Source organism: Pseudorca crassidens, chromosome 7 (genome assembly GCF_039906515.1).
Source record: "Pseudorca crassidens isolate mPseCra1 chromosome 7, mPseCra1.hap1, whole genome shotgun sequence".
NCBI classification, from domain to species: domain Eukaryota; kingdom Metazoa; phylum Chordata; class Mammalia; order Artiodactyla; family Delphinidae; genus Pseudorca; species Pseudorca crassidens.
In genome coordinates, this window is record NC_090302.1 from 114634144 (window position 1) to 115210859 (window position 576716).

General features: G+C 39.5%; 2 long non-coding RNA genes across 3 annotated transcripts; one reads left to right on the top strand and one right to left on the bottom strand.

The window, feature by feature from the left end:
* The first annotated feature begins 115564 nt into the window (after nt 1-115564).
* LOC137228250 (uncharacterized) lies at nt 115565-383592 on the top strand. Its single transcript, XR_010945227.1, has 5 exons — nt 115565-115958; nt 117223-117320; nt 256653-256708; nt 327811-327937; nt 379125-383592. It is a non-coding gene; the product is annotated as an uncharacterized lncRNA (long non-coding RNA).
* On the bottom strand, nt 319209-334959 carry LOC137228249 (uncharacterized). Of its 2 annotated transcripts, XR_010945226.1 has the most exons (5): nt 334369-334959; nt 333457-333526; nt 331394-331466; nt 328919-329108; nt 319209-319754 (listed from the first exon to the last, which is right to left on the bottom strand). It is a non-coding gene; the product is annotated as an uncharacterized lncRNA (long non-coding RNA). The 2 variants fall into 2 exon arrangements; XR_010945225.1 differs by lacking the exon at nt 333457-333526 and having other exon boundaries at nt 319210-319754; nt 334369-334950.
* Nucleotides 383593-576716: the final 193124 nt, after the last annotated feature.

Below are 576716 nucleotides of genomic sequence, written 5' to 3' on the forward strand. Positions count from 1 at the left end.
GGTGCAAACTCAACCTCCCTTCCAGAAGCAGTGTACCGGGCTGTTGAAAGCCAGGGCTTTTGCATTAGTTGGGTTCAGGCTTTGGCACAACTACTTAATTAAAGCTGTTAATAAAGTTCACCTTTCCAGGTGCTATTTATGCTCCTGGTCTTCTTGGTGTTTTACCTGCCACTTAATTCTCAAGAGACTCTTCTAATACAGGTGCTATGATAACACCCGTTTTACAGGTAGGAAAGTTGAGATGCAGAAAGATTAAGTACATTATCCTCAGTCTTGGATCCTCAGGGTAAAGCTGGCCTGAGTGCTTGTTCAATTATTATTCTACAGTCATGTTTGCCCAGCCCTTCCCACAAAAGCAATCTATAGCTGTTAAAAGGGAGTTTTAAAATTTTAACCGACATGCTTACATATCACAACTAGGAAAAAGTGACTGCATTTAATTTTCCAATCTAATAGTATTAGTTCAACAGAAGCTTCAGTTAAAGTGGAGGCCCTAACCAGTATGATTCATAACTTTTGTTGAATGCTAGTGTGTAAAGTTCAGACAGTGCAGTCTTGTGATAGTAAAAAGCAATCTACAGTATGAATAACCTTTTATTAATATTTGTTCAGTGAGTCGTATTGCAGATAAGCCATCAAAATCAGATTTCTTGGTTGGAATGTTTCTCCCAGGAATCCCTTTCTATAGGAGAAACCTGCTTTAACAATGATCTTGCTTTTAAATCAGCTACACGCCAATAAAAATTAAAAAAGTAAAGATCTTGCCCCTCAGCAGCTTCTGCCCCCACGGGAGGCCTGCTCGGCCTGCGGCCCCTCCTGGACTGAAAGCCCGGAATTTGCTTCTGATTTACTGAGTGTCTGCCTTCACCACCTGCCATTCACACCTGAGCCGCAGCGCAGTTACTTCATGTTAGTTGGGCTAACATGCAGGATGTCTCGCTGCCCATGCTAGACGTTGCCTCAGTTGCTGATGTTCGACTGTTGTTGAGTCATTCTGCGAGCACATTTATGAGTAAGAGCATCTTTGTGAAGATACTGGTGCTCATTTTCTCTCTTAATTGGGCTCACAAAGGATCTGCTCTTTCCTTCATAGCGTAAAGTCTATTATGTAGGATAATCACGCTTAGGTGTGTTTGACCTCTTTCTGCTGGGAAAATTATTTAACTTCTCTAAGCCTCAGTATATTCATATGGAAAATGGGGATGACAAGACTTTCCTTGAAGATTGTGAAGCCTAAAAATAATACACGTAAAACCACTGAGCAGAGTATCTGGAGCCTCCAAGAAGGATGGCAAAACCCTTGCATGTGCAATGGTATTTTTATAAAAAGATTTTCTGTGACTATTAAATTAGACAAGGCACACAAAGCTCCTGAAGTTTAGTAGAGACTCAGGAAATTTTAATAGTTTCTCTCTACGTAATAGAGAATGTTAATTCACGTTCTGAATATGCATTCCATATGTTATATTGCTTGTGATACGCCTCTGCGTAACTTTTTTCTGTTAGTCAATAAATACGGTAGAAATAGGAAAGCTGTCAAAAGGAAAGGAAAAGGAATAGGACTAAAGTCTCCTTAGAGGCATAAAGGAAGGGTGTAACCCAATAAAGAAATCTATAGTAAATATAATGCTTCTGTACAAAAAAACCTCAGTTGATGACAAAACAGGACAACGGCAGCCAGCAATTTCACTAGAAGAATCAGGGCAATATATTTGGAAGAGGCAGTATATTTTAGTGGACAAGAAGAGCTTGAGTTACAATGACAGAGAGATACCTGGTTTAGATCCTGGCTTGGGCAAGTTTTTTTTTAACACTGCAGTGAAATTTCCTCCGCTCCAAGAAGTAAATTATAATAACATCTTCCTGAAGGGGGATTTATATCTGGCTAATAAATAAATCAAAACAATTCCAGGGCTTCCCTGGTGGCGCAGTGGTTGAGAATCTGCCTGCTAATGGAGGGGACACGGGTTCGAGCCCTGGTCTGGGAGGATCCCACATGCCGCGGAGCAACTAGGCCCGTGAGCCACAACTACTGAGCCTGCGCGTCTGGAGCCTGTGCTCCTCAACAAGGGGGCCGCGATAGTGAGAGGCCCGCGCACCGCGATGAAGAGTGGCCCCCGCTTGCCACAACTAGAGAAAGCCCTCGCATGGAAACGAAGACCCAACACAGCAAAAATAAATGAATGAATTAATAAACTCCTACCCCCAACATCTTCTTAAAAATAAAAAACACAAAAAAAACAATTCCAGGCTTGCCAAAATCCTTTAATTAAGTCTTGCTTTCAATAGACAGTTTTACAGCTAAGCACATAGTAAAATACTTGCGTGCGTCAAGGGTAAATTTACCATCCCAGTGTAACTAGCTCACTTAAATTACCTTAATCATCGAGGATCATCTGACTCCATAATTCTAGAAAGTAATTTTAAAGGAGTGCATATGCTTATTTCTTATAGAAATATAACTACCTTTCTATAATTCTTGCCTCTTGCTTGATTTATATTTAAATTTTCTATATTTTGTAACTGACATAACACATTACTTTGGTGTTCTCAAAAATAGTCATGCATTTATCCGAAGGGGGTAAATTCGGACGTCATGTATATTGAATTAGAACTGCTGAGCAGAGGGGCTGGGAGTCTGTTTTTAAGAAGCCACCCAGTCAATAATTATCTGCACTGTGATATGAGGACTTCTGCTTTCCTGCCCATGGAAGAGCTTATCTTTTGCTTAAGGATGCCAGACCCAGAATGGAGATTAAACAGACGAACTTAACCTCAAATATTGGTCTCTTTAATACCAAATTTTTACAAATTGGACCATATATCTTAAGAATATAAATGATTGCTCTAAAATATAATAATATTGATGATGTAAAACCATTTTATCATCAAAACTTGCTGAGATAATACATAAAACCTAACATCTGGCCCTGAAATAGCTGATCAAAATACTTAAGGTGAGGGCTTCCCTGGTGGCGCAGTGGTTGAAAGTCTGCCTGCCGATGCAGGGGACACGGGATCCCACATGCCGTGGAGTGGCTAGGCCCGTGAGCCATGGCCGCTGAGCCTGCGCGTCTGGAGCCTGTGCTCCGCAAGGGGAGAGGCCATAACTGCGAGAGGCCCACGTACCGCAAAAAAAAAAAAAAAAAAAACTTAAAGGGAATTTTCAGGTTTGTTCCAATCCAGCTTTTTAATCTCTGATTTTTTTCTTTTTTAATCTCCGGTATTCTTTATCTGTTCCAGAAGCATGGCAAATTATTGCATTTCTTTGTTTTTTTGTTTTGTTTTGTTTTGTTTTGCGTTATGCGGGCCTCTCACTGTTGTAGCCTCTCCCATTGCGGAGCACAGGCTCCGGACGCGCAGGCTCAGTGGCCATGGCTCACGGGCCCAGCCGCTCCGCGGCATGTGGGATCTTCCCGGACCGGGGCACAAACCCGTGTTCCCTGCATCGGCAGGTGGACTCTCAACCACTGCGCCACCAGGGAAGCCCCAAATTATTGCATTTCTTTAAAAGCTTGTTATCATTGGTAACTTTTAATAATCCCTGAAATATAATTTAACTATTCTATAAATGTTTATTTTGATACATTGGCATATAAATGTTAATATAAAAACCATACATGGCACACAGAATATAGTATTAATTACTTCCAAATAATTGTACTAGAATGAATAGAAAGGGAGAAAATTTCTATTCATTCAAGTACAATTATTTGGAAGTAATAATTGGGAGAAAGCAACCTGATTTTTACAAACTAAATCATTTACTGTACTGGCCTAAATTACCTAATGACTTTTATTTCTGTGGTGAAATGTAACTGCCTCACAATTAATAAGACAAAAAAGTTAAGTTTCAACTGCAAATGAGATCCTGAAATCTCAAGATAAAATTAAGATTCTTGAGCCAACAGTGATGGAAAGTGGCCACACTTTAGGTCCTCCTTCAATATTTGAAAAACAATATAAGTAAATAAAATTTTCTAGGAATTAATAGTTCGTAAATGAGTAAATAACATTATTTTTGTGCCAAAGTTTAACCAAATAGTTATGCTGTATTTTTTGCATAAAATTTTTGCATTAAAAATGAAAGGCTTCCTGAAAGCATATTTCATAATACAGATATCTAAAACATCATCATCAACACACAACACATTTATGTGTAATTTCCAAGAGCACGTGAAACAGATACCTTTTCAGACAGTGTATATTTAGATAACTCAGTGTCTATGTAGGCTCTTCCACAGTTCGTGGACCATTAGAGCAATTGGGTCAAAATGATTCGGACAAGGAAGAAAAATAAAATGACTAAACTGAGTTTTGCATTTGCTTAAATTCAGCAGATAATTAGTCAAAAATGAACTGTACTTTCTGAAGATATCATGGATTTAAAATAAAAATTAACAAGTTTATTTTTAGTTCCTTATAGAAAATAAATATGGAGACAAAAACATCTTGTTATAACTTCAGTTAGAATTCTGAGTCAGGTTACTTAAGAAAGTAGGCGTCACTAAATTGCCTCTAGAGAACAATACCTTACTTCAAAATTAGCACGAATTTGACATTTAATAGTATTAACTTTGTTTAATGGTTACACTGAGCATCTACTAATTAAAACTTTAATGAAGATAAATTAGAACACCAATATTTCCTGTTGAAAATGTCAAGTCCTGCAAATGAAATTTTATAGACAAGGTTCAAATCTCAGAGGACTGGAAAATTTTACAGAAATAGCCATTATACTTACATAATCTCCACAGAACATTTTGCTGTTAGTGATTAAGTTCAGAGCAGTTCAGAAGGTCTTTGGTGTGTGGTCAGATGAATAGACTTGTTTCACTGTGTCGCTAGAACAAAGTGAAGTTCACTGTTCAATCCAATTTAAATATGTCCACCGTCCACCTCAGTTTCTCAGGCAAGAAAGTGAAGGGTCAGTTCTGGACACAGCAGGTCTCAAGACACAGCATTTATACTTAGCTACCAGTCACAGGTGAGTAGGCAGAATTTGTGTACAAAACAAATAGAACCAGTAGCCTAGCCCCTGGCCCCATGTTGATATAAGAAACATAAATTAGCGAACCAATGAAAGAAGTGTAATCTTTTGAGAAGGCTGGTGACTTATGGAAAGTAGGTTGATTAACCACGAAGTTAATGATTTATTTTCTGCTTTGTCGTTTTTTAACACCCAGACTCTCTGAGGTACTCAAGCCCCTAGCTTCATGCTTGAAGTTGGTAGATTTTATGTGCATTTATACCGTTCTCTAAATGTTTTGAACTATTATGTATCCCATCATATGTTAAAAAATAATTGATTTAGGACAGAATTGATTACCCAGCAGGAAAAGTCTTTGGAGAAGTCATATATGCACCATGATTTTCACACTTTCATATATATATTATTTTAATATTTAACTTTATTACTTTTTTTTTTTTACTGTATGCGGGCCTCTCACTGTTGCGGCCCTTCCCGTTGCGGAGCACAGGCTCTGGACGCGCAGGCCCAGTGGCCATGGCTCACAGGCCCAGCCGCTCCGCGGCATGTGGGATCTTCCCGGACCGGGGCACGAACCCGTGTCCCCTGCATCGGCAGGCGGACTCTCAACCACTGTGCCACCAGGGAAGCCCTAACGTGTCCCCTGCATCGGCAGGCGGACTCTCAACCACTGTGCCACCAGGGAAGCCCTAACTTTATTACTTTTTAAGGAAACAAAATTTAAAAATACCTTCAACACACAATATATTGTTAGGAAATATCTATAATCATAAGCTTCATACATTATTCCAAAAATCACACAATAAATGTGTATTATATCATTTTACTGCTACTTGCCATTTAGGGAACAATACAGTGTTCATTTAGTCTATAAAATTTTTTAAAGATTTTGAAGACAAATTAGGGATAAATAATTCTTGGTTGAAAGAACAAGAGAATTTTAAGTATTAACTGATCATGCATAACTCTAGGACCACTTTCCCCCAAATAAATCTGATGTTAAAATATGAAAAAATCATTAAGCAGGATGTTTTAATTTAATATATATATTATGAACAGAAAAATCTCTGATTTCTGCAGAGTTCAATTTATAATAGAATGTGTAAAGAAACATGTAAAGAAACATGCCTGCTTTCAAGGAAGTTAGAATCTAGTAAGTCATACTACGTACATGTATGTGTGTGTATGCACATCTGTATTTGTGTCTGGATTTGGTTCTTGTGTTTTTTCTGTGTAGATTTAGAGAGCTTATGGTAATTACTAAATAATAGTTGTATGTATAGGATTCAGAATTTTAAAACAAATTTACGATTATTTTCTTTTTATGATTATTTTCAAAGGTTGTGTGATTTATGGCTTTAATTATATAGACTCAGTGTGACAATGTGAAATAAAAATTGTCAAAAAATTTGAAGCAAACATATGTTCTTCAAATATCAGATAATTGAGAGAAAAGAGATTTGATAATATTCCCTAATTTCCTGCCAAACAATTATTACTTACTGTTTATTTTTATTCATCCTTATTTTATGATTTAGCTTTTTTTTTAAAAAAAAATATACGCAGTTTATAATGTCTGGGATTTGTTTTATAATAGTTCCTGCAAATAAAGGTTTGGGAGATATTAATCCAGTATGGAAAAATCTTGAAAACTGTTCAGAAGATAGAAGTCCATTAGATAATTATATTTTTTATGCATTTGAACATTTTCATAGTAAAATTTTAAACATTTTGCATTTAACTTATTTACTCATATTTAAATATGCTTTGAGTATCTGCTGTATGAAAAGTAATACATGCTAACAATATTTGAGCTTTCATTCTCTATGAGACACTGTTTCACTTGAATTTACCTGTATAAATAAATTTAATTCTCACAACAACTCTACGGGCTAGGTACTATTATCACCCATATTTTAGTGGGGAGAACACTGAGGTCCTGTGTAGTCAGAAAATGTGCCGAAGATCACACTCTAAAAAAAGAGTAGAAATTTCAGCCTTGACAGTCCAGTGTCAGGACTTATAACCTCAGTCTCTATGCTGTTCGGGTACTCTGTGAACCTCAGTCTCTGTGCTGTGTAGGTACTCTGTGAATAAAGCAAGACAACTGTTGAAAAGAAAAAAATTTAAAAAGCACATTTCTTGATTCAAAGGATTTATATTTTGTTGGGTGGATAAAATTAATAGAATACAAGATGAGAAGCAGTAGGTGCCGTGAGCAAGTTACATAAAACGTTATGGACAATTCCATGACAGGCAGGTTCTTTTAGGCTGCAAGTAAATCCAGAAGCCTTCCCAGATGAAGTAGCATTTGAAATGTAGCTTAGAGATGGAACAAGAGCCTTCCAGGTAGGGAAACCCAGAAACTAGCGTTCACATGGATAAGGTAGGGAGGTGGAGGTCATGAAATGTGTACTGTAATTGTATCAGTTCTAAATCTGACCCTGAGTAGTTAGTTATATATGGCCAACAATAAAATGCATTTTTTTCTGCTTCATTTTTTGGAGTTAAAATTCAATGTGATAGACTCAAAGGAGAAGTATTAGCAGCATCCAATATCTTCGAGTGAATATGTCCCCTGGTCATAAATCAATACATCCTGGATCAGAGAGGATCACATCTTCTTAGCCAAATCAGTCTAAAAATACAAAATGACTTGTAGGCCAAGAAGACATGATCCTAACCTATCAAAGTTAATAATCTGTTTAAAAAAATAATGTGGATGGGGCTTCCCTGTTGGCGCAGTGGTTGAGAGTCCGCCTGCCGATACAGGGGACACGGGTTCGTGCCCCGGTCTGGGAAGATCCCACATGCCGCGGAGCGGCTGGGCCCGTGAGCCATGGCCGCTGAGCCTGCGCGTCCGGAGCCTGTGCTCCGCAACGGGAGAGGCCACAGCGGTGAGAGGCCCGCATACTGAAAAAAAAAAAAAAAATGTGGATGAATTCAAAGGCAGGTGGGTCAGTTAGTAAAGCATAGACAAGTGGGGCAAGGATTGGTAGCACCCACGTAAGAATTACATACTTAGATGGCACATCGGCCCAAGTACCAGGCATGTGGGGTCTTTTGCTAAGTGCAAATGCACTTATGCTTGTGGTAGATTGTATTATTGTTCACAACGATTCACTCTCTTCACTTCTGTTATACGGTGTGTATTACTTTTACACCCCTTCGATTTGGGGTTTGGTCATGTGCCCTGCTTCAGCCAGTGGAATATGAGTGGGCAATTTTATAGACATCTGAGCACAAACTTTTAGACACACTGTAACTTTCTGTCCCTCTTTGCAAAAACAGTGTGCGCCAGAGTAGAAGAAGCTTAAATGAGAGGGCAGGGGAGCAGCCTCTTAGGTCTGCCTTAGCTAACTAACGCAGTCTCAGTTTGGGCGATAGTCGTCCTAGTCTCAACATTAACTTCACGATTTCTATCTTCTGATAACTATTCAGCAACGATCTTCTAGCTAAAATGTGAATGCCTGTGTAGTGTGCCATACCCAACAAGCATTTCATCCTCCTGAGTGTGTAATTTCATATTATTCATTCAGTTTATTAGCACATATTCATTAGGCAGCTAACATGTGCCTGGAGATGCTTGGGTGCTTGGGGTACTTCATTGAACAAGACAAAGATCCCTGCCTTGTGGTGCTTTTATTTATTAATGAATAATTTGGAATTTTTATTTTATATGTGATTCAAAAAAGTGTAATTAATGTATGTTGTTCGGTGCAGGCTTATGCATACTCATGTGTAATGAGACTCCCCCTTGAGCAGTCCTCACTGCCTGCAACATCATAAGAAGGCAGCTCTGAATAGCACAGATTTCCTTCCCGTGAGGCAGTGGTCTTCAAACCATTTGGCGTCGGTGAATTTGGAAACACTATGTACCTCTTTATCCTTTAAAAAATGTGGCATATAAACACTTTAATTCCAGATGAGATAGTTGCAGTTTGGTTTTTAGTCTTCCAGAAGCATTCAGTGAGATCCAAAACCCAGAGCCACTCAACGCCCACAATCATTCACATGAAAATGTGCGACAAGGCCGTGTTTAACAGTTGAATATTTAGCATCTCCCCTCTCTCTCTCTGAACCCCTATTTCCATTTTGTTTCCCTTATGTTTATCTTGAGGTGATTTATGTTTGAATATCTTTTGAGGTCACCTTATCATTTATTTACAAATTATGTATATACATTTTTTTCTCTGCTCTTGCCTGTAATGATTTCTATTTTTATTTACATCTGGAAGCCACTGGCTCTTTTCCACGAATCTTTGCTAATTTTCATAAGTAACTTTAATATAAATTATCTGCAAGTAACTGTATCCGTTTAAAGTGTATAATTTGGTGGGTTTTGAAGGTGTACGCATCTGTGAAGCTAAATCCACAATCAAGGTTCAGGTCATTTCCACCAGCCATGATGTTTTCCCACCTCCCTCCTGTAGTTTCTCCCCCCATCCAGGAAACCTCTTGCCCCAGGAAACCGCTGGTCTGTCTTCTGCCGCTATAGATCAGTTTGCTTTACCTAGAATTTCATATAAATCGAATCATATGATATGTACTCATTTTTCCAGCATAATATTTTTGAGATTCATTTATACTGTGTATATATCAAGAGCTGCTTTCTATTTATTTATTGCTGAGTAATATTCCATTGTATGGATATACTACATATTATCTACCCACTCACCTGACAGTTATCTGCTGCTATAAATAAAAATGCCTTCATGCCAACAGTTGCAATTATCATCTTTTAAAATTTTCGTCATCTAATTGTGTAGTCGTATCACGTTGTGATTCTAATGTGCAAATTCTTTTTGACTAAGAATATCTTTTCATATGCTAAATGGCCATTTTTACATCTTCTTATATAAATTGCTCAGATCTTGTATCCATTTTCCAACTGAGTTGATGGTTTTAGTGTTGAGTTTCAAGAGATCTTTGTACATTCTAAATACACGTTCCTTATCAGCTGTGATTTACAAATTCTTGCTCTCAGTGTATGCCTTGTCTTTTCATTTGTGAAATGGTGTCTTACGATAGGAAAGACTTCTTTGTTTATTTTTAATAATTGTAAAAAGTCCAATTAATAATTTTTAACTCATATTTCTTTTACTCTAAAAGATTTTTGCCTACTCCAATGTCCCAATGTTTCTTTTAGAAGTTTATAGTTATATCTCGTACGATATACATGATCAGTACTCAAATTTGTATGGTATAAAGTAAAAGTCATGTCTCATCTTTCTCCCCATAGGGAAACTCAGTTGTTACAGCACCATTTGTTTAAAAGATTTTCTTTTCTCCATTGATTTATCCTGGCACTTTGGTCAAACATTATTTTACCACATATGTGTGGGTCTAGTACAGACTCTATATTATGCTCCATTGCTCTAAATCAGTGATCTTTCACCAGTACCACACCGTCTTAATGAATAACTGTACTCTATAATAAGTGTGGAAATCAAGTAATGCGAGTTCTCCAACTTTACTGGTGTCCCCCTCCGCCACCCCTTCCTCGTCCTCTTCATCCTCCTTTAATTGCTTTGGCTTCTGTAAGTTATTTCCATTGTTTTATGAGTTCTAAAACAGCTTGTCAGTTTCTTCAAAAAAGCCTGCTGGAAGCTTGATTGAGATTTCATTGAACTTACATTGGGTGGGCCAAAAGGTTTTTTCCAGTAGAATGGCTCTAGTAGCAGTTAGTTGTCTTTAACTTCATTTGAAACAATTTCATTAGATTGTATGTGACAGCTGTCACATCAGCGTGCATTAAAAAAAAGACTTATCAAAATTGGTGAATTTTTGTGTAGCCATTTTAATATTGAAGATGGAAGAAAAGTAACATTTTCGGCATATTGTGCTTGATTATTTCAAGAAAGGTGAAAACGCAACTGAAACACACACAAAAAAGATTTATGCAGTGTGTGGAGAAGGTGCTGTGACGGATCGAACATGTCAGAAGTGGTTTGTGAAGTTTCGTGCTGGAGATTTCTCTCTGGACAATGCTCCACGGTTGGGTAGACCAGCTGAAGTTGATAGAGATCAAATCAAGACATTAACTGAGAACAGTCAATGTTATACCATGAGGGAGAGAGACGACATACTCAAAATATCCAAATCAACCGTTGAAAATCATGTGCACCAGCTTGGTTATGTGAATCGCTTTGATGTCTGGGTTCCACATAAGTTCAGTGAAAAAAATCTTGACAGTATTTCCGCATGATATTCTCTACTTAAATGTAATGAAAACATTCTGATGTAAAAAAAAATTGTGACGGGCAATGAAAAGTGGATACTGTACAGCGATGTGGAATGGAAGAGATCCTGGGGCAAGCGAAATGAATCACCACCAACCACACCAAAGGCTGGTCTTCATCCAAAGAAGGTGATGTTGTGTATATGGTGGGATTGGAAGGGAGTCCTCTATTATGAGCTCCTTCTGGAAAACCAAACGATTAATTCCAAAAAGTACTGCTCCCAGTTAGACCAACTGAAAGCAGCACTAGATGAAAAGCGTCCAGAATTAGTCAAGAGAAAATGCATAATCTTCCATCAGGTTAACGCAAGACCCCATGGTTCTTTGATGACCAGGCAAAAGCTGTTACAGCTTGGCTGGGAAGTTCTGATTCATCTGCAGTATTCACCAGACATTGCACCTTCAGATTTTCGTTTATTTTGGTCTTTACAAAATTCTCTTTTTGTTTTTAGTTTATTTTTATTTATTTATTTAATTTTTGAATTTTATTTTATTTACTTTTTTATACAGCAGGTTCTTATTAGTCATCAGTTTTATACACATCAGTGTATACATGTCAATCCCAATCGCCCAATTCAGCACACCACTATCCCCACCCCCCTGCGGCTTTCCCCCTTGGCGTCCATACGTTTGTTCTCTACATCTGTGTATTAACTTCTGCCCTGCAAACCGGTTTATCAGTACCATTTTTCTAGGTTTCACATACATGCGTTAATATACAATATTTGTTTTTCGCTTTCTGACTTCCTTCACTCTGTATGACAGTCTCTAGATCCATCCACGTCTCAAAAATGACTCAATCTCATTCCTTTTCATGGCTGAGTAATATTGCATTGTATATATGTACCACAATTTCTTTATCCATTTGTATGTCGATGGGCATTTAGGTTGCTTCCATGACCTGGCTATTGTAAATAGTGCTGCAATGAACATTGGGGTGCATGTGTCTTTTTGAATTACGGTTTTCTCTGGGTATATGCCCAGTAGTGGGATTGCTGGGTCATATGGTAATTCTACTTTTAGTTTTTTAAGGAATCTCCATACTGTTCTCCATAGTGGCTGTATCAATTTACATTCCCACCAACAGCGCAAGAGGGTTCCCTTTTCTCCACACCCTCTCCAGCATTTGTTGTTTGTAGATTTTCTGATGATGCCCATGCTAACTGGTGTGAGGTGATACCTCATTGTAGCTTTGATTTGTATTTCTCTAATAATTAGTGATGTTGAGCAGCTTTTCATGTGCTTCTTGGCCATCTGTATGTCTTCTTTGGAGAAATGTCTATTTAGGTCTTCTGCCCAGTTTTGGATTGCGTTGTTTGTTTCTTTAATATTGAGCTGCATGAGCTGTTTATATATTTTGGAGATGAATCCTTTGTCCGTTGATTCGTTTGCAAATAGTTTCTCCCATTCTGAGGGTTGTCTTTTTGTCTTGTTTATGGTTTCCGTTGCTGTGCAAAAGCTTTGAAGTTTCATTAGGTCCCATTTGTTTATTTTTATTTCCATTACTCTAGGAGGTGGATCAAAAAAGATCTTGCTGTGATTTATGTCAAAGAGTGTTCTTCCTATGTTTTCCTCTAAGAGTTTTATAGTGTCTGGGCTTACATTTAGGTCTTTAATCCATTTTGAGTTTATTTTTGTGTATGGTGTTAGGGAGTGTTCTAATTTCAGTCTTTTTCAGTCTTTTAGCTGTCCAGTTTTCCCAGCACCACTTATTGAAGAGGCTGTCTTTTCTCCATTGTATATCCTTGCCTCATTTGTCATAGATTAGGTGACCATAGGTGCATGGGTTTATCTCCGGGCTTTCTATCTCATTCCATTGATCTATGTGTCTGTTTTTGTGCCAGTACCATATTGTCTTGATCACTGTAGCTTTGTAGTATAGTCTGAAGTCTGGGAGTCTGATTCCTCCAGCTCCATTTTTTTCCCTCAAGACTGCTTTGGCTATTCAGGGTCTTTTGTATCTCCATAGAAATTTTAAGATTTTTCGTTCTAGTTCCATAAAATGCCATTGGTAATTTGATAGGAATTGCTTTGAATCTGTAGAATGCTTTGGGTAGTATAGTCATTTTAACAATATAGATTCTTCTAATCCAAGAACATGGTATATCTCTCCATCTGTTGGTATCTTCTTTAATTTCTTTCATCAGTGTCTTATATTTTTCTGCATACAGGTCTTTTGTCTCCCTAGGTAGGTTTACTCCTAGGTATTTTATTCTTTTTGTTGCAATGGTAAATGGGAGTGTTTCCTTAATTTCTCTTTCAGAATTTTCATCATTAGTGTATAGGAATGCAAGAGATTTCTGTGCATTGATTTTGTATCCTGCAACTTTACCAAATTCATTGATTAGCTCTAGTAGTTTTCTGGTGGCATGTTTAGGATTCTCTGTGTATGGTATCATGTCATCTGCAAACAGTGACAGTTTTATTTCTTCTTTTCCAATTTGTATTCCTTTTATTTCTTTTTCTTCTCTGATTGCCATGGCTAGCACTTCCAAAACTATGTTGAATAATAGTGGTGAGAGTGGACATCCTTGTGTTGTTCCTGATCGTAGAGGAAATGCTTTCAGTTTTTCACCATTGAGAATGATGTTTGCTGTGGGTTGTCGTATATGGCCTTTATTATGTTGAGGCAGGTTCCCTCAGTGCCCACTTTCTGGAGAGTTTTTATCATAAATGGGTGTTGAATTTTGTCAAAAGCTTTTTCTGCATCTATTGAGATGATAGTATGGTTTTTATTGTTCAATTTGTTAATATAGTGTATCACGTTGATTGATTTCCGTATGTTGAAGAATCCTTGCATTCCTGGAATAAACCCCACTTGATCATGGTGTATGATCCTTTTAATGTGTTGTTGGATTCTGTTTGCTAGTATTTTGTTGAGGATTTTTGCATCTATATTCGTCAGTGATACTGGTCTATAGTTTTCTTTTTTTGCAGTATCTTTGTCTGGTTTTGGTATCAGGGTGATGGTAGCCTTGTAGAATGAGTTTGGGAGTGTTCCTTCCTCTGCAATATTTTGTAATAGTTTGAGCAGCATGGGTGTTAGCTCTTCTCTAAATGTTTGATAGAATTCACCTGTGAAGCCATCTGGTCCTGGACTTTTGTTTGTTGGAAGATTTTTAATCAATTTCATTACTTGTGATTGGTCTGTTCATATTTTCTATTCCTTCCTGGTTCAGACTTGGAAGGTTATACCTTTCTAAGCATTTGTCCATTTCTTCCTGGTTATCCATTTTATTGGCATAGAGTTGCTTGTAGTAGTCTCTTAGGATGCTTTGTATTTCTGCTGTGTCTATTTTATCTGATGTGAGAATCGCTACTCCAGCTTTCTTTTGATTTCTATTTGCATGGAATATCTTTTTCCATCCCCTCACTTTCAGTCTGTATGTGTCCCTAGGTCTGAAGTGGGTCTCTTGTAGACAGCATATAGATGGGTCTTGTTTTTGTATCCATTCAGCAAGTCTGTGTCTTTTGGTTGGAGCACTTAATCCATTCACGTTTAAGGTAATTATCGATATGTATGTTCCTATGACCATTTTCTAATTGTTTTGGGTTTTTTTTTTTTTTTTGCGGTATGCGGGCCTCTCACTGTTGTGGCCTCTCCCGTTGCAGAGCACAGGCTCCGGACGCGCAGGCTCAGCGGCCATGGCTCATGGGCCCAGCCGCTCCGCAGCACGTGGGATCTTCCCGGACCGGGACACGAACCCGTGTCCCCTGCATCAGCAGGCGGACTCTCAACCACTGCGCCACCAGGGAAGCCCTTGGGTTTGTTTTTGTAGGTCCTTTTCTTCTCTTGTGTTTCCCACTTAGAGAAGTTCCTTTAGCGTTTATTGTAGAGCTGCTTTGGTGGTGCTGAATTCTCTTAGCTTTTGCTTATCTGTAAAGCTTTTGATTTCTCCATCGAATCTGAATGAGATCCTTGCCAGGTAGAGTAATCTTGGTTGTAGGTTCTTCCTTTTCATCACTTTAAGTATATCATGCCACTCCCTTCTGGCTTGTAGAGTTTCTGCTGAGAAATCAGCTGTTAACCTTATGGGAGTTCCCTTGTATGTTATTTGTCGCTTTTCCCTTGCTGCTTTCAATAATTTTTCTTTGTCTTTATTTTTTGCCAGTTTGATTACTGTATGTCTCGGCGTGTTTCTCCTTGGGTTTATCCTGTATGGCACTTGCTGCGCTTCCTGGACTTGGGTGACTATTTCCTTTCCCATGTTAAGGAAGTTTTCAACTATAATCTCTTCAAATATTTTCTTGGGTCCTTTCTCTCTCTCTTCTCCTTCTGGGACCCCTATAATGTGAATGTTGTTGTGTTTAATGTTGTCCCAGAGGTCTCTTAGGCTGCCTTCATTTCTTTTCATTCTTTTTTCTTTCTTCTGATCTGCAGCAGTGAATTCCACCATCCTGTCTTCCAGGTCGCTTATCCGTTCTTCTGCCTCAGTTATTCTGCTATTGGTTCCTTCTAGTGTAGTTTTCATTTCAGTTATTGTGTTGTTCATCTCTATTTGTTTGTTCTTTATTTCTTCTAGGTCTTTGCTAAACATTTCTTGCATCTTCTCGATCTTTGCTTCCATTCTTCTTCCGAGGTCCTGGATCATCTTCACTATCATTATGCTGAATTCTTTTTCTGGAAAGTTGTCTATCTCCACTTCATTTTGTTGTTTTTCTGGGGTTTTATCTTGTTCCTTCATCTGGTACATAGCCCTCTGCCTTTTCATCTTGTCTATCTTTCTGTGAATGGTTTTTGTTCCACAGGCTGCAGAACTGTAGCTCTTCTTGCTTCTGCTGTCTGCCCTCTGTACAAAATTTTCTTAATGGAAAAAATTTCAATTCCCTGGAAGACTGTAAAAGGCATCTGGAACAGTTCTTTGCTCAAAAGAATAAAACGTTTGGGGAATATGGAATTATGAAGTTTCCTGAAAAATGGCAGAAAGTAGTGGAACAGAAGGGTGAATATGATGTTCAGTAAAGTTCTCGGTGAAAATGAAAAATGTGTCTTTTATTTTTACTTAAAGACTGAAGGCACTTTTTGGCCAACACAGTAGATTCATTTGGAGGAAAAATAATTTCTCTAAAAATATGTAATCTTCTGATTCATGAATATAGTGTATTTCTCAATTTATTAAACCCTACTTTCTTTCATGAATGTTTTTTTTTCTGTGCATTTATTTTAAATTTATCTGAAATAACACATTTTCTAATTCCATGAAAATCATATTGTATTTATTTAAATTTACAGTTATTTATTAATAATAATTGGGTGTACTACTTATTTGTGATATTTACGTTTAACTCTGTGACTTTGCTAAGCTGACTTGTTAGTTTTTGCAGCTCTTTTGTACATTTTTTATGGTATTCTACAAATACAATCAGGCCAATTTGAAAGAAAAAATAGTTTCACCCCTTCCTCTCCAATCTGTGTGTGTCTTTTTAAAAATTTGTTTTTGTTATTTTATTGGCTAGGAATTTAGTATAATGTGGAATAAATGAGAGAGCTGACATCCTAACTGTTCATGAATCTTAGAGGGAAGCACTCCGTTTTTCTTCATTAAATACATTATTAGCTTATTTGTCTTCAATAGATTTCTTTTTAATTTGAGGAAGTCTCTTTCTAGTCATAGTTTAGTAGCAGATTCTTTTTTTCAACATGAATGATTAGTGGATTTTTAAAATTTCTTTTTCTGAAACTATTAAGATAATGAAATGGATTGTTTCTTTTTTTTTAAATCGCAGTATAGTTGATTTACAATGTTGTGCCTATCTGCTGTACAGCAAAGTGACTAAGTTATACACATATATACATTCTTTTTAAAATATTCTTTTCCATTATGGTTTATCGCAGGAGATTGGATACAGTTCCCTGTGCTATTCAATAGGACTTTGTTGTTTATCCATTCTGTATGTAATAGTTTGCATCTGCTAATCCCAAACTCCCAGTCCATTTCTCCCCTCCCCCTTGGCAACCACAAGTCTGATCTCTATGTCTGTGAGTCTGTTTCTGTTTCGTAGATAGGTTCATTTTTGTCATATTTTAGATTCCACATATAAGTGATATCATACAGTGTTTGTCTTTCTCTGTCTGACCTACTTCACTTAGCATGATAATCTCTAGTTGCACTCATGTTGCTGAAAATGGCATTATTTCATTCTTTTATTTACGGTTGAGTAGTATTCCATTGTATATACGTACCACATCTTCTTTACCCATTCATCTGTTGATGGACATTTATGTTGTTTCCATGTTTTGGCTATTGTGAATAGTGCTGTTATGAACATTGGGGTGCATGTATATTTTTGAATTACAGTTTTGTCCAGATATATGCCCAGGAGTGGGATAGATGGACCATATGGTAGCTCTGTTTTTAGTTTCTGAGGAGCCTCCATACTATTCTCCATAGTGGCTGCACCAACTTACATACCCACCAACAGTGTAGGCAGGTTCCCTTTCTTTTTTTTTTAACATCTTTATTGGAGTATAATTGCTTTACAATGGTGTGTTAGTTTCTGCTTTATAACAAAGTGAATCAGCTATACATATACATATATCCCCATATCTCCTCCCTCTTGCGTCTCCCTGCCACCCTCCCTATCCCACCCCTCTAGGTGATCACAAAGCACTGAGCTGATCTCCCTGTGCTATGCAGCTGCTTCCCAGTAGCTATCTATTTTACATTTGGTAGTATATATAAGTCTGTGCCACTCTCTCACTTCATCCCATCTTACCCTTCCCTCTCCCCGTGTCCTCAAGTCCATTCTCTAAATCTGTGTCTTTATTCCTGTCCTGCCCGTATGTTCTTCAGAACCTATTTTTTTAGATTCCATATATATGTGTTAACATACGGTATTTGTTTTTTCTCTGACTTACTTCACTCTGTATGACAGACTCTGGGTCCATCCACCTCACTACAAATAACTCAATTTCATTTCTTTTTATGGCTAATATTCCATTGTATATATGTGCCACGTCTTCTTTATCCTTTCATCTGTTGATGGACACGTAGGTTGCTTCCATGTCCTGGCTATTGTAAATAGTGCTGCAGTGAACACTGTGGTACATGACTCTTTTTGAATTATGGTTTTCTCAGGATATATGCCCAGTAGTGGGATTGCTGGGTCGTATGGTAGTTCTATTTGTAGTTTTTTAAGGAACCTCCGTACTGTTCTCCATAGTGGCTGTATCAATTTACATTCCCACCAACAGTGCAAGAGTGTTCCCTTTTCTCCACACCCTCTCCAGCATTTATTGTTTGTAGATGTTTTGATGATGGCCATTCTGACTGGTGTGTTAGGTGATACCTCATTGTAGTTTTGATTTGCATTTCTCTAATGATGAGTGATGTTGAGCATCCTTTCATGTGTTTATTGGCAATCTGTATATCTTCTTTGGAGAAATGTCTGTTTAGGTTTTCTGCCCATTTTTGGATTGGGTTGTTTGTTTTTTTGATATTGAGCTGCATGAGCTGCTTGTAAATTTTGAAGATTAATCCTTTGTCCGTTGCTTCATTTGCAAATATTTTTTCCCATTCTGAGGGTTGTCTTTTCATCTTCTTTATGTTTTCCTTTGTGGTGCAAAAGCTTTTAAGTTTCACTAGGTCCCATTTGTTTATTTTTGTTTTATTTCCATTTCTCTAGGAGATGGGTCAGAAAGGATCTTGCTGTGACTTTTGTCATAGAGTTTTCTGCCTATGTTTTCCTCTAAGAGTTTGATAGTGTCTGGGCTTACATTTAGGTCTTGAATCCATTTTGAGTTTATTTTTGTGTATGGTGTTAAGGGGTGTTCTAATTTCATTCTTTTCCATGTAGCTGTCCAGTTTTCCCAGCACCACTTATTGAAGAGGCTGTCTTTTCTCCATTGTATATTCTTTCCTCCTTTATCAAAAATAAGGTGACCATATGTGCATTGGTTTGTCTCTGGGCTTTCTATCCTGTTCCATTGATCTGTATTTCTGTTTTTGTGCCAGTACCATACTGTCTTGATTACTGTAGCTTTGTAATAGAGTCTGAAGTCAGGGAGCCTGATTCCTCCAGCTCCATTTTTCTTTCTCAAGATTGCTTTGGGTGTTCAGGGTCTTTTGTGTTTCCATACAAATTGTGAAATTTTTTGTTCAAGTTCTGTGAAAACTTCCTTTGGTAGTTTGATAGGGATTGCATTGAATATGTAGATTGCTTTGGGTAGTATAGTCATTTTCACAATGTTGATTCTTCCAATCCAAGAACATGGTGTATCTCTCCATCTGTTAGTATCATCTTTAATTTCTTTCCTCAGTGTCTTATAGTTTTCTGCATACAGGTCTTTTGTCTCCTTAGGTAGGTTTATTCCTAGATATTTTAAATGGAAGTGTTTCCTTAATTTCTCTTTCAGATTTTTCATCATTAGTGTATAGGAATGCAAGAGATTTCTGTGCATTAATTTTGTATCCTGCTACTTTACCAAATTCATTGATTAGCTCTAGTAGTTTTCTGGTAACGTCCTTAGGATTCTCTATGTATAGTATCATGTCATCTGCAAACAGTGACAGCTTTACTTCTTCTTTTCCGATTTGGATTCCTTTTATTTCTTTTTCTTCTCTGATTGCTATGGCTAAAACTTCCAATACTATGTTGAATAATAGTGATGAGAGTGGACAGCCTTGTTTTGTTCCCGATCTTAGAGGAAATGGTTTCAGTGTTTCACCATTGAGAACATAACATTTGTTATTTGTAGACTTTTTAATGATGCCCATTCTGACTGGTGGGTGGTACCTCATTGTAGTTTTGATTTGCATTTCTCTAATAGTTAGTGATGTTGAGCATCTTTTCATGTGCCTACTGGCCACGTGTATGTCTTCTTAGGAGAAATGTCTATTTAGGTCTTCTGCCCAGTTTTCAATTGGGTTGTTTTTTTGTTGTTGAGTTATATGAGCTGTTTGTATATTTTGGAGATAAGCCCTTTTCGGTCACATCATTTCCAAGTGCTTTCTCGCATTCCGTAGGTTGTCTTTTAGGTTTTCTGTTTATTTGTTTGTTTTATGGTTTTCTTTGCTGTACAAAAGCTTGTAAGTTTGATTAGGTCCCGTTTGTTTATTTCTGTTGCCTTGGCAGACTGACCTATGAAAACATTGGTACGATTTATGTCAGAGAATGTGTTGCCTACCCTCTCTTTTAGGAGTTTTATGGATTGTTTCTTTTATCTTATTAGTTTGGTGAGTTATATTAATTTATTTTGAATGCTAAGTTAACATGTATTCCTGGAAAAACCTCTGCTTGGCCATTATACATTATATTTTTAATATACTGTTGAATTTAATTTGCTAATATTTTCTTTAAAAAATTACATCTAATATTCATAAAGGGTATGATATTTGTATCTTTTTTTTATAATGGTTTGTCTAGCTTTGTTATCAGGGTAATAGTGGCCTCATAAAATGTGATGGGAAGGATTTCTTGTTCATCTATTTTCAACAGAATTTTAATACCGTTTGTGTAATATTAACAATATTTCTTTAATATTTGATTGATTTCATCTGTGAAGCCCAACTTGTCTGGAATTCTTGGTAAAGTTTATATTTTTATAGATATAATGTTAATAGCTATTCAAATTTCTATTTCTTCTTATGTTCAAATATTTATAATAGGGGATTTAGAGTCTTTTTCCCTAAATTCATGTGTGGGCCCACTTAGAATCAGTTTCTATCGACTCTCTTCCTGGATTTGTGTCATACTTTGCTGTTTCTTGGAATGGCTAAAAATTTTTTTAAAATTTCCAGCTGCTATTACAATCCTAAACTCTCATTTCTGGTACTTTGCCCATGTAAAACTATATTTTGTTTGTTTGTTTTTGGTTTTTTTGAGCTATAGTTGACTTACAATGTTGTGTTAGTTTCACATATGCAGTACAGTGATTTGGTTGTGTGTGTGTGTGTGTGTGTATTCTTTTTCATATTCTTTTCCATTATGGTTTATTACAGGATACTGAAATAGTTCCCTGTGCTATACAGTAGGTCCTTGTTGTTAATCTATTTTATATGTAGTTGGGTGTATCTGTTAATCTCAAACTCTTAATTTACCCCTTTCCCACCCCCTTTCCCCTTTGGTAACCATAAATTTGTTTTCTATGTCTGTGAGTCTATTTCTAGTTTGTAAATAAGGTCATTTGTATCATATTTTAGATTCCACATATAAGTGATATCATAATTTTCTTCTGCTGATTTGCATCATTGAAGGGGGTTTGAGAAGATCGGTAATCCAAAAGCCACAAATTCAGGACTGAAAGCATCAAACTCACACATTTCTTACTATTTGAAGAGCTGTTTTTCCAGAGTAAAATTTCCTGCAGCCTCTGTCTGATTTTGGATAATTTCTACTGCCTTTACATAGTTGAATTTTTATTTCAGCCGGTTCTATAATTGTTATCTATTACAATTTTTATCTAACGTGCTTGAGTTTACACAGCCCTTTTACTGGGCCACCATTCCTGGAAGTTCTCTCTTTATGCATTGAAATTTAATTATTAAAAATCCTATGACTATAATCCTCTAAGTATTAAAATTGTTTCTTCTTTAAGGAGATTTCCTTAGAGTAATAGTGCACAATTTGTCAAAAACATAAATATTTTCAGGTACATTGTAATGTAATGAGATAAATTATCTTCTCAAGTCCCCATAGGTGAATGTTACTGGTGGCTGGAATGAGAGAGTAATAGCATACATTCTGTTTTTTAAAAAATAGGTGTAAGCTTTGCAAAGCATATTCAGATAAGTATTTTGGTAGGAATGGGAGAAGATTGTTTTACAAGAATATAATTCAATTCTGTGAAGCTCTGATTAATATGAACATTGTGATATATCACCAAAATATTTATCAGTTTATTAGTTGACAAATTTGGTTCAGAAGGATTTGCTCTTCAATCATTATAATCATTCATCTCAATTTCTAGTAAATACACCAAAAAGCAAGACCTCTCTAATGACTATTAATTTTGCTGTTAGTACTTTCTTAGATATATCTTGTTGTCAGAGTTAAAATTAAACATAACTGGGGAAAGGCAACTCTATAAACAGGAAAATTTTTAGTCAAATTGTTTCTGTCACCTGGTATCAAAGACCTATATTTTTATACCAATGTTCAATTTTATTGGTTATCTTTAAGTCCCTTGAAAAGACTGGACAAATTGACAGAAGTCAGACACTGTAGAAGTATTAGATGTATTAGTCGCTAAATATCATGTTTGAAAATAATTCAGTTTATAGTTTAGACTTTCACAGAATTAGAACAGCAGTGAACATCTGCAAGAAAGTAATTCATCTTAATCTGATGAAGCTGGTTTTCCAAATTCCTAGGCCTTAGTCCCAGGCTGCAGTGAGGAATATTTTGCCCTATATCTGTACATAAGTTGATATTCTTAAAATGAAGGTCTCTATGCTTTGCAGACATTGATAATAAGGATGTGAGTAACTATTGGGTCATTAAAAGGCTCAGGGCTTACAAGTCATGGTAATAATTATTGCTAAGTGCATTTGTTTCCTATAAAATTCACATGTTTCTGTTATGTTGATCTAAACCTAATAAGTATGTGGTTGAAACTTGTATGTGAGGAGTCACAATGAATAAGGAGACATACACAGAATAGAAGCACTGTATTGATGGGGTACATCACAAACATGTGACAGGGAACCTCAGGAGTGTGGGGACCAGCTCTGAAAAGCCACTCTTTTTAAGGCGTATTTCATATCTTCATTCCATCCAGCCCCTGCCCTACACTCTCCACCCTTCTTCCAGCTTTAGCTGAAACTGCTCTTGTTGTTTCATTGAGGAAACACCCATTAATGCAAATAGATAAGAACTTTTTCACCCATTCGCCATGTGCCACCCTGCCCTGTGTCTTCCTCATCCCCTTAGCGATGCTCACCGCTCCTAATCTAGGACCTTTCCACATCTGTATCCAAGCACTGGACTTGTACCTTCTTTCTCACTTACACGAGGTCTTTCATCTGGAAATTATCCCGTTTCTGCTCATCATCATCATTTTTATTCTCTTAATATTTCCATCAACTCCAAAACACGTGATAGCAACTCTCATTTTAGAAAGCAAGCGACCAACCAAATAGAAAACAGCTTCCCTTGACTCCCCGTTCCCCTCCAGCCACATCTCCGTTTTCCTTCCCCCAAAGTTGGGAAGCTCCTTCACAGGGTCCTCCATCCCCCTCTTTCCTCTTGCCTCTCATTTCAGTCAGCCCCTCCCCCCAACACTGAAGCTGCTCTTGTCGTGAACAGTGGTCCTCTTTGCAAACCTAGTGGCCTGGTCTCTGTTCGCATCTATTGGGAATGGTTGCCTTACCCCCTTTTGGATGCCTGTTCTTCTCTTGCACTTGGAGGGCCACCGTCTCCTGGTTTTACTCTGACTCTGCACTGGTTGCACTTTCTCAGTCTCCTGTTCTGGAAATTCCTCCTCTTCCCAACTTCTGTATTTAGAAATGTTCCCAGGATTAGTCTTTGTTCCTCTTCTGTTTCTATGTAAACACTTGTTCTAAATGATCACATTTAATCCCTGAGCTTGAAAGCCATCCCTCCACTTAGGAATCCCAATTTTACATCTTGTCCCTGAGCTCCAAAATGTTTATGCAGCACCCTCATTTGACCGTCTAAAATGTACCAGATAGGACCGTACCTTTTCTTCACACCACTGCAGACCCGCCCTTCCACGTGAGTCAGGGCCACCACGATCCACCCACAACCCACAGAGCTGCTCAAGCCGAGAATCTCCGTCTCACCCTTCAGAGCCTTTGTCTACCTCGAGTCACCCGCAGGTCCTGGTGGCTCTGCCTTTACGATGCATCCTGAATAGGGTCACTGTATCCTCATCCACCATGGCCACCTAATCCCAGCTAGACTTCTGCACACACCGCCTCCCAGAGCTGCTTTGATGATGTGCTTTACTGTACAGGGTCCCTTCTCCACACAGGACCCAGAGTGAGTCAGATCCATCGCTCATCCCTTCCAAATCCTTCACTGAATTCTGACATTTCAAATAAAACCCGGACTTCTTCCCCAGTCGTGCAAGGCTCTACGTGGCCTGGCCCTGACTGCCTTTCTGCCCTTTTGTCCACCTCTTCTCCCACAGTTCATTCTTCCTAGACTAAAGGCCATCTCCCTGAGGTCTTGCAGACACCAAGCTCACCACTTACTCAAAACCTTCACACAGGACATTTAAACTTCCTCTTCATTTATGTAGACCCTTCCCTGTCTGCATGTTTTGACCAGGGTGGCTCTTTCTTCTTATCTAGAACTCTGCTTAAATATTGCTTCCTTAGAAATATCTTACCTGGCCAACCTGTCTTTTAAAAAAAATTTTCTTTTTATTGAAGTATAGTTGATTTACAGTGTTGTGTTAAATACTGCTGTACAGCAAAGTTATTCAGGTGTACATATATATATATATATATACACATTCTTTTTTAAAATATTCTTTTCCATTATGGTTTATCACAGGATATTGGATATAGTTCCCTATGCTCTACAGTAGGACCTTCTTGTTTATGCATTCTATATATAATAGTTTGCATCTGCTAACCCCAAACTCCCACTCCATCCCTCCCCCACCCTCTCCCCTTTAGGCCAACCTGTTTTTAATAGACCCTTCCTCTTGCTTCACTATGTCTACCTTTATTCTGTTTTCTTCTTCACATCTTCTGTAGCGGGAATGATAGTTTTTCCTTTATTTTGTAAAATGTGTCTCTACCACTAAAATAAACTCTGTGAGACTAGAACATTTCTTGGTCTTGTTCACACCATACTCACAGAACGTAACATAGTGTATAAAATATATACAGCATCCCAAATCATTTTTGAATGAATGCATTTGCTTTTCTAAGAATTTGGAGCTGAGAGCAAGGCTGTCAGTCATGTTGGTGGGGCCGTGGCAGTGCTCTCACCCTGAAACATACATACAGATTATCTGCTAATTTAAAGACCAAAGTTACACGTCATCCGAATTCATCTACTTTTCACAAATACTCTTTTCCACGACCTTAGAAAAGTTATTATTGGTCATCCTAGCTAGCAATCTCCGTAACCTCTCTCTTTGTAGATCTCAAGATTCTTTCCAAAGCTAAATAGGAAAGGTAACCTTTCCTGAATTGTGTGGCTTATCAATTACAACAATAAATTTTTATTGCATATACCACACTCGTCCTGCTCAAAATGCCATTGTCAATTTCATACACTGACGAAGAGAATTGCTGTTGAAATCTAAAGCAATTTTTCCTGTAAATTCACATAGAATACGCAATAGGTATCCATGTCATGTATAAATGAACAAAAACGTGATTGTAAAAATTCTCTTTATCTCTGCACTTTGGACATGGGCTGATATTTGAAAGCCCATTTAAGGCTCACTCTAATTGGAAATTTGCACTGACCCTTTCCATTTCGTAGCAATAGAATTCACGAATAACAATAACCCATTTAAAATTATTTTTCAGATCAGATCTTCAAATCCTTATAGGAAGAAATTTAATTAAAAGTCAAAGAAAAAAGTAACATACTATAAAATTATTTTCATCACTTTGAAAATTAGTTTCTAGCACATTAGTTATGTATATTAATTTGAAACAAAGTTCACATTTCTGGTATAATAATTTTCATATATTTCACAGAGCTTAGGAGTCAGAGAATCATTATCATTAAAGAAGGAGAAATATTTATGATGCTAAATTGGCCTCATCTGAGATTAATACTGAAAGCAAGGCATATTAAAAGGTGGTATCACATGTTTCTGGATCATATTTACCTTTTAGTTTATCAGTACCTCTTCTTTTGTTTTGAAATGAAAACACATGATGCTCCTTATTCCTGTATGACATGTTTAATCTGGTTCTACGGAGGAGCGTGAGCTCTCGTAGAGCAAATGTGGCCAAAGTAGAGCCATAAACTTGATTTAACTTTTCTTGAAATCAGTAAATAAAGCTCATACTGTCAGATGAAAATACTCTGTTTTTAACATACATATGCTAATCTTATCCATTGAAGTAAGAAATATATTTTTGGTAAAATAAGAGATTTCATTTTGATGTGTGACTATGAAGTATTTAAAAAATAGACATGCTAGAATGTATATATCCAAGTGTGTATGGTCCTTGACCTTGGGAGTTTTTTTTTTTTTTTACATGGTAGGTTTCTTTTTTTATTTTTATTTTTTTATTTTTTATAATTGCTTTGCAGTGGCGTGTCAGTTTCTGCTTTATAACAAAGTGAATCAGTTATACATATACATATGTTCCCATATCTCTTCCCTCTTGCGTCTCCCTCCCTCCCACCCTCCCTATCCCACCCCTCCAGGTGGTCACAAAGCACCGAGCTGATCTCCCTGTGCTATGCGGCTGCTTCCCACTAGCTATCTACCTTACGTTTGGTAGTGTATATATGTCCATGCCTCTCTCTCACTTTGTCACGGCTTACCCTTCCCCCTCCCCATATCCTCAAGTCCGTTCTCTAGTAGGTCTGTGTCTTTATTCCTGTCTTACCGCTAGGTTCTTCATGATGTTTTTTTTTCTTAAACTCCATATATGTGTTAGCATACAGTATTTGTCTTTCTCTTTCTGACTTACTTCACTCTGCATGACAGACTCTAGGTCTATCCACCTCATTACAAATAGCTCAATTTCGTTTCTTTTTATGGCTGAGTAATATTCCATTGCATATATCTGCCACATCTTCTTTATCCGTTCATCCAATGATGGACACCTAGGTTGTTTCCATCTCCGGGCTATTGTAAATAGAGCTGCAATGAACATTTTGGTACATGACTCTTTTTGAATTATGGTTTTCTCAGGGTATATGCCCAGTAGTGGGATTGCTGGGTCATATGGTAGTTCTATTTTTAGTTTTTTAAGGAACCTCCATACTGCTCTCCATAGTGGCTGTACCAGTTCACATTCCCACCAGCAGTGCAAGAGGGTTCCCTTTTCTCCACACCCTCTCCAGCATTTATTGTTTGTAGACTTTTTGATGATGGCCATTCTGACTGGTGTGAGGTGATACCTCATTGTAGGTTTGATTTGCATTTCTCTAATGATTAGTGATGTTGAGCATCCTTTCATGTGTTTGTTGGCAATCTGTACATCTTCTTTGGAGAAATGTCTATTTAGGTCTTCTGCCCATTTTTGGATTGGGTTTTTTGTTTTTATGTTATTGAGCTGCATGAGCTGCTTGTAAATTTTGGAGATTAATCCTTTGTCAGTTGCTTCATTTACAAATATTTTCTCCCATTCTGAGGGCTGTCTTTTGGTCTTGTTTATGGTCTCCTTTGCTGTGCAAAAGCTTTGAAGTTTCATTAGGTCCCATTTGTTTATTTTTGTTTGTATTTCCATTTGTCTAGGAGGTGGGTCAAGAAGGATCTTGCTGTGATTGATGTCATACAGTGTTCTGCCTCTGTTTTCCTCTAAGGGTTTGATAGTGTCTGGCCTTACATTTAGGTCTTTAATCCATTTTGAGCTTATTTCTTGGGAGTTTATATGTATACGATGGCAGTGACGCCATTGTTTCAGTGATAAAAGAATATTTTTGAGCACCTGATGTGCCAGCTCTCTTCTAAACTCTTCAGATAGTTCAATTTACTCCTAAAAACAATGCTATGAAGTAGGCATTATTATTAGTCCATAATATAGTCGGGGTTGAATAGACTGAAAACTAGATTCAGATAATTGACTCACAGGAGTGCAGAGAGCATCCTCGTGTAAGGCTTTCAGTGAAGAGAAGGGCCTAGAGTGGCAGGGGAGAGGGTTCAGGGAAGCAACAGGCCTGCTCATCAAGGGCCTCCTCCTTTGCGAGGATGTGGCATCTCCAGGTGGAACCATCGTTCGTGCAATGTATCTTGCTTTGAGAGATTTTGCTAAAAGTTCCTTGTGAGATCTGTATGTCTCTCCGGTTATGTAGCCAAGCCAGGCTGACTAACCAGTACCAGCAGTTCTGGGGTTATTGTGGGAGTTATTTGAGGGTTATTTTGGACACGCTGCATTTTGATACCCACCCACAGTTCTGAGAGGAATACAGCGCTTTGCATTGGGGTTCTTTACCTTCCAGGCACGTCAAGCCTGTTTTCTGGACTGTATCGCAACCTTGTTGACTAGTACCCAAGAACTGGCAAAAGTCACTTTTGCTGTTGTCTGCGTCCCCTGATGTTGTGAGGAACACCACTTAATTCTGCCCACTGGGAAGGTTTTTCTTTTACCTCTTGAGTTAATGTAACATCATCAGTGCGTCAACAGAGCCCCTGTTCTCTAGATGGAATGTAGGTTGGTCATCTAGATCGTTGATGAGCATCTACAATCCATGCTGCTTGGACCCTTTGATAATGTGTTACGGGGGGGCATCACTCTGTCACATCCTTCCATAAGTCCACAGGGACATGTAGGACCCAAAGGGATGCCAGCCTCCTGTTCATACACGTGCTGAGGACCCCAGTGGTCCCCCCATTGGATGTTCTTGAATGCACTATTTCTTTTAAAGATAACGAATTTCATTATATTCTTCCCTTCATTTCCCTCCGTGTAGTTTGATGATATGACATAACCCACAATGATAGGTATCTCAAGTCTCAAATTTATGTCCTTTATAATGGGAACAGTTTCAATTAAGTCCCCAGTAACAGTAACAAGCCCAGTCGTTTTCACATGGTGTCCGGGAACTTGCATCAGGTTACTTTCCAGTCTGAATACCAGCGGGTGCCACTGGGTGGCAGCAACAGGCTTTTGCCAAATGCTGCAGCCAGCTTCTAAGGGACAGTGGGAGAGGGGGGTACAAAGGCTTGACTGTGCTATGGTTCTTTCTTATTTATTTATTTATTTTTGGCTGCGTTGGGTCTTCGTTGCTGCGCGCGGGCTTTCTCTAGTTGCGGCGAGCGGGGGCTACTCTTTGTTGCGGTGCGTGGGCTTCACATTGCGGTGGCTTCTCTTATTGTGGAGCATGGGCTCTAGGTGCCCGGGCTTCAGTAGTTGTGGCTCTCAGGCTTTAGAGCGCAGGTTCAGTAGTTGTGGCTCACGGGCTTAGCTGCTCTGCGGCATGTAGGATCTCCCGGACCAGGACTCGAACCCTTGTCCCCTGCATTGGCAGGCAGATTATCAACCACTGCGCCACCAGGGAAGTCCCTGTGCTATGGTTCTTTGAGGGCCTGAAAAAGGACAAAACTGCTGTTTCTCAAAGCTCTACTCAAATTTAGAATTTTTTTTCTTGGTAATTTTATGAATAGGGGCTAATAAATTTCTCAGATGTTACATGTGGTTTCTCTACAAACCAACCAACCTACCTAATCAATTTTAGTTCTCCTTGCTTTGATTTTGGAAATGGCAGGACCAATAACTCAGTTTTGGTTGTCTGAGGGATGCCCTAGTCACCCCTGTCCAAGAGATGTCAGGGCATTTCACGGTTTTTGCTGAACCCTGAAATTTAGTTGCTTTAAAAAGTGTCTTCTGGTGTCATATGGCTAACAGGTGTATCAATCTTTCTAATTCAGTTTTAGCTTAGGGACCAGACTGAGAAATACACTTATCAATAATGTAATAAATAACTGTGCTTTCCAACTGAATCTTTATCTCTAATGGCAAAAATATGTAAAGAACTCATACAACTCAGTAGAACAAAAAAGCAAACAAGATGATTAAACAATGGAAAGAGGAACTGAATAGACATTTCACCAAAGACTTAATCATACAGATGGCCAAGAGGTACATGAAAAAGTGTTCAGCGTCACTAATCATCAGGGAAATGCACATCAAAATCACAGTGAGATATCACCTCACACTTGTCAGAATGGCCATCATCAAAAAGTCTATAAACAATAAATGCTGCAGAGGGTGTGGAGAAAAGGGAGCCCTCCTACACTGTTGGTGGGAATGTAAATTGGTGCAGCCACTATGGAGAACAGTATGGAGGTTCCTTAAAAAACTAAAAATAGAACTACCATATGACCCAGGAATTCCCCTCCTGGGTGTATATAGAAAGGAAATAAAAATGGGATATTGAAGAGGTATCTTCTCCCCCATGTTCACTGCAGCATTATTCACAATAGTCAGAGTGTGGAAACAACCTGAGTGTCTGTCAGTGGATGAATGGCTAGAGAAGATGTGATACGGAATATTATTATTCAGCCACAAGAAAGAAGGAAACCCTGTCATTTTTGGCAACGTGGATGGACCTTGAGGGCATTATGCTAAGTGAAGTATGACAGAGAAAGTCAAATGCTGCATGATCTCATGTGTGGAATCTAAAAAAGCTGAGCTTATTGAAACAGAGAGTAGGATGGGGATTACCAGGGCTGCGGGTGGGGAGATGGGGAGATGTTGGTCAAAGATACAGACTTCAGACTTCCAGCTGTAAGGTGAATAATTTCTGGCAAGAGCAGGAAAATTTAAATATCTTCATGAAAACACAGTAAAAGTGTATTTTTCCATCCATCTCACATGAATGCAAATTGGCTTTGAATTTCTTCTTAAGTAGAAATGGAGGGAAAGCATTAGACACATTGATCCCAGACCTGCGGTCTCCCTTAGCTTGTCCCCCTGTCTGAATATTTAATGTCACACCATGCACTGCTTGTGGCCTGGAGGCCCTTGTTTTTTAAGATTTTCCTCATCTCCAGCGAGTCTCCAGGATTCTTCAGCTTTTCTCACAGACCATTAAACAGGAATTTGTGGGTATTGACGCACTGCTTGTGGCCTGGGGGGCCATTGTTTTTTAAGATTTTTATCATCTACAGCGAGTCTCCAGGATCCTTCAGCTTTTCTCACAGGCCATTAAACAAGGAATTTGTGGATATTGATGTCCCTGCCTCTAAAAGAACTTTAATCAAAATTTCTTTTTGCACCTCAGGTGTCCAACCCTGGTCTCTCCTAATTGTTTTAAATTAGCCACTTGAGTGGGCTTAGATAATTGTCAAAGTTCTCATTACCATGCTCCATTAAAAGAGAACAAAGAACAGATTTGCAGGACAGCCTCTTCCCCAATGTTTGGGGTGAGATAAGACCTTCCATTCCAACATCAAGTCCATCCCAATAATACAGTCTGGTGGGGTGAGACAGCACACAGACACACACACACCTTTTGTTCATAAATCCCTATATTTTAAGCCACACTTTTACCTGTATCTGAAACCAAGCAGGACCCTGTGGGGCTCCTGTGCATGGAAGCCTCTCTGTCCCCTGTTTCTTGTTTGTAGGGAACAGACCCCAGCTTCCATGACCTTCCCCGAGTTCCAAAGGGCAGGTTCAAACAGTTGCTGATCAGGGAAGGGAGGGGATGCAGAGACAAGGGAGAAGCAGTCAAGAAGCAATAGTGCAGCCTTGGGGCAGGTCCTGGTTCCCCCTCCAGGGATACACAGAACCATATCTTTGGGCTCTTCTGCAGAACTAAAGCCCCCATCAAATGGAAGATGCTAGAATTCTTCATTCCAGAGAGGGTCACAGTTTGATAACCTTGAGAAGCTCATCAGGAGACCACCTGAGGCCAGATTACAAGAACGCAGGCCCTGCCCACACCCTGATCCTTTACTGGGAACCCTGCCCTTGACATGGCTAGAAAACTCCTCCTCAAATCCCCCCAGATTGGGGCACACAGTGTTTCAGGGCAGGAGACCGCTGTGGCCCCCTTTGCCTCGCAAAGCAAGAAAGCTCTTCTTTTCTACTTCACCCAGAACTCTGTCTCTGAGATTTGATTTGGCACTGGTGCACAGAGGCCGAGTTTTCAGCATCAAATTCTTTGCACTGGCTCACCATCTTTCCTGATGTAATTATAGTGCCTGCGAACTTTTCATCAGTTTCCAGTGTGGCATCGTGTCAGGCACCCGTGTCTGGCCATCTAACCAAAGCCTCTTTGTGTCCTCAGGCTGCTCTACCCACATCACTGTCCACAGCCTCGGGCCCCTCACTGGTGGCTGAGCATAGCGACCTTGGCCCTTCTGTCATTCAGATTCTTTCTTTACCTTTTTTCCACACAATTGTAATTGGCCTTTACTCCAGGAATTATAAATTCCTTTTTGTATTATAATCAGATTTTAGAAAATTCATTAAGGCTAGGGTAATGTGAGCAAATCTGTCCCAGTTTTCTCAGAGCTTGAAGAGTTGGTGATGCAATAAGATCATCTCATCATTAAAATGAGATGTATAGTGACTCATTAAAAATTTAGTACTTACACCATGTATTGTGTCCTTTTAATGCTATTTTAAAATTTTGAAATTAATTAAAATTAGTTTTTAATTAAAATATAGTTGGGGTTTCCCTGGTGGCGCAGTGGTTGAGAGTCCGCCTGCTGATGCAGGGGCCGCGGGTTCGTGCCCCGGTCCGGGAAGATCCCACATGCCGTGGAGCGGCTGGGCCCGTGAGCCATGGCTGCTGAGCCTGCACGTCCGGAGCCTGTGCTCCGCAATAGGAGAGGCCACAGCAGTGAGAGGCCCGTGTAGCGCAAAAAAAAAAAAAAAAAAAAAAATATATATATATAGTTGATTTACAATGTTGTGTTAGTTTCCAGTATATATATATATATACACACACACACACACACATACATATATATTTATTTATGTATATATATCTTTTCTTTTTTAGATTCTTTACGCATATAGGTTATTACAAGATACTGAGTAGAGTTCCCTGTGCTCTACAGTAGGTCCTTGTTGGTTATCTGTTTTACATATAGTAGTTTGTATCTGCTAATCCCAAACTTCTAATTTATCCCTCCCCCACTTGCCCCTAACCATAAATTTGTTTTCTGTGCCTGTGATCAACCTACTGAATACTTAAGATTCAGTTTAAATGTTCTGAGGTACTTTTTACCCCTTTTCTCCTTATTTCCTTTCTTTAGAATAACCCTAATCTTCTCTCATCATTAGCCCCCCACCCCCCTTGCAGTAACTGGGCCAAGAGCCTCCCAGTTTCCCACACCCGAGCTCGTCCCTGCAGCAGTAAAGCCTTGCACGGAGCCGGAGCAGCAGGGGCCTCTTACAGCACAACACTGCCCATATCTTGATCAAAAGTACGGAGTTAGGAGAAAGTTTAGGACTATTAAAACTAATCAAAGTGACTTGTATTCAGCACACTTCAGTGGCCTCAGAAAGAAGTATTCCACTGAATATCTGAGGGTGGGTTTGGACAATTCTCCTTTCTGGTTTGTGTTATTTACCTCTCCCCTTGCAGAGGTTAACAGATTGGGGGTTGGCCCCTGTATCTACGTTATGGCCAAAGCTGCCGGAAGTGAGGGTCCTGAGTACAAACGAACATGCTTGCCCGTTTGACAGTACCCCATGCAGGGGAAGCGGCTCTTTGATTTCCACGCAAAACATTTGATCTCAGTAGAGGTTCAGAAGTGAGTTTGTGACTATCTCCAGTGTGGCTTAACCTGTGCAGCTGAATATCCTAGTGTTTCTGTAGTCTCTTGATCCCCTCCCCCGTTGTAAACAGTTCGTGACTTTTGTTCATACAGGGGACATATTTTGACAAAACAGTTATCTCCCCAGTCCCCTTGGGCGTTACAGGCTGAGCCACGTGCCACGGTCTGTGGCCTTGGAACCCACCCGCTGCTTCTCTTCGCTGTCATTTTCTCCCCAAGAGACAGAGGCAGCCAAGGTGCAGAGCTGGGTCGACTCCCAAGTTCGTTTAGCTGTTTGCCCCTGGGGTTGGGATCTTCCTCTCGCACATCGCTGACAGGCATGCACCCTCCCACGATGGGCGCAGCATTTGTGCGAGTTCCTGCCAGGGATGGGGGGAGGCGTTGGGTTCCTGAACCCCCCAATCCTTCTTCATTGCTTATTCTCCCAAACAGAGGCGTCGCCATTATTTAAATTATACAGTCTGCCACCTGCACAGATTGCAACAAGTTATGTAATTGAAAGGACTCACAAGAGTGCCTGGAACACACACCCAAAAGGTTATTTTATTTTATTTATTTTATTTTTTAATTGAAGTACAGCCGATTCACAATGCTGTGTTCATTACTGCTGTACAGCAAAGTGATTCAGTTATACATATATATATAATCTTTTTCATTATATTCTTTTTCATTATAGTTTATCAGAGGATTTTGAATATAGTTCCCTGTGCTATACAGTAGGACCTTGTTGTTTATCCATTCCATATGTAAAAGCTTCCATCTGCTGACCCTAAGCTCCCAGTTCATCCCTCCCCCACCCCCCTCCCCCTTGGCAACCACCAGTCTGTTCTGTCTGTGAGTCTGTTTCTGTTTGTGAAACCATCTATGAAACAGAAAGAAAAGGTTTTATTCAAGGCACGAGCAGCGCAGTGGAGAGCGTACGGGGAAGTGTGAGGTCCTGGTTCAGGTGCAGCCTCGCAAAGCCTTCTCGTTTGCCCAGGACACACTTCATCGGCAGGTTGAACCCTCACGATTGTGTGATGAACTTTAGTTTGGGAAGACGTCCCTAAAGTCTCCAGGGGGATGTTTTACACCCTGATCACATAATCAACAAGGCTGTGTAACAGGAAATACCAGGCGTAAGCCAGAAACAGCTTGAACAGTTTGTCGCCACCAGGGAAGTTTTCACCTTTAAATAGCACATTACAAAGTATTAGTTATAACACCGCCTCCCCTTACCTTGATCAACAGTCAGTTCCAGACTTGCAGGTGACCCCGAGATAAGCATAGAGGGGGGTAAGCCTAAAATAACTCTATTTACACAGGCAGCCTGAGCATGGGCGGTCTGGCCACAGTACAGGCAGACCTCAGAGGATTAAACGGTCATGGAAGGTCCTCATGAACAAATATTTTGTTTACTTGTAGATTTTAAAGGAATAAAATAACGTTTATTCATTATCTTTCTTCCTAATCAAATCATAATATATTTGACCCCTGTTTTGTTCTTGTTAGATATATATTATGCTGTATGTATAGTGGTAATTAGTGAAAAGTTTATATTTTTACTTAACATATGACACACACTTTTCATGCTCCAAAGGAAGTTTTATATTTATTATTTTAATGGCTGAATAATATTCTATCAAATGACTGTACCTTAATTTAACGCCTAGACTATTGTCTTTTTCCCAGTTTGCTTTCTATTATAAATATTATTTTAATAAACTAAACTTATTTCCTTTTATATTACTTTTAATAAACTTTATTTCCTTTTATATTAGTTCCTTGGGTTAAATTCTTAGAAGTATGATATTAAGTCAAAGAGTACACTTTTTATTTGTATAAGAAAAAACATTTTTATTTTATTTTTGAAGTTTTTGCCATCTTATGAATAATAAACTTTTGAATCTATATTCTTTCAAGACACTCTTGCTAGCATGGATTAGTTTCTTTCTAATTAAATATGCATTGAACTGTATCTCATTACACTTTTAATTTGCATTTTGAAATTATATTGTGCATGTCAATTTTCCACTTTCACATTAATTGATTTTTACCCTTGTATGAGTAGTTCATATGCTTAGCCCATTTTTCTTCACATATTTCTTGCAAATCTGAAGGAGTTCTTTATGTAATGCACACCAATAGTGTAATTTATGCCACTGCACCAAATAAATCTGTTGTAAGAGAGTTGCTAGTGAATAAGATGCTCATTTTTGCCATGAGGTCACCCAGCACGCGTTTGAGCTCTTCTCCTTCCATTCTGCAGAGGTGGGTTTGGGATTGCGGGCAGGAGAGTCCTGTTTAGAATATTTGTAATCATCTTATTTAACTCTATTAGATGGCAAGGAAAGCCTCTCTTTTCCATTTATGACAACAAAGGCAACACCTTGGTGGTATTTTCCATTGATCCACACATGGATTTGAGATCATGAAAAGGTGTATTAAATCATGATTAAAATATGATGACACTGACTGGAGGAGGTTAAAGACCAATTATCCTAACCAGGCTGTGGGGAGAGGAGGGAAGGTGAGGGAAGAGAAGGGGAGGGGGGAGGGGAGGGGCAGAAAGGGGGGAGGGGGAGGAGAAGGAATGGGGGAGGGGAGGGGAGGGGAGAGGGGGAGGGAGGGGAGGGGAGGAGTTCTTGGCTCCCACTGAGTCAGTCACAGTGTTTTCGAGATTTAACGATTCTGCTAATCTTCATGCAACCCAATAAGATGGGTATGATTATTTCTTCCATTTCACAGAGGAGGAAACTAAGGGACCAACGAATTGATCAAAGTCAAGAGGTTTATTAATGATGGTACTGGAATATGTCTGGGCAACTGATTTCAGTCTGTTCACTAAACCACTACACTGACCTTCTCTAATGGAATTATTATTATCTATTATAATGCATGGAACAAAGTTATTAAAAATAATATTGATAACATTGAATTGTTCTATACGACTATCGAATTATTACAGGTGTACTAGTGAGCTTTAGTATCTTACGTTTGTGGTTGTAACTCTTATTCTTTAGTGACAATAAAATATTTGTGATGACAAGTTAATGATATGCAGTTTCTATACTTTGCAAACTGAAAGCGAGATTCTTGCTGTTCTGTTGATCACTGACTATTCTAAAATAAATAGAAAATGGACAACTAATGAAGGGAGAAATTTTCTTCATACCTAATTTGTACTTAATTTTTTCTTATAGATATATAGACTGCTAGATTTTTTTCACTTTTTTTCTAAACTGCTGTAGGTCTGAAATATTTAAATATATGTAGTAAATGTTACACATGGCAATATGTTTTTATATAATACACATATCACTGACACAACAATTTGATTATGATGCCTTAATGTTTTCTTCGGATTTATTTTGCTTGGAGTTTGTTGAGCTTTTCGAATCTGTGGGTGTATAGTTTTTGTTTATTTGGAAAAACTTGGCCACTTTGCTTCAAATATGTTTTCTAGTTCTTGGCTTCTCTCTTCTCTTTTCTGGAACTCCAACTATATATCTGTTAAACAGGGTGATATAATCCCATAAATGACTCAGACTCTATTTGTTAGCTGCCGTTTTTTCTTCCTGTGTTTCAGTTTGTATAGTTGATATTATTTTGTCCTCAAGTGCACTGGTCTTTCTTCCTATACTGTTTAATTTGCTTTTAATCTCAACCAGCACATTTTTTCATTTCATATTATACTTTTCAAGTTCATTTGTCTGCCTAGTAATGTCTATATGTCTGTATATTTTTCCTCTTTATTTCCTATCTTTTTCCTCTTTATTTTCATTATTGCTTTCAATTTCCTGAGTATTTTTGCAATACCTGTTTTAAGGAACTTGCTGCTCCTTTCAAAATTTCTACCATTTTTTGTCTGTTTTTATTAACTAATTTTTATCCAGTTTACAGATCAGATTTTGTTTGTATTTTTTTTTGGATGGGGGTTTACAGGCCTATTTTTCACCAGATGCTGGTATTGCATTTATTATATTGTTGAATATCTGTATTTTCTTGTCTTTCTCTATAGAATTTTGGGCTTTGATTTGGCAGGTAGTTAAATTACCTGTTTCTGGCTTGTTCTTAAGCTTTTGTAGGACGGGTTTGAAGAGATGGCATATTAAAATTTAGAAAGTCCAATTACATTTGTAATCCGGATAAACAACAAAGCATTTATTTCAGGAAAAGTATGTCCTGTGCAACACTAAAAATAGAAAATGGGACATTAAAGTGAAGCTTCAGTCGCAATATTTGAGACATACTTCTAAAAAATGTTATTTATCTAAAATTTATCTAAAATTCAAGTAGACTATCCTGTATTTTTATTTGCCTGATTTGTCAGTCCTAGTAGTTGTCATTTTGGAGTCTCTACCAAATGGCCCAGGTATTCACCCAGAGCTCTCTGCTTTGGCGGGTTGGATGGACATCCGTCCCCTGCCATCCCTCTCTGACCTCTAGGAATTTCTCAGCTTACAACCTGCTGGCAGTTCTCCTTTGCCCACCCTTGGGCATTTTCATCCTGTGCTTGTGCAGATCAGTCTTCAGACAAGGACTTTGGGAGGATCCTAGGTACATTTCTTGGACTCTGTTTAGTTTCCTACGGCTGTAACAAATCACTACACACTTAATGGCTGTAGACAATAGAAATGTATTCTCTCACAGTTCTGGAGGCCAGGCGTCTAAAATCAGCACAGGCAACTATACTCAATATTTTGTAATAACTTGTATGGGAAAGGAATCTGGATAAGAATACATATATATGTGTGTGTGTGTGTGTGTGTGTGTGTGTGTATATATATGTATGTATAACTGAATCACTTTGCTGTATACCTGAAACTAACACAACTTTGTAAATGAACTATATGGAAAGAAAGGAAGGAAGGAAGGGAGATAGGGAGGAAGGAACTAAGGAAGGAAGAGAAAGAAGAAAGAAAGAAAAAAGAAAGAAAAGAAAAGAAAGGAAGGAGGAAAAGAAAGAAAAAGAAAGAAAAAAAAGAAAAAATCAGTACCACTGGACTGAGGTCACACCCCCGGGTAGTTATATTACATCCATCTAAATTGGGCAGGTTCCTACCACATGTGTCACAGTGCTGTCCGATCTCGAAGCACACACAGGCTCTCCCCTTTTTGCCACTGCCTGTGTGCATCCCATCCCGTATGCTAGAAAGGACCTTCCTTCCATTGTTCCCCATACAGCTTCCCCATTAGCCCCGCTCTCTTCTGGGAAACTCTAACTCTCTTAGGTAACTAGCACATCCTCACCCTGTGCCTACCAACTGTATTCTTCCTCTTTTGTAAATGCCACTTAAATTACTTTATTCCTTTTACATCCTAGTGAAGTCAGAGAGAACATCGGCCAGGAGACCACTCTGCCTGGATAATCTGCCGGGACCAGAGTTCCTGGAAAGCTGTTCTACTCCCAGTTAAGGTTGATTAGACCTAAAGGCACAAACTGAAACCAGCCGAGGGAAAAGCCGCACAGGGCGGAGTGCAGCGAGGGCCACACCGGGAGCGTCCACCTGTCGCGTCTCCGTGGCGTCAGGACGGCCTCACTCTTCTCCTGCTGGCTGTGACAGCATACACGGAGTGTCGCCAGCAGAGACACTCACTGCGCCTTGCTGTCAGGAGGCTTCGCTAGAGTCTGTTGACTGCATCACCGATCTGTGGTCTCAGCCCGTTGAGCAGGTACCATGGGATGTGAAGCTCCAGCCACCGATCATCCTGGCAGATCGTCCCATGGCTGCTGCAGGTGAACAAGGACACCCGCACTGGGCAGGACCCTCCGAGGGCAGAGTCCCTACCAGCAGCTGCGCAAAGTCCAGACCCATCTTTCGGTGAGTTTATGTCTTTTTGCTGACTACATTTTCACCTGTTTTATCCTTCCTGTTGGCGTTCCATGGATATCTTCATAGGAATGAATACATATTTTCAAATGAGTGAATATTTTAACGTGATGTATGTTAATTTAATTTTCAGCGTGTGAGCTCTTTTCTCAGCACGTGTTACTATTTTAGGGTAAAAGAGCAAGAGTGATAAATCAAAGTCTAAGTAGTGAATTCATGTCTGAATTATGTGTGCATGTCCGAGAATCGACATAATGCTCATCTGGAGCAAAGCTCGTTCCTCGTGATGGATGAGAGAGAAAGTCCAGGATGGAACTGAGGGAGCGGGGCTGAGAGATGAGTTTAGGCCAAGGGCGCGGAGTCTGAAGGCCCTTTAAAAATCCGTATTTGCATGACTAAATTCTGGCTTATGCCCATTCTGAGGAAGGTAGTGGAATGTCTAAGGGGTCCTAACCAGCATCTATAATGACCTGCAAACAAGAGAGGATTCAGGCTGCTTCTCATATAATTCGTGCACTTTCTTCACGAAGGCTAAGGGTCTCTCTCTGGCTGCTGTGAATGCATGTCTGTTGTTTTCAGGAGACACGTGTGAAAGTTACAGGCAAATCTTCCTCAGGATTGTGATGGGCTGAATTGTGTCTTCCTCACGTTCCCATGTGGAAGTCCTGACCCCCAGTACCTCAGAATGTGACTGTATTTGGAGACACGGTCTTTACACAGATGGTTGAATTAAATTGAGGCCGGTAGGTGGGCCCCAACCTGACAGCATGGTGCCCTTAGAGGGAGAGGAGGTTAGGACCCCCAGAGGCACCGTGGGCATGTGCGCAGGGGAAGACCCGGTGAGGACACAGTGAGGAGGTGGCCGCCTGAGGCTTCATTAGGAGTGACGCCTGCCCGCGCCTCGGTCTTGAGCTCCTAGCTTCCAGGCTGAGAGAATTCATTCCTGCTGTTTAAGTTACCCCGTCCGAGGGCTTTGGTTATGGCGGCCCGAGCAAACTAATACCAGGATCCTTCTGCAGACTCCACAGGGATCTCTTCTTTATGCTTCCAAGACCAGTCCATGAAGAATCAGTTGAAAAATGAGTACATCTTAAAGCTCTAAATCCTGACATCTGCTGGAAGTGTTCATCCTGTATACCTGACACTCCTCATAGATTAAAGCGGTGGTGGTCCGTGCGGGCGAGCCTTCAAGGGTTCTCACTCACAGATACCTGCCCAGCTGATGCCCTTTGAGACTTTGTGGAGGATTACACATGGGGGTATACTTCCGTCTCAGAGGTCAACTTCTTTACGTTAGAGTAAAACAGGAAGCCCCATAGCAACGTAGTGGTGATTAAGAGCAGTTAGGGATGAGTGATGCCCTGGTGCGTATGGGAAGGATCATTGAAAAGATACATTTTTCTGTGTGTCTAGACTTAGTGCAATGTTCCAGGTACTCCTGAGGAAGGAAGGAAGGAAGGAGGTGAGAGAAAGAGAAAAAGAGGGAGCAAGAGAGACAGAGGCAGGAGAAATGGTGAGTGTTTATTGTATGTAGCGTATATTGTATGTAGCGTATTCAAAGCAAGCAGTAGACACATTGTCATTGACCAACCCTTACTGGAAACAAACTAACATGATGTTCATGTATAAGAGGTTAATGCCTTGAAAGGGTTTTAAATGAATTTTGCATAGGATGAGGAATTCTGATAGTGTTACTAAAAATATTCCTATTGCTGCCACAGTAGGAAGTCAGAGGACTCTAAGCCTTTGAGTCCAGCTGCACAAAGACGTCCCCTTCCTCGCTCTTTCTAAGGCAAATCGTTGCAGAATTTTCTTTTACAGAAACATCTTGATAATTTATTCAATAGTGAATTCGAGTGTTCTCTACTTCCTATGTGCCACGCACTGTTTTGGGTGCTCAACTTAACAGCTGTGAACGAACAAAGCAGACAGAAATCACCACTGTCACAAGGTTAAATTCTGGAAGAGGAAGACTGACAAAAGTTAAAATCTAAAATGTAAAGAATGTTAGATGGTGTACGTGCCATAGAGAGAAACACAGCAGGAAAGAGGAATAGGGAGTGCATGGTTGAGGAAGTTTCCATAGAGCAGAAACTAACACATCATTGTAAAGCAAGTATACTCCAATAAAGATGTTAAGATAGGGCTTCCCTGGTGGCGCAGTGGTTGAGGGTCCGCCTCCCGATTGCAGGGGACACGGGTTCGTGCCCCGGTCCGGGAAGATCCCACATGGCGCGGAGCGGCTGGGCCCGTGAGCCATGGCCACTGAGCCTGCGCGTCCGGAGCCTGTGCTCCGCAACGGGAGGGGCCCCAACAGTGAGAGGCCCGCGTACTGCAAAAAAGAAAAAGAAAAAAAAAAGATGTTAAGATAGATAGATAGATAAATAAATAAATAGGGTGGAATTTTGAGAAAGTGGCAGAAACTGACTTCTGGGCAAAGCCTTACACGAGGTGAGGAAGCGTGACTTGAAGGTATTCGGGAGAAATGTGTTCCAGGCGCAGGGCGGGCTGAGGCCGCAGCCTCCGAATGTAAAGCGTTGCAGGTGTGTTTGACAACATGAGGGCTGGCATGTGTGATGCAGGGAGATGTAGGGTGGAGGTGGGGGGGCAGGGGGCAGACGCTGCCCCCCCCCCCCGCCTCCCCTTGTACGCTCGCTGCTAAGGGTGAAAAAAAAGGCACTTCCTGTGAACTGTATGGTCCTTATACCACAGTGGGAGGAGAGGGGGCCGCGTGTGAAGGAGGGCTCACTGCGGTGTGAAGGGAAGGTGGGAGCCGGGGTATGCGGGGTGTCCACGCAGTGGTACTGCATCCCCCCACCAGTCCACCAGGCTCATTTTCCGGCACGGCCCTGCCTGGTCCGTGAGGACTTGCTAACCCGTCACCCTTCCTTCTGTTGCTCACTGTATACATTATTCATCACTTTTACTTCTTTGGGTTTCTAGAACCCGTCAAATGATATGCCTGTAAATTTGGTCCTGCCATTTGTGGTCCTAGAGAGCCCAGTGATACAGTGGCGCTGGGTTCAGGGTGCAGAGGTCGGGGGTTCTGTCTAGCTTTGCATGGAATTGCTGTGTGATGTAGAGCAGCCCCTTCATCACACTGGTTCAGTTCTGCATCTGTGAATAAAAACACTTGACAGTGACTGTACTTTATTCACCACAAACCCACTAGCTGCCCCTCCCTCCAACAGAAAAGAAATGTTAAGAATGAATACAGAGTTCCTGATTTTTAATTTTGCTACAAAGGGACCTTAAAAAGAGACTTGCTGTCACCATTGTTTTAATAAAGAGAATGCATTTTTTTTTTTTTTTTTTTTGCGGTATGCGGGCCTCTCACGACCGTGGCCTCTCCCATTGTGGAGCACAGGCTCCGGACACGCAGGCTCAGCGGCCATGGCTCATGGGCCCAGCCGCTCCGTGGCATGTGGGATCTTCCCGGACTGGGGCACAAACCCGAGTCCCCTGCATCGGCAGGCAGACTCTCAACCACTGCTCCACCAGGGAAGCCCGAGAATGCACTCTTATAACCAGAAAATTCCAATCAGATATCATCTTAAAGTTTTATATTTTCTAAGGAATTGCTCCTGGCTGTAATTCTTTTCTGTGATGCTAGCTGGTATGACTTGTCCACGAATCAATGTTACTCGGTGGACAGGTGTCTGGAAGCACTAGTCTAGTTCACTAGTTCTTACACTTAAACATGCTCAGCATGACCAGAGGACTAGTTCAAAGGCTTTGCTGGGTCCCACCAACAGAAGGTCTGACGCCAAAGTTCTGGATGGGGGCCTGATGTTTGCATTTCTGACATGTTACCTGGTGATGCGACTTGCCCAGGGACCACTCTTAGACAACCACCCTAACATAATTTCTAATATCCATACTCTACAAACTTGTATATTGTCCTGATTCTTTGATAGCTAATCCTGAGCACATCATAGAGATATAGCCAACATTGTTATGAATAAATATGATATATTTTCTACCTACTAAAGATTTTCAAACATCAAGATTTTAAAAGCCAATTTATATAATGTATTCAACTTGTATAGTTAATATAAGAAAATCTGAGCCTAAATGTTACTCGTTGGTAAACAGGTGCTACAAAGTGTGCCGTATTTACACAATTAAAATTTAAGATTCTAACGGTACAGATAACTGGTTTGCAGGGCAGAAATAGAGACACAGATGTAGAGAACAAACGTATGGACACCAAGCGGGGAAAGCGGCGGTGGTGGTGGTGGTGGTGTGATGAATTAGGTGATTGGGATTGACATGTATACAGTGATGTGTAGAAAATGGATGACTAATAAGAACCTGCTGTATAAAAAAAAAAAAGAAAAAAATTGTTCAAGTCAAAAAAAAAAAAAAAAGAACCAGAAGTACTTTTTTCATAGCATGAAAATGTCAGTGTATTCCAGACTTTAAGTTTACACAAAATGTCTCCATCTTCATCAGTGTAACTCTTTACCTGTATGTTCAGGAAGCGCTATGTACAGGTGGACATCTAATAATTACCAGTTAGTGATAATGAGAGCTAAGGCTGGACAGACAGGAATCGAGAATGTCAGTTAGTTGAGAAAGAAGCTATCGGCTCTAGTATGCAGAATTGGAGTTGATGAGGCTCACATTTAAATTTTAGTTCCCCATCTTCCCAACTGCACGACTGGGGTCGTATTACTTTATCTGAGTCTCAGTTTTTCCAAGTGAAAAATGGAGATAATAACTCAAGCCTTGTAGTTTTGTTATGAGTATCAGGATAATACCTGTGAAGTACCAAGCCTAGTGTCTGGTGCACAGTAGGTGCAAAGTAAATATTTTCTCCTTCCCTTTAAGAAAAAGAAAATAAATAAAAATAAAATTTAACATTTTACAGATGAAATAACACCAAAGAAAAGTAGGTTACACAAAAATTCTTTTGTAAATGTATTTTTTTTTAACTGTGTGTGTTTGCGTGTGTGCAAGCACGTGTGTGTGTGCCTGAGTGTGTGTGATGATGCTTATTTATTTATTTATTTATTTACTTTGCGGTACGCGGGCCTCTCACTGCTGTGGTCTCTGCCGTTGTGGAGCACAGGCTCCGGACGCGCAGACCCAGCGGCCATGGCTCATGGGCCCAGCCACTCCGCGGCATGTGGGATCCTCCTGGACCGGGGCACGAACCCGCGTCCCCTGCATTGGCAGGCGGACTCCCAACCACTGTGCCACCAGGGAAGCCCTGTAAATGTATTTTTAAAGTTTAGAAAATCATAAGTCAGAAAACGCACCATAAAGTGGTTCTTTTTAGGTCTTATATATAACATTAGTGTTGACTTTTAAAATTTTATATGTGATGTATAGGGAAGTGAAATGGATGTAGAAAACTTTGCAAATTTTTAAACAAAGTGACTTCTTTTGAAAGGAGGAGAAGTCTTGCGATATTGGAAAGCATACTTTTCTAACTACCAGTATAGGAATGTTTCAAGATATAAATGCTATGTAATTATTTGCTTTAAAAACTAGACAAGGAGGCAATCGAGCATAATTAATAGTGTTGCAGTATAACTGTAGTGGTGGTGTGTAAATGCCAAAGGAAGCATAACTGACCTCAGCCTTGTAACCTCAAAGACGTTTGACTTTGTACCTTGTGCCCCAATCCAGGAAGCAGATTGTAGAAGCCAAAGGAACAAAATACCCTCCATTTAGTATTCAGCTGTTACCATGACAACTGGTAATTGGTATTAACTGTTGTTTTCATTTGTAAAGTGAGCTGATTTTTTTTTAACAGGCACTTTTATTAACAGCAGTTAGTTTAAATATATCGCCCAGTGCTGTTGGCATTGTACATGCAGATGGCTGAAAATGTCACCGTAATTGCCTTTTATGATTTTAACTACAATATCCATTTATCAAGCAAATGTATTACACTTGGCTTTCTGAGGGTTATGGGTGAGAAAATAATTTCCTTATTCGCCATGTTTCTCTTTTCCCTCCATATATATATAATATACATATATCTATAATATATATATAATTATATATATATTTGTATTTGGCACTTCAATTTTTCTTTTAAAATTATTTGTTTCTACAGATTATATTAGACTTTAGGAAAATGGTATGAGCACACATTCAAATGAACAAATTAAAGAAACTTATCTTGCAATAAGGTTATTTACAGTTATGAATCTGACATTAATATATACCTGATAACTTTCCTGTGGATCTAAGAGTTCGGATGAAAATCCTTAAATTTTGTGCCACAGTTGCAGGAAGTAACTAAAGAGAGGATAAGTTCTTAATGGAAAAAAGGTCAGTATTAACCTTAGGCACAGCTTTTACATTATCAAGGGATAAGGTGAAAAAGGGTAAATACCAATAGGGTACCTGCTATTACTCTTTTTTTTTTTTTTTTTTAACATCTTTATTGGAGTATAATTGCTTTATAATGGTGTGTTAGTTTCTGCTTTATAACAAAGTGAATCAGTTATACATATACATATGTTCCCATACCTCTTGCCTCTTGTGGCTCCCTCCCTCCCACCCTCCTATCCCACCCCTTTAGGTGGTCACAAAGCACCGAGCTGATCTCCCTGTGCTATGCAGCTGCTTCCCACTAGCTATTTACCTTACGTTTGGTAGTGTATATATGTCCATGCCACTCTCTCACTTTGTCCCAGCACACCCTTCCCCTTCCCCAAATCCTCATGTGCATTCTCTAGTAGTTCTGTATCTTTATTCCTGTCTTACCCCTAAATTCTTCATGACATTTTTTTTTCTTAAATTCCATATATATGTGTTAGCATACGGTATTTGTCTTTCTCTTTCTGACTTACTTCACTCTGTATGACAGACTCTAGGTCTATCCACCTCATTACAAATAGCTCAATTTCGTTTCTTTTTATGGCTGAGTAATATTCCATTGTATATATGTGCCACATCTTCTTTATCCATTCATCCGATGATGGACACTTAGGTTGCTTCCATGTCCTGGTTATTGTAAATAGAGCTGCAATGAACATTTTGGTACATGACTCTTTTTGAATTATGCTTTTCTCGGGGTATATGCCCAGTAGTGGGATTGCTGGCTCATATGGTAGTTCTATTTGTAGTTTTTTAAGGAACCTCCATACTGTTCTCCATAGTGGCTGTACCAATTCACATTCCCACCAGCAGTGCAAGAGTGTTCCCTTTTCTCCACACCCTCTCCAGCATTTATTGTTCCTAGATTTTTTGATGATGGCCATTCTGACTGGTGTGAGATGATACCTCATTGTAGTTTTGACTTGCATTTCCTTAATGATTAATGATGTTGAGCATCCTTCCATGTGTTTGTTGGCAGTCTGTATATCTTCTTTGGAGAAATGTCTATTTAGGTCTTCTCCCCATTTATGGATTGGGGTGTTTGTTTTTTTGTTATTGAGCTGCATGAGCTCCTTGTAAATTTTGGAGATTAATCCTTTCTCAGTTGCTTCATTTGCAAATATTTTCTCCCATTCTGAGAACTGTCTTTTGGTCTTGTTTATGGTTTCCTTTGCTGTGCAAAAGCTTTGAAGTTTCATTAGGTCCCATTTGTTTGTTTTTATTTCCATTTCTCTAGGAGGTGGGTCAAAAAAGATCTTGCTGTGATTTACGTCATAGAGTGTTCTGCCTATGTCTTCCTCTAAGGGTTTGATAGTTTCTGGCCTTACATTTAGATCTTTAATCCATTTTGAGCTTATTTTTGTGTATGGTGTTAGGGAGTGATCTAATCTCATACTTTTACATGTACCTGTCCAGTTTTCCCAGCACCACTTAACGAAGAGGCTGTCCTTTCTCCACTGTACATTCCTGCCTCCTTTATCAAAGATAAGGTGACCATATGTGCGTGGGTTTATCTCTGGGCTTTCTATCCTGTTCCATTGATCTATGTTTCTGTTTTTGTACCAGTACCATACTGTCTTGATTACTGTAGCTTTGTAGTAGTTTGAAGTCAGGGAGCCTGATTCCTCCAGCTCCGTTCTTCGTTCTCAAGATTGCTTTGGCTATTCGGGGTCTTTGGTGTTTCCATACAAATTGTGAAATTTTTTATTCTAGTTCTGTGAAAAATACCAGTGGTAGTTTGATAGGGATTGCATTGAATCTGTAGATTGCTTTGGGTAGTAGAGTCATTTTCACAATGTTGATTCTTCCAATCCAAGAACATGGTATATCTCTCCAACTATTTGTATCATCTTTAATTTCTTTCATCAGTGTCTTATAATTTTCTGCATACAGGTCTTTTGTCTCCTTAGGTAGGTTTATTCCTAGATATTTTATTCTTTTTGTTGCAATGGTAAATGGGAGTGTTTTCTTGATTTCACTTTCAGATTTTTCATCATTAGTGTATAGGAATGCCAGAGATTTCTGTGCATTAGTTTTGTATCCTGCTACTTTACCAAATTCATTGATTAGCTCTAGTAGTTTTCTGGTGGCATGTTTAGGATTCTCTGTGTATAGTATCATGTCATATGCAAACAGTGACAGCTTTACTTCTTCTTTTCCGATTTGGATTCCTTTTATTTCCTTTTCTTCTCTGATTGCTGTGGTTAAAACTTCCAAAACTATGTTGAATAAGAGTGGTGAGGGTGGGCAACTTTGTCTTGTTCCTGATGTTAGTGGAAATGCTTTCAGTTTTTCACCATTGAGGATGATGTTGGCTGTGGGTTTGTCATATATGGCCTTTATTATGTTGAGGCAAGTTCCCTCTATGCCTACTTTCTGCAGGGTTTTTACCATAAATGGGTGTTGAATTTTGTCGAAAGCGTTCTCTGCATCTATTGAGATGATCATATGGTTTTTCTCCTTCAATTTGTTAATATGGTGTGTCACATTGATTGATTTGTGTATATTGAAGAATCCTTGCATTCCTGGAATAAACCCCACTTGATCATGGTGTATGATCCTTTTAATGTGCTGTTGGATTCTGTTTGCTAGTATTTTGTTGAGGATTTTTGCATCTATGTTCATCAGTGATATTGGCCTGTAGTTTTCTTTCTTTGTGACATCCTTGTCTGGTTTTGGTATCAGGGTGATGGTGGCCTCGTAGAATGAGTTTGGGAGTGTTCCTCCCTCTGCTATATTTTGGAAGAGTTTGAGAAGGATAGGTGTTAGCTCTTCTCTAAATGTTTGATAGAATTCGCCTGTGAAGCCATCTGGTCCCGGGCTTTTGTTTGTTGGAAGATTTTAAATCACAGTTTCAATTTCAGTGCTTGTGATTGGTCTGTTCATATTTTCTATTTCTTCCTGGTTCAGTCTCGGAAGGTGGTGCTTTTCTAAGAGTTTGTCCATTTCTTCCAGGTTGTCCATTTTATTGGCATAGAGTTGCTTGTAGTAACCTCTCATGATCCTTTGTATTTCTGCAGTGTCAGTTGTTACTTCTCCTTTTTCATTTGTAATTCTGTTGATTTGAGTCTTCTTTTTTTCTTGATGAGTCTGGCTAATGGTTGATCAATTTTGTTTATCTTCCCAAAGAACCAGCTTTTAGTTTTATTGATCTTTGCTATCGTTTCCTTCATTTCTTTTTCATTTATTTCTGACCTGATCTTTATGATTTCTTTCCTACTGCTACCTTTGGGGTTTTTTTGTTCTTCTTTCTCTAATTGCTTTAGGTGCCAGGTTAGGTTGTTTATTCGAGATGTTTCCTGTTTCTTAAGGTAGGATTGTATTGCTATAAACTTCCCTCTTAGAACTGCTTTTGCTGCATCCCACAGGTTTTGGGTCATCGTGTCTCCATTGTCATTTGTTTCTAGGTATTTTTTGATTTCCTCTTTCATTTCTTCAGTGATCACTTCGTTATTAAGTGGTGTATTGTTTAGCCTCCATGTGTTTGTATTTTTTACAGATCTTTTCCTGTAATTGATATCTAGTCTCATAGCGTTGTGGTCGGAAAAGATACTTGATACGATTTCAATATTCTTAAATTTACCGAGGCTCGATTTGTGACCCGAGATATGATCTATCCTGGAGAACGTTCCATGAGCACTTGAGAAAAATGTGTATTCTGTTGTTTTTGGATGGAATGTCCTATAAATATCATTTAACTCCATCTTGTTTAATGTATCATTTAAAGCTTGTGTTTCCTTATTTATTTTCATTTTGCATGATCTGTCCATTGGTGAAAGTGGGGTGTTAAAGTCCCCTGTATGAATGTGTTACTGTCGATTTCCCCTTTTATGGCTGTTAGTATTTGCCTTATGTATTGAGGTGCTCCTATGTTGGGTGCATAAATATTTACAATTGTTATATCTTCTTCTTGGATCGATCCCTTGATCATTATGTAGTGTCCTTCTTTCTCTCTTCTAATAGTCTTTATTTTGTCTGATATGAGAATTGCTACTCCAGCTTTCTTTTGGTTTCCATTTGCATGGAATATCTTTTTCCATCCCCTCACTTTCAGTCTGTATGTGTCTCTAGGTCTGAAGTGGGTCTCTTGTAGACAGCATATATATGGGTCTTGTTTTTGTATCCATTCAGCCAGTCTGTGTCTTTTGGTGGGAGCATTTAGTCCATTTACATTTAAGGTAATTATTATGTTCCTATTCCCATTTTCTTAAATGTTTTGGGTTTGTTATAGTAGGTCTTTTCCTTCTCTTGTGTTCCTTGCCTAGAGAAATTCCTTTAGCATTTGTTGTAAAGCTGGTTTGGTGGTGCTGAACTCTCTCGGCTTTTGCTTGTCTGTAAAGGTTTTAATTTCTCCATCAAATCTGAATGAGATCCTCGCTGGGTAGAGTAATCTTGGTTGTAGGTTTTTCTCCTTCATCACTTTAAATATGTCCTGCCACTCCCTTCTGGCTTGCAGAGTTTCTGCTGAAAGATCAGCTGTTATCCTTATGGGGATTCCCTTATGTGTTATTTGTTGTTTTTCCCTTGCTGTTTTTAATATGTTTTCTTTGTATTTAATTTTTGTCAGTTTGATTAATATGTATCTTGGTGTGTTTTTCCTTGGATTTATCCTGTTTGGGACTCTCTGTGCTTCCTGGACTTGATTAACTATTTCCTTTCCCATATTAGGGCAGTTTTCAACTATAATCTCTTCAAATATTTTCTCAGTCCCTTTCTTTTTCTCTTCTTCTTCTGGAACCCCTATAATTCGAATGCTGGTGCGTTTAATGTTGTCCCAGAAGTCTCTGAGACTGTCCTCAGTTCTTTTCATTCTTTTTTCTTTATTCTGCTCTGCAGTAGTCATTTCCACTATTTTATCTTCCACGTCACTTATCCATTCTTCTGCCTCAGTTATTCTGCTATTGATCCCATCTAGAGTATTTTTAATTTCATTTATTGTGTTGTTCATCGTTGCTTGTTTCATCTTTAGTTCTTCTAGGTCCTTGTTAAATGTTTCTTGCATTTTCTCCATTCTATTTCCAAGATTTTGGATCATCTTTACTATCATTATTCTGAATTCTTTTTCAGATAGACTGCCTATTTCCTCTTCATTTGTTAGGTTTGGTGGGTTTTTATCTTGCTCCTTCATCTGCTGTGTGTTTCTCTGTCTTCTCATTTTGCTTATCTTACTGTGTTTTTGTTTCTCCTTTTTGCAGGCTGCAGGTTCGTAGTTCCCATTGTTTTTGGTGTCTGTCCCCAGTGGCTAAAGTTGGTTCAGTGGGTTGTGTAGGCTTCCTGTTGGAGACGACCAGTGCCTGTGTTCTGGTGGATGAGGCTGGATCTTGTCTTTCTTGTGGGCAGGTCCACGTCTGGTGGTGTATTTTGGGGTGTCTGTGGACTTATTATGATTTTAGGCAGCCTCTCTGCTAATGGATGGGGCTGTGTTCCTGTGTTTCTAGTTGTTTGGCATAGGGTGTCAAGCACTGTAGCTTGCCGGTCGTTGAGTGAGGCTGGGTGTTGGTGTTGAGATGGAGATTTCTGGGAGATTTTCGCTGTTTGATTTTACGTGGAGCTGGGAGGTCTCTTATGGACCAGTGTCCTGAAGTTGACTCTCCCACCTCAGAGGCCCAGCACTGACTCCTGGCTGCAGCACCAAGAGCCTTTCATCCACACAGCTCAGAATAAAAGGGAGAAAAAGTAGAAAGAAAGAAATAAAGAGGATAAAAGAAAATAAAGTAAGGTAAAATAAAATAAAGTTATTAAAATAAAATAATAATTATGAAGAAAAAAAATTTTATTAAGTAAAACAAACAAGAAAAAAAAACCAGATGGATAGAACCCTAGGACAAATAGTGAAAGCAAAACTTTACAGACAAAATCTCACACAGAAGCATACACATACAGGCTCACAAAAACAGGAAAAGGGGAAAAAGTAATAAATCTTGCTCTCAAAGTCCATCTCCTCAATTTGGGATGATTCGTTGTCTATTCAGGTATTCCACACATGCAGGGTACATCAAGTTGATTGTGGAGGTTTAATCCGCTGCTCCTGAGGCTGCTGGGAGGGATTTCCCTTTCCTTTCTTTGTTCGCACAGCTCCCGGGGTTCAGCTTTGGATTTGGCCCCGCCTCTGCGTGTAGGTCACCGGAGGGCATCTGTTCTTCGCTCAGACAGGACGGGGTTAAAGGAGCCGCTGATTCGGGGGCTCTGGCTCACTTAGGCCAGGGGGAGGGAGGGGCACAGAGTGTGGGGCGAGCCTGCGGCAGCAGAGGCCAGCATGATGTTGCACCAGCCTGAGGCGCGCCATGCATTCTCCCGGGGAAGTTGTCCCTGGATCCCGGGACCCTGGCACTGGCGGGCTGCACAGGCTCCCCGGAAAGGGGTTGTGGATAGTGACCTGTGCTCGCACACAGGCTTCTTGGTGGTGGCAGCAGCAGCCTTAGTGTCTCACGCCCGTCTCTGGGGTCCGCGCTTTTAGCTGCGGCTCGCGCCCGTCTCTGGAGCTCCTTGAAGCAGCACTCTTAATCCCCTCTCCTCGCGCACCAGGAAACAAAGAGGGAAGAAAAAGTCTCTTGCCTCTTCGGCAGCTCCAGACTTTTCCCCAGACTTCCTCCCGGCCAGCCGTGGCGCACTAGCCCCTTCAGGCTGTGTTCACATCGCCAGCTCCAGTCCTCTCCCTGCGCTTTGACCGAAGCCTGAGCCTCAGCTCCCAGCCCCGCCCGCCCCGGTAGGTGACCAGACAAGCCTCTCGGGCTGGTGAGTGCCGGTCGGCACCAATCCACCGTGCGGGAATCTCCCCGCTTTGCCCTCCACACCCCTGTTGCTGTGCTCTCCTTCGCAGCTTCGAAGCTCCCCCCTCCGCCACCCACAGTCTCTGCCTGCGAAGGGGTTTCTAGTGTGTGGAAACCTTTCCTCCTTAACGGCTCCCTCCCACTGGAGCAGGTCCCGTCCCTATTCTTTTGTCTCTGTTTATTCTTTTTTCTTTTGCCCTACCCAGGTACGTGGGGAGTTTCTTGCCTTTTGGGAGGTATGAGGGCTTCTGCCAGCGTCCAGTACGTGTTCTGTAGGAGTTGTTTCACGTGTAGATGTATTTCTGATATATCTGATGTATCTGTGGGGAGGAAGGTGATCTCCGCGTCTTACTCTTCCACCATCTTCCCCTAGATCTCTTGCTATTACTCTTTATGAGTATGACATTGGGGGCTGTAAAAGTCAGGTTGCTTTGGAGGACAATGCCTTTCTGTTGATTCAAGATTTCATCTAGAAATTAAGGGAAATTCTAGTTACATCCTCTAATATTCCAAATGATGCCTCCTGGCTAAAACACGTATTGAAAGTGGTCCAAAAACAGGAACAAAGAAAGCAGTTGAGGGAATAGTTTAATCCAAATGAGAAATAATGACTGTGCCAGAGGAGAGAAATAGAAGAAAAGTTCAAGAGATATTTTGGAAGTAGTGTGTCTCAGTGGTGTGCTCACTGACTATGTGGTGGTGCGTAAGTCTGTGGCTCTGTGTACAAATAGGTGGCTTTTATTCCATTAACAAAGGGCAGTTGGGTATTTGAATTGCCAGTGAACATTTAGATGCAAATAACCTGTAGGCAGTTGGAAAGAGAAGTAGAGAACCTGAGAGCAAAATTTGAATTGGAGAAACAGATTTGGAAGTCCTCAGCCTACAAATTGCAAGCTGATAATATGGGTGTGGGTAAGATTATTGAAGGAGGGCATATAAAACAGTTGGAGAACAGAACTGGAGCAAATCCCTGGGGAACAGCAATATTTGAGAAGAATTAAAAAAGAAGCACAAAACAGAGGGAGAAACCACTCTCAACTTATTTTATGAGGCCAGTAATTCCAAAGCCAGACAAAGGTATCATAAGAGAACTATGGACCAACATCATTCATGAATGTAGATGAAAAACTTCTTAACCAAGTATTAGCAAACCAAATTCAGCAACATGTAAAAAAGATTGTATACCATGACCAAGCAGGATTTATTTTGGAAATTCAAGATTGGTTTATCATCAGAACATCACTTAATGTAATATATCATATTAGTAGAATAAAGTACAAAACTACAGGATCACGTCAGTAGAAATGGAAAAATAATTTGACAGTATTCAACATCTGTTCGTGATAAAGAACTGTTAACAAACTGGTGATACAGAGGACCCTTCTCAACCTGATAATAGGCATCTATGGAAAAACTACAATTAAAATAATATTCAATGGTGAAAGAATGACTGTTTCCCCTTAAGATTGGGAACAAGGGAGAGATACTCACTCTTATCACTCCTATTCAGCATTGAAATTGGGGTTCTCCTTGAACAACAATGGGAGAAAAAGAGACCAAAGGCATCTAGACTGGAAAGGAAATAATAAAATTGTCTTTACTTGCAGATGACATGACTGTATATGTAGAAAGTCCTAAGGAATCCACAAAAGCACTTGTAGAGCTAATGAACATATTCTGCAAGGTCCCGGTATGTACAAATATCAGTTACGTTTCCAGGCTATCAGTGAACAATACTGAAATAACACCAAGAATTCCATTCACATTAGCATCAAAGAGAGTAAATTGCATAGGAATAAATTTCAGAAAAAGGTGCAAGACTTGTACACTGAAAACTATAAAACATTGTTAAGAGAAATTGGAGATCTAAGTAAATTGAGACATATTCCATGTTCATGAATTGGAAGATTCAGTATTGTTAAGAATGTCCATGTCCATAAAAATCCCAACAGGCATTTTGCAGAAATTGATGTGCTAATCCTAAAAGTTATGTGTAAATGAAAAATATTCAGAAAGCCACAACCAAAATTGTGGTTTCAAAATTTATTATAAAGCTACAGTAACGGAAACAGTGTGGTACTACCGTCAACATAAACATTTAGATCTATGGAATAGAATTGTATAGAAAAATTTTTATCCTTATGGCCAATTGATTGCCAACCAAGGAACCAACTGGATTCAATACAAAAGATAGTGCTTTCCACAAATAGTGCTGGGACAATTAGATATCCACACGCACAAAGTTGAATTTAGACCTAATTCCATAAAATACACACTCACCTAAAAGTAATTCACAGTGGATTCCTGGCCTAAAGGTAAGAGGTAAAATTATTAAATTTTAGGAAAAATGTAAGAGAAAATCTTTAAAACCCGAGTTCGAAGATCGGACACTAAAACCATAAACAAAAAGTGGGAAAATGATGACGGAAGCTTCATCAAAATTACGAACTCTTGACCTTAATATGATCATCTCAATTGATGCAGAAAAAGCATTTGACAAAATTCAACATTTCTTTATGATAAAAACTCTCAACAAAGCTGGAATAGAGGGAACGTACCTCAACATAATAAAGCAAATAATGACAAGCCCACAGCTAACATCTTACTCAATGGTGAAGAGCTAAGATCAGGAAGGAGGCAAGGATGCCCACTCTCCCCACCTTTATTGAACATAGTATTTGAAGTTCTAGCCAGAGAAATTAGTCAAGAAAAATAAATAAAAGGCATCCAGATCGGAAAAGAAGTAAAGCTGTCACTACTTGCAGATAACATGGTAGTATATAAAGAAAACTTTAAATACTTCATCAAAAAACCATTAGAACTAATAAATGAATTCAATGAAGTTGCAGGATACAAAGTCAAACAAAAATCTGTTGCATTTCTACATACTACTGAAGAGCTATCAGGAAGAGAATTTAAGAAAAGAATCCCATTTACAATTGCACAGCCATGTTAGAATGGCTATTATCAAAAAGAGAAGAAATAACAAGTGTTGGCCAGGATGTGGAGAAAAGGGAACCCTTCTACACTGCTGGTGGGAATGTAAATTGGTGGGGCCACTATGGAGAACAGTATGGAGGTTCCTCAAGAAATTAAAAATAGGACTACCATATGATCCAGCAATCTTACTTTGGGTGTTTATCCAAGGCAAATGAAAACACTAACTAGAAGAGCTACATACACCCCCATTGTTCATAGCAGCATTACTTATAGTAGCCAAGATGTGGAAGCCACCTAAGTGTCCATCCATACATGAATGGATAAAGAAGATGTGGTGTGTGTGTGTGTGTGTGTGTGTGTGTGTGTGTGTGTGTGTGTGTGTATATATATATATATATAAAATGAAATATTAGTCATAAAAAATGAAATATTGCCATTTGCGACACCATGGATGGACCTAGAGGGTATTAAGCTAAATAAAATAAGTCAGACCGAGAAAAACAAGTACCATACGGTATCTCTTGTATGTGTATCATAAAAACCGAGAAACAAATAAACAAAAACCCAAGCTCACAGACACAGAGAACAGTTTGGTGATTGCCAAAAGCAGGGAATGAGGGTGGGAGAAACAGGCGAACGTTTTTTAAATTTTTTTAGTTTAAATAAATTTAATAAGTTATAATAAAAATACATTCACATAGTTTCTTTCAATAATAATTATACAATGTAAGTTGATGCTGAGTTTCTGACGTAAAAAATAAAATTGAAATAAAAAATTCACAAAGCTACAGGGGTGAAATCATGTTGTGGTTTAACCTTCAAATTTGTGGACACAAAAAAATCATCTCCTATTATAATGATTAAAAACACCATGAAGTACAAAAACGCATACATAGAAGCATAGTTAAGCCACATGTAACACATTTTAAGCATGGCTTTATGCTTATTGCCAATGACGATGAAGTGCTGAAAACACGTTTAGGGAGCGCTCACATCTTCCAAAGAAAGAATAGCAAATTCCATCTAAAATGTATGAAGGAAAGTTTCATTCTCAGCAGGACCATTACAAAGAATGACTGCGCGTTAATGAATGTTAATGACATCAGCTCTACTGTCCTAAGACTACTTAGAGAGATACAGTATAATAAAAGACACATACTCATTCATTGATGTGCACATGTATCCAAAGAAGAAAAACTGTTAATTATGAACCTTTATAGAATGGAGATTTTAAAGTGTTTCAGGTAATTCAGATTTACCAGTGATTATCTCCAAAAGAACATTTTACATCCAAAATAACATGACTAATGCAAGTGTAATGAATACTAGATTAATTAATAATATCTGACAATTTATCTCAAATTGATATTACAGGTTTTAATGATGCACTAATTATCATTAATCAAAAAAATCTTTGAAGAACACCTGACAGTCTTGTACCAATTTATTTCATTAGGATAATACTTGTTGGGTAAAGCAGAAAATTAATAATAAATATCGAGGTTTTTAACTGTTTAACACAACGGGTTTTTTTTATTAGAGTATATCTAATTTTTATTGTATTTTCAGATTTCAGAGGAGGAAGTATTTTTCAGTTCATTGAAATATTAACTAGCATATAATTAAATGTTACGTGAGTTGATCAGCAGAAGGGTGAGCATCGTTTTCAGAATTCAATCCCACAATTCTCACTTTTTCCCAAATGTAAATTGAGTTACATCTTAGGGAAGCATGGATACTCACTTGGTCAAAGCATTTTAAAAAGATAAGCTGATGCATGTGCGCTAAGCAATAAAGTGTCATTTTTGGGGGGAGTTTGTGTCACTTTGGGGGGAGTATGTGGTGGGACTGGGAGAATGAAAAGGGTTACATCTGCCAAAGGAAAATGTCCTTTTACATGGATTTCTGCTTTTAACCAGTTATTTTTACCTTTTACAAAGCAACCTGGATGGTAGCCACTGGCTTTGCCCCAGCGTCCAGATTCTGCCCCTTTTAAGAAGGTCATGCTGTCAGGAAAGCGTGACATATGCTAAATATAACATTGATACCTGCTAATACTTATGAGAACTTGCTATTTATATCTTAAACATCCAGTATCGCACAGCCTGATATGACAGAACTGGGGCGTGAGCGCAGGTAGACCGGTCCTAGAGTCTTTGTTTTTAATCTAGGAGCAAAACGTGACTTTAGGTTAAATGCTAAGAGAGATAACAATTCTGGCCTCTTCTCTCTCCAAGACTAGTTTGTTGCCTCATTAATAATGAGAAGAGAATGCCTTTGGCTTAAGTACTGATAACATAACATCCATTTTCTTCATCAGGAAACAGAAATCCTGGAGAAAATAAACTGTTCTCAGATCTGCAAATCCTCCGAGCGTTCGCTCTGTGGGTTGCAGTCACGTGGCCAAAGAAACTCACCAGTGGGAAGGGGGCCACTCAGACCGGAGGTCTCATTCCCAAGGTGGAAACCTGGGCTCTGGAGCAGAAACATATATTTTCTATTTTGTGGAGCTCCTCTGCTCACTGCTTTCCTGAATTGGGGGAAAATAATTAATCTTTGGATTCACTCTCAGTTTCCTCACCTGAAAAATGAGGATGGCTAGACTACCTCACAGGATTATGGGTTGGTTAAAGGAAAACATCTAAAAAGCACTTCCTTATTCATGCCAAATATGTTTCTTCATGCAAACGTCTCCCTCCTTTTGTTTTGTAAGTAAAGTTAGCTTCCTTAGGTTGCAGTGAAAGCAGTGTAGTGGCCTCCCTGCTACGTGCGGACCCTTCTAATGCCGCTCCTCTGTAGCGTAGGCTTTTTGTTTGACAGGCAGTGTTCTAAGTGCTTTACTTGTGATGATTTAATCTTTGCAACAGCCTTCCATGTTCGATGCTATTATTACCACCCCCGTAGTAATACTGTAGTCTTCAATCGTTATCAGCTATTATAAATATCTTATGCTACCAGAGATATTTGCAAAAAAGGAAGAAGGCCTGTTTGACCTTCTAGCACTTAAATACCTGCGATTTTCCTACTTAGATTCTTCGTTTTTTCTAATGCTTGTGTGGTTGGCCAGCTCTTTCCAGCTTTATCGAGAGGCTGGTTACTAGTTTAGCTTCTGCCCCTTGCCTACACTTTGGTGGGCCCTTGTGACACCAGTCTTATTTCTCAACTTAATCGGTACACACATATGTACTGAATTTAAAGAGTATATTTTTTATTAATTAATTCATTGGATATTAACTGCAACCATACTGGGAGCCAGGCAACTCTGCTTTAAGCGAGGTAAACACATAAAATGCTATATGTACCCTTTTTGGACGGATTCTAATGTAATGGTGAAAAGAAACATTAATCAGATAATCATAAATGAGTCACTGGCAAGTCTGAGAAAAAGTACAGGATGCATGTTTTAAAGAGAGAGTTTATTTGTTCAAGTGTATGTTTTTAAAAGACTACTCTGTGAAGTGTGAAGGTTGGGGTTAGAATTCCTAAAGACTTGTTAGGAAGCTACCACGTAAAAGCCAGAGAAAAATGGGGGTGTTCCCTGGGATTAGGGTGACAGGGGAGGGGCTTCACAGGAGCAGTGGGTGGGAGGGTGAGTAAGAAGCACAGAGCACTGGACAGGGCCACGGGGGGAGGTATGGGGCATGACCCAGTGTGCTGGATTTCACTTACGCAACTCGAGAAACGGCGGGAGCATTTGCTGAAGGAGGAGTTCCTGGAGAAGAACCACGTTTAGAGGGAGGTGAAGTTCATTTGAATTTCTTTGCACGTATTGGGTTTGAGGTGCCTGGAGGGGGTATTTGGATGCCGTGGGCAGAGCTATTGTAAGAAAAGCTATGAACGTGTGCAAGATTACTTACGTGAAAGGATACAGTGAGATGATGAAGATAAGGGAGCTTTTCACAAAGCTCTGAGTATTTTCAACCATCAAAGGCTAAATACAGGAGTGTTGGTGAAGCATGCGGAGAAAGAGCTGCCCCAGAGTTGGGAGGAAAATCAGGGGAAACAAAGGGATAGAGCCTTGGAGGAGAAACCGGTCAATGAAGCTAGAAGGTGACGTTCTCGTTCAGCACATGAGGGTCGATGCTGATTTCAGTCCTTCTTTCAAAGGAGGGGTGGTGAGGAAGACCGCTGCAGGTTGTGTCGTGAGCGTAGTCTGGGAAGCGGAGAGCCCGGGTGATAATTTTCCTTCGCTTGAGTGGGTTTAGATGCACACAGGGGAGACACTCTTTGGAAGGCAGTTTAAGGGGACCTTAAAACGTCCAGTCCAGCCGCTCCTAAAGTGTACCGTGCAGCTTGGCGATAGATATTATTGGTAGAAAGTGGAGTTCAATAATAAAAAGCTAGGGAACGTGGGACTCAAACATGTTTCTTCCCTTCAGGTCTTCCCAGTGTTTAATATACTGATGCACCTTTGCTCTCTCAGAGGGGACCATGGCACCGGGGCCCTCCCAGGTCCTTTCCCCGAGATTTAAAATACCATTTATATTGTAGGGACTTCCCTGGTGGCGCAGTGGTTAAGAATCTGCCTGCCAATGCAGGGGACATGGGTTCGAGCCCTGGTCCGGGAAGATCCCACATGCCACAGAGCAACTAAGCCCGTGTGCCACAGCTACTGAGCCTGTGCTCTAGAGCTCATGAGCCACAACTACTGAGCCCGCGTGCCTAGAGCCCGTGCTCCACAACAAGAGAAGCCACCGCAACGAGAAGCCCGTGCACCGCAATGAAGAGTAGCCCCTGTTTTGGAGGGGTGGGGGTTGACAGCTCATTCCTTTTTATCTCTGAGTACTATTCCATTGTCTGAACACAATTTGTTTCTCTTTTCACCTATTGAAGGACACCTCGGTTGCTTCCAGTTTCTGCCTGAATCATGAATAAATTATCAATATAGCTGCTATAAACATTGGTGTGTAGGTTTTGTATGAAAATAAGTTTTCAGCTCATTTGGGTAAATACTTAGGACAACAATGGCTAGATTGCATGTAAGACTATGTTTAACTTTGTGAGATACTGCCAAACTGTCTTCCGAAGTGAGTGGACCATTGTGCGTTCCCACCAGCACTGAATGAGAGTTCCTGTTGCTCCACATCCTCTCCAGCATTTCGTGTTGTCAGTGTTTTGGATTTTAGCCATTCTAATAGGTGTGCAGTGGTATCTCATTTTAATTTGCAATTATCTAATAACATACAATGTGAAGCATCTTTTCAAATGCTTATTTCTATCTGTATATCTTCTTTAGTGAGGTGTCTGTTCATATCACTGCCCAGTTTTTAAAAATTGAAGTATAGTTGATGTACAATGTTGTGTTAGTTTCAGGTGTACAGCACAGTGATTCAGATAGATATATATATATATATATATATCAGATTCTTTTCTATTGTAGGTTATTACCAGAGAGTGAATATAGTTTACTGTGCTATACAGTAGGAAATTATTATTTATTTTATATATAGTAGTGTGTATATGTTAATCTCAACCTCCTAATTTATCTCTCCCCCTCTCTTTCCCCTTAGGTAACCATAAGTTTGTCTTCTACATCTGTAAGTCTGTTCCTGTTTTGTAAATGAGTTCATTTGTGTCATATTTTAGATTCCACATATAAGTGACATCATATGGTGTTTGTCTTTCTCTTTCTGACTTCACTTAGTATGCTAATCTCTAGTTGCATCCTTGTTGCTGCAAATGGCATTATTTCATTCCTTTTTATGGCTGAGTAGTATTCCATGGTATATATGTACCACATCTTCTTTATCCATTCCTCTTTTGATGGACACTTCGGTTGCTTCCATGTCTGGGCTATTGTAAATAGTGCTGCAGTGAACCTTGGGCATGTATGTATCTTTTTGAATTAAGGTTTTTTTCAGATATATGCCCAGGAGTGGGATCGCTGGATCATATGGGAGCTCTATTTTTAGTTTTTTAAAGAACTTCCATATTGTTCTCCATAGTCATTGCCCACTTTTTAATTGTGTTTGTTTTATTATTGTTAAGTTTTAAGTGTTTTTTTTTTAATATATTGGATACAAGTCCTTTATCAGCTATGTGCTTTGCCAGTATTTTCTGCAAGTATGTGACTTGTTTTGTCATTGTCTTAATCTGTGAGTTTTTTTCCTTTATTAATAAAAACCAAGTTATTTATTTTCAACCTTCTGGGCATGACACTTATCATTGGAATAGCAATAGGGAAGGAACAATGAAAATAGAATGATTTTTAAATGGGTTTATAATTTTACAGCCATTTATTTTTTTAATTAAAAAAAATAAAAATTTTTTTTATTGGAGTATAGTTGATTTACAATGTCATGTTAGTTTCAGGTGTACAGCAAAGTGAATCAGTTATACATATACATATATCCACTCTATTTTAGATTCTTTTCCCGTATAGGTCATTACAGAGCATTGAGTAGAGTTCCCTGTGTTATACAGTAGGTCCTTATTAGCTATCTATTTTATATGTAGTAGTGTGTATATGTCAGTCCCAATCTCCCAGTTTCTCCCTCCCACCCTTATCCCGTGGTAACCGTAAGTTTGTTTTCTACATCCATGACTCTACTTCTGTTTTGTAATAAGTTCATTTGTATCCTTTCTTTTTAGATTCTACATATAAGCGATTTCATATATTTGTCTTTCTGTGTCTGACTTACTTCACTCAGGATGATAATCTCTAGGTCCATCCATGTTGCTGCAAGTGGCATTATTTCATTTCTTATGGCTGAGTAATATTCCATTGTATATACGTACCACATCTTCTTTATCCATTCCTCTGTTGGTGGACATTTAGGTTGCTTCCATGTCCTGGCTATTGTGAATAGTGCTGCAATGAACACTGGGGTGCATATATATTTTCAAATTATTGCTTTCTCTGGATATTTGCCCAGCAGTGGGATTGCTGGATCACATGGTAGCTCTATTGTTAGTTTTTTAAGGCACCTTCATAGTGTTCTCCATAGTGGCTGCACCAGTTTACATTCCCACCAACACTGTAGGAGGGTTCCCTTTTCTCCATACCCTCTTCCAGGATTTATTGTTTGTAGATTTTTTGATGATGGCCATTCTGACTGGTGTGAGGTGTGTGAGGTTTTAAATAATTAAATATAATTAAAAGCTTTTAATACCCTGCATTTACTTAATTTTTTTAACTGGGCATAATCTATATACTCATATACATTTGGCTTCAGTGAACGATTCTGACCTTGCTTTCAAATGAAGTATATTTAGTGTTTTGTACTCACTCTTTCCCCTCCCCTCCATATGGGAACCCAGAGAGATGAATGCCTTTGCTGTTTCAGGCAGCTTGGTGACATTAAAGGCTACCATTTACTATTGTGTATCACAGGTGCTATATCAGGATATATTACAAATTTAGTTATTTAACCTAAATAAATGACTGAGAATTTAAGAGATAATGTCTATGTTTCAAAAAGGTGTGAAATTGGTTCTGAAAATTTAACTTATTTCCCCAGAATTTAAAAATTGGTAATTGGTATATCTGGGATTTTCGACCACTCTGCCTGGCTTTACTGACCATGTTTTTCTAACTATACTGGATGATGCAGACTAGTTTCTCCCAATATTCATTTGAGAACCATTTTTGAGGGGAAGATCAATCCAGGTGGCCCATATATGGAAGTATTTGCCATTAGTTATCAGCTCCAGGGATCACAGTAAGTCCCTGCTTATGTATCTAATGCTTTGTTTATTTATTTAAATCACTGTTTCCCACCATCATTTTAGGATTAAATAGACGATGTGTGTGAAGACGTGGCACATCCTGGTCTCATAGAAAACTCTAAATTGGGGACATTCCTGCAACTACTAACAGCATTGCCATTGTTATTGCTTTTATTTTTATTTTTAATAACATATTAGTCTTTGTTACTTGCAGAATGTGAGACCTTCAGCAAATCAATTACCATGTCAGAACCTCTGATTCTTCAGATGTAAAATGGGAAATTTTTCTTTATTGGGGTATAGTTGATTTACAATGTGTTAATTTCTGCTGTACAACAAAGTGACTCAGTTATACATATATGTACATTCTTTTTTTTAATATTCTTTTCCATTACGGTTTATCCCAGGATAATCAATATAGTTCCCTATGCTCTACAGTAGGACCTTGTTGTTTATATCTGTTCTAAATATAATAGTTTGCATCTACCAACCCCAAACTCCCACTCCATCCCTCTCTCCACCCCCACCCCCGGAACGATAAGTCTGATCTCTATGTCTGTTTCTGTCTTGTAGATAGGTTCATTTGTGTCATATTTTAGACTCCACATATAAGTGATATCATATGGTATTTGTCTTTCTCTTTCTGACTTCACTTAGTATGATATTCTCTAGCTGCATCCTCGTTGCTGCAAATGGCATTATTTCATTCTATTTTATGGCTGAGTAGTATTCCATTATATATATGTCCACATCTTCTTTATCCATTCTTCTGTTGATAGACACTTAGGTTGTTTCCATGTTTTGGCTATTGTAAATAGTGCTGCAGTGAACATTGGGGTGCGTGTGTCTTTTTGAATTATAGTTTTGTCCGGGTATATGCCCAGGAGTGGGATTGCTGGATCATCTGGTAATTCTATTTTTACTTTTTAAGGAACCTCCATACTGTTTTCCATAGTGGCTTCACCAACTTACATTCCCACCAACAGTGTAGGAGGGTTCCCTTTTCTCCACACCCTCTCTAGCACTTATTGTTTGTGGATTTTTTGATAATGGCCATTTTGACTGGTGTGAGGTGACACCTCATTGTGGTTTTGACTTACATTTCTCTAATAATTACCGATGTTGAGCATCTTTTCATGTGCCTGCTGGCCATCTGTGTCTCTTCTTTGGAGAAATGTCTATTAAGGTCTTCTGCCCATTTTTCAACTGGGTTGTTTGTTTATTTTTGTTGTTGTTGAGTTGTATGAGCTGTTTGTATATTTTCGAGATTAATCCCTTGTGTCATTTGCAAATATTTTCTCCTTTAAATGGGAAATTTGATACCAATTTCCTCACAGGGCTGTTGTCGTGTTTAAAATGGATAATCCATGAAATTACTCGGTGGAATGACAGACACAAAGTCTCTGCTCAGTGAAGGTAGTTCATCAATGCTGCCCCTCCCCGTGGAAGGGTGTTTACCTGGCTGCCAGATGTGTGATGGTCTGATTACTGGTGCTGAAGAGTTCTCTTCTCTTTTCCCTCTTTCTGGAACATTATAGATTTTTTTGACATGTCATGCTGGTAAATGATCCTTATCCTGATGAGATAAAACGTATTTGTTAATTATCCCCAGGAGCCAGGGTAAATCTTGGGTAAAAAATAAACATTAATAGTAAAATGTTTGCATGCCATCGGTGTAAATTGAGAAGACAACACTCTAGCAGTTTCCATATCTATTTTGGTGAACATCACATAGAAGTAACTAAAAAATAATCAACAAAATAACGGCATCAATGGAACGAGAAAGACTTGATAACACGAAATAGGACACCATCCGGTACTTCTAAAATGTAGTTTACAGACCGAAGTGGAAATCTGCTCTGCAAATAACTCTCATGAGTAACAGTTTATTTGCTCAAATCTTCCCAGTCTCGCTCTGACCCCACAGCCTGCAGACTTTTATTACTTCCAGGATTGATCGATGGGTCCACGCAAAAGTGTCCTCCCTAGATTCTGGGATGATTTCATCTTTTTAAGGTTAAGCTCATTTCTTTTTCTTCTATTCCTCATACCACTCTGTAGCATATGCTTAAATACAAGGTCATTGGTCTCGCTTTCATTATCTTTCCTCATCTCTCAAGGATGAAAAGTGTAAAAGAAAGGTCAGTGAGAAGCAAATAAGAGGAAATTGAACTCTTTGGTGTTGTATAAGATGTTGGAAAAAAGGACCTACTGGTTAAAGGGGGCAGACTCAAGATGTCTCAGGTAAAACAGTGAATCAAACTTTATGTCAAAATTATATATATTTACTGATGTCTACGTACTAGCCAGTAACTGTTACATACGCTCCTTTCTGTTCCAACAGTTCAGGTAATTCATTCATTCAAGGAACATTCATTGGAACCTGCTTTGTGCCCGTGTTTGAACCCAGGAAGCATGGGTCAGAGCTCGTTCTCTTAATCATATTTTTCACTGCCTTTCTTGATGTACCCATGTCTCTCTAGCACAGAAGTGAGTCCTTGTTCGGCAGGTTACAGCAGTTGACTTATTTCTATACACTTCACACGGTGCGTAATGATATTTTGGTCATAGAAAGCAACCTGAAACGTCTAATTGAACTGGAGAGGGATTTTCTCTTTTGTCCTCCATTCAGTTTATTACATTAAATAATTCCAGTACTAAAGTGGATATCTAATCTCAAATTTCTAGCTGATTATTTTACATATTTCATGTAAGCAGAAAATTATAATTAGTTTCTTCTGTTCAGTTACATGAACTCAGCCTCTAGAAATATATCTGATAATTTGGTTGCCTTGGATAAAGAAATATTTGTACTTATGAGATACTTCAGAATATTTTGGATCGTGCAATAGTAAACAGAATTTGCTTGCCACTAACTTATAATGCACTGGAACCCCCTCCTCAATGTACATTGTAAGATATTACCTTATTATTACCTTAAAAAGTAACAACTAATTACTCAGGCGGTAATAAAAATTAAAAAAATACTTTCGTACTAGGTTATCATCACTCAGTGATGGTTAGTTGAAGCTCAAGACATGGATTTCTTTTAGGGAAAACAGTTCAGTTGAGAAACTTATTTTAAACGTGCTTTGCAGCACCTTAGGTGATACAGAACCTCCTTTATCTTGCTCTTTTTACTATCTAGGAAAGATAAGTTTCTATTTTCTGGTACCAAGCGTGCTCCAGGATAAAGTTTGTCCTTTTCACATGTACTTTACTGGTGCGCAAATGCAGAATTAATTTATCAGCGCTTTAACTGCATTGGAAAAAAATGACCTAGTAGATGCTTCCACCAGTACGAAATCAGAACCGAAGTATGAAGTCCCTCTGGGTCTCTGCTGCGTTTTCTCCTCTCGCTGTTCTTATTTCCCATGGGGTCAGCCCCTCAAGCCAGTGGTCCCCTCGTTTCCTGTCCCTCAGCTTTCCTCTGCGAGGTAAAACCAGGGCCAGTGAGCTGCTGTGTCCGCTGCAGGCATTGTGTGTGGTTGGCATCTCCGCTTCTGGGTCAGGGGTAGATGTTGCCCATCTGCTAAGTATTTTCCCTAACCGTCACTGCCTTTTCTTCTCAGGCTTTAAAAAATATCGAAGATCATTAACCTAGAAACGAATTTTCAATGTCCAGACAATAATGATCGATCCTCAAGGCAATTGCATGCTTTTGATGATTTGCTGAGTAAGTTTACAGCCCGTGGTAATCGCCAGTTAACCTCAGACAATCATCACTTCTTACCAATTTAGTAAAAACTCAATCTAGGGATTTCAGTGTCGTGTTTGAAAGCTCCTTTCAGTGTGGAGGTGGCTGTGACAGGAGGGACACAGTTGTTTCTCAACCATTGTCTTTAAAGATAACAACGTGCGACATCAGCGAAATTGTATTTTCTTCAGCCCTGGTTTTCCTAGAAGGTTCCTATATGAAAGTTGAGTAGAAATGCTGATATAATTTATTCTTTGTTTGAAGAGAAATGTTTAATGGAGGGTATTAATTATCTGGGGTCACAGCTTGTTTGTATATTTAAATTCTCAATGATAGGACTAAATGCAAAGTCTTTAGTCCTTGCTTTCTACCAGTTACTCTCTCAGTTATTCCAGTGTTTCAAGATGGAGAGTCAGGCAATACACAGCAAACCATTCTAGCCTGTCCTCCAGGGGAAGGTTAATTTGGGGGTTCCCCTGGATCTTATGCCATCAATTACTGATACTTTTAATCTTTTATTTCTGTCTGTAAAAATATGTAAAACTTCTTCCAAAAATGAAGTTTTCCTATAATTCTACTGAGTTGTATAGATACTTTTCTAATTATTTCCTTCTCTTTATTATGAAATTTCTCAAAAAGATTCTCTATACTCTATATCACTTGTCTTTTATTCACTCCTGACACCTTGCCTTTTCGTTTTTAATCTTAGCCCTTCTCCCCAAACTGCATTTTTAAGAGCTGTAAATATTTTCCTAGTTTTTAGATCCTTTTGTCAGTCTTATTTTGACCTTCTTCATTCAGCTTCACCCCCTGTATTGACAGGTCTTCCTCTGCCTTGTCAAAATGGCCCCATATTTGCGCCCTACTTCTAAGGATCTTCCTGGACCCTTTTCTGTTTTGGGTCCCTTCTCTCACCCTGTTTTCAGGGCATAATGTAAGCACCGCCATACCCTCCCCTCCCCCCCCCCCCCCCCCAGTATCTTTGGGAAAATCTCACCATCTCTGGTCATTAACCCTCCCCTCTCTGGATATCACACCTCTAGCAGTGAATCCTAACTTCTAGTCCCACATTTCTCAAGGCCTGCTGACTATTTCAACCTGAGGAATTTACTTGTCATTTTTCATTTAAAAAATCATTTTTTTAAATCTTTACCATAAGCGAGTTTTTCCTTTGTATCTCCTTTTAAAAAACTCAATACTTCCGTTTTCCTCTACTCCCTCAATTATCAGCAACCTCAGCTGTATCATTTCCTTCGCTTCCTCTTCTGGATCCATTCCCGGGCCCAGTCGATACTCACTCCTCTTCTTTGCGCCTGTCGTGCTCCCTCCATCGAGTCTTCTCACACCCTGACTGAGTCTGTTTCCTAGAATAGTTTAATCCTCCACCCATAGCTTTCGTTTTCCGATACGTCCCAGTTTACGTGGTCAAGTTAGTTTTCTTAAAGGTGGAACGGGGTCTTCCCTGGTGGCGCAGTGGTTGGGGGTCCGCCTGCCGACGCAGGGGACGCGGGTTCGTGCCCCGGTGCGGGAAAATCCCACATGCTGCGAAGCGGCTGGGCCCGTGAGCCATGGCCGCTGAGCTTGCGCATCCGGAGCCTGTTCTCCGCAATGGGAGAGGCCGCAACAGTGAGAGGTCCGCGTACTGCAAAAAAAAAAAAAAAAAACAACGTAGAACGGGAATCTCATATTTTAGCTTTAAAAAGTAGAAATATAAATTGTAAATATATTGATTTTTCCAGATTTGTCTAAATTATGATTTAGACAAATTATGATTTATATTTATTCCAAATTATGTATTTCCCAAATATTTACATAAATCAGAAAGTCCCATTTCATATTTTTTAGAAGCATAATGCCCACTCAAGAATACTTCAGTCCTTTGGAGAAATATTTCCTCTAAAATATCAAACTCTAAATCCTTTGATTTACTATTATTTTTTATTTATTCCAAGAAACCTTTTAAAAGTCCCCGTGAAGTATTAGGCATTATAATACTTTTACAGGAAGAGGAAGGGGGATATAGACCTTTAGTTAATATTAAATATGGAGGAATAAATTATAAGCCTCTACATTTATCCGTATGCTTAATATCACATTCATCTAGGAGACTATTTTTAAAATACTGTGATTACATAATTACTGAAAAAGACAACTAAATATAGTCCCTTGTAGTGTATTCCTGTGACTGTTTAAGAAACTGTCCAGTTTGCAATATTACCAACATTTACTGTAGATGTCTATGTCTATCTGTACCCAGCTTCCCAAAGTTAATGTTTTGGGGTTCACAATTAAGGGAGAAATGATTCAGTGTGTCCTCTGTACAAATGATGGCTGGTCAAAATGGAAAATTTCACACACATGGTTATCTTCGCAGTGGTGCTTTTTCCTCCAACAAATTATAACTTTATCCCACTTTTATGTGCCATTTAATAGGGGTTTTTCACGATTATAACTTTTGGTACAGTTGGAAATAGGAGTGAATTTGGGGCCTCATGTCAGAACTAGAAAATAATTCTCTAATATAACATGATTACTTCTGTTGCTTCTTACTGCTTCCATCTCCATTTCCATGTGTAGACAGAATTAGTGGAAAATATTCTTATTAAATTAGTCTAGAGAAGAAAGCTATTAAGAAGTGTGGCTTCTATAGTTACAGTTTCACCGTGATTATGAGAGACGTTTATTTCTATGTAGTAGCTTATATATTTTGTATTTGATATATGTTCTTATAGCTGGAGACTATCCTCTCTCTTGTTCTTTCTGTATCTCTCTGTATTCTAGACAGTGCATTGCTGATGGTCACTTGATAAATGTTTATTGAATGAACAAAGTTGGAATTTAAATGCAATAATCTTCTATTATTTTTTCTTTATTGATATTGTTTATGGCAGTAAAGGACCTTTGCTTCAGTTCAGGAATAAAGTTATAAAGCTAAAACACCAAACTTCTTCCGTACAAGAAGTAATAGCTCCTACTTACCAGGTCACACACACACACAAACACATACACCTACATATATATACACACTCCACATGCCTACCAAAGATATATGCAAAGAAACAGAGAATTACTAACGGAAAGTGTGTTTGTTAATCTTAATAACCCTTTTTGATTTTGTTTGAAAGAATAGCCATTTCTTTCTCACTCACACCCATATGGCAGGTGGGGCCTGACTCCAAGCAGACACTCAGGGCTCCAGGATGGTGGAGATTTCACCATCTCAAAGTGAAACCACTTCGGGGCCAACATAGCCGGGGAGATGCCTTTATATCTCTGCCCCACGGCTTCACCTGTCTGCTTTACTGCCAGCCCTTTGGACAGACTCATCCCAAGACCCTACCCACACAGAAGGGTTAGGGAATAGGATGGAAAATGAAGCTGTTTGGGGTGCAGCGTGTTTTCATTCAATTTATCGCCTGTGTTTAGTGTGAGATGGTTTAGCGTAAGAGGAGACTCATTTACGCAACTTGGATAGCTAGTGGAAATATGTAGACGCCACCTGGGACATTTTCAAGGTCACCTGGTGAAAATAATAAATGTTCAGGGGTAGGTGATACCTTAGTGAAGCTGTTTGGTCACATAAGGCAGATGGCACCCGAGCTATGCTTTGTCAATGACAGGTTTCAAATGAAAGACATGACGTGAAGCCTTAAGCATGACAAACGGAATTGTGATAGACAGGACACTGGAGAAGGAAGGAACGGCAGGAAGGTGTTTAAAATGTAAAAAGGAGACTCATGAACACCATAGAAAGTGAATTCATTGAGGTGGTTTTATTATCAATATTGTCTTAAAGCCTGTTCAGCTTCTAAGTATATGAACAGAGCCAGGCAATAAAAAGTCTAGGGGAAAACAGTCTAGGGGCAGACTGTTTAGGACAATGTACAAGTTGCATTGTTATTTTCAATTAACAAAATACGTGTGTGAAAAAATGAATTCAAAGAGCAAATACGTCAAGCATTTGGTGATAATATGCTTTATTACGGTGTTTTCTAATTATTTAAACATGTCCTGTCGTAAGGCATCATTTCCTTTGATCATTCCATTTGTGCTTAAACACATGCAGGAAAATTCTGCTTGGGTACCTTATTGTATAAAGCGAGCATATAAACACGGAAGCTGTAATTGATGAAAGAAATGCCAGTGTGTCAGGAAAACGATGGCAATGCACACTGTTTCTAGGATGCGCTGTATCTGTTCTGAAGCACTTCCTTGAAACAGACACGAGAGCAGCTGCAAGCTGAGTTTTCACTACAGGGAGATGTTTACAGTAGATCCATGATCAAGGTCGATGCGGTTGAACAAGGGACTAACGAGATGTTCACCTTTACTTGTATAGTTTGCTCCTCTCTGCGGCTCATTGGGGACTTTCAGTCACTGTAGAAGCAGATCTGTGTAGTAAAGCTGGGCTGGAGTGCAGTCTCCCATCAACCTGGAACTACGGTTTCTCCTCTGGAGCAATGTGATATCAGGCATTATGACACGAGAGAGGCACTGTCGTTGACCTCCACGTGATACCATCTGTAGAAATGGTTTATGGAATTTTTCAGAAAGTCAGCTGTTAGAAATGAATATGATGCCTCCTGTACACAGTTTGGATTCCCCCCGCCCCCTGCCTCCAAAAAAAGACCTTTAGTGGTGAAGAGAAGAGATACTAAAGGACCAAATAAGCTTGGAAATACACACATGTACATAAAATCACAGTAATTCCCACAATAAAAGAAATGTGAGTGTTTTTCTCCTCAGTTTAATTTGTACTGCTTAAATAATAATAAAAATCTACACAGGAAATGAACTCCCTTTCAAGTGAAAGCATTTGTCTTCTCATTGGAAGCTGCCTCTCAGGAGTCAAAGTTTGCACGGATAGACACACACACACACAAATGGTGGGCAGATGCAGTGAAGGATTTTACTCCCAGCAGTTTAACTCCTTTGAATGTTTGCTCCGTAGGTTGGCAGTTGGAGACCCACGGTGGCCCGGCATCAAAATCATTTACCGCCTTGATGCGAGAGCCAGCGCCCCAGGGCTCTGCCACGGACAATAGAATCCAGACCCCTGGCAATTGAATAGGACTTGGGTGGCTTTATTCTCTCCTCCATCCCTCAGAGGCTGTGTCCATGTACCAGGCCCGCCCTCACTTTCCTACAACGTTCTTTTACTGCTTCGATCTTGAATCTGACCCTCATTGTCTGGGCATCTGAGTGCACCTGCTGGAAGTCACTTTCCTTGTCACCTTGAGCAGCCCCGGGAAAGACAGAGGAACTTCATCTGTCCGGGACGGGGGAGCTTTCATCCGACAGCACACCAGGCGTTGAGGGAAGCTCACTTTCCACTGACAAGTGTATTGACCAAAACCCTGTTGCAACCATTTGTGAGCACAGCCTGGGGCATATTTTCCTCCTTGAAATGATCCTGGGTTGTTTTTGCCACTAGTCATCCACATGGAGACACTAGTAAAATAAAATCGAGCCGTGGGGGTAGAACGGAAGCCTTTTGTGTTGCCGGAACACGTCTACCAGCTTAAATGTATTTTTCACTTGAGTTCTTCTCCTTACGATTCTGTAATTGGAACGTTGTGATATTTAAAATACTTGCCCTCCAAACTTCATGATTCACAATAGTAGCTACTATTTATTGAGTGCTTACTTTATAACAGGCTTCTCGCCTCTTTCTATGTAGCGACACTTCTTTAATCCTCGCAGCTACCCCACAAAGAAGCCTGACTGTTATTCCCAGGGGACATACTCAAAACCAGCAACAACTGCAACAGTTACCCCTCTGCCTACACTGGTGCTCTAATATCCGCTCACAGCCTTCTTTTCTGGGATTTGAGCGGGGTGAAGAAACAGACTTCAACGGAGGAAACGAGAAAGCGGAGTGACCTCACGGTGAAATGAGGTGCTTCAACAGAGCGACTCTTCTCCCCAGAAAGTCTGCTTTAACAAACCGTTTATCTGTGAAACCCCTGGAATTAGCATCTGAGCCACAACTCACATCTACCGAGCACACGTATCGTTTCTGAAACGCTCATTTACGGGCAGGGGTCAGTCCTGACCTTGGCATTGCCACAGCTTGCCCGGGAGGCAAACACGCTCCCTCGGAGACTCATATAGAAAATAGAGGCACATTCAGCATCGTCCAGTGGTCTTTGTGTCAACAATAGAATCACACTCGGATCAGGACTGTTATGGAGACCTGGACCACGTAAGAAGGACGAGGAAGATGTAAAGGTCCCCTGGACCCGTGATGCACGTGGCAGATTCACGTCTGGGTGAGCCCTGGGGTCACCTTTTTGGAAAAGAGATCTTAGCAGACGCACAATGGAACACCTCCAGGGATGTTGAAAGAGTCAGAAGAGGGCCGAAGCATCTGGAGTATTATTGTCTATTCATTAGATTTTATTTATTGGAAATGCTCTTTCAATATTTTATAAAAGTGGGATACTTAAAATTCGGTGTATACCTTCAAGCATATGAGTTTGTGAAGGCTGTGTTTTAAATAAGATACATAAAGCATTTGCTATAATTAACCTTTTGTGGGGTGAAGAAAATAACAAAAATCATAGTCACATTCTTCCAAAGGAGAAAGGGAGAAATCAGCAATTTAAGGAAGCGCAATAATGTCACGTATTGTGATTTCAGTAGAATAGCACTTTTCTGATTTGCACTTAGACGACTTAGAATGGGTCATCCTTTTTTTTTTTTAAATTTTTTTTAAACACATAGCATACGTCCTAGGTGTTAGGCAGTATTTTACTAAATATCTGTGGAGGGGCAGACAGATCCTAGGGCAAGTCTCCCCACAGGATCCATCCTCCTGGTGTATAATCCCCCCCCCCCACCGCCCCCCCACCCCGGTGTGTAATCCATACCTTGAGTGCAGTGAAACCTGAGACTTCCTCTTACCAGTGGAGTTCAGCAAGGGGATGAGAAGTCACTTGGTGATTAGTTATGTTACAGGACAGAGATCTGGGGAGGTCACTCCTGTGATAATGTGAAATTCCATCTCACCCAAGAGACTGCTGCTGGCCTTGAAGCTGCAAGGCCGCGCTGGGGAGTGCCCACAGGGAGGCCACGAGGCAGGTGCCTGAGGGTGACCCCTAAGACCTGAAGGCGGAGGCCCTCGCCTGTCAGCTGTGAGGATGTGAATTACAGCGACCGTGTAAGCGAGCACGGAACTGGGTCCCCCAGCTGGGCCTCCAGATGGAAACACAGCCTTGCGAGGCCCTGGCCTGGACTCGGACAGAAACTGTGAGGCAGTAAATGCACGTCGTCTTAAACCACTCAAATTGTGGTGATTTGTCGCACAAAAATAGGAAACGAATACGTGTGTGTCTTAGGAAACTTTTCTGTGTGACTGTGAGCCTACGTGTATGTGTGTCTGTGCTTCACCCAAACCCGTTTTCCTTTCTCCTCCTTTCGAGAGAGCATTTTAATCAAGTGCCCGACAGACCCCCGTGTAGGAGGGAACCCTGCTTCGTGCTGGGGTGACTTTGATCTCGGGGGACCACTTGTGAGTGTCCCCCACCTCCATGCTGATGACTCTGCCAGAACCGGGGGCGGGCGGAGAAAGGACACCCAGGACGCAGCGGGTCGGGTCAGCCGCTCTGATACAAGCCACACGGCGCTCCCAAGAAAGCCACAGACGGGAAGAAAACAACACCTGGCATCATTCCAGGAAGCAAACACAAGCCAAACAACAAATGGAGCTTAATCACCTGAGCATGAAAGATCCCATGTGCCCTGACGTTGCTCTGAGGTGCGGTGCAAGCAGGAAGCTTTCAGGGGACAGGAAAAGACCAGGAATCCCAGGGGAAATGCATTAGGTTCCCTGACAGAGCCCACGCCCCACTGGGAGGTATGGACGGGAACCCCAGGACCTGGAATAACCAGGGGGTGTGGCACTGTCCATTTTCTTCTGAGCAGCAAGGTCATGGGATGGAAAACTCCCTGTCAGTTGTCCACACGGGCCACGGAAGGACTGGGATCTGTTTCCGCAGGAGGGGAACCCCTCAGAGCACAGTGCTCTGAAGCAGCTCATGTCATCATCTGTTTCTGTGGCGCGTTTTTGCTTTTCAAATTCTGTTAAAAGCACATGTGGCAATATCTATTTAACTTCATGATTTCTGTTGGGTAATAATATTAATTCTTATATTTTTGGTCATTTTTTAAAAAGTTTTATTTATTTTTAAAATTTATTCATTTTTGGCTGCATTGGGTCTTTGCTGCTGCGTGCAGGCTTTCTCTAGGTGTGGCGAGTGGGGGCTACTCTTCATTGTGGTGCGCGGGCTTCTCGTTGCGGTGGCTTCTCTTGTTGCGGAGCACGGGCTCTAGGTGTGCGGGATTCAGTAGCTGTGGCACGTGGGCTCAGTAGTTGTGGCGCACGGGCTTAGTTGCTCCGTGGCATGTGGGATCTTCCCGGACCAGGGCTCGAACCCGTGTCCCCTGCATTGGCAGGTGGATTCTTCACCACGGTGCCACCAGGGAAGCCCTATTTTTGGTCATTTTAACTTTATTATTTAATACAGAAATATTTAACATGAATGTTTAAGTTGTGAAAGAAACATCATAATAAAACATTCTTGAGGTTACGGCCAACTGTAAAACTCCCCACACCACTGACCCTGCTTCCTCCACAGAGGAAACCACTCTTCTGTACATTGTGGTTATCTTTCCTCTGGTTTTACAGCTTTATGCTTTTTACACAGTATGTCATTTCGTGTTCTTGGGTCTGAGTTTCATAAAAATGATACCCCACAGTCTGTAATTTTCTGAAATTTGCAGAAATTTCTGAGAATATTTGAGATTGATACTCATATTCATTTCTACTGTCATATATTCAACTTTTGATTTATTCAAAGGTATGTTTTCAACTTTGCAGATTAATGATATTTTAAATAATTATTTGATATCTTAATTGCATAAAATATATTTTACTTTGACTTTTTGATATTCATTTCACCTTGCTTTATGACCCTGTACTTGTGCAATGTGTATAAATGTGTTCTCGAGAACAGTGTATAGTTTCAAAATTATTTGATTCAGGGATCTGCTTCTCACTTCAAGCCTTATATTTATTACTTTTTATGTGTTTTAATTATCACTTACTAAGAAAGTTGTCTTGAAGTCTTTTACTGTTAGATCTGTCAGTTTCTCCCTTGATTTAACACTTTTCTTCCTTTGTAAAATATGAAGTTATGTTGTTAGTATATATACATTTATAATAGCTGCCTGGTCCTGGTGAATGAAGGCTTTTATCATTATCCCAAAAGAGGATTTTACTTTGGCCTGAAATTTCTTTTTCTGTCTTTTACTTTCAAATTTTCTGTATCCTTAGGTCTTAGGCTTATCTCTTGAAAATAATATATATCTGCATTGTTCTTTTTATTCACCCGACAGTTTCTTTTAATTGGTGAGTCGGCAATTGTGACCTATTTCTAAAATCTTATTTTGTGCTTTACAAATGCCCTCATTATTTTGCTCTCTTTTTACTTTTTAAAAGGTAGACTTGATTTTTGTTTGGTTTTCTTTTCCCTCTTTTTTACTGCTTTTATTGTTTAACTTTGAAATCTCATTCCGTTTATTTAACACTGCAGGTAATCAAGTTTAAAGTTAACTGATAACTGACCACTGCCACAACTGCATAGCACCTAGAGTTTTAAGTCTTGTAAACTCTCCAGCCTACGCGCGTCACTGTCCAGTCGTTCAGTTCTTTATTTCTAAAACCCTGTAATAGGCAGCCCATCGGCCCCCATACCTTCGAACCCTGGTGTTGTCCCCATGAGATGATGATGTCCCAGGGTAAAGGGGGCTTTGCAGATTTAATTAGCATTCTAATCATCTGATCTTGAAATAGGGAGATCAGGCCTAATCCGGTCATATAAACCCATCGCTGGGTGGTAGGGGGTACACGTTATACCCAGCTTTATTACAAGCTATTAAGGAGGTTTTTCACATGATTGCATTAACCTATATTGCATGAGAAGTTTAGTTGCTCCCATCCTTTCCAGATATTTCTTTTTGGGTGAGAGGGCAGTGGAATGCACTTGTGGTTTTCATCTGCATCTCCTGATGACCAGTGATGACTTTCTTTTCTATATTTTCTTACTGCAGAGTTTTGATAAACTCTTCTGTGAAGCACCTGGTCCAATCTTTTGCTCACCTTCTTCAACTGGGTTGCTTGTCTTTTAAAAATTGATTCCTAGGGTTTCCTTAGATATTTTGGAAATAGTATTTTATGAGATTCTGTTTGAAAGAGAAACTTGGTGAAAGAAAGAAGCTGTGAGTCAGATGGAAAATGTTTCGCTTCGTGGTCTGTATCCACGAAGGCTCAGGCCACGTGTGAAGCAGCATTGCCTGCAGTGACTGGTCACCCATTTCTGTCAGACTAGACAGCCAATCCTGACAGTGTAGGTGATGGGACCAAGTGGTATCCCAGAACTGAAGGGTGAGTGGGCACAGTGTCGGTGTTAAAATTGCTGCAGTTACACGTTGCCTACTTATATTGCCCAGTTATTTTCCATTTGTGAATGGTACTTCCTGAAGGTTTTTTATGTGCCTGTTAAATTTAGGAGAGTCCTGAAAATTCATGCCCCTAATGAACAGGATTCAATCAGTGCATGTTTTCAACCTGATAATTAAAAGACTTCTAAAAGTAGAGGCTAATTGAATTTCAGTTACTTCTCTTTCTGTATCAACAGCAAGATTTTAGAAACTTAAAAAAAGATAGCTATACTGTGCTCAAATATTTCACCCTAGCATGATATTAATGATCTTGTAAGTAGGTTAATTGTAGATTCCATTGCAGGCCTCCTGTGGAGATACACTTCTGTTTGATGTTCGGAGCTGGTAGAACAGGTGTAGTTCAAAGATCCACTGTGGTATTTGAGCGATTTTTGACTCTCTTAAATTCACAGGAGTTTGAAATAAAACTTTGTCTATAAGGATAGATTCCTTGGAAGCACAAGAGAGGTTTTTTATCTTCATATTATAGTACCTGGGAAATTATTTTGGGGGTTCTTGTCTATTGTGTATCAGGCAAAGCATGGTCCACTTCCCTGTCTGCATTCTCCATCTAAATATGTAATTTATCCCAAATATAATGCCACATACAAGGTGAGGGGGTCACAGGCAGAGACCCCCCACTGTAAAGTCTCCACGGGCCCCTGGATCCCTGAACTCAAAGGCCCTGGTCCGGAGGACGGGCCTGGTGCAGGTAGCCTGCTGAGAGCATCGGCAGTGAGCATCCTCTTCTCCCAAGTGCTTCACCCGAAGGTGGCCCAGCCGGGAGGGGGTGTGTGTGGAGTGTTGACAGGACACCCTGGTGACTCTTCTAAAGCCCCATGTCCATCATCACAGTGGAAACCACGCGCACTTAATGACTGGTTATGTCATAATCCCAGGTATGAGCCCATTTAGGCGTGTGAGCCCTAAGGGGTGTGACTAACGCTCAAACCGATTTATTACAGTTACACGTTTTATGATGTTGTTTATGATGGACCATTTGGCTTTGTTTATGATGGACCATTTGGCTGGCAAGAATCCTGAATGCTGGCAAATCACCTTCAGTACCAGAGACAAACAACATGTTGCCAAAGGCCTTGGTCGTGATTCCATCTCATCCTCGTTCTAGCTTTGGAAAGAGTGGCAGCCTCCTGAGTCTCGGTTTCCTCATCAGTAAAATCGAGATAATTAACTCAGCACCAGAGTGGACGCTACATCATGTGCTATATTAGACCTTAGTATAAAACTAACGTGTCCAACATTTTTCTTGGTAATGGTGGTTAATTCATCTTTTTAACTGTGACAAAATAGTAGGAAATTAAATACCTTGTGTGCCATTTAGCCAACACCACAAGAAAAATGTTTCATAGAAAACCAGCCCTAGGGCTTCCCTGGTGGCACAGTGGTTGAGAATCCGCCTGCCAGTGCAGGGGACCCGGGTTCGAGCCCTCGTCCAGGAAGATCCCACATGCCGCAGAGCAACTAAACCCATGCGCCACAACTACTGAGCCTGTGCTCTGGAGCCCGTGAGCCACAACTACTGAGCCTGCACTCTAGAGCCCACGAGCCACAACTACTGAGCCCGTGCGCCACAACTACTGAGCCTGTGCTCTAGAGCCCGTGAGCCACAACTACTGAGCCTGCACTCTAGAGCCCACGAGCCACAACTACTGAGCCCGTGTGCCACAACTACTGAGCCTGCGCTCTAGAGCCCACGAGCCACAACTGCTGAGCCCACGAGCCACAACTACTGAAGCCTGCACTCTAGAGCCCACGAGCCAGTTACTGAATCCCATGCACCTAGAGCCTGTGCTCCGCAACAAGAGAAGCCACTGCAATGAGAGGCCCACGCACTGCAACGAAGAGTAGCCCCTGCTTGCCGCAACTACAGAAAGCCCACACGCAGTAACGAAGACCCAATGCAGCCAAGAAAATAAATAAATTTATTACAAAAAAGAAAAGAAAACCAACCCCAAACTCAGTGGCTTAAGACAAAAATCATCTTTTAGTCATCAATCTGAGGGTTGTCTGGAGTCTGGCTGGTCTAGTTTGGGCTGCAGGGGTCCCCTACCTGTCTCTGATCTCCCGTGGTGAGTGAACACGTTCTCGTGGGGATGGCAGTGGTGCCAGAGATGTCAGCCAGATCGAGCCAGAGTTTTTCAAATTTCTGCTCACGTTACATCTGCTCACATCCTCTTGGCTGAAACAGGTCCCAGGGCTAAAGCACAGCGTGGGGAAACGTGCGCCTGTCGGGGAGTAGGGCTGGGCAGTGAAAGGGCTTCCTAAATTGAGTCATTAATGCAATTTACCAGGACCACCCGTTTCACATTGTTTATCATCGAATTGAACGAGGGCAAGAGAGACGTTTTTAATAACAAAAGATATTAGATAAAGCAGAGAAGTCACCAGGTGAGGTTTGGTGCGAGGCCCACAAACCAGCGCGAGATTGTGGGGAGAACCAGGGGCCCCGTCGGGTCGTAGCCCCACCCTGCCGGCTCCGTCTGCAGCCTCAGCCGCGGGGCCCTGCCTTGTACCACTGGGGACGCTGGGAAGGACGGTGCGTCCTAGCTTAGACTGTGGAGTCGGGCGTCAAGCAGCCGCACTGGCTGTGAGCATCACCCGCGTCTGCTAGCGGGACCGCCCTGTTCTTCTACTAAAAGTGTGCGGAACTCCACAACCAGGACCCTGCTTCTACCTCTATAAATACAACTCTAGGACCCACAGGCAAATAATCAGCCAGGTATCTCAGACATCTCAGAAAATGTGTTTCCTAAAGCAGAAGGGAGCTTAATTACGTAACATTTTCCCAAGGGCTAACCCCTTGAAGTTACCAAGAAAATGAGGATCCTCCCATCCTTACAACGTCCCACCTGCTGTCACCGCCCTTATTTTTATTTATTTATTTATTTTTTTGCGGTACGCGGGTCTCTCACTGTTGTGGCCTCTCCCGTTGCGGAGCACAGGCTCCGGACGCGCAGGCTTAGCGGCCATGGCTCACGGGCCCAGCCGCTTCACGGCATGTGGAATCCTCCCGGACCGGGGAACGAACCCGTGTCCCCTGCATCGGCAGGCGGACTCTCAACCACTGAGCCACCAGGGAAGCCCTCACCGCCCTTATTAAATGGGAGGGAGAGCTCTGGATTCAGAACGTCTGGGTGGCCTGGTGGCCTCAGGCATAGAAATAAGTAATCACTGAGGCTCTGAAATGTAAGAACTCCTGGATCAGAAATAAATAAATAAATAAATTACCTGATAGGTTTGCTACAATAATTAAAGCCAGTTAAAGTCTAAAAAAAAAAAAAAGAATCCACTGCTTTTGTAATGGATATGATGACAAGTACCAGGTGTCTTAGAAGAACCAGACAAGGAAAGGGCAGGACTGCCTCTCAGAGGAAGTGGCATCATCACTTGCAGTGGGGACAGCGGTGGAGAGAGGACACTGGTGTGGCTGGAATCAGGTGGCCCGAGTTTCTGTCATGATGCCACCAGCTTATCATGTGACTGTTATAAACTTGTGGTTTTTTTAACCTTTGTGATCCCATTTCCACAGTTGTGAAATAGTGATTGTAATTACTATTATAACTGTGAAATTGTGATCTATTGTGAAATTGTAATCTCTTACGAGGCTGTTAAGAAAATCAATTGAAGTGATTTTCTGAAAGGGTTATACTAAGTGTGAATGATTAACCGTGATGTTGGTTGCTGTTCTAGGCCGACAGGCGGATATCGTGGCTCCGAAATCCTGTTCATTACTTCACAGAAAGAGCAATACAAGGTGAAAGCACGCTGGGCTTGAACACAGACTGCTCCAGAGGGCACTACAGACCTGACCTTCATCTAAAAGCAAGAAGAGCTTCACTCCTAGTTCTGTCTTTATTTCTTGACCACAGAATGCATTGCTGAGGCCAAAGGGTGGCCCAACACACGTGGCTCTTGTTCCAGGAAGATAAGGAGGTGGGTTAGAGTGGATGCTCTCCTGTCTCTTCATCTCTCAAGGGCATTCATTTGTTTGAAGATCTTCTTTTGCATTTTCTGAAATAGTAAGAGCCTCTACTCTAGGAGAGACCTAAAGAGTTAGACAGTGATGCTTAATCTGAGGTGTCAACTTGTCTGGGCGAAGGGACGCCCAGCTAGCTGGGAAAACATTACCTCCGAGGATGTTTGTGTGGCGTTTCTGGAAGGGGTGAGCTTCTGTGTAGGTAGGTGAGTCAAGAAGATCCCTCTTACCACGCAGGTGAGCATCAGCCCATCCAGGGCCTGAACAGCACAAAGGCAGAGGACGGGTAAATCTGCTTGGGCTGGGATGTGCATCTCCTCTTGCCCTCGGACACTGGGGTTCCTGGTTCTCAGAATTTCAGACTCAGACTGAATTACAACCCCCCCCCCCATCACTTTCCAGGGCATGCAGCTTGCAGACGGCAGACCGGGGGACATCTCAGCCTTCATAATCACCTGGGCCAAATCCTATACTAAATCTGCTCTCGAGAAGGAATTTAGTTCTGCTTCTCTGGGGAAGGCTGGCTGATACGTGGACGTAACTGTGGGGCAGCTCAGGCACTGGTGAGTTGTTGCTGTAGATGTGCCTTCAGTTCTTCTATTCCTGTCTTCTTGTCTCTCACATTCGCTTGTGACCAGTGGCAAACCACACAGGCAAAAGTCACTTTTGAATTGAAGCAGTGATCTCCATATACTTTCTTGGAAAATAGGAGAAAGGATGATTTTTATCTGTAAGCATTCTGTGACTATAATAGGTACACAAATAGGATGTCAAGTGGGGAGAAGGGGTGAGTTTGAAGGTTATGAAGTCTTAATTTTTTAGAAAGTCCAGAATCAGGTACTTGATGAAAATCAACTGTAAATTGCGTAATTGGGTTTCACATCTGTCATAAACTAAAGCTTATCCTTGGCATGAAAATAACTACGCAAGAACATCTCATATTCCCTAGAATCAAAGTGTGAAGCAAGGCTGCTATTCATTTCTCAGATAAATGTTTGTTTCACCCATGGTGAGGATAAAACCCGCTGATACATCACCAAAAAAATGGCAGATTTGTTTTCAAGCAAGCAAAGCAAAAAGCAGCAGGAAGGAAACTCAGAGCTGCAGAATCAGATCAAGTAAGAATCTTACTGAAAAGTAACTGATTTTGTGAACACAGGGCAAGCAGCTCAGTGGAAAGCACATGGTATGCTGAAGTGCTGACACGTGAGCTTGTCTTATGAAAATGATAGAAAAACAATCTTGAACTATGAACTCGTGGAAATCGTTGCCCTTTGTGATGTTGCATAGGGATCTGCATTTTATATTCATTTGTTGACAAGGGTCTGAGACAAGTTCTAACATACTCCGCACCCTCTTAAAAAGGGATATTTGAGTATGTTAAGTGGAAGACAGAACGCCAAGGGGGAAATGAATTCTTTTCTTAGAATTGTTAATAAGCTAGAATGCTTTAAAATGTGATGGCCAATTTCAAACTAAAATAACATAAAGATCTTGGTTAATAAGATACATATGGGGCTTCCCTGGTGGCGCAGTGGTTGAGAGTCCGCCTGCTGATGCAGGGGACACAGGTTCGTGCCCCGGTCCGGGAAGATCCCACATGCCGCGGAGCGGCTGGGCCCGTGAGCCATGGCCGCTGAGCCTGTGCATCCGGAGCCTGTGCTCCGCAACGGGAGAGGCCGCAACAGTGAGAGGCCCACGTACTGCAAAAAAAAAAAAAAAAAAAAAAAAAAGATGCATTTGGTATTGTCACCATAACTGCAGCCTAAGTAAGACATGCTTAAATAAATAGCTTTTGTGTGGAAGGGGATGGAGCCCTCCAGCAGCACAGCTGGGGCTCGTCTGTGCTGCTCCAGTGATGCTCAGTGGCTGAGATTTATGTGCTTATGTATAGTGCCGGTCTCCGCTTCACACCTGCCCCTCCATGGGCCAGTCCTTCCATGGCGCGTCATTCCACAGAATGTGTGCGATTCCCAAAATGTGCATTGAGAGGTGTCGATTCTGGGTAGGTTTTTCGTTCAATGTAGGTTTTCTTTTTTTTCTTTTTAAAAAATTTTACTGGAGTATAGCTGCTTTACACTGTTGTGTTAGTTTCTGGTGTACAGCAGAGTGACTCAGATACACATACATATATACAAACATGCTTATGTATGTATGTATTCTTTTTCAGATTCTTTTCCCTTATAGGTTATTACGAAATACTGACTAGAGTTCCCTGTGCTATATAGTAGGTCCCTGTTGGTTATCTATTTTATACATAATAGTGTGTATATGTCAGTCCCAAGCTCCTAATTTATCCTTCCACCCTGCATTTCCCCTTTGGTAACCATAAGTTTGCTTTCGAGATCTGTGGGTCTGTGAATGTAGTGGTCTCCAGCCACTATGGAGAACAGTATGGAGGTTCCTTAAAAAACTAAAAGTAGAGTTACCATATAATCCAGCAATTTCACTCCTGGGCATATATCCGCAGAAAAGTATAATTCAGAAAGAGTCATGTACCACAATGTTCACAGCAGCACTATTCACAATTGCCAAGACATGGAAGCAACCTAAGTGTCCATCGACAGATGAATGGATAAAGAAGATGTGGCACATACATACAATGGAATATTACTCAGCCATAAAAAAGAATGAAATAATGCCATTTGCAGCAACATGGATGGACCTAGAGATCATCATACTGAGTGAAGTCAGTCAGACAGATATGATATTTCAACGTAGTTTTGATTACGTAGCAACTGCTCTAAAAATGATGCTCTTCCTTGTGTTCACAACTGAAGGTAGGGTTATCGTGGTAGAAAGAGGATCTGGACTCTAGCACACCTGGGGGCTGCGAGTGTCAGGGGCATCAGAAGGAGAAACTCCTGCCACATTCTGGCCATGCGACTAACTCAGCGCGTCATGTGTAGACCATATTGTGGGTTTGTCATCTCTTTAATTAGGGCAACTCCAGTGTGTTGGAGACCAAAGCACTTAAACACTGATCTCCTTCCTTACTAATCATTCTGCACAGATGAAATGTTTTTAAAGGTGCTACATGGATGAGATCAGTGTAAAGTGAACATCAAACAGCCTTAAAAAGGAGAAAGAGGTCCATGTACAAATGCCCAAACACTGAGAAGATGTGGAAGGAAGCATCTGATTTTGGGATACTCTTGCTTTGCTGGTGGAATTTATAGTCAGGTAGATATGTGAGTGGCTCAACATCACCTCTGTTATTTTATTACATATTTATTAATTTATAAGAAGGTGACAGTGATGGAAACAGGTGGTTTGGTCTCGCGGGAGTGTGCATTTTGAGGCAGGATTGGTGACATGAGGTGAGCAGGGGACAGTGACGCAGGCCGCGTGCTGTGTGTAGCAGCTGGAAATGTCCCATGGACGTGGGACATAGACGTGAGTGGGTGGCCAGGGAAGGCTCTTGGGCATAGGGTGGTGTGTCCAGGTGTCCGTCTGAGGAAGATGCTCTGTCTACAGAGTGGAGGTCAGGTGTGTGGGTGCGAGAGGTGGGGCATCAGAGCAGATGAGCAGGAACAATTGGCTGGTGGTGCAGGAGTCCTGGAAGGAGACCAGGAGGGACCCGCAAGCCCCTGTTTCAGTTTGTTGTTGTCATAGTCCCTCCCTCGCTTGTGATAACTGGGGAGACTCCTCAGACTTTTCTAGACTTTGGAAAATGGTCCCCTGATGCCATTTACTCAAATTAGAAAAAACATTCTATTTAAGCCACTTTTGGTTCCTTACAGCTGTGTAATCCATTTAGGCAGATTGTTGACTGAATTCCCGTTATGTGCTGGGTACAAACCTGTGTCCTAAGATATATCCTGAATAAGATTCCCTTGGCCCCCGTGGCCACCAGGTGTACTCGTGGAGGTGGAAGTATCAGAGGCATCATTGCAGTGGCAGGACACAGGTGAGCATATGGGTGGCTGGAGGTGAGGGAGATGCACATCTTATCTTGACTAAAGGGGTCATGAAAAGATTCTGGAGGAATTAAGATCTAAAAATGGAGGAGCAGCGGGGATTAGCTGGGAACAGTGGGGAGAAGGGGAAGTTCAGGCAGAGGAAGGAGCAGGGACAGAGAGCCTGGCTCAGGTGGGAACCTGGAGATGGTCCAGCCCGGTGGCACCGAGAGCAGCTCAAGAGGGGAGGTTACGGGGTGAGGTTCAGTGTGTGTGTGTGTGTGTGTGTGTGTGTGTGTGTGTGTGTGTGTGTGTGTTGTCAGAACACAGATTCCTTTGGGGCGGGAGGCTGGGTAATTGTTATAATTTGTCCTGTCCCGGCCTCTTTGATATTCTATGTGTACATCAGTTCGGGAAGGCAGCCCAGGTGCTCCAGGTGCCAAGACTCAGCTATTTCTCGTGCATGTCCTGCTCTGGTCAGGGAGGCTGATGGCGGCAGAGTGTTTTACTGCCGGAAACTGGAGAGCTCAGTGCATCTGTGCATCTCTAATCCTGCAGACTATGAGCTCAGCAGGTACTTGACTGGTCCCTCTGTGAGCCTTGCTTGGGACTTCCCAGACTGCAGCCACAGAACATTGAAGACATCATCTCTAGATAGACAGATGGCATATAGACAGACAGAGCTTATGGGGCATATATAGGATGGGCCAAAAAGTTCGCATGGGTTTCTCTGTAACATTTTACACAAAAACCCGAGCAAACATTTTGGCCAACCCAGTGTATGCACGGATGGCATCTGTATGGACAGACATGGAATATAGGACATGTACATGTATGGATGGCATCTGTGTGGACAGGTACAGTAGATAGGGCATATATATGTGTGCATGACATTCATATGGACAGGTACAGCATATACGAATCAGCTAGGATGCCAAGTCTCTTCTCAAAAGGTGTGTGAAAGGGGGTAGATGTCCTGGTAGGATAACCATTCTTAAACCCAGGGGAAGATGACTCTTTGCAGGTCCCTCATCTTAGATTTCTGTAAAGAATAACACACTCCGTGTCCATACAAAACCTGCTACCTGGGCCTGTTTTCTCCCACGATGATTAAACTGTAAGCTGTGGTGGTGGCTGCTAGCCTTTGTTAGGGATCTGAGGAAGAACTCAGGGGGCTCCTTGATTTCTACACGACAGTACCTTTGACTCTTCAGATCTTCCTCTAGTGGTAAATTTTGCTCCTACCGACAGCAAGAGTAATTGCTGCACACAGCCGTATCCTGCTCTGGGCTGAGAAAAGCAAGCTGTGTTCTGATGTCCACCTGTACGGCAGCATATGGTGTCAGAACTGAAAGGGTGCGCCCTTTGAGTTGATCTTGGTGTTTCAGATAATAGCAATCTATAGATTAATGTTTTTAAATTATACATGCTAACTGTTTTACTAAATAAATACAACTGCATACGGTCAAATTTTCATATTTTAACTGCTCTCAGCTGTCAAGTGCGCATGCCTCGTGGTCTCGCGTGTTCTGTAGACTTTGTGTATGTTTTACTGCGTTCTTCCTATGTTCCGCATTTCCATTTAGGAATAACAGCTTGTAGACAGGAACCAACATTAACATTGATGGATCTCATTATCTGATTTCACTGATGTGGTTGTTTCACCTGTTTGGGGTCTAAACCAAAGGTCATCACTGTTTCAATCTTCATATATAATCAGTATGATTCTGGTCCGCAGCCCATCTGTTCCCCTCCCGCGTTCCCCCCCCCCCGCACCCCCCATCCCCGTGTTCCCAGGGACTGGAGAAATGCAGACATACCGAGGGTTCTCTGCACCTCTCTCCTCACTTGCTGTCCCTGTGGGGAGACGTGCTCCCCCAGGCTTCCAGTCCTGACTCTGACAGAGGACACTGGTCTCCAGTCCTTCCTGGACGATGCTGTCCTACCTTACTTTCAGCTCTGCCTTGTTGCACAGTCGGGGAGGAGACGTCCTTGTTGTATTTATTTCAGAGGTACTGATGTGGAAGCTTCTGAGGACAGCAGAGAGGCCGGTGGTCTGATGCAAAGCCGTTTGCCCGAGCCAGGGACCCACACCGTTCTCCTTCTACTTTCCGACGCCACACTCTACTTCGGTGACCATCGTGGTGGCAGGATGGTCCAGATTCCTCCCTACTCACCTTCGGCCAGGGTGCCAACCAAGTCCTAGAGTAACTGGCAGAGCCAACACCCACTACCTTTCCTCCTGGGTCCAACAATAAAATCCCAGATCGTCAGAGGGTACGTCTACTAGATCTGTGCTGTTTGTTCCTAACTACGACCAATTTGTTTCAACAGTGATCATGATAATTTGTGTTGAAGACAAATACGGATTACCATTAATTTTACCACTCTGTACTTTTGGAACAAATAATGGAATTAAGACTTTTACTGACATCTTCTTCAACATCACCAAAAAAAAAATGATAAAAAGAAACATTTTTCAGATTATCACTCTTAATAATGATGCTGAATCCAGCCTCTGTAACCGGCACCGAATTAAATCTCAGAGACAGAGTTTTGGGTGAAGTACAAAGAAATAGCTTTATTGCTTTGCCAGGCAAAGAGGGGCCCTTAAGACTGTGTGTCCTGACTTGGAAGGGGTAGTGGGGAGTTTTATAGTAATGGTTCAAAGAGGGCATGGTCAGCTCATGGACATCCTTCTGATTGGTTGGTGGGGAGGTAAGTGGGAGTGAAATCATCAGCCTTCTGGTTCCAACCAGTCTGGGGTCTCCCTGCTTGTGGGCAGCAGACAGTTAACTTCTCCCACCTGGTGGAATTTTCAGTATATGCAAAACAGCTCAAAGATATTGTTATGTGTATCTCTTGAGGGGGAACCAGGACCTGCCCCAAGGCTGCATTATTGTTTCTTGACTCCTCCTCCCTTGTCTCTGCATCCCCTCCCTTCCCTGATTAGCAGCTGTTTGAACTTGCCCCTTGGAACTTAGGGAAGGTCATGGAGGCTGAATGAAACCTGTTTTCCTGTAATCAAGAAATGGGGGACACAGAAAGGTTTCTGTGCCCAGGAGCCCCACAGGGTCCTGCTCAGTTTTAATAATTGTATTTTGAGTTCACACTTTGATATTGCTCTTGAGTTCCTACTATTAATTTTAACTTCATGACAAAATGTAGAATCTCTCACACATTAGATTTTATTCTCAAAGCCTAAAGTGACAGGCTGGGCATGAACTACAAAATATTGTAAATAAAAGTTCAGTGAAATAGAAAACTCAGTGTAGAAATAGCTGAAGCTGGAAAATGATTTTCTTAAGCCTCTGTAAGTTGGCTTGTAAATAAAAGACTCTGACTGACTTTGAACGGTGTATTGCCTATGTTTTGTGGTCTCAGGTCTTACATTGAGGTCCTTAATCCATTTTGAGTTTATTTTTGTGTATGGTGTTAGAGAATGTTCTAATTTCACTTTCTTTACATGTAGCTGTTCAGTTTTCCCAGCACCACTTATTGAAGAGACTATCTTTTTTTCCATTGTGTATTCTTGCCTCCTTTGTCATAGGTTAATTGACTGTAGGTGGTGGGTTTATTTCTGGGCTTTCTTTCCTGGTCCATTGATGTATATTTCTGTTTTTGTGCCAGTACCATACTGTCTTGATTACTGTAGCTTTGTAGTAGAGTCTGAAGTCAGGGAGCCTGATTCCTCCAGCTCCGTTTTTCGTTCTCAAGATTGCTTTGGCTATTCGGGGTCTTTCGTGTTTCCATACAAATTGTGAACTTTTTGTTCTAATTCTGTGAAAAATACCAGTGGTAGTTTGATAGGGATTGCATTGAATCTGTAGATTGCTTTAGGTAGTAGTGTCATTTTCACAATGTTGATTTTTCCAATCCAAGAACATGGTATATCTCTCCATCTATTTGTATCATCTTTAATTTCTTTCATCATTGTCTTATAATTTTCTGCATACAGGTCTTTTGCCTCCTTAGGTAGGTTTATTCCTAGATGTTTTATTCTTTTTGTTGCAATGGTAAATGGGAGTGTTTTCTTGATATCACTTTCAGATTTTTCATCATTAGTCTATAGGAATGCCAGAGATGTCTGTGCATTAATTTTGTATCCTGCTACTTTACCAAATTCATTGATTAGCTCTAGTTGTTTTCTGATAGCATCTTTAGGATTCTCTATGTATAGTATCATGTCATCTGCAAACAGTGACAGCTTTACTTCTTCTTTTCTGATTTGGATTCCTTTTGTTTCCTTTTCTTCTCTGATTGCTGTGGCTAAAACTTCCAAAACTATGTTGAATAAGAGTGGTGAGAATGGGCAACCTTGATCTTAGTGGAAATGGTTTCAGTTTTTCATTATTGAGGACGCTGTTGGCTATGGGTTTGGCATATATGGCCTTTATTATGTTGAGAAAAGTTCCCTCTATGCCTACTTTCTGCAGGGTTTTTATCATAAATGGGTGTTGAATTTTGTTGAAAGCCTTCTCTGAATCTATTGAGATGATCATATGGTTTTTCTTCTTCAATTTGTTAATATGGTGTATCACGTTGATTGATTTGCGTATATTGAAGAATACTTGCATTCCTGGAATAAACCCCACTTGATCATGGTGTATGATCCTTTTAATGTGCTGTTGGATTCTGTTTGCTAGTATTTTGTTGAGGATTTTTGCATTTATGTTCATCAATGATATTGGCCTGTAGTTTTCTTTCTTTGTGGCATCCTTGTCTGGTTTTGGTATCAAGGTGATGGTGGCCTCCTAGAATCAGTTTGGGAATGTTCCTCCCTCTGCTATATTTTGGAAGAGTTTTAGGAGGATAGGTGTTATCTCTTCTCTAAATGTTTGATAGAATTCGCTTGTGAAGCCATATGGTCCTGGGCTTCTGTTTGTTGGAAGATTTTTAATCACAGTTTCAATTTCAGTGCTTGTGATTGGTCTGTTCATAGTTTCTATTTCTTCCTGATTCAGTCTTGGCAGGTTGTGCATTTCTAAGAATTTGTCCATTTCTTCCAGGTTGTCCATTTTATTGGCATAGAGTTGCTTGTAGTAATCTCTCATGATCCTTTGTATTTCTGCAGTGTCAGTTGTTACTTCTCCTTTTTCATTTCTAATTCTATTGATTTGAGTCTTCTCCCTTTTTTTCTTGATGAGTCTGGCTAATGGTTTATTTTGTTTATCTTCTCAAAGAACCAGCTTTTAGTTTTATTGATCTTTGCTATCATTTCCTTCATTTCTTTTTCATTTATTTCTGATCTGATCTTTATGTTTTCTTTCCTTCTGCTACCTTTGGGGTTTTTTTTGTTCTTCTTTCTCTAATTGCTTTAGGTGCAAGGTTAGGTTGTTTATTCAAGATGTTTCCTGTTTCTTAAGGTAGGATTGTATTGCTATAAACTTCCCTCTTAGAACTGCTTTTGCTGCATCCCATAGGTTTTGGGTCGTCGTGTCTCCATTGTCATTTGTTTCTAAGTATTTTTTATTTCCTCTTTGGTTTCTTCAGTGATCACTTCGTTATTAAGTAGTGTATTGTTGAACCTCCATGTGTTTGTATTTTTTACAGATCTTTTCCTGTAATTGATATCTAGTCTCATAGCGTTGTGGTCGGAAAAGATACTTGATACAATTTCAATTTTCTTAAATTTACCAAGGCTCGATTTGTGACCCAAGATATGATCTATCCTGGAGAATGTTCCATGAGCACTTGAGAAAAATGTGTATTCTGTTATTTTTGGATGGAATGTCCTATAAATGTCAATTAAGTCCATCTTGTTTAATGTATCATTTAAAGCTTGTTTCCTTATTTATTTTCATTTGGATGATCTATCTATTGGTGAAAGTGGGGTGTTAACGTCCCCTACTATGAATGTGTTACTGTCGATTTCCCCTTTTATGGCTGTTAGTTTTTGCCTTATGTATTGAGGTGCTCCTATGTTAGGTGCATAAATATTTACAATTGTTATATCTTCTTCTTGGATCGATCCCTTGATCATTATGTAGTGTCCTTCTTTGTCTCTTGTAATAGTCTTTGTTTTAAAGTCTATTTTGTCTGATATGAGAATTGCTACTCCAGCTTTCTTTTGGTTTCCATTTGCATGGAATACCTTTTTCCATCCCCTCACTTTCAGTCTGTATGTGTCTCTAGGTCTGAAGTGGGTCTCTTGTAGACAGCATATATGTGGGTCTTGTTTTTGTATCTATTCAGCCAATCTGTGTCTTTTGGTGGGAGCATTTAGTCCATTTACATTTAAGGTAATTATCGATATGTATGTTCCTCTTCCCATTTTGTTAATTGTTTTGGGTTTGTTATTGTAGGTCTTTTCCTTCTCTTGTGTTTCTTGCCTAGAGAAGTTCCTTTAGCATTTGTTGTAAAGCTGATTTGGTGGTGCTGAACTCTCTCAGCTTTTCCTTGTCTGTAAATGTTTTAATTTCTCCATCAAATCTGAATGAGATCCTTGCTGGGTAGAGTAATCTTGGTTGCAGGTTTTTCTCCTTCATCACGTTAAATATGTCCTGCCAGTCCCTTCTGGCTTGCAGAGTTTTCTGAAAGATCAGCTGTTATCCTTATGGGGATTCCCTTTTGTGTTATTTTTCCCTTGCTGCTTTTAATATGTTTTCTTTGTATTTAATTTTTGACAGTTTGATTAATATGTGTCTTGGTGTATTTCTCCTTGGATTTATCCTATATGGGACTCTCTGTGCTTCCTGGACTTGATTAACTATTTCCTTTCCCTTATTAGGGCAGTTTTCAACTATAATCTCTTCAAATATTTTCTCAGTCCCTTTCTTTTTCTCTTCTTCTTCTGGAACCCCTATAATTCGAATGTTGGTGCGTTTAATGTTGTCCCAGAGGTCTCTGAGACTGTCCTCAGTTCTTTTTATTCTTTTTTCTTTATTCTGCTCTGCAGTAGTCATTTCCACTATTTTATCTTCCACGTCACTTATCCATTCTTCTGCCTCAGTTATTCTGCTATTGATCCCTTCTAGAGTATTTTTAATTTCATTTATTGTGTTGTTCATCATTGCTTTTTCCTCTTTAGTTCTTTTAGTTCCTTGTTAAATGTTTCTTGCATTTTCTCCATTCTATTTCCAAGATTTTGGATCATCTTTACTATTAATATTCTGAATTCTTTTTCAGGTAGACTGCCTATTTCCTCTTCATTTGTTAGGTCTGGTGGGTGTTTACCTTGCTCCTTCATCTGCTGTGTGTTTCTCTGTCTTCTCATTTTGCTTATCTTACTGTGTTTGGGGTCTCCTTTTTGCAGGCTGCAGGTTCGTAGTTCCTGTTGTTTTTGGTATCTCTCCCCAGTGGCTAAAGTTGGTTCGGTTGGGTGTGTAGGCTTCCTGGTGGAGAGGACTAGTGCCTGTGTTCTGGTGGATGAGGCTGGATCTTGTCTTTCTGGTGGGCAGGTCCACATCTGGTGGTGTGTTTTGGGGTGTCTGTGGCCTTATTATGATTTTAGGCAGCCTCTCTGCTAATGGATGGGGCTGTGTTCCTGTTTTGCTAGTTGTTTGGCATAGGGTGTCCAGCAGTGTAGCTTGTTGGTCGTTGAGTGAAGCTGGGTGCTGGTGTTGAGATGGAGATATCTGGGAGATTTTCATCGTTTGATATTACATGGAGCTGGGAGTTCTCTTGTGGACCAGTATTCTGAAGTTGGCTCTCCCACCTCAGAGGCACAGCCCTGACGCCTGGCTGCAGCACCAAGAGCCTTTCATCCAGACGGCTCAGAATAAAAGGGAGAAAAAATTGAAAGAAAGAAAGAAGTTAAAATAAAATAAAGTAAGATAAAATAATATAATTAAAATAAAAAATAATTATTAAGGAAAAAAATTTTTAAGTGAAAAAAAAAAAGCAAACGAACAAACAAACAAAACCAGACGGATAGAACCCTAGGACAAACGGTGAAAGCAAAGCTACACAGACAAAATCGCACATGGAAGCATACCCATACACACTTATAAAAAGGGGAAAAGGCGAAAAAGTAATCTATCTTGCTCCCAAAGTCCACCTCCTCAATTTGGGATGATTTGTTGTCTCTTCAGGTATTCCACAGATGCAGGGTGCGTCAGGTTGACTGTGGAGATTTAATCCGCTGCTCCTGAGGCTGCTGGGAGAGATTTCCCTTTCTCTTCTTTGTTCGCACAGCTCCCGGGGTTCAGCTTTGGATTTGGCTCCGCCTCTGCGTGTAGGTTGGCGGAGGGTGTCTGTTCTTCGCTCAGAGAGGGCGGGGTTAAAGGAGCTGCTGATTCGGGGGCTCTGGCTCACTCAGGCCAGGGGGAGGGAGGGGCGCGGAGTGCGGGGCGAGCCTGCAGCGGCAGAGGCCGGCGTGACGTTGCACCAACCTGAGGCGCACTGTGAGTTCTTCCGGGGGAGTTGTCTGGCAGTGGCGGGCTGCACAGGCTCCCCGGAAGGGGGGTGTGGAGCGTGACCTGTGCTCGCACACAGGCTTCTTGGTGGCGGCAGCAGCAGCCTTAGCGTCTCATGCCCGTCTCTGGGGTCCGCGCTTTTAGCCGCGGCTCGCGCCCGTCTCTGGAGCTCCTGTAAGCGGTGCTCTTAATCCCCTCTCCTCGTGCACCAGGAAACAGAGAGGCAAGAAAAAGTCTCTTGCCTCTTCGGCAGGTCCAGACTTCTCCCCGGACTCCCTCCCAGCTAGCCGTGGTGCATTAACCCCCTGCAGGCTGTGTTCACGCCGCCAACCCCAGTCCTCTCCCTGCTCTCCGATGGAAGCTCGACCCTCAGCTCCCAGCCCCTCCCGCCTCGGCGGGTGAGCAGACAAGCCTCTCGGGCTGGTGAGTGATGATCGGCCCTGGTCCTCTGTGCGGGAATCTCTTGGCTTTGCCCTCTTCACCCCTGTTGCTGTGCTCTCCTCCGCGGCTCCGAAGCTTCCTCCCTCCACCACCCACAGTCTCTGCCTGGGAAGGGTGTGTGGAAACCTTTCCTCCTTCACGGCTCCCTCCCACTGGTGCAGGTCCCGTCCCTATTCTTTTGTCTCTGTTTTTTTTTTTCTCTTTTGCCCTACCTAGGTATGTGGGGGAGTTTCTTGCCTTTTGGGAGGTCCAAGGTCTTCTGCCAGCGATCAGTGGTGTTCTGTAGGAGCAGTTCCACATGTAGATGTATTTATGATGTATTTGTGGGGAGGAAGGTGATCTCCACGTCTTACTCTTCCGCCATCTTCTCCCTAAACCTCTATGTTTTATTTTTGATAAAGAAGTTTTACCTTCAATTTCTATTTTAAGGATTGGCCAAGTGGCATAGTAAGGCCCTGAGCTCACCTCTTCTCATGGGCACACCAAAATCACTATCTGCAGAACAACCATCAGTGGAAAAGAGCAGAACCTACCAGAAAAGACCTTCTGCAACTGAAGACACAAAGAAGGGACCACAACGAGATGGGTAGGAGGAGTGGATTCAAGATGTAATCAAGTCCCATATCCCTGAGTGGGCGACCCACAAACGAGAGGATAGTTATATTGCCGAGGTTCTCCCCCAGGAGCGAAAGTTCTGAGCCCCGTTTGGGCTCCCCAGCCCGGGGGTCCTGCATCGGGAAGATGAGCCTCAGAGCATGTGGCTTTGAAGGCAGTGTGGCTTAATTTCAGGAGAGCCAGAGTGCTGTGAGTAGTAGAGACTTCAGTTTTAAAGGGTGCACACAAAATCTCATGCACATCAGGACCTAGGGCAAAAGCACTAATTTGATAGGAGTGTGGGCCAGACCCATCTGCTGGTCATGAAGAGTCTCCTAGAAAGTGGGGGGTGGCTACAGCTCATCCTGGGTACACAGACACTGGCAACAGCCATATCTGTGAGCTTTTTACCACATGGACACTGGTGTGGGCAGGCCCCATCATGGTTTCCTTCCTCTAGCTCATTAGTACGAGGACCTGGCACCACCAAGAGCCTGTAGGCACTGGTGCTGGGATGCCTTAGGTCCAGCAACTAACTGGGTGGGGACACAGCCCCACCCTCAGCAGACAGGCTGCCTAAAGACTTCCTCAGCCCATGGCCATCTCTAGACATGCTTCTACACACAGCCCTGCGCACCAGAGGGCTAAGACCCAGCTCCACCCACCAGTGGGCAGGCACAGGCCCTGCCCTCCAGGAAGCCTGCACTATCCTCTGTAACAGCCTCACCCACCAGTGGGCAGAAACCAGACAAGAAAACCACAATCCCACAGCCTGCGGACCCAGCCCGCCTACAGCAGGCCAGACCTTACCCTGGGACCAGCTGGCCTCTTGCCCTGCCCACTAGCAGTGCAACACAAGCTTCGGGACATGATACTATACATAGAAAAATCCTAAAGATGCTACTGGAAAACTACTAGAGCTCATCAATGAATTCAGTAAAGTTTTAGGATACAGAATTAATATACAGAAATGTGTTTCATTTCTATACACTAACAACAAAAGCTCAGCAAGAGAAGTTAAGGAAACAATCCCATTTATTATCACATCAAAAAGAAAAAAATACTCAGGAATAAACCTACCTAAGGAGGCAAAAGACCTGATTTGGAAACCTATAAGACGTTTATGAAAGAAACTGAAGGTAACACAAACAGATGGGAAGATATACCATGCTCATGGATTGGAGAATGAATGTGGTTAAAATGTCCAAGCTATCCAAGGCAATCTACAGATTCCGTTTTATATATATTATATATATATAAGTATACATAGTCTTTTTCAGATTCTTTTCCATTACGGGTTACTAGAAGATATTGAGTATAGTTCCCTGTGCTATACAGTAGGTCTTTGTTGTTTATCTATTTTATGTATGGTAGTGTGTATCTGTTAATTCCAAACTCTTAATTTATCTCTCCCCTTCCACCCCCGCTATCTCCCTTTGGTAACCATAAGTTCATTTTCCATGTTTGTAAGTCTATTTCTTTTTTTGTAAATAAGTTCATTTCTTTTGTTTTTTAGATTCCACATATAAGTGATATCATATGATATGTGTCTTTCTCTGACTTGCTTCACTTAATATGATAATCTCTAAATTTATTTATACACTCTTTAGGTACAAGTTCATTGCAAAAATAAATGGGCAAAAATAAAATGCCTTGAAGGAAGCATTAAAGAAATTATGATATGTAAATATTGGGAAATTTTTTTTAGAAATTATAAATTGGTTTTTGAAATCATTTCATTATAATTATAGTGATTAATGGCAAATTATATAGTAATTGAGTAATCAGACTCTGATGAATTTTTAAAACACAAAAATCTTAAAAATCTAGATTTTCATTTTCTTTTTTATAATTTTCAGCAACCACAACAGTGTCCTGTCTGGGGAACAAAAGGCAGCGATTTTTAAATGAAAATGGAGAAGTACATATAGTTTACATAAGTTGTTTGCCAAGAGCTGTGATTGGAGGGTGGTGTTTTTGGTTACAATGTATTGGCTGGTCAAGGATGTCCTGCATGTTCTCAGTAAAGGCACATTTCTGCAAGGTTATCAGGGATTCCTTCCTGAGAAAACGGCTTGCTTTCTTTTTTCTTTTTTTCTTTTTTTGTCATCAGGGTCAGCACAGTTCCCAGTACAGAAGACGGAGTCCTAAAGTAAAAAAATAGAGTTACTGCTGACAACTCCTTCCCTGTATGAATTAATTTATAATCAGGGAAAATATTCATACAGTGGTCCCTACTTTTTACTTAAAATATAAAAAGGGAAATATAAAACAGCATTACCTTCATTGAGCTTAATTTCCTCAAAAATATTAATTTTCTGGAGCCCCTGTGTGAGATTCTAGAAAATATATCAATATATTGATCTCTGCCCCTGGTTCCAGGCACAGGCCTCCTGAAACTCTCATAGATTCCTTAGGGATAAGAGCTTTAGGAGCATCTTCTGTCCTAATGCGGTGACTCTGGGGGCTCGTGAATGGTGGTGGTCCAGGAAGGCCAAGCCACGATTGGAACCTTAGGCGTTTTCAGCCACAGACGTGGGAGAGGCTGGCAGTGGAGTTAAGAACCGGTCATGCCGACGAGAGGAAGCCTCCAAAAATCCCCAAAGCACGGGCTTTGCAGAGTTTCCAGATGAATGAACACATCCACACAGGGAGGGTCGTGCCCCCCAACTACCCGGGGACAGAGGCTCTCGCACTCAGGATCCACCTCATGTGGGTCTTCATCTGTACCCTTTATTATATCCTTTCATAACCTGGTGAACGTGTTTCCCTGAGTTCCGTGAGCTACTGCAGCAAATAACTGAATCCAAGGAGAAGGTATGGGACCCTCCCATTTGTAGCCCAGTGGGACAGAGTTGGGGGTCACCTGGGGACCTGCTATTCCCACTGGCATCTGAAGTGGGGTGGGAGCAGTCTTGTGGGACTGAGCCCGTAACCTGTGGGGTCTGACCCTGTCTCCAGGTAGATGGTGTTACAGTTGAGGTAAATTGTAGGGCACCTGGCTGGTGTTCTGGAGAATTCTTTCATGTGGGAGAAATCCCCATACATTTGGTGACCAGAAGTGTTCTGTGTAAGCATTTTGTGACGGGAGACACACAGCAGAGGAAAACTACAGGTGGCGGAAAACTGGGTTTTTCCTGTTCAGGAAGACTGGAGTTTTATTCCAACACACATGTGAATTGCAAAATACAGTAAAATAGAAAAATGTGTGTGTGTGTGTGTGTGTGTGTGTGTATACACATACTTATATATGTATGTATAACTGAATCACTGTGCTGCACACCTGAAACTAACACAGCATTGTAAATCAACTATACTTCAATTTAAAGAAAGAAAAAAGAGGAATAGAAACAACAAATTTCATTTGAATTCAAACCAAGAGTTCCTGATAAAGGAAAAATGGTGTTATTTACTGAAATAACAAAATTAAGGACTTAGAGGTGTTGAAAGATCAGCTGGTAAATAATTTCTGGATGAAAACTCAAAGCTCAATTCCTTTTTCTTTAGTAAACTTTATTACAGGCACAGAGATTCTGGTAATTTGTGTGCAGTTTTCTGTGTCTTGTGTTTATGTTTTAGAACTTGAAGGTTACTTTCACCTATGTTGTCTCTTAAGAACCTGTGAGAAAGGTGCTTTTAATGCCCACCACGTCTTATTGTCGGAAGAGGGTCAGGAAGACAGCCCTGATGAGTGGTCATTCGTCCCCAGTTGCCTGGGAGTGTGGTCCAAATATTTGGACATTGGCGACACACACCCCATGACTTTCAGTCTGCTTACTTCTCTAGATATTTCCAATGCCTGGGACACATTGCTCAATGTTTCTTAAGAAACATTGACTACATAAATGAAGACGATAAGGTGCTTTAAGGTGCTTTTTTTGTACTTAAGAAAATTAGTATACAGAGGTTATGAGCACAGGCCAAAGAGCAAAAAGGGCCCAAATTGGTATTTGCTTGCTTCCAAATTCAGTGCTTTTCATCTTAGTTCTCTGTTACTGCCTCTCAGAATATGTGTGCGTGCGCGTGTGTGTGCGCGTGTGTGTGGTGGGGACAGCAAAAGATAAAACGGCTAAAGCAACCCCAGGAAGACAAAAGCTAGGTGACGTATTCAGCCCTTTTGAAATAATCGAAAGGGTAAAGTCCGCATGTGCTCTTTCACACCCCGGTTTCCTGCGCTGTGCTGTCCATCAAATAAATAACTCAGCTGTAGCATGCTGAGACGCCAAACGGGCTCACCTACACTAAGACGGCGTGCATTTTAACATTCTCTACCCCTTGCGGTCTCTCTTCAGAATCAGAGTAAACCAGGGTTTCATTGAACAGGGAGCCTGCAGGAGAGTGGTATGCTGGCATTTCTTTCTTTTTTAAAGTGGGTCTTGTGTTGCTGAAATTGGCCTGCATTGTATAAGCGGAATAACGTAAAGTCACATCCATTCAGTATAGATCACAGTGAGGCTTATTAGTCTTTTGAGAAAGAGGCCATGGTTCCACACCGGCGATCACATCTGCAAACAGTCAGCAGGCCAATCTGCTCCTCTGCACAGCCCCACTGCAGGTGTGCAGATTACTGGGCTTTGCTGACTCTCAGGACTGTTTTGTTGGAACTAGTGTTTATCCACAAGACCCTACCACTGACAGGTAGATCAGCCCCGCACAAACCAAAGAGCACAATGAGAGATCCATGCTGATGATTTCTGCACCATCCGCGTGTTACTTAGAGTTACTGCTGCTCTTAGGCCGTGGACACCAGCGACGTGTTTGCACTACTTTTGGACATGTATCCAAAGGAAGTGAAATCAGTATGTCAAAAAGCTATCTGCACTCCTGTGTTCATTGCAGCATTATTCATAATAGTCAAGATATGGAAACAATCTAAGCGTCCATTAGCTGATGAATGAATAAAGAAAACGTGGGAGATTTTATATACATATGTATACACACATTTATATATATATATATATATATATATATATATATATATATATATATATATATACACCCAATGGAATATTATTTAGCCATACAAAAGGAGGAAGTTTTGGTACTTACAACAACATGAATGAACCTGGAGGATATTATACTATGCGAAATAAGCCAAACACAGAAATATAAATACTGTGTGATCTCACTTAGATGTGGAATCCAAAAAAAGTTGAACTCACAAAAGCAGAGAGTAGAATGATGGTTGCCAGGGGCTCGGAGAAAATGGGGAGATGTTGGTCACAGGGTAGAAACTTTCAGTTATAAGATAAATAAGTTCTGGAGACCTAATATACAGTATGGTGACTATAGTTAATAATGCTGTATTGAATACTTGAAATTTGCTAAGATATTAGATCTTGTGTTCTTACCACATACACACAAATAAAGGTGGCTATATGAGGTGACGGATGTGTTAATACTCTTGATTGTGGTAATCATTAACAATGTAAATGTGTATCGAGTCATCACACAGTAACACTTTAAATATATAGTTTTTGTCAGTTATAAAAAAAAAAAGGATACGTTGTGAGACTTCAAGGAAAACATCAACCTGATTCCAGCTGAGCCCATCCTCCACACGCATATATGTGCTCACTTCAACGAGGAACTTAGGGGGATTCTGAAACACCACTGGGCTTTGAAATAGGACTAAAAAAAAAGCAAGTTAGAGTAATCAGAGTAGATAACAGCGAAATATATCTAATTTTGCCTACAACAGTTTTCTAGAATTTACTAACATAAGACTAGCAAATGGAGCAAAATCGCCACCACAACATCGGTGGAACATTCATGTCTGAGAATGATATCTTCTTATATTAATGTAGTCAAGTGGCCATCTGTCTGCGTGTCCCCCAAATTTCTTTCGAGTCATTTCCCCCACTGCCTGTGTGAACGCCCTCAAGGGTTTATACTTCTACTAACCATCTCTTGCTCTGATTTCCTCCTTCCTTGAGTTTTCTATGGCCCTGGTTTTCTGCTCCCCTTGTGCTGACGCAAATCTGGGCACCGAAGGTCTGTGTTTGATTTTACACAGTGATAACGAGTGTGGGTCAGATGCATGCCCCGCGGAGTCTCCCTAGAGGGCTAGAGGCAGCGGCACCCGCTGTGCCAACAGGAGGGCGAGGAGAAGGGCGGGTAGAAGCCGGCAGGCGCGTTGGACTTTCATGTGGGGCTTAGTTCTTCCTCATGCCCTCAAATGACTCCAACATCCAGAATTTCTCTCTCGCCTGCATTGTGTATTTTAAAAACACAATGTGAAAGGAACTATATTGTATTTTGTAAGCCATACTCACTTTTGATGAAAAAATACACTGTTGGTTTGGCACTCACTGATAAATTTATTTTGTTCTTCGTTGTTTCCAACCATGAAATTCGTGCCGTAAGTATATGCACATTTTCATATTTCTATGAAAACTCACTTTAAGATATGGACTCACGTCTCAAGAATCCCCCCCCAACTTATCATCAAAGTGACATTTTATAAGCATTATGCTGCCTAAGAGTTTTGTGATCTTTTTTGTAGCATATGATAACATTTAGTTTAATAAAAAAATTGGGTACCTATTAGGTTTTTTATTAGTTTGTAATTAAATATATCATGTATCTTCTCTTACAAAATGATTAAGTACTTTGTATTACTCTCTTTATTACTAAAGGTATTTTCCCACCGGAATATGAGAGTAGATGGAGTATAGAGATAATGGGGCATTTTACCGTATCTGTGGAGATGTGATACAAGTTTGAGAGACAGTAACCTGGACCGTATATTTTATGCATTCAACTACCATTTGGCCAAGACCCTCTAAATTCTTTGTCCTATTTTTCTGCTTCATTTGCCGGGGAAAATGACAACCTGGGATCAAGGCTGAGCAACTATCTGGACACTTGTGATGCCCCGCCCAAGATCCAGTGTAATAAATTCAGCTGTCTGCAGGAAAGTATGGACTAGTTTTTCTCTGCAAATTCTATGCGTTCAAAGCAGAACTCATCTTCTCCCCACATTTAAAAAAAAATTTGTATTTCCTATTCTACTCACCAAGTACAGAAATCTGAGGGTCACATCATATTATTCCCTGCTCTTTATTCCTATTTTCCAATTATTTTCCAAAAGAAAAGTTATATATTCCTAAATCTGGAATATCACCTTTCTTTCACAATATGCAACTGTTTCACATTAGTTCATGGCCTTATCGTTTTATATATTCATATGAAATGACATTGAAGTTGGTGTTCTTTCCTCCAGGTGTTCTGCTCTCAGTTCATTTCTAGGAGGTCCATCTGGTCACGCTAATGCCCTACTCAAAACTCTTTGATCTGGAATTCAGATCCGTGCCAGTGGAACTAATGCCCTTTAATGTGTACAGACCTTTTCTTGCCGTGATTCTCTCCCCACTGTGCTTCAGCAACAATGAAATGTTTCCCACACACCAGTCACTTTGCATACCCTGCTCACTCTTCTTAGAAAACCTTCCTCACCTCTCCCCATCCTGTTTTTTGGAATAAGTGCCATTCAAAACTTTGGTCAGATACACTTTCTCTTGGAATCTTTCCCGAATATCACTATTATCACCCAGCTTCTTCTCTGCTCTTAAACACCACTGGTATTCCTCTAACCCTGCAATAATAACTGTGCTTATTTGTTTATATTTCCAATCAGAGCGCAAATTCTTTCAAACATCTTACCTTTAGTTATCTTTTATGTCTTCACATCTGCTGCCTAATCCAGTATTTAGTGCATCACAAAATGGGCATTTAATGTTTATTTCTCTGTTATTTAGAGTAAAATATGTTAAAAAATAAGTGTTATATTATGCTAGATCCTTCAAGTGTTAGAGAGATGAGTACCGTGAAACTCCCTGTCTTCAAGAAGTATCTGATCTATTGAAGGTTGGGGAAAGTGGGGACATGTAATTTTTTTTTTTTTTTTTTTTTGCGGTATGCGGGCCTCTCACTGTTGTGGCCTCTCCCATTGCGGAGCACAGGCTCCGGACGCGCAGGCTCAGCAGCCATGGCTCACGGGCCCAGCCGCTCTGCGGCATGTGGGATCTTCCCAGACGGGGGCACGAACCCGTGTCCCCTGTATCGGCAGGCGGGCTCTCAACCACTGTGCCACCAGGGAAGCCCCGGGGACATGTAATTTTAACACCATGGAGAATAAATGTGCTATCACAAAATTTCAAACAAAGTGTTAGCTAAGTTCAGTGTAAGGGGAGGTCGTCTCCACGTGGGGAGATGAGAATAGTTTCGTGGAGATTTGGCAGATGAGACAGGACTCCAAGGGTAAGAGGGAACTTACTAAACTATGTTAAGGGGTGAGAAGCACATCCCTTCAAGGTGATCACGCAGGAAAGAACAGGGTGTGTTTGGTAAATAGACTGTCCAGTGTAGAATAAGATTTAAGATTTAGGAAGAGGTGATGTTGGAAAGACAGGTTGAAAATGTATCGTGGAGCAATTTGATTGGTAGCCTTGTATGTGCACATGGGCTATTGTTCATCAGAGAGTACTGCTGGATCCGGAAGGCTTCACTCAGTGGCCATAAGAGTATTTCTACTTGGATAGAAGACCTTCATCCCTGAGCAGAAATGGAGAGCTATGATGGGCCAGGTTGGTAAAGAAGCAAGGATAGACAGAAGTAGGAGGTACATGAAATAAATTCAAGGGAGGAAGGCAAGTGGGCTTCTGGGCTGGCAGAAGTACACAAGGGGTCAAGCAAACGCCAGATCTGGGAAGACGTCAAAGAGATCTGGCAGTGAGCTTTCAGATCTCAGTCACAGGGAACCGAGGTTCAAGAAAACCCCAGCATCTGGGAGGAACAGCCAGCGTATCGAGGCAAAGCCTCTGGCACGTAGGTTCCCAGGTACTTGAACTTGAGTTATAAGGAAAAAGATTAAGGTGACAGACCTAGTAATGGGATTAAATGAAAAATAGGAAGAGGTGTGGGCTAACATTCAGATACTTGTCTGGGTGTCTTGAAACTCTTCCTGTTGAACGAGGAATTCAAAAAGAAACTGTAGTCAACTTTATAGACTGTAGACCGTTCCAACTGTAAAGGAGCCCAGGCTGTTACTACAGGTGTTGGAACGCTTTATTCTGTGAACAAAGATGGGTTCTCTTTAATTCTGTATTAACTAAGAAAAGTCACATTCACAAAAAAAAACAAAGTACCGTAAGGTTGTCGTAAGTAGTAACAATAAAGCGTATACCCAATGAGCGTGTTCCTTAAAAGATGTGATTTTTAGGATTACAGAGGATGAGTCATGGAATTCATTTTATAATAACCAATTTTTTAGCAATATTCTTCCATCGTCCACTGCTCAGGATAAACCCAACAGCTTGGAAACAGAGCCCTTTGCTTTTTTTTTTACTCATAGTATGAAAACATTTATTGCAGTTAAATTCACTGATGCACCAGACACAGTGAGCAAGCATGGCTTCAGGTGTGTGCCAGTTATGTTTCCACTGCAGAGACGTTATCTGCTGTTTTGAATTCCATGTATTTTAAAATATCTTTTGCAAGGCGCATTCACGTTCACCCAACTCTCCTGGTCACCTTAAAGGAGTCACTCCATACTATGAACCTATATTGGAAACATCACATATCCCTACTGGTTTACATTATGATATTTTAAAAATTGTATATTGCTTTTCTAAACAGATTATATATTTTTATCTAGGACAGAGTAACAAACTTGTATGTCTTTTATCTTTGTTAACAGCTGTGTTCATTTACATAAAATGAAATTCACTAATTATAAGTGTACAATTCAATGGGTTTTAATAAGTCTGCACAGTTATGTACTCCCCACTCCATGCCCCATAATCATAATGTAAAACATTCTCAGTCAACCCCCTCCTGCTATCCTGGCCTGTGGCAACACTGAGAAGACTTCCGCTTTTATAGTTTTGCCTCTTTTTAGAATTTCTTATACATGGAATCATAGATTTTACAGTATATAGTCCTTCAGTTCGCATAATGTGTTTGAGATTCATTCAGATTCTTTCATACCTCAGTATTTGTTATTGTCCATATACGAAAAAATGAACCTTGACATAAACCTCATACAAAAATTAACTTCAAATGAGTCACCTATTGTAAAGTTATACACCTTCTAGTAGTAAACATAGAAAAACAATTGTGACCTAAGGATAAGTGAAGTGTTCTTAGTCATGATACTGGAAAAAATATTCATAAAAGAAACAAAAGATAAATTGAAAATTTCAAAATTGTTCTGAAGACACGGTATCAGGATGAAAGGGGTGGGGGATATTTGCAAAACACATGTTGTACTGGCTTGTATCCAGAATATATTAAGAACTTTCAATAGAGAATAAAAGGAAATATTGAGCAAAGAATGTCAATGGATATTTCACCAAAAGAATGGCAAAGAAGCACATGAAAATCTGCTCAACATCATTATCCATTGGGGAAATTAATATGAAAGCCATGATGAGCTACCAATGCACACTTATTAAAATGGTTGACATAAGAAATATCGATGATACCAAGTGCTGATGAGGATGTGGAGCACCTGGAATGCTCACAAGTGGGTGGAGAGAATGCACAGTGGTAGAGAATGCAAAGTGGTAGTGCATCATCAAGTTAAAAACACACTTGTCTTAGGACTCAGCAGTCCCACTCCTGGGTATTTACTTTAGAGGAATACAGATGTATCTTCACTAAAATTCTATAGGCAAATATTATACACTGGTATAGCCACACAATAAAATACTATTCAGAAATGAAAAGAAATTAAAGGAATATTGATACACTTATAACATGGATGAATTTCAAAGACATTTTGTGAGTGAAAGAAGCTGGCCTCAAAAAGTTACATACAAGATGATCCCATTTATACGACATTCTCAAAAAAGACAAAATGGAGACAAAGTGATGGAGAAAAATACCATGGTTGCAGGGAGGTGGGACAGAGGTGGCAAAGAGGGAGTTTTTTGGTAACTAAACTGCCCTGTATTCTGATTGATATGGGGGTAAAATAAATCAATACATGTATTAAACTTTATAGAACTATCCAACAATGGAAGAAAAAACAATTTTACTGGATGATAATATAAGAAATAACAATTTTAAAAGTACATGTGAATTTGTATGGAAACAGAAGAACATGAATACCCAAAGCAATCTTGAGAAAGAAAAACGGAGCTGGAGGAGTCAGGCTCCCAGACCTCAGACGATACTACAAAGCTATAGTAATCAAGACAGTGTGGTACTGGCACAAAAACAGAAATATAGATCAAGGGAACAGGGTACAAAGCCCAGAGATAAACCCACGCATATATGGTCACCTTATTTTTTTTTTAAACATCGTTATTGGAGTATAATTGCTTTACAATGGTGTGTTACTCTGTGCCTTATAACAAAGTGAATCAGCTATACATATACATATATCCCCATATCTCCTCCCTCTTGCATCTCCCTCCCACCCTCCCTATCCCGCCACTCTAGGTGGTCACAAAGCACTGAGCTGATCTCCCTGTGCTATGCGGCTGCTTCCCACTAGCTATCTATTTTACATTTGGTAGCATATATATAAGTCCATGCCACTCTCTCACTTCATCCCAGCTTCCCCTCCCCACCCCCTGGTATCCTCAAGCCCATTCTCTACGTCTGTGTCTTTATTCCTGTCCTGCCCCTAGGTTCTTCATAACCTTTTTTCTTAGATTCCATATATATGTGTTCGTATATGGTATTTGTTTTTCTCTTTCTGACTTACTTCACTCTGTATGACAGTCTCTAGGTCCATCCACCTCACTACAAATAACTCAATTTCATTTCTTTTTATGGCTGAGTAATATTCCATTGTATATATGTGCCACATCTTCTTTATCCATTCATGTGTTGATGGACATGTAGGTTGCTTCCATGTCCTGGCTATTGTAAATAGAGCTTCAGTGAACATTTTGGTACATGACTCTTTTTGAATTATGATTTTCTCAGGGTATATGCCCAGTAGTGGGATTGCTGGGTCATATGGTAGTTCTATTTTTAGTTTTTTAAAGAAGCTCCATACTGTTCTCCATAGTGGCTGTATCAATTTACATTCCCACCAGCCGTGCAAGAGGGTTGCCTTTTCTCCACACCCTCTCCAGCATTTATTGTTTGTAGATTTTTTCACGATGGCCATTCTGACTGGTGTGAGGTGATACCTCATTGTAGTTTTGATTTGCATTTCTCTAATGATGAGTGATGTTGAGCATCCTTTCACATATTTGTTGGCACTCTGTATATCTTCTTTGGAGAAATGTCTTATTAGGTCTTCTGCCCATTTTTGGATTGAGTAGTTTGTTTTTTTGATATTGAGCTGCATGAGTTGCTTGTATATTTTGGATATTAATTCTTTGTCAGTTGTTTCATTTGCAAATATTTTCTCCCATTTTGAGAGTTGTCTTTTCGTCTTGTTTATGGTTTCCTTAGCTGTGCAAAAGCTTTTAAGTTTCACTAGGTCCCATTTGTTTATTTTTGTTTTTATTTCCATTTCTCTCAGAGGTGGGTCAAAAAAGATCGTGCTGTGATTTATGTCAAAGAGTGTTCTGACTATGTTTTCCTCTAAGAGTTTTATAGTGTCTGGCCTTACATTTAGGTCTTTAATCCATTTTGAGTTTATTTCTGTGTATGGTTTTAGCGAGTGTTCTAATTTCATTGTTTTCCATGTAGCTGTCTAGTTTTCCTAGTACCACTTATTGAAGAGGCTGTCTTTTCTCCATTGTATATTCTTGCCTCCTTTATCAAAAATAAGGTGACCATATTTGCATGGGTTTATTGCTGAGCTTTCTATCCTGTTCCATTGATCTATATTTCTGTTTCTGTGCCAGTACCATACTGTCTTGATCACTGTAGCTTTGTAGTATAGTCTGCAGTCCAGGAGCCTGATTCCTCCAGCTCCGTTTTCTTTCTCAAGATTGCTTTGGCTATTCGGGGTCTTTTTTGTTTCCATGCAAATTGTGAAATTTTTTGTTCTAGTTCTGTGAAAAATGTCATTGGTAGTTTGATAGGGATCACATTGAATCTGTAGATTATTTTGGGTAGTATAGTCATTTTCACAATGTTCATTCTTCCAATCCAAGAACATGGTATATCTCTCCATCTGTTTGTATCATCTTTAATTTCTTTCATCAGTGTCTTATAGTTTTCTGCACACAGGTCTTTTGTCTCCTTAGCTAGGTTTAATCCTAGGTATTTTATTCTTTTTGTTGCAGTGGTAAATGGGAGTGTTTCCTTAATTTCTCTTTCAGATTTTTTATCATTAGTGTATAGGAATGCAAGTGATTTCTGTGCATTAATTTTGTATCCTGCAACTTTACCAAATTCATTGATTATCTCTAGTAGTTTTCTGGTAGCATCTGTAGGATTCTCTATGTATAGTATCATGTCATCTGCAAACAGCGACAGCTTTACTTCTTCTTTCCGATTTGGATTCCTTTTCTTTCTTTTTCTTCTCTGAATGTTGTGGCTAGAAGTTCCAAAACTATGTTGAATAAGAGTGGTGAGGGTGGGCAACCTTGTCTTATTCCTGATCTTAGTGGAAATGGTTTCAGTTTTTCACCATTGAGAACGATGGTGGCTGTCAGTTTGTCATATATGGCCTTTATTATGTTGAGGTAAGTTCCCTCTATGCCTACTTTCTGGAGGGTTTTTATCATAAATGGGTGTTGAATTTTGTCAAAAGCTTTTTCTGCATCTATTGAGATGATCATATGGTTTTTTTCCTTCAGTTTGTTAATATGGTCTATCACATTGATTGATTTGCGTATATTGAAGAATCCTTGCATTCCTGGGATAAATCCCAGTTGATCATGGTGTATGATCCTTTTAATGTGCTGTTGGATTCTGTTTGCTAGTATTTTGTTGAGGATTTTTGCATCAATGTTCATCAGTGATATTGACCAATAGTTTTCTTTCTTTGTGACATCTTTATCTGGTTTTGGTATCAGGGTGATGGTAGTCTCATAGAATGAGTTTGGGAGTGTTCCTCCCTCTGCTGTATTTGGAAGGGTTTGAGAAAGACAGGTATTAGCTCTTCTCTAAACGTTTTATAGAATTCGCCTGTGAAACCATCTGGTCATGGCTTTTGTTTGTTGGAAGACTTTTAATCACAGTCTCAATTTCAGTGCTTGTGATTGGTCTGTTTATATTTTCTGTTTCTTCCTCGTTCAGTCTTGGAAGGTTGTGCTTTTCTACGATTTGTCCATTTCTTCCAGGTTGTCCATTATATTGGTATAGAGTTGCTTGTTGTAATCTCTCATGATCCTTTGTATTTCTGCAGTGTCAGTTGTTACTTTTCCTTTCTCTTTTCTAATTCTATTGATTTGAGTCTTCTCCCTTATTTCCTTGATGAGTCTGGCTAATGGTTTATCAATTTTGTTTATCTTCTCAAAGAACTAGCTTTTGGTTTTATTGATCTTTGCTATTGTTTCTTTCATATCTTTTTCATTTATTTCTGATTTGATCTTTATGATTTCTTTCCTTCTGCTAACTTTGTGTTGGGTTTTGTTGTTGTTGTTATTCTTTCTCTAATTGCTTTAGGTGTAAGGTTAGGTTGTTTATTTGAGATGTTTCCTGTTTCTTGAGGTAGGCTTGTATTGGTATAAACTTCCCTCTTAGAACTGCTTTTGCTGCATCCCATAAGTTTTGGGTCATCGTGTTTTCATTGTCCTTTGTTTCTAGGTATTTTTTGATTTCCTCTTTGATTTCTTCAGTGATCTCTTGTTTATTAGTGGTGTATTGTTTAACTTCCATGTGCTTGTAATTTTTACAGATTTTTTCCTGTAATTGATATCTACTCTCATAGTGTTGCGGTTAGAAAAGATACTTGATATGATTTCAATTTTCTTAAATTTACCGAGGCTTTATTTTTGGTCACCTTATTTTTGATAAAGAGGCAAAAATATACAATGGAGAAAAGACAGCTTCTTCAATAACTGGTGCTGGGAAAACTGGACAACTACACATAAAAGAATGAAATTAGAACACTCCCTAAGACCATACACAAAAATAAACTCAAAATGGATTAAAGACCTAAATGCAAGGCCAGACACTATAAAACTCTTAGAGGAAAACATAGGCAGAACACTCTTTGACATAAATCACAGCAAGATCCTTTTTGACCCACCTCCTAGAGAAATGGAAATAAAAATAAACAAATGAGACCTAATGAAACTTAAAAGCTTTTCCACCGCAAAGGAGACCATAAACAAGATGAATAGACAACCCTCAAAAAGGGAGAAAATATTTGCAAATGAAGCAACTGACAAAGGATTAGTCTCCAAAATTTGCAAGCAGCTCATGCAGCTCAATATCAAAAAAACAAACAACCCAATCCAAAAATGGGCAGAAGACCTAAATAGACATTTCTCCAAAGAAGATATACAGATGGCCAACAAACACGTGAAAGGATGCTCAACATCACTCATCATTAGAGAAATGCAAATCAAAACTACAATGAGGTATCATCTCACACCAGTCAGAATGGCCGTCATCAAAAACTCTATAAACAATAAATGTTGGAGAGGGTGTGGAGAAAAGGGAACCCTCTTGCACTGTTGGTGGGAATGTGATTTGTTACAGCCACTATGGAGAACAGTATGGAGGTTCCTTAAAAACTAAAAATAGAACTACCATATGACCCAGCAATCCCACTACTGGGCATATACCCTGAGAAAATCATAATCGAAGAAGAGTCACGTACCACAATGTTCATTGAAACTCTCTTTACAATAGCCAGGACATGGAAGCAACCTAAGTGTCCATCGACCGATGAATGGATAAAGAAGATGTGGCGCATATATATAATGGAATATTACTCAGCCATAAAAGGAAGTGAAATTGAGTTATTTGTAGTGAGGTGGATGGACCTAGAGACTGTCATACAGAGTGAAGTAAGTCAGAAAGAGAAAAACAAATACCGTATGCTAACACATATATATAGAATCTAATAAAATAAAAAATGGTTCTGAGGAACCTAGGGGCAGGACAGATATAAAGATGCAGACGTAGAGAATGGACTTGAGGACATGGGGAGGGGGAAGGGTAAGCTGGGACGAAGTGAGAGAGTGGTACGGACTTATATATACTACCAAATGTAAAATAGATAGCTAGTGGGAAGCAGCCGCATAGCACAGGGAGATCTGCTCCGTGCTTTGTGACCACTAGAGGGGTGGGATAGGGAGGGTGGGAGGGAGACGCAAGAGGGAGGAGATATGGGGATATATGTATATGTATAGCTGATTCACTTTGTTACAAAGCAGAAACTAACACACCATTGTAAAGCAATTATACTCCAATAACGATGTTAACATAAAATTTATTGACGTCAACTAGGAAAAAGAAAAGTACATGTGAAATTCAAGGTGATTCTTTTAAACATTCGTGTTATAAAATATTGAAGTTAATAGTGATGCTAAGATTTCTGTGTTTAACAATGGTTAGAGAATTCACTATATAAGCCACCTCTGCATGCCAGATACATGTAAATTTGTATCACGAGTCAATTTAAGGTAGGAATTTAGTATAAAAGTAAGAAATTAGCAGAATTTTTTACGTTTTTATCTTCAGATCTTTAATAAATATACTTAATACTCTGTAGCATATCCTTTGTATAATTAGGTAAAACATCTCACTTTTTACGAGTTTTTTTTGGTTAGTATTTAATCTAGGAGTCTCTTGGTAAAATGATCCGTGATCTTTTTATGTAAGTTTATCTTCCGGGCTTCTCACACTGTGTTGACTTGGAAGAATTTCCCTGGAAGTATAAATATTAGAACACTAACTCTCTGGCTTCTAGTTTGTGATTCTAGCTACAGATGCCTGAGATGGAATGAATTTGGATAAAAGTTAGAATTTGCTTCACAACCTGGTATATAGGGAATGATTTTACAGTGGTAAAATAATTGTTTCCTAATGAGTACTGTTAGGTTAAATATAAATAAATGTCTCACTCACATACTATAATTTCTAGACTCGAGAATCACCTCACTCATATATAGTTAATACATGAGTCACCATAAAACACATCCCATTAATATTCACTACTATTTCATCTTATAGTAAAAGAAAAATTTCAGAAGTTTCTATTCTGAAAATTCATGAAGTGGAAAGAAAAGAAAGACTATATATGGGCAGTCAACAGAATAATACAAAACAATTTTCAGATTTTTTGTATGACTAGATTTTGATAGTAAGAATTTAAAAATATGAATGGGAACAGAAATAAATTTGCAACAGAATTCGTAAGGCAAAAAAGAAACAAGACAAAGATGTGAAGCTGTACAAACAATACTGTATTAGTTCAGCATCAATTCGTCTCACAGTTCCAGAGATCAAGCCAAAGTGAGGAATTCTTGCAATAATGATGCCAATGGAGTCATACAATTAATTACGGATAACGGCAGAATTCAGTACAATGTGTTAGACCAAAGGAGGAGTTTTTAAAAACTTCTGATGCATTTGGATTATATTTACCATTTGCTTTACAAATATTTGTTTAGTGGTGTGGTGTAGTGCTTAATAAAATGGGTTCTATAATCACAGTTTGTGGTTCAAATATGATCTCCAGCAACTATTAACATAATAACCTTGTTTGTATGACTTGACATCCCGGTGGCTCTATTTCCTCATCTGCAAAATGAGAACAGTAAGAGTACTTTGCTCTTGAGGTTATTGTGATGAGAAAAAGAGACAATACACAGATAACATCAATGTTTGCAGCATAAGTAGTCAATAAATATAGTGGCATTCTATGAGAGCTTATAAAATACACATAGATACGTAAGTGATTAAGGAAGGCACGAACTTAGTGAAGGTAGGAACTATGGTGAAAGAAGACCTTTTGCAACATTCACTTATTTCAAGTAATATACCTTAACAGTGAGGACAAGCTGGATAAACAAAAAATTGTGGTTTCCTCTTAAAAATCCATCAGAGAGCTGGCGTCAGGAGGAAATCAAAATGAACTAAATTCCAGAAAGTAACAAGCCTTTCCTGAAGAGATCCAAAGAGAGGAGATCCAAAGATTGAAATATCCAAAGAGAGGTCCATAGTTGCTCTTATGTTGAATAGAACAATAGGACAAGGATCGCTTTATTATAGACAGAAGTAAGGACAAACCAGCTGCCACGTGCAGGCTGGCAGGACTGATTAGAATGGAAAGAAGTCCCAGCAATAAAACACACCTGCACCTCCTAGCAGCCTTCTGCTGAGTGTCCGCGGTAGTGTTCCAAAGTCTGGGGCCAGGGCAAGAGAATTCAGAGAACTTCTTCTGAGATTATGAGTGGAGTGCATAGCAGGCTATTAGAAAATTAAGGAGGGCAGAAGGGCTGAGAGAAATCTTTTCTAGGTACCGCAAACTTTGATCAGGGGCAAAGGCTAGAAGTTGGGTAACAATGCAGAGGTGCTCAGAAATCTGGGCCCAAGGTGATGAAGAGGGCTCTGTGAAACCTGAAAAACTGACAGATGTGCTTTAAAGAGTGAGAAGGGGGAGGAGGAAGGGGATGGAGGGGAAAGGGAGAGAGACAGACACAGAGATAGAGACAGTGAGCTAGAGACAGAGATCCCAAGATTTAAAAAGCTGTTGATTTGTGAGACACAAGAGGGAAGAGATATGGGAACATATGTATATGTATAACTGATTCACTTTGTTATAAAGCAGAAACTAACACACCATTGTAAAGCAATTATACTCCAATAAAGATGTTAAAAAAAAAAAAAAAAAGCTGTTGACTTGGCTTTAAATGCAGTGAGCACACTTCCTTCTCACCAGAGCTCAGAGCCTAAGACTCAATGAAAAGTTGATTCTGACTCTACGCTCCAAATACTAGAAACAAGTGATGAATTGTGTCTAATACTTCCACAAATCCCTGCTCAGCTAAATTGCAGATTAGATTGACTCAATCCCCTACACTAGTAATGCAGCAATAGAATTACTATGCTTTTTCCTGGGTTTAAATATTATTTTATTCAGTCTCTATTTTTCTTTATACTGGTCCAACATAAATATTATTTTATTCAGTCTCTATTTTTCTTTATACTGGTCCAACATAAAACCAAAAATTAAAAGACACATGAGGAAACAATGAGACCCATATTCAATAAGGGAATCAAGTCCAGATATTTCCCAGATATTGGAATAATCAAACAAGGACTTTAAAATAACTACAATATCCTATTAAATAAAACATGAAAGTATGCATGAACACATGGGGGAATTTCAACACAGATATGAACGTGATAAAAGTGACCAAATGGAAATGTTAGAAATGAAAAATGAAATATACATAAAAATACATTGGGTGTGATTATTTGACATCAAGTCATAATACATATAATGATATTACACAATACCTCTTATTGTGGTCACAAAAGGAAAGAAAGAAAAAAGAGCTGATGCCTGAGACTTTTCCAAAACCGAAGAAAGATATCAAACTACTGACTCTAGAAGCTTCAAAAATCCCATTGAGAATAAACTAAAAACGACACATCAAATAGTGGAAAACTAACAACATACTGCTACGAGCTTTCTTTGGTTATTGATTGGTGATTGACTTCTTTTATACTTTACTATACACCTTTCGCTATTGGGTTTTAATTGCCTTATAAACATCAAACACCTGTACTTTGTTTTCTAAATCACGAGCAATACTTCGGCAAATCACCATTACAGCCTGTGGACCACCCATGGCCCATCACCTATTTCTTGTGGCCTGTGAGCCTTGGATGGCTTTACATATTTTAATGGTTGAAAGTATCAAAAGAATAACATTTTATGACACATGAAAATTATATGAAACCACGAATACGGGTTGTTGGAAGGCAGCCACACTCGGTCATCTCGGGCCATCCCGCTGCTTTCCAGCAGAAGTACAGGAACCTCCTGTAGGTGTGGAGAGCATGTGCCTGTGACTCTCTGTTTTCCATCCTGCTTCTCGGCACTTACACATTGTGGGGACACAGCTATAGGTGGGCAGCATTCCAAATACCACGTGTCACCTTAACACATTTTATTTACTTTTTTATACCAGGGCACACTCATAATGTTAAAACAAAAAAAGCAGAGTGGACATCAAATGCTGTGATTGGTCTGTTCATATTTTCTATTCCTGGTTCAGTCTTGGAAGGTTGCACCTTCCTAAGAATTTGTCCATTTCTTCCAGGTTGTCCATCTTACTGGCATAGAGTTGCATGTAGTAGTCTCTTATGGTCCTTTGCATTTCTGTTGTAACTTCTCCTTTTTCATTTCTAATTTTATTGATTTGAGCCCCTTCCCTTTTTTCCTTGAGGAGTCTGGCTAGAGGTCTATCAATTTTGTTTATCTTTTGAAAGAACCAGCTTTTAGTCTCATTGATCTTTGCTACTCTTTTCTTTGTTTCTGTTTCACTTATTTCTGCTCTGATCTTTATGATTTCTTTCCTTCTACTAACTTTGGGTTTTGTTTGCTCTCCTTTCTCTAGTTGCTTTAAGTGTGAGGCTAGGTGGTTTATTTGAGATTTTTCTTGTTTCCTGAGGTAGGATTGTATTGCTATAAACTTCCCTGTTAGAAGCGCTTTTGCTGAATCCCATAGGTTTTGGGTCGTCGTGTTTTCGTTGTCATTTGTCTCTAGGTAAGTTTTGATTTCTTCAGTGAACCATTGGTTGTTTAGTAGCATATTGTTTAGCCTCCACGTGTTTGTGTTTTTTTACAGCATTTTTCTTGTAGTTGATTTCTAGCCTCATAGAGTTGCGGTTGGAAAAGATGCTTGGTATGATTTCAATTTTCTTAAACTTACTGAGGCTCAAATGTTGCATTCTTCAGGCATAGTGGAGTGTGCATTATTGCGTCCCAGATTAGACAGCAAATCATCGTTTATCATGCAACGACCTGTGCTGAAGAATACGTGTTGACATGAGTAAGCACTCATCGCGTGGCCCTGCTCACAGCCAGCCATGTTCGGAAACACTAGAAACTTTAAAACAGCGTACCTCATCACAGCAGAATTTCTTCACAAAAATACAAATTGAAATGAGGCTCCCACCGAAATAAATTTCCAGTTGTCTCATTTATTAGCCCAGCAGGAAAAGCCATTCACCAGTGCTGGGTTCGTTCAATCATACTCGATTGCAGCAGCTGAAGAGGGGCACTTTCAGGAAAGGAGCTTGTTTAGCTGATCTCCTTCAGCAGGAGCGGCTGCGTGAAGAGCGAGGCCCTTGGAAGCAGCCTCAGGAAACAAAGTGGCTTCTTATTTGCATGGCAAACGCCTCCCAGCTGTTTCTCTTTGCGCTTGGTGAGTCGATGGGTGTTGCTGACACGCCTCAGTTGATTTGAGGTGTCGACACGGAGTTCTAAGCGATGAAGAGTGAACGTCTATGAAAAGGTGCCTGGGACGGAGAGGTAAGGGTGTCTTTAAAGACGTGGAGAAAGCCCTAATTCAGCACAGTTTGGTGCGGGATCTGTGTGTGCAATGATAGTGATAAATGTGTGTATCGAGCAGGAAAATGCTTATGTGGGCAAATTTGCAGGGCTTATGAAAGTGTGAGTTGTTTAAAGACTATGATTTTCCATAAATTCACCAGCAGGTACTTTGAGGAAAATACTTGACTCTCTCACGTTTTACTGAATCAGTAGGGTCAACTGTGAACCCCACTCCCTTTCGTGGACCCAGCATGCTCAGTTCCATGAATTTTTGTCTGAAATAGAGGCTGAATATCCTGATTTGCCCTGCCTCGCAGCACCTCCATAACTGAGCATCGGTAACCTGTCGTTAGGATATTTTGAACTCAGAGTTGATACTGAAATTTTCCAGAACAGAATTGCCTTCAACCACTGTTGTCAGACGCGAAATAGCATTGAATTAGCTTCTGCTGCATTTGATAATGTTTCCTGATGAGTTCAGCCTAAAATTAGAAGGCGAAGTAGTACAAATGTTAAATTTACTCTTTGGTGAAGCCATTTTGGTGATAACGACCGTCATTGGAATCACAAGTACAGTCAAGCTACTTTATATGTTTCGTGTTGTATCAAAAGTTAACACACGAAGCAGGATCCTTATTCACTCACAAAGTTGCACCTCATAGATTTTCCAAACTCAGGCGACACCTCCAGCAGTGTATTTCAAAGCCCAAGGAAGCGCAAAGGAAATTTTCATACTTCAAGCTCCATATAATTATGTAATTGAGGAGGTCCACCTGGCTTTCAGCTGGAAGTGGTGGTCTGCAGTGTGATGATGGGCTGAAGGAGAATGTCAGGAACAGAGCCTAACAGAATCGTATAAGCACCTTCTGAGACCTGGGTTCGCTCCATGAAGAGCGTTTGCCTGTGGTCTGGCAGTATTTGGGAGGATCTACGGGAGAAGGCATTTTCAAAGACGTTGTATGTAAATATCGTTACAAATTAGCATTCACCAACCATCATTTGCAACGTATTTTGATGAAAGGGAAGGAACCCCAACTAAGTGAAATATCACCCTCCCTCCAAAATTCCCTTCTCCTAAGTAGACCTGTATTACAAAATATATGCTCCATTATTATATTTTTCATTTCCTCAATTCGAATTTGAAGAGTTATTTTTCTTCAGCGATACGATTACCTACATAATATCTTCAGTTTTGTCTCTGGGCCTCCAAAGCCCAAAATATTTACTGTCTGCTCCTTTACAGAGCAAGCTTGCTGAGGCCCGTACTTGAAGGCAGGATGCTAACAGTTCCCAAAACGATGTGAAAAGGTGTGACTGATCTCAACCGGTGGAAAATTTCAGGTAGGTTTTGTTGTTGTTGTTGTTTAATTCCTAGCAACCTTAAAGAAATTACAAAGTTCTCCTAAATATGTAATCGAAATAGACGTTTCTACTGACTGACTCTTAATGGTCCTACCTCCAAAGCAGGGGACTCATTTTTCTATAGTGTCACGTGCTTCTAACGTTATTGGTAAAGGAGAATATAAACAGAGTTACCCACAGATCCTAGCACTCTGCAAGGTTGTTTTTCTTCAGCTGGAAGAACTTGAAGTGGATAAGAATGACTTACAGTTGACCCCTTCCTCTCATTTCCCCTGACAATGAGGCAAATTCCCTAAGAGTAGCCTCCTTACTTTCTCGTCCAACTACGTGTTCTCAGTGCCTGGAACCATCCTTGCACAGAGCAGGCCTGCACTGCAAGTTTATTGATAAACTAACAAGCAAAAGGGCGATATTACTGAAAAGTATTTTCGTAGAAAGTCTGTATACCACTATACTAAGAAAACGTTCTCTAACTTTCCAACTCGGGCCGTGCCCTGACTGTGCTGACTTGGGACTCTTAGTTGTTGGGTTTTGCGAACAATTTCTCCACAGGGATTCTTTCGCATGCCTCCAGGGGATTCTCTTCTTCCTCCTGCTGGAGCAGACACTGAATTTACCTTCTCTGAGGCAAAAGACCATAAACTAAAGCCCCGTGAATGAGATGAATGGCTATGACCAAAATCGATGCTAAATCATGGTGGTTATTTGAAATGGAAAGGACTAATGTATGAAATAGAACCAAAGAAGGATGAAAAACGTTCTCTTCCTTGAAGCCATGTGAAGGTAGTGTGTCTTAGCAGGAGAGTGGTGGGCTAAATGTGGAGAAAAAGAAAAAGAAAACATTAGAATTGGTCAGCGTTTAGCACTGTCTGAAGGATAGTGAGAAAGAGAACCCCAGTCCCTAAAAGAGTATATTCTCTTATGAGACGGAGAACCTGTAAGGAATAGATATTGTTTTCTTTGTGCATCTCACATGCTAAGTAAATGTCGTGTGATTCTTTTGTGTTTTTTTGGGTGCCTTGACACTAAGAAGAGGGGTCGTAAAAGAGAGACTTGAGTTTGTTCACCAACAAATGATAGAGCTTCAGTTTACCATTAATTAGTTAGCATTCTCTCTCTCTCTCTCTCTTTTTTTTTTCCTATATCTTATGGTGGGCCTAAACTGACAAAAATAAGTTTCTTAACCTATAGAGTCAAGTTATATCCTGGCTTTAGAGAACCTCACCAGGAAAATGCGTCTCTTGGAGTCTATCACTAACTTTCTTCCTTGAGCTGTTTCCTCCTTTAGAAAAGCAGTAGATTGACACCGTAGTAATAGGGGTTATGATAAATGCCCATATGAATAAGTTGATTCCCAGTATGTCTTATTGTGAGACCTATGAGAATTCTGAGATACTAATGTTATCATGGTTACTTATATATTAGTAGTGAAATAAATCTGTGATGAACAAAACTTCTGTGTGCTGAGGAGTAACAGAACTGCTTGGATTAAGTACTTTAATGGACAGATGACTTAAAACAGACTTTCACCATCTGTTTTGCATCTAAATACAAGCTCAGAAGAAAGGTTATTCACACCAGATGCAGTGCCTGCTACACTCTATGTGAGCTAACTTTTTTATTCTAAGTATCTGGCATTTGTTATCCTCCCGTGACATTTCAAACACTCATCGGTTTAGGCCACTCTTCTTTCCTGATGTAGTGAGTCATGCTTTATGGCAAACAGATTCAGTGTGTAAATCAGTGTGTGGATAAAATAATGCAGCATGAAAACTAGCTGCCTCTGTGATCACACCCCACAGTTAAAGACATTTCGCTGTTAAATTAAGTACATCTGTTTTCCTCTAGGCGGCCACAGTAAGGACATTTGCTTTTAACTCTGATTATATTCAAATTAATGGATAAAGAAAGGATTGAGCCTAAATATTTATATATATTATGTATTTAAATATTTCTCCAAGACATATTTAGGAACAGAAAGAAGGATGCCAAATAATTAGCATCTTTTATTCTAATTTCCATTATTTGAGAAAGATGCGTCTTTTTCACATTTTTCTTCTTCTCTATTTAGGAAGCATCTGGCATCTCAGATTTATTTCTCCCATATTGTTCTAGAAACAAAGTAAGACTAAATTTGATTCTAGCCCCTGCATTCATTTCCATCTTACTAAGCTTCTCATTTATTTTCGGAACCATCTGGATGTTATGGTCTTCGAAGGGAAGATATTCTCCCAGATCTCACTAAATAAGTGACCTTTCTATTATGTTCCAATTCTTATGTAAACCTTCCTTAATACTGTCATTTATATATGCTAATCGTTTAAAAGGAGAGACACTGTAGACTGAAGTCTTAAAAGTGCCTGGTTAATCCACTTTTCCAGTCTCATCTTAAATTTCTACTCCACTTGTCCAATATGCTTCCCCAAATCCTGCCCTTTGTCCTTTGATAATAGCTTTCTTTTTTTTATCTGCAGTGGTTCTCAAGTCCATTTCTCTTTGCTTCCACTACAGAATTCTCTAAATATATTGGTCTTTTAAAAGCACTTTTAAAAGGTAATATATAATCTACTGCTCACACTTCTGACATTAACACTATTTCATAGCATAGTAGAGGAACCGAATGTAAAACGTAAAGGTTTCTGAGTGGTAAGGAAATAGTGGCCATCAACCTGTTGACTTGGCGTAGAAACACATAGAGCTGTTCTTGGTTCTTAGATCAGAAACTCACGGCTGACTTCAAAGGACTCACGTCTCCTTGTGTGTATGTGACCTAAATGGCGAGCAGCCTCCTAAAACTTCCAGTGTCAGTAGTACAGAGCAGCCATCAGCTGATTTATCTGTAAAGGACCAAGTAGCAAATACTTGAGGTTTTGTGAGCCATAGTATCTCTGTTGCAACTACTCAACGGCGCTAGTAGAGCATGAAATTATAGCATAGTATAGGCAATACTTAAATTGTGTTTTAATAAAGACCTATTGTGTTTTAATAAAACTTTATTTACAAAAGCACATGCAAACTGGATTTGTCCTGCTTGCAGTAGTTTGCCAATCCTGGGATAGAGTTTTCATTGGGAAATGACTGTCCAGACAGAAACTAGACTTCCCAGGGCTGAGGAGAATTTTTCATTTAGTTAATTCTCATGGCCGTGTGTGGTGTGTGCGTGTGTGTGTGTGTGTATCTCTGTCTCTCTTCCCCTCCTCCTCTCCCTCCCCCCCCATATAGATAAGAGAGAATTAAATGTACTAATTAAAAGTGTCTTTTTCAACTATGAGTTGACGTCACCATCTCATAACATTGGCTGGTGTTTCAATGGCCACCTATGACAAAGGCTATGACATTTTGGGGTCCAAGCTAAGGAGAAATGAGTATGGACTTAATGGGATATGTTTATATGGTTTTCAGTAATTCCTCTGTCTCAGTCTGAGTGCAGTCAGGAGACAGATTCCACCCTGCAGTTTAAAGGGGGAAATTTATTGTAAAGACATTTTAAGTTATAAAATAGGAGAGTAAACATGAAAATGTTAATGGAAACCCAGCAGTGTCCCAGGGCTGAGGGAGAGTTCTCGAGTTGAGTTTGGATATATCTGGAGGAAGTGTGGTTGCAGCTCACAGAATGTGGAGAATTTCTCTGCGTGTCTCATGCAGAGTCAGTTTGCAGCACCAGGCAGGCAGGGAGGGATCCCTTCAGGTGTCAGCTGGTGGGTGTGTGTTCAGGGCGCAGGAATGTGTCAAAGGCCTGGAGCTTGTTGTGCTCTTGCTGGAAGGGCTGTGGACCGTTAGCCACCAGGCCCAAGCATGCAGGAAAGAAAGGGGGAAAAGGCAAAAGCATAGCAGCTGAAATCAGAAAATGAAACACCTTCCCCTTTTTAATGTCTTGCTTGGACCCTCTACTTAGATAGCTTAACATTGTGCCAGCTGGCAAAAATCATATTTAAAAGGTTTAGATGCAAAATATTATGTCTAAAATAAGCTACAAGGATACATTCTACAACACAGGGAATATAGCCAATATTTTTAAACTATAACTGGAGCATAAACTTTGAAAATTGTGAACCACTATATTGTACACCTGTAACTTATGTAATATTGTACAGCAACTAATTAAAAAAAGGTTCAGATCAATTTTGACAGAACAGCAATGAACGGTGATTTTGGAGCTGAGAGGAAAATGACACAGCCCTGTGTGCACACAGTTCCTGTCCGATGTCCCCCTCCTGAGTCCCCCTTGCTGACCCCCTTGGGTCATGAGTTGAAGGTCTTAAGCCAAAGGTCACCTTGTGGTTTACATGTGTCCTATGGTCTCGGGTGGTGGAGGGAAACATTAGAGGAAACCTATAGACCCGGAAGCCACTCAAACCTATTCTGTTCATCAGTTGGATAATTGTAAGGTTACCATTAATTTCTCGTAAATGCACATTTATTTTGAAAGGGGTGAAATGAAAAATTTTCAGAATTTTCATGTTGAATGCAACTGGAAAAGAAAGGATTGTTGAGGTGTGAGTTACTTATTAAATATATTTAATTAGTTCAGAATTTTGTTACATTTCTGATGTTTTCAGCTTTTTAAAATAACTCTAAGTGTGATTTCTCATTCTAAAAACATTGAACAAATATTATATATACATAGTATTTCTAATGTTTGCATTCTTTTTCTTAAAATGTTCTCCAAAAATTATGGAAATATCCCAAATCCTGAATCCATCCCTGCAAAAAATCTGACAATAAAATAATCAAGCTGATGACATTTTGACAAGGACATTGAACCCTTGCAGAGATTATTTTTAAAAGAAAATGTCCTTAAAAACTTGGAATAATTAAATATAGATTCTGTATATAAGCTCCCAAGACTGTTTCAAGTAAAGAAAAAAATGACTGATCATCATGAAGTGTCTTCTGGAATCCACATGTTGTATGAACTTGTTCGTTATCATTTTTTGGTACTTATTGGTGGTTTTTAATTAAAAAACAAAGATTCTAAACATTTGAACCAACAAGTGGTTTCCCCAAAATATACTTTGAGGGTGAATATTTTTGCTTTAGTTTATATAGGTCCTTCTGAGCTTTTCTGTTCTTCAGGGAGACTTCCAGATGATGATTTTTACCGGAAAAGGGAGATTCAGCTGGGGAGTCATCATCACATCTTAAAATCTACAAAACAAAGGGAACACATCTTACTGCCCTAGCGTGGAAGTAATGCAGTAGAACAGATAAAGAAGATGAGAGTGGGCAGCTGGAGTAGAGCTGAAATATAAGAGAAAAACAGTTATAAGAGCGTGTCTGGGAGAAACTCAGAGAGGAAAAGCAGAAAGGTTAACACTTAGGAGGAGAGGAGAAAAGGGCTAAATTCAAACTGCCCATGGAATGTCTTTGCTGTAAGACTAAGGACGCTGCTTCCTGGGAGGGAAACAAAATCATCCAACGTCATTATGTTTTTACTGAGTCCAGGAGAGGGGCCGCAGAATCAAAAAAGTAAAATGTCCTTAACGAATACTGCCTTTTTCACTCAAGTTAAAAGGACTTGCTAAGAAAACTAACACAAACTGTGCGGCGCAAGTTAGAAGACAGCTCTCCCTGTTGTAGAAAACACGGATTTCACAGAGGTGATGGGCAGCATCCTGCCGCCCCTGAGGTGGAGCCACGCCCTCATCGTCAACACCTGTGCCCGTGCTCCGTTACCCGGCAACGAGGGAGCCAGGCTGTTGATGGGATGAAGTCTGTTAATCAGCTGGCTTTGGGGTGGGGTGATGACCCTGCGTTGTCAGGTGGGCCCAATAACCACCAGGGCCTTTATAAGCCGAGGAGAGAGGGAGGGAAGAACCAGACAGAAGAGGCGGGGAGGGGTCACGTCTCCAAGAACCCGCAAGCAGCCTCTCAGAACTGGGGAAGACCAGGATTCTACAGATCCCACCCTAGAGCCGCCAGAAGGAGCACAGCACTGATATCACCGCGCCTTTAGTCCAGGGACACCCGCATCTGACTTCTGACCTCCAGGTAACACGTGTGTCACGTTGTTGTAAGGCACGAAGCTTGTGGTAATTGTGCTGCGTTGTAGTTGCACGTATAAGTATTCCGTGACTTTCATGTAGTAAACTTTGTGAAGACGGATTTTATTCCCTTTTCATATTTTCCCCACCACTTCCACAGTACAGGATGATAATAAATGCTTGCTTAAATAATGGGTGAATTAAAGCCCCGTTTTCCTGTCTTATCACTAAGCTAAACGCACGAGTCCTACTTACTAGACTTTCTCTTCACCAGAACAAAGGTATGTGATCAGCTCTCCCTAGAGGTCCTGTTCAGTTCAGACTGAGAACATTTCATGACTCAAAATGAGAAAAAGCAGATCAGAATATTGAAATAGTTCTTACATTTATTTCATTGTTCCCAAAGCTCTTCTTTGAGATGACACTTTCATAACTTAGTTTCTCCCTTTACATTTTTTATAACACAAAAGAATGTGCTGGGGAAAAAACACAAAATAAATTCAAAACCTGATCACTGATTATAAATGTTAAGTATTTGAAGTATAACCCTAAAACAGAGAGATTTAAAAATACACTTATTCAATGAACTGGATTGCACTAAGGCCCTGTATGTTATGTTTATTATTACACTTTTTGTTAAGGAATTACTGTCTTGTTGAGACTGTGTCTGAAGGAATCTTCCCAAAGGCCTTTCATAACTGACCCCTCCCTCCCTCCAACCTCTGTGTTATTTCTACACAGGAATAAGTCCAAACTAATTCATGCCCAGGATTGCAAACAAATGTTATGCATTACGTCTAGGGAAACCGTGCTCCTTTCTAAGCATGCCAGTGTACGTTTCTCAGCTCTGCCTCCAGAGCTCTCACAAGGCCTCCTCCACGGTTTACCCTGATATAGCTGAAGACCAGCCTAATCTGCTTTTAATATGAGCATCTCTCACACTTGAGGGAAGTGTTCATACCCCCTCTCTGCACATTTTTTGTATTCCGTGACGCAGACCAAGTCAATAAAAGAGCATATTCCACTGACATTCATGGGTGGTGATAATTTTAGATGATTTTACGTGCCAGACGCAGAGCAGAACGCGAAGCAGAAGAAGATGACGTAAAGATCGTTGCCTTCGCAAAGGTCACCAAGCAGGAGAGCTGGGGAGACTGAGACCTGCCAGTTTCAGCCGGTCCACCTTGATGCTTGGGGGCTGTACAATTTAACTTCTGAATAATTCAGTGGTGCTCCTTCTACTTGCTTGTGTTAAATCACTTAAAACCTCAAAATATAAGTGTTTCAGTGTTGAAGAGCTTAAAGGAAAGCTAATACTAGACTGCTGAGGTATTTTTATTAAAGGTCAGGGCACTGACATTAATGATAATAGTAACAGCAGTGACAACAAAAATAGCGAATACTGGCACTGTTCTAAATGCTAGCTCAGTTAATTAACTATTTATCCTCCACTGGCAATGAAGAGGGGGAATGCGTGTGGAAAGAGATCTGAGATCTCGTCTCTACCATCCTAACATAATCTTGGATGTTTAGCATTAAAGGTGAAATAAATCAAAAGTCCACATATTTAATTTATTTAAAATGAGTGGCCTGAATGAAACACCTTCACTGTATGTGTTCACAAAAAGGGACAAGGAAAAGTATAGCGCTCGACACAATGCCTTTGATGTCTGCATAACTGACCTGGCCAGCTCTTCCAGAATTATTTGAGATTCTGCTTTGCTTGTGTAGTAGAAAGCAAATGAGTAGAAAATGTATTTTACCTTTCTAGCTGTGCCATTAATGTCTTCTGCTTAATCCTAGGTAGAAATAGCCATTTAATAATGTATGCAGATTTTCACATTACATTTTGTTTTTATATAAAGAATATACCTTTATTTTTTATCATAATTTTAACTGTTACTTATTTGGCAATATATTGATTTTTTTCTTTTTTTATTGAAGAATAGTTGACATACAATGTTAGTGGCAGATATACAACATAGTGATTCGATACTTGTATACATTATGAATTGTCAGGATAAGTCTAGTAACTATAACACCAAATTATTGTAATGTTATTGACTCTATTCTCTATGTTGTACATTGCATCCTTGTGACTTGCAAACTTTCAGTTATAAAATAAGTATCTCTTAATCCCCTTCACCTTTTTCACCCAATCGCCCAACCCCCTCCCTTCTGGCAACCGCCTGTGTTTCCTGTCTGTGAGTCTCTTTGCATTTTGTTTTTTATATTCCACATATAAGTGAAGTCAAACAGTATTTGTCTTCTGTCTGACTTAATTTGCTTAGTGTAATACCCTCTAGATCCATACATGTTGTCAGAAATGGCAAGATTTCATTCTCTTTATGGCTGAGTAATATTCCATTGTAATTTTATATATATATATATATACACACACATATACATACACACACACACCACTCTTGATTATCCATTCATCTGTCAATGGACACTTAGGTTGCTTCCATGTCTTGGCTATTGTAAATAGTGCTGCAGTAAACATAGGGTGCATATATCTTTTTGAATTAGTGTTTTTGTTTTCTTCAGGTGAATACGCAAAAGTGGAATTGCTGGATCATCTGGTAGTTATATTTAATTTTTAGAGTTACCACCACACCAGTTTCCATAGTGGCTGTACCGATTTACATTCCTACCAATAGTGCATGAAGGTTCCTTTTTCTCTTCATCCTTGCCAACATTAGCTTTTTTTTAACGTTGTTGTTGGAGTATAATTGCTTTACAATGGTGTGTTAGTTTCTGCTTTATAACAAGGTGAATCAGCTATACATATACATATATCCCCATATCCCCTCCCTCTTTCATCTCCCTCGCACCCTCCCTATCCCACCCCTCTAGTGGTCACAAAACACCGAGCTGATCTCCCTGTGCTATGCGGCTGCTTCCCACTAGCTATCTATTTTACATTTGGTAGTGTATATATGTCCATGCCACTCTCTCACTTCTTCCCAGCTTACCCTTCCCCCTCCCCGTGTCCTCAAGTCCATTCTCTACGTCTGCGTCTTTATTCCTGTCCTGCCCCTAGGTTTTTCAGAACCTTTTTTTTTCTTAGATTCCATATGTATGTGTTAGCATACGGTATTTGTTTTTCTCTTTCTGACTTACTTCACTCTGTATGACAGACTCTAGGTCCATCCACCTCACTGCAAATAACTCAATTTCGTTTCTTTTTATGGCTGAGTAATATTCCATTGTATATATGTGCCACATCTTCTTTATCCATTCATCTGCCGATGCACACTTAGGCTGCTTCCACAACATTAGCTTTTTGTTGTCTTTTTGTTAGTAGACATTCTGACTGGTGTGAGGTGACATCTCATTGTGGCTTTGATTTGCATTTCCATGGATGATTAGGGATATTGAGCATCTTTTCATGTGTCGGTTGGCCATCTGTATGTCTTCCTTGGAAAAATGTCTCTTCAGGTCCTCTGTTGATATCTTTTATCAGATTGATTTTTTTTCTTTTGGATACTGAATTGTATAAGTTCTTCGTGTATTGTGGATGTTAACCATTTATCTGACACATTGTTTGCAAATATCTTCTCCCATTCAGTATGTGGCATTTTTGTTTTATTGATAGTTTCCTTAGCTGTGCAAAAGCTTGTTAGTTTGATGTAGTCCCATTTGTTTATTTTTGTTTTTGTTTCCCTTGCCTGAGGAGATTGCTTCAAAAAATATTGCTAAGGCTGATGTCAAAGAGTGTATTGCCTATGCTTTCTTTTGGGACTTTTATGGTTTCAGCTTTTACATTTAAGTCTTTACTCCATTTTAAATTTGTTTTTGTATATGGTGTAAAAAAATGTTACAGTTTCATTCTTTTACATGTAGCTGTCCAGTTTTCCCAACACAATTTATTGAAGAGACTGTCTTTTCCCCGCTGTGTATTCTTGGTTCACTTGTTCTAAATTAATTGACCATATAAGTATGGGTTTATTTCTGTGCTCTCTATTCTGTTGCATTGACCTGTGTTTCTGTTTTTGTTCCAGTACCATGCTGTTTTGATTGCTGTAACTTTGTAGTATAGTTTGAAGATATGGAGCATGATACCTCCCTCTTTGTTCTTCTTTCTGAAGATTGCTTTGACTGTGTGGGGTCTTTCGTGGTTCCAAACAAATTTTAGGATAATTTGTTTCAGTTGTGTGAAAAATACCATTGGTGTTTTAATAGGGCTTGGATTGAACCTGTAGATTGCTTTGGTAGTATACACATTTTAACAATATTAATTCTTCCAATCCATTAACTCAAGATATCTTTCCATTTCTTTGTGTCATTTTCAGTTTATTTTCTTAACGTCTTATAGTTTTTAGAGTATAGGCTTTTCACCTCCTTATTAAAGTTATTCCTAGGTATTTCATTCTTTTTGGTTAAAGTGTATAATGTTAGCTGTGGGTTTATCATAATAATATGACATATTGTGTTGAGGCATGTTCCCTCTATATCCACTTTGTTGAGAGTTTTTATTGTAAATGGATATCAGATTTGTCAAATGCATTTTCTGCTTCTATTGATGGGATTTTTATCCTTCATTTTGTTAATATGGTGTACCACATTGATTGTGTGGATATTGACCTTCCTTGCGTCCCTGAGATAAATCCCAATTGATCACTGTGTATGATTCTTTTAATGTAATGTTGAATTGAATTTGCTAATATTTTTTGAGTATCTTTGCATCTATGTTCATTAAGGGTATTGGCCTGTAATTTTCTTTTCTTTGTAGTGCCTTTATCTGGATTTGGTATCAGGGTAATGTTGGCCTTGTAGAATGGGTTTGGAAGCATTCCTTCCTCCTCAGTTTTTTGGAATCACTTGAACAATAGGTGTTAATTTTTCTTTATGTGTTTTGTGTAATTCACCAATGAAGCCATCTGGTCCTGAACGTTTTCCTTGAGAGTATTTTGATTACTGATTCAATTTCATTACTAGTGATCAGTCTGTTCAGACTTTCTATTTCTTTCTGGCTCAGTGTTGGGAGCACGTATGTTCCTAGGAACTTACCCATTTCTTCTAGGTGGCTCAATTAGTTGGTGTATAATTGTTCATGGTAATCTCTTATAAATCTTTGTACTTCTGTGGTGTTGCTTGTAACTTCTCTTTCATTTCTGACTTTATTTATTTGGGCCCTATTTCTTTTTTTTGTTGATGAATCTGGCTGAAAATTTATCAGTTTTGTTTATCTTTTCGAAGAATGAACTCTTAGTTTCAGTGATCTTTTCTACTGTCTTTTAGTTCTCTATTTCATTTATTCTACTGTGATCTTTATTATTTCCTTTCTTTGGGCTTTGTTTGTTCTTCTTTATCTAGTTCCTTTACGTGTAAGTTTATGTTGTTTGAGATTCTCGTTTCCAGAAGTAGGCCTGTATTGCTGTGAACTTCCCTCGTGGAACTGCTTTTACTGTGTCCCATAGATTTTGGATCATTGTGTTTCTGTTTTCATGTGTAGCCAGGTATTATTTTTTGTCTCCTCTTTGATTTCTTCAGTGATTCACTGGTTCTTTAGTAGCATGTTGTTTAGCCTCCATGTGTTTGTATATTTTTTTACAGTTTTCTTCTTGTCGTTGTAATTAAGTCTCATAACTTGTGGTTGGAAAACATGCTTTATATGATTTCAACCTCCTTAAATTTATTGAGACTTGTTTTGTGGCCTAACATGTGACCTACTATGGAGAATTTTCCATGTGCACTTGAAAATAATGTGTATTCTGCTGTTATTAGAAGAAATGTCCTGCAGATAACTATTAAGTTTGTCTGGTCTAATGCATCATTTAAGGCCAGTGTTTCCTTATTGATTTTCTGTCTGGATGATCTGTCATCCATTGATATAGTGGGTTGTTAAAATCCCCTACTATTATTACATTACTGTCAAGTTCTCCCTTTGTGTCTGTTAATATTTGCTTTATATATTGACATGCTCCTATGTTGGGTGCATGTATATTTATAATTATTATATCTTCTTGTTGGATTGATCCCTTTATCATTATGTAGTGTCCTTTGTCACTTGTTATAGTCTTTGTTTTAAAGTCTATTTTGTCTACTATGAGTATTACTACCCCAGCTTTCTTTATGTTCCCATTTGTACAGAATATCTTTTTCAATCCCGTCAGCTTCAGTCTGTGCATCTTTGGCTCTGAGGTGAGCCGGTTGTAGGAAGTATTTAAATGAGTCTTGTTTCTTTCTTTTTTTTTTTTTTTTGTGGTACGTGTGCCTCTCACTGTTGTGGCCTCTCCCGTTGTGGAGCACAGGCTCCGGATGCACAGGCCCAGCAGCCATGGCTCACGGGCCCAGCCACTCCGCTGCATGTGGGATCTTCCCGGACCGGGGCACGAACCCGTGTCCCCTGCATCGGCAGGCGGACTCCCAACCACTGTGCCACCAGGGAAGCCCGAGTCTTGTTTCTTTTATCTATTCAGCCACCCTGGGTCTTTTGATTGGAGGATTTAGTCCATTAGCATTTAAAGTAATTATTATAGGCATGTACGTATTACCATTTTGTTAATTGTTTTATGGTTGTTTTTGTTTTCGGTTCTGTCTCTTTCCTTGTGATTTGCTGATTTTCTTTAGTGTTAGGTTTGTATTCTTTATATATTTTGTGTGTGCCTTTTCTAGGTTTTTGGTTTGTGGTTACTATGAAGTTCACATATAACCACCTGTGTGTACCATACAGATGTCTGTTTTACATTGGTGGTCACTTACGTTTCTGTTCATTCTGAAAGCGCTACAGTTTCCCCGGCCATTTTACATTTTTGATGTCATATTTTATGTTTTTAGTTTTGTGTGCCACTTAACTAATTATTTTATATATAGGCGATTTTACACCTTTGGTCTTTTTAACCTTCTTACTGGCTTTATCATTGGTGGTTGAACTACCTTTCATATGTTTGCCTTTACCAGTGAGATTTTGTCTTTCATAATTTTCTTGTTTCTAGTTGTCATTATTTTCTTTTCCATTTAAGAAGTTCCATTAACATGTCTAGTAAGGTTTGTATAGTGGTTATGAAGTCCTTTAGCTTTTGCTTGTCTGGGAAATTCTTTTTATCTCATATAATTCTGAATGACGACCTTGCTAGATAGAGTATTCTTGGTTGTAAGTTATTTATTTCATTTTAGTATGTTGAGTATATTGTGCCAGTCCCTTCTGACCTGTAAACTTTATGCTAAAAAAAAATCAGCTAGTAGTCTTATGGGGAAGGGCCCTTGTATAACTAGATGCGCTTCTCTTGCTACTTTTAAGATTCTCTCTTTATCCTTAACTTTTGATATTTTAATTATAACTGATCTCAGTGTAGCCCTATTTGGGTTCAATTGATTGGAAGTCCTTTGGGCCTCATGGGTCTGGATGTCCATTTCCTTCCCCAGGTTAGGGAAGTTTTCAGTCACTGTTTCTTCCAGTAGGTTTTCTGTCCCTTTCTCTGTTGTTCTGGGACCCCTATAATGCACGTTAGTATGCTTGACGTTGTCACAGAGGTCCTTCATGCTATTCTCATTTTTTAAATTATTTTTTCCTTTGGCGTTTCTGGTTGGGTGATTTCCACTACCCTGCCTTCCAAGTCACTGAACTGTTCTCCTTCCTCTAATCTGCTATTGATTTCTACTAATGTAGTTTTTCATTTAAGTTATTGTATTCTTCAGTTCTGACTGGTTCTTTTTTATATTTTCTATCTTTGTTGAAGTTCTCACTGAGTTCATTCATTCTTCTCCTGAGTTCAGTGAGCAACTTTGTGACTATTACCTTGACATTTTTATCTGGAAAATGCTTATCTCTGTTTTGTTGAGTTCTTTTCCTGAGGTTTCTTCTTGTTCTTTCATTTGGAAGGTATTTTTTTTTTTTGTCTTCTCATTTTGCCTAACTTACCATGTTTAATTCTCTAGTAGGTATATAAACTACATCTCCCAGTCTCGAAAGAGTGGCCTCCTTATGTAGAAGGTATCCTTTGAGGTCCAGTGGTGTAATCCCCCCGGTCACCAGAGCCAGGTGCTCCAGGGGTGTCTCATGTGTGGGCTGCATGCACCCTCCTGTTGTGGTTGGGCCATGAGCGCTGCAGGTGTGCTGGTGTGCAGGGCTGGACTCCTGGAGTGGGAACTGCATTGGAGGGGCCAGCAAGGGGTGGGTGGGTTGCGTGGAGCTTGTGCTCAGGGAAAGCCAGGGTGAGGCACATGGTGTTAGGTAAGTTGATGGAGAGTGAAAGGAGTGGTATCCACCAGCGCTGAGTCAGGTAGGTGGAAGGAGAGTTAACCAAAAAGTGGTGCCCACCATCACTTCCATCCCTGGAGAAAGTCCCGCTAGATATTTGACCCTCCAACACACACCCTAAAATTTTCAGTGAATCTCATTCCCGTATGACCCAGGTGCTTTTCAAGCTGCTGCCTCTGTGATGGGACTTGGGGGTGAGTGAGTTTGTGTACATGCCCATTAAGAGTAGAGTCTTGGTTTCCCACAGCCCCCCAGCTCTCCCGGATGTAAACCCCTCCGATTTCCAAAGCCACATATTATGGGGGCTCACCTTCCCAGTGAAGTCCCCTGAGCTGGGGAGTCTGGGGTGATATCACTCACAGTTGTGTTATCTCTCCTGCTTGTGGGTTGCCTACCTTGGGGTGTGGGTTCTGACTAGACCACATCTCTGCCCACCCTCCTCCTCATGATGTGACCTTTTCTTTATATTCTTAGTTGTAGAAAATCTGTTCTGCTGGTCTTCAGAGATAGTTGTTCTATGTGTAGTTGTAGTTCTAGTGTGTCCACGGGAGGAGGTGAGCTCAGGATCTTCCTACTCGGCTATCTTGTTTCAATCTCCTATAAATTTTTATTTTGAAATACTTCCTGACATAGAAAAAAGTTCCCAAAGTGCTGCAACTAGTTCTTACATACCCTTCACCCAGTTTCTCTGAATGTTAATATTTTAAATAACCAAAGCACAGTTATCAAAAACAAGAAAATAACTTGAAAAATACCGTTAACTGATCCACATATCTTATTCAAATTTTACCAATTGTCCCATCAATGTCCTTTTACTGGTCCACTAACCCACATTGCATTTATTTGTCATATCTCCTTAGTGTCCTCCAATCCAGGACAGTTCCTCAATCTTTTTAAGTGTCATGACTTGATATTTTCAAAGAGTTGCTTTATAGAATGTTTCTTGTTTGGGGTTCATCTGATATTTCTTCTGTATTAAATTCATGTTATTAATTTTTAGCAAGAATTCCACAAATGTGATGCATCCTTCTCAGTGCGTCACATCAGGAAGTATGTGATGTTGATGTGTCTCAGTACGAGCGATGTTACCTTTGATCACTTGGTGAAGGTGATGCTTGACAGATATTTCATCCGTGAAGTTACTAATTTTTGCCTTTAAAATAAAACTTCAAGTCTGCACATTATCCTGTTTCTTATCTGACTCAGCATCAGATTTTAGTATCGATGATTCTTGTGCGTGATAATGATTACTCTGATATCTGGCAAATGGTGACTTTCTACATTCCTCAGGCATTCCACACTTACTATTTAGAATCTTACAGTAAGGAAGAGTGATATACCTTTGTCCCTATTTATTTGTTTGTATGTTTTCCTGCTATTGCTCATTGGTATATATTTTTTCTATGGGTTACAGTTCAATAATATTATTTATATAGATGTTCAAGTTGTCCCAATATGGAGCTCCTTCAAGCTGGCTCCAGTATCTTTGATAAGACCCTCCACCCCACCTTTTTAGCGCTTTACTTTCTGGTACCACGAGATGTGCCAAGAACATCTTGGTCTTTCTGTTCTCCTGTCCTGAACTCTGCCATTTTTATAAGTCTTGGACCTTTTATTGGAGAATGGTATTTAGGAACCAAGATACAGTACCAGGTGTGTTAATTGCTAATTTGTTATTATTGCTTCTAGATCCTCCAGTGGAAGAGGTGGGAGAATTTGGTGTATGAGTACATGCGTCTGTGTCTGTCGGTACCCATCTACTTGTATATTTGCATAATGAAAACCATGCATTGTCCTGATACCTTAAAGTCCCAACACGATGGGTTAACTCTATCCTCCCCCTTCCTTTTTTGTAGCATCTTTCTACAAACATGAAAACCCTGCTCTTAGTGTCCAATGTATTTATTTGCTCAATCCTACAGTACACATACAGTCTTACAACTTAGTCTCAGAATTCCTGACCCACCCCTTTATGAAAAATACTTTTCCTAATGAGAACATACAGTTTGTGCATAGTTTTGTGTGTGTGTGTGTGTGTGTGTATGTGTGTGTCTTCAGCCTTGGAGTATTCAGCCAAAATGCTGTTTTTCTAAACAGTGGCTGCTCTCTCCTTCCCCAGGTGGCTCCACTCGGGAAGCTTTTTCAACCCGACTTCCTTGTGGGCTTGTCAGGGGATTGCTTGGTGGGTTCCTGGGGGAAAGGCCTGCAAGACTGTGGAATAGTCTCCTCTTTCTGTGGACCCAGGATTCACACTCTTAAGCTATCCTACACTTTGCTTGGACAATTTGTTGTAAATATTGTAGAACTCTCCTTACCAGCTTACATGGCATTTGGTGACATCTGCCCCAGGTGAGCAAGTGCTTAGGTCTTTTCTCTCTGCACGTGCCTGTCTCCAAATTTTGCGTTACTTGCTTGGTGAATGAACTTATTTATCAGATGGACTAAAGAGAGCATTTATTCTTACCATAGGGGTAGGAGTGATTCTCCTTTTAGTTCTCTATATCTTCAAGCAGAAACTGATAGTCCAGAGCAAAACAGTTTTAAGAGAAAATTTGTGTGTATAACATTCAACGATGTGGTGCTATAACCCATAATAAATGGAGTCAAAGGTTTGATGTGGGATCTAAAATAGATTTGCTTGTATATCATAATGAATCCAAGATAGTCGTCTGATTCTCTTCCCTCCCCCACCCTCTCCCCATGAATCTCCCTTTATTAATGGACACTCTCTGTGCACACGCCATCCCTGTGAAATGCTACCCCGTTTCTGGGAACAAGACCCAGTGAGGGGTCAGCTTCACCAGTGTCATACCCTCCTATCTCGACTCTAACACTGGCAACCCCTTTCTCACAACCTAACTCTAACTGGAGTGTCAGATTCTCCATTCTCCATGGTTTTTCCTCTCTTCCCTTTCATCTTGAAGACACATAACCTTAGTGCTTCCCAACTCCACCTTTTCTAGGAGGCAGTCATGCCAGCTGAAGATAATTTGTAGCCAGTCTGACCATGATTTTATATTAGCGGCAGCCCACTTTTTAATGACAAGGTTAAACAGCTGAGCTGATCTAATTCATAGCTGCTTCTGACTTTGTGACCTGCTTTATTCTCTAGGTTTATTTCTTGGTTCAAGTTAAAATGTTGTTACCTGATGACTTTGTTTTACTGAGCAGTTCTCTCCAGCCTTTCCACCTCTATAAACCCTGTTCCTTACCTAGTGACCTCAAAAACACTGCTGCAGTTCTAAACGTCGGTAATATCTATACATTCTGTAAAAGCTACTGTATTATAGGTGAAGTTGTATTTCAGTGCATTTCAGTGATTAGACTGTTACAGTAGATGATAACTGTTTTAAAATGTCAGAAACGTTAAATAGGCAGTTATCTCTCCAGTGCTACTTAGAAATGACCTTGTGCAAATATGCAACATCTTATTTCGTAGTAGTTTCTGACCACCTGTGTGAGAGCACGCTGACAGAGCTTCCTGCAGTCTAAGCCTTTCGAAGGATAAATGGTAATAATCAGACAGATGTTGAAACAGGGTCCCTGTCAAGAGACGAAGTGGCACCATAGGAACACATGGAGTCAGAAAGAGACGCGAGGAGAGCAAAATCCTGTCTGAGGAGGGCAGATCCTGAAAGATTAGAAGAAAAAAGATAAAATTATCTTTGCACAACTTTGCCTGAAGTTAGTTCGGCTTAATAGGCTGTGACACATACATTTCTGTGTTGTTGAAGCGTGAACCTAGGTGCCCTAAACCGGAGTATGAATGTGCATGATTCCTGGGAACCTGCACCTCTGTTTCCTTTCCTACTTCCAAGTAACTCTTTTTTTTTCTTTTTTTTTTCAATTATGGCTTTTTTCCTTCCAGGACAATTCTCTGGTTTCAGTCTTAACCAGTTTTCTCTGCTTCAGCCCCTAATCACGGGCATATGTGGCTTCAGGCCAGGCCAGGCTAAGTCTAGTGACAGCGCACATCTCTCTCTTGCTGTAGTGAATCTTAGCCCATCAGGGAGTCTGGACCGTGTGTCTCTTTGGATATTAGGAAGCGTCACCTTCTACTCTATGTGGGAATGGTGGTTATAGCCCATTTAGGAACGATTCACGTTGCTCTGCAACACATATGCTGGATGGCTTTGTGGATGAATTCCCAGAGAAACACTGTGGCCTGTGCTTAGTGGTTAAATAAAGGGGGGAGGGGGCTTCACTTTTTAGAAAAGCGTCTTGAAAATGCAAAGAAATAGTTATGATGAAATTTCAACTGCAGACTTCCCTTGAAGTACAGGAACAACAGACACCACAGGGTTTTCCAGGGGATATGTTCACTTTAAACAGCCATATGATACACGCTACTATATATAAAATAGATGACTAATAAGGACCTACTGTCTAGCACAGGGAACTCTACTCAATACTCTGTAATGGCCTATATGGGAAAAGAATCTAAAAAAGAGTGGATACGTGTATATGTATAACTGATTCACTTTGCTGTACACCTGAAACTAACACAACATTGTAAATCAACTACACCCCAATAATAAAAAGGAACCTCTAAAAAAACCCAAAAACATAAACAGCTGTGTGAAGCCTGAGGGAGTTGAGAATGTGGCAGTTTTCATGCTCACGTGTTGAGGTCATAAGAGATGCCACTCGTGGAAATCGTATCCTGGAAAGTGGAATAAATTGTCTCACTGCTTTATATTTTCAGTGACTTGGGGAATTCTGCAGTAGAGAGTCAAATTTCAAAGTCATGTTTTTGAGTAGGCAAAAGAAACTATAAGTATTTTATTATAATAAAGAGAAAGCATGTAATTTAGAGCTTATAAAGCTAAGCTGAAATTTCTAAGAAATTATTATCTGCTGATGCACTTTATTTCAGGTCTTGCTTCTATTCACCACAAAGAAGCAAAATAAGACATGGGGAAATTTTTAAAAAGCTGTGTGAAAATGTCATATTCAGAAGTTACCACTATCAATAACACTAAGAAAAATGAGCCTGAAATTATCTGAAAACAACTGCAAATGCAGAGAACTGAAGGAACATAGCATAATTTGTTGGGCTCAGTATCTATTTTCTACAGGGTTATTCTTGATTTCCAGAAGACAGACATGGCTAGCATCATTCATGCCTTCCTTCATGTAATGAAGACTACTATTTGCCAGACAGTGTGTTATACTGGACACAAAATGCTATAAGAGACATCCTGCCTGCCTCTGAAGCATTTGTAGTCATGTGCAGATATGTCTTCCAGCAATTGTATTATTTTGTGATAAATAGTAAATGCATCTTTTTTCAAGATGGTGGTGGAAGCACAGGAGAAACACTTAACTTGGCCTTCAGTGGAGGGGAGAATAATAAAATAAGGCTTCTTAGAATAAGAGACTTCTATAATATTACTAAAATGATTATTTGGAGGAACACAAAATTCAAGGTATGGTAGGTAAGAACAAACAAGCAAAAAATCAAGATGAATAAAATGAATAAAGTCCCAGAAATAGAAGAAAAGAAAGTAATATTAATAATTTCCAATCTATTTCGGGGGAAAACAAAATTTTATTTTATTTTTATTATTTTTTAATTTTTATTTATTATTTATTTTTGGCTGTGTTGGGTCTTCGTTTCTGTGCGTGGGCTTTCTCTAGTTGCGGCGAGCTGGGACCACTCTTCATTGTGGTGTGTGGGCCTCTCACTGTCTGGGCCTCTCTTGTTGCGGAGCACAGGCTCCAGATGCGCAGGCTCAGTAGTTGTGGCTCACGGGCCTAGTTGCTCCGCGGCATGTGGGATCTTCCCAGACCAGGGCTTGAACCCGTGTCCCCTGCATTGGCAGGCAGATTCTCAACCACTGTGCCCCCAGGGAAGCCCCCAAATTTTATTTTTTAGTTGAAGTATTGTTGATTTAAAATGTTAATTTCTGTGTACAGCAAAGTGATTCACTTATACATATTCTTTTTTATATTTTCAATTATGCTTTGTCACAGGATTTTGAATATAGTTTCCTGTGCTATACAATAGGAACTTATTGTTTATCCATCCTATATATAATAGTTTGCATCTGCTAATGTCACTCTGCCAGTCCATCCCTCCCCCACTCTCTTTCCCCCTTAGCAACCACAAGTCTGTTCTCTATGTCTGTGAGTCTGTTTCTGTTTCACAGATAAGTTCATTTGTGTCATATTTTCGATTCCACTTATAAGCGATATCATATGGTATTTGTCTTTCTCTTTCTGACTAACTTCACTTAGTATGATAATCTCTAGAACCATCCATGTTGCTGCAAATGGCATTATTTCATTCTTTTCTATGGCCAAGTAATATTCCATTATATATATGTACTGCATCTTCTTCATCCATTCGTCTGTCAGTGGACATTTAGGTTGCTTCCATTCTTGTCTATTGTGAGTAGTGCTGCTGTAAACATAAGGATGCATGTATCTTTTGAATTATAGTCTTGTCTGGATATATGCCCAGGAGTGGGATTGTTGGATCATATGGTATTTCTATTTTTAGTTTTCTGAGGAACCACCATACTGTTCTCCGTAGTGGCTGCACCAGTTTACATTCTCACAAACAGTATAGGAGGGTTCCCTTTTCTCTACACCCTCTCCAGCATTTATTGTTTGTGGAGTTTTTGATGATGGCCATTCTGACTGGTGTGAGTTGGTACCTCATTGTAATTTTGATTTGCATTTCTCTAATAGCAATGTTGAGCATCTTTTCATGTGCCTCTTGGCCATCTGTATGTCTTCTTTGAAAAAAATGGCTGTTTAGGTCTTCTGAACATTTTTCTATTGGGTTGTTTGGTTTTTTGTTGTTGAGTCGTATGAACTGGAAAACAAAACTTTAACAGAAATCTCAACCAATCCAAGTTATGATGGTTATGATTTTGTCAACTTGACTAGGACATGCTGTCCCCAGATATTTGGTCAGATATTATCCCGGCTGTCTGTGTCAGGGCATTTTTGGATGCGTGTATAACATTTAAACTGATAGCCTAAGTAAAGCAGATCGCACTCTCTTATGGGTGGGCCTCATCCAATCAGCTGAGCTTCTGCATAGAAAAAGATGACTGGACCTCCCCTTGTAAGAGGGTATTCCTCCTCCCTGGCTGCCTTTGAGCTGGACATGGGCTTTTTCCTGCCTTCAGACTCAAGAGGTGTGAGCTGGTGCCTCCTTGTAGTCTTAGATTCCATATGTAAGGAATGTCGTATGGTATTTGCTTCTTGAGCCTGCCAGCTTTGGGACTAGGTCTATATTATTGGCTCTCCCTGGTCTCCAGCTTACACACTGCAGATCTTGGGGACTGTCAGTCACCATAATTTTGTGAGCCAGTTCCTTAAAGAGGGTGGATGGATGGATCAATCATATTGACACTAAGAACCCTGACTAATAGACAATTAGAGCTAATAAAAATATATCTAGAAGTTACTATAACTTGAACATATAATACGTTCAGTAATATGTAATAATATGTAACATAAGTCCAAACGTGTCTGTAGTCATGAAAATGTGTACAGGTAAATTTCATATATGTAAAAACACAACCTTATATTACGCCAAACATAGAGAGCCATGGAATAAAGGGAGGTGAAAGGGAAGATGCTCTAGATGAGATCATAGTTTATAATGCCTTCATATAATATGCATTTAGTTATCTAGCTGACCATGTACCAACATATACAAGAATTTTTAAATTGCTGACAGTTTTATGGGAGATTTTAATTTGCTTCTTTTTACTTACCAATATTTAAAAAATTCATTATAATTGTATAAATTCTCAAAATGTATTGAAACTAGAGGTAGAATTAATATCGCATGTCTTTGAATTATCCATCTGCTAAGCTAAGTGACTTTTTTACATAAAATTTGGAAGGGGCTACATGACACAAAGAAATCTAATTACTCAGCTCACAGTGATTTCCCCAAACTGTAATTTTTTCCTCAAAGCAAATTTTGGAAAACATTCAGCTGTAACTCTAGGAAATAGAATATTCAACACATAGGGTCACATAGCCTGTATGAGCTCAGTATGTGTATATATCCTGTATGTGTCCTCCCAAAAGGCTGTCTAAGCTGTGAAGTTGGCTGTACTGTCAGGGAGGACTCACTTGTGGTCATTGTCACACCTCGGGGCTGGGACCCAGTGACAGCTCACACTTCCCGGGAGGAAGCCTGGAACAGAGTTTTAGTGTTGAAGGGATGCTTGGGGTTTAGTTTATGGCTGATTTGTTGTTCAGTGTTGTGGTTTATAGATCAATATATTTTACCATATAGCAGTAAGTAGATTTATTTGCATATTTCATAAAATGATGTATACCAGATGTTTGCTTTTAATGTGAGCGTAATTTGGAGATATGTGAATCATAAAAGAGTACCATAAAACCAGACTGCTGAGTTAGGTAACCGTGTTCATAGCTGAGTACCTGTCCAATCAGCATATTGAAAAAAGCTTGTTGAAACCTTTGATAGTTTGCTTCTTTCTACTCAATTTTTAAAAAACGTTTCACAAAGCACCATTTTTAGATGGTTTGGATGACGTCCATAGTAGGAGATAAATGAATCTCAACGGAAGTATACTGGCCGTTCTGCCTTTGGACAACAGTGGTTTATTGCCTTCATTAAGTGGTTTATTGCAAATAAAGAATTCCATAGGTTAGAATCACAAAGCTAATGCACAGTTATCATATCCTTAGTAGGTGATGTCTTCCCTCTCTGAAACAGAATTGTCTGCCATAAGGTCCACAAAATAAATGAAGCTACATAATCAATCCTGCTTCACCCTTACATTAAAGTATGCAGGTCTTAGAGAATCTGAATATAAGTGGTTTATTTTAGTTCACCATTTAATGTATTAATATTTGGTGTCTTCCTTATACTTCAGTTGCTATTTATGAGGCTTTGCTCCTTGATTAACGTAGAATAGAAATAATGTATTGCGACCTTTAGAAATTATAGAAAGAATCTCTGTGGGACCTTAGAGTTGAGACTGTCTGATTATTTTACCATCAGGACCATCCAGTTCTTCGTCAACATATTTATCATTAGTTAATAGTTTATCTTGCTCTATAACAGTGATTTATTAAAAAGGTGTCTATTAAAGAAGCAATATTTATTTATACTTCTAAGTACTCTTCTACTCTCATGAATTTGACACTGTTTAAATATTGATTATCTCATTAAATGAGCATATATATTAATAGAAACCCACACTTTCTGGTATTGTTAATTTTGCATTTATTTTCTCATGTTTGTGACGTCATTTATCTATTTCATATATGGTATGAGTTGCTTATCAATTTTGTGAACTAAAAATATGCTTTTTTAATCTAAAGCTACCATTTTGCAACAGTAAGAAATATGTCCTTATAGCTTTGGGAGTCATACATACAGACCAAGCAATATTTCTAAAATATTATATGAATAATAAATATTTCTAATTTACGCTCTTAGCTCTAGAGAACAGAGAATATAGTAGTTTGGTATGAAACTGAGATTCACTCTTTACCAATGGCTTTCACCAGTGATCCAACCAGCCATGAATTGTTCGACATCTTTATATTAATAATAAAGCCTATTGCGTTGTTTTCTAATAGAATATTATCCTTCATAAAAACAAGAAATTCCCTCATAATATCATTGCGAACCATGGTGAATCTTAGTACTGGCTGAGTGGGACTTGGTTGGAGTCTATGTTAGTCTTCTGCTTCCATGACAAAGATAGGCTCCCTGCATTTTGCCTGACACTTAAACTTCTCAACTTTCTATCTTCTTACGTCTTACACTTGGGACCCTCATCAGGAGACCACTCCATCACTTTAAGTAACCTAGGGTTACTCTGCAATTGGAACCACTCCCTGGTGGCTACTGCTAATGACAGAAAAAGCGTAGTTCAGAGGCGAAGATGCAAGAGGCAAGCATAATAAAGCCTAAACAGATGATGACTGTAGATATTATATTGGATGTAAATGCAAATGAATCCAGCAACTAAGAATGTGCCATTAAAATGTCAGTCTAAGCTGCATCGCACTATTGAAATATACATTTTATAAAAGAGTGAATTACATCCGGCAGAGAAGGCATCAGCTAGTTTATGGTAAATTTCCTTGAATAAATATATGAGCTAAAGAATAAACTAGAAGATACATTTTTATTTTAAAAATAGGTTGAAACTGTTTTTAAGGTGGGCATGCAATATCCAAGTTGATTTCTTGAGAAATCTAAAATGTAGGGAGGAAAAACCACTTAAAAAAATCCTAACTGCTTTTGCCGAAATCAAGACAACTTCCACTGTGAATGAACATTTTACATTATATTTTTAAAAAGTGGGGTTATAGTGGGTTTGCTAATGAAGTGTGCGAACATCATGTGTTAACTTTGTCTGGACACCTTCTGTGTGTAAGTTTTGGTGCTGACTAAGATAGCAAAAAAGTTTAGACTTACGTAAACTACACTAGTAAAAATACAAACTAACCTAAAATAAATGACAACATACTAGAGAAGCCAAATATTCTGAGACATTACTGGAAGAAGTTCTTGTTGACTAGAAAGTTAGAGGTCAGAAAAACACCCATCAGGCAGAGAACATGATAAGCAAAGGATGAAATAATGGATTTTCATGAGGAAGCTTGCACGTGGTAACACAGGTACATGGCAAGCCAGGTTTCCAAAATTCATGTGTTACCTGGATGAAAAAACATGCATTAAAATGCTCACAGATTTTTTTTAAGTGTGCAAAATGGTGGGTGATGTATGTGGAAAAGAGTCCCTGTGTCAATTTTTCACTAAATTGTATTAGCAGATAATACAGTTTTAATTGGATGTCTCTAAATCCTGCATTACTATGGAGAACACATATGACAGGAAAGGTGACCTTTATGCCTTAATAACCCTCATGCCTTCATGGAGGGGAGAGTCGAGTAAAAGTAATAGAAAATTTGAGATTGCAAAACAAAGATGAAGATACTTTAGGAAGGAGGTGGGGATATTTATCAGTAATAATTTAAAATTATTCCTTATTGGGGCTTCCCTGGTGGTGCAGTGGTTGAGAGCCCGCCTGCCGATGCGGGGGACACGGGTTCGTGCCCCGGTCCGGGAAGATCCCACATGCCGCGGAGCGGCTGGGCCCGTGAGCCATGGCCGCTGAGCCTGCGCGTCCGGAGTCTGTGCTCCGCAACGGGAGAGGCCACAACGGTGAGAGGCCCGTGTACCGCAGGGAAAAAAAAAAATTATTCCTTATTATCTTGTTACAAAATTTAGGGATGCAAAGGGAAAATTTTGTGCATGTAGAAGAAATGTGAACATTTTTGTTTTGGAAAGCAGCTAGAAAGAAAACAAATGGTCTACAGGAAAAATGACAAGTGTGGAACATAGCATGCCAGCAAACTCATTAGGTTAACAGATAAAAGATGCCTCACCAGCATGCGTATTTAAACAGTACAAAGAATATTTGCCGAGTAATGGCAGTTAGTCACGAGGATGGTTAACAAGAATGTAAAAAAAAAAGTGCCTTAATAAGCTGCAGCTGAATTTCACAAAACTCCATGATTCCAGTGGGCAATGTTTTCTGGCTTGAAGGCACTGGCAAAAATAGCCATTAAATATCTCTTGCAAGGAAGCTAGTTAAGGCGGGGAGGGGGGGAGGTGTAGAAGCGTGAGAGCAGGTGCTTCTTTTTTTCTGAGTGATTTACATTACAGTTTGTCGAATTCGGCAGAACACCTGATTTTAACGCTTTATCTAAGACTCAACTTTAGACACATTGTTTTTAAACCATATTTTATCTGGGATGTATAAAGGAGGAGTACATAGTTCACATTGTTTTTTTACATTTTTATAATCAGAGGTGCAAAATTTTATCTTGTTTTATTGAAAATAATGTAGTCATGAATAAAATCTACTTTTTATAAAGCAGCGTGCTGTAATGAAAAATACGTTAAAATACTAGATTCTGCCTACGTGTCAGAACTTGGAGAAATCCATTCACCTTCCTGAGTCTTGCTGAATTCAATTATAGAAATGACATAATAGTACTCTCTCTTTTGGATTCTCAGGATAAAGCACATTGTGTTTATAGGTCACCTTATACTTTCCAAGTTTTAAATTGTTAAGGGAAAACTGCCGAACATAGCATTTTTTCATTAAGGACATGGTAAGCCTTCATCATCAGGGCTAAACAAATTTTCACCACTAATTATTTGCAAACGGGGGAATGCCACTTATAGTTGGTGCCGTTTGACCAAGTGAACTTCTGCCTGGAGAAAAAATACCACAACAAGTACACCTCATCGGCAAGATTTCTTCGGGTTGGGAGTGCCTTTTGGTGACTCCAGGGATTCACTATTTTAAAACTATGCCGATTCTAAGAGCGTCTAGAAGCAATGACATCCAGTAGCAACAAGCAAATCTAGCAGCTACATCTTGGCTTCTCAAACTGTTCTTCATTAGCAAGAGACCAGGCTGCTTGGAGCACGAGCTGATTCTGGGATTGGGCAGAGAATATATAACCTTCCTCGGAGCATCTGTAGTGCCAAAGAGAAAGTACTCCAAAAATCAAAAAAGCAAAGCAATAAAAAAAAAAAACCACATTTAAGTGGCTGAGTTAAAGGGACACAGAAGCCAATAGAAAGAGCTCCCAATGGACAAAGTTGGAACAGTGATTTGAGTAACAAAATTTTAAAAAATGAGTATTGGATTATAGCTAAAGTGTAAAATAAATATCCATGAATCTACACTGATATAAATATATTGTAAAAAATAATAATAAGCAGAAACCAGTAAATAGGGTCAGGAGACCAGCAGGGGGAGCCCTCACGCCCTGTGACATAGCCCAGCCCAACAGGAAGAAGAAAGACTCCTCTCTGGCTGCACACAGCAACTTCTCTCCACAGAGTCTAATGTGGAAAGGAGGGGAAAGAGTAAATTTACCGTGGAGAAATCTGATAAACTGAACTTCAGTGAGAGGATCAGTCAAACCAACAGTGACGTGATGTTGGGATTACGTAGCCTTGATATCAGTATAATGTAGTGAGAATGACACTTCACCTCTGTGGTCTTTCCCCCAACTTGATAATCCCAGTATAATCATGAAAAAAATCAGAAAAATCTTAATTGAAAGGCATGCTAAAAATACTCAGTTGGTACTTCTTAAATATTTTGAGCTCATCAGAAGCTAGGAATGTCTGAGAAACTGTTACAACCAAGAGGAACCTACAGAGACATGACAATTGAATATAATGTGATGCCCTGGATTGGATCCTGGGACAGAAAAAGGACAGTAGGCAAAGCTCATGAAACCTGAACAAAAGATTAACTTTAGTTAATATTTTTTAAAAGTTTGCTAGGATAGGCTGCAGCTGAATTTCAATTCCCCAGCACCAGTGAAAATAAAAAGTCACTAATAAAAATCTGGTCGTAATAGTATGAGAACCAGATGGAGAAAACCAATGGAAGGTGAAAGAGTCTTGATGAGTCAAAGGGACAATTAACGTTACTACTGAAGATACTCAGTATAACTGAGTCATTCTGCTGTACACCGGAAACTTACACAACATTGTAAATCAACTATGCTTCAATATAAAATAAAAAAATAAACGTAAAAACTATTCAGTAGGATTTTTTGATGACTCAACAATAGGGACAGTGTTATACTAAAACGCCAAAAGATGATTTGTATTAAGTGGGGATCGACTTGATTGAGACTTTAAATTGTAAGAAAAAAACTTTTAAGCTGATAATTTTTTAAAAAGGATGAAAGGTATTCAAGCGCATATCTGGTAAGTCCCTGGTTAGGTCGATGGCTTTCAGTAGCTTTAGATGCTTTCTTTTTACTTAATCTTATTTGAAAGATTGAGAAATATGCTGCTGCTCTCCAACTCTTCCTGTTTTGTCAGTGCGTCAGGGGAAGGAAATCACACAGCCTGTATGTGAAGATGTTAAAGAGGCAGCGGCTGCTTAAACACATTATCCTGAGCGTGGGGAGAACCACAGCGACTCCAACTTATGAGATAGCATCAGAAAACCCACAAACACACCGCACTCATGCATACAGGCATACGAATGTGCACATATACACACCCAGTTTACAAAGGACATGAGCCAGTTCTGCATTTATGCTAGAGGAAAACATTTTTATACGCAGAACAGAAAATAAAGGTATTTAAAACACGCTACCTTTGTTATATCTGTGCAGCAAATTTTCTCTCAAATGTTTTCCTTTTTTAAATCTTTTTCCAGCCCACGTTCGTAATGGGATTTTTACTTATAAGAATGAAAACTATCTGGCTAAAATATTATAGCATGATCTGGCTAAGTAAGTGGTTACTAATATTGTTGTTGACTAGCCTAAAGCCTCAGGAAAAATGGGCTGAACTATTGATGAACACATAAAAGAGACTTTCTAAAGTACTTAAATCTATGAATCTCAAATACTCTTGAAAGTATAGGAAACATAGGGACTAGGATTTCAGTGGTAGCAGCAAATATATTTTTCTCTATAACTCTCATATTCTCTAAATAGAAATACTTATATCTGATGACATTCAGTGCGTCCTATAAACATCAGCTTTATCATGTTTTCAGATCCCCAGCAGCTGATAAATGAAAAGAAATGAACAAACAAAAGATGTTCTAAATATAAGGAATCGGGTACTGCATATAGACTCACAAAAAAGGTATGAGCAGGGCTTCCCTGGTGGCGCAGTGGTTGAGAGTCCGCCTGCCAATGCAGGGGACACGGGTTCGTGCCCCGGTCTGGGAGGATCCCACGTGCCGTGGAGCGGCTGGGCCCGTGAGCCATGGCTGCTGAGCCTGCGCGTCCGGAGCCTGTGCTCCGCAACGGGAGAGGCCACAACAGTGAGAGGCCCGCGTACTGCAAAAAAAAAAAAAAAAAAAAAAAAAGAGGTATGAGCAAAAATTAGCATTCTGTGTAAATAGGCGTGTTTCCCAAATGTTTCTGTAGGTGTATTGGAGGCCTTGATTTATATCACAGGGAAGACCTGAAAGGAGAAGGAATTGCCTTTCCCCAAATTACCTTGTGCTGAGCATCCTACTTAGGTCCAAAGTCACCATTTCTGTGAGAATCAAGCTAAACAGTTTGCTTATACAATTTAGATACAAAATGTATAGTGCTAGGTCAGGAATCATTAATTTTTCATAAATTTCCCAAGGACTGTTCTTCAATTTGATCCCTTAGATTTTCTTCCTTAATTGTGCTTCATAACTAGTGATAATCTTAGACCATTATAGCCTTCTAATAGTCTTTTCAAATACTTACATGTATTTTTATGTATGTATGATAGACATATGATATTTCTCTCTCTCTCTGACATTTTCACACTCGCTCTGGCTCTGTTGTTATACCACCGCCTGCCTTGAACACCAGCATTGCACAGTAGTTAAAGAAACACAGTCTTGACTGTTTGAATTCAAGCCTTGACTACACCACCTACCATCTGTGTGACCCTGGCCAAGCCATTTAAGCCTTGTCTGACTGTTGTCTCATTTGTAAAATGAAGGTAAGGATTGTGTAGGTGTCATAAGTGTGACAATGGTTGACAGAGAGCAAGAGTTACTGGGCTTCCCTGGTGGCGCAGTGGTTGAGAGTCCACCTGCCGATGCAGGGGACACGGGTTCGTGCCCCGGTCCGGGAAGATCCCACATGCCGCGGAGCAGCTGGGCCCGTGAGCCATGGCCGCTGAGCCTGCGCGTCCGGAGCCTGTGCTCCACAATGGCAGGAGAGGCCACAGCAGTGAGAGGCCCGCGTACTGCAAAAAAAAAAAAAAAAAAAAAAAAGAGTTACTGGCAGATGATACATTTTCTTTTATGGTAATTAAATAATTCAAGAAAATGCCTGTTCACAGACAGCTGAATAAAGCAGAGGACATCAAAGAGCATGTCTCATTGAGAGGACCAGGTTCCCTGGCTCTCACGGCACAAAGGCAGTAGCGGCTTCTGTGATAAAGCCTGACGTGGTCTGGATCGTGTTAGATGTTTCAGGCATCTCACTCTTGTTCTCCAGGAAGATTTACATAGTCCTGGCCACTCTTAATTGCTTTATTTACTGGACTTGTGCCTGTCTTCTCGCCATTTGCATGTAACTGGTATAAAACATCAGTGCTGTCCTTATACTTTTTAAAAATTTTTATTTTATATTGGAATATAGTTGATTAACAATGTTGTGTTAGTTTCAGGTGTACAGCAAAGTGATTCAGTGATACATGTTTCTGTTCTTTTGAAAAGAATTCAAATCTTTTTCCCATTTAGCTTACTACAGAATATTGAGTACAGTTCCCTGTGCTGTACAGTAGGTCCTTGTTGGTTATCTGTTTTATATATAGCAGTGTGTGTATGTCAGTCCCAAAGTCCCAATCTATCCCTCCCTCCACACCCTTGTCCCCTGGTAACCCTGTGAGTCTGTTTCTGTTTTGTAAATAAGTTTATTTGTATCTTTTTTTTTAGATTCCATGTATAAGTGGTAACATATGTTTTTGTCTGGCTTACTTCACTTACTGTGATACTCTCCAGGTCCATCCATGTTGGTGCAAATGGCACTATTTCATTCTTTTATGGTTGAGTAACATTCCATTGTATGTATGTACCACATCTTCTTTATCCATTCATCTGTTGATGGACATTTAGGTTGCTTCCATTGTAAATAGTGCTGCAGTGAACATTAGGGTGCATGTATCTTTTCAGATTATTGTTTTCTCCAGATACATGCCCAGCAGTGGGATTGCTGGATCATATGGTAACTCTATTTTTAGTTTTTTAAGGAACCTCCATACTGTTCTCCATAGTGGCTTCACCAATTTACATTCCCACCAACAGTGCAAGAGGGTTCCCTTTTCTCCACACCCTTCCCTGCATTTGTTATTTGTACACTTTTTACTGATGGCCATTCTGACCAGTGTGAGGTGGTACATCATTGCAGTTTTCATTTGCATTTCTCTAATAATTAGCGATATCGAGCATCTTCCATGTGCCTGTTGGCCATCTGCATGTTTTCTTGGGAGGAATGTCTATTTAGGTCTTCTGCCATTTTTGGATTGGGTTGTTTGTTTTTTTGATATTGAGCCACATGAGCTGTTTGTAAATTTTGGAGAGTAATCTCTTGTCGGTCACATTGTTTGCAAGTATTTTCTCCTATTCTGTGGGTTGTCTTTTTGTCTATGGTTTCCTGTGCTGTGTAAAAGCGTTTGAGTTTAATTAGGTCCCATTTGTTTATTTTTGTTTTTATTTCCATTTCTCTAGAAGACAGTTTGAAAGAGATCTTGCTGTGATTTATGTCAAAGAGTGTTCTATGTTTTCCTCTAAGAGTTTTATAGTATCTGGTCTTAACGCTTAGCTCTTTAATCCATTTTGAGTTTTTTTTTTGTGTATGGTGTTAAAGAATGTTCCAATTTCATTCTTTTCCATGTAGCTGTCCAGTTTTTTGAGCACCACTTATTGAAGACACTGTCTTTCCTCTAGTGTATAGTCTTGCCACCTTTGTCATAGATTAATTGACCATAGGTCCTAGGGTTCATTTCTGGGCTTTCTATCCTGTTCTGTTGATCTATATTTCTGTTTTTGTGTCAGCACCATACTGTTTTGATGACTGTAGTACAGTCTGAAGTCAGGGAGCCTGATTAATCCAGCTCTGTTTTTCCTTCTCAGTATTGCTTTGTCTATTTGGGATCTTTTATGACCCACTAAATTTTGAAAATTCTTTGTTCCAGTTCTGTGAAAAATGCCATTGGTAATTTGGTAGGGACTGCATTGAATCTGTAGATTGCCTTGATTAGTATAGTCATTTTGATGGTATTGCTTCTTCCAATCCAAGAACATGGCATATCTTTCCATCTGTTTGTGTCATCTTTGATTTCTTTCATCAGGGTCTTATAGTTTTCAGAGTACAGGTCTTTTTCTCCTTAGGTGGGTTTATTCCTAGGTATTTATTTATTCTTTTTGATGCGATGGTATTTATTCTTTTTGATGCGATGGTAAATGGCATTGTGTCTTTAATTTCTCTTTCTGCTCTTTCATTGTTAGTGTATAGAAGTGCAACAGATTTCTGTGTATTAATTTCGTATCCTGCAACTTTACCAAATTCATTGATGAGCTCTAGTAGTTTTTTGGTAGTGTCTTTAGGATTTTCTATAAATAGTATCATGTCACCTGAAAACAGTGACAGTTGTACTTCTTCTTTTCCAATTCCTTTTATTTCTTTTTCTTCTCTGATTTCCATGGCTAGGACTTCCAAAGCTGCCTTGAATAAAATTGGCAAGAGTGGACATCCTTGTCTTGTTCCTGATCTTAGAGGAAATGCTTTCACCTTTTCAACATTGAGAATGATGTTGGCTGTAGGTTTATTGTATATGGCCTTTATTATGTTGAGGTATGTTCCCTCTATGCCCATTCTGAGAGTTCTTTTTTGTTGTTTGTTTTTATCATAAATGGGTGTTGAATTTTGTCAGAAGCTTTTTCTGCATCTATTGTGATGATTTTTATTCTTCAATCTGTTGATGTGGTGTATCACACTGATTGACTTATGGATACTGAAAAATCCTTGCATCACTGGGATAAATTCCACTTGATCATGGTGTGATCCTTTAATTGTATTGTTGGATTCAGATTGCTACTGTTGAGGATTTTTGCATCTATGTTCATCAGTGATCTTGGCCTGTTATTTTCTTTTATTGTGGTATCTTTGTCTGGTTTTGGTATCAGGATGATGGTGGCCTCATGGCATGAGTTTGGAAGTGTTCCATCCTCTGCAATTTTTTGGAACAGTTTCAGAAGGAAGGTGTTAAATCCCCTCTAAATATTTAATAGAATTTGCCTGTGAAGCTATCTGGTCCTGGACTTTTGTTTGTTAGGAGTTTTTAAATCATGGTTTCAATTTCAGTACTAGAGATTGGTCTGTTCCTATTTTCTATTTCTTCTGGTTTAGTCTTGGAAGGTTGTACTTTTCTAAAAATTTGTCCATTTCTTCCAGGTTGTCCATTTTATTGGCATAGAGTTGCTTGTAGTAGTCTCTTAGGATCCTTTGTATTTTTAGAGCCGGAATGTAACAAAACTCTTTGATTCTGGGATTCTGGGCCGTGGTTGGACTTGGTCTGAGCTCTGACTAGTAACCAGGCACTTAGAGAGTCAACATGAATGAGGCCCTGGCATTTATAGACAGTCAGTAAGTTTTACTGTTGATACTATAATTAAAACAATGATTATTATTATCTTTCTTTCAAATCAAACGCCATCAGAGATTTTGGTCTTTCGTTCCGAGATTCTAATCCGTTTTTAAAATGGTTTCCACAGTCAGAGATTTTTAAAGCAAATTACTAAACTTCAATTAAACATTCATGTCTCAATCGAAGTAGAAACACTTGTCATTTATTGAGGGATTTCTATATAGGAAGCAGTTTAGTTGGCAGCCTAAATATTCAACTTTGTCATCAAAACTGTATTTGGAGTTGGGTACTGTGTTAGTTCTCTGGGGCTGCCATAACAAAGCACCACAGACTGGTGGCTTAAACAACAGAAATTTATTTTCTCAGGGGTCTAGAGGCTGGAAGTCCAAAGTTCAAGGTGTTGGCAGGTTTGGTTTCTCCTGTAGACTCTCTCCCTGGCTTTAGAGGACCGTCTTCTCCGTGTCTTTGCATGGTTTTCCTCTGTGTGTGTCTGTGTCCTAATCTCTTCTTATAAGAACACTAGTTGCTTAGATGAAGGCCCACCCACATGACCACATTTTACTTTAATCACCTCTTTAAAGGCCTTCCCTGCAAATACAGTGCCATTCTGAGGTGGGACTTCAACGTATGGATTTGGGGAGGACACAGCTTAGCCTCTAATAGGTGCTGTAATTTCCATTTTATGAATGAGAACATAACTCACAGAGACGGTATCATTTCTCAGAATCCCTTGGCAAGTGAACTGAAGAACCGGCATTCAAATCTGGTGCCTCTGTTTTCGAAGCTTAAGTGCTTTCTTACCATCTCTACGCCAAAGCATCTAGATGGTGCTTCATCCTGTGGGGATATTTAAGTTCTGGGCCTCGGGTACCGTGACACCTCATCTCACTTAAATGTAGCAGCCGGTACTGCTAGCTGTTCAGCAAGCTGCTTGCATCTCCTGAGCACAGGCTAGTCTACATGAGGTGTGGTCCTCTGATTGAGTTCTGGTTAGTGGAATGTGGATGAAAGGGTTATTACACATTATACTCTATGGAAGTAAGAGACGAACCACTGTATTACACCAGTGAAATATCAGGATTTATCTATGGCAGTACACAGATTTAGCTTCACTAAGATAAGTGGGTGTCATAGATGATCTCAGTAGATTCGGAACCCCACAAATCACAAGAAATGTCAGCTAGGATCTAGTAGAAAACTAAGAACTAGTGAGAAACTTGGTTTCCTGTTGCATTCAGCAGAGGTGCTAGGGACTTGGGAATTCCTGTGCTTTGTAATATCTTACTTTGCTCTTTGGGTTTGGAAATAGAAACATAAGCATGGCCACTGAGGGATAAATAAAACTCTTGCTTTTGTCTGAGTAATTCAGTACCAACCTGGCTGGGAGTGAGTTAGGAGCCTCCAGATGCCATGCTGACCATGTGCTTAAAAGCAGGATTCTTCACTAGGTAGATTTCCCGGGTTTATAGAACTATATCCCCAAATTTGTAAACAAAATCAAAATCTCAATGTGCCTGAAATCTTTAAATATGTAGTTGTTCTTTATCATTTACGAGGCTTCTGTTGCCTTATTTTTAATCTCAAGTCTATTTTTCATTTTGTTTTGTTCTGTTGTATATATTATCCCTTGAAAGATATAATGTATGCATTGGAAGTCACAACAATCAGGAAATAAATATATAAAATTATTTTTACTCTTACATTGAGATACAAAATATTGTAACATCCAGGGAAAACGTAGATGACTAGAGAGCTGAAAGTTTGTGTAGAGATGGCAGTGAAGGAATCTGCATCTCTTTTTTGACTCCAAGAAGGAGAAAAGTGCGGAACTCGGGTGAAAAGGTATAAGAAAGGTCTTATCTACAATTTTCAGGTATAGTAGGATTTTTCTCTTAATGGAACAAAGCCTAATATACACAACACACACATTTATTTTCTTAGCAATAAATATCAGCTTAGCATTTTATTTTCTCACACAGATTTTGTATTAAAATCCAACTAATTATTCCTTTTGTAGAATGAATAATATAATACAAATCTATTAAATGCAATTATATTTATTAATTAATTTGTAATTATTACTCCTTAGTGTCTCTTTTTCCATGTAGGAGTTAGATTAACCAAATATTTTCTGGTTTAAAGTATAACTTGATGAAGAAAAATTTTCAGAAGTTTCTAATATCAACTTGGTGTCGTGTTCTATTTTAGCTATTAAAAATGGACAGTTTTTAGTTTCGGTTTTGTCTAACATATCTTTAAAATGACACAAAAGGATCAAACTATTCTCAAGTAACTAAACTGGGTCCCAAAACATAGCAGCAGTTTTACAGGAGAATAAAAATATTTAGTACTTCAACAAGGTAAGTACATGATATGTGGCATAAAGTCAAAGTTTACCAGGCATGCACAAACACAATAAATATCACCCAAAATTATGAGAAGAGTCAATCAGGCAAAACCAACACAGAACTGAAATATATGTCAGAATTATCTGACAGTTATATTAAAACTGTTGTTATCACTGTACTTCCTAGGTTCAAAAAGTTAAGTAGAGACGTTGAATATGTCAAAATTCCAAGTTGAACTTCTGGAGATGAAACCTATAATGTATTTGTTACATGAAAAGTACACTGGGTGGAGTTAGATATCGGTAGATTAGATATTGCAAAAGAACACATTAGTGAAGTTGAAGCAAGGAAGTCTATCCAATATGAAACACAGATGAAGATAAAGACTTCTGAAAATTTGAAAGGGCATTGGTGAACTGTGGGGTAATTGAAGTCTCTCTTGGGGAGAAGCAAAGCACAAGAAACATTTGAAGAAATATTGGTCCTTTTTTATTTTTCAAATTAGATAAAAACTATGAACCTAGAGACCCAAGAATCTCAAAAAATGTCAAACACACACAAAAATAAAGACAACTGCAGCAAGGAATATCATCATAAAGTTGCTCAGAAATAGTAATAAAGAGAAAAACTTAAAAGCAGCAAGAGAAAAAAGACACAACTGGTACATGGAAAGGAAGATGAGGATGTCAGCAGAGATTGCTCCAAAAATAATTGAAATGAGAGGACAATGGAGTAGAATCTTTAAAACACAACATACAAACAAACCAGAAACACAATGTAGAATTTATATATGTGGAATAAATACCTTTTATAAACAAAGGTAATTTTCAATACTTTGGACATATAGAAATTGAAATAGTTCATAATGAGCAGGCCTACAGTATGTGGAATATTGAAATGTTGAAAGAAAAATGATACCAAATAGAGATGTGAATCTAAAAAAAAGAGTAAAGACTGAATGTGGATTTTTTCTTATTATATAAATTTCTGCAAGCGATATCTGACCATTGACAATACATTAATAATAAACTGTGGAATTTGTGACATGCATAAGTCAAAGGTATGACAACCAGAGCATAAAACTGGAGGTAAAAATATCGGGTGTATTATTGTAAAGCACTTATCTCCGTGAAGTGCTATCAGGTCACTTTAAGGAAGACTGCTAAGGTAAAGACATAGACTACAAACCCAACAACAACAGGTAAAACATAAACAAACAAGCAAACAAATAAAGGCTGATAGACCAATACTGAGGATAAAATGGAACAGTAAGAAATTCTTAATCCAAAAAGAGTCAGAAACAAAGACAAAAGGAACCAAGTACTGTTGGAAGACATAGAAAACGTGATCTCAACACCCCTATTTAAAGGTAGAGGTAGATTGGACAAAAAGCAAGAACTAAGTCTTACAATCTAAATCTTAAGATAACAAGAACTTGAAAAGATGATCAAACTCATTAGTCATTATGGAAATACAATTTAAAACCTCAATAAGATTCTGCTACGCACTTATTGGGATGTCTAAAATTTAAAAAGTTGGCTGTATCATGTGTTGGTAACAATGTGAAGGAACAGGAAAACGCACTGGTGGATGTTTGAAATGGTACAAATACTTAGAGAAACTGCTTGACTTTCTCTTTAAAAGTTAAATATACCCCCCAGCAGGTACCTGAACCCCTCCACTCCTCAACATTTACCCAAGAGAAATGAAAACTATGCCAGTAGAAAGACATGTATGTGAATAAACATAATTGCCTTATTTATAATAGTTAAAATCCAGAAACAACCCAGACATCCACTAACAGAGGAAGGGATAATTCAGTTGCAGTACATTCATACTAAGAAATATTACTCAGCAATAAAAAGATATCAACTAATATTTTGTTGAGAATTTTTGCATCTCAGTTAATGAAAGGTATTGATCTGTAGTTTTCTTTTTTTCTCTACTCTTTGTCTGATTTTGGTACCAAGGTAATATTAGCTTCATAAAAAAGATTTAGGTAGTATTCCAGCCTCTTCCATTTCCAAGACAGTATGTGAAATTGGTGTTGATTATTCTTTAAGTATTTGGCAGAATTCTTCAGTCAAACCATCAGGGCTTGGAGATTTCTTTTGTGGGAACTTTTCAATTATAAATCTAATTTCTTTGATGGTTTTAGAAATGTTCAGATAACGTATTTTATCTTGGTTGAGTTTGGTGACTGGTAGTTTGTGGGTTTTGAAGAATTGATCCATTTCTTATAATTTTTCAAATATATCAGGTTCATAACCATTGCCCAAGGAGAAGTTCAACATCTTTAGCCCTTAAGGAAATGCAAATTAAAACCAGAATGGAATACCACTATCAGAACGGCCAAAATGGAAAATACCTATAGTACTAAATGATGGTGAAGATACAGGAAACCTGGATCACCTGGTATAGCCACGAAATAAAAGTAGTTTTACAAAAAGGGGAAAGTTTTACAAAAAGGGGTATTCTAGGTAGAGGCAACTACATGTATAAGGACCTAAAATGAGAAAGAGACCAGTGTATTTGAGACAAAGAGAACAATTAGGAAAGACTGATATAGAAAAAAACAAGTCTGATTTAAATTTAAGAAAAAAAAATGTCATGAAGAACCTAGGGGTAAGACAGGAATAAAGACACAGACCTACTAGAGAATGGACTTGAGGATATGGGGAGGGGGAAGGGTAAGCTGTGACAAAGTGGGAGAGAGGCATGGACATATATACACTAGCAAATGTAAAATAGATAGCTAGTGGGAAGCAGCCGCATAGCACAGGGAGGTCAGCTCGGTGCTTTGTGACCACCTAGAGGGGTGGGATAGGGAGGGTGGGAGGGAGGGAGATGCAAGAGGGAAGAGATAAGGGAACATATGTATATGTATAGCTGATTCACTTTGTTATAAAGCAGAAACTAACACACCATTGTAAAGCAATTATACTCCAATAAAGATGTAAAAAAAAAAGTCTGAGATGATGCTATAGTAATAATAAGCTCAAATCATGCATAGCGAAGCACTATGGGGGGCTTTAAGAATAGGGAGTGGGCTTCCCTGGTGGCGCAGTGGTTGAGAGTCCGCCTGCTGATGCAGGGGACGCGGGTTCGTGCCCCGGTCCGGGAAGATCCCAGATGCCGCGGAGCGGCTGGGCCCGTGAGCCATGGCCGCTGAGCCTGCGCGTCCGGAGCCTGTGCTCCGCAACAGGAGAGGCCACAACAGTGAGAGGCCCGCGTACTGCAATAATAATAATAATAATAATAATAGGGAGTGATAGAAGGCTTTCAATCAGGAAAATTTTAACCATAGATTTGGATATTATTATATATTATTTATGTGGCATATATTATTGTAAATGATGTGTATTGCATATATCATGTACGTTATTGTATAAATAGATTATCGAGTATATAGATTATATATTACTCAGTAATATTTTGACAATTACGTTAAAAAAATAAAGGATTCATGGCACTTCCCTGGCGGTCCTGTGGTTAAGACAACGTGCTCCCAATGCAGGTGGTACGGGTTTGATCCCTGGTCGGGGAACTAAGGTCCCACATGCTGTGTGTTGCAGTCAAAAAAAAACACTCATAAGTGACCAAGAGAGGATACAAAGGTAACAGTTATGAGCATTTGAAGTCATCCAAGTGAAAAATGATGGTATCTAAGCCTAGGATGATGGTAGTTTGGAAAGAAAATCAGTTTAGAGATGATGAGTGTATTGGATGAGTACAATTTCATAATTGCATTAGTAGAGATGGGGGGAAAGACAGGAGTTAAGGAGGATCCCTGTGGATTGAAGAGACTGGGGCAGAGGGGAAAGAACAGGTGTCTGAATAGGGTGTGGGGTTTAGGGTGACAGTGAGGTCAGTCTGGGACACATGAGCTTGCGCTGCCACTTTTAATTAAGTGAAGACGCCAAATTGGTAATTGGACATGCAGGTCTGGACTTGAGAAACTGTTTCGGGAAAAGGAAAGTCAAGATGAGTGACTGGCTAGAAGTAAGAGGATGTGCTATTATTTAACCGTCTTTAATTGAAGAACACTCCAGTTGTTTTCATTTGGGGCTATTTTAAAAAGTGGTACATCAATTAGCTTTTACAGACATTATTTTGCAGGTGCGCAGCTATATCTGCGGACTAGATTGCCAGAGGCGGGGTTGCTGAGCAAATGTATAAATGCTTTTGTAATTTTGTTAGATCTTGCAAGAGTGCCCTCCATGTGGACTTGTGCCATTTTGAACCCTCACCAGCAGTGTGTGAGAAAGACTGCTTCCCCATAGGCTCATGAAGTAAGGACTTTATCACATTTTTGGGTGTCTCCCAATATCCTGGATGAAACATGGCATTTTAGTGTAGTTGCTTTTTCGTTTACCTTATCCTGAGTTAGGTTAAGCATCTTTCCATATGTTATAAATCTTGTGTGAAATGTTTGTTCATGACCTTCGCCCATTTTTCTGCTGGATTGTCGCCAGACCTAAAATGTGAGAGCTGTGATGGGCAGAGGCTGGGAGAGTTTTAAAGTACGTGTTAGAAAGAGCTTAGATCGTGTTCCAGAGATGGTTGGTAGGAGTCTAAAATTTAAAGGTGATTCTGATAAGGCTTCGGGTGAAATTGAGGGGCCTGGAAACCAGAGGGAAGGTGACCCTTGTTATAAAGTGGCAAAGAACTTGCCCAAATTGTGTTCTAGTTTCTCTGCGAGTAATGAACCTAGATATTTAGCAGAAGTGATTACACAGTGTGTAATACTGTGGACCAAGGAACCATTTACTTTCTGATAACTTAAAGCACGAAAAAATTCAGCAAGCTGTTCTACTCGTCCTAAACATTTTCAAGATATTTGGCACATGACAAAGGTGGAATCTTAGGTACTGCTTCTTCCTGGCCAGTGTTTCAGAACTAACAGTCCAACCTTCCTTTTCTGTACATGCTGGGAATAGTTTGGGACACGAGGTGACCGATAACACAGAAGACGACCCTTCCTCAGTCCATGTGCATCCGCGCTCTGGGTTATGGGTTTCTAACTCAGTGCTGTTGGTGTTACTCTTTGAGTGCACAGTGCATTGCTGTGGTTTTTATGCCGGAGATGAAGAAGCCCATGAAGTCCGGGGGCACAGGGCTGCCACCAGATATGGACCCACGGCCAGCTGTCCACTGGGGAGACTAAACTCAATGCCAGCCCTCGTCATTCTACGTCTGGGAAAGAGAATAATAAATAACATCAAGTCCACTTCTTGGTGTAGTTTTAGTTCTACATCGAAATAACTCCAGTGATCACTGAAGCAGTTTTTAATACCACACCCTGGACATTTGTACAGAATTTCACATATCACCCTTACCCGCCATTCATCCTGTGTTGTCTTGTCAACTCACCGTCAAAGCCTTGGGAAGACAACTGTTAGAGCATTTCACATTTGCCTACCTCTCTGTCTTTCAGTTAAAGTTGTAAACAGTGCTGTTTCTAAGCCCTGAGAGCAGCATGCAGGACATAGAATATGTTTAACTCGTCCATTTCAGTGACTGCCTGCAGAAGATTCATAGACATAATTTGAATCTGTGTGTAGGTGTGTGAACATGTGACGTGGTGGACAAGAGACCAGGAGAAGAAAGAGTATCCAGGCTTCTAGCTTCCCCTCTGCCTGGCTGTCTCCACCCCTCCAGGACTATTTTTAAAGTACCACAAAGGAGAGCATACACGAGATGGTTACAGTCTCATTCTTCCTTAGATAAATGCACAGGTATCATTTTATGGGTTAACATGAGACTTCTCAAGTCTGGTGACCCGGGTGGAGAATTGGGGAACAGTTTTCTTCAGCTTCAGCCCCTCCTTCTCTGATTGTTGCCGCTTAGAATGCTTTGCTGGGTCATGCTTCTCAGACTGAACATTCTGTGTTAGATTTCCTAAGGTGTTTGCTTTCGGCATTTTCCCTTCCCTATATGTATTATCTAAATGGTCATTTATTTATGGCTTGAAATACCATCTCTATGCAAACGGCTCCCCAGTCCATATACTCAACCTCGATCTCTCTTCCAAGCTCTATTTTGGACACACAGATCTGCCTGCCCACTTGACACTCAACTTGGGTGTCTCCTAGGAGAGCACATTAAACACGTCTGGTTCTCAAACCTTGATGACTCCCTGCAGACTTTCACCAATCTTCACACTGTCCATCTAAGTAGTTTTCGCGGTCACTCAATCCATAGCCCACGATGGAGACTTAGATGAGCTCTGACATCACTTGATCATTTCCCACGCACGCTCGCTACGTCATGGTACACTGCTGGATTTCTGAAAAGATCACTAATCGGCCGCCTTTCTCATTTCCACTGTTCACCAAGATCACCTCTCCAGGTTGTTACTCCTGTACCTTCCTCACTGGTCTTTCTGGCTCTATTTCTGCTCCCTTCCAGTCTGTCGGCACCACAACAACCAGATTCATCTTCTAAGATGAAACTTTGTTACACTGTGTCCCTGAAGTGGTACCTGCAGCGCACAGAGCAGTCTGCTCCCCGGCTGATGGTCCAGCCTCACCCCGTGTCTCCTTTCCCTCCATCGTAGCCTTCAGTCTGTTAATCAACTGGTGCCCCTTCTCCTGCTGGAGATCCTCACCTGAAGATCACACGTCCTCATCCCTATCAAGGTAGATATGGTCACATGACCTGCTCATGACATGTGATCATGAGTGATAGTTGTGACTTTCAGGCAACAGTCTTTGAAGACAGCATGGACTTTATCATTATCGCATCACTAATGATCTCGCTGATGGAGGATGCATGCAGGTAGGGAGTGTGGGAAATAAGTATTCACCGTTACACAGAGATCCAGGGCTTGCTCGCTCGTCTCTCTAGTGTGACCAATCCTCCATTCAAAGGACACACCAAACCCCTTTCTCTATCTGGACAATCACATGTTTTCCCTCTGACAGTAATGCACTCCCCATTTCCTTCCTGACCATGCAACCTCACCTCGTTAACTCTATCTTTCTTCCCAGTATCAGCGTAAGTGAGATCTTCCTTAATGCAGTGGGTTGTGTGCTCTCATAATTACCGATTTTTAAGCACTTATAATAATTCCAAGTGTACGGTTGCTTGTGAAACTATTTTTAATTATATATTTATTTTAAACATATCTAGACTGTGAGCTCCATGAGAAAATGCCCAAGCCTGTCTTATTCACAGGATGAATAAATGAATACAATTCCTTTGATATTATCTCCGGTGAAAAACAATTAGGATTTAATCAGACCTGAATTTAATTTGGGCTCTGCTATTCAACAGAATATAGCATTTGAAACTGTACTACATTTCTTTGTCTTTTAGTTTCCTCAGCTGTAAATGAGATAGCATTTATCTCTGAAATCTGTTGAGGTAACTAAATATGTTAAAAGCCCACCATGATGTTTGGGATGAAATAGATGCACGAGAGTGATTTTCCCTTTTCTTTCCAGTGAATATGCCGGCTTCCATTGTATCAGAACTGTTCAGATGGTCAGTGGTCCCCAGGGGAAGGGAGTGCTGTTTTTTTGTTCCAGGTAATATTTCAGAAATCTTACTAATTCTCTCAGTTTCACTGATTATCTATTTTATTTCTATCAAACGATTTTCATCCAGTGATAACATTTTAGATCATACGTGATTTGCTGACAACATTTCAGATCTCAGCATGTGCTTCCATATGTGACTTGTTGGAATAAATAGTTTCAAATTGATAAGCTGTGTGTGTGTGGCACTGTTAAGTGTCTTACTAGATAGGCCGGCTGTAGGTCACCCTGGGGGAGGTTTTGCTTCAAGCAATTTGATGCCTTTTAAGGAAGCTTGTCCAACCCTAGGCTGATAGCCATGTTCTGTGCATTCTCTCTGGCTTAGTGTTGGCTTTGGACAATTTAATTTTGTGATCATCCTTTGACTATCAACCATGGATACAGCATTGTGCAAGTGATGATTATTTTCTGCTATTGGGATTGCAGGAAGGGATTTGGAATAACTGGTAGTTGAATAAGTTACTTAAGTAAGAGAATGATGTGGAGAGTGACCTTGCCTGAATTTTAGACAGGTTTCTGGGAGCCCTCTTTTCTATCAGGCCTCATTCTTGGGCCTTGTCTTCAAGTCTGTGTGACCCAGTTCTAGCAAGAATCTTTCTGTCTTGGTCCATTCAGGATGCTATAAGAAAGTGCCCTTGACTGGGTAGCTACTAAACAACAGAAAATTATATCTCACAGTTCTAGAGGCAGGGAGGTACAAGATCAAGGTGCTGGTAGATTTGGTGTCTTGTGAGAACCCCTCCTGGTTCACAGATGGTCATTCTCACTGCATCCTCATACAGTGGAATAATGGAGGGACCTTCCAGGGTCTCTTGTAAGAGGGCACTAATCCATCCCTGAGGGCACCATCCTCATGGCCTAATCACCTTCTGAAGACCCTACCTCCTAAGACCATCACATTGGGGATTAGGTTTCAACATAAGAATTTGGGGAACACAAATATTAGTGCCCGGCACCTGCGAAGTCAGTACAGCAGGAATCTCCCGATGCTTGATGTTTCCCCTAGGGTGGTTGTCCGTCAACAGATCCCCTCACTCTCCTTGGCTATAAATTTCCACTGTCCTTGCTGTATTTGGAATTGATCTCAGTCCTACACCGAAGTCTCTCTTCTCTCATTGCAATAGTTTCTGAATATAATCTATCTTTATTGTTTTAACTAGTGTCTGGCTCTTGTTCTCTTTGACAATAGCATTAAAAGGTAAACTAAGAACCATACGTTTTCTAAAGAGAAAGAAAGAGAATCCAACCCGTTGAAGAGATATTAGGAAGTAATTAATGAAACATTCCTTGAAAGATGGTTAAAATAACAAAGACTTTGAAAAGATCGTGGTCTTTGGATTCAGAAAAGAACTTAGCAGATGCAAAACCTTAGACTAATCACTCACTTTTTTGGAACCTTATTTTCTCATTTGCAGATAGAGGCCGCTCTGACTGTTGTGTACATTTGTGTGAAATTTAAATTATATAATGTCTCTTCTGGTGCCTAGTGATACTATTATTTACTGGTGCTTTAGGGGTGCAGTGTTTTTCTTTTTTCTTAGTCAAAACTAACTAAGGCAAATTGGGCAGAGGTGGAGATATCAGTTTTTTTACCGACAAACTCTTGACTGAGTGTGATGGTAGCTTAATGACACAGAGTCAGTGAGTTTCCCCATAGGGAACCCCAGGATTGGACAGATGTGCACGGTCATCACTGTGATGGTCCTGGAAGTGGAGATGATGCTTGTGTTGCATGTCACACAGTCCTGGAAGCAGTGTCATCACAGAGTGCCAGGAAGGAATGGGCTGAACCCTGTGCTCTGAGTCTTCCCCAAATGCTCTGTCCAGGGAGTTACTGCCTCTGGGTGGGGAGGGGTGGGGGGAGATGGTGGAGGACCCGACAGAGACCCACACAGAAGAGGGAATAAATATCACAGCGATGACAAAGCCTTTCACTTAGGAGTTGCCATCCTGTTACACTTTTTTGGGGGGATGCTTTTCTTCTTGAATAGTGTGAGGGTGTTGCCAGAGATATCAAGAAAAATTAATTTGCCTCTATTATACTTTTTAGATTATTAAATAAGACATTAATTCTAGAATATTTTTAAATGACAGAAAATTCCAAATAAAATTCTAGCTTAGTATTACTGCACAGAGATAACCATGGTAAAATTGTAATTGTATGTATATATTTTTTTATTTATCAATATTATCTATTTTGTTTACATTTATATATGACATGAAGTTGAAAGCACTTAGTTTTTCCCAATTATTCTGAAATGTTTCTCTTTAGTTCTCTTTAACTAAAATATGGTATATTGATATATTCTTTACTGTAGATTTCTAACTTGTCTTTGATTTAAACCTAAAAAACAGGTTTAAATCAAGATCCTTCTAATTAAATCAATCCATTGTTAGACTATAGGTTTATGTTTGGCAGTTTTTCTTCCACTCAAACTAGTTGTGTTTATAATTTTTAAAAATATTAATGTATGTACAAACATTTTTCTGATTACATTGCAAAGGGCAATAACTATAATATTTGTTTCATAGAAATGTAACAATAAGGATTATTGTAACTATTTTTTTTCTTTTTCCTTTTTTTTTAACATCTGTATTGGAGTATAGTTGCTTTACAAAGGTGTGTTAGTTTCTGCTTTATAACAAAGTGAATCAGTTATACATATACATATGTTCCCATGTCTCTTCCCTCTTGCATGTCCCTCCCTCCCACCCTCCCTATCCCACCCATCTACGTGGTCACAAAGCACCTAGCTGATCTCCCTGTGCTATGCTGCTGCTTCCCACTAGCTATCTATTTTACATTTGGTAGTATATATATGTCCATGCCACTCTCTCACTTTGTCCCAGCTTACCCTTCCCCCTGCCCATATCCTCAAGTCCATTCTCTAGTAGGTCTGTGTCTTTATTCCTGTCTTGCCCCTAGGTTCTTCTGATCTTTTTTTTTTTAGATTCCATATATATGTGTTAGCATATGGTATTTGTTTTTCTCTTTCTGACTTACTTCACTCTATGACAGTCTATGACAGTCTCTAGATCCGTCCACCTCACTACAAATAACTCAGTTTCGTTCCTTTTTATGGCTGAGTAATATTCCATTGTATATATGCGCCACATCTTCTTTAACCGTTCATCTGTTGATGGACACTTAGGTTGCTTCCATGTCCTGGCTATTGTAAATAGAGCTGCAATGAACATATTGGTACATGACTCTTTTTGAATTATGGTTTTCTCAGGGTATATGCCCAGTAGTGGGATTGCTGGGTCGTATGGTAGTTCTATTTTTAGTTTTTTATGGAACCTCCACACTGTTCTCCATAGTGGCTGTATCAATTTACATTCCCACCAGCCGTGCAAGAGTGTTCCCTTTTCTCCACACCCTCTCCAGCATTTATTGTTTGTAGATTTTTTGATGACGGCCATTCTGACCGGTGTGAGATGATATCTCATTGTAGTTTTGATTTGCATTTCTCTAATGGTTAATGATGTTGAGCATTCTTGTGTTTGTTGGCAATCTGAATTATTATAACTGTTTGTAGAAGTATGGGAGTCTCTCAGAGGATTTGTGTGAGCATGACTTTTCTTAATTTTAAGCACGCACATTGAAGTTATTGCTGTGCTTTTTACTTCTTGATAGATTGGAAAATGTTGATTTTCTTCCCACAGAGAGCCAAATGAATAGTAAGGGTTAATTTTTCTCCCTTGAGGGAATTGTAGTTTTACTTTTTATCCACTCCTTTTAATCTAAAATTTGAAACAAAAGTTGTGTTCTGAATACCCACTGTTGTAAATAGCTAACTAGTTAGAACATACTGTACCTAAAGCTACTATATCTATAAATGCCATCATATAATTGCATTATTATTATATATTAAGGTTATGGCATTGGAAGTTTGAATGCTAGGTTTCTCCTTTTGAAAGCAGACATGGGAGTTGTAAAGGGGAGGATGGATTCCTTTATAAAAGAGGAACTTCCTTTTTAAAAATTTCTAGTATCTTTTAATTTTGTTAGATGAACGCTTCTGCCAGTGAACATAGGTGGTTCTCCTTATATATCTAAATTATAATTTTTTTCCTTAAATTTATTTTAGTTTTTGATTTTTACTTTATATTGCAGTATAGTTAACAATGTTCTGTTAGTTTCAGGTGTACAGCAGAGTGATACAGTTATACACACACGTATCTATTATTTTTCAAATTCTTTTCCCATTTAGCTTGTCACAAAATATTGAGCAGAGTTCCCTGTGCTGTACAGTAGGTCCTTGTTGTTTCTCTATTTTAAATCCAGCAGTGTGTATATGTCAATCCCGAGCTCCCAATCTATCCCTCCCCAAGGGATAGAGTCCTTATCTCACATTATCAGCAGTCTCAGTGTACAACATGGCGTGTTTGAGGTTCTGAAGTAAGGTTAAGTGGGATCAAGCTACCTTTATAATAAGTCACCATCATAAGATGCTCCACATTTGATTTACCTGTCTTCTCCCACTACCAGCTTCCTGGGGGGAGAGGACATCCAAATTCTAGATCATGTTGCAATTCCGAATTCACAGGCATTAAGTTCAAATTTTAGTTCTTTTGCTCTTTTAATATAATATACAAAGAAATTAAAATCCAAATGCACTCCACTCGGTTTTGTGTATCACTGCATCTCAGTTTGAAGAGTTCCAGATGCTGGGAAGTGTTGACATTCTTGTGCAGTAAAAATGTATTTCATGAGTTGAGTTCAGCCTCTGACGTGCCCCATTTCAAACCACCCAGGGATTCACACACACACTGGCCGCAGCACCAGAGTTAGATCAGTTTTGCGGGGCAAGGCCTTCATCAGCATGTTTCCTTGCCTGGCCAAGAAGACCCCAGAGCCTGTGGCCTCTGTAGACGGGCAGGTCCCAGAGGGGAGATGGTGGAGGGATGCAGGAGCAGGTGAAAGGGGACAATGGGTCCCACCTGCTCAGCTCCTCTGAACATCCTCAGTCTGGGACACTGGCCTCATCTTCAGGGAGGAGGCAGTGAGGAGAAAGGAGGATGAGGGCGGTACCACAGGATGCCCAGTCACATGAAACGAGCCATAGGGCACCTCTCCTTTCCCATAACACCAGTAACAGAAGAATCCAAGTGGCTGAGGATATAGAAATGTGAGACTGGAAGAAGAGATATTTTATACTTTTATGTGCCAAATTCTCAGATTACCTCTTTACAAAAGCTATATTTTATTTTGTTTTTGTCAAATCTTCAAATTTCTGACTATAAAATAACCATGTGCTTTAAAGCATAAGCTATTAGCTCAGTAACTTTCTTTTGTATAAATTATTATTCTTAACTCTGAAACATTTTTTCCTTATAAAACTGCTATTTTGTAGAAATAGAATCTCAAATCCTTTTATAACTTTTTTGTTCCACAAATTTTTACTTTTGGGAATAAATCTTGATTCTTGTAAGACTTATGGTTTATGTCCTCTCTCTGAGTGACTTGGGTTATAGAACCTAATATGCAGGACTTGCATATTTTATGTCTATTACAGGATTGTTAAAATGTAATGTTAATGTGCCTAGACTAATAAGTAGCTATTTTAATTAAAGAATTGTAAGCCAGTTCTTAGTAGCACTGATGTAATTGGGTGAGCTTTGGAGCTAGGGGGCAAAGATTGACTCCCGTGTGTTACTTCTTTTTTTTTTTTTTAACATCTTTATTGGAATGTAATTGCTTTACAATAGTGTGTTATTTTCTGCCTTATAACAAAGTGAATCAGTTATACATATACATATGTTCCCATATCTCCTCCCTCTTGTGTCTCCCTCCCTCCTACCCTCCCTATCCCACCCATCTAGGTGGTCACACAGCACCGAGCTGATCTCCCTGTGCTATGCTGCTGCTTCCCACTAGCTATCTATTTTACGTTTGTAGTGTATATATGTCCATGCCGCTGTCTCACTTTGTCCCAGCTTACCCTTCCCCCTCCCCATATCCTCAAGTCCGTGCTCTAGTAGGTCTGTGTCTTTATTCCTGTCTTACCCCTAGGTTCTTCATGACATTTTTTTTCTTAGATTCTATATATATGTGTTAGCATACGGTATTTGTTTTTCTCCTTCTGACTTACTTCACTCTGTATGACAGACCCTGTGTTACTTCTTAGTTAACTACATAAATAAAAATCTCAGTTAACTAAAAATTGACATCTGTGAACTGAATTTCTAAGACTAAGACCTTTCATTATATGAGAAGTTTCAGTGCGTAGCTCTGAGCTGAAATATTTGCATTGGCAGGACAGTATTCTGGGGATTCGAATGCATTTTTTTTGATAATTTGACATTTTGAAGCTTTCCATAAATCTGAGTATTATCCCAGCAAACACAATTCTATTAGAGTGAGATACAAAGCAGCATAAGGATATTGAATTCAACAACAGCTGTTCACATTTAAGCAATTTGGCATTTCTATCAATTTAGCATTTCATTTATTCATTTATCATGTAAAGTTCCATTTAATTCATTTTATCAGTTCGGATAAATTAGTGTTTACACCGCGGAAAAAAGACATCTCAGAGTGTTATATCAGCGTTTGGGTTTTAAAAATGTTCTATTTAAGTACATCTTTTGTTTCATGATGGCTTTTTGCATAAAATTAACTTCACAACAAAAATACCCAATCTAATGTTTGCTTTTGACTACCTAAAAATCAAAAGGTAATGCCTTTTCTTATAAGGCCTATTAGTTCTTTGTAAAGTTTTTTCCCCAATACAACTCAGTTGCAATGACTTCTGATCAACAGCTATGAACTAAATTGAACCACAGTAATACTGTTTCCACTGAGTTAATGTCATAGAATCACCTATAGGAGTTGCAGCAAACACTATCTATTATAAAACACAGTGAATGAAGTAAGTAATCTACGTTTAAAATATTGATATCAGAAAAGAGTATGTGGAAACGAGGGAATTTGAGGTAAAATATTAGTGAAACTTTTGCTTGTGTAGCAGCAAAGCTGTGCAAAAGTATCCTAATTATTTCCAGAAAATTAAAAAGAAATCTTTAAAGATGTAATTAATTTGGGAAACAAAAGACACTAATTTCAGCACACCAAGATTCAGTGCACTTTCACGTTGGTAAGAGAAATATAAAAATCCATTCGGCTTATGTTGTACTCAAATGCCTAGTATGTTTTATAGTCTTTCAATAAGTATTTATTGACAATTCTCCATATAAAACATTTCATAAGAGAGTAAACAGTAAAAGAGATTTGTCAGGGAGTTAAGAAGTAATTGAATATTCATATTTAACTTTTTTCTCATTTAATTTTAATTTTATAATTGTGGATATTTTTGCCTTTTTATTGAACTATAGTTGATTAATGATATTAAATTAGTTTCAGGTTATGGCATAGTGATTCAGTATTTTTACAGATTATACTCTTTTAAAAGTTATTACACGATAATGGCTATAATTCCCTGTGCTACACCATATATCCTTGTTCCTTTTATATTTAATACATAGTAGTTTTTACGTCTTAATCCTATACCCATAATTTGCCCCTCCCCTCTTCTCTCTCCACTTTGGTAACGACTAGTTTGTTTCTTATTTTTATGAGTATGTTTTACATATACATTCATTTATATTATTTTTAAGATTCCAAATATAAGTGTAATCATACAGTATTTCTTGTTCCCTGTCTGACGTATTTCACTAAGTGTGATATTCTCTAGGTCCATCCACATTGCTGTGAATGGCATTATTTCATTCTTTTAATAGCTGAGTAGTATTCCGTTGTATATATATACCACATCTTCTTCATCCATTTGTCTGTTGATGGACACTTAGGTTGCTTCCATATCTTGGCTATTGAAAATAATGCTGTTACGAATATTGGGGTGCACGTATCTTTTCAAATTAGTGTTTTTGTTTTTTTCCACATACATACTCAGGAGTGAAATTGCTAGATCGTATGGTAGTTCTATTTTTATTTTTTGAGGGAACCTCCATACTGTTTTCCACAGTGGCTGCACCAATTTATACTCCCACCAGTAATGTACAAGGGTTCCCTTTTCTCCACATTCTCACCAACATTTGCTATTTGTGTGCTTTTTGATGATGGCCATTCTGACAGGTGAGGTGATATCTCCTTGTGGTTTGAGTTTGCATTTCTCTGATGATTAACAATGCTAAGCATCTTTTCATGTGCCTGTTGGACATCTGTATATCTTCTTTGGAAAAATGTTTTTGTGGCCCCTTGGTCCATTTTTTATTGGGTTGTTTGTGTTTTGATACTGAGCTATATGAGCTATTTATGTATCTTGGATATTAACCTCTTATCAGTCATATCATTTGCAAATATTTTCTCCCATTCCACAGATTGTCTTTTTGTCAACGGTTTACTTTGCTGTGAAAAAAATTTTAAGTTTAATTAGGCCACATTTGTTTACTTTTTCTTTTATTTCTTTTGCCTTAGGAGACAGTTCCTAAAAAAAAAATACTGCTATGATTTATGTTAAAGAGTGTTCTGCCTGAGTTTTCCTCTAGGAGTTTTATGGTTTCTGATCTTACATTTAGGTCTTTAATCCATTTTGAATTTATTTTTGTATATGGTGCAAGGTAGTGTTTTAATTTCATTCTTTTACATGTAGTTGTCCAGTTTTCCCAGCAGCACTTATTGACAAAACTGTGTTTTCTTCATTGTATATTCTTGTCTCCTTTGTCTTAAATTGCCCATAGGTGCATGAGTTTATTTCTGGGCTCTCTATTATGTCCTATTGATATATGTCTTTCTTTTTGTGCCAGTATCACATTATTTTGATCACTCTAGCTTTGTAGTATAGTCTGAAGTCTGGGAGCATGATACTTCCAGCTCTGTTCTTTTTTCTGAAGATTGCTTTGGCAATTCAGGGTCTTTTGTGGTTCCATATGAATTTTAGGATTATTCTAGTTTTGTGAAAAATGTCGTGGATATTTTGATAGGGATCACATTAAATCTGTAGATTGCTTTGGCTAGTATGGCCATTGGGATACCTTTCCATTTCTTTGTATCATCTCCAATTTCCTTCATCAGTGTTTTATAGTTTTAAGAATATAGACCTTTCACTTCCCTAGTTTTATTCCTAGTTATTTTATTCTTTTTGATGCAATTTTAAATGGGGTATTTTTTACTTTCTCTTTCTGATAGTTCATTATTAGTGTATAGAGATGCAACAGATTTCTGTATATTAATCTGTACCCTAAAATTTAATTGAATTCATTTATTCTAATAGTTTTTGGGTGGAGACTTCAGGGTTTTCTGTAAAGTATCATGTCACCTGCAAATTGTGACAGTTTTACCTCTTCCCTTCCGATTTGGAATCCTTTTACTTATTTATTTTTCTTGTCTGATTGCTGTGGCTAGGGTTTCCAATACTGTGTTAAATAGAAGTGGTGAGAGTGGGCATCCTTGTCTTATTCCTGAATTTAGAGGAAAGGCTTTCAGCTTTTCACCATTGACCGTAATGTTGGCTGTGTGTCATAAATGGCCTTTATTATTTTGAGTTATGGTCCCCTTATACCAGCTTTGATGAGAGTTTTTGTTTTTAAATGGATGTTGAATTTTGTCAAATGCTTTTTCTACATCTATTGAGATGATCATGTGAGTTTTATCCTTCCTTTTGTTAATGTGGTGGATCACATTTGATTGATTTGTGAATGTTGAACCATGTTTGTGACCCTGGAATAAGTCCAACTTGATCATGGTGTATAATCCTTTTTATATGTTGTTAGATTCTGTTTGCTAAAATTTTCTTGAGGATTTTCATGCTTATGTTCATCAAAGATATTGGCCTATAATTTTCTCTTTTGGTAGGGTCTTTGTGTCTTCTAGGCATCAGGGTAAGAGTGGCCCCATAGAATGAAGTTATGAGTGTTCCATCCTCCTCAGTTTTCAGGAATATTTTGAAAAGAGGAATAGGTATTAATTTTTCTTTAATATGATAATCTCTAGGTCCATTCATGTCACTGCAAATGGCATTATTTCATTCCTTTTTATGTCTGAGTAATATTCCATTGTGTATATATACATATACCACATCTTCTTTATCCATTCATCTGTCGATGGACATATAAGTTGCTTCCATGTCTTGGCTATTGTAAATAGTGCTGCTATGAATATTAGGGTGCATGTATCTTTTCAAATTATAGTTTTCTCCAGTTGTAAGCTCAAGAGGCAGATTGCAGGATCATATGGTAACTCTATTTTTAGATTTTTAAAGAACCTCCATGCTGTTCTCCATAGTGACTGCACCAATTTACATTCCCACCAACAGTGTAGGAGGGTTCCTTTTTCTCCACACCCACTCCAGCATTTATCATTTGTAGACTTTTTAATGAGGGCCATTCTGACTGATGTGAGGTAATACTTCATTTGTAGTTTTGATTTGCATTTCTCTCTAATAATTAGCGATATTGAGCATCTTTTCATGTGTCTCTTGGCCACCTGTATTTCTTCTTTGCCACTGGTAATTTGATAGGTATGAAAACTGTAAGATGCTGATGAAAGAAATTGAAGATGACACAAACAGATGGAAAGGTATACCATGTTCTTGGATTGGAAGAATCAGTATTGTTAAAATGACCATGCTCCCCAAGTCACTCTACAGATTGAATGCAATCTATTTCTTATTTTTTAGAATTTGAGTCTTCTTTCTCTTCTTCATGGAGAGCCTGGCTAGAGGTTTATCAATTTTGTTTATCTTTAAGAAAAAAAAAGACATCTTTGGTTTCATAGATCTTGCTTATTTTTTGGTCTCTTTTTTAATTTATTTCCTTTCTGATCTTTATTATTTCTTTTCTTCTGCCTATTTTGGGCTTTGTTTGTTCTTTTTCTAGTTCTTTTAGGCTGTAGGTTAGGCTGTTTATTTTTCCTGTTTCTTGAGGAAGGCCTATATCACAATACAGTTTCGTCTTAGAACTGCCTTTGCTGCATCTCATAGATTTTGGAGTGTTGTGTTTCCATTTTCATTTGTCTTGAGGTATTTTCTGATTTTCCTTTTGATTTCTTCATTGACCCATTCATTTATTAATAGCATGTTTTTTAGTCTCCACATGTTTATGTTTTTCCCATTTTGTCCAGTAATTGACTTCTATTTTCATACCCTTGTGGTCAGAAAAAATGCTTGATACAGTTTCTATCCTCTTAAATTTATTGAGAGTTGTTTTGTGGCCTAGTGTGTGATCTATCCCAGAGAACATTTTATGTGCACTTAAAAATAGTGCATATTCTGCTGTTTTTGGATGCAACGTCCTGTAGATATCTATTAAGTCCAGCTGGTTTACTCTGTCATTTAAGACCATTGTCACCTTACTGATTTTCTGTCTGGATGATCTGTCCATTGATATAAGTGGGGTGCTAAAGTCCCCCATTATTATTGTAATATGGTCAGTTTCTCCCTTTGTGTCTCTTAGTATTTGCTTTGTGTATCTTGCTGCTCCTATATTGAATACAAATCAACAAGTATAATATCCTCTTCTTGTATTGATCCCTTTATTATTATATAAGCCCGTCTTTGTCTTTTGTTATAGCCTTTGTTTTAAAATCTATTTGTCAGATACGAGTGTTGCTAATTCCACTTTCTTGTCATTTCCATTTGCATGAAATATCTTTTTCCATCACCTCACTTTAAGTCTGTGTGTCTTTAGGTTGAAGGGGTGTGTCTTGTAAGCAGCATATAGATGAGTCTTGTGGGGTTTTTTTAATCCAACCATCTACCCTGACTTTTAATTAGAGCATTTAAAGTAATTATTGATAGGTGTGTACTTGGTGATATATTATTACTTGTTTTTGGTTTGTTTGGGTTTTTTTGGTAATTCTTCTCTGATCATTTATTTATTTTTTGTTTCTTCCCTTGTGGTTTAACCGTTTTCTTTAGTAGTATGATTGTGTTCCTTTCTTTTTGTGTGTGTGTATTTCTGTTGTAGATTTTTTTCTTGTGTTTACCATGAGGTTCATATATGTTGATCCAGAATTATAGCTATTTATTTTAAATTGATAGTCATTTAAGTTCAGAGACAATCTAAAAGACCTATATTTTTTTACTCCCCTCACCTGCATTTCATGTTTTCAATGTCATATTTTACATCTTCAGGCTTATCCCTTAACTATTGTACTTACAGTTGCTTTTACACTTTTTTTTTTTTTAGTTTTTTTAATCTACATACTGGCTTATTTAAGTGATCTTAAATCCTTACTGTATATTTGCCTTTTCTAGTGGGATTTTCTCTGTCCTATAGATTCTTTCTTCTTTTCCATTTAGAGGAGATCCTTCAACATTTCTTTTAGAGTCAGTTTAGTTTATGAATTCTTTTAATTTTTGCTTGTCAGGAAAGTTCTTTCTCTCTCCTTCTATTCTAAATGATGGTCTTGCTGGGTAGAGTATCCTAGGCTGTAGGTTTCTCCCTTTTAGCACTTTGAATATATCATGCCACTCTCTTCTGGCCTGCAAGTTTCTGCAGAGAAATCAGCTGATAGTTGGAGATTCCTTTGTATATGACTGTTTTTATCTTGCTGCCTTTAGAATTAACTCTTTTTTGTGTGTGTGGTACACGGGCCTCTCACTGTTGTGGCCTCTCCCGTTGTGGAGCACAGGCTCCGGACACGCAGGCTCAGCGGCCATGGCTCACGGGCCCAGCCGCCCCGCAGCATGTGGGATATTCCTGGACCGGGGCACGAACCCATGTCCCCTGCATCGGCAGGCAGACTCTTAACCACTGCGCCACCAGGGCAGCCCCTAGAATTAACTCTTTATCTTTAACTTTTGCCATTTTAATTATGATATGCCTTGGTGTGACTCTTTTGGGGTTCACTTTGTTTGGGACCCTCTCTGTTTTCTGTACCTGGATATCTGTTTCTTTTATCATGTTTGGGAAGTTTTAAGCTGTAATTTCTTCAAATAATTTTTTTTTTTTTTTTTTTTTGTGGTACACGGGCCTCTCACTGCTGTGGCCTCTCCCGTTGTGGAGCACAGGCTCCGGACGTGCAGGCTCAGCGGCCATGGCTCACGGGCCCAGCCGCTCCGTGACATGTGGTATCTTCCTGGATCGGCGCACAAACCCATGTTCCCTGCATCGGCAGGCAGACTCTCAACCACGGCGCCACCAGGGAAGCCCCAAATACATTTTTGACTCCCTTCTCTCTCCCTCTCTTCTCCTCCTGGAGCCCCTATAATGCAATTGTTGGAATGCTTAATGTTATCCTAGAGATCTCTTAGATCACTTTCATTTTTAAAAATGTTTTACTTTCTGCTGTCCTGATTGCATGATTTCCATTATTCTATCTTCCAAATCACTGTATCACTTAGTCTGCTATTACTCCTTCTAGTGTGTGTCTTATTTCAGCTATTGAATTATTTATTTTTGCTTGGATATTTTCTAATTCTTTGTTCAAATCTTCAGTGTTTAGTTAAATTCTTTTTCTGAATTCAGTTAACATTTTCGTTACCAATGTTTTGAATTCTTAATCTGGTGAACTGTATATTTTTGCTTTATTATTTATTTTTTCAGGGATTTTCTCTTGCTCTTTCAAATGAGAGTAGTTCCTCCCCCTTTTCATTTTACTTAACTCTCTCTGCTTTTATGAATTTAATTAAATAGTTACCTACTGTGGTCTTGAAGTGGCGATCTTATGTGGGAGCATCCCTCTGCAGACTACATGTGCCTAATGCCTGAGGTGGGAGGGCTGGGTTTGATGTGGACACCAGTTGCATCTTTCCTCAGGGTGTGCTGGCAGCTATGACTTTGGTAGAAGGTGGGGCTGGAGATGGAGTGGCTGGAGCCAGTGCAGGGTATGAGGCAGCCATTCCCCTCTGCTTAGTGTCTGTCACTGCCCTATTGGGGGTGGGTCTGATGCCAACTTGCTGGAGCAGATGCTCTGAGCTGGCTCTGTTCCTGTTATGTGTACTTTTCGCTCTCCCCACACCAGGACCTTTGCCCCAGAGAAGCAGAGTGCTGAAGCATGTGGGGGGCATGGATAACTTGTCAAATAACTTACTTAGTGCAAAGACAACTAGAAAGCTGAGTGTGAAATACGTGAAACAACTGTTGACAGACTTTTGACAACCATTGGGTATAACTGTGCTCCCTGAGAGAAGAGAAACAAATGGGTTGAGTTCTGTCATTGACCCCGTTCTGCCCAAGGGGAACATCGGTTAGGCTCCAACAGGGAGAAAACCCAAGCAGAGTATGAGAGTTTTCTGAGTTGAAAGGCAGAGATCAGGGTTTAAGGAAGCTGAGCAGAGGAGTTAAGCAGTGTACCTGAGAATAAGGGAGGTACTTAGTGAATGAGAGCAAGAGGATAAGCTGGGACGAAGTGAGAGAGTAGCACTGACATATACACACTACCAAATGTAAAATAGCTAGCTAGTGGGAAGCAGCTGCATAGCACAGGGAGATCAGCTCGGTGCTTTGTGACCACCTAGAGGGGTGGGATAGGGAGGGTGGGAGGGAGGCTTATGAGGGAGGGGGTATGGGGATGTATGTATATGTATAGCTGATTCACTTTGTTATACAGCAGAAACTAACACACCACTGTAACGCAATTATACTCCAATAAAGATGTTAAAAAAAAAATCTCTACAGAAGAGGACACTGCAAACACAGGGCGAAAATCCAATAGGCTGAGAAAAGAACAAAGACGAGGGGACTGCAGCCTGTATAATCCTAATGCCAGTTCACTGTGGGGACATTTTGCGAGCAGACCAACAAGAATGCATGTGGTAGGGACTCCACATGTTTTCACCTTCTTAGTACAGCTAGGACACCTTAGAATAGAGTCCACTCTTGACAGATTCTAAGAAGTCTTAGGGAAAAAAAGCCTCAGAATGTAAAGCTAATTTCCCAGTAACCTAACCATTTGCAAGATCAAATTTCAACACGCCTTAATGTAAGCAAAAATCAAGTTACTTAAGATCATGATACCCCAAATGTGTTCAGTATCTAATCAAATATTGCTAGACAATCAAAGCAAGGAAACATAAACCAAGAGAAAATAAAAATCAGCCAATAGAGAGAAATGTATCAATGAGAAAGATGATGGAATTAGCAGAGAAGGACTTTAAAACAGCTATGTAAATGTACTCATAGATATAAAGAAAAACATGAACATTATGGAGAAAAATTAAAGATATTTTAAAAAACAAGTGGAATTTTAAGAGCTGAAAAATATAGTGTCTGACATGAAATCTGCTGAGTTGACTTAATAGTGGCTTAATCATTGATAAATGAACTTGAAGATATAGCAATATAAATTACCCAAATTGAGTCACATGAAGAAATGATTTTTTTTTTTTTTTCTGGTACGCGGGCCTCTCACTGTTGTGGCCTCTCCCGTTGCGGAGCACAGGCTCCAGACGCGCAGGCTCAGCGGCCATGGCTCACAGGCCCAGCCGCTCCGTGGCACGTGGGATCTTCCCGGACTGGGGCATGAACCCGTGTCCCCTGCATTGGCAGGCGGACTGTCAACCACTGCGCCACCAGGGAAGCCCCGAAATGATTTTTTTTAATGACAAAAATAAATAAAGCTATAGTGACCTGTGGAACAATATTAATCTTACATATGTGTCATCACAGTTTCAAAAATAGAAAAAAAAAAAGAGCTGCTGAAAAAGTTGAAAAGAGAATTTTTTTTTTAACTTGATGAAAACTGTAAAGCCACAGCTTGAAGAAGTTTAATAGAATCCAACTGAGAACTACCTCAAGGCACATTGTAATCATATTCATGAAAGTGAGTTTTAAAGAGAAGAATTTTAAAGGTAACCATGGAAAAAGACACATCAGTATAAGGGGACAACAGCAACAAGGAATAACCAAACATTTCCAGTTGGAAACAATGCAAGCCAGAAGGAAAGGAGTGATGCTTTATAATTCTGGCAGGAAAAAAATGTGAAGTTAGAGTTCCTTATCTCTTAAAAATATCTTTGAAAACTGGACATGAAGAGTTTTTCAGCCAAACAAAAGCCACAGAATTTTGACACTGCAGTATAACAAGTGTAAGAGAATATTTTTCTGGCAGACAATTTGAATAGACGTATATCAACTTAAATAATAGATTCATAATTAAAAATCACCCAACAATGGAATCTCTAGGCTCAGATGGCCTCACTGGTGAGTTCCCTCAAATATTCAAGGAGAAATGAATGCTAATCCTACACAAACTCACGTAGAAAAATGTAGAAGGGAGAACAACTCACAATGCAATTATGAGAACAGGATTTTACTGATCCAAAAGTTATACAAATATATTACAAGAGAAGAAAACTGAAGAATAATGTCCCTTATGAACATAGATGAAAAAAATACTTACTAAAATGTTGGCAAATTGAATCCAACGATATATTAAAAAGATAACACATTATGCAAAAATAGGTTTTATTCCAGAAATGCTGGGCTGACAATATTCAAAAATCAAAAACTACAGTTCAGCACATTAACAAAGGACCATCTCAGTAGTTGCAGAAATCACATTCGATTAAATTCAATACTCATTCATTTTTAAGGAAAGGGATACCCCTTCCTCAACCTGATAAAAGTCGTCTAATAAGAACCTAATGTTCTCATGTTTAAGGGTGAAAGGCTAAAAGAAGTCTTCCCTAAAATTGGAGAAAAACAATGATATCCATTCTCTTTACTGCTATTTTGATTTTCATGGAGGTCTTAGGTAGAACAGTGAGGCAAAGAAAATAAATAAAATGAATACAATTTAACAAGGAAAATACACAACTTTTTATTCACACATAATAGAGTGTATATGATAGTTCAGTGAGCACAAAAAGATGCTCAACACCTCTGGTCTTCAAGGAAATATAAAGCAAAACAAAAGGAGACACCACCGTGTAGTATCAGAAAGATTCTAATTAAGAAGACAGATAATACCGAATATTTACAAAGATGCAGAGCAACTGACAAGAATTGAAAATAGCAATGTTTTTGGAAATCTGAAAGTTTCTTACAGAGACATTGCACTCCTAGATATTTATCTATGATAAATCAGAGTAAATAGCCATAAAGGTTTATACAATGTAACTTTATTCACAATGTCCAGAAAATAGTAATTAATGCAAGTGTCTGTCAAAAGATGAATGAATAAACTGATTGTAATGTGTTCACACAATGAATGCTACTCAGTAATGAAAAGTAATAAACAAATGATAAACATAATAACACGGAAGTATTTCAAAACTCTTCTGAAAGAAGCCAGAGACAAGGGAACAATGTAGGATTCCATTTATGTGAAATTCTAGAATGGTCCCTATGAACCTGTAGTAGTAGAAAGGAAATTAGAAGTTGCCCTGAATCAGGATTTGGGGGAAGATGGCTGGGTGGTCCACAAAGGATTTGGGGAAACTGGTGGGAGTTCTGGGCATGTTCTTTATTTTGATGGTTAAGTGGCTGTATACGTTTCTCAAAACTCATCAAAGTATAAAATTAAAATGAGAACCATTTACTACTGGGGTTATGGGCATACATCCCACAGTAGTGGGAAGATTTGAGGCAATACTGACGAGGAGACATGGCAGAGAACTGCCAGTGGAACTTCTGGTAAATAAAACCAAAAGTCCGTTTTTTACAACATCAAGAACATGAAAGGGGGGCTGGTACCAGGAACCTTTGTGGATTTGGTTTAACACAAAGTCAAAAAGGAAGCTGGAAGGCAGGGTTTAATGTGAAATTGACAGAAAATCCTTTATTTGAAATGAAGAGTTGGTGCCAGAAGGTGGAAAGCGGGCTCCATGTGAGCAGCATCCTTGCAGGGCTGGTCTGGGATTTCTGTGAAGAGAGAAAAACCGAAAATATTTATTGTGCACACGTGTGTGTGTGCACATAAACATGATGATATGAAGAGAATTCTAACTAGTCTGGACTAGGGTCCCCATCCTGAACTGACAGGAACCTCCTGAAGATAGCTGGTCAAGCAAGAAAATACTTTATTTAATAATAGACAATATTCAAATATTTCCAAGAAAGATACTGACAAATGTATAACTGCATACGAGAAACGAGCGACAGTAGAAGAAAAATTGGCAACAAAAATTTCTATGGAACAGATGAGTGATCAAATATATTTATTTAAATGTATTCTTACAAAATGTAGTATAGGAATTTTCTTTATCAAACAAGAACACAAACTGGGAGATGGTTTATCAGAAAATTAGGAAGAGAAGAATCTTGAGTTGAAGATCTTGCAAAATAAGAAATGCTAAAACGAAAAAAGCATCACAAAAATGAATGTCAAGTTTATGAACTCATTAAGACACAGTGAGAGTAAGAATGAGGTAATTGAACAGAATACAGTAGAAATGAACAAAAGGTGAAAAGGGATTTTGAGATTATAATTGACAAAGATGATCAAAATAAAGTCAATATATGCATAGTTGGTATCTGCAATCAGGAAATTTAAATATTGGATATCATTAAGAAAGATAGTCCAATAATAAAAGAAAACTTGAATCTACAAATTAAAAGGTTAAATTCTATCCAAGGGGAACACTGACAAAGTACTACTAACTCTCCTATATGTCTTAGTAAAAATTTACTAGATTTAAAATTTAAAGAAGAAATCAATTTATAAATTAGGAAAAGAGATCAAGTAATCTAAAAGGGGAAATAGACTTTTTCCACAGCAGCATTTAACACTAGAAGGCAAGAAGTATTTTTTATGACATCCACAAGAAACTGAAGCAGTAAGTATATATGTAACCAGAGTGTCATTTGAGTGTAAGGTCGCAGGAAAAATGGTATGGTATAGACTCAGGAAAAATAGTGCAAATTATATTTTCTTAAAGAAATGTTTAGATGATGACATGGAGCCAGATAAGCTATGGGTGGAACATCTGTAGTGAAATGACTGGTGATAAAAATTAATGAACTTTGGTACAAAAACAAAAAGACATCTTGAGATTATGCTTCGAGAAGAATTGTGTGGTGAAAGAATTTAACTCTGCCCCCAAAGGAGTCTGCCTTTTGCTTTCTCCCTGGGGGGAAGTTTATTCCTAAACTCTTGGAATGTCATGTGTGACAAAAATGGGGGCTTTGGGCCACACCAGTGATTGGGCTGGGCCAGAGGGGATGGAAGCTGAGGCAGCGCCTGGGTGGCCAAATAGGTTTTGTGACTGAGCACTAGTACCGACTCTGGACACTGAAGGCTGGGCAGGCTCCATGTTAGGTAATTCTCCAAGGACGTTGTCGCACATACATGTGAGAGTGACTCTCTGAGGAGGGGACAGCCAGGGGCTTCTTGGGAACTTTCTGCACTGTGGCTAACACCCCTCTCTTGGCTGGTTTTAATCCGCATCCTTTACTTGTAATAAATTACAACAATGAGTGTGACAGCTTTCAGGGAGTCCCATGAATCTTTCTAGTGAATGATTGATACTAAGGGTGGTTGTCTGGGACCCCTGAACTTGGAATTGTTGTCAGAATTGTGGGCAGTTTATACCTTAGATATCAGAGGCTCTGATAATACAGAAATTTTATCTAAGAAAAGTTATGAGGGGACTTCCCTGGCGGTCCAGTGGTTAAGACTGTGCTTCCACTGCAGGGGATGTGGGTTCGTTCCCTGATCCGGGAACTAAGGTCCCAACGTGCTGTGCAATGGGGAAGAAAAAAAAAAAATTGTGAGGGAAGGTTGAAAAAAATCATAGAACGTATAAGCACAACATAGAACACAATTTTGTGGGTTCGTTTTCATTTTTATTTATTTATTTAACATCTTTATTGGAGTGTAATTGCTTTACAATGGTGTATTAGTTTCTGCTGTATAACAAAGTGAATCAGCTATACCTATACATATATCCCCATATCCCCTCCCTCTTGTTTTCATTTTTAAAGGTCACATGTAAAAATGTATCGTTTGAGCAAATTTATCATTTAAGCTCAATTAAGTAAACATATATATATGAAAACCACAAAATAATGAACATTTATAATTTAAAGAAATCAAATATTGGAAAGCAGTGGGAGAGGTGAGGAAGTAAATATATTATACTTAGCATTGTGTAAAGTAGGAAATCAGTATTGTCTAAAGAAACAGTGGATTGATATATAAATTTATAATCACAAATGTGTGTCCTAAAACAAAAATTCAAAACATCCACTCATCATACACACACACACATACATACACACAAAAATACACACACAGACATGCACATACAAATACATGTAAAGTAAATCCTCTCTGAAAAAAGCTTCTCTTTGTATTAATTTTAACTTGTTTCTACACAATTTCTGACTTTCAGTAATAAAATAACCAACACACAAGGAGACAAGAAAGCAAAAATGATCAAAAAAGCAAGAGAAGAAACAGATTATAGAAACGCACTCCTAGAGGATACAAATAAACTGTAACATGCATACCAAAGTATAACTGTGTCTAATATATTTAAAGATATTATAAAGGAAATTGAGAATTTTAGCATAAAACTGGCACATAAGAAAAAAATCAAAGAAAGATAATAAAAACTAAATGTACAGAATTAAAATTGAGAGATAATGGATGGATTTAATAGCTGATTAGACAGAGAAGAGAGAATTAGGGAACCAGAAGACAGGTATAAAGAACCATTAAAAAAAGAATGAGAGAGGCTAGTTTGGTCTTTTACGCATGACAGTCTGAGAATTCCACAAATGTGAGAGCAGAAACTGAAAGGCTTCTCAAGGCCCCAGTGCAAAGAAATTCACAGGGAGAACTGAAATTATGGGTTGGAGAAGTGGTCTCCACCGCCCGATGGGAGGTGGCAGAATCGTAATCAAGGGGTATGCGTACAGTTATAGGGTGGAAGAAATACATGGTCCTCTTATAATAATAAAATGTTAAATAAATTTTGGTAAATCCATACAGTTAAATTCCATACAGAGATGAAAATAAATTAAGCTACTTTTTCAAGTATTGATAGAGGGTGGATTTCTACAATATATGTTTTAAATAAAGTGAAGAAATATGTGTATTATAAGCTATCATTTCTTTAACAAGGAAGGATAAATCATATAAGCTTGTTTTTTTTCCGAGTTTTTTTTTTTTTTTTTGCGGTACGCGGGCCCCTCACCGCCGCGGCTTCTCCCGTTGCGGAGCACAGGCTCTGGACGCGCAGGCCCAGCGGCCACGGCTCACGAGCCCAGCCGCTCCGCGGCACTTGGGACCCTCCCGGACCGGGGCACGAACCCACGTCCCCTGCATCGGCAGGCGGACTCTCAATCACTGAGCCACCAGGGAAGCCCCCGAGTATTTTTAATTGAAGTGACATTGGTTTATATTACATGTTTCTTGCGTGCAACATATTTCTAGTTCTATATACTCTACAGTGTGCTCATTACCAAAAGTTTTTCCACTGTCACCATAGAGTTGATCCCCTTTACCCATTTTGCCCTCCCCTGCTTCGCCTAGTAATCACTACTCTGTTGTCTCTATCTAGGTGTTTTTGTTTAATTCATTTACTTATTTTGTTTAAATTCCACATGAGTGAATGGTATTTGTCTAATTTCTAATGCTCTGCGGCATGTGGGATCTTCCCGGACCAGGGCACGAACCCGTGTCGTCTGCATCGGCAGGCAGAATCTCAACCACTGCGCCACCAGGGAAGCCCTCATAATAGATTTTTAAAAGTGAATAAAAGGAATCCTGGTTCTGGGATGATGGAGTACGTGTACTTTCCCCATTCTTCACATGAAGTACCACTGAAAATCTTGGACATTATATACAGAAGAAACATGAAGACTCCGAAAGGCAGAGAGAGGAAAAATTGGCCAGAGTCCTTGGAATCCAAGAATGACATGGCAGTGAGTTTTGTGTTTTCATTTTGCCTTATATATGCCAGACTCATTGCTAAAGAAGCTGGCAGCCCAGAAATGCCAATGGTTTCTCTCTCTCTCTCACACACACACACACTCACACACACACACACACCTCTACCTCCAAAAATCCCACTTTCTTTAGCCAAATATCCAGGAAATGGGCACCCTAGCAAAACAGAAATCTTGTAGACAGTTATCACCCCCCTCCAGCTAAACAGCACAGAAAACTATGGCCTCACTTCTGTCCACTCCAGTAAAGGCAAAGTAGGGAACCCAGACCTTCATCCTCATCAGGCTGTGTATAGGGGTGCTTCAGCCCCTCCTCCAGGACAGTGTCAGAGCCATGTCGAAAGTTGAGGCCTTCATTCTCACCAGGTAGAAAGGGAACTCCCACCAACAACCCAGTGGTATCCTTGGAGACCACCCAGAAGCCCAGACCTCCACCTGGCAGGAGTGAGGTACCTCTGTCCCAACCCCCTGAGGTGGTGTCAGCAGAGGTGCAGTGGAGCAGATCTCTACAACTTACTCATCCAGTATAACTGAAACTTTATGACTATTGAATAATAACTCCCCATCTCCCCCACCTTTTGGCCCCTGGTAACCACAATTATATTCTCTGCTGCTGTGAGTCTGAGCATGTTAGATGCCTCATGTAAGTGGAATCATGCAGCATTGGTCCTTCAGTGGCTGCCTTATTTCACTTAGCATGATGTCTTACAGGTTTATTCATGTTGTTGCAAATGGCAATATTTCCTTCTTTTTTAAGGCTGAACAATATTCCATGGCATGTTTGTACCACATTTTGTTTATCCATTTGTCTGACATTTGTTGATGGGCGCTGGAGTTGTTTCTATATCTTGGCTATTGTGAATAGTGCTGAAATGAACATGGAGGTGAAGATATCTTTTTAAGATCCTGATTTCAATTTTTTAGGTATATAACCAGAAGTGGAATTGCTGGATCATATGGTAGTTCTATTTTTAATTTTTTGACGACTCTTCATACTGTTTTCCATAGTGGCTGCACCATTCTACATTCCCACGATGTGTAAGCATTCCAGTTTCTCCACGTCCTTGCCAACACTTGTTGTATTTTTAATAACAGCCATCTTAGGTAATATCTTAGGTCTATTGTTAACAATACTGTATTATACACTTCAAAATATTTTAAGAGGGAATATCTCACGTTAAGTGTTCTTACCACAAAAAATCAAACAAGCAAAAACAGGGACACAGGAACCCCTGGGAGGTGTTGGATATAGCTGTTATCTTGATTGTGGTGATGGTGTCATGGGTGTTTGCATATGTCCAAACTCATCAAATTGAATACATTAAATATGTGCAGGTTTTGTATATCAATTATACTATTTTAAAATTTTATATTGGAGTATCATTGATTAACATCATTGTGTTACTTTCTCATGTACAGCAAAGTGATTCAGATGTACATATATAAGTATCTATTCTTTTTCAAATTCTTTTCCCTTTTAGTTTATTACAGAATAATGAGCAGAGTTCCCTTTGCTGTACAGTAGGTCCTTGTTGGTTATCTATTGTATATATAGCAGTGTGTGTCTGTCAATCCCAAACTCCCTAATTATCCCTACCCCCCACCTTTCCCCCGTGGTAACCATAAGTTCTTTCTCTAAGTCTGTGTGTTTCTGTTTTGTAAAGAAGTGCATTTTTATCATTTTTTTGTTAGATTCAGCATATATGCGATATCATATGATATTTGTCTTCCTCTGTCTGACTTACTTCCCTTAGTAAGATGATCTCCAGGTCCACCTGTGCTGCTGCAAATAACATTATTTCATTCATTTTTATGGCCGAATAACATTCCACTCTATATATGTACCCCATCTTCTTTATCCATTCATCTGTCGATGGACACTTAGGTGGCTTCCATGTCCTGGCTATTGTAAACAGCGCCGCAGTGAACATTGTGGTGCACATATCCTTTCGAATCATGTTTTTCTCGGGATATATGCCCAGTGGTGGGATTACTGGATTATATGGTACCTGTATTTTTAGTTTCTTGAGGAACCTGCACACTCTTCACCATAGTGGCTGCACCAATTTACATTCCCACCAACAAGGTAGGAGGGTTCCCTTTTTTCCACACACTCTCCAGCATTTATTGTTTGTAGATGTTTTGATAATAGCCATTTGGACCAGTGTGAGGTGGTACCTCATTGTACTTTTAATCTGCATTTCTCTAATAATTAGTGATGTTGAGCATCTTTTCATGTGCCACTTGGCCATCTGTATGTCTTCTTTGGAGAAATCTTTGGTTAGATCTTCTGCCCATTTTTTGATTGGGTTGTTTGCTTTTTTGTTTTTGAGCTGGATGAGCTATTTGTAAATTTTGGAGTTTAATCCCTTGTTGCTCACATCATTTGCAAATATTTTCCCCATTCTGTGGGTTGTCTTTTTGTTTATGGTTTCCTTTGCTGTGCAAAAGCTTTTGAGTTTAATTAGGTCCCATTTGCTTTGTTTTTATTTCCATTACTCTAGGAGACATGTCTAAAAAGATTGCTGCGATTTTTGTCAAAGAGTGTTCTGCCTGTGTGTTCCTCTGAGAGTTTTGTAGTATCCAGTCTTACATTTAGGTCTTTAATCCATTTTGAGCTTATTTTTGCATATGGTGTTAAAGAATTTTCTAAGTTAATTTTTTTATGTGTAGCTGTCCAGTTTTCCCAGCACCATTTATTGAAGAGACTGTCTTTCTCCATTGTATAGTCTTCTTTGTCATAGTTTAATTGGCCATAAGTGCATGGGTTTATTTCTGGGCTTTCTATCCTGTTCCATTGATCTATGTTCCTGTTTTTGTGCCAGTACCATACTGTTTTGATGACTATAGCTTTGTAGTATAGTCTGAAGTCAGGGAGTGTGATTCCTCCAGCTCTGTTTTTCTTTCTCAAGATTGCTTTGGCTGTTTGGGGTCTTTTGTTTTTCCATATACATTTAAAAACTTTTTGTTCTAGTTCTGTGAAAAATGCCATTGATAGTTTGATAGGGATTTCATTGAATCCATAGATTGCCTTGGTTAGTATAGTCATTTTCACACTATTGATGCTTCCAATCCAAGAACATGGTATATCTTTCCATCTTTTTGTGTCATATTTGATTTCTTTCATCAGCATCTTATAGTCTTCTGAGTACAGGTCTTTGACCTCCTTAGGTAGGTTTATTTCTAGATATTCTTTTTGATGTGATGGTAAATGGGATTGTTCCTTTAATTTGTCTTTCTGATCTTTCATTTTCAGTGTATAGAAATGCAACAGATTTCTGTGTATTTATTTTGTATCCTGAAACTTTACCAAATTCATTGATGAGCTCTAGTAGTTTTCTGGTAGGGTGTTAAGGATTTTCTATGTATAATATCATGTCATTGGCAAATCAATTATACTGTTAAAATCAACCATTAAAAAGAGGCCTAGTGGAGCAGGTAAGATTTTTTTCCTTCGGCTTCTTGAGGACTTTTTACTTTATTTTTGACTTTCTATAGCTTGAGATGTTATGCCTAGTGTAGGTGTATTTGGCATTTATTTTGCTTGGTGTTTTCTGAGCTTCCTGGAACTCGTTTGGATGTCACAGATTAGTTTGGGAAAATTCTCAGTCACTATGGTTTCAAGTATTTCTTCTCTTCCTTTCTCTCTTTCTTCTCCTTCTGGTATCCAATTATACATATATTACACCTTTTGTAGTTGTCTCACAGACTTTGGGAATTCTGGTAAGTATTTTCAATCTTGGTTCTCTTTGATTTTCAGTTTTCAAGTATTCTTTTGATCCATCTTCTGGCTCAGAGATTTTTTTTTTCTCAGCTGTGTCCAGTCTACTCATAAGCCCATTAAAATTATTTCTGTTACAGTGGGTTTTTTTAATATGTATATATCTAGCACTTCTCCTTTTTTTGTTCTTTCTTAGGATTTCCATCTCTCTACTTAGGTTGCCCATCTGTTCTTGCATGCTGTCTACTTTATCCATGAGAGCTCTTAGCATATTAATCACTCTTTAAAATTCCCAGTCTGATCATTCCAACATCCCTGCCACGTCTTGTTCTGGTCATGTGATGCATGCTCTGTCTCTTCAAATTATATTTTTTGCCTTTTGGCGCAACTTGTAATTTTTTTCTTGATAGCTGGACGTAATGCACTGGATAAAAGTGGAAATAGGCCTTTAGTGATGTGGTGGGAGCTGTGGGGGAGGGAAGCGTTCTGCAGTCCTGTGATTCGGTCTCAGCCTTTAGTGAGCTTATGCCTCTGGACTGTGAACTTCACAAGTATTTCCGAGTTTTTTTTTCCCCTCCCTCCTCAGGTGAGATAGGATGGCTAGATTAGACTGGAGTTGGGAACAAACATACCTCAAAGACACTGTGTGTTTAGTTCCAGACCACTGCCATAGAGTGACTATTTTAATAAAAATGTCACATGAATTTTTTTGGCTTCTCAGTGCATATATTGACAATGTACTGTATTATATTAATTGCGCAATAGCATTATGTCTTAAGTAAAACAATGAACGTACCTTAATTTAAAATACTTTATTGCTAAAAGATGCTAACCATCATCTGAGCCTTCAGCAAGTTGTAATCTTCTTGCTGGCAGAAGGTCTTGCCTTGATGTTGGTGGCTGCTGACTGACCAGGGTGATGGCTGCGAAGGTTGGGGCGGCTGGGGCAGTTTCTTAAAATAAGACAGCCATGAGATTTGCAGCATCGAATTGGCTCTTCCTTTTACCAACGGTTTATCTGTAGCATGAGATTCTGTTTGATAGCATTTTACCCGAGAAGAACTTCTTTCGCAATTGGAGGGAATCCTCTCAAACCCTGCTGCTCTACGACTAAGTTTTTGTCATATTCTAAACCGTCTAAATGCTGTCATTTCAGCAGTCTTCACAGAAGCTTCAGCAGGAGTAGATTCCATCTCAAGAAACCACTTTCTTTGCTCTCCCATAAGAAGCAACTCCTCATCCATTAAAGTTTGATCCTGAGACTGTAACAGTTCAGGCACATCCTCAGCCTCCACTCCTAACTCTAGTTCTCCTGCTGTTTCCACCACATCTGCAGTTCCTTCCTCCACTGTAATCTTGAACCCCTCTGGGTCATCCACAAGGGTTGGCATCAACTTCTCCAAACTCCTGTTAATGTGGATATTTTGAGCTCTTACCATGAATTATGAATATTCTTAAAGGCATCTAGAATGATGAATCCTTTCCGAAAGGTTTTCAATTGACTTTGCCCTGATCCGTCAGAAGAATCACTATCTATGGAAGCTATATCTTATGAAATATATTTCTTAAATAGTAAGACTTGAAATCCCTCCTTGATCCATGGACTGCAGAATGGATGTTGTGTGTGAAACAGGCATGAAAACAATATTGATCTCGTTGTACATCTCCATCAGAGCTCTTGGGTGACCAGGTGCCTGTCAGTGAACAGTAACGTTTTGAAAGAAATCTTTTTTTTTTTAAATTTCTGAGCAATAGGTCTCAACAGTGGGCTTAAAATATTCAGTACACCATGTTGTAAACTGTAAACCAGGCTTTGTTGTCCCATTTGTAGGCAGAGTATATTTAGCATAATTCTTAATTACGGGATTTTCGGAATGGTGAGTGAGCATTGGCTTCAACATAAACTCACCAGCTGCATTAGCCCCTAACAAGAGGCCAGTGCTTTGAAGCTTTGAAGCCAGGCATTGACTTCTCCTCTCTAGCTATGAAAGTCCTAGATGACATCTTCTTCCAATTGAAGGCTATTTCATCTACATTGAAAATCTGTTGTTTAGTGTAGCCACCTTCATTAATTATCTCAGCTAGATCTTCTGGGTAACTTGCTGCAGCTCCTACATCAGACCTCACTGCTTCACCTTGTACTCTTATGCTATGGAGACAGACAGCTTCTTTTTCTTAAACCTCATGAATCAACCTCTGCTTGCTTCAGACTTCTCTTCTGCAGCTTCCTCACCTCTCTCAGCCTTCATAGAATTGGAGAGAGTAGAGCCTTGCTCTGGATTAGGCTTTGGCTTAAGGGAATGTTGTTAGCATGCGCTAATTCTGTCTCTGTTCAGCTGAAGTCTGGTATTTTTCACGTGAATCAGTACTTCAGCGTGTGTTCCTCTGGAGGTAGAGCAGGGCACAGCCATGTGGGTGCAGGTAGCTCATCTAGAGTGCGATCCAGGGAGCAGGGAAGACAGAACAGAGACAGGAAAGAGGACATGCTGATAGGTGATGATAGGCTGTCCTGTTCTAGACACAGGACAGGGACTCTCTCCTGCAGCCTCTGAGAGGCTACCCCTGGCCCCTGACTGGGCTCCACTGAACCTTTGAGCCCACCTGTAGGTGAAGCCACAGGTGAGCAGTGGGGTGGGAGGGGGCTTGCTGCCATCAGCTCCCTCTTTTCCTTCCTCCTTTTATGTGGTTGACTTTTTAAAACCTTACACTTAAGTTCTTCACGTGTATCTGTTGTATTTCATATTTCATTTCATTTCATTTCGTTTCATTTTCTGGTTCTCAGGCACTGGTATCTGTAAAGGATCTTTACTCAGCAATTCCACAATTACGGCACTTACAGGTAGTGTACATCTGTTTTTCTGTCACCTTTGTTTCCTGATTAACATCCCCTCACTCATCACTGTATCTGACCCTTCTTCACCCTTTACACGTAGCCAGCCTTTGAGATGCTTTCCAGCGGAAAATTTAATATCCACCGTATAAACTGCATTGTAAAAACTCGATGACGTTTAATGATTGAGGAATGCAGTATTCTGAAACAAGAAAGTTAGGGTTTTTTTTTTTAACATCAAAGTTCTAAAAATTACACCTACTTTGCAATGTCTTTGGAAATCAACAGTGGGCATGCTGATTCTACTTCCTCCTAAACTCTGGAATCTCTGCCTACAGAAGGGAAGTCTCTAGCTTTGGTTTTCCCGCTTGGCTTTAATTTTCTTCTTCATTTGTGACTTTCTCTTCCAAATCAGTGGAGTGAGTTTAGGGAAGCTAGTAAAATACTAACATGCTTTTTTCACTCAATTTTTGTTTCTTTATGTAGCATTAGAACACTTTGTCAGAATTCTGCTGTATCATGGTACAGAACTTCATGGCTTCCATTAATTATTACTTTAACTTGCCACAAGTTCAAAGAGTTTCCTGTGAGGTAACTGCATAAGACACTTTGTTTGGTGCTACTAAAGTCCTCCTTGCATTGCTCAATACTTTACTTCCAGCTTCAGAAATAGAAAGGTGAGGCATCTGACTGCTTACTGCTCCGGCTTTTTCACCCACTGTGGGTGGGAGGGAGCAACTTGGTGAGCAGAGGGACTTTGGAATTCTTACTCTCTCATAAGAATTTACGCATCTTATATGCAGAATTCAGGATTCAACAATGAAATTATAAAAGGATAAAGGAGGTAGAATGTGTGTGTGTGTGTGTGTGTGTGTGTGTGTGCGCGCGCGCATGTGCATAGAAACCTAAACTACATGTCAGCAAATGAAGATATGTGGAACTTGTTGGGATCCTTATCCAAGAAATAGATGACAAAGTTTTTTTTAAAGAACATTTTAATACGTGTCAGATATTTAAGTGATTATTTTTAAGGAATTCCAAAGTTATCAATAATGATATTGTGGTTTTTTTAAAAGAAACCCTTATATTTCAGAGATGCATATTGAAGTATTTATGGATGTAATTATATTACATCTGGGATTTGTTTCAAAATTACTAATTTAGAAATTGAATAAGGTTATGAATAAAACAAGAATGGCCTTGAGTTGATTGCTATAGCCACGTGAGGAGTACTGGAGTTGATTAGATTATCCCTTCTTGTTTCTTATATAGTTGAATTGTTCCATGATAAGAGAAGTTTTAAAATTGTAGGCACAAACACGATCACTAAAATATTAAAAAACAACAAAACTGTGCAATGTCTCTCACCTTATACAAATAAGATAGAATCGCTTAAATAACGGATAGAGACTTAAATACTCGAGTTCCTCCACTTTGTCTAGGTCCATCACTTCTCACTTTCTGCCCACCCTTACTTTAGGCTCCTGTGTTAGGTTTTGCACCTAAAGTCCTCCCCTATCTCAAGTGTGCTCCTTCACACATGCACAGTTCTCAACTTCCAGATCTCTACACAAATCTTTTCTTCCCAGTGAGGTGTCTCTTCCTGAATCTATTTCAGACAGCAACTCTTCTAACAGACTGCTGACCTCCCACCCCCACTGTAATGTCTTTTCATTTTACTTAACGCTATTTGTAATATACAATATGTAATATATATAATTGCATCTGTGTTATATCATATATATGTGTGTATGTGTACACACACATATATACACACACACTGTTTTATCTGTCTATTGACTGTCCCCCTTCCCAATATAATGTAAACTCCATGGGATTTGTAATCGATTTTATTCACTGCCGGCTCCCTGGTGCCTTCAGAGAATTCAACACATATGTGAGGATGAAATAAGTCAAGTTTTCACTAAACACCAAGTTAATCTGTGTGTTTACTTTTTGTTCTGTGCTATTATTCTGTGAATCTTCTGTCTGAAGTTGCAAAATATTGTCAAAAATATTCTATTTTGTTCTCTTTCTGTTTGAAGTTATATAGGATATCAACATGTTATATGTAAAAGATTACTTTCTTCTGATTATATTAATTTACGTTTGGACTTTTGTTACTTTTCCTATTTACGAACAAAAATATGTGAGTTCCTCCCTCAGTTTATCTTCACCAGGCTAGACTTTGCTAAAGTGTGTAATGTGCTGTAATTTTAAATTTCACAGCACATATACTCTACTAGATATTTATTAAAATTTTAAAATGTTTTCCTAGTGAGTCCTTCATTTAGGTTTTTAAGATTTCTTTGTTCTTATACCAAACGTTATCATCCTGAATATGACAGTAAGACAAACTCTTCTTCACAAAAGCTTGTAGCAAGCTGCTCTCTGTAATGTGCTGTTTCTCTGTGTGTAGGACGTGGCACAAATTAAGTTTTGCCCCCTAAAATATTAAAGGGGCAGAGAAAGATTGCGTGTGAGGAAAGAAGCCTTAATGTATATTAAAAAGTAAAATTCTTATTGGAAAGCAGTTCAGCATATTAAATGACTTCTCAGTTTCCTTAGACATAGATGCTATTTTATTCTCTTTTCTCTCCTCAAATTTCCAATCAAATGTTACATGTGGGATCCAGCCTGAGTTGGTTCTTTCAAGAGAGTGGGGTCTGAATTCTTAGCTGTTGGTTATTAGTGAATATATTTGCTAAGGTTTCATTCAAGCTGGAACTTGTTAGAGAATAACATGTATGTTGAATGTGTCTTGTTCCCATCATTTCACAAGGATACAAAGAGTATGTGCAGTGAGTGTGAGGAATGAGAGTCGCTTTTCTTTTTAAGTGGGAGGTAACCCGCCCCCGCCCCGCAAAGGTGAGTCATCTCTATTCTGTTTAGAGAACAAAAAGTATCCAGAGTGAAGTTACTGTGCATCCTTCCACATCACTGAAATATACGTTATCTTCATTTTTACCTATGATGTTGGATTCAAGCAGCGGCATTCAAAAATGAAGAGACGTGACACAAGATGACTGAAATTTCAGTGATTTCTATATGAAATATCTCTGCCTCCACAGAAATACTTACTTATATTCTTGTAGAAATGTTTAAATAAATGTACCACGCAATGAAAAACTGGCAAACCTGGCCAAAGGCCATTATCGATACCAGTTACATTCTACGAGATACAAGACGTGCTTCTGTGGACAAAAATTGTTTGAATCACTATCATTTTTGTGCAGCTTTTACCTCTATGGAGTTGAAAATAGCCTAGTCAAAGGTGAAGAAAAAGTGGGAATCGCCTGAAGGAATGAGCTAGCCAGGAACCCCCCCGAATTGCAATTTATCTTCACCGCCCTCCCCATCCAGCTCACTCTTCAGGTGCTTTGTATGGAAAGGAGAGCGGCATGGGGGGAAGTGTGGACTCATTAGCCGACTGACACTGTTCTTAGTTGAGGGTGTGTTCCATAATCCAGAGACGTGTTCAACACCCCTGTGGGAGCGCCTTTGCGAACGCTCCCTAGCCCCTAATTGCTGAGACGTGTCAGAGCGACTCCTTCAGTGGGATGACCTACTTCTCCCTGGATCGTGACCTTCTCCTCGCTCTAGCACGTGGGAGGTACCCACTTCTCTTTGCTGGGACTCGTCCCCACCATGTCTCTTGAACAGGTATGGAAGCAACTCCGGGCCTCTCTCTCCCTGAGGCTCACGTCTAACTCATGGGAGACAAGACTCTTGCTTTAGGAAACCCTGGGACTGCCGTCCTCCCAGTGAAACCCCTTTATTTTCAGTGCCTCTATAAGTAGCTGGCCATCCAGTTCTTCGCCCTTTATATTACTCAAATGAGACCCAGGCGTGCACCTGTCCACGCTGCAGGGTCCCATGAGAAGGTCATCACACACTCCTATTTACGTCCTGCTTCCCAGACTGAGTGTGTGTGTGTCTGTGTCTGTCTGTGTCTCGGGATGGGGAGCAGGTGAGTGAGACTCACAGAACATCAACCATTCCCCTCCCCCCCAAAATGGTCTGCCAGTCTTCACTCCCCCGTCCCTGACTTATGCAAGCCTTTTTACCACCTGGAGCTGAGGGTCTCCGGGTTGCAAATCTTTTTGCTCTCTGCTTTGGAAGTCCTGGACATTAGTGTAACTTACATAAATATGGATTCTGTAGTCTTAATGCTCTTATGAGAACCGAGGCTGGAAGGGCACTGCTTTCACTTCTTTGTTGTGGGAAAAACTCATTATAATGTTAACGTCCATATTTTCATATGTGCCCCATGGTCAAATAAAAGAAATCTGGACTTAGGTAAGGAGAGACTTTATTCAAAAGGATTGCTGGAATAAGGGGAGGATGCCCTGACCATAAAGTCTGCAAGCTTCACAAAGTTCAGGCAGAAAGAAACATCCTCTTTTCTCTGCCGGAGAAAGATCCGGGTATGGGGAGTACGTTAGGAGGGGGGCTTGACGGGAGATTTGAGCAGAAGATGCTCTCTGGTCGGGGGGAGGGAGGGTCTGGGAAGCCAGGCCAGTTCCTTTTCAGATGTTGATTCTGGGCAATGCTGAGAGTCAGTGCCGCCCAGGCGCCTTCAGGAGAGAAAGAAGCTGAGCTAGAGTTAACAGGGCAAGTCGGCAGGCATTTCGTCCAGCCTGGTCAGTGGGTACAGAGTAGGGGAATCTGGAGGATCTGGTGTCCCAGGTAGACAAGAGGGGCGTCCCTGAATCTCGCCTGAGTTACGAGGGGAAGGATGGTTCTCGGCAGTCGCAGGGATTTCCTCACCATCACGTTTTCCCAGAGCACAGGGCTCAGGACGGGTTTGGCATTATCGCTAGGCATCACGTGTGTCGTCTGAGCAACTTATTTCTATTAACAAAGTGTTCTCAGAGCAGCTCCTGCAGTTTCATTCTCCAAAAGAGAAACTAATGAGATTTTATAATTTTTTGAGAGTAACCAAAAAGAAGGCGGAATGCAATTTTACAAAGGATACGGGAAGAAAAATAGTCCTTGGCAGCTCTGTTTCTGAAGAGGTATGTAGCTTTAGGCCCTTAAAATGAGACCATACAGCTGAAATCTTTATCACGTTTTTGCTGAGTCCCCAGGTGAATAATTCCAGGCGTTCCTAAGCCTAGTGAATAATACATACGCTTTCCAGAAAGCCCGAACGCTCCTATGTAAGAGGAAGTAAAGTCTCTCCTGTTAGTCTGAGCTCTAGACTGGAAGATAGAATCTGCTTCCATTTATAGCTTCAGTGGAGATTTGCTACCGACCCTCAGGGCCTCCCCGGCCTCAGTCTCTGGGTTTCTATATTATTTGCAAAAGCAATCCACAAGGTCCTTATATAGTCACAGGCGCAGCAAAAATCAGTGCTGGACTTTGCTTGTGTACACACACAAGTACACATGGATCTGCAGAGGAGTCCGTAAAAAGACTAAATATACAATTTCCTGAATTTGATAATTGTTCTGTGGTTATAGAAGAGACTGTCCTTGTGTTTAGGAAACACACACTGAAATATTTAGGGAAACGTGGTATGATGTGTCCAACCTACTCTCAAATAGTTCAGAAGTAATAAACGTTAACGGTAAAGCACATGTGACAAAGTGATAAAAAAAAAAAAAACCATGCATGATACATAAGAATGAAAGCATCTGTAATCGAATGCTTGCTATATACCAGGCTTTGCTCTCAGCTCCTGACATATATTCCTTCATTTACCACTGGCAACAACGCTGGGAGGTTGATGCCAGGATGACCTTTATTTTACATGAGGTAAATAAAGGAAGGAGAGGTTAAGTAACTGGTCCGCGGGTACATCCTGGAGAAGAGATTGTGTATCCTGGTGACTTGACTTCAAAAACTTAGTGTTCATGGGTAGCAGGATATGAATTCTGTAAATCAGAATGCATTTACAGTCTCACTCAATTTTTGTACCAACAAGTGGTCCATCGGATAGAAGATCTCTGTAAGTAAAGGTTTTAGTTGTATCAACATCTAGACCAATACATACATATATATACACACACACATATATACATACACACATGTATATGTATATATATCTTAGAGTGTGCCTGCACGTTGAGTATTTATAATTCAGTGCCATCTGTATTTAGAAAATTTGTAAAATAAACATTCACATCTTATAATTGATGTTGTTAGTAATATTATGGTGAGCAACATTATTTTATAAGCTATTCTTTGGAGGGTTAATGTGGATAGCTTTAGCCTATAATTCAGTCTCAGGGTAATTCCAGTGTAAATGGGAACATAATGTATAAGTAGATTCATTTATCAAGAAGTGTAAAGCCTGACAGACCACACAAGTCCCCATCTTCCTTATTTATCTCTACGTGCCACCACCCCGCCTCGCGCGCAGACGGAACCCGTGACACTTGTGAGTTTATGAAATCATACTGAGAAATTTATTAATTATGTACTCTCTTTTCTGGTAGTTTCTACCCATGACAGGTACATAATTAGGTAATTAGCTCTCTTAGAAAAAAAAACAATTGACTTCGGGAAAGATCAAACAGAGTTTAGCAGCTTGAATTTGTCCAGATAATCACTTGTTTCCAATCTTGCAAATATAGGCCAAATGAATTGCAGACTGAAACACAGAAAATGTGTCCTGGAATTTATGTCACCATTTAGCCTATATGGTAGATCACGCGTGAGTTGTTTTTTTTTTAACATCTTTATTGGAGTATAATTGCTTTACAATGGTGTGTTACTTTCTGCTTTATAACAAAGTGAATCAGCTATACATATACATATGTTCCCATATCTCTTCCCTCTTGCGTCTCCCTCGCTCCCACCCTTCTTATCCCACCTCTCTAGGTGGTCACAAAGCACTGAGCTGATCTCACTGTGCTATGCGGCTGCTTCCCAATAGCTATCTAGTTTACATTTGGTAATGTATATATGCCCATGCCACTCTCTCACTTTGTCACAGCTTACCCTTCCCCCACCCCATATCCTCAAGTCCATTCTCTAGTTGGTCTGTGTCTTTATTCCCGTCTTGCCCCTACGTTCTTCATAACCATTTGTTTTTTCTTAGATTCCATATATATGTGTTAGTGTACGGTATTTGTTTTTCTCTTTCTGACTTATTTCATTCTGTATGACAGACTCTAGGTCTATCCACCTCACTACAAATAACTCAATTTCGTTCTTTTTATGGCTGAGTAATATTCCATTGTATATATGTGCCACATCTTCTTTATCTATTCATTCATCCAATGATGGACGCTTAGGTTGCTTCCATCTCCTGGCTATTGTAAATAGAGCTGCAGTGAACATTTTGGTACATGACTGTTTTTGAATTATGGATTTCTCAGGGTATATGCCCAGTAGTGGGATTGCTGGGTGTTATGGTAGTTCTATTTTTAGATTTTTAAGGAACCTCCATACTGTTCTCCATAGTGGCTGTATCAATTTACACTCCCACCAGCAGTGCAAGAGGGTTCCCTTTTCTCCACACCCTCCCCAGCATTTATTGTTGTAGATTTTTTGATGATGGCCAGTCTGACTGGTGTGAGATGATACCTCATTGTATTTTTGATTTACATTTCTCTAATGATTAGTGATGTTGAGCATGTGTTTGTTGGCAACCTGTATATCTTCTTTGGAGAAATGTCTTTAGATCTTCTGCCCATTTTGGGGCTGGGTTGTTTGTTTTTTTGATACTGAGCTGCATGAGCTGCTTGTAAATTTTGTAGATTAATCCTTTGTCAGTTGGTTCATTTGCAAATATTTTCTCCCCTTCTGAGGGTTGTCTTTTCGTCTTGTTTATGGTTTCCTTTGCTGTGCAAAAGCTTTTAAGTTTCATTAGGTCCCATTTGTTTATTTTTGGTTTTATTTCCATTTCTCTAGGAGGTGGGTCAAAAAGGATCTTGCTGTGGTGTGTATCATAGAGTGTTGTGCCTATGTTTTCTTCTCAGAGTTTGATAGTGTCTGGCCTTACATTTAGATCTTTAATCCATTTTGAGTTTATTTTTGTGTATGGTGTTATGGAGTGTTCTAATTTCATACTTTTACATATAGCTGTCCAGTTTTCCCAGCACCACTTATTAAAGAGGCTTTCTTTTCTCCACTGTATATTCTTGCCTCCTTTATCAAAGATAAGGTGACCATATGTGCGTGGGTTTATCTCTGGGCTTTCTATCCTGTTCCATTGATCTATATTTCTGTTTTTGTGCCAGTACCATATTGTCTTGATAACTGTAGCTTTGTAGTATAGTCTGAAGTTCAGGAGCCTGATTCTTCCAGCTCCATTTTTCTTTCTCAAGATTGCTTTGGCTATTCAGGGTCTTTTGTGTTTCCATAGAAATTGTGAAATTTTTTGTTCTAGTTCTGTGAAAAATGCCAGTGGTAGTTTTATAGGGATTGCATTGAATCTGTAGACTGCTTTGGGTAGTATAGTCATTTTCACAATGTTGATTCTTCCAATCAAGAACATGGTATATCTCTTCATCTATTTGTATCATCTTTAATTTCTTTCCTCAGTGTCTTATAATTTTCTGCATACAGGTCTTTTGTCTCCTTAGGTAGGTGTATTCCTAGATATTTTATTTCTTTTGTTGAAATGGTAAATGGGAGTGTTTTCTTAATTTCACTTTCAGAGTTTTCATCGTTAGTGTATAGGAACGCTAGAGATTTCTGTGCATAAATTTTGTATCCTGCTACTTTACCAAATTCATTGATTGGTCTAGTAGTTTTCTGGTAGCATCTTTAGGATTCTCTATGTATAGTATCATGTCATCTGCAAACAGTGACAGCTTTACTTCTTCTTTTCTGATTTGGATTCCTTTTATTTCTTTTTCTTCTCTGATTGCTGTGGCTAGGACTTCCAAAACTATGTTGAAACATAGTGGTGAGAGTGGGCAACCTTTTCTTGTTCCTCGACTTAGTGGAAATGGTTTCAGTTTTTCACTATTGAGAACAATGTTGACTGTGGGTTTGTCACATATGGCCTTTATTATGTTGAGGAGAGTTCCCTCTATGCCTACTTTCTGGAGGGTTTTAATCATAAATTGGTGTTGAATTTTGTCAAAAGCTTTCTCTGCATCTATTGAGATGATCATATGGTTTTTCTCCTTCAATTTGTTAATATGGTGTATCACATTGATTGATTTGCATAAATGAAGAATCCTTGCATTCCTGGGATAAACCCCATTAAACAATATGGACTTAATTGATATTTATAGGACATTCCATCCAGAAACAACAGAATACACATTCTTCTCAAGTGCTCATGGAACATTCTCCAGGATAGATCATATCTTGGGTCACAAATCAAGCCTTGGTAAATTTAAGAAAATTGAAATCGTATCAAATATCTTTTCCAACCACAATTTTATGTGACTAGATATCAATTATAGGAAAAGACCTGTAAAAAATACAAACACATGGAGGCTAAACAATACAGTACTTAATAACGAAGTTATCACTGAAGAAATCAAAGAGGAAATCAAAAAATACCTAGAAACAAATGACAATGAAAACACGACAACCCAAAACCTATGTGATACAGCAAAAGCAGTTTTAAGAGGGAAGTTTATAGCAATACAATCCTACCTTAAGAAACAAGAAACATCTCAAATAAACAACCTAACCTTACACCGAAAGCAGTTAGAGAAAGAAGAATTAAAAAACCCCAAAGTTAGCAGAAGGAAAGAAATCATAATGATCAGATCAGAAGTAAATGAAAAAGAAATGAAGGAAATGATAGCAAAGATCAATAAAACTAAAAGCTTGTTCTTTGAGAAGATAAACAAAATTGATAAACCATTAGCCAGACTCATCAAGAAAAAAAGAAGACTCAAATCAACAGAATTACAAATGAAAAAGGAGAAGTAACAACTGACACTGCAGAAATACAAAGGATCACGAGAGGTTACTACAAGCAACTCTATGCCAATAAAATGGACAACCTGGAAGAAATGTACAAATTCTTAGAAATGCACAACCTTCTGAGACTGAACCAGGAAGAAATAAAAAATATGAACCAACCAATCACAAGCACTGAAATTGAAACTGTGATTAAAAATCCTCCAATAAGCAAAAGTCCAGGACCAGATGGCTTCACAGGCGAATTCAACTAAACATTTAGCGAAGAGCTAACACCTATCCTTCTCAAACTCTTCCAAAATATAGCAGAGGGAGGAATACTCCCAAACTCATTCTACGAGGCCGCCATCACCCTGATACCAAAACCAGACAAAGATGTCATAAAGAAAGAAAGCTACAGGCCAATATCACTGATGAACAAAGGTGCAAAAATCCTCAAGAAAATACTAGCAAACAGAATCCAACAGCACATTAAAAGGATCATGCACCAAGTTCTTTGAGCTTTTTCATTATTAAGAAATAACACTTTCTAACAAAGTCACATTCTCCTCGCGGCAGGTGGCTGTCTTTACATTCCATAAGAGCGGAGGATCCCAGAACAAAATTTGGCCCTGAAAGTGACGTAAGGGAGCACAGGAGTAGGAAAATGAACTCCCTAGGCTGGCCCATAGGCTCAGCTTTCCAGAATGTGCTTTCTGGTAGCTCCGAGCCACCAGGGCTGGGGGGAAGTTCAGAAATCCCCATCTCCCAGAAAGGGGGCACATGGGAGGCTGCACTGGAGAAACAGTTAATACGCTTGACATCCATGCATCCTTTGTGGTGGCCACTTGTGCCAAGATGCCTTCAGAATATAGAGCTTTTAGTAAGTTTATTGAGGAACAGGAAGAAAATCTTCAGTTCTCTAGTTAAATCTGAATTATTTAATGGTGGGTAGGCAACATGCAGTTAGAATGTAGCGATGGGAAAATTTGCGCATAACGCGTAACCCCCAGCGTCAGGAAACACTGTGTTCCCGCAGCTAGAGTCACTTAGAGATTAGCCGGGTGGCTGAGAGCTTCAGTAAACTATTCTAAAGAACTGGGGAAAAAAGGAGTTTTTGATAAATTAACACATTTTGCATTTAATGTCAGATAGTGTTGAGGTTCATGGCTTATTCTATTTGGGGGGTTTGGGGGAAGTTTTTATTAATTTAATTATTTTCCAGTTTTATTGAGATATAATTGACACACAGCACTGTATCAGTTTAAGTCGTGGAGCTATTGATTTGACTTACATACATTGTGAAATGATTATCACAGTAAGCTTAATGAGTAACCCATCATCTCGTACAGATATAATATTAAAGAAAGAGAAAATTATTTTTTCCTTGTGATGAGAACTCTTAGGGTTTACTTTCTTAACTTTCATATATAACATAGAGCAGTGTTAATTGTATTACTCATGGGGTACATTACATCCCTAGCACTTATCCCATAACTGGAGGTTTGTAGTTCCTGACCATCTTCATCCAATTCCCCCCCACCCCTACCTCTGATCACAAATCTGATCTTTTTTCCTATGAGTTTGGTGTTTTTGTTCTTGAAGTATAATTTACCTATAACACTATGCTAGTTCCTGTTGCACAACACAGTGATTCGGTACTTCTATGCATTTCACAATGATCCCATCTTTCCAGCTGGTTGTTTATGGGTCTACCTTTTATACCCTAGTCATGGTGCTGATACCCCCAGATTCTTGATGCTAAGCTTCCATTGGTCTCTAGGCAGACTCCTTGGAAAGGACATAAGACAGTTTTACAAAAGCATTCTTTTGCAGGTAGCTCGCATCTGGTCTTTGCCCAAGGAGAGCATGCCTACCTGGCGTGGAACCTTTCTGTGTTCCCTTAGAAAAGCTTGCACACCTCAGTCTCCTGATCTGTCAGCTTGTCAAGCCTAAGTGAGACACCAGTCAGACTACACTCCACGCTCTTTGAGACTGACAGCAACTTTTCAGGTGATCCCATTACAGCCCTTTCTCTAGGGCTGAAGCAGGTGGGATCACATGGGTTGTGTCTCTCAGGGCACTGAGCATCTGATCCAAAGATTTTAATATTCAAGTTCCACCAGTTCCACTCCAACCATCTCGCTTTCTTCAGTGAAGTGAGAAAAGTATAGAAAGAGTTTTCTACTATTTTTAAAATTTTTCATGGGTAGTTGTTATTAGGAGTATAGGGGTGGTTGGTAGGTGTTGGCCTCAGGTCTCAGACCAGGTCAGTTTTCTTATAATTTATTCTCTAAACTGACACACATGCATTCACATATAAATTCTGGAACTCTACATAAGAAACAATTGTTTTCTTGGGTAGTAGGCTGAGGGTTGGTGGGAGTGACTGAATAGATGTGCTTTACCTTTTGTGTTATCCCTATCATATACGTTAGTTGAACGTTTTCTCTCTGTGTGTATGTATGTATATATCCTATGCATGGTTTTATATGTATATATGTATGTACACGTACAATGTACCAAGGAATTCAGAAAGAAGAACTTATTTTGAGAAATGTTTTCCCACTGAGAAAATTTCTGTAGTTGGTACCTGCTAATAGGGAAAATGTATTACAGCATGGAGAAAATGTAATCAGTATCAACAGTAACTTCTTGAAGTTTTGACGTGGCATGCTTATCTTTTCATTTCTATTCTTTTTTTTTTTTTTTTTTTGCGGTATGCGGGCCTCTCACTGTTGTGGCCTCTCCCATTGCGGAGCACAGGCTCCGGACGCGCAGGCTCAGCAGCCATGGCTCATGGGCTCAGCCGCTCCGCAGCATGTGGGATCTTCCCGGACCGGGGCACGAACCCGTGTCCCCTGCATCGGCAGGCGGACTCTCAACCACTGCGCCACCAGGGAAGCCCTTCACTTCTATTCTTGATGACAGAGTTTATGAGATATGTTCTAATATCCAACACAGAATTATACCTATTTTTCTACCTCATATTCTCTCTAGTAATATTTTTTCATTTTGGGTTAAAATCTTGAAGAATAGAATTTTACCGTCAGAGCTGATTCGTTCCATTGTGCAGTGCCGTGTTGAATTCAAGTGAAAAGCTTTTATCACCTACCCATCCCTCTAAACTTGACATATTCCCATATTCATCAACAACATAGACAATTAATGATGAGAGATTGAAAACATTTGGCTCAAACTAAAATTATTTTGGGACAAAGTGGAGTACAGTGCTAACAAAATATGTCACCAACGGGAGAGATAAATGGAGTAGTCAGGCTACATAGTCAAAGGATGCCAAAGACATTATTTACTCCAAATATCACTAAAGATTTAACTTGTGTATGACAGTAACACAGGATCAATTGATTTTGCTAAATCAGTAGATTTCCTCAAAACAGGATAAAACATGAGAAAAATCAAGTATCAGTATATTTTTTGGAAATAGTTTTTCAGATTTGACAATTGACAGTGTATGCATACCGTTGCAAAAAAAGGCTTATAAAAATTAGAAGAGAAATATTATCCAGGTTGAAATTTTCTTTCAAATAAAAACATTATTTGCTATTAACAGCAGTAATGGCAATGAAAATTAGGAAGATTTAAGTATGGTTTAGTCCAGGTATAGATTTTTTAGGGGTTGATCAGTTCAACATTAAAAATTCCTGTTCACAAATGATTTTGGATATACTGAATCAGAATATAATCAATCAATGTTACTTAAAGGGAAAAAAAACTGGGACCTGGTTGTCATGGTAATTTCAGTAAGTGTTTCTAAATTCAGCATCCCATTTTTACTTGATGGAATATGGGCTTTACATGGCAGATGCCATCTCACAAGTGGCAAATAAAGCTGTAACACCAGATGCATACCACATTCTTCCCCTAAGTCAGTGACAATGACTGGTCGTTACCAGGGAAAGCAGCTGACACCAGGGTCTTGTGGTGGCAGCGTGAGGAGGCTCTCTTGTTGCACGTTTTGTACGGTCTGGAACCAGCAGCAGCAGCAGGAACGCCAGTAAAGGCATGTACTCAGGAGGGCCCTGGATCCCTGAATGGACCAGACACAAAGCACCCGAGTTCCTAGTCCCAGCTCTCCCATCACCCGTAGCGTTGCCTTAGGTGAATCCCTTTACTCCTCTGTTTCTTAAATGTGCAAAGTATAACACAGAACTGAGTTATTTCTAGAGTGCACCCTAGGTCTAAAATTTGGAAGGACTAGGAGAGAGAATGAGGCATACCAAAGATAAAGTGTATTAGTGGTGAGAACTTGACAAGGTCTGGAGTACGGTCAATTGCTTGGAAAAGGTATCTTTGATTGCTGTCATATTGAACCATGAGAGGGCAGTGAATACCTGGGATGAGAAGGAAATGTGGGAAAACAGTGACTGCATTCCAGACCTCATTACCTAACAGGAAATCTAGCTGTAAATGTGTTTTATTCTTAATTATCAAACATTGTTATGTAACAGAGGTATTGCAACACATTTTATTTAACTTGTCCACAATGCAAAACACGACTGTATCGATACACACCAGGTGAATAAACATAAACAATTTATGAACATTAAAAAAAAGAAACTTAGGCTTTTCTCTGTTAAAAAAACAAATTTGAATAATGGAAATCCTAATTATGGAAATGTTACTTCAATTCTATCATTAAAATTCTGTGAGTCATTAAAGATGTAGGGAAGATTTTAGGAAAGCAGAGAAATTCAAGTCATCAGGATGGAAAGTATGTTACCCTACATCTATCTCGAAGATAATATCCGTATTTACACTTTCTTCCTGCAGCATCCCTCCTGCTTATAGAAATGCTGTGGCTGCGATTTGCTAAGTATATGCGTAGAGGGAGGATAGATGCATCTGCCGGAGAAGAAAGTTTGTACGTCACCAGTATCAATAGCTTTCCCTGCCCTGAAATATACACACTTATCTCCTCAAACCAGGATCACTTCGTATCATGTTTGCTTTCTCAGCTACAAACTTGTTAACTCAGATAACTCACTTGTTTGTCTCTTGTTCCCAAAAGAATGAATGACTTCTACAGAACAGACAGGAAAGTTCATGATGGTAGAAGGAAGAACTGGGTTGCCAGAATGGAAACAAAGTTCAGGAGTAGAGGGACCCACTGGTGTTTAGTGGCTACAGCTCAGGTGTCCAGTAAGCTGTAGTCCGTTCTTTTTTTTAATTGAGGTACAGTTGATTTACAATATTATGTTAGTTTCAGGTATATAACATAGTGATTCAAAATTTTTATAGATTATATTCTATTTAAAGTTATTGCAAAATATTGTCTATATTCCCTGGGCTGTACAGTGTATCCTTATAGCTTATTTATTTTATACGTAGTAGTTTCTACTTCTTACTCCCCTTCCTTTATCAACCCCCTCTCCCTTCCCTCTACCCACTCATAATGACTCGGTTGTTCCTTGTATCTGTGAGTCGGGTTTTGTTTCATTATATTCGTTTTTTTGTTTGTTTTTGTTTTTTAGATTCTACATGTAAGGGATGGCGTACAGTATTTGTCTTTCTCTGTCTGCCTTATTTCATTAAGTATAATACTCACTAAGCATATATAGGCTACATATTTTTTATTCATCTGTTGATGGACACTTGGGGTGCTTCTATATCTTGGCAATAGGAAATAATGCTGCTATGAACATTGGGGTGCATGTACCTTTTCAAATTAGTGTCTTCACTTTCTTTGGATATAGACCCAGGGTTGGAATTGCTGGATCATATGTTAGTTCTATTTTTATTTTCCGGAGGAAACTCCATACTGTTTTCCACAGTGGATGGACCTGTTTACAATTCCACCATTAGTGTAGGAGGGTTCCCTTTTACCCACGTCCTCACCAACATTTGTTATTTGTGTTCTTTTTGATGATAGCCATTCTGACACGTGTGAGGTGATATCTCATTGTGGTTTTGATTTGTGTTTCACTGATATTTATCGATGTTGAGCATCTTTTCATGTGCCTATTGGCCACTTTTAGGTACTCTTTGGAAAAATGTCTATTCAGGTCTCCTGCCCATTTTAAAAATCAGGTTGCTTGTTTTGTTGCTGTTGAGTTGTATGAGCTATTCATATATTTTGGATATTAACCACTTATTGATCATATAGTTTGCAAATATTTTCTCCTATTCTGTAGGTTGTCTTTTTGTTTATATGCTGTGCAAAAGCTTTTAAGTTTAATTAGGTATCATTTGTTTATATTTGCTTTTGTTTCCTTTGCCTTAGGAGATAGATCCAAAAAATATTTCTAAGAAGTATGCCAAAGAGTGTTTTGTCCATTTTCTTCCAAGAGTTTTGTGATTTCTGGTCTTACATTTGAGTCTCTAATCCATTTTGAGTTTATTTTTGTGTATGGTGTGAGAAAATGCTCTAATTTCATTTTTTTACATGTAGCTGTCCAGTTTTCCCAGCACCACTTATTGAAGAGACTGTCTTTCCTCCATTGTATATTCTTGCCTGCCTTGTTATAGATTAATTGACTATATGTGCATGGATTTATTTCTGGGCTCTCTACTGTGTTCCATTGATCTATGTGTCTGCTTTTGTGCCAGTATCACAGTGTTTTGATTACTGTAGCTTTGTTGTATAGTCTGAAGTCAGGGATCCTGATACTTCAAGCTCTGTTCTTCTTTTTCAAGATTGCTCTTTGTATTTGGGGTCTTTTGTGGGTCCATACAAATTTTAGAATTATTCTAGTTCTGTAAAAAATTCCATTGGCATTTTGATAAGGATTGCATTGAACCTCTACATTGCCTTAGGTAATATGGTCTTTTAATAATACTAGTTCTTCCAATCCATGAGCATGCTATATCTTTCCATCTATTTGTGTCATCTTCAGTTTCTTTCATCAGTGTCTTATATTTCTCTGAGTACAGGTCTTTTGCCTCCTTACTTAGATTTATTCCTAGGTATTTTATTCTTTTTGATGTGAAGGTAAATGGAGTTGTTTTCTTAAACTCTCTTTTTGATAGTACATCAATAGTATATAGAAATGCATCAGATTTATATATATTAATTTTGTATCCTGAAACTTTACCGAATTCATTGATGAGCTTTATTAGATTTTTGGTGGCATCTTTAGGATTTTCTATATGTAGTATCATGTCATACTACAAACAGTTACAGTTTTATTTCTTCCTTTCCAGTGTGGATTCCTTTTATTTCTTTTTCTTTTCTAATTGTTGTAGCTAGGACTTCCAATGCTATGTTGAATAAAAGTGGTGAGAGTGGGTATCCTTGCCTTGTTCCTGATCTTAGAGGAGGTGCCTTTAGGTTTTCACCATTGAGTATGATGTTAGCTGTGGGCTTGTCATATATGGCCTTTATTAAATATTTTGAGGTTTGTTCCCTCTATTGCCATTTTGTGGAGAGTTTTTGTTGTAAATGGATGTTGGATTTTGTCAAAAGCCTTTTCTGCATATTTTGAGATGACTATATGATTTTTATTCTTCAGTTTGTTAATGTGCTGTATCACATTGATTGATTTGTGGATGTTAAAACATTGTTTCATCCCTGGGAAAAATCCCAATTGCTCATGGTGTATGATCTTTTTCATGTATTGTTGGATTTGGTTTGCCAGTATTTTGTTGAGGATTTTTGCATATATGTTCATCAGTCATATGGGCCTATAATTTTCTTTTTTTGTGATATCTTTGTCTGGTTTTGGTATTAGGGTGATGGTGGCCTTGTAGAATGAGTTTGGAAGTGTTCCTTCCTCTGCAGTTTTTGGAATAGTTCGAGAAGGATAGGTGTTAATTCTTCCCCAGTTATTTGGTAGAATTCACCTGTGAAACCGTCTGGTCCTGGACTTTTGTTTGTTCATAGTTTTTGGTTTTTTTTTTTTCTTCATTACAGATTCAATTAAATTAAAGTTAAATGGTATGTTATATTGCCTATTGATAATTCTTCCTAGTTCTGTCTTGAAGATTGTGCATTTTGAGGAATTTGTCCATTTCTTCAAGGTTGTCCTTTTTATTGGTGTGTAGTTGTTCTTATGATCCTTTGTATTTCTGTGGTGTTGGTTGTAACATTTACTGTTTCTTTTTTGATTTTATTTATTTGGACCATCTCCCTTATTTTTTTAATGAGTCTGGCTAAAAGTTTATCAGGTTTTTAAAAAATATTTTTAAAGAACCATCTCTTAGTTTTATTGATCTTTTTGTTTCAGTTTCTATTTCATTTTTTCTGCTCCGATCTTTATGACTTCTTTCCTTCTACTCACTTTGGGTTTTGTTTTTCTCCTTTATCTAGTACCTTTAAAAGGTGTAAGGTTGCATTGTTTGAGTTTTTTCTTGTTTCTGGAGATAAGTTTGTATCTCTATAAACTTCCCTCTTAAAACTGCTTTTGCTGCGTCCCATAGACTTTGGATGGTTGTATTTTAATTTTTATTTATCTACAGGTATTTCTTAAATTTCTTCTTTGATTTCTTCAGTGGTCCATTGGTTGTTTAGTAGCATATTGTTTAGCCTTCATGTGTCTGCATTTTTTGCAGTTTTGTTTTTCTTCTGGTTGATTTGTAGTTTCATAATGTTGTGGTCAGAAAAGATGCTTGATGTGATTTCAGTCTTCTTAAAATTGCTGAGACTTGTTTTCTGGCCTAGCATGTGATCTCTCCTGGAGAATGTTCCATGTGCACTTGAAAATAATGTGTATTCTACTGCTTTTGGGTGTAATTATATATATATATATATATATATATTTTTTTTTTTTTAGTCCATTGGTCTAATTTGCCTTTATGGTCAGTGTTTCCTTATTGATTTTCTGTCTAGATGATTTGTTCATTGATGTAAGTGTGGTGTTAAAATCCCCTACTATTACTGGGTTACTGTTAATTTCCCCATTTATGTTTGTTAATATTTGTTTCATGTATTGAGGTGCTCCTATGTTGGGTGCATATATATTCACAATTGTCATATTTTCTTGAATCAATCCCTTGATCATTATGTAATGCCCTTCTTTTTCTCTTGTTACAGTCTTTGTTCTAAAGTCTGTTTTGCCTGATATAACAATTCCTACCCTGACATTCTTTTAATTTCCATTTGCATGGAATATCTTTTTCCATCCCCTCACTTTGAGTCTGTGTGTGTCTTTAGATCTGAAATTAGTCTCTTATAGGTAGCATATATATGAGTTTTGTTTTTGTATCGTTTCAACCATACTATGATTTTTGATTGCAGTAAGCTATATTCTTTAGGAATTACTCCTATGCCTGAGAATCTTGACAAAAGAGGACAAAGATACACTTAAAATTTATGTAAAGAAGTCACAATTAAAAGGATTAATATGAAAATAATAACCTTGGAAAGTTAGAATTCAAAGTTAAATATAAGGCATGCAAATAGAAGCAGTATGGGAGTCACACTGGTTTGCAATGAGGAACCGAATAATTTTTGATTCATATACTCCTTAGAGTGAATCTGTGAAAATGAACTAGCTCCTAATGGACTTTCTCTTCATTTGTCAAACAGATGAAATGGACACCAACACAACAAAGCTCTTTAAAGTTCTGTGTTTGTGTAATCGTCTGTCAAATGTATGCCAGGTCTCAAATGACTCTGACAAACCTGAAGAAATATGTGGAGATATTCACAACTGAAAGTAAACACGGGATCATAAATTAAAGATAAAAGTGCAGTGCTTTCACAGTATGCTCTTAGGTTTGGTGAACTGAAAACATCCTTTAAGCAGCAAAGAAGCTCGAAAACCTAAATCATGGTGGATATTTTTGGTTTTTAAATTCCTTTTTCCAAATGGAAAAAAAATGCTCATCCAGTTTTCTTCTCTTCTTTATGTTGACCACAGTGATGAAAGCCCAGGGAATTCTTAGTCTCTCCTGAAAAGTTTGTTCTTATTTCAGGAAGTATATGTTATTCATGATGGGTATGCTGTTTCTGTCTTTGCCGTGAATCCTCTCTAGGGAGCTCCTGCTGCTTCATTATTCAATCGAACGGGTCACGTTCACTTGTGGTTGCTCATAGCACCTGTAGTTGCTGTTGATTTATATTTGCCATCATCACTTAGTGTATTTATTCAATTCATTCCAAAACCCATAAAGAAAAGATATTTTTCTCTTTTCATTTCTTACATCATTCTTCTCTTGCACTCTAACTCCCTGGTGCCAACCTGGCAGAGACAGTTCATTTAAGATTCTTGAATATTCTCTGTCTTACTTATCAGGTCCCAATTTGAAAATCACCTCTCCCCATTTTTCACAGATATTCATTTCCTTTGGACTGCCACAGCTGTAGTTTTGCTTTACGTAAAGATGTTTGCTTGTTGTAATTGATGCTTTCCTGAAGAACTTTGCTCAAAACTTACATATGTCTCTTTAACATTTACTTTATTTTATTATTCTTTTTAACATCTTTATTGGAGTATAATTGCTTTACAATGTTGTGTTAGTTTCTGCTTTATAACGAAGTGAATCAGCTGTACATATACATATATCCCCATATCTCCTCTCTCTTGCGTCTCCCTTCCTCCCTCCCTATCCCACCCCTCCAGGTGGTCACAAAGCACTGAGCTGATCTCCCTGTGCTATGTGGCTGCTTCCCACTAGCTCTCTGTTTTACATTTGGTAGTATATATAAGTCCATGCCACTCTCTCACTTCGTCCCAGCTTACCCTTCTCACTCCCCATGACCTCAAGTTCATTCTCTACGTCTGCGTCTTTATTCCTGTCCTGCCTCTAGGCTTTTCATAACATTTTTTTTTTTTAGATTCTATATATATGTGCTAGCATACAGTATTTGTTTTTATCTTTCTGACTTACTTCCCTCTGTCTGACAGACTCTAGGTCCATCCACCACACTACAAATAACTCAATTTCCTTTCTTTATATGGCTGAGTAATATTCCATTGTATATATGTGCCACATCTTCTTTATCCATTCATCTGTCGAAGGACACTTAGGTTGCTTCCATGTCCTGGCTATTGTAAATAGAGCTGCAGTGAACTTTGTGGTACATGACACTTTTATTTTATTTTATTATTATTTTTTTGTGGTATGCGGGCCTCTCACTGTTGTGGCCTCTCCTGTTGCGGAGCACAGGCTCCAGACGCGCAGGCTCAGTGGCCAGGGCTCACGGGCCTAGCTGCTCCGTGGCATGTGAGATCTTCCCAGACCAGGGCACGAACCCATATCCTCTGCATTGGCAGGCTGACTCTCAACCACTGTGCCACCAGGGAAGCCCTACATGACTCTTTTTGAATTATGGTTTTCTCAGGGTATATGCCCAGTAGTGGGATTGCTGGGTCGTATGGTAGTTCTATTTTTAGTTTTTTAAGGCAGCTCCATACTGTTCTCCATAGTGGCTGTATCAATTCACATGCCCACCGACAGTGCAAGAGGGTTCCCTTTTCTCCACACCCTCTCCAGCATTTATTGTTTGTAGATGTTTTGATGATGGCCATTCTGACTGGTGTGAGGTGGTACCTCCTTGTAGTTTTGATTTGCATTTCTCTAATGGTGGGTGATATTGAGCATCCTTTCATGTGTCTGTTGGCAATCTGTATATCTTCTTTGGAGAAATGTCTATTTAGGTCTTCTGCCCATTTTTGGATTGGGTTGTTTGTTTTTTGATATTGAGGTGCACGAGCTGCTTGTAAATCTTGGAGACTAATCCTTTGTCAGTTGCTTCATTTGCAAATATTTTCTCCCATTCTGAGGGTTGTCTTTTCATCTTGTTTATGGTTTCCTTTGCTGTGCAAAAGCTTTTAAGTTTCATTAGGTCCCATTTGTTTATTTTTGTTTTAATTTCCATTTTTCTAGGAGGTGGGTCAAAAAAGGATCTTATATCACAGAGTGTTCTGCCTATGTTTTCCACTAAGAGTTTGATAGTGTCTGGCTTTGCATTTAGGTCTTTTATCCATTTTGAGTTTATTTTTGTGTATGGTGTCAGGGAGTGTTTTAATTTCATTCTTTTACATGTAGCTGTCCACTTTTCCCAACACCAATTATTGAAGAGGTTGTCTTTCCTCCATTTGTATATTCTTCCCTCCTTTATCAAAGATAAGTTGACCATATGTGCGTGGGTTTATCTCTGGGCTTTCTATCCTATTCCAAAGACCTGTTTCTGTTTTTCTGCCAGTACCATACTGTCTTGATTACTGTAGCTTTGTCATAGAGTCTGAAGTCTGGGAGCCTGATTCCTCCAGCTCAGTTTTTCCTTCTCAAGATTGCTTTGGCTATTCGAGGTCTTTTGTGTTTCCACACAAATTGTGAAATATTTTGTTCTAGTTCTTGAAAAAAGCCATTGGTGTTTTGAAAGGGATTGCACTGAATCTATAGATTGCTTTGGGTAGTATAGTCATTTTCACAATGTTGATTCTTCCAATCCAAGAACATGGTATATCTCTCCATCTGTTTGTGTCATCTTTAATTTCTTTCATCAGTGTCTTATGCTTTTCTGCATAAGGTCTTTTGTCTCCTTAGGTACATTTATTCCTAGGTATTTTATTCTTCTTGTTGCAATGGTAAATGGAAGTGTTTCCTTAATTTCTCTTTCAGATTTTTCATTATTAGTGTATAGGAATGCAAGAGATTTCTGTGCATTAGTTTTGTATCCTGCTACTTTATCAAATTCACTGATTAGCTCTAGTAGTTTTCTGGTAGCATCTTTAGGATTATCTATGTATATTATCATGTCATCTACAAACAGTGACAGTTTTACTTCTTTTCCGAATTGGATTTCTTTTATTTCTTTTTCTTCTCTGATTGCGGTGGTTAAAACTTCCAAAACTGTGTTGAATAACACTGGTGAGTGTGGGCAAACTTGTCTTATTCCTGATCTTAGAGGAAGTGGTTTCAGTTTTTCACCATTGAGAACGATGTTGGCTATGGGTTTGTCATATATTGCCTTTATTATGTTGAGGTAAGTTCCCTCATGCCTAGTTTCTGGAGGGTTTTTATCATAAATGGGTGTTGAATTTTGTCAAAAGTTTTTTCTGCATCTATTGAGATGATCATATGGTTTTTATCCTTCAGTATATTAATATGGTGTATCACATTGATTGATTTGCGTATATTGAAGAATCCTTGCAATCCTAGGATAAACCCCACTTGATCATGGTGTATAGTACTTTTAACATGCTGTTGGATTCTGTTTGCTTTATTTTGTTGAGGATTTTTGCATCTTTGTTCATCAGTGATATTGGCCTGTAGTTTTCTTTCTTTGTGGCATCTTTGTCTGGTTTTGGTGTCAGGGTGATAGTGGCCTCGTAAAATGAGTTTGGGAGTGTTCCTCCCTCTGCTTTATTTTGGAGGAGTTTGAGAAGGATACGTGTTAGCTCTTCTCTAAATGTTTGATAGAATTCGCCTGTGAAGTCATCTGGTCCTGGGCTTTTGTTTGTTGGAAGATTTTTAATCACAGTTTCAATTTCAGTGCTTGTGATTGGTCTGTTTATATTTTCTATTTCATCTTGGTTCAATCTCAGAAGGTTGTGGTTGTCTACGAATTTGTCCATTTCTTCCAGGTTGTCCATTTTATTGGCATATAGTTCCCTGTAGTAATCTCTCATGATCCTTTGTATTTCTGCATTGTCAGTTGTTACCTCTCCTTTTTCATTTCTAATTCTATTGATTTGAGTCTTCGCCTTTTTTTTTCTTGTTGAGTCTGGCTAATGGTTTATCAATTTTTTTTATCTCCTCAAAGAACCAGCTTTTAGTTTTATTGAATTTTGCTATCATTTCTTCATTTCTTTTTCATTTATTTCTGATCTGATCATTATGATTTCCTTCCTTCTGCTAACTTGTGGGGGTTTTTTTGTTCTTCTTTCTCTAATTGCTTTAGGTGTAAGGTTAGGTTGTTTATTTGAGATGTTTCTTGAGGTAGGATTGTATTGCTATAAACTTGCCTCTTAGAACTGCTTTTGCTGTTTCCCATAGGTTTTCGGTCATCGTCTTTTCCTTGTCATTTGTTTCTAGGTATTTTTTGATTTCCTCTTTGATTTCTTCAGTGATCTCTTGGTTATTAAGTAGTGTATTAGCTCCCATGTGTTTGAATTTTTTACAGATTCTTTCCTGTAATTGATATCTAGTCTTATAGCGTTGTGGTCAGAAAAGGTACTTGATATCATTTCAGTTTTCTTAAATTTACCAAGGCTTGATTTGTGACCCAAGATATGATATGTCCTGAAGAATGTTCCCAGAGCACTTGAGAACAAAGTGTATTCTGTTGTTTTTGCATGGAATGTCCTATAAATATCAGTTGAGTCCGTCTTGTTTAGTGTATCATTTAAAGCTTGTGTTTCCTTATTTATTTTCATTTTGGATGATCTGTCCATTGGTGAATGTGGGGTGTTAGCGTCCCCTACTATGATCGTTTTACTGCCAATTTCCCCTTTTATGGCTGTTAGCATTTGCCTTATATATTGAGATGCTCCTATGTTGGGTGCATAAATATTTTCAATTGTTATGTCTTCTTCTTGGATTGATCCCTTGATCATTATGTAGTGTCCTTCTGTGTACCTTGTAATAGTCTTTATTTTAAAGACTATTCTGTCTGGTATGAGAAGTGCTACTCCAGCTTTCTTTTGATTTCCATTTGCGTGGAATATCTTTTTCTGTCCCTTCACTTTCAGTCTGTGTGTGTCCCTAGGTCTGAAGTGGGTCTCTTGTAGACAGCATATATACGGGTCTTGTGTTTGTATCCGTTCAGCCAGTCTATGTCTTTTGGTTGTAACATTTAATCCATTTACATTTAAGGTAATTATTGATATGTATGCTCCTATTCCCATTTTCTTAATTGTTTTGGGTTTGTTATTGTAGGTCTTTTCCTTCTCTTGTGTTTCCTGCCTAGAGAAGTTCCTTTAGCATTTGTTGTAAACCTGGTTTGGTGGTGCTGAATTCTCTTAGCTTTTGCTTGTCTGTAAAGGTTTTAATTTCTCCATCGAATCCGAATGAGATCCTTGCTGCATAGAGTAATCTTGGTTGTAGATTTTTCTCCTTCATCACTTTAAATATATACTGCCACTCCCTCTGGCTTGCAGATTTTCTGCTGAAAGGTCAGCTGTTAACCTTATGGGGATTCCCTTGTATTTTTTTTGTTGTTTTTCCCTTGCTGCTTTTAATGTATTTTCTTTGTATTTAATTTTTGATAGTTTGATTAATATGTGTCTTGGCATGTTTCTCCTTGGATTTATCCTCTATAGGATTCTCTGTGCTACCTGGACTTGATTAACTATTTCCTTTCCCATATTAGGGAAGTTTTCAAGTATAATCTCTTCAAATATTTTTTTCAGTCCCGTGCTTTTTGTCTTCTTCTGGGACCCGTACAATTCGAATGTTGTTGCATTTAATGTCCCAGAGGTCTCTCAGACTGTGATCAGTTATTTTCATTCGTTTTTCTTTACTCTCCTCTGTGGTGGTTATTTCCACTATTTTATCTTCCAGGTCACTTATCTGTTCTTCTGCCTCAGTTACTCTGCTATTGATTCCTTCTAGAGAATTTTTAATTTCATTTATTGTGTTCTTCATTGTTTCGTCGCTCTTTAGTTCTTCTAGGTCCTTGTTCGACGTTTCTTATATTTTCTCCATTTTATTTCCAAGATTTTGGATCATCTTTACTATCATTACTCTGAATTCTTTTTCAGGTAGACTGCCTATTTCCTCTTCATTTGTTTCGTCTGGTGGGTATTTACCTTGCTTCTTTATCTGCTGTGTGTTTCTCTGTCTTATCATTTTGCTTCACTTACTGTGTTTGGGGTCTCCTTTTCACAGGCTGCATGTTCGTAGTTCCCGTTGTTTTTGGTGTCTGCTCTCAGTGGCAAAGATTGGTTCAGTGGATTGTATAGGGTTCCTGGTGGTGGGGACTGTTGCCTGTGTTCTGATGTATGAGGCTGGATCTTGTCTTTCTGGTGCCCAGGACTGCGTCAGGTGGTGTGTTTTAGGGTGTCTGTGGACTTATTATGATTTTAGGCAGCCTCTCTGCTAATGGGTGGTGTTGTGTTCCTGTCTTGCTAGTTGTTTGGTCTAGGGTGTCCAGCACTGTAGCTTGCTGGTCGTTGATAGTAGTTGGGTCTTAGCATTGAGATGGAGATATCTGGGAGAGCTTTCACCATTTGATATTACATGCAGCTAGGAGGTCTCTGGTGGATGAATGTCCTGGACTCAGCTCTCCCACCTCAGAGGCACAGGCCTGACACCCGGCCAGAGCACCAAGACCATGTCAGCCACACGGCTCAGAAGAAAAGGGAGAAAAAGGAAAGCAAGAAAGAACAAAACAAAATAAAATAAAGTTATTAAAATAAAAATAATATTAAAAATTAAAAAGTAATAGAAAAGGAAAACAAAAGAAAGAAGAGAGCAACCAAACCAAAAAACAAATCCACCAATGATAACAAGTGCTAAAAACTATAATAAGAAAAGAAAAAAATGGACAGAACCCTAGGACAGATGGTAAAAGCTAAGCTGTAGAGGCAAAATCACAGAAAGTCCACTGCCTCAATTTTGGGATGATTCGTTGTCTACTCAGGTATTCCACAGATGCAGGTACATCAAGTTGATTGTGGAGATTTAATCCACTGCTCCTGAGGCTGCTGGGAGAGATTTCCCTTTCTCTTCTTTGTTCGCACAGGTTCCAGGGCTCAGCTTTTGATTTGGACCCGCGTCTGTGTGTAGGTCACCTGAGGGCATCTGTTCTTCGCTCAGACAGGACGGGGTTAAAGTGGCAACTGATTCGGAGGCCCTGGCTCACTCAGGCCGGGGGGAGGAGAGGGGTATGGAATGCGGGGCGAGCCTGCGGGGGCAGAGGCCACCGTGACGTTGCACCAGCCTGAGGCGTGCCATGCATTCTCCCGGGGAAGTTGTCCCTGGATCCCGGGACCCTGGCAGTGGTGGGCTGCACAGGCTCCCGGGAGGGGAGGTGTGGAGAGTGTCCTTTGCTCGCACACAGGTTTCTTGGTGGCGGCAGCAGCAGCCTTAGCGTCCCATGCCCGTCTCTGGGGTCTGTGCTGTTAGCCGTGGCTCACGCCCATCTCTGGAGCTCCTTTAAGCAGCTCTTAATCCCCTCTCCTCACGCACCAGGAAACAAAGAGGGAAGAAAAAGTCTCTTGCCTCTTCGGCAGCTCCAGACTTTTCCCCGGACTCCCTCCCGGCTAGCCGTGGTGCACTAGCCCCCTGCAGGCTGTGTTCATGCCGCCAGCCCCAGTCCTCTCCCTGCGCTCCGACCGAAGCCCGAGCCTCAGCTCCCAGCCCTGCTCGCCCCGGCAGGTGAGCAGACAAGCCTCTCGGGCTGGTGAGTGCCGGTTGGCACCGATCCTCTGTGCGGGAATCTCCCCGCTTTGCCCTCCGCACCCCTGTTGCTGTGCACTCCTCCGCAGCTCCGAAGCTGCCCCTGCCTCCGCCACCCACAGTCTCCACCTGCGAAGGGGCTCCTAGTGTGTGGAAACCTTTCCTCCTTCACGGCTCCCTCCCACTGGTGCAGGTCCCGTCCGTATTCTTTTGTCTCTGTTCTTTCTTTTTTCTTTTACGCTACCCAGGTACCTGGGGAGTTTCTTGACTTTTGGAAGGTCTGAGGTCTGCCAGCATTCAGTAGGTGTTCTGTAGGAGTTGTTTCACATGAAGATGTATTTCTGATGTACTTGTGTGGAGGAAGGTGATCTCCACATCTTACTCTTCCACCATCTTGAAGCTCTGCCCCCCTGTATTCTGCTTTTAATGGATGTAGTTGATAGGTGTTCATTATATCCAGTCGACTGATGGTGCTGTTGAATTCACCTATGTCCTTTTTGATTTTTTGCCTGCACAGCTGTTCATGGCTGATAGAGGCTTGCTGAATTCTGTAACTATGATAGTGGATTTATCTATTTCTCCTTGAAGTTTTATCTGATTTTGCCTCATGTACTTTGATGTTCTGCTTTTAGACATACACATTTTACCTTTTATTAGATAATTGACTCCTTTATCATTTTTAATGCACCTAGTTTTCTCCAATAACTTACCTTATACTGAAACCTGCTCTGTCTGAAATTATTTAATATAGCTACTCCTGCTTTCTTTTGACTTTTGTTAACATGACCTATCTTTCTGAATTCTTTTTTAATATATATGTGTTTTCTATTTAAAGTAGGTTTCCTGTAGATAGCATTTAGTTGCCTCTTGTTTTTGCATCCACTGTGACAATTTCTTTGTTTTAATTGGTGTGTTTAGACCTTTGATGTTTAATGTGATTAATAATATAATTGGATTAATGTTTATGATATTTGTTTTTGTTTTCTATCCATTGCCTTATTTTTTTTCCTAATTTTGTCTTCCAATCATTTTCTGCCTTTTTTGGTTTTAACTGAGAATTTTATATGATTCCATTTTCTCTCCTTTCTTACATATTAGTTATATTTCATTTTTAATTTTATAGTCACTTCCCCAGAGTTGGCTAGCTATATTTACAACTAATCCAAATCCACTTTCAAATAACAGTATACCCTATGCTGCTTCACAGGTTGTGTGAGTACCTGATAATAATAAGATTATCCTAATTCCTCCCTTTTATCCCTTATATAATTGCTGTCTTTCATTTAACTTATATGTAAGCATGCATGTGTATATTTTTATATATGCCTACATAGTCAAATACAGTGTTGGTAATATAATGTGGAAAAAATTGTTATATGTGATACCAAGAATATGAAAAATAAAAATTTTATTTTACCTTCATTCATTCCTTCTCTAATGCTTTTCCTGTCTTTCTGCAGATACAAGTTTCTGATCTGTAGTACTTTCCTCTCTCTAAAGCAGTGGCCCCGAAGCTTTTTGGCACCAGGGACCAGTTTCCTGGAAGACAGTTTTTCCATGGACAGACGGGGTGGGGAGGGAGATAGTTCAGGCAGTAATGCCAGTAATGTGTCTATGGGGGTTGGTTCATGTGGTCATGCGAGCGATGGGGAGCGATGGGGAGCAGCAGATGAAGTTTCCCTCCGCTCGCCCGCCGCTCACCTCCTGCTGTGCGGCCTGGTTCCTGACAGGCCCCAGACCGCTACTGGTCCATGGCCCGGGGGTTAGGGACCCCTGCTCTAAAGAACTTCTACTATTTATTGCAAAGCAGGTCTACTGGCAAGAAATTGCTTTAATTTTTGTCTAAGGAAGTCTTTATTTCCTCTTCACGTTGAAGGAAAGTTTTGCAGAGTACCAACTTCTAGGGTGATGGGTTTTTATCTTTTTGTTGTTGTTTTTTTCTCACTACACCTTATATATTTCACTTCACTTTCTTCTTGCTTGCATGGTTTCTGAGGAGGCATAGAATAGAATTCTTATTTTTGTTCTTGTATAGTTGAGTCATTTTTCCCTCCAGCTTCCTTCAGCATCTTTTTTTTTTTTTTAATCTTTGATATCTGGATTTTGAATACATGCCCTGGTGTAGCATTTTTGGAATTTATCCTGCTTGGTACTTTTTGAGCTTCCAGGGTCTGTGATTTGGTGTCTGACATTAATTTGGGGAATTTCTCAGTCATCATTGCTTTGAATGTTTTTTCTGTTCCTTTATCTCTTTCTTCTCCCTCTAGTTACACCTTTTGTAGTTGTTCTACTGTTCCTGGATATTCTGTTCATTTTTTTCTGTCTATCTTTTTCTTTGCCTTCCAGTTTTGGAAGTTTCCATTCTCAAGCACCAGGGTTCTTTCCTTAGCCATTTCCAGTCTACTAATGAGCCCATTATTTCCATTAGACTGTTTTTATTTCTGGCGTTTCTTTTTGGTTCTTTCTTAGCATTTCCAACTCTCTGCTTACATTGCCCATCATTCTTTTTTTTTTTTTTTTAAGATGTTGGGGGTAGGAATTTATTAATTTATTTATTTTTGCTGTGTTGGGTCTTTGTTTCTGTGCAAGGGCTTTCTCTAGTTGTGGCAAGCAGGGGCCACTCTTCATCGCGGTGCGCGGGCCTCTCACTATCGCGGCCTCTCTTGTTGCGGAGCACAGGCTCCAGACGCGCAGGCTCAGTAGTTGTGGCACACGGGCTTAGCCGCTCCGCGGCATGTGGGATCCTCCCAGACCAGGGCGCGAACCCTTGTCCCCTGCATTAGCAGGCAGATTGTCAACCACTGCACCACCAAGGAAGCCCCTGCCCATCATTCTTGCTTGCTGTATACTTTATCCATTGGCGCCCTTAGCATATTAATTATAGGTGTTAAAATCCTGATCTGATCATTCCAACGTATCCACCATATCTGATGCTGGTTCTGATGTTTTCTCTCTCTTCAAACCTTTTTGTTTTGTTTTGTGATTCTTGCCTTTTGGCATGTCTTGTAATTTTTTTCCTGATAGCTGGATATAATATCCTGGGTAAAAGGAGCTGCTGTAAAGAGGCCTTTAGTAATGTGGTGGCAGCGTTGCGCGGAGAGGAAGCTTCTAGCATTCTGTGATTAGTTCTCAGTCCTTTAGGGAGTTGTGCCTCTGGATTGTCCACTGCCCAAGTCTTTCCGTTTTTCCCCACCATGGTGGGTAGGATGCTAGTAGGGGTTCAATTTTGGTGTGTCCCTTTCCCAGATTGGGTAGGTTCTGGAAAAAATCCTGATAGTTTAGGGGATTTTTCCTCTGATATTTACTCTGAGAACTTATTCAGGGTGGAGGTAAAGTCACAGTAGTGTGGAGCCCTGCGACTGGGTCCCCTTGGAGCTTCTCTCAGCCTTGTCCACACTGAGTATCTAGTGTCGATATTCCTGTTCTGGTACTGGTTTCTGCTCCTGAGTCTCTGCTCTGGTAGGTTCGGATTCTGTGCATGCACCTGTCAGTGTCTCCCATTTGGGGGGTAGCCGTTTCCTCTGTGCCCTCACTTCTCTGATGGATCTAAGAAGAGTTGCTTTTATAGTTCATTCAGCTTTTTCTTATTTTTTGAGACTGATTGGCAACTTCCAAGCTCTTTACACACAGTGCAGAAACCAAAGTAAACAGTGTTGTTTTTAGGATTAAGAAAAAGAAGTGTTGATTTTAAAATCCTTCAGGGCTTCCCTGGTGGCGCAGTGGTTGGGAGTCTGCCTGCCGATGCAGGGGACGCGGGTTCGTGCCCCGGTCCGGGAGGATCCCACGTGCCGCGGAGCGGCTGGGCGCGTGAGCCATGGCCGCTGGGCCTGTGCGCCCGGAGCCTGTGCTCCGCAACGGGAGAGGCCACAACAGTGAGAGGCCCAGTTACTGCAAAAAAAAAAAAAAAAAAAATCCTTCACATGTTGGTTGGTTGGTTAATTTTTAAATAGCATATTTACTGCCAGTACTTTTTAAGTTACCTGTGCACAAGCTGTAGATATTTGAAAACTTTTGTTTTACAGATCATAAGGTGTTTGCTCGTTTCAGAATTATTCCGAACAATATGATGGTGAAAATAAAGAGGAACTTTGCAATTATTAGTGTACTTCTCCATCATAGGCAACTGTTACTGTAAAATAGCATTGTTTCCAGTGAAAAAGCCTATTGTGTTATGCTAATATTGTGTTTAGAGATACCTTAGTCAGACTTATGTCATCTAGTACAGGTAGCAAAGGTGGTTATGTTTTTAATTGTAATTAAGGTTCTCATTATTTCACACGTTTGTCTATTTCATTACTTGAATACAGCCTTACATTGTATGAATCGTATGTTCAATTAAGTTGAAGATATGAACTGGTATCCTCTAAAACCAGAAATACCTGGTGTAAAGTAAATGGGAAAAAACATACTAGAACATCCATTTGTGTAAGACAAAAGAGAAAGCAAATCAGGATCAACATTGATATTAATATTGCACTCAAAGCCTATTGAGACACCGATCAAGTCTCTGCATCATTCTTTAAAATATTTTCACTCACAGTCTCCACTGCCCAAGTCTGAAGTCTCTGCCACGCTCCATCAAATTCCTTTGGATATATACACATCAGTTACTTCAAAGAAGTTTTAATTCGGGAAGAGCATAGTAGAAGTCCTGAAAATAATGAAATATTCGGTTACTTCAGTTTTCTCGGTGTTACATTAAAATTCTACAAAAGTACAAGGGAATGTGCCTCTCCTGCATTACTGTTAACCAATGCAGGTGTAAAAGAGTTCTCTGAATTTTTTTTTCATTAGATATTTTTGGTAGTTGTAAATACAAATTCTTCCAACTGTATTCAGTAACGATCAGTTTTATTTACCTTAACCCGATTAATCACTAGTAGGATAAATAAGGCATCATGATTAAGTTATTACAACAAGAAAAATTCTGATATACCATTTTAGTAAATTCGTCATTTATTTGGATATCTCTCCAAGACAACATTCATCCTCTGGACAATACTCTCTCCAATGATCATTTTAATTATTAATATATTACGCAGTGTCTTTTAGTATATTCTACCTAAAGTGCTTGATAAAATACTAGGCATTTTCTTCACGCCAGTCTGAATGAATTAAACTAAAGATAAGTTAAATCTAATAGGAAAAATTAATGCAGTACGATTCAGGAAGTCTGACCATTTCCTCCTCTCAGACTTTGATTAATTAGACTACCTTAAGTAAATCTCTTTCTCACCTTGTCCCTGAGTAGCTGTGAAGCCAGAACAGCTTACCTCCTTCTACCAACTCTCAGGTATAGGAGATTCTAGATTGTATCCAGGGAGCCCTGGGGATGGAGAAGAGAAAAGTTCTGAGATTAGATTGTAACTTGATTTTGTGTTGATTTTTTTCCCATTAGAGGGATGGCAAACGTAATGCATTCAATTGTGAGAAGAATAATTTTGGAAAGCTATTTTCTTCTGACATTTGCTATGAGCAAAATATGATTTGTAACTCTGAGATACAGAGGGAAGGAGGGGGTGGACAGGAAAGTCAGGGGCGCCCTCTGAAAGAACATTTTGTTTTTAGAGAAGAACGATCAGGCAATTATTCACTTCTGGAACAAAAAAAGAAGTAGAAGTCACAAAATGCCAGAGAATGGTGTTTTCTCTATTGCTATTTTAAGAATTAGTGAAAAGAAAAGATGGAATTGATCAACATGCCAAGAAAAAAAGCATTATGTAACCTTAACGCATCATTGACAAGGTTTTAACAGTGTTTATTTTTTTAAGATTTTTTTGATGTGGACCATTTTTAAAGTCTTTATTGAATTTGTTACAATATTGCTTCTGTTTTATGTTTTGGGTTTTTGGCCACCAAACATGTGGGATCTTAGCTCCCCGACCAGAGGTCAAACCCACACCCCCTGCATTGGAAGGTGAAGTCTTAACCACTGGCCCACCAGGGAACTCCCCTTAATAGTTTTTAATAAAAGAAAATTATTACTCAAATAACAGAGAATTAATTAAAGTGAAAATTTTTCATTTTATTTAATCTTCTCCTTTACCTATAACAAAACATAGAGTCCAAGAGCCTTGCAAAATCACACAGTAACATGGCAGAGCTTCAAGAAATTAAATGTTAAGCTAAAGGATTTCTAGTAAGAAGTATCATTATACTTAAACAATATGTATCAAACAGCGTGATTTTTACTTTTATAATTGGGCAGGTGCTGTATATAAAAACTAGTGTCAACCATAGCCTGCCCATTCGTAGGACAATAATACACAGCCACCATTCAAAGAATAGACTGCAAGCACTTTAGGAATGCGTTTACAATTTCAATTATTTAAATGTTATAAAAAGGGACAGTGTTTTGCTTTGATGCTCCATCACTGACAACTCTAGACTCTCCTACAAAGTTTTTAGTTTTATCATTGCTTAAGAAAGCTAATCCTAGACAACAGGAATTTCCAATAAAATCTTTTGCTCCTCTTACAAATGAGTCCATTTGAAACATAATTTGCCCTATCCCTTCCCTCCAATTACCAGTGTTTAGACCTGTCAGTTTCTGAACATCAGAGAAAAATGAGGAAGCGCATTCTTCTTCTACAGTATTCTATTTATGTTGCTCCATAGCCACCATAATCACCCACGTATTCTCAGGAAGCTTTACAAATTTTTGCCTTCATGAAAGAGATTTGTCAACCATACCTAAATTTTATATACTGTCATTTCATGGAATATGTGGTTATTCTGAAACGATGTTAACTTTTCTTCTTCCACTCTAAGTTTAATTGCTTCCCACATATTTATTTACATGTTTGGTCTGTATTGATGTATAATTGACCTACAACACTGTGTTAGATTCATGTGTACACCGTAGTGGTTCGATATTTCTATACAACACAAAAGGATCGCCACAATAAGTCTTGTTACCATACAAAGATATTCCAGTATTATTTACTCTGTTCTCCATGCTGTACATTTTATTCCTGTGACTCATTTATTTTGCGACTGGAAGTTTGTACCTCTTAATCACCCTCACCTATTTGATTCATCCTTCCACCCTCCTCCCATCTGGCAGACACCAGTTTATTCTCTGTATCTATGAGTCTGTTTCTGTTTTGTGATGTTTGACTTTGTTTTTTTTAGATTTCACATAGAAGTGAAGTCATACAGTATTTGTCTTTCTCTGTCTGATTTATTTCACTAAGCATAATCTTCTCTACGTCCATCCATGTTGTCGCAAATGGTAAGCTTTTGTTGTTTTTTATGGCTAAGTAATAGTCTACTGTACGTGTGTGTGTGTGTATCACATCTCGGCAACACTTGTTATTTGTTATCTTTTTGGTGACAGCCGTTCTAACAGGTGTAACATGGTGGCTCATTATGGTTTTGATTTGCATTTCTCTGGTGATTAGTGATGTTCAGCATCTTTTCATGAGCCTGTTGGCCATCTGTACATCTTCTTTGGAAAATGTCGATTCAAAAAAAGTGTCCATTCAGGTCTTCTGCCCATTTTTTAAATTGAGTTTTTCTTTTATATTGAGTTGTGCAAGTTCTTCGTGTATTTTGGATATTAACCCCTTATCAGACCATCATTTGCAGATATCTTCTCCCATTCGGTAGGTGGCTTTTTCATTTTGTTGATAGTTTCCTTCACTGTGCAAAAGCTTTCGGTTTGTTGAAGTTCCATTTGTTCATTTTTGCTTTTGTTTCCCTTGCCTGAGGAGACAGATCCAAAAGAATATTGCTAAGACCAATGTCCAAGTGTATACTGCATATATTTTCTTCTAAGAGTTTTATTGTTTCAGATCTAACATTTAAGTCTTTAAACCATTTTGAGTTTATTTGTGTATATGGTGTGAGAAAATAATTCATTTTGGATTCTTTTGCATGTAGCTGTTCGGATTCCCAATGTCTCCTGTTAAAGAGACTCTTCCCACCTTTGCCATAGATTAATTGAGTTCATTTCTGAGCTCTCTATTCTGTTCCATTGATCTATGTATCTGTTTTTGTGCCAGTACCATACTGTTTTGATTTTGTAGGATAGTTTGAAGTCTGGGAGTTAATACCTCCAGTTTTTTTTATTTCTCAAGATTGCTTTGGCTAGGGGGCCTTTTGTGTTTCCATACAAATTCTAGAATTATTTATTTCAGTTCTGTGGAAAATGCCATTGGTAGAGATTTCATTGAATCTGTAGAGTTCCTTGGGTAGTATGGTGATTTTAACAATATTAATTCTTTCAATCCACGAACATGGCAAGTCTTTCCATTTCCTTGTGTTGTCTTTATTTCAACAATGTCTTATAGTTTTCAGAATACAGGTCTTTATCTCTTGGCTAGATTCATTCCTAGGTATTTTTTTTATGCAATTGTACATGTGATTGTTTTCTAAATTTCTCTTTCTGATAGTTCATTGTGTATAGAAGTGCAGCAGAATTCTGTATGTTAATTTTGTATCCTGCAACTTTACTAAATTTATTCTAATATTTTTGGTGGCATTGTTAGGATTGTATATATAAAACATCACCTACAAGCAGTGACAGTTTTACTTCTTCCTTTCCAATTCAGATTTCTTATATTTTAATTTCTTGTCTGATTTCTGTGGCGGAATTCCAATGCACTGTTGAATAAAGTGGCAAGAGTGTGAATCCTTGTCTTCTTCCTGATCTTAGAAGAAATGCTTTCACCTTTTTATCATTGAGTATGATGTTAGCTGTGGGGTTGTCATATATGGACTTTATTATATTGAGATATGCTTCCTCTATTTCCACTTTGGTGAGAGTTTTTAATAATTAATGGATGTTGAATTTTGTCAAAAGCTTTATCTACATCTGTTGAGATGTTCATGTGATTTTTATTCTTCAGTTTATTAGTATGGTATATCATACTGATTGATTTGCAGATATTGAAGTATCCTTGCATCCCTGGGATAAATCCCACTTGATCATGGTGTATGATCCTTTTAAATATTGTTGAACTTGGTTTGCTATTATCTTGTTGAGGACTTTTGCATCATCTATGTTCATCAGTGATATTGGCCTGTAATGTTCTTTTATTGTGGTTTCTTTGGTTTTGGTATCAGGATGGCATTGGCTTCATAGAATATGTTTGGATGTATTCCTTCTTCAAGTTTAAGAATATTTGATAAGGGCATTATTAACTGTGCTTTAAATGTTTGCTGGAATTCATTTGTAAAGACCTCTGGTCTTAGATCTATGTTTGCTGGAAGTTTTTAAATTAGTGATTCAGTTTCATTACTAGTAGTTGGTGTGTTCATACTTTCTATTTCTTTCCAATTCAGTTTTGGAAGACTGTATGTTTCTAGGAATTTATCACTTCTTCTAGGTTGTCCATTTTATTTGCACTTAACTGTTCACAGTAATCTCTTGTGATCCTTTGTATTTCTGTGGTGTCAGTTGTAACTTTTCCATTTTCATTTATGATTTTATTTATTTGGGCCCTCTCCCTTTTTTTCGTGTTGATTCTGGCTAAAGGTTTATCAGTTTTGTTTATTTTTCTACTGTTTTTTGTCTGTATTTATTTTTGCTCTGATCTTTATTTTTTCTTTCCTTCTACTTAACTTTGGGTTTTGTTTCTTCTTTTTTTCCTGGTTCCCTTAGGTAGAAGGTTATTTTTCTTGTTTCCTGTGGTAGGTTTATATTACTATAAACTTCCCCCTTAGAACTGCTTGTGTTACGTCACATAGATTTTGGATTGTATTTCCATTTCCATTTGTCTCCAGGTATTTATTTTTATTTTTTCATTGCTTGTTTCTTAACAATTTTTTAATCTCCATGTATTTGTGTTTTTTTGCAGTTTTTATTCTCATAGTTGATTTCTGGTCTCAATATATTGTGGCTGGAAAAGATATTTAATATGATTTCAATCTTCTTAAATTTATTCAGACTTGTTTATTGTCCTAGCATCATCTATCCTGGAGAATGTCCCATGTGCATGTGAAAATAATATATATTCTGCTGTTTTGGATGGAATGTTTTATCTATATCTATTAAGTTCATCTGGTTAATGTGTCATTTAAGGGCAATATTTCATTATCAAAGTTCTGTCTAAAGGAACTGTTAATTATGTAAGTGGAGTGTTAAAGTCCCCTACTATTATTGTGTTACTGTCAATTTCTCCCTTTATGTTTGCTAATATTTGTTGTATGTATTTAAGTGCTCCTATGTTGGGTACATATGTATTTATAATTGTTATATCTTCTTGGATTAATCCCTTTGTTATTGTGTAATGCCCTTCTTTGTGTTTTGTTACAATCTTTGTTTTAAAGTCTGTTTTGTCCGATATAAGTATTGCTACCCAGGCTTTCTTTTCATTTGCATTTGCACGGAATATCTTTTTCCATTCCCTCACTTTCAGTCTATGTCTTTAAATCTGAAGTGAGTCTCTTGTTGGCAGCATATGTCTGAGCTTTGTGTTGGTATCATTCAGCCACTCCGTGTATTTTGATTAGAGCATTTAGTCCATTTACATTGTAAAAATCATTGATAGGTGTGTACTTATTACCATTTTGTTAATTGTTTTCCAGTTGTTTTGTAGTTCTTTTTTAAAACTTCCTTTTGCTGTCTTCCTTTTTGACTATATTTAGTGTTATGTCTGGATTCCTTTCTCTTCTTTATGTGTGTATCTATTATAGATTTTTGTTTTGTGGTTATCACGAGGTTTATATATAACAACATAGATGGGTAGATAGATAGATAGATAATCTATGATTACTTTTAGTTGCTGTCCTCTAAAGTTCAAATGCATTTTAGCAACCCCTCATTTTTAATGTTTTTGACATCAAATTTACATCTGTTTGTTTTGTGTATACCTTAACTCCTTTTTGTGGATACAGGTAATTTTACTACTTCTGTCTTTTAACCTTTTTACTAGCTTTATAAGTGGTTGATCTACTAACTTTACTGTATGTTTGCCCTCACCAATGAGACTTTTCTTTTTGTAATTTTCATATTTCAAGTTGTGGTCTTTTCTGCTTTGAGAAATTCCTTTAACATTTCTTGTATAGCTGGTTTTGTGGTGCTGAACATTTTTTGCTTTTGCTTGTCCGTAAAGCTCTGTATCTCTCCTTCAAATCTGAACCTTCAAATCTGAACCTGAGAACCTTGCCAGGTAGAGTATTCTTGGTTGCAGGATTTTCCTTGCATCACTTTATACATATTGTGCCCCTCCGCTCTGGCCTGCAACATTTATGCTGAAAAGACAGCAGATAGTCTTAAGGAGTTCCCTTGTACATAAGTTGTTGCTTTTCCCTTGCTGCCTTTAATATTCTCCTTAATCTTTAATTTTTGTCATTTTATTTATAATGTGTCTCAGTGTGGACCTCTTTGACATTTCCTAGGTATTTTATTCTTTTTGATATGATAGTAAATGAAATTGTTTCCTTAATTTCTCTTTCTGATAGTTTGTTGTTAGTGTATAGAAATGCCTTTGAAATTAGAATGGGTATATAGGGACACACTAAACAGTATTGCACTCTGTTAGAACTCTCAGCAAGTGGAAATGCAGTTAACATCCTGGGAACAAATATCCATGTTAAATTGGCATAATTAAATTATTTATATAACTCATAACAGTAGCTGATGTAATTTTGACATTGCCTAATAAAAAAGATAGGTTTAACTGATTATTTATCTGTTGCAGCTTATAATTTCTACTTCATTTTCATTAATCACGTGCTTATTACTAAAAAATAATAAGACAGTTATCATTATAAAGATTTCAGTATGGCCAGAATATTTTTTTAAAGTAACTAAGTTAGAAAGTGGCATAAAAATTGACTCTGCAAAAGTCCATAAAGGTCTTAAAACATAACGTACCTTAAGGATTAAACAAAACAAAAGTCAAACAAAAATTTAACAATACATATTAGGTCCTAAGAGATTTTAATACAACCAAAATACAGATCTACTTTGCCCTGTCATCTCCTTCCTGCAATGCCAAGCTCACTTCGATATCTGACACAAAGTACCCTTAGAACTGAACGTACAACTCTTCAGTTGTGACCAAACGGAGGAAAAGCTTTTAAGGCAAAAGATCAAAACAACAAAGAAATTGATACTAGAGGTGTAACACCCAAAAGTAATATAATTCAAAACATGGGTAATCTTTTCAAACTTGCTGGTGGCCCCAGACTTAATTTCAAACATCAGTTTATTACAGTGTATTAATTTGATACCATATCAAAGCTTTAATCACTTAAGTTTATGATAGTCATTCAGTATTTGAGTAGGTTGTACAAAATCTTACTAAGAACTTCTACTTCAGATTATGACAGTAACTGGTACCCAGTATGCTCTCTCAGCATAAATAATATAAACTGGATAAATATGTGAGTCAGATTTTTTTCAAGCACTGGAAAACAAGCACCACAAATTGAAATCCCTGTGAGAAGTGCAGTCATTGGGAGAGTCCTACAGTTGCCCAGTCTCCCTGCCTGGGTGGCATTTCCTGATGTAGTGCAGTGAGATGGGGTCCGAGCAAATCACTGTGGTCCTACAAGTTGAAAAGACAGAGATCAGAGTTTGGTTTAGCCTTGTGGGTGCAACACGCTGACTGCAGCATTTAAGGGGCATGAACTGTGCACAGTAGGTCTCTAGAAGTCATACGTGTCTCCTGGGAATCCCTGAAAAAGCAGCGAAGCTTCATTGTCACACAGGAGAGCAGCTCAGGGCCCTGGGCTCACATGGACACCATGCTCAGTTTAATGATCTGTGGTCACTGTCTTTTAATCCATAGTAATTTTATATTAGAGCTTGTGCTTTGTAAGGAGGGCACAGTACGACAGCTCAGCACACACAGGAGCTTGGAACCTCAGCTCCCACTTGGTCTCACTTCCTGCCATCTCCCCACCTCCCTGGAATGGGTTCCCAGCCATCTATTGCCCCAGCTTGACCTGATCTCTCTCTTCCTGCTGCTGACCAGTGACCTACATGACTTTCTTTGCATGTATGTTTTCGTTTTCTGTGACTGATTACTCAGAGTGGAATTGCTGGATCACATAGTGAGTCTCATAAGAAACAGCCAAACTCCTTTTACAACCTTTTCATGGTTGTATGACTTTACAGGCCCACCAGCCATGGTGAGAGGGTCATCTAATGCACCTCATCACTACCATTTGGAATTATCAGGTACGTTCATTGTAGTCACTGTTGTGGATATAAAGTGGGAACTCATATTGGTTTTATTTTGCATTTCCACGGCTAATATGATGCTAAACATCTTCCTGTTCGTTCACTGACCACTCATCCAGCTTCTTTTTCTGAGTTTTTCCTTCAATAATTGTCTTTTATTTCTTTTTAATTGACCTTCTATCCTTCAACATTGTAAATTTTGCTTATCAGTTTTAGTTGTTTTTTAAATTTTAGTATATATATACACATTATGTCATCTGTGAATAAGGACAGTATTACTTACTTTCTAATTATTAGGCTTTTCTTTTTTTCTCTATTACACTGACCAAAACATTCAGTAAAATATGGAATAAAAGTGATGAAAGTGATGAGAGCAAGCTTTGCTTTGTTCCTAGTCTTAGGAAGAAAACGTTGTCTTTCACCATTACTTTGATATTAGCTTTAAGTTTTTTATAAATGGCATTGTTAAGGAAAGGATGTTTCCTTCTGTTGCTAGTATACTGAGGACATGTATCATGAGTGAGTATGGAATTTTGTCCAATCTTTTTCTTCATCTATTAATGATTATGGTATTTTTTTCTTTTATTACATTGCCAGGTTTTTCTATAGTACTTTAAAGATGGCACTCCTTTGTCTTCTAGCATGTATGGTTTCTAAAGAAAGATCGCTGTCATTCTTATCTTTCCCCGCCCCACCCTGTGTGTGTGTGGTGTCACTTTTCTCTGGCTGCCTTCAAGATTGTCTGCTTATCTTTGGTGTTCAGGAGTTTGATGAGTATGTGTCTAGGTCTTCTTATTTATATATCCAGTTGGGGTTCTTTGAGATTTTGGATCTGTAATTTAATGTCTTTCATAATACTTCTCAACCATGATCACTTCAAATTTTTTTTCCTCTTGTTATTTTTCAAATTTCTCTTTTTTTCTTCCTCAACTCCTTCTGGGATTCCAATTATATGTATTTTGAACTGTTTGACGTTGTCAACATTGTCCCACAGCTTTTGGCTTCTCAATTCTGTTTTTTGTTTGTTGTTTGCAGGTTGTTTTTTTCTTGTTTAACTTTTTAAATATTCTCTGTTTTAGTTTGGATAATAGATGACTTGACCCATGTTCAAGTCATCTAATTCTTTCTTCATTCATGAGTCTGGCCAAATTTATCTCTGATATTGTATTTTATAGATCTAGTATTTCCACTTGGCTCTTGATACTGAAATTCTCCATTTGTTCATGCATATTGTTCATTTTTTCCATTAGATCTTTATCATATTAATCACATTATTATAAAACCCTTGTGTGATCATTTCCAAATCTGGATCATCACTCAGACTGAACCTGTTCATTGCTTTATTTCTTGGCAATGGGCTGTTTTCTCTGGATGTTCTTGTTGCTGTTTTTGTTGTTGTTTGAAGATGTGTCTTGAAGATTTTGATCAGATGCCAGACATTGTGTCTGTCATAGAGACTGAGGTAAAAGGTATTACACCTGAAAATAAGGAGCCTTCTGTTTTCAGGCCTTGGTGTGTGGAGCTGAGTAAACCTAGTCAGGAGTCGACTGGCTTTGAATTTTTTCGGTGCTCTCTATGATGTGGATACATCAATGTACCTCAAGCTCCAAATTCATCCAGGATTTGGTTGCTGTTGCTTTGTGCTTAAGATGGGTGCTTTCTAGTCTGGAGTGCTGGAGAGTATTATATCAGTGTTCTCACTTCCCCATCAGTTTTCAACTAACCTATGCTCATCCATGGTAGGTATTCCTCCATGTCTTTGTATCAGACCAACTGGGCCATATAATTTGTAAGGTACTTTGAGAAATGAAAAAAAGCAGAGCCCCATTTTCTAAAGCAGGGGGGAAAGTGTTCCAGCAGTAAATAATTTTTTTGTTGCTCCTATCATGATGAGGGAAGGGAAATTTTCTAGTGTCCTGGTTCAGCCTCAGTCTTAGGCAGGCCTGTGCCCCTAAGCATCAAAAATGAGGCTTTCTCAACATTCCTTCCCCTCCTTCCTGTGGCAGCCAAGCATCACTTTGTATCTGTGGTTGATTTAAACAGAAATTTTCCGTCACTTTCCCACTGGTAGTAGAAGTCTTCTGAGTTTGGGGATTGGTATTGCTGTTTGCTCTTAACTTTAGCCTTTCTTGCTGCTTTTAATTTTAAGTTTTGTGCTTAAGTTCATCTTCTTTCTCTAGCTTCTAAAGAAATTGACTTATTTTCATGCAAGGGAGTATTATTCAGCAATAAAAAGGAGTGCACTATTGATACAGTCAAAGCAATGAATCTCAAAGACATTGTACTGAGCAAAACAAGCAAGACACAAAATGTGCGTATGATGATTCCTCTCGTTTGAGTTTCAAGAATTAGCAAAATACATCATAGTGATAGAAACCAGACCTGTGGTTTCTTGGGGAAAAGGCTGAATTGACTACCAGTGGTCAAAAGGAATTGTTCTGCACTGGTAATAACGCTCCATATCTTGTTTGGGTGCCAGATCACGAGGCTGTATAAATTCGTCATGACTCACAGAATTAATTGTATGCTCGAATTAGGTACAATTTAAATATAAATTATACCTCCATGAGTTTGATTTAAAGTGCCCACACAAAAGTCATCTTGACCTTTTTAATTTATTAAATTTAATTAAGGTGCTTTCCTCTTTTCAGATAAGTGCATATGTTAATATCCACTTATACAATCAAAATTTTGTTTACAGAAAGATCAGTCTGGACTAGAACACGTTTTCTGGAGCTTCAATCTCACTTTCTCTTGCTTAAACCTGATTTATCAGGGGAGTTGTTTAGTTTTTCAAACTCTTTCCAATTCAGCAATGACTTATATATCCCCTTTTCCCATGATCTGAGTGCATAGGTTAATGTTATTGATTTAAATGGTCACCATGTATCACCATAACATGGGTGATTATGAGGAAAAATTCTGAGCATTTTCCTACATACTATTTCACATGCTGGGTGCTCCAGAACCAACTCTCAGTTTTATCGAGAGGTCGACAGTATCAGTGGCAGGGGACTAGGAACCACCATATGTGAGGACACATGGTAAAGTTCGCACAGATGAATTGCTGCCTGTGCAGATGGCTTTCCTTACGCAGAAGTGTGGCATGCTTGGTTTGTCCTTGGCAGTCAGTCTTCCCAAGATGGAGTGTGGTATCAACAGGGTTGCCAGTAGTCACTTAATGGTGGAAGAAAAAAACCTGTAAAATCCATATGGACAACCTTCTTGAATGCTTCCTTCTATGCAGAGTCCTCATGTTTGTCTAGCCAGCTCCTCCAACAGATTTTTTAACAAAGGTAAAATAAAAAATAATCTCAGAAATTCTGAATGGTGTCCGGAGATGTAGAGTTTCTTTTTTTTTAAACTGATAAAATAAATACCATATTAGCAAAAGCATAAAGATGTATGAAAGTTTTCAGAAGAAGTCTGGACTTCTGTAAGGGAAACGTAGCTGTGGCTGTTTGTGACCTGCCCAGGTGACCTCAGCACACACTGGCACACCGGGACTTTCTGGAGTCACCTGCAAATCTCTGCTTGAGGGCTTTTCTCGATGGCAGGAGCAGCTCAGCGCGAGGGCCACAAGCTGGAATTGGCCCAGAGTTCACACCCTGGAAGCAGTGCTCCAACAGTGATGCATGTGGACTGGGCATTGAACGCCCAACCCTGCGGGGATAATTCCGAGGAATGTCCTCTGCACTGTCTCAGAGTCCCTGGTGGGGTCGGGTACACCTTTGCCCACCACAGACAACTTTTAAACGTTCTGCTATTGGGTTCCCTTCTTTTATCTCTCACTTTCCCACTCCATTAGCAGTGATTGCTGAAATCTGTTCCCACCACAATTCACACTCAAATCCTGTCTCAGTAATTGCTTCAGGGGGAAGAGAAATTAAAATGGGAAACCAAAGGGCAGTTACTTAAAGGAAAAGAAGAAAGCTAAAAATATGTGTATATATATATACATTTATATATATATATATACATACATATATACACACACATATATGTATGTGTATGTATACATGCATGTAATTGCAAATTTTTTTAATTGCAAAGAATGTTTACATAAAGCCTACTGGATAAGTTTATGCCCTGACTCCTAAACCAAATAAATCTAATCAGTATTCCCTAAGAAATACAATGGGAGGGTAGGCATTTTAAGGTAAAATCTACCGCATTTGACAGTTGAGGCGAAGGTGGGAATGATCTCTGATTCATCTGTCCTTATTCCCCCTCTTAGTAAACCCAGGGAAAATACTCTAATCTGGCTATTTTTAGAGGCAAAAGTTGAGAGTTCCTTTCCGTGGAAACTTCTGTGAACATGAATGGCTCATTTTTCATTCTCTCCTTTGTTTCTTCGTGTGGCCTGAGCACTGAGCCAGCTGTCTGGGTCTGTCTTCTCGCCTGTCTTCAGTTTGGCAGCCACCCTCTCATCACCCCCACTACCCCCATCTACCTCCTCCCGTTCTCCCAGTTACTTTTGTCCGTAGTGCAGCCAAGACTGAAGTTCCCACCCGGGCTCCTCCACTGGAGGTACCAGGATCAAGTGGGCTGTCACTCCATTTCCTTTGTTGCTGATTGGATGAGCACTGCAATGGCCTTTACCTACCAAGTGACAACGTCTAAGATTTTAAGTTCAGGGCACAAGATGCCCCAGAAGTCTATTAGATAGGTCAAAAACTCCAATTTACTTTACCAGCTTTTTACAATGTGATTTGTAACTAAAAGCACAATTAGCAATTAGGTTTATTTTGCATATTATTTTTCTTTCTATATTTCTTACAAAAAGACATAGAGGGGCTTCCCTGGTGGCGCAGTGGTTGAGAGTCCGCCTGCCGATGCAGGGGACACGGGTTCATGCCCCGGTGCGGTAAGATCCCATATACCGCGGAGCGGCTGGACCCGTGAGCCATGGCCGCTGAGACTGCACGTCCGGAGCCTATGCTCCGCAACGGGAGAGGCCACAACAGTGAGAGGCCCGTGTACCGCAAAAAAAAAAAAAAAAAAAAAAAAAATCTGAGTCTATTTCTGTTTTGTAAATTGGTTCATTTATATAATTTAAAAATTTTTATTTTATTTTTTATGTCATTTTTTAAAATTAGATTCCACATATGAGTGATATATGATATTTTTCTTCCTCTGTCTGACCTCACTTAGTATGATAATCTCTAGGTCCACCCGTGTTGCTGCAAATGGCATTATTTCATTCATTTTATGGCTGAGTAGTATTCCATTGTATATATGTACCACATCTTATTTACACATTCCTCCACTGATGGACATTTAGGTTGCTTCCATGTCTTAGCTATTGTAAATAGTGCTGTAGTGAACATTGGGGTGCATGTATCTTTTCAGATTACTGTTTTCTCCAGATATATGCCCAGCAGTGGGATTGCTGGATCATATGATAACTCTATGTTTAGTTTTTTAAGGAACCTCCATAACGTTCTCCATAGTGGCTGCACCAGTTTACATTCCCACCAACAGTGTAGGAGGGTTCACGTTTCTCCACACCCTCTGCAGCATTTACTGTTTGTAGATTTTTAGATGATGGCCATTTTGACCTGTATGAGGTGATACCTCGTTGTAGTTTTGATTTGCATTTCTCTGATAATTAGCAATGTTGAGTACCTTTACAGGTGCCTTTTGGCCATCTGTATGTCTTCTTTGGAGAAATGTCTATTTAAATCTTCTGCCCATTTTTTGATTGGGTTGTTTGGGGTTTTTTTTTGACATACAGCTGCATGGCTGTTTGTATATTTTAGCTCTTTCATTAAATTTCTTGTGTATCCCTGTAGTTCCTGCCACTATTATAGCTTGATTACTCTCAAAGTTAAATCTAAACCATTCTTTTTTATTTGAGGTTAAACTGGGTTTGAGCCAGTTGGAGTAAGCACCTTTTTGTTTTGTCCATAGGGCAAAATTCTTTGCCCTTCACTACCGTTTTTCCTTCCAGATGATTTCCTAGATCACACTGTTCAGGTAAATAGTGCATAAAATAATAAATTCCCTCCAAAATGAGGTATCGGTTTATACTTTTACCAGTAATATATAAAGAGCTTTGCTTGTCTGTATCCTTCCCAACCCAGAATGTTAACACTTCGGCTATTGAACAATTTGATCAACTAAATGTATGTTATTATTTTTATCTGTATTTGTTAGCAGCTTGCATTTTATTTTCATAAGTTACTTGTTCTGGCCTAGTTTTCTATTGAATATTTATATTTCCTGACTTAAAAACTTAATGCCTAGAAAATAAACTATTATCTATTGAAACTCTATTCTCTTTTGATTAATTTCTTGTGTTGACCTAGGAAATGAAAATAGCTATATCTAGATATATCTTCTAAGTTCAGTTTAAGATATTACCAGTAGGTTGCAAGATATAGTTTAGGTCAACAAGAGAGAAATTTCAAGTATAAACTGAGTGAGAGAGAAACCAATAAAGAGAAATACTGCTTGCTAATTGGATTTCATTTATGTGAACACTAGGGAAAAATTACCTTTTTTTTTCTTTGAAGTTCTCTTTTAAAAGTTCCAGAAATACATAAAAACAAATTTGGTAATATTAAATTGAAGTTATATATAATATCCACATTTAGATGGTGATTATAAATTTCCTACAGTTGCTATAAAATCATTTCTTATAGATTTTTCACTGTAGTGTGTAATTCTATAAAATACTGTAATTTTTTAATGATGGGTTATTTTGGCTCCTTATAATTTTAAAAATTCTCTTTAATGGAATCAGTTGTTGGATTATAGAAATCTTTAGAACTTTACTTATTTTCTCATTATCCAAACTCTTCAGGAAATGTCATTTATATTCATTCTTAACTATTTATAAAAATAATCATGGGATTATAATTGTCTTAATAAAATTGCTCTAGTCTTAATTAAAATCTCTTCCAGGAAAGAGATTGTTTAGGACTATAAGCAATTTCTTCACAAGGGAAAGGACAGAAACTTGTTATATACTTATAAACTGGAAAATAGTGCTTGGGAGTAAATAACTTTGTTATTTTACTAATTTATGTTCCTAGATAATGTGATGACTGCTGCAGTTCATAATTAGCTTTTTAAGGAACACATGTGATAAATTCTCTAAAATACTGAAAATACCAAAAAACAATAATTTTCATTTTAGTTCTCAGAATGTCATTCTCATAACCACTTTACTCTTATTCTGTTTAAATGCACTTAATAACCATTTAGATATTGCCACTTCTATTCTGAATTACATTGCTATTTACTTTGATTTGCAGAAATATGAGTTTGTTATATCTGGAAGTGAATAGTTGTACAAATTCTAATCTTTCCCAGTGGTAATACAGACATCAGGTGATAGGACAGTGGTATTCAGCTATTAAGGTGAAGTTTGACTCTCGAAGGGCAGTTCATCAATACGTTTCTTGCAGTATTGCATTTTCTCCTTTGTGGTGAGAGAATTGTGTGCAAACCACACTTCTCTGTAGTATTTCTCTTCTCTGTCTCCTGTACTTTGCACGTGCTTTGACACCATCCTTCCCCCAAAGCCCAGCCCAGTGCCTGAATCATATGAAATGTCCAGTCATTTTGAATGGAGGGCTGTATAAAGAAAGGTGGAGTCTAGTAGCTCAAAGGTCTCTTGGCAAACCCTTTCTGTGGAGGGTGCACGTGACTTAGTACCGTTAAATTGCTGGTATAAGAAGTAGAGTGAGATTATGCAGTTGAATATTCAACGGATTCAAATCTAATAATTAATATCCAAGGTCAGGATTAAGAGAAATTCCTCCTTTATTAGAATCAGCTCTCAGACCTGGAGACCACGTCCTGCTCACCGTTGTGTTCAGCACCTTGCACAGTGAGTGCCTGGGACGTTCTGGTCCTAGATGAGTGTTTGTGGGAGGGAAGAAGGAGGTGAAGGGAACAGGTGGAGAAGGAAGGAAGGAGCCCCTGACATCAGCAGTCCCTTCTCAATTTCCTCTCCACCCCCAAACTCCTAACAACAACTAACCTGCTTCCTGTGTCCATGGATTTGTCTCTTCTGGACACTCCACATAAATGGAATTATACAATATGTAACCTTCTATGTCGGGCTTCTTTCACTGAGCAAAATACTTTCCAGGTTCAGCCAGATTGTAGCCTATATCATTTTTTTTATGACTGAATAACAGTCCATCAAATGGCTATGCAATGTTATTTTTATCTATAGTAAACATCAACTGATTGATATTTGGACTGTTTCCACTTTGCTGATATTAGGAGTCATGCTCTCAATATGAATTTACAAGACTTTGTATGGAAATACGTTTTCATTTCCTTTTGGTATACACTAAGAGTGCAATTGCCAGTTATATGGCAACTGTATGTTTGACTTTTTGAGGAATTTTCCAAAGTAGCTACGACATTTACATTCCCACTCGAAATGTACGGCAGTTCCAATTTCTCCACATCCTTGACGCATTTACTATGGTCTATCATTTTAAAAACTTTAACCACCCAAGAGGGTGTGAAGTGATATCTCATTGTGGTTTTGACTTGCATTTTCTTAATGATTAGTGATGTTGAGCATCTTTTCATCTGCCTATTGGTAATTTGTATATCCTCACTGGAGAAATGTTTATTCATTACCTTTTTTTACATTTTTTTGCAAGTGACTATCTAGTGCTCAGTACTATCTGTTGATGTCAGTCTATCCCCATTGAATGGCTTGACACATGCGTCAAGAATCTTACTATCATAAAATTGACCATGAATGTTTGAGTTTATTTTTGGATGCTAAATTCCACTGATCTCTCTTTCTTTCTTTCTGCCAGTACCACACCATATAGCTTCGATTGCTGTAACTTTGTAGTAGGTCTTGAAGTTGGGATTGTGAGTTCTCCAATATTGTTCTGGGAGTAAATAACTTTGTTATTTCCATATAAATTGGATTTCTATATAAATTGTAGGATTCACTTTTCAATTTATACCCAAAGGAAACTTAGAAATTTGATAGGGATTGCATAGAATCTGTAGATCAGTTTGGGGAAGTATTATTATCTTAACAATATTAAGTCTCCTAATCCAGGAAAATGAAAGTAATTCCACTTAACTTAGGTCACGTTTTAATTAATTTCAGTAATATTTTGTAGATTCCAGTGCACAAGTCCTGCACTTCTTTTAACTTTATTCCTAAGTATTTTACTCTTTTTGATCCTATTATAATTTTTTAAATTTCATTTTCAGATTGATTAGTATAAAAGAAACAAAATTAATTTTTTTCCATTGATTTTGTATCCCATACCTTGCCTAACTTGTCATTAATTTTTATAGAATTTTCTTTGGTGGGTTCCTGAGGATTTTCTCTATAAAAGTTCATTTCATTGCAAATAGAGATAGTTTTACTTCTCACTTTCCAGTCTGGATGCCTTTTATGCCCTTCTCTGTCGTGTAGTGGTCATTGTCAAGAGTGTATGCCTTTGTCTTATTTATGATCTCAAAGCAAAAGCTTTTAGTCTTCAACTCTTCCCATAATTAAATAGATTTTAACTGTGAGGTTTTTTATAGACAGCCTTTTTAAAGTTTAGGAAGTTCCTTTCTGTTTCTAGCTTGAGTTGTTTCATCGTAAAAGGAAGGTGGATTTTGTCAAAAAAATTTTTTTTCTGGATGTGTTAAGATTACCATGTGCCTTATGTCTTTTATTCTATTAATATGGTATATTGGATTGATCAACTTTACCAATTGAACCAATTTTGCATTCCTGGATAAGTCCTGATTAGATATGCTAGTTAATCATCTTTAAATGTTTGTCAGTTGGGTTTGGGAGTATTTTCTTGAGAACTGTTGTATGAGTATTCATAAAGGATATTGATTTGTAGCTTTCATTTCTTGTGCTGTCATTCTCTGGTTTTGACATCAGGAAAATACTGGGCTCCAAGAGCAAGTTTGAGAAGTGTGAATTCCTTTTGATTTTTTAAAAAGAAATTGAAATGGATTGGCTTCTTTAAATCCTTGGTGGAACTCTCACCAGTGAAGCCATATCGTCCTGGATAATTACTTGATTACAAATTACAGCTCTTTCCATGTTAAAGGCCCATTGGAATTTTCTATTTTTTCTTGAATCCATATTGGTAGTTTCTGTTTTTCTAGGGATTTGTTTATTTCATCAAAGTTATCTAATATACTCACATACAACTCACATACAACTGTTGATAGCATTTTCTTACAACTTTTTTTATAAGGTTGGTAGTAATGTTCCCTCTTTCATTTCTGATTATAATAATTTCAGTCTTCTCTCTTTTTTCTTTATTTGTCTAATAGTTTGCCAATTGTGTTCATTTTTCAAAGAACCAACTTAGCTTTTGTCAATATCTATGTTCTTCTATATTTCATATATTTCTGTTTTTTATTATTTCCTTCCTTCTGCTTGTGTTGTGTTTAGTGTGCCATTCTTTTTCCAGTTCTTTAGCTGAAAATTTGATTTTTTTGACATCTTTTTCTTTCTACTATAAGTGATTGTAACTATAAAATTCCATGTAAACATTGCTTTAGCTCCATCTCATAAATTTTGGTCTGTTTTCATTTTAATTTATCTTAAAGTATTTTCAAATTCCTCTTAATTTTTTCTTTAACCTATTTTATTTCAGAGTGTGTTATTTAATTTTCACATACTTATGAATGTCCAGAATTTTCTTCTGTTATTGATTTCTGTTTTCAGCCCATTATGGTAGGAGAACATAATTTGTATTACTTCAGTCCTTTGGAACTTATTAAGACTTGTTGTATGTCTTAACATGTACCTATCCCGGACAAAGTTTCAAGTGCACTAGAAAAGAACATGTATTCCGCTTTGTTGAGGAAAGTGTTCTAAAGCTGTAAGGTCTCTCATGTTAGGCACATATACTTTTATAAATTTTATGTTTTCTTGATTATTATAAAATGTCCTTTCACTCAGTAATTTTTGCCTTGAGGTCTATTTCAATAATAGCATAGATGCTTCAGTTCTCTTTTGGTTACTGTCTGCAAGATGTAACTTTTTCTGTGATTATAATTTCAATCTATTTTTATTTTTGAAATAAAGTGTCTCTTGTAAGTAGAATATAGTTAGGTCTTTTTTTTTTTTTTTCCCTTATGCTAGTCTCTACCTTTTGATTTTACCATATAAGTTTCTTTACTGGTTCTCCTTATTTATTCATTTGAATTCAAATCACCATCTACTGTCACTTCTTTTTATTTTATAGAAGGTAAAATGTTTCCAAATTATACCTTCTTTTTAACTTATTCCATAATAAAGAGAGCAAGTATATTGTTGCAGGAGACTGAGTTAGGTGAGTCTATAAATCTCTTTAATTTCTTCACGATAAAAATAAAATTTGAATAAAGATGCAGACCTACTAGAGAATGGACTTGAGCATATGGGGAGGGGGAAGGGTAAGCTGGGACAAAGTGAGAGAGTGGCATGGACATATATACACTACCAAACGTAAAATAGATAGCTAGTGGGAAGCAGCTGCAGAGCACAGGGCGATCAGCTCGGTGCTTTGTGGCCACCTAGAGGGGTGGGATAGGGAGTGTGGGAGGGAGGGAGATGCAAGAGGGAAGAGATATGGGGACATATGTATATGTATAAATGATTCACTTTGTTATAAAGCAGAAACTAACACACCATTGTAAAGCAATTATACTCCAATAAAGATGTTAAAAAATAAAAATAAAATAAAATTTGAATCTACTTTATTAACAAAAAAAGGATATGGGAAGAATCCCTAACTATGTCATATATCATCATATCATGATGTCAGAGCTGCCTCACTAAAGCTGCATGTATTATTCCATGTGGATGGTAGATGGAGGCCAGTCTGGCATCTGTAAAGACAGTTCACAGCCTCAGTAGCATCTACTGTGATATTTAGTAGCTCTGAAACTTCAGAGAATTCTCTGTTATTTCTTATTTTATTGAAGTATAGTTGATTTACAGTGTTGTGTTAATTTCTGCTGTATAGCAAAGTGATTCAGTTATACATTTTTTTGTATTCTTTTCCATTATGGTTTACCCCAGGATATTGAATATAGTTCTCCATGCTATAGCAGTAGGACCCGTCAGAATCCTCATGTGCACACTCTATTTTTTTCTAATGTAGTCTTTACAGAAAATAAATATCAGCTGTCCCCCTCCCCATGAAACCTCATTCTTTAACCCAGTCTGTCAAACAACATCTTGATCTTGGTCTACATGAAGTAGGTCTAAATATAAACATAATCAGTTGTGGGGCTTCGATCAATCCCATTTATTTTGTCAATGCCTTCTGAAATTATGGGATTCAAATTTAGACATTTTTCTGCACCATGTATTTTGGGATTTTGTTCAAATGGGATTAAGTTTGAATTGGGAGTTCAGTTTGTACACTTACATATACAAGACACCATTAATATAATCATATTAAATTAATCCTCATAAATTTGAAAAATATCTTTGTACTTTATTTAACATAGAAAACATGTATACATATTATTGAAATAAGCGCTTCATTGTGTATGTACATTTTAAGACTGCAAGAAATGCTTTCAGAAATATGGCTAAATGCTTGAAAATTTACTGTCAGTGAATTATGCATTAGAATACTTAATAAACTTTTTACAGAAATTTAAATGCATACACACAAACACACATATGTGCACAGCTATGTATTAAAGTGGTTTTTCCATTGTAAAAGATCTGATGCTTATTGTCTAAAAGATTCTCTGTACATTAATTTCTGGACTCCATGTTGCCTTCCAAAGCTTATAATTTTCTATTAGGAAGAAAGAAATATTTTAATATTCTTATGGCCATGCCAAATTGATTACTTTTTAAAAATAAGCTTTACTCTGTCCATTTAAAAACAATAAAGAAAAGCTTGCAATGCAGTGAGATAAAAATTAAATGGAAACTGTTCCATTAACAATTGCAGATGGATTAGAATGAAAAGTCTGTCATTTCAGTATTGACATAAAATGTGAAAAGAAACCAGTAGTATTTCTTCCATAATGACTATTGTATAAGCTGGTGAAAACAAATTGATTCTTATTACTGTTGTAGTGAAGAATGATTACTCCATTTGAATATCATCTAGATACTAGTTTAGGACCCCTTGTCTTCTGGAAATTTGTTTATACTTAGTTCAAATTCTAATTTTATTGACTATGAAACTGTGCTATTCTAAAATCAGACTTGTTTTCCAAGAGATTCTATTTATTAGAGATTTTATTATCCGTTTATTTTTTCAAATTTTCATTGACTCCTTGCATGTCTCCTCATATATATGTTTCTGTATCTGTATTGTTCAAGTAATCTGGAAGTAACCATTGTTTTTCCCAGTTTTCATAGTCAGAATTTATAATTTGTACATATACTTCATGGTTTGGGACATTGTGGTTAGAAGTCATATTGCATCACAAGTAATTTTCCAATATCTCTTCATTTCTACCTTTTTCTTTTTTTATTCATTTTCTTCTCTTTATTTTAGCATATCATAGTCAACAATTCATATTTGTGATTTTTTTTTTTGTAATTAACCACTGGTGAGTATGAACAAATAAACAGGTAATACTGGGTGTCTGGGAGGTGGGGAGAAGGCTTTAACATGAAATAAACTAAAGGAAAAAAAACCAATATGTATGAAGTAAACAGAGATTCAAGAAAGAAGAAAAAATTTTAAGCATTAGTATCACCAGAGAAAAAGAACATATTACAACAATGACACTATGACACATATTGAGAACAAAAAAGGTGCCTTGAAATTCTAAAATATAACAAAAGTAACACTTTCTAGAAAAGATTTGGAACATAAGGATAAGGGAATTTCTTAGAGAGTAGAACATAGGAGCAAAGAAGCTGGAAAGTAGAAAAAACTGTCATTGATGTTCTTCATGACAACAATGTTGGATTCTCTGTTAGATCACGATATCCTGTGACTTAGGTTTCGTTTCTGGAGAATTGTCCTTTTCTTTCCGTGATCCAGTGTCACTGTGGTTCTTCATGGTGTTTGATGGGCTCTCCCTCTGCCAGTGCATTCGGAGTAGCCAACACCTCTGTCCTTCAGGTAAAGCGTTTTTACCTGATTCTGACTAGAGGCTTTTTGTTTTACAATAGGTGGTGCTATAGCACACACGTTTCGCTTCCTCTCACCTGAGCTGACTGGTTATAGCCGAGAAGCAGCCATTTCCCGTTCCCCCATTTGCTAGAGGTGCCACTTGTACGCCCTTGCTGTCACTGCCTGTGGCTCTGAGGTCACTGCTGTCACCGGCATCACTGCCTGGGCCACAGGGAAGGTGGGCCCCTGCACTGCATCCCTGGTGATGGGCTTGTGGGCACTGCTGTTGTGGGATGGCAGGGGAAGGAAGCCAAGGTCATGGCTTCTGTGCCGTCTCCAGGGTTGTTGCGTTAGTGGGTACGCCATGTGGCAGGCGGGGGGCTGAGTCTAGCTACTTCACAACTGGAGGGGCAGGGCCATGGGCCCTGCTGTCACTGGTACCCGGTTCTCTGTGGCCATGAGTGCGGCAGGCTCAAGAGGCTGGGGTCGTGTGCACCACCTCCCCTACTGCACAGGGTTTGCTGGGGCTGCAGGGTCAGCCACCACTGCCAGGGGACAGGACATGGGGCCCTGCTGCCACCGTTCCCCCAGTCTGCATCCTCCATGGGTTCCAGCCCACCCACCTTGAGATGCACGGTGTGTGGGATTCTCCTGCATCTTGGTGTGTTGGGCAGGGGAACCTTTGCTGAGTGGTGGGTGTGTCGCTGGTTGTAGATTGAAGGGGAGAGGCTGAAACAATGTCTCACGTTGCCATGATACTGACAGCACTCAGGCGTAAGTTAAATGTGCCTTTGCAGAAATATTTGGGGAAAAAAGTTACCTGAGGAATAAAAACTATCATAAGAAGAAGAAAACATTATTTCTATTTTAACTATAAAATATATTGTTTAAAATGCATGCACAATAAAGTAGGACATGTGTGGGATATAACATGCGTAGTTTGTTGTTGTTGTTGTTGCTGTTGTTGTTTTGCGGTACGCGGGCCTCTCACTGCCGTGGCCTCTCCTGCTGCCGAGCACAGGCTCCGGACGCGCAGGCTCAGCGGCCATGGCTCACGGGCCTAGCCTCACGGGCCCAGCTGCTCCGCGGCACGTGGGATCTTCCCGGACCGGGGCACGAACCCGTGTCCCCTGCATCGGCAGGCGGACTCTCAACCACTGCGCCACCAGGGAAACCCAGCATGTGTAGTTTTGGTAACTCATTTAGTTGCACTAAAGTCCCTAGAAAGTTACAAACAATACATTTCCTGTCGTTTCTTTTGCCATTTAAAGTAATATATGAAAGGAAATTTAACAGATTTTTCCTCTTTTGATTCAAACCATTTAAAAAAATAATAAGAATCTTTCTTAAAAGTTAGCTTTGAAAATAAAAGTAGAAGTCCCTAACTACACTTAGTCATACTTGGCCCTTGTGTTTTGTATATATTTATATCTTTATTTTTATATGAAATACATATAATATGGATTTGAATACTGGATAATTTATAAGTAATTACAGAATTAAGAAAAATAAAATATCATACTACATGCCTACTATTTAGCATCAGAAATGTTCTAGCATAGAAAATATGTTACTTGTAATAGAATCCACTATTGATACCACAGCAATTAATAAGGATTTGACTCGTAGTCACTGTGATTACTAGGACTGAATAAGGTGCTTGCTTCAACGTGGAAAAATGCACCTGTAAAAGGGGAAACTATGCACGTCTTTATTTTTTTATGGAGGAGGCGGTGTTATAACACCTTGGTGCAACCTTACTTGAACTTACTTGTCATTCACACCAGATATTTTACAGTTGAGAGAGGACACACTGATGCAGTCACCATACAGTGAGGCATAGAGGTGGCCCAACTTCATTTTCCATCTTGTTACTTCTGTGTCTTGTGAATAGTTTTCTTATAACACAGGTAATATCGGTAAGGAAACAACAACAAAAAATTCCCACTATGTAAAGATAACCAAAGTTAAGACATGGTGGAAAATTTTTTATATAGTTACATGGCTTTTTAAAAAAGTTATAGGATTAAAAAAAAGAAGTTATAGGATTAGGTGGATGTATCCTTTTGCATTTCTTTTCATATTCTTTACGGGGGAAAGGGGTCTTTATTTGTACATTTCCCTGCCTGCTGTGTCACAACCACATAGAGTGCAAAGCTGTCTAATAGAGATATTTTAAATCTGGCTTTTTGGATTACTCAGGGGGAAGCGTAGATTATATTTACTAAAGCAGAGTGGAAGAATATTGCCTATGCTGTTAACTCTTCAACAGTGCTAAATTATCTCCTGAATTATCAGACAAAAGAAATACTGATAAACCATTGGAATGGTGACTCTCAACCTGAAATAAGATTTAGACCCACTTGCTGAGCTTTTAAAATTACAGGAGCTGATGAGTCACATTAAACTGATTAAAGCAGGGTTTGGGCACATGCTTCTTAAAAATTTTTTTTATTTTATTGGAGTCTAGTTGATTTACAGTGTTTTGTTAGTTTCAGGTGTACAGCAAAGTGATTCTGTTATACATATATTCATTCTTTTTTAGATTCTTTTCTCATATAGATTATCACAGAATATTGAGTAGAGTTCCCTGTACTATATAGTAGGTCATCGTTGGTTATGTCTTATGTATAGTACTGTGTGTGTGTTCATTCCAAGCTCTTGATTTATCCCTCCCCGCGCTCCACGTTTCCCCTTTGGTAAGTTTGTTTTCGATTTCTGTAAGTCTGTTTCTGTTTTGTAAATAAGTTCATTTGTATGATTTTTAAATTAGATTCCACATGTGAGTGATATCATATGATATTTGTCTTTGTCTGACTTCCTTCACTCAGTATGATCATCTCTAGGTCCATCCATGTGGCTGCATATGGCATTATTTCATTCTTTTTTATGGATGAATGATATTCCATGGTATATATGTACCACATCTTCTTTATCCATTCATCTGTGGATGGACACTTAGGTTGCTTCCATTACCTGGCTATTGTAAATAGAGCTGCAGTGAACGCTGGGGTGCATGTATCTTTGAGGATTATGGTTTTCTCCAGATATATGCCCAGGAGTGGGATTGGTGGATCATATCATAGTTCTATATTTACTTTTTAAAGGAACTTCCATACTGTTCTCCATAGTGTTTGTATCAATTTACATTTCCACCAACAGTGTAGGAGGGTTCCCTTTTCTCCACACCCTCTCCAGCATTTATTGTTTTGGACTTTTTGATGATGGCCATTCTGACCAGTGCGAGGTGATACCTCATCGTAGTTTTGATTTGCATTTCTCTGATAGTGATGTTGAGCATCTTTTCATGTGCTTTTTGGCCATCTGTATGTCTTCTTTGGAAAATTGTCTATTTAGATCTTCTCCACGTTTTTTGATTGGGTTGTTTGTTTTTTTCTTTTGATGTAGAGCTGCATCAGCTGTTTGTATATTTTGGAGATTAACCCGTTGTCGGTTGCTTCATTTGCAAATATTTTCTCCCATTCTGTGGGTTGTCTTTTCACTTTGTTTATGGTTTCCTTTGCTGTGTAAAAGTTTTAAGTTTAATTTTAGGCCTCATTGTTTATTTTTGTTTTTATTTTCATTACTCTAGGAGGTGGATCAAAAAAGATCTTGCTATGATTTATTTTTTATTTTTTTAACATCTTTATTGGGGTATAATTGCTTTACAATGGTGTGTTAGTGTCTGCTTTATAACAAAGTGAATCAGTTAGACATATACATATATCCCCATATCTCTTCCCTCTTGTGTCTCCCTCCCTCCCACCTTCCCTATCCCACCCTTCTAGCTGGTCACAAAGCGCCGAACTGATCTCCCTGTGCTATGCGGCTGCTTCCCACTAGCTAGCTATTTTACATTTGGTAGTGTATATATGTCCATATATACAATACCACTCTCTCACTTTGTCCCAGCTTACCCTTCCCCCTCCCCATGTCCTCAAGTCCATTCTCTAGTAGGTCTGCGTCTTTATTCCCGTCTTACCCCTAGGTTCTTCATGTCAAAGGGTGTTCTGCCTGTGTTTTCCTCTAGGAGTTTTATAGTGTCTGGCCTTATATTTAGGTATCTAATGCATTTTGAGTTTATTTTTGTGTATGGTGTTAGGGAGTGTTCTAATTTCATTCTTTTACCTGTAGCTGTCCAGTTTTCCCAGCACCACTTACTGAAGAGGCTGTCTTTTCTCCATTGTATATTCTTGCCTCCTTTGTCATAGATCAGGTGACCATAGGCAAGCACATGCATGTTAATATCAGTGGTCAGAAAGATGGGCACACATAGCACAGTTTATGTACAAGTTAACTGGTTAGGATTTGAGAAGAAAATACAGCATCTAATTTTAATTATTGCATCTCAGACTTTTAAAATCTCTTTTTTGATTCATATTTTAAATGCACACACACACAGTATTTGAAAATGTTACTCAAATCCTTAGTTGTTTATTCAAATTATATAAATGAATTGGTGTGCATATATTGGTGTTTCACAGAGAAGTTTTCAGGGATGTGATATCCATACTGCAACAAAATTAGAGATCACTAGTGTAAGAGCTCCGTAGATGCTTCTGTCATGTAGAGTGTTAGGTAAGAACTACAGTCTGTGAGTGTAGTTATAACATTAAGAAAGTACATCGTGGTCCTATGTGTGTAGGCATGTCTACATCATGACTCTGTTAATCAGTTTCTTTGCAAGCAACAAATTACATTATCATAGTATTTAATTTATCACAACAGTGAACCTAATAAATCTCATTTTCTTACAATTTTTTGCTTTTTTGTCTGATTAATTGAGGTGTATCATATAGATTATATAATCTGTGGGCTAATCTCTGTTTTTAAAATGTTATTTACATATTTTTAAAGAAAGAGTGTTTGCTATTTTCTGCATGCAGTTTCTGAGAATGACAATGATTTAGTTGATACTTATTAACTTGAGAAATTATGCTTTGAATTCCATATGATATATACGTAAGAGAAGGCCTGTTGCTAAAAAAAAATGTAGATTTGGATAATTTTATAGCAATTCAATAATGCAAGTGAGAAAAGCTAGAAAAGTCAAATAAGTTATAAAATCATGCATTAAGGGGTAAAGAGATATGTGCAGAAGGAAGAAGTTCTAAGGGGATTAAGATGCTAGTAATTGTAGACACTTTGAGAGGGAACCTGAGGATACGCTTTGTACCTGGAACATTGACTGAACGTCATTATGAGCTGGTGTCTGAGGGATCAGGTGTGGCCCCAGCAGAAGGTTATCACTGGGGACAGAGCAATCAGAGAATTGGTGGTTGGTCAGGGCCCGAGTTACAAACTTGGACAGTTGAATAGTTGAGAGACCTAAGCACACAGATAGTCTTCCTTGAAGACAACTGCCAAACATGAAGCTACACGCGTAAAAACGAAACAGCAAAATTGAAAAGCAGAGTACAGTTCCCCCATGTTTTTATTGGTAGGAAAAACAAACAAAGAAAAAGAATCTCCAGACTCTCAGTTGGAAGTCCTGTTGGGCTGTAGGATCTGGGGCAAATAGGGAGTAGATTAAATTTTCAAAAACAGCAATTGAGTCTCAATTCAGATCAGCCTGTTGGCGGATTGGATAAAGGTGGCCAGCCATTTCTGGCTGCAGAGGAAGGGTGCTTATTACCTGATGGAGGGTAACATTATCTGAAGTTTCTACAACTTTGTGTTAAGGATGTTCAGTATTAAATCAAATAGTATTTGCTATTTTCACAGATGAAGACAAATGATAAGTAATGAAGAGGGAAAAAACCCAGAGAATAAAAGAACACCTGATGTGATTCAGATGTTAGAGCAGACGAGGACTTTAAATAACCAGGATTAATATGTTTAAGAGAATGGAGCATAATAGGAACAATTAAAACTGAAAATCAGACTTCTAAAATAATGAAATATATATTCTAGAACTGAAAGATGAAATAGAAATTAATCCCTCAATTGGTAGGCTCCACAGAAATTTGTACACTAAAACGAATGGTCAAGTAGAATGCAGTTCAGTAGAAATTACTCAAAATGAAGCAGAGACGTAGGAAAGAAAAAAAAATAATGGAAAGGGCATAAGAGACATGTGTGACATAGTCAGATTACATGTACAACTGGAATTTCATAAAGAGAGTAGAGATTATGCCAAAAGGAAAATTTGAAGAGCTATGGCTGATAATTTTACAAAAATTATCAAAGATGTTGCTATTAGTTTAAATATCTAAGTGAAATCCAAACAGGATAAATATGAAGAAAACCAAGTTACGTCTATCATCTTTGAGCTGTAGAAACTAGAGACAAAGAGAGCAGATTTGAAGAAAAATGATTCCCAGCAGCTCGAGAACAAAAAAGCATTACCTTGAACGGAGATACAGTGAGACTGACCAATGTAAGCTGGAAGGAAATGAAATGGATATGCCAAAGCGCCCAAAACAGAACAAATGAACAAACAAAAACTGTCCACCTAGAGCTTTAAACCCAGTGAAAACTTCCTCCAAATATGAAGATGTCATGACGTTATCAGATGTATGGTTACTACAGAGTACATCACAAATGCAGCTACACAGGAAGTATCCAAGAGGGTTCTTCAGGCAGAACTATAAGATGAAATGAAGGGCACAGAATGATTAGAAGTAGAAGTTTTTTTAAAATTGACATTCCTTGAAAACACTAGCCAGAGGAAATCTGGTATAGCTGTACAGGCATCAGACAATATTGTCTTTCAGGGAATAAGCCTTACTAGAGATAAAGAGGGATGTGTCATAAGAATAAAAGTGTCAAAATACTGGGACACTCTCTTATTTCTAAATCTGTATGTACCAAATAACTTCATTTCAAAATACTATAAGCAAAAGTAGTCACAATTAAAAAGAGAAATAGGGCTTCGCTGGTGGCGCAGCGGTTGAGAGTCCGCCTGCCGATGCAGGGGACACGGGTTCGTGTCCCGGTCCGGGAAGATCCCACATGCCGCGGAGCAGCTGGGCCCGTGAGCCATGGCTGCTGGGCCCGCGCGTCTGGAGCCTGTGCTCCGCAACGGGAGAGGCCACAACGTGACAGGCCAGCATACCGCAAAAAAAAAAAAAAAAAAAACCCAAAAAAAGAGAAATAGAAAATCTACAAATATGGTGAGAGGCACTGTGTCTGTCTAAATTGCTGATAAATAAGAAGCAGAAAGAATGTTCTGTAAGCATTTAGAAAATCTGAACAGCATAATTAACAAACTTGACCTAATAGATATATAATAGGTCATAGCATATATAGATGATAAAGAATACTACCTGATGATGACAGAATTCACATTCTTTCAAATGCACAGAAAACATTTATCAAAAGTGATTATCAAAGAAAGCCTGGACAGTTTTTAAAAGGATTTGAATTATTCAGGATATGTATACTGACTTCACTGAAATTAAGCTAGAAATTAATTAAATAACAATAACTAGATAGTCCATAACTGCCTGGAAATTAATTAAAACACTTGTAACTAATATAGAGGTTAAAGGAAAGAAATACAAAAGAAAATATACATTATATTTTCATTTAAATAATAAATGAAAGCAATCAAAACATCTGGAATTCAGCAAAATATACTCAAAGGGAAATTTGTCATACATGTTGGGGAAAAAGTAGATGCCAATGATGTATTCTCATATTTCAAGCACATAGAAAAAGTGGCATATCAATCTCCCCCCAAAAAAGAAAATATTAACAAAAAAGGCATAATTGATTAAAAAGTAAACATACAATAAAGTAAATCACAAAGACAAAAGCTTAAGTGATGAAAAAATAAAATTTTAAAACAAAATAAATCTAGTTAATCTTATCACAGAAGACAGAGAGAGAAAAACACATTATTATCTGTTATAAAGAAAAAAATGACTACAGGTCTAAGATATTTAAAGTATAAGATTGAAATTTTTCAGAATAAGTTTATTGGAAGAAATAAAATTACTGAATAATTGCAACTTGAAATAAACCTGACAAAAAGTAAAATCTGAATAGTTTAGTTGCCATTAAAATGTTTAATCTTTTATGAAATATATTTCCACAAAGAAAATCTCAGGTATCAGTGTCTTCACCCATGACCTTTCCAAATCTTACACAGAAATTATTGACGTGCTAAACAAATGAAAGCATTTGGTTATACATGTAACTGATTAGTTTTGTTGAAAATCTACTTATGATAAAATTGTCTTGGGGGTGGTGTATAAGACAAGTGAGAAGTGCAGTAAGCAGTGTTTGTTGACATCAGCTCCATGGAGCCCCGAGGGTACATGTGCAGTGACCTGGGGAGGATGGCCTCGCTTGGCAGTCCTGGTGCCCTGGCCGGATGGCCTGATTTGATGCTCAGTTCACAGATGCTGAGGTGTAATGATACGGTGGGGTCCAAGTGGGTTGATTAAATCTGGAACAAGCGTGATGGGATGGCAACCAATAGCGAGAGTTTTGCAAAACCCCTTCCTTACACGGACGTCCTGGCTCAATTAATCATACGTGATTTTGAGTAAGTGTGTATAGGAAGTAAAATCAAAAGGGCCGGATTTATTTTCAGTGAAAAAGCGGATTGGATTTCTCACCATCTGGGTTTTCTAGCTCTTGCTTCTATAGGACTAAGTGGGGTTCACAGACCCTAGACCTTCCTGCAGCGAGCGAGAGATTTAATGGAGCAATTCCTGTCAAGGTGATCTATTTCTGATATCATTTTCCCTTTCAGACCCTTTTTTGACTTCCGGCCTCGGAGAGGTTTGAATGTCCTGACAGATAAACGAAGCAATTTCGGCATTTTTTAGACTTTTAGGCTTTTCTAGGCTTTTGATGGGTTCGCTAAAGGAGATAAAATGGCTTTCTGGCAGAATACCACCATGAAAGGCGGGTTAGACAAAATCTTGCAGGAAGGGACATAGAATGCAGAGAGGGAAAACCAAAGACAAACTTTCCTTGCATTTCACCCAAGACCAGGCCTGCATGCTAGTAGCGATAATAGGAACCCTAAAGCTGGTCACCTAAATATTGGGTTGTATTGTGTACGCTGTGCCTGAATGCATCGCCTGTAGGACCCACCTACGTGGATGGAGCTAAGGAAAAGCCAAAGGAAGAGCAGGGGATTAAACACTGCGGAAAAATCAAGTATTTTAGTGATGAAACACAATAGACACTCATTCCCTTGTCTCCTCTTCCATCACGTCCAGGGATGCAAAACCTCTGAAATGTTATTTTGCCTGTATCTGTTTAGCTTTACAGTAAGAATGCCAATTATTTTTTCTTATGTCCCTAAAAGATAAACGTGTTGATTTTCACTCATTCTCCTGAGTTTCTGATAGAAATTAAAATATTGCAGAAAATTAACTAAATCTTAGGGAGTTTACACAGAATGAAGGAACCCATTCGTTCACTTATTCAAAATTATTAAATGTACTATAGCGGACAATATTCCAGACTATGAAGAGAAACCACCAAACAGAACACGACTCTTTACACACTGGAGAGATGATAGTAGAGAGAGATTTGTTGGTTGGTCTGGGATGGGTTATACAAGAACAGTGGTGGCCCAAGGAAAGAGTCCCTTTTTCCTTGATGACAAAGTTAGCAGAGAAAGTGAGGGCGTAAAAAAAATGGGAGCTTTATTATCAAACAGATCTGTATTTGATCCCTTTCCCTGTAATTCTGGGTAAATTGTTTCCAGTCTGTACAAAAATATAATGATATGTCCATTAGGTAAAATTGTAATGACAGTTTAGAAAACGTATATGAAATATCTCACATGGAGTTAGCTCCCATAAAAAGGAGTCACTAGAATAGGGATAGAAATGGGGGATTTCTGTCCCCTAATTTCAGTATTTTGGCAGCTGGATATCAAGTGCATCAAACCTGTGTACCCTCCACCTTTTATACACTGTGATCCTTGAAGAAAATGTAAGATTGCTTATATTTATATCTTTTTAAATGTTATATGTATTTTATTTTATTTTTAATTTTATATTGGAGTACAGTTGATTAACAATGTTGTGTTAGTTTCAGGTGTACAGCTTTTCTGTAGAACATTTTGCCACTATCCCCAAATTGCTTGAGCTATCACTACTGAAGAATCCAAAATGCAAACTTTAAAGTTAGCAAGATATCTTGTCTAACATTTTCATTGTGTCGATGACGATAGAAAAAAAATCCAAGTGTCGTGACTCTCATTGTCTTTGTGTGTGTTACGACCAACAGACCCCTTTGCATCAGGTATGGGATAGAATTAGCTGTGTGAATAGAGCATTGCTGCGTTGGCCTTAGGGGATTATATTTATGATACAGGCCTAATCATTTTTATATTCTAACCGATTGTTTTAATTGACTAGTTAGTCCCATTTGTCTCATAATTTGATTTAAATTCCTAACACAGGTGAAGTGGATTGTGGTTTCTGTTTCATTTGTAAATGGTGAATGCCAAAATATTATTAATCCACAGACCAAATAAATTATATCACTTTGTGCTTACAGCTCTTGGGACAAAACAATACAAGCTTGGCTTGGTGGCCAATCTCGGTCTTGCCGAGTGTTAGGAAGTTACACCTCGCTGATGAGAAAGTCTCTGATTAAAGGGAAGCAGCTTGCCTTTACCCACCGAACGCAGATGCGTTAGCTCATTACTGCTGCTGTAAAAACCACCACAGCGTGGGTTAACCCAGCACGCATTTATTATCTTCCAGAGTCTCCAGTTCGGGGGGTTTGCGGGGCAGTGTTTGTTCCCTCTGGACACTCTAGGGGTCTGCGTCCTGCCTTTTCCTGCATGTCTTGGCTCGAGATCCCTCCTCTCCCCAGAGCAGCACTGCAGCATCTTCACACCCTCACCTCTGCTTCCACTGTCCCAGATATCTGATTGTGCCTAAGTCTCCAAGATCAGATACTTTCTAGTTTCTGAGGTCGTCTAAAAATCCAAATAATGTCAACACGGCTTCTCCTGAACGAAGTATTACTCATTTATATGACAACATCCTTACCTTATTTGTATAGACCTATTTCCTAAAAGAAAGACTTCATTAAGTTAAAATAATGATGCCGTGTGACAGTTCTTTACATCACTATAATTAAGTAGCATGGAAGGCTCTTTCAAAAGACCGTGGAGCACCCTGCACCACACACACACACACACAGACACACACACACACACACACACACACACACACACACAAATATACTGAGGGCTGGTGGCAGTAATGTCTGGAGATAGAGCAGAGGCTGAGCCATGCAGGGTAGGGAGGATGAATTGGCTGCGGGGGGATGGAAGACGCACGGCTGACGGTCCAGGTGATGAGCAGGAAGGCGCAGGATCAACGGTTTGAGCAACAGACTTTAGAATAAATAGTTGAACAAAAATCAAGATGAACTATATGCTAAGAAAACAAAAGAGGAAACTTTCAGAATCAAATATGCCACAGATGCGATGTCCTTTTACTCTCTGTGAAGATGTCTGTGGTCAATGCCATGACCATATATAGGTCTTGACTGTCTTCTCCTTACAGTACCACGGTGGCTTCTTTCCACCCATAAGTATGGTCAGTGTTCTTAGTCATACAAGAGCCCTGGGTGGCAGTACGATCCACACAGAGGCCCACTGTGTGATCTCTTATGGTTAGCTCTGGACAGGATTTCTCCTCAGGATCCTGGATAAAAATAAGTGTTTGGATGAGCTCTTTTTAAAACATTTAATCATCCCAATGTTTTCACCATGGTTTCTCACTTATAATAGATATATACGAGTTTTGTCTTACCTTACGATTTTATCCTGTCTGCTTACCATTTTAACCAGACTACTATCAGAGAACTAGCTAACCCATTAAAATAAAACTTTCTTAATTTTGACACAACATGTAAAGGGCCTGGAGAACCTCATGTAATTCGATGCATCCCAGACTTCTTCTGGTAAAGAGCTACTGGAAAAAGCAGCCTTTGTCTGTGGAAATATAAATGAAAACAACACAATTTACACATTTCTGTAAGAAATGGATATCTGTGTTGGCATTAAAATGCTAACATGGACCAAAATGTACTATGTTGATGATTAAAATTTAACAAACTCGTGGATTAAATTTGGTGTAAGTTATTGCTATGTATTTGTAGTGACTATATTCTTCCATAGCATTCAAAATGCATTAGCTAACTAATGCTTTCATTCCTTTTGGTGCTTTTTGGAATTGTGATTATAGCGTTTCACGGGTATGGGCTCTCGAGTTGTTTTAATTTTCTACAGCTTTTCAGTACATGTGTTATGACTGTGTTTGTATCTTTGTTGAGCAAATTAACTATTCATTATACACAAAAAAATATGGATTTTTGTACGTTTAAAATTAGAAAAAATGATCAAAACATGAACCTCAAGTAGCCTATTAAAACATAATTTAATTCACAAACATTTTAAATTTTAGGGTATTTGTAAAGCCAATTGCAGTTGCCCTCAGAGAGCAGATTATTGTGTCTGATAATTTTGTCCTCACCTCAGTTCAAGTAAGTTAAACAATTTGGTGAAATATTTCTTTAATAGTTTGCAATGAGGCCAGGAATAAATGCCTACATACGTCATCAGCTGTCTGCTCTGTACACGTCACTGTGCCAGTGCTGCAGTGATACCAGTACAGTGACCCTTCTCAAGATCCCCCAAGCTGATGGGAACCTATGCAATGAAATCTAGCCATGTGACGTCACCTCCCACCATCACACAGAGGTGAACATTGATAAGGAGCATAGTTAAGTTTGGTGAGGATTTAGTGAAGTGAGAACAAATTTTAAGAATGGAATCAGAAAAGGCTTTGTGAAGGAGGAATTTTGTTGTGTCTTAAGGATGGTTAGATCTGCATAAATAGGGATGGAAATTAGTGGAGGACGCATACCAATTTTGAGAAAGTACATAATCAAAGTAATTAATGTGGAACTTTTTGGAGCACGTATGGGTAGCAATAAACAATCGAGAATAAGAAAATGGGACATGAGGTGGACAAAAGTAAGCATATGTAGAATCAGTACACACTAGTTACATAAAAATAGCAGCCTAAAATATTTAAGAATTAACCAAAGGAATAAATATTCGGATTTTTTAAAATGCATATATAAAAATCATTTTAACTCCTCAAATGTTGTGATATATATATATTATTGACTTTTGAGAGTTTGATGGATTTTATTAACATATTCCAATGTATATTGTTAAATGACATTAAATGCATAATGTTTGTTCTCTTACAAAATACACCCAACTTAATATTTACCAATTATAAACTTAGTAATGTTTTAATTTGTAATTACCTTGTGATTTTTTTACAATAAAAATCACATATTTACTGATGAGCTCCCATGTCTCAGATCCTGGAATGAGCTCTTGGGTGGGGATGAGAACAAGATCCCCCCGGTAGGTCCTAGGCACCAGCTGGAATTGTGCCTATGACTCCAGAAACCCCCCTTTCCCGTTTGTATACATATAAGAATAAAGTTGTGTTTTTCTTTTATTTTAGGCTAACATCCCTGAAACTGGATAATAATTTTGAGGATGAAACCTTCTGTGACAAAGGTAATTGTCTGTTTCACTTATTATTGATAAGAAACTGATGCAGATGAAAAAAAAATTCCAGTAGGTTATTGGGGTCCACGTGTGCAACGGTTAAATATCCCACAAGTGGCATTTCCCATACACCACATAAAATTGATGTGTTTTCTGATTCAGTCCTCAAATTGTGGGTCTAACACACTGTTGACTAAGGAATATCACTCAAAGATGCTATCGAATTAGAATTTCCATGGTCCAGGAAGACGGCAGTGTATTTGAGTCCATTTTGGGGACTCACGTGTATGTCTTGTATGTTTGGTGATCTTTGAAGCTTTGGAAAGAGAATATACCTCCAGACTTTTCATAAAACATGTCCAGCTGTCTTCACTGTTCTTGTCTGTTAACCTAGATGTGTGTGTGTGTGTGTGTGTGTGTGTGTGTGTGTGTGTGTGTGTCTCGACAGGCAAAGGTCAGTCTCTCCTGGAAAAGTCCCAGTAATTGCAGGAGTGAAAAGGTGAAGGGGTGGACATCTGTGCAAGGATGCAAGAGTGTTAGCAAATTAGATCCGTGGGGTACCTATCCTCCAGCTGATATTTAGCACACCGTTATACGGCTCAATCCTGCCCATCTCAAGGTGTAAGGACGTGCATCTTGGTCAGGCCCTTTGCCCCAGTGTAGACCTGGGATTCCCCAGAGGCCCACTTTAGGCTCTTGTTAGTATGCTGATCTCTCTGCTGGGGTGTCAGACTCAGAGAAACAATCACACTCCACAGTTGATGGTCTCTGCTTCAGTCTGATGCATGGATGGTTTCACGTCTGTCCTGTTTCCACATACTATTGAAAGACTTCATCCTTTATGAAACATTTGCTGACCACACGACCCTCATTTATACAGACCTAACCACTCTTCTCTTTTCTGCCTCTCAGGATTCTAAATGTTATCATCCTGCTACATTTTGTAGACTTTATGCAGTTAATGGTTCTCCCTTCTATTGGGTTGTGCACTGGAAAATTCAGAAATTTTGCTTTAGTAACCTCTGTAGCTCTGTACCTGGGACAGACTAAATTAATGGATAAATATGTGGTTTATGGAGGTATAAAATATTCTGGTCACAAAATACTTTTGCTTTCAACACTCTTTCAGAAGTCTTGTGTCCCCATATATCCATGTGGGCCTGATGACACTCCCATTGTTGCTAGTATGTTAGTCCATAAGGGCAGAGTTTCCTTTTCTTGAGGCCATAAGCTATATCTTATACAATGCCATACATACTTCATAATGATTCACATAAAGCTTTTCACATCGTAGCTGCAAAGTAAATATTTGTTGATTATTTGGCCCCCAAATCTATAAGAAATGTTAGTATTAAATGGAGGAAATGTACTCCCCATCTCTCTACTTTCACTAATTGGAAGAGGAGATTCCCAAACTAATACCAGTCCAGTCTTGGTAAAGCTTGGCGATAAAGCTGCCAGAGAATTTGAAGCACTGTAGGTCCCAATTCTTGAGAATTTACCTTGCAGGACAACCCATTCAGAATCATATATAAGAACCGTTCTCCTTTTTTAATAGTAAATTTCTATAATTTCTTTGCTAAATTCTCCTTGAAATAGTGTGTGTGTTTAAATTAACGTTTGGGTATGGCAGTGATTTTCTGGCCTAGGTCATTAATGCAGGTGATGACACATCTTCTCATTGGATGTGAAACCATGACTACAGACACCTGTAAGTGTAGAATTTCTCCTTTACTGGGATAAGCACTTGACAGTTGCTTTGAATCCAGAAATCAAACTTTGCTTTAGACGTTGTATTTTCAGTTCTCTTGAGTTATTTCTCATCCTTTACTGCTTCCATCTTGGTATGTTATCATTTAAACTTGCTTGCATTTTTAATTCCTGTCAGTAAACTTCAGGGAAAGAAGACTGAATATTACTTGTGTGTTCATAGTTTGGGAAGAAAGACTACTCAACAATATTCAAGTATTCATTCATTCAGTAAACATCCGTGCTTATTGGCGACATGCTGCAAATTGCCAAGAAAACATGGCTCCTGGCCCCAGGTGCTCGAAACCTGCCGGGATTCAGACAATTAAAAATTTCTTTCAAGACTTTGCATCAGGAGTTAGATTGAGCAGATGCTAGAACAACTCCTGTCTGAATCCACCTTCCTTCCCCTTAGAAGACACACACACACACACACACACAAATATATAAATACACTCAAAAGCAAGATTGTTGTCCACAACAATAAAGAAAGCAAGAGCAACACGCTGTGTAACTCACTAAGGAACTGGAAATACAGAGAGACCTTAGGGTGCGTGGAGCTTTGATGCTTATTTACTGGAGTGATTTTGCATCCAGGGGCCATGTGGAGAGGAGCTTGAAGTGGGCTTCAGGTGGGAAGCAGGAAACCACGATGGACCTGATGACCTCTGTCTACCCTGTCAGAGCCATCGCCTGATTGAGCCAAGGCTGTGAGGAGAAATATCAATACAGTCATCCACAGAGAAACTAGAATTTTGAGACAGTGTTGCAAGTATGTCCAAAGGCAAACTAGCCGTGCCACACCAAGTCAGCCTTGGTTTCATACACGTGGTTTCTGTGCTTGACCATCCAGGTTGCATAGAGAGCGAAGCTCCTCGTTCCCAAAGAGAGAGGGATGGACCTCTCACGAGTTCCCTAGTGATTATTTCAATGCCAGTCATTATTGCTGGAGAGCTTTTCTTTTTTCACAATAAGTCTTCTTTCTGCTTGGAACAGAGAGATGTCTTCCTAAGAGGGTCAGTCTCTTGGACGATGATTGACGGCCTTAGTTATCCTTTTTCCTCAAACAGGAGGAGGACACAGTCTGGATGGGGCGGGGCAGGTGTTGCCTGAGATGACAGTTTCCTTCATGCCGTTCCTTGTTCCTGCGCCAGGGCTGAGGCGGGAGCGGCATAAACGGGTGCACCTCTCACAGACAGTCTCTGAGGCACTATTTTTAAGTTAGGAAGATTGGAGCTCCTAAGAACAACTTACCTTAATTTCCTCAAACTCCTTACCCCGAGTTCTTTGCGAATTTGTATTGAAGTTATGTTATTTTTTTATCATTTTAAAGCAAAGCTATATTTATGATATCTATCCATTGTGAAGCGTGTACATCCCTATCAGAGACAGAAGACGTTATTATTAAGACATGAGCCGAGGCTCACTCTTGCATATCATGAACAGAGCAGGCATTAAGTAAATCACCTTTGTGACTGAAGGTAACGTACAGTGAGGAAAAGTCAGAATTGAGTAGAGCGTGGGCTTTGTCTATTTTTGCACTGGTAAGTCTCTCATACTTAGAACGATGCCTGGCACAGAGTAAGCACTCGATAAACACTGTGGAAAGAAGGAAGGAAGGAGGAGAAAAAGAAGGAAGTGGGGGATTGGCTGGAACTGAGCCTCTGAACCTCCCGTGTATTCATGATGAGCTTCCTGTGAGGTTTGTTTCATGGTCTGTTTCTTCATGGACACTTGATGCTGTTGCTTGTCAACATGTGTATGGAGCACGTGTGAGAGGGTCACGTACAGATTTCACGAGGGGCGGCTTGGAGATAATGACTTGTGGCTGCAGTAATGAGAGGTAATGTCAGCGCTCCCCACGTGGAGTCTGGTGACAGGAATTAAATTACCGCGTGTCAGTCTCTCCGGGAGCAGGAAGGTTAACTTGGCCTGAACTGCATCCCACCCCTGCATCCACTTCATAATGGCCCTGCCGCAGGACGCTTAGGAGATAAATTAACTGAATTGTGATAGAAAAAGAGCTTGTGATGATGCCAGAAAGTGAGACGATCCGTAGGATATTAATACTCCAAGAAATTCATCTTGACTCTAAGCAGAAAATAATTTTGAATTAAACTTTGTAGGAATGATCTTCATGAAAAGTATTTGGGGGATAAAACTGATTTTCTCTCCTGTTTCCTCAATGCTTAATGGTGGTTGCACAGGCTTAGATTCTTTATATAGAGATCATATCGGCTGTTCCCAAATAATTAGTGCTTATATTTTTGGGAAGAATAAAGTTCAGGAAAATGGTAACTTAACGCTAGACAATTTTTTCCCTTATATTGGCTTGGATTTCTCCTATAAAATACTTAATGTCTCTCTGTTAAATTTACCGGTGATGTTTTAAGAAACAATGTTGCTTTTTCAGTCACGGCTAGGTCAGGAGGAGACCATTTTCCAGAACATAGATAAAACTCATAAAAAGGTGCCACGGTTGTCAGGTTATTTTCCTGACAAACTGTGCAGCAGTTTGATTGAATTTCTTACCCTTTTACGTGATTAGATGCTAAAATTCGGTGGGAGACTTCAAGCCTCCTTCCTGGACAACAGTCGCTAACGTAACCTGCCAGCTAGGATGTGGGGAAGGGGATCACAGGCCCACAGGGGCGGCTGGTGACACAGAAAAGGGGGGTGTCCGAATGGAAAAGTGATAATGCCACAGTCCAAGATCGAAAATCGATTAAGGGCTTTATTCATTCTTCACATATTAACAAAATGTCTTCTGGGCACCAGACACCATGCTAGTTATCAAAAATGAAAATGAAAATAGGAGACACTTGACCTTTGAGGTGCCCACACTCCTGTAAGAAATGAAGTATGTAGACAAAACAAAGAACTGATAGTAATCTATAGCAGTGCTGGAAATACCAACACAGGGGTCAGATGGGTGACTTGGTGAAGACACAGGAGAAGACGTTCACCTTTGCTGGGGAGAGGAATCTGAGAAACATTTCAGTAGTGATGAAAAAATTCCCAGGACAACGTGGAAGGACATTCCAGATGGAGAGAAAAGACCATGCAAAGCGGTGAGCGATGAGAGTGTAGTGCTGGGGAAACACAGGTGTCCCGGATCAGACTGAGCACGGAGGAATCCAGGACGCTGACGCCAGGCTATGGAGCTTAGAACTGTCATCGAAAGAAACCAGAGCTGAGGAAGGAGGTCTAAAATGGGTCATGACGTGATCTGCTTTGCGTTCCAGATCACTTTGCCCACAAGGTGGACAGTGCGTTGGAGATGGGCACGGTGAATACACAGAGGACAGTTAGAACCCGAGGTAGAGCCAGAAGGTCTTAGGGCAGAGTATTTAAGCAATGACCTCAGCGCTATTTCAGGTTCAGACTCACAGGCTGGCAGTTCCATAGTGAACCCTCCAGCGACCACCTGCTAGTCAAGAAATAATAATTTCTCCTGATTAAGATGTTTTTCAAATATCCTGATCAAATAGTAAAACAACAGTAATCTAACAAATTAAAGATGAGGTTTAGCAGATCATCCAAATTTTGTTCAACCTGACACCAGAAATGTTGTCTGTCGTGTTTCCCTTTGAAGAGATGTATTCTGTGCACAGCCTCAGTCTGGACTGTGCCGTTGAGGGTACCCTGGCTGCTGGTAGCTTCAGTGTCCCCTTGTGAAAGGAAGTGTAGAAGCATAACAGTTCATGATGTTTATTATAATATCCAGTCTATGTTATAGTCATTAAATTATAAAACACATTTCCAAAGTTACATGGTTTGAATGCTATCAAGAAGAAAGTTGAAAAGGGTTTGCATAGGAACTTCAGGGAAGCGCACTTTCTCTCCAGATCAAGACTCAGAGCTTGAACTTGCTTCCATACACCTCTAAAAGAATGTCGTGGTCTCTGGATCAAAACTTCATACAATGGAGATTACTCATAATGACTCTACGCGCTGACTTTACAATAAGACTCGACACCAGCAGACCTCCGGCAGATGTTGATTCTGTGTGGCGAGGTCGTGAGCATTCATAGACTGATGGATCTTAGGATGATCAGGGTCCTTGGTCACACTGTCCCCATCACCTCCAGAAGACTGTCTGTTAACATAGATGTTCTAGCTCTTGGACTATTCTAGTTAGAGAAACGTAAAGAGTCAATAATGTATTTTGTTGTGTAACAGAGTCCTGACAATGAGTGAGTTTCTGTTCTTGTTGTGTGTGTGTGTGTGTGTGTGTGTGTGTGTGTGTGTGTTTTAGTCAAATGCGGGTATGTCGATGGCCTTTCCCATGTGAAGCTTTCCCAAGTCTCCCCAGCAAAACCTTCCTCATGTGGGAGAACCCGGCACAGACCTTGAGCATGTAGTTTACCTGGTTTTGTTGTAGCTCTCTTTTCTTGGTCTGTTTCCTCTAACCTACTGTGAGCCTTCACGTGGGAGCACAGGGTGCCTTCTTCTCTGCCTGCAGCCCCCAGCGTTGAGATCTTCCCACGGGATGTATCAGTAGACACTTGCTGATTGATGTTATGAATAGAATGTATCCATACCTTCAAAAATCCCTGGGCATTAAATTACCTGATTATTAGGAAACAATCTGAAAGATTTATTAATTCTCCAAATGACAAAATATATTATTAGACTACTGAGCTGTAAATTACGATGCTAAGGTCTTCTGGGCAGTGAAATATTAAATGAAAAGAAATCTGTCTCATTAACTATAATTTCTAAGATAATGGACTATAACATATGAATCATTATTCCAGAAAGAGACCTAGAAATTGTTTCCTAAAAATATCAGTAATAGCCTTTATAAGCTAAAGACCAAACCAAACAAGAAACTCTCATCTTACTGCTACAGGATCCCACGGTGCAGCCTCAGCACCACTAATTACAGCCCTTGTATCGTAACACAGGCAGGCTTAGTGGAGCGTGAGCAAACCAGAGATGGACATTTAATCTAAATCAAAAGATAAAATACTTCATAAATCAAAAGATAAAACACTTTCTGATTATTAAAAGTTAAAATTATTGGAAATAAATAATGGCTGGAAATCGGTTTGATCAAATTATATAACATTATAAAGGAAGTAAATTGAGCTTCTTTTTTTTTTTTAATCAAAAACTCAGGGATACTGGAGAATCCCTGAAACTTGAAAGAAGTAGTTTTTAATATAAATTGAAAAAGATTTACAAATTAGATTAAGAAAAAGAGGCAGGGAGTCATCAAAAGTCCAATGGAGGACAGAGCAACAAACAGGTGGTTTCAAGATGCTTTTAGATTCTTCCCTAGACTCTGAGTAGTTGTCCAATGAAGATACATTCATTTAATGATACACTTCTAACGTCACCCAAGAGAGTTTCACCCACCTTGGTCCCATAAAGTCCTTTGGCGCCACTGTGTGAGGTAGCCCTGGTTTTATCAATATAGCTTGTCTTATAGATTATGTAGTAGAGACCTGGGAATAAACCTGCTGGTAAGTCGTGGTTCGTGTGGACTTTGGGTGGATAGTAAGTCATGGTTCTTATGAAGTCTGGGTGGTTGGTACGTCGTGGTTCGTGTGGACTTTGGGTGGACCAGAGGTGAACCGTGATGCTGTCTGTCGAGGTCCGTGCAGAGGAAGATGTCAGTTTCAATTTCGGGAGTGTGTGTATCTACAAACGCAGCATCATCACGCTCATCTTGCCATTCAGTGTATCTTCTCGTCTTCTGTAAAGTAATGAAAGCCGACAAGCCGAGGGCATCACAGGACTGACAGCGCACAGCCAGTGCTCGTCTCAGAGAGGGTTCTCTTCTCTGGTTTAATGACGGGGCACAAGGTGACTACTCTCTAATTTGCCGGAAAGAAATGTTCATTCGCTCCCACAGCACCTTGTGCCTCATAATATCCGAGCTAGGAAAGCATTTCTGTTGTTAAAAAAGCTGCTGAAACACAGGAAAATAAAAGGAAACATATTCAACTCTTGTAGAAAAATAAATCCCAATACTAGTAAGCCCATGGAATACCATTGCTGAAGGTCACCTAGAGAAGGAGGAATGAACAGGGATAAAGTAGTCCAATGGACAGAAACAGAGAGATAGCAGAAATGTACCATTCAAGAGTAATCTAAAATGATCAAGCTGGTATAAATAAGAGAGAAGGAAGTTGGAAGCTGGATTTGACAGCATGTTTTTTAGAGGTGGTTGAATAACCTAAGTAAGAGTGATATAGGGGTGCCAACGACAGAGTTAAGTTTCTTAATTAAAGCAGAAGTTTTTTCTGGACTGAAAAACTACTATCCTCAAAAATCCGTCCCTTCTGTGCATTTCTGCCCACCCGGGATGTGATGCCTGAGATATGCCTGGACAGCAGCTATTTTCATTTGTAGATTTAAGTTGAGGTCCCGCTAAAGCAAGACCCTAAATTGCTACCCTACTCTTTTAAAGAAGGCAGTGATGGGCTTCCCTGGTGGCGCAGTGGTTGAGAATCCGCCTGCCGATGCAGAGGACACGAGTTCGTGCCCCGGTCCGGGAAGATCCCACATGCCGCGGAGCGGCTGGGCCCGTGAGCCGTGACCGCTGAGCCTGCGCGTCCAGAGCCTGTGCTCCGCAACGGGAGAGGCCACAACAGTGAGAGGCCCGTGTACCGCAAAGAAATAAATAAATAAAAATTAAAAAATAAAATAAAGAAGGCAGTGCTCCCCTCCAGAAACTTAATATACGTGGGTATAGTCAAGAATGAGTTAGATACGAATTCTCTATTTGAGTTGTGTTGTTTGGCACATTGATGTGAAGGAAATAGTGACCTGTGAGCCTGGGGGGGCGTGAGCCCCCAGAGAAGCTCACGGGGTGTTTGTATCTCCTCTGCCCCCACGGTGCTCGGGTCCTTTGTATATAGCATCTATCACATGGTTATAGTCATTGTCTTAGTCCTTTTTAACAAAACACATATAAAAACATTAAAAATTGAAAAAGCACATTATATTAAAAAAAAGTTACATTTATTTATTTATATTCTTGTCTCTCTCAGTAGACTGTGAGAACTATGTTTCATTGATCTTTTTTTCAGCACCTGGCATAGCTATTGGCTTACACTTGGCACTTTATAAATTATTATTGAATAAAGTGTGTGAATATCTTGGATTTAGGTTGATTTTCAAACCTGTGTAGGGCCTTATAAATCGTTACTCTTAGGAATTATCAGCAAATGGCTAAGGTAGGGTCTAAAATGTTTTAGAGATGACAACAGTTTGAGTATTTTGCCCTTTCCAAATAGTGTTTGTAGTATTGTAGACTGATGCTTGCATTTCAGATGTTTCCAAGTTTGAGGGTAATAAGGAAAATCAGGGAAGTGAGGAGGAGAATTTAGAGGAAGAAGAAATAGAAAATTAAGATCAGATGAAAACTGTGAATTCCTCATGATCTGCCATAATTATGGTTAAGACTAAAGGTCGCACATACATTAATATATTCATTCACTGATCCATTCATTATTTCAATAAGGGTCATGTCAAGCATTGGGTGTATGTTCCGGGCATGGGAACAATGGGAAACAAGAAAGACAGAGCCTGTCTTAAGGCTTAGGGTGGGATGGTGTCAGGGAAAGCCCAGAGAAGGGGCTCCAAACCTTGCATTTGATGATTGTAAGAAGGTGTCCAAGGCACAGAACAAGAAAAACATTAAAATATGCTAATATGCAGAGGTAAGAGATACCATGTACTTTCAAAAAATCGAAGGGTGTTTACATGCTTTTTTGCATAGACTATAAATTAGGAAACAAAAATCCTCTGCAGAAATTTCTGGATATATATCAAACGGCACGTCAGTTGAATTCTCCCACTTTCAGTAAGGTTTTCTTTCTTTCCTCCCTTTTCCCCTCTTTTTTCTTTCCCACCTCCCTCCCTCCCTTCCTTCCTTCTCAAACAGTACCTGAGTTTTGTGACATCTCAAGCAATGAAGGTTAGCAGAATGCTGTATGGTTTGTGTGACCTGTTTTATTATGCACATATTCTTAAACTTAAATGAAAAGACATATTTCTCATCTTGATTCCTCTCTTATATATATCAAATAGCGTAATCTTTCTCTAAAGCATGTGGCCAGAGGGCATAAGCTGAGCTCAGCGTAGTAGGACAAAAGCTAACATGACAGTCCCTGCCCGAGCTGGAGAGATGGGTGGTGATGAACAAAATTAGACTGTGTTGTCAGGACTCCCAGGAGTATTACAGCTAGTGCGCCTGGTTCTGTAAGAGACCACAGTTCAAAGTAAGCATGGGTGACCCACAAATTTTTCTGACGGTTTTTTCTAAACATGGGATAGAATGAATGACTCGGGGCTGTTGTATTAATCAAGGCTTTTTTTCATCCAACCAATAGCCTTGCTTCCTTATACTTTTCTTTTGAACCTCTGCCTTTTTGCCCTGTGGTAAACAACTAAAAAAATCAGAGGTGTGTGGCAAATGTGGATCACAATGACCATTTACTATGTCAGCTTAATTTATTTTTGCAGAAAAGATCATTTCACGCTGGTTAAAAAAAAAATCAGTTACTCCACTCAGTACTTAATTTCATAGGCTCGCATAAATAAGGTATTCCTTCTAAGTTACTGTCACACCCCATTCCTAAAATAATTTCCAGAAGCATAAAGGGGCTGTCATGGAAGAATTTAATTTCGAAAGGAGCCCAGCTCCCTCAACACGGTTCCCCGTGGAAGCAGTTGTGCATGACTTCTGAAATGGTCCTACCTCTGAAGATTTGTAGTTGGTTCCATAATATGCAGTCTAGTGATCATCCTTCCAGGAGCATCCCCTAGAAGAATGGGTATAAAACAGGCCGCCCAATAACTCCCTGAAATTTTACGCCAACTGACATGATCGTGACATGCACAATTTTCAACAAAGAACGTCTCTGTTTTCATCAGATTCCTTCCAGGGTCCAGGACCCCTCAAATGGTTAACACTCTTTGGGGGAATTAATAGTCGTTTCAAAATCAAATGGAAACTTGACGGTGTTCATTTTCAGATACCAATCTCATCCATCGCAGATAATCGGCAAGTGTGACATTAGAAGGTCACCACCTGCTGTAGTTAGCAAGGCCTCTTTGGAGGAAACTGTCTATCATCCTTAACTTCTACCCATGGTGGAGAAAGATGTTAAAGTGCCAAGCTTGCTTCATTTCTCTTCAAGCGTCAGGATTTTATCCGAAAGCCTTAGACCGGAACTGATGATACCAGTGACGTACCATGATTTCTTCAGTTAATACTCCTTAGGAGTAGACTGCTTCCTGGTGTGATTTGCACACTTGTGCTAGGATTTGGGGGCTACATCTGCAATAGGAGGTCACAACACATCTGCTTCCACAAGCCTTGAGCCTGCAAGAGGACACTTGGGAAGTCCCCTTTGCAATTAAATGTTTTGCTGTTGGCCAAAATTAGGTGACATAGAACTCCTCAAATGGCTAAATTATTACTGAGGCACTAAGACTTAAAGAGAAGCCTTCCTACTGAGTTCTATCTGTTGGAAATAGAAAGAAGGGCTCCTAGAAACTTGTTAAATTGATTCTGCCATATTGACAGCAACGTTAAAAACATATATCCAGTGGTTACTGAAAATACGTGCTCTTCATGTCTTTTTAGTTCAGATGTTGCCTTATTAGGGACAAATAAGGTAATATACAAAAATTCTTAACCTATAGAACTGTGTCTCCAACATGAATTATTGTCCTTGAAGAAAGTGGTTTGATTGGTGATTCCTGTTAAGAGTTAAGCTGTGTCCCCCAAAAGATTGGTTGAAGTCTTAACTCTCAGAATTATGGGGGGAGGCATTGAACGCACACCTCAGATGGTGACCTTATTTGGTAATAGGGTCATTGTAGAGGTAATTAGTTAAGATGGGGTCATATTGGAGTAGGGTGGGCCCTTGATCCAATGTGGCTGTTGTCCCTATAAGAAGGGGAGTGACACAGGCACAGACACCAGGGAGAAAACCGTAGCAGCCGAGGCAGAGGTTGAATTTCTGCAGGAGCAGCCCGGGAACATGAGGAGTTGTCCCAACCACCCGAAGCGGGAAGAAGCAGAGAGGATGGTCCTCGCGGGTTTCAGAGGGAGTATGACTCTGCCCACACGCTGCCTTCTAACTTCTGGCCTCCACAGCTGTGGCGCACACTCCGTTTCTGTCGTTGTTAAGGGCACCCAGGCTGTGGCACTTTGCTGCAGCAGCCGTAGGAAACAAATGGCACTCTTCAGAACCTCCAGCTCAAATATCCCCTGGCTCTTTAAGAGCAAACACTTGTTACTCTTGTGAGCTGTATTTCAGAGCAGTGGAAACCCAACATGCGTCCACCCTGTTTTCTTGATCGGGTTAGAATGGTCATTATTTACCCTACAACAGCACTATTCTATATGGACGAAACAGTCTTGTAACTCAGGCTTCTGTAGTGAGAAAAACATGCATGAAGACAGTTCCCTGGACCTCAGTAAGTAAAGAGAACAAGGGAGCAAAAATTCAGATGTGAAACATCAGCTGCAACTTGAACATGGAAACGTGAACAAGAAGTCAGTTGTATTCTTTATTCATAGTAACTCTGACTTTTAAAATGGTCTTTAGTTTCTAGTTGCAAATATTTGCAGGAAACTTAAAATGTGGCATAAAAATATTGGAGTCATAAAATCTGCAAAGGTGCATCATAAATACTGCAGAAAGTGTATAGAAACTAAAAATCCGATCTATATCTAATACAATTCTCTGAGGTCTTTAAAGGATTTCAGTTATGTTCTAAGAATATCATGAATTGAAACTTGGAATTTTCAGGGTATAAAACATTCTGTACTTCTCTTTAACCTACCTCTGAAAAGAAGACCAAAAGAACATCACAAGCAAAGTAGTTTTAGAATAAATGCTTCTTATTGTCACTGGCTGTAGTGGAGAAGAAATAATTGGGCCGTAATAAATCACCCATCTGTGTCAGGCTCACCACCGAAGGGGTCACGGGCTTATAAGTCTTCTTTTCTTTCTCCTTTCTGATTTGAGCAGTTAAAGATCAAGGGGATTATCACGAGTAAAACCCACTCTCCTACTACAAATATATTATTGATTTAGTTTCCTGCAAAGTTTCATGGGTCAAGAGTGACTGAGGCTAAGGCGCCTTTGCCGGTTTGGGTGCCCACCTGTGACAATTAGACGTGTGAAAGCGCCTCAGCAGAGGGCTCTGGGGCTGTGGGTCAAATACAGCGTCAGGGCGAAGAAGCCATGTTTCATTTACTAAATGCTTCTGGAAGGCTTGTTGCTGCCCACCGTGTTTATAGACACAACTCAGATTCTTCCATTTTCTTCTGGTTCTGCTTCTATGAAACTTCCTTAATCAGCTGGAATTGGATGTGCCTCTGATGCCATAAATCTCATAAAGGGGTCAGTTAAACAAGCCCCATTTCAGGGGCATCGACAGTGTGCTTTCTAGAGATTTTAGTGAGAGACACCACTAGAGGTTTCCTTTGCTTTCCAAACTGGGGGTATGGAAACATTCATGAGGGGAGCAAACTGGGACTCGATGGTTAGATTTTATAAAGAACCTGAAATATTAAAAATAAGATATTTTAATTCTCCTTAACTTCCTCACTGTACACTCTAAATGGGACCTTGTTTTATTCTTTTTAACTTTTTATTTTCTTTTTATTATTTTGGGGCCTCGCCAAGCGGCTTGTGGGATCTTAGTTCCTCAACCAGGGATGGAACCTGGCCCCGGTGGTGAAAACGCAGAGTTCTAACTAGTGGACCGCCAGGGAAGCCCTGGAGTCTTGTTTTAATCCCTTTCTCTCTGGGCAGTTATTCACATTGTTTCTTACACTTCTGAGTTCCTCTGGGTATTTTGAAGAACTGACAGCAGCATCCTCTGTTAAAGAGATTCTGAAGTGAGATTATCACTGGTCTCCCTAACAGCTGCAGGCACATTGGAGCCTAATTCCTCTGCTTTTTTGTTTTCAGTAGTGAAACAATACTTAGGAAGCTGCAGAAGTTTTGGTTTTTTTTTCTTTTACCAGAAGCAATGGTTTTATAAAATGTCTCAATTCAGACTCATTATGCCATCTCTCTAACTGTTGCAATAAGCATGGATCCTTCCAGGAGTGAAATGGCTCTGCAGAAAATTCTTCCTGCGTCTTCTTGTATGAAGACAGCTCTCTGCAGGCTGGAACTTGAGTGACCGTGAGTGTATGGGGGCTGTGGCCTCAGATGGAGAGGAACCTTTTCCGGAGAAGGGATCCTCTTTATTCCACTGCACAAAGTGGGGATAATGCTTTCTCATCAGGGTACTCTCATCAGGGTAGTAGAAAGGACATGTTTACAGCATGGAATGTAACATTCACTTCAGTTAAAAACTTTATATCTAATAATAAACACCACTGGTAGGGTATATTTGAAAGTGGTTAACAGAGTAGATTCCAGGAGTTCTCAACACAAGGAAAAATACATTTTTTTCTTTTTTTTTTTTTTTTTTTGGTATATATTTGAGATGATGGATGTTAACTAACATATGTGGTAAACATTTCACAATATATGGACGTTATTGTGCTGTATAACTTTAACTTATACAGTGCTATGTGTCAATTATATCTCAATAAAACTGGGAAAAAATACCTTTATATTTAATACTAACATATACAATACTACTATTATTAGTATTAATTTACAGTGACAACAAATGTCTATCAAATGAATTTAAATGTGTTATGGATTTATTACCATTATTAACATTGTGAATATAAATTTTATAAGGGCTTAATTTATTTTCTTGTCCCATCATATGCTAAAAAACCTAAATCTTGATCCATATTTAAAAGAATTTTTCTGCAATATAAAGAAGGTATTTACTTTACTAATTTACCATTGAAATAAATCAGAAAATTCTCATGCTTTTCACAGTTTATATTACAGTCATGTATGCTATTTTATGCACAAACCTGAGAAGTTTAAAAGAATTTTTGTGCAAATACAACTTAGATTTGCTTAGAATTGCAAATGGAAATGATTGCCAATCTCTATCAGAAACAAACTGTTTCTTCTTAATCACAAACTTTAATTACAATTCTGGATTTAAATCCGTTTGCAAAATTTATACATAGTGGTTTTATGAAGATACTAAGTGTTCAGACCCTGGTGATTTTATTGTTATATCCCATAATAGCAGAAATTTTGCAAGATTTCATTTTTTTTAAGAGTTAGAATGTTAATTCACTCAAAAAAGATTATTGATTCATTTATCCCGTTCTTATATCACGATTACTACTATCTTTTTTAAGTTGACGACTAGCATTGTGTAAGTTTAAGATGTAAAACTTGTTGACTTGATACATTAATATATTGCAGTATGATTAACACCATAGCATTAGTTAACACCTCTATCATGTCATTTTTTGGGGTGAGAATATTTAAGATCTAGTCTCTTAGAGACTTTGAAGTATATATTGCAGTCTGTTGGCTATAATCACTATGTTGTGCATTATCTCCAGAACTTATTCATCTTCTAGTTGCAAATTTGTGCCCTGTCACATCTTCCCAATTCCCTTACCTCCCAGCCCCTGGTAATCAACATTCTATTCTCTGTTTTTATGATTTTCAGCTTTGTTAGATTTTACATATAAGTGATATCATACAGCATTTTTCTTTGTCTAATTCATCTCACTTAGCACAATGCCAAGGTCCATCCATGTTATCACAAATGGCAGGATTTCCTTCTTTTTCATGGCTGAATGATATATGTCTGTATAGATAGATAGATAGACACATACATACATAATCTCACATCTTCTTTATCGATTCATCCTTTGACAATACTCAGATTATTTCTGTATCTTGGCTATCGTGAATAATGCCACCATAAACATGGAAGCACGGTTACCTCTTTGAGATCCTCTTTTCATTTCCCTTGGATATATTCCCAGGAGTGGAATTGCTGGATCATATGGTACTTCTTTTTTTAAAAAAGCTAGTGAATTTTATTTATTCATTCATTCATTCATTCATTCATTCATTTATTTTGTGGACTCGTCATTGCGGCATGCATGTGGGATCTAGTTCCCCAAGCAGGGATCGAACCCGGGCCCCCGGCATTGGGAGTGTGAGTCTTACCCACTGGGCTACCAGGGAAGTCCCTGGTACTTCTATTTTTAATGCTTAGAGGACCCTCCATTACTGCTTCCCATAGTAGCTGCACCAATTTACATTACCACCAGTAGTGTGCAAGGGTTCCCTTTTCTCCACACCCTCTCCAGCATTTATCTCTTGTCTTTCTGATAACAGACATCTTAACGGGTGTGAGGTGATACGTCCATGTGGTTTTGATTTGCATTTCCCTGATGATTAGTAATATTGAGCATCTTTCCCTTTACCTGTTGGCCGTTTGCATGTCTTCTTTGGAAAAATGTCTATTCAGTTCCTCTGCCCATTTTTAAGGGACTGTTTGAGTTTTTTTAACTCTTTATATATTTTGGATATTAACTTTTCATCAGATTATGGTTTGCAGATATTTTCTCCCATTCTGTACTTTGCCTTTGCATTCTGTCAGTTGTTTCTTTTGCTGTGCAGATGCATTGAGTGCTATAATCCTAATTGTTGCTTTTTGCTTTTGTTGCTTATGCTTTGAATGTCACATTATTGAAATCATCAACAAAAACGATGTTAAGGAGTTTTTTTCCTTTGTTTTTTTCTAGGGGTTTAAAGGCGTAAAGTCTTATTTTTAAGTCTTTATTTTGTGTTAAATTTTGTGAGTGGTGAGTGGGAAGATTTACAGAATCCCATAGGTTTTGGTGTTCTCTGTTTCCATTTTCATTCATTTTGACCCATTGGCTGTTCAGTAGTGGGCTGTTCAGTTCCCACATGTTTACACATTTTCTGGCTCTTATCTTTAATGCTTTCTGTGGCCCATTGGTTTTCAGTAGTGGGTTGTTTAGTTTCTACATGTTTATATATTTTCTGGCTTCTATCTTGTTTGTTTCCAATTTCATACCATTGTGGTTAGAAAAAATACTTGGTGTCATTTCAGTCTTCCTCAATTTGCTTAGGCTTGTTTTGTGTCCTATCTTACGATCGGTCCTGGAGAACATTCTGTATACACTTGAGAAAAACTTGTATTCTCCTCCTGTTGGATGGAATGTTGTATGTATGTGTGTTAAGTCTATTTAGTCTAAAGTATAGTTTTCTTTTGATTTTCTGTCTTGTTGATCTATCCATTGCTGAAAGTGGGTATTGAAGTCCTTAATATTATTGCATTATTGTCTATTTCTCCTTTCAGATCTGTTCAGAATTGCTTAATATTAACTAAGGTGCTCTGATGTTGGGTGCATATATATTTAAGATTGTTATGTCTTCCTGATGAATTGACCCCTTTTTCATTATATAATTACCTTCATTTTCTCCTATTACCACTTTTGGTTTAAAGTCTACTTTATCTGACCTAAGTATAGGTACCCCTGCTTTCTTTCATTTTCCACTTGCATGGAATATCTTTTTTCACCCCTTCACCTTGAGTTTAAGTGTGTCCTTAAAGCTGAAATGAGTGTCTCGTAGGCAGCATACAGTTGGGTGTTGTTTTTGTTTTTTGTTTTTTGGGTTTTGGTTTGTTTTTTAATCCATCCAGCCACCTGCGTCTTTTGATTGGTGAATTCAGTCCTTTTATAGGTAACTGACATATGAGGACTTACTAATGACATCTTGTTAATTGCTTTCTGTCTGTTCTGTAGTCCATTGTTCCTTTTATCCTCTCTTTCTGTCTACTTGTGTGGATTCTAATTTTTTGTGTGCTCTGATTCCCATCTCTTTATCTTTTGTGAATCTACTCTAGGTTTTGCTTTTTGGTTTCCATAAGACTTACATAAAACAGCTATAGATAAAACAGTCAGTTTTAAGCTAATAGCAACTGAACTTCAACTGCATGCAAATGCTGTACACTTTGACCCTTTCCATCTTGTTTTTGATGTTACAACTTACCTCTTTTTATAGTGTGTATTTATTAACAAATTATAGTAACTACAGTTATTTGTAATATTCTTTTCCTTTAACCTTATACTGTAGTTACGTGGTTAACATTCCAGTATATTACAAAATTAGTTTTATTAATCTGTGTCACCTTTATCAGTGTGTTCTGTGTTTTCACATGTTTTCAGTTACTAATTAGCATCTTTTCATTTCAGCTGAAGAACTCCTTTCACCTTTTCTTCTAAGGCAGGTCCAATGGTAATAAACTCTCTCCACTTTTGTTTATTAGGTAAAATTTTATTTCTCCCTAATTTCTGAAGAATATCTTTGCTGATAGAGTATTCTGGGCCGGCAGTTTTTTTCTTTCAACACTTTGAATATATTATGCTTTCCTTCCTGGTCTGTATGGTTTCTGTCGAGCAACTCATTGTTAGCCTAATGGGGTCTCCTTTGTAGGTTAGTCGTTTTTCCTGCTGCTGCTTTTAGTGTTCTTTATCTTTGATTTTTGACAGTTTCATTATTGTGTGTCTTGGAAAAGGCCATTCTGAATTGTGATAATGAGGTGATCTATGAACTTCATGAACTCAGATGTCCGAGTCTCTCCCAAGGTTGGGAACTTCTCACAGTTAATTCTTTAAATAAACGTTCTGCCCTCTTCTCCATCTATTCTTTTTCTAGAACTCCAGTGATTCTGGTATTTGATCACTTTATTCTGTCCCATAGATTACACAGACTTTCTTCACTCTTTTTCATTTTTTTTCTTTTTTCTTCACTGAGTTACCTCGAAGTTCTCTTCTCTAGCTCACTGATTCCATCTCTTATTTGTTCAATTCTGCCCTTGAAGCCCTCTATTGCATGTTTCATTTCAGTCATTGAATTCTTCAGCTCCAGAATTTTTGTTTAGTTCTCTATGATTGCTGTCTCTTTATTTGAATTCTCATTTTGTTCATGTATTGTTTTTCTGACTTTGCAGAATAGCTTTCTGTGTTTTCTTATAGCTCTCTGACTTTCTTCAAAACGGGTACTTGAATTATTTATTGGGTAAATCACAGAATTCCATGTCTTTGAGTTCAGTTGCTGGAGTACCACTGAGATTTTTTTTGCTGCTGTCATGCATCCCTGATTCTTCATGTTCCTTGAGGTTTTGTGTCGCTGTTTCCACATCTGAAGAAGCATCACCTCCTGAATCTTTACCTGTTGCCTCATGCAGGAGGTTGGCCCTGTTCGTATGTAGGGCTTTCTCCGACCTTGTATGTGTAACCCTGTTCCACACCTCTAGCTTCTTCTCCTGGCAGAAGCCTCAAGCAGGTATGTCTTCTCTATACCTTACCACTCACCTGGCAGCTGCTAGAAGCCTCTCTCTTGTCTTCCAGGAGGCGGCCACAGCTCAAGTTTGTGCTTTCTTCTCTGGTCTGTTAACCGCATGAACGCCCAGTCTTCCAAATCTCACTCAGAATTGTGCACAAAATGCATCCCCAGAGAGGGAGCCGCGTGTCAACTCTCAGGTCACTGGGGTACCTGTGGGCCAGGTGGGGTCCTTGGCTCAGGTTTTCCCAGTGGCCCGTGGGCAGGCTTCCCCTTGGGGTCCTGAGTGCGGCCAGCAGGAGCCAGGCCACTTTGTTGCCCTTTGATACCATCATCTGTCTCTTCTCCCATCTCCCTGCCCCCACAGTCCTGCAGGTCCCACCTCCGTTCCCTGGTGTCCATCCAGCAGCATCCTGCACAGCCGGGAAGGCAGACACCCCTTCTCCACTCTCACTGTCCCCTGAAGGGGGGTCACCACCGCTGGTTCAGCCCTCACTGTACCACATCGCGGGGGGGGGGGTGAGGGCGAGGCTGGCAAGGTTCCTCTTACCTCTCAATGCATCCAAACTCGTACTTATTTTTGCTCCACTGGAGTGCTCTGTGTCACCTCAGGAAGCCTGGACTGCTACAAAGTCTCTGTCATCTGTGGGGGTCCACCTCAGTGAGCACCCCTGGCCAAGAGGGCTGGTCTGGTCCACCTGCTCCCATTGCTTCCACAGCTAGACCCAGACCTCTCTGCTTTTTACTGGATGGTAAGTGAGTGAGCCAGCTCTCGGGGCTGGGGCTCGCGTGGTTGGATCCCACAGCTGCCATATAGATGCTTCTGTTCACAGATGGATGCTGTATTTTAGTTGTTAAGAGAGGACATGGAGAGGAGGGACACCTTATGTTGCCATGATGCTGCTGTTACTCCCAAGATTACAACTATCTTTAGTAATAGTTTTTTTAATCCATTTAATATGCCCTATTATGATCTGATAGGATAATTATACACATTTAATTTTTGAAATTAAAAAGAAATTATTTTAGAGCTTCCCTGGTGGCGCAGTGGTTGAGAGTCCGCCTGCCGATGCAGGGCACATGGGTTCGTGCCCCGGTCTGGGAAAATCCCACATGCCGCAGAGTGGCTGGGCCCATGAGCCGTGGCCGCTGAGCCTGCGTGTCCGGAGCCTGTGCTCCGCAACGGGAGAGGCCACAACAGTGAGAGGCCCGCGTACCGCAAAAAAAACAAAACAAAACAAAACAAACAAACAAACAAACAAAAAATTATTTTAGCAATGGTATCCTTTATTATTGAGGAAGACTGGAGAAACTTCTGGGTCGTTTGTTTTTTCTAAGTTTTCTTTTGACTCTAAGGCTCTGTGATGCTTACTAGACAGATAACGTGAAACTCCTAGGAAAAAAAATAGTCAACCATATGATTTTTTAAATTGCTTTGTGATATGGGTAACTATTTTTTATAAGGCCCTAGTCCTAGCAAATAACATAGGCACAGAATCCAAGGTTACTTCTTCCCCCATTTAGAAATCCTACTCCCTCTCGGATATGGAGAAAAAGGATTTGATTAATGTTAGGCCACAGGGAGATTTCTATAACAAAATCTTTCACCATGCATTTTGTAAAGGAATGTTCCCCAGAGTCAAGTAAGGTCCATTGACTGGGACCATTTGGGAAATTCCCTGGAAACTTAAGTCTCTCATGGTTTCACTGAAGGCAGGAATTTCCCTCTTGTGTTCCCAGCATCGAGCTGACCTCACTCCTTTCTAGATGTGACTTGTTCACAAGGCATTTGGGTTACACACTGAGTTTGTCTCCTTTGTGGCACAGAGCATCTGGTAATTGATTTTCTTCTGGATGGTTGACAAACTTTTATTATAGGCATGAAGAATTGTTTCTACTCATGGCAGTAAATCGTTTGGGGAAGCTGAAACACAGGTGGAAGTGTGGTTCTGCATAGCCCCTCTCCTGACAAGCTCTCTTCCCTCCTGGTTTGAGATGGAGAGATAGCCCAGATTCCTCTCAGGAGCGCTCAGGGCATCGAACCAGAAGAGAAAGGAAGACCTCTATGATAAAGGACTGGTGTGACACATTTGTCAGCCAGGCATGTCCCTGATTTAAAGTGCCCACTACTTTTTCAAAGGGATCTGTGGTCTTCAAACAGCAGACAAGGAGTCAAAGAAGCAAATGTGTCCAGGAGCTATGCACAGATAGAATTCACCTTGTGGACACCTGTTCTTGACCCCCGAAAGATCTTGTTTAAATATGTTTATGAATCTATCCAAAATCAATGAATGGCTTCCTCCTTAAATTCTCACAGTAGTCATGTCGCCTTTCATTGAGCAGTTTGGCAGGAAACAAGAGGGATTTTATGGTAATTTAATAGAGGGACAGTTTGCAGAGGTGTGAGTGGGGTGACTGGAACTAAAGAGGGAGATTAAAGCAGCAGCCTTAGCCACCCCCAGGCCTGGATGGACAAGGGAAAGTGCATTCGCAGACCCAGTGAGAGCTGCAGCTTGGATTAGGGATGGGCCAAGAAGATCTTTAATCGCAGGAAGAAGCAATCCATGCTAGAAACACAGGTGACTGGAGAGTTGGGGGCAGAGGCGAGACACCCCACCTCTATCCTCTCAGCCCCGCTCCCCATGGAAGGAAAAGGACAAAGACACTGTTGGGCATGTCTGCAAGACGCTTGGTGGGGTCAGGCAAGCAGCCTCCCCGGACCCAGGGGGGCAGGGCGAGACGTGGAGAGGAATGGGGCGGGGGGACAGAATACGCCACCCACAGGTGGGGCCCCCGAGTGCAGAGCCTGTATCTCACCTGCCTGTGACCATCGCCACCCAGAGCTCAGCACCTCGGCTAGCAACCTAAACACACAGAGGTTCTCATAAGATCTGCTAAACAAGCTTTCCTTCCTAAAAGTTATCTTTGCTTCCGGTCCAGAGAGAAATCCAAGAAGGTCACAAAAGACATATTGCTTCTACTTTTACAATCCAAAACCATGTTTGTTGTCCTCATTCTTTCTAACGAAAGAGGAAAACTAGAGTCGCTGAGAAAATTAATCGCGTTTAAACAACATTTTGCATTTCAGCTTCTCGGCAAAGCTCTGGGTGAGACTGGTGTCCGGGGTGGGGGGTGGAGGATACAGAAAATAACTTAGAAATTGGCCACTACAGTAAGCCTGTTTCATCTCATCTCATCTTACCCGTATTTCTTTAAAACTCTGCATCAAGGCTGAGCCCTACAGCATGAGAGACACAGTCTCTCCTAAAGTTGGACGTGAAGTTTTCAAGTTTTAGTTTGTGATTCTACTTTGAGATGTTCCCCAAACTTTCATTAGAAGAGGAGTTAGAAATAAGCCCCTACGTGTGGTTAAATAGGGCCAAACATAGCTTTCCTTCTTCTAGTCGTATTTCCTGCTGTTTGTCCAAATGTATAAAAACGTCCCCCTAAAGACTGTTCTCTATCGCGTTGACTCCAGACCCTACGTGGCTTCCTCCTATTTCACATCAGAACAAAACTGTGCCGCTGTTAACACACTGTCTCCAAGGAAAGCACGTGGCGGGGCCGCGAGCCCGTGATTCTCTGTCTCTCCTGCCAGGACTGCGGCTCCTTGGCAGTAAACCGGGATCCACGTTGTTTGTCACCATCGGCTTGTCCCATTGCCTGCTCTTCCTGGAGCCCTGTGCCCGCATACATAGAGGTGTTGCTGGGTTTTGTCAGGTCCTCTACTAATAATTTAAAATCACTTGCCACACTTCTTGGAAAGGTACTTTCATCTCAGCTTCCAACATAATGTTTGTAATGTTTTTAAGAAAGGGTTCTTGAAGTTTGGGTATGAATCTGATCTGTATGTTTCCGAACTTTTCTCTCTTACTCCGTTTGTTTTGTTTATTTATGTGAATAAATATATCTTTATGCTTCTAATTTTTTAAGTCAGGCAAGGATAGAAAAGGTAATAGACAAAGAAAATGACATCCCCATGCACAGTCATTCCGAGTTCTTTAAAAGCTCTTCCTTCCCCATAAGATAGAGCCCAGCTCCATGAGTCAGAGTAACAGGTGCTGGTGTCTCTCTGCAGCCTCGTCTGCAACTCCGCACCCCGGGACGTAGGGCTGCACCTGTGTGGACAGCGGGGCAGATCCCTTATGTGCCCTGGTTTCTCCCACCCTCCTGCCTTTGGGACTCTTCTTGCTTATTCCTTCCTGCTCCTTTGCCTCACTCCTCAATATTGCTGGAGATAAATTCAGTAGCTGTGCCCTCCTGGTAGCTTCAACAAACACCTTCCTCCCCATGTGAACACACACGCACCATACACACCACATATACCACACACACACACACACACACGCCACACACACACACGCCACACACACACCACACACACATACGCCACACACACACACACACACACACACACCCCACACACACACAGAGAGGTGCGTGCCACCAGCCGCACACCTGTCCTCACCTCTATAACCTGAACCAGTATTATCTGCTTATATTCCTGTTTCTGCTAACAAACTATTATATTAATTGGCCTACTGCTTGACCCATAGTTGAATACGTACTTTTTCTCTGAATGAGTGAATTGATTCATTACTTATACATTTATCAGAAATCATTCTACACTTCTGCAAATTTTTAGCTTTTCTCGGTGTTAAGAATACCTTAAGTTCCTACCTGTAACACAGAGTATTTTTATATGGTTCACAGTTCATCTGAAACAATCCTCAGCACATCTTTGGTGCTTTTTATTTCCATTTATTCAGGATCTAGAGAACAATGCTGTGTTTTTTTCATGTCCTTCGAGACTTTATAATCTTTATTTTCTTTAAAGACATATTCTAATCACTTTGCACAGGATTTGCTCTGTACAATATTACTCCTCCACTTCACTTTTTTCTCCTCTTTCTCTGGGGCTTCAAAACCTTTACTCAAGTTTGAGGACTGGCTACCGCAACTTGTAGTATTTTACATATGAAAACACCCTGCTTTCTTACCTGTATTGGGATAAGAAAGTACGTCTTATTTTCAAAAAATGTCATTTACCTGATTTATCATCTTAATCTCCCTACAGCAATAAACTGGGTTAATATTTTCCAAAAGTAATCTGTGGTGATTCCGAAATCTGTTTTTCCTAAGTTATAACTAAAAGTTCAGGGCCTGTTTTCTTGTGAATTTAGCTGAGGTTATCTTGTTTCTTATCCACATTGAATAATCCACTTTCCAGGCCACAGTCAATATGAAAAGATTCCCTGTCCTTTGTCATTATCAGTCTGGCATTTCACTAACTGGAAGAAGATATTGTTGCTTTCAACTTTGCTGTTTCTCTATTTAGTCCCTTGTCATTAAATTAAAATGTTTAACGAAAAGTAGATTTATTTAGCCATCCATTTATTTAGACCAAAAGAATCCATGGAGTACACTGTCCAAAATGTAGGCATTGGGGACATCATTTTTTTCTATAGATAACGGTGGTTAGCTTATTAGCATTCAGTAACTAAAGCCAGATAAAGTATTTTAATCCATCTTGACAGGAAGCAATTTGTATTCTACCTAGCAATCTAGTTTATATGTACAGTGATGGGTAGAGTTATATTACAACTAGATTTTTGTCAAGTAAATGAGGCTCATCTTGGGGCAGTAAGAGTTTCTTTTAGAGCCGTGGGGCATTTTCAGTGAGAAATGTATTTAATTCTGAGTCTTAATCATGCCTTTACTTCCAGAATTGTCAAGAATAGGTTCTAATAGACCTGATTAAACCCGAACCCTTCCCAGGGTTTCGCACAGAGGCACACTGTCGACTGTAAGTTTGAGAGACAGAGCTTTGCTTCCACGACCCTAGGGATAGTGTGTTCTCTTAGTTACAGTTCACTTTCAGCTCAAAACTTCCTTTTGAAACTCACCCTCAATGACAGGAAAGATTTTTCTTTTATGATTGAGACAGTAAATAAGATTTGCTAGTATAATTGGACTCACAGCTTAAATAATGGCTTGTACTACTCACAGTATATGGAATTCCTCTGAAACCATACTCATATATCTACCAAAAAATGATGTATTTTTTCAACCCTGTTTCTGTTGAACTTGAGCTATTTCTGGAGAAACGGAATTAGGAAAATTTCAGGTCCCATATACTCAATCCACATGCATGAGTTTAATATTCACACTTGGTTCAAAAAACCTGGCGTCCTCTTGTTATCTTATAGTCTTCTGCTCAGAATCTTCACATCATAGTACAGTAAAAGCGTGTGAGTCAATGAGGCTCTGAGAAATCGAATTTTTAAGAGCTCTCTCATACCAAAATGTGAACTGAGCAATCAGCTCTGTAAATATCTGTGAAATATCCCCATGGTCTCTTTCTCTAGCTACTTCAGGAAAATCCAAATCTTGGTGCCAGGTGTTGTAAACACCCTTGCACCACTGCTCACCCTTGCCCATCTGCGTTCCAGACAACACTGCAGCAACCTGCTTGCACAGGTACGAGCTGGTCTCATTTCTCTTCTGTGGCACCATCCATCACACTGGCTTCCTGAACATCCTGGCCTGTCACCCACAGCACAACCAAAAGTGCAAGGGAGTTTACAACCCTTGTGGTAAGCCTGGACTACGGGGGATGGCACCGGTGAATACCAGCTCCCTTCTTGGTCCCTTGAGCAAACAATGCTATTTGACCTGATATGCCTCCTCAGAGGACGCTGCCAGGTCAAGTCCTGTCGCCCACGGTGATGATGACATCATGTTGGCTTTCCGCTTTCCTGCTTCACTCTTCCAAGCCCCTGACCCCACCAATAGGAAAACAGACCACTGGTACTTCAGTCCTTGATCAAGTTCTCCTTCCTGGGGAGAAGTCAGGATAAGAAAGTTTGCTTCATCATGTTTCTGACAAACCCAAATGATGAGGCTAGTGGGGGAGATCACGATGAAGAGCAGTTATCGTTTCTTACCTTTTCCCGTTGATTCAATCAAACCATCATATCCAAGCATGAGGATTTTGTTAAGAGTTGTAGTTAATACACCACAAACTAAGCTCTTTGCAGAGCCTACACCTATTCCTGATTAAATATTTCCCATCTCAACTGGTGACAACTCAGTGCTTCCAGTTGTTCAGAGAATAATAACAATGTGACTCTCCCCTTTCTCTCTCAGGCCACGTCTTGCCCCTGTGACAATGCTCTGTCCACTTTCAGAAGACATACTCTTGCCCTCCTGGCTTTCACTGTCTCCTGGGTGGGTATATGTTGTTTTACTTCTCCCAGTGGATGCCAGTTATAGATTTATAATAAAATACTGCTGTGCCTTCATGTGGGCAGAAACTAAATTTCTTTATTTATATCCTATGAACATCATTTCATATGCTTCTTGGCCATCCGTATGTCTCCTTTGGAGAAATGTCTATTTAGATCTTCTGCCTAGTTTTTGATTGGGTTGTTTGTTTTTATGATATTGAGCTGCATGAGCTGTTTGTGAATTTTGGAGACTAATCTGTTGTTGGTCGCATCATTTGCAAATATTTTCTCCCATTCCGTGGGTCGTCTTTCATTTCGTTTATGGTTTCCTTTGCTATGCAAAAGCTTTTCAATTTAATTAGGTTCCATTTGTTTATTTTTATTTCCATTACTCTGGGAGACAGATCAAAAGAGATATTGCTGGGATTGACATCAGAGAGCACTCTGCCTGTTTTCCTCTAAGAGTTTTATAGTATCCAGTCTTATATTTAGGACTTTAATCCATTTTCAGTTCATTTTTGTGTGTGGTGTTAAAGAGTGTTCTAATTTCACTTTTTTACATGTAACTGTCCAGTTTTCCCAGCACCATATATTGAAGAGACTGTCTTTCTCCATTGTTTAGTCATGCCTCCTTAGTCATAGATTAATTGACCATAGGTGCGTGGGTTTATTTCTGGGATTTCTATCCTGTTCCATTGATCTATATTTCTGTTTTTTGTGCCAGTACCATACCGTTTTGATTACTGTAGCTTTGTAGCATACCCTGAAGCTGGGGAGCCTGAGCTTTTCTTTCTCAAGATTGCTTTAGCTATTCGGGGTCTTTGGTGTCTCCATTCAGATTTTAAGATTTTTTGTTCTACTTCTTCAAAAAAATGCCATTGGTAATTTGATAGGGATTGTGTTGAATCTGTAGCTTGCTTTGGGTAGCATAGTCATTTTCACAATATTGATTCTTCCAATCCAAGAACATGGTGTATATCTCCATCTGTTTGTGTCATCTTTGACTTCTTTCATCAGTACCTTATAGTTTTCTGAGTATAGGTCTTTCGCTTCCTTAGGTAGGTTTATTCCTAGGTATTTTATTCTTTTTGTTGCAGTGGTAAATGGGATTGTTTCATTAATTTCTCTGTCTGATCTTTCATTGTTAGTGTATAGGAATGCAAGATATTGCTCTGTATTAATTTTGTATCCTGCAAATTTGCCAAATTCATTGATGAGCTCTAGTAGTTTTCTGATAGCATCTTTAGGATTTTCTATGTATAGTATCATGCCATCTGCAAACAGTGACAGTTTTGCTTCTTCTTTTCCAATTTGGATTCCTTTTATTTCATTTTCTTCTCTGATTTCCATGACTAGGACTTCCAAAACTACGTTGAATAATAGTGGCGAGAGTGGACATCCTTATCTTGTTCCTGATCTTAGAGGATATGCTTTCAGCTTTTCACCATTGAGTATGATGTTAACTGTAGGCTTGGCATATGATGGCCTTTATTATGTTGAGGTAAGTTCCCTCTATGCCCACTTTCTGGAGAGTTTCTATCATAAATCGGTATTGAATTTTGTCAAAAGCTTTTTCCGCGTTTATTGAGATGACCATATGGTTTTTGTTCTTCAATTTCTGATGTAGTGTATCACACTGATTGATTTGCAGATATTGAAAAATCCTTGCATCCCTTGGGTAAATCCCACTTGATCATGGTTTATGATTCTTTTAATATGTTGTTGGATTCTGTTTGCTAGTATTTTATTGAGGATTTTTGTTCATTGGTGATACTGGCCTGTAATTTTCTTTTTTCGTGATATCTTTGTCTGGTTTTGGTATCACGGTGATGGTGGCCTTGTAGAATGAGCTTGGGAGTGTTCTTCCTCTGCAATTTTTTGGAATAGTTTCAGAAGGATAGGTGTTAGCTGTTCTCTAAATGTTTGATAGAATTCACCTGTGAAACCATCTGGTCCTGGGCTTTTGTGTGTTGGGAGACTTTTAATCACAGTTTCAATTTCAGTACTTGTGATTGGTTTGTCCATATTTTCTGTTTCTTCCTGGTTCAGTCTTGGGGGATTGTACCTTTCTAAGAATGTGTCCATCTCTTCCAGGTTGTCCATTTTATTGGCATATAGTTGCTTGTGGTAGTCTCTTATGATCCTTTGTATTTCTGTGGTGTTTGTTGTAACTTCTCCTTATTCATTTCTAATTTTATTGATTTGAGCCCTCTCTCCTTTTTTTCTTGATGAGTCTGGCTAAAGGTTTATCAATTTTTTTTATCTTTTCAAAGAACAAACTTTTAGTTTCAGTCATCTTTTCTATTGTTTTCGTCATTTCTATTTCATTTATTTCTTCTCTGATCTTAATGGTTTCTTCTGCTAAGTTTGGGTTTTGTTTGTTCTTCTTTCTCTAGTTGCTTTAGGTGTAAAGTTAGGGTTTTTATCTGAGACTTTTCTTGTTTCTTGAGGTAAGGTTGTATTGCTATAAACTTCCCTCTTAGAACTATTTTTGCTGCATCCCATAGGTTTTGGATCACTGTGTTTTTGTTTTCATTAGTCTCTAGGTATTTTTTAATTTCCTCTTTGATTTCTTCAGGGATCCATTGGTTGTTTAGTAGCATATTGTTTAGCCTCCAATGTATTTGTGTTTTTTTGCAGTTTTTTTCTTGTAGTTGATTTCTAATCTCATAGTGTTGTGGTTGAAAAAGATGTTTGATATTATTTCAATTTTCTGAAATTTACCGAGGCTTGATTTGTGACCAAAGATGTGATCCATCCTGGAGAATGTTCCATGAGCACTTGGGAAGAAAGTGTATTCTATTGTTTTTTGATGGAATGCTCTATAAATATCAATTAAGTCCATCTGGTATAATGTGTCATTTAAGATCTGTGTTTCCTAATTGATTTGCTATCTGGATGATCTGTCCATTGATGAAAGTGGGGTGTTAAAGTCCCCTAGTATTATTGTGTTACTGTTGGTTTCTCCCTTTATGGCTGTTAGTATTTGCCTTATATATTGAGGTGCAAATTTTTTTTCTCAAATTCACATAAGATGTGCCTGTAGTGTCTACCTTTCTGTCCATATTAAACATTCTCATCACTTCCAAACTAGGAGGGATCCCTGTCACCTACAACTGCTGAAATACTTCATACCATTTATGTTATGCAATTCTGCATTATAGTATTTAAGTTTCTCACTAAATTCCCCCACAGCAAGGGACACACCGCTTTTTATATGGTAGACACCCAGAATTGTTATTTTGAGTGAATTCATTAGTTTACCCTTCAGGTAAAATCTAGTGAATCTTGTCAGAAATAATTAAACTTTCAAGGGAACATTGGCATTAACACTCACTGAAGTATTTCCAGACTGTTTCCCTATACCCTGGGGTGTTATGAGTCACTTGGCATTAAGACTTAGCTTTTATTAGAGGAGTCTGGCCTGAGAGTTGCTCTTCTAATTTCTTCTTGTGATTTTCTTAGCATTTTGTTACACTTTGCTAAATACCTTATAATTGGTATTGATAATTCCAACAATTACATATAGGTTAGAAATAAGCAAGAATTCTGTTCTCCTTTCCATTCCTGCTCTTTTTCACATAATGGGCTGTAATCAGCCCCAGACAAAAGTGTTTCTACTGGACTCCAAATAACTTATAAGAAAGCCTTTTAACATATTGAACTCTTTAGATTTTAGAAGGTAATTTCAGATCCTTGATTTAAACAAAGAAATTCACAGGGGTAATAGTTGCTAAAAGTTCATACTGGTACCCTACAGAGTTCTCCCAAATTCTAAATAATCATATATCTCTAAATTCCCCCAAAATGCTACTACTTATTCTCATAATTTGTGTTCTGTGTCCTTGTAGAGAAAATTTGGAAATTAAACTTCCTGGACTATTTTTCTCTTAGTTGTTAAGACATGATAACTATTTTATGCTCTGTTGATAGATTGATAACACTGGAGTTTAGACTGATTTTCTACCTTCAATATATCTATCTTGTTTCTGTTTTAGCTTCTTCATTCAAACCGTGATAACATTTTCACGTACTTTTTTTGACGTGACAGATAATGGGTAATATAAGCTCTCTTGCGCTTAAGAGAAAGATTGTACTTGTTTTTAAGCAGATGTGTTTTACTTTATTCATATTTAATTTTTAATGCCAAGATGACTTCTTTTTAATTTTCCAGCTATTTCATTCAACTTAGGCTAAGTTAATTTGATTTACAGAACACATCAAATTCTTAGTGACCTACAACAAAAGTCCTATTCCCCTGCTGTAAACAACAGTGCATTTTGTATCACAAGTGAATGAATATAATTCCATTTCTCCTCTTATGCTATACAGAACTTCCCCTAGAGAATTGCTAATAATTATCAGTCCTAAGGTCATGAGGGACCAGACTGATTACTGAGGTGATTAGGGCAAAACATTTATGGATGAAACACTCACGCACAGACAGTGATCCTTAGTGACAGCCGGTGTAGAACCATCTACTCCAAGAGACCAAAAATCCCTTATTTTTACTTCCCAATCTAAAAAGCTTTGAAAAGCAGCCTGATGTGAGGTAATTGGGTGCAAAACTTGACCTGAATTGGCTTGAGACTACTTATTATTCTTTATTTACTCATAAATAGCCTTACCTTTCTTTTGTAATCAAATGTTTGATTACGAATGCTCATACAAGTGGTGGAACACATGAATAATCAAGGTATCAGATCAACTTTCTAAAATCTGAAAAATTTGGAATTCCAAATTTCTAAAAAAGGTTTGATTACACGCATATTGGGTAAGAACTTGTGCACTTGGATTTACCGAAAAGTGTTACTGAACATTTCAACAGATATATTCTGGGACCCACGTGGTCATAGAATCTCCATCCCCCTACAGTGAGCAGGTTAAGACAGAACGTACAATGTTTAGCTGAATGATGCAGACCTCAGAAGTACACGCACAGGAGATCATAACAGGGCAGTTCAGACTCTAGAAATCCATCTGATGGATATTTTAAAAGGAAAGATCTTTGCATTTGACAAGGTAGAAGGACTAGATCCAATGCCAATAATCTGATAATAATTTGTTCAAAAAAAAATATGGGACAGCTGAAGGATGGGCTGGATTCCTCTCAGGGTAGATGCTGATGTGTTTGTGTTAGAGGATCAAATGGCAAGGGTGGGCTGGGTCCTTCAGAGCGTCAGTGCCAGCTTGTTGTATTAGAGTGTGGAACAGTGATATTCCTGGTATGTTTTCTTCTTCTTGCCAAAACCGCAATTTCTTAAGTGTTCTCTCAACTGTAGTCAGTTCTCATTATATTCCTTACAAAATGTATTAATTATCCCTTGGTTATTTGGCAGGATAAATATTAGGTTTAAGAAATCTTGGGGCTTCCCTGGTGGCACAGTGGTTAAGAATCCGCCTGCCAATGCAGGGGACACAGGTTCGAGCCCTGGTTCCGGAAGGTCCCATACGCCACGGAGCAACTAAGCCCGTGCACCACAACAATTGAGCCTGTGCTCTAGAGCCCGTGAGCCACAACTACTGAGCCTGTGTGCCACAACTACTGAAGCCCACATGCCTAGAGCCTGTGCTCTGCAACAAGAGCAGCCACCGCAGTGAGAAGCCCGCGCACCGCAACGAAGAGTAGCCCCCACTCCCCGCAACGAGAGAAAGCCTGTGTGCAGCAACAAAGACCCAACACAACCAAAAATAAATAAATTTATATTAAAAATCATCTTATAATAATTCTACATTCAAAGAACTAAATAAAAATTAACAGTATTTTTCACAACTCCACTCCAGACAACCGTTCGGCATGACAGGCACTGATTATCTAAAATAATATTGAGTGGTTGTTTTAGATATTCTTTCTTTGTTTTTTATTTTCTATTCACCTAGGGTCACCCTTAGAAACAAAAGTGAAAATCGGGATCACATAAGCTAGGTGACTTTTACTTTGATATGGGCAACTTCTAGCTTTCAAATCTGCAGTAACTGCAATATTTGGGAGCTAATTGCTCTTCTTATAGAATGAATCCTACATATTGATTTACCTGAAGCCTTTGAAGTACATGATTCTATATGAAATAAATATTGATTTTATATGAACCTAGTGAATGGAAAATCGGGCTGTAGGACCACAGTACATAAAACAGAGCTGCAAGAGGCCTAGGAAAGACCTACCTTAGAAACGGCAGTGGAAGTCCTGGGCCCCACAGCTTGTCCTCGGTAATTAAGTTGTCCTTGACCTTATCCATCTGCAAAATGAGGATGTAAACCTGTATCACCTCTTGTTCACTAAGAGAGATGGCATATTTACAAAATCACTGTGCTTTCCTTGGACAGAGGGTAATTGATACATGTAAACACTATTTAAGAATGAGGATTGAGTGGGTGAAACCACGTTCATATATTTCTCTCCATCTTCATCTAACCTGAGAAACGCTTTTCAAGTTTCTACCACGTGATCACTGGGGCATGAGGGTCCTCTGATGTGACCTAAAAGGCAGGAAGAAATCCTGGCTTTGTAATTTACAAGTTCTGTGACTTTGCTTGAATGTCTGGTTCTCTCTAAACCTCAATAAGCATAATAAATCCTATCTACTACATAGGATTATATAAATAAAATAAGATCAACTATGTAAAAGCCCTTTGAGAAATAGTACCAGTTTTGGGCACCAAAATACTGAATGTGGTAAGAAATATCTAGTGTAACAATATCTAGAAGAGTTGTTGTTGTTGTTGTTTTTTCAGTTGAGACCTTGTGAAGACCACAGTGTTTTCACTAGGAATATCTGAACCAGTGGAATAAAACCCCTCTGACTTGACAATTACCTGAGAAAACATATAAAACAATGTTAGTTCTGATAATAATCTTTAATACTTTATAAAAGAATTGTCTTGCAAAAACTAAAATGTGAGTAGGAATTTGTCTATTTTGGTATTTTGCTCTAGGTTGGTTTTCTCTCTTTTTTGTTACCAAAATGTGGCTTGAACTTTAGTGTGCGTGTATACCTTAGATGATATAAGGTGTATATATATATATATATATATATATATATATCATGATACTTTCTTAGACCATGGATCTCCGTATCACTAGCGCTTTCATAGTAGTGGAATAAGATGTTGTGTAAACAGTTGCTAAATGAATAAGCTATTCAGTGAAGAAGTAAGTCAAGAGCCTAATTATTTGAGATGTGGTCAATACAGAAAATGTAACACCCACCCCACCCCCAACTCTTGGGTAAAGGTGAGGTGTTACATGGAGGGCACCTGTGGCCGTGATAACAGGTCATCTTCTCTGGGTCCACCTTGGATGGTGAACAACCTCAGCATCTCAGGGACAGCCTGGGAGGACAGGGCTGAGTTTGCCCTGAGCACACGATCTGCCAGGTAGTATTCCATGAATGCTGAGGTGCAATTTTGTCTTGTTTTGTTTTGTTTTACATTTAATGCATAAGAAGCTTGATTGTCAATGTCTGCCATAGTTTAAGTGTAAATGTTTCCTTTCTTAATGATTTTCATGTAAATTTTTTCTTTCTTAGTGGCTTTCTTAATGAAGCACCTTGAAATCATGACATCTTGGATTTGATGAAATAAAAGGTAGCAATAGCAATGGCCTGCTAGAGCCTTTGTGTCTTTATTTTCCTTTCTTTTCTTTCTTTCTTTTTTTTTTAGCGGTACGCGGGCCTCTCACTGCTGTGGCCTCTCCCGTTGCGGAGCACAGGCTCTGGACGCGCAGGCTCAGCGGCCATGGCTCACGGGCCCAGCCGCTCCGCGGCATGTGGGATCCTCCCGGACCGGGGCATGAACCCGCGTCCCCTGCATCGGCAGGCGGACTCTCAACCACTGCGCGACCAGGGAAGCCCTATCTTCCTTTCTTGATCGTGAAAGAAACATGGACAGTCCAGGAACTCGTTGGGAGTTTTGTGTCCATTTATTTTCCTTAAAACTTTACACAGTAAATGCCATATATAACTACTGTTCAAATGCTTTACAATTATCTCTGCACATCAGCCCCTGAAACTTGCTCCCATCATCCAGAAAATGCTCGTGGACAGAGGGCTTCCCGTGAGTACTCTGAGAATTCTGCTGCTTAAGCAGATGCCTTTGTAACATAAATGCTATTACGAAGCAGTGAAACACCACAACTTTGCAAATCAAATGAGGACTACACCTTGATGCAGCTGTAGACAGAAAAAGTGATGCTTTAGAACATCTTTTTATGTTTGAAAATACAAACTTTTTTCCCTAAGGGACAACTTTAAAGAATCTCTAAGATTCAAAGCAATGGTGATAGCAGTTGTTCCTAATTGTTTTACAAATTCTGTACTTTTGAGAAATGTTTCCTTCAGAAATGAGCTGGAGATGCCTAACTAACACATTCATCCAAGTCCAAGATATAATTAGCATTCTGAAAAGCATGGTGACAGCAAGGGCCATGATTACACTATATGATGTTGAAACCTGAGATATTTGCCTTTATTCCCACGGAGGTACGACAGTATTTCAAGCCTCACATTTTATTTGATCTTCATCACATAAATTTATTTTTAAAATAGCAAAGAAGTAGCAATATTGAGGCAAAATGTAAAAGTTTTAAATAGTTTTCATTTTACAGTTACTGTATATTTCCTGACTTTATAAATTTATTTATGGTTTGAGATGCTGAGAGTACAGTGATAAAGGAGAAGAGACTAGCCCCCTGCCCTGCATTCTACTTTGGGAGTAAACATACAGCTATGCAGTAGGAAAGCCAGCAGATGGTAGTACGTCATACGCAGGGTAATGCCTTAGAGAGCGGCTCAACGTCTCCTGTGGACCCAGAGCTCAGGGGACGTTTGCCCTCTTGGTTTAGGAGGTGGCATTTAGTTTCAGATCTGAATAGTGAGAAGGACCATATGTGCCGGGATAAGAAGACAAAACGTTCCAGAAGAGGAAGTACCTGGAGCAAAGGCTTTAAGGCAGGAGAAAACAAAATGCGTTGAAAGAATAGGAGGAAAACCGAGGTGACGGGCCTGTGATCGGTGCTCAGAAGAGAGGTACAGATGGGAACGCCCAGGTCAGCACGGAACAGACCACTTTGGGCCTTGTAATCAAAGGAACGCAGTTATATTTGAGTCTAAGTGTGACGGAAAACCTTTGAAACTTTGAAAAGGTGATGTGAGAGCTTCTCTATAGGAAGTAGATGACGACAGAATAAATGACAAAGGCAAGGATGGCCTTGTGAAGCTGTTGTCTCAGCAGAAGAAGACTGTGGCTCTTACTAGGTGGTAGGATGGAAATGAAGAGGGCAGATTCGGGATCCACTTGGGGTCTGTAGTCAGTGAGATCTGCTGTGGAGTAACCGATACAAACAAGGCAAGAACCAAGCTAGGTCTTTTGGAGTAAAAGCAAATTTACGTGAAGGCAACTTGCTGGCAGATGTCAGTGGTTCAGACGGGGATCTGCTAAGCCTCCACGTGGCATCTTGATGCTTCCAGACTCAGCACTTTGACACGCAAAACTTCACCTACTGTTCAACACTTAGACTCAAGACTCAAACACTCAAACCTTTGATTCAGTGCACACTGCTAACACGCTCTTATTTTATCTTTTGAGTAGAGTTAGAGCACATTCTGTCATTAAAGTTCATCCATAATAAGGTATATTCAGGTTAACTGCAGTTATAAGACTGAAAAACGGATACAATATTTTTTAAATGATTTCAAGTTGGGCAGTTCAGAGAAGCACCTCCACGCCTATTTTTCTAGGTCTCACAGAAGAATATTCACTGTACAACATTTTAATTTTACCATGATGTACCATTCAAATGTTGATGCCTGGCCTATTTCTTATTTGGACAAAATATATAGCTCACTTTCTAAAAAAAAATAAATTTACAAACACATAATAAACAGACTCTAATATTTAAAAGCAAATGCAAGGATAATTCATTTTAAGACCACACAAACTATGATTAAAATTGTGATGTTTGTGTTTCCTTCACCATTATATACATTTTCTAAGTTGGCATAAAAAGGAAATAACCTGGGCTTCCCTGGTGGCGCAGTGGTTGAGAGTCCGCCTGCCATGGGACATGGGTTCGTGTCCCGGTCCGGGAGGATCCCACATGCCGTGGAGCGGCTGGGCCCGTGAGCCATGGCCGCTGAGCCTGCGCGTCCGGAGCCTGTGCTCCGCAACGGGAGAGGCCACAGCAGTGAGAGGCCCGCGTACCGCAAAAAAAAAAAAAAAAAAAAAAAAAAAAGGAAATAACCTAAACTATAATGCTAAAATAATAGAGTTTTTCTAAAAGTTTTAAATGTATATTTCTATAATACTGAACATTTTGATAGGCCTTTCACAAATAGAATCTCATTTAATAAAATAAATATTTGAGTTGAACTCACCCAAAATATAGAGGTAAGGTGTATAAATCACAAAAGAAAAATTTGGACACAAAAGATAAGTGATTCAATTCAGCTGTTGACATAAAATCTAAAAGGGATTACACCACTGTGAAGTGGTGGTCTTTAACCTCTGCTCCAGAGCTGCTCCAGTATTGCCCAGGCATCCTACTCTATTTACAGGACCAATTCTAATATCGATTATTTTGGCCTGGGTTCTCCCCAGAAGCAGACCATCAGACAGAGTTTGAGTTTAAGGCCTTTATTTGAAAAGGGGTAGGAAGTTAAAGCCACAAAAGGAGGTTATCAATCCCATTACAACCATGAGCCACTGAAGCTCAATCTTCCTAGAAAATCTGGAGATTGTGTGAAACCTGCCTTAGAACTATTCTGAACAAGGTGTGAGGAAACCTGAATTATGTGTCTTCTTATTTACACCTGAAATTCTTTGCCAGCTGCCCCTGGGAGCATGGGACCCCTGGCACTTCTTCTCTGCCCGCATGTGGACCAACAGGAAACCCTCAGATGGAGCATCAAGGGGCCTTGGCAGGAAGCCTTCATCTGTAATAAGGAGAGATTCAGTCTTTCCTCTTCTGATTTTATAGGAATCAAAATTTACTGCAAAGCTATCAGAAAACTATGGCAGAGAATTTGAGGTCTGTGACATATGGCAGACGTGAACTCCAGGCTTTGGGCCTTGGCATCTACATAGGAAGGAATGTATCACAGGTGTGAGTCCTCAGCCTATGTGATGAGAAGCACCAATCAAATAACATGATGAAAGTCTGCTAAGACGTTGAATAAGGAGCAGATACAGTTGGTACCTTTGCCTTAGTCAGTTGGTCTGCTCTGTAATAAAACACCACAGACTGGACAACTTGCAAACAACAGAAGTGTATTGCTCACAGTTCTGAGATCAGCTGTATTGCCAGTGTGGTCAGGGAGGACCCTCTTTCAGATGCTCTCACATGGCAGAAGGGGCTTGGGCGCTGTGGGTCCCTTCTATAAGGACACCAACCTCTTTCGTGAGGGCTCCACCCTCATTGCATAAGCACCTCCCGAAGGTCCCACCTAAAAGTACCATCACTTTTGGGGGTGGGAATTTCAACATATGAATTTTTGGGGACAGACATTCAGACCATAGCAACCTTGAAGCATTTCGTGTGTTTTGTGTAGATAATATTAAAAAATTTTATGATTCATTGAATCAATCTTCTAACAACTCAATGTCTTTTCCTCACTGTATACTTGAAAAATGTTTGTCAGATAAAGAAATGGTTCATTTTTTCCAACACACCAAAGATCAATCCATTTAATGATTATAGCTACCAGCTTTTCAGTGCCTTTACTGTAAAAACGTTGAAAAACATTGTATATATATTGCATAACCTGAAAGTGGATATTAGTTCCATTTACATGAGGAAATTTAAAAATTAGTGGCATTTAAATTACTTATTGTTGGCCTTTAAAGTATAACAACAGGGCTTCCCTGGTGGCGCCGTGGTTGAGAGTCCGCCTGCCGATGCAGGGGACGCGGGTTCGTGCCCCGGTCTGGGAAGATCCCACATGCCGCGGAGCGGCTGGGCCCGTGAGCCATGGCTGCTGAGCCTGCGCGTCCGGAGCCTGTGCTCTGCAACGGGAGAGGCCACAACAGTGAGAGGCCCGCGTACCGCAAAAAAAAAAAAAAAAAAAAAAAAAGTATAACAACATACACTTATTTAACAAAATTGTAATGTTCAGGTAACTTTTTCAAAATAAATTTACCGCATATATATTCTTATTTTACTATACGTAACAAATTTGTTCTTCTGAAATTATGGAAGTCAAACTAAAAGTCAAAGTATTTAGAAAAACAGAGATAGTTACACAAAAGAGAATTAAGAAAGGATAGAGCTTAGTTATTATTTAGACAGTAAAGATTAATAGGAAAAATATAAAAGGAGGATACTGAAATTTATATAGACCTATAACTGATTTATTTATTCTAAAAAAATATATTGAGTGGCTACTGTGTACAGAGAATCTGAAAGCTTTATTTGGCTATGAGAATTGTGAAATTTTATTATTTTCATAATTTTATTTATAAAATTTGTGAGTCTGTTTGTCAGAACTTTCCCAAGAATTTCAGAGGCTGCTCTTGAGCCCAGAGTCCAGGGAGAAAGTGAAGTGTTCTATGTGGAAAAGCACAGTCCTGAATGTGGAAAGTAGTAGAGTGCCCAGAAAAATATGAAATAGACTTTAATTGAAAAAAATAGAGATTTGTACGTCATTAAATTCAGAAAGAAATAGCAATGTGCCAGATAATATGCATCAGAGTAAAGTGAGCAGAAACACAGTGAGATGTAAGATGTTTATGGAAACACTATATGGAAATTGGAAATGTTGGTGTTTGTCTATGAGCTTGATATGATGATGTGAACATAATTACAACAGGTCAATGAGACTAGATGGGTGCCTTTTCAAGTGCACAGAGGATAAGGACTAAATTTATTGATCTCTGAAGATCTACAATTATAAAGAAAATTAAGTGTTATCGATAAAGTAGTACTTGGTATCCTGGATTTTCTCATACGAGAGAATTGATTATAACGTAGGGGGCACAGGATGAAGCATGATCTCACCTTGATTTTTGAGATGGACTAAAGAAACATAAAAGGTGGGAGAATCTTGAAAGTTGTCATTTCTACTTTTAAGGATAGACTTCAAGTTCATGAGTTTGATAAAACCTGAAGGCAGTTAATCTAGTCGATCCTCTTGTGATTCTCCAACACAGTATTTCCAGAGCCAGTCTGACCATGAGAATCAAGTGGGTGCTTCCTGAATCTCTCTTTTCCATGAAACCACCAGGTGAACATTCTGATCAAGTAAGTTGAACACTCTACTTAAATGCCTTCTTTATCTCACCTGAAAACCCATTTTCTTCAGTGCCTGCATTTTCAAGACAAAAAATCTCTATAAAGGACAAGACAATGGGGTGGAGTACTTTCCAACAGGAACAATTTCCCCGTGAGAACTTTCTGCTTAAAAATCAAGCAACAACGCATGCCTCCCATCCAGTAGCATCGGGTTTTCAAACAACCCTAAATCCAACCACCTCCCTCCAGATGCTTTCATTTCCTATATTTTTTTCAACCTAGTCCCCTAGATCTTACCACCAGGATACAAATGAAATAAAGGATATGGGCACTGAGGTTCAAGGTTCACAACCCCCTTTTAGGCAACACATCAAAAGCTCTTAAGAACCTTTCCATGGAATGTAAATTAATTGAATGTTAACAAAGCCATTTAACTGTAAGCTACTCGAAGTTTCTTATTTGTAATCATATCTGCAATGTCAAGGACAACAGCTGTAACAAAGGCGGTAATACATGTTTGCTGGGTAAACAGATGAATGGATGGGACAGACTCCTAACGCTTGAAGGGAATTGGTTGAAACCAGCAGCATGAAGGATGGCCAGCATATCCACCCGCAGATTGCATGGTCCCGGGTTTATGGAACATTATTTTCACGGAGGGAAAGAAATGTGTATATGTGGGTATATTGCGGGGGGTAGGGGTGTTGAAAATGACTGCAGTGTGGAAATATCTCTAGGGCTGGTTAAGAAAGAGGAAGCTGCAGTTTGGGTAGACAGTGCTTAGACAGAAGAATATGCCTAGAATAAAGAATTGTTACACAAATAACAGAAAGAAAATTAGGAAAAAATACTTTGAAGGCTAGTGGGGTATCTTTGAGAGAACACAGAAAAGAAGCCTTAAAATATTTATAGAAGACAAAGTGCTATGAAGAATACAGTAACTTAGAAAATGCAAACCTGACCCTCAAGAATTTATTTCCCCAAAATGATGGCAAACGGCAGATGATTTTTCCCCAGCTTTATTGAGATATAATTGGCATATAACTATTGTTGTCATTCACTGTGGTTTTGAAATGTTTGCTTTTGAGCAGGTAGTATGTGCCCCTGTTCCATCCCCATTCAGAGGGTATGAGAACACAGACTGTAGGAAAAGTCGTCCCCTCCTGCCCCCTTCCTTAGCTGCTTAGGTGCCTTCCCAGGCCCCTCCTCCCCAGCTAGTTTTCCATGTCCTCCCAGGTGTGTTCTGCGCCATCCTTGCTGTTACTAGGACTTGGGAAGCTTTGCCCCGAGGGTGCATCCCCTTCGTGCGCTGCAGTAGGACTGGTGCTCAGCGTTCTATGCCTGGAATCACTCTTCTCTCAGGGATGAGGCACCTATTTTCTTCTGCTTGAGAAATAAGCCTGAATAACAAGCTCATTAGCACTAATGAGTAATGACTTAATTGCTTCCTCAATTGTATCTGATCATATAAAGGTCTCCAGCACCTCCAATAATTTTACACTGGCATGTCTGTTTTGGAGAATTCAATCACAGTCATTTTTTATTTTTAGAATTTTGTAGTTGCAAGAGAAAAAAGTATTCCCCAATAAGATTGTTAGCATTTAGAGAAGTTAATCATGATAATTATATATTTTAAAATTTTTAATTGAAATATAGTTGATTTACAATGTTGTGTTAGTTTCAGGTGTACAGCACAGTGATTCAGTTATATATATACATATACTTTTTCATATATAAAATATATATTATATATATATTCTTTTTTAGATTCTTTTTCATTACAGATTATTACAAGATATTGAATATAGTGCCCTGTGCTATAGCGTAGGTCCTTGTTGGTTATCTATTTTATATACAGTAGTGTGTATCTGCTAATCCCAAACTCCTAATTTATCCCTCCCCCACCTTTCCCCTTTGGTAACCATAAGTTTGTTTGCTATGTCTGTGAGTCTATTTCTGTTTTGTAAATAAGTTCATTTATATCAGTTTTTTAGATTCCACATGTAAGTGATATCATATGACATTTGTCTTTCTCTGTCTGACTTACTTCACTTAGTATGATAATCTCTAGGTCCATCCATGTTGCTGCAAATGGCATTATTTCATTTTTTATGGCTGAGTAATATTCCATTGTGTATATGGACCACATCTTCTTTATCCATTCATCTGTCAGTGGACATTTAGGTTGTTTCCACATCTTGGCTATTGTAAATAGTGCTGCTGTGAACACTGGGCTGTGTGTACCTTTTCAAATTAGAGTTTTCTCTGGGTATATGCCCAGTAGTGGGATTGCTGGGTTGTATGGTAGTTCTATTTGTAGTTTTATAAGGAACCTCCATACTGTTCTCCATAGTGGCTGCACCAATTTACATTCCCACCAACAGTGCATGAGGGCTCCCTTCTCTCCACACCCTCTCCAGCATTTACAGTTTGTAGGCTTTTTGATGACGGCGATTCTGACTGATGTGAGGTGACATCTCGTAGTTTTGATCTGCATTTCTCTAGTAATTAGTGATGTTGAGCATCTTTTCATGTGCCTCTTGGCCATCTGTATGTCTTTGGAGAAATGGCTATTTAGATCTTCTGCCCATTTTTTGATTGCGTTTGGTTTTTTTTTGATATTGAGCTGCATGAGCTGTTTGTATATTTTGGAAATTAATCCCTTGTTGGTCGCAATGTTCGCACATAGTTTCTCCCATTCCACAGGTTGTCTTTTCGTTTTCTTTCTGGTTTCCTTTGCTGTGCAAAAGCTTTTGTTTATTTTTGTTTTTATTTCCATTACTCTAGGAGACAGATGCAAATAAAATTGCTGTGATTTATATCAAAGAGAAATTCATATATTTTTCATATTTATTTTCCCAAACATTTTTAGGTGGTTCTTGTTTGCCAACCAGACAATTCCGGAAACTAGAAAAGTTTAAGGAGACTATTTCGTGAATTAGTGATCTTTTATTCAAATGATATAAAAATCAACTGCCGTTGACCCAAGCATACAAAAATATGCTTGGATTAATAATATATACAAATAAAGCTCTGTGTATATTTTAGTATAACAGAACAGCCCAGGGGCAGGCTTGATTTCAAGTGCAGCCCTGTCAGGAGATCATGAGAATTTCATCAGTTTTATTTCCAGGCTGGATACTCTCAGAGAAGAAGCAACGCAGGCCCTGCTATGTCTGCCCACTCCACACCCTACTGCATTGCTCACTCCACACCACTCACAAAAGAGAGCATGTCTTCTGTCTTATTAACAGGAGAGAGAGAAAACACTGTTTTACAAAAGCCCCAGGCAGATATATCTGGTGTGTCACTGGCCGGAATTGGACCTTTAACCTCATTTCCATTAATCAGTTAATGTGCTGGTGTCTGAGGAGGGCCGGTAGGTGGCAAAGTATTGGGTGGGCCAAAAAGTGCCTTCGTTTTTTTTAAGTAAAAATAAAAGACACATTTTTCATTTTCACTGAGAACTTTATTGAACAACATATTCACCCTTTTGTTCCACTACCTTCTGCCATTTTTCAGGCAACTGCATAATTCCGTCTTCCCAAAACTTTTAATCTTTTTGAGCAAAGAACTGTTCCAGGTGCCTTTTACAGTCTTCCAGGGAATTGAAATTTTTTCCTTTAAGAGAATTCGGTAAAGACCAAAATAAATGGAAATCCAAAGGTGCAAGGTCTGGTGAATGCAGCAGATGAATCAGAACTTCCCAGCCAAACTGTACAGTTTTTGCCTGGTCATCAAAGAAACATGCGGTCTTGCATTATCCTGATGGAAGATTATGCGTTTTCTGTTGACTAATCCTGGGTGATTTTCATCTAGTGCTGCTTTCAGTTGGTTGAATTGGGAGCAGTACTTGTTGGAATGAATTGTTTCGTTTTCCAGAAGGAACTCATAATAGAGGACTCCCTTCCAGTCCCACCGTGATACACAAGGTGATACACAACATCACCTTCTTTGGAGGAAGACCATCCTTTGGTGTGGTTGGTGGCGGTTCATTTCGCTTGCCCCACGATCTCTTCTGTTCCACATCGTTGTACAGTATCCACTTTTCATCGCCCATCACGATTTGTTTTAAAAACGGAATGTTTTCATTATGTTTCAGTAGAGAAGTGCATGCGTAAATATGGTCACGAAGGTTTTTTCACTTAACTTATGTGGAACCCAGACATCAAAGCGATTCACATAAACAAGCTGGTGCAGATGATTTTCAACACCTGATTTGGATATTTTGAGTATGTTTGTGATCTCCCATGTGGTATAATGTTGATTGTTCTCAATTATTGTTTCGATTTGATCACTATCAGCTTCAACTGGTCTACCTGACTGTGGAGCATCGTGGAGTGAGAAATCTCCAGCATGAGACTTCGCAAACCAGTTTGGACACGTTCAGTCAGTCGCAGCACCTTCTCCATACACTGCACAAATCCTTTTTTCCGTTTCAGTTGCATTTTTATCTTTCTTGAAGTAATAAAGCAGAATATGTTGAAAATGTTGCTCTTTTTCTTTCACCTTCAATATTAAAATGGCTACACAAAAATTCACCAATTTTGATAAGTCTTTTTCTACATGCACGCTGATATGACAGCTGTCACATACAATCCAACAGAGTTGTTTCAAATGAAGTTAAAGACAACTAAGTGCCACTAGAGCCATCTTACGGAGAAAGCCGAAGGAACCTTCTGGCCAACCCAATATGAGGATGGATTTGAGGCCTTAGCAGTCCACTCCTGAGCTAATGATGGAGACCATCCCACCAGGAACACAGGCTGAGAAAGGAGAGGCGGGGATCCCCAGAAAAACGTGCTTTCGATACTAAAATGAAAAGACAGGCGTGGCTGAAGCAAAGGGAATAGAAACAAAACCACACGGAGAAACTGCAAGTCAGGAGCTTTAAGGTCACGTTCATGGCTATGTCTAACCAGCATCTGAACAGTGCTAAGAATAGAACCTTTCATACAAGTCTTAAAGCTACGTGTATTTTCTGTTGTATATATACAAAAAAAATTGTTATTTTAACAGCACTGGGAAGACCTAAGAGGCCCAAGAGGAAACCTTTACAAATAGATTCTTTTATTGATGTAAGAGAAATTTAGCAATGAAATTCAAGTGCATGAAAAGTTATTATTCAAAAGACTGGTCGATGGCCAGCTGTTCGTGATTTCTGCACAGGATGCAACCAGGGGCCGTGAGTTTAAGTTGGAGCACAAGGACTTGTAGATAATATAAGTAAGACTTTCCTGTTAGTGGAGTTATTAAATCCCAGGATGCGTTGTCAAGGAAGGTTCTGGAATTTACTCTTGAGGCCTCAATGAAATAAAATGTTTTATTTCTTACTAATATGATTCAAAGAAATTGTGCTTAAAGGATAAATTGGACAAATTTTAAATATTTAAAAAACATTGATTTTTTTAAAGATTGATATTTTAAGCTGAAAATCATCAGCCAGGAATAGAAAAAAGCAAGACAAATTCTTTTCCAAATAGAATTAAATCTCCAGTTCCTCATTTGGAATACTAAATCAGCGAAATGTGAGTGATTATATTTTAGAGATTACAAAAAATATGTCTCAAAATAGCAGTTTAAAAATCTTATGTTTAGGGCTTCCCTGGTGGCACAGTGGTTGAGAGTCCGCCTGCCGATGCAGGGGACACGGGTTCGTGCCCCGGTCCGGGAGGATCCCACATGCCGCGGAGCAGCTGGGCCCGTGAGCCATGGCTGCTGGGCCTGTGCGTCCGGAGCCTGTTCTCCGCAACGGGAGAGACTGCAACAGTGAGAGGCCCGGGTACCGCAAAAAAAAAAAAAAAAAATCTTATGTTTAGGTTGTTACCTCTTAAACAAAATCTATTCAGCAGCACGGAAACACCTTAGGTGAAAGATTTTTAGAACATGAGAATAATTCTTTTTATGAAATTTAAACCAATCGTTTTTCCAAATGCATAAAATTACCACTTTTCAGATCTGTGCAATTTAAATCCCATTAGCATGCATTAGTCATATGAGAAACCAAAATCAATTCTGCTAGTCAGGGAACTTATGTCAAGTAATTATCGGATATAATATTATTGCTCTTGTTCTTAGCCGTGCATGGGTCCCACTGAGAAAGTAGCGCTTACTTCAGAGGGAAAATTGCAGACAGGAATGTTGCAACTGGCCATCAGAAGTCCACTAAAACCATTATTGTTTTTTCCTCTTAGATTTGTAATAGTTCCACATTTCACATTTTCTTTTCTCACTGTGTATCAACAACCTCCTACAGCCAACATTAAATTTTTGCCTTGTGAGAACGAAGGCCCGTAATAGCAGTGAAGGAAATAATGCTTTTTAAACATTAGAAATTATAGGATATGGAAATAGAAACTTTGAATTTACATGATTTACGCATGAAAACTAACAGTAATAAATTTACACTTGGATATCTGAGAATGGGCTTATCAATTTCTATAGCTATTAAGAAATGTTCCTCCTCTTAAATGAAAAATTCAGTACCAGTGTAATTCATCTCTATGACTAAATTAATTTTAAACAAACAAACAAAAATATCCCTGGTTTTGGGTTTTGATTCATATATTTAGTGAAAGTTTTTTTTGGGGGGGAGGGGTGGCATTAGAGCAAGATTGAATGAAAATGATAGATTATCTTGTTAAATGATGTCTAGCAAGAAACAGTTTTGATGGAAATGCATAAACATTTTATTTTTCATTATTAATTTAGGTAACCACTGTCATACTTCTTAGATTCCAAATGCATAATAAGCTACTTGGGATTTAAAATGACTATCAAAACACTGAGAAAGCTGACCTAAGATAGTAGTTATTTCTACTTAGAGAAAATGGGGCAGTATAGCTGATTCAAGATGACTAATTACCCTATGACTTACAAATGCACAGTTTTGGGCTTCCCTGGTGGCACAGTGGTTGAGAGTCCGCCTGCTGATGCAGGGGACACGGGTTCGTGCCCTGGTCCGGGAAGATCCCACATGCTGCGGAGCGGCTGGGCCCGTGAGCCATGGCCGCTGAGCCTGCGCGTCCGGAGCCTGTGCTCCGCAACGGGAGAGGCCACAACAATGAGAGGCCTGCGTACCGCAAAAAAAAAAAAAAAAAAAATGCACAGTTTTAAGAGACTTCGATCCAAAATGATCTGAAGAGTAAAAGCAGCAATATCTTTTCCTATTTCTTCACACGAGTTTTAAAATTCATTTTATGTAAAGAAATCCTACCTTCTTTGTTTTCTGTTGCCAGCTCCACTTAAGTTTTATATTTTAATGATTTATTCACGCAGTGAATATAAGTGTACAAATTAATCCATAAGCATTCATGTTATTTTGGCTCTTAAGAATATGCCAGTTGAATTGTAGAATCCTATGGGTGGAACATCTCTGGTGTACTATTGCCAAGTCATCAAGTTACCCAAAAAACTCTGGCTGTTTCTGTTTTGTAAATAAGTTCCTTTTGTATCATCATTTTAGATTTTACCTACAAGTGATACCATATGATATTTGTCTTTCTCTGTCTGACTTACTTCATTTAGTGTGATAATCTGTAGGTCCATCCATGTTGCTGCAAATGGCATTATTTCATTCTTTTTGATGGCTGAGTATTTTACTATATATATAGTGTGTGTATATATACATATCACATCTTCTTTATCCATTCAACTATCATTGGACACATAAGTTGCTTCAATAACTTGGCTGTTATAAATAATGATGCAATGACCATAAGGGTGCAAATATCTTCTCAAGTTAGCATTTCCATTTCCTATGGATAAATATCTAGGAGTGTAATGGCTGGCCTATTCTAATGTTTTAAGTAACGTCCATACTGTTTTCCATAGTGATGGCACCAATTTAAATTCCCACCAACAGTGCACAACCGTTCCCTTTTCTTCACAACTTCTCCAACGCTTGTTATTTCTTGACTTTTTGATAATACCTGTTCTGACAGGCGTGAGGTAATCTCACTGTGGTTTTGATTTGCATTTTCCTGATAATTATGTTGAGCATCTTTTCATGTGTCTCTTGGCCATCTATCTGTATGTCTTCTTTAGAAAAATGTCCATTTAGAACCTCTGCCCATTTTTTCTAATTGGATTATTCAGGTATTTTGGGTATCGAGTTATATGAGATTTTTATATATTTTGGTTATTAACTCCTTGTCAGATATATGGTTTGCAAATATTTTCTTTCATTCAGTAAGTTGCCTTTTCATTCTGTTGGTGGTTTCCTTTGATGTGCAGATATTTTTAGTTTGCTATAGCCCCATTTGTTTAATTTTGCTTATCTTGCATTTGCTTTTGCTGTTAAATCCAAAAATCCAAAAAAAAAAAAAAAATCATTGCCAGGACTGATTTCAAGGAGCTTTTTTCCTGTGACTTCTTCTAAAAGTTTCATGGTTTCTGTTCTTGTATTCAAATCTTTAATCTATTTTGAGTTAATTTGTGGGTATGGTGTGAGACAGTGATCCAGTTTCATTCGTTTGATGTGGCTGTCCAGTTTTCCCAACACCATTAATTGAAGAGACTGTCCTATACCCAACATAAATACTTGTCTCCTTTGACATAAAATAATTGACTGTGTATGTGTATGTTTACTTCTGTCTCTCTAATTGGTTTCATTGGACTATATGTCTGTGTTTATGCCAATATCATATTGTTTTGATAATTCGTTATTATAGAAATCAACTGATTTTTGTATATTGATTATGTATCTTGCAGCCTTACTGAATTGGTTTATTTGACCTAACAGTTTTTCAGTAGATCCTTTAGAGTTTTCTGTATATATTATTGGGTTGGCCAAAATGTTCATTCGGGTTTCTTCATACATCTTACGGAAAAACACAAACAAAATTTTTGGCCAATCTAATATCATGTTATCTGCAAAGGGACAGATTTAGTTCTTTTGTACTTGGATGCCATTTCATTCTTTTTTATGCCTGATTGCTCTGGCTAGAACTATACTGAATAAAAGCAATGAGAGTGGGTATCCTTGTCTTGTTCCTGATCTCAGAGGAAATGCTTTCAGTTTTTCACTATTGAGTATGATGTTGGCTGTAGGTTTGTCATATATGGCTTTTATTATGTTGAGGTACATTCCTTCTATGCCCACTTTGTTGAGAGTTTTATCATAAATAGATGTTGAATTTCATCAAATGCTTTTTCTGCATCTATTAACATCATATAATTTTTATACTTCATTTTGTTAATGTTGTGTATCACATTTATTGATTTGCAGATGTTGAACCATCCTTGCACCACTGGAATAAATGCCACTTGATCATGATGTGTGATCCTTTTAATGTATTGTTGAATTTGGTTTGCTAATATTTTATTGGGGATTTTTTTAGCTATGTTCATCAAGAACATGGGCCTGGGGGCTTCCCTGGTGGCGCAGTGGTTGAGAGTCCACCTGCCGATGCAGGGGACACAGGTTCGTGCCCCGGTCCAGGAGGATCCCACATGCCGCAGAGCAGCTGGGCCCATGAGCCATGGCCGCTGGGCCTGCGCGTCTGGAGCCTGTGCTCCGTAACGGGAGAGGCCACAACAGTGAGAGGCCCGTGTACCGCAAAAAAAAAAAAAAAAAAAAAAGAACATGGGCCTGTAATTTTCTTTTCTTGTCGTGTCCTTCTGGCTGTGGTATCAGGTTAATGCTGGCTTATAAATTTATTTTATTTTTGGCTGCATTGTGTCTTCGTTGCTGCACATGGGCTTTCTCTATTTGCGGCGAGTGGGGGCTACTCTTCGTTGTGGTGCACGGGCTTCTCATTGCGGTGGCTTCTCTTGTTGTGGAGCATGGGCTCTAGGCATGCGGGCTTCAGTAATTGTGGCTCGCGAGCTCTAGAGCACAGGCTCAGTAGTTGTGGCACACAGGGTTAGTTGCTCTGTGGCATGTGGGATCTTCCTGGACCAGGGCTTGAAACCATGTGCCCTGCAATGGCAGGCAGATTCTTAACCACTGTGCCACCAGGGAAGCCCGATGCTGGCTTCTTAAAATGAGTCTGAAAGGATTTCTTCCTCTTCTATTTTTGGAAGAGTTTGAGAAAAATTTGTATTAATTATTCTTTGTATGTTTGGTTAAATTCACCAGTGAAGCCATCTGGTCCTGGTTTTCTCATCTGTTGGGAGGTTTTTGATTACGTATTTGATCTACTTATTAATAAAATCTTTCTGTCAGATTTTCTGTTTCTTCACAATGCAGTCTTGTTAGCTTGTGCATTTCTAGGAATTTGTTCATTTCTTATAAGTTGTCCAATTTGTTGGCATATAATTGTTCATAGTAATCTTTTGTGATTTTTGCATTTCCATGGCATGAGTTATAATGTCTCTTCTTTTATTTCAATTTTGAGTCCTCTCTCTTTTTTTCTTGGTGAGTCTAACTAAAGGCTTTTCAAAGACCAGCTCTTAGGTTCATTGACCTTTTCTGTTGTCTTTTTAATCTCCATTTCATTTATTTCTGCTCTGATCTTTGCTATTTTTTTCATTCTGCTAACTCTAGGCTTTGTTTGTGCTTCATTTTCTAGTTCCTTGAGATTTTTTCTTGTTTCTTGAGGTAGGCACTTATTGCTGTGAACTTCCGTCTTAGAATTGCTTTTGTTGCATCCCATACACTTTGGTATGTTTTGTTTCCACACTTATTTGTCTCTAGGTATTTTTTAATTTTTCTTTTGATTTTTTTGTTGATCCATTGGTTGTTCAGTAGCATGTTGTTTCATCTCCACATATTTGCGAATTTTCCAGTTTTCTTCATGTGCTTGATTTCTTGTTTATACCATTGTGGTTAGAAAGATGCTTGATATAACTTCAATTTTCTTAAATTTATTAAGATCGTTTTGTGGGCTAACACAAGATGTATCCTGGAAAGTGTTCCATGTGCACTTGAGAAGAACGTATATTCTGTTGCTTTTGGATGGAATGTTCTGTATATATATGTCAGGCTCATCTGGTCTATCTTGTCATTTAAGGCCAATGTTTGCTTATTGATTTTCTGTCTGGATGTCTAACCATTGATAAGAGTAAGTTAAGTCCCCTAGTATTATTATGTTGCTTTTTGTTTCTCAGTTTAGCTTTGATTATATTCACTTTGTAAATTTAGCTGCTCCTATGTTGGGTACATAAATGTTTACAAATATAATATCCTCTTGTTGGACTGACCTCTTTATCATTTGTAATGATCTTCATTGTCTCTTGTTTCAGTCTTTGTCTTAAGGTCCATTTTGACTGATGTAAGTATTGTTATCCCTGCTTTCTTTTTGTTTCCATTTAGTCCCTTTTTCCATCTCTTCATGTTCCATCTGTGTGTGTCCTCACATATGAAGTGAGTCTCTTGTAGGAACTGACTGACTCCTCTTGGCTTGTTTTTTGTTTTGTTTTGTTTTATAAATCCATTTAGTCCCTTTAGCTGTCTTCACTCTTTATTCTTCTGTTTTATTGCTGCTCTTCTTGGGTAACTTCCACTCCCCTGACTTTCAGTTAACTCATCCTTTCTTTTGCTCCAGCTAGTCTATGGTCAAACCCCTCTATTGTATTTTTTTCAGTTTAATTATTGCACTTTTCAGCTCTCTGACTTGTATTTGGTACTTTCTTATATTTTCTAGATCTTTGTGTTCATCCATTCTTAAGTTTGGTAAGCATCTTTATGACCATTATTTTGAATTTTTTATCAGGTAAATCACTGATTTTTTTTTCATTAAGGTCTTTTTCTGAAGTTTTATCTTCTTCTTTCATTTGGAACATATTAGTCTATCTTCTTCATTTCCCTTGAGTCTCTGTGTTGGTTTCTGTGCATTGGATACAACAGCTACTACCTCTCCCAGTCTGGAGGAGTGGCCTCATGTAGGAGATGAAGCTTATAGTTCAACTGTGCCCTAGTTCTTGGTTGTCTTGGAAACCTTTGTGATTATCCAAGCAGCCTGCTTTATTTTTAGTTGCTCCCAGTAACTGAGATTGTGCTAAGACCTGCCAGTGTCCCAGAGGGGACGACCTCAGTCACTACCTAGATTCAGGCTAGTCTGACCCCAGGCAGAAGCTTTTAAAGTATAAACATAAACCTCTTCTTGTTAAGAAGAAGTATATATATCTGCGCATATATATCTGCTCCTTCTGCCCTGAGCTCTGGGGTGACAGCCAGTAAAGAACTGTTTCTTTGTTTGCTACTGTCCTGTTGAACCTGTGAACAGAAGCACCACTGGCCACCAGTCAGGTTATCAAGGAATGTGTCCTCTGGGTGGCAGCCACAAAGCTGGGGCACCAGACTTGTACACAAGCTCCTTTCTCAGAGACACCAGAAACCTGCGGTGGAGCAGAGGGAGAGTGCAAAGATGGTGACTGCTGGCCTCCCTGATCACTGCAGAAGACTGTAGTTGGTCCCTGGATGTGTGTTTAATTAGGACCCTACCCCACAGGCTGTAACTACAAAGATAAGCTAATAGGCTTCTTTCACAGAAAGACTGTGGGTTTCAATCTGCTACCTCTCCCTTGTGCCCTGGGGGTATCCAGCTAAGAACTCTGTCTGTTTGTCATACTCCTATGAGACCCATGATCGTAAGCCCACTGGCCATGAGATCCACACTACCAAAGGATGTTCCCTGGGTGGCAGCCACAAAATCAGGTCACCAAATGTGTGTCCCCCCTCCTTTTTCAGGAGATAGTGGCCACCTGGAGCAAAGCAGAGGGAGGGCATGAAGAAGGTGCCTCTGTCCCTGGAGGTTATCCCAGCCAGCCCCCTAGATGTGTCTTCATTCAGGTGCCAGCTTGTCAGGCCAACAGTTTAAGATGATCAAATAAGCCTCTTTCCACAAAACCAGGGCACTTTTCAGTCGGCCACCTCTGTGCTGGGCTCTGGGTGGGTGAGTATGTGTCTACAAGCCTTTTAAGTCTATTTCTCAGTGCCCTACAACCTTGTCTCTCATGGACAGAAGCCCCGTTGGCTTTCAAAGCTACACATCTTGGGGGCTGGTCTCAGAGGCAGGTCTTAAAAGTTGGGGTCCTGATGTAGGGTCCACACTCTTCACGCGTCAGGGAGAAGCTTGGGGTTGTGTGTCCCTCTGATTGTGCGTCACCATGCTGGACAGTGGGGTTTATGGTGAGGCTGTGTCTCAGCCCCTCCTACCCATTTCAATGTGGGTTTTTCTCATTTACCCAACGTGCAGGAGTTGCTTAGCTAGTTTTTGTTTCTTTCAGAGGACATTGTTCCACGTGTAGCCATAGATTCAGTGTGCCTGAGGGAGACGTGATTCAGGATTCTCCTGCATCACCATCTTGAACTGAAACCAGCTGCATAGTTTCTTAATGGAAAATAAAAAATTCTATAATGTCTTTGATAACTTTTTGTTATGTCTGTTGAAATCCTTAATCTTTAACTGAATGCCTTCTAAAAAGAAATAAGAAGTAATTTAGGACATGACCAGGAGAAGTGAGTTTCCCTTATCGTTGGCATGAATTCTCCTAATGTCATTGGGGGGGTGTGTGTCTCTGTGTGTGTTGCCTTTTAATAGATTTAGAAACCCAAGTATTCTTCAGAATTACATTTGGGAAATATTCATCTTGGGTACTGTCAGATGTAGAAGTGGGTCTTCATTCAAATGCATGTGATAGAACTTGTAAGATAATCTTTAGACAGATCTTAGGTAAAGTGTAAAAGTGAGAAAAACAGTGAGCTAGGATCATAGCTCCCCAAGGGAGCATAAGACATATTCACACACTTAGAAAACTTACTTTTACCTGGAGAAACTAATATCCATATAAGAGCAAACAATTAAGATTACTGTGAGATTTTAACCATTTACTTTACCTATATATTCCTTTGTTGATCTACTATGTATTACTATACACTTTAAAAGTCCCTGTTAAACAGCAAATATGTATCAGGCATTGTGATAAGTTTTAGGAACTCATCCTTCATGGATGAACAGAGTCTCGTGCACGTGGTTATGGAGACATATACTTGTTTGTCAGATAACCTGGTGAATACACCCTAAAGACTTTGATTAGGTGTTTGTTAGGTGTTTGTCCTGAAGTTCCTGGGATGGAAGGAGATTTGAAATCATTAATGCAGAGAATGTTTTTGAAGCCACAGCTGTGGGGAACATGGAATAAGCAGAGTGCACAGAATGAGATGAGATGAAAGTAAATAAGAAATCATAGGGAATAACTAAAAAGGGGTGAGCAGAAAAGGCAACTGCAAACAAGGCTGAAAGGAATCATCTTGACCTCAGCAGGGTCAGCTAGCCTGTGGTCACACAAGGAGGATAAAGTTTTAAGAAGAAAGTGGTAGTTAATGCAGCAGAAGCTGTAGAGAGTCAGGAAGGTGACCACTAAACGTCCATTGGATTTGGGGAGTGGAGGCTATTCATTTCGCGAGAGGAGTTTGGATGCAGGGCTGGGGGCCAGAACTAACCCAAACAATTCCCAGAAATTTAAGGAGTAAATTCAGGCAAGAATGAAGGACACCGAATGTGAATTATATTTCTAAAAGGCTGGACTGTGGAGAGAGTAACACAGACTGTGTACCTAGTGGGGGATGGATTTAAGGGAATATTTCATCTGTGTATGTGTTTTGATTGCAGGTACTGTAATAAACATGAAAACATTTAAACATCAGGTTATCTGTGCCAGTATATGGGGGACTGAACAGACAGGACAGAGAAAGTGCAGAGGGATGCATTGCCATTCCAACCGGGGTGAGGTGGTATCTCATTGTGGGTTTGATTTGCATTTCCCTGTTGATTGGTGATGGTTGAGCATCTTTCCATGTACCTGTTGGCCATTTGTATGTCTTCTGTGGAAAGATGACTCTTCAAGACCTTTGCCCATTTTGATTGGATTATTTGGGGGCTTTGGATATTTATTTGTATATATTTTGAATATTAGTCCCTTATCAGATACATAGTTTGTGAATATTTCCTCCTATTCTGTAGGTTGAACTTCCTTCAATTTATTGTTTCTTTTGCTGGGCAGAAGCTATTTAGTTTAATGTAGTCCCACTTGTCTTAGTTTTTGCTGCCTGGTATTTTAGTGACTTATCCAAGAAATAATTGCCTAGACCAATGTCAAGGATCTTTTTCCCTATGTTTTCTTCAAGGAGTTTTTTTTTTGGTTTCAGGTCTTACGTTTATATTTTTGACCCATTTCAAGTTAACTTTTGTGAGTGGTGTAATACAGTGGTCCAGTTTCATTCTTTTGCATGTGAATATCCAGTTTTCCAAACACCATTTGTAGAGACTGTCCTTTCTCAATTGCGTGTTTTTGGCACCCTTGTCAAAAGTTAGTTGACCATGTATGTGGGGGTTTATATCTGCACTCTGTATTCTGTTTCACTGTTTTTATGCCAGTACCATTTTGTTTTGATTACTACAGCTTTGTAATGTAACTTCAAATCAGGTATTGTGATGTCTCTCACTTTGTTCTTCTTTCTCAGGATTGCTTTGGCTATTTGGGGTCTTTTGTAGTTCCAAACAAATTTTAGGATAGTTTTTTTTTCAGTTTCTGTGAAAATGCCATTAGAATTTTGATCAAGATTGCGCTGCATCTGTAGATTGCTTTAGGCAACAAGGACATTTTAACAATATTAACCCTTCCAGTCCAAGAACATGGGAATATCTTTCCATTTATTTGTGTCTTCTTCAATCCCTTTCCATCCTATAGTTTGTATTGTACAGGTCTTCCACCTCCTTGGTTAAATGTATTCCTAAGTATTTTATTGTTTTTGATGCTATTGTCATAGGATTGCTTCCCTAATTTCCCTTTCAGATTGCTCATTGTTAAGTGCATAGAAATGCAACTGATTACTGTACACTGACTATCATGCAACTTTACTGAATTTGTTTATTAGTTATAACAGGGTTTTTTTTGGTGGAGACTTTAGAGTTTTTTTATATATTTATAAGATCATGTGATCAGCAAACAGAGATAATTGTACTTCTTCCTTTCCAATATGGATGCTTTTTCTTTCTTTGTTCTGCCTAGTTGCTATGGCTAGGTCTTCTTGTACTATTTTGAATAGAAATGTAAGAGTGGCCATTTCTGCATTTTTCTGGTCATAGTGAAAAGGATTTTAATTTTTCATCATTGAGTATGATGTTAACAGGGGGCTTGTTATATATGGCCTTTATTATGCTGAGGAACTTTCCTTCTATACCAATTTGTTGAGCATTTTTATCATGAAAGGATGTTGTATCTTGTCAAGTGCTTTTTTTTGGTATCTATTGAGATGATTGTATTATTTTTATCTTTGATTCTATTAATATGGTGTATCACATTAATTGATTTGTGTATGTTGAGCTATCTTGGCATTCCATGGATAAATCCCATTTGAGCATCGGGAATTACCCTTGTTGAACTTGTTTTGCAAATATTTTATTGAAAATGTGTACATCTATATTTATCAGGAATATTGTATAATTTTCTTGTATATCTTTATCTGGCTTTGGTATTAGGCTAATGCTGGCCTCATAAAATGAGTTTGGGAGTTTTACTTCCTATTGCATTTTTGGGAGGAATTTGAAAAGGACTGGCTGTAATTCTTCTTTAAATATTGGTAAAATCCACCAGTGAAACCATCTGGTCTTGGGATTTTCTGTGTTGAGAGGATTTGGTTAATGATCAGTCTCCTTAGAACTTATTGATATCTTTAGATTTTCTATTTCTTCATGGTTCAGTCTTTGTAGGTCCTATATTCCTATGAAATTATCCAGTTCTTCTGTGTTATCCAGTTTGCTGGCATATAAGTGCTCATTATAGTCCCTTTGTATTTCGACAAAGTCTAATATTTTGTGTTTCTGTGGTATCAGTTGTAATGCCTCCTCTTTTCATTTCTGATTTTATCTGAATTTTTCTCTTCTTTTTGTAATCTACCTAAAGTTTTATCAATTTTATCTCTTCAGAGAATCAGCTTTTAGATTCACTGATCTTTTCTGCTCCGTCTCTATTTCATTTATTTCTTTTCTGATCTTTGTTATTTCCTTCTGCTACTAAAGATACCTTTGGGCTTAATTTGTTCTTCTTTTTCTAGTTCTTTGAAGTGTAAAGTGAGATTGTTTGACTTTTTCTTATTTCTTAATATAGGCATTTATAACTTTAAACTTCCCTCTTAGAACTGCTTTTGCAGCATCTCATAGGTTCTTATATGTTGTGCTTCTATTTTCTTTTGATTCAAGATACTTCTTGGATGATTTGAAGATATCTCTTGAATGTCCCTTTCTATTTCTTCTTTGACCCCGTGGTTGTTCAGGAGCACATTGTTTAATCTCCACTATTTGTGAATTTGTTACAAAAAACGATAACAAGAGGAAAAGATCATTATGTAATGACAAAGGGATCAATTTATGTAACAATGGTAACCATATTCACCCAATATCAGAGCACTTAAATATATAAAGCAAGAATTATGTTAATAATTGTTTATTATATTTAGGTGCTCCAATATTGGCAGAGTTTTTTACTTAGTCTATTTTGTCTGATATAATCATAGCTACCCCTGCTCTCTTTGGGTTTTCATTTGCTCAAAATACCTTTTTCCATTCCCTCACTTTCAGCCCTGTGTGTTCTTAAAGTTTGTGAGTCTCTTGTAGGCAACATATATATAGGTCTTGTTTTGTGTCCATTCAGCCACTCTGTGTCTTTTGATTGAAGCATTTAGTTCATTTAAATGTAATGTAATTATTGATGGGTAAGGACTTACTAGCATCATTTTGTTAATAAATTTCTAATTGTTTTGTGTTTCTTTAGTTTCTGTCTTCATCTCTTGCTGTCTTTGTTAGTTGATCATTTGTGTGTGTGTGGTATGCTTTGATTCTTTTCTCTTAATTGTTTTTATATTATAGGTTTTGATTCTGTGATTATCATGAGTTTTTAAATACATCTTAAAGTTGTAACTGTTTATTTTAAGCTTATAACAACTTAACTACAATTGCATAAGAAAGTTCCACCCATTTAATTGCAGCCCACAGTTTGTGTTGATGTCCCAATTTCCATCTTTCTAAATCTTGTATCCATTAACATAATATTGTAGCTATGGGTTTTTTTTTCCAACAGTTTTGTATCTTAACCAGAGTGCTATATTTTAAAATGATTTATATACCATTATTGCAGTATTAGAGTATTTTTAATTTGACTATATATATGCCTTTACCAGGTCATTTTATACTTTCATATGTTTTCAGGTTACGAAGTAGCATCCTTTTTATCATCTTGAAGAACTCCCTTTAGCATTTCTTATAGGGAAGGTCTAATGGTGACATATTTTCTTAGGTTTTGTTTGGGAATGTCTTTCTCCATTTCTGAATGACAGCTTTGCTGGGTTAAGTATTATTGATTGTTAGGTTTTTTTTTTTTTCCTTTGAGCACTTTGATATATCATTTCACTCTGTCCTGGCCAGGAAGGTTTCTGCTCAGAAATGCTTATAGTCTTATAAGGACTCCATTGTATGTGATGAGTCTTTTATCTCTTGCTGCTCTTAAAATTCTCTGTCTTTGATTTTTGAGAGTGTGATTATAATGTGTTTCAGTGAAGATCTCTTTGGGTTGCGTCTCTTTGTGGATCTTTGAGCTTCCTATCCCTGAGTGGCCATATCTCTTCCCAGATTTAGGAAGTTTTCACTTCTTTATATACAGCTTCTATCCCTTTTTCTCTCTTCTCCTTCTGGGACTCCCATAATGTGAATATTATGTCTTTTGATCATGTCTCACAGTTCACACAGGTTTTCTGCTCTCTTTTTCATTCTATTTTTTATTCTCCTCTGACTGCATAATATCAAGAGATCTGTCTTCACACTCACAGATTCTTTCTTCTGCCTGGCTGAGGTTGCTGTTGAAGCTGCCTATTGCACATTTCATTTCATCCAGTGTATTTTTAATCTCCAGAATTTCTGTCTGGTTCTTTTTTCTGATTTCTATTTCTTTGTTGAACTTCTTGTTTTGTTCATGCACTCTTTTCCTGAGTTCATTGATTTGTCTATTTGCATTCTCTTTAACTTTGCTGAGCTTCCTTAATATATTTTGAATTCTTTACCAGGTAACTCATAGGTCTTCATTTCTTTGGACAATTACAGAAATATTATTCTGTTCCTCTGGTGGTGTCATGTTTTTTGCTTTTGTCTTCTTGGTGGCTTTGCACTGATGTCTGCACATTTGAGGGCAGATTCACCTCTTCTGGTCCTTCCGTACTGGCTTCAGTGAGAACAGACTTTCACCTGGAGGTGGCTGCAAGGGTGCTGGATGGGTGGGGTGCAGTGTCCTTGCATCCTGAGAAGGCACAGTGGCATAGTCTCCACGCTGCTCTGTCAGCCCAGGTTGACCTTGCTCAGACGGCCACGGGCCTGCAGGAAGCAGTGGCAGGTAGGGCTATTGGGATCTTCAGAGGCCAGAGCTGCTAAGGTCTTCCTGTTCATTTTTCTTTTTCCCCAAGGGAAGAAGCTCTAGCTGAGGGATCCTCTCGGCACTTGGTCTGGTGGGCTGGCACTGAGAGTACTCAGAACAGTATTGGAGCCATGGTCCTAGGATCTGGGACACGCAGAACTGCCACAGGGCGTGAATCCTGCATGGATCCTATAGCACAGGTGCATTGCCTGTGGCTAAGGCACTGGTGTCTACTGTGTGGGGGTGTGCTGATACCCTGTGAAACCAGTACCTGAGGATCAGGGGCTCACTGTGGAGATGCTGGTGTGGGGAGGGGGCGCCCAGGCTCTGGGATAACAAGATATATTGGTGGCTTGGGCCCAGGGTTCAGGGTGCAGTGGTAGCAGAGCCCTTGGATGGTAGGTCTAAGTCTCACCTCTGGCCCAGGGGCTGTCACAGGCCAGCAGCAGCATGGCTCCAGGCTGGTTTCTTAAAGCGTCTGTTGGCCCCGAGGGGCCTGGGCTGAGTGCAGTGATAGCTTGTCCTTGTCAGTGACAGTTCAGAGCCACATCCTTGCAGCCAAGGGGATGCCCCAGCAATGACTGTACAGAGCCATGACCTGGCACCTGGAGAGTGGGGTCCAGGGCAGTGACACCACGGTCTCAGCAAGGAAGGGTCAGAGATGTGCCCTGGGATCCAGGGGGTGGGACTCGGGGCGGCTGTAGCTTGATCCCAGGAATGAGGGGTCGGAGCCACGGCCTGAAACCCAGGAAGCAGAGCTCAGGGCAGTGGCAGCACCCCTGGCAATGATGGTCCAGGGTCTCAGTATGGATGGGGATGAACCTCAAGGTGGAACAGCCCCGTCCCAGCAACAGTGGGTCAGAGCCTTGGCCTACTGTGAGGGGTGGGCTCAAGGCTGTGGCAGCACCCCTGGCAGTGATGATTCACAGCTGGACCTAGAACGTGGAGCATGACAGCACAACCTGAGGCTGGCAGCCAAGTCACGCCTGGGGGCCCTGGCTCAGGGCAGCAGGGGCCACCCCAGAAAGGGGGTGCAAAGCTGCAACCCAGGGCCAGGAGGGGCAAAGAGCAGTGGCAGCTCCAGCCCTATACAGGATGGGGTGCTGTGATGCCAGATGCCTGAGATGGGGGCACAGAGGCCCCCAGGGCAAGAGCCATCTCAGCACCTGCTCCAGCCCCTTGGAGGAGAAGCAGAGGCTGATCCAGGCTGCTCTTCCCACTGAGATCAGCAGTGATAGAGACTGAGGAGATCTCTGTAGCCACAGCTGCAAATGTCCACCATGGTGAGCCCTGCTGGGCTCTCCTGCTGTCCTTCTCAGGGGGAAGGGGGTGAACATTCTCCAGGGGGTTCTTGCAGGTGCTGAGCTGCTCCTGACTGTGGCAAAGGTACTTCCTGTGCTTTTCTATGTCCATCCTCAGTGTCTGAGCTCTGCAGGGTTTGTACTGCTCCTTTGTAATGCACAGCTTTCCCTGAGTTCTTTTTAATTAATTTTTATTGGAGTATAATTGCTTTACAATGTTGTGTTAGTCTCTGCTGTACAGCAAAGTCAATCAGCTATACGCATACATCTATCCCCTCTTTTTTGGATTTCCTTCCCATTTAGGTCACCACAGAGCACTGAGGAGAGTTCCCTGTGCTATACAGCAGGTTCTCATTATTTATCTATTTTATACATAGTAGTGTGTATATGTCAATCCCAATCTCCCAATTCATCCCATCGCCTCTTCCCCACCTTGGTATCCATACGTTTGTTTTCTATGTCTGTGTCTCTATTTCTACTTTGCAAATAAGTTCATCTATATCTCTTACACTGTTGGTGGGAATGTAAATTGATACAGCCACTATGGAGAACAGTATGGAGGTTCCTTAAAAAACTAAAAATAGAACTACCATACAACCCAGCAATCCCACTACTGGGCATATACCCTGAGAAAACCATGTGTCAAAAAGACACATGCACTCCAGTGTTCACTGCAACACTATTTAGAATAGCCAGGACATGCAAGCCACCTAAATGTCCATCAGTAGAGGAATGGATAAAGAAGATGTGGTACATATATACAACGGAATACTACTCAGCCATAAAAAGGATCGAAATTGTGCCACTTGCAGAGACGTGGATGGACCTAGAGACAGTCATACAGAGTGGAGTAAGACCCTGGGCTCTTTTCTCCAGTTTGTAGTTGTTTATTTACTGTTGTGTTGTCTTGTGACCTCTTGGCCCTCCATCTTCCTGGCGTCACATTTATGACATTTTTTTTTTTTTTTACATCCATTCTCCTTTGGTTGTATCTTTGACCCTTGTCCTGTTTGGGACTATTATGAATGAAGCTACTGGAAATACTTTTTGCAGATCTTTTTGTGCATATGTTTTCATTTCTCATGGTTAAAAATGCATGCTATATACCCTGGGTCATAGGCCTGATGTACATTTAATGTGATAAGAAAATGCCAAACTGTTTCCCAAAATAGCTGTACCACTTTACACACCCAGTCCACACTGCATCCATCCTCACCAACATTTGGTGCTGTCACTTCCGTCAGCTGGAAATGGTCCTTATTGTTTTAATATGCATTGTCCTCATGGCTGCTGATGTCGAGTGGTTGGTTGGTTGTGCTGCTTGGTTATTCGTATATATACTTTTGGTTTTTTTTAATTTTTTGCGGTACGCGGGCCTCTCACTGTTGTGGCCTCTCCCGTTGCGGAGCACAGGCTCCGGATGCACAGGCTCAGCGGTCATGGCTCACGGGCCCAGCCGCTCCGCGGCATGTGGGATCTTCCCAGACCCGGGCACGAACCCGTGTCCCCTGCATCGGCAGGCGGACTCTCAACCACTGCGCCACCGGGGAAGCCCCATATATATACTTTTGAAAAAGGTCCAAGTCTTTGTCCATTTTAATTGGCTTTCTTCTATTACTGATTTCTGTGTGTTTTTATATATTCTGGATAAAGAAATTTTGTCAGATAAAGGAGTTGCAAATCTTTCCCTTCACTCTGTGGCTGCCTTTTAATTTTTTAATAATATACATTTTATGAGCCAAAGCTTGTATTTTTGATAAGGCTCAGTTTATCAATGTTTTGTCTTTTATGTGGGTGCTCTTTGTGTTATTGCTAAGAAATCCTTTCCTATGTCAGCACACAAACATATTCTCTTGAATGTTTTCTAGAAATGTTATAGTTTTAGCTTTTGCATCTAGGCCTGTCAGCTGTCTCAAACAAATTTGTGTGCATTGTGTGGGATAGAAGTTTATATTTTTGTTGTTTGGTTTTTGTATATTCAGTTGTTGAAGAAATAGCTGTTGAAAAGACTTACTCCCCTTTTAATTGCCTTGGCCTCTTTGTTAAAATTCAATTGGCCATAAATGTGTGGATTTATTTCTGAAGATTTTATTCTCTTCTATTGATCTGTTTGTCTCTACTGTCATCAATACTACGCTGTCTTAATTGCTGTAGATTTACAGCAGGTCTTGAAATCAGGTGGTGAACGTCCTCCAACATCATTCTTCTTTCTCAAGATCGTTGGGCTATTTTAGGCTCTTTGCATTTCCACATCAATTTTACAAGCAGTCTGTCATTTTCTACAAAAAAAAATCTGCAATTTTGATTAGAATGTCATTAAATCTATAGATCAGTATAATGAAACAGACAACTTAATATTTAGTCTTCTAGACGATAACCACCACGTATCTCTTCGTGTATTTTGGTTTATTTCTTTCAACAGTGTACTGTAATTCTCCACGTAGAGATCTTGCACATATTTTGTTAAAGGTATCATTAAATATTTTACGCTATTGGTGCTATAATATTATAGATGGCTTTAATTTCATTTACAATTTTATTGATATTAAATAGAATTACAATTCACTTTTTTATATTGATTCTATATCCTATACCCTTGCTAAGTTCACATATTAGCTCAAAGAGGTATTTCTCAATCTTCTATGATTTTCTATATAAGCAGTCTTATCTCTCTATAAAAAATTCTTACGGCTTCCTTTGTGATCTTTAAGATCTTCTTTCCCAAAGCGACAGTGGAGGAAGTTTTCTCTGCTGAACCTGGACGTGGTGTGCGTAAATGTTGCCCGTATTTCACAGTTCCTGGCACCCGCTCCTGTTGAACTTCACCTCCTGAGGTGAGGGAAATAAATTCCAGCTGTGGACAGCATCTTAGACCTTGGCTTTTGATCTTCCCTTTCTGACCACTTGCCCTTTGGATTTCGGAGTAGCTTAGTCAGTCCCAGCAATTGTGTAAGCCAGTTCCTTGAAAGCAAACAATATATAATGCTTATAAAACTTTCACCTCCTACTCATTGTGCTTCTCTGGTTGAACCCTGACTGCCACAGGTTTTGCACACTTTTTTCTATAAATCATCTTATAATTTATTAAAGTAAATTGCCCTAACACATTGTTATTGTTTGAGGAAGCTTTAAAACAAAATCAATATATATATATTTTTTATTTTAGCATCTTTATTGGAGTATAATTGCTTTACAATGGTGTGTTAGTTTCTGCTGTATAACAAAGTGAATCAGCTATACGTATACATATATCCCTATAACTCCTCTCTCTTGCGTCTCCCTCCCACCCTCCCTATCCCACCCCTCTAGCTGGTCACAAAGCACTGAGCTGATCTCCCTGTGCTATGCAGCTGCTTCCCACGGGCTATCTATTTTACATTTGGTAGTGTATATATGTCCATGCCACTCTCTCACTTCGTTCCAGCTTACCCTTCCCCCTCCCTGTGTCCTCAAGTCCATTCTCCACGCCTTTTATTCCTGTCCTGCCCCTGTGTTCTTCAGAACCTTTTTTTAGATTCCGTATATATGTGTTAGCATACGGTATTTGTTTTTCTCTTTCTGACTTACTTCACTCTGTATGACAGACTCTAGGTCCATCCACCTCACTACAAATAACTCAATTTCATTTCTTTTTATGGCTGAGTAATATTCCATTGTATATATATGCCACATCTTCTTTATCCATTCATCTGTCTATGGACACTTAGGTTGCTTCCATGTCCTGGTTGTTGTACACAGAGCTGCAATGAACATTGTGGTACATGACTCTTTTTGAATTATGGTTTTCTCAGGGTATATGCCCAGTAGTGGGATTGCTGGATCATATGGTAGTTCTATTTTTAGTTTTTTAAGGAACCTCCATACTGTTCTCCATAGTGGCTGTATCAATTTTCATTCCCACCAACAGTGCAAGAGGGTTCCCTATTCTCCACACCCTCTCCAGCATTTATTGTTTGTGGATTTTTTGATGATGCCCATTCTGACCGGTGTGAGGTGATTCCTCATTGTACTTTTGATTTACCTTTCTCTAATGATTAGTGATGTTGAGCATCCTTTCATGTATGTATATATATATATATGTATTTTAAAAATTATCAGTTTAGTGCCTGCTACCTAACATTTTTATCAAAATGTCTGGACAGACTCTTGGGGAAAAAAATCTGTCAGCTCTTTATGGTGACATCTACATTTGTCCACACTGTGTTTTGGGTTCTTTTTAACTATTAATATATCCAGCGCTGAAAATCTGTCTATTCAGTACATGCTAGCATTTGGATATTATGCTAATACATGTTCTACAATGGATGGGAAATATCTCAAGAAATCCCCAAGTTTAACATAAATGAAATGTACATACATATCATTAAAATTTTTTAAACATTTTAAACTTATGCTTGCTTCTTCATCTATAATTTTGGCCTTAATAAATAAAAATTTGATTGCCATTTCCATTTATTCTGCACACAGTATTTTTCTCTTGCTGACTCATCATGTTATCTATTTTATAATTATTGGTTTTTTTCCAGGTCAGTCTGATATATTTATTCCCTTAACCTCTGTAATGTCTGAGATTTACCATGTGTTTTCATGGTCTGTTCTTTTGCATCTGGGGTGAAAATAATTATGTCTTCAGAAACATAAACATTCAATTCTACCCATTTGTGCACTCCAAAAATAGCTTCATAAGTTAACAGCTAAAATGGGAAGGCAAAGTTACTAAAGAATTCTTGATGCTCATTTGCTGTGTGTGGCCTCTTTGTATAAATAGACGGTGGCTGTTTGAAAGCAAAATAATATAAGCATAAGGAGGCAATGAAACCTTGAAACTCACTCCCAGTATGGCTTTTAACAAAACACGTCTTCCAGAGAATGATATTTATGTCTCTCTGCATTTCTCTGCTTCTTCTACATGGGAATTCCAACAAGAGATTATCATTGTATAGGCTTCCTGATTTTACATATATTGCTTTATTTTTATCTTTCAGTATTATTGAGATATACTTGACAAACATTACTGTATGAGTTTAAGGCATATAGCATAATGGCTTGATGTACATATACTGTGAAATGATTGCCACAGTAAACCTAGTGGACATCCATTACCTCAAAGACATTGAAAAAAAACAGAAAAATGTGTTTTTCCTTTTGATGGGAACTCTCAGCGGTGTTCAAATACACCATACAGCAGTGTTAACTACAATCGTGCTGCAGGTTAACTCACAGCACTTAATCTGTCTTGTAAGTGGAAGCCAGTATGCTGGCCGCCTTCAGCCAGCTCCCCCACTCTTCACCCCTGCCTCTGGTAAAGATCTAATCTCTTTGCAAAGACTTTGCTTTGATTCCACATATGAGTACTTGTGGGTTTTTTGTCTGACTTTTCGCTTACTATAATGTCCTCAAGGTCCATCCTTGTTGTCACAAATGGAAGGATTTCCCCCTTATTTATAGCTGAGTAATATTCGTGTGTCTGTGTGTGTGTGTGTGTGTGTGTGGGTATTGTATATAAATCACATCCTCTTTATTCATTCCTCTGCTGTTGGACTCTAAGGTTGTTACCAGCCTTGGCTTTTATAAATAATGCAATGAATATGGAGGTGAAGGTATCTCTTTGAGATAGTGATGCCCCTTCTTTTGAATAAATACCCAGAGTGGAATTGCTGATTCATACGGTAGTTCTATTTTTAATATTTTTAGGAACATACATACTGTTTTCCACAGTGGATGCACCAATTTACATTCATACCAACAGTGCACAAGAGTTCTTTTCTCCACATCTTCACCAGGAACTGCTATCTCTTATCTTTTTGATGACAGCCACTCTGACAGGTGTGAGGTGATATCTCACTGTGGCTTTGATTTGCATTTTGCTGATGAGTGAGGTTGAGCACCTTTTTCATGTACCTGTTGGCCATTTGGATATCTTGTTTGGAAAAATGTCTGTACAGGTAGTTTGCCTAGTTTTAATTGGATTATTTGTGGCCTTTTTTTGCTATTGAGTTTTGTGAATTCTTTATATATTTTAGATGTTAATCTCTTATGAGACACATGGTTTACAAATATTTTCCGCCATTTACTAAGTTAGGGTTAGGTTTAAGGTCCTATGTTTAAGTCTTTAATCCATTTCAAGTTAATTTTTGTGACTGGTGTGAGATAGGGGTCTATTTTTATTCTCTTACATGTGAACATCCAATTTTCCCCATACCATTTATTAAAAGACTGTTTCCTCCACTGAGTATTCTTGGCTCCTTTATCAAGTATTAGTTGACCATAATGCATGAGTTTACTTCTGGGGTCTCAATTCTGTTTCACTGATCTAGGTATATCTCTTTTTATGCCAGTACCATGTTGTTCTGATTATTATAGCTTTACAGTATAGCTTGAAAATCAGGAGACGTGTGATACCTCCCACTTTGTTTTTAAGATTGCTCTGGCTCTCCAGTCGTTTGTGGTTCCACACAAATTTTAGGACTGTTTTTATTACTATTGTGAATAAAATTCCATACAATTCCATACTATTGGAATATTAATAGAGATTTCTTTGGATCTATAGATGGCTTTGGGTAGTGTGGATACTCCAACAATATTAATTCTTCCAGTCTATGAACATGGGATATCTTTCCACTGATTTGTGTCTTCCTTAATTTAATCAATGTCTTGTAATTTTCAGTGTTCAGATCTTTTATTTCCTTGGTCAAAGTTTTTCCTAACCATTTGTTTTTATGTATTGTAAATGGGATTATTTTCTTATTTCTTTCTCAGATAATTTTTTATTAGTGTATAGAAACTCTACTGGTTTTTATATGTTAATGCTGTATTGTGCAACTTCAGTGAAGTCATTGATGAGATCTAATACTTTTTGATTATGTTTACGTTTTTCTCTATATAAAATCATGTCATCCTCAAATAGATACAGTTTTTCCTCTTCCTTTCCAATTCTGGTATTTGTTTTCCTTGCCTGAGAGCTCTGGCTAAGGACTTCCAGTATTATTTTGAATAGAAGTGCTGAGAGTGGGCACCCCTTCTTGTTCCTGATCTTAGAGGAAAAGATTTCAACTTTTCACTACAGAGTATATATTGTTACTAGTGGGCTTGTCATCATGAATGGATATTGAATTTTGGCAAATTTTTTTTCTGCATCTATTGAAGTGATTTTTATCTTTTACTCCTTGTGGTGTATCACCTCTGTTTTGCATATATTAAACCATCCTTGCCTCCCAGAGATAAATCCTATGTGATTATGGTGAATGATCCTTTTCATGCTGCTGAATTCAGATTGCTAGTATTTTATTGAGAAATTTTGCATCTATACTTATGAGGAATATTGACCTGTAGTTTTCTTGTTTGTCCTTTTCTGGCTTTAGTATCAGGGTAATGCTGGCCTCTTCAAATGAATTTGGGAATGTTCCCTCCTCTTAGATTTATTGGAAAAGTTGAGAAGGATTGGCATTCATTCTTCCTTAAATGTTTGGTAAAACTCACCAGTGAAGCCATCTGGTCCTGGGCTTTCTTCATTGGGAGATTTTGATTACTAGTAAGCCTGCTCACTCAGGCTTACTAGTAATTGGTCTCTTCAGATTTCCCATTTCTTCATTTCAGTCTTGGTACGTGATAAGTTTCTCAGAATTCATCCATTTCTTCTAGGCTGACCAGTTTGTTGGCATGTAGTCGTTCATAGTAGCCTGTTATGATCCTCTGTATTTCAGTACTAGCAGTTGTAATGTTTCCTCTTACATGTATAATTTTGCTGATTTGAGTCCTCTCTTTTTCCCTTTTTTAGTCTAGCAAAATGGTAATTTTGCTTATCATTTCAAAGAACCAACTTTTAGTTGTATAAATTTTTTCTATTATATTCCTTTTCTCTTTCATTTATTTATGCTCTTTATTATTATTTCCATTTATTAATTGAGGTTTAGTTCTTTTTTGCCTAGTTTTAGGATCTTTTTATTTTCTTGATATATTTTTATCACTATGGACTTCCTGTTAAACTGCTTTCATTACATCCATGAGTTTTGTTATGTTGTGTTTCCGTATTTGTTTAATTCAATATACTTTTTAGTTTCCCCTTTAATTTTTTCTTTGATCCACTGGGTGTTCAGGCAAGTGTTGTTTAATTTCCACATATTTGGGAGTTTTCCAGTTTTCCTCATTTTTAGTTTTATTCCATTGTGGTCAGAGAAGATACTTGGTATAACTTCAACCCTCTTGAATTTGAAAGACTTGTTTTATGGCCAAATAAATGATCTATCCTACAGTATGTTTTATGTGGAATTGAGAAGTGTATGTATTCCGATTTTGTTGAACAGAGTGTTCTGTATGTCTGTAGATCCATTTGGTGTATATTGTTGTTCAAATCAACTATTTCCTTATTGATTCTCTGTCTGGGTGATCTACCCATTGCTGAGTTGGTGTATTAAAGTCCCCAACTATTATTCTATTGCTGTTTGTTTCTCCTTTTATTCCATTAGTAGTTGCTTTATGTTATGTTTTTGTGCTCCAATTAAAATTCCCCATTTGTTAAATCTTCTTGATGGATTGATGATCCCTTTACCATAATAATAATGACCTTCTCTTTTTACCATTTCTAGTTTAAAGTTTGTCTTTAAGTATAGCCAACCCTTGTTTGTTTGGCTGTTGGTTTTTTTTTGTTTTCTTTTGGTTATCCTTGCCTGAACTGTCCATTTCCATCACTGCACTCATGGTCTGTGTGTCTTTCAAGGTAAAGTGAGTCTCTTGAAGTCAGCATATCATTGGATCTTGTCATTGTTTGATTTTAATCCAGTCAAACAATCTATGTCTTCTGGTTGGAGAATTTAATGCATTTAAAACAATTAATGATAGGTAAAAATTTACTATTACTATTTTGTTAATTGTTTTGTAGACTTATCATTCCCTGCATCTTACTTTGCTATCTTCTTTTGTAATTTGATGACTTTTTGTTTCAGTATGCTTCAAATTTATTATCTTTTGTGCACCTACTACAGGTTTTTCCTTTGTTGTTACCATGAGGCTTACATAAAGTATCTTAAAACCATAGCATCCACTTTTATACTGGTAAGAACTTTCATAACATTCCTAAACTTTGCACTTTTATTTCTCCTCTCCTCATTTTAGGCTACTGATGTTACAGTTCACATATTGTATCACATATTGTTGTGTATCCAATAAGAGATTATTATAGTTATGGTTATGTTTAACACATCGTTTTTTAGCTTTTAAACTCAAGTTGTAAGTGAATTACACCCCACCGTTACCATATTAGAGACTCTGACTTTGACTACATATTTACCATTACCAGTGGGTTTTGTACAATCTTCATATGTTTTTACATTGTTAACTACTGTCCTTTTACTTCCACTCAACTCTCTTTAGAACTTCTTGCAAGACAGGTCTACTGGTAATGAATGCCCTCAACTTTTATTGAGAAATTCTTATCTCTCCTTCATTTCTGAAGGATAGCTTTGCCAGCTGTAGTGTTCTTGGCTGACAGGTTTTTATTCTCAGTATTTTGAATATATCATCCCATTCTCTCCTGACCTGAACATTTACTGTTGAGAAATCCGTCAGTAGTCTTATGGGGGTTCCCTTGTATGCAACTTGTCAATTTTCTCTTGCTGCTTTAATTTTTTTCCTTTGGCTTTGATTTTGACATAATTAAATTTGTCTTTGCCTTCCCTATTCATGTTCAACTTATTTGGTATCTTTTGGGCCTCATAGATCCAGACATCCAGTTCTCTTCCCAGGATTGGGAAGTTTTCGGCCATTTTTGCTTTAAATATACTTTCTGTCCCTTTCTCTTTCTCTTCTCCTTCTGGGAGTCCCTCAATGCAAATATTTTCTTTTTTCTTTTGATGGTGTCCCATAAGTGCTTTAGACCTTCTTTATCCTTTTTCATTTTTTTATTTTCACTGCTCTGTCTTCAGGGTCACTGATTCTTCTGCATGGTTAAGTCTGCTGTGGAAGCTCTCTATTGAATTCTTTATCCCAGTCATTGCATTATTGAGCTCTTGAATTTGTTTCTTGACGATTTCTGTTTTCTATTGTTGAACTTCTCATTTTGTTCACGCATTGTTTTCCTTATTTTGCTTAGTTGTCTGTGTGTTGTTGTAGTTCACTGAACTTCTTTAAGAGGATTATCTGAAGTTTTTGCCTGACAGCTTATAGTTCTCCATGTCTTTATTGGGAATTTATGATTTTTTGGGGGTGGTGTCTTGTTCACCTGATTTTTCATGATCCTTGATTCCTTATGTTGGTATCTGCACATTTGAGTAGGTGGTCTCCTCTTCCAGACTTTACAGGCTCACTTTGGCAGAGTTCTTCACCAGTCTGTTCATCTTGGGATTCTAAACATGTCAGGTGATATTGTCCTTGGGCAGATGGGGCTTGCTGTCAGGGTCTATTTTTGGGTGAGACAACTATCTGAACTGTGAGGTTGGAGAGAAGGTGCCACTGGCTGATAACAGTTGGATAAGTTTGCTTCCCAAGAGATGCTGTAGGATGGGTGCTTTCCTGAGTTCTCTGGTCAGGCTTCCTCGACAGTGGAAACTGGGTACTATATTCACAGGTAGGCAGTGCTGTGAATTAGCTTCCCTGCCCTGGTTGGGCAGCAGAGTGGGCCTCAGAGCCTGCATGGTTGGTTGTCTGGGAACCTGAATCAGGCAAGTCTGTGCACAGAATATCCAGACCAGGTGGGGCCACAGTCTTGCCTACAGATAGGGAAAGCCACGGGCTGTGTCTCCATTCACGTGCTACTGTAAGCAGGGCTGTGGGACGTGTAACAGAAGAACAAACCTGACTCCCTACTGGATCTATTCCTTTAACGATAATCTTTGTGCTCTGTCCCTTGTGCTTAGTCATGCTGGCTCTGCACCTTCATAAAAGAATATTGCCTGTAGCCTGAAATATACAGATTGGCCCATTCTCAAGGCTCTGACCTTTAAAAGTATAACACTTCTCCATCCCTACAGAGCTAAAATGTTGCAGAACAGAAAATAACAATTGTCTTGTTGGCATTTTACAGGAGCATTGTGACCTGACCTACACGGACAGCTGCAAGAACAAAGGATTCTGAAACCAAGAAGTTTGCAACAATAACCAGCCACACCTCCTCCCCTTTCAGTGTAGAAGAAGCCTGAATTCTAACTCAGGTAAGAGGGTTCTTTGGGACACCAGTCCACTATCTTCCCAGTCTGCTGGCTGCTTGGACTCTGTAACAGTTGGACTGCACAGCTTCCCGTGTGCTCTTGAGCAGTGGACAGGGATATGAATAGTTTTTCTGCCCTGGAGGGGCCCCTAGATAGGCCCCAAGATCACTCTCTTGTGTGGGGATCAAATTAGGCAGAATTGTGCACCAATTTCCCTGGCTTGATGGACCAACGTCCTAACTGCAGATGCAGGGTCACTGGCGGGGCTCTGCCCCAGTGCCACTGTAATTGGAGCTTCAGGATGGGCTACACGGATTCCCACGAGCTCAGGTAAGGCTTTCTCCTCGGAGGGGCTAGGAGCTACGCTCAGCAGGTTGGGGGCTTTAGCTTAGCTCCCCTGCCAGGGTTGCCTGGAGAAATAGCTCCAAGGACAGAAAGGCGCTTTGTTTGGGGTCTGGACTTGAGGGGAATCATTCCCCACCTTCCCTGGCTCTGCTCCAGTGCTACTGGGCAGGGCAGCTTCCAGGTTGGTCCATGCTGGAGCCACACTCAGCCGTGGGTGGGTTATGACGCAGCTCCCCTCTGCTTGGTCAGAGGGGCAGACCAGGCTCCAGGTCTACTAAGCTCTTTCTCTGAGTTTGCGTATCAGGCAGACCTGCCCCCCACGAGTCCCCAGCCAGACAGCACCTTCTTGGACATGCAGGTGAGTAAAGGCTCTGGGTGGGACTTTGACTTGGGCTCTGCAGGCAGGAACCTGGTCTGTCCAGGTCCCAGGGCTGGTGCTGCAAGCCCCTCCCCCTTCTCTGTCCCTATACGATTCCGCGGGCAAAGCCTGCAGACTCCCCATGATCCTGGTGAGGCAGGACCAGAGTGGGGCTCCTGAGAAGCAGTCACTGTGCTGGGGTCTGGATGTCCCCCCGGGGCTCTCTCCCCACACCGAGCCCTCTGTGTGCAGTGCTGTCAGAGTGTAGCTGTTTCCCTTACCTTATAATGGTGTGTCTGTGGTGCAGCTGCACCACCTGTTCTAGGGTTTCACGGTGGGGTCTTGTCCATGAAGAGTTGTTAGTTGCTGTTCTTGGGAGGGGAGCAAAGTCTTGTGACGTCACTCCTCTGTGTAACTTTAATTTTAATATGAGCCACGGGAAAGTATTACTGTGTTCATCTTGGACAGATCCTGAGAGAATCAAATAATCAGGATACTTTGATAGCTTTGATAGCTTGAAATAAAGGTAAAATCTGTTAAGAAGCTTGAAATAACTGTTAAGGAAAAAATACGTATTTATGTGAAAGGTTAACTGAAACTTTCCTTAAAGGTAGTCCCTCTTTTGTAGTTTATTTTAAAGCCTAATTTGAGAACCAATTAATTTTTAATTTCCCTCATGATTACTTCCCAATCAAACCCATCTTGACCAATCTTTCAGTCCCTTGGGAAATTCCCTTTATCTAGGCCATGTTTTGCTCACGAATTTAAAAGGCAGAAAGACTGGTGACCTGAAATGGTATTGCCCCAAACCACAAAATTCAACAGAAATGCATCATGTTCCACAAACATTTCACTTGCATTTCAGATGAAATTAAATTATATCAATTAACATTTAAGAAAATAGACCCGTTGGAGACTAAGTGACACATACTAATTAACCTGTCGGTTAGACCTCAGAATAAACCCATCTTAGTGCATATCTGTGAACACCTTATAAGTGTGTCCTTGACTTTGGAGGGAGGGATTTGGAACTTGTCTTTTTAAAAATTCAGCAAATCTGCTGAGTGAAAATTGTACAAGCACGTACACTGATGTAAGCACACACTCAACACCCATACGTATTAATACATTTTAGGAAGTGCTCTCCTCAAAACAAAATCTGCAGTTGCAAAATAGTGTGTTATCTGATGGTAGTACCATGCAGTAGTTCTAACAGTAAAATCTCAACATTCTCACCTAACGTTCAGCTGATGGAAAAGTCAATAGCAGCCATTATTTGATAGCTAGGGATTCTACTATTGAAAGGTAAAAATGAAGGAAGGAAAGACAGCTGACTATATTGTCCATCAAATTTCCAAATTAAGGGCATTGATGTGTATTTTGAAATCTTATAGAGAACTGGGAAGGAAGGAAACAGAAAGAGAAAGATATAGAAAGACAGGGAGATAGGGCAGTGGATAAAGGGGGAGAGGGATGTAGGGAGAGGGAGAGAAGTTAGCAGTATTTGTAACTCTTTGTCTGCATTAATAAGGATTTTCTCTGCACTTGCAACTAAAGAAAATACAAAAGTCAGTCATTTGCTGAGGCTGGCATCACACTATGAGTGGTAGCAATATATTAGGTTTTCATTTAGATATTGCTGCCTAAAAGATGTGTTTACACCTCCTAACCTGAGGGGTTTTTGCTTAAGAGAGCTGTGCAAGTAATAATTGCTAAATAGGGTTTAAAAAACTGGGAAAGCATCTAATGCTCGCATCTAAAGCATTTAACGTCCTGAGGTATCTGCTCTCTGATGGGCTCACAGAAAGTTATCATTTTTAGAAGTGTTTTTTCCCTTGTTGTTAGTGTGGGCAAGAGGCTCCCTCTAGCTCTCTACATCCAAGAAAGAATCCAGAAGCCCTATTTTTAATTTTTTGAAAAGTATATTTTGACAGAACTAACAAAATGAATTCCCGTTAATAAAATATAACATTTTGATTCAGTTTGTGTAAATATAACCATATGATCCAATTTATAGGCTATACTTGTGAGTATGTGTTCATTTTAAAAATGTAAGTGGATGGAATGACTGATATTATTTGAATAGGAACTTAGTTTAAAATTTAGTTGTCACCTAATATTCTAAGACACGTTAAGTTCATCTAAATACTTTGAATGCTGTAACGTGCTGCCACTCAAATTCAGGCCATGCAGATTCAGATCTGGTGTCTACTGATCCTTTATATATTTCTGGCTACTTTATTTTCCTAAAAGCCTCGTTACCCTAGAAAATTTCCACAGGTGCATTTGGGGAAGGAGACTCTGCGTGAGACTTCCGTAGAGGGAGGTATAGCCCACCCATCAATCAAAGGTGTCCTCAATCAGCTCTGACCTGTGACTGAGCTGGGGTCTGCAGAAGCAGTGAAGCCTCCTTACCCTGCATCACGGTGACTCATGGCTACATTGAGGTCATCTCAACTGGAGTACTTGCTCTCATACAGAGTAAGTCACTTTTTAAGTAGTTGGCTCATGAATTTCACTCCAATGATCAATTAGCCACAGAATCATTTAAACCAAGTCATTCTCTTTACCATTTTTCTGCTGCCCTTTATAGTATAATTTTATATAATTTAAATATGTATGAATATTAATGTATATAATATGCAAACATACATGTGCCAGATATTTTCAGATAGGACAAAGCATGTTTAGGTGCTGGATTAGAAGACTGGAGGAATTAAAAGCCAGGCGTGTGATTATTGCATTAGTTCACTTACCTAGAAATGAGTGTCAAAGCTGTATCAAAACGTGAAGTAATGATTTCTGAAGCATTTCCTTACTTGGGAAACTCTGTGATTAAAAAACAGTTGTAAAGGCACTCCTGTCCATGTAAAGAATATATATGACTATTAATGACAGCTACCAATAATTTATATTCTTAAATTCAGTTTCCATAGATTTTCCTTCCCTCCCCCTCCCCTGGAACATAACTCTTTCTTTCTTATATAGAATCAACTAAAAAAGGAACACAAAATCAGAAAGAGCAGTTAGCCAGAGACCCAAATTTAGTATGTTAATAACAAAAAATAACCCAGGAGATAAAAAAAAATTTTTTAGAAGGAAATATGACATTACTAAAAGCATGGAAATAAAATGTGGTAATTATGCAAGACTTGTGAATACATTATAGATAACTCATTATTGTTTTTGTTGTTTTGAATACGTATTTCCATGGCAACCTGTGGATCATAATACATATGGTCCTTTAGAGATTTCAAAAATAGCCTTGAAAATGCAAACTCTCTTAACGTTTAAAATCTCAGGAGGCAAAAATGTTGCAGCAAACTATCATAGTTTAAAATTATATTTAGCTTAATGTTTATAAATATTTAGTATCTATTGAAAATACGATTTCTTTAGGAAAAATATGCAGACGTTTATATTTGGTAGCTGCTTTTCATCTTAGCATATTTTTATGACACTAAGCGTAATATTATATTTATGCGATTTGACATTACGCTTCCCAGTGTTTCTTGCGTTTCTGAAGGTGAACTGGTGAAAACACCTCCTGGGATTCATGCTCTGTATCTTCTTCGAGCCTCAGTTTATTTTATCCATAAAATTCGGAGGTTCTCTAACAATTTATCTTTAGTAAGTGGTACAACCACTTGTCATGCCAATCTAGGCAAATCCTTAAACTCTTGAAAGTTTGTTCCATTCCATGTAAAGGGAAGGGCCAACATGGACAAATATTCCCCTACATGTTATAAATTTAGTTGCTTTCTTCCAGGTTGTAGAGAGCATTCTCTATATTCAAATGAACAGTAATACTTTCCTCTCTACAAAACCCTAAATAAAGGAAAGTAAAAATACCTTGGTATTAAATAGATGAATCCAAGCAGAAATGCCAAAAATATTTTTGCACTTTTTCTTACTTAAATTCAATGATTGACATTACAATAATGTATATGTTTTTAAATTGAAAGTGGAGGAGCAACATTAGTTTGTTTCCTAGTCTATATAATCTTAAAATTAATGTCCGTCACTCACTGAATGATTAAACTATTATTACACAACTCTAGGAAAACTGTCAGGGCGCAAGAGTAACATTCGGGAATACGGTAGAGAAGCAAGTGCCAGGAACCTGTTTCTCCACCTAGAAAATAATTTTATGGCACAAAATGGCTGAAGTGACTATCCTGCAACACTGGACTCTATTTGAATACTTGCTGCTTCCAGGAGAAAGCCTGGCTGGTAAGTTACAGTTAATATTGGTTGATTTTTGTCTTCAAGATGGTAGTGGCTCTCTATCCCACATCCCTGAGCCCTGTGCCAAGCAGCGGTGGGGAGGGCAGCCTGTGTTTCAGGCACGGCTTGTTGGAGCCAAAATGGGCAATTAGGGCCTTGTCCAACTGCTGATAGATGCTTCTGATCACCAAGATACAATACAGAGGCTGGCCCTCATTGTTTCACCCGACCAGCTAAAGAGGCTCCAGAAAATTTAAAGAAACCACGTCTGGATTTTTCTTGGACATTCAAAAAGAGCAGGGAATATACGGGAATTTAGAAAGCCATCGCACATGCCCGAGGAGAGAGACAGGCTCAGAAAAGAACTAAGACCTTAAGCTTTCACCTCAAGCTGATTACCAGCAGAAGACACACTACAACAATCAAACCAAACAGCAATTCTCCCCCGTGAGAGGGGGATAATTTGATTTTCATATTACCATATTAAATATGATTCAAATGTAAATTTTCAACAGAAAAATCGCAGGGTATGCCAGGAAACAGAAAAGTATGGCTTATTTAAAGGAACAAAAAAAGTGGATAGACAACATACCTTAGGAAACTCAACATCAGACTTCATGGACAAAGACTTGAAGACAGCTGTCTTACAAATTCTTAAATAGCTAAAAGAAGACATTGGCAGGAAAATCATGCATGGAGGAAGTGAGAATACCAATAAAGAGATAAAATTACAAAAAGAACCAGAAATAAATTCTGGAGCTTAAAAGTCCAATAATTTAAGTTAAAAATGCAATAGAGATTTGACAGGCAGAAGAAGGAATCTGCAAACATGAAGATATAACATTGAAAATTATTGAGTTGCACAAATAGAAAAAAAAGAACCAAGAAAAGTGAACAGAGCCTAAGCAATCTGTGGGACATCATCAAACAGATCAACATTTGCCATTGTGAGAATTCCAGAAGAAGAGCAGGGAAAACATTTGCAGAAACAATGACTGCAAACTTTCTGAATTTGAAGAAATACATGAATCTAAAAGTCCCAGAAGCTCAATGAACTCCAAGTACGTTAAACTCAAAGAGATCCAAACAAAGACACATGATAATCAAACTATTAAAAGACAAGGAGGACCCTGAAAGCAGCAAGAGAAAGGTGACTCCTCATATACAAAGGATCATCAACAACTTTCAGTCAATTTCTCATGAAAAGCCTTGGAGACCAAAAGGCAATGGGCTGATATATTCAAAGTGCTCAAAGAAAAAATTGTGAAGTTAGAATTACATATCCAGCAAAACTGTCCTTCAAAAATGAGGAAGAAAAACAAAAGCTGAGGGAGTTTATTGCAACTAGATCTGGCTTGGGAGAAATGTTAAAAGTAGTCTTTCAGGTTAAGATGAAAGAAAACTAGATAGTCATTTCAAGCCTTACAAACAATTAAAAATCTCCATTACAAGTAAATTCATGCGGGGCGCGCGCAGCGGCGGCGGCGGGGAGACCCGTACTCACCTCCGGCGGGCGGCCGCGGCCAGCCGTCTCCAGGCGGCGGCGAAGTCGGGCGGCGGAGCTCGCGGACTCCGGCAGACCAGGGAGAACAAGGTCCCCAGCAGGAAGGCGGCCGCAGCGCAGCCCAGCCGCCTCAGGAATGGAATCAGACAAATGTGGAGCAGTAGATGAAGCCTGCAATTCCTACTTACGGAAGGGCCCAAAAAAGTCTGCCTGGTGCCAGAGGGTGTGCACAGCTGCCACAGTCGCTGGCTCCAAGTCCCTGTATTTTTGTCGCCGACGATTCAGTACAAATGCTACTACCCACGCAAGTGAAAGTAGTCCAGCTATTTTGAGAGTACCTATTTTCTTCTCCTGTCATGGTCCCGGCGTTAATATACAGATAATGCTTACTGCGAAGATGCCAACCTGCGAAATACTAGAAATTAGGAACGCCAGAAAAGCAGCAGATGTATCTTTAATGAATAAAGGAATTCTAAAGACGTTAATGATAATTTAAAAGGGGGTGATAGAGAGGGCAAATCAACAATAGAAAGGGAAAGAGAGGTAAACAGATGAGAGAAGCCAAGAAGGATACGGGAAACATTAAAAAGCAAAAGCCCAGAACTCTCTCCATGCAGCAGTCATGAAGAATTTCAACGGTTTAAAAGCGCTATTGTTTCCCAATAAATTGAGTTATATCCTGCTTCCCAGGAAACATAGTTAGGAAAAGTAAGCATTAAAATATATTTTCAAATACTGTGACTATACTGGGTTTTTCTATACGGAATAGCTGTCATTTCAACAGAGGAAAAAAATATAACCTTCATACAAAGTAAACTATTTAGTGGATATTTATTCTTTTAAAACAAAGTATTATCGAAGAGGTTATTAATCAAAAGAAGAAATACCAGTGTCCATAGACATACACAGCCCGCCCATGTATTCACATCATTGTAATAAATTTTCCTGGAATGGCATGGATTTCAAGTGGGAGATGAAGTAGGAGGTCTAAAAAAAATTATCCCTAATATTAAGCTCTAACAAAACAGCGTAGAAATGAATTATTTTATGTACCTACATAAATTAAGCTCTAACAAAACAGCGTAGAAATGAATTATTTTATGTACCTACATAAAAATAAATATGTTCACATTTGTCATTTTTTAAAAGTTAAAAAAAAAAGTAAATTCATGCAAAAGTATAAAATTTAGCATTATTGTAATTTTGATATGTAACTTTTTTACTATCTACATAATTTAGGAGACAAACAATTACGAATCTATGTTATTGTGAACACAAGGTGTAAAGATATAATCCATGGTATAAGTAACAGAAAGGTAGCGGGGTGGGCAGAAGGGACAGAGATGTATAGGAGCAGAGACTTTTTTTTATGCTATTGAAATTAAGTTGATATAAATTCAGATTGGATTGTTTTAACATTAGGATGTTACCTGTAATCCCCATGGTAACCACAGAGAAGATATCTATAGAATATTGTGTAATAGGAAATCAAGGGAATCAAAGTTTCACTACAAGAAGATTAACCTAAAACAAAACGCAGTAATAGAGGAAATGGGGGGGGAAGCTACAAAACTGAGGTGGCAGAATCAGGATGGCAGAGTAGGAAGATACAGAACTCACCTCCCCCAAAAACACATCAAAAATGCATCTACACGTGGAACAATGCTCACTGAAACCTGGAGACTGGCAGAAAGATTCCTGTACCACCAAGGCTGTAAGAAGAATCCACACAGATTCAGGTAGGATGGGAAGAGAAACCATCGGGTCAGGACCTGTGCCCTTGAAGGGGACACAGAGGAAAATGGAGATTACATGAGCAGAGATCCACCCTGGGGAGTGAGCAGTTAGAGCCATATATTGGGCACCCCAGCCCTGAGGTCCAAATAAGGGAAGACGAGGCCCCTTGACTTGCTGGAGGGCCAGTGGGACTACAGAGAGGGCTGTGGGGAGCCCTGGCGAGCCCTTCTCACTCTGCTGGTGAGAAGCACACAAGTGCTTGCTTGCTCCCAAGGCAGGGCACGAGGGCAGTTGAAACCACATGGGTAGCTGACTGGTTTCTTGTTACCGCCCCAGCGCATGCCCCAGCCTGAGCCAAGCAAACACTCCAGCCCCACTTACTTCATGTAACGGCTCCACACTGGAGCGAGAGCTGCCACAACGGAGCAAAGATTTCAGCCATGAGATGCTGAGTTGGCTCAAACCCAAAGCAGTGGCTGAGCTGGGCAGGGGCGGTCACTGCTGGTGCTTACAGGGCATCCGAGGCAGTCTGTATCTCTGACAGCAGCTGTACCTCCACAGCCCATGCCCAGGACCATACCAAGTGCCCATGCCAGCCCCTCTTGTTCCAGCCCTGTTCCCCTCTGGGGCAAGGGTCCTAGTGCTGGGAGGGAGAAGAGCACACACTTAGAGGGAAATGAGCTGACTCAGACTCCAGCGACTTGAGACCCATCCCCACTGCTGATGGGGAGGGGATGGCCACTGAGCAGAGAAGCCCTGCCTCATACCTGGCTCTGGTGCTAGCCCTCAATCTCCAGCCCCACCTCCTACCAAGGTGACAGCTGCCAGCATACCCTGGGGGAAGACGTGACGTGTTCACTTCAAATCCGGCTCTCCCACCACAGCCACTGGGCACATGCAGGCTGTATAGCAATGCCCCCATATAAAGACATCCCTGCAAGACTGCAATAGGTAACTGTTTCACCTAACTTCATAGAGACAGAAAGTTAAGCAAATGAGGAGAGAGAGAAGGTGTCCCAATTCAAAGAGCAAGAAAAACATCTGAAAAAAAAATGAAACAGAAATAAAGAATTCAAAGCATTAGTAATAAGAATCCTAACTGAGGAAAAGAATAGATGAATACAGAATTTTAACAAGGAACTAGAAAGAATTAAAAAGAGCACGTCAGAACTGAAGAATGCAATAACTGAAATGGAAAACAGAGTAGAAGGAATGAACAGGTGACTACATGCTAAACAATGCCTAAGTAATCTGGAAGATAGAATAATGAGATCACCCAATCAGAACAGCAAACAGAAAAAAATTTTAAATGAGAACAGTATAAATAAGACATCTTTGGAAGAAATACAGATGGCCGATAGGCACATGAAAAGATGCTAACATCACTAATTACTAGAGAAATGCAAATCAAAACTACAATGAGGTACCACCTCACACCAGTCAGGATGGCCAGCATTAAAAAGTGTACAAATGACAAATGCTGGACAGGGTGTGGAGAAAAGGGAACCCTCCTTCACTGTTGGTGGGATGTAAGTTGGTGCAGCCACTGTGGAAATCAGTATGGAGGTTCCTCAGAAAAACAAAAACAGAACTGCCGTATGTTCCAGCAATCCCACTCCTGGGCACATATCCAGACAAAACTATAATTCAAAAAGATACATGCACCCCAACGTTCAGAGCACTATTCACAATACCCAAGACATAGAAACAACCTAAATGTCCATTGATAGATGAATGGATAAAGAAGACGTGGTGTGTGTGTGTGTGTGTGTATAATATATATACATTACATATATAAATATATATATACACACATACATGCACACACAATGGAATATTACTCAGCTATAAAAAAGGATGAAATAATGCCATTTGCAGCAACATGGATGCAAATAGAGATTATTATACTAAGTGAAGTAAGTCAGATAAAGACAAATACCATATGATATCACTTATATGTAGAATCTAAAATACGACACAAATGAACCTATCTATGAAACAGAATCATGGACATAGAGAACAGACTTGTGGTTGCCAAGGGGGGAGGGTGAGGGAGGGACGGGGTGGGAGGTTGGGGTTAGGAGATGTAAACTTTTATATATAGAATGGATAAACAAGGTCCTATTGTTGTTCAATATCCTATGATAAATCATAATGGAAAACAATATTAGGAAAAAAATGTATATGTATAACTGAAAAAAAGAGATCTTTGGAGTAAAATCAAGTGTACCAACATTCACAATGTAGGGATCCCAGAAGGAGCAGACAGAGAAGGGGGTTGAAAATGTATTTAATGAAATTATGGCTGGAAGTTTCCCAAACCTGACCAAACCTGAAGGAAACAGATATCTAGATACTGGAAAAACAGAGAGTCCAAACAAGCTGAACCCAAAGAGACCCACACCAAGACATATCAATATGAAAAAGGCAAAAGATAAAGGTAATTCTAAAGAGAAAAAGAGTCATATAAAATGGGAACTCCCATAAGGCTATCAACTGCTTTTTCTGTGGAAACATGCAGGCCACAAGAGAGTGGCATGATATATTCAAAGTGCCAAAAGAGAAAAACCTGTAACCTAGGCTACTCTACCCAGCAAGATTATCATTTAGAATTGAAGGAGAGAGAAAGAACTTCTTAGGCAAGCAAGAACTAAAAGTTCTTCAGTACTAAACTGACACTAAAAGAAATGTTAAAGGGTCTTCTCTAAGTGGAAAAGATTAGAACAAGACGTAGAGGAAAGGTAAAATCCCACTAGTAAAGGAAAGTATATTGTAAAGGCTGAGTATCGATCACTTAAATAAGCTAAAATGAGGGTTAAAAAACAAAGAGTTGTCAAATCATGTAAAAATACAATAGTCAGGAAAGGGACAAACATGAAGATTAAAATATGACATCAAAAGCAAAATGTGAGGGAGAAGAGTAAAAAAAGTGTAGCTCTTTCAGAATGTGTTTGAATTTGAAGCAATATATGTTTAAAGCAAATACAGTCATAGGTCAAGATATATGAACCCCATAGTAAACACGTATCAAAAACCTTCAACAGACACACAAAAATAAGAAAGGAACACAAGCATACCACTGAAGAAAATCCTCAAACCAGTGCAAAGAAACTAAAAGAAGAAAAGAACATGGGGGAAAAAATCAGAAAACGAGTAATAAATGGCAATAAGTACAAAACTATCAATAATTTTAAATGTCAATGGACTAAATGCTCCACTCAGAAGATATAGGGTGGCTGACTGGAAAAACTAACAAAACCTATCTATACACTGCTTACAAAAGAGTCCTTTTAGGGCTTCCCTGGTGGCACAGTGGTTGAGAGTCCACCTGCCGATGCAGGGGACGCAGGTTCGTGCCCCAGCCAGGGAGGATCCCACGTGCCGCGGAGCGGCTGGGCCTGTGAGCCATGGCCGCTGAGCCTGCGCGTCCGGAGCCTGTGCTCCGCAATGGGAGGGGCCACAGCAGTGAGAGGCCCGCGTAATGCAAAAAAAAAAAAAAAAAAGAGTCCTTTTAGAATTAAAGAGGACAGTAAAGGATATTTCATGCAAATGAAAATAACAAGAGAGCTGGGGGTAGCAATACTCATATCAGACAAGGTAGACTTTAAAACAAAGGCTACAACAAAAGTAGAAGGACATTATATAATAAAGGAATCATTACAAGAAAAGATATTACACTTTTTAACATATATATACCCAATATAGGGGCACATAAATATATAAAGCATATATTATCAGATATAAATGGAGAAATGAAAACAATACAATAATAGTAGGAGACTTTAATACCACACTTACATCAATGGACAGATCAACCAGACAGAAAATCAACACAACAGACAAGTTGGACTTAATAGGTATCAACAGGACATTCCACCCAAAAAGAGCAGAGTACACTTTTTTTTTTCAAATGCACATAGAATGTTTTCAAACATTACAGGAAGAAATCAATTACAGGAAGAAAAATGGGAAAAATCACAAACATGTAGATAATAAATAACATGCCACTAACAAAACCAGTGTGTCCATGAAGAAACCAAAAAGCCTAAAGTCATCAGAAAGAAGGAAGTAGATATCAGAGAGGAAATAAAATAGAGACCAAAGAAGCAATTAAAAAGATGAAAGCAAGAGCTGGTTCTTTGAAAAGATAAAGAAAATTGCTAAACCTTTGTCCAGGCTCATCAAGAAGAAAAGAGAAAACCCATATAAAAAGAGAAATGAACAGGAGTATATAATTGATACCACAAAATACAAAAAATATCATGAGAGTACCACAGTTATATGATAAATTGGGGTTTACAATATATTTTCCTTTACTAGCGGGATTTTACCTTTCCTCTACGTCTTGTTATAATCTTTTCCACTTAGAGAAGACCCTTTAACATTTCTTTTAGTGTCAGTTTAGTACTGAAGAACTTTTAGTTCTTGGTTGCCTAAGAAGTTCTTGATCTCTCCTTGAATTCTAAATGATAATCTTGCTGGGTAGAATATCCTAGGTTACAGGTTTTTTTCTTTAGGCACTTTGAATATATCATGCCACTCTCTTGTGGACTCCAAGTTTCCACAGAACTTAGAAGAAATTGTATGTTTGTAGAAATGTGTCAATGTGCCAAGATGGAAGCAGGAAGAAAGAGACTTTCTGAATAGAACCATCACTTGTAGTGAAATTGAATTTATAATTAAAAAAACAAACTCCTAGAAAACAAAAGTCAGAACAGGATGGCCTCATAGGCAATTCTACCAAGCATATAAAGGATAGACTATCTATCTTTCTCAAACCATTCCAAAAAAAGTGAAGAGGAGGGAACACTCCCAAATTCATTCTATGAGGCCGTCATTACCCTGATACCAAAACCAGACAAAGAAACTATAAAAATGGAAATCACAGGGCAATGTCTTTGATGAATGAGGTGCAAAAATCCTCAACAAAATATTAGCAAACTGAATCCAATATATATAAAAAGGATCATACATCATGATCAACTGGGATTTATTCCAGGGATGCAAGGATGGTAAAATATTTGCAAAATTAAGGTGATAATGTTACATTAATAAAAAGAAGAATAAAAATCACATGATCATCTCAACAGATGCAGGAAAATTGTTTGACAAAATTCAACATCCATTCAAGATTAAAAGAACTCTTACCAAAGTTGATATAGAGTGAACATATCTCAACATAATAAAGACAGTTTATGTGAAGATCATACTCAACAGTAAAAAGCTGAAAGTCCTTCCTCTAGATTCAGGGACAAGAAAAGTATGCCCACTCCCACTACTTCTATTTAACATGGTATTGGAAATCCTAGCCACAGCAATTACACAAGGAAAAGAAATAAAAGGCATCCTAATTGGAAAGGAAGAAGTAAAACTGTCACTATCTGCAGATGACATGACACCATATATAGAAAACTCTAACATCTCCACCAAGAAAATATATTAAAACTAATAAACAAATTCAGTTAAGTTACAGGATACAAGATTAATATACAGAAATCTGTTGCTTTTCTACACACTAATAATGAACAATCAGAAAGAGAGAGCATAAAACAAACAAAAACAATCCATTTAAAATTGCATCAAAAAGAATAAAATACCTAGGAATAAACTTAACCAAGCAGTTGAAAGAAATTTACGCTGAAAACTAAAACATGGATGAAGGAAATTGCAGATAATAGAAAGAAATGGAAAAATATACCATGTTCTTGGATTTAAAGACTTAATATTGTTAAAATGCCCACATTACCCAAAGCAGTCTATAGATTTAATACAATCCCTATCAAAATATCCATGACATTTTTCATAGAACCAGAAAAATAACTCTAAAATTTATATAGAACCACAGAAGACCCCCAATTGCCAGAGCAGTCTTGTGAAAAAAGAACAAAGCTGGAGGTATCAGACTCTCTGACTTCAGATTATATTACAAAGCTATGTCAATCAAAACAGCATGGTACTGGCACAGACACATAGATCAATGGAACCAAATAGAGAGCTAGAAATAAATCCATGCATTTACAGTCAATCTATGAAAAAGGCTGCAAGAATATCCAATGGAGAAGAGAAATTCTCTTCAATAAGTGGTGCTGGGAAAACTGGACAGCTACAGGTAAAACAATGAAATTAGAACATTCTCTGACACTATATATACAAAGTCAAAATGGATTAAAGACTAAATGTAAAACCTGAAACCATAAACTCCTAGAAAAGAACATAGGCAGAACACTCTGACATATACCATAGCAATATTTTTTTTGATCTTTCCCCTAAGGGAAAAGATATAAAAGAAAAATAAATAACTGGGACATAATTAAACTTAAAAGCTTTTGCACAGCAAAGGGTACCATCGACAAAATAAAAAGACAACACACTGAATGGGAGATATAGTCTGCAAATGATATGACATTTAGGAGTTAATATGTAAAATACAGAAACAGATCATACAATGGATCAAAAACAGACAGCCCAATTAAAAATTGGCAGAAGACCTGAATAGACATTTTTCCAAATAAGATATACAGATGGCCAACAGACAAATGAAAAGATGCTCAATTTCATTAATCAGAGAAATGCAAATCAAAACCACAGAAGATCTCACCTCACACATCAGAATAGCCATCATCAAAAAGTCTATAAATAACAAGTGTTGGCAAGGATATGGAGAAAAGGAAACCCTAGTACACTGTTGGTGGGAATTTAAGTTGGTGCAGCCACTATGGCAAACAGTAGGGAGGTTCCCAAAAAAATTAAATATAGGACTACCATATGGTCCAGCAATTCCACTCCTGGGTATATATCTGAGAAAATAAAAATAAAAAATATTTTGAGAAGATATATACATTCCAATGTTATAGCAGCATTATTTATAATAGCCAAGATACAGAAGCAACCCAGGTGTTCACCAACAGATTAATGGATAAAGAAGATGTGGTATATATATACACAATAGACTACTACTCAGCCATAAAAAGAATGAAATTCTGCCTTTTGAAACAACATGGATGGACTTGGAGGGCACTAAGCTTAGTGAAGTAAGTCAGTAAGAGAAAGACTAATACTCTTATTTTATCACTTATATGTGGAATCTAAAAAATAAAACAAATGAGTCCTTATAGCAAAACAAAAAGACCTACAAATAGAGAACAAACTAGTGGTTACCAGGGGGGATAAAGAAGGAGGGAGGCATGAGACAGGGGTATGGTATAAGATCCACAAACTACTATGTATAAAATAAACAAGAAGGATATATTGTACAGCACAGGGAAATATATCCATTATTTTGTAATAACTTTAAATAGATTATAAAATTACTGAATTACTGTGTGTGCCCTTGAAACTAATAAAATACTCTAAGTCAACTATAATTCAAAAAAACAGACAAAAACTTAAAAAATAATTTTAAGCCATAAAACATGATGAAAAATAGCAAAATGGCAGAAGTCTCTCCTCATCAGTAATTACTTTAAATGTAAGTGGATTATACTCTATCAAATGACTGAGATGAGCAGAATGGATACAAAAATCATGATCCAACTATATGCTGGCTAGAAGAGTCTCACCAAAGACACAAAGCAGTTGAAAGAGAAAGGTTGGAAATGACATTCCACACAAAGTGTAATCAAAAGAAAGCTGGGCTGGCTATACTAATATCAGACAAAACAGACCTAATTCACAAAGTTTACAAGAGTCAAAGAAGCATATTATATGTTAATAAAATTTCAACTCATTAAAATGGTAAAACAGTGATTAATATTTAGAGACCTAACAACAAATCTACAACATAGATGAAACAAAAATTGAGAGAATTAGAAACAGACAGTTCTACAGTAATATTTGAAGACTTCAGTTCCCCACTTTCAATAATGAATTGATCAACCAGACAGCAGATAGGTTAGGAAACAGAAGATTTGAACAACACACCTAGGCTTAACAGACAAATACAGAAGACTCCACCCAATTGCTGAAGAATCGTTGTTTTCTTAAATTCACGTGGAACATTCTCCACAATGGAAAATACATTAGACCATAAACAAGTCCCAACAGATGTAAAAAGATAGATATCATACACTGAATCATCTCAGACCACAAAAAGATGAAGTTAGAAACCAATAACATAAGGAAACCTCAAAATTTCACAAATATGTGAAAACTTTTAAAAATACTCTTAAATCATCAACAGGTCAAAGAAGAAATCAGGCAGAAAATTAGAATATGCTTAGAATATACAACGAACATACAACATCCCCAAACTTATGCAATGCAGTGAAAGTGGTATTCAAAGGAAACTTTATCACTGTAAGTGGCTACTTTAAAAAAGGAAAAAGAACTCAAAATTTTATAACTTAAATAACTAGAAAAAGATCATGCTAAAACCAAAGCTAGCAGAAAAAAAGAAAATAAAGATTAAAATGGAGATACACAAAATAAATAGAAAATAGAATGAAACCAAAAGTTGGTTCTTTGAAAAGATCAACAAAATTGACTGAATTTCAGCTATCGTGGCAATGATATTAGAAAAGACTCAAATAACTAAATCAAAATGAAAATAGAGGGCTTCCCTGGTGGTGCGGTGGTTGAGAGTCCACCTGCCAATGCAGGGGACACGGGTTCGTGCCCCAGTCTGGGAAGATCCCACATGCCACGGAGTGGCTGGGCCCGTGAGCCACGGCTGCTGAGCCTGTGCGTCCGGAGCCTGTGCTCCGCAATGGGAGAGGCCACAACAGTGAGAGGCCCGCGTACAGCAAAAAAAGAAAAAAAAGAAAAAAAAAAGAAAATAGAGACATTACCTACTTTATAGAGATAAAAATTATTATAAGAAAACACTATAAATTATTGTATGCCAAGTTAGATAACACAGAAGTGGAAAAATTTCTTAAAACACACAAATTACCTAAACTGACTCAAGAGAAAAGAGAAAATTTCAATAGCGCTATAACAAAGATTGACTCAGTAATCAAAAACTTTTCAGCAAACATTCTAGACCAGATAGTGTCATGAGTGAGTCCTACCAAACATTTAAAGAAGACTTACCAACAATCCTCAAATTCTTCCAAAAAAGTGAAGAGGAGACTTCTCATTGGCCACGCTGGTGGAGTACAGAGACTCTGAGCTCACCTCACCTCACAGGTACTTGAAAATCACAACTATGTGTAGAACAACCATCAATGAAAAAGACTGGGACCTACCAGAAAAGACCTTCTATAACTAAAGATATAAAAAAGGAACCACAGCAAGACAAGTAGAAGGGGCAGAGTCGAGATATAGAGACACAGTCAAGTCCCGCAGCCCTGGGTGGGCGACCCACAACAGAAGAATAATTACAATTGCAGAGGCTCTCCCCAAGGAGTGAGGGTTTCCGAGCCCACATCAGCTCCCAGTTGCTGTTGCTCCAACATGTGCATTCTTTAACGCAGTGGGCACCTGAGAAAATGGTTTTATGGGGAAAGCAATGTTTTTGGAAATTATCAGCCCATTGGTTCAAGGGAAATATTACATTATTGTCAGAATCTTACTGAGGCACTTAAAAAAACTGGTACTAACTCCTTTTACAGTGAGCTCCCAGAAGATGAAAACCTTAAGGATAGTGGATTAAAACCTAGAGGTTTTGCTTATTGGGAGGAAAATAAAATAAAAGATTCTTTGCAGCCAGGATGGGAAGAACCTTAGCAGGTATTATGAACTAACCCACATGCAGCCAAACTCAAAGACATAAATTCGTGGATTCATATCTCTTATTGTAAAAAAAAAAGCCCCTCCACCTGAAGGAATTCAGTCCCTGCTTCTGACACCCAGCTTCAACTAAGATAAGCATCATCAAGCTCGGAAGAGAAGGCAACAGCAATGGTAACAGACAGCTAACCCAGGAGACCAGACCAGGCCTGTATGTAAGACCCATGCTACTATTCTTAGGTCAGTCTCCCAAGCCAACAGAAATAAAAACAAAAATAAACAAATGGGACCTCATCAAACTTACAAGCTTTTGCACAGCAAAGGAAACCATAAACAAAACGAAAAAAAACCTATGGAATGGGAGAATATATTTGCAAATGATGTAACTGACAAGGGCTTAATTTCCAAAATATACAAACGGCTCATACAACTCAACAACAAAAAAAAACAAACAACACAATCAAAACATGGGGAGAAGACCTAAATAGACATTTCTCCAAAGAAGACATACAGATGGCCAGGAGGCACAAGTAAAGATGCTCAGCATCACTAATCATTAGAGAAATGCAAATCAAAACTACAATGAGGTACCACCTCACATTAGTCAGAATGGCCATCATCAAAAAATCTACAAAAAATAAATGCTGGAGATGGTGTGGAGGAAAGGGAACCATCCTACACTGTTGGTGGGAATGTAAGCCACTGTAGAGAACAGTATTTAGTTTCCTTAAAAAACTAAATATAGAACTACCGTATCATCCTGCAATCCCACTCCTGGTCATATATCTGGAGAAAACCATAATTTGAAAAGATACATGCACCCCAGTATTCACTGCAGCACTATTTATAATAGCCAAGACATGGAAACAACCTAAATGTCTATTGACAAAGGAATGGATAAAGAAGATGTGCTACATATATACAATGAAATATTACCCAGCCATAAAAAAAGAACGAAATAATGCCATTTGCAGCAACATGGATGGACAAGGATATTGTCATGCTAAGTGAAGTGAGACAGAGAAAGAAAAATATTGTATGGTATCACGTATACGTGGAATCTAATAAAAAATGATACAAATGAAATTATTTACAAAACAGAAACAAATTCACAAATCTTGAAATCAAACTTACGGTTACAAGAGGGGAAATGTGGGGGGAAGTGATGAATTAGCAGATTGGGATTGACTTAAACACACTACTACATATAAAATAGATAACTAATAAGGACCTACTGTATAGCACAGGGAACTCTACTGAATATTCTGTAATAACCTCTATGGGAAAAGGATCTGAAAAAGAAGGCGTGTATGTATAACTGATTCACTCTGCTGTACAGCAGAAACTAACACAACGCTGTCAATCAACTATGCTCCAAGAGAAATTTTTTAAAAAAGAAAGAAAACCCAAATCCTCCAACCTGCCATGCAGAAAAGAGATAGTCTCTAACCACCTTCTAATCCAGAAAATATCAATCTACTCAGAAAGAATTTATGTATCACAATACAAAAGAAAACCCCAAAGGGGTAATTATCAGGAAAGTCCTAGAAATAGATAATATTTCCAGAAGACAAAAATTGTATATAATTGCAATCCAAGAAGATATGAAAGAGGCAAAGGAAAAAGGAAAGAGAAGTAAATAAACCATGCCTCCTTTTCTCACTGGGTCCTAGAACAAAGCATCAGAGCTATCTTGAGAAAGTCCTAAAATTTATGGAAGATGAAAGTTTTAAATTTGACGAAGTTTTCTATCTGAAAGTTGAGTTTTCTTACAATAAAAGTGCTAAAGCCTATAACACCTTTCTAACATATCAGCAGGTTGAGGAATGGAGAATTAATAGAACATGTCTGAAGACAGTGATGGGAAGAATAGTTGTTTGTAGTTTGTGACCCATCCAATTATGACTGTTTATTCTTTACTCATACAATCCCCTTTATACTTATATATAATTGCATAAACATGAAGAATTGTGTAGAAAGATACATGCCAGGCTTTTAGCCTATGTTATGGGAAAGGGTTACAGTGAGGAGGAGAAAAAACTCAAAAGGGAAATGACATAAAATATGCATTAAAGTGACATCAATATTAACATATTTTATAGTAGAAAATATGCATTACATTATCAGTAAAAATGTTTCCATGTATGACAACACTACAGACAGGTAAAGACTGAATATGTGCAAGGACGAAGACGGGGAAAAAGAAAAATGAGAGCAATAATTTCATTTGATTTGAGACTGTGACCAAGTCTAACTTAAAGTTTTGTAAAGTTTTGTTTTGTTTTGTTTTGTTTTTGTTTTTGCGGTATGTGGGCCTCTCACTCTTATGGCCTCTCCCGTTGCGGAGCACAGGCTCCGGACACGCAGGCTCAGCGGCCATGGCTCACGGGCCCAGCCGCTCCGCGGCATGTGGGATCTTCCCGGACCGGGGCACGAACCCGCGTCCCCTGCATCGGCAGGCAGACTCTCAACCACTGCGCCACCAGGGAAGCCCCGAGTTTTGTTAATTTTTAATACAGCTTCTTCAGTGAAGTAACTGGGGAAAAGTGCCTGGGGTTTGTTTTGTATAAATATCTCTCAGGCTTTCTTTCAGTTGTAATTTCTCCATAAAATCTCCCTTAGTACTTCAAATTGAAGTACTCTGTTCCTCCTTCAAAATACTATAGCAATTATGCCCTGCATAATGGAACAATTAAAACAATGACATACTGCCTCATGACATAACTTCTTTTCCTTCTTGACCTATATGCATTTTAAATTCTTATTAGAATTTAAATATTTGTCATATTACTCAATTAGATCTTGAATGCCTTGTGGTTAGAGAAGCTCTCTAATAAATCTTGGGATTTCTCTAATCATTCACTACTTTGCATGTACAGATGCCCCTGATAAAAGTTGTGGAATTAATTGAAGAGTAAGCCTTTTTGACATAAGGAGGGCGATTGCTTTAATTTGCCACCCTATTCCCTCACTCATCAAGTATTTAGTGGATGGACACGAGGAAAAACTGTTCTTGTAGACACTGGGGGTCTTGGATTGAGAACTATCATGTATAACTGGCGGTAAATGAAAACACAATGTAGTAACAGGCAGTGATATGAGCAGTGGAGAACAGGTAAGGCAGAGTAAGGGGAAGAGAAGGGAGAGAGAAATGATTTCTATTTTATTGAAGTGCTACCTGAGCAGAGGCCTAAATGCCATGAGGAAATAAAGTATATGGATAACTGAGAGATAAACAAACAGAATGGGTAATGCTGGCTGTGTCCAAGGAAAGAGAGGAAGCCCCAGTAACCAGAGTTATCAATGAGCAGAAAGAAAAGTGGTAGAAAGCGGCCAGTACTTAGAAAAGGGCCAGACCATGCAAGTGCTCCTGGGATTTAGAATTTTATTCCAAAGTGTTAGGGTGCCATTAGAGAAAACAAGTTTGGCATACGGAAATGAATAATTCTGTTTAGAACATGTTATATTTCATGTGAATACTAAGGAGCAGACTTAAGTAAGCTAACATTAACACACAACTCTAAGGCGTCAGTGGTTTAAACCAACTAACATTTATTTCTTCCTCATGTCATATACTCTACTCTAGCTTGGAGATGCTGGGGAAGTCATTCAGAAACTCAGCCTCCTTCTCTTTTCCCTTCTCCTCCCAGAAGATTCAGTTATACCTACGTTATTTGTTTCAAACAAGATCAGCTTTCTCCCGTTGGAGAGGAGGTTTAGTGGACCACATCAGCTTGTCCGAGCCCAAGTAGAGTGAGGAGGGTATCTTCTCAGAGATACAACCCAGCACAGGCTACCCGAATCCAAGTGGAGTAAGAAGAGTATCCTTAGAAGTGATCTGCCTTGTATGGTGTGTAGGAGCCAAAGCAGGGTGAGAAGGATGCCTACACAGCAGGTGGAATTACAGAGATGTCACGGCCCACACCCAGGTGCCTGTGGGGAGAGGAGAGGGCAGCAGGAAGGGGCTGTTGGAGCATGGCAGGATGAGGAGAGAGTCTACACAAATTGGGAGAGGCAGCAGACTGGTTCGGGGTGTCAGACCATGAGTGGAGCAAGAAAGACATCTTCTCAAGACAGAGATAATGGTAGAAACTGTGGCAGACCACCACAATCCCTGCCTGCTGTTGTTTACACTCTTGTGTGATCCCCTCACCTTGAATGTCACTGGGACCTGTGATAGCCTCTAACCAGTATAATACTGCAAAGGTGACAGGATGTGCATGATTATTTATACACATAAAATTCATTTCATAAGGACGTAGTACCCATCTTGATGTACTTTCTATCTCCCTTGCTAACTCTGAGGAAGGAAGCAAATCCACGTAATGAGTAAGAAAGAGATCCACATAATGAAGAACTGCAGGGTGGGAGTTAAGTGTGACTTCTAGCCAAAAGTCAGCAAGAAAGTGAGTTTTTCAATCCTAAAAGAAAATAATTTTCCAACCACCTGAGTGAGCTTGGAGGTAGATTCTTCCTACTCAAGATTCAGTCAAGAACCCCCACCCCTGTGGTCAACCCTAGACTGCACCTGATGTCAAGCTTCTCAGAGGGCCCAGCTAACCTGTGTCAGGACTTCTGACCCACAAAAACTTGGACATCATAAAACACAAGATGTTTAAAGCTGCTAAATGTGTAGGAATATTTTTACAGAGCAATGGTTAACTATGCCACTACATAAAAGGAGATTAATGAAATGGTTAAATGTATTCGGAACAGTGGGGGCCACGTTTAACACTGTCACAAGGGGATTAAAATATGAAAATATACTAAAGAAAGCTGGAGTAACTATACTTATATCAGAAAAAATCAACTTTAAACCAAAAAATGAAATAAGAGACAAAGACGGGCATTACATAATGATAAAGGGGATATACCAAGAAGATATAACATTTATAAATATTTATGTACCCAACAAAGGAGCACCTAAATATATAAAGCAAACATTAAGAGGCCTAAAGGGAGAGATAGCCAGTAACACAGTAAGAGTAGGTGACATTAACGCCCCACTTGCATCAACGCACAGTTCATCCAGACAGAAAGTCAATAAGGAAAAACAAGCTTTCAACAACAGATTAGAACAAATGGACTTAATTGATACATAGAGAGAGCATTCCATCTGAAAGCTTCAGAATATACATTCTTTTCAAGTGCACATGGAACATTCTGTAGGACAGATCGCATCCTAGGCCACAAACAAACCTTAGTAAATTTTAAAAAGTTGTGATCATGTCAAGCATCTTTCTGACCAAAACGCGATGGGACTAGAAATCAACTACAAGAAAAAAATGCAAAAAACAAATGTGTGGAGGCTAAACAATAGGCTACTAAATAATCAATGGATCACTGAAGAAATCAAAATGGAAATTAAAAAAGAATACCTAGAGACAAACGAAAACTTGACAACCCAAAACCTATGGGATGTAGCAAAAGCAGTTCCAAGAGGGAAGTTTATAGCAATACAAGCCTACCTCAGGAAACAAAGAAAATCTCAGACAGCCTAACTGTACACCTAAAGCAACTAGAGAAAGAAGAACAAACAAAACCCAAAGTTAGCAGAAGGAAAGAAATCATAAAGATCAGGGCAGGAAAAAAAATTAGAGACTAAAAAAAAATAGAAAAGATCAATGAAACTAAAAGTTGGTTCTTTGCAAAGATAAACAAAATTGATAAACCTTTAGAAAGACTCATCGAGAGAAAAAGGGAGAGGGCCCAAATCAATAAAATCAAAAATGTAAAAGAAAAGTTACAACCAGGAACAGAAGTACAAAGGATCGTAAAAGACTGCTACAAAACAACTATATGCAAATAAAATGGACAACCTAGAAGAAATGGGAAAACTTTTAGAAAGGTATGATCTATCAAGACTGGACCAGGAAGAAATAGAAAATATAAACAGTGCAATTACCAGTACTGAAATTCAATCAAATTCAATCAGTTATTTAAAAACTCCCAACAAACAAAAGTCCAGCATCAGATGACTTCACCAATGAATTCTATCAAACATTTAGAAAAGAGTTAACACTTATCCTTCTGAAACTATTTCAAAAAACTGTAGAGGGAGGAACACTTCTAAACTCATTCTGTGAGCCCAGCATCACCCTAATACCAAAATAAGACAAAGATATCACAAAAAAAGAAAATTACAGGCCAGTATCACTGATGAACATAGATGAAAAACTCCTCAACAAAATACTAGCACACCGAATCCAACAATACATTAAAAGGATCATAGACCATGATCAAGTGGGATTTATCCCAGGGACTGAAGATTTTTCATTATCTGCAGAAATCCATGTGATACACTACATTAACAAATTGAAGAATAAAAACCATATGATCATCTCAATAGATGCAGAAAAAGATTCGATAAAATTCAACATGCTTTTTTTTCTTAAGGGTGTAACTAGGATTTTTTGTATTTTATATTGAAGTATAATTGATTAACAATGTTGTGTTAGTTTCAGGTGTACAACAAAGTGATTCAGTTATACATATACGTGTATCCATTCTTTTTCAAGTTCTTTCCCCATTTAGGTTATTACAGAGTATTGAGCAGAGTTCCCTTTGCTATACAGTAGGTCCTTGTTGGTTATCTATTTTAAATATAGCAGTGTGTACATGTCAGTCCCAAACTCCCAATCTATCCCTCCGCCCATTCTTCCCCCATGGTAACCATAAGTTTGTTCTCTAAATCTGTGAGTCTGTTTCTGTTTTGTAAATAAGCTCATTTGTTACATTTTATAGATTCCACATATAAGTGATATCATGTGATATTTGTATTTCTCTGACTTCAGTTACTCTGATAATCTCCAGGTCCATCCATGTTGCTGCAAATGGCATTACTGACATTAACAAAATGAAGAATAAAAACCATATGATCATCTTTATAGATGCAGAAAAAACTTTTCATAAAATTCAACACTCACAGGGCTTCCCTGGTGGTGCGGTGGTTGAGAGTCCGCCTGCCGATGCAGGGGACACGGGTTCATGCCCCGGTCCGGGAGGATCCCACATGCCGCGGGGCGGCTGGGCCTGTGAGCCATGGCCGCTGAGCCTGCGCGCCCAGAGACTGTGCTCCGCAACGGGAGAGGCCACAACAGTGAGAGGCCCGCGTACTGCAAAAAAAAAAAAAAAAAAAAAAAAAATTCAACATTCATTTTTGATAATAAATCTCCAGAAAGCAAGCATCAAGGAAATATACCTCAATATAATGAAGGCCACACATGACAAACCCACAACTAACACCATACTCAACAGTGAGAAGTTAAAAGCATTTCCTCCAAGATCAGGAGCAAGACAAGGATGCCCACTCTTGCCACTTTTATTCAACATAGTTTTGGAAGTCCTAGCCACAGCAAAGAAAAAGAAATAAAAAGAATCCAGGGCTTCCCTGGTGGCGCAGTGGGTGAGAGTCCACCTGCCGATGCAGGGGACATGGGTTCGTGCCCTGGTCTGGGAGGAATCCCACATGCCGCAGAGCGGCTGGGCCCGTGAGCCATGGCTGCTTGAGCCTGCACGTCTGGAGCCTGTGCTCTGCAACAGGAGAGGCCACAGCAGTGAGAGGCCCGCATACTGCAAAAAAAAAAAAAAAAGAATCCAAATGGGAAAGGAAGAAGTAAAACTGTCACTGTTTGTATATGACATGAAACTATACATAGAAAATTCTGAAAAAGCCAGCAGAGAACTACTAGACCTCAATGAATTCAGTAAAGCTGTAGGATACAACACTTATATACAGAAATCTGTTGCATTACTATACACTAACACTGAACTACCAAAAAGAGAAATTAAGGAAAGAATCCCATTTACTATCACATCAAAAAGAATAAAATACTTAGGAATAAACCTACCTAAAGAGGCAAAAGACATGTACTATGAAAACTATTATATAAGACGCTGATTAAAGAAATTGAAGATGACACAAACAGATGGAAAGATATGCCATGTTCTTGGATTGGAAAAATCAAGAGTGCTACAATGACTCCACTACCCAAGGCAATCTACAGATTCAATGCAATCGCTATCAAATTAACAATGGCATTTTTCACAGAACTAGAACAAATCATTTTAAAATGTGTATGGAAACACAAAAGACCCCAAATAGCCAAAATAATCTTGAGAAAGAAAAATGGAACTGGTGGAATCAGGCTCCCTTAGACCATACTACAAAGCTACAGTAATAAAAACAATATGGTACTGGCACAAAAACAGACACACAGAGCAATGGAACAGGATAGAGACCCCAGAAATAAACCCATGAACTTCTGATCAATTGATGTATGACAAAAGAGGCAAGAATATACAATGGAGAAAAGACAGTCTCTTCAATAAGTAATGCTGGTAAAACTGGACAGATACCTGTAAAAAAAATGAAATTAGAACATCTTCTAACACCATATAGATAAATAAACTCAAAATGAATTAAAGAACTAAATATAAGACTGGACACTATAACACTCCTTGAGGAAAACAGGCAGAACAATATGACATGAATCACAACAATATTTTTTTGGATCCACTCTTAAAGTAAAGGAGGTAAAAGCAAAATAAACAATGGGACCTAGTTAAACTCAGAAGCTTTTGCACAGCAAAGGAAACCTTCAACAAAATTAAAAGCAACCTACTGAATGGGAGAAAACATTTGCAAATGATATGATCGATAAGGGGTTACTATCTAACATATATAAACAGGTCATACAACTCAACATCAAAAAAAACAACCTGATTAAAAAACTGGGCAGAAGAACTGAATAGATATTTTTTCCAAAGAGGAAATACAGATGGCCAAGAAGAACATGCAAAGATAGTCAACATCGCTAATCATCAGGGAAATGCAAATCAAAACCACAATGAGATATCATTTCATATCTGTCAGAATGGCTATCATCACAAAGAACACTAATAAAAAATTTTGGAGAGGGTGTGGAGAAAAGGGAACACTCATAAACTGTTGGTGTGAATGTAAATTGGTGCAGCCACTGTGGAGAACAATACGGAGGTTTCTGAAAAAACTAAAAATAGAACTACCATATGATCCAACAATTCTACTCCCCAAAAAACACAAACATTAATTCAAAAAGATACATGCACCCAGTGTTGACAGCAGCATCATTTACAGTATCCAAGATATGGAAGTAACCTAAGTGTCTGTCAACAGATGAATGGATAAAGAAGTGATACATATACACAAAGGAATATCAGCCATAAAAAGGAATGAAATTCTGCCATTTGCAGCAATTTGGATGGACCTACAGAATATTACACCTAATGAAGTAAGTCAGACAGAGAAAGACAAATATTATATGATATCACTTATATGTGGAATCTAAAAAATACAACAAATTAGTAAACAAAAAAGAAGCAGATTCACAGACAGAGAATAAACTAGTGGGTATCAGTGGGGGATGAGGGAAAATATAGAAGTGGGGGAGTGGAAGGTAGAAACTATTGGGTGTAAGATGAGCTCAAGAATATATTGTGTATCATGAGGAATAAACGCAATGTTTTGTAACAACTGTAAATGTAAAGTAACCTTTCAAAAGTGTATAAAAATAATAAATACATAAACCCACATATATCAGTAGATAGATCTACACAAAATCAACATGAAAATACTGGCCTTAAATGACACTTTAGACCAGCTGTATTTAACAGATATATAAAGAACTTTCCATCCAAAACTAACAGAATACACATTCTTCTCAAGTGTACATGGAATGCTCTCCATGGTAGATCATATGTTAGGCCAAACCAATCTTAATAAGTTCAAAAGTTTGTAATCATATTAAGCATATATTCTGACCACAATGGTATAAAACGAACTAAATTAAAAATGGAAAATTCAAAATAGTGGACATTAAATCACAGGCAACTGAACAAATGGATCAAAGAAGAAATCAAGGTAAAAAAAAATACATTGAGACAAATGAAAATGGAAATACAACATAACAAAATTTACAGGATGCAGCAAAAAAAAAAAAACAAATCTAAAGGAGTGAAGGTCATAGCAACAAATGCCTACTTCGAGAAATAAGAAAAATCTCAAACAACCTAACTTTACACCTCAAGGAACTACTTTAAAAAAAAAAAAAAAGAACAAAGCCCAAAGTTAGTAAAATAAAAGAAATAAGGATCAGAGCAGAAATAAATGAAACAGAAACTAAAAAGACAATAGGAAAGATCATTGAAAGCAACAGCTTGTTTTTAAGAAGACAAACAAAATTGGCAACCATTTAAGTAAACACACCAAGAAAAAGGACTCAGATAAAAAATATCAGAAATGAAAGATGAAACATTATAACTGATACCACAGAAATACAAAGTATAATAAGACACTACTATGGATAGTTGTATGTCGAAAAATTGGACAGCCTAAAAGAAATTGATAAATTCCTAGAAATGTAAACCTATCAAGACTGAATCTTGAAGAAATAGAAAGTATGAACAGACCAATTACTAATAACTTTATTAAATCAATAATCAAAAACCTCCCAACAACAGAAGTCCAGGACCAGATAAATTCACTGGTGAATTTTACTAAACATTCAAAAAAGAATACCAATCCTCTCAAACTCTTCCAAAAAATGGTAAGGAAGGGAATGCTTCCAAATGCATTTCATGAGGTTAGCATTACCCTGATACCAAAACCAAACAAGGCCACCACAAGAAAAGGAAGTTATAGGCCAATATCCTGATGAACATAGATGAAAAAATTCAAAAAAATATTAGCCAACTGAATTCAACAATACATTAAAAGGATCATATACCATGATCAAGTGAATTAATTACAGGTATGCAGGATGATTCAACATCCACAAACAATGTGATACACCACATTTACAAAACAGATAAAAATCATATGATGTCAACAGATGCAGAAAAAAACTTTTGACAAAATTCAACATCCATTTATGATAAAAACTCTCAAAGTGGGTAAAGAGAGAGCATACCTCAACATAATAAAGGCCATATATGACAAGCCCACAACTAACATCATATTCAAAGGTGAAAAGCTAAAATCTTTTCCTCTTTAATCAGGAACAAGACAAGGATGCCCAGTCTCACTGTTTCTATTCAACACAGTACTGGAAGTCCTAGCCAGAACAATTAAGCAAGAAAAATAAAGTCATCTAAACTGTAAAAGAATAACTGCAACTGTCACGATTTGCATGTGACATTACATTATATAATAAGCTCTAAAACACCAAATAACTGTTAGAATAAAAAGTTCAGTAAAGTTGTAGGATACAAAAATCTGTTGCATTTCTATACACTAAAAAACACTAGCAGAAAGGGATATTAAAAAAAATCCCATTGACAGTTGTATCAAAAGAATACCTAAGAATAAACTTAACTAAGGATGTGAAAGAGTTGTACATTGAAAGCTATAAGACATTAATGAATGATTGAAGAAGGCACAAATAAATAGAAAGCTATTCCGTGCTCACAGATTGGAAGAATTAATATTGCTAAAATATCCATACTATGCAGAGTAATCTATTATTTCAATGCCATTCCTATCAAAATTCCAACGGCAATTTTCACAGAGATAGGACATACAATTCTAAAGATTGTGTGGAACCACAAAAGGCCCCAAATAGCCAAATAAATTTTGACAAAGAGGAATAAAGCTGGAGGCATTATGCTTCCTGATTTCAAACTATATTACAAAGCTACAATAAGTAAAACATCATGGTATTGGCATAAAAACAGACAAATCAATGGAATACAACAGACAGCACCAAAATAAAACTACCCAAATATGGTCAAAATTACTAACCAAGAGAGATGCAAATCAAAACCACAATCAAAGTGATAAGAAATAACAAGTGTTGGCAAGAATGTGGAGAAAAGGGAACCCTTGTGCACTGCTGGTAGAAATATAAATTGGTGCAACCACTATGGAAAGAATTATGGAGAGTCTTCTGAAAACTGAAAATGAACTATCATTTTCATGACCCAGCAATTTCACTGCTGGGTGAAAACTGAAAATGAACTATCATTTTCATGACCCAGCAATTTCACTTCTGGGTACTTATCCAAAGAAAATGAAAACACTATTTTGAACAGATATATTCACCCCTACATTCATTACACATCATTTACAACACCAAAGTAATGAAAACAACCTAAGCGTCCACTGATAGATGAATGCATTAAGAAAATATGGAATAGGAGAGACCTTCAAGATGGCGGAGGAGTAAGATGTGGAGATCATCTTCCTCCTCACAAATACATCAGAAATACATCTACATGTGGAACACCTCCTACAGAACACATACTGAATGCTGGCAGGAGATCACAGACTTCCCAAAAGAGCCATGTGGGTGACAGGGTCTTGGTGCTCCAGCCAGGTGTCAGGCCTCTGCCTCTGAGGTGGGAGAGCCAAGATCAGGACATTGGTCCACCAGAGACCTCCCAACTCCATGTAATATCAAACGGCAAAAACTCTCCCAGAGATCTGCATCTCAACACTAAGACCCAAATCTACTCAACAACCAGCAGGCTACAGTGCTGGACACCCTATGCCAAACAACTACCAAGACAGGAACACAACCCAACCCATTAGCAGAGAGGCTGCCTAAAATCATAATAAGGTCACAGACACCCCAAAACACACCTCTCACGTGGTCCTGCCCACCAGAAAGACAAGATCCAGACTCATCCTCCAGAACACAGGCACCAGTCCCCTCCACCAGGAAGCCTACACACCCCACTGAACCAACCCTAGCCACTGGGGGCAGAAACCAAAAACAATGGGAACTATGAACCTGCAGCCTGTGAAAAGGAGACCCCAAACACAGTAAGGTAAGCAAAATGAGAAGACAGAGAAACACACAGCAGATGAAGGAGCAAGGTAAAAACCCACCAGACCAAACAAATTAAGACGAAATAGGCAGTCTACCTGAAAAAGAATTCAGAGTAATGACAGTAAAGATGATCCAACATCTTGGAAATAGAATGGAGAAAATACAAGAAACATTGAACAAGGACCTAGAAAAACTAAAGAGCAAACAAACAATGATGAACAACACAACAAATGAAATTAAAAATTCTCTAGACGAAATCAATAGCAGAATAACTGAGGCAGAAGAACGGATAACTGACCTGGACGATAAAAGGGTGGAAATAACTACTGCAGAGCAGAATAAAGAAAAAAAGAATGAAAAGAATTGAGGACAGTCTCAGAGACCCCTGGGACAACATTAAATGCACCAACATTCAAATTATAGGGGTCTGGAAGAAGAAGAGAAAAAGAAAGGGACTGAGACAATACATGAAGAGATTATAGTTGAAATCTTCCCAAATATGGGAAAGGAAATAGTCAATCAAGTCCAAGAAGTGCAGAGAGTCTCATACAGGATAAATCTAAGGAGAAACATGCCAAGACACATATTAATCAAACTGTCAAAAATTAAATACAAAGCAAAAATGTTAAAAGCAGCCAGCGAAAACCAACAAATAACATACAAGGGAATCCCCATAAGGTTAAGAGCTGAGCTTTCAGCAGAAACTCTGCAAGCCAGAAGGGACTGGCAGGACATATTTAAAGTGATGAAGGAGAAAAACCTGCAACCAAGATTACTCTATCAAACAAGGATCTCATTCAGATTCGACGGAGAAATTAAAACCTTTACAGACAAGCAAGAGCTAAGAGAACTCAGCACCACCAAACCAGCTTTACAACAAATGCTAAAGGAACTTCTCTAGGCAGGAAACACAATAGAAGGAGAGGACCTACAATAACAAACCCAGAACAATTAAGAAAATGGTAATAGGGAACATACATATCGATAATGACCTTAAATGTAAATGGATTAAATGCTCCAACCAAAAGACAGAGACTGGCAGAATGCATACAAAGACAAGACCAGTATATATGCTGTCTACAACAGACCCACTTCAGACCTAGGGACACATACAGACTGAAAGTGAGGGGATGGAAAAAGATATTCCATGCAAGTGGAAATCAAAAGAAAGCTGGAGTAGCAATTCTCATATCATACAAAATAGACTTTAAAATAAAGACTATTACAAGAGACAAAGAAGGACACTACATAATGATCAAGGGATCAATCCAAGAAGATGATACAACAATTGTAAATATTTATGCACCCAACATAGGAGCACCTCAATACATAAGGCAAATGCTAACAGCCATAAAAGGAGAAATCGACAGTAACACAATCATAGTAGAGGACTTTAACACCCCACTTACACCAATGGACATATCAAGCAAAAGGAACATAAATAAGGAAACACAAACTTTAAATGATACATTAAACAATACGGACTTAATTGATATTTACAGGACATTCCATCCAAAAATAACAGAATACATTTTCTTCTCAAGTGCTCATGGAATATTCTCCAGGATAGATCGTATCTTGGGTCACAAATCAAGCCTTGGTAAATTTAAGAAAATTGAAATTGTATCAGGTATCTTCTCCAACCAAAATGCTATGAAACTAGATATCAATTACAGGAAAAATTCTGTAAAAATTACAAACACATGGAGGCTAAAACAATACACTACTAATTAACCAAGAGATAAATGAAGAAATGAAAGAGGAGATCAAAAACTACCTAGAAACAAATGACAAGGGAAAGACAATGATGACATAAAATGATGACTTTTGCTGGGATGCAGCAAAAGTACTTCTAAGAGGGAAGTTTACAGCAATACAATCCTATCTCAAGAAACAAGAAACATCGCAAATAAACAACCTACCCTTACACCTAAAGGACATAGAGAAAGAAGAACAAAAGAAAACCCAAAGTTAGCAGAAGGAAAAAAATCATAAAAATCAGATCAGAAATAAATGAAAAAGAAATGAGGAAAACAATAGCAAAGATCAATAAAACTAAAACCTGGTTCTTTGAGAAGATTAACAAAATTGATAAACCATTAGCCAGACTCATCAAGAAAAAAAGAGAAAAGGCTCAAATCAATGGAGAAGTAACAACTGACACTGCAGAAATACACAGGATCATGAGAGATTACTACAAGCAACTCTATGCCAATAAAATGGACATCCTGGAAGAAATGGACAAATTCTTAGAAAAGAACAACCTTCTGAGACTGAACCAGGAAGAAACAGAAAATATAAACAGGCCAATTACAGGCACTGAAATTGAGACTGTGATTAAAGATCTTCCAACAAACAAAAGCCCAAGACCAGATGGCTTCACAGGCAAATTCTATTAAACATTTAGAGAAGAGCTAACACCTATCCTTCTCAAACTCTTCCAAAATGTAGCAGAGGGAGGAACACTCCCAAACTCATTCTACAAGGCCACCATCACTCTGATACCAAAACCAGACAAAGATGTCACAAAGAAAGAAAACTACAGGCCAATATCGCTGATGAACACAGATGCATCAAAATACTAGCAAACAGAATCCAACAGCGCATTAAAAGGATCATACACCATAATCAAGTGGGGTTTATCCCAGGAATGCAAGAACTCTTCAATATACGCAATCAATCAATGAGATAAACCATATTAAAAACTGAAGGAGAAAAAACATATGATCATCTCAATAGATGCAGTAAAAGCTTTCAACAAAATTCATCACCAATTTATGATAAAAACCCTGCAGAAAGTAGGCATAGAGGGAACTTTCCTCAACATAATAAAGGCCATATATGACAAACCCACAGCCAACATCATTCTCAATGGTGAAACACTGAAACCATTTCTCTACGATCAGGAACAAGACAAGGACGTCCACTCTCACCACTATTATCCAACATAGTTTTGGAAGTTTTAGCCACAGCAGTCAGAGAAGAAAAACAAATAAAAGGAATCCAAATTGGAAAAGAAGAAGTAAAGCTGTCACTGTGTGCAGATGACATGATACTATACAGACAGAATCCTAAAGATGCTACCAGAAAACTGCTAGAGCTAATCAATGAACTTGGTCAAGTAGCAGGATACAAAATTAATGCACAGAAATCTCTTGCATTCCTATACACTATTGATGAAAAATCTGAAAGTGAAATTAAGGAAACACTCCCATTTACCACTGCAACAAAAAGAATAAAATGCCTAGTAATAAACCCATGTAAGGAGACAAAAGACTGGTATGAAGAAAACTATAAGACACTGAGGAAAGAAATTAAAGATGACGCAAAACAGATGGAGAGATATACCATGTTCTTGGATTGGAAGAATCAACATTGTGAAAATGACTGTACCACCCAAAGCAATCTACAGATTCAATGCAATCCCTATCAAACTACCAATGGCAGTTTTCACAGAACTAGAACAAAAAATTTCCCAATTTGTATGGAAACACAAAAGACCTTGAATAGCCAAAGCAATCTTGAGAAAGAAAAATGGAGCTGGAGGAATCAGGCTCCCAGATTTCAGACTTTACTACAAAGATACGGTAATCAAGACAGTATGATGTTGGCACAAAAACAGAAATATAGATCAATGGAACAGGATGGAAAGCCCAGGGATAGCCCATGCATATATGGTCACCTTATCTTTGATAAAGGAGGCAAGAATATACAATGGAGAAAAGACAGCCTCTTCAATAAGTGGTGCTGGGCAAACTGGACAGCTACATGTAAAAGAGTGAAATTAGAACACTCCCTAAGAAAGCAAGCCCAAAGTCAGATGGATGGAAATAATAAAGATCAGACAGAAAATAGAGATTTTTTAAAAATTAGAAAAGATCAATGAAACCAAGAGCTACTTCTTCGAAAGGATAAACAAAATTGATAAACTTTTAGCCAGGCTCATCAAGAGAAAAGAGAGAGGACCCAAATAAACCAATTAAGAAATGATAGAGGATAAGTAACAACTGATATCACAGAGACAGAAAAAAAAGTAATCATAAGAGAAAACTATGAACAGTTGTATGGTAACAAACTAGACAATCTAGAAGAAATGGACAAATTTCTTGAAACATACAATCTGCCTAGACTGAGTTGGAACGAAATAGATAAGCTGAGATTGATCACTCACACTAAAACTGAATTTGTAATAAAAATTCTTCCAGCAAACAGAAGTTGAAGACCAGATGGCTTCACCGGGGAATTCTACAAAAGAAGTGCTCATACTTATCCTTCTAAAACTATTCCAAAAAACTGTGCATTCTCAAATTCATTCTACAAGGCCACGATTACCTTGATACCAAAACCAGGAAAGGACACGACAAAAAAAAAAAAAAGGAAAATTACAGACCAGTATCTCTGATGAACATAGATGCAAAAATTCTCAACAAAATATTAGCAAACTGATTTCAACAATATATAAAAATAATCATACCCCATGATCAAGTGAGAATTATCCAGGGGTTCAAGGATGGTTCAATATTTGCAAATCAGTGTGATACACTGTATTAAAAATGGTGGAAATTACATGATTATCTCAATAGACTCAGTAAATCAATATTCATAGTAAATACTCTCAAACTTGGTTTAGAGGGAACAGATCTCAATATAATAAAGGCCATTTATTAAAAAAAAAACAAAGCTAACATTATACTCAAGAGTGAAAAGATGAAAGCCTTTCCTCTAAAATCAGGAACAAGACAAAGATGCCCACTCTCACCACTTCTATTTAACATAGTATTGGAAGTCCTAGTCACAGCAATCAACAAAGGAGAGATAAAAGACATCCTAATTGGAAGCGAACAGGTAAAACTGTCACTATTTACAGATGACATGATGCTACATAGATAAAATCCTAGTCTTCACTGAAAAACTATAATAACTAATAAATGAATTCTGTAAAGTTATAGGATACAAGATTAATATACAGAAATATGAAGTATCAGAAAGAAAATAAGAAAAAATAAATGTTTAAAATCACATCAAAAAAGAATACCTAGGAATAAACTTAACCAAGGAGATTAAACACCTATCCTCTGAAAATGATAAAACACTGATGAAGGAATTTGAAAATGAAACAAAAAATGGAAAGATATCCCATGTTCTTGGATTGGAAGAGTTAACATTGTTAAAGTGTCCACACTAACAAAAGCAGATTTATAGATGTAATGCAATCCCTATCAAAATGCTTATGACATTTTTCTCAGAACTAGAACAAATAATTCTAAATTTTTTTATGGAACCACAAAAGACTCCAAATTACAAAAGGAATCTTGAGAAAAAAGAACAAAGCTGGAGGTACCATGCTCTCTGACTTCAGACTATACTACAAAACTAAAGTAATCAAAACAGTATGGTACTGGCATAGAAACAAAAATATAGATCAATGGAAGAGGATAGAAAGCCCAGAAATAAGCCCATACACCTACGGTCAATTAATCTATGACAAAGGAGGCAAGACTATACAATGGAGGAAAGACAGTCTCTTCAATAAATGGTGCTGGGAACACTGGACAGCTACATGTAAAAAAATGAAATTAGAACATTTTCTAACACTATACACAAAAATAAACTCAAAATGGGTTAAATACCTAAATGTAAGACCAGATGCTATAAAATTCTTAGAGGAGAACAGGTAGAACACTCTTTGACATAAATTGCAGCAATATCTTTTTTAATCCATCTCCTAGAGTAATGGAAATAAAAACAAAAATAAACAAATGGGATCTAATTAAACTCAAAAGCTTTTGCACAGCAAAGGAAACCAAAAACAAAACGAAAAGACAACCCACAGAATGGGAGAAAATATTTGCAAACAATGCAATGGACAAGGGATTAGTCTCCAAAATTTACAATCAGCTCATGCAGCTCAATGTCAAAAAAAACAAAAAACCCAATCAAAAAAAAATAATCAAAAAATAGGCAGAAAACCTAAATGACATTTCTCCAAAGAAGACATACAGATGGCCAAAAGGCATGTGAGAGGATGCTCAACATCACTAATTATTAGAGAAATGCAAATCAAAACTACAATGAGGTATCACTTCACACTGGTCAGAATGCCTAGAATGCCCATCATCCAAAGGTCTACAAACAATAGATCCTTGAGAGGCTGTGGGAAAAAGGGAACCCTCCTAACACTGTTGGTGGGAATGTAAATTGTTATAGCCATAATGGAGAATAGTATGGAGGTTCCTTATAAAACTAAAAATAGAGCTACCATGTGATCCAGCCATCCCACTCCTGGGCATATATCCAGAGAAAAATATGGTTCATAAGGATACATGCACCCCAATGTTCATAGCAGCACTATTTACAAGAGCCAATACATGGAATCAACCTAAATGTCCATCAACAGATAAACTGATAAAGAAGATGTGGTACATATACAATGGAATACTACTCAGCCGTAAAATGAATGAAATAATGCCATTTACAGCAACATGGATGGACCTGGATATTATCATATTAAGTGAAGTAAGTCAGAGAAAGACAAATATCATATGATATTGTGGAATCTAAAAAAAAAAGACACAAATTCACTTATTTACAAAACAGACTCACAGATTTAGAGAAGAACTTATGGTTACTGGGGGGGAAAGCTGGAGGAGAGGGATAGATTGGGAGTTTGGGATTGACATGTACACACTGCTATATTTAAAACAGATAACCAACAAGGAACACTGCTCAAGGTGGCACAGGGAACGCTGCTCAGTATTCTGTAATAACCTACATGGGAAAAAATTTTGAAAAAGAATAGATACATTTATGTATAACTGAATCACTCTGCTGTACACCTGAAACTAACACAACATTGTAATCAACTGTACTCCAATATAAAGTTTTAAAATGTTTTAAAAAGAAATGAACAGCAGGCTGAAAACCAGTAATGACATAATTGAACTCAACAGCACCATCATATATATATATTTGATATCTAGAGACCATTTCATCTTAAAACAAATTACCAATTCTTCATGGAAGAATTATAAGCTCACATGGAACATTCACCCAGACAGACCACATTCTGGGCCATGAAACACACCTTAACAATTTTAAAATAATAGAAATTATACAATGTTCTCAATCCACAATTGGATTGTGGCACCCTCCTCAACTGAATTAAACCAATATTAATAACAAAATGACAGCTGGAAAATCCTAAAATACTTGGAGATTAAGCAACACACAAAGTAACACATGGGTCAAAGAAGAAATCTCAAGAGAAATTTAAAATATTTTGGCTAAAATGAATTTTGAAATAAAAATGAAAAACGACATTAAAATTTCTGGGATGCAGCAAAATGATGCTTACTGGGAAACTTATTGTATTGAATGCAAATATTAGAAAATAAGAAAGATCTAAAATCAATATCCAAAACTTGTACCTTAGAAAACTTGAAAAAGAAGAGCAAAGTCAATGTAAAGTAAGCAGAAGAGATGAAATAGTAAAAAATTAGAGCAGAAATCAATAAAGATTAAAAAACAATGTCAGTAAAGAAAATCAAGTAAACCAAAAGCTGGTTCTTTAAAAAGATTTTAAAAATCAATAAGCCTCTAGCCAGGCTAAGAAAAAGGAGAGAAGACAAAATTACTGAATCAGAAATAAAAAACGGGACATCACTACAGATCCCATGTACGTTAGAAGTATAACAAAGGAATATTATAAACAACTGTATCCCTACAGATTTGATAACCTAGATGAAATGGACCAATTCTGTGAAAATACAATCTGTCAAAACTCATAGAAATAAATTATCTGAATAAGCCTATATATATTAAAGAAACTGAATCAATAATTAATAAACTTCCAAAAGAGAGCACCAGGCCCAAATGAGTTTACTGATGAATTCTTTGTAATATTTAAGGAGGAAACTATGCCAATTCTTTTTTTTTTTAATTTTATTTTTTGCTGCGTTGGGTCTTCGTTGCTGCACAGGGACTTTCTCTAGTTGTGGCAAGCAGGGGCTACTCTTCGTTGCGGTGCACGGCTTCTCACTGCGGTGGCTTCTCTTGTGGAGCACGGGCTCTAGGCGCGCAGGCTCAGTAGTTGTAGTTTGCAGGCTCTAGAGCGCAGGCTCAGTAGTTGTGGCGGACGGGCTTAGTTGCTCCACGGCATGTGGGATCTTCCCGGACCAGGGCTCAAACCCGCACCCCCTGCAATGGCAGGCAGACTCCCAACCACTGTGCCACCAGGGAAGTTCCTATGCCAATTCTTTACGATCTCTTCAAGAAGACAGAAGCAGAGGGAGTATTTCCTAACTCACACTTAAGGCCAGCATTACACTGATACCAAAATCAGACAAGGATATTACAGAAAAAGAAAACTATAGACCAATATCCCTCATGAACATGATGCAAAAATCCTCAGTACATAGAAAGGTCATTACAGAATTGCAAAGTAAAGCAACAGTGTGGTATTACTACACCCAAACACCGACAGGTCCAAATTCTGGCAAGGATGTGGAGCAACAGGAACTTTCACTCACTGTTTTCACAATGTAAATGGTATGGGCGCAGTGGAAGACAGCTTGACAGTATCTTATAAAACTAAATCAACTCTTGCCTTAAGATCCAGGGAGGGGGAAGGGTAAGCTAGGACGAAGTGAGAGAGTGGCATGGACATATACACACTACCAAATGTAAAATAGACAGCTAGTGGGAAGCAGCCACATAGCACAGGGAGATCAGCCCGGTGCTTTGTGACCACCTGGAGGGGTGGGATAGGGAGGGTGGGAGGGAGACGCAAGAGGGAGAGGATATGGGGATATATGTATACGTATAGCTGATTCACTTTGTTATACAGCAGAAACTAACACACCATTGTAAAGCAATTATACTCCAATAAAGATGCTAAAAAAAAAAAGATCCAGCGATCACATTCCTTGGTATTTACCCATAGGAGTTCAAAACTTATATTGAGGGCTTCCCTGGTGGCGCAGTGGTTGAGAGTCCGCCTGCGGATGCAGGGGACATGGGTTCATGCCCCGGTCCGGGAAGATCCCACATGCCGCGGAGCGGCTGGGCCCGTGAGCCATGGCTGCTGAGCCTGCGCTTCTGGAGCCTGTGCTCTGCAACGGGAGAGGCCACAGCAGTGAGAGGCCCGCGTACCGTAAAAACAAACAAAAAGACTTATATTGAAACAAAAACATGCATATGGATGTTTTTAGCTGTTTTATTCCTAATTGTCAAAACTTGGAAGCAACGAAGATGTCTTTCAGCAGATGAATGAATAAATTGTGGTCCATCCAGACAATGGAATATGAGTCAGTGCTTAAGAGAAATGAGCTATCCAGCCATGAAAAGACATGGAGAAACATTAAATGCATTTTACTAAGTGAAAGAAGCCAATCTGAAAAGACGACGCACTGTATAATTTCAACCATGTGACACTCTGGAAGAGATAAAACTATGGAGACAGTAAAGAGATTGGTGCTTGCGGGGGGAGGGCAGCAGGGACAGGTAGAGCACAGAGGAAACCCTTCTGCGTGACACTGCAGTGCGGACACATGCCATCATATGCAGAGGATGTACATGACCAGGAATGAATCCTGCTGGAACTACGACCCTGGGAGATGCTGCTGGATCCATGTATGCTCCTCCGTTGTACTAAATGTGCCAGTGGTATGAGATGTTGATGGCGGGAGTTGTGTGTATGTTGAAAGGGGGGACAGGTGGTTTGTGGAAACTCTAGGTACTTTCTGCTCAGTTTTGTTTTGAACCTAAAACTGCTCTAAAAAATAAAGTTTGGGATGAATTGGGAGATTGGGATTGACGTATGTGCACTACCATGTGTAAAACAGATAGCAGTGGGAACCTGCTGTATATATAACACAGGGAGCTCAGCTCGGTGCTCTGAGGTGACCTAGGTGGGTGGGATAGGGGTGTGGAGGTACACCCAAGAAGGAGGGGATGTATGTATACATAGAGCTGATTCACTTCACTGTACAGAAGAAACTAACACAACATTGTAAAGCAACTGTACCCCAACAAAGAAAATTAAATGAGACTTCTTTTCTTTTTGGTAGATAGTAAAGGCAGAGTTCTCTGCATTGCATAATGTCCTTTGCCGTATATGAGGTCCATGATCCATTGCTTCAAAGGGAATCAGTAAGTTACCAGCACTGTAAGGGCTACTAAATATTTCTAGCTGGAGAGTGAATGTTTCTATTGCCAGAATTCATGTCTCAAATTCATTCTCTGGGCAGCTCACGAGCAAATGCATCTCGGCAGACCTGCACACAGGGGATTCGCCATTGCGCACTGGAAGAAATTGGAGTATTACTGTTGACACGAACATCTGAAGTTACAGCATTTTCCTTGTGACTGATGCAAAGTTCTCTGCTTCCTGAGGATCTAAATGCACTTTGTGCCCTTAATATAAATGTCAAAGTCGCTGTAAAAATTTTACGTACGAAGTTAACTGACTTCACAAGTAACAGGCTCTAACTCAGTGTATTAATATGCTTATGAAACAGCTAAAGCTCTTGTTAAAATACAAATTCTTGCGAGTTCCTTGGGAGCCTAGTGGTTAGGATTCTGGGCTTTCACTGCTGTGGCCCGGGTTCAGTCCCTGGTTGGGGAACTGAGATCCCGCAAGCCATGCAGCAAGGCCAAAAAAAAAAAGAAAAAAAAAAACAAATTCTTGGTGGACTCTGAGATTTCTGAATTTCCAACACGTTCCCAGGTGCTAGGAGTGCCACCAACAGGTGGACTGCACTTCTGTCACAGGCTGTAGACCAAATTCTTCAAAGTACAGTCGAAGAATAACCTGCATTAGAATCACCTGTGGTGGTCATGAAAGTTTAGAGTCTAGGGTCTAAGACCTCCTGAATTATGCAGGAATCTGTCTTTTAAACAACTGCCTATGTGATTCTCCTGTGTTTCAATAGCTGAGAGCCAGAGCAAGTCTAAATAATTTGGGTCTGCACAGATGTATAAAGCAGTCTATGGATTGAGTTTTTTTACTTTTCTATCAAGTTTTATGTGAAACTGCCACGTTGGAATAACTTGGTAGGAAATCAGCTGTAATGAAATCACTTAAACGTTAAAAGACTTACAAAGTCACATAGTTTAAACTATGTTTATATATTATTTGATTTATGGTGCTATTTATTTATTTTATTTTATCTTCTACATCTTTATTGGAGTATAATTGCTTTACAATGGTGTGTTAGTTTCTGCTTTGTAACAAAGTGAATCAGCTATATGTATACATATATCCCCACATCCCCTCCCTCTTGCGTCTCCTTCCCACCCTCCCTATCCCACCCCTCTAGGTGGTCACAAAGCACCGGGCTGATCTCCCTGTGCTATGTGGCTGCTTCCCACTAGCCGTCTATTTTACATTTGGTGGTGTATACGTGTCCATGCTGCTCTCTCACTTGGTGCTGTTTAAATTTTCTGTCATTTCATGAATTTAAAACGCAAACAGAGGGAATCGCTTTGTTTTTGCTGCAGGCAGTGTTTTGATTTGCAAGCCTGATATCTAAATCCTGATGAGAACTGTTGTGTGTCTTTATTGTGGCTTGTCTATTTAGGAGAATATTTGAAGAATAAAGGCAGACTTTTTCATAATATCCCCTTATTAGGAACTCTGTCTCCAGGTAAACTCTGCTGTTCAGAACACAGCCTGAAAGCTCAAAAAATGCAAACACAGAATCTCAGAAACAGAATCAGCAGTTGTAAGGCCCCCGCATGGACGTGTGCACATGCACCTGTTTTACTTTTAGAGCCTAATTCATTCAAATTCATATTTCCTTTTAGTGTCTTCCAGAAATTTCACTAAAGGGCAGGAGAACAAACTAACCTTGGGGCAAGGACAAAAGCACAATGAAAACAGAAGTAAGAGCTGACAAATCAAGTCACTTTTAATAGGAAGTAAAAATTTTAAAGTTTCAAGGATTTTTTAAAATCACATTTAGTTTCCTATGTTTAAGAATAAATGAATAGGCGTGTTTGGATCGATTTTTATCAAAAATTATTTTAATAACATTTTAGATCATAATTGTGTTTCATTTATCTGAATAATATTTTCTAGTATAGTCCCATTTGACTCTGATGACACTAGATATTTGTCAGTATACCATTTTAAAACAGTTCCAGGGGCTTCCCTGGTGGCACAGTGGTTGAGGGTCCGCCTGCCGATGCAGGGGACACGGGTTCGTGCCCCGGTCTGGGAAGATCCCCCATGCCGCAGAGCGGCTGGGCCCGTGAGCCATGGCCGCTGGGCCTGCGCGTCCGGAGCCTGTCTAAGCAGCCTTAATGTGCTTACGCTTTTCCAAATTAATCAACATTTTACAAAAAATGATTCCCAAAATTTGGTCAGAGGTAGCCTTCGTTTCATACATCCCACTGGCCCTCTAATTCTGGAGCCAGTGAAACAAAGCCAAGTGAAGCTTAGGTTTCCACAATCACAGAAGCTGCCTTTTGTTTAACAGAGAGGCCTGAGTAGAAGTTGAAACATCACACACCTAAGGCAGATAGATCCAGGTCATCAGGTGAGAGAGGCGGAAAAGAGGCAGAGTCACAGCACCCAGCAGAGTGAGAAGGTCCCCTGAAGATGGTCAGGCACTCGACTGACTGTCCCCTTACTTCTTTCCCAACATCCCTGGGCATTTCCTCACATCAGTCACTGGGAATAGTTTGTCAGCTGAATATCAAAACAATCATGACAAGCAAATAAATAAGAAAGTCTGAGAAAATGTGCTCGCACTTGAGCCACAGCTGAGCAAGCGGGGCAGGCACCCCACCCCAGCCCCACCCCCCGACACTGACAATTGAATTTTACTTTGTTACTCGAAGGCTAAGAATCCTCCCTCCCAGCTCTGTGGTTAGACAGTGTGACTTTCTCGTGTTAAAGGCACATCCACCACATCTAAGCAGTTAGGAATCATTTCGTATTACATTGGTTAACTCGTCAAATCTACTCTCTATTCCAATTTTATGGACGTGCCTGGTTGGACGTTCAGAATGAATGAGGCAGGATCTGAAGCAGAACACCTCCAGGGAGTGGGAAGCACCTTGTCAGTAATCCACACTGGGGGGAAGTGGATTTTATTCAACAAACCTGGGGGCTGACTTGTCATATTCTATCCATTAAAACCATGTCAAGGATCAATAAAGTCATGAGAATAGGATTAACTTTTAAACCAAGTGCTACACATTATGTCTTAGGAAAAACATTAAACACAGATCATACTTAGATGTGCAGCATATAAAAGTCTCCCTGTTATTGTTCAAGGTTCTCAATAGTGAACGGCTAGTCCATCTAACCTGCCAAAGTAAAAGCCCTTGGAAGGTTAATTACCGCCCCCCCAGTCAGGGCCTGCCCTCTGCATTATGCATACGTTAAGGTAGCTTTTTCCCATCAGTCAAAAGAGCAAACACTCAGTCGCTACACACGTAGAAAAAGGAATCTTTCCTTCCCCAGTGACGGAGATTTAAATTTTCCATTCCAAATATGCCCTATAGGACCACCCTCCTGTGCTTCACCTGGGCTCCATGGTGTTTGCTTGGAGACACTGGGAATCAAATCTCCCACCTTGCTTTCTCTGATTCTCAACTTACCAGGCTTACGCCCAGTTTAAGCAGAATGTCACTCAAAATATCACACAATAAATACTGCAGATTTCTTAGACTGACTACATTCTCCTTGAAATTCAGAAGAGCAAACTGTAGCAGGTACACAGAATTCTGTGTGCTACTATCCACCACGAAGAACTGTTAAAATGCAGCTAATAGTACTATATAGTCCTTCTTAAATTTTTCTCAGATAGTAGAAAGAAGAAACACTATTTTTTCTAAACAAATATTTTCCTAGAATGTATAGGAAATACAAATGATTAGGCATACTTAGGATATGAATAGAGCATTTCTTACTATAAAGCAGCTTGATTCAATGTTTCTGTATTGTCAAAGATCTATCTAAAAATAGATCATAGTTAGTATTTTAGTTTAAAATCATGTTTTCTCTTTATCTAAAGAAACAGTATTGGCAGAAGTAATTGCCATAGCTGATAAAGGAACATGATCCAAGATATACAAAGAACTCTTAAAATCAAGAAAGCAACCAGATTTAAAAATGGATCAAAGACCTTTACAGACCCCTCACCTAAAAATATATACAGATAGCAACTAAGCGTATGAAAAGATGCTTATGTCATCATATGCATCAGGGAAATGCAAATTAGAATAACAAGATTCCACTACCCGTCTATCAGAAGGGCCAAAATTCAGAACACTGATAATACTAAATGTTGGGAAGGATGTAGAGCAACAGGAACTCACATTCGCTGCTGGTGGGAATGCAAAACCGTTAAGCCACTTTGGAAGACAGTTTGATAATTTCTTACAAAACTAACAATACTCTTACCATACATCAGTGATCATGCTCGTTATTTACCCAAAGGAGTTGAAAACCTATGCCCACACAGAAACCTGCACATGGATGTTTATAGCAGATTTTTCATAACTGCCAAAACTTGGAAGCAACAAAGAAGTCCTTCAGTAGGTGATGGATAAATAAACTGTGGTACAGACCATGGATTATTATTCAGTGCTAAAAAGAAATAAGCCATCAAACAAGATCATGGAAAATACATGAAGGAAACAAATGCATATTACTAAGTGAAAGAAGCCAATCTGAAAAGGCTACTATAAGGTATGATTCCAACTCTATAACATTCTGGAAAGGGTAAACTATGGAGACAGTAAAAAGATCACTGTCCCAGAAATTAAAGAGGAGGAGCAATAGACAGGGCATGGACAACTTTTAGGGCAGTGTGATTACTCTGTGATACTATGATGGTGGATACAGGTCATTATACGTTTGTCTAAACCCATAGAATGTGGAACACCAACAGTGAACTATAATGTAAACCATGGACTTTGGGTGATGTGACGTGTCAATGTAGGTTTATCAACGGTAACACGTGTACCATCTGAAAAAGTCACTATTCTTTGCCCCAACAACTTGTCTCTCAATTTTTTGGCCTGTCGTGTGGTGAGCGGTATGAGCTTGGATGCAGTAACATCATGGCTATGTAAATATTTTTAAAGTTTTAATAAGTAGTATTTAAAATAAAAATGAAAGGTAAAAATTATATATCTTTAAAAGAAATTTTTGAAAAGAGGCAACTCCGTGAGACAGGTGAGCAGTCTATTTTGAGTAGAAGCTTCCACTGCTAACACCCCAAGACTGGAGCAAGTTTGGCATATTCAGACCCTGGGATGGGCCAGTGTGAATGGGACAAACAGGACAGTGTTTCTCCAGGATAAAAGTGGGTAGATTTGAGAATTATCTAGAAGAGAAATCAGCAGAAAGTGTTGGTAATTAAAGCTAGGGGTTCAGAAAGGGATAGGGCTAAGCTCAAGCTTGAGCAATTGTGTAGATGGTTTAAGGATTGATGAAATCACAAACAAAGAGGGCGTACATTGTTTGGGGGGAAAATATTATAAATGTTGAAAGACAAACAAGTCAGGGAGACCTTAAGAAGGTAGATATACTGTCTGAAGCTCATTATATGGGTCAGGGAACAATTAGGTATGGGGCTTCAAGTTTGGGAATTCTCAGTATATACACATGTAAAATATATAAACATATAAATCGTCAACATATAATAACAGTAGCAAAGGTCTTTGATTATGAAGAGAAGCTTGGAAGGGATAAAGTTAGAGTCAGAAAAGGTTTTCAGTTTTGCCTGTAAGGTAAGATGAGGTGAGTTATGTTAAAGTAAGGAGGATGAGATAAAACTATCTACGCTAAGTGTATGGTACCAGCAACATGTGGGAGAAGGTGCCTGGAAAATGTGAAATAAAGGGAGAAAGGAGGTAATTTATGACTTAATCGTCTACGTAGATGAGAAAAGTTGGGTCCTAAATGCAAGAGCAGGAACTCACCAAAGACAGAAGGAGGGACACCTGGATGGCTTATAACTGGGTATCCAGACTTGTAAGACTAACTGGCTGTGTGACCTGGGTTAAGTAATTTAATCCATCTGTGTCCTAGTTTCTTCATTTGAGAAAAGAGGAAAATGACATTTACCTCATGGGGTTGTCACTGAACCAGGTCTGTTTGCCCAACGCACAACGAACTAAACACTGAGATGCCGAGGTCTGCGAGTTCTCTGAGGCAGGCGGGGTCTTTATGGGGTAGGCGGGGTGATCTTAGGCGTGGGGAGAGGTGAGGTCATCGGTGGTCTGAGCAGTTGCACCTGGGCTACGTGCTTGTGCAGATTCAAAATGGAAGCACTTAGCATCATCTAAAGGAGGCATTTCTAGCCTCTGATGTCAGCATGGGACACCCTCACAGGCCCTGTTTTAGGGCGGGGGTCCAACCAGCCTCGGCAGGCTTGCACTGGTCAGGAGGTGACTCCAAGTTCTTGTAAAACACCTGGGCTGCGTGAAGCTGGGAATGTATGCAATTAAAGAGAGGAAAAGAGAAAGAAAAACAAAATAACTAAAGGAAGCTGAGTCAGTGAAGGCCATTTACCAGCAGAGGGGTTTCAGTAAGCGGTTCCCCTAACTGCTGCTCTGCAAGACAAGCTCAAGAGTTCCTGTTAACCCGCTTCTGTCAACCCAGGGGGTGCAGTATCAGGGGTGTTGCAAGGATCAAGTGGGCCAATATACGCATAATGCACTCCCAACCCTATCTGTTACATAGTAACTTTTCAAAGATATTTTTATTTTTATTAGTATTATTATACTATCAACAGCATGAAAGGATAGTTGAGAACACAGTTAAGATTGTAGGTTTATACAAATGGTCAATAAGTACACGAAAAGATGCTTAACATCATTAGGGAAATGCAAACCGAAACCAAAATGAGATACTCTCCACACTCATTATAATGACTATTATTAAAAAGAAAATCACAAGGGGAGGGGAGGGTGTGGAAAATGTGGACCCTGTACACTGTTGATGGAACTGTAGATGGTGTGGCTGCAATGGAAAACAGTACGGCAGTTCTCTCAAAGAATTAAAAATAGAATTACCCTACGATCTTGCAATACCACTCCTGGGCATATACCCAAAAGGACTGAAAAGAGAGTCTTGAGGAGATATTTGTACACCCATACTCATAGAAGCATTATTCACAATAGCCAGAAGATGGAAGTAACCCATGTGTCTATCAATGAATAAATAAAATGTGGTCTATCCAAGCAATCCTATTCAGTCTTAAAAAGGAAGGAAACTGACACATGCTACACCATGGATGAACCTTGAGAATGTAATGCTCAGTGAAATAAGCCAGTTGTGAAAAGACAAATAGTGTTTAATTTCCCTCCCATGAGGTCCTAGAGTCATCAGATTCAGAGACAGAAAGTAGAATTGTTGCCGGGCGGGGGGGGATGTGGAGTTGCTACATAGCAGGTAGAGTTTCAGTTGCAGGATGATGTGAATGTACTAACACCTCTGAACTGTACACTTAAAAATGGCCAAGATGGTCATGCTTACATCTTGTGCGTTTTACCACGATTGAAACAGGTTTTTAGAGGATTGTCCATTAGTTGTGAAAGCGCTGCTCCTGTGGCGTCTGTTATTACCTCTGGGAATTAAAAAGCCATCACCTGCATCTGTCTTGAAGGAGGGGAGGAAGTGTTAGGATGAGGTTTGAAAAACAGAGAAGAATTTTTCTATTAACTTTCACCTATTTGTGTACTTGTTAATGTAACTGTGAATATCTCCTCTGCAAAACCTGACCATCGATTCTCCTATTGCATTGATGCACAGTATAGCTATAATATCTCCTTGTTTGTACAAAAGCACTAAATTAAGAGAAGAAACACCAGTGGAATCATTACTTCTTGCTTGGTACTTTGGCATATTGAGAACATCTGCACACAGATTCAACAACTTCTTCAAATCAAATTAGCCAACTGTTAACGAGCTTTAGACGGTTTCCCGATTACCATCAATCCCAGCCTCTAACACTTACCCAGAGCTACAGTTCTTTATTAGGAAACCTCTCCTGCTTATTCCAGAAAGAAAGAGCCCGCACTTTTATTAGGTCCTAGCAACATAGGGATCTAGTTTCATCAACAGCCATGGGCTTCCTACACCCTGGATGCTAATACAACACCACAGAGATCAGAGCCAGCAAAAGGCATGGTCCGTGCACTTTCTACGATCTTCTGAGGTGTGAAACTTTAGGTAAAATCAAAGATGAGCAGTTTTGTCCTGAAGCAGTTAGCACTTAAACTCCTTAAATTGTACACAGATAACTTGAAATGAGGCTGTTTTTTACTGACACGATTCAATTCTACTTAAAATTGCAGGCAGTAGCTTTTCCGACAGCATTTACCAGGTAATTTTTTTTAAACATCTTTATTGGAGTATAATTGCTTTACAATGGTGTGTTAGTCTCTGCTTTACCACAAAGGTAATTTTTGCTTCCAGGACTCAGGTGTCTCAATGCTCTGTGGTCGGAGTGTGTTTTCCACACACCAGTGTGCGGCACCCTCCCAGGTTTGTACACCAGCAGGGCTCAGGGGTGACTGACTGGATTGGGTGTCACACTATCTCTAGGGCTCATTAAGTGTGTCAAGGGATCCCTCAGTGAATGCCGTTTAGAGGAATGCACTTGGTATCTGCTGGCGGATGTCCGGGCGCTGTGCTTGGATAAACTAAATCTAATCTCTCCCTAATGCTCTTTTTTCTTCAGTGTGACCGATCAGAAACATACTATGAAAAATAATGTGTGTTCTTAAAACAAAATAAGGTGAAATTCCATGATTAAAAGTCAATCATGTGCTCAACATTGCTAATTTTTAGAGAAAAAACTACAATGAGGTACCACCTCACACCAGACAGAATGTCGATCATCAAAAAAATCTACAAAGAATAAATGCTGGAGACGGTGTGGAGAAAAGGGAACCCTCCTACACTGTTGGTGGGAACATTAAGTTGGTGCAGCCTCTATGGAAAACAGGGTGGAAGTTCCTTAAAAAACTAATAACAGGGCTTCCCTGGTGACACAGTGGTTAAGAATCCACCTGCCAATGCAGGGGACACGGGTTTGATCCCTGGTCCGGGAAGATCCCACATGCCGTGTAGCAACTAAGCCCATGCGCCACAACTACTGAGCCCACGTGCTACAACTACTGAAGCCTGTGTGCCTAGAGCCCATGCTCCACAACAAGAGAAGCCACCACAATGAGAAGCCCTTGCACTGCAACGAATAGTAGCTAGCCCCTGCTCACCATAACTAGAGAAAGCCCACACACAGCAACAAAGACCCAATGCAGCCAAAAATAAATAAATAAAATATAAAAATTTATAAAAACAAAACAAAACTAAAAATAGAGTTGCCCTATGATCCAGCAATCCCACTCCTGGGCATATACCCAGACAAAACTATAATTTGAAAAGATACATGCACCCCAATCAATGTTCATAGCAGCACTGTTCATGATAGCCAAGATATGGAAGCAACTTAAATGTCTATCAGCAGATGCAGATAGATCAGCAGATGGATAAAGAAGATGTGGTCCATATATACAATGGAATACTACTCAGCCATAAAAAGGAATGAAATAGTGCCATTTGCAGCAACATGGATGGACCTAGAGATTATCATACTAAGTGAAACAAGTCAGACAGAGAAAGACAAATACCATATGATATCACGCATGTGGAATCTAAAATATGACAAACTTATCTGTGAAACACAAACAGATTCATGGACAGAGAACAGACTTGTGGTTGCCAAGAGGGTGGGGGAGGGATGGACTGGGAGCGTGGGATTAGCAGATGCAAACTATTATATATAGAATGGATAAACAACAAGGTCCTACTGTACAGCACAGGGAACTAGATTCAGTATCCCGTGATAAGCCAGAATGGAAAAGCATATGAAAAAGAGTGTGTGTGTATCTGAATCACTTTCCTGTACAGCAGAAGTTAACACAACATTGTAAATCAACTATACTTCAATAAAATTTTCTTAAAAAGTCATTCATGCAAATAGCTGACAAAACCCGAGTGACAGCTAAGACAGGCCAGGTTTTACATCATTATCTAGATACGTATCACGTAAATGATTTTCCACAATTGCACGTTTACGCACACTTTGTATTTCAGCTAGCCGCCAGTTATTTCCGAAGGTAATTTATCTACGATCTTCTAAGGTCTAAAAGTTTAGGTAAGAACGCAGAATTTTCTTGGTAGTAGCTGCTGTGAGGTACACTCAGATGGAATTTACCTTCCTCCCAATTCCAAAATAAAGACTTTGGGTACTTGGTACTAAAATTCTGTGCCTTATGAATAACAGCGTTTCCATTAACCTCACTGACACTAGGTATCGGACTGTCGGTATTGCCTGGAATTTGATCTCCACTGATGCCAGCTTCTATCAATACTTACTTGTATGCACTCTGTTTCCACTGCAGTAAAATTTCACTTGAACTGTGACAGCTGGCTTTCATGTTTTGTGAGTACGATCTATTTCTGCCCCCTCTGCAACTCACAGTGATGTACAATATTCTCTGTCATCACTATAGGTGTCAAAAATGAACCGCTGATCATCCGTCTCTTCCCTTGAAAATGGCAGTTTCACAGCAACAAACCCACTGTCCGTACTGACCCTCCCCCACTGTGGGTGAAGGAGTGGGGACGCCCTGGAGACATTGAGTGAGCACCTGGACTTCAATTCCACCCCCAGCATCTCCCCAGGCTTCCTCCCCCAGGCCACTGCCTCACTGGGTGGATGGTCCAGTCTCTAGCCATGGTCACCTCATGAACTCCTGAATTTTCTCCTCTGCCCGCTGAAGTGATGCTGATTCCAACTGTCTCTCACTGGCCTCATCCAGGTCAGGGCCTTGATGCCCTGCTTGTTCCTAGGAAGGGAACTGAGATAGTGATCTCTCTACAGAAACATTCTTAATGAAATTCCTCAGGCAAACTCAGCGTGGCTCAACCAACACAGAACATAACTCTTCGTAGAAAAAAGAAGGGCTGCAGCCCATCAGAACGGGTCATGGAAGCAGGTGGGCTATACTGGGGCAGAAGGAAAGTCACACAGTGGTTTCCTCTGACCAGCTGAGTGGACCGTGAGACTGGGCACGGAAGAGAACTCTCCCTCTGGGAAAACGAAGCACGCAGGTCAGATACAGCACCCGTTTCCCCACTATTGCTGGTTAGCATGTGATACAGCAGAAACCACCATGAAAAAAAAGGAACATTCACAAAAATATTAATAGTATCTGAAAGAAGACATTAGCAGAAAGTATAACAGATAAATGAGATTGTCTGGGAACCTTGGGCTATAAATATCTGCTTTAATATTTGAAATGAGAAACAGTTTTGGAAAAACAACACAAAGAAGCAAGACTTATGACTCTACGACCTAGTGAAAAACAATTCATTATTTTGCAGAGCTTACTTAGATCAGACAAATAGAAGGTTCATAAGTGGCTCAGGGTACATCTTACGTTTCAGGCATTATTACACAGTTTAAATAGTATCTTAGCTCATTTAATCTTCACTTTACTCTGGAGAAAACTGAGGCTCAGAGATGCTAAGGAATTAGCCCAATTCCAGCTTACAGGTGAGAAAGAAGAATTTTGAACTCAGATCAAATTCTGTTCTCATTCACTTTCAAAGGATGTTCTCCTGCACTTTCATTTTGGTCTTTCGGGGGAGGCAGAGTGGGGTTCTGTGTTTTTGGAAACACAGAATTATAAATACCTGGAATTCACTGCTGTTAATGTCCCCCTGAAATGCACTGGTTTTTGGTTTTTTTTTCATTTTTCCAAAATTGCACCAGAGATTGAGAGGAGAGGAAAAGATAAGTAACACTCAGGACATCAAAGTGAGGATAAACGGAGATTCACATTGGCAGAGAGCGATGCTAAAATAATAAGACCTGATGGCTATTAAATGAAATATGGCAAAAATGGTCCCTGACAGACTCCCTGAAAAGAAAGACAGGTGACGGACTATTATGGATTTGGCTACAACACAGGTCAAGACAACGGCTGTTTGCAAGTGCATGAAATCTCATTAAAGTGTCCTAAGATAAATGACGCATCTATTGACGGAAGTGTAGAAGAGCTAAACACAGCAGAGCTAAGAAACTAAGTCTTGAGAAGGAAGAAACCCGCGCAACTGTGTCTGTGTGCCTCCTCTCCCCACTTCTCTCTCTCCATTTATTATGACCTTGCAGACCTTCTGGCTCACGACTCCGCTTTCCACCAGCACACGTGTGACAAATAGTGTGGACTGAATCCAGTCGCCCTGACCTTCTCAGATCTCTGACTATAGAGATCATTGGCAGTTCGGGCTGGGCTTCCCTGGTTTCCCTAGAAAACCAAGTCTGAAACAAACATTGTAGGGTGATTACCAACCCAGAAAATAAGAGTGAAGGGAAGACGAGAGAGAGGGTGGTAAGGAAAGCAAATACAGGGTGATAAATGAGCAAGGTGGCCAAAGCGCCATCAGAAAGCACAGCTGATTCGCTGTCACGCAGAGCATCGCAAAGGAGCCTTGTGGAAACACGGTTCACGCCACGATGGTGCTGACAGAACACTCCATGTCTCTCCAATAAAGATTAAAGCCTTCATTCCAGGCCTACAAGATTGTGATTGGTGCCGGGGACCTTCCTGGAAAGCCACAGTCACAATGAGCAGAAATCTATGGCCAAGTAAGTGTACACACACGCAAAGATCAGCAACTGCACCTTGGGGTATCCGGGTATGGTGCAAAGCTTGACTCAGATGTCCAGTTCTTTGTTAATTAGTACAGTTAAGGATACCAGTCATTGTATAAGAAGGGCATTAACACACACACACACAGAGGATATAGACAGAGGGTGAGCGCAGGAGAGATGGATGGAAGATGGGAAGAAGCAGGATAGGAAATGATAAAAGAAATCGGACTAAAGGATGACCAAGGTCATGAACTAATTAATAACTTTAAGGAAAAAGGAGAAGAGTTGGCAAAGGAGAAAGACAGAAATGGAGGGAGGAGCCGTAGAGGGACACACACACACACACACACACACACACACACACACACACAGGCAGAGGAAGGGACAGAGAGACACAGAGAGAAAGAGGGAGTAGTCAAGGGACAGGGGGAAGCAGAGGTAGGTAATAAGATGGGAAAGAACAAGAGAAAAGATCTTTTGATCCTACTAACCACTGTTCAGATGATCATACTGAAACCCCTAGTTGGTTTTAGAAAATTAAAGTATTCATGTGGTGCTGGGATATCGGCAACAAATGAATGATGAGGCTAATTTTGTGAACTGGACCATGCCTGAACCTTAAGAATGCCCTACCTCATATTGTCCTTTTTACTTCATGTAATAAAGAAAACTCTCCAGCCCTCTTCACTATGATCACAAAGAGCAAGCTTTCCTATTTGAAGAATGGACTGACTGTATTTGCTTGGACAAAAAGTAAGGCAGCATCTAAACCCCGAAGGAGATGCAAAGAACTACCCACCAGTGGTGGCACCTGTTCTGTCTGTGCAGCTGGGAGTGATATAAAGGAAATGACTTGGAAAGCAACACCGTTAAGCACTTACGTATGCCTATATATTTATGTCTACACAATACACACCAACATGCCGTATTTTATGACCACATTTATATGACTTTGTATGTATCTTTGCAACAAATCCTGTCGGTTTTATTTCAAAAGTACTTCCGTCAACCAGTCCAATACCTGCATCCTATGCACCCATGCTGATCCCGGTGGGTAACACTCACCTCTGCTCTGATCATACGGCATGTTCTTGTTTGCTGGTTAGCATCTGTCATTATCTGGAGCGTGAGAGTGTGAGCTCTGGGGAAGGAGGGGCCTGTGTCCTTCACCGCTAACCCATCATCTGCGACAGAGCCTGGCACACTTTAATGCCGAAACCAAAATATCTTTCATTCACGGCCCGTCTATCTGAAGGAATCCTCTTCAGTTCACTGTTAAACACAGATCTATCCCTAGTTGCTTCTTTTCCATTTTATAATTTAACAGATGAAACTATGTGACCTCTGACCACTTTCATGTGAATTACAGATTTTGTTTGTGTTCCCTGTACTAGCATGCTTTCACACACACAACAGTTAACAAAAGTGGAAATATATACTGCAGTCCTTTCTCTATTATGTCATTGCCCTGATGATAAATCTTTATTAAGCAGTAGTTTAAAATCTTTCCTATTCAATGATAATTGATGTTGCAAACACTGACCCCTAGTGCCATTTTAGTACCAAAGTCAAATTGTCGGTGGTATTCTGTGATTTTTTTCTCTTTTGTTGTTTCCCTACTTATTTTAAAGTTCATCACTTATCCTACCTCTTCAGACTGTACATTTCTCCATGTGTCTCTTAAACAGATGTTTTGTTAATTAGAAAATTGGAGCCTCTGGAAAAATGGCAAGAGAGATGGGGTTAACGGATACAAGCTATTACATACAGAATGGATAAACAACAAGGTCCTACTGTAGAGCACAGGGAACTATATTCAATATCCTGTGATAAACCATCATGGAAAAGAATACGAAAAAGTATATGTATGTATAACTAAATAACTTTGCTGTACAGCAGAAATTAATGCAACATTGTAAATCAACTGTACTTCAACAAAAACATTTTTTTAATGGCTAGAGGGAGAGTGAATGTGGTACCACCTGCCATAGAACAAGACCTCTCGTTAACACATCAGGAAGCTCTGACCCCTCCTTGGAACCTGTGAGACGACCTTGGATGACTTACTCTTTACATGGGATATACCGCTATTACTTTAGGAAACAAGGCTTTTCTCTCTTACGATGTTAGAATGTGAGATGAAGTTTGAAAAGAGATACCTATAAAACGCCTTACTATTCTTGTCTTTCATATCATGTACATGCTTTGACTCCTCGCAATATGACCAATATTTCATAACTGCACCATCAGTTAATAACAAGCTCTGGTTAGTCCAGGAGATGAATATGGTTTGTGCACGTTATTTCAATTATAGAAACTAGAACATGACCCCAAGACCTCTGTGTTTTCCTTTCTAAATGTCACACGCACTAAACAGCATGCATTTGTCATCTATCTGGTGACAGGAAGGACAGCTTGCTGTTGATATTCTGGAGAAAGAATCCAAACACACCTCAACTTAGAGGCTGTTCCCATTTAAAGGATTAACTGAATGTCTTCTCTCCTATTAAATATAACATATTACAGTATGTTCTGTGTACACTTGGCCAACCTCAAAACTAAAGAAAAACATTTATTAATTTTTCTTTCTTTGTGATTCAGTGTTGATATGAAGTCATAAAAAATACTGCATGTGATTACATTCAACTATTAGCACATTATTCTTGCACTGATGAAGTAACTTGTCACACAAGCTCAAACCAATAGTTTAGTTACATGACAAATCCATGAGAAAGAGAAAGCGAATCAATTTATACCTGCGCCGACCAGCACTCACCAGCCCGAGAGGCTTGTCTGCTCCCCCGCCGCCAGGGCGGGCGGGGCTGGGAGCTGAGGCTCGGGCTTCGGTTGGAGCGCAGGGAGAGGACTGGGGTTGCCGGCGTGAACACAGCCTGCAGGGGGTTAGTGCGCCACGGCTGGCCGGGAGGGAGTCCGGGAAAAGGCCTGCACCTGCCGAAGAGGCAAGAGACTTCTTCTTCCCTCTTTGTTTCCTGGTGCGCAAGGAGAGGGGATTCAGAGCGCCGCTTAAAGGAGCTCCAGAGACGGGCGCGAGCCGCGGCTAAAAGCGCGGACCCCAGAGACGGGCATGAGACGCTAAGGCTGCTGCTGCCGCCACCAAGGGGCCTGTGTGCCAGCACAGGTCACTCTCCACACCCCCCTTCCGGGGAGCCTGTGCAGCCTGCCACTGCCAGGGTCCCGGGATCCAGGGACAACTTCCCCGGGAGAACGCACGGCGCGCCTCAGGCTGGTGCAACTTCACACCTCCTCTGACGCCACAGGCTCGCCCCGCACTCCGTGCCTCTCCCTCCCCCTGGCCTGACTGAGCCAGGGCCCCCGAAGCAGCTGCTCCTTTAACCCTGTCCTGTCTGAGCAAAGAACAGACGCCCTCAGGTGACCTACATGCAGAGACGGGGCCAAATCCAAAGATGAACCCCGGGAGCTGTGCGAACAAAGAAGAGAAAGGGAAATCTCTCCCAGCAGCCTCAGAAGCAGCCGATTAAACCTCCACAATCAACGTGATGTACCCTGCATCTGTGGAATACATGAATAGACAACCAATCATCCCAAATTGAGGAGGTGGACTTCAGGAGCAACAATATATATATTTTTTCCCTTTTTCTCTTTTTGTGAGTGTGTATGTGTATGCTTCTGTGTGTGATTTTGTCTGTATAGCTTTGCTTTTACCATTTGTCCTAGGGTCCTGTCTGTCCGTTTTTTTTTTACTACTTAAAAATTTTTTTTCCTTTAATTATTTTAATAACTATTTTATTTTACTTTATTTTATTTCATTGTATTTTGACTTCTTTCTTTCTTTCTTTTCCCCCTTTTATTGTGAGCTGTGTGGAGGAAAGGCTCATGGTGCTCCAGCCAGGCAAAAGGGCTGTGCCTCTGAGGTGGGAGAGCCAAGTTCAGGACACTGGTCCACAAGACACCTCCCAGCTCCACGTAATATCAAATGGCGAAAATCTCCCAGAGATCTCCATCTCAACACCAGCACCCAGCTTCACTCAACGACCAGCAAGCTACAGTGCTGCACACCCTATGCCACACAACTAGCAAGAGAGGAACACAACCTCACCCATTAGCACAGAGGCTGCCTAAAATCATAAGGCCACAGACACCCCAAAACACACCACCAGACGTGGACATGCCCACCAGAAAGACAGGATCCAGCCTCAACCACCAGAACACAGAAACTAGTCCCCTCCACCAGGAGGCCCACACAACCCACTGAACCAACCTTAGCCACTGTGGAGAGACACCAAAAACAAAGGAAACTACGAACCTGCAGGCTGCAAAAAGGAGACCTCAAACACAGTAAGTTAAGCAAAATGAGAAGACAGAGAAACACACAGCAGATGAAGGAGCAAGGCAAAAACCCACCAGACCTAACAAATGAAGAGGAAATAGGCAGTCTACCTGAAAAAGAATTCAGAATAATGATAGTAAACATGATCCAAAATCTTGGAAATAGAAGAGAGAAAATACAAGAAACGTTTAACAAGCACCTAGAAGAACTAAAGAGCAAACAGTGATGAACAACACAATAAATGAAACTAAAAATTCTTGAGAAGGGATCAATAGCACAATAACTGAGGCAGAAGAACGGATAAGTGACCTGGAAGATAAAATAGTGGAAATAACTACTGCAGAGCAGAATAAAGAAAAAAGAATGAAAAGAATTGAGGACAGTCTCAGAGACCTCTAGGACAACATTAAACACACCAACATTCGAATTATAGGGGTCCCAGAAGAAAAAGAGAAAAAGAAAGGGACTGAGCAAATATTTGAAGAGATTATAGTTGAAAACTTCCCTAATATGGGAAAGGAAATAGTTAATCAAGTCCAGGAAACACAGAGAGTCCGAAACAGGATAAATCGAAGGAGAAACACTCCAGGACACATATTAATCAAACTATCAAAAATTAAATACAGGGCTTCCCTGGTGGTGCAGTGGTTGAGAGTCCGCCTGCCGATGCAGGGGACACGGGTTCCTGCCCCAGGCCGGGAGGATCCCACATGCCACGGAGTGGCTGGGACCATGAGCCACGGCCACTGAGCCTGTGTGTCAGGAGCCTGTGCTCCACAACAGGAGAGGCCACAGCAGTGAGAGGGCCACATACCGCAAAAATAAATAAGTAAATAAACACAAAGAACAAATATTAAAAGAAGCAAGGGAAAAACAACAAATAACACATAAGGGAATCCCCATAAGGTTAACAGCTGATTTTTCAGCAGAAACTCTGCAAGCCAGAAGGGACTGGCAGGACATATTTAAAGTGATGAAGGAGAAAAACCTACAACCAAAATTACTCTACCTACAAAGGATCTCATTCAGATTTGATGGAGAAATTATAACATTTACAGACAAGCAAAAGCTAAGAGAATTCAGCACCACCAAACCAGCTTTACAACAAATGCTAAAGGAACTTCTCTAGGCAGGAAACACATGAGAAGAAGACCTACAATAGTACACCCAAAACAATTAAGAAAATGATACTAGGAACATACATATCGATAATTACCTTAAATGTAAATGGATTAAATGCTCCAACCAAAAGACACAGACTGGCTGAATGGATACAAAAACAAGACCCATATATGTTCTGTCCTCAAGAGACCCACTTCAGACCTAGGGACACATACAGACTGAAAGTGAGGGGATGGAGAAAGATATTCCATGCAAATGGAAATCAAAAGAAAGCTGGAGTAGCAATTCTCATACCAGACAAAATAGACTTTAAAACAAAGACTATTACAAAAGACAAAGAAGGACACCAAATAATGATCAAGGAATCAATCCAAGACGAAGATATAACAATTGTAAATATTTATGCACCCAATGTAGGAGCACCTCAATACATAAGGCAAATACTAACAGCCATAAAAGGGGAAACTGACAGTAACACAATCATAGTAGGGGACTTTAACACCCCACTTTCACCAATGGACAGATCATCCAAAATTAAAATAAATAAGGAAGCACAAGCTTTAAATGACACATTAAAGAAGATGGACTTAATTGATATTTATAGGACATTCCATCCAAAAACAACAGAATACACATTCTTCTCAAGTGCTCATGGAACATTCTCCAGGATAGACCATATACTGGGTCAAAAATCAAGCCTTGGTAAATTTAAGAAAACTGAAATCATATCAAGTATCTTTTCTGACCACAATGGTATGAGATGAGGTATCAATTACAGGAAATAATCTGTAAGAGATACAAACACATGGAGGCTAAACAACACACTACGTAATAACCAAGAGATCAATGAAGAGATCAAAGAGGAAATCAAAAAATACCTAGAAATAAATGACAATGAAAACACAACAACCCAAAACCTATGGGATGCAGCAAAAGCAGTTCAAAGAGGGAAGTTTATAGCAATACAATCCTACCTTAAGAAACAAGAAACATCTCAAACAAACAACCTAACCTTACACCTAGAGCAATTAGAGAAAGAAGACCAAAGAAAACCCAAAGTTAGCAGAAGGAAAGAAATCATAAAGATCAGTTCATAAATAAATGAAAAAGAAATGAAGGAAACGATAGCAAAGATCAATAAAACTAAAAGCTGGTTCTTTGAGGAGATAAACAAAATTGATAAACCATTACCCAGACTTATCAAGAAAAAAAGGGAAAATACTCAGATCACTAGAATTAGAAATGAAAAAGGAGAAGTAACAACTGACACGACAGAAATACAAAGGATCAGGAGAGATTACTACAAGCAACCATATGCCAATAAAATGGATAACCTGGAAGAAATGGACAAATTCTTAGAAATGCACAACCTACCAAGACTGAATCAGGAAGAAATAGAAAATATGAACAGACCAATCACAAGCACTGAAACTGAAACTGTAATTAAAAATCCTCCAACAAACAAAAGCCCAGGACCAGATGGCTTCACAGGAAAATTCAATCAAACATTTAGAGAGGAGTTAACACCTACCCTTCTCAAATTCTTCCAAAATATAGCAGAGGGAAGAACACTCCCAAACCCATTCTATGAGGCCACCATCACTCTGATACCAAAACCAGACAAAGATGTCACAAAGAAAGAAAACTACAGGCCAATATCACTGATGAACACAGATGCAAAAATCCTCAACAAAATACTAGCAAACAGAATCCAACAGCACATTGAAAGGATCATACACTATGATCAAGTGGGGTTTATCCCAGGAACTGAAGGATTCTCCAGTATAAGCAAATCAGTCAATGTGATACACCATACTAACAAATTGAAGGAGAAAACCATATGATCATCTCAATAGATGCAGAAAAAGCTTTCAACAAAATTCAACACCCATTTATGATTAAAAACCCTCCAGAAAGTAGGCATAGAGGGAACCTTCCTCAACATAATAAAGGCTATATATGACAAACCCACAGCCAACATCATTCTCAATGGTGAAAAACTGAAAGCATTTCCACTAAGATCAGGAACAAGACAAGGTTGCCCACTCTCACCACTCTCATTCAACATAGTTTTGGAAGTTTTGGCCACCGCAATCAGAGAAGAAAAATAAAAGGTATCCAAATTGGAAAAGAAGTAAAGCTGTCACTGTGTGCAGATGACATGATACTATACATAGAGAATCCTAAAGATGCTACCAGAAAACTACTAGAGTTAATCAATGAATCTGGTAAAGTAGCAGGATACAAAATTAATGCACAGAAATCCCTTGCATTTCTATACACTAATGATGAAAAATCTGAAAGTGAAATTAAGAAAACACTCCCCTTTACCACTGCAACAAAAAGAATAAAATATCTAGGATAAACCTACCAAAAGAGAAAAAAGACCTGTATGCAGAAAATTATAAGACACTGATGAAAGAAATTAAAGATGATATAAATAGATGGAGAGATATACCATGTTCTCGGATTGGAAGAATCAACATTGTGTAATGACTCTACTACCCAAAGCAATCTACAGATTCAATGCAATCCCTATCAAACTACCACGGGCATTTTTCACAGAATTAGAACAAAAAATTTCACAATTTGTATGGAAACACAAAAGACTCTGAATAGCCAAAGCAATCTTGAGAAAGATAAACGGAGCTGGAGGAATCAGGCTCCCTGACTTCAGACTATACTACAAAGCTACAGTAATCAAGACAGTATGGTACTGGCACAGAAACAGAAATGTAGATCAATGAAACAGGACAGAAAGCCCAGAGATAAACCCACACACATATGGTCACCTTATCTTTGATAAAGGAGGCAAGAATATACAGTGGAGAAAAGACAGCCTCGTCAATAAGTGGTGCTGGGAAAATTGTACAGCTACATGTAAAAGAATGAAATTAGAACACTCCCTAACACCATACACAAAAATAAACTCAGAATGGATTAAAGACCTAAATGTAAGGCCAGACACCATCAAAATCTTAGAGGAAAACATAGGCAGAACACTCTATGACATCAATCGCAGCAAGATCCTTTTTGACCCACCTCCTAGACAAATGGAAATAAAAACAAAAATAAACTAATGGGACCTAATGAAACTTAAAAGCTTTTGCACAGCAAAGGAAACCATAAACAAAACGATGAAACAACCCACAGAATGGGAGAAAATATTTCCAAATGTAGCAACCAACAAGGGATTAATCTCCAAAATATTCAAACAGCTCATGAAGCTCAATAATAAAAAAAAAAAACAGGGACTTCCCTGGCGGTGCAGTGGTTGAGAGTCCGCCTACCGATGCAGGGGACACAGGTTCGTGCCCCGGTCTGGGAAGATCCCACATGTCATGGAGCAGCTGGGCCCATGAGCCATGGCCGCTAAGCCTGCACGTCTGGAGCCTGTGCTCTGCAACAGGAGAGGCCACAACAGTGAGAGGCCCACGTACCGCAAAAAAAAAAAAAAGAAAAAGAAATGAAATTGAGTTATTTGTAATGAGGTGGATGGACCTAGAGACTGTCATACAGAGTGAAGTAAGTCAGAAAGAGAAAAACAAATACAGTATGCTAATACATATATATGGAATCTAAAAAAAAAAAAAGGTTCTGAAGAACATAGGGGCAGGACAGGAATAAAGATGAAGACATAGAGAATGGACTTGAGAACATGGGGAGGGGCAAGGGTAAGCTGGGACAAAGTGAGAGAGTGGCATGGACATATATACATTGCCAAATGTAAAACAGATAGCTCTTGGGAAGCAGCTGCATAGCACAGGGAGATCATCTCATGCTGTGACCACCTAGAGGGGTGGGATAGGGAGGGTGGGAGGGAGACACAAGAGGGAGGGGATATGGGGATATATGTACACATATAGCTGATTCACTTTGTTATACAGCAGAAACTAACACTCCATTGTAAAGCAATTATACTCCAAAAAAGATGTTTTTAAATAAAAGACATGCCTTTTCTTATTTGTAATCACTCGAAAAAAATTGACTATCTGAAGCAAAACAAGTAGCAATGTATTAGAAGGTATATTATATAATAATAAACACATAATAATAGCACAATGGATGGGAGAGAGGAGTTAAAATTATATAATTTGGGGTTCTTATACTATACCTGAAACCATATGATATTATTTAAACATAGATTATAATAAATTAAAGATATGTAGAGCAACTATTAGAAGTCATAATGAAGCAAATATAGCTAATAAGTTAATAAAGGAGATAGTATGAATAAAACTATTCAATTGTAATAAAAGCAGACAAAGATGAAAATTGGAAAAGAAGAGCGATAAAATGGAAACAATAAGCATGATGGTAAATATAAACATAACCGTATCAATGATTAGATGAAATATAAATGGCTAAATCCCCCAAAGATAACTGGTCTAAAATACAGAAATTGTCTGATTAGATTTAAAACCACAATCTAACTACATGCTTTCTACGTGAAAACTACTTTAGATATGAAGACTGAAAGTGAATTAACGCAAAAGGTGTACCATGCAAACATTAACCAAAAGAAAGCTGGAATGGTCTATATTGTCCAAAAAAGACAATTTCAGAATAAGGAATAATTCTAGGGATGAACAGGGACATTACATAATGATAAAGCGGTGAATTCATTAAGAATACACAAGGAGTTTCAACGTGGAGGCACCTAACAACAGAACTTTAAATACACAAAGCACAAAACAATGGAACTGAAAGGAAAAATAGACAAATCCACAATTACAGTTGAAAAGTCAACATTCTGCACTCATTAATCAATAGAATTAGACAGAAAATCTCAAGTACATAGAAGATTTGAACCTTACTACCTACCGCCAAAAATAGGAGGACACACATTCTTGTCAAGAATATGTGGAAGATTCCTCAGTATAGCCCATACTCTCTGGGCCATAAAACAAACCCTGACAAATTTCAAAGCATTGAAATCAGGCAAATTTAATTTGATTGATTTTTTTCTATTAATCAAATTAAATTTTAAGTGAATAAGAGAAAAATATGTGGAATATCCCCAACACTTGGAAGTTCAAAAACAAACCCATGGGTCAAAGAGAAACTCACAAGGGAATTGTGAAAATTATTTGAATTAAAAATTCAAATAAAACTGAAGATAAAACATATAAAAAGTTACAGAACATACACATATATGAGAGGTCTTTAAAAATTAAATAAATGGAGAGTTATATGGTATTCATGGATTGAAAGACACAACACTGTCAAGATATCAATTCCCTCCAAAGTGATTTATAGATTTAATAAAATCCCAATCATAATCCCAGGTGGATTTTTTGTGAAAATTGAAAGTTCATTTGGAAAGTAAAGGAAATAGTCGATTTAATTTGGAAAACAATTAAAAAATTTGAAGGTCTCTCACTTCTGATTTCATATTTAATATGAAGCAATAGTAATAAAGAAAATGAAGTGAAAATTACAAAAAAGAAAGAGACTCATATATATAGTGAACAAACTAGTGGTTACCACTGGCGGGGGGAGGGGCAAGATAGAGGGAGGGGATTAAGAGATACAAACTACTATGAGTAAAATAAATAAGCTACAAGGATATATTGGACAGCACAGGAGATATATCCAATATTTTATAATAACTATAAATGCAGTCTAGCCTATAGAAATGTTGAATCAGTATGTTGTACACCTGAAACTAATATAATATTGTAAATCAACTATACCTGAAAAAAAAATTTTCCCACCCACCCCCAAATTAGATAAATTTTGCATTCTTATAAAAAAAAAAGACAGTGAGGTTTATTAGTTTTATAGATTCCATATATGAGTGAAATCACACTGTATTTTTCTTTCTCCACCCGACTTATTTCACTTAGCATCATGCCCTCAAGGAAACTAAATTTTTGGTGTGAGCACACTGTAGGGTATGCAGAAGTAGAAATATGCTGTACACATGGAACTCATATAATGCTATAAGTCAATGTTACCTCAATAAAATAAAATATAAAGTAAAATACAGTGTGGTATTTGGTAAAAGAAAGACACACAGACCAATGGCACAGAGTAGACAGTAAAAAGTAGATCCATACATATTCGGTCAATTGATTTCCAACAAATTTGCTAAGGAAATTCAAAAGAGAAAGGAGAGTTTATACAATAATTTGTTACTAAAAAATGGCATCATATGCAAAATAAAATTCAAATCACTGTTTGCAACATGTTCAAAATTAACTTAGAACTAAACTAAAGACAGAAAACTTCTACAAGAGAACACTGGATAATATATTAAGACTTTGGGAAAAACAAAGATTTCTTAGGACACAAAACACAATATAAAATTTAAAATGATATACTTATTAGACTCAACCAAATTAATCATACCTGCTCTTAGAAAGACACTGTTAAGAAAATAAAAATAAAATAATATCTAAAAGAGGATTTATATCTAGAACTATAATCTGTAACAAAGAACTATCACAACTCAATAGGAGGACAAACAACTCAATAAAAATGAACAAAAGATGTGAACAGACACTTCATTTAAAAGACGTTACAGAGACAGCAACTAAGGATGTAAAATGGCCCTCAGCATCATTAGTCATTCAGTAATAGAAAGAAAATCACAGTGATAAACCACTACTTACTAGTGAGGATGTAGAGAACGTATAACCCTCAAGCACTGTTGGTGCAAAATGCAAAGGTTACTATCGCTTTGGGAAACAGGTTTGCAACTTCTTATATAGTTAAACATATTTACTATGCTACCTAGCAATCTCTCTCCTAGGTTTTTACCTAAGAGAGATGAAAATATACATCAACTCAAAATTCTGTAGGTAAATATGTAATCCCTGGAGAAAATGGGAAAGGTTTACGTAATTTTGAAGAATTTCAATGTCTTGCAGTTTTTATTACATTCTGTGTTAACGTTAAATATCTATGTTATTAAAATCATGATAGGTAGGGCCTTCCCTGGTGGCGCAGTGGTTAAGAATCCACCTGCCAATGCAGGGGATGCGGGTTTGAGCCCTGGTCTGGGAAGATCCCACACGGCGCAAAGCAACTAAGCCCGTGCACTACAACTACTGAGCCTGTGCTCTAGAGCCCACGAGCCACAACTACTGAGTCTACGTGCTGCACTGACACCCACTTGCCACAACTACTGAAGCCCATGCACCTACAGACTGTGCTCTGCAACAAGAGAAGCCACCGCAATGAGAAGCCCGAGCACCACAACAAAGAGTAGCCCCCGCTCGCAGCAACTAGAGAAAGCCCTGCGCAGCAACAAAGACCCAACGCAGCCAAAAATAAATAAAATAAAATTTTTTTTTAAATAGAGAAATACTTTTAAAAAATCATGATAGGTTTCTTTTCTTGTATGAATTAAACAATGTTTTCACTCCTGGGCTGGACAATACTTCCAAAGAAAAAGAGGGGGTTTGTTCACCTGTTTGTTTATTCATGGACATGATTATGGAAGATACGGCAATGTGAGTTAAGTTTTCATTTATGAGCCTGAAACTTCCCCATAACTCACCGTACCATTAATAGTTTGTTCTTTCTCATTAAGAAGTAAACAGAGTTAGCAAATGTTTACTAAGATTTGTAAGCATCATTTTGGTTAAGACAGTCTGTAAACATAGATTGCAGAAATGGAACATGGGGTGGTAACCAAATTACTGTGAGAAATATCTTTGCAGTGCTTGATCACTATGTAATATTGCTGTTAGAATATAGAAACCTGATCATTAAACTTGCCAAAAACTGGTAACATAATTAAAATTGAGTATCACAAGTGGCCATTCTCTCTGCTCTGAAGGACACATTAAAAAAAAATAATCCAGAACAACCAACCTTCCACTTTAGAGGCAAGGTCCATGTCCTTCCCTAAACTGTTGACTCTCACTAGTGGGCAAACTCCAGATGTGAGGGAAGAGTCTTGTCCCAAGCAAGTTGCTGAGGTGACCAGAAGTAACGTCTGAATTTACGTATTCACTCACGCATCTATTCAACAAGTACTTATTGAGTGCTTTCCACGTTCCAAATACTGTTCCAGGTTCTGAGAACACGGCACAAGACAGCGTCCCTCACCTTCAAGGAGCCTACGTCCTAGTGAGAGGCACTCAAAGAAAGAGACCACATAATGAAATTTCAGGTAGTGTTCACTGCTATCATGAAAATAGAGAAAGACGGGTGTAGAGAGTGATGGCCGACTCACCGAGAAGGGGCAGTTTGAGCAGAGAGAGGAATGATGAGAAGAACCAGAGATTATCCCATAGATTTTTTTTTTACTGGAAGTGGGCAGCTACATTCAACTATCGTCACAGACTTCACACGTCCAAGGACTGTCCTCATTTCACCTGTAAAACCTCTACAACCCGTTATCCCAATCCCCACGCCTCCTCGCAGGTTTTTTCATCACGGTGATGCTATTCATATTATTATGCAATTAATCTGACAACTAGGTAAAAATAGTATCATGGGTACAAAATAGGATAAAATAAGCAGCAAATGTCTCTAGGGTAATTTAAACATAAAATAGGAGGCCAAGGGCACTAAGTGTTTAGGAAGGACATCTGTTAATTTTCTCTAATATTCTTTGCTCATGGCCCATGCACGCATTCTGAGGGCAGAATAATACAGGAGGAGGCATGAGGAGTAATTCTTGATTTGTAACTGCTATTACAAAGTTTAGATTTGTAATTCTCTTTTAAGCCTTTAGAATTTTCATGCCCACTGCTCTCTAAAAATACCACATGCTCGAAAATCTAGAAATTTAAATGGCATTGTGAAATAAGCAACATGTTTAAAGCATCTTAGATTCAGTCTAAGGCTAAAATTCTGATTTAAGTGTATGGCAACATTGCAATAGCTCCCCAATCTAATTAAATGGCTAATACTTTGATAAAACGTGTTGTTGAATAGAAAATTCTATCCGTTGATTTAATATTTACTTCATAGAATTAAAGCACTGTCAGCAAAATAAAAGGCATGCCCATTTTTAGAATTGCAGTTATTCTGACCTTTATCTTTTCAGAAACCTGACTGTGCATGTATGTGAAATACTTAGTTTAGACTTACCCTTCATTTACCATGAAATTTGAATACATTTGTCTGCCTATTCCTTCAAGGCTATTTTTTTCTGAAGTGCATATCAGCCGGATGCAGGTGTATTAAGCTCTTTGGCCCCTATTTTAGAATTCCAGTAAATAACTGCATCCCTATTTATATGTTTGAAGTTTTATCTTGCTAAGGACACACATACATACACACACAATTGGACGTTGAGTCATATGTAGAAATGTTTCTATAAATATACGGGAGGACATTTTGGTGTTCTACAATCTGTTGTAATCAAAACACATTAAATGTTAACATAATTGCAGCTGCATATTTTGTTAGGCTGCCTTAATCAAGGTTTCCAAAAATGGCCTAAGTCATAAGTGAAAGTCAAGTTCTATAAGATCAAAAGCAAACTAAAGATACCAAAACCCATCTGTTGAGGACAGGCTTTAAGAGTCAGCCCCAACTATGCTTCAAGTATTTTGTGTGTGTGTATGCTGCAAATGTTTTAATAATCCATTACTTTCTACCAGGCATGACTCTAGGTCCTGTTGAGGCTTATCAATGAATGTACTTGTCTTTAAAAATAATTCTGCTTTGGATAAAGAAGACGTGGCACATATATACAATGGAATATTACTCAGCCATAAAAAGAAACGAAACTGAGTTATTTGTAGTGAGGTTGAGGGACCTAGAGACTTGTCATACAGAGTGAAGTAAGTCAGAAAGAGAAAAACAAATACCGTATGCTAACACATATATATGGAATCTTAAAAAAAAAAGCGTTCTGAAGAACCTAGAGGCAGGACAGGAATAAAGACACAGACGTAGAGAATGGACTTGAGGTCATGGGGAGGGGGAAGGGTAAGCTGGGACAAAGTGAGAGAGCAGCATGGACTTATATACACTAGCAAATGTAAAATAGATAGCTAGTGGGAAGCAGCCGCATAGCACAGGGAGATCAGCCCGGTGCTTTGTGACCACCTGGAGGGGTGGGATAGGGAGGGTGGGAGGGAGACGCAAGAGGGAGAGGATATGGGGATATATGTATACGTATAGCTGATTCACTTTGTTATACAGCAGAAACTAACACACCATTGTAAAGCAATTATACTCCAATAAAGATGTTAAAAATAAATAATAATAATTCTGCTTGCACAGTGGCTCTTCAGCATATTTCCACACATGGGCAGAATCCTACTGAATTTTAGTGGATTCAGTCAGACTCATTCCCTGTTCCCTAGAGACAAATAACCACAGCATAGAACTAGTAGTCAGTGTGATGCCCTCTTATGTGGGGAGCTAGGGTTGAACTCATGTCTAAACACTGTTCCCACACATCTGAGCCAGACCTAAATTCTTCAGAGTGTCTAAGTTTTGGGCAATTATTTTCATCACATAAATTGTCCCAGTTCCATTAAAAACAATTCAGATCACATGGGAGACGGACCAAAGAGGGGGAGACAATGGAGGGAATTGAGGAAACTGATTTGAACTGTTTTTCATGAGTTTCATGTTACTGATGAATAGTGAGTAAGAAGCTTAGAAAAATTGCTTCAACCTTTTCTAGGGTTTGAATATACCAGAGAAACAGTAAAAGTACTAGGCTGGAAAATAAACATAGGCTGTCTTCCATTTAGGGTTGGATTTTATTGATCCAAGCAAAGATTCAAGACGATGGATTAAATAAAGGCAGAGGAGAAGCTAAGAAATGGAACAATCTTGCAAAACTTAGAAAATAACTATTTTGCAATGAGAAAATTGTAAGTATTATGGAGGACATTCAGGACCATTTCAGGTACTTCTAGACTAAGTTGATAGAGTTAGTGTAGTTAGTATACGACTGTGGAACATCAGACTTGTATTGGTTCCTTACTGATCACTGTGTCTTGTAAGACTGGCAAACACTCAGGAAGCTAAACCATCCCTGAAATCTCACTCCTAACCTTCTTCTTCCATTTTATTTTGCCTGTGAATATCCTTTTGGAGCTTGAGACAGAGGACCAAATTGCTTTTTGTCACTTAACTCAAGCTTAGATTTTCACGCTCAGTGTGTCTGGTGGTTAAGTGCCCTGTCACGAAAGGGCTAAAAGCAAGTAACCTGAATTCAAAATCTGGATTCAAAGAGCCCCAGTGTGTGTTTGAATATAGGAGCTAGCACTAACAGGTATTAAAACACACAATAACACTCTGTAAGTAAAACATTGTGGCATTGACTTATCAATAGATGGGTGTACCAATTGAAAAAAAATTTTAAATCCCCAAATAATGAAAATATAATATGTAATGTAGATGGCATCTCAAATTGGTGGCAAAAAGATAATTTCAGGGCTTCCCTGGTGGCACAGTGGTTGAGAGTCCGCCTGCCGATGCAGGGGACACAGGTTCGTGCCCCGGTCCAGAAAGATCCCACATGCCGTGGAGCGGCTGGGCCCGTGAGCCATGGCCGCTGGGCCTGTTTGTCCGGAGCCTGTGCTCTGCAACGGGAGAGGCCACAACAGTGAGAGGCCTGCGTACCGCAAAAACAAAAAAAGATATTTTCAAATAGATAATTACATCCAAAAATATAAAATTATCCAATTCCTTACACCATACCCTAGAATATATTCCAAGTGTATAACAGACATAAACATTAAAAATGGAAACATCCCAGCATGTGTTAGATACTGTTTTCAACTTGGTTAAGACTTGGACTGTGTTTTTTCCAGAATCTTCTCACCGTGAGTTGGTTAGAGTTGACTAAAAGAGAAACTAAGTTAGTGTCTGGGATCTGAGTTAGGGTGCAGGATGCTGAGGGCTGGCATCACCCAAAGGCTGGTGGTGGTTAATGGTGGCTGTTGGCCGAGACCTTATGTGGGGCTGTCAGCCAGAACATCACAAGAATATAGAGACACCTGGGTAAACTGATAGGTGAGAAATAGTATCTCAGTGCACTTCTAATCTATATTTCTTTTATGACATGCAAGGTTGATAATCATTAGTATGCTTAAGGATAATTTTTTCACCGAAGTATTTACATCTCCTGCTATTTTTTTCGCCTAGAACTTATTTGTCTTTTCCTTCTTGACTTTCAGAATCTCTTTATATAGAGGGAATATTAACCCTTGATCAGTGATATCATTTGCACGTTTTCTTATTTTATCATCTGTTGTTTTTCATGAGAAATATTTTTACTTCTATGTCATCAAAATTATCACTCACTTCCCTTATATTCTCTGGAATTTTAATAAGAGCTAGAAAATTTTCCCACTTCCAGTAGGGGGAGTTACCCATGTTTTCCTCTCGTCATTTGCATTACATAGCTTTTGTTACGTAACGAGACACTCAACATTGTGTGGCTTAACGTGGGTTGATAAATTTTTTCTGTAAAGGCCAAAAGGCCAGACTGTAAGCACTTAGGCTTTGTGGGCTGTGCGGCCCCCGTTGTAACTACTCAACTCTGCTATATGACGCTGACTTCTGTTCTCTTTTAATACGCTGGTTTTACAGACAGGGAATTTGTCCTTGAGCATAAACTCATCACAGTTATCTGCTTCTTAGATGAAAGGACATAGAAGGCCAAGCCATGAGCAACAGAGACATTGGAACCAAGATCACCCTCAGAGAACAGAAGGGTGCAATGAACGAGGGACCCTCCCTAGGAAATGTGGAGGTCAGTGCACTGGAATTCATTTCTAGGGATATGACCTGGGTCCGTCTCTAAAAGAGGAAAAACTATTCTTCAATAATGCATAAAGCAGAATAACAAATTTAGAAGGATAAATTGTAAGACTGTAGAATTTATACTGCATATTTTAAATAAATTCAAATTAAATTATAAATATAGTAGTACAAAAGAAAGAATGTATACCTATGACTAAGCCTGACTAGTATAGGTTTACTGATTTTAAATTGTTTCTATTAAAATTGAAATGAGGCTTCCCTGGTGGCGCAGTGGTTGAGAGTCCACCTGCCAATGCAGGGGACACGGGTTCATGCCCCGGTCCGGGAAGATCCCACATGCCACGGAGCGGCTGAGCCCATGGGCCATGGCTGCTGAGCCTGCGCGTCCGGAGCCTGTGCTCCGCAACGGGAGAGGCCACAACAGTGAGAGGCCCGCGTACCGCAAAAAAAAAAAAAAAAAAAAAAAAAAATTTGATATGATTAGTATGACTCCAACGTTGAAAACATTTTTGCATGAAACAAAGTTATAACAAATATATACAACTAACAATGAAAGGCAAAAACTGTCATGTGTTACTTTTGAAGTAAATTATAAGTAAATTTGAACTGAGAAAATTTTGATATTAATATTTAAGAAGATAATGTATCCTCAATATATATGAGGATGAATATTTTTTAGAATTATTCTACAAATGTGAATTTGGAAAGGCAATTTTCTGGCATGTGATCTGAAAATTAATCATAATTTTTTTTGGGGGGGAAGGTACACTATGAATCATGTGAATTCTAATCATTAACTTACATGGAGAAAATGATGCTAAAAATTGTCTTAGGGGGCATTCATAGAAGGTTGAGTATTTATCCTGAATTCTTTACTTAGGTTCTAAAAGCCTAAGTAATGCATTCAGAAATGCTACTCCTTCTCCCCCCAAATTATAAACAAATTCTATGACCCTATGTTATAGGGATCTTTGACTACATCTATTCTTTAGTGATAGTATGTTTATGTCTGTGCATGTGTGTGTATTTGTGTGAGCAAAGAAAGAGGGAGAGAGAGAAAGAGGAGTTACACATTTCTCTTCAATAAATGGTGATTTCTGCCCTGTGATTCTAAGTCTAGCAGTTGTTTTGTCAATTTCTATAACGGCATCTTTATTTTCTCAACTAGAGATGATGTCCTGCTGCTGTCACAAGCTGAGAATTGACCCAGTTAAGTTCTGTAGTCAGTCATAATAGCACTGTGATCATTATACCTTAGGATCCACAGCTGGTAAACTTCAGTTTATACTGATAATCTCTGTGTTAATGGGAGTTACCCCAGTCCATTTAATTTTTCTCTTCCACATTGAGCAAGATACTAGCACTGAGCTTTATCTAGTTATTCAGAGTAAGTAAAGTTATAACTAATGTTGACAGACAACAGACAGCTCCCCAACTGTGGCTCTGCTTTTCCAAAAGGCAGGGGGCCTTTGTTTGAGTTGATCATCTGGTAGAACCAGCATGGCCTGGAGTCTAACTTGCCCCTTCCAGGTATGATATCAGGGGCCCACACTGCCAGAGTTCTCAGGTGTGATGTATGCATTTGCTTCAGTAAAGTGAATGCTACTTTGTCACGTGGATTTTTGTACAAAGTGACTACGAATAATGCAAATAATTTTAACAAAAATTCATCAAAAATAAATATTTACTTTAAAAACAATTATGTTGCAAGTTCACTTATACACCATGGCTAAAACATTGTTTTCAGTGTTGCCTAATTTAGGGTCCACCCAGGGATGGGCAGCCCCCATTCGAGTCAATTGTGCGCATCTCTTCTCAACTCTGTTAGCTGATGCTCCATACTGGTAGTTTAAATTAGTATTTATACTAATATTTATGCCACAGCAATGATCAAATGCTGCAAGTTAAGGTTCCCCCATCTATGAAGAGTCCATTGTTAAATGTTTACCACCATAGCATACCACTGGATCAGCTCACTTTTTTCTTCTCAGTTAAGTCTGTTGTATTTACCTATATTTTTATTTTTTCCTACATGTTTTCTTCTTTCCTGTTTTTCCCAGTATACTTTTTATCACTTCTATTCTGTTTCAAGAACTTCCTTCATCCATTCATTTAGGGCACATATCGTGGAACAAATTCCCTTACTTTTTATTTATCTGAGAATGCCTTTCTTCTACATTCATAAAGGGTACATTTACTACAGATATAATTCTGAATTTACAGTTCTTTTCTTGCAGCACTTGACAAATGTCACGTCACCTCCTGCTGATCTACATAGTTTCTGATGAAATATCTGCTATCATTTGAATTGCTTCACCCTCTGGATAAGGTACTATATCTCCTTCATTTCTTTCAAGATTCTTTTCTTTGTCATTAGTTTTCAGAAGTTTAATTATGATGAATGTTGATATGGATTTCACTGGATTTATCCTCTTTGAGTTTCCTCAGCTTCTCTAATGTGTAGATTTATGTCTGTTGGTAAATTCAGGAAATTTTCAACCCTACTCTTTTCCTCCTCTCCTTCTGTGATTTCAGTAATACAAATGTGAGATATTTTGAGATAGTCTCATAGGTCACTGGGGCTCTGTTCACTCTTTTATAAAGTCTATTTTCCCTCTGTTGTTCTACCTGCAAGTTCACTGATTCCCTTCTCTGTCCTCTTCATTCTGCTGTTAAGTCTATCCATTTAGATTTTTATTTGATTGCTGTATTTTTCAGTTCTAAAAATTGTCCATTTGCTTCTTCTTTCTACTTCTATTTATTTTCTGAGACTTTATTTCTTTGCTGAGACATTCCATTTTTTCATTTACTTCAAACATGTTCATTATTGCACACGGAAGTACTTTTTCTGAAGGCTACTTTAAAATTCTTTGCAGATAATTCTCACATCTGTGTTACATCACTGTGGACATCTGCTGATTGTCTTTTCTCATTCAAATAGGATTTTTCTGGTCCATGACTTGATGAGTGATTTTATATTCTATTCTGGAGATTTGGGGTGCTATGGAATGAGAATCTGGGTCCTATTTAAATCTGGTTTCACAAGGCTCCTAGGACACTGTGCCAGCAGGGGAAAGAAGTACTGCATTTTTATGGGCATTAGGCAGTGTGTGCTCCAGGCCAGCCTCAGGTGCAGATGCCAGTGTGCGTGGCCCACAGGCAGATGTGGGGCTGAAACCACAGCTGAGCCCCAGGAGCCATGCAACTAAGAAAGAAGAGCTGAAGTCTCTCCTTGCGGCTGCACAAGCCACAGATTACACACACACACCTGCGAGGCACGTATTAATCAAACTGACAAAAATTAAATACAAAGAAAAAAATATTAAAAGCAACAAGGGAAAAGCAACAGATAACATACAAGGGAATCCCCATAAGGTTATCAGCTAATTTTTCAGCAGAAACTCTGCAGGGCAGAAGAGAGTGGCACAGTATATTTAAAGAGATGAAGGGGAAAACCTACAACTAAGAATACTCTAATCATCAAGGCTCTCATTCAGATTTCACAGAGAAACGCAAAGCTTTACAGATAAGTAAAAGCCAAGAGAATTCAGCATCACAAAACCAGCCTTACAACAAATGCTAAAGGAACTTCTCTAGGCAGGGGAAAAAAAAAAAAAGAGGCCACAACTAGAAGCAAGAAAATCACAAATGGGAAAGCTCACCAGTAAAGGCAAACATAAAGTAATAGTAGGAAATCATCCACACACAGATATGATATCAGAACCAGCAACTATGAGAAGTGGAGAGTACAAAGGCAAGAAATGGGAATTTCATTAGAAATTAAAAGGCCAGCAACTTAAAACAACCTTGTACACATATAGACTCCTGTATCAAAAGATCATGGGAACTGCAAACGAAAAAACTGCAATAGATACACACACAAAAAAGAAAAGGCAACCCAAACACAACAATAAGATAGTCATCAAACCACAGAAGAAGAGAACAAAAGAAGGGAAGAAAGAATACTGACAAAAACAAATCCAAAACAATTAAGAAAATGGCAATAAGAACATACCTATCCATAACTACCTTAAGTGTAAGTGGATTAAATGCTCCAGCCAAAAGACATAGACTGGTTGAATGGATATGAAAACAAGACCTATATATATGCTGTCTACAAGAGACCCACTTCAGACCTAGGGACACATACAGACTGAAAGCGAGGGGATGGAATAAGATATTCCAGGCAAATGGAAATCACAAGAAAGCTATAGTAGCAATAGTCATTTCAGACAGAATAGACTTTAAAATAAAGACTGTTAAAGGGACAAGGCAGGACGCTACATAATGATCAAGGGATCAATCCAAGAAGAAGACATAACAATTGTAAATATATATGCACCCAACATAGGTGCACCTCAATATATATAAGGCAAATGCTAAAAACCATAAAAGGGGAAATCAACAGTAACACAATAATAGTGGGGGAATTTAACACGCCACTTACACCAACAGACAGATCATTCTGACAGAAAATTAATAAGGAAACATGAGCCTTAAATGACACATTTCACCAGATAGACTTAACTGATATCTATAGGACACTCCATCTGAAAGCAGCAGAATACACTAGCTTCTCAAGCGCACATGAAACATTCTCCAGGATAGATCACATCTAGGGTCACTAATCAAGACTCAGTAAATTTAAGAAAACTGAAATCATATCAAGCATCTTTTCTGACCCCAATGCTATGAGATTATAAATAAATTCTAGGAAAGAAAAACTGTAAAAAAACATAAACACATGGAGGCTAAACAATGTTACTAAACAACCAACGGATCACTGAAGCAATCAAAGAGGAAATCATGTAATACCTGTAGAAACATGACAACAAAAAAACAACAATCCAAAACCTCTGGGATGCGGCAAAAGCAGCTTCAAGATGGAAGTTTACAGCAATACAATCTTATCTCAGGAAATAAGAAAAATCTCAAACAACCTAACCTTACACCTAAAGCAACTAGAGAAAGAAGAAAAAACAAAATCCAAAGTGAACAGAAGGGGAAAAAAATCACAACGATCAGAGCAGAAATATATAAAATAGAAACAAAGAGAACAGCAGAAAAGATCAATGAAACTAAAAGCTGGTTCTTTGAAAACATAAACAAAATTCATAAACATTTAGCTAGTGTCCTCGGGAAAAAAGGGAGAGGGCTCAAATCCATAAAATTAGAAATGAAAAAGGAGAAGTGCCAATGAACACCACAGAAATATAAAGGATCATAAGAGACTACTACAAGCAACTATACATCAATAAAATGAACAATCTAGAAGAAACTGACAAATTCTTAGAAAGGTACAACCTTCCAAGACTGAACCAGGAAGAAAGAGAAAATATGAACAGACCAATCACAAGTACTGAAACTGTGATTTTAAAAGTTCCACCAACAAAAGTCCAGGAGCAGATGGCTTCATAGGTGAATTCCATCAAACATTTTGTGAAGAGTTAACACCTATCCTTTTGAAACTCTTCCAAAAAATGGCAAAGGAACACTTTCAAGCTCATTCTATGAGGCCACCACCACCCTGACCAAAACCAAAGATACCACCAAAAAAACCCACAAAATTACAGGCTAGTATTACTGATTAACATAGATGCAAAAATCCTCAACAAAACACTAGGAAACAGAATCCAACAACACACTGAAAGGATCATACACCACGATCAAGTGGGATTTATCCCAAGGATGCAAGGAGTCTTTGATATACACAAATCAATCAATGTGATACACCACATCAACCAACTGAAGCATAACAACCATATGATCATGTCAACAAATGTAGAAAAAGATTTTGACAAAATCCAACACCTATTGCACTTCCCTGGCAGTCCACGGGTTAAGATTTTGCCTTCCAATGCAAGAGGTGCAGGCTTGATCCCTGGTCAGGCAGCTGAGATGCCACATGCCTCACATCCAAAAAATCAAAATATAAAACAGAAGCAATATTGTAACAAATCCAATAAAGACTTTAAAAAATGGTCCACATCAAAAAAATCTTTAAAAAATCCAGCACCAATTTATGATAAAAATTCTTCAGAAAGTGGGCACAGAAGGAACCTACCTCAACATAGTAAAGGCCATATATGACAAACCCACAGCTAACATCATTCTCAATGGTGAAAAACTGAAAGCATCTCCTCTAAAATCAGGAAGAAGACAAGGATGTCCACTCCTGCCACTTTTGTTCAACATAGTTTTGTAAGTTCTAGTCACAGTAATCAGAGAAGAAAAAGAAATAAGAGGAATCCAAATTGGAAGAGAACAAGTAAAACTGTCACTCTTTGCAGATGACATGACACTATACATAGATAATCCTAAAGAGGTCACCAGAAAACTACTACAGCACATCAATGAATTTGGTAAACTTGCAGGATACAAAATTAATACACAGAAATATGTTGCATTTCTATACACTAACAACAAAAGATCAGAAAGAGAAATTAAGGAAGCAATCCAACTTACCATAGCATCAAAAAGAATAAAATACCCAGAAATAAATCTAGCTAAGGACGCAAAAGACCTTACTCTGAAAACTATAAGATGCTGATGAAAGAAATCAAAAAGGACACAAACAGATGGAGAGATATACCATGTTCTTGGATTGGCAGAATCAACAGTGTGAAAATGACTATACTACACAAAGCAATCTACAGATTCAATGCAATCCCTATCAAACTACCAATGGCATTTTTCACAGAACTAGAAAAAGTGCACAGTTTGTATGGAAACACAAAAGACCCCAAACAGCCAAAGCAATCTTGAGAAAGAAAAACGGAGCTGGAGGAATCAGGCTCCCTGACTTCAGACTATACTACAAAGCTACAGTAATCAAGACAGTATGGTACTGGCACAGAAACAGAAATATAGATCAATGAAACAGGACAGAAAGCCCAGAGATAAACCCACACAGGTATGGTCACCTTATCTTTGATAAAGTTGGCAAGAATATACAGTGGAGAAAAGACAGCCTCTTCAATAAGTGGTGCTGGGAAAACTGGACAGCTACATGTAAAAGAATGAAATTAGAACACTCCCTAACACCATACACAAAAATAAACTCAAAATGGATTAAAGACTTAAATGTAATGCCAGACACCATCAAAATCTTAGAGGAAAACCTAAGCAAAGCACTGACATAACTCTCAGCAATATCTTTTTGGGTCCACCTCATAAGTAATGAAAATAAAAACAAAAATAAACAAATGGGACCTAGTTAAAATTAGAAGCTTTTGCATAGAAAAGAAAACTATAAACAAAACAAAAAGACGACCCACAGAATGGGAGAAAATATTTGCAAATTATGTGACTGAAAAGTGATTAATCTCCAAAATATACAATCAGCTCATGCAGCTCAATATCCAAAAAAACCCAAAAAACTCCAAAAATGGGCAAAAGATCTAAACAGACGTTTTTCCAAAGAAGACATACAGATGTTCCAAAAGCACATGAAAAACTGCTCAACATAACTAATTATTAGAGAAATGCAAATCAAAACTACAATGACGTATGACCTCAAGCTAATCAGAATGGCCATCACCAAAAAATCTACAAACAATAAATACTAGAGAGGATGTGGAGAAAAGAGAACCCTCCTACACTGTTGGTGGGAATGTAAATTGGTACAACCATTATGGAGAACAGTACGGAGATTCCTTTAAAAACTAGATATAGAACTACCATATGATTCAGAAATTTCACTCCTGGTCATATACCCAGAGAAAACCATAATTTGAAAAGACACATGCACCCCCATGTTACTGAAGCACTAGTTACAAGAGCCAGGATATAGAAGCAAACTGTGTCCACAGACAAAAGAATGGATAAAGAAGATGTGGTACATATATACAATGGAGTATGACTCAGCCTTAAAAACGAATGAAATAATGTCATTTGCAGCAACATGGATGAACCTAGAGATTGTCATATTGAAGGAAGTAAGTCAGACAGAGAAAGCCAAATATCATATATCACTTACTTGTGAAATCTAAAAAAAAGTTACAAATGAACTTATTTACAAAACAGAAATAGAGGCACAGATGTAGAAAACAATCTTACGGTTACAAGGGGGAAAAGAGGAGGGAGGGATAAATGGGAGACTGGGATTGACATATACATGCTACTATATATAAAATAGATAACTAATAACGACTCACTGTATAGCACAGGAAACTCTACTCAGTACTCTGTTATGACCTGTATGGAAATATAATCTAAAGAGTGAATATAGGTATGTGTATAACTGATTCATTTTGCTGTACAGCAGAAACTAACAGAACATTGTAAATCAACTACACACCAATAAATATGAAAAAAAATACAAAAGTAAATGTAAATAGATTGTTTTATTTTTATCATTCTTAATACACTAATTATATTTATTGGGTGCATATTAAATGCCAGAGTTTCCTCTAAGTGCTTTTTCCTGGCACTATTATCTTCACTGTACAGATTAGAAACCTGAGGCACAGAGAACATAAGACAAAAACAGTCCCAGTTATTACCTGGAGTCAGAAAGATTGCCTGAGAGCTCACATTTCCAAGCAACACAATAAACTGTCTTGTATGTAAATTTGGCAGAATCTTAAATACTTTTAAAAAATACAATCATGAAAATTCATAAATACATAGGAATTTAAATCATTACTGTCACCTTATACTGCATGATCATTAAACTGGAGTCAAATACAAAATGTATCAAAAATCCACACAAATGAAGACCATTACATCCATTAATCCATCAATGCAACAGAAATTCAGAAAAAATTGTCAAAATGGAAAACCATTTTCAATCTCATTAATATAAAACCAAAAGGTGATTGTTAAAGTTTTCAAATAAAACTAAGAGGAGTTTTCATGAACAAGTCATTTATTATTTTTCTTTGGGGGAAAAAAATTAAGCAAAATTTTTTTGCATGTTTTGACTCTTTATTTTCTCCTCAACTTGGCATCACAAAAAACAAAGATCAAAGCTATGCCTTGAATTTGTTTGAAAGATACATCTTCTCACTTTTCCAAACATGAGAGAAAAAAACTGGCATTTCACAACAAATAACTGGAATCAGAAATGTGTTTACCTTACAAATCTCAAGTTATACATACAAAATTCTTTTTCAGATGCATTCAAAATTTATATATGTAAAGTTTTATATTTATCTATCTTATATTAAGTATATTAAAAATTCTGGCTATACCCTTTAAAACTACTCCAACAAAATTGTATTATTCATAATAATAATAATTTATAATAATTTTGTTGGAGTATTTTTCAACAGTAGAGCCAGAATTATACATATATGATATCATTATAATATATTATTTTAAAATGTACCTCAGAAAAGTAGCGTTCTCTTCTTTAATTCTAACTCGTGAAACTAATAGTTCCTATTGTGTTTGAATACTAAAATGCACAATTTTTTCTTAAGTTTAGTATTTAAACATCACTGAACATTTTTTTTCACCAATTTGCCATGAAAATATGAAAATCTACACAGCAGCTTTTCAAGGGTTTTTCTACTTTCACTTGTGTGTAACTAGGTGTATCAGAGTGGAATAACTGAGTAACCATAGCAACAGTAAAATAATTCATTAACTTGGCAGTGTACCATAACTGTATTATTATCAGGAAAATTATCAGTAATTTCCCTATATCAGGTTGTTGTATTTCTCAGTTTTGGCATATTATATGTTGATGAGCTGTTCTTTCAAGGACTAAAAGCTGTTAGTGACATTTTGTGATTTAAATAACTTTCATCATAACATTTTATGAACCTGTATCAACCTATAATATCAGCAGTACAAAAATACATTTGACATGTGCTAACTTATCTAAAATGCCATAGTTAAATTACCCTGTTTAAAAGTTAAGATATTTTTATTCAGTTCTTCTAAGGTTATTTGTATTGTATTTTTTGAGAAAGAAGGGATTATTAGAGAGGCTATATATTTTCTGTTCTTACTCCTCATTGTGTATACAGTATTTATTTTATATTTTTGGCTCAAGAAATGACAATTTGGAAAACAATCAAAATTGGAGGAAAGATGGACCTTCAAGATGGCAGAGGAGTAAGATATGCAGATCACTTTCCTCGCCACAAATACATCAGAAATACATCTACACGTGGAACAACTCCTACAGAACACCTCGGAACGCTGGCAGAAGACCTCAGACCTCCCAAAAGGCAAGAAACTCCCCACGTACCTGAGTAGGGCAAAGGAAAAAACAGAGACAAAAGGAAAGGGACAGGACGTGCACCTCTGGGAGGGAGCTGTGAAGGAGGAAAAGATTCCACACACTAGGAGGCCCCTTCACTGGCGGAGACGGGGGTGACCGGGGGGAAGCTTCGGAGCCATGGAGGAGAGCACAGCAACAGATGTGGAGAGACCAAAGCGGAGAGATTCCCGCACAGAGGCTCAGTGCCGACCAGCACTCACCAGCCCAAGAGGCTTGTGTGCTCACCCGCCAGGGCGGACGGGGGCTGGGAGCTGAGGCTCAGGCTTCGCAGGTTAGATGCCAAGGAGAGTACTGGGGTTAGATGCGTGAACACAGCCTGAAAGGCGCTAGGGTGCCACACCTAGCCGGGAGGGAGTCCGGGAAAAAGTCTGGACCTGCCTAAGAGGCAAGAGACCACTGTTTTGGGGTGTATGAGGAGCGGGGTTCAGAGCACCACCTAAACAAGCTCCAGAGACGGGTGCCAGCTGTGGCTATCAGCACGGACCCCAAAGATGGACATGACACGCTAAGGCTGCTGCTGCAGCCACCAAGAAACCTCTGTGCAAGCACAGGTCACTATCCACACCTCCCCTCCCAGGAGCCTGTGCAGCCCACCACTGCCAGGGTCCCGTGATCCAGGGACAACCTCCCCAGAAGAAAACACGGTGCACCTCAGGCTGGTGAAATGTCACACTGGCCTCTCCCACCACAGGCTCGCCCTGCATTCTGTACCCCTCCCACCCACCGGCCTGAGTGAGCCAGAGCCCCCTAATCAGCTGCTCCTTTAACCCTGTCCTGTCTGAGCAGGAACAGACGCCCTCAGGTGACCTACACGCAGAGATGGGGCCAAAACCACATCTGAACCGCAGGAGGTGGGAAAACAAAGAAGAGAAAGGGAAATTTCTCGGTGCAGCCTCAGGAGCAAAATTAGAACACAGAGGAATATGCAGCAGTTGAAGGAGCAAAGTAAAAACCCACCAGACCAAACAAATGAAGAGGAAATAGGCAACTACCTGAAAAAGAATTCAGAGTAATGATAGTAAAGGTGATCCAAAATCTTGGAAATACAATGGAGAAAATACAAGAAACATTTAACACGGACCTAGAAGAACTAAAGAGCAAACAAACAATGATGAAAAACACAATAAATGAAATTTAAAACTCTAGAAGGAATCAATAGCAGAATAACTGAGGCAGAATGGATAAGTGACTTGAAAGATAAAATAGTGGAAATAACTACCACAGAGCCGAATAAAGAGAAAAGAATGAAAAGAACTGAGGACAGTCCCAGAGACTTCTGGGACAACATTAAATGCACCAACATTCGAATTATAGGCATCCCAGAAGAAGAAGAGAAAAAGAAAGGGACTGAGAAAATATCTGAAGAGATTATAGTTGAAAACTTCCCTAATATGGGAAAGGAAATAGTAAATCAAGTCCAGGAAGCACAGAGAGTCCCATACAGGATAAATCCAAAGAGAAACACACCAAGACACATATTAATCAAATATCAAAAGTTAAATGCAAGGAAAAAATATTGAAAGCAGCAAGGGAAAAACAACAAATAACATACAAGGGAATCCCCACATGGTTAACAGCTGATCTTTCAGCAGAAACTCTGCAAGGCAGAAGGGAGTGGATGGACATATTTAAAGTGATGAAAGGGAAAAGTCTACAACCAAGATTACTCTACCTAGCAAGGATCTCATTCATTTTTGACAGAGAAATTAAAACCTTTACAGACAAGCAAAAGCTAAGAGAATTCAGCACCACCAAACCAGCTTTACAACAAATGCTAAATGAACTACTCTAGGCAGGAAACACAAGAGAAGGAAAAGACCTACAATAACAAACCCAAAAATATTAAGAAAATGGTAATAAGAACATACATATCAATAAAAACCTTAAATGTAAATGGATTAAATGCTCCAAACAAAAGACACAGACTGGCTGAATGGATACAAAAACAAGACCCGTATATAAGCTGTCTACAAGAAACGCACTTCAGATCTAGAGACACATACAAATTGAAAGTAAGGGGATGGAAAAAGATATTCCATGCAAATGGAAATCAAAAGAAAGCTGGAGTAGCAATTCTCATATCAAACAGAATAGACTTTAAAATAAAGACTATTACAAGAGACAAAGAAAGACACTACATAATGATCAAGGGATCAATCCAAGAAGAAGATATAACAACTGTAAATATTTATGCACCCAACATAGGAGCACCTCAATACCTACGGCAAATGCTGACAGCCATAAAAGGGGAAAATGACAGTAACACAATAATAGTAGTGGATTTTAACACATCTTTCACCAAACTACAGATCATCCAAAATGAAAATAAATAAGAAAACACAAGATTTAAATGACACATTAAACAAGATGAACTTAGTTGATATTTATAGGACCTTCCATGCAAAAACAACAGAATACATTTTTTTCTCAAGTGCTCATGGAACATTCTGCAGGATAGATCATATCTTAGGTCACAAATCAAGCCTTGGTAAATTTAAGAAAACTGAAATAGTATCAAGTATCTTCTCCAACCACAACGCGATGAGACTAGATATCAATTACAGGAAAAAATCTGTAAAGAATACAAACATATGGAGGCTAAACAACACACTTCTAAATAACCAAGAAATCAATGAAGTAATCAAAGAGAAAATCAAAAAATACCTAGAGGGCTTCCCTAGTGGTGCAGTAGTTGAGAGTCCGCCTGCTGATGCAGGGACGCGGGTTCTTGCCCCAGTCCGGGAAGATCCCACATGCCGCGGAGCTGCTGGGCCCGTGAGCCATGGCCGCTGAGCCTGTGCGTCCAGAGCCTGTGCTCCACAACAGGAGAGGCCACAACAGTGAGAGGCCCGTGTACCGCCAAAAAAAAAAAAAAATCTAGAAAAAATGAAAACATGACAACCCAAAACCTACGGGATGTGGCAAAAGCAGTTCTAAGAGGGAACATTATATCAATACAATCCTACCTCAAGAAACAAGAAAAATCTCAAATAAAAAACCTAACCTAAAGCAATTAGAGAAAGAAGAACAAAAAAAACCCCCATAGTTAGCAGAAGGAAAGAAATCATAAACATCAGATCACAAATAAATGAAAAAGAAATGAAAGAAACAATAGCAAAGATCAATAAAACTAAAAGCTGGTTCTTTGAGAAGATAAAAAAAATTGGGACACCACTAGCAAGACTCATTAAGAAAAAAAAGGAGAAGACTCAAATCAACAGAATTAGAAATGAAAAAGAAGTAACAACTGACACTGCAGAAATACAAAGGATCAGGAGAGATTACTACAAGTGACTATATGCCAATAAAATTGACAACCTGGAAGAAATGCACAAATTCTTAGAAAAGCACAACCTTCCAAGACTGAACCAGGAAGAAATAGAAAATATAAACAGAGCGAACACAGGCACCGAAATTGAGACTGTGATTAAAAATCTTCCAACAAACAAAAGCCCAGACCAGATGGCTTCACAGGCGAATTCTATGAAGCATTTAGAGAAGACCTAACACTGCTCCTTCTCAAACTCTTTCTAAATATAGCAGAGGGAGGAACACTCCCAAACTCAAAACATGAGGCCACCATCACCCTGATACCAAAACCAGACAGAGATGTCACAAAAAAGAAAACTACAGGCCAATATCACTGATGAACATAGATGCAAAAATCCTCAACAAGATACTAGCAAAGAGAATCCAACAGCACATTAAAAGGATAATACACCAGAATCAAGTGGGGTTTATCCCAGGAATCCAAGGATACTTCAGTATATGCAAATCAATCAATGTGATACACCATATTAACAAACTGAAGGATAAAAAACATATGATAATCTCAATAGATGCAGAAAAGGCTTTCAACAAAATTCAACACCGATTTATGATAAAATTCTCCAGAAAGTAGGCATAGAGGGAACTTACCTGAACATAGTAAAGGCCATATATGACAAACCCACAGCCAACATCGTTCTCGATGGTGAAAAAGTGAAACCGTTTCCACTAAGATCAGGAGCAAGACAAGGTTACCCCCTCCCACCACTATCATTCAACACAGTTTTGGAAGTTTTAGCCACAGCAGAGACAAACATGAAATAAAAGGAATCCAAATTGAAAAGAAGAGGTAAAACTGTCACTGTATGCAGATGACATGATACTATACATAGAGAATTCTAAAGATGCTACCAGAAAACTATTAGAGCTAATCAATGATTTTGGTAGAGTAGCAGAATACAAAGTTAATGCACAGAAATCTCTTGCATTCCTATACACTAACGATGAAAAATCTGAAAGAGAAATTAAGGAAACACTCCCATTTACCACTGCAACAAAAAGAATAAAATAGCTAGGAATAAACCTACCTAAGGAGACAAAAGACCTGTATGCAGAAAACTATAAGACACTGATGAAAGAAACTAAAGATGATACAAACAGATGGAGAGATATACCATGTTCTTGGATTGGAAGAATCAACATTGTGAAAATGACTATACTACCCAAAGCAACCTACAGATTCAATGCAATCCCCACCAAACTACCACTGGCATTTTTCAGAGCACTAGAACAAAAAATTTCACCATTTGTATGAAAACAAAAAAGACCCCGAACAGCCAAAGCAGTCTTGAGAAAGAAAAACAGAGCTGGAGGAATCAGGCTCCCTGGCTTCAGAGTATAATACAAAGTTACAGTAATCAAGACAGTATGGTACTGGCACAAAAACAGAAATATAGATCAATGTAACAGGATAGAAAGCCCAGAGATAAACCCATGCACATATGGTCACCTTACCTTTGATAAAGGAGGCAAGAATATACAATGGAGAAAAGACAGCGTCTTCAATAACTGGTGCTGGGAAAACTGGACAGCTAAATGTAAAAGAAAGAAATTAGAACACTTTCTAACACCATACACAAAAATAAACTCAAAATGGATTAAAGACCTAAATGTAAGGCCAGACACTATCAAATTCTGAGAGGAAAACAGAGGCAGAACACTCTATGACACAAATCACACCAAGATCTTTTTGACCCACCTCCTAGAGAAATTGAAATAAAAACAAAAATAAACAAATGGGACCTAATGAAACTTAAAAGCTTTTGCACAGCAAAGGAAACCATTAACATGATGAAAAGGCAACACTCAGAATGGGAGAAAATATTTGCAAATGAAGCAACTGACAAAGGATTAATCTCCAAAATACAAAGGCAGCTCGTGCAGCTCAATATCAAAAAGAAAAACCCAACCTAATCCAAAAATGGGCAGAAGACCTAAACAGACATTTCTCCGAAAAGGATATACAGACTGCCAACCAACACATGAAAGATTGCTCAACATCATTAATCATTAGAGAAATGCAAATCAAAACTGCAATGAGATATCATCTCCCACCAGTCAGAATGGGCATCATCAAAAAATCTACAAACAATAAGTGCTGGGGAGCGTGTGGAGAAAAGAGAACCCTCTTGCACTGTCGGTGGGAATGTAAATTGATACAGCCACTATGGAGAACAGTATGGAGGTTCCTTAAAAATCTAAAAATAGAACTACCATAACACCCAGCAATCCCACTACTGAGCATATACCCTGAGCGAACCATAATTCAAAGAGTCATGTACCACAATATTCACTGAAGCACTATTTACAATAGCTAGGACATGGAAGCAAACTAAGTGTCCATCAGCAGATGAATGGATTAAGAATATGTGGCACATATATACAATGGAATATTACTCAGCCATAAAAAGAAATGAAATTGAGTTATTTGTAGTGAGGTGGGTGGCCCTAGAGTCTATCATACAGAGTGAAGTAAGTCAGAAAGAGAAAAACAAATACCGTATGCTAATGCATATATATGGAATCTAAAAAAAAAAAAGGTTCTGAAGAACCTAGGGACAGGACAGGAATAAAGACACAGACGTAGAGAATGGACTTGAGGACACGGGGAGGGTGAAGGGTAAGCTGGGACGAAATGAGAGAGTGGCATGGACATATATACACTACCAATGTAAAATAGATAGCTAGTGGGAAGCAGCCACATAGCACAGGGAGATCAGCTCCGTGCTTTGTGACCACCTAGAGGGGTGGGACAGGGAGGGTGCATGAGAGACGCCAGACGGAGGGGATAAGAGTATATATATATATATGTGTGTGTGTATGTGTATATATATATATATATATATATATATATACACATATATATATAGCTGATTCACTTTGTTATACAGCAGAAACTAACACAACATTGTAAAGCAATTATACTCCAATAAAGACATTAAAGCAGAAAATTTGAGGAAAATGATCAAGTACAGAATTTTGAAAATCTAATTCACAATGTCACCACCATAATAATTCTGCCACTCATATGGTAGTAGTAGAGAGAAAAAAAAGCCAAGAGGATTATTTAAGCTGAAACGTATTTTTTTAAACATCAGTGCATATTTTTAAGTGTAAACGAACGGGGTGGTTTTACAGTGAATCCGACACTGATGTGGTTCATCCTGGTGGTTGGCTGTGTTAGTCCAACATGATCACTCTCTCACCTTAACAAGGCCTCTACTGCACAACGGGAAGTGGTCATGGACCTGGATTAAGAAGAACTAAGTATTGATAGATGAACTAAGTATCGACAGATCCCAAGAGTACTTAGTAAGATTTTTCAGGTACCCTGTGTCACCTGCTCACAGGCAAGAGTGGCCACAAGGAGATGAGTTAGGAGTTGGACACAGAAGTCAGTTGACGGTGACGCTGGCTTGGACGAGGGTGATGCAGGTGGAGAGAAAGGAGGGAAGGATCTGAGATGTGGTCTTGAGTCAGAGGGCCGGAGTGCTGGCAAGACTGGGTGAGAGGGTATCAAGGAAAAGTACGCGTCGAGGATGCTGGCTTCCTGCATCTGGCAAGAGCAAGTGGCACCATTTTCCTGGACAGGAAGACCCAACGGGGAGCAGTTTTGGACAGGGGATGAGTGCCGTTTCAGTTATAATGATTTCAGAGGCATTTGTGGTACGAAAATGGAGACGTCACCTAAGTGGTTGATCTCCGAGCCTGGAGCCCAGACGAGTGGCTTTATTTAGAGCACCTATTTACGTGTCACCATCCAAAAGCTGTGACTCAGAGACACATGGGTAAACATTATCAATCAGGGCAGAAAATGTAGATGCAGTTTCCCAAACGCCAAATAGTGATACTGTTAATAAAGACCATAGTAACAAGGTTATCGCAATACTTATATTAAAGTTAGTATTAATTAATAACGAGTATTGATTTATGTTTATAAAACTAATGGCATTAACACTATTAATGTTGAACAGTATGTTCATATTAAACATCTGTTAATATTTAATGAATATTAAAAGCCCAATATTATACAGCTTGGTAGAAATTCAAGGCTCTAAGGAAAAAGAGAAAATTCTTAATGGGAGCCACAGTGTAGATGATCTATGTCAACAACAAAATGTCTAAACAGACTGTAACCTTATAATCAACAATCTATTTCCAAAAGAATATGGATAAACTACAGTACAGCAAGCACTGAATATAAGCAAGAAGAAAACTCTAAACCCCAAAAACCTCAGATATACAAATTATTTACTAGAAAACATTAAAATGCTTATTTTATATTGACAAAGGTTTAAAGCATCTTTAAAAAAGTCATCCCTGGACATTATGTCATAGTTCTCGATTGTTTTACTAGAAAGTCAGAAATTTAAGGCAACATCAACATATGCAAAATCAGAGTGGAGGATTTAGACCACATCTCTGCCAACAAGTACGACACTGACCATTTGAAATTGCCAATATTTGACTATTTTTGTACAAAAATATTGACTATTTTAATGTACAAAAAATGGCAAATTGACGTATTTAAACTAATCAGCTAAAAGAAACATTAAAAAGAGTTTGAAGAACACATTGAAAACTTGTTCATTCTGTTTAAAAGTTAAAAAGACAAACTCCCTGCTTTCACTGGGCTTACACTTTGGAGGAACCACAGATGATAAGGTTGATCTAATGAATATTAAAACGGTTTAGAGAGAAAAAGAGAGAGAGAATAAACTTCCTGGACTTCTCATATTCCTACAAGAGGCCCTGGCCTCCTGAAATGTGCATGATATGAAGATAGGGAGTGTTTGCTTTCATTTCCACTAGACATATTTCATCACATACCAATGGAATTCAAAGCGTAGTCATTTGTCTAGTCTATTGCTTTTATCCAGAAGGATAATAAAACTCCCCCTGTCTCCCAGAGAAAGCCCAGGTTAGGTCTGGGGTAAACCCTAGAGTGTCAGACAGACAGAAACTTCAATTTTCTAGATGTATCCACGTCAAAAGGAGAAAAGTCAGAACAGGGAAAGCCTCTGGGTAGCGCAAGCTGAGACAGGGACTAACTGGCTCCTGGTGGATTCACCCAATGATTATGGTTAAGATTCATGTCCCTTACATTTCCAAGGAGACCCTTTCAGGACGGGAGAGGTATGGCTGGCTCCTCCCCCTTTATAAGCAAAGAATAATAATTTTTCTTCAGGCTTCACCTGTGGAGTTTCCAAGTGTCATGTAAAATGACTGACATGGCACTTACCACACGGCCCTCAGGATAAGGGCTAGAGCAAATGGAGTGTCCACACTCTTGTTATTTACAGGGAGGTACTTAGTAAGAAATCAGTTTTTGATCCAGAATACCTCATGTGCTCATCCACACTAAAATGAACAAAGATGAATGTTAAAAACACAATGCTGAAAGCACTTACTCTAAGACCAGGAACAAGACAAGGATGTCTGCTCTCACAAGGATGTCTGCTCTCACAAGGATGTCTGCTCTCACCACTTTTATTTGGAAGTTTTAGCCACAGCCATCAGAGAAGAAAAAGAAATAAAAGGAATCCAAATTGGAAAAGAAGAAGTAAAACTGTCACTGTTTGCAGATGACACGATACTACATATAGAAAATCCTAAAGATGCTACCAGGAAACTACTCGAGTTCATCAATGAATTTGGTAAGGTGGCAGGATACAAAATTAATACACAGAAATCTCTTGCACTTCTATACACTAACAAGTAAAGATCAGAAAGAGAAATTAAGGAAACAATCCCATTTACCATCACATCAAAAAGAATAAAATACCTAGGAATAAACCTACGTAAGGAGGCAAAAGACCTGTACTCTGACAACTATAAGATGCTCATGAAAGAAATCAAAAATGAAACAAACAGATGGAAAGATATACTGTGTTCTCGGATTGGAAAAATCATTATTATTAAAATGGCTATACTACTCAAGGCAATCTGCAGATTCAGTGCAATACCTATCAAATTACCAATAGTATTTTTCACAGAATTAAAACAAAAAAATTTACAATTTATATGGAAACACAAAAAAACCCAAATAGCCAAAGCAATCTTGAGAAAGAAAAAACAGAGCTGGAGAAATCAGGTTCCCTGAGTTCAGACTATACTACAAAGCTACAGTAATCAAGACAGTATGGTACTGGCACATAAATCAAAATATTGACCAATGGAACAGGATAGAAAGCCCAGAGATAAACCCATGCACCTATGGTCAATTAATCTACAACAAAGGAGGCCAGAATATACAATGGAGAAAAGACAGCCTCTTCAATAAGTAGTGCTGTGAAAACTGGACAACTACACGTAAAATAATGAAATTAGAACATTCTCTAACACCATACACAAAAATAGACTCAAAATGGATTAAAGACCTAAATGTAAGGCCAGATACTACAAAACTCTTAAAGAAAACACAGGCAAAACACTCTTTGACATAAACCACAGCAATATCTTCTTGGATTCACCTTCTAGAATAATGAAAATAAAAACAAAAATTAAAAAATGGGACCTAAGTAAACTTAAAAGCTTTTACACAGCAAATGAAACCATCAACAAAATGAAAAAACAACCCTCAGAATGGGAGAAAATATTTGCAAATGAAGCGACCAACAAGGGATTAATCTCCAAAATATACAAACAGCTCATGCAGCACAATATTAAAAAAAAAAAAAGACAACCCAATCAAAAAAATGGACAGAAGATATAAATAGACATTTATCCAAAGAAGACATACAGAGGGCCAAAAAGCACAGGAAAAAAATACTCAACATTGCTAATTATTAGAGAAATGCAAATCAAAACTACAATGAGGTATCATCTCACACTAGTCAGAATGGCAATCACCAAAAAATCTTCAAAGAATAAATGCTGGAGAGGGTGTGGAGAAAAGGGAACCCTCCTACACTGTTGGTGGGAATGTAAATTGGTGCAGCCACTGTGGAAAACAGTATGGAGCTTCCTTAGGAAAACTAAAAGCAGAACTACCATGTGATACAGCAAGCCCATTCCTGGGCTTACACTGGGAGAAAACCATAATTCTGAGAGATACATGCACCCCAATGTTCACTGAAGCACTATTTACAACAGCTAGGACATGGAAGCAACCTAAATGTCCACTGACAGATGAATGGATAAAGAAGATATGGTATACATATTGTACATATATATATATATATATACACACACACACAGATAGATAGATAGATACACAAACAATGGAATATTACTCAGCCAAAAAATTATTTAAGTAATGCCATTGGCAGCAACATGGATGGACCTGGAGATTATCATACTAAGTGAAGTAAATCAGAGAGAGAAAGATAAATATCATATGATATCATTTATATGTGGAATCTAAAAGAATGATACAAATGAACTTATTTACAAAACAGAAACAGACTCACAGACTTAGAAAACACATTTATGGTTACCAAAGGGGAAAGGTGGTGGGGAGGGATAAATTAGGAGTTTGGGATTAACATATACACACCACTATATAAAAAATAGGTAAACAACAAGGACCTACTGTACAGCACAGGGAACTCTACTCAATGCTCTGTAATAATCACTGTGGGAAAAGAATCTGGAAAAGAACAGATATATGTATATGCATAACTGAATCACTTCGCTGTACACCTGAAAATAACACACCATTATAAATAAACTATGCTCCAAAATAAAATAAAAATTAAAAAAGAAACTGCCAAAAAAAAATAAAATTAAAAAGGCCATACCACTAACAAACAAAACTATCACAGAAGGACAGCTGTGTATACAAAAAAACACACGTCATTCAAACATCTGAACTATTAAAATAAATAAATCTCAAACAATTCTCAAAGCAAATATTATAAACCTTTTCCCCCCTACAGAGTACAAAACAGAATCAAGGGGAGACTAGCTGAATAGATTACTAAACATCAGCATATAGATTATGAACTATATTTTTTAAGATTATGTTTTTGAACATTTTATTCTGTAGAATTTGATAGACAATATTACACAGAATTTTTATAGATGCAAAATTATCAATGTAAGGAACCATCATGTGTTTATGACGGAGCCCCTAACCCTAACCATAGCCAGTCCTGTCCCACCCATAGCCCATCCGCAATATCACCGATGAGGATAACGACAGCACTACCTCCAAGAGCTGCTGTTTAGCCTGACTAGTCCAGCATCCTCCCTGGAGGACGCATTCCACACACCACCTGTTCCTGCTGCCCTGCCATGCAGAGCTGAGCCATGTTCCACCAGAACCTGTCACCACCAAGGCACCTCAGGCACGCTCCTTCCGACAAGACTGAGGAAACAGACCTGGACAGTTACTTCCAGTCCATCATCTCCTTTTCATCCCTGTAACCAGCACACGACTTTTTTTCTATTTTTTTAGGTGCCTGGTGCTAAAGTATCCTTAACCTAACCGATCTGTGAAGTGTTAAATAATTTGAAAAAGGCTAGAAATTATTAAAGTGTGCCCACAGAAAGTCACTCTGCAGTAGTACAAGGTTATGAGAGCGCTATGGTCAAGACACCATCAATGTGAGAAGCCTAGAAATGATAAAAATTACCATTTCTTATTTTGGAATTAATTCCCACAGGATAATAACTTTACTCTCAACTTTATACTTGGGTGGTTTATGTAAGGCATAAAAGTGGTAACAAGCAGCATTTGTTATTTCACATACATGATAAAAATTATCTTGTATTTTTAATATTAATAAAATGTGGGAAAAAATGATTCTTCTAGCCACTAGATCTATCATTTATTTACCTTCCTCTTAAATAAATAAATTTTAAAAAACTAATCATATGTGGGAGGTTATTTCCATTTAGATTGGCAGTTAAAATTTATGGTAGAATAAACTACATAGTATTATTCAACTCATAATAAAGTAATGTAGGTCTAAAATAATATTACTTAAAATAATCAATAACTGAGAAATTGACTCAAATATTCTGAAAGAAAGCAAATAAATGTCAAACACAGCAACAAAAGAATGAGGTAAATAATCACTTAAATCAACTCTATGACCTGGCTTTTGCAGCAGATTAAGTTTGACACAACTCCAAATGAATGGTAATTTATTACTGTGAGAAACAAAGCTGCATTATAGAAACCACTAATACTTTTTCTAATGCTCAGAGCATCAATCTCAAGAATTAACTTCCCAAGTCACAAAGCCCAACACATTCATTGAAGTGAATTGGTCTCCATGCTTCACAAATTTTCTATCCAAGCACAATCAAGTGAGAAAAGCAGTAGACTCCATGTGCTTTTGGTACTGAAAAGGGATTGATCATAGTACCTAACAGTGTTCCATGATTTTAAAAGTTTGTTAAATAAGGCTTCCTCTCTAATAAATTTAATGTTAATAATAATCTATAAACCAATACCTTTTATAGAAAACATTTGATTCACCAGTTATGGCTATTAAATTTTGCTTTGCTCAAGACAGAAATCAAAGTGCTTGATAATTCACCTTCTTTTCCATTCTTCACCTCTTCTACCCCAACTACATACCATATTCCGTTAAACAAACCTCACCATGTTTTCATTATTCTTGCAAAATACCCAGAATGTCCTACATCGATGTCTAACGTAAGCTCTTATCTCTTTGAATTTCCTACTCGCTCATGTCTTCGAAGACTTTTAAGTCCTAAGATTTTTTAACGAAGCTTCTAAGAGCCCTTCTGTCAAATTTATATCCCCACACTCTGAATTTTTTTTAGAGTTACATGCGGCAGTAATCAGAGGCATGTGAGATTTTGCTATTGTCCAAGAATTGGTCTAATTCTCAAAGTTAAGAACAAAAGACACAAATTAATCCACCACTGAGAGCAAAGATTTTCCTATAAGGGACTTCATCACCTCTTTGTGAAACTTACTTGAAACATGAACGTTTGGAGAACTGGTCAACCCCAAATCCTTACAAAGACAACTTAGGTCTCATAAGGGGAAGGTCTGGCAAGAGAAAGGGTGAGTTTCTGAGGGATTTCAGGGTGCCTGGATCAAAGGTGTCCTCTTCCCTCACATCTTCCTGGTGTAAGGGGCAGAAAACGTTTTACGTCCCAAAAGATAATGTACAAAGATTCTACTGTAAGGGATGACTGCTGTTTCCATTTCCATCTGGGCGTCTGCTTAGCTAGTGGCTCATCAATAGGTTCTAAACAATTAGGGTTAGGAAATGAAAACTGCAAAGGATGGTGTGTCCGGTGATGGCCAAGAGACAGAGGGGTAGGACTTCTCCTTTAGATTATCAGCTCCTAAGAGGCCGGGAAGACAGATTCCGCACCCAGAGGAGTGCCCGAGAATTAAGGACAATTGTCAACTCTGCTGCAGCCTGATGGGTAAAAAAATCATGTATTCTAACAAAATGGAGTGAGTCGACTCAAGCAGGGATCAGGGAAACAAATGGCCAAATTTCACAAGGGCATGCCCATGCCTAGGGAAGTTGTTGGATTTTATTCTGAACGTTCAATTATTTATTTAAAAACAAGTTCGATGGGGAATTCCCTGGTGGTCCAGTGGTTAGGACTCTGCGCTTCCACTGCAGGGGGCACAGGTTTGATCCCTGGTCGGGGAACTAAGATCCGGCATGCCACATGGCACGACCTAAATAAAAAACAAGTTAGAGATAAAACTTCATTTCTGAGGAAATACAATGCATTTCTTTTGAATCTTGTGACATATTTTATGACTAGTGATCCTCATTGAAGGAAGTGAAGAAACTTTAATTGAACTCATACTAAATTGCAGGTACGTTGAGTAAATATCTCTGAATTTTCAGTTGATGAAGCAAACAGCAAATCTCCAAAAGCCAGAAACAAAGTAACAGCGATCTGATCTCCCATTATTTCTCCAAACATTTATGCCCCCAGACATTTACCACCAAACATATTCTCCCCAATCATGGCAGTTTTATCACATTTTCTAGATTCATCTTGAGTGGATTCTCATCTCCAGACTTTTTCCCACAGCATTCTTTCATCAGTAGCATGGACAGAGTGGGCAGGAAAAGGCAGTTGCTCTCTGTATCGGTTTTCGGTTGTACCATAGACTGCATGCCTTAAAACAACAGAAAACGTATTATCTTACAGTTCCGTAGAACCAAAATCCAGCATGGGTCTCAACGGGCTAAAATCGTGGCGTTGGCCAGGCTGTGTTCCCTTCTGAATGCTTCACGGGAGGAGCCATTTCCTGTTCATTCAGGTTGTTGGAAGAATACAGTTCCTTGAAGAACCAAGTTACTGTTTCTTTGCGGAGAATAATCTGAGAACCAAACTGCTTGCCAGACACACAACAAAGTCAGCCTACGGATGCCAGGTGGTGGTGAATGAAAGCGCAGTGTTTATTGCAGGTGCCAAGCAAGGAGTCCAGGCAGCTAGTACTCAAAAGACCCAACCTCCCCAGTAGCTTTTGGACGAGGGTTTTTTAAAGGCAGCATAGGGGAGAGGGTTGCAGGGTGTGTGATGAGCATGTGGACAATTTTCTGATAGACTGGGGGTGAGGTAGCAGGTGGTGTTTCAGGGATCTCAACCATCAATCTTCTGACTCCAATCAATCTAGGGTCTACCGGTTTGAGGTCAGTGGTTTTCACCAGTGGGGGTCTGGTTTCTGTAAAAACAATTTAAGACTGTGCATCAGACGTTGTCATCTGTCTTCCTCAAGGAAAACTAGGGCCTTAGGACCCCATCCCACAGTTTGACTTGTTGCTTAAGTTATCCCCTTCCTTACCCTACTGCCTCTCCTTTGGCCCCTTTTCTGCTTTTTTTTTCTTTTATTTATTTATTTGGCTGCATCAGATCTTTAGGTGCAGCATGTGGGATCGTTAGTTGCAGCATGCATGCGGGATCTAGTTCCCTGACCAGGGATCAAACCCGGGCCCCTGCATTAGGAGCGTGGAGTCTTAACCACTGGACCACCAGGGAAGCCCCTCTGCCCCTTCTTAAATGATTAACCTTCGGAGCTGGTTCTTTGGAACTCAGGGAGGCCTAGGAGACTAAAGGTTTTCCCACAAACAGGAGTCAGGGGACACAGAGGGGCTTGTGCTGGGGAGCCCTGGAGGGCACTGCTGAGTCTCACTGTCTGGAGGCTGCTGCACCCCATCTGTGGCTTCCATATAGTCTGTCTTCAATGCTATAAAAAGTACTAGTTCTCCTCCTGCTTTGAATCTCCCCTGCCGCATCCTGAGTCTCATCTTTCATACTTGAGCTGGGAAAGATTCTTCTCCTTCAGAGGCTCATGTGATCAGACTGGGCCCAGATAATCCAGAATGACCTCCAATCCTGCAGGGTCTCTCTTTCTACATAACATAATCTCAGGTTCCAAGGATAAGGCATGCCCATCGTTGGGGGGGGCCAGGATTCTGCCCATTGCACTGCCCTGGAAGGCGGCTTCAAAGGAGGGAAACATGTAACAACATTTACCATGTTGTCATGACAGTTGTTAGCGCTAGCTGTCCATATCAGAGCACAAATCATGAAAGCAAGAGTCCATCTGTGCAGGACATGATCCAACCAGAAGATAGAGCATGACACACACGGGCTGGTACTGATGTGGAGGTACATTTCTGGTGATGACTTCCCCAATATTCTTTATGGTCTCTTTCTTCTTGCCTTTCTTTCCTCTTGTGGCATTTTCATCCTTTATTTCCTAATTTTTTAAAAAATTTTTTATTGAAATATAGTCGATTTACAATGTTGTGTTAGTTTCAGGTATACAGCAAAGTGAATCAGTTATATACATATATGTATATATATATTCAGTTATATATATTTATATATATATATTTTTTTACATTCTCTTCCACGAGACAGCCGGTGGAGCACAGTTCAGGACCCCCCCCTTTTCTTCCACCTCTATCAGCCTTTTTCACAGAACATTTTGGATTTACTGTCACCATGCACGAGATTTGTAAAAGGAGAGAAAACAAAAGCAGATTCACTATTAACCTTGTGATGGGGAAGTAATTCGAAATTACGATTCTGAGCTGCAGACTTAATTCAACCTGTAAATTTATTTATTTGATAAATCTGGAGTAAATTGATTAGGTAGTTCTCCTTTTAAAATAACACATCAATTTCAATGAAAAATGGACCTCGCTGTTCTTTATTTGTCCCTTGACCAGTACCAAAACAACATGTGCCTATTGGAAAAAGGCAGGCGGCCTTTTGACAGTCGGGTCTACGATATCACCATCACACAAAATCCTCGGTCCTTTGAGGTCCATCACTGCCAAGCTCTGAAATAACCTGACTGCAGGAAGCGAGTGAAAAGGTGATGCTCCTGAAGCAGTAGGTGGCCTTGCCTCCTGCAGATGAATTAGTGCCGAGGTACACAGAGGTCATACACGGGGCAACTGTACTTTGCTTCTTCAGATTGAGTTAAACTGTGCTCTGAATCAGTGGTGCTCAGAATTGGTCAACATTCCCCTCAAATACAGCAGCAATAGCTACAGGTTTAACTCAGCTTGAAATCTGCAAACGGAAGTGAAAAGGCTGCTTTTCAAAATAAGAGTATCTTTTAAATGATTTCCCTGGTACATCTTTAAAATACAGTTTAAATTTTTTAATGTTTTACTAAATACCATAAGAATAAATTGTTTGCCCCCCCCCCCATTGTTACTCAATCTAAATTGAGCAAGGTTTATTCATTATCTCAAAAAATATATCAGAAACACCCAGCAGGTGCTGGGTGATCTGCTCACTGCAAACAAAGACCAAGTCTTCCCCTTGAGAAGCTTATATTTTACTGGGGAAAATAGCGCACAAACCATTCGTAAAAATATGATACAATTTCAGTTGGAAGAAAGCACTGCGTGAAAACAAAACAAAACAGATGAATGGTTAGGAGTGACCGGTAGAGGGGGGCTCTCTGAGGCTGTGACGTTTGTGTAGAGCAATGGGTGGAAACAGAGGGACAGGCCACGCAGACGTGAGGCGGCAGACCGTGCCTGGGCCCCGAGGACAAAGCCTCGCTGCAGAGTGAGCCTGGCTGTCCAGGAAAGACAGGAGGGTGTGAAGCAGCAGGACGTGGGGACAGAGGTGGGAAAGTGAGGTCAATGGACAGAGGCAGGACAGGGTGTGAGCACCGTGCAGCCCCGCGGAGTCTACAGAGGAGGGGGGAGCAAGCAGACCTCCTTTCAGCAACCGACATAAGGGATCATCGTGCGGGATGCACGGGCGGCAGGGGAGGTGGTGGGAATCCTTTGAATTTGGATTTGTTTGAAATAATGTTCCCAAAGATGTTGTCCGTGTGCAATGAGCAGGAGAGGTGCAGGTGGTGACCCCGGGACGTGCGGCCTTGATGTTGCCGTGAATGACGACGCCTTGGAGGGTACGGAGCGGGACCAGGTCTGAGGCGGGGGCGCGTCGCACACGCGGTACACAGTGGCTTCATGAGAAAGAGGAAGCGCAGACAGTGACACAGCCAAGCCCTCAAAATGTTTCAAGTAGCTGACACACTGACTATATTCTCATAAGTAGGTATTTAAGTGAGAAATCGAATAACAAAAAGTAACAGAAATCCTTTACCTCTTGAAATATCAAAATGCATTATAGCTATCTCATGATAAAATCTCAAGCAGACTTTTTTAAATCAGAGGCAAACTGTAACTTCAGCAGTAAAATATCAAGACGGAGGTGTCAGGAAAGTAATATTTGGGGAGGAAACGTGTAGCTGAATGCTGGTCCCCAAAGAGCTCCGCCTCAGGTCCAGGGTCACCGCCGACTCGCCTCTTACATACGGCACGTCGGCAACGCTTCATGCTCAGACTTTAAAAGTGCAAAAAGTTAAATTAATGAACTAAGGAACTAAATCAGAAGATCAATAGGCTTCTTAAATTACAGAAATATTTGGTGCTAGTTTTTATTTTCTTCCCCCAAATCGAAGTGTGGAAAAGGTATCTCAGTATTTTAAATCGAATTCCCCCATTCGTGTTTGAAACTCTTTCAGTTTATTTGGGTATCTGTGTGCCTTCCAGGAACTTTGGCTGTTTTTCTACCGAACTGGTTTTTTTGGTTTGTGTGTTTTTTTCTTTCCTCATGGATTCTTTAAACCTCCTTCTACACTCTGGAGACTGATCCTTTGTCAGCCATGTGTTTTTTCAAATAACGAATTCCCCTAATATGGCTTGACTTTCCTTTCATCATGTTATCTTCTGGTATAGAGGCTTTTTTTAGTGTTTTAGTTAATAGAATGAACTAAACGTTTCCCCCCTTTTAAAATGAATTAAGAAACCATATCCTATTGCTGACTAATAAAGTATTTCCCCATGTTTTCTTCTAAATTTCTATCATTCTGTTTTCCGTATTTAGTTAAGTTATATACCCAGAATTTGGGGGTATATGGTGAGAGGCAAGATTCCAATTTTTACTATGTTGTGCAGGAGGACCCCGTATCTCTTTACACTATTTGCTGACTGGTCCAGCTTGTTATTTATCTGTAAGGTCACCTCATACCATACATGGGTGACAAATACTTAGGCTCACTATTTTGTATTCACGATTGTTACCCTAAGTTTGAAACACCCCCTCTTTTAGAGTTATCACTAGATGCCCTCAGCATTTGACCTCCGACCAAAAACGTCTCCAGACATCACCAGATGTGCCCTGGGGGAAAAATCACCCTGACTTGAGCCCCCATTCCAGATCAGTGAATTCAAAATTATAATATTAAATGGCCAGTGTAAATGTGGTTGAAAAAGCCCCGTGACGGTCAGTTTCACCTGTCAATTTGTCATGTTCGTAAATGGTCAGGAAGGTACTGAAGGAATTGATAATTTCCTTTTTTTAATTAACAGTTTCTTCTGTGTGCATTAATAATTCTTTGATGTATCAGATCACCTTTGTGAGTGATGACGGAGGTAATAATCTTAAATCTGATTAATTTACAAAGACCATCGATCTCTTGTTAAACGATCTTAGTTAACAATAATTCATCTAAATTGTTGAACATTTGTTTCCCCTCTCCATCAGTTTTCTCCCTCATTAAAAATAAATTAATGACAAAGCCCAATTAAAACCACAGATTTGGGCTTCCCTGGTGGCAAAGTAGTTGAGAATCCACCTGCCAATGCAGGGGACACAGGGTCTAGCCCTGGTCTGGGAAGATCGCACATGCTGTGGAGCAACGAAGCCCGCGTGCCACAACTACTGAGCCTGTGCTCTAGAGCCCGTGCGCCACAACTACTAAGCCCATGAGCCACAGCTACCGAAGCCTGCGCGCCTAGAGCCCACGCTCCGCAACAAGAGAAGCCGCGGCAATGAAAAGCCCGCGCCCCACAACAAAGAGCAGCACCCGCTCGCCGCAACTAGAGGAAGTCCGTGCACAGCAACAAAGACCCAACACAGCCAACAATAAATATATAAATAAATAGAAAAAATTATTAAAAAAAAAAATAAAACCACATATTTTCTCAAAGTCATCTACACAAGCCAGCCAAGGCAGACAAAGGCGCAAAACGAGTTAGGGCAGTTTCTCTGTCTTCCCGGACCACCTCCTTATTTCCCCTGGCTCCCTCCTCCTCATAGAAGATGTTGGAACGAAAGTGTATCCAGTATCCACAGATGTAGCCGCACTGCCATGAGTAATAGTTGGTACCATTATCAATTACTGATCAACTACAATTTTTGAATTTTCATCATTTATAACTTTGGGGAGCGTATTAGATTGGAAAGGCTTAAAATAATGCAGATTAAGTTTTAACGCTGGTTCTGCAATTTATTACCTGGGATCTCGGGGAAATTGCCTAACCTGTCTGAGCCTTAGGGTTCTAATCTGTATGTGACTAAATTACAGTTGTTCAATCCCAAGGAGTTTACTGCCAGAACTCAGCCTCTCCCGAGCACGTCCATCAGAAACTGGGGGAGGAAAAGGCCTAGGTACTGTCCTGCTGCAGGCCCTTCCCCTGCTGCCCCAGGTCAACAGCCCCAGACCTCTCAACAGCACCCCCAGCCAGGGCCCCCGTCCACTGCACCCCCGATCAGATCGTGAATGATCCCAGGTCCCACGACTGTGAGGACAGATTTCTCCTCACCTGACCTGCTGCTTCTACTGCTGTGCAAAACCTCACCTTGCATCCTCCACAGCAAAGACCATAGAAGGCAAGTTTTCATCCTTAGGGTTGGATTAAAATGAAGGAATGACAACACTGTAATGATTACCCAACACTGCACAGGCTCACCCACGTTGGGGCTCCCACTGAGCTGCCCCTCCAACTCCTCTCCCAAGACACAAGCTACAGCTCTCAGTGTACAAGGGGCTCTGGGGCCTCGAGGTCCAGCTCAGAGAAAGGATGGAGTTTGTCCTCGTTTGTGTAATGCACATCACCTTCGTTTACTGTCCTGGGATTAAAATGAACACTGCCCAGAAGTTGATTCACTGTGCTTGGGCTACAACATATAACTCAAAGAATATGTAGGGCTTCCCTGGTGGCGCAGTGGTTGAGAGTCCACCTGCCGATGCAGGGGACACGGGGTCATGCCCCGGTCCGGGAGGATCCCACATGTCGCAGAGCGGCTGGGCCCGTGAGCCATGGCCGCTGAGCCTGCGCGTCTGGAGCCTGTGCTCCGCAACGGGAGAGGCCACAGCAGTGAGAGGCCCGCGTAGCGCAAAAAAAAAAAAAAAGAATATGTAGAATATTCCTATAGATTCCTTGAGTTAGTGTTGTAAGAAATCTGACCAAGTGTCAAATCCTCAGGCATCTCAGAAACCAAGGCAAAAATGGGGCTAATATTGAATGTCCGATGACAGAGGAATGGATAAAAAAGATGTGGCACATATATAAAATGGAATATTACTCAGCAATAAAAAAGAATCAAATAATGCCATTTGCAGCAACATGGATGAAACTACAGATTATCATACTAAATGAAGTAGGTCAGAAACAGAAAGACAAATATCATATGATATCACTTATATGTGGAATCTAAAATAAAACACAAATCAACATATCTACAAAACAGAAACAGACTTACAGACATGGAGAACAGATTTGTGGTTGCCAAGGGTAGGAGGAGGGATGGATTGGGCATTTGGACTCAACGGATGTAAACTAGTATACATAGAATGAGTAAACAACAAGGTCCCACTGTATAGCACAGGGAACTATATTCAATATCCTGTGAAAAACCATAACGAAAAAGAATATGTATAACTGAGTCACTTTGCTGTACAGCAGAAATTAAACACAATCTCATAAATCAAATATATTTCAGTAAAATTAAAAATAATTATAAATGTGACTACTGAGATAGTAATATTTTTCCTACAATATTATACTTAATTGTAATGCATATGTCAAATAAGCTAACATACTGCAGCCTGCATCTCTGATGAAAAATAAATATACAATTCTATGAGGCCACCGTCACCCTGATACCAAAACAAGACAAAGATGCCACAAAGAAAGAAAACTACAGACCAATATCACTGATGAATACAGATGCAAAAATCCTCAACACAATACTAGCAAACAGAATCCAACAGCACATTAAAAGGATCATACACCATGACCAAGTGGGGTTTATCCCAGGAATGCAATCAATCAATGTGATATACCATATTAACAAATTGAAGGAGAAAAACCATATGATCATCTCAATAGATGCAGAAAAAGCTTTCAACAAAATTCACACCCATTTATGATAAAAACTCTCCAGAAAGTAGGCATAGAGGGAACTTTCCTCAACATAATAAAGGCCATATATGACAAACCACAGCCAACATCATCCTCAATGGTGAAAAACTGAAACCATTTCTACTAAGATGAGGAACAAGACAAGGTTGCCCACACTCACCACTATTATTCAACATAGTTCTGGAAGTTTTAGCCACAGCAATCAGAAAAGAAAAAGAAATAAAAAGAATCCAAATTGGAAAAGAAGAAGTAAAGCTGTCACTGTATGCAGATGACATGATACTATACATAGAGAATCCTAAAGACGCTACCAGAAAACTACTAGAGCTAATCAATGAATTTGGTAAAGTGGCAGGATACAAAATTAATGCACAGAAATCTCTTGCATTCCTATACACTAACAATGAAAAATCTGAAAGTGAAATTAAGAAAATACTCCCATTTACTACTGCAACAAAAAGAATAAAATACCTAGGAATAAACCTACCTAAAGAGACAAAAGACCTATATGCAGAAAATTATAAGACACTGATGAAAGAAATTAAAGATGATACAAATAGACGGAGAGATATACCATGTTCTTGGATTGGAAGAATCAACATTGTGAAAATGACTACAGGACACAAAGCAATCTACAGATTCAATGCAATCCTTACCAAACTACTACTGGCATTTTTCACAGAACTAGAACAAAAAATTTCACAATTTGTATGAAAACAAAAAAGACCCCGAGTAGCCAAAGCAATCTTGAGAAATAAAAACGGAGCTGGAGGAATCAGGATCCCAGACTTCAGACTATACTACAAAACTACAGTAATCAAGACAGTACGGTACTGGTACAAAACAGAAATATAGAGCAATGGAATAGGATAGAAAACCCAGAGATAAGCCCACGCACATATGGTCACCTTATCTTTGATAAAGGAGGCAAGAATATACAATGGAGAAAAGGCAGCCTCTTCAATAAGTGGTGCTGGGCAAACTGGACAGCTACATGTAAAAGAATGAAATTACAACACTCCCTAACACCATACACAAAAATAAACTCAACATGGATTAAAGACCTAAATGTAAGGCCAGACACTATAAAACTCTTAGAGGAAAACACAGGCAGAACACTCTATGACATCAATCACAGCAAGATCCTTTTTACCCACCTCCTAGAGAAATGGAAATAAAACCAAAAATAAACAAATGGGACCTAATGACACTTCAAAGCTTTTGCACAGCAAATGAAACCATAAACAAGTCGAAAAGACAACCCTCAGAATGGGAGAAAATATTTGCAAATGAAGCAACTGACAAAGGATTCATCTCCAACATTTATAAGCATCTCATGCAGCTCAATATCAAAAAAACAAACAACTCAATTCAAAAATGGGCAGAAGACCTAAGCAGACATTTCTCCAAAGAAGATATACAGAGTGCCAACAAACACATGAAAGGATGCTCAACATCACTAATCATTAGAGAAATGCAAATCACAACTACAATGCGATATCATCTCACAACGGTCAGAACGGCCATCATGAAAAAATCTACAAACAATAAATGCTGGAGAGGGTGTGGAGAAAAGGGAACCCTCTTGCACTGTTGGTGGGAATGTAAATTGATATAGCCGCTATGGAGAACAGTATGGAGGTTCCTTAAAAAACTAAAAATAGAACTACCATACAACCCAGCAATCCCACTACTGGGCACATACCCTGAGAAAAACATAATTCAAAGAGAGTCATGTACCACAATGTTCATTGCAGCTCTATTTACAATAGCCAGGACATGGAAGGAACCTAAGTGTCCATCAACAGATGAATGGATAAAGAAGATGTGGCACATATATACAATGGAATATTACTCAGCCATAAAAAGAAATGAAATTGAGTTATTTGTAGCAAGGTGGATGGACCTAGAGTCTGTCATACAGAGTGAAGTAAGTCAGAAAGAGAAAAATAAATACCGTATGCTAAAACATATATATGGAATCAAAAAAAAAAAGGTCATGAAGAACCTAGGGGCACGATGGGAATAAAGATGCAGACCTACTAAAGAATGGACTTGAGGACACAGGGAGGGGGACGGGTAAGCTGGGACAAAGTGAGACAGTGGTAGTGTATATATGGACATATACACACTACCAAATGTAAAATAGATAGCTAGTGGGAAGCAGTCGCATTGCACAGGGAGATTTGCTCGGTGCTTTGTGACCAACTGGAAGGGTGGGATAGGGAGGGTGGGAGGGAGGGAGGCACAGGAGAGAAGAGATATGGGGATATATGTATATGTATAACTGATTTACTTTGTTATAAAGCAGAAACTAACACACCACTGTGAAGCAAATCAATAAAAATGTTAATAAATAAATAAATATACAGTGTTTCAGGCTTAATACTTAGTTACTCATACATGATTGGTTTAATTAAGGATATCTATCTTCAAATTAATAATAGAGTATGATAAAAATATTAATTTGTCAATTAAGCTAATTCCACAATTTCAGCTGGATCAAAATGATATTTTTAAAACAACTGGAAATTAATCAGAAAGTTGTAATTTTTTAATTGACTCTAAATTAGGTGAAAGATTTAGAAAGACGCTTTAATCAGTCCTAATACAGACAACATGCAGATGAAGAGGGACTAACTTTACTCTCACAATACATGGCTAATGTGATAGCTTAGTTCTCCTGAATGTTGAGACTGTAATTTTCTAGTTAGCATTTCCTAGAGTTAATAAAGTCAGCTTTTCCATAGATTTATAGTTCATAATTAAACTTTTACAAAAATAGAAAAATGATATTTTTAAACAGCAGAAAAACATTTGCATGATAACTGATTTTCATCACCACTTTAAGTTAGCTCACCAAAAGCAAACAGATCTTAATCCTCCGAAGTACCTTTGGATTCTGAATAAGAACCTACAATTCCGTAAATACAAAGTAGAGATAGTAAGGTCCTGTTTTTCATTATTATTTTGCCACATTAAGAATTGTAGAATATCCTTAGGAAATTCCAACTGAGTAAGAAACTAAAATCTTTGCTCCCTTTAAGCCACGGAGGTGTAATCATTTTTGTTACATCATTGATATATCATGGGCAATTGGATAGAAGGGTATCGGTATTCCTTTTTCATTATCAAATACTTTTCAACTCAAACTTATATATCATATTTCAGAAAAAAATTTTAATACTTAATAACTGTTTTCGAGCACTTAATGAACATTTAACACTGGTATGCTAATTAAAAATATACTTGGATATTTTTAAGTCCTTAAGTACCAATTTAGTATAGAATTGAAGTCTTAAACAAGCTCTTGGACAGTACTGTCGGTCTAGTTAAAGTTAGTTAAAGCCACTGAGGAGAATAGGACCAGATTCCCCTTAGAATGATGGAATAATGTAGACCACTTTGATCATTCACAAGCAATTATTACCAGCTTTTGAGATTTAGATGTGTTTCTAATACGTCAAATCACTTGGATGACCTCAACACGCCGGCTGCTTCCTTTTGCTAGTGGTTTATGCAGACCAGAAAATCTGGTCTTGAGGAACAGAAGAGCATCTATAAACACGGCAAACACTGGTTTTGTAGTCACAACCAGATCCCTGGATTGGCAGTATTGCTTCGTCTGGAGATTGGCAGAGAGCAGAGCCTGGACATCCACAGCTCAGGAAACAGAAAAGTAATCGCTTAACTGTACTGACCACTTAGCATATGCCGAACTGTGCTAGGATTTATCTCATTTAATCCTAACGACAGCCCTGTAAGTTGAACTTTATCATCTCTCTCTTTACAGATAAAGATATTAAGACTTATGTTGTACAGCAGAAATTAACACAACATTATAAATCAACTATACTTCAATAAAATTTTGTAAAAAATTTTTTAAAAGCCTTAAATGGTCTAAGGTTACAGAAGAGGCAGTGTCACACCAGCCAGTGCTGTGTTAGGCCTTCCCCTGATACTGTCTGCCCTGAACTTTCAGATATGCATCTTGGTGCAATGCGCTTCTCAGTGGTTAGGATGAACAGTCAGCTTGAATCGGATCCAGTTTATGACACATAAAAGGATATTATAGACATTATGCAATATAAACTTGAAGAAACTTTTGAGGTGGGTGTCATTTTTAATTATACCACAGGTGAGAATATTGAGTTTTTTGAAAATTAAGTGATTGAACCAAAGTCACTGTTATATAACTGAGTCTGGATGGGAACCTGGGTCTTGTTGCTTTACAGCCTTTCCCTACAGGGCATCCATCTTGTGAGAACTTAAGGGACAGATCAAATCTTAAATTATGATTAAATAAGAGCCAGATAGAAATGAGACTTATCATTATGAATATTTGTGGGGAAAAAGTAAAAAAAGAACAAAACTTTGCGGGGGGGGGGAAGGACTTCGGTTTAGTAACTTTGGCATAAACCCCTTTCCATCAGATTACTCCCAGTCGGGTGTGGGTCTCCCTGCTGTTAGAAATGAAAATAAAGCCAATCATACCCATGGCACAGAGCAAAAGCAAGGTAAGTCTTTCTACAAATATGCAGCATTTCTCAAGTTTTCATTAAAATGCAGTATGTTGTATGTTAAACTGAAAACTCTTTGGCGTTCTAAAAGGAAAAATAAAACCTCGACTCACACACAATGAGAGAAGACCGAAAGGAGTATTTATACCCTTCTTACTCTTCACTGATTTTTAAAGACAGGCCATCGACTATTACGACTTCTAGAAATCAACATTAAACAATAATCAAAGCCTTCATATTAAAGCCTCTTGATTACGCCTTAACTAACTCACTGTGATTCTATAAAGGAACCGTGCGCACCCTGAGAAGCACACTCTCAGACGCTCCTGTGCTCCACACCCCTCTCATTATTTGCAATGGCAACTGTGGCACAAAGCTGACAAAATGCAGCAACAGAGATGCGAGAAACTGCTTGAGAAGAAAGTGAGGCTCCTCATGTCAGACGAGGGACCCAGCCGGTGAGAGTGTAAAGAGACCTTTACGGAAACGAAACAGGAAAGATACGGAACACGGTGGACCATGCCAGCCCAGCGGGTGGTCTCCACAAGGGACAGCCGTAATTACTCAACTGAGTGTCCACACACACACACACAGACTCACACACAGGCCCTCTCACAGAAACTACAACATTTCCTTTGGTTTAAAATTGATTGAAGCAACTCAAGGATTTTCTTTCAGCCAGTCTTTCAAAAAGCATTTCCTGCCTGTATATGACGTGCAGGGTGCTCTCTGATGTCTGAAAAGATGACGCTATTTAGAAACGATGATGGCAAACCATAGAAAATATTTTTCAAGTACAAACAATCGTAAACATTACGTGTGTGTACATATGGACGTATATATAATAACCTTTATATACAAATAAAAACTTTGCATTTCAAATATGCATTAGCATATTTACTCATTTGCTGGGTCCCCTGGGCCCAGTTTGGATGTAGAGAAAATGGCCAATATTAGTTGGAAGGCGTAGCACTGGCCTCAGGAGGGCTGGGTTCTGGAAAGTGAGCTAACACAGCAATATGCTTGTGCCTTTCCTCAGTAAGTGTGCGAAGAAGGGCTATGCAGGATAAACAAAATATACTGATATATTCATTGAAGTTTTGAAAAATAAACACGAAGTAAGCTTTAGCAAAGAAAGAATAAGCAGGCAGCTATGACTACTCCCTTTACTTAATTTTACCCACTAAGGCATCCCCACTGTCTGACCGGGAGGCCACCATGTAGACCCTCAGCTCCCTGAGTCTGGGGGCTGCTGTCCTGCCCCTCAGGCTCCACGGGCAGAAGGAAGGGCATGGTCAGAGTCCCGGGAGCAGGAAGGACTGTTTCGATCCTCTTGGAACTGAATCCAGTTCATGTCAGACTCATTTCAATGTTCCTCAAAGGTGTGTCAGTAAATCTAGACCAAATTCAAGCCAGTGCCCCAAATTTGGCAGCCAAAATTTATAAAACCGTGGTAGACTTCACCCAGATGCAGAGACTCCCATCCTGTGTGCTAAAGCATCAGATGCTACTTAGGACAAAGGTCTTCGTGTGCCAAAGTGCAGGGAGAAGTTTTTTTCAGGGATCTTGAATATCATGCAGTACAGCCACCTTATATTTTTTGAGATAAAATTCACATCATATAAAATTCACCACTTTAACAACGTTAAAGTGTACAGCTGAGTAGCTTTTAGTACTTTCACAGTGTTGGACAGACAGCACCACGCTCTAGCCCCAGACCATTTTCATCACCATCACCCCCGCCAAAATACCCCATACCCACTGACCAGATACTTCCAATCCCCCTCCCCCCGTCCCCGTCAATCGCTAATCTGATCTTTGCCTCTATTAACCACCTTGATTTTAAACGAAGGGAAGCTCAGGTCTACACACATCACGTGACTTCCCAGGTTACACAGTCAGCAAACCTCAGAGCTGGGGCATCAATTCAAAGTTTGATTTAGGAACAATTTTTGATCAGAATGTAAGGCAGGATTGTCCTGGGCGTGAACCACGGATAGGGGCATCGGGCCAAGTTCTGCCCTGAGGAAAAGGCTGCCCATCACAACTGGTCCTTCCCCTCTTACAGTGGAAGGACAGACACTTGAAGCTCTCCGACAAGCTCTACGAGAATCAATTCAATTATTTTTTTTTCGTAGAGAAAGTGGGAACTGAACAGCCTCAACTGCAAACCCCAGCTGGATCCATCACCTCAAATCACTACCCGCTGTGCTCATCTCAGAGCCAGCATCCCCAGGCCGCTACCTGGCATCACCCAGGACTTAGGAAGCAGCTTTGTTAAGAGTTCAGACCATCACAGAGGGAATCGGGCCGGAGCACGATGTGCCGTGTAAGTGAATCAACCTTCACAGGGCGTGTACGTCTGAGAAGATGCCTGTGTATCACTGCATACGTAGAGTATTTGATCATTTTTAACACCAGCCCACGTCAGTATTGCAAAACCATTCAGTAACATTCACAGAGTGAAACAAATTATAATAGTGACAGAAAAAAACAGGTAGTGCAAACCTGGTGAACGGCCCAGGGGAAGCAGGAGGTCGTGGAGTTTCGTCCTCCCGTTGGGAGCGCTGAGCAGGACGCCGGCCTCAGCCAAAGCGCTGACTTCCTCCTCGGGCCCAATTTAACCCACGTGCAACTGGGTTCCTTTGAAGACCCGGCAGAAAAACAAAAGTAACACAGGTGTAAAAAATGTTACCTTAATCTGGCTTGGATACTTAAATGATCTAGAAGTTCTCCCTGCTGAACTGCCTCTTAGCACGTCTGCTCACCTGCAGCTGCAGTAGCCCAGGCCCTGCCGCGCGGGGCCGCATCCCTGTTCGCTCATTCCCCGTCGACCTGTCCGCATCGACTCAGACTTGGCTGCTAGAAACATCCTCATCTTTTCTAAAGACCTTTTTGCCCATGGAAAAGCCACATAAATCCCTGATGACATCTCTTCAGGTGCTTTTTGCCATTGGGACATCTTTGCTGAGGAGTCTGTTCAAGTCTCTGATCCTTTTTTTTTTTTTGCGGTACGCGGGCCTCTCAGTGTTGTGGCCTCTCCCGTTGCCGAGCACAGGCTCCGGACGCGCAGGCTCAGCAACCATGGCTCACGGGCCCAGCCGCTCCGCAGCATGTGGGATCTTCCCGCACCGGGGCACGAACCCGTGTCCCTTGCATCGGCAGGCGGACTCTCAACCACTGCACCACCAGGGAAGCCCCACAGTGTCCTCTCTTGATCATTCCTTTTATAGGATGCCATGTGGTTCGTCACCCAAGCACAGCTGCACACTTGGCTGTCTGTGCAGGAAGCAGATGCTAGACTCACGGTGACGATCGAGGTGCTCAGAAGGAAGGACAGGAACGGTCGGTGACCTGCTGTGCATCGGTGATTTGTGGACAGCTGTCGAGCATGGAAGGTTCCAGTTCATGAAAATACTCACAATTCCTAGTCACGGACACTGAAACTTGAACCGTGTTGTCGGGGACCTTTTTGATTTGTGTACACAGGAACCGCACAAGAGATAGCAGCCTGCACTATATGTCAACAAACACAGGCCATGTGCAAAAAACAGGGAAGACTCTCACCACGTGGCATTGAGTGAGAGACCAGACATGAAGAGTGCTGACTCCGTGGTTGAACTTAGATGAAATAAGGGGGGAGGATTACTTTGGTGACAGACACCCAGAGGCTTTACCTCCCCAGGGTGTAGTGGGGTGTGTGGGGTGCAGGGGGAGCCGACGGTTCCTGATTTGTGGGGATCACAGGGCTGTGCTCACCATGTGAAAACACGTGGCGCTGGATACTTACAATTTGTGCACTCCTATCATTTATTCTTCAATAACGTAGTTCATTTGAAAATATATAGATTGCGTCATCGTAAATTAGAAGGACCACTGGACTCGGATGAGGAAAATGGAGTTCTGGGCCTAACCTATCATGAGTTTACATCTGAAAACCAGCTGACTTATGTGGGCTTCTGGATTTCAATGGGAAAAAAAAAAAACGATTTGAACCAGGTGATCTTAATATTTCTTCCAACTCCAGGTGTCAGTAATCCTTTGACTGAAGTAAGTGGCTTTCTGCATTTTAAGAACCAATATTAGACTCTTTTCAGACTGGAAGATGGCTTATACAACGTGGTGACAGAAGCTTTGTTTTACGTTACACCAAAGGAACAATTATCAGTAATGTTTATTTTACAACAGATACCTGTTATGTTTACGCTCTTTGATGTAAACTGTGGTTTTCGCAATAGAATTGAAAAGTATGGAGTGTTCTAACGCACATATTAAATAAAGCAATATCCAAATTTGACATCCTGACATCTATTAAATGCTTTCTGTCCCACATGGGCTGCAAACCCGCTTTGATCTGGGTTCCAAGCAAAGTTCACATCTTCTAACAGTTGAGTATAAATTTATAACACTTTTTCCCAGTCTTAGGGAGACCACAGCTGTTGTCCCTGCAGAGCTGGGACAGGAAGAAGGGCTCTGAGAGTCTCCAGAACTCGGGGGGCGGGGGCACTGTATAGGTGTGATGGGCTTTACCTTCCATCCTCCTGTTGCCACCCAAGAACTCACCGCCAGGAGAAGCAAATACGAGAAATATCCCAGCTGCTCCTGCCACCTCTTCCTTCCCCAGGCCTCAGGGCGCAGCGACCTGCCTAAGACATGAGTGTGGAAGAAGAAATTGAATATCAGGCTTAGGCTCTTTCGGTTTGCATTTTAGATGCAGCCCGTCTGTCAAAGGTGCTCTGGTGCTCGATTCCACACACTTGCGGTCAGGTGGTCTCTGCCCCACGGGCAAGGCCTGGGGGCTAAGGGTGTCCGTCTGACTTGGGTGGGTTCTGAGCAAGTCCCTGTGTCCGTGGAGAGGAAATCATGCTCTCAGTCTGCTTTCTTGCTAATGAGCAGGGGGTTGGGCTCCATCTGTCTCGCCATCACATTTCTCAATGGTTCCGAATTAAGGAGAAGAAAAAGGATTATTTATTTGCTCCATAGATTCTCACCATGAAGTTCCCAAAGTCTAAACAAGAGAGCTATGGGTTATCATATCAATAAAAGTTACTTATATTTTCAGGCTGAAAAATCAAATCAAGAAAATAAACAAAAAAAAACTGTCCAGGAAGCTTTGCTTCAAACATATTTGAAATATCTTTGAGGAGGAAACGTGCTGCTTCTTTTGTATTTCCATTTTCTTGGAGGATAATTTCCAGGAGCACAATGTAAATACCTTATTTTTATTTCATCAAAACTATTCACAATACTGCCTTGTCTATGATAAATGTGCAACTAATCAGTTTATCTCTGTCTTCCACTTTCTAACATCCATGGAGTCTTATTCTGCATATGAATCTACGTTTTAAAAGTTTTTATTCTACATTTTCCTGATCAGAAATGCACACAAGAGGTGTGGTTTCAAACTTTTATATATTCAAAGATAGATTTTCAGTCTATGTGGTTCACATTTAATAGGTACATTTACACATTCAAAATAAAATATTTGTTATGATGATGCACTTCTGCTACTGATCATTACTCAAGAGGCAATAAGTTGTAATATAAAATATTTCTATGTACTTACGAAATCAAATAAATTTAAAAGTGACACTAGAATAAGGAAATGAAATGAAGATTAAAATAACATTAAAATTTATAATGAAACATTTGACCTTTATTTTTTAAATCTTTGCATTTATTCAAGGTGTTCAAAATTACTTTCTCTCAATATGATTTTATTAAACATTAAAATTTATGGAATCCATCACTAATATAAAAGTTTGAACACAAAATTTTTAAATTAAAAGTCAAAGGTACCCAAAAAATACAACCATAGAGACAAAAGTAATAGTATGTGGATGTCATTAATAAATTTAAATATTGGAGTTTTCTGTTGAGTGTATGATACGTCCTATTCTTTAATCTTTGTGTCACTTCCTTTAATGCATTCGATTGCTTTTCCACATGCTTCTTTCAGTGAAAATCAGAATCTCACGTTTTCAAACCAAAAGAGGGATTTTCATTTTTAGGAGACACCATTACAAATTTTTAGGACTAAAAACCTGGCACAGATATTAATATTAAATACCAGTTATATGTCACACGAGCAATTTTTAAAAAATAAATTTAATGCCTGTCATCTTGCTCATGGGTCATAAATGGCCTTATTTACTTTTTTTGGGGGGGGGCCTTATTTACTTTTAAATGACTAAGATGATGTAAGTTATAGATCAATCCCAGAGAACAAACCAGTAGATTGTTTAAAATATACGTTGCTCAATATTTTAACAGAACAAGAGCTAGGCACATTTTTCTTTGGCTTTTCCTCTCTGCAGGCGACCAGCACCTGGAAAGTCTTGGAGAGCACGTGGATGCAGGTCAGCCCCACCTGGGCCGGGATGAGGCCGCTGATGCCCAGACACGCCTTACGGGGAATGGCACGGCCTGACTCTCTAAGTCCCAGTGTCTCCTCAGTGTTTTGTAACACTTTCTACTACATGGAAAACAGCATTCAGCTGCTCATTCTAACTTAACTTTCCTCCCACTATCTTATATATAAGCATCTGTTAGGTACAAGTACTTATTTTATCTTCTTCTCAAAGAAGACTTGTTTAGGAAAATACAGAAACCACATTTTGTAGAAAGTAATAAATTCCTTTTAAATGTTCTCTAATTGTGCTCCCATTGGGATCTTAATGATGTCTCATTTGTGTGTGTGTGTGTGTGTGTGTGTGTTCAGTATTATATTACTCTGACAGCATAATTTCATAGTCTCTTTATTTTCTGATACTTGGTGACTGATAAGGAGAAATTCAAAGGTTTTGAGTTAACCATGTAGGTAACGTTTGACCATCTAATCAGCTTAGACTATTCTATACTCAAAATAGTATAAAGTCACGTTGACATGTTGTTTTTCAAAACAAGGAAAAGGTGATTTTACAAAAATATATGATCTAAAGTCTTCTTTTTAAGATATAAAAATGCACACTGGCTGGGCTGACTTAATGAAACTGCCTATTATCTAGATGACTTTTTTTAATAATAGAAAGCAAGCCATGGAGCATTTACACTATTTGCTGTATTCATTTAAACAGGGTATTCAATAGGACCTATTCAAACTGATTCATTCTTTCTGCTTTTGACAGTGGGAATAAAAGGATTAGCTTTTCGGAGTTATTTTTAATGCAATGGATTTGCCATTTTTCCTGTTTAAAATACTGTTCACTAGTTACTTGAGAGTCCCATAATTCCAGGAAATTATGACTTTCTTACAAGAAGAGTGTTTCTGAGTCATCCTCACATTAGAAGCAGCCACGCTTCCATCAGCCACCCTTGAGAAATGATCTTTTGTTCATTTGAGCATCAAATTGGAAATCGTTCATCTCACAGTCTCTGCCAACTAAATGTTTCCTCTTTCTTAAACATAAAATTTCAACATGTGATAAACTAATTACTCTTTATTTTTCATGCCTGGTTCCTATCTGCTTGTCATTTTTTCCTTCCACCTTTTCATATGTCTACAGCATAACTACCTGTTATGCTTCAGAAGAGACAGAAAAACATGAATTCCCCGTTCAATAGTCATTTTTTATATATGCTGATACTTCTTCCTATTTAATCGTTATATTGAACACAAAAGAACTAGCAAAGAAGAGTCCTGTAATAATTTTTTATATATTTTTTGGTATACATTTACAGGACTGGAAGTCTTATAGGATATATCTATGCCTTGAAAGATAATGCATATAAATATCCCCAGGAAAGTGAAAATTAAATATCTTTTTTAAAACGATGGAGACCTTCCTTATATGATTTTTGTTTAGACATAGTACATTAACATTTAATATGTTTTTCTAAAAGTCTATAGACCTCTCAGATAAAGTATTAGCTGCACAGGTTATAATAATTTCTTAGTTGATTAAATTATGATTTAAAAGTTACAAATTAGGGCTTCCCTGGTGGCACAGTGGTTGAGAGTCCGCCTACCAATGCAGGGGACACGGGTTCGTGCCCCCGTCCGGGAGGATCCCACATGCCGCGGAGCAACTAAGCCCGTGAGCCATGGCCGCTGAGCCTGTGCGTCTGGAGCCTGTGCTCTGCAACGGGCGAGGCCACAGCAGTGAGAGGGAAAAAAAAAGTTACAAATTAAAAACCATAGAGTCATCAGCAAATGGCAGAGTAAGGAACTCTGAAACTGTCCCTTCCAAAAAAGCAACAAAAAACTGGAAAAGCCCGTTAGTATCAATATTTGAGAGTACCGAAAGGCTTTCAGCAACCTAGATTGTGCTTACTCAAAAAAAAACAACTGAGTCTTGGTGAGAACAGTGATATTTGTGGCATTTTAACTTGCCTCCTTCCCATCTTCTGTTTCCCAACTTCATGGTGGCTTTGAAAATACCAGCCCACATTCCCAGTAGTAGCATAAGGAGCCGAACAGACCCCATTTACAAAGATGTGTAAGTACTTGTTTGGACCTGTCCGGTGGCTCCACGGAAGCCTGGCTCAAACGGCCTGTCTTTACTCCCCTGACTCAGAGCTTGCCCGGTGCCAAAGCTGTCACCCAGCTGGAAGGGGGGTGGTTGCATGTGTTGGAAACACTTACAGCCAGAGGTTTTAGTTGCCGCTGCCTGAGGTCCTAGGAAACAGGGCAAACAACAGACTAACTGAAAACTAGAGAGGAACGTCTGTGAAATGAGAAGTTTATAAATACTTTAAAAACTCTCAAAGAAAAAAAAAAAAAAAAAAAACTCTCAAAGAGAGCATCTGATTTGCAGACTTGCCAAAACAAACTATTCAAAATGTCTAGTCTTCAATGCCAAAGTACGAGGTATGCAAAGAAAAAAGAAAGTATAGCTCATACACAGAGGAGAAGACATTAACACAAATGTCCCTGAGGAAGGTCTAGATAAGAACTGCAACTCAGCTGTTTACAAAATACATCCAAGGAGCTAAGGAAACAATGTCTAAAGAAGCAAAATAAAGTAACAGAATAATGTTTCAACCAGTAGAGAATGTCAAAGAGAAAGAAAAGATGAAAAGTTTAAATAGGAATTCTCGGGTTGAAAAATACAATAACCGATATGAAAAATTCAATAGAGGTGCTCAACAGCAGATTTGAGAAGACAGAACAAAGAGTCAGTGACTTGAAAACCGATCAACGGAGATTATCTAGTCTGAAGAACGCAAAGAGAGAAGAATGAAAGTATGTGTAATGGGCGTTCCAGAAGAAGGACAGAGGAAGGAAGCCAGACATGAACATCACAGGCAAACAGTAAACCAACACCTCATGAATAAAGAGGCACAAATCCTAAACAACAAACAACTAGGCTGAATTCAGCAGTATACAAAAAGGGATTTACCCCAGGAACACAAGGTTTGTTTAGCAGCTCACAATCAATTAATGCAATACAGCATATGAATAAAATAAAGGGGAAAACCCCACCGGATCATCTCAACAGATTCAGAAAAATTATTTGACAATTCCAACACCTTTTCGTAATGCAAAGTCTCAACAAAATAAGAATAAAAGAGACGTGACCTTCTAAACCCTGGCTACACAAACACAGTCATCATTTTAGTGTTTTTTCTTTAGATGCAGTCGGCTGCACAGCTACCCCATCTCATGAGAAATTCAGGAAAGGCTGTGAAAAAGCTCATCAGACTTTACTATAACCTACTCCCATTTTTATTCCTATCCTTTGCCCAATCCACTTCTCTATGATTTTTGTCAGATGCCATCCACATGGCCCACCAAGTTCAGGAATTGCTTCTCATTTGCCATGTCTCAGTACTGTCTTTGTGCAAAATTTTCTGAGTCAAGACTGATCTTAAGAGTTGCTACTTAGGGCTTCCCTAGTGGCGCAGTGGTTGAGAGTCCGCCTGCCGATGCAGGGGACACGGGTTCGTGCCCCGGTCCAGGAAGATCCCACATGCTGCGGAGCGGCTGGGCCCGTGAGCCATGGCCGCTGAGCCTCCGTGTCTGGAGCCTGTGCTCCGCAATGGGAGAGGCCACAACAGTGAGAGGCCCGCGTACCGCAAAAAAAAAAAAAAAAAAGAGTTGCTATTTAAATGTACCTTTTACAGTAGATATCACTGTGGCATTAGTATTCTGGTGGATGAGGATGGGTAAGAAGTCTTCAAAACATTCAAACAAACCACTTGGAAAAAGAATTGGACATACAAAAGTCACATTTATGGAGTCACATTTACACGTTTTACATTTACATGTGAACTATCCATTAAATAATCACTTTGGAAGTCAGTTTCAGTGATGGGTAATAACTAACTCATTTCCAAAGTCAACCCATTCCACTTCTGCAAACTTGTATTTATTACAGTTCCCAGTTAGTGAGACTCATTTGGGGGTAAGTGATTGAACTCATTATGAGTTCGTTTGTTTGCATCATCGCCCAATATACACTTTTCTACTTGCTTACAAAATTGATGTGGAAGAATAATCTACATATAACATATATATTTTATCTGCGTTTGACATTACACATATTTGCACACGTAATAAAGTCTGCAAGACCGCCACGCTGCTGTATTTACACGTTTACATTTATGGTCCCCCTTTCTTGTCTCCACTGTCTGGTTTATCATATATTTGGGTTTTCAACTTTGTGATCCTACAGTTAATTTTCCACACAAAACCTAGGATATTTTTTGCACATGAACATATATGTTAAATATCAATATTTGTAGCAATCAATCAGTTGATATTCTCTTGTAATTCTTTAATGAATAACTCGTATTTTGGAAATTTTAGGGAAAGTGTTACTTCTCGTGCCATTTCAAATATTTTAATATGCTGAGTTTATATTATTAGTCCTTATATCTCAATGACGGAAAATGGGGGAATATTTGTCACGTACACGTAGAAATGTTGACATTAGAAGGATTAAAATTTTTAAAAGTTGCACAAAAATGTAAAGTGGTGGGCAACATGACGTAATGAAAAGAGCTCATTCTCTAATATATGAGAATTTTAATGCAAGTTCTAACTTGTACTGATGACATGACACAGGACAGATTTCCCAGTCACTGTAAACCTCAGTTCTCTTATAAAGCAGTGACCAAATTATTCCACTGAATTATTATGTTAATTAAGTGATAAATGTAAAGTTTTGGCACATGTGCTTAACGTGCTTCACGAAAGTTTAATATGATTAATAGATACAGATATAGACTACTTTTTGTGAGGGAGTCTTAAGACATTGGAGGACCTGTATTAGATACCCCAATTAAGGGAGAGAGCTTTCTAAATCTAGTCTGACCTGCTTCTTTACACTTTATCCTCATGGATGGAAGTTTTTCTGTTGCATTTCAACATCTAAGGTTATGTGTATTCTGTGGTCTCACCGTTCCTTTTTGTCTTTTGTGATTTACAGCCTCCAAAACACATAAGAGTTGATATGAGAAATTTAGATAACTTTACGTGTGATAAATGTGTTCACTTTGAGAGGACAAATAATATCCAATGAAGTACGTGCCATGAGACTACAATGTACAGTCTTCGTGCACAATCTCTCATTCCTTCTCATGCATCGCAAGGATGAGATGTGCCTCCTGTCTCTGATTTTCAGTCCTCTTCCTACCCACACCAGTACAACCTCCTAGGTTTAAAGTTTGTTATCCCCTCGCCTTCAAAATATTGTCTTTCCCAGGGTTAGCCCACCTATTCTTATGCTTATATCCAAGTCATGGTCGTTATCAATAACTACACAATTACCAAAATCTCAACCCCAAGTAAATTCCTCTCTGATCACACCCGCATATTTCTTGTTCTAATAGCTATACTTCATCTTATTAAGGGCTCTCATATGCTGACCCTACTAGTTTTGCAATGTCCATTACTGCCAGAATCATACAAGTGACCTTCCAAACCAAGAAACCTTTTTTATTAATTTAATTTTTTTATACAGCAGGTTCTTATTAATTATCCATTTTATACATATTAGTGTATATAAGTCAATCCCAATCTCCCAATTCATCACATAATAAAAGGAACATTCAAAATAATCAAAATTATCTAGTTAGTTGACATGTTTGTTTATTAACCAACAAATAGATTTTATTACATTGATGGACCTATACGATAGTTTTTTTATGTAAAAATAGTATAGATTTATTTATATTAAAGCAAAAACTTTTAATATTATATCAAGCCTCTGAACATTAAAAAAGTATTGCTGAAATGTAATCAACTGCATAATTATTATATGCTACACACTCATATTTTAATCAGTTTCCTAGACATACCTATTTCTAAAATGCTATATTTTTCCTGAAGAATTTATTTTTAAATAAAGTTGATTCTAGTTTTCTTCAAAGTTGCATTTTTTGCTTAACAAATTTGAAGTCGTTAACACTTTCAACTGAAGTTTCTCTTTAGAATATACCATTTTGAATTGAGAAAAATATTTCTCATGTGCTGGGATTCTGGGAAACTGAGAATGAATTCTACTGGAGGCTATTTGCACCTCTATCTTTTAATTGAAATACACAGAATTTGTAGATATAGTCTTTTTTTCTCCATCCAGAGTGCTTTTCTTTAACGATATTATGGTAAAATAATGTCAAGTAATTTATTTGTATTGATGATTTTTTTTAATATTTTGCCAAATTTAGATTCTTCAGAATTATAGATTCTTCAAAACTATGGCATCAGGGTACTTTTTCAATCTTTCCGGATCCCCTCACAAAAATACACCTGGCAGTGAAACAGGAAAGCCAAAAACCCATAGACAGTATTGACAACAAAACTAAATGACCAGTTACCTCTGCAGACGCCCAAATACAAACAAGTGGGGACAAAGCACTAAACCCAGAAGACCTGCGTGTGTCTGAATCAGCACAACAGGAAGAATCAAGGGTCCAGAGGGTTTGTGACGGATCCACGAGCATACCCACCTGGAGGCAACGTGTAGACAGGAGCTGACACCGTCCCAGAGTAAGGAGTTAGCGGGGAGAGGTTGTGGACCCACAGGAACTCCTGACACTGACCAGCCAGGAGTTTCACACCCCAAGTCTACACTCCGCGGAAGCTGCTCAGAACAGAATCAAATCTGAGTTGACGATGACAGAGTCAAAGGAAGAAAGCAGATTAAAGGGGCAGAGAGAGACCGAATCAGCACATCTCGGAATACAAGCCACCAATTTTTAACTCTGAACAGCAGAAACAAACCTCTAAGAAGTTAGATTACCTGACTCCTTTGCCACGCTTTCTAACTAAATCAGAACTCCAAAAATTGGAAATACAAATCTCAGATAAAAACAAAATGTAGAACAGAATCGAGTTCAAATCCTATGCAAAATTTCTGTAAGGAAGAAAACAAAACAGAATAAGGAACAGAATGACATTCCTTTGACCATGAAATTATTCCAGAAAGCATACCAACAAAACATATAAAAATGATAGCCTACTCTTTTAAAAGTAACTGAAAGACACAAGAGAATGATATATAACCTGAAAAAAAATGACAAAGATTTTTTTAAAAAACTTAGAGTAAAAGAACTTAGAAAGAATTAGAAATAAAATGAAAGGTTATTACAAAAATAAAGATTAAATTAGAAGGAACATGAGAACAAGTAAAAGAACAGTTAATTCCTTAAAAGGAGCAGAAGTTGAAAAAATATAATCAAAATAAATAAAATATGTCTCAAATAATTTGGAAAAAAACGTTAAGTATTAAAATGAGGCAAAGAATATCCAACATAACATCAATCCTGAAGATGAAAACCAAAACAAAGAAACAAAGATAAACATTAAATACAATAATTAAAATAAAAGCTTTCCTAAATAAAATTTTTAAATAATTTGAAGCTGCGTATTCGAAAAGAATTCGCATGTAGTATTGATCCAGAATGACCAACACCCAAACATTCAAACAATGTTACCGAATTTTAAAGGGAAGAAAATAGTCTTCTGGGCGCGTAGGCAAAGAGATAGGGTGACTTACAAGGAAAATTAAAATTAGATTTTCTGCAGAAATGCTTACTTCAGCAGGAAAAGTGGCATACTTAAGAAATTCAGTGAAAGAAAATACGATCCAAAGGTTTCATGTCCAGAAAAAGTGACTTTCAAATAACAGACGAAATGCTCTGGACATGAAAGGCTGCGAATCCTCACCAGGGGATATGTAGACGGAACCTCACAGTGGTAACAAGCATGAAAAGGACAGTTATTTGCAGAACTAAGACGAAGTTATAATATGTACCCCAACCAGCAGGTGTCGTTCAACCATGAAAACATGGAAGAGAATGGGGAGGAGTGATGTCAAAGACAACAGGGGACCACCCACTCCTCATTCAGGCCCTAAACATCGGTGACGGGGGAGCACAGGGGTGGTGTTTTGAAGATGATGGTAATTCATATATTTTTTAATTCCAGAAAGTTCCAAAAAGCAAAACTTAAATTTGCCCGGAGCTGGCAAATACGTACATAGTATTAACATTGTAGTATTAGGTATTATAGGCCATCTAGCGATAATTTAATGTGTATGTAGGTTACATGCGAATACTGGGCCATTTTATGTAAGGGACTTGAGCATCCTCGGGTTCTGGTGTCCACGGGGTCCTGGACCAACCCTCTGCGGGTACCCAAGGAGGGCTGTGTACCCTGTCAGAGAAAGCCTTTTCTAAAGGTAGGGTTGGACCTGGGGGACAGAAGGTAGGACTCTGAATGGCTAACCCAGGAAATAAACAGGTTCTGTGAAGCACTCACTTAAGGTACAGCAGAGGTGAAAGTGGTGCCTCCGCTCCATAATTTTAGTTTGATTTTTAGTAATACCGTGAAGCTCTCTTGAGAACGTACATTTTAGCAAAAGTGTACCTTTTGACCAGCTTTGATATATAATAAAGTGAGGGTATTTATCATTCCTCAGACAGATGCAATTCTATGTACTTCATTTCGGTCAGCACATTATTGTCAGGTTACGGTTATGGATGTTATAAGACAACTATTTTGTGATATATACCTAAAGGCTTATATTTAGATGGTGTCTTCTAATTTTTTAGTGGTCCAGGATGAAAACGAAAACCCCTCATTGTTGAAGTATGGTTGGATGGCTTTCATAATAACAGAGCAGGAGAAAAAAAGACTTTAATTTAGTAAAGAAGAAAAACATTCTTCCAAAATAACCTAAACTGTAGAGCTGACATATGCCCAGATATAAGTGTGTTCTTTTGTCTTCCCCCTATCTGGGTAACAGAGAGGGGGTTCTGGGTAGTGAACATTATCAGAAAAACAGTTAATAGTTAAATTCTGCACTTAGCACTTCCAGAGGGAGAGAAAAAAATCCTCTGTTTATTTACAAACCTCCTAGATCTAGCCTAAAGACTTTTCAAACATAAATTACTGACTTATAAGGCAAATAAAGAGACCTAGAATTAAATGTTACTCATATCCCAAATGATATTTCACAGCTTAAAATATGTTTAGTTCCATAGTCTCACAGAATTAATTCTTTAAAATATTGCAGACTTTTGAGGTCTCCACTTAGTTCACCCTCCCACATTTTTTAAACTTTTGTTAATTGAAGTTCTTTAATTCATTTAACAAAAATGCACTGAGTACCTTTAACAAATATTTATTGAGTGCAGTGTGCAAGGCAGTGGAACACAGCAGTGAACAAAACAAAATCACAGACTTCATGGAGATTAAATTCTTGTGAAGAAAACAGAAAAATAACGTATGTGGATACATTAATAAGTTAATTTATAAGTAATTTTATATATATATATATAAAACGATGAGCTAAATACATGAAGTATGAGCATGTTGAACAGTGATAAGCATGAACAGGAAAGACAAACTAGGGGCAAGGAGGTGAGAGTGGAGAGCCTGCAGAGGTACCAGGATGTCCTCCACGGTGGTGTTAGGATGAGGCATAAAGGAGTGGGTGTGAGGGGCCCACGGAGCCGAGCGTAGAGGCCCGGGCGCAGGAGGAGGCCAGCCGTGTCCGAGTAAATGACGTGACAGGCCCGGGTGTCAGGACCACTGACCGTCAGCGATTCTGGGATCTTTATGGGGACAGACTTCCACTTCCACACTGAGGGGGGTGGTGAGTCACCACAGTACACTGAGCCCAGGGGCAAGCTGACCTAACTGCAGTTTTTCTCTCTTGTTTTTTAAAAATTAAGAGTTTTTATAGCAGTTTTCAGTTCATGGCAAAATTTAGCAGAAGGTACAGAGATTTCCCCTAAACCCCCTACCCCCCCAACATGCACAGCCTTCTCTCAACACATCATTACATCCCCACCAGTGGTACCTTGTTAAAACTGATGAGCCTACATCAACATGTCATTATCCCCCCATATCCACAGTTTACATTATGGTTCCCTTTTAGCGTTGCACATTCATGGGTTTGGACAAATATATAACGACATGTATCCACCATTATAGCACCACACAGAGCATTTCATGACCCTAGAAATCCCCTGTGCTCTGCCTCTGCATCATTCCCTGCCCTGACCCCCCAGCCCCTGAAACCACTGACCCTTTTTCTGTCTCCGTAGTTCTGCCTTTTCCAGAATGTCATACGGTTGGAATCGACTGGCTTCCTTCACTTCGTGATATGCACTTACGGCTCCCCCACGGCTTTTCATGCCTTGGAAGCTCATTTCTTTTTAGCTCTGAGTCATGCTCCATTGTCTGGAAGGACCACAGTTTATTTATCCATCACCTACTGAAGGATAACGGTTGCTTCATGTTTATAGCTTGGTTGCAATAAACATCTGTGTGCAGGTTTTTGTGTGGATACAAGTTTTCAACTCGTTTGGGTAAACACCAAGGAGTGCGAATGCTGGATTGTATGACAAGAGTGTGTTTAGTTTTGTGAGAAACCGCCAACTGCCTCCCAAAGTGGCTGCGAACTTAATTTTAACAGGATCATCTTCTTCATTCCCTGGTTAGTGAATGTCACCTATTTTTAAAGAACCTGAAAGTATCAGTACATGAAACTGTAGAGGCCCTGAAATCTTAAGTGTCATATGTGAAGGAACATTTATGAAGATTATTCCAAAATCCAAAGATTACTCCAAAAGGGAAGTGATCCAAAAAACCTTGAATTTAGATATCATTGCCAACACTCGGTTGTGAAGCTGAAATTTCACAAATTTTACTTCCAAACTAAAAATAATTTTAAACTTTCAATCAAATGTTCTGAGAAGAGTGACTTGAATGTCTGAGCCTGACTTTTAGGGGAGGGATGTGGGGTAGAGTTATGAATTTGAGAGTCATCCACAGAGATGCTTTTTATTAACTCGGAATGACATCATGAGGAAGTGAACGCAGACAGAAAAGATGGGCCATCTGAGGTCTGAGCCCTGGGTCTGAGCCCAGTTCACCATAGAGGCAAGGGACGGACCAGCAAGGCAGACAGAGAAGGGCAGTCAGAGGGCTCAGAAGAAACAGGAGCATGTGGTACCTGATGACACCCTCCCCCCGCCACACACACACACACACACACACACACACACACACACACACACACACGCGGGAAGGGCGTGAAACCGCCTATTATCCAGAATGAGGCTTCTGCGGAGAGCAGCTTCCCTAACTGGTCCCAGATGGCTCTAGAGACCAGAGAAAGGAGGATGGCTTAGGGTTTTGTTGTGGCTCGGAGGTGGGACCAGAGTGAGGAACCGCTGTTTGCAAGGTTTGAAATTCATCCTTGTAGAAAAAGGCAGCAGGCAGGCTTTCTCATCAGCTTGTCCAGATGTGGGGGAGAGGGGTAAGGCGTCAAAGCTGCCCACAAAACTCCAGAGGAGGCGTCAAACTCCTCCGGACCGGGTGCAGGCTACAGTCTGACCGGAGCGGCTTTAGGAGAGAGTCCAGGGGAGAACAGGGCCTAGTGGGAAGGGATAACTCAGAAAATTTCTGGAAGTGGAAGGAGGAAAAAGGGGTGATGCTGATGACAGAAACAGGCTCAAGAGAGGCGTTTTTCAAGGTGGAAGAAATGACAGTGTGTAATTGTTAGAGAGAGGAAAGCTGGTGCCACAGCTGGAGGACAGACCACTGGGTGGGCAGAGGGAACATCATCTAAGTTCCGAGGGGACAGGGCAGAAGGCAGAGTGTCCGGCCCAGCGCAGGGCGGGTTGGATGAAAGGTGAGAGGCTGGTCCCTGCTGGCTTCAGCTTTCTCAGGGAAAGGGGGCATCAGGGGATACGGCAGGCAAGGGGCGTGTGTACCGATTTTAAAGAGAGAAGAAAAATGAGCCACAGTCATCTCTCTTCGGCTACACTGGATCCCCCCTGGCTGGTGCAAAGGAGGCTGACAGGTGAGAATGTCTTGTCCCAAGTGTTTCTAAGTCCCTTCTGTACCCTAAGAATAGTCACTGTTTATAGAGTTCATTCCAAAAGTAGGTATCACAGGGCAGAGTGTCTGTATTTGTATTTTCAGAAAACTTCTTCCTTCAGAGAAAGACAAACATCATTTGATATCACTTATACGTGGAATCTAAAATAGGACACAAATGAACTTATTTACAAAACAGAAACAGACTCACAGACATCGAAAACAAACTTATGGTTACCAGAGGAGAGAGGGTGGGGAGGGATAAATTAGGAGATTAGGATTAGCAGATACAGATATGTAATTAATATACAGATACAGATATGTAATATGTATATGTAATATAGCAGATACAGATATGTAATTAATATACACATATGTATATTAATACATAAAACAGCTAAACAACAAGATCCCACAGGGAACTATATTCCGTATCTTGTAATAAGCTACAATGGAAAAGAATATACATACATATATATATATATGTACATATAACTGATTCACTTTGCTGTACACCTGAAACTGACACACTGTAAATCAGCTATACTTCAATTTTAAAAAAAGAACTTCTTCCTAAAGAAGGCAAACTATTTTGCCCTTTGTAAATATAAAGAGTCCCTAGCACGTTTTATGTAAGATTCTACAAGTTTTACCAAAGTTGATCCCCTGGAAGAAAAATGCATAAACTATTTAAGACACTAAGCCTCAAGGTCACTGCCAAGCAATCTTATTATCTGTAGAGGTGTTGCATGCCTCCGCATTTTTAATTTGCATGTTTGTTAACCTCTGGACACAAGTGATGCTCTGGCAGGAATATCTTCAATCTTATGCCATTTTAGAGAGCCTTTTTTCTTAAACGCAGGATCATCGTTCTGTGATTAGTTGTGGTTTACATTCTGAAAGCCGTATAAATGTATACAGGATATAGAGGTACGTACACACATATAAAAACATCCATCATAACCCCAGAAGAAAAAGAGAGGTGGGGTTTGCTGATTTAAGAATGCTGGAAGCAGCCTGTGTAGTGAATATCAAGTCATAAATTTATGATACAAAGCCACTGTGGCTTGAGGGATGAATATTCAGTGCCTGGTATTACCTGATAAAGTCATACATATGTATTGCTCCATTTTACGTGATAATTACGGAATCTACCTTAGCATCTGCTTTTACCAGATAAACTGAATTTATTATGTTGAATAAGGCAGTCACAATAATTCATAGCACTGTGAAGAACTGGCAAATAGGGGGTCATAAGAGAAAGGAAAGGTGAGTATGAAATTATATTAGAAATTCCAGTAAATATATTAAATGACAATTGTCTTTTTTAGATAAAATTTTAGAAATTTTAGAATATTCTCCAGGAACAAAGTTAAAGCTCAGTCCAAAGGCATCTGGAGGATTTCTGAACTAACCATGTTAGTCCTTGAATTTTAAAGTGACTTTTACCGTATTTCAAAATAGCTGTGCGTCTTCCCTCTAAACCTACCAACAAATAAGTGAATATGTTTCTTTATTTCTTGTTCAACCACCTACCATCTAAAAGCAAATGATAAGCCGAGAAATGCATTTTAGTGATAAAAGAGAGAAGCTCAGCAGAATGTAGGTAGTTGTTCAAAGATACAGATATAATAAATCCACCGTCACATCTACAGAATCCCTCTGCCTAGAATGATCAACTTTACACCAAGTCTTTAAGCACCTGTATCACAAATACCACATTATTTTTCCTTGGTGTAGTTCAAGAGCTCAGATTTACTATGGTATCATTATTTTCTCAATACACTATGAAAGAAAATAGTGACTTTTCACTAGCCGGCCCATATCGACATTCAAATTCCTAGTTTTAATAGAATTTGTCAGTTTTTCAGTATCACTAAATAAGGTATAAAAGTCAAATAAATGCATGAATAGGAGCATTAAAAGAATTAGAAGAAAACAAGAACATTTCATCTTGAACTAAGGCTGCACATTCTAAATTTAAAAGGGAGTATGAAATCATAAAGAAAAAATAGATTTTTTTTACATATAATAAAACGTCTACCCGGTAGAAATAAAGTTTAACAGAAAACTAGAAAGGAATTTAAAACATGTATGATAATCAAAATATTTAAATAACAATATATACTAGAGAATTCTTAAATATCCTTAAGAAACAGTGAGTGTCCAAAATGTTTAAAAAAAGAATAAAAAACTTCTCAAAAGAAGTAGGAAATTCCAAAGAATATTAAAATATGTTCAATCTTCAGTTCAAAGAAATTTTAAAGTAAGAATAGAGTAGTATTTTTCACCTACTCAGCAATGATCTTTAAATGTGAAAATTATATACAGAGTTTTCATTTGGGATCCAATCACAGATTGCTAATGGAAAGTGCAAACTGTTAACATTTCTGGAAATATGATTCGTCACTGAGTGTCAGAATCTTGTATGTTTTGGTCTAATAATTGCACATGTGAAATGTAGTTTCATGGAAAAAAATTAAAGACATACATAGTAATTTAATCTCCTGGTAGTTTTTTGGAAAAAGCTCTACAGATCTCTCTCTCTGTCTCTGTCTCTCTTCCTTCTTCTGTATCTCTCTGTATCTATCTTTCTGCCTCTTTCTTTGTACACAGACACACGCAATAGATGTGTGTATGAATATTTATAATACACCAGGTTAACACTTTTATTTATTTGAAATATCTGCATGCATATGTATGCCCATAGATAACACGTGCACACCTGGTGCAGGTGAATACATTATAGGTGTACACCTGGTGCAGGTGAATACATTGTGTGTTACTTATAAAAAGTTGAGGCACTGGCTTTTTCCACCACCCTCAGACCTCTATATTCTCTCCAACAGCTTCAGACATGCATCTAACGCTTGAAAACTCTTACTGCTTATTCATCTCTTGTTTTTTTGTTTGTTGATGACCTACTGTGACCAGGCACACGGATGGACAATGAAAATAGGGCATTATTTTAGATAAATGGAACTGCCCTCCTGGATCTCAGGGCTTCATGTGCGACACGCGATTGAATAAGTAATTACAAGAGCCAGGACTCGTGTGAAGGAGAAGTTCAGACTTTCCACCATCTTTAAACAAGCAGAAGGAGGTAGTGAAGGGGGAGGGGAGGTTTGCAGGAAGGAATTTAGTTTTACACAAAAGGGATGTAGACACAGGGGGTTGGGGCCACAGCTGCCAAGGGTAAAGAGTAAGATGAGAGAAAAGATAGTCCAGCCAGGAGCGAGCCCTTGGCTTCAACAGTGGAGAATGAAAGGGTCCCATGACTGATTGTTAAGGAGGAGAACCCAGGGCCGGGGCCCCAGGAAGGGCACTGGAGTGGGAATTCACCCAAGGACTACACAGAGAGGACTAAAAATGTACAAATTATATTATCAAACATTTATTTCTCAGAATTGAGGAGACAACGGGACTTCCCCGCCGGTCCAGTTGTTAGGAGTCTGCACTTCCACTGCAGGGGGCACAGGTTTGATCCCTGGTCAGGAACTAAGATCCTGCATGCCGCACAGCAGAGCCAAAAAAAAAAAAAAAAAAAGGAATTTAACAGACAAGTGTGAAGCTACCACAAGAGTCCTAAGGAAGAATTATTCTGTGATGGGATTGTGAATGAAGAGACAGGGAAGATATGATGTATCTTAGAGGAATAAACACTGATACTCTCTCTTAAATGGTGGGAATGGCTAAAGGAGATGGGAGAACAAAGAGGATTCTCAGGCCTCTCTCCTGAGCTGCTATGTGTCTGTAATGCTCTTTACTGAATGTGGAAGACCTGGGGGGAGGGGTAAATACCCACAGCACAGCTTAACATCACGCACATGGATAAGACCATCTAGGGAGGAAGCTTAAAAAAAAACACCCCAATCTACAACAATTAGATCTTGAGCTCTTTTTTTACGTGGAAACATAAAAATGTAGATACCTAACCTTGACCTACTGGAATTCTTCAGTCAGTCCAGCTTTTGAGGTCCAAGAACACAAATTAAAAAAAATCCCCCACACTTAAAAACATGATCCCAAATGTGTAACAAAAATCACAAGATTTTAAGAAGAAAGTGGGCAGTTCTCCATAACAGTAAAATAATTTTAATACTTCTCACTCTGAAACTGACAGATAAAAAATGACAAAAATTAGCCAGCTTGCCAAACTTATGAGATAATTAACAAACTTTGAGTGTGTATGTATATAAAATCTGAACTTCCCCCAAAGAGAATAAACATTTGTTTTTAGTTCTATTAAACATTATTTTTGAACTGAACCAATACAAAACACAAAAATCCTCAAAAAATTCCAAAAGATACAGATCATAAGACCCTGTTCTATGACCACAATGCAATAAAATTAAAAATCAAATCCAAAAGATTTAAAAATTAATCACTTTCAACTCTTGCATTAAAGAAGAAAATCCAATGGAAATTGTGAAATATTTAGAATTGAAAATCAACAAAAGTATTATCTACCAAAGGTACACAAAATACGTTTTCAAATAATATTTAGGGGAAAATTTATAACCTTGAAACATCAGCTGAAGTCCAATCCCATTGAAAATAAATGAGCCAAACACTTAAAGCAAGAAGCTAGAAAATGAAAAAAAAATTAAATTAGTAAGTTCAAAGAAAAGAGAAGATAGCAAAACTAGAGGTCCAAGTCAATATTAATGAAATAGAAAACAAACAAGTAAAGGAAAAAGAAGTGATGAACAAAATTAAATGTTAGCTCTTTTAAAATACAAATGAAATAGCCACAGGTCTGGATAGACTCAACAAGAAAGTCATTAATAAACAATATTTGAAATTTTGAAAGTGACAGAATTTGTATTTAGTAGAGATTTTGAAAGATCATAAAATGTTTTGAAGCAATATACGCCAAAAATTTTTAAAACACAGATGGAATAGATGTTATACGATAAACAAATTACCAAAATGTGAATATATCAGTAACCAATATATTATATTAGTAATTTAAAATAACGTCATGGGGCTTCCCTGGTGGCGCAGTGGTTGAGCGTCTGCCTGGCAATGCAGGGGACACAGGTTCGTGCCCCGGTCCGGGAAGATCCCACATGCCGCGGAGCGGCTGGGCCCGTGAGCCATGGCCGCTGAGCCTGCGCGTCCGGAGCCTGTGCTCCGCAACGGGAGAGGCCACAACAGTGAGAGGCCCGCGTACCGCAAATAAATAAATAAATAAATAAAATGAAATAAAATAAAATAAAATAATGTCATGAATCCTAGACAGTGTTTTGAGAGAGTTTTGGCAAAAATACCAAGAGCACTAGTTTCTTCTTCTGCAGATTTTTCCAGGTGTTGGGATGGCTATCCAAGTCATTTTAATAACCTATTAGGACATTAGAATTAACACTTGCTAAAGACAGTATAAGAAAATCAGGAAGCAACACTGTGTGAAAATAGATGAAAAATCCTCAATGAAATATCAGCATATCCTTTTTAAAAAGGATAAAAGCATGAGGAATTTTTCAGAGGAGAAGCAGTGGCAGGTGTGTGGTTTCGACCGATGTTGAGAAATCTCCAAAAGATACAGGTTATCAGACCCTGTTTCCCGACTACGATGCAATGAATTTAGAACCGATCGGGACCGATCAGTTCTGGATGTCAGAATTTAGGCGAGGGGCATTAGCCCTCGGGCTGTGGAGGTCTGTAAACTGCGTGACTGCGGGTAACACAGGCCAGTCCCTGAGCCTGACCAAGCTTCCTGCTGGCTGTAGCTGCATCCTCCCAGATGGACAGTGTGGAGGAAGCTGGGCCTCCATCCTTGTTCTGGGTTTAGCAGTCTGGCTGGGATGCACCAGCCCCTTTCCTGGACATCCAGGGGCTGCAGCCCAAAGCCCAAGGTTGCAGCTGTGCTGTGACAGGGACACAGAGCTTCTGCCCCGAGCCCCACGTCAGCATTCCACCAGGATGAGTGACTTCAGCACTTGGCTTTTGCCAATTTCTGCAGAGAAAGTCTGAGTTCCCAAATTGTTTTCCTCTGTAAGGGACCAAACACTTTCACAGATGCCAGCATGCAAGAGTGTCGTTTTGGATAAATTAACCATGACCTTTCAGCCCATCGCCCTTCTATGATTGGTGGACTCCGCATCCCAGCCTGCTCAGTCATCTCCACCATCTCCACCCTTTAGAGCAGCAAGGCTAGTTCTGAGATGCTGCAGAAGACCCAGGAGGGTGGAGGGTTGATGCACAGAGAAAGGAAGACGATGATTGACACCTGAGGCTCACCTGATACTGGGGAATAAGACCACGTCTGAGATAACGTAGTCCTATGGCTACTACCTCATGGGAAGTTTGCTTCTTACAATGCGGCCAGAGGGCACTCACGAAAAATTTCAACCTGGAATGGATGAGTGCTCAGTGTCTGCCAAATTCCCCCGAACTTCCTCCAAAATCTAGGAAATTCTGGTCATCCAGTACAGTGGGGGACCTGTCCAACACGGATGCTTGTTTAAGAGATCTGAAGGCTGTTGTTGGCGTTGGTTTGATTCACAGGAAAGGGCAATACCACCAATCAGAGTACCAGGAAGCTGGCAAGACCTAGAAGTAGAGTTGGGTCTTTAGAGGATTAGGGAATGGCCACCGCTCTTCCCTGAGTCACTCACTGTCTAAGGAAGACACAGCATCACGAAACATCAGTAGTAAAAGTCAGCCTCTGTGAGGACACGTCAACGAACCCAGGGTCACCCGGGTGACAGTCTTCCTGGGAGAATCCAAATACAAGGGAGTTAATATGCACAACTCCCACTCCTGTGGTTTCTGGCAAACATCTATTTCTTGAAGCACTGCAGCTTCTGGCTCATCCCCGCAGAGTGGTCACCACGGCGGGCACCCAGGATTGGGGCCACATTCCCCACCCACGTGGTTTCTGATTGCTGGAATTCCTTTATTTTGTACCGACATCAGAGGGATGGCAACCTGCCTAGGGCCCATGGGTCAGAGCCTGGACTTGGAAGTGAAGGATCACAAGAGACGTGGTGCTAACGGAATCAGTGTAGCCTCGGGCTGGAGCCACAGTGGACAGGCAGGAGAAGGCAGCGCCTGCAGGCTGCCCTTATCTGCCCTTCAAGGCAGGATAAAGTCCAGTGCTTCCAAACGCCCGAGGGAACCAGGCTGAAGTTCCAAAGAGAAGAGAGGGAGCAGAGGAAGGTGTGCAAAGGTGCTTTATTCAGAGTGCCTAGTCCTACCTGGGGAGCAGCGGGTCCCATCCGTGGATGCAAATGCAGGGTCAGGACACATTCTTTTTGAGGTAAGTGCTCCGGAGTTCTGCTGTCCTTGTGTTTTGTGAGGGATGAGGACAGACCAGTCACCTGACCTCATCCTCTGGGACCACATGGACAAATCCTAAGAGTAAGCAGAGCCATCCCTCCAACGCTTCAGTGGTGTGTGTGGTCTGTGTGTGTGTGTGCATGCGTGTGTGTCCGTGCATGTTCCCACCTCCATAGGAGTGATCAGAGGACTCTGAGCTCCTAGACTTTCAGGTCAACAGTCTGGACGTATCTACTGCAACTAGGCCAACCTCACCAGGACCTGATACAACTTTGGAATGAGAAGAAAGTCTTCAGAGGCAGTTAAGGACCCAAATCTGGTGACCTCGAGGTAGGGAGATTTTCCGGACGGGCGATCATGTGCACCCTTTAAGTCTGGGTCCAGAGGTCAAAACTGTGACATCAGGAACGTGAAGCCTGAAGACACTGGTGCCAGATGCCGAGGTGATTTCCATATTTCGCTTATCATACATCTTTTTTTTTTTTTTTTTTGCGGTACGTGGGCCTCTCACTGCTGTGGCCTCTCCCGTTGCGGAGTACAGGCTCCGGACGTGCAGGCTCAGCGGCCATGGCTCACGGGCCCAGCCGCTCCGCGGCATGTGGGATCTTCCCGGACCGGGGCACGAACCCGTGTTCCCTGCATCGGCAGGCGGACTCTCAACCACTGCACCACCAGGAAAGCCCTATCATACATCTTTTACATTCCTGTTTAGCTTTCTGTTAAACTCACAGCAGATTTCCCCCAGAGCCTGCAGACAGGAAGTCAGCCTGACCAAGGCCTTAATTTCAGTCTCAGGGTGCCCTGAGCGGGAACCCAGACCGGCCATGCTGATTTCTGACCTGCAGAACTGGAAGTAAATAAAAGGTGTCGCTTTCAGGTGCTCAGGTAGCGGTGATCTGTTGTGTAGCAATAAATAACTGATACAATACAATATTCTAAGAACGACATTCCCACTCACATCTCCTCATGAGGCTGCCGCTCCAACTGAAATGCAAGTATATAATTTAATAGAACTTGACAAAGTTAATTCTAAAAAATACAGGGAAATATGGGAAAAGAATCTGAAAAAGAATAGATTATATGTATATGTATAACTGAATCACTTTGCTGTACACCTGAAACTAACACAACATGGTAAATCAACTATCTTCCAATATAAAATAAAAGTTAAAAAAATAAAGTTCAGGAATTTATAAAAAATAAAGATAAAAAATAGAGGGACGTTCTAGGAACTAGTAAAATAATTGGAGGGGAATAAAATCTTCCAGTTATCAAGATTTATCATAAAGCTGTAATAATTTAAATTATTATATTGGAATGGTAGATAAATATGTTGATGTACCCTTGCAAAGTCCCCCAGAGAGACAAACACGGATACGGAAACCTGGTCTGTGCAGAATCAGCGTGGGGATAAGTGAGAAAAGCATCAATTATAAAATAAATAGCATTGAGAGAAATGGATTTCCACAGTGGAAAAAAAAAAAAGATTGCAACCTCATGCCATACATAACACTAATTTCTAGATATTTTAAATATCTGCATTTTAAAAACAAAATTTTAGAACTCTTAGGAAAAATGTAGATAAACTATATGATCTCCATGCGACAGGACAATATTTTCTTAACCCACTCCACCTGTCCTCCAAGAAAAAAATCATACACATGAAGAAAACAGCTTATTAAATTCTCACTACATTGCTATTATAAGTTTACAAAGAGACAACAAAAGAAGTAAAAATGTAAGTAACCAACAGGAAGAGTTTTGCAATGTGTACACTAATATAAATTTGTGACAGAGAAGAGCTCATTGAAAAAATTGCTAAGAGGGCTTCCCTGGTGGCGCAGTGGTTGAGAGTCCGCCTGCCGATGCAGGGGACACAGGTTCGTGCCCCGGTCCGGGAAGATCCCGCATGCCGCGGAGCGGCTGGGCCCGTGAGCCATGGCCGCTGAGCCTGTGCGTCCGGAGCCTGTGCTCCGCAACGGGAGAGGCCACAACAGTGAAAGGCCCGCGTAACACACACACACACAAAAAAAAATTGCTAAGAAAGTAAACAAGCAATTGAAAGAGGGAAGACAGGAACAGTTAAAATACGTCACAGAGATGCTGAACACTCAGCAATTAAGGAAATGTAAAAGAAACGAGTCCGCTTTTCACATTTCAGATTACCAAAGAAGTCTAGAAATGCCAAGGATTCATAAGAATGAAGCCTTAGGACTCTGCTAGCAGGAGGAAACATGGGCAGAATCTTTCTACAATGACACAGTTTCAAGGAGACTTAAAGATGGCCAGACCTCATGACTCGGTAATTTCTCTCCTAGATTTATAATTTGGAGAAAGTCTCACACCCACTCATAATAATACTTATGGTATTATTTCTTGATACCATAAACATTGTAAGACAAAGGAATACGTAGAACATTACATATTCTGGAAGATTACATATTCACAGAATATTACGTAAACTGGAATACTACATGACAGTCAAAACAAATACATTTGATCTGCATGAATCAACATGTGCTATGTCTTAAAAACAAATTGATGAATAAAGAAAAGAGAATTAGGACTACTTGGGGAAATGACTGATTTCAGGACTAGCTCAAGATAAATATAAAATGATCCTGGAATGTTGTGTAGTGCCAGGTGATAAGAAAGTGCTTTTTTAAAAAGCCATAATCATGAGGTCGTATGAAGGAACACAGGAACCAACTGTTAGCTCCCACTGTCCAAAGCTTGAATAACGGAGGCAACCAACTAAAGTGGTTTTGGATTACAACCCACAAGATAAAATAAATATCCACGACTGCAGACTGATATAAAAAATGATGGCTTGCATAAATATAAGAACAGAAGAGACAAATCTCAGTTGCAGGAAATTTGGAAATAATTTACATAGACGCTCTGCTCTCCTGGAGGGAGCATAACTCCCCAGGGGAAACTGCACAGAGGGGCTGGCTCCCAAGGGGACAGAAGGGGAGAGCAAGCAGCTTCACGGAGGAGAACCCTGATAAATACCCCTCCCCACGCAGTCAAGGGTGAGGTCATTGCTGACAAATCCTGGTGACAGCAAGTGCCCTTGAAGTGACGTGATGGGACTAGTACTTCGCCTCTGTGATCTTCTCCCCGAAACCACAAATCCTATTGTAATCATAAGAAAACGTCAGATAAATCTCAATACAAGGACATATTACAAAAAACCCAACCAGTCCATCCTCAAAACTGTCAAGGTCATCAGAATAAAGGAACGTCTGTGAAAGTATCACGGCCAAGGGCAGCCTCAGGAGACATGACAAGTAAATGTCATGTGGTACCGGGATGGGGTTCTGGGAAAAGTAGAAGGACATTTGGTAAAAGCTGGAGAAATCTGAATAAAAGTATTGGCTTCAGTTAATAATAATGCATCAACGTTGGCTCATTAATTATAACAAATGCACCTACTAATGTAAAGCATGAACAGTAGGGGAAACGGGTTTATGGCTACTCTGTACTATCCATGTTAAAAAAAAAAAAAAGGATCTAAACCCAAAATTTTCTAAAAGATAAAGTCTATTAAAAAGAAAACAAGGGAATTCCAGGGTGGCAGAGTGGTTAAGAATCCACCTGCCAATGCAGGGGCCATGGGTTCAATCCCTGGTCCAGGAAGATCCCACATACCATGGAGCAGCTAAGCCCGTGAGCCACAACTACTGAGCCCCCGTGCCACAACTACTGAGCCTGCGCTCTAGAGCCCGTGCTCTGCAACAAGAGAAGCCACCGCAATGAGAAGCCCATGCACCGCAATGAAGAGTAGCCCCTGCTCGCTGCAACTAGAGAAAGCCCGCGCGTAGCAACAAAGACCCAACGCAACCAAAAAAAAGAAAGAAAGAAAACAAAAACAGAACTAATTGTTTAGCATGATTCCATTTTTTAAGAAGACAAAAGATGATAAACTTTAAAAACTATTAAATCTGGGGGTGTATTATTACAATAACACATTAAACTTTCTTACATTATACTAATTTACGTGCCTTTTGTTTTATGATTCTTAAAATTTTAAAAGGTAGTTCACATTTGAAGAAAAAGAAAGATGCCAAATATTCTGAGATTAGATGATGATCACTGGTCTGGACCAGCACAGAATTACTGACTTGATTTTATGGTACACATTTTTTTCCTTCTTTCACATCTATCTATTTTAATCGTGGTGAGGAATTCAAACAATTCTACTTAATATTCTGCTTTACAGGTAATGGTTGAAACACCTCAGCCAGTGGAGACCTGTCGTGGCCCCGCACTTACAGAATCTTCCCAAGTAAATACTTTAGTTTATAAGGAGCCCCTGAACAGGCAGGAGGCCGAAAGTTTTCTGATCAGAAGTGCTAACAGGTAATTTGTGTTTATAAAAATACTTCAGACAACTGAAAGCCCCCTACTAAACGATGACTTTGAAATCCTATTCGCATGTATGGACGCTGTGTTAGGGACCCTCTGCCTCTTTCCCGCACTCCGTCTGCAGGGGTCAAGTTTGGAACCCCCAGAAATGCAGGGGGAGCAAAAGCAGTCTGCTGTCTCCTTGGACCCTGTGCTCAAACTCACTTTGTGCCTGAGACAGCAGAGGACAGCTTTGAGGGTAATCGACAGCCATGTAGCTTTCTAAAAGGTTCTGAAAGCCTTTGCCAAAAAGGATAGTAGCAGGATGCCTAGCATTATTAAAAAAAAAAAAAAAAAAAAAAAAGACGGTCTAGGGAACAAAGAGAAAGAAAAGGAACCAACCAAAGTGCAGAGATGTGTTTATCCAGACACTGAAGAGACAGCTCTGCCAGGGTGATGCCTTGTTGATTACTAAGCCGGCCTTAAGTGGACCTGACAGGTGAGGACTAATGACTTCGTGTAGTTATGGCCCCATGGGGATGGGGATAAGCTGATGCCAGTCATTTGCCTAAAAACATCTGGTTAAAGACCACTGTTCTCTGCCTGCTTTGGAACATGATATTAATTAAAAACCAAAGGGATGGAAATTCCCTGGTGGTCCAGGGGCCAAGACTCCGTGCTTCCAGTGCGGGGGGTGTGTGTTCCATCCCTGGTCAAGGAACTAGGATCCCACACGCCTTGCACGTAGCCAGAAAAAGAAAAAGAAAAAAAAAAGGGATGACAGCTTTTCTATGTTACCAAAGCAACACAACTGATGGCCCCCCAAATGTGCAATCAGTTGATTCAAACTCATCTTGCTTTGCTCGGTCCTAGTGAGAAATAAGTCTCAAGAATGAGGAATGAGTTGCTGCGGGAGGTGGGCACTCTCTAAAGCGAAGTTTTGTGCTTCTATAAAACCCTAGAGAAAATGTCTCGCTTTACAACCGTGGGGCTGAACTTTTAGCGAAAGGTGACAGGCCCATCAGAGCAGATGGTAAAAGATACGGTAGCGCTCCCTACTGGCCATAAAATGCATGCACACACAGACCTTCAGTATTTCACAAAAACATCATGGGGTCATGGGGTCATTCACACGCTGAAGCCCACCACGCAATCACAGGTTAAGAATTGATATTTTTTCTAGGCACTCAAACTCTGGCAAGTATTACAGGTTATTAATAATTCTGTAATGGCAAAAGTGTTCATACAACCTTAAATGAGGACAATTGTGAAAATAAGCACGATGCTGCGTACGGTCTCAAAAATGTGTACAAAACTTTTATACACAAAACAAACTTAACATTTAAGAGGCAGGACACATGTTGGTTACGTGATGGGGGACATCAAATGGTACTAACAGCTTTAAAATGTGGAGGGGGACTGTTTGCAGGACAATAATTTTTCACCTTGTGATTGGATGTGATTGGGAGCAAACCATTTACTAAATAATTTACAAATATAACAAAGAAAATATAGCTAGGGATATTTTAAACAGAAATCTATGTGGATCCGATTTTTAATATATTTGTTTAATAAAAATTAAGACAGATCTCTTAATTCCAGCCAAGAGTTATTACAGCAACGTAAAAACAAATTTACAAGTGAAGACGGAGAGATTATCATACTAAGAGAAGCAAGTCAGACAGCAAAAGACAAACATCATATGAAATCACTCATATGTGGAATCTAATTTTTAAAAAGGATACAAATGAACCTATTTACAAGACAGACACAGACTTACAGATTTCAAAAAACAAACTTACGGTTACCAAGGAGGAAACATGGCCGGGGAGGGATAAATTAAGAGTTTGGTATCAACATACACACACTACTATATATAAAGTACATGACCAACAAGGACCTCCTGTATAGCACAGGGAACTATACTCATTACTCTGTAATAGCCTATATGGGTAAAGAATCTGAAAAAGAATGAACACATGTATGTGTATAACTGAATCACTTTGCTGTATACCGGAAACTAGCACAACACTGTAAATCAACTATACTCCAATAAAATTTTTAAAACATAAAAATAAATTTTAAAAAATTTACAAGTGAAGAAAGGGGAAGATTATTGAACCAAAGCAGAAACTAGATGTCAAGGCCAGTCTTTGTAGGCAGATTAACCTCTATGCCCATAGATAACCCTCTAGGGATTAATTACTTAAATTTAAAAATTATGGCTTAGTTCAAATGATACTAGAAGTACATTTATTTCTCACTTAACAGAAATGATGGTGCTCTTGCCACTGGCTGGGGACTGTGCCCGGCAGCAAACCAGAGGGGCACCGTCCTCTCCATGGACAGGCAGAGCACTTCCTGTGACCCGGCCCCCGCCTGCCTGTCTGATCTTTTCCTGTCCCCATTTTTCTCAACATGACATGTAAATGACCTTCCCTTAGGCCCCCTCTTTCCTGGCTTCCAGGCTTTTCTAGGTGGCCCTCTTTGGATGGCCCTTTCTGCACCATCACCCCCGACACCCGCCAGTCTCCTCCAGCCAAATCCAACTTTTTTTTCAGGTCTCAGTTGGTTTTTCCCTCAAGGTTATTTGAGCTTTTGTAATACTCTTTACACTTCAAATTATTTGCTCAAAGTCTGTGTTTCTGATTCAAGGCTGTGATCAATAATGACATGGAGCCCAGGGCTTCCCTGGTGGCGCAGTGGTTGGCGGTGCAGGGGACACGGGTTCGTGCCCCGGTCCGGGAAGATCCCACATGCCGCGGAGCGGCTGGGCCCGTGAGCCACGGCTGCTGAACCTGCGCGTCCGGAGCCTGTGCTCCGCAACGGGAGACGCCACAACAGTGAGAGGCCCGCGTACCGCAAATAATAATAATAATAATAATAATAATGACATGGATTCCAAGCCTTAGCAAAATTCCTAAAACAGAACAGATAAGGATTGATAAAGATTTAGAGAATAAATAAATGCAGACATGAATAAATGAATGACTGGCTCATGTGTTGTTGAGAGACTACAGTTTGCAGCAGCTTCAAGGACTGTGCGTAGAGTGAGCCGTACAAAGGGAGCATGGAGGCCTGCTCTCAGGAGAGATGCCACAGTCGCTCGAGGCACAGCTGTGCACAGCTGGCTCTGGAAGTCACAGAGCAAGTGTTTGCTCCAGACCCCGGCCGTGTCCGTTCAACCGCCCACCCTTGCAGGACTCACACACCAAAGCAGTACATCGAACGCCCAAGTCACAGTAAGACATTGCTCCACGCTAACCTTTTCGTAACATTTTCCAGCAGACAATACAGTGTCTGGCTATAGTGGGAGTTCAACAAACATTGATGTGTTAAGTGGCTGCACACATACCCTGAGAGCCACAGAACAGAATAAAAAGAATAAATTCTAAGATCAGGGTAAAAGGGATTCCAAGCCTCTATTTCCTCAAAGAAGAATGCTTTAGCCAAAATAACCCATGTTGAATATTTATGCTGCATAAGCAGGTTGGCATTTTTAGAAATTAGACTTTCTTTTCCCTTCATTAGATGTCCTCATTAGATGCTTTATTTCTAAGTTTAAATCCATCGAAAATACACAGAAATAAGAAGAAGCAGTATAGAACCATACATCTGCAAACATTTAAAATCAAAACAGAAAACAGCCATCATCTGTTCGCTTCTCATCATACCTTAATTGGATATGCAAATGAGCACGGCTTCTGCCCATATCAGAATTTTACTTGGCAATTTGCTAACTCACCTTACATAATATAGCACAGACACAGACATTTATACATAAAATTATATGCAGATCTTTTTATAATTTCTAATATTGTATTAACAGATGTTGCAAGTGTGATGATTTCTAATACTCCAAGGGAAGCCACCATGTTACTGTAAAATGTTCTCTAATCTTTTTCCTGCTTTACACGCTTGACTTTATTCCAACAAGATGACCTCATTTTCCTTTTATCTATTTTATATACAAGGGATGAAAAGCCCGATTTGATAACAGTGGGCTTTTCATTGAAGAGGAAATAAAATCCCAAAATAACTTTCTGAATGTGAAATCCCCCCGGTACTTAGCCTTCATGAATAAGCTAATTAGCATCTCCAAATAACACATTAATATAAAGAAGTAGTGGCCATTCACTGAATTTCACACCTGGTTTGTAAAGCAGAGTTGTGGACAAAGATAGTCTGAACTTCTGAAAGAAATAGTTTACTTAATTATGTTAGTTATTTTATCAAATGCTTTCTATGAATTTTCTTCGTTTTTACTTTTTTCTTTTTCTGGCTGCACCACGCGGCATACAGAATCTTAGTTCCCCAACCAGGGGTGGAACCTGTGCCCCCTGCAGTGGAAGCAGGGAACCCTAACCAATGGACTGCCAGGGAAGTCCCTGAGCTTTCTTCTTTATCATTGATTTATTCTTTACAGAAATACTGTTTTATTCATCTAGTAAATTCGTAATTCTTATGAATTCTTATAAGAATTATATGAAGATAAGTAGATAGTTTCCATATATTAAACTGTTGAGACAAAAATTTAAATACATAATTCAAACATTTCGCATCTTATGGCCTTCTAAATTTAACTAAAAGAAGCACTGATTGTCAAGAACAATTGTTTTTAAAGGATCTGGCATCCTTTAAAAAGAAAAAGTCAAAAAACTAAAAATAGAGCTACCATATGATGCAGCAATCCCACTCCTGGACATACACCTGGAGAAAATCATATGTTGAAAAGATACATGCACCCCAATGTTCACTGCAGCACTATTTACAATAGCCAAGACATGGAGGACCTAAATGTCCATCGACAGAAGAATGGATAAAGAAGATGTGATACATATATACAATGGAATATTACTCAGCCATAAAAAAGAACGAAATAATGCCATCTGCAGCAACATGGATGGACCTGGAGATTGTCCTACTAAGTGAAGTAAGTCAGAGAAAGACAAATACCATATGATATCACTCATATGTGGAATCTGATTTAAAAAATGATGCAAATGAATGTATTTACAAAACAGAAACAGACTCACAGAGTTCAAAAACAAACATGGTTATGCGGGGGTAAGTGGGGGGAGGGATAAACTAGCAGCTTGGGATTAATATACACACACTACTATATATAGAATAGATAAGCAGCAAGGACCTACTGTACAGCACAGGGAACTCTACTCAATATTCTATATTAACCTAGATGGATAAAGAATCTTAGAAAGAATAGGTACATGTATATGTATAACTGATTCACTTTGCTGTACACCTGAAACAAACACAACATTGTAAATCGACTACACTCCAAAGAAATTTTAAAACAATAAAAGGAAAAGACATGTCTGGCAGGTAATGATCTATTGTAAAAATGGCCACATGTATAAAAACAGAATTTGATCCAAGTTGTGTTTCTACTCACTTGGGCCCTAGAGCCCCAGGAAGACTCAGAGTCACACTGCTTTGTATCACTTAACTCTTCAGCCTCTAAGCCTGTGAATCTGCCTTTCACCTCGAACTTGACCAGGGACCTGGCGAGAGCCCATGTAGTGCCTGAAGTAGCATGACTGTCAGAAAAGAGGGAAACGCTTAACCGATAAGAAATGGGTCTGCCCTTGGACTCTGTGACCTTGGACAATGTTTTTTAGCTCTCTTTGGTTTTACTCTCTCTTCTGTAACATGACTGTATTAATAATAAACTCCTCACCATTTTGTTTGAGAACTAATTCAGAGGAGACATTCAGTGTGTTCAGCACAGTGCCTAGTCCGTGGTAATCACTAGGTGGACTTGAGCTTGGACTAGCAATGGTTTTATAATACTAATTAAACAAGGAGGCCATTCCACAGAGGCAGCCTGTGTGAGCAAACCAACCCTCCACGCGCCTCAAGATTAAGAAATCCAAACAGACGACTAATCTTCCCTAATGAGGCACCACTTGAGCTGTAGCCAATCACAGAATTTCCCTGCTTTGCTTCTGTGTCTTCCCTACAAAAGCCTGGCCCCCAGCTCCTGGCGGCGGGGCCTCCCGACCACTCCCGCCATGGCCTTGCCTGACTTGAGTCAAATAGGTTATTAAGTTTTTAATATGCCTCAACGTATCTTTCAACAGCCTTAAGATTTGTATTGGTATTGTGTGCATCGTGTAACACCTTCTACAGTTTCATAACTTGTCCTTGAAAACTGCTCTATTTACACCATAAATGTTGCATATATACTCTACACAAACAATATACCCTGACGCACTGACCGAGGAAGAGTTATCCTGTGATAGGCTGAGTTTGACCTGAGCCCTGGGTTCCTGGAAAGTGGGGAAGGTTGAAGGAATCCTGTCCTCGCCCCTTCTGGGTTCCAGGGACCAGCCTAGGGTGACGAATCTCCCCGACACCAGGTAGCACTCAGGCACAACCCCCTTGTTCACCTGTGACAGTGCCGGACACAACCTGTCCAAATCCCCATTCTTTGCTGTCTTCTAACAGACTAGCTGGACTGTCTCGTACCCGCTGATCCATGGGAACAAAACGCTTGCGAAGCAAACTTTGGTTAAGCATCTGTTCTTCCCCCGGGCCCTACACCTGGGCCCCCACGCAGCCCGAGCCAGCAGATGGCCCCCTCGACTCCCTGAGGACCCCTCCCAGAACAGACTGGCCTCAAGGTGGCCATGATCCCAACCCCACCTCTCAGCCCATGTCTCCACTCTCGGTCTTTCTAGCCTTTGTACACTTCTCTTAAAAGAAACCCACTTTTAGGCTTCCCTGGTGGCGCACTAGTTGAGAGTCCGCCTGCCGATGCAGGGGACACGGGTTCGTGCCCCGGTCCGGGAAGATCCCACATGCCGCGGAGCGGCTGGGCCCGTGAGCCATGGCCGCTGAGCCTGCGCGTCCGGAGCCTGTGCTCTGCAACGGGAGAGGCCACAGCAGTGAGAGGCCCGCGTAACGAAAAAAAAAAAAAAAAATTAAAAAAAAAAGAAACCCACTTTTGCCCTAATTCTTGACCTTGCAGACCTTATGGTCACCGTGTTGAAGGGGAGCAGAATTTGTCCTTCTTGGCATCAGGATGACTTCGGGCTGATTGTTTTTAAGACACAGCAGATGCGGGGGAAAGCTCAGAAAACCAAGTAGAAGTCACCCTTTTGTAAGAGGCGTTTACAAGGGAAATCTCCACCTGTAGGAGTGTCTCCACACCAGCAAGAGGAGGGTAATCCCCAGGCACTCTTATCAGTGGGGAAGCTTCAATCTGCATCACAGCCTCACACTCGTTTCCTGATAACCTCCCAGCAGTGGCCCCGTGACTCCCGTAAATGTTTTTTTTGCCTTTAGCTGGATATGATATTTAACGTGATGATGACTGGGGCCATTTCAGAGTTACGCAGTTTCACTGGCTCTCCCCGTGTATACAGGAGGTATACGTATCCAAGCTTACGTCTGATTTTCTACTGTGGTCTCGACCAAGAACCTGAAAGGATAGAGGGAAAATTACTTTCCGTCCCCTGGAGTGTTCGCCCAAATACAATATCCTCCTCCCCCTGTTGTAATAGGGCACCTCCACCCACCAGCACACACAACAATCCTTTCAAATTGCTGCAAAGAAAAGTCTTCCTCAACACCTTAGGGCTCCTGGCTGGGTCTGAAAATTACACTGACGAAGGCAGATGGACAGGAGAAAAGCCTACATGTTTATTAATCTAAGTTTCTCGTGACGTGGGCGCCTCCATAAGGACATGAGGACCCAAAGAAGCAGACCTGAGCACGTGATGCTGGGTTTGGTGCAGAGCGGGCAGTCGTGGAGGACGGTGGGGCTCGGGGAGGATGAGTGATGCAGTAACTGGGGGGGTCAGCAAGGCCTGCTTGTCGGGACTCTTCTTGGTTCCCTCCATGTGTGGAGATGCAGACATTCTTTTCCTCTGGGTGTGCAGAGGGCACCTCTCACCTGAGGGCTTTGTGACCTGATTCAGGGGAGAGAGGGGGGGGAAGCTCAGAGGGACCTTCATGCTGCTGCCATTTTCTCAAACTCCGTCAACTTAAAATATCCACATCCCAAGGTGCCATATTTGGGGTATCATGTCCTGAACCCCATCAGAATAAAGTCTCTCCTTACTAAGTCGGGATGTGTTTTTTATTTGACACCTGTCACAGGTGTGGGTAGGACTCCCTAGTTGGTTCTCCCAAACCAGCAAAAGTTGGTAGGTAGTCACCCTGTCTCTTCCTTCCTCTCGTTAAGAAAATATTAGACCCTGTCAAAGCGTCCAGACTGCAAGATGGAGTCGCTGACGCTAAGCTCCATGTCTGCAAATGGAAATTTACCTATTTCTAGGCTGGGCTCTCCCCGAAAAGGGAGTCCCACGCCAACCAGTCACGTCTGCTGTTCAGCACAAGTCACCTGACCTACCCCGCAGCTTCCCCTTGCTCCAGATGAGGAAAGTGACTGCTTTTCCAGTCAGCAGACACAGCGTGTAAATTCCCGTTCCTGCTGTGGATGGAAATGATCAATAAACAACCTACAACAGGAACAGCAAAGAGTTTTGAGCCAAACTGAGGACTCTAGCTCAGGAAATGCAGATTAAAGAGGCACTTGAATTGTTTTCCTCCAGGCTACAAGGGGTAAGCTTATCAAGGCAAACACTATGAAGTTATATAAGCTGTTTATCATGAATTAGGATCAGAGCTGCAAGAATTAAGGGTGCTTGTTAAGCAGGGATTGGTTGGGGTGTGAATCGGTTGCACAGTTACAAAGGGGAGACCTCGGGACCATAAGGGTGCAGCTAGCAGCTGCTGAAGATACTGTTTTGAGAAAGGCTGGTGGTGTCCTTGAGTTTGATACAATTTAGAGAAAATTCAAGTTTTCAGGGATGCAGGAATGTGTCTGAAACCACACCCACAAAGGCCACCCAACTCCGTTTTGGATGCCTAAACCACGGTGACTCCATTTCTTTTTTTTTTTTTTTTTTTTTTTTTTTTTTTGCGGTACGCGGGCCTCTCACTGTTGTGGCCTCTCCCGCTGCGGAGCACAGGCTCCGGACGCACAGGCTCAGCGGCCATGGCTCACGGGCCCAGCCGCTCTGCGGCATGCGGGATCCTCCTGGACCGGGGCACGAACCCGCGTCTCCTGCATCGGCAGGTGGACCCTCAACCACTGCGCCACCAGGGAAGCCCCATTTCAATTTTTAAAAGCACTCTTTTCTTCAATGCTGGAAGCAGATGCATGATGCCTGTTTGACAGGCCACAAGACAGTTGTTCCAGTTGAAGTTAAACCGCGTATAAGCCAGAATGACTTCCCCACCCTCAGTATGTGAACGCTGCTTCCGTCACTGCTCACTGTGGTCTATAAAACTCTCTCACTTGACAACTCTTTGGAGCTCCCTTTCTCTTTTCTGGACTGGATGCTTCCTGGCTCATGAATCCTTAAATACAAGCCACTACATCAAAAATTAAGTGTCTGTGAAATTTTCTTTTAACAATTCAAAGATTAACTGTGTTTTTATGCATCACCTGAACAATGGGTACCTTTAATTTCAATATCTGAATTTCCAAAAAAGGAAACTCCAGTGTTTCCCCCTGCTCCAATGCTGCTCTGAGGTCTCCTAAAGATCATTTGCTCTGAGCATCTAAGCTTCACGTTCCCCTCTGCAAGGACTAAAACCGGAAACAAAGCTTTTTTACTTTGATTTTCATAGTAATAGCTCACCAAAGGTAACTGCGCAGTGCAGACCTTTCGTGAAACTGTGAGGCAAGATAAAGTACTCTAGCATAGGGCAGCACGTGATTTAATAATAATAATCGGTTTTTAGAGGTCTCTCCCTGCCTTCTCCAGCCCCCTCCACTCCCCACCCCCAGTTTCTTTGAAGTGGAACATTTCTCACTCTTTTATGAAGAACTATTTCCCTTCGGCAGACTCAGCTCTGGGGCTACTTGTACCTATGCAGACATTCACTAAGGGTTCTGCTAAGCAGCGATCCCACGCAAATCTCTGGCAAAGAGCTCTGAAAGAAAAATCTTCTGTTAATATTACCCAGCAAAGCTTCCTAAGCACCTGTTTCCTTGTCTGCTGGGTGACCTATGTGGAAAGAGGCTGCATTAAATTTATCCTCCTTGATATTAATTATGGCACTTATACAGCAGAACATCTTAATTCACCTCTGCTGTTGTTGCTATGTTAACATTACATTTAAAAATCACAGCTATTTATGTGATGCTTTCAACAGCTCAGACCTGTAAAAAATACAGTAAAGAGAACAACCAGGGCTTCCCTGGTGGCGCAGTGGTTGAGAGCCCGCCTGCCGATGCAGGGGACACAGGTTCGTGCCCGGGTCCGGGAAGATCCCACATGCCGCGGAGCGGCTGGGCCCGTAAGCGATGGCCACTGAGCCTGCGCGTCCGGAGCCTGTGCTCTGCAACGGGAGAGGCCACAACAGTGAGAGGCCCGCGTACCGAAAAAACAAACAAAAAAAACCCAACCAAACCAAAGACTCGGCTTTTTTTTCCTGTTTTGTCTTTTCCATTTACAGAAGCAACACATTAGCACATGAATATGCAAATACACTTTCACGGAGGACCATCTCAAGTTAGAGTCACGGAAACGATCTGTAACCCACCACTCAAATCCCCATCCCTTTCCCACAGGTAAATGTGCTTATCAGTGTGATATGCATTCTTTCAGTGAATTTTCCCTTTTTCATAATTTCCTTTCCTCTCATTTCAAACTAAGCTCGTGTCAAAGGAAATATTATTTGTGATATATGTTAAAACAGCAAGGCAGACCTGATTCAGGACTAGGTGATAGGTACACGTGCTACTGCAGTGGGGTTTTGCAGTGAGACAGATTGAACTCTATTGAAACATGACCAGGAAAAGTGGGAGTTTGTGGCCAAGGAGCACAGGGTGGGGACATCGGTGGGTGGAAATTTACTAAAAGGAAACATCCGGGGTAAGTGTGTGTAGGGGGGGCTGTTCTGGCTGAAACAACCGACAGGGTTCCTGTTGCAGGCAGGCTAGGCGATCACGTGTCACCTGGGGGGCGGGGGCTGGGAACTGTGCACACAGACAGGGATGCGATATTGGGGATGGGGGATTCTGGCTGAACTGACTAGCAGGGTCCAAATTAAGGGTGGGAGGGTGGGTGGGTGGGGACAGACTGGGAGCTGGGGATTGACATGTAACGCACTGCTATATAGAGAGTAGATAACCAACCAGGACCTACTGTACAGCTCAGGGAGCTCCGTTCAATATTATGTAACAACCTAAATGGGAAAAGAATTTGAAAACGAATAGATGCCTGTAGATGTATAACTGAATCACTTTGCTGTACACCTGAAACTAACACAACATTGTGTTGACTTAAAAAAAAAAAAAAAAGCACAACATGAGAATTGCAAGTTAAGGTTTGTTTGGGGCAAAATGAGGACTGCAGCCCTGGAGCCAGCATCCCAGAGAGCTCTGAGAAACTGCTCCAAAGAGGCGGGGTGGGGGCGGGGGAAGGTCAGTACACATGTGATTGTGGCGAAGGGGGAGTACATGCAGTCAAGCACATATTTTTTGCAGAAGGTTTCTGCTAGTCTCGTGCAGGTTACTGCCGGTCACGAGGAGCAGACGTCATCAAGAAAGATTTTAGTGCTTTTCTAGATACGAGGAGATGCAAGAATTGGGCTCATAAAATCTTCTCCTAAAAATATCTATCTGAAGACCTGTTCTGCCAGTTTTCCCCAGAGCCCAGAGTGCCTGCCTCCTTCGTGCTCTCCACCCTGAACTCCTCTCAGGGGGTGCGGAAGGTCAGCAGCCGCAGCGGCTCAGGATTTGATCCTTGTAGAGGTAGATGGCAAGTGCCAATGGAAAATGCCAATCTGTAGTTGACAGGAGATTACGATTGACGTGTACACACTGCTATATATAGAATAGATAACCAACAAGGACCTATGGTATAGCACAGGGAACTCTACTCAATATATATATATATATTTAACATCTTTATTGGAGTATAATTGCTTTACAATGGTGTGTTAGTTTCTGGTTTATAACAAAGTGAATCAGTTATACATATACACATGTTCCCATATCTCCTCCCTCTTGCGTCTCCCTCCCTTCCACCCTCCCTATCCCACCCCCTAGGTGGTCACAAAGCACCGAGCTGATCTCCCTGTGCTATGCAGCTGCTTCCCACTAGCTATCTATTTTACGTTTGGTAGTGTACATATGTCCATGCCACTCTCTCACTTTGTCACAGCTTCCCCTTCCCCTTCCCCACATCCTCAAGTCCATTCTCTAGTAGGTCTGTGTCTTTAACAACCTTAATGGGAAAAGAAATTGAAAAATAGAGGCATGTATATGTATAACTGAATCACTTTGCTCTACATCTGAAACTAACACAACATAGTAAATCAACTATACTTCAACAAGTGAAAAGGTATGATATTGTGAAAATCTGTAAAACCAAAATTTATAAGGGTCTAACTTATTTTCAATATTAAAATATTACATGTAAATTCCCATTTTTGTGAAATGACATAATTTTAAGAAGTGTTACCCCCCAAATGCATGTTTTTGATAAATAAATCATTAAATATGAAAAAAATAAAAATAAAATAAAATAAATTTTTTTAATGGGGCTCTTAAGGACATGCCAAGCATGAGGTCTGACTGAAAACGGCTTAAAGGAGCCCAACTCGAGTGTGGTCAAGGAGAGATTCTTTGCCAATCGCTTTGTTGAACAGTGTTTTTGTAAATTTTACATATTTATGTCAAACGCTAAGAAAATTATTCAATTCTAAGTAGCAAACAGGAACGTCTCCATTGATAAGTTCTCCTTCATGTTCTCTAAGTTGCTTTTGTACTGGGAACGGGCTGCCTGAATTGGAGGGAGCTGCTGCAGGGAGAAGGTGGCAAAGAACACCAGCGCACAGGGCTCTAGCACAGGCGGGGCGGGGGTCCCTACACCCTGGGGCTGCTCCTGTCCATTACTGTGCGTGACTGGTTCAGCCGCCTCCTGCAGCCCTCCCAGCCTTCAGTCTGGGAGATGCCTACTCCCCCCCACCCCGCCAGCCCCGGGTTTGCCCTCTCCCCTATATACTTCTTTCTTCCTGCAGCTTTATTTTATCCATTTTTCTCTAGTCTCAAAACTTTCCTTCCGTAAGCTAAAATATTTCTGACTGCTTAAAAAATCCACAAAGCCCAGATTAAATCATTCGTATTTTTCTTTTGAGTCTTTCTGAACAGACTTCATTTTGCCTCTAGTTATACCTCGTTTCTCTGAAATTAAAATACATTGATGTTCCTTACATACTAGAATCTTAGCAATAAATGGAACCTCCCCTATATTATTATTATTTCCTATGTGGAAAAGCATGGGCTACAATACAATATAAATTGTAGGGTGGCATTTCTTGACACAGGCTATGTAATGTATATTTATTATTATTCAATTCTTTATATATGTATCTAGATACATGTCTCAAATTTCTAATGAATTAGTTTCAAACATGTTTGTCAGATATTTATTCAACATAATCCACCAGATTTCTGAGTTGATGTGAATCTATGAATTACCACCTAACTATAAAATTATTTCCTTTACCTTATAACAGCATTCCTCCCATGTATATTAACCAGATAATCTTGTAGCATTAAGTTTAATCTTATAGCACCTTCTGTGTAATTTGTTTCAGAAATGTTTGGGCATAGTCTTATCCCTACCCTCCAATAAAATATTCCTTTATTCTTTGAAGATAAGAAAGTCCACCAATTTCTTCTGCAATCTCTATTTTCTTTTTCTTTATTTTCTTTCATTTTTTGTTATCATAATAGCATCTTCGTTCTCATTTTATCTTCTAACTGGTTTATATTTGTATATTGATTTTTGTATGTTGATTTTTTTGTTTGTTTGTTTGGAAGTTTTACTTTGAATCTTTTCATTGAAATAATAACATTTTGTATAGTGCAAACACTACTTGTTTCTTTTTTTTTAGTTTATTAATTTTTTTTTCAGTTATATATATATACATATGTTCCCATATCTCTTCCCTCTTGCGTCTCCCTCCCTCCTGCAATCTCTATTTTCTTAAACTGCGGTCTCCAACTTTTTAATGTTATTTTGCACAAATGAAATGGAAAATACATGAACAAGACTTTATAATAAAATTGTGTTTATATTAGTCTTATGTGTCATTATCTTTATTCGCTGTTTGTTTTGCTATGAACACTTATCTTGTCATTCTGTAGAGAAAAATGACAGGAAACACTAGGTAAGTTGTATTTCCAGAGATAAATCTTCTTGATTCTCATAGCATTTGCCCCTCACCAGCGTTTGCCTATGCACTTCCTAAGTCTTCATCCCTGAAGAGAAACTTAATTGCTCAAGATGTGAACGATGCTTAATATAACAGATGGCAGAAGAGAAGGCCCTGTTGAATCCATTATGTTTTCAAAAACATGAGATGCTGCCAGGAAAAATGCTCCAGAGACACATTTGCCAACAGTGCTCAGCTCATAATAAGGCTCCTCTGATGAGTCAACTTTTTATGATTCCCATAAAAACCGCTGAGACGGCACGTTAACACGCGCACTGACGCGCTGCCCGCATCCTCCCGTGTTAATTTCCTGATGCCGAGACTGCGATTCCTCGGTCTATGCCCCACTTTCCGGGAATCTCAGCCCCAGATCCACCCAGCTGCCAGGACTGCATCCCACCCCTGCCCTGTTAACGCTTGCCTCTCCGTGATGTCATTTCCAAGGTGGGAACAGAGGGAGGTAAGGAATGAACCTGGGACACGAATCTGCAATAGTTTCCCATTTAAGAGCTAAAATCTACCCCAGCTTCACCGCGAGCGACAATTTGAAGGGAGAAAGAACTCTGCTGGATGCCAACAAAGTTACAAGTCAACACGATGATTTTCATACCGATTTATTTATTAGAGGACGACAGTTCAGCTAGATCTGATGTTCCCAAAAGAATGTGTGAAATGGCTTCATCATAACCTTATCAGTAAGTCAAACATTATCTCTGTTAACTCCAGAAACAGCAAGTTGGAATTATTTGTTCAAAAACTATTTATGGAGCGCAGCCTATTGTATGGTATTGTACAAAATACTGGAGACTCTGCAATGGACAAAATGGCCCACAATGTTTGTCTGTGTGGTGTTTGTTTTCTAGTGTGTGTGTGTGTCTGTGTGTCTGTGTGTGTGTGTGTGTCTGGTAAGTGGGGGTGGGGGTAGAGTGAGACAGACACTGAGATGAATACACGTATGTAGTAATGCACATGTGCATGTGTGTACCTATATGTGTATATAGATGTGTACCTGTATACGTCTACAAGTTCTCTTAAAAAGGCAAACCAAGCACTCAGCCAGAAAGAACAGAAACGAGAAGGCTGGGGGAGGCTGCAGTTTTTAAAAAGACCTCGATGTGGACCTCACTGAAGTGACCCTCAAGTGATGCAGTGAGGGTGGAACCATAGAGGCAGCTGGGGAAGAGCATCCTCGCTACCAGGGCTGAGATCACAGTGGGGGAGTGTGACTGGCAGGGACCAGGTAGGACAGGAGAAAGGACATCAGAGACGGATGCCTGGGACCCCGGTGGGCGTCGGCTACCTGCCCTGTCTTCCTTTAAGAAATTAACACACCTACCTCCTCATTACATGTGAGAATCGCGTGAAATTGACTTCTTTCAGACATAACACGATAGTGTTTGTTTCCATCTCCAATAAGAAATAACACAATATCCAATGAGACTTCAGGAGAAAGAAAAGCTGCATCGCATCCCACAATAACTGCTGGAAGATGGATTTCTTCTTCCATCTGAATGTTATATGAAAAGAATGTTTGAAGAGCTGCACGGGGCCACCAGGAAGAGCCAACATGAAGCTGGCGCTGCAGTAACCAGACCCGAGGGAAAGAGACAGCTGGGTACTTGGTGGTGTTATTTTAGTCCCCAGATCAAACCTTGTTGGAAAAGCTGTCTCTAAATCTCCATCATGAGAGTTGTTTATATTCTTTGATTACTAAGTGCACGAAAATTTTATTCTGCAGAATCTGGCTGCAGCCTCTGGAGTAACAAACCTTGACCTGAGCTAAAAATTGAAGACGTCCGTCAGGGAGACTTAAAGGATCCCGTTACAACGTGCTATTTGGTAACAAGTTGAAACTACCACTGAGCACACTGGGAGATAAAAATTTAGATGCAGGTCGAGCTAGTAATGATAAAAGAGATAAAAACTTCACATGGTCACTGGTGATGGGGTTCAGAACATAATACCCCAAAATATTGTGCCTGGGCATACTGAATACTTTAAGCTGACAGAGTTTGAGAACATGGCAGAAGCATGAAGGTCCCTCTGACCTTCCCCCACAATTCTCCCCGAGGCAGGTCACAAAACCCTCAGGTGAGAGATGCTCTCCCTAAACCCAGAGGAAAAGAACATCTGCACCTCCAGACACAGAGGGACCCAAGAAGTATCCCAAAATGAAGACCCTGCTAACCCCCCAGTTACTACATCACTCATCCTCCCTGACCCCCTCCATCCTCCACAACTGCCTGCCTTCACCACACTCAGCATCAAAGTGCTCGGGTCTGTTTCTTCGGGTGCTCATGTCCTTGTGGAGGCTCCCGTGTCACGTGAAACTTAAATAAATATGTAGGCTTTTCTCCTGCCCATCTGTCTTTGTCATTGTAATTTTCAGACCCAGCCAGGGAACCTTAAAGAGTTGAGGAAAACTTTTCCTCTCCATATGGGCATATTGAATAAATTGATGTTGTCTTCCCATTTGTCCAAGCAGTTAATTGGAATTTTGGAGAGCAGGATCTGCTAACATAATTGCTTCCCTATGAATGGATTTATTTTTATTACTTTAAGAAATACCATGGAGTATAGGGTTGTAATACAAACAGTAGAAATGAATACAAACGAGAGAAGACGTAAGTTTAGACATCATGTATAAATCCCAGAACAGTTATGGTGTTACATTTATCAGAAAAATGTTAGGAACTGATCTGGACTGTAACCCACAATTTTGTGAGCACCTCTACAATTATTTCCATGTATTATTGTAAAATTTGACTTGATTCAAACTAAGACTAACTTTCCAGTCCAAATTGTTTCTTACCTGTTGTTACGTTCACTGCCTGCAGTTAATGGTATGCTTTATTCAACATATGTGGTCAAGAGGAGAAACCATTCACAAACCCTTAAAATCTACTAGAAAGTCTCAAAATAATTTGTTATCCAAAAGATTAAAAATTATTTTACATTTGGACTCAAGAAATACCTAAATATTAAGCATTGTCCGCCAAAGACCACCCTCTACTCTTGGAATTAAACAAATTTTCACATCAACAGATTATGCTGCCACAATGCATTATAGTCAGGAATTAATTATACTGTGAATGAAAAGATGATGTTACACTTATTTAAACAGAATTGTGTTTTAATGACAAAAATATTTATTTGGCTTTTTAAAAATGATGAATGATTACATATTGCTCTTGAGCAGTATAAACTTGGAGGCTCTCAAAGAAATTCTAGGTCTGGGTCTTTCCCAAAGGATGTCTGACAAGAGAAGTTTCCTTACAATCTTACCAGACTTGAGTATGACCATTAACAAGCAAGTCCTAGACACAACATCTCAGCCACTGTTCCACCTCCCCTTCAGCTGTTTCAGTTTCTCATCCAGGCTTTTACCCAGGACAGACCAGAGGCCCCATCCACCTATGCTGAGCTGAGGCCCTCTGCTGGTCCCACAACCCAAGGTCGTGGTTGCAGAGGGGAAGGGCATATGGGGATTTTCAGAGGAGGTTTGAAGTGATACAAACAAATTCCCTGGCCTTGGGGACCTGGGGGAGGGGCGTGTGAAAGTCTGGGGTGGCGGGGTTGAAGGAATTCCTCCAAGCCAGTCTGACACTCTGAGCTCTCCCCCATCTCCTGCCCGCACACCAACCATTGCATTCACGGTGCAGGCCTGACTCATTAAATGCCACCCTCCCGCTAATCTACTCCTGGTTGAAAGGAGCTGGAACTGAAATTTGCTGACATTCTGCACGAGCACTGGTTGTGTGTGTTTCTCACACGTACTGTGTGCACCCTCTTCTCACAGCTCAGTTTCTACAGAAAACATTCCTGTGTTGACAGATAAAAACCAACCTGGGCACAGGGAAAGAGATGTTTTATTCAAAAGAGTGACTACAACAGGGAAGGGGAGATGACTGTTCCCACCACGAGATCCTTATAAAGAAATAAAATGATGGATTGCTACTTTGGCATGCACTTAAGTGCTATGTTAAAAGGCAGAACCATTGAATTAAGCACAAGTTTTCCATACACCTTGAGCTGAATCACGTGAAACTCCTGGCACACAGTGAGGATGTGAACAGGTGAGGAAGTGAGCACGTGGGGGGGAGAATGTTCAGAGAATAACTGAGGCAATAAAGCCCTTGGTAGATTCTGAGCTTTTCCCATTATGTTTCTGGGCTTCCCGTGGGTGTTCTTGATCAGGAAAAGCAGCGTTATTTCTTCTCTCATTCTGTACCTGCCCTGTTTTCATTTACATGGATTTCTTGTCAAGTGGCACTGAACTTGCAAAGATATTTTCTTTTTCCACTGGACCCTGTGCAGAGCTCTGAGGTACTGATATTCACTGACCACATCCAATTAATTCTGACAGGTAGTAAATGCATTGAGGTTTCCACATAAAAGTTTTCTTCCTTATTACAAGACTACATGAAATCCAGGCATGGCCAGTACAGCTAAAACGTAAGTGCCTAGTAAAGCTCCAGGGTGAATAGAAAAATCCACATCTTCTTGAAGTTGAAAACTATGTGGAACCCTGAAATCTCAAAGCTACTACCCTACGTTTGTGTTCACTGAATTTCTGTGTTTCAGTGTGGAGAACTCTGTATTTCTCAGGACTCCTGGCATCCCTGACCCTTGGTACTTCCAAAGTCAAGATAGACAGAAAGATTCCTTAGATAGATGATAGCCAGATAGATAGATAGATAGATAGATAGGGAATAGACAGATAGATAGATAATAGATAGGGAATAGCTATATAGGTAGGTAGGTAGGTAGATATAGTGATTGGTAGGGATAGATAGATAGATGATAGACAGAAGAAAGAAGGGAACTAGGTACTGAATCCATGACTATCTACACAGAATAAAAGCTACCTACAAAATTTGATTTTAAGCAATGGAAATAGCTTTTAATTAAAGCATAGTTTAGTAAGGAATGCATTACACTGTCATTAAATGTGGTACCAATGATGGAAAATAACACAGAGCTATTGTAGGGGTATAAGAGCCAAGGATGGGCTGGCCCATCAAGAGTATGAAGACGAACAGTGTTCTAAAGGACTCACATCTCCCACGGCAAAAAAACCATTATAATTCACAAGTCTGTTACGATACACCCAGGATCAGGGGAAAGAGTGTCTAATGCAACACTTATTTCTATTTCTTCCTTTAGTTTCATCTCATCTCTATGTGAAGATCCTAAAACATAGAATTTGATGACTCGTAAGCCTTAGCCTTTCTTTTCTTTGATTCCTGGATGCCATCTCTCCCCTTTACTACGTCTACATCTCACCAGAATCTCTGACTGTGGTTTTTACCGAGTCATTTGCAAAGCTAGTAGAGGACAAAGAGAAGAACTGCACCCATTTGCATGATAAAGTTACATTTTTATTGCTCCTAAGGAGCAATGATGCAAGGAAATCCTTTTCCTAATATAATATACTTCATTTGGATAATGATTACTAATAACTCGATTATTATGTTAAGCTTTCTAATAAGTCAACCTCTTATTCTGAAATTTTTAGCAAGCACAACTTAATTACCTGAATTTACAGAAACCAGATGCTTTCGGTGACAAGTCACTGCAGCAGTGATCAACCCTTCATACAGGAATTACTTGACTGGTCCTCTTCATGGTTAGTTGGCAGGAAGATAAGAGGAGGAATATTAGAATTTTCTATATTGGTTTTAGTAAACTGATAAACACAGAGGGAATAGGACACGTGATCCCCACAATCAAATATATCAGACTGCAGAAAATTGGAACTATTTAAAAACAGAAGGGAAGCTGGAAAATCCTTTTGAGTTTGCTGTCCCTACATTCCTTTACATGTTCTCAGACTTGTAAGAAATAAGAGCAAATATTATATATTAATCTAGAAACCTTGTTACAGTTTAAATTATTATAAGCCTTTCCTCTCAGGAAACAGGTTAATATTTAAAAGTACAAACATATTAAACAATGCAAAGCCTTCTTACATAATGAAAAACATTCAAGGTTATCAGAGCAAATAGGTTACATACTTGGTCTTTTATCGTTGTTTTACTATAGTAAAGACATGCTTAATAAACCAATGTGACCCATTGGACTAGCAACATGAAGAGCCCAGCATAACCTATTAGTCCTAATTTCACACTGGCTCTAGATAGGCATGCATCCGCGTGACAGAAATCTCTTTTTCTCAAATCCTGCCTTAAAATCAATGTGGAAATTTTGAATTTTTTTAAAAGAATGATAAGAATTTGAAAAGCGTATTTGAAAATATGAATAATGATGAGAAATGATGGAATGCAGATGATTTAGTCCAGAGAAGCCCAAATCTATGCATCTGACTTTAGCCAACCTCTGTGGGCCCAGGAAGCAGTGTAAAGAGTGAGCATGGCCTCCTGGTATGGGATCACGTTGTTACCCCACATCTAAGGATTACCCAGGACACTACATGCATCAAAGTTTATCAAACATCAGTGCTTCTGGACGCTCTCTTCCTGACCCAAGAACAGACATGCTGAGTCTTCTCTACCTTTCTTGATTTTTTTTTTGCCTAAGCTTCTCAACCCCACAGGATCCACCAAATCCCGCTTCTCCAGTCTTCCCTCCAGGTTACTCATATTTCCATACATTCAACAAACGCTACCCGAGGCCCGCCATGCTTTCTGGTCCATGGCAATGCACCGCTGAGTAGGAAGATGTCCCTGCACTCAGGAGCTTACATTCCCAAGGCATAGACTGAAAAAATGCACAAGTGGACACACAATGCCAGGTACCGGTAAGTGCTATGGAGAACGACGTGGCAGGTTAGAGGAATGAGAGTGTGGTAAAGGCAGCAGGGAGCTCCTTTAAGGAAGGAAGGCTCACTGAGGGGCAGGAACCTGGTCCCTTTTTACTCTCCTGGTGGACGAGACCCAGACTAGTGCAGATGTAAGAATAGGAAGGCGCAGAACTGTGGGCTTGGGGTGAGCGGTGTCACCCCATCTCAGTGCCTCCTGGATCAAACTACCAGATTCAAGTCAGCAATGACCTGACAATCTCACAGTAGCCTTCGAATACTAAAGGGATTTGTCAGTTTTCTGAAAACATAAGAGGAAGTTCTTTCAAACTGCAATTAAATTTAAACATAATATAAACATAATATTTTACTAATAAACATTAATCACAAGAATAGATTACTGAGGGTAAATGTATAATCTTTTCAGGAGATCATATTTAAAATAATATTTATTATTAACTTATTAGTTCCAGAAACATGTATCAGGCTTCTGTAATACAGTGATACTGGCACTGAAAATACAGTGATAAAGGCATAGTTCCCTGCTTTCAAATCAACTACAATGAGAACTCTGCTAGATAAACACAAGATGCTCAAGTCAGCTCAGACGGTGCCCGCACCCTGCTTCACAGACGACCACGCAGCCGTGACCTGCTCAGGGGTTCCCAGCCCCACCCCCTCACCATCAGCTTTGTAGGGAAGATAGCACCTCGCTTGCATCGTGCTGTGTTCCTGCCTCAGACCAGTGTTTAAGATATAGTTGGCATTCAAGAGACACTTCTCCAAAGAAGACATATAAATGGCCAATAAACACATGAAAAAATGCTCAACATCAGTAATTATCAGAGAAACGCAAATCAAAACTACAATAAGGTATCACCTCACACCAGTCAGAGTGGCCATCATCAAAAAGTCTACAAACAATAAATTCTGGAGAGGGTGTGGAGGAAAGGGAACCCTCCTACACTGTTGGTGGGAATGTAAATTGGTGCAGCCACTATGGAGAACAGTATGGAGTTTTCCTAAAAATAGAGCTACCATATGACCCAGCAATCCCACTACTGGAAATATATCCAGATTCGAAAAGATTCGAAAAGATACATGCACCCCAGTGTTCACTGCAGCACAATTTGCAATAACCAAGACAGGGAAGCAACCTAAATGTCCCTCAACAGAGGAAGGCATAAAGAAGATGTGGTACCTATGTACAATGGAATATTACTCAGCCATAAAAAAGAATGAAATAATGCCATTTGCAGCAGCATGGATGAACCTAGAGATTGTCATACTAAGTGAAGTAAATCAAAGAAAGACAAATATCATATGATATCACTTAGGATGTAGAATCTAAAATACTGATACAAATGAGCTTATATACAAAACAGAAACAGACCAACAGATATAACAAACTTATGGTTACTACAGGGGAAAGGGGATATAAATTAGGAGTTTAGGATTAACAAAAACACACTAATATATACATAATAGATAACCAACAAGCACTTACCATATAGCACAAGGAACTATACTCAATGTTTTGTAATAACCTATAAGGGAAAAGTGTCTGGTATGTGTGTATATATATATATATAACTGAATCTCTTTGATGTACACCTGAAACAAGCCTAACATTGTAAATCAATCATACTTCAATGAAAAACCATTCTGTGAAAACACTAAAATAAATAAATACATATAGTCGGCATTCAATAATCATTTGTTGCAGGAATGAACAAACTAATAACAAGTAAATAATATGAGCAATCCCAGTGTGAGAGCAGGTCACGGGACACACAGCTGATGCCAGTAGCTCCCAGACGAGGCCACGGCTGAGTTGAATTAGGTCCCCAGGGGAGCGCCAGGTCAGAGAAGAGAGGGCCTAAGGTATAGAGAACACGTCTATTCAAGGCTTCTTGTTCTTTCTCTGAGCAAGGGGTGGATACCAATGACAAAGGGGTCTGTGATACAGAGGGTCTCACGGGTCCTGCAGAGGGGTCTGTGCTTCACACTGAACGTGAGGGAGGGGTAGAAGGCTGAGCTCCTGCTACTGCCTTTGACAAGACCCCTGTGGTGGGACATACACACACAGCACACACCACACACACACAGCACACACACACCCCACACACCCCACACACCCCCACACACACACCCCACACCAAACACACACACACACACACACACACACACAATGATATGACAGCCCCTGCTGAGAATAAGGAGAAGAGAGTCAACCAGGACGATTCACAACTATTTGCTGTGGGATGGCTCTGAATAAGTCCAGGATTTATCTCTGCCAAAGGGAGGAAACAAGGAAACATTCTTTTCTTGACACATCATTGCCTTTTTAAAATTCAAAATCTCTTTTTCCAAGCCCTAGCCCTGCTTTTGTGAACAAGTCATTTTAACTTCATTTTCTCTCCTATTTATTTATTGGTAAGAACATCAAGGAGACAATGGACGAGAAAGCATTTTAAAGTGACAAAAAGTCTACAAATATTGATATTAGTGTGAATATTTTACTATTTTTCTCCACTGCTTGTGCTTTCCATTCTCTCACATATTTGATTTTAAGATTTCCCTCAACTTCCTGCCTATATTATTTTTCTTCTTCACTTCCTTTCTTTCTTATTTTTTCTCTTTCAGCACAATGAAGTAGCTTATTAATGTCATAATGAGTAATTTCTCCTCCCACCAACGAATGATCTCGCCATGAGAGAAACTTCAACAAAGCACCTACTGCGATATCTCCTGTGGGATAGTTCACGTGTCTAGACCATGGGAAGTATGCATATGTTCTAAAAGTCATACAGAGGGTGTTACAGAACACCAACTTTGGTACTAATAATAACAATGATGATAATTACAATAAACCGATACTTCTGAAGATTTACTGAGTTCCAGGCACTTTACATTACCTCATTTAATTCTTACTATACTCTTGTGGACCCGTGGAATTATCCAAATCTTACCTGGACACAGAGCCCTAAAGAAGAATATGCAGCACCCCCAGGATACGGAGCTGGAGATCAAGTTCACGTGGGTGTGTCTCCCAATACTTTGCTCCTAGCACTCACTTCCTCCCGTATTTTTGTCAGGCTACTACCTTCCTACTTCTAAGTGTGTTCATCCTACGAGCACACATCTGGCATAGGACTGTGCCTGATTCTGGGAGAAAGTCCCAACGATACAAAGTAACGCAAATCAGTATTAAAGGCACGCATGTAAGTAAATTATAGTTATTGGTAAATGAGTATAAAATGCTCTACACAGGAGATTGTTTAACTAGTTAACATAGGACTCCAAATGAACCAACTTTTGCAAGTCAGGTGGTTTACTTTCCTTACTTTCAACAAAAATAAAGGGAAATCTAGTGAAAATGTCATCTGATGGATTTTCTAAATTAATTCTGGGGGATAGATAAGTTTGTGAATTCAGCAAGGAGTTCAAACTCACTTAGTAACAGTGGAATACGTGTTTCTTCCATCTTTTATCTTCAAAATTTGTCAGTCTGTATTTCTATAAAAAGAAAAATAAGAATAGAACTAATGTTGAATTCTGGGTCATTCCAACCAAAAGTGACATTCATCCATGAATACAAAAAACAACATGGGAAAAAAAAATCTATCAATCTTATAATTAGATGTATTTCAAATAAAAGTTTATCCTTATTTGGAATACTAATATATCAAAATCAGTAAGATTTTTAGGTTTCTTTGATCACTTTTTAGTACTAATAATTGGAACAATAACCCAAACCAGAAGAAAGTTTCATTAACACTTACAGCTACATGGTGACAGGAAATTAAATCAAAAAATAATATTTCAATTCATGTACTCATTTATATTCAAACAATTACTTTAGGACTGACCAATAAAAGACCATCAAACATAAAATAATATAACAGGTTATAAGTCTGTAAATAAAGGAATTGCAACACGAGTTCAGGAAGAAAAAGGAATCGTTTGTAAGGAAATTTGAAATAAACACACAAGATTCCTGGGTGTGCCCAGTGCAGAATGACCCATTATTCAGAGCCCACTGCCCAGGTTTTCTGGTCTTTCTTTACCCTTGTGCTGTTTTAAAACTCTGTACGTGGTAGATAACTGATAAATATGCAAAATAAATTATGTCTACAGACAGGCAAACAACTGGCCAGTAAATACTGAAGTGACTTACATTCCCCACCTCCCTAGAATATGCCAGTTTGGGTCCAGTGTAAATTACTGTCAGCATCTCTTTACTCCATATGCATTTGCCTTTCCTCCTTCTTCTCATTTGAACCAGTTGATATCTGCCTGGTTTCATGCTTAATCGGGAACTAAATACAATATTTAACATGTTTTCATTTTATCTCTGTGTGAGAGTCATGATTTTACTCCTTTAAAAATATTATTCTTCAATAGATACAATATTGTTAGCTGTATTAAAAAAAACTTAGCTTGTATATTTTCTAAATGGATGACAGTGAGTATCCAATTGCCACTTATTTAGATCCCACTGGACACTTTCAAAGTGTGATATAAAAACTTGATTTTAACATGTTGATATTTAAAATATACTGCAAATTATATTATGTTTAACTAGTTACACTTATGATTAAAAGAACTTAGCTATTAACTTATAATGTGCAAGGGATACTAATTGTTGAATAAAACTCTTAAGAGTATTCTCAAGCAAAAGCACATGACGTGCCCCAGCATAGATTATATGGAAGGCCATAAACTACATGAGAAGATGTGGAACGAACACTTGGTACCAAACGCAGAGTACTTCAAATACCTTGCTAAAACTGAGGTTGCTCTGCAAACAATGGTTTTTAAAGAAGGGAATGAAACCATCAGACTTGAGGAAGAAAAAGATAACTTTGGTTACAATATAATAAAAGGGGTAGAATAAGTGAGGAACCAGAGGCAGTGGAATGGGTTTAGATGATTATTACAATAGACACTTGTAGTAAATAGTTCCAGCTAAAAATAATGATGGTTTCCTAGTGAAACAGTGATAGTCAGAATAAAAAAAACTGGGTGTGGGTGTGGGAGAAATTATGGAGACAAAATGTCCAGCAAACAGGGACTGGATGGAGTAAATGAAGTAGAAGAGTCAGTAAGGACTCTGGATAGGCAACACTCAAATCTCTGCCTTTATGTCCGTTTGTCTATCTCTCTATCTATCCACCTACCTATCTATCCATCCCATCTCCCTGACCATTTAATTGAGCTGTACATCTGTGTGGAAGTCTATTTGGATATTTCCCTAGCACTTCTAATTCCTATGCCCTAAATAAAACTAATTATCTACGCTAGCTATACTAATCACTTCCTCTCCACTCTCTCACTTATTTTTTTTCTGTTTTTTTTTTTTTAAATTGGGGTACAGTTGCTTTACAGTTTTGTGTTAGTTTCCGCTGTACAACGAAGTGAATCACCTATAAGTATACATATATCCCCTCCCTCTTGGACCCGTCACTCTTTGCAGATGAGATGATGCTATACATAGAAAATCCTAAAGATGCTACCAGAAAACTACCAGAGCTCATCAATGAATTCAGTAAAGTTGCCAGATACAAAATTAATACACAGAAATCTATTGCATTTCTACACACTAACAATGAAAGATTAGAAAGAGAAATTTAGGAAACAATCCCATTTACCATCACATCAAAAAGAATAAAATACCTAGGAATAAACCTACCTAAGGAGGCAAAAGACCTGTACTCCAAAAACCGTAAGACACTGATGAAAGAAACTGAAGATGACACAAACAGATGAAAAGATATACCATGTTCTTGGATTGGAGGAATCAATATTGTCAAAATGACTCTACTACCCAAGGCAATTACAGACTCAATGCAATCCCTATCAAACTACCAATGGCATTTTTTACAGAACTAGAACAAATAATTTTAAAATCTGTATGGAAACACAGAAGACCCCAAATAGCCAAAGCAATCTTGAGAAAGAGAAACAGAGCTGAAGAAATGAGGCTCTCTGACTTCAGACCACATTACATTTTCATTTATCTGCAGGGTTTTGTGTATACCTCTGTATTTTTAAATGTTTTTTCTAGGGATTACAATGTACTTAAGTAACATATCATAATCTACTAGTATTGACATGTTAACACTTCAAATAGAAAACATCCCCACGGTTAGGGCCTTCCTGTCTGTGATACTATTATTATCTCTTCATACATGGAAATGTCAGATAAAAATTTTATAATTTTAAAAAGTCAAGAGAAGAGTCTACTTATTTATCCATATTTCTTGCTCTTTCCTTAGTTCTGATTCTCCCAGTTTTCTTCTCTCATCATTTCCTTGGTGTTTGAAGAACTTCCTTTAGCAATTCTTTTAGAGCATTCTGCAGGTGACAAATTCTCTCAGACTTCCTTTAACTGGGACTGTTTTATTTCACATTTATTTCTAAAGGATGAATTCTCGATTGAGAGTTCTGTTTTTCAAAACGCTTCTCCTCTTCTGGCCCATTTTGATGAGAAATCTGTGGGTGTGATGAGTTATCCTTCTATAGGGAATGTGTCTGTTCTCTGTTTCCCCTCAAAACTTCTTCTTTGCCTTTAGTTTTCAGAAATTTGATTATGATACATCTTGACATGTATTTCTACAGGTTTGTCCTATTTGGATTTTGAGCAGTTTCTTGAATCTTTAGGTTTATATATTTTGACAGACTTGGAAAATACCACACCATAAACTGAGACAGAATAATGCTTTGTTATTAATAGCACCATAAGAGACCCAAGTGTGGAGCTCTTATAAACCCGGGTTAAATTTTATGGTCTAAACCAGGGTCAGCAAACTAGAGCCCAAAGGCCAAAGCACCACCCCTTCTGTTTATAAATAAAGTTTTATTGGAATACAGTCATGCCCATTTTCCTTATTACCTATGCCCACTATCGGCACGATCCACAAAGCCTTAAATATGCACTCTCTGGCCCTTTGCAGATAATGTTTGCTGACCCGGGTCAAGACTAAACGTTTGAGAGAGCCCGTCCTTTCTCTGAGCCTAGATTAAAATCTTGGGAATTTCCACCCCTGGGGCCAGTCACATGGTTCAGAAGATAAAGACACACCTGGGCAGGATATCAGCCAGGAGCCCACCAGAAAACGTGGGTCCCTCAAATTAAAACTATTCCAGGAGGTTTTACCAACAAAACAGCACTTATCACAATGTGAATGGGTATAAAGGACCCGTAGTGGATGTGTGATCATCTCGGTCTAGTGACAGCAGAGGGGCAGCTACGACCTCAAGACTTAGGGTAACCAAGGGAAGACGCAGTTACTGGAGACAAATAGGCCAGTAGAGGACCCTGAGGGGCAGCCCCTAGGCCAGGCCAGGTGACCCTGAGGGACGTCTCTGAGACACAGCAGAGCAGCAGCCCTGCCCTCTCCTCCCCTTCCTTCTACGCTCAGACGGCACAGAATCCAGGGCTTTAGCTGGGAACCAAGCAGAGTGAGGAAGTGTGAGAGGGGTCAAGGGGCAGAGGTCAAAAGACAGGAAATATGGCAAGAATGTGAGCGAGTTTTTCCTAAGTTGGACCACCTGACCAGCCATTAATAAAAATACACTAATCAGTGAACTTCAGTCAGAAAAGCAGAAGGTGTGTGGGTAAGAAAGAGAAAGGAAGCAAGAATGGCCAAGGGGTTCAACCTAGTCCCGTGTGGGTGTGCAGGGGGGCACACGCATGCACACACATACGGGCACATGCATGCACCCACACATACATGCACACGGGGCACACACATGCATGCCACATACGCACAGGGGCACACACATTCACGTGACACATAGGGGACACATGCATATACACACACATACACAGGCACATGCATGCATGAACACGTGCGCACACACAGGGGCACATGCATGCACGCACACAGAGGCACGCATGTGCACACACATACGTGCACCCACACACATGAGAAATACAGGAAAACTGTAACAATTCAACAATTTTCCCTAAATATGAAAATTCCAAACATCATTTTGTTCCAGGTTTCCTAGTTGCTTTGGAGGTCTGCTGAATACCTTCAGAAAACATCAGATATCAGTCCCTCAGCCTGTTCTCACCAAATTATTATCTATAAATTATTTAAGGGGGAAATTTTCAGTGGCAACTGTGACCAAATTCAAACAACACTAAGTTCTTGGGAATATCCTCTGCCCAAAATTATTTATGTAAGTTGCAGCAGATATAAATTGTGTCAGTAATCTATAAAATTCATCCTTTAATTCTTAGAGCTGTTCTGCAAAAATGTATTCAACACTTAATGGAAGTCTTTCGCTTGAAAATATATGTTCTGCCTAATTATCTCTTTTGTTAGTCATGACATCCCAAGTTGTTCCTGAGTATTTCCTCTGCATATTTTAGAGAAAATGTGTGAACTTTGAAATGGGCAAAAAGATCACTGGGTACCTGTCTTCTGGCTATCTTCATCTTTAATTCTCTCTGAGATATTTTGCAAATCTCTACCTTGCAAAAAAACTGACACTACTGCAAATGATTCTGTTCAGATATGCAAATAAACTGTCCAATGCAAAGGAATTGATTATTTCCTGTGAATACTGGCCACTTTTGCATCGATTTGTAAATTCACTTCTCATTCTAAGTGCCTAATATATGTGTGGTTTTTTGGATTCTCCCTGGAACCAACTGTAACACCTTAGTGTTTCACTCATTAATTAATTAAACAAAATCTTTAATACATGTCTCTTTTACATTTATATGAGGCATGGTTTTACCGTTAAAAATAATTCCCTTTATTAATAGCATGACTCCAGCCCAGGGTCATGATTTAAACTGAAGAAAGCAAGTTTTCTTCTCAAGAAGCTTCGAAAGATGTTGCTGGTTCCTTAGAGCGTGGAAGTCTTGCTTAGCAGCAGCTCAAGGAAACATCAATTCAAGCACTGGAGATGCTGTGTGTGAAGCTAGTAAATGATACAACCTAAAAAGACCAGCACGTCCAATGCTTCTTAACTTGATCTGTAATTTGCATGATCAACTACAGTATCTAGAAAGCCTGCTGTGTAGCACTTCGAAAATACCTCAGAGAATGACAGGGTATGATTTCCATTATTTTTATGATAGAGAAAAAAGTAACTATTGTTGTTTGAATATTTTTATACACAGCCTTCACACCTGGGCTCCCTTATCATGAAGACTGTGGGTTTCCTACTGTTCCACACTGTTATCAGGTTAAGGAGAAAAGGTTTACATCGCCTATAAGATTAATTAGGTTTCCACCCATTTTAAAGGTATCATCCGTATTCTGTGAGCTGAGAGAGAAGTTGGCAGTGTGGTCCATCACCTACCAGTTTGCCTGTACACGTGTAGATAGAAATAATATGAAGTCAACCATGCTTTGTGTGTAGTTACAAGGAGAAATGTTTCCCTTTTATGTTTTTTCAATTTCATGTAAAAATGAATCCACAAGTGCCTTTGATAATAGCCCAGAGTTTTACCTATATGAAGTGTCAATACTAAAGTAAATATATGTTTTTTGTATAACTGAATCACTTTGCTGTGCACCTGAAACTAACACAACATTGTTAATCAACCATACTCCAATATAAAATTAAAAAGTTAAATATATGTATATTCTTTTTTTAACTGGTGTTCTTTGGCATAGGAATCATGCTGAATGCCATAAACTATAGCTATGTGAGATGAACCCTTGGAGATAAAAACTCAGATGTATTCAAACAGTGTTTGGTAAGTGGCACTGTGGTTTAAACAAATGAACAAACAAAGGTCTGTGATTAAGGTTCAGATCTAGTGACCCTTTTGACATATGAGCAGAGGTTGAGGGAAATGATGCCCGTTAGGTGTGACTGCTGAACCCTGTGTAAAAATTCACAGAGGAAGGGAAGGAGACTTTTTACTCATGGCTTGGCTCCTAAGGGGTGAAAGCCTTAGTTCATCCTCATTCTCTGCAGACCTGAAAGCTTTGAAGTTTTTCTTCCTGTTGATGAAAAATGTAATTGCAACCACCTCTCATTCAAATAAGAGGTCACCTATGACTAGAGACCAAAGGCACAAAGTCACCATCAAAGCACTTTCTCAGCATCAGAGAAGCATAGCAGTTAGTGGTGCTTTAGCAGAGGGTCCCTGACCTTTGGAACTTTCTGCTGTTTGTCATGTGGATCTCAGCCAGTCCCCATGAGCCATGGAATGTAGCCAAGAAAGCAAGAGAGGTTAGAGACTGATAAACAGATGGTAAAGAACAAACAGATCTACTGACTTTGATGCAATTATGCAACCATTTCTTAGTTAGGGTCTGATTAAGAGCTTCTCTCAAGCTGGAAGGCTATCATTCAAACTGACTCCTAGCGGTGGAGTCCTCCAAACTTGTCATGTGAACGTTCACAGGCAAACAAGGAGACTGTACGACGGTCATGACATCAGCTACCAGTTGGATTCCAGGCAGCAGGATCCGTCTGGAATTGGCTGCTTCTACTGTAATGTAAACAAACGTTGAGCAAGAAGCTAATGTGGCCACAATAGAATTATTTAGAATAATATAGCACTGATCTCTACTGCATGTTGACATATTCCCCACTATCTCTTTGGCCAGATGATTGAGGGCAATTTCTTAGTTTCCATCTCCAGGGCCAAGTGGGTCTGCCTTCACAGGCATTGAAAATGTCAGATTCTGTGGTTTGCGGTTTATGTCTGAATGTAAGGCTAAGCATAAAATATCTTAACTTGTTCCTCACTTATCAGACACAACTCTCTCTCACACACATAAACGTATAGAAGAATACTGCATAGTTTCTGAACCTTCAAAAATTACAAATTTTAGGTTTAAAGTCTCTTAGGCAACAAAAACTTAGGTCAGCCTCTGGGTGATGGCCAAACTTTTGGTACAGGACTCTCATTTCACTAACATACAGTATCACCTTCAATAAAAGTTACTGCAAATTGCTACTTTCTAACCCTCAGTGTAAATCACTTAGCTGTCTCCCCTTCAGTCTTCTTGTGGTCTTAGAGTTACTTAAAGGTTTATCTAGCTTTAGGTGACTAAAACCTTTGCTTTTCATTCTTAGTGTTTTTACTTTGCTATTTGTAAGAATGGGAGTTGAAACTGACCAGGAGCCTGTTGGTCTCCTGAGCACAAAAGCCTTTCCGTGTCCCCCATTTTCTTGATTACAGGAAATAGGCTTCATTCAGACTCCAATGACCCTCCCTGAGTTCCAAAGGGCAGGTTCAAACAGCTGCTAATCAGGGAAGGGAGGGGATGCAGAGACAAGGAAGGAGCAGTCAGAAACAATAGTGCAGCCTTGGGGCAGGTCCTGCTTCTGCCTCAAGGGACACACATAACAATATCTTTGAGCTCATCTGCAGAACTAAAATCCCCAACAAATGGAAGATGAAGTACTTGATGAAGCAACCTTCCTTCCAGAGAGAAGGTCATGGTTTGATAACGTTGAGAACCACAGAAGCTCATCAGGAGACCCCCCCACCCCCCCCACTCCCCCACCCCCCCACCACCCCCCACTCCCCCACCCCCCGAGGACAGATTAAAGGAGCACAGGCCCTGCACACACCCTGGTCCTTATCAGCAACTCCGCCCTCGAACCACCGCTATAAAACTCCTCACCAAATCCTCCCGGGCTGGGACACACGGTTTTTGAGGCAACAGTCTGCTGTGTCCCCCTTTGCCTGGCAAAGAAATAGCTATTCTTTTCTAGGTCACCCAAAACTCTGTCTCTGAGATTCGATTTGGCATGGTGCATAGTGGCCCAGTTTTCGGCATCAGAGTCCCCTTTATAGGCTGGGTCCCTCGTCCATTTTAACAAACCAGAAATTTTGAAAAGCATCATTGCTTCCCATCAGCCATGAAATACCTCAGGGTCACCTTGCTTTTCCCACTGGAAGGTCCAGTTCTGCTGACCCATTGAGGAAACCTTGATTACTGGTAGTAAACAATAGTATCATGAGAAGGGAGTTGTGTGATTGTCTCTTTGTGGAAACAAACAAACAAACAAAAGAACCAGCTATTGGTGTAAGGCCCTGAATTTACTCTGAACAGTCCTATTTCACTATCTTCAATTTATAACCAACATGGCCATCTGTGGTGCGTACAGAGTGACTCACAACGGTAACAGTTTTACATAAGATTGTATGATATCAATACTTACCTACAAGTTTTCATTTTGAAACACCTAGACTAAGTGTAAACTAACTACAAAACAAAAACATTTCTATTTTTACGTGCGCATACAGATCTAATACGTACTAATTGAAAGCAGAAAGCAAATCACAGAACTGATAACATGGGATATTCAGAGCAGTCCGTGTGTCTTTTAAGTTGTAAAGCAAACAGTAAGGCAGTGTGAAATACAATTCATATTTTATGGCAAGACGAGAAAATTAAAAAAAATTTTTTTTTCTCTGCCCCTTGGCCTTCTCTCTGTCTGCACTGCGCACTGCGTGTCTGCATTATGTATTGACCAAACCTCCCCATCAGCAGAAACACCTGCTCGCCATACAGAGCAACATTCTCCCAGCATCAACAAGACAGCTCCTTAAACGTAACATCCCTTCTCGGCCTCATAAGAAATCACATGGCACTTAGATCTCGACTGTGTCAACTGTCCATAAAACATCATTTGCTGTAACGCCCTCTGTCTCAAAAAACTTAAACAACTGTGCCCTGACTTCTAACAGATGGAACATTTCTCAGAGCTTCCTGAGATGCTCTTCCAGAGTTATAATCCTCGAATTTGGCTCAAAGAGAATTTTCCATTTCTTTCTTAGATCGAATGATTAATTCTTCATCAACAGCAGTGAGCACAGACTTGTCTGTGATGTCCTATCATCTCCATCCCATTCACTTCTGATCTTTCTCTTGGAATCATTCATGCACAGTGTCCAGCAGGTAAGAGGGGGCTTTGGGCAGTTCTGCAGTGACCCCACTTTATCCACTGATGCCCTGTTACTGTGACCTCCCCAGGGTTGTGAGATGATACATCCTCCATCATAGACACTGTAATTGAAGTATGTTTAACGGTCAGATATTTAACCTGAGCCAGTGGTTTTCTCACAAGGGCCAACCCCATCAGCAGCGCTACAGCATGGCTTTAGCTTAGAAGCTTAACGGTCCCAGTCAAGTTCCCGGGGACAGGAGGCCAGCCACTCCCATTTACCTGTAGGTTATCCAGACGCGCTTCTGACCCTCCTCTGAGAGGAGGGGCCAAACTTCTCAGACAGAGGGTCTGCTCATTAGGCCAAACTCCACCCAAGGGAAAACGCAGCTTAAAAATTCCATCAATGGACCGCAGTTGGAAGGTAGGCTTCGTGGCTGATGGAAGCACTCAGTTTCCCCAGGAGCATCTGATGAAAGCTGAGCAGTGGAGGAAGAAGTTTATCCCTGGTTCTAGTGAAAATGTCTTTAAAAATCCCCACCTGTTGGACTGAAAGTAAGTAACCAATGCTTCTCAGGGAGTGAGGGATCTTGCACCCTTAGGTGCTCAGCAAAGCTGGACTTCCACCCCCGTTGCTTCTCTCTGTGTTTATAATAATTGCGTCCTTGAAGTGATGTGTCACCTATGTGCTTGTCAACAGCTCTAAATAGGGAGGTCCCTGCAAGCAAGCGTGTGACAGACACAGGGTGCTTCTGTCTGCTCCCCACACAGACCCACCCTGCTGTGTCCTCTGTCCTCAGACCCACAATTCTCCCATGATCTTCACGCTCAGCTGATGAACTCAATTGCTTATTCACCAAAAATATTAAAGCAAACGGGGTACTCTTTCATAACTCCCTGTGACCACACCGACGGGCCACCTGCCCCTGCGGCCCATGCTGTGCCCCTGCAGCCCATGCTGTGCCCACCATCGGTGGTTTCAGTTTCCAGCGTCCTGGCCTTCACGCCCCTCCTTCCTCAGGGGCATCGCTTCCACCAGACTCCTGCATGTTGTCTGCACCACTGAACTTTTCCTCTTCACTGGATTATTCAAATCAGCATGCAAGTATGGCTTAATTTCTCTCATATTAAAAAGACACAAATAAGCACAAATCTTCTCTGGGTCCCACCTATGCTTCCAGTTCCGACAGCGTCCCTCTGACCCCCTCGGTCCCTGACTCCACCGTCACCTTCAATCATCTCAGAATCTCTAAACCCCATTCAAGATTCGACCCTGTTATTCTAATGAGGTTGTTTTCTTCAGCGTTCTAGATAACATCTGCATCCCTAAATCAACGACAGTTTACCCAACCTCATAACACGGGACCTATAAGCAGAATTTGCCTCACTTCACTGGTCCTTCGAAATCTTTTCTTCACTCACTCAACTTGTAGGATATTATCTTTCTCGAAAAACAGGGGGCCAGTGGCCAGTACGAGGTCGTGGGCAGGTTGGAGAGAAAATTTTGAAGGATCTTATGTGTTGCATTAAGAAGCTTGGATTTGTTTGTACACCACCCGAAGCCAAAGCTGGAGTTTTAAGCAGGAGAGTGACAACAGGATTTGTTTTCTGAGGACAACGCTGAAAAGAGTATTATTTAAAAATAAACAGAAACGTGGTGAGATTGTATCTCCCTCTACCCCTGTAAGAAAATCGTACACCCATGCTCTTTGCTAAGAAGGGAACATCTCTCCAAGCTGATGACACAGAAAAACTATTATTTCAGGAATGATTTCTAAAATAACTTCCAGATCCAGGCAAAAGAACGGCAATGCTTTACTGCTAACATTCTTCAAGAAACAGAAGCAACACGTCGGCTCAAAATTTGCTTAGAAAAATGCACAAGTTGGGGCTAAAAATTATGAACTTGTGCATGGAATTATAGATTGTTCTTCTAAAAAATCTAATAGCCATGTCTGATTAAAGTTATTACAGCCACATGCTAAGCATCATCTCTAGACCACGCTTTCCCAGGAATGCTCTGGATTCAATATTGGCTCAGAAGCCAACTCGTAATCTTGACCTCATTTATCATTTGGAAAAGTTGACTTTTCAAAATTCTCAAGTCTTGGCTCCTTTATGGTTAATAGACTCTCCCTCTATCATCTCTCCACTATCACATTTTATCATAAGCAGCAAAGAGAAACCAGGTGTCAGACTAAACACTTTCCTTAGAAACCTCCTTAGCTAGGTCCCTCAGGTAACTTGAGCCCTAGCTCAACACCGACAGTGCAAATGCTGAGGGCAGTTCTCTAACCTCATAAGGTTGTTGTCAGCATTACTTCACATAGGTCTGAAAAGCTCGTTTACAATAACCAAGACATGGAAGCAAACTAAATGTCCGTCGACAGATGAATGGATAAAGAAGATGTGGTAAATATATACAATGGAATATTACTCAGCCATAAAAAAGAATGAAATAATGCCATTTGCAGCAACATGGATGAACTCAGAGATTGTCATACTGAGTGAAGTAAGTCAGACAGAGAAAGAGGAATATCGTATATTATCGCTTATAATTGGAATCTAAAAAGAAATGATATAAATGAACTTACAAAACAGAAACAGACTCACAGACTTAGAGAACAGAACTTATGGATACCAGGGAGGAAGTGTGGGGGAAAGGGATAGTTAGGGAGTTCGGGATTGACGTGTACACACTGCTCTACTTAAAATAGATAACCAACAAGGACCTACTGTGTAGCACAGGGAACCCTGCTCAGTATTATGCAACAACCTAAATGGAAAAAGAATTTGAAAAAGAATAGATACATGTATATGTACAACTGAATCCCTTTGCTGTACACCTGAAACTATCACAACACTGGTTATTCAACTATACTCCAATAAAAAATAAAAAGTTAAAAAAAAACTCGTTTGTAAACTGAAAAATGTCACAGATACTAGATACGACTTCTGTTCCCACAACTCTTGCTGTCTGTCAGTGCTGTTATTTTCCTGTTAATCAATACAGCCCCACATTTATCCCTCAGGGTAAGTAACACCTTCAGGGACACTGTTAGTGTATGTTTTCAAAACACCCAGAAAAGGATTAAATCACACAGAAGAAAGTGTGTTCAAGAGCTGAGGTTCTCCACGATGACAATGACCAGGGAAAGTCACCGTAGAGCAATGATTTATCCCAGAGACCCTGGGCCTCTTTTTGCCTACAGAGTAGAAGCAATTTTGTGTATTATTACTTTGAGCTATACTCTACTCTCAGGGGCTATTCCTCTCAGAGGGACCTTTAGCTGTTTTTATCCTGCAAAAACTGCTAAAACTGTTAAAAATACAGATTCCTCTATTCTGCTCCTGGAGACCTGGATAGTGTGAGTTCCAGTGGGGACTGGGAATCTTTATTATTGATCTGCCCCAGATGATTCCAAAGCAAGAGCTGAGGTACCACCAACAGGGTCCCACTATAGCCATCCTAGAGTCTGGTCTTATTAGTCATAAAAATCGACCTAGGGCTTCCCTGGTGGCGCAATGGTTGAGAGTCCGCCTGCCGATGCAGGGGACACGGGTTCGTGCCCTGGTCCGGGAAGATCCCACATGCCGCGGAGCGGCTGGGCCCGTGAGCCATGGCCGCTGAGCCAGCACGTCCGGGGCCAGTGCTCCGCGACGGGAGGGGCCACAACAGTGAGAGGCCCGCGTACCGCAAAAACAAAACAAAACAAAAGATTACGCTGATTCTCTGGGTCCTCAATACACAAACCACCCAAAAACTGGAAGTTACATTTTCCTGAATAAGAATAAACAGTTTTAACATTCAGATGGCATTTCCACTAAAATAACTGCAAATAAAAGCAATGTTCACAATCTCTAAATCCCACATATTTAATAATGTATAAGTCAGATTCCTACCAGGACTAAATTCATACCTGGTGTCTATCAAGGCCTTTTCTATCACATTTTATTATGCGACTGTCCTCTGAGGTGCCCACACCTATCAAACCACAGAGGGGAGAAAAAACCACAGGAAAAGTTCACAGCATGGCACGGGTAGCAGCTCCAATTTCAAGGGAGTGTGAAATTCACATGCTGAGGAGCTGCGGACTACGTGCAGGAAGCCGCCAGGAGAAAGCAGCGCCTTTAATGATCACAGGCGTCTGCGTGCAATTGAGCATGACCGGGTAGAGCGGGAACCCAGACATCTCCACCTGCTCGGCTGCCGGTTGAGATGTAGCTCCTGATAGCAAAGCGCTCCCCGGGGGCTGCTTTCTACCGAGAAGCCACAGCAGCCCAACTCCAGAAGGGGGAGGGCTCCTCAAGGGACCTGCCTGCAGAATCCTGATGAGTAAATAAGCACAGAGAGGGATGGGATTCCAAGGTGTTTTCTCCTAGTCTAACAGATATTCCAAAAATAGTTTATGATATACTCCTTATTCCTCAAAACCTCAAGTAATTTTTTTTTCTTTTTTCGCTGTGCCGTGCAGCTTGTGAGATTTTAGTTCCCAGACCAGGGATAGAACCCTGGCCGTGGGCAGTGAGAACGCCGAGTTCCTAACCACTGGATTGCCAGGGAAGTCCCAAGAAAAGTAATTTTTATTTTGGTAAATCATAGCGTCTTTAGAATTATCTTATTGTATATATATATAATATATATATAATTCTATTATATACGTATGTATTATAGATATTATATATACATCTTTTTATATATGTATATAATTGTACCTAGATCTCCAAACAATACACATTACTTAAGTGAAAACAGATTAATCTAGACCTAATGTTTAGCACAGGGAACTATGTTCAGTATCTTGTAATAACCTACAATGGAAACGAATCTGAAAAAAATATGTATGTATGAATCGCATTGCTGTACACCTGAGACTAACACAACATTGTAAATCAACTATATTTCAATAAAAAAGATCAATTTATTGAAATAGAAACAGACCAAAAGTGATAACCGTCCCCAACTCATTTTTTGTGTATGTTATTATTTGAACATAATAAGAGTACATTTCACCACGCAACCTAAGGTTTGGATTACCAAATGCTATGAAGGTGCTTGAGCAGAAAGGTGTGGAGATCTGTCTCAGTGTTTCTGTGACACAGACAAGCAGGCTGAGGCCCACGGCACCTGTGAGTCAGGGCACATTAACCATTGATCCGTGCGGCTCTCCTCCAGTCTGAGGGGTGTGTGACTGTGCACGAGGAATGGACAGGAAGATCTGGAAATACATACAGGTCAGTGAGCACACAGATAAGTTGTCAAAGGGCTTCTCCTCACCAGCTGCATCACTGGGAATGCAGATTCACAGGCAGCACCCAGACTTGACGATCAGAAAGTCCGGGGCTGGGGCCCCGAAATCTATGTTTAACTGCGCCCCTCTCCCCAGGTCACTCTGGTGCACGCAAGTGTGAGAGCAGGACCACCGATACATGTGACAGCCTGTCTGCCTCATACCTTTGCTTTTCCTATAAAGACCTTTAGAATCACCTTGTCAGACTCTATGAAAGGAAACTACTGCTGGGAGAGTTTGTTGGTATTGCACTGAATCTGCTGATCAATTAGAAAACTGACAACTTCTTCATATTTGGTCTTCCTATCCAAGAACATGGAATGGCTTCCCATTAACCTAAATATTCTTTGGCGTTCTTCAATGAAGTTATATAATTTTCTGCATAACATACCTGCTGATGTTGTCAGATTTGTCTCTATGTACCTTGTTTCTGGTTAACTAAAAGGCAATACCTTTTATATACTGATCTTAAACACAGAACTCTTTCTGAAATCTTTCATTCAAATCATTTGTCTGGTATGCCAGCTAAGAACTCCAGTGTTACGTTAATCAGAAATTATCATAGAAATGGTATCCTTCCACGGAAATACAAAGGATCATGAGAGATTACTACAAGCAAATCTATGCCAATAAAATGGACAACCTGGAAGAAATGGACAAATTCTTAGAAAAGTACCACCTTCCAAGACTGAACCAGAAGAAATAGAAAATATAAACAGACCAGTCACAAGCACTGAAACTAAAACTGGGATTTAAAAACTCCCAACAAACAAAAGTCCAGGACCGGATGGCTTCACAGGCAAATTCTATCGAACATTCATTTTGAGTTAATTTTTGTCTCTGGTATGAGTTAAGGGCCCAACATTATCCTTTTGCACATAGAGCCCAGTTGTCCCATTACCATTTGTTGACAAGACTATTCTTTCCCATTAGATGGTCTTGGCACCCTTGTCAAAAATCAGTTTCCAATAGAAATGTGGGTTTATTTCTGGACTCTTAGCTCTATTCCATTGATCTACATATCTGTCTTTATACTAGGACCATGCTGTCTGTATCACCAAAGCTTTGTAATAAGTTTCAAAACCTGCAAATGTGAGAACTCCAACTTTGTTCTTTTTTTAAAGATTGATTGGACTATTCTGGGTGCCTTGAATTTCCATGTTAATTTTCATATCAGCTTGTCAATATTTTGCAAAGAAGCCAGCTGGAATTCTGTTGAAGCTTGCATTGCATCTATCTGTAGATCAACTGGAGAGTATTAAAATTTCAGCCTTCTGATCCATGAAAATACAATGTATTTCCATGCAGTTAGATATTCTTTAGTTTCTTAAACAATATTTTGTAGTTTTAAGAGTATACATTTTGAACTTTATTGTTTCATTTATCCCTATTTTATTCCTTTAATGCTACTGTAAATGAAGTTTTTATTAACTTCATTTTCAATTTGTTCATTGCTACTATTTAGAAACACAATTGATTTTTTATATTAACCTTGTATCCTATAAAATGGTTGAACTTGTTTTTGAGTTATACTAGTTTTTTAGTGGATTCCTTAGGATTTTCTGTATCCAAGATCATGCCATCTGCAAATAGAGATAATTTACCTCTTTCATTTAATCTTTAGGCCTTTTATTTTATTAAAAGAAGCCATTTTGGCATAGGTTTTTAAAAAAATTATTTATTTATTTATTTGCCTGCACCGGGTCTTAGTTGCAGCATGTGGGATCTTTGTTGTGGCATGTGGGATCTACTTCCCTGAAAAGGGATCAAACCCAGGTCCCCTGCATTGGGAGCGTGGAGTATTAGCCACTGGACAACCAGGGAAGTCCCCTGGCCTAGGTATTTTCTGGTCAATAGCTATTTGAGTACTAATTCAATTTCTTTATTTGTCAGAGGTCTATACATAACTTCTATTTATTCTTGAGTCAGTTTCAGTAGTTTGTTTCTTTCTGGGAATTTGTCTACCCAACGAAGTTACATACTTTATTGGCATACCATCATTTACCCTACTACTTTGTCATCTTTTTTATTACTGTAAGTTCGATGTTAGTAATTTGCATCTTCTCTCATTTTTGCTTATCAATTGACCTAAAGGTGCTGTATTATAAGCTGTTAACCTCTGCAGATCCTCCTCTTGTTTACCCTGAGCAATTAACTTAATCATGCCCTCGTTTCAGACCCTTGATTGAGCCACGTTCTCTCTTGATTCAGGACTTGTCATACACCCTTCCGAGTGACCTAAATATTTTCGTGATCCTTTCCCTTCCTTCCTCTAGTTAATTACTACTCAGCCTTTATTTCTTCATTTATGTGTCATTTAATAGGAACCTAACCATGTCCAACACATTTCTCCCTCTCTTTTTAATAAGAACCGTCATCTCAATGTTAAATAATGAATAACTGTGTGATTATTTGATAAATTTTTTTTCCCCTTTTCTAGTATGAGAGCTCAGTGAAAATTCAAAGATCATATTTCTCCCCTTCACACTATTCACTATATGGAAAGCATGGCCACATCACAAAGTCCTAAATTTTATTTGTTCTGCTTAAGGTACCAGAAAAGGCAGATATAAAACCTCATAGTTCCAATTTCAAAATATTAATAAAGAATTGTGCTGAGCCGCCTAGATTCAGTATTCATCAGATCCTCCTAAAAGGACAGACCACACAGTACAAAAATTACTAGAAGCATTCCACACTTAAGGCTGCAAGAGCAATGCAGGGAGTTAGAGTGAATTCAAAATATACGTGAGAAGGAAATTTAAATTTTCTTCTTCTACATTATAAGTTCCCTGTGATTAGACTTCTTTGTAGATGAAACTGCAATTTTTGTCAAACCCAGACCTTGTCACAATGATCTGTACATAAGAGGCATTCAATAAATACTAAGTAAATGTAGTATTCTAAATTTATCTAAATTTAGATATCTAATTTAGATATTAGAATTTAAAAATTGCAAATTAACTTTCATCAGCTCCTTGTCAATAAGGTCAATGTCATGTTACCAGCACATAAATTGAAAACAGTAAGCTTTTATGTATCTGTTAGAAAAAATATATATATTCTACACATATTTGTGGATAAACATATACAATCAACATGTGGGAATACATGTGTAAAATAAGAAATGTGGCTCAAAAGAGATGTGGATAAAGATATGGATGAAAAGTCAGCTGATGTGCAGTGCACACAACTTCTGATGCTCAGTGTACTTGTAGGAAATACATCACATAGTGTTTTTAGTCCTACAGTGGGCCCCTTTTTCACAATACTTAGGTATATGCTTTTCAGTGTTTGCCTTAGGAAACTGTTTACTTAGGAGAGACATCGATTTCAAAGCGTTTGGTGTTCTTTGTACATGAATGTATTTTGCACCTCTGGAAATGTATTGCTAAGACTAAAGCTCCACCCAAGGCTTAATAAGGGATGAAATTCATAGGGGAAAATACTGGGTGAAAACAGTCCCTAAGACTGTCTTTCCTGCATCGTTGCTTAAAAATTTTAATGAAAATATATGAATTTACACTGTTTAATAGATGCAAATTAACAAAATGGCAGTTGGGAGACCTTCCAGATGGAGGAAGAGTAAGACGCGGAGATCACCTTCCTCCCCACAGATACACCAGAAATACATCTACACGTGGAACAACTCCTACAGAACACCTACTGGACGCTGGCAGAAGACCTCAGACCGCCCAAAAGGCAAGAAACTCCCCACATACCTGGGTAGGGGAAAAGAAAAAGAACAAACAGAGACAAAAGAATAGGGACAGGACCTGCACCAGTGGGAGGGAGCCGTGAAGGAGGAAAGGTTTCCAAACGCTAGGAGCCCCTTCGCGGGCGGAGGCTGCAGGTGGCAGAGGGGGGAGCTTCGGAGCCGTGGAGGAGAGCGCAGCAACAGGGATGCGGAGGGCAAAGCGGAGAGATTCCCGCACAGAGGATCGGTGCCAACCGGCACTCACCACCCCGTGAGGCTTGTCTGCTCACCTGCCGGGGCAGGCGGGGCTGGTAGCTGAGGCTCGGGCTTCGGTCGGAGCGCCGGGAGAGGACTGGGGTTGGCGGCGTGAACACAGCCTGAAGGGGCTAGAGCACCACGGCTAGCCGGGAGGGAGTCCGGGAAAAGTCTGGACCTGCCTAAGAGGCAAGAGACCATTGTTTCGGGTGCATGAGGAGAGGGGGTTCAAAGCACAACCTAAAGGAGCTCCAGAGACGGTCGCGAGCCGCGGCTATCCGAGCGTACAACAGAAACGGGCATGAGACGCTAAGGCTGCTGCTGCAGCCACCAAGATGCCTGTGTGCAAGCACAGGTCACTATCCACACCTCACTTCCTGGGAGGCTGTGCAGCCCGCCACTGCCAGGGTCCTGGGATCCACGGACCACTTTCCCGGGAGAACGCACGGTGCGCCTCAGTCTGGTGCAACGTCATGCCGGCCTCTGCCGCCACAGGCTCGCCCCGCATCGGTACCCCTCCCACCCCAGCCTGAATGAGCCAGAGCCCCCGAATCAGTGGCTCCTTTAACCCCGTCCTGTCTGGGCAGGAACAGATGCCCTCAGGCGACCTACACGCAGAGGCGGGTCCAGATCCAAAGCTGAACCCCAGGAATTGTGCGAACAAAGAAGAGAAAGGGAAATTTTTCCCAGCAGCCTCAGGAGCAGCGGATTAAATCTCCACAGTCAACTTGATGCACCCTGCATCTGTGGAATACCTGAAGAGACAATGAAACATCCCAAAATTGAGGCAGTGGACTTTGGGAGCAACTGTAGACTTAGGGTTTGCTTTCTGCATCTAATTTGTTTCTGATTTTATATTTATCTTAGTTTAGTATTTAGAGTTTATTATCACTGGTAGATGTGTTTATTGATGTGGTTGCTCTCTTCCTTTTTTTTAAATATATAGATATATATATATTTCTTTCCTTTTTCTATTTTTGTGACTGTGTATGCGTATGCTTCTTTGTGTGATTTTTTTCTGTATAGCTTTGCTTTTACCATTTGTCCTAGGGTTCTATCTGTTCATTTTTTTTTGGCTGTTTCTCTTTTTGTATAGTTTTTAGCACCTGTTATCAATGGTGGATTTCTTTTTTGGTTTGGTTGCTCTCTTCTTTCTTTTTTTTTTTTTATTACTTTCTAATTTTTTTATTTTTAATAATTATTTTTTATTTTAATAACTTTATTTTATTTTTTTAATTTTTTAATTTTTTTCTCCCTTTTCTTCTCAGCCATGTGGCTGACAGCATCTTGGTGCTCCAGCCGGGTGTCAGGCCTGTGCCTCTGAGGTGGGAGAGCCAAGTTCAGGACATTGGTCCACCAGAGACCTCCCGGTGCCACATAATTTCAAACGGCGAAAGCTCACCCACAGAGCTCCATCTCAACACTAAGACGCAGCTCCACTCAATGACCAACAAGCTACACTGCTAGACACCCTATGCCAAACAACCAGCGAGACAGGAACACACCACCCATTAGCAGAGAGGCTGCTTAAATCATAATAAGGTCACAGACACCCCAAAGCACACCACCAGACGCAGTCCTGCCCCCCAGAAAGACAAGATCCAGCCTCATCCGCCAGAACACAGGCACCAGTCCCCTCCACAAGGAAGCCTACACAACCCACTGAATCAACCTTTGCCACTGGGAGCAGACACTGAAAACAATGGGAATTACGAACCTGCAGCCTGCAAAAAGGACATCTCAAACACAGTAAGTTAAGCAAAATGAGAAGACAGAGAAACACACAGCAGATGAAGGAGCAAGGCAAAACCCCACGAGATTGAAGAGGAAATAGGCAGTCTACCTGAAAAAGAATTCAGAGTAATGGTAAGTAATGATGATCCAAAATCTTGGAAATAGAATGGAGGAAACACAAGAAACATTTAACAAGGACCTGGAAGAACTAAAGAGCAAACAAACAATGATGAACAGCAGAAAAAATGAAATTTAAAATTCTCTAGAAGGAATCAATAGCAGAATAATGAGGCAGAAGAATGGATAAGTGACCTGGAAAATAAAATAGTGGAAATAACTACTGCAGAGCAGAATAAAGAAAAAAGAATGAAAAGAATTGAGGACAGTCTCAGAGACCTCTGGGACAACATCAAACGCACCAACGTTCGAATTATAGGGGTTCCAGAAGAAGAAGAGAAAAAGAAAGGGACTGAGAAAATATTTGAAGAGATTATAGTTGAAAACTTCCCAAATATGGGAAAGGAAATAGTTAATCAAGTTCAGGAAGCAGAGAGTCCCATACAGGATAAATCCAAGGAGAAACACGCCAAGACACATATTAATCAAACTATCAAAAATTAAATACAAAGCAGCAAGGGACAAACAACAAATAACATACAAGGGAATCCCCATAAGGTTAACAGCTGACCTTTCAGCAGAAACTCTGCAAGCCAGAAGGGACTGGCAGGACATATTGAAAGTGATGAAGGAGAAAAACCTACAACCAAGATTACTCTACCCAGCAAGGATCTCATTCAGATTTGTTGGAGAAATTAAAACCTTTACGGACAAGCAAAAGCTAAGAGAATTCAGCACCGCCAAACCAGCTTTACAACAAATGCTAAAGGAACTTCTCTAGGCAGGAAACACAAGAGAAGGAAAAGACCTACAATAACAAACCCAAAACAATTAAGAAACTGGTAATAGAAACACATGTCGATAACTACCTTAAATGTAAATGGATTAAAGGCTCCAACCAAAAGACACAGACTGGCTGAATGGATACAAAAACAAGACCTGTATATATGCTGTCTACAAGAGACCCACTTCAGACCTAGGGACACATACAGAGTGAAAGTGAGGGGATGGAAAAAGATATTCCATGCAAATGGAAATCAAAAGAAAGCTGGAGTAGCAATTCTCATATCAGACAAAATAGACTTTAAAATAAAGACTATTACAAGAGACAAAGAAGGACACTACATAATGATCAAGGGATCAATCCAAGAAGAAGATATAACAATTGTAAATATGCACCCAACATAGGAGCACCTCAATACATAAGGCAAATACTAACAGCCATAAAAGGGGAAATCGACAGTAACACATTCATAGTAGGGGGTTTTAACACCCCACTTTCACCCATGGACAGATCATCCAAAATGAAAATAAATAAGGAAACACAAGCTTTAAATGATACATTAAACAAAATGGACTTAATTGATATTTATAGGACATTCCATCCAAAAACAATGGAATAGACTTTCTTCTCAAGTGCTCATGGAACATTCTCCAGAATAGATCATATCTTGGGTCACAAATCAAGCCTTGGTAAATTTATGAAAATGGAAATCGTATCAAGTATCTTTTCTGACCACAATGCTATGAGACTAGATATCAATTACAGGAAGAAAAATCTGTAAAAAATACAAGCACATGGAGGCTAAACAATACACTACTAAAAACTAACAGATCACTGAAGAAATCAAGGAGGAAATCAAAAAATACCTAGAAAAAAATGACAATGAAAACACGACACAAAACCTATGGGATGCAGCAAAAGCAGTCTAAGAGGGAAGTTTATAGCAATACAATCCTACCTCAAGAACCAAGAAAAGTCTCAAATAAACCTAACCTTACACCTAAAGCAATCAGAGAAAGAAGAACAAAAAAAATGCCAAAGTTAGCAGAAGGAAAGAAATCATAAATATCAGATCAGAAATAAATGAAAATGAAATGAAGGAAACAAGAGCGATGATCAATAAAACTAAAAGCTGGTTCTTTGAGAAAATAAACATAATTAATAAACCATTAGCCAGATTCATCAAGAAAAAAAGGCAGAAGACTCAAATCAACAGAATTAGAAATGAAAAAGAAGTAACAACCGACACTGTAGAAATACAAAGGATCATGAGAGATTACTACAAGCAACTCTATGCCAATAAAATGGACAACCTGGAAGAAATGGACAATTTCTTAGAAAAGCACAACCTTCTGGGACTGAACCAGGAAGAAACAGAAAATATAAACAGAACAATCACAAGCACTGAAATTGAGACTGTGATTAAAAATCTTCCAACAAATGAAAGCCCAGGACCAGATGGCTTCACAGGCAAACTCTATCAAACATTTAGAGAAGAGCTAACACCCATCCTTCTCAAACTCTTCCAAAATATAGCAGAGGGAGGAATACTCCCAAACTCATTCTACGAGGCCGCCATCACCCTGATACCAAAACCAGACAAGGATGTCACAAAGAAAGAAAACTACAGGCTAATATCACTGATGAACATAGATGCAAAAATCCTCAACAAAATACTAGCAAACAGAATCCAACGGCACATTAAAAGGATCATACACCATGATCAAGTGGGGTTTATTCCAGGAATGCAAGGATTCTTCAATATACACAAATCAATTGACGTGATACACCATATTAACAAATTGAAGGAGAAAAATCATACGATCATCTCAATAGATGCAGAAAAAGCTTTTGACAAAATTCAACACCGATTTATGATAAAAACCCTCCAGAAAGTAGGCATAGAGGGAACTTACCTCAACATAATAAAGGCCATATATGACAAATCCACAGCCAACATCATTCTCAATGGTGAAAAACTGAAACCATTTCCTTTAAGATCAGGAACAAGACAAGGTTGCCCACTCTCACCACTATTATTCAACATATATTTGGACGTTTTAGCCACAGCAGTCAGAGAAGAAAAAGAAATAAAAGGAATCCAAATCAGAAAAGAAGAAATAAAGCTATCACAGCTTGAAGATGACATGATACTATACATAGAGAATCCTGAAGGTGCTACCAGAAAACTACTAGAGCTAATCAATGAATTTGGTAAGTAGCAGGATAAAAAATTAATGCACAGAAGTCTCTGGCATTCCTAACACTAATAATGAAAAATATGAAAGAGAAATTAAGGAAACAATCCCATTTACCATTGCAACAAAAAAATAAAATACCTAGAAATAAACCTACCTAAGGATACAAAAGACCTGTATGCAGAAAAACTATAAGACACTGATGAAAGAAATTAAAGATGATACAAACAGATGGAGAGATATACCATGTTCTTGGATGGAAGAATCAACGTTGTCAAAATGACTGTACTAGGGCTTCCCTGGTGGCGCAGTGGTTGAGAGTCTGCCTGCCGATGCAGGGGACACGGGTTCGTGCCCCGGTCCGGGAAGATTCCACATGCCGCGGAGCGGCTGGGCCCGTGAGCCATGGCCACTGAGCCTGCGCATCTGGAGCCTGTGCTCCGCAACGGGAGAGGCCACAACAGTGAGAGGCCCGCGTACCGCAAAAAAAAAAAAAAAAAAAATGACTGTACTACCCAAAGTAATCTCCAGATTCTATGCAATCCCTCTCAAGCTACCAATGGCATTTTTCACAGAACTAGAACAAAAAATTTCACAATTTGTATGGAAACACAGAAGACCCCGAATAGCCAAAGTAATCTTGAGAAAGAAAAACAGAGCTGGAGGTATCAGGCTCCTGGACTTCAGACTATACTACACAGCTAAAGTAATCAAGACAGTATGGTTCTGGCACAGAAATATTGATCAATGGAACAGGATAGAAAGCCCAGAAATAAACCCACGCACATATGGTCGCCTTATTTTTGATAAAGGAGGCAAGAATATACAATGGAGAAAAGACAGTCTCTTCAATAAGTGGTGCTGGGAAAACGGGACAGCTACATGTATAAAAAAGAAATTAGAACACCTTCTAACACCATACACAAAAATAAGCTCAAAATGGATTAAAGACCTAAATGTAAGGCCAGACACTATAAAACTCTTAGAGGAAAACCTAGGCAGAACGCTCTATGACATAAATCACAGCAAGATCCTTTTTGATCCACCTCCTAGAGGAATGGAAATAAAAACAAAAATAAACAAATGGGACTTAATGAAACTTAAAAGCTTTTGCACAGCAAAGGAAAACATAAACAAGACGAAAAGACAACCCTCAGAATGGGAGAAAATATTTGCAAATGAAGCAACTGACAAAGGATTAATCTCCAAAACATACAAGCAACTCATGCAGCTCAATATCAAAAAAACAAACAACCCAATCCAAAAATGGGCAGAAGACCTAAACAGACATTTCTCTAAAGAAGATATACAGATTGCGAACAAACACATGAAGGGATGCTCAATATCACTAATCATTAGAGAAATCAAAACTGCAATGAGGTATCACCTCACACTGGGCAGAATGGGCATCATCAAAAAATCTAGAAATAATAAATGCTGGAGATGGCTGGAGAAAAGGGAACGCTCTTACACTATTGGTGAGAATGTAAATTGATACTGCCACTATGGAGAACAGTATAGAGATTCCTTAAAAAACTAAAAATAGAACTACCATATGACCCAGCAATCCCACTACTGGGCATATACCCTGAGAAAACCATAATTCAAAAAGAGTCATGTACCACAGTGTTCATTGCAGCACTATTTACAATAGCCAGGACATGGAAGCAACCTAAGTGTCCGTCAACAGATGAATGGATAAAGATGTGGCACATATATACAATGGAACATTTCTCACCCATAAAAAGGAATGAAATTGAGTTATTTGTAGTGAGGTGGATGGACCTAGAGTCTGTCATACAGAGTGAAGTAAGTCAAAAAGAGAAAAACAAATACCGTATGCTAACACATATATATAGAATCTAATAAAATAAAAATAAAACATGGTTCTGAGGAACCTAGGGGCAGGACAGATATAAAGATGCAGACGTAGAGAATGGACTTGAGGACATGGGGAGGGGGAAGGGTAAGCTGGGACGAAGTGAGAGAGTGGTACGGACTTATATATACTACCAAATGTAAAATAGATAGCTAGTGGGAAGCAGCCGCATAGCACAGGGAGATCAGCTTGGTGCTTTGTTGACCACCTAGAGGGGTGGGATAGGGAGGGTGGGAAGGAGACACAAGAGGGAGGAGATATGGGGATATATGTATATGTATAGCTGATTCACTTTGTTTTACAGCTGAAACTAACACACCATTGTAAATCAATTATACTCCAATAAAGATGTTAAAAAGAAAAAAAAAAGAAAATGGCAATTAAGAGTGCAGGTTAGAAGAACATTGTTTACATAAGTGCTAGAATAGCAAAGGTGATTAAACGAGTATCCCTGGGATTAGACTATGGAGAGAGAATAACTCAGCTATTTATACAGACGCCTATACAGCAATGCATGCTTTCCTAAAATTTAAATACTTAAAAGTTGTATACTTTGAATATAGAATGCTCTAATATCTAGCTAAATTCCTTTAAACCCAACGGAACTCAAAATTGTATTAATTTTCTGTGATAGTCAATATATTTGAAAAATGGAATAACTAGACACTCATTTCTCAAATTCAAAAAAGTAAAACTGTACAACTGACATCTCCTATGATTTAAAATTACTGTTTTTTCATTCCCTGGCTCCAATTTAGGTAATTATATTATTATCAATATTACTTTTTAATTCCTGAATTGAGGTCCCAGAGTTCATTTACACATTAGTTGAGATCTTAGTTTGGAGTTTTAAGAGAGTCATAAAATTATATCATTTAGCTGAAAAACCAGTATGTGAGGCAAAAATGTCAAGAGTGACATATTTTTACTTACACGATTAAATTTGTTTGTGTTCTTAATGAACTAGAAATTTCATTAATGACTTTTCTTTTCCAGTTGTAGTTCAGCTGTGTGCATAAACATTGAAAGTCTTAATCTTAACATAAGCAAAGTCACTATATGAAGAAGACCCCTGCTTCAGTGTAAAATTGATATTATTTTTTAACTTGAAATCTCATATTTATAATTAATGGCCAGTTATTGAGCAGATAAAGTATTTTATAAGGAAAAACACAGCATTTTCAAAAAAAGAAAAATTGTAAATATTTTAGTTCATAGCAAGGCATAACTATTAGAACTATTAAAAATATTTATGCTGCAGAGTATATGAGAAAACTATATAAGCTGAAATGATGGTTTTTATCATAAGTATAGCACGAGCTTAAGGATGATAACTCAATGAGAAAACTATATAAGCTGAAATGATGGTTTTTATCATAAGTATAGCACGAGCTTAAGGATGATAACTCAATGAGAAAACTATATAAGCTGAAATGATGGTTTTTATCATACGTATAGCACGAGCTTAAGGATGATAACTCAAAAAGCCTTATAAATAGTTTGCCTTGGATGGAAGACCCTAGGAATTGGACTGGGATTAGTACACAGCATCAGTCTTAGATGCCATGATAAAGTGCATAGCCCAGTATTTCTCGATATTTTGTTGCGTTTACCATCACTGGTTTCCTCCTAAGGTTTTTGTTGCTGTTTTTTACTGTCTTTGTCTTTTCTTTCTTTAATACTTTTTACTGAGATGTACATAAACTGCACACGTCTTAAGTATACATGTTTATACATTTTTACATGTGACTACACGCAGGTATGTATCACCAAAATAAAGATAGAGGATATTTCCAGAGGGTTCCCTCACTCCCCTTCACATTTATCCCCTACTTTCCCTAACCTGAGGTAACTACAATTCTGACTTGATCACTCATTCATTAGTTTTGCCTGTTTTAAAACTTTTTATAAATGTGAACTTACAAAGTATGCTCTTTTCTGACATTTTTTGATCAACATTATGTCCATGAAATTTAGCCACGTTACTGTATGTATCAATTTTTTTACATTTAAAACTTGCATACATGTCAAGGTTTTCTCTTTTTTTGGGGGGTGGGCATGATTATTTGTTACATCATCTGATGGGTTCAGAGCTCTGGAGATGACACATTTGAGCCCTACAGTAGAGAAGGTGTTAACAGAAGGATACTGGTTGGAGTGCATAGTCCATTTCTAAGTCAAGAGCCAAGCGTGTCAGGATTAAACCTAGAAAACACACCCCATCCGCAGTATAAGAACTCTCAGAACCAGACATGGAAGTATTAACCATATTATCTACTATCACAATTTCTTCATCAGACTCCACAAACTTCTTTGCAATATTAAACATCAAAAAAATTTTACAGGACTATATGTACAATAGTCTTCTAAAATGGTCCATGTGCTACTTCAAGAGGCTTATGTCATGTCCAGGGCTGGCCTGTTTTGAATCAAATCTGTTTGACTTCATGAACTTCTCAGGGGAGTCGGTCTGTGGACTTCCTGATATTATATACATCCCCTGTCACTGATGGAACCATAGCATTGAGGATTCTCCCTACTTTCCATGAATCTTGTAAAGCATGATAGTAAGGTGCTTGATGTCAAAAGAAAGCTGTCCAGTATTTCCTTTGAATGGTTAAGGTTTCAGATAATAGAGACTCAGTTTGTCTCCTTCTAGAATCAATCTCTCTTACCACTTCCAACATGCAGGGGGTCTGCTAAAGTACATGGTTCACATCCTTCCCTCTGCTCCACTCAAAGCTGGTTACCTTTCAGGCCACCAGTAATTGGGCAACCAGTGTCCCTAAGTGTGGAGCGCAATGAATTCAGAACCTAAAAGGGTTCATCAAGTAACACACTTCCTTTTCACACTAAGCGGTTCAGAACAATAAGTAGCTCTTACCCTAGAGGACACATCCCGGACTGACCACCGGACTCCGGGGCTCCTAAAATTTATGCCTGTGTCCAGATTATGAATCTGTAGCATTTGTCCTTCACCCTCTGGAGCACACCTGTCTCACCAAGGCCTTCAAGGTGCTGGTCACCTCTTGCTCATCTGGACCAGGTAACGTAATGTCATTAATGGACTGGACAGTGGAACGCTCTGCAGGATGTGCAGGTGGTCCATATTCTTTTAGGCTGTATTATGTTAGAGGGTAGGGAAGCTAACAGAGCCTGGGAGAAGAACTGTACATGTTTGGATTTTTTCCTCTCCATGTGAATCTAGTGTTTCTTATCCTTTTATTTTTTTTCTTATTGTGATAGAAAATAACTGATTCAGCAAATCACTGGCTGCATACCACCTGCCTGGGGTCATACAAGATGGATACAGCAAATATACTACAACTGGAGTCCCAGCTGCAACACGGGCAACTACTTCACTGAGCCTGCAGTGGTCAACAGTCATCCTGGGGGATGTTTTTGCAGCCGACCCGTCAATTCGGGTTGGGTTCTATCTAATGGTGGGTAGGGCCTTCCCTGCAGCCACGCAATGAACGATCCAGTTCTAAAGCCCCGTCTCCTGCACGTTGCTGCAGTCGGGTTGTGTAGACACAGATCCCGAGAGGGATTTGGCTGCAAGATGTTAGGGACTGGCACCTGTGAGAGGAGGGGAAGTAAGGAGGATTGGGTAGAAGGTGAACTGCAGTGTAGACCAGGGAAAGCTCTGGCCAACCTGGCAGAGGACTCAAGAGCAACTACTGCCCAGCAGGTGGTTCCCTACGGTGGACGTGGCTGTGCCCTTCACCCCCGTCTTGCTCAGAGAGGGACACAGGTTTCCCCAGGAGGGGGTGGCACTGGACAGTGGGCATTTTACTCTACAAAGGAAAGGTCTGCTGAGTGTACTTCTCACTGCCGGGAAGCAAGTCCCCCCTTACAGAGGGGTCTGGGTGGAGCCTCTTGGTGTGTACCACAGATGATAATCTCCGTTCTAGGATACCCTCTCAACCTTGTGCTCGTGGAGTCCTAGCTCTCCTGAAGAGTGGGTCAGTCAATTCCAAAGGGAAGAGAGTTCACCTGAATCCACTTGCCCAAATATGACAAGGCACCTAAGTTCATGGAAGTAGTTATTAAATGAATTGTACCTATTACGGCACAAAGAGAGAAAACTCTTTACCCATCTCCATGGACTACTTCCTCGTCAACTTTCACATTTTCCTCACTCTCAGGAAACAGATGTATTTTCTCAGGAATTAGAACATCCAGTCCTGTGTAAACTAAAACCCCACACTCGCAGCGTGGGACATCCTCCATCCCCTGGCTTTTCTTACTCTACCCTGGGAGGTCTGCAGGTAGAAAGGTGTGTGGTCTCTTCTTTCCCTGCATCTCCTGTAGTAGCCTGGGGCCATCCAATCTCAGGAAACGCAGCTTCTAACTGAAGCTTAGAACTTCCACATTGGGTTCTGCATCCGAATATTTATGCCAACACAGACCTGCTGAGGTCACCTGCCTCTGGGAACAAGGCCCTCTTATGTCTGTCCCCGCACACCCACCAAGTCCTCAAGCATCCTCTGTTAGTCTTCAGCCCCAAAGCAGATGCCAAGCTAGACATTTCAGAAGGGAGTTGGAAATCTTTCCCTGAACTAGTTCAATTCCAAAGCATACGTGCCAAAGGCCACAAATGGCTATCTTGAGTTTTCCCTTACATAGTTTAAGGTGATGTAGGTTTATCTCCCAAAGCACAGCAGACTGGCATTTCTTCTGAAATAAATTCACACTCTCCAATCTCTACAACTTTCAAACAAATCTTACTTCTGTTCTGAGTTGGATAATAAACTAAAGGTCACAAAACATTCTCGATGTCTCTTATCTAGTCTTACTTCGGAGGTACAGCACTCATTTTACCTTTCTGTACCTTTGGGTATCTTTGCCAAAACTTTAAGATAACAGGAAACGCCTGATTTAATATACTTGTAAACACAGACGAACCTCCCCAGCCATGGTGACACCACATCACCCTCAGGTTGTTCTTCTGCAGAAGAGGGAAAATGCAGTTAGGAGAGGAGAATGGCCCAGGATTTCACGACAGAAAATGGCAGAAGTAATTAAATGTCAACATAGATCACATATAAATAGCCTGATGGCTCTATATCTCTCACCTTGAAGGTGTTGCGAGATAATAAATGGGGCAAGCCTGCTACGCACCATGTGTTCCATCCAATCTCACAATATCTCTGAAAATGTGGTCCCATAAAGACCTGTTTTTGACAGAAACAGACTCACAAGCTTAGACAACGAACTTATGGTTAGTGGGGGGAAGGGCAGGGGGGAAGGGATAAATTGGGAGTTTGGGATCGACATGTACACACTGCTATATTTAAAAACGATAACCAACAAGGACCTACTGTATAGCACAGGGAACTCTGCTCAATGTTATGTGGCAGCCCGGATGGCAGGGAAGTCTGGGGGAGAATGGATACGTGTATATATGTGGCTGAGTCACTTTGCTGTGCACCTGAAACTATCACAACATTGTTAATCAGCCATACTCCCATATAAAATTAAAAAAAAATTTTTTTTAAGTCCTGTCTTTTGGATAAGGAAACTGAGGCTCCATGATTTGTAAGTTTCGCCACAAGGAAATGGCGGGTCAGGTCCAAGTCCAGTTCCATCAGCATTCAGAGCCCAGGCATTTCCAAGGACATTTTTCTAGTCAGTACTTTTGTGTGACCAGCAATGACGAGGTAGAGTAAAGGCCCTACTAAATCTGCTGACTTACAGACCTAGGTTATTTGAGGCACTCTTTAGTTTTAACATAACTCCTGTTGCGGCACTCACAATTTTCAACCGAGGCATTAGTGCTTTTTAAACAATGTAACGTGTTTGCACTGAAAATATATTATCCAAGATTGAAATGGGTAATCTCAAAGAAGGCTCTTTGGGTGATGATAAGGGCAATATAAATATTAGTAATATATTATTAATATTAATACTATTAATATTAATGACTCCACAATGCAGGTGTATAATAATATAATTATATTCTAATCGGTGGAACCCAAGGAATATACATATAAGATATTTATATGTACATGTACAAGTACATGTGTATACACACACACACACACACACACACAGATACAGAAGGAGAGAGAAACACACACATATATAAGAAAAGACACATTTGCACAAGGAACCAGAAAACAAAATGAGAACAGAGAAAATTATTTAGATTGGTAAAACAAGCAGGAGAGAGTTGTTTATTTGGGCCACCTCTAGACATTCTAGCCACAAAAAAATACTTTTAGGCACATGATATGTAAGAAGTGAATAAAATAGACACATTATCTTAATGGGGCTTATATTTTACCAGAATTAACAACTAAATGAGTGGTGATGAGTCTCTGGGGTTGGGTGTATGGTGGCTGCTTCCTCAAATTTCACCACTTACTGCATACATGTCAGTAATTAGAGGTCATGTTGTAACAACCCCTGTGTTTCAGACAAACAATTTTAACTACACTTGCCTAAGGCTTTCCAAGATATTTAGGAAGAGGCGACTTGTATTGGCTCTCTTAACAAAAGCCCATCTTAGGTTGGAAAGAGAGTATTTCCTCAGCAGCAAAATAATTCTTTAAGAAAAATCCACAAAATGAACATTTAACAACTAAGCCTATGAAATGGATCAACCTACCACTTAAATACTTATTAGAGCCAAATGATTTCAGAGATTCAGACCAGTGGATACGTTTTACCTGTCAAGAACTCTTGGATTGCAAACCATAGTTATGAGACTTAAAGTAAGATCTTCATCATTTGGATGTCAGATCACTAATTCACATTTTCAAAACATCCGATTCAGTAGTTACTTTCATTTTTAACTGAGCGTGAGGAGAGACTGCATGAGAGGCCCGTGTATGGCAAAAAAAAAAAAAAAAGATTAAGGTTAAAAACATGGTGTGATTATTAAATTTTTTCAAATTCTATGAGACCTTAATAGATTTTTTTGTGATAGACTGAAAATTTGTTAAATTGATAGGCTGGTCATTTAACAGTCTCTACCAGAAGATGTGAATATGGTCTCAATGGAGGTATGAGTGATTTACAGACAATAGGAAGGGAAATGCATATACATTTTTAGTTATATTTCCTCCTTGACGATGGCGGTAGTGTAGATGGTCCTCAAGTCAGATGGTCGTCTCTATTCAAACCAGACTTTGCGGTTCAAAAACACATTTACTGTGTGCCTAGTAAGTGCCACACACTGTTCTGGATACTGAGGACGCATTAGGAGAAAAACACAGGAAAAGCTCTGTCCTCCAGGACTGAATTCTCTGTGTCATGCTTTTAGATTTTAGATCTGTACCAGATTTTACGTGTAATGGGGATTTCCTTTGTAAAGTAGTAAACAGTCTGAAAATTTACTGACTGCCAACTTGGGGCATAGAAACAGAGAATTAAGACAGCCACCATGGACACGGGTTCCATTTAAAAGATTTGTCTTTCTCTCTATATGGGTGGCAATATAAAAATATAATTTTAATAAAATGGCATACCATTTTATTACCATTTTTACTAAAAGAAAATATGTTTGTGGTTAGAGCCATTCTCAGTTTTAAAGAGTGTCCATTATGGTGCCTAAAACATCCCAGCAAGTTTTACATCAAGCTCTTTATTTATACTGCCCTTGGTAGGCTTGCCTACAGTATTTTTCAAAAGCAAATCTTTCTGATTGGTGATAGAGCAATTCCACAGTACTTTTTCAGAAGTTCACTCAAATGTACATTGATTTGATTACTCTCTTTCATTCTTTTTGAGGTACCCGTACAAAGAACTTGGTGAAGTGAGCCAAAAGCAATCCATAAATTTCTTGTGATTTATTGGTAAATCCACTGTGACATTGCTAAAACAGTGCAGAAAAAGTGAACCAAGGAAACAGGCATGCGTAGGAATAAAAGTAATGGCTATCTTCTCAAACAGCTAAAGGATGGTGTTTTGCACGATTACAGGGCTAGTGCTGTGCTGGAATCCTCTAGATCTTATTTACCCAGATTTTCATAACAAGGAAAAGTTGTTAATGCCATTCTTCTCAGATTTGTCCCCTGTCATTTATTCAACATATGTTTAAATAGTGCTACTGTGTTCCAGGTACTAGGATCATAAATAAAAGAACATATGAATTATGGTTCTTATACATTAAATTCAATTACTTGAGGCTGACTTACAAATAATTACACTGAAATGGGACAGGTACTCCTGTGGCCGTATTCTTTTACTGAGCAAACCCACTTTTATCGGGTGTGGGCTATGATCCAGGCTCTATGGTTAGAAAACTAAGAAGCATGGAATCTGTCTATGGGGAATCCATGAAATAAACAGTACATCTCCACATTATCATCTTGAGACATTTCAACTATCAGTGCATCAAAATCAGACAGAAGGGAGGGGCTCTCAGAGGATGTGGTTTCTAACCCACATCATCAAGGGCAGGGAGCTTATCAGTGAAGAGGGAAGAAACAGCCCGAGCAATGGAGCAACGTGTAAAACAGAAGAAGAAGGATCGTAGAGCCCTGGAAACCACAAATTTGTCAGGATGGCAGCAGAAAGGCATGATTTTAGGCAGGTAGAGATTTCCACTCCAGCACCAGTGGGGTGAACAGTTTCAAGGGAGCTAGTCCGAAGGCAGCTAGGTATTGGAAGCATTTGTAATAATCCACGGAGGAAATAGTGATGCCCTGACTTAATAAAGAGGAAGCAACGAGAAAAAGCATTTAAGAGAGTATAGGTGAAGACTTGATCGTACTCGGTGAGAGAAACTGAAACCTAGCAGGACCCTGTGGGCTCCCGGGCACAGAAGCCTTTCTGTCCCGTTTCTTGTTTGTAGGGAACAGACTCCATGACCTTCCCTGAGTCCCAAAGGGCAGATTCGAACAGTTGCTGATCAGGGAAGGGAGGGGATGCAGAGACAAGGGAGGAGACCACCTGAGGCCAGATTAAAGGAGCGCAGGCCCTGCACACACCCTGATCCTTATCAGCAACACTGCCCTTGGACCATTGCTATAAAACCCCTCACCCAATCCTCCCGGGTTGGGACACACAGTTTCCAGGGCACGAGCCTAACGTGTCCCCCTCTTCCTGGCAAAGCAATAAAGCTCTTCTTTTCTACTTCACCCAACGCTCTGTCTGAGATTCGATTCAGCACCAGCGCACAGAGGCCAAGCTTTCGGCATCAAGAAAGACTCCCAGATTTCAGGAGCTATGGTTGGAAAAACTAGCAGCGTGAGAGCAGCACTTCCTGAGATATGAGCCTTCTTAAATGGCAGAGATATTGGGTAAGCTGTACGTTGACATTGGCAGGTTGGGACCAGCTGGACAGAAGGCAGGGGGAGCAGGAAGTGTGGTCACCCCTTGCCAAAGGCAACAGGAACGGCAGGCCATGAGAACTTGGAAAGCAGCCCCTGCGTTCCCCAAGCAGGACATTTCTGAGGACCTGGGAGGAGGGGTTTCCACGGCGCCATGAAAGAAAAGTTACGATGGTCGTGAATCTGACATCACAAATCTGCACGATACACATAGCTTTCCAAGCAAAAGGGCTTCACGGTAAGCAGAACATTTATGTTTTAGATATGTCATTGTTATTTAAATATGATAGTCTTGAAATACATTTATGTTGGGGAAAAAAAGAGCCAGTATAGAATTTGAAGATAAAGGTAGGAATAAGATTAAATAAGAACATGGCTCTGAATATACAGGAAATTATTCAAAATATTATGGAAGTACAAAGGAGGAAGCCACCTCTGCCTGGGAGTGTTAATAAATGCTTAATGGGTAAATGTCCTGTGCTATGTACCTTTTTCAAAGTATTTACTAACATGCAACATAGTCAAGTATGCATGGTGTTTTGTTTTTTTTTTTTTTCTTTACATACAGAGACATGAAATATTTCTGGGTCAGGGCTCTCTTCTGTGGTCCTTTGCGTGGTGTGTCCAATCCAGCTCTCTCTGGCCTAAATATGTCTATTCACAGACTAAGGAGAGAGTGGAAGACCCATGAATGATTTAAAGCTTCTCTGCTGGTAAGTTTTACCCAATAAATCTCATTTTCTATCGACAGATCATGGTACCACTGGTATGTGTGTCTGTGTCCCCTTGGCTCAATCATCTTGGAGGTTTACTAACAGCAAAAAGACGGATGAACACTAAATTAAGGAAGGGAAAAGAAAAAAGGCGAAGTTGTTTAGTTACTGGCCTGTTTGTTTATAGGATGGGGAAATGCAAATATCATTTCAGACGTCTGGGTGGCTAAGCTTTTCTTAGAAATACACTGAAGGTGACTCTGATCCCAGTCTTTGAGGTTCTGCTGCCCAAGTAAATGCAGATTAATACTATGGACTTGCAGGAAGTTCATCCTCAAAAGCATCTCCAGTCTGGTTTTTTAAGAATAGACTTGTCACAAGATGTTAATAAGTGTCACCTGAGAAAAAGTACCTTGCGCAAGACAATCAGAAAATGTGAAGTGAAACAGCTTTCACGGTCTTAAATTTTTCAAAGCATCTGTATTGGCTTTAAAACACGCCTGCATGTTCTCTGTCTTCTCATTGGAAGGAGTCTGATGCGCCTCCCCTAAATCTGAGCGGGTCCAAGCAACTCACTTCAAACCATAGCATGAGGCGGAACTGATGCTGCTCTGTGCCTGCAGGTCACAGGAGGCCCCGTGGCGTCCCCATCTCTCCCTCTGCTCCTGGGACCCTCCTCCTTGAAATACAGCCGCCGAGCTGTGCAGAAACTAACAGCCAAGCGGACTGTCCCTGTGATGTGCCCCCAGCAGCTCCAGGTGAGGCTGCTCCAGCCCACAAGCAGATGTACCAGGAGACGTACGACCCAGGGAAGCAGAGCGGGGGGCTCCAGCCTCCAGCCTCTGCCCAGAGCCAGCTGAGGCCCCTGAGCTGCTCTGTCAACCCTCACACTGCAGACTCACAAGCAAAATGAATTCAGCATAGTTTTAAGCCTTGGATTTTGGAGAGGTTGCTATTCAGCAACAGATACTAAAATGACCTTGCATGAGTTAATGATGCAATACTTCCTAAGAGGTAAGAAATGGAATATCTCCTGCCACATCATTAAACAAAGGACTTCACAGTCATCAGTGATTGCAGCCCTCCAAAGTGAGCCGGTGAGCCCTGAGGGAACTCAGGAAGGAAAAGAATACCTGCCATCCAGCAGCCATCAGACTGCAGCCACTCCCTGCGGTGAGCCATGCGGAAACTCAGGATGTGAAAATACAGGACACTGGCCCCAGAGAGCTGAGGTGCATATCACAGGAATGATTTCAGTGAGCCCAGACTCTTGAATCGTCCCATACAGAGAAAAGCGCTACCTTTCTTAACTTGGGATATCTCATTTGTTTATATTAACAGTAATCTTTTGTTCCTACTACCTGCCCTTTGTGGCAGAAACTCCTGTATGTATCCTGGCTTTCCCCTCACCTCCTCAGAGCAGTTCTCTCAGGGTTACTTGAGATGCTGCCTCCCAGGCTTGAAGTCCTAAAAATTCCCACCGAATAAAACATCCCTGTCAACTTTTAGGTTGTGAATATATTTTTTTAGTCGACAGAGGGATAAACCACACATTGTTCTGGAATTATTCTCTCAGGGATGCTTTCTGCACCAGCAAGTACAGCCCTGGTGCACAGAGAACCCACTTCACTGATCTTCAACATCAGGATTTACTTTTCTCTGAAATTTCTGGAATCACCGCTTTTTCTTTTTTTCAAACTTTTGCTGAGTGTTATTTGGGGTCTATATCTTAGTAAGTCTATGATTTCTTCCGTGATTGTCAAGACACAAATAGTGCAATGTTCTAAAGAGCCCATCGCTTCCATTGCACTATTTTTTTTTGCAAAATCAGAATTAAATACAAAGATACAGAGTAGAGGTTGCCCTAACCTGTTGTTCTGATTTCTGAGAGAAGACCTTGTGGACAAAACCATTCAGGAATTTCTCAGACACTGTTTGAAGCAAACCAATATCCAACAGAGCCGCCTGTTTGAAGTTCCTCTATGAAGATGTTGTCTTCTATCAAAACCCAACTCTTTCCATCCACAGAAAAGCAAATCATACATCCCATTATTCATGTCATTTGTCTTGTTCTCCCTTGGTTTTCAGCAAGTTTCTACCCTCACATTTATATATTTCCATGAAGTTGTATGCTTTCAAGAACTACATTTTTTTCCTCTGCCTTTCCTCTTAAGAAGTAAATGGGTGGGAGACCTAAATAGACATTTCACCAAAGAAGACATACAGATGGGCAAGAGGCACATGACAGGATGCTCAACATCACTAATTATTAGAGAAATGCAAATCAAAACTACAATGAGATATCACCTCACACCAGTTAGAATGGCCATCATCAGAAAATCTACAAACAAAAAATACTCGAGAGGGTGTGGAGAGAAGGGAACCCTCTTGCACTGTTGGTGGGAATGTAAATTGATATAGCCGCTATGGAGAACAGTATGGAGGTTCCTTAAAAAACTAAAAATAGAACTACCATATGACCCAGCAATCCCACTACTGGGCATATACCCTGAGAAAACCATAATTCAAAAAGAGTCATGTACCACAATGTTCATTGCAGCACTATTTACAATAGCCAGGACATGGAAACAACCTCAATGTCCAATGACAGAGGAATAGATAAAGAAGATGTGGTACATATATACAATGGAATATTACTCAGCCATAAAAAGGAATGAAATTGGGTCATTTGTAGAGATGTGGATGGACCTAGAGAGTGTCAAACAGGGTGAAGTAAGTCAGAAAGAGAAAAACAAATATCGTATATTAATGCATATATGTGGAACCTAGGAAAATGTTACAGATGAACCTATTTGCAGGGCAGGAATAGAGATGTAGACGTAGAGAACGGACATATTGACACAGTGGGGGAAGGGGAGGGTGGGATAAATTGGGAGATTAGGATTTACATATTATATACAGTACCATGTGTAAAATAGATAGCTAGAGGGAACATGCTATATAGCACAGGGAGGTCAGATCAGTCTCTGTGATGACCTAGAGGGGTGGGATATGTGGGGAGAGAGGGAGGCCCAAGAGGGAGGTGATGTATGTCTACATATAACTGATTCATTTCATTGTACAGCAGAAACTAACACCACACTGTAAAGCAATTATACTCTAATAATAAAAAAAAAAAAACTCAAAAAAGAATATCTAAGGAAATGGAAAGACAGCCTCCACAGAGGGGAACATTCAATGTAGTTGAGGTGCCAGTGCTACTCAAAGTGATCTGCAGAGTCAATGCAATTCCTATCAAGATTTTTTCTTCTGCATTTTCTAATTGGTCCTTGTTAGTCCCTTGCAATACACTCCCTTTCAGACACTGTAGTTTTCATCTCTTAAGGTTAGATTGGGTCCTTTTTATGTTTCCCATGTGTCTACTTCACTGCTTGAACTTATGGAATATAGTTGGAATAAATGTTTAAAAGTCCTTCTCTGGTGATTCTAAAAAAAAAAGAAAACGAAGTATATTTCTCTTGATGATGGAATGCCCACAGCACATGGCCATTTTCCAATCTTGATTTTCATTTCACAGTAAGATTATAATTACTGTCCTGTTTTAGAGTCTCAATTCAGGTTTATTTCTTACCCATCCTTGGTGTGGTAGATACTGAACCCTCAAATCTACCAAAATGACAGCATCTTCAGCCATGGTCCTGAAATCCAGTTTCAACTCATGAATTATCTTTTCCAACACAGATACCTCCTTATAGGGTTTCTTTTCCATTGTCCCAAAGCTCTAGGATAATCGTCATGAAGCTGGTATAATATCATAGAAGGTTGCATCAGACCTATCAGTGTTCTGGATTTAAGACTCAGAGTCCTGAAAAAGGACACTGTATGTTGGTTTTATGTTTTTCTTTATTTACATCTTCATATCCCTATCTGTAGTCAGATGTTGTAATTATATTGTTTTAAAAGGTTTTATATCTAGGCAAATTCTTTAATTGATGCATATCTAATCCCTCCTAAAAAAGCATCACACTTAGGACAAAAAACCTTGTATTAACGACGAGCCAGACTTTTATCTCCATGTTGTTATTTCTGTAGATTATCCATGAATGAAACCAGACCATGCAAAGATCTGGAAGAAGAGCATTCCAGACAAAGGGAAAAGCGATTCAAACAGCCCAGCTTTGCACACAACCTGGAACGCTGAATAAACCAGAGAAGAGCAAGCCTGCCTGCAGAAGCAGGAGCTCAGCGGACGGGGAGGCCAGACCCCAGGGTCAGGGATCCCCTTAAGTCCCGGCTCCACCACCATGTGACCTGGGGCTACCTGCTCACTCCCTCTGAGCTCCATTCTCTCACCTGCTGCTAGGGAGAGCAGCACACCTGTCTCCTGGCATCACCGCAGGTGCTGGGTGATTAGCAGGTGGAATGGAGCAGGCAGATGAGGCGGGAGTGTCCTCAGCTGCACCGGCGGTGGGTGGGGTCAGGTCAGACCACTGCAGACCAGGCAAAAAGTCCAGGTGTTATTCCAAATGTGATGAGAACATTAGAGAACTCCAAGCAGGTGACAGATGTGAACTGAATTATATTCACTTTTTTGGGAAGTGTGGGCTCAGAACATGAATGGAAGGAAAGGGAGCGCACTAGGAGAGTATTTCAGGATCCGGACCAAAGGGAGGATGGGCCCATGCGATCATAAGATGAAAACACTCGTAATTTGGTTTTCTTGACCCGAAATTGCCTCAAGCCCTGAAAACTATCTCCTGGACTTGGGACCAGATGTAATGGGACATTGAAAACACACTCATCTTTAAAGGACAAGAAGGGGTTCGTGATGTGGGTCTACCTGCCATTAGCACACTGTATTAACTTGGGAGAGTCATCTGATATTCCTAACATCATTTTGCACAAAATTTGGTCACTTTACTAGATGATAATGGAGGTTACTTCTGGTTCTAAAATTCCACACTAAATTTTATTTGGTGATTTGAAAATTTATCTTAATATGAAAAGAGAAGTGAAATGTTACATATCATTATATCAAAAATTAAACTTTTAAGTTATTGGTCTACTTAATTTAGCTCTTATTTCCATTAATTTTTTTTTGTTTTTTTATTAATTTTTTTTCTGTTTGAAATCTGAACTTTTATGTCCAATAATTGTTTTTAATCACCTAATAAATTCCTCATGTATAATAAGGCATGAAGAGTTCCATAATCTAGGGTCATGGACTAAGGGTAAGACACTAAACATTTCCAAATTTGCACTTAATAAAGCATTCGATTGTTTTCAGAACTATACACAACTATGTCTCAAAATATTTTCAGGATACAGCATCTCAAGATTTCATGTGAGTATTGATTTCGGTTACTTCTGGAGCCCACAGCACCTCCCCAGCATTGATCCTGTCTTCTTCTGTGTTAGCTGTTCTACTCATTTCTCCTCCTTCACGTATGTCCCCACTCCTTGCACATTTCCGTCTACAGCCCACCTCCCTCCTACCTACATAAATTGTCTTTTGCTTTTTCTTATTGTGTCTCATCTTATCTGCTGGGCATTACGGCATTTTAGGGAAATAAATAAGCATTGCAACCTTAGTGATGAAAATAACGTAAGAACCTCTATGTTTTAGAGTTGTAATTCCTTCTGAGGCTTTAAGTTTCCTGGTTTTTCTGATTAAACCTCAATATCAAGAATATTTTTCATAAAAATACAGCCATTTTTTCATTTGTGGCATGTTTCATACTTTAGTTTTTACCAAATGCTAACATTCAAAATTGCAGCTATAAAGCTTTTAGTATTGGACACTAGTTATTTAAAATATTGCATAGCCCAGGGGCATTACATCAGGAAACCTAGTATTAAACTAATCTGTGTAATAGTTACTTAGTAGTAATTTGTGCCTTGGTCTACATAAAATGCAGAATCCATTTTCTTCAAATGATATTGTACATGGTGATGGGTGTTAGGAAGCAAGCAATGGTTATCTTCATCTGGGTCTAATGTACATTTTACTTCTTTCCTCTTTTATCATTTTTATCACTTTAAAAATGATAATGTTAATGATATAGGGAGTTTCTCGTTATTATCAAGTACATTTTTTGGTAAGTAGACATAAACTTTTGATAATGTTTTAAACAGAAGTGTTCTTGGAGAAAATACTAGATACTATTAAGACATAAAAATGACTGTGAAATAAAATATATGAGAAAGAAAAGGGGAAGGCTAGTTTCAAAAGTATATTCCAAAATTTCTCTGCATATCATTAGAATAAATGTTTTTGATAACAGTGAAAAGATAGAAAAGAAGCAATAATCCATTTTTAAATCTTTCTAAATGGAAATAATACCATTACTAGAATAGTCCATAGAATATTTGAATTTATATGTTCTCTGAAATTTCAATATAGTCAAGAAAAAATTACCTAGATGGTGTCTATTATTGTGTTGTCTTGAATATGATGAGGCAATTTTGGTCTTTACTATGAAAAGAATATCTCTGTGAATATTAGCATTAGCCTTGTAATAAAGGGATATGATTACCCTCTCACTTTTATATATTTTCTCTTTCTTTGTTAAAATAGACTATACGATAATTAGGCAAGAGAAGAAGAGGTTCAGTGGTAATTTTGTTAAAATGCTAAAATAACGGCATCAATTCCTTCTTGTTTCAGTGATATGAGGGGACAGGAAACAGCAGATGGATATTTGCTGAGCTGAGAATGACTCTTGAGAAATAAAAGCTTTAAAAGCATACGGACTCCTTATCTTTGACAAAGGAGGCAAGAATATACAACGGAGAAAAGACAGCCTCTTCAATAAGTGGTGCTGGGAAAACAGGACAGCTACATGTAAAAGAAAGAAATTAGAACACTTTCTCACACCATACACAAAAAATAAACTCAAAATGGATTAAAGATCTAAATGTAAGGCCAGACACTATAAAACTCTTAGAGGAAAACATAGGAAGAACATTCTATGACATATCACAGCAAGATCCTTTTTGATCCACCTCCTAGGGGAATGGAAATAAAAACAAAAATAAACAAATGGGACTTAATGAAACTTAAAAGCTTTTGCACAGCAAAGGAAAACATAAACAAGACGAAAAGACAACCCTCAGAATGGGAGAAAATATTTGCAAATGAAGCAACTGACAAAGGATTAATCTCCAAAATATAAAGGAAGTTCATGCAGCTCAATATCAAAAAAACAAACAACCTAATCCAAAAATGGGCAGAAGACCTAAATAGACATTTCTCCAAAGAAGATATACAGATGGTCAACAAACACATGAAAGGATGCTCAACATCACTAATCATTAGAGAAATGCAAATCAAAACCTCAATGTGGTATCACCTCACACTGGGCAGAATGGCCATCATCAAAAAAATCTAGAAATAATAAATCCTGGAGAGGGTGTGGAGAAAACAGAACCCTCTTGCACTGTTGGTAGGAATGTAAATTGCTACAGCCACTATGGAGAACAGTATGGAGGTTCCTTAAAAAGCTAAAAATAGAACTACCATATGACCCAGCAATCCCACTACTGGGCATATATCCTGAGAAAACCATAATTCAAAAAGAGTCACGTACCACAATGTTCATTGCAGCTCTATTTAAAATAGCCAGGACATGGAAGCAACCTAAGTGTCCATCATCGGATGAATGGATAAAGAAGATGTGGCACATATATACAGTGGAATATTACTCAGCCATAAAAAGAAACGAAAATGAGTTATTTGTAGTGAGGTGGATCAACCTAGAGTCTGTCATACAGAGTGAAGTAAGTCAGAAAGAAAAAAACAAATACCATACGCTAACACATATATATGGAATCTAAAACAATATGGTTCTGATGAACCTAGGGGTAGGACAAGAATAAAGATGCAGACGTAGAGAATAGACTTGAGGAAACGGGGAGGGGGAAGGGTAAGCTGGGTCGAAGTGAGCGAGTGGCAAGGACATATATACACTACCAAATGTAAAATAGATAGCTAGTGGGAAACAGCTGCATAGCACAGGGACATCAGCTCGGTGCTTTGTGACCACCTAGAGGGGTGGGATAGGGAGGGTGGGAGGGAGGGAGACGCAAGAGGGAAGAGATATGGGGATATATGTATATGTATAACTGATTCACTTTGTTATACAGCAGAAACTAACACACCATTGTGAAGCAATTATACTCCAATAAAGATGTTAAAAAATAATAAAATAAAATAGATGGAGAACTCAAAAAAAAACGGACCCAGGTTTGATCTAGGAAGGGCTGTAAAATATTCTCCCCTCAATGTTATGAAAAACTGGCTCTAGAGGCAAAGCAAAAACCATTAACGTTACATATTAGGACCCTCTTTTACATAATTTCTCCATAAAGATTCTTCAAATGTCCTCTTCCATAATTTAGTTATCAAATTAATTTGTAACTCTGTTTAACAGGGTATCATTCTATAAGATAGTCACGATATATGAGGGAAGTTGGCTTTCAAATATTAATAATATTTAAGCTGATTAAAGAGTAGAGATACATCTACTGAAAAAATTAACTCTTACTCATGCACATTCTCCATAGATGTCAAATTACAGGGGTCCCACAGTTTGGCAGGAGTCTTTTAAATCAAAATATTTACCTTCTAAAACACAGAAATCATATGAAAACTAAACGTCCAAAACCAGTGCATTTCTTTAAGTTGGCACTTAATTTTATCTTTATAATGAATTCCTATGAGGAGAGTATAAATGAAGAAAACCGTGAACATGTGTTCAGATGGCGATAAAGACCTGTGGATTCATTTAGGGAAAACAAACTGGAAAAACAATGTGACTCTGAAATCAATGTTTTATAAATTGGCTTATTTGCTTGGATAAAAATCACTAAAACATTTAGATCATAAAAGTACACTAATGTCAGCTACATTCTGAAGTGAAATATTTTAAAAATTACACTATTATTCTTCAACTTCTGTGGCTCTGCATCAGTGCAAAATTGCTTATATGCAAATAGAGTTTTGTTACATGACTGAGGTGCTAAGCCTTCTTATTGACCGTAAGGTTCAATAAAGTCTATGTCTAAGAACACTTGTTGAACTCATAGCACTCTCAAAGCAAAAATTTCCCCAGACACAGCTGAACAGGCAAGGAAGACTTCATCCAGGGCCGTTACACAGGTGAGAGGAGCCAGACTCCGTCTGAGGTTAACTCCACTGAAACGAAGGGCAGGCAAGGTGTGCAGAGCTGGACTGGGAAGATGCTAGGTCACGTGCATTTCCTCAGTGGTGCTTCCCAAAGGCAAATTAAACTGTCTCTTACCTTCAGGAAAGGAAGCCTCTTACATCCTGCAGCAAGGGACCCACAGGAGTCAGGCTCCTCCCAGCCCCAGAGTCCAGGGGGTTATCATCCTGTTTGATCTCATTTGAAAGGGTTGGTCAGTCGGGACCATTGTCTTGAGAAAGACAATCCTGGGTTGTAAAACTGGCCAGAGGCTTTTCCAAAGATTAACATCTCCAAGGGCAGGGAAAGATGTGGAAAGTTTTCTAAATTAAATGCTCTAAGCCAGCAGTCCCCAACCTTTTTGATACCAGGGACCGGTTTTGTGGAAGACAATTTTTCCACGGACCAGAGGCAGGGAGATGGTTTCGGGATGATTCAAGCGCATTACATTTATTGTGCACTTTATTTCTACTATTATTAAATTGTAATACATAATGAAATAATTATACAACTCACCATAATGCAGAATCAGTGGGAGCCCTGAGCTTGTCTTCCTGCAACTAGATGGTCCCACCTGGGGCTGATGGGAGACAGTGACATCCGAAGTGTGCTGTTTATGTCCAGTCTACTCCATGATCTCATTTTGGTTGCTGTCATTGCAGAAAACCCCGCTTCTCAAGGATAGGGTGCTGGAAATGGAAGCAGGCTTTTCAGTGCTTTTGTGGCCATCTCAGGATACCCCACCTTGACTTTAATCCAGAACATATGGAGATGTGACATTGTCTCAAACATACTTTTAAGGCCACCGTCACTTGCGATCTCAAGCAGTTGATCCTCTTCTAGCACGGACAAAGTCGATTCACCTGGCTTATTCACAAATGGGTCGCGGATCCAGTCCTTCCCAGTTCAGGGGTCTTTTGTGGTTGGGAGGTAAGGCTCAAACTCTTCTGAAAGCTGAGATAGGTGATCACGCACCAGGTGGGAGAAAGAAGGCCCTGGCTCAGTCTCTTTCAAAATCTCTGCTCATGTTTGAAACATGTCAAAAATCCCCGTGTTCACTCGCCGCCCCCATAATTCCAGCTGGGCTTTGAATGCAGCCACTTTATCTGCTGACTTGAACACAGTTCTCGTTCTCCCCTGAAGTGACAGATTGATGTCGTTGAGCAGGTGGAATATGTCACACGAGTAAGCAAGTTTTGCGACCCATTCTGTGTCACTGAAATGTGCTGCCAGTGGTGGCTGTTCTTCTAAAACAAATCTCTGGAGTGGCTCTCGTAACTCAGAAACTCTGGCCAGTTATCTACCTTTAGAAACCATCTCACTTCTGTGTATAAGAGAAGACGTGTGTGTTCTGTGTTCAAATCCTCACAGAGCTGCGCGAACAGACGTGAGTTAAGGGCATGTACTGTAATGTGGTTGATATTTTTAATCACATCCTGCAAAATGTTGTTAAGTTCAGGTGACATTTTTTGGCTAGCCAGCACATCTCTACGGATGACACAGTGTGTGGACTCACATTCAGAAGTGACCTCTTTGACCCGAGTAGTGAAACCAGAAAGCTGTCCACTCATGGCAGCCGCTCTGTCCATACATATACCGATGCAAAATGACCCATTCAGTTTTCCTGTAATCATTCAAAGACTTGACTAGTTCTGCAGCTGTGCTGTGGTGTTGTTTGGCAACAAAAGCACACATAACACATCCTCAGGCACATCCTCCTGAAAAATATATCACACAAAAGCAAGCACTGTTGCCTTGTTGTCAACAGCGGTAGACTCGTCAACCTGGATTGCGTACCACGGTGACTCACTGATCCTCTCTAACAATTGTGCCTCAGTATCCTCTGCTATTTCATCAATTCGTCTAGTTACGGTGCTAGCCGAAAGAGGAACACGTGCCACCTTTTGAACTGCAGCCTCTCCTAAAAGTTCACGACAAATGCCCTTAGCAGCAGGCGGGATCAACTCTTCACCAACAGTAAGGGGCTTCTTAGCTTGAGCAATGTGGTTAGCCACTAAGAATGATGCTCTTAGTGCAGACACATGTGATGAAGTGGTGGCCTTCAGTAATTGCTTCTGTTCTTCGTGTTCATGTTTTTTTCTTTTGAAAAACTCCAAAGCCTTGTCTTTTAATGCAGGGTGCTTGGTCTCCATGTGGCGAACCAGTTTTGAAGGTTTCATGGCTTCACTGGATAGCAGGTCACCACATAATATATAAAGCAGGCTTGGAGAATGTGAATCACCTGTTGCGATGAACCCGTAATGTAAGTAGGACTCTTGGTATTTTCTTTTAAATGCAGCTTTCTTTTTGTTGGCAGTCTTAGAGTCTTCTGCTGTCTCATCATCGGTTCTTTCCCCCTTTTCAAAGAAGCTCTCCAGTGACATTTGTTTTTTACTCATTTTGGCTAGGATTAGCTTGTGGGCTTACCAAAACTGTGACTGAGACGAGTGCGCACTGCAGGAAAGAGGCACGGATGGAAGTGGTAAATAAAATAATGGGCGGGCCACACACGGACTCAAATAAGTGTCGGATTCTGACTTAAAGCCTGCCACCAGATGCAGCTGAACAACTGAAGTACATCAACTCACCTGCCACTATAAAGCCTGCCACCGGATGCAGCTTAATTGTCACTTGCCACTCACTGATAGGGTTTTGATATGAGTCTGCAAGCAGTTGATTTATGATGGTCTCTGTGCCGTCAGACCTCTCTGCTAAGGATCATCTGTATTTGCAGCTGCTCCCCAGCGCTAGCATCACCGCCTCAGCTCCACCTCAGATCACCAGGCATTAGATTCTCATAAGGAGCGCGCAACATACATCCCCCGCATGCGCAGTTCACAGTAGGGTTCGCGCTCCTGTGAGAATCTAATGCCATCACTGATCTGACAGGAGGCGGAGCTCAGGCGGTAATGTGAGCGATGGGGAGCGGCTGTAAATACAGATGGAGCTTCGCTTGCTGGCCTGCCACTCACCTCCTGCTGTGCGGCCTGGTTCCTAATAGGCCACAGACTGGTACTGGTCCTTGGCCTGGGAGTTGGGGACCCCTGCTCTAAGCCAATGGAGGTCAGGGTCTCAAGTCAGGAAGGAGCCTGGCTAGAATTTACCTAGGCCAAGGTCAAGGCCGTCTGGTCAGTGTGCACACATATGCCCAACAAGTCCTCAGGTCCCAGCAAAATTATAGTAGTGAATAAAATACCTGGGAATAGGGCTTCCCTGGTGGCACAGTGGTTGAGAGTCCGCCTGCCGATGCAGGGGATATGGGTTCGTGCCTCGGTCCTGGTGGATCCCACATGCCGTGGAGCGGCTGGGCCTGTGAGCCATGGCCACTGAGCCTGCACGTCTGGAGCCTGTGCTCCGCAACGGGAGAGGCCACAACAGTGAGAGGCCCGCGTACTGCAAAAAAAAAAAAAAAAAAAAATACCTGGGAATAAACCTACCTAAGGAGGCAAAAGACCTGCGTGCAGAAAACTATAAGATCCTGAGGAAAGAAATCAAAGATGACACAAACAGATGGAGAGATATACTGTGTTCTTGGATTGGAAGAATCAATATTGTCAAAATTACTATACTACCCAAAGCAATCTACAGATTCAATGCAATTCCTATCAAATTACCAATGACATTTTCACAAAATTAGAACAAAAAAATTTTACAGTTTGTATTGGAAATACAAAAGACCCCAAATAGCCAAAGTAATCTTGAGAAAGAAAAACAGAGCTGGAGGAATCAGGCTCCCTGACTTCAGACTATACTACAAAGCTACAGTAATAAAACAGTATGGTACTGGCACAAAAAACAAAATATAGATCAATGGAATAGGATAGAAAGTCCAGAGATAAATCCACGCACCTATGGTCAATTAATCTGACAAGGGAGGCAAGGATATACACTTCAATAACTGGTGCTGGGAAAACTGGACAGTTACATGTAAAAGAATGAAATTAGAACACTCTCCAACACTATACACATAAATAAGCACTAAGTGGATTAAAGACCTAAATGTAAGACTGGCTACTATGAAACTCTTAGAGGAAAACATAGGCAGAACACTCTCTGACATAAATCGCAGCAACATCTTTTTTGATCCACCTCCTAGAATAAAAATAAAAACAAAAATAAACAAATGGGACCTAATTAAACAAAATCTTTTGCACAGCAAAGGAAACCATAAACAAAACAAAAAGACAACCCACAGAATGGGAGAAAATATTTGCAAACAAAGCAACCTACAAGGGATTAATCTCCAAAATATACAAACAGCTCATGCAGCTCGATATCAAAAAACCAAACAACCCAACTGAAAAATGGGCAGGAGATCTAAACAGACATTTTTCCAAAGAAGACATACAGAGAGTCAAAAAGCAAATGAAAAGATGCCCAACATCACTAACTATTTGAGTAATGCAAATCAAAACTACAATGAGGTATCACCTCACACCAGTCAGAATGGCCATCATCAAAAAATCTACAAACAATAAATGCTGGAGAGGGAGTGGAGAAAAGGGAACCCTCCTACACTGTTTGTAGGAATGTAAATTGGTGCAACCACTGTGGAGAACAGTATGGAGGTTCCTCAAAAAACCAAAATAGAGTTACCATATGATCCAGCAATCCTACTCCTGGGCATATATCCAGAGAAAACCATGATTTGAAAAGATACATGGACCCCAATGTTCACTGCAGCACTATTTACAATGGCTAAGACATGGAAGAAACCTAAATGTCCATAGACAGAGGAATAGATAAAGAAGATGTGGTACATATATACAATGGAATATTACTCAGCCATAAAAATGAATGAAATAACGCCATTTGCAGCAACATGAATGGACCTAGAAATTGTCATACTAAGTAAATCAAAGACAAATATCATATGGTATTTCTTATATGTGGAATCTAAAAAAAAAGGTATAAATGAACTTATTTACAAAACAGAAAGAGTCAAGGATATAGAAAACAAACTTATAGTTACCAAGGGGGAAAGGGGATGGGAGGGATAAAATGGGAGATTGGCACTGACATATACACACTACTGTATATGAAATAGATAACTAATAAGGACCTACTGTCTAGCACAGAGAATTTTACTCCATACACTGTAAAGACCAATATGGAAAAAGAATCTTAAAAAGACTGGATATATGTAAATGTATAACTGAACCACTTTGCTGTACACCTGAAACTAACACAACATTGTAAATCAACTACACTCCAATAAAAATTTAAAATATATATATAGTCATGAGCCTACTAATACCAGGTAAGTGCTCTGTGTTCACTATCCCACCTACTAATCTGATTTTATCCTCAAATGAACCCTACACTCTCCTTCCAATCATTATTCCAGTTTTCAGATGAGAATTCTGAGGCTCAGGTACTTGAACTTGCAGAAAAGTATTAGAACATAAATTCAAACACATGGGCTTGACTTCAGACCCCAAGCTCTTCAAAGCAGGTTCCTGGCAAAGTGCCTTGGTTCCTTCCACACGTCTGGCTGTTGCTGGGGCCCTTTCCACAGGAGATGAAGGACACGAACGAAGTAAACGCAGGCTGCTTCCACGCAGGGTGGCACGTGGGTGGCTCTGGTCCCGAAGACAGATGGCACAGAGAGGCTTCCTCCCTGTTCCCTGGGAGCTGGGGCTCTCCATCCCTCCTCCCAGGAGAGCTTCCCTGGCTCTGCGTCTCCAACTCCTGCGAGCATCTGAGATGCGTCTCCAGGGCACCCTGTTCCTTCTTCTTAGAGACAGTGACCCGAGGGGGAGCGGGGGCCCAGGCCTGAGTGGGAAGGACTAGAAATACCTGCCTTGTTGAACAGGAAGAAGCAAGCGGAGGTGGACCCGTCGGGAGCAGTTTCTAGTTTCAGGGCCTGCACTGGACACGCCCGGAGGTCCCTCTCAAGTCCTCTGTGCGGAGGTACATACGTTACTCGTGGCTCCAAGTCGTATCCTTTCTTTACTAAAATTTCATCAAAGTTATTTCCATCCCTCATCCCTACAACCCAAGAGCCTCATCTCGGTTTAGCCAAATGCATTTCCACTTGAAAGCACAAGGAATGCGGTTCTTTGAGCCTCGCCCAGGGGGAGGTGATGAAGAGAGCCAGGCTTGGCGGGAGCGGAGAGCGAGTCTTGGCTCCAATCCGCCCAGGGCTGGTCCTTCAGCCTGCTCCACGTTGGAGGGAGATGTCAGCTCCAACCCTCCTGCTGAGGTTCTGTTCCAGCGAGTTAAGCCAACGAACACACTGGTGACAGGTCAGGGGATGGGAGATGGATTCCCCACAGTGCTGAGGGCTGGAGGCCCAAGACCAGGGTGGAATGGGGTCCCTGCTCCCGGCTCAGAGCAGGAAGGGGCGAAGGGTCTTCCTGGAGCTTCTTTTAGGAGGGCACTAACCCCAGCGCCTCAGGACTCAATCACCCCAAAGGCCCCACCTCTTAATACCATCACCTCCGAGGGGGTTAGGATTCAACACGTGGATTTGGGGTGGATGTATTCTAACCAAGTCAGATTTCTTTCTGTCCTTTATTCCCTTGGACCGCTATCAATGGCTCTAACGCTGAGAGCAGCAAGTTGAGGAAGAATACACCGAGGTATATATGAGCTGGATTCAAAAGGCAACTGCACGGAAAACAAAGATCACAGAGACAATGGAGAGAGAAGGGCAAAAACAAGCAGCAGCGGGAAAAACATCTTCAGAAATTGTTACTTTGGAGCAGGCGAAAATGTTTGACCGTATATTTCACCATGAAATGAAAGCCGTCACTTGTATAAAAGTGAGCACGAAGCAGCATTAGGCAGATTGTGAGCTCAAGGAGGAGACAACAGGAAAGAAAAAACACGAGATGACAGGGTTCAGAAGCAAAATGTGAAAAATCATAACACCATGGAAACTGTGAAGAGCACACACCTCGAATCTAAAGACTAAAGTGTGAACTTGTATCTGAGAAAGAGGACTTGAGAGCTAAATAAAGAATTTTTGGTTCAGCCGGTGGAAAGAACACGTTACACATGAGGAGAAAAGTTCCTGGTGGGCCCTCAGGCCTCCCAGCAACGTTAAATGTTAGAAGTCATCGTAAGAATGTCTGTAAACTTCTCAAGAAGTGATAACCAAGAATGTCATCATCAGCCACTCTGGCATTTGAGTAGAAAGGCACCAGGAAAAATTTTCAAGCCTCGGCTTCAGTGAGTTCTTCCTAAAGTCACCAGAAGATGAACTTGAGCCAGTGAAGGCACCTGTGGGCGTGAATATGGCAGAAAAACCGAGGCTGGCTCTTCTCTCGTTGTGCTCAAGGAACAGAATGTAAATGTTATAAACTCGACCAGAGCTTTTATGCTCTGGATATTAATAGAACTAGAAGCAGCGGGGAACTAAGAGGTCCTGGATGTGCGTTCACTTTCTCTCTCTTTTTTTCTTGGCTGTGTGTCTTGAGGGATTTTAGTTCTCCGAGGAGGGATGGAACCCGGGCCCTCGGCAGTGAAAGTGCCAAGTCCTAACCACTGGACCACCAGGGAAGTCCCTCTCATTTTTAACAAAAGAAAATTTTAAATCTTCCAACAAAAGTGTAAGTATATTTAAAATATAAAAATTTATCAAATAACATTAGTGATGCTCCCTCAGGATATGGACAGGAAGGCTGAAATAGATAAAGCTGTGTATTCTCCCTATGATCTTTTCTGAATTTAATATAATCTCCTTAAGAATTCTAGTTATTTTTTAATTTAATGAAGCCCATGTTGTAAGTTCTTACAGAAAACCAACTGGAATAAAATAAATTGAAAAGAAGAGAAATTCAAGCAAGAGGGCTCGATAAGGCATTTGTATAGGATAAAACTTGCATTTTCACTAAGTTGGTCAACTATACATTATCCAATAAATGCTGCCAGTATATGGATCCATGAAAATAAATCCAGACGGATTAAAGAATGACACAATAAATGCACTTAAAACGGAAAGAAACGTTTTCTTTTGTTCACTGATTATTTTCTTTCTCGTAGAAGGAAGGAGTGTTCTAGACATAACTTAGATGTCATTCCTGGTGGCACTGACCCTCTTAGGTTGGGTTCCCTGGGAGACAGATGTCTGTCTGCTCCAAGTGTGCTGGGTGGTCCCAGGACAGCACCTCTGAGGGGCTCTGGGGGGACCAGCGGAAGAGGGAGGGGAGACAGCTAAGATCCAGCTGCAGGAGAGGGAACTGGAAGGTTCTGTGTGCAGCCCTGGAGCTAAAGCGACCGTGCAGAGTTGTCCTAAATTGAGGTCAGGGCTTATAACCGAGCAGGACCCTATGGGGCCTTCCCAGAATAGACCCTCACCCATGTCCTCCGCCTGCCTTCTGTCTGTAGAAAAACTTTAGTCAAAGAATACATTTAATCAGAGAAGTGAGAAAATGCAGAAAGAAAGAAAAACAGTCAAGCAAAACATAATAATAATAGTTTAGCCATTGAACATAGCCAAGGACCTTTGGTGCCTCCTCTAGGGCTGTAGATAATATTCTGAGCCATGGCCTTTGAGCTGTTGTGCAGATACTGAAGCCCCTACCAGCTGGGAGAAGTTAACTGCATGCTGCCCACAAGCACGTAGACCCCAGACCAGCTGGAACCAGAAGGTTGATGATGCTGACCCCCACTTACCTCCCCACCAGCCAATCAGAAGAGTGTCCACCAGCTGACCACGCCCTGCTCCTTGAACACTGTTAAGACCCATCACTACCCGCTCCAGAACGGAACACACAGTCTTGAGGGCATTAGCCTGCTGTGGCCCCTCTGCCTGGCAAAGCAAGAAAGCTTTTTCTTTCTACTTCACCCAAAACTCTGTCTTCGAGATTTAATCCAGCATTGGTGTACAAAGGCCGAATTTCGGCAACAGTCATGAGTCTTTGCTTCTGAGCATGGACAGTCATGGGGGTGGACGGCCCCTGAGGAGGGCGGGTCCCTGGATGAGGGTTTCCTTCCGTGGAGAGAAATTCCTGGGAGGACCTCGGGGCTGGGTGGTCAGCAGGTGGCCATCCTGGGAGCTGAGGGCCTGAATGGGAGGCTTGGGGGGCAACACGGCGGTCACCTCATCCGCACGCTGGACCCAAGGATGGAGAGAGGAAGAGGCGCGCGATCAGGACCCAGGAACGCAGGCGCACAGGCTAACTGAGAGCCGGAGGAGGACGAAGGGCAGAGTCCCCTGCTCCCTGGAGACGGAGGATTAGGCTGCCGACGGGAGAGCGGAGGCTCGGGGAGGGTCCAGGGAAGCCATGAGGGTTTGACCAAGGGTTTCATCAGGATAAAATGAACCAAGAAGCAAGAGCTCAGGAATCTCACAGGATAAGAAGAGTGGCAGGGAAATGAGATCATGTTTGAGAAAAAGCGGCAGGACCAGCAGATATATGCAGGGGTAACAATAATGAAAACTCAATCTTCTAAACCTGGGTCACGGTCTCTCCCGAATCTCCGTGTGTTTTCCTTCTCTGCTCATCCCATTAGAGACACCAGTAAACCGAGAGCAAAGGACGCCCCAATTTCATAATTCAGTCAATACCAAGTTCTCTAGACAAGAATTAACGTAACTAAACAAAAGTATATTTTAATTCTCCCTGCCCCAGTTTCACTGGGAGGTTTCCAATCACAAATGAAGTTCGTAGGAAGAAATTATTGGTACTTTCCAACTTTAAGGAGAATTAAAGAAAGACAAGTTTTCAACGTTACGGTTCCTTGTAAGTATACTGATAAAATACTTTCTCACGTGAAAATATCTTTTTCTGTAAAGAACACTTCATTTTTAATGGGCTAACTTGGTTTTAATAGTGCTGAGTATACATTATCCGTTTACATTTTATGACACAATAGCTGCACTTTGCAGTATTTGAAAAAATTTCCAAGGGACATTTCAACATTATCCACAGGTTAATTTCTATATTATCAAGTAACATAGCTTACCCAGCATTTAAATGGAAATGTTATGAAATTCTATGAACGACTGCTTGATATGCCCAGGCAACGACCTCAGGTTTATAATAATTTATGTCATGGGTCTCCTAACAGCAATCTGAACCGTTAAGAATTGATTATAACTTTCTAAGCTGTTCTTGTGAGTTCTTTTTTTTTTTTTAACCAGATAAATCCTCTCATTGTTGAGCTCTTAACTGACGTTAGAGGAAACTTTTTTTAACCTATGATTTGAAATTTCAGCTATAAGGTAAAGTTTATTTTCATGAAACCCTTACCACTTCTAGAACCTTCTTACAAGACGAGTGTTAATTTTCCATGAAAAACAAAAGCTACTCTGCTTATTCATGTAACAACTGGGGCTTTTAGGAAACCACAATCCGTGGCGTATTTTTCTCATTTGGGAAGCAATGGACAGAATACATAAACGTGCACATTTTATTGAATTGTGTGTGTGTGTGTTTAACATTTCTGTGCAGGTTCTATTCCTTTTAAGTTAGGGCGGAGAGCAGGGGTCACTGTAGGGGAAGAATAATATTTAACATCTGGATTTGAACTCTTCCTCTTCTTTCTGAGCCTGGGTGGCCCTGACCTGACTATAGGTCATGAGGCGTGAATCCACACACCAATAATTAGCATAGGAGCCTTGAAGGTAGTTTGATCTCTCATATCTAGCACAGTCCATGACTGTAAGATTTCCATAATGAAAATAATACTTTGTCCCCAAGGACGGGGCAATGTTTCATACATAAATCACATCCCCTAAGAAAATCAGTTCATTATTATTTAATTTGGCCAATCAGACCAGCGCCAGCTCCCCTTTGCCCTTCCCAAGCCTGCGATAGGTTTGTAGTTAAGATATTCATCCAGGTGTAATGTTCACCCATCAGTCACTGTGTTTCTCTGTGTGTTTCCATATGTTGTAAGGTTGCTTCCTTTAACTACTTTTCTTACCAACCTCATTTCCCTGAATCAAAGCTATAGAGAAAACACCTCCTCACATAAACCTCTGATCAAAATGTGCAGCAGTGAAAGGAACTGAAGCGGGTTTACTCCTAGGGGCAAGGAACCCCATGTTTCCCACAACTGCACACACAGCCACAGACGGGCAAAACCGTCCGCAGCGCTTCTCTGGTCCAGCACTTTGAGCGTGTGATGATGGGGGCTAACTAACAAAAGCTGCCAAAGGTCCCAGTACACAGTTCCATGCTGGGGGAGCGTGGGTCTCTGCAGTCAGATGTTGGGACACAGTATCTGTGAAAGATGCTTTTCTTTAATGCTATGAAGGATGCGACCTTTAAAATGTCTACAAAAGCAAACGTTTCACTACAGGTTGAGAAAAAGAGAGCAGTGCTTACAGTGCAAGTACTTCTGTTCAGATAAGTGAGAAAAAGTGAGAACATCCAGGGTTACCTCGACTGGTTCGAGAAAGTTAAGCGCAGTGTAATCATCTCACAATGTGCTGAAATCTATTCATTGCACCCTTCTGCCTGCAGGACGCTCAGTTTATGGGAGAAAGTAAAGCAAAGGGGTGACTAAGAGCCAGAGGCTGATGGAAATGACTTAAGACGACAAATCTCAAGGAATACCGAACAACTGGAAGAAAAAGTGTTTGAATGTACCATTTAGGAACACGTAAGACTAACAGACATTTTAAGACATTAAAAGCCAAAAGAAAAACACTTTGAAAGCAAAACCTCTTACCGTATTTACCATTGACACCTTCAGGGAAATGTCCCTGACTTTCCAACACTTGACTTGCATATAACCCAGACTTCCATATATTAAAGTTTGATTCCTAAAATGCAAAGTGTTGTTTCTTGTACATCCTTTGACAATCATTTCAACCCTGCCTACCAGACTCTGATGTTGGAGGACAGGTCTAGGTCTCACCCAAACGGAAAGGTGTTCGTGGACCTCGGATGCGCTCACGGGCTGCGTGAGTGAGCATCTCTGCCCCGCAAGTCGCTCCCATCCCACGTGAGGCACAATTTTACACCACAGCTTTAAGGTGGGCTTGACTCTTCCTTACACGGTCTCCCTCATAAAATACATCTAAAGGTTTTCTTCTTTCTGTTTTCATAGATGCATCAGATACACATCAGAAACCACCTCTGCAAATGCAAATTAACCCAGGCTAATGTGATTCATCATATTATTCATCTTGATAAGGGCATTTCAGGAAATCCCTTTCCTTATAGGCTCCATTAAAAGGTTTTCAATATCACCAGTCATTACCTATTTCTTACAACACGAACTGCCTTTCCTGACCCCATCCTGCCATTCATCGGAGCAGTTATGTGATAACATCCCTGGAGTGCCCAGAATACCTTCCTTGACTCTAACAAACAGTGTATGGTATTTCCACAAATCATAAAATTCTTCGGCGTGAAGCACTAATAAAAACAAGGTTTAGCAACTGTCTCGAAATAATGATATCCTTTGGAATAGATTCGTTGTAACGAATTCCTAATGTTAAGTCCCTCCCCTCCAGTGTTTCAGAAAGGCAATGGATTGTATGAAATAAATCTTCTTTATTGTTATGTTCCATTCTCTAGAATTGCTCTGACCTTAAGAACTTCCATTCTTTTCTGTCTGTGATTCATTCATTTCCCGCCCCCATCTCTCCAGTTTGAATCTAGAATTGGTGTTTCTTCTCCAAATCCTTTATAAAATATTGACGGGCTTCTAAAAAGCACAAATCCCCACTCACTTGGTAAATTTAACCTGCAAAGCTGGGGGCCAGAGGAGCCAACACCAGGAAATAAAGAGTCGGTTAGTGAAACGTGACGTGTGCTTCTCAGGAGGAGCCCTACCTGCCAGGCGTTTGGGGTGAGAGTAGAGAAGAGAGAGAAGGAGACAGCTGGAGAGAGCCCTACATTATGGCTTCCTTCTAAGGGAATCCTGACAAGAGTGTAGTGATTATGAGTTCCTGCATCTGCTGCTGAGCCACAACGTGTGAAACCGGCTTTGCCAACTCCTAGCTATGGACTGGGGGCCGAACATCCTGCACCTCAGTTCCGACATCTGTGAAATGGGGATGAAACTAGTAACACTCATCTCACAGGATGTTCTAAGCATTAAATGAGTTAATACTACACCATTAGTACAGAGTCTGACAGGTGAAACGAGCACAGCGATGTGAGGGATTGTGACCTTTGTGTGTGTGGTGTCCTACTGAATTACCTCCTACAAAATGTCCGGGTCGGAGGAGAAGGGTCCCCGAGGGCATCCAGCATGACTAGGCAGCCCCGCTTCAATGTCCTCAGCATCCCCGTCCCGTCATCACTTCCCCACCGCCTCCACCATTTTTTCCGTCTGCTCCTCACATGATACATTCCTGAGTGCCATCATCATCCCAGGCCCTCGGCCGTGACCTCAGGCCACTCTTGAAAACCCCATTAGGACGTGCGCAAGAGCTCTATGTGCACTAGGACACAGGAGGAGCCTGGCCCCCAAGGGCAGCCTCTGGGTACCACTCTCTCCGTGCAGACCCTGTGCCCACGGATCCCACTGTCCAGTCAGTAAGCTTCTGTCACTTCAACAACTTTCCAGCAAGTAACTTTGTGATGGACACGAGGCCGAGAAGTAGGGGTGCAAGTGAACACCGAGAAACTCAGTCTGGTAAACACACCCCCTCGAAACTCTGTGCTAGGAGCCGAGGCAGTCTCTGCTGAGGAAATCGCTGGATGGTCTCCTTCATCAGGGCTACTAACACATAATCTTCCCGTATTTGTTTCTTCATCACTTTCAGGAACAAAATACAAGAACTACTACATTTTGAGTTAATAATTTTTCATGTAACTGCTTTTGAGCCCTTGACCTATTCAGACTAGCAGAAACATATCTGTTTATTTGATGTGTGTATTATTTCCAATATTGATATGTTTAACATGATCACACCTCCCCTCAAGTAACTGATGAAAATACTCAGCACGGTAATGTCTAGGCTCACTCCCTGACACACAATTTTCCACCCTGCAGCCAGAGTGCTGTTTCTGACAAGGGGACTTATTTTTCTCTGTAATAGCCTGTTGATAGGAACTGCACACATTTTCTGGGAACTGAGGCTAAAGGCAAGGTACTGAACGTCAGAGAGTTTGGCTGCTACCATCTGGCGCTGGTCCCTGTCCCCCTGGTGCCGGAGCTCACCCGCCCTCTCCCGGGCAGTGAGGAGGGGAGAGGCGGGTGTGGTCAGCCTGGTGGACGAGCATGAAGTGTGCAGTCCCGTGGGAAGTGATGCTCTTCGTCTTCAGCGGGGAGCAGGGCAGGTGCTCTTCCCTTCGGGTTAGGTGGGGGAGGGATTCCAAGAAAATCACTGCCCTCGAGGCAGAGGGCAGACTCTGACCCTCCTGCCGGGTGCCGCTGATGTAGACAGAGAGCTGACGCATACAGGTGAGTCCACAGGGGAGCACCCTGGGGGCCCGAGGGGGAGGTGGGCTGTCCCGTCCTGCTCCCTCCCAGCTTTTAGCAAAGAGAGTGCACAGCAGGAGGTCTTGGGTCTGGGGGTGCAAACCACAGCGTCCGAACCACCTTCCAGTCTAGAGGTTTCTGAAGGGGTCGCAAGTCTCCAGTGGTCCATGCTAATCCTCTTCAAAAAGAAGATGCATCAATTTCAAGTCAGACTATTAAAATCCAGTTCCGGGGCTTCCCTGGTGGCGCAGTGGTTGAGAGTCCGCCTGCCGATGCAGGGGACACGGGTTCGTGCCCCGGTCCGGGAGGATCCCACATGCCGCGGAGCGGCTGGGCCCGTGAGCCATGGCCGCTGAACCCGCGCGTCCGGGGCCTGTGCTCTGCAATGGGGCCGCAACAGTGAGAGGCCCGCGTCCCGCAAAAAAAAAAATCCAGTTCCAAAGAGCTGGAGACAAGTCTTAGACATACTTGTGTTAGGACAATGTCTCAGAGTAAATTGTTTTTTATTTTGTGGGTTTTTAAAAAATTTTTATTGTAGTTGATTTTTAATGCTGTGTTAGTTTCAGGTGTACAAAAAAGTAAATTAGTTTACATATACATATATCCCCTCTTTTTTAGATTGAGTACATGTTTTTTAATTGTTTAAATTTGTTTCATTTTATTTCTAACTTCTCCTGGAGGACATTACGCTATAATATCCAAGAGCCTGCCTTTAACACAGATGGGCGATTTTAACTCTGTTAACTAGTTTATCTCATCAACAAGCAAAGCAAGGCCCTATCATATGGGGAAAACGAAATTAAAATTTTTCAGTTAAAATGTAAAATGCTCCTTTACTGTCTGTAGCCCTCAGTCTTAGGCTTTCTTCACTGTGGACCGGAAAACTTTTCCTTCTCCTTGTTCCTGTGCTTCATGCATATGGGTCTGGTCTTTCTTGGTACAAGTCCCTGTAATCTTTCAGAATGCACCATACTGTTTAATAGATAGAATAGGGGTTTTGTTTATCTGTTTGCCTTTATTACTTCCTCACATCCAGTGTGGCAGGATAAAGGGAGATGGATATCCATTCACAAAAGCTCCAGCTGTTACAACATTTCCTAGTGTCAACTTAATAGGGTGATGGACAGTGATCATGACACTGACAGCCCCTCCTGCCCACACCACCTGCACCCCCAGGAGTAAGGAGAAGTTGTTATTTTTTAAAAGTTGTATGATTAAACTAATATGTTTAAAATGTCATTGATTCTAAAAGAATTGAAAGTTTAAGAGTTTACTACAATTTTTTGTAATTCCCTGATGGTCCAGTGGTTGAGACTTCACCTTCCAATGCAGGGGATGCGGGTTCGATCCCTAGTTGGGGAGCTAAGACCCCACATGCCTCGTGGCCAAAAAACCAAAACATAAAACAGAAGCAATATTGTAACAAATTCAATAAAGACTTTATAATTGGTCCACATCAAAAAAAAAAAAAAACTGTAAAAAAAGAGAATTTACTACAACTTTATAAAATTAATAAACCTATTGCTTTTTATTTTAAAAAAGGTTTGGAGGTAGAATTAGGAAAAGTCCGGCATTTCATATTTTTTTTTATGGCTTGGAAAATTTAACCTAAATTTTAAACCTTAACAAAATAAATAACAGTATACACAACAGACATTAAGTGTCTCAAATATCCTGAGCTAACTTCAATAAATACTTTAAAAGTTAAGCAAACAAGACAGACAGTAAGCTTATACTAATTATAACACAGAGGTTTATAACCATCTACAGAGTCAAACACTGTTATTGTGTGAAAATATACATGGAAATATGAAAATGACATAAATACAGCATATGGCATCTGAAAATTTGTGAGGGACAATGGAACTGAAAGGCTTTTTCTAAATTAGTAATTACCTATAACATCTGCCTTTTTGCCTTTTCTACATCTTTAAACTAGACATGCAAAATTCTGTTCATGACTTATTAAGTAGCAATTCTAAAATTGATAAACCTTCAACCAGACTCATCAAAAAAAAAGAGAGGGCCCAAATAAGTAAGATGAGAAACCAGGAGGACGAGAATTTACAATCAACATGACAGAAATACAAAGCATCATAAGAGACTACTATGAACAATTATACATCAATAAAATGAACAACCTAGAAGAAATGAAAAATTCCCAGAACTGTAGACGCTCCCAAGACTGAATCAGGAAGAAATAGAAAATATGAACAGAGCAGTTATCAGTAATGAAATTGAACTGGTAATAAAAATACTGCCAATAAAGAAAAGTCCAGGACCAAAGAGCTTCACAAGAGAATTCCACCAAATATTCCAAGAAGAGTTAACACTTATCCTTCTCAAACTATTCTAAAAACTGAAGATGAATGAATGCTTTCAACCTCATTCTGACAAGGACAGCATCACCTTGATACCAAAACCAAAGACACCCCAAAAGACAAAAGTACAGGCCAACATCACCAATAAGTACAGATGCCAAAATCTTAACAAAATATTAGCATACTAAATCCAATAATACAATAAAAGGACTGATACACCATGATACACCTGATACACCATGATCAAGTGAGATTTATCCCAAGGATGGGATGGTTCCCATGGTTTCCCATGATGCAGATGGTTCAATATCTGCAAATTAATCAACATGATATACCATATTAGCAAAGTGAAGGAAAAATATAATCATCTCCTAGATGCATAAAAAACTTCTGACAAAATTCAACATTCATTTATGATAGAAATCTCAAAAAAGTAGGTATCAAGGGAACATAGTTCAACATAATAAAGTCAAAATATGACAGACCTACAGCTAATATCATATGCAACATTGAAAAGCTGAAAGCATTTCCTCTAAAATCAGGACAAGCCAAGGATGCCCACTCTCACCACTTATATTCAACATAGTTTTGGAAGTCCTGGCCACAAGAATCAGACAACAAAAAGAAATAAAAGGAATACTAGTTAGAAAGGAAGAGGTAAAACTGCCCCTGTTTGCAGATGAAATTATACTATATACAGAAGATCCTAAAGATGCCACCAAAGTCTATTAGACCTAATGAATTCAGTAAAGTTGCAGGATACAAAATTAAATACAGCAATTTGTTGCATTTCTATTCACTAATTTGAACTATCAGAAATAGAAAGTAAAAAAAAAAAAAAATTGGATCAAAAAGAATGAAATACCTAGGAATAAGTCTAACCGAGGAGGTAAAATACCTGTATCTGGAAAACTGTAACACATTGGTGAAAGAAGCTGAAGATGACACGAAGAGAAAGATATACCATGCTCAGGGATTGGGAGAATTAATAATGTTAAAATGACCATAGTCCCCAAGGCCACCTACAGATTCAATACAATCCCTATGAAAATACCAGTGTCATTTTTCACAGAATTAGAACAAATAATTCTAAAATCTGCATGGAATCACAAATGACTCTGAATAACCAAAACAATCTTGAGAAGGAAGAACAAAGCTGGAGGTATCCTGCTCCCTGATTTCAAACAATAATTCAAAGCTACAGTAATCAAAACAGCATGGTACTGGCACTAAAGCCAACATATAGATCAATGGAATGGAATAGAGGGCCAAGAAATAAACCCACACACTTATGGTTAATTACTCTACAACTAAGGAGGCAATACTATACAATGGAGAAAAGACAGTCTCTTTAATAAATGGTGCTGGGAAACCCGGACAGATACATGCAAAACAATCAAACTGGACTACTTCCTCACAAAATATACAAAAATAAACTCAAAACAGCTTAAAGACTTAAATGTAAAACCTGAAAACATGAAACTCCTGGAAGAAAACATAAGAAGAATCTCCTCAACACTGGTCTTATCAATGATTTTTCTGGATGAGACACCAAAGGACAAGCAAGAAAAGAGAAAAAAAATCAACAAGTAGAACTACATCAAACTCAATAGCTTCTGCACAGCACAAGAGACAACCAGCAAAAGGAAAAGGCAACTTACAGAATGGGAGAAAATATTTGTGAACAATATAACTAATAAGGCATTAATATCCAAAAATCTATAAAGAACTCATTCAACTAAATAACAACGGCCAAAAAAAAAATCCTCAATCCAATTAAAAAACAGGCATATGAACTAAAAAGACATTTTTTCAAAAAAGATATCCAAATGACCCAAAGGACATGAAAAAGTGCTCAATATCACTAATCATCAGGAAAATGAGGTCAAAACCACAATGAGTTATCACCTCATACCTGTCAGAATGGTTATTATCAAAAAGACAAGACATAGCAAATTCTGGTAAGGATGTAGAAAAAAGGAAACCATTGTGCACTATTGGTGGGAATTTAAACTGATTCAGCAACTATGGAGAACAGTATGGAGGTCCTCAAAAATTAAAATATATAACCACCATTCAATCCAGGAATGCCACTTTGGGGCATACACACACACACACACACACACACACACACACACACACACACACACATATACCCCCAAAGAAAATGAAAACAGGTTATGGAAAAGACATATGCAGTCCTGTGTTTATTGCAGCATTATTCACAATAGTCAAGACATAGAAACAATTTAAATGTCTGTTGTGAAGTGAATGGATAAAGAAGATGTGGTATGTATACACACACATACAGACACACACGCACACACGCACTCATACACACACAATGGAATACTGTTCAGCCATGAGAAAGAAGGAAATCCTTCCATTTGCAACAGAGGGCATTATGCTAAATGAGAGAAGTCAGACAGAAAGACAAATACCTTGGAATTTAAGAAAACCAAAATCATGAAAGCAGAGAGTCAAATGGTGGTCCCCAGGGGCTGGGGGTTGGGGGAATAGGAGAGCTGATTTTAAGGGTACATACTTGTAACTAGTAGATAAATAAATCCTGGAAACCTAATACACAGTACAGTGCTTATAGTCAACAAAAATGTATTATAAACATTAAACTTACTAAGTGACTAGGATCTGAATTGTTCCCAAAACTGAAAGAAATAATTTTCTGACACAATAGAAGAATTAACTAACACTACAATGGCACTCATATTGCAATATAAATTATCTAATATTAAACCTTAAACTTACACACAATGTTGTATATCAAACATATCTCAACAAAGAATTTTTAGTGAAAATTTTTGTCAGCAGAGAAGGGAATTTCTATAATCTAGAAAGTTAATTTATTTTGACATAACTGCAGAAGAATTCATTTTTCTTCACAAAATATCTATATGTTTGTTAAAAGAACAGTAACCACAAATGTATACTGGCCAAAGGAAAGGATGAAAACTACAAGACTCTAAGTAAAATACTACGTTTGAAAGTTCAATTTGCAATCACCTCCTGAGTCAGTTTATTAATCTCAAAAGAAAAGCAGTATCATCTTTTATAAGTTACAACAGTAATTTCGTACGTTAAGTGCACAACCCATGTTGATTGCTCAAACGACTTTTGCTTAATAGAGTTATTTATTACTCTTAAATGGCAGAAATTATTGCCCAAACTGAAAAGATCTAAAAGTACAATCTAAAATGTATATGAAGGCAAACAAAGAAAGTCCTCAAGCACCTGTACATAAGAGCATCACAGGGATCTCCAGAACTGGGTCACAGGCATCATTCTGGTCAACACAGAGGCAAGGTTTTCTGCCCCACAATACTAAGTGTTGTAGCATTTGTAAGGTCTCTTCCACACTATGAAATATGCCAAAACGTGAGAACGTTTTTGATTTCTACACTGCATTTCTGTTTCATTACATACAGTCCTACGGTACCAACAAGTGTGCTCTAAAATTTTTAAATAGCTACTTGTATATTACTGAAATCAATAATAATGTTAGTAACACATGAAAAGAGGTGAAACATTAAATCCATGTAAGTGACTTTTAAACTGTCTGCTGGCTTAGATTATCGACTCAAATGTTCCTATATGGCCATCAAGCACTGACTCTAAGAAGTCCATAAAACACACAGCCTGTTACCCTCTTCATAGAGATTTTTACTACAGGAAGATAATTATTAGGACTGCCTTTGCCTTGGGATTGCATATTCCCCGCAACTACCATGATGCTGAAAAACACACACACAGTGTATATGTGTATATACACACTTTGAGAGGAGGTTTAACATTACACCTGCAGATTGCCTGAGTTCACACCCAGCTGTACAACTGGCTGCGAAACCACGGTCCACTCTCTTAATCTCTGTTGCCTCTGTTTCATTTGCTGTAAAATGAGAATATTACAAAAGACGTCTCGTGCGGTTGTGCAGATGTTCAACCTAGATAATGATGTAAAAGTGTTCACCTCAGGGCCTGTCTACTGGTACATGATTACGAACGTCACCTGTTCTCACCTGTCCCGATTTTCACCTGTCGATGGCGGAGCTCTGTTCCGTGACAAAGAGACCAAGAGCAGTGGTCAGGGCCCAGCCTCGACCTTTGTGGACACAGATCGAACTAGAGGCCCCCTCTGTTGTGTGGATGAGTAAAAACGATAGGAGGGATGAAAATGAGCAAACCAGAGCCGTGCTTCCAGTATGGAGAAACTGCTGGGCAGGAGCAGGGGCATGAGTACGTGCTGACCGCTCTCTCCGGCAGGCCCGGCCTCCTGTACGGGGACGGCAGCCCCCTTTCCTCACAACGGCCTCAGGAGGACAGCACCTCTGAATGGACAACCTGCTTAGTGCTACTCTCTTTGCCCTTATCTTGCTCTGGCTATTAACTAATTATTAAGTAAATAATTAATTATGTTTTATTTTTTCCCATTAGCGAGTCTTGACAGCAGTGGCTAACTTTTATTTTTCAATGCCATAACTCCAATGAATAGAAAATTATCTTCTACAAAGTAGGCACCACATAAATATCTGTTGCATGGATGGATATTATTTGAAAGAAGAATATTACTGTTTTTGTTCTATATTGTAGCCAAAGGCAATAGTTCCAGCCAAGACCTTGTCTGTCATACATACGTCTGTGCAAGCAAGCATGGCTAAACTTTATCTACTATTAGAAACAGGGCAAAATCTTCTGCCACCAATTGTCCATGCGCTATCTTATTTAATCTCCACAATGCCTCAATGAAGTAATGTTTAGATTCCGATTGGGCTGAAGAAAGTGAGGCTTAGAGAGGTTAAGTAACTCGCCCAGTTAGTGAGTGGCAGAGCCGAGATAACTACTTTGTATCTGATTTTATTTCACAGACAAAAAAATACAGATGTGAATCATGCAACAACCTATCCTCAAATCCACCATAAAAAGCAGTTCAAAGCTCACATCCTCCCGTGATGCCTCAACAGCACTATTTGCAGGTTCAGAGACGAATACGTTATAAAATACACTTAAAATCCTGATCCACTTAATGCGAAATCAAAGAGTTATGTGTATTAGCTAATTAGGAACTAAATAAAGTTCTTTAAATCCTCTAAGTAATGTGCCTCAGAGAGAAATTAGCAAAACCATTGCCAAATTGCTGGTTCATTTGCCTGAAGTCAATTTCTGCTATTAATAACCAGTGTTCCAGGTTTTGAAAGCCTTTTACAATCAATGAATATGGCTCCTGTGTAATAGTGAGGCTTCGGACCATACAGCACTACACCGTAGCTTTTCAATACGGTGGTAGCTGTGGACAAAACTTCAATGATAATTTACTCAGTAGTGATGTATTTTCATAATGCCTGTGGTCACTGAGAACTGTTACCAGCTCCGTTATTTTCAGCGATGGCTGAGAAGTAGGACGTTATGGGTTGAAGTTAATGGACTGTTAAGGTTCTATTATAATCATCACCCTTGCTCCTATTTAAGGGACAGGGATTTCCGATATTCAAAATACCACTGACCAAGAGAAGGTGATTATCTTCTTGGCATCTTATGATGTGAGTAAGTCAGTGTTTATTCCTGACTCTCATTGTGAAACACAATTATGAATACCATTCTCAGAATCCATATAGTGATATGTGTTATCAGACACTGGAACCCATGTTAGTTTGTCGACTTAAATCATCTCTAGAAGAATGACCCAGGCAAGCCAAAGACTGAAAGAATATCAGCTGTGGTTAGAGAGATACCACAAGTTATTACAGTTATTCCATATGCTTTGAAAATATGGAAACAGTGAACATCTTCAATAGTTAAGTCCTGGGCTTCCCTGGAAGCGCAGTGGTTGGGGGGTCCACCTGCTGATGCGGAGGACGCGGGTTCGTGCCCCGGTCTGGGAGGATCCCACATGCCGCGTAGCAGCTGGGCCCGCGGGCCATGGCTGCTGAGCCTGCGCGTCTGGAGCCTGTGCTCCGCAATGGGAGAGGCCACAAGAGTGAGAGGCCCGCGTACCGCAAAAAAAAAAAAAAACTTAAAAAAATAAAATAAAATAAAAATAAATTTAAAAAATAGCATAGACTGGGTGGCTTATCAACAATGGAAATTCGTATCTCACAGCCCTGGAGGCTGAGAATTCATAGATCAAGTTGCCAAAAGATTCAGTGTCTGGTGAGGGCTCAGTTCCTAGTGCACAGACGACCACCTTCCTGCTGAGTCCTCCCAGGGTACAAGGGGTGAAGGAGCTTCCGGGGTCTCTGTTATTAAAGTACCAATCTCATCACCTCCCAAAGTTCCTAATGCAAATACCATCACATTGGGGATTAGGATTACAGCATATGAATTTGGAGGATACAATCAGCCTATAGCATTCTTCCCCTGGACCCTCAAAATTCATGTCCTTCTCACATGGAAAATACATTCAGTCCATCCCAATAGCCCTGAAATTCTTAACTTGTTCCAGCATCAACACAAAAGTCTAAAGCCCATCTAAATACCATCTAAATCACATATGGGTGAGACAAAGTATTTTTCATTCTGAGGCAAAATCTATCTTCACCTACAAATGTCTGAAGCCAAAAACGTTACGTGCTCCTAATTTAAAATGGTGGGACAGGCATAGTATAGCCATTTCTACTACAAAAGCAAGAAGCAGAAGACAGGAAAAGGAAGAGGTCCCAGGTAAGTTCAAGACCTAAGGGGCAAACATTAAACCTTAAGGCTCAAGAACTATCCTCATTGGGTTCCCCAAAAAACTAAAAATAGTGTTACCATATGATCCTGAAATCCCACTCCTGAGCATATATCCATATAAAACTATAATTCAAAAAGATACATGCACCCTTATGTTCATAGCAGCACTATTTACAATAGCCAAGACTTGGAAGCAACCTAAATGCCCACTGACAGATGAATGGATAAAGAAGATGTGGTCCATATATACAACAGAATATTACTCAGCCATAAAAAAGAATGAAATCATGCCATTTGCAGCAACATGGTTGGACCTAGAGATTACCCTACTAAGTGAAGTAAATCAGAAGGAGAAAGACAAATACCGTTTGCTATCACTTATATGTGGAATCTAAAATAGGACACAAATGAACTTATCTACAAAACAAAAACAGACTCACAGGCATAGAGAACAGACTTGTGGTTGCCAAGGGGGAGGGGGTGGGGGAGGGATGGACCTGGAGTTTGGGGTTAGCAGATGCAAACTAGTACATATAGGATGGATAAACAACAAGGTCCTACTGTATAGCACAGAGAACTATATTCAATATCCTATGATAAATAATAATGGAAAAGAATATAAAAAAAGAATACACATATGTATAACTGAATCACTTTGCCGTACAGCAGAAATTAACACAACATTGTAAATCAACTCTACTTCAATAAAATTAAAAAATGAATTATCCTCCTTGGCTCAGGGCTCTACCTTCCAGGCCCAACGTGAGGTCAGAATCACCCCATGCTCAGCGGGGCCCCCAGCATCCCTTTGCTGGAGCCCTGGGCCCACGGTTCAGCCCAGCAGCCCTGTTCTTTGAAACCATGTGGCGGTGTCCAGGCCCGTGGCTTCAGCCCTGGCCATACCAGCAAGGACCACATCCGTGTCCTTCAGACACACCTGAGTGCACTGTGTGCACCCTCCAAGGGCAGCCGCGAGGGCCCTGCTGCACGGGGGCCAAAACGTGGGCAGCTAGGGAGCGTGGCACCAGCGTGTGGGGAGGGGCTGCCGCATGAGCTGGCCTGGGCGGCACGGGGCCCACCAGTGCCAGGGGCCCCTCCTTTGAAACCGCTTTGGCCCCAGCTCCTTGCTCCTAGTTCCCCTGCCACACACAGGCACAGACACACACAGGCACACAGACACACACACAGGCACACAGACACACACACACAAGCACACACACACACAAGCACACATGCACACACACAGGCACACATACACACATGCAGTGGCACACAGACACAGACACACACAGGCACACATACACAGAGACACACACAAAGACACACAAAGACATACACACACACAGACATACACAGACAGAGACACACAGACACACAGACACAGACAGGCACAGGCACACACACACAGGCACACACACACACACAGGCACACACACACACACACAGGTGCACACACACACACACACGAACTCCGGACCTGAACTGCCGTGCGCTGCAGCAGAGCCTGGCTCCTCTGGCTGATCGTGCTCAGCTCTCTGTCCAAGGCCCTTGGCTACACCCTGAGGGTCTCTCCTGAACAGGCTTCCTCACTCTTTCCATTCTGGACAGGCTGTGAACTCTCCTAATCTTTACATTCTGCTTCCTTTTTGATTTGATTTCTTTCCTCTCGCCTTTTACTAAAAGCGATCAAGAGAAGCCAGGCTCCTTCAACACTTTGCTCAGAGATTTCCTCACCAAACGTTCAACTTCCCAGCCTGTAAGTTCCACCTTCCATGAAACACGGGGCATGAACACAATTCAGCCACGATCTTTGCTGCTTTCTAACAACAAGGGCCACCTTTCTTCCAGTTTCCCACCACACGTTCCTCGTTTCTGTCTGAGACTCTTCAGAATGGCCTTTATCAACTGTATTTCCACCAACATTCTGTTCAAGACTACTTAGGTATTCTCTGAGACGAAAGATCTCTCTCGGTCCTCTTTTCTTCCAAATTCTCACCAAACTGACCTGTGATGGTCCACCCATAGAAACGGAGGCGTTTCACCTCCAAGCTCTTTGACCTCTAATCAGGACCCATTTCCAAAGCTGCTTACACATTTTTAGGTATTTATTACAGTGGTGCCCCACTCCTCATACTGATTTCTGTCTCAGTCTGTGCTGGCTGCTGTAACAAAAATATCTCACTGGGTGACTTATATATAACAAGAATTTACACTCACAGTTCTGGAGTCCAAGATCAAGACGCCGGCAGACCCGGGGTCGTGTGGGAGCCCACTTCCTGGTGCCGGGATGGGGGATTTTTTTTGCTGTATGTCACATGGCAGGAGGGGGTGAGGGAGCCTCTGGGGTCTCCTTTATTAAAGCATTAATCCCACCTGTGAAAGCTCTGCCCCCATGACCATCATAATCACCTCCCAAATTCCTTACCTACAAATACATGACATGGGGGGACAGGATTTCAACCTCTGAACCGTGGGGCCACACATATCCAATCTACAGCACACCCCGATGGAAGGCAGTGAGGGAGCTTGGTACGTTCCCCAAGAACAAATAGTAAAAGCTGCCCATCTGTGATTCTAGAAAGAAAGAAACTTCAATTCATTTTTTAAGACCTGACATTGCACACAAAGAAAGAAAGAGAGACTGATGCTTATAAACTTGAAAAAAACCTGGGGGTACATGGGCCCTGCCCGCCTAGGGCCTCCTACGCCACTGTTTATGTCATTCCTGTGTTAACTGAAAGTCAAGTTTGCAAACAGTGAGAATCAGCCATATTAACATATTACTTGTTCTGATGTATTTCTGAATATGATCAAATGATCACCTAGTGCCTTACAATAAAATAAAATTGAACCCAACACCTAGATCCCTGTGTCTTACTTTATATGGTCTTAGAACAAAGTTTTTCTTGGTCTAGTTCCCATAGGGTAAATGTAAAATTTCTTCATTTAGGGATTATGTAATCACTCTAAATTTCTTGGAGCTGTACTTTATGGATATATGACAGTTTTCATTAGTGGAAGCAGGGCTTAATAGATATAAAAATTATTAAGTTGTTTCAGTCTAAGAATTTCCTTGATATCATGAAAATTTAATTGAAGAAAAATGTAAGTTGGATGAAAGGCAAAATTATGCTGGAAGGTGGTATTATTAACATTTTCCTCATTAGAAAGCCAGAAAAAATGTCACAATTATATAATATTAATAATTAACCAATTTAAAGATGTTCCCTTTAGTTATGCTGCCAAAGTACAAAAAATGATAGAAATTAATTGTACTCAAAGCAAAAGTGTCAGAAGGTTTCAACAAACCTCCTTTGTAGAAAGGAGGCTTATATCTTTAGGACTCAATCAAACATTTAATAAAGGATTACAACTGGGACTCACGAAAAATAAAGAACTCTATGTGGATTTAGACTGAGAAAAATCATTTAGACTGAAACACTGATGATTTAACGATTTTGGGATTTAAGCAATTCACTTTCTTGTGTGTACGAAGATTATTTTATAAGACCTTCATTAACTTGTTTGAGCCATTAAGGAATCATTTGCAAAACAATTTTTCAGCTTTATCCAGCTATACTGGGATTTTCCCTTTGATTTTGCAGATTAGAAATCTCTTATTACAACTGAAACTATTTTCATCTCAGTTCACATCACTTTTTCTTGAATATCCAATCTACTAAAGCCACCATCATCCTAATTTTAAAGTCATGGAGTCATTTCTCCTGGCTCGTAAGCATCACCTGTCACGGTTGCTCACACTGGTAACTTCATGGATATTTATTACTACTGATGTTTAAAAATTGATAAGCACTTTAAAACCTTATCATTTGCTCTTGTTATGTTTTATTTCAAAAATGAGATTTTTTAGAAGAAATGATTTAAATTACTTTCTTTTATGAACATATAAAGGTCCATCAGATACTAAAGAAATAAACAAGATAAAATTTCAATGGCAGATTTAACTGTTAGGTGACACATAAGACTTCGGGACACCAAGAATCTAATTGCCAGACTCAGTCTGGTAACATGACTTCACCTAAGGACTCAAGTTTCCTCTATTCATTGCAATGTGAAAACCCAATTTTTCCACATTTTGATATTTGTGCTATTATGGTTTCTTTCATACAATTGCTTATTCAGAGATGACATTCAACTCGCATTTAAAATCTTGTAAGATGGACTTTCTCTAAGTGGGAGACATTTGCAGACTCTATGCTGAGCCCGCCTGGAGCTGCAAACAGTCAGGCCAGACATTTTATTATAAAGACCTGCCGTCTTTATAATCTAAACTGGGGCAAGAAAGCAAATGGGTTCGCGGTTCATGATGGGAAGGAAGTGTCTGAATGTCAACTAGTGCATACAGATGACCATCTGAGTCGCAGGCCTGCATTGTCTGACATTAAATGTTTTAGCAGCTCATTCCTGTGAATTACTGTTGTTCTCATCATTCAGCAAATGGACTACATCATTATAGTAATTAGCAGACTCCTCTCTTGGTCCTCACAGCTATTGTGTTGTCAAAGAGCTTAGCATACGACTTAAAGAAAAATGAATGGTGGGATTTGTTTCTATTCCATTGCTAAACAGAGGATAACCATCTCGGTCTTAGGGAAACAGTCAGCAGGTTTATGGTCTCGATGGGGTGGATATAAAGCTATTGTCTCCCCTCTAGAAGGAGAAATAATGATCTGTTCATTTGGGAAGATTGGAATGTAAAATGCTCCCAAGTTACCTCAAATCCTGTACTTCTAATAGTGCAACTAATTTTAGTCAGACGGGGAAAAACAATTTTTAAAACAGTTGCCACTTTATAACCAACTTTCTATCTCTTCATGATTATTGATAGTTATAACTGAAAATATTTCACTTAAAAAATACCGTAAACAATTCTCACCTAAACAAATGCTAAATGCCTAAAAATAATAGTCCATATTATGGATATTATAGTTTGATTCTCTTTCTGGTTTTTAACCCCAGTTTGGAATTTAGTGAAAATGTTGAGACTTCAAGCATCACTGTTGCCTGGATTATATTTAAGAGTTCTCAAGCAGAGAACAGTATGGTATACAGGAAGAATCCTTCACAATTTTAATAAACACTGCTCATTATATTATAATCATAAAATTTCTTAAAGTAATTGATATTGGAAACAACTCAGGTTTTGCAAAAGTCTAGTATCCCTGCTAGTCAAGTGATTTGGGCTTCAAACATCCTCTATGAAGAAGGTCACTTAATGTGGAATTAAAAATCATGTCAGTTATTCCTCTAACTTGCCTAAGGGAACATCAGAAAAAAGGCCCAGGATTTCTCACAAATAGCTCTGCAGCAATGTGTCTGCTTCTGCTGCAGTAGAATTGTTTCCATCAGCCGAGGGACTGCATGTGTTTCTAGGTCCTGATGTTCTGGGAAAGTTATGAGTCAATGCCGAGGAGTACACCAGAAAATATCTCCCTTCTACCTATGTGCTCACGACGTCCGTAAGATGATGAAAATAACATGTGCTTCTATCTGTGGTACCCAGGCACCAGGCTGTCAGAGCAAGAGCTGGGGGACCAGGAAGTAGCTTTACTGACTGACACGAACCCCTAGTAGCTTGAAAGGCATGTGGGCCTTTAGGACAACATTACATGGAAGCTGTCTTTGCCCTAGAAAGTTTGAAATTTAAGGCAGCCAAAGCTGATCCTGGCCATCATAAAAGATACAATACAGATCATGAATACAAATGTTGAACAAAAAAGTAATTCAAGATAGCACATCAAGTGGGAAAAATGCAAGTTTTTTATGGACTGGTCGTAAGTGCCTCTCTATAAGATTGAAAGCAGTAACTATGAACTCTGTGACTACAGTCAAGGGCTTTTTATTTCATGAAAGCAATCCCTTATACTACTCAATACTCTGATTCCCCCTGAGACCTCACGGGGAGCTTGTTACGTGCATCACCCCATCCCCCAATCCTGAGCTGCTGGAACCAGCAGGGATCCCCTAAGAGGGGTGTTACCCCATGGGGAGAAGGATGGCAGGAGGCCCCAGCAGGACTCACTGCATGGACATTTGTAGCCTTTGCTCCCAAGGACCCCAGTCCACACCAATGCTGACCACAGCTGACAGAGCTACCATATGTCCCCATCCAGGGATGCTGTTATCACTGCTGTGAGACCTTCTCCCAGGGGCTCCAGTCACTGCTGTGCTCCCTCTTTGGGATCAGGAAGTCCAGACCCTAGCCTTCTATGGGACCAGAACTGTTGCTGCCCTGATCCCTGCTCCTGGGTCCCAAGTCATGGCTTTGACCCATCATTACTGGGGCCACCCTGCTGCTGCTCTGCACCCCACCTCAGGTCCTACTGCTTCAGCGAGTGCACCCGTGCCCAAGGACATAGGTACTGTGATAGCTCCAAGGGAAACTGACCCCAGGACCCCAGCTCTACTGTCACTCTGAGCATCAGTGCACCACACCTGGTGTCAAGAGGAATGCACCTCAGCCAGAACTTCCTCCCAAGGGCAACAAAAGGAAAACAGGAGGACCCCAGTAGCCCTCATGTGTCAGGACCCCAACAGCCTTAGCCACTCCTGCCAGACACAGGACCTCAACATCCTTGTCCACAGAAGACCGCCACAGTCTTTGCTGATGTTGGCCTTAGCTGATGTAACTGCACAGACACTATGGTGCTGTAGTGAATTAGGAATCAGAGATAGTGTACCCCACCCAGCTGGCGTGCTCACAGCCACCTTCCAGTCAAAGCGTTTCCCTAACAAAGCCCGTCTGGGTCCGAAAGGCATGACTGATATCTCAAGTGTGCAGACGTCAACATGAAACCATCAAAAACACAAAAAAGCAAGGAAAGATGACACCACCAAAGGAACAATTTTCCAGTAACGAACCCCCCCACCAAGAAAAGGAAATCTGGAATTACCTGAAAAGGAATTCAAAAACACAATTTTAAGAAATTACAGGGACTTCCCTGGTGGTCCAGTGGGACCACTCCCAATGCAGGGGGCCCAGGTTTGATCCCTGGTCGGGAAACTAGATCCTGCATGCATGTCACACCTAAAAGTCTGCATGCTGCAACTAAGAAGCCTGCATGCCGCAACTAAGAGTCCACGTGCTGCCACTAAGAAGTCCGCATGCCACAACTAAAGATCCCACGTGCTGCAACTAAGACCTAGTGCAGCCAGAATAAACAAATAAATAATAGATACATAAAAAGAAATTAAAAAAAGAAATTACAGCAATATTTGGGAGTACACAGACAATGAACTCATGAAAACAAAGCATGAACAAAATGAGAAGAAAGAGCTAGAAATCAATGAAAAGACTAAAGACCAAATAGAAGGTCTGGAGCTGAAGAATACAATGAAGGAAATGAAAAATGCAATAGAAAGCTTTACCAACAGGTTCAATTGATCAAAATGAATAATCTGTTAACTTAAAGACAGATCTCTCAATACTATACAATCCGTGGGAAAAAAGAAATAAAAATGAAAAGAGCAAAGAAAACCTACATGAATTATGGGATGCCAAGAAATGAACAATATTTGCACTATGGACATCAGAATGAGGGCAGGGAGAGAAAGGACCAGAAAACTTATTTTAGGAAATAGTGGCTGAAAACTTCCCCAATCCAGAGAGAGTGATGGCCACCCAGGGACATAAAACTTAAATTGCCCCAAACATACTTAATCCAAAGAGATCTTTACTGAGACACATTATAATCAAGTCCTCAAAAATCAAAGAAAAAGAGCATTTTGAAACTAGCAAGAAAAAAAGACTCATTACTTACAAGGGAATCTCAAAGAGGCTATTAGCAGATTTCTTAGCAGAATCTTTGCAGACCACAAGAACAAGGGATGATATATTCAAAAGGCTCCATGGAAAAAAAATTGCCAACCAATAATACTTTATGAAGCAAATGTGTCCTTCAGAAATGAAGGAGCTATAGGGCTTCCCTGGTGGCGCAGTGGTTGAGAGTCCGCCTGCCGATGCAGGGGACATGGGTTTGTGCCCCAGTCCGGGAAGATCCCACATGCCGCAGAGCGGCTGGGCCCGTGAGCCATGGCCGCTAAGCCTGCGCGTCCGGAGCCTATGCTCTGCAACGGGAGAGGCCACAACAGTGAGAGGCCCGCGTATCTCAAAAAACAAAAACAAAAACAGAAATGAAGGAGCTATAAAGACTTTCCCAGACAAACAAAAGCTGAGAGAATTTATCTGCACTAGACCTGCCTTACAAGAAATGCTAAAGGTTGTTCTTTAAGCTGAAATGAAAATATGCTGACTAGTAACATGAAAATGTGGAAGTATAAAATTCACCAGTAAAGGTAAATACATAGTCAAATTAGAAATATTCTAATACAACCATAATGGTGTGTAAATCACTTCAAACTCTAGCGTGGACGCTAAAAGACAAAAGTATTAAAAATAGCTACAGTTGTTTTTGGGCTTCCCTGGTGGCGCAGTGGTTGAGAGTCCGCCTGCCGATGCAGGGGACACGGGTTCATGCCCCGGTCCGGGAGAATCCCACATGTGGAGCGGCTGGGCCACTGAGCCTGCACGTCCAGAGCCTGCGCGTCCAGAGCCTGTGCTCCGCAATGGGAGAGGCCACAACAGTGAGAGGCCCGCATAACACACACACAAAAAAAAAAGTATTAAAAATAGCTACAGTTTTTTAATGAACCCAATATAAAAGGATGTAAACTGTGACATCAATATAAAATATGGTGGAGGACAAGTAAATGTGTAGAAAATTTTTCTGCAAATGAAGTTGTTATTAGCTTAAAATAGGCTGTTATAAATATAGGATATTATGAAAACCTCATGGTAATGATAAAGCAAAAACTTGTAATAGATACACAAATGATTAAGATAAAAGAATGAAAGGATATCACTATTAAAAAAATCACCAAATCGCAAGGAAAAACAGCAGAAGAGGAAGAAAGAAACTACAAAACAATCAAAAAGCAAAAAACAAAATGGTGATAGTAAGTTTTGGCCTATCAGTAATTACTCTAAATATAAAGGAAATTTTCTAATTAAAATACAAAGAGTGGCTGAATAGTTTAAAAACACTCAAAAACCAAGAGCCTACCAGAGACCCACTTAAGCTTTAAGGACACACACAGGCTGAAAGTGAAAGGATGGAAAAATGTGTTCCAAGCAAGTGGAAACCGAAAGAGAGCAGGGGTAGTTATATTTATATGAGACAAAGTAGACTAAGCCAAAAGCTGTAACAGGAGACAAAGGGTCAGTTCATATAAAAATTATAAGTACATGTGCACCCAAACTGGAATACCTAATTAAACAATTATTAACATATCTGAAAGCAAAAACAGCATTGCAATAATAATTGGGGGATTTATACCTTACTTTCAACAATGGACAAATCATCCAGACAGAAAATCAGTAAGGAAAGAGACTTGATCTACACTTAATTCCCAGGAGACCTAACAGACATACAGAACATTCCAGCCAATAACAGAAGAATACACTTTCTTCTCAAGCATACACACAGGATTCTCCAGGATAGACGTTACATTCAGTCATAAAACAAGTCTTAACAAACTTAGGAAGACTGAAACCATGTGGAGCTATATTGCAAAGCTATAGTAATCAAAACAGTATGTTACTGACATAAAAGAAGGCACATAGCCCAGTGGATTAGAATAGAGATCTGAGACATAAATCCATGTGCATAAGGTCAACTCATTTTTGACAAGGGAGCTAAAAACACCCTTGTGTTTTAAAGGACAGTCTCTTCAATAAGTGGTGTTGGGAATGCAAGATAGCCATATACAAAAGAATGAAACTGTACCCTTATCATACACCACTAACCAAAATGAATTTGAAATGGATCAGAGAATTAAATGTAAGAAATGAAACCATAAAATTCACAAAAGAAAACACAAAGAGAGGAGTCTTGACACTGGTCTTGGCAAACATTTCTTGGACAAGACGCCAAAAGCACAAGCAACAAAAACAAAAATAAGCAAGCAGGACTAGATCAAACTAAAGAGCTTCTGCACAGCAAAGGAAACCATTAATAAATTAAAGATACAATCTACAGAATGGGAGAAAATATTTGCAAACCATATATCTGACATGGTTAATATTCAGAATATATAAAAAACTCATACAGCTCAATAGCAAAAAATAATAATAATCCAATTAAAAAATGGGAAAAGAACAGACATTTTCCCAAAATAGACATTCGAATGCAAATAACCATATGAAAAGGTGATTAACATCACTAATCATCAGGGAATTTCTAATCAAAACCACCATGAGATATCACCTCACACCTGTCAGAATGGCTACTACCAAAAGACAAGATAACTAATGTTGGCCAGTATGTGGAGAAAAGGGAACCCTTGTGCACTGTTGGTGGGAATGTAAATTGGTGCAGCCCCTATGGAAAACAGCATGGAGGTTCCTCAAAAAAACTGAAAATAGATCTACCATATGATCTAGCATTTCCACTTCTGGGTGTCTATCTGAAGGAAATTCAGTAAGTATTTCAAATAGATAGATACACACCCATTTCCATTGCAGCATCATTCAAAATAGCCAAGATATGGAAAAAAACCAAAATGCTCTTCAGTGGATGAATGGATAAAGAAAATGTGGTATATATACACAAAGGAATATTATTCAGTCATAAAAAGAAGGAAATCCTGACATTTGCTGCAACATGAATGAACTGAGAGGGTATTATGCTTAGGGAGATAAGTCAGACAGAGAAATACAAATACTGTATGTTATCACTTATATGTGGAATCTAAAACAAAACCAAAATTATTCAATATTTCATAGAAACAGAGAATAGAATACTGTTTACCAGAGTCTGGGGGAAGGGAAAATCGGGAGATGTCAAAGAGAACAAACTTTCACTTATAATAAGAAGAATAAGTTCTGAGAATCTAATGTACAGCATGGTGACCATAATTAATAATGAAATGTTGTATAATTGAAAGTTTGGGAGTAGATCTGAAGCATTCTCACCAAACAAACAGCTCCTACAGAACACCTGCTGAATGCTGGCAGAAGATCTCAGACCTCCCAAAAGGCAAGAAACTCCCCATCTGGGTAGGGCAAAAGAAAAAAGAATAAACAGAGACAAAAGAATAGGGATGGGACCTGCACCAGTGTGAGGTAGCTGTGAAGGAGGAAAGGTTCCCACACACTAGAAGCCCCTTCGCGGGCGGAGACTGTGGGTGGCGGAGCGGGAAGCTTCGGAGCCCCGGAGGAGAGCACAGCAACAGAGGTGCGGAGGGCAAAGCGGAGAGATTCCCGCACAGAGGATCGGGGCCGACCGGCGCTCACCAGCCCGAGAGGCTTGTCTGCTCAGCCGCCGGTGCGGGCAGGGGCTGGGAGCTGAGGCTCGGGCTTCAGTTGGAGCGCAGGGAGAGGACTGCGGTTGGCGGCGTGAACACAGCCTGCAGGGGACTAGTGCACCACGGCTGGCCGGGAGTCAGTCCGGGAAAAGGTATGCAGCTGCCAAAGAGACACGAGACTTTTTCTTCCCTCTTTGTTTCCTGGTGCGCGAGAAGAGGGGATTAAGAGCGCCACTTACAGGAGCTCCAGAGACCGGCACGAGCCGCGGCTATCAGCGTGGACCCCAGAGACGGGCGTGAGACGCTAAGGCTGCTGCTGCCGCCACCAAAAAGCCTGTGTGCAAGCACAGGTCACTCTCCACACCTCCCCGCCCGGGAGCCTGTGCAGCCCGCCACTGCCAGGGTCCCGGGATCCAGGGACAACTTCCCCGGGAGAACGCACGGCGCGCCTCAGGCTGGTGCAACGTCATGCTGGCCTCTGCTGCCGCAGGCTCGCCCCGCATCCGTACCTCTCCCTCCCCCTGGCCTGAGTGAGCTAGAACCCCCGAAGCAGCTGCTCCTTTAACCCTGTCCTGTCTGAGCGACGAACAGACGCCCTCAGGCAACCTACACGCAGAGGGGGGGCCAAATCTTAAAGCTGAACCCCGGGAGCTGTGTGAACAAAGAAGAGAAAGGGAAATCTCTCCCAGCAGCCTCAGGAGCAGCCAATTAAACCTCCACAATCAACGTGATGTACCCTGCCTGCATCTGTGGAATACCTGAGTAGACATTGAATCATCCCAAATTGAGGAGGTGCACTTTGGGAGCAATAATACATATATTTTTTCCCCTTTTTCTCTTTTTGTGAGTGTATATGTGTATGCTTCTGAGTGTGATTTTCTCCGTACAGCTTTGCTTTTACCATTTGTCCTAGGGTTCTGTCTGTCTGTATTTTTGCTGTTTTTCTTTTTTACTTAAAAACATTTCTTTTCCTAATAAATATTTTTTATTTTAATAACTTTACTTTATTTTACTTTATTTTATCTTCTTGTTTCTTTCTTTCTTTTTTTCTCCCTTTTATTCTGAGCCGTGTGGAGGACAGGCTCTTGGTGCTCCAGCCAGGCGTCAGGGCTGTGCCTCTGAGGTGGGAGAGCCAAGTTCAGGACACTGCTCCACAAGACACCTCCCAGCTCTACGTAATATCAAACAGCGAAATCCCAGAGATCTCCATCGCAACACCAACACCCAGCTCCACTCAACTACCAGCAAGCTGCAGTGCTGGACACTCTATGCCAAACAACTAGTAAGACAGGAACACAACCCCATCCATTAGCACAGAGGCTGCCTAAATTCATTTTAAGGCCACAGACACCCCAAAAACACACCACCAGACATGGACCTGCCCACCAGAAAGACAAGATCCAGCCTCATCCACCAGAACACAGGCACTAGTCCCCTCCACCAGGAAGCCTACACAACCCACTGAACCAACTTTAGCCACTGGGGACAGACACCAAAAACAACGGGAGCTACAAACCTGCAGCCTGCAAAAAGGAGACCCCAAACACAGTAAGATAAGCAAAATGGGAAGACAGAAAAACACAGAGCAGATGAAGGAGCAAGATAAAAACCCACCAGACCTAACAAACGAAGAGGAAATAGGCAGTCTACCTGAAAAAGAATTCAGAATAATGATAGTAAAGATGATCCAAAATCTTGGAAATAGAATGGAGAAAACAGAAGAAACGTTTAACAAGAACCTAGAAGAACTAAAGAGCAAACAAACAGAGATGAACAACACAATAAATGAAATTAAGAATTCTCTAGAAGGGATCAATAGCAGAATAACGGAGGCAGAAGAACGGATAACTGACCTGGACGATGAAAGGGTGGAAATAACTACTGCAGAGCAGAATAAAGAAAAAAAAATGAAAAGAATTGAGGACAGTCTCAGAGACCTCTGGGACAATATTAATCGCACCAACATTCGAATTATAGGGGTCCCAGAAGAAGAAGCGAAGAAGAAAGGGACTGAGCAAATATTTGAAGAGATTATAGTTGAAAACTTCCCTAATATGGGAAAGGAAATAGTTAATCAAGCCCAGGAAGCACAGAGAGTCCCATACAACATAAACCCAAGGAGAAACACGCCCAGACACATATTAATCAAATTATCGAAAATTAAAGACAAATAACAAATATTAAAAGCAGCAAGGGAAAAACAATAAGTAACACATAAGGGAATCCCCATAAGGCTAACAGCTGATCTTTCAGCAGAAACTCTGCAAGCCAGAAGGGAGTGGCAGGACATATCTAAAGTGATGAAAGACAAAAACCTACAACCAAGATTACTCTACCCAGCAAGGATCTCATTCAGATTTGACGGAGAAATTAAAAGCTTTACAGACAAGCAAAAGCTAAGAGAATTCAGCACCACCAAACCAGCTTTACAACAAATGCTAAAGGAACTTCTCTAGGCAGGAAACACAAGAGAAGGAAAAGACCTAAAATAACAAACCCAAAACAATTAAGAAAATGGTAATAGGAGCATACATATCGATAATCGCCTTAAATGTAAATGGATTAAAGGCTCCAACCAAAAGACATAGACTGGCTGAAAGGATACAAAAACAAGACCTGTATATATGCTGTCTACAAGAGACCCACTTCAGACCTAGGGACACATACAGAGTGAAAGTGAGGGGATGGAAAAAGATATTCCATGCAAATGGAAATCAGAAGAAAGCTGGAGTAGCAATTCTCATATCAGACAAAATAGACTTTAAAATAAAGACTATTACAAGAGACAAAGAAGGACACTACATAATGATCAAGGGATCAATCCAAGAAGAAGATATTACAATTGTAAATATTTATGCACCCAATACAGGAGCACCTCAATACATAAGGCAAATACTAACAGCCATAAAAGGGGAAATTGACAGTAACACAATCATAGTAGGGGGCTTTAACGCCCCACTTTCACCAATGGACAGATCATCCAAAATGAAAATAAATAAGGAAACACAAGCTTTAAATGATACATTAAACAAGATAGACTTAATTGATATTTTATAGGACATTCGATCCAAAAAGAACAGAATACAAGTTCTTCTCAAGTGCTCATGGAACATTCTCTAGGTTAGATCATATCTTGGGTCACAAATCAAGCTTCGGTAAATTTAAGAAAATTGAAACTGTATCAAGTATCTTTTCCAACCACAACTCTATGAGACTAGATATCAATTACAGGAAAAATCTGTAAGAAATACAAACACATGGAGGCTAAACAACACATTACTTAATAACCAAGAGATCACTGAAGAAATCAAAGAGGAAATCAAAACATACCTAGAAACAAATGACAATGAAAACATGATGACCCAAAACCTATGGGATGCAGCAAAAGCAGTTCTAAGAGGGAAGTTTATAGCTATACAAGCCTACCTTAAGAAACAAGAAACATCTCAAATAAACAACCTAACCTTACACCTAAAACAATAAGAGAAAGAAGAACAAAAAACCCCCAAAGTTAGCAGAAGGAAAGAAATTATAAAGATCAGATCAGAAATAAAAGAAAAAGAAATGAAGGAAACAATAGCAAAGATCAATAAAACTAAAAGCTGGTTCTTTGTGAAGATAAACAAAATTGATAAAACATTAGCCACACTCATCAAGAAAAAGAGGGAGAGGACTCAAATCAATAAAATTAGAAATGTAAAAGGAGAAGTTACAGCAGACACTGCAGAAATACAAAGCATCCTAAGAGACTACTACAAGCAACTCTATGCCAATAAAATGGACCACCTGGAAGAAAGGGACAAATTCTTAGAAAGGTATAACCTTCTAAGACTGAACCAGGAAGAAATAGAAAATATGAACAGACCAATCACAAACACTGAAATTGAAACTGTGATTAAAATCTTCCAACACAGTCCAGAACCAGATGGCTTCACAGGTGAATTCTATCAAACATTTAGAGGAGAGCTAACACCTATCCTTTTCAAATTCTTCCAAAATATAGCAGAGGGAGGAACACTCCCAAACTTTTTCTACGAGGCCACCATCACACTGATACCAAAATCAGACAAAGATGTCACAAAGAAAGAAAACTACAGGCCAATATCACTGCTGAACATAGATGCAAAAATCCTCAACAAAATACTAGCAAACAGAATCCAACAGCACATTAAAAGGATCATACACCATGATCAAGTGGGGTTTATTCCAGGAATGCAAGGATTCTTCAACATACGGAAATCAATCAACATGATACACCATATTAACAAATTGAAGGAGAAAATCCATATGATCATCTCAACAGATGCAGAGAAAGCTTTCAACAAAATTCAACACCCAGGGCTTCCCCGGTGGCGCAGTGGTTGAGAGTCCGCCTGCCGACGCAGGGGACACAGGTTCATGCCCCGGTCCAGGAAGATCCCACATGCCGCAGAGCGGCTGGGCCTGTGAGCCATGGCCGCTGGGCCTGCGCATCTGGAGCCCGCAACGGGAGAGGCCACAGCAGTGAGAGGCCCGCGTACCGCAAAAAAAAACCCTAAAAAAAAAAAAAAATTCAACACACATTTATGATAAAAACCCTCCAGAAAGTAGGCATAGAGGGAACTTTCCTCAACATAATAAAGGCCATGTATGATAAACCCACAGCCAATATCGTCCTCAATGGTGAAAAACTGAAACCATTTCGACTAAGATCAGGAACAAGACAAGGTTGCCCACTTTCACCACTATTATTCAACATAGTTTTGGAAGTTTTAGCCACAGCAATCAAGAAGAAACAGGAATCCAAATCGGAAAAGAAGAAGTAAAGCTGTCACTGTTTGCAGATGACATGATACTATACATAGAGAATCCTAAAGACACTGCCAGAAAACTACTAGAGCTAATCAATGAATTTGGTAAAGTAGCAGGATACAAAATTAATGCACAGAAATCTCTTGCATTCCTAAGCACTAATGACAAAAAATCTGAAAGTGAAATTAAGAAAACACTCCCATTTACCATTGCAACAAAAAGAATAAAACAGCTAGGAATAAACGTACCTAAGGAGACAAAAGACCTGTATGCAGAAAATTATAAGACACTGATGAAAGAAATTAAAGATGATACAAATAGATGGAGAGATATACCATGTTCTTGGATTGGAAGAATCAACATTGTGAAAATAACTATACTACCCAAAGCAATCTACAGATTCAATGCAATCCCTAACAAACTACCACTGGCATTTTTCACAGAACTAGAACAAAAAATTTCACAATTTGTATGGAAACAGAAAAGACCCCGAATAGCCAAAGCAATCTTGAGAAAGAAAAAAAGAGCTGCAGGAATCAGGCTTCCTGACTTAAGACTATACTACAAATCTACAGTAATCAAGACAGTATGAGGCTGGCACAAAAACAGAAATATAGATCAATGGAACAGGATAGAAAGCCCAGAGATAAACCCTTGCACATATGGTCACCTTACCTTTGATAAAGGAGGCAAGAATATACAGTGGAGAAAGGACAGCGTCTTCAATAATTGGTGCTGGGAAAACTGGACAGCTACATGTAAAAGAATGAAATTAGAACACTCCCTGACACCATACACAAAAATAAACTCAAATGGATTAAAGACCTAAATGTAAGGCCAGACACTATAAAACTCTTAGAGGAAAACATAGGCAGACCACTCTATGACATAAATCACAGCAAGATCCTTTTTGACCCACCTCCTAGAAAAATGGAAATAAAAACAAAAATAAACAAATGGGACCTAATGAAACTTAAAAGCTTTTGCACAGCAAAGGAAACCATACACAAGACGAAAAGACAACCCTCAGAATGGGAGAAAATATTTGCAAAGGAAGCAACTGAAAAAGGATTAATCTCCAAAATATAAAGGCAGCTCATGCAGCTCAATAACAAAAAAACCAACAACCCAACCCAAAAATGGGCAGGAGACCTAAATAGACATTTCTCCAAAGAAGATATACAGACTGCCAACAAACACATGAAAGAATGCTCAACATCATTAATCATTAGAGAAATGCAAATCAAAACTACAACGAGGGCCTCCCTGGTGGTGCAGTGGTTGAGAGTCCGCCTGCCGATGCAGGGGACACGGGTTCGTGCCCCGGTCTGGGAGGATCCCACATGCCACGGAGCGGCTGGGCCCGTGAGCCATGACCTCTGAGCCTGCACGTCTGGAGCCTGTGCTCCGCAACGGGAGAGGCCACAACAGTGAGAGGCCCGCGTACCGCAAAAAAAAAAAAAAAAAAAAAAAACTACAATGAGACGTCATCTCACACTGGTCAGATAGGCCATCATCAAAAAATCTACAAACAGTAAATGCTGGAGAGGGTGTGGAGAAAAGGGAACCCTCTTGTGCTGTTGGTGGGAATGTAAATTGATACAGCCACTATGGAGAACAGTATGGATGTTCATTAAAAAACTAAAAGTAGAACTACCATATGACCCAGCAATCCCACTACTGTGCATATACCCTGAGAAAACCATAACTCAAAAAGAGTCATGGGCTTCCCAGGTGGCGCAGTGGTTGAGAGTCTGCCTGCTGATGCAGGGGACACGGGTTCGTGCCCCGGTCCGGGAAGATCCCACATGCCGCGGAGCAGCTGGGCCCATGAGACATGGCCACTGAGCCTGCACGTCCAGAGCTTGTGTTCCGGAACGGGAGAGGCCACAACAGTGAGAGGCCTGCATACCGCAAAAAAAAAAAAAAAAAAACTACAATGAGACGTCATCTCACACTGGTCAGATTGGCCATCATCAAAAAATCTACAAACAGTAAATGCTGGAGAGGGTGTGGAGAAAAGGGAACCCTCTTGTACTGTTGGTGGGAATGTAAATTGATACAGCCACTATGGAGAACAGTATGGATGTTCATTAAAAAACTAAAAACAGAACTACCATACGACCCAGCAATCCCTGTACTGGGCATATACCCTGAGAAAACCATAATTCAAAAAGAGTCATGGGCTTCCCAGG